The 422,801-nt window shown below is 43.4% G+C and overlaps 9 protein-coding genes across 19 annotated transcripts in view; 3 read left to right on the plus strand and 6 right to left on the minus strand.

Annotated features, from left to right (window-relative positions):
- Positions 1 to 10,493, plus strand: part of LOC115193814 (DNA-directed RNA polymerases I and III subunit RPAC1) — a 10,632-nt gene extending 139 nt beyond the window's left edge. The window contains exons 2-9 of the mRNA XM_029752856.1: positions 183 to 254; positions 367 to 474; positions 578 to 710; positions 837 to 956; positions 7,972 to 8,124; positions 8,472 to 8,621; positions 9,331 to 9,447; positions 9,673 to 10,493. Coding sequence (XP_029608716.1) covers positions 183 to 254; positions 367 to 474; positions 578 to 710; positions 837 to 956; positions 7,972 to 8,124; positions 8,472 to 8,621; positions 9,331 to 9,447; positions 9,673 to 9,791 — 972 coding nt within the window. The 3' untranslated portion in view covers positions 9,792 to 10,493. The remainder of the gene's footprint in view (positions 1 to 182; positions 255 to 366; positions 475 to 577; positions 711 to 836; positions 957 to 7,971; positions 8,125 to 8,471; positions 8,622 to 9,330; positions 9,448 to 9,672) is intronic.
- Positions 10,494 to 11,155: 662 nt separating this feature from the next.
- LOC115193813 (F-box only protein 28) lies at positions 11,156 to 17,504 on the plus strand. The gene is made up of 5 exons (XM_029752855.1): positions 11,156 to 11,836; positions 12,679 to 12,788; positions 13,537 to 13,675; positions 14,084 to 14,279; positions 14,437 to 17,504. Exons 1-5 carry the CDS (start codon positions 11,648 to 11,650, stop codon positions 14,928 to 14,930), a joined length of 1,128 nt encoding a protein of 375 aa, XP_029608715.1. The 5' UTR covers positions 11,156 to 11,647; the 3' UTR covers positions 14,931 to 17,504.
- Positions 17,505 to 34,216: 16,712 nt separating this feature from the next.
- Positions 34,217 to 52,081, plus strand: LOC115193815 (sphingolipid delta(4)-desaturase DES1). Its single transcript, XM_029752857.1, has 3 exons — positions 34,217 to 34,850; positions 48,384 to 49,126; positions 49,974 to 52,081. The coding sequence occupies exons 1-3, from the start codon at positions 34,769 to 34,771 to the stop codon at positions 50,118 to 50,120; spliced, it is 972 nt and encodes a 323-aa protein (XP_029608717.1). The 5' UTR covers positions 34,217 to 34,768; the 3' UTR covers positions 50,121 to 52,081.
- A 1,129-nt stretch (positions 52,082 to 53,210) lies between these two features.
- nvl (nuclear VCP like) lies at positions 53,211 to 63,425 on the minus strand. Its single transcript, XM_029752858.1, has 24 exons — positions 63,282 to 63,425; positions 62,983 to 63,051; positions 62,773 to 62,843; positions 62,615 to 62,667; positions 62,352 to 62,442; positions 62,196 to 62,256; positions 61,781 to 62,026; positions 61,537 to 61,672; positions 61,131 to 61,207; positions 60,717 to 60,851; positions 60,462 to 60,563; positions 60,207 to 60,324; positions 59,688 to 59,832; positions 59,224 to 59,578; positions 58,847 to 59,065; positions 58,032 to 58,136; positions 57,864 to 57,926; positions 57,263 to 57,382; positions 57,062 to 57,161; positions 56,757 to 56,863; positions 56,561 to 56,637; positions 54,963 to 55,051; positions 54,653 to 54,750; positions 53,211 to 53,906 (listed from the first exon to the last, which is right to left on the minus strand). The coding sequence occupies exons 2-24, from the start codon at positions 63,037 to 63,039 to the stop codon at positions 53,862 to 53,864; spliced, it is 2,670 nt and encodes an 889-aa protein (XP_029608718.1). The 5' UTR covers positions 63,040 to 63,051; positions 63,282 to 63,425; the 3' UTR covers positions 53,211 to 53,861.
- A 21,678-nt stretch (positions 63,426 to 85,103) lies between these two features.
- si:ch211-195b21.5 (uncharacterized) lies at positions 85,104 to 90,977 on the minus strand. 2 transcript variants are annotated; one of them, XM_029752860.1, is made up of 8 exons: positions 90,600 to 90,977; positions 90,246 to 90,388; positions 89,512 to 90,130; positions 88,553 to 89,327; positions 87,372 to 87,445; positions 87,111 to 87,210; positions 86,788 to 86,906; positions 85,104 to 86,533 (listed from the first exon to the last, which is right to left on the minus strand). In XM_029752860.1, the coding sequence occupies exons 1-8, from the start codon at positions 90,822 to 90,824 to the stop codon at positions 86,030 to 86,032; spliced, it is 2,559 nt and encodes an 852-aa protein (XP_029608720.1). In that variant the 5' UTR covers positions 90,825 to 90,977; the 3' UTR covers positions 85,104 to 86,029. The 2 variants fall into 2 exon arrangements, with proteins under 2 accessions (XP_029608720.1, XP_029608719.1); XM_029752859.1 differs by having other exon boundaries at positions 85,104 to 86,536.
- A 226-nt stretch (positions 90,978 to 91,203) lies between these two features.
- On the minus strand, positions 91,204 to 99,747 carry fam98a (family with sequence similarity 98 member A). Its single transcript, XM_029752862.1, has 8 exons — positions 99,549 to 99,747; positions 94,313 to 94,461; positions 94,068 to 94,202; positions 93,766 to 93,950; positions 93,555 to 93,635; positions 93,191 to 93,307; positions 92,859 to 93,026; positions 91,204 to 92,648 (listed from the first exon to the last, which is right to left on the minus strand). Exons 1-8 carry the CDS (start codon positions 99,584 to 99,586, stop codon positions 91,944 to 91,946), a joined length of 1,578 nt encoding a protein of 525 aa, XP_029608722.1. The 5' UTR covers positions 99,587 to 99,747; the 3' UTR covers positions 91,204 to 91,943.
- A 4,843-nt stretch (positions 99,748 to 104,590) lies between these two features.
- Positions 104,591 to 153,091, minus strand: rasgrp3 (RAS guanyl releasing protein 3 (calcium and DAG-regulated)). 4 transcript variants are annotated; one of them, XM_029752865.1, is made up of 17 exons: positions 152,771 to 153,091; positions 121,618 to 121,762; positions 121,390 to 121,492; positions 119,641 to 119,703; positions 118,608 to 118,739; positions 118,273 to 118,420; positions 117,695 to 117,868; positions 115,641 to 115,757; positions 114,152 to 114,427; positions 113,872 to 113,952; positions 113,621 to 113,734; positions 113,216 to 113,331; positions 112,335 to 112,482; positions 111,560 to 111,596; positions 111,267 to 111,416; positions 110,790 to 111,169; positions 104,591 to 107,198 (listed from the first exon to the last, which is right to left on the minus strand). In XM_029752865.1, the coding sequence occupies exons 2-17, from the start codon at positions 121,685 to 121,687 to the stop codon at positions 107,190 to 107,192; spliced, it is 2,118 nt and encodes a 705-aa protein (XP_029608725.1). In that variant the 5' UTR covers positions 121,688 to 121,762; positions 152,771 to 153,091; the 3' UTR covers positions 104,591 to 107,189. The 4 variants fall into 4 exon arrangements, with proteins under 4 accessions (XP_029608725.1, XP_029608723.1, XP_029608726.1 ...); XM_029752863.1 differs by having other exon boundaries at positions 121,618 to 121,798; XM_029752866.1 differs by having other exon boundaries at positions 110,805 to 111,169; positions 121,618 to 121,798; positions 152,771 to 153,090.
- Positions 153,092 to 155,733: 2,642 nt separating this feature from the next.
- Positions 155,734 to 280,317, minus strand: LOC115193820 (latent-transforming growth factor beta-binding protein 1). Of its 7 annotated transcripts, none has more exons than XM_029752868.1 (36): positions 279,559 to 280,316; positions 278,659 to 278,729; positions 271,347 to 271,647; positions 248,841 to 248,974; positions 241,379 to 241,546; positions 228,533 to 228,736; positions 228,036 to 228,334; positions 224,703 to 224,802; positions 216,725 to 216,808; positions 212,002 to 212,124; positions 208,443 to 208,610; positions 205,900 to 206,115; positions 202,983 to 203,002; positions 201,932 to 202,043; positions 201,169 to 201,255; positions 198,917 to 199,042; positions 198,422 to 198,547; positions 196,897 to 197,022; positions 196,486 to 196,605; positions 192,682 to 192,804; positions 189,938 to 190,060; positions 187,710 to 187,832; positions 186,596 to 186,721; positions 185,987 to 186,115; positions 183,984 to 184,106; positions 183,688 to 183,819; positions 181,023 to 181,151; positions 175,639 to 175,779; positions 174,270 to 174,431; positions 174,099 to 174,188; positions 172,914 to 173,042; positions 171,422 to 171,562; positions 171,038 to 171,232; positions 169,224 to 169,388; positions 167,523 to 167,672; positions 155,734 to 156,947 (listed from the first exon to the last, which is right to left on the minus strand). In XM_029752868.1, exons 1-36 carry the CDS (start codon positions 279,909 to 279,911, stop codon positions 156,769 to 156,771), a joined length of 5,298 nt encoding a protein of 1,765 aa, XP_029608728.1. In that variant the 5' UTR covers positions 279,912 to 280,316; the 3' UTR covers positions 155,734 to 156,768. The 7 variants fall into 7 exon arrangements, with proteins under 7 accessions (XP_029608728.1, XP_029608727.1, XP_029608729.1 ...); XM_029752867.1 differs by having other exon boundaries at positions 202,983 to 203,005; XM_029752869.1 differs by lacking the exon at positions 196,486 to 196,605 and having other exon boundaries at positions 202,983 to 203,005; positions 279,559 to 280,317.
- Positions 280,318 to 284,121: 3,804 nt separating this feature from the next.
- Positions 284,122 to 406,415, minus strand: ttc27 (tetratricopeptide repeat domain 27). The gene is made up of 20 exons (XM_029752875.1): positions 406,123 to 406,415; positions 398,761 to 398,941; positions 396,786 to 396,915; positions 384,849 to 384,989; positions 383,059 to 383,161; positions 367,409 to 367,573; positions 367,139 to 367,281; positions 357,905 to 358,017; positions 351,745 to 351,811; positions 328,168 to 328,281; positions 313,873 to 313,968; positions 311,139 to 311,261; positions 298,692 to 298,919; positions 297,408 to 297,506; positions 296,919 to 296,971; positions 295,275 to 295,440; positions 289,823 to 290,020; positions 289,142 to 289,253; positions 285,122 to 285,222; positions 284,122 to 284,958 (listed from the first exon to the last, which is right to left on the minus strand). The coding sequence occupies exons 1-20, from the start codon at positions 406,403 to 406,405 to the stop codon at positions 284,833 to 284,835; spliced, it is 2,742 nt and encodes a 913-aa protein (XP_029608735.1). The 5' UTR covers positions 406,406 to 406,415; the 3' UTR covers positions 284,122 to 284,832.
- Between the last annotated feature and the right edge of the window lie 16,386 nt (positions 406,416 to 422,801).

The following is a 422,801-nucleotide window of genomic DNA, read 5'->3' on the forward strand; positions in this document are numbered from 1 at the left end:
ACAAATAATTTGAGATGCTGTGTATGACCAGAATATGTGGGCAGGTATTCTTGGAATAAACGGGTGGGCATGTTAGCTAACAACATCATCATGTGCAGCTAACGAGTTAGCTAGTACAGTAGAAAATACAACACCGTTCTCACGCAGTTTTGTCATAAAAAAATATTTCCTGTATTTGATAGGTTCATACAACCGATTACCCTGGCAATTATCCAGGCTACGATGATACATGGAGCTTGCAGAAATTCAAAAAGGTAACGTTAGCTAGCTAGCACAACAAACTATTATGCTGTCCACATTTTACATTCAGATCTGTTGCTTGGAATGCCCATATATACACATTACACAATAATATATCTATTGCAGAATTTCAGAATCGACCTGGTGCAAATGGATGAGACTTCTCTGGAGTTCGACATGGTGGGCATAGATGCAGCTATCGCCAATGCCTTTCGACGAATATTACTCGCAGAGGTAGCTTCTACTTAGATAGCATCCTGCCAATGAAAGCAGCATACGAGGTGGTCTCCGTGTTTGATGGCGCAGAACAAACATGTATTAATCCGCCCTCTCCTAGGTCCCTACTATGGCTGTCGAGAAGGTGTTCATTTACAACAACACATCCATAATTCAGGATGAGATCCTTGCCCACAGGCTGGGCTTGATCCCTATCAAGGCTGACCCACGATTGTTTGAGTACAGAAACGCAGGTACGTTTATACTGCTTACCTTGCCTGTCCCCACTGACAATGGCCAAACAAAGTGTCATGTAGAGGGCCACCACCAGCTACATCAGTTTTCTTTGTACAAGTTTAAGTAATTTGTGCTTTTCTCAGGGGATGAGGAAGGCACAGAAATAGACACAATTCAACTTCAACTGAAGATCAAATGTACCAGGAACCTCAGAGCCACCAAAGACTCTGCTGACCCCCGGGAACTTTACCTGAACCACATGGGTAGGTAAGGCCACTGACACACTGGGAGTTTGTGTCCAAGAATGGGAGTGGGAGTCATCCATTGCCAGATTAATGACAATGGAGATGTATGTACGACAAACAAACACAAATGGTATGTCTTTTTACATATGCAACTCTTATGGAAAAGTATGGTAGGGATGAGTTGTACTTTTGGCTGGGGAAAAAATGGTCAATCATGTACGTCATATATTATTTTATCAGTGTTTATGTGTCTAAGAGTGGCCACAGTCGTATCATTTTCTCATGACTTCAGATTCAGTGTTTACAAGTCACATGTTCAGGGTTGCAGGTGTGATTGCAGAGTACAGTGAAAATCATAGGCTCCGAGCTCCAACATGCAGGACTCAGTGAAATAAAATAATGAAAATGGTAATAAACATTACATGAACTGGAGCTGGAAGAAATGGCAGCCGTTTTACGGGCGTGTAGCAAATTGTGCTATTATGTGTTTTTTTCACGTTATTTGTAACTTATTTTGTACATAATGTTTCTGCCACCGTATCTTATGGCAAAAAAAGAGCTTCTGGATATGAAGACAGCGATCACTCACCTCGGATTAGACAACGATTTCACGCACAGGATGTACAGTGGGGGGGAAAAGTATTTGATCCCCTGCTGATTTTGTATGTTTGCCCACTGATAAAGAAAGGATCAGTCTATAATTTTAATGGTAGGTTTATTTGAACAGTGAGAGACAGAATAACAACAAAAAAATCCAGAAAAACGCATGTCAAAAATGTCATAAATTGATTTGCATTTTAATGAGGGAAATAAGTATTTGACCCCCTCTCAATCAGAAAGATTTCTGGCTCCCAGGTGTCTTTTATATAGGTAATGAGCTGAGATTAGGAGCACACTCTTAAAGGGAGTGCTCCTAACCGCAGCTTGTTACCTGTAAAAAAGACACCTGTCCACAGAAGCAATCAATCAATCAGATTCCAAACTCTTATGGCCAAGACCAAAGAGCTCTCCAAGGATGTCAGGGACAAGATTGTAGACCTACACAAGGCTGGAATGGGCTACAAGACCATCGCCAAGCAGCTTGGTGAGAAGGTGACAACATTTGGTGCGATTATTCGCAAATGGAAGAAACACAAAAGAACTGTCAATCTCCCTCGGCCTGGGGCTCCATGCAAGATCTCACCTCGTGGAGTTGCAATGATCATGAGAACAGTGAGGAATCAGCCCAGAACTACACGGGAGGATCTTGTCAATGATCTCAAGGCAGCTGGGACCATAGTCACCAAGAAAACAATTGGTAACACACTACGCTGTGAAGGACTGAAATCCTGCAGCGCCCGCAAGGTCCCCCTGCTCAAGAATACATATACATGCCCGTCTGAAGTTTGCCAATGAACATCTGAATGATTCAGAGGACAACTGGTGAAAGTGTTGTTGTCAGATGAGACCAAAATGGAGCTCTTTGGCATCAACTCAACTCGCCGTGTTTGGAGGAGGAGGAATGCTGCCTATGACCCCAAGAACACCATCTCCACCGTCAAACATGGAGGTGGAAACATTATGCTTTGGGGGTGTTTTTCTGCTAAGGGGACAGGACAACTTCACTGCATCAAAGGGACGATGGACAGGGCCATGTACCGTCAAATCTTGGGTGAGAACCTCCTTCCCTCAGCCAGGGCATTGAAAATGGGTCGTGGATGGGTATTCCAGCATGACAATGGCCCAAAACACACGGCCAAGGCAACAAAGGAGTGGCTCAAGAAGAAGCACATTAAGGTCCTGGAGTGGCCTAGCCAGTCTCCGGACCTTAATCCCATAGAAAATCTGTGGAGGGAGCTGAAGGTTCGAGTTGCCAAACGTCAGCCTTGAAACCTTAATAACTTGGAGAAGATCTGCAAAGAGGAGTGGGACAAAATCCCTCCTGAGATGTGTGCAAACCTGGTGGCCAACTACAAGACACGTCTGACCTCTGTGATTGCCAACAAGGGTTTTGCCACCAAGTACTAAGTCATGTTTTGCAGAGGGGTCAAATACTTATTTCCCTCATTAAAATGCAAATAATTTTATAACATTTTTGACATGTGTTTTTCTGGATTTTTTGTTGTTATTCTCTCTCACTGTTCAAATAAACCTACCATTAAAATTATAGACTGATAATTTCTTTGTAAGTGGGCAAACGTACAAAATCAGCAGGGTATCAAATACTTTTTTCCCCCACTGTACTTCAGACACCCAACAAGGCCGATATCCCCGTCATTGGCAGGAGAAAGAGACGCTGGTATAGAGGACACAGGGCGGGGTGCCTTGTAAGGATCTGCCAACGGCTAGTGGGAAATCTGCTTTTACCATCAATATTACTTGCCAACGTACAATCATTGGACAATAAATTAGACGAGGTACGATCACGAATATCCTACCAACGGGACATAAAAAACGAATATCTTATGTTTCACTAAATCGTGGCTGAATGACGGCAGGGTAGCCTAGTGGTTAGAGCGTTGGACTAGTAACTGAAAGGTTGCAGGATCGAATCCCCGAGCTGACAAGGTATACATCTGTCGTTCTCCCCCTGAACAAGGCAGTTCCTAGGCCTTCATTGAAAATAAGAATTTGTTCTTAACTGACTTGCCTAGCTGAATAAAGGTAAAATAAATAAAAAAATTACGACATTCAGCTGGCAGGATATACGCTGCACCGGCTAGATAGACGAGGGGGCGGTCTGTGTATAGTTGTAAACAACAGCTGGTGCACGAAATCTAAGGAAGTCTCTATACTCGCCTGAAAAAGAGTATCTCATGATAAGCTGTAGACCACAATATTTGCAGAGAGTTTTCATCTATATTTTACGTGGCTGTTTATTTACCACCACAGACGGATGCTGGCACTAAGACTGCACTCAGTCAGCTGTATAAGCTGTATAAGCAAACAGGAAAACTTAGTCCTGCATGTTGGAGCTCGGAGCCTAGTCGCCGGGGACTTTAATGCAGGAAAACTGAAAACAGTCTTACCTAATTTCTATCAGCATGTTAAATGTGCAACCAGAGAGAAAAAAACTAGACCACCTTTACACCACACACAGAGACGCATACAAAGCTCTCCCTCGTCCGCCATTTGGCAAATCTGACTATAATTCCATCCTCCTGAATCCTACTTTCAAGAAAAAGCTAAAGCAGAAAGCAACAGTGACTCGGTCAATAAAGAAGTGGTTAGATGATGCGGATGCTAAGCTACAGGACTGTTTTGCTAGCACAGACTGGAATATGTTCCGGGATTCCTCAGATGGCAGTGAGGAGTACACCACATCAGTCACTGGCTTCATCAATAAGTGCATCGATGACGTCGTCCCCACAGTGACTGTACGTACATACCCCAACCAGAAACCATGGATTACAGGCAACATCCGCACTGAGCTAAAGGGTAGAGCTGCCGCCTTCAAGAAGAGGGACTCTAACCCGGACGCTTATAAGAAATCCCGCTCTGCCCTCAGACGAACCATCAAACAGGCAAAGACTACACCGGCTCCGATGCGCGTCTTATGTGGCAGGGCCTGCAAACTATTAGACTAGCATACTACAAAGGGAAGAACAACCGCAAACTGCCCAGTGACGCGAGCCTATCAGACGAGCTAAATCACTTCTTTGCACGCTTCGAGGCAAGCAACACTGAGGCATGTATGAGAGCATCAGCTGTTCTGGACAACTGTGTGATCACGCTCTCCGTAGCCGACTTGCGGAAGACCTTTAAATAGGTCAACATTCACAAGGCCGCTGGGCCAGACGGATTACCAGGCCGGGTGCTCTGGGCATGTGCTGACCAACTGGCAGGTGTCTTCACTGACATTTTCAACATGTCCCTGATTGAGTCTGTAATACCAACATGTTTCAAGCAGACCACCCTGTGCCCAAGAACACTAAGGTAACCAGCCTAAATGACTACAGACCCGTAGCACTCACGTCCGTAGCCATGAAGTGCTTTGAAAGGCTGGTCATGGTTCACACCCCTGGTACACCCTATCAACAGCAGGTGAAATATCAAGAGCACCAAATTTGAAAACAATTAAATGTCATAGTTGTATGTTTGAGAAATTTCAATTATCTTACACCCTTTGAAAGATAAACATCTCCTTAATCTAACCACGTTGTCCGATTTCAAAAAGGCTTTACGGCGAAAGCATAAAGTCAGATTATGTTAGGACAGTACATTGAAAATAGCTATGTGTAATGTTTTGTCAATGCAAAGACAGGCGTCACCAAAAGCAGAAAACCAGCTAAAATTATGCACTAACCTTTGACAATCTTCATCAGATGACACTCCTAGGACATTATGTTAGACAATAGATGCATTTTTTGTTCTATCAAGTTCATATTTATATCCAAAAACAGCATTTTACAATGGCGTTGATGTTGAAAATATTTTCCCTCCAATACCGCCAGTCAATCAGCACAACAAATTAAATAATTACTATTCGAAACCATTGGTAAAATATTATATTGTCATTCAAAGAATTATAGATTAACATCTCGTGAACGCAACCGCATTGCCAGATTTAAAAATAACTTTACTGGGAAATCACACTTTGCAATAAACGAGGTCCTGTGCTCAGAAAAATAGGGTTGGCGCCATGTTGGAGAGATCTAAAATCAAAAATACTATGTAAATATTCCCTTACCTTTGATTATCTTCATCAGAAGGCACTTCCAGGAATCCCAGGTCCATAACAAATGTAGTTTTGTTCGAAAAAGCTCATAATTTATGTCCAAAAAGCTCCGTGTTGTTAGCGCTTCCTGTAGGCTACTCAAAAACATGAACGTCGCCCGCCGGACTTGTCTTCACCAAAAAATATATTTACGTTCGTTCAAACATGTCAAACGTTGTATAGCATAAATCATTAGGGCCTTTTTCAATCAGAACTTCAATAATATTCAAGGCGGACGATTGCATTCTCTTTTAAAACGTATTGGAACGAGAGTACCCAAACATGCACTCGCGCGCCAGAGTAGTATAGGCCATCCGCTTATGACCAACTTTCCAAGTCTCTCGTTCGGTCAGTTTTCACAGTAGAAGACTCAAACCACTTTGTAAAGATTGTTGACATGTAGTGGATGGCGTAGGAAGTGCTCAATGATTAATAAGTCCCTGTGTGTTTCAATGGCATAGGCTTAAAAGTAATTCAACACATCAGATATCCACTTCCTGTAGAATTTGTCTCAGGGTTTTGACTGCCATATGAGTTCTGTTATACTTACAGACACCATTCAAACAGTTTTAGAAAATTCAGTGTTTTCTATCTAAATCTGTTAATAATATGCATATCCTAGCTTCTGAGTTGGTGTAGGAGGCAGTTAAAAATGGGCACATATTTTTTTCAAAATTCTCAATACTGCCCCCTAGCCCCAACAGGTTAACACCATTATCCCAGAAACCCTAGATCACTCCAATTCACATACCGCTCTAACAGATCCACACATGATGCAATCTCTATTGCACTCCACACTGCCCTTTCCCACCTGGACAAAAGGAACACCTACGTGAGAATGCTATTTATTGACTACAGCTCAGCATTCAACACCATAGTGCCCTCAAAGCTCATCACTAAGGTGCGTGCTCAGTCCCCTCAGGGGTGCATGCTCAGTCCCCTCCTGTACTCCCTGTTCATGGTTAGGCACGACTCCCAACACCATCATTACGTTTGCAGATGACACAACAATGGTAGGCCTGATCACTGACAACGACGAGACAGCCTATAGGGAGGAGGTCAGAGACCTGGCTGGGTGGTGCCAGAATAACAACCTCTCTCTCAAGACAAAGGAGATGATTGTGGACTACAGGGAAAGGAGGAACAAGCACGCCACCATTCTCATCGACGGGGTCGTAGTGGGGCAGGTTGAGAGCTTCAAGTTCTTTGGTGTCCACATCACCAACAAACTATCATGGTCCAAACACACCAAGACAGTTGTGAAGAGGGCACGACAAAGCCTATTCCCCCTCAGGAAACTAAAAAGATTTGGCATGGGTCCTCAGATCCTCAAAAGGTTCTACAGCTGCAACATCGAGAGCATCCTGACAGGTTGCATCACTGCCTGGTACGGCAACTGCTCAGCCTCCGACCGCAAGGCCCTACAGTACATGACTGGGGCTAACCCGCCTGCCATCCAGGACCTCTATACCAGGTGGTGTCAAAGGAAGGCCCTAAAAATTGTCAGAGACTCCAGCCACCCAAGTCACAGACTGTTCTCTCTGCTACCGCATGGCAAGCGGTACCGGAGAGCCAAGTCTAGGACCGAAAGGATTCTCAAAATCTTTTACCCCCAAGCCATAAGACTCCTGAATAGGTAATCAAATGGCTACCCAGACTATGCATTGTGTCCACCCTCCCTCCAACCCCCCCACCGGTTAGTCGGGCTATTACCTCAAATAGCCCGACTAACCGGTGCACCCGCACATTGACTCTGTACTGGTACCACCTGTATATAGCCTCGCTACTGTTTTTAAAAAATGTTTATTACTTATCCATTGTTGACCTAATACCTATTTTTTACTTAACTGCTCTGTTGGTTAAGGGCTTGTAAGTAAGCATTTCACTAAGGTCTACACCTGTTGTATTCGGAGCACGTGACAAATAAACTTTGCATATTATGCGAGAGCTAGACCAATCACCACACTATTTACAAATATAACAAATAAAACAGTCAAATCAATGCAATATTTTAGCATAAAACAGACCCCTCACCGCAGAACAAAAAGAGCAATTTCAAACAATCACCGCACATTTACTGTGTAATATGTTCAATCAAGCCAAACGTCAACCAACTTTTTCCCTCATGACTGCATTTTCGCGACAAATTGGGAAAGATTATTGCATATTGCCATGCAAAATGTAAGAATTGCCTCAGCAAAATCAAGCATTTTTGCCTGAAAATATCACAAAAAATCTGAAATTTGATACATATTCTGATTAAAGTGAATAATTAAACCTTTTCTAGTCTGTGCAGGGGTGCCCCTTTAACCTGTAATGTCTTTGATTTTTCCTCAGTGTACTCCAAGGACATGAAGTGGGTCCCTATTGGGAACCAAGCTGATGTGTTTGCAGATATCGACATCGGTCCAGTACATGGGGACATCCTTCTGGCACAGCTCCGGCCTGGACAGGAGCTGGATATAGTCATGCACTGTGTGAAAGGCATTGGTGAGAGGACTTTTTCTGAAAAATGTGATAATGTCTGCACAATGGCAATCTCAGACTACAGTTAACCTAAAGCTTTCTCAATCCCTGTAACCAATGAAGTAGTGTTAAAAAATGTATAACAGGTGGGTGTTTGCTATCTGGGGTGAATTAAGTTATGCTTCCTATAGTTTCAATGCATTTCTTCGTGAGAGATGGGTTAATGCTTGTGCAAATTAAAAAAGTGTTTACGTTAATATACCCTCACTACACCATTGCCTGCAACTACAGCTCTCTGTTATATGATGTTGAAATGAGTGATAGCTTTCTTTCCTGTTCTGATGGCTCAATTCTATGCTCTATCTTTCCAGGTCAAGACCACGCCAAGTTTTCACCTGTGGCTACAGCCAGTTATAGACTCCTTCCTGAGATCACACTAATGGAAACAGTGGAGGGGGAGAAAGCAGAGCGACTAAAACGCTGCTTCTCCCCTGGAGTCATTGAGGTGGAAAACCATGGGGGTAAAACAGTAGCTATAACATTTTGAAGCATTATGTCAGGATGGCTGAGGGGTTTAGTGCACTGAGTTCAGGTCGCAGTCTCCCCTGGAGGCGTGGGTTCGAATCCCACTTCTGAAAACAACCTTTATGGGCGGCAGGTAGCCTAGCGGTTACAGCATTGGGCCAGGAACTGAAAGGTCGCTAGTTCGAGTCCCAGAGCCGACAAGGTGAAAAATGTCGATATGCCCTTGAGCAAGGCACTTAACCCTAATTGCTCCAGAGTCGCCATGACCTCACTCTCTTAGGGTGTCTCAGGGGGAGTTGGGATATGCAACAACAAAAAATGCTTTATTTCACACAAGTATAATAAGCACTTGTACATGTGTAAAACAGGACAAATATAAGCACCCACCAAATTATTATTAAAGTGTACTTACACTGTAGCTATTTATGATCCATGTAGCTTATGATCCCACTTCTGAAAACAACCTTTATGGGCGGCAGGTAGCCTAGTGGTTAGAGCGTTGGGCCAGTAACCGAAAGGTTGCTGTGTCGAATCCCTGAGCTGACAAGGTAAAAATCTGTCGTTCTGCCCCTGAACAAGGCAGTTAACCCACTGTTCCCTGGTAGGTTGTCATTGTAAATAAGAATTTGTTCTGAACTGACTTGCCTAGTTAAATAAAGGTTACATTTATTATTTAAAAAAAGTAGTTTTAATCTTCTGTCCCAGGAAAGGTTGTTGCCAAGGTGGTGAACAGTCGCTTAGATACCTGCAGTAGGGAGGTTCTCCGACATGAAGACCTCAAGAACGCTGTGAAGCTTGCAAGAGTGCGGGACCATTTCATCTGTATGTACCCAGTGAATTTAGAAATCACTGTTTCCTGCTTGGTGAATTTGTGAAATGTACAGTAATAATGTCTGGTGGTACAGTACATAGCCCATAACTATTGTGTTGCACTGTAGAAGCTAATTGTTTGTTTTTCCTCAGTGATTATTTTACTTTGTTTGTGTAGTATGGCTTGGCATTCTGCGCATGAGCACTCATCAATCCTGTTTCCTCTTTCCCATAAAGTTTCTGTAGAATCCACTGGCATCCTGGCACCTGATGTCTTGGTCACAGAGGCCATCAAAGTTCTCATGACCAAGTGTCGAAGATTCCTCAGTGAGCTCGACTCCACGGAGATGGAATAAGAGCAATTAAGTTGGACCACATGTAAATACCCACTACAGGGGTGAGGCATATGTGTTGAGTCTGTGCGCAACATGCTTTGGACCAGGAATGGGCAACTCCAGTCCTTGCGGCCTGATTGGTGTCATACTTTTTGTCCCAGCTAACACCTGTCTCCAATAATCAACTAATGATATTCAGTTCCGAATGCAATTAGTTTAATCAGCTGTGTTTGCAAGGGATATTGGAGAAAAGTGGACACCACTCTGCCCCCGAGGTCTGGAGTTGCCCTTCCCTGCTTTGGACAATAGAATACAATACCAGTTGGAATAAAAGCACCCTGTAGAAATGCTGAGGATGCTTTGTTTTTTTATTACCATCCTAGATTAACTTGAGTTTGGATTCCTTTGTCAAAATATGTACCCAGCATGAGACGGTTTGTCATCCCCAATAAGGGTTATGCCACTTATGTACTATATTTTGTATTCTAATGAATGTTTATGTTACTTGCAAATCCTTATGGCTCATGTCATTAGCCCATTTGTAGAGTTGTTCCTGAATTCCATCCTTTTAGTTAAAACCGTTACAAGAAAATGTGTTTTTAGTATTTACTGAATGAAGAGGGTGGTAACTCTTAAGTATATAGTGCACAGCGAGGTGCAGTTATGTTTTGTCTACTGTATAGACTCGTGCGACAAAAGTAAAGCATATTACATTTTACTCTAGATGATGTTGCAAAGTCTGTGTGTATTTTCTACCCCGCTCACACCTATTCCACAGTGTGTACATTATTTGATGGTGTCTTGAAACAAGATATGGTATGCATTGGCCCAGTTTCCCGATAGCGATGTAAGATGCGTTTCCCAAAACACTACGAGAGAACGTTCGCTAAGTGCGTCGTTACAGATCGAAATAAATTAAGCACTGCTTTCAGATCAGCGTTCTCCCTGTCACATATGGCTACAAATATTGAGGCGGCTAATTCTAATGCGTAACCTATAATAAAGCACTAAAAATTTGGCACATTGCGCGCACATGAAATACATTGAGGTAAATTACACAGCACACAGCTAAATACAACTATTGAATTCGCATTCATTTTCGTTCACTATAATTCAAATACATAGGCACATGTGGCCTATACTGTATCTTTTAATAGTCATCTCGGTTTTCATTTGAAGCGTCTATCATTAGCTTGTTATGCAAAGAAATGGGCGTCTGTATTTGGAAGGTCAAACGATGTTAGGCTATATATGAAATATATTGAGACAAATTAGCCTACAGATCGTAGCAAAATATAACTTCATTGATTGAACATGAAATGTATTTCAATATGATTGAAAATAGGCATATAGCCTACTGTATTTGTATTTTAATGCAGTCATATTGGTTTTAATTTGAAGCATTTTTTATACGTCGCTGGTTTGTATCTATTGAAAGACATTGGCAACTTTTTATTTTGTACTCAACTTTGTTATTTAGCGGTCACGGAGAGGGGGATAAACCACGTGATTCTACGTTTAGTGGAAATCTGTGTATTAAGTGGGCAAAAAAAGCATCGAACGACGCTGTAGCAAGTGTGGTCTGGTGCAGGCGTTAGATTACGAGCTTTTTCAAGTGCAACGTTAATAAAGATGGTTTTGGGCAACAACTCGGAGACGTAACGATGAATTTAGCCTTAACATGTCTTTGGGAAGCCAGGCCTAGCGCTGGACACAGCTCTTTGCACGGACAACAGCAGCGACATAGGCTGCTCTTGTTTTCTTTGCTCAAGTGAATTGAAATGGTTTAGTAGAATATTGCAAGACTTTCTTCGAGCACAGTTCAGAGAGAACGTTCCCTATAAAACGTCATTTCCCCCTATCCGTAGCAAATTAAGATGGCGGCCGTTGTGGAAGGACTAGAGCGAGGTTTTGAAGCCCTGGATTGCGACTCGGTGTTACCGAGATTGTCTACACCACCGCCGGATCAACCACACCAGAACAACCCGCTATTAGGACTTCCCATTGTGGCGATTGAGATGGTTTTCAATTTCCTGTCTTACGACGAAATCAGCCTCATACGCTTGGTGAGAGGGAACAAAAACAAACCACGAAGCAAATGGCAATGCGGCGTCTGGCTAATCTAGTTGTTGCTAGCTATGTCAGAGACGTTATCGGCTATCGTTATGTAGCTAGTGTGAGTAGCAAGTGAGGTTATTAGCTAGCTAATAAGTTCCTTCTAGTTAAGTCGAAACATGCATTGCTGCACTGCTTATGTGTTTGAACAAAATTGATTATCTTTCCCCACTAAGTTTATTTGCACTAGCTTTGTCAACAACACACCTGTTCCATTCCATTTCAGGTTGCTATAGGGCGCTAGTAGGGTTCTCCCCTGGATGGAACTCGTGGCAAACTAGTCAAATGTATTTTAACATGGGTATAATATTGTCTGTCTAATGAACTGTATTTGTTTTCTATCTTGCTAAATGTGTTAACGTTACCTAGCTAGCACTATGTTTTCTTTAGCTTTTGGAAAAGTGTACTCTATGACCACAGTAACTGTAGTTAGCTACACATTTTGAAGTTGGCATTTCTGCTATCCCGAGTGAATCAAGTATTTCCTTTCATTTACTTGCATCTGAAAGAAAGTGGTACAAGAGACCAATTTAACATTTGGTATCACTTTCAAGGAATTTCAATGTGATATCAAAATAGTACATTTTCCAGGGAAACCAGAGACCTCGATGGATGTTGGAGCTATATCTGTGTGGAGGAGTAGGCTATTTTTCAGTTCCACGCTTTTGATCTGGCCACTTTGATTGAGCATCACAGGCTGCAAGTGTCATGCAAGGGCATGGAGAGGTTGGAGGTGTTGAGTCCCAATAGCCACTAACTCAAACATACCTTCCCGCCCCTGTTCTTTTCCCAGGTATGCAAGCGCATGGACATGATCTGTCAGCGCATGCTGAACCAAGGCTTCCTCAAAGTGGAGCGCTACCACAGCCTGTGCCAGAGGCAGGTCAAAGCCCAGCTGCCAAGGTCAGTATCAACACCACTGGAGGGTGGGAATTATATATAGTATGCTACTTGAATACAGGTGTTTTTTTTGCTAGGCCTATGTCCTGAAGCAAATCATTGAATAGGCCTACTGTGTAGAGGCAATGAAACCAGAAGTGCTGAATGGTTTGAGCTCTGTACAAACCACAGATTGGTATAAAGCACATTTGTGAAATCTGTGTCATTTTAATCCAGGCCCATGTTTTTCTCTCCTGGTAACAAGTGGATTATTTTTGGGTAATGAAATAATAAATACACTGAACAAAAATATAAACTCAACATGTCCTGTGGTTCATGAGCTGAAATAAAAAAAATCCCAGCAATGTTCCATATTTTGTGCACACATTTGTTTATCATGTTAGTAAGCATTTCTCCTTAGCTAAGAGGATCCATCCACCTTGCATATCAAGAAGCTGATTAAACAGCATGATCATTACACAGGTGCACCTTGTGCTGGCGACAAACAGCCCATTTAAATGTGCTACTCACCCCATTGTCAGATGCACCAGTGTATTACAGAAGTGATTACCTCATGCCTCGAAGCTATGAAACACATTTACTGTATGTTTTTGTTGAATTGCTTCACCTCATTCTTTTATTCCAAATCACTCAGCATCTTCACTGTTGGATGATCCTTGGAAAGTGATCATTGACTCATATATGTTACTTGGATCATGAAGGTCTCTGTCTGGTCCAGTGTGTATATTTAATGAGTTGTGTGTTGTGGCAGGCGGGAGTCAGAGCGGAGGAACCACTCACTGGCCCGTCATGCTGACATCCTGGCTGCCGTAGAAACGCGCCTCTCCCTACTCAACATGACCTTCATGAAATATGTGGACTCAAATCTCTGCTGCTTCATCCCTGGCAAGGTACCTAGCTACATCTTCTGTAACCTACCAGTCACTACCTACTTGGCACAATATATGCCAACTAGTAGAAGGAAATGTCAATTTCAGGTATTTTTGTGGTATTCTTTATTTTATTTTTTGTCAACAAGCTTTACATCTATTTGGCCACAAGATGGCACTCCTGCTCTAGATTGACGATAGTTTAGGGAAATAATCTGGTCTGTGTAAATGAAAGCAGAATCTCAATTTTAAGTATTCTAATTTAAGTGGAAGACCAGTTCCATCCCAATATGATGAGACTAGCTACTTCCTCAAACTTGCAAAGTCTTGGCCTCAACAACATAACACACAAATTCTTAACATTCTAAGCCAAATGAGGCTTATGATAAATTGTATAAGGTTCCCAGCATGTGCCTGTCTTTCCCTAAGGTGATTGATGAGATCTACCGTGTGCTGCGCTATGTGAACTCTACACGCGCTCCCCAGCGAGCTCACGAGGTGCTGCAGGAGCTGCGGGACATCTCTTCCATGGCCATGGAGTACTTTGATGAAAAGATTGTCCCCATCCTGAAGAAGAGGCTTCCCGGGGCCGACCTGTCAGGGCGCCTCATCGGATCTGCCCCAGGTAATGGACAACGACACTGACCTTTTATGGCCAATAAAGGTCCTGTAATGCCCATGTAACTTAGTCATGTTAATTTTATTCATAATATCTTTATTGTTCAACTTGGATAAGCATTTTAAGATTGTACCTAAGATCATCATTCTCTGCCTACCTTCAGTGGCCGGCCCATCTACCTCCCTGACCACCATGTCCCTGCTGGCCAAGAACACGCCGTCGCGCTCTGAGATGACCAAGGTGCAACAGCAGGTGAAGGTGAACGGGGTGTCCATGACTGCGCTGCGGCGGGAGATGCAAGAGGTGCGCGTCAAGCAGCTGGAGCAGCAGAAGCAGCTGCAGGACCAGGAGCAGAAGCTGCTGGAGCAGACTCAGGTTATCGGGGAGCAGAATGCCCGGTTGGCTGAGCTGGAGCACAAGCTCAGGGAACTGATGGACAGTGCGGTGGGGGGAGGGGCCAGGCCAGCCGTAGCCTCCACCTCCTCGGCTTCTTCCTCAACAGGCTCAGCTGCCGTCGCCACGTCTTCTGCTGCTGTCACCACGGCAGCCAGTGCCATGGCCGCAGTGGTGGAGACAGAGGGCAGCCCACCCCTGAAACGCACCAGGAAGAGCTCAGACCTCCTGCGTCAGTCCAAACGTCTGCGCAGCAAGAAATAAGACGCTCAATGTTATTTGGGGTTCAGTCTGATTGGACCTCCCATGTCCTGTGACATGATTTTAATTCTTATTGTTTGGAATGTCTTTAAGAAAGGGGGGTCATGGTAAAGAAGTCAAGAGTCACTGTGTCCCTGGTGTATCCCCCTTGTCATTACCCTCTCAAATTCACACAAACTACACCATGGACATGTTTATGCTGATTAGACCAGCATATTTGGGCAAGAGTGCTGGTAGTCTCCACAGTTTAACCACTGACTCTAAAGCCACTAAGAATTTGCACATTAGTTGAAGGGTGAGGGTTAGCTTAAAGTCTAAAACACTCAATCTTTGTGTTCACTCTTGCTTGTCCATCAACAGAAGTCAATCCACGTTAGGGTTTCGGCTCCTAGTCAGGAGAGAGTCTTTGCGGTGAAAATGAGAAGTAATGAGAGCTTTCTAATGTGCATTGCATAACCACTGTAGCGGTTGACTTTGGGTGGGGAAAAATGCATTAAATATTGTCTAGGCGAGATCACTTCGGGGGGGGGGGGGGGGGGTTTTGCCTCTGAACCAATTTTGTTGACTCAAATAACCTTTTTTAGTTTAAGATTCTGATTGTTTTGTTCTGTCTGTTGCCAGGTTGGATTGCTTGAAAATATCCTTGCTCAATGTAGACCCTTTACTGTTCCCCTGATAGGAATACCATCTTATTTCTTTATTTTCTGAGACCGGCTAAATTAGTAGATTGTGTAAGATTTTGGCAATTACCATTCGTGTGCGTGCAGTTTAAGGTAGTTTACATGCTAGCTGTTCTGTTAGACTTCGTCATTACGCTAACGCTACTTTGCAATGGCTCGAGAAACTAACTTCAAACTGCACGCAGAGACATAAATCTTACACCATCCCTTTAAAAAAGGATTTGATTCCTGCCTTGGGGGGATATTACAGTACTTGCCCTTCCCATCGAACATTTGGTGCAATAAAATGTATTTTACTTTTTTTTTTTTTAAAGGAAGTTATTCTCTATTTTTAATACTTAAGTTAACCTTCCCCTGTCCAAAAAATACCATCATTCCCAGAGCGAATTGTTTATTTAAGTCCGGTTTGGTGAGATTTCACAATGCAAAGGAGAGGTTTTTGAGGGGTTCCTGTTGTTAGTGAAAAGACACGCCGCTGATTTTGAAATGCATTACTGTGTTCCACATGGACATGCTGTCTTTGGCACGCCCTGTTGAGTTGAAGACAGGCAGGCTAATGTGTAGATTGATCATGTAGCCAGGTAGCGTCTCTAAAGCCATGGTGCCTGGAAAATAGAGGAAAGGGACTCTTTTTACATTAGGCAATGGAAGGACTGCTATAGGAGCCCACAAGATTTATACTTTTCAGAGATCAATCATTTCCAATAAGTTCTGGCACATTCATTTTTCCTTCAGTGCTACAGTAATTTTGAAATTACATTCATCGATCAAATGGCTGAAATTATGCTAGCTCAAATGCTAACCCCATGTTTATACTAGTCTGTGTAAAAGGGGAATTGTATGCAGTCAAGTATCGGCTGTCTTTGGGGACGATGAATCAGAGCTTTATGTAAGAAGTTGAAATTGCCACCTGAATCAATTGACCAGACTGGTGGTTTTGTCTTAGTGGTCAAAGGTAGATTTGCCACAAAATGTCTCCACTCCAGTGTGTCATTTGCAGTTGTCATCTAGGTCAGCTTCTGTATATTAAACTTATTGTTATGCTATCTTTGTACACCAAAAAAGTTGAGTCCTATGTAACACCAAGATGAATCTGTTTAAGAAGCATTCAGATTTGCCAAAAAACTACAGTTGAGGTTTACCAATGATGTTTTAAGCCCTACTAAAGAAATTGTGAAATGAGTTCAACTAAAAGTGACAAGGATTTTAAGTCTTAGTTTTCTCCTTAATTGCTACAAAAAGTACATTTCTCTTGCACAACAGCACCCTTCCCATTTTAAGGTATTTTTGCACTCACGGTTCTCTTTTGCCTTGTGAGGTTTGGGGACACTCTTTTCACACCACTTTGATACAGCTACGACCGGTATTGTTTTTCATAGCCGATTAGAAGAGCATTTTTGGTAACTTTCTTTCCCCCTACCCTTAACCTCAGTGTCCTAACATGCTACCTTTTAATTATCCTAACCTGCATAAGTTCTCTGAACCTGCTACGAAAAAGTCACTTCTAGTCGTAGCTGTATCGAAGTGGAGTGAAAAGGTTTTTATTTTTTGTGAGGCTAGCTTGTGAGCCCATATTGCGGCTGGAAATTAGTGAATGACCACTACTTGTGGCATGAAACCTTTGAGGCATACTGGGTAACGCAGTTCACAACTGAGTGGAATCAATCGTGTATTATAAATGCACTGGGCAGGAAACACTTATCTAGTGGCTTAATTTGAGACTGCGTCTCAGTTTAGAAATGAGTGTACTGTAAACTTCATGTACTTCAAAAGTGTAGATTGCATTATTGTATGTATTAAGACAAATCTTGTAAATTGGCCTATTTGGGGTTAACTGTATGGGTTGTTACACACATTACCGTTACAAATGAATCATTAAAAGACGTTAACATATCCAGATATCGTTGTGTGTTGTGACAAAGCATGATCCTTATGAGGAACATACAGTACCATTCAAAAGTTTGGACATTACTCATTCAAATGTTTTTATTTTATTGTAGAATAATAGTGAAGACTTCAACTATGACATAACACATGTAGTAACCAAAAAAGTGTTAAACAAATCAAAATATATTTTTGATTCTTCAAGTATCCAGCCTTTGCCTTGATGACAGCGTTGTACACTCTTGGCATTCTCTCAATCAGCTTAATCTGGAACGCTTTTACCACAGTCTTGAAGGAGTTCCCACATATGCTGAGCACTTGTTGGCTGCTTTTCCTTCACTCTGTGGTCCAACTCATCCCAAACCATCTCAATTGGGTTGAGGTCGGGTGCTTGTGGAGGCCAGGTCATCTGACGCAGCACTCCATCACTTCTTGGTCAAATAGCCCTTACATAGCCTGGAGGTGTGTTGGGTCATTGTCCTGTTGAAAAACAAATGATAGTCCCACTAAGCGCAAACCAGATGAGATAGCGTGTCACTGCAGAATTCTGTGGTAGCCATGCTGGTTTAGTGTGCCTTCAATTCTAAATAAATCACAGACAGTGTCACCAGCAAAGCACCATCACACTTCCTCCTCCATGCTTTACGGTGGGAACCACACATGCGGAGATCATCCGTTCACCTACTCTGCATCTCACAAAGACACGGCGGTTGGAACCAAAAATTTCAAATGTGGACTCATCAGACCAAAGGACAGAATTCCACCGGTCTAATGTCCATTGCTTGTGTTTCTTGGCCCAAGCAAGTCTCTTTTCATTGGAGTCCTTTAATAGTGGTTTCTTTGCAGCAATTCAACCATGAAGGCCTGATTCACAGAACGTGAACAATGAAGGCCTGATTCTGAACAGTTAATGTTGAGATGTGTCTGTTACTTGAACTCTGTGATGCATTTATTTGGGCCGCAATCTGAGGTGCAGTTAACTCTAATGAACGTATCCTCTGCAGCAGAGTTAACTCTGGGTCTTCCTTTCCTGTGGCGGTCCTCATGAGAGCCAGTTTCATCATAGCGCTTGATGGTTTTTGCGACTGCACTTGAAGAAACTTTCAAAGTTCTTGAAATTTTCCAGATTGACTGACCTTCATGTGTTAAAGTAATGATGGACTGTCATTTCACTTTGCTTATTTGAGCTGTTCTTGTCATAATATGGACTTGGCCTTTTACCAAATAGGGTGATCTTCTGTATACCATCCCTATCATGGCACAACACAACTAATTGGCTAAAATGCATTAAGAAGGACAGAAATTCCACAAATTAACTTTTGACAAGGCACACCTGTTAATTAAAATGCATTCCAGGTGACTAAATCATGAAGCTGGTTGAGAGAATGCCAAGAGTGTGCAAAGCTGTCATCAAGGCAAAGGGTGGCTACTTTGAAGAATCTCAAATATAAAATATATTTTGATTTGTTTAACACTTTTTTTCCTTAATACATTATTCCATGTGTGTTATTTCATAGTTATGATGTCTTCACTATTATTCTACAATGTAGAAAATAGTACAATTAAAGAAAAACCCTTGAATGAGTCCAAACTTTTGACTGGTATTGTATGTGACATTTTCCTCAGGTATGGTTCTTCCGATCCATAACATTTTCATAAAGGGTAGCTGTAGTATGAGAACTAGTATCAGGTCTTTTATCTGATGCAGATGTACAGTTGGAAGTCAGAAGTTTACATACACCTTAGCCAAATACATTTAAACTACATTCTTCACAATTCCTGACATTTAATCCTAGTAAAAATCCCTGTCTTAGGTCAGTTAGGATCACCACTTTATTTTAAGAATGTGAAATGTCAGAATAATAGTAGAGTGATTTATTTCAGCTTTTATTTCTTTCATCACATTCCCAGTGGGTCATAAGTTTACATACACTCAATTAGTATTTGGTAGCATTGCCTTTAAATTGTTTAACTTGGGTCAAACGTTTCGGGTAGACTTCCACAAGCTTCCCACAATAAATTGGGTGAATTATGGCCCATTCCCACTGACAGAGCTGGTGAGACTGAGTCAGGTTAATAATAGCCTCCAATACCCTACTCAATAAACTGGATGCAGTCTATCACAGTGCCATCCGTTTTGTCACCAAAGCCCCATATACTACCCACCACTGCGACCTGTACGCTCTCGTTGGCTGGCCCTCGCTTCATACTCGTCGCCAAACCCACTGGCTCCAGGTCATCTACAAGACCCTGCTAGGTAAAGTCCCCCCTTATCTCCGCTCACTGGTCACCATAGCAGCACCCACCTGTAGCACGCGCTCCAGCAGGTATATCTCTCTGGTCACCCCCAAAGCCAATTCCTCCTTTGGCCGTCTCTCCTTCCAGTTCTCTGCTGCCAATGACTGGAACGAACTACAAAAATCTCTGAAACTGGAAACACTTATCTCCCTCACTAGCTTTAAGCACCAGCTGTCAGAGCAGCTCACAGATCACTGCACCTGTACATAGCCCATCAATAATTTAGCCCATACAACTACCTCTTCCCCTACTGTATTTATTTATTTTGCTCCTTTGCACCCCATTATTTCTATTTCTACTTTGCACTTTCTTACACTGCAAATCTACCATTCCAGTGTTTTACTTGCTATATTGCATTTACTTTGCCACCATGGCCTTTTTTTGCCTTTACCTCCCTTATCTCACCTCATTTGCTCACATTGTATATAGACTTATTTTTCTACTGTATTATTGACTGTATGTTTGTTTTACTCCATGTGTAACTCTGTGTTGTTGTATGTGTTGAACTGCTTTGCTTTATCTTGGCCAGGTCGTAATTGTAAATGAGAACTTGTTCTCAACTTGCCTATCTGGTTAAATAAAGGTGAAATTAAACAAGTAAAAAGGTTTGTAGGTCTCCTTGCTCGCACATGCTTTTTCAGTTCTGCCCACAAATGTTCTATGGGATTGAGGTCAGGGCTTTGTGATGGCCACTCCAATACATTGACTTTGGTGTCCTTAAGCCATTTTGACACAACTTTGGAAGTATGCTTGGGGTCATTGTCCATTTGGAAGACCCATTTGCGACCAAGCTTTAACTTCCTGACTGATGTCTTGAGATGTTGCTTCAATATATCCACATAATTTTCCAGCCTCATGATGCCATCTATTTTGTGAAGTGCACCAGTCCCTCCTGCAGCAAAGCATCCCCACAACAACCCCCGTGCTTCATGGTTGGGATGGTGTTCTTTGGCTTGCAAGCCTCCCCCTTTTTCCTCCAAACATAACAATGGTCATTATGGCCAAACAGTTCTATTTGTGTTTCATCAGACCAGAGGACATTTCTCCAAAAAGTACGATCTTTGTCCCCATGTGCAGTTGCAAACCGTAGTCTGGCTTTTTTATGGCGGTTTTGGAGCAGTGGCTTCTTCCTTGCTGAGCGCCCTTTCAGGTTATGTTGATATAGGACTCGTTTTACTGTGGATATAGATACTTTTGTACCTGTTTCCTCCAGCATCTTCACAAGGTCCTTTGCTGTTGTTCTGGGATTGATTTGCACTTTTCGCACCAAAGTACGTTCATCTCTAGGAGACAGAATGCATCTCCTTCCTGAGCGGTATGACAGCTGCGTGGTCCTGTGGTGTTTATACTGGCATACTATTGTTTGTACAGATGAACGTGGTACCTTCAGGCATTTGGAAATTGCTCCCAAGGATGAACCAGACTTGTGGAGGTCTACAATTTTTTTCTGAGGTCTTGGCTGATTTCTTTTGATTTTCCCATGATGTCAAGCAAAGAGGCACTCAGTTTGAAGGTAGGCCTTGAAATACATCCACAGGTACACCTCCAATTGACTCAAATGATATCAATTAGCCTATCAGAAGCTTCTAAAGCCATGACATCATTTTCTGGAATTTTCCAAGCTGTTTAAAGGCACGGTCAACTTAGTGTATGTAAACTTCCGACCCACTGGAATTGTGATACAGTTAATTATAAGTGAAATAATCTGTCTGTAAACAATTGTTGTAAAAATTACTTGTGTCATGCACAAAGTAGATGTCCTAACCGACTTGCCAAAACTATAGTTTGTTAACAAGAAATTTGTGAAGTGGTTGAAAAACAAGTTTTAATGACTCCAACCTAAGTGTATGTAAACTTCCAACTTCAACTGTAAGTGACCCCAAACTTTTGAACGGTAGTGTATATTGCTCTTGTACATATGTTTCATATTAAATGTTTTATATAATATTTTTTACAAGTGTACTGACATGTGACTAAATGATTCTAGCTGCATCAGAAATCAATAAAGTGTTGACTTCAACTTCTGGATCAATTCCTTGTGATATTCATAGAATGTTTTTGGAAGTAACTAGCTACCATTTTACTGCAAAAATGTTAACTTTAATTTGTTGTCAAGTAAACATATTTCAATGAAATAGTAGATTAGTCTGTCAATGTAGCAAATAAGTAGACATAGCTTGTATTCAAGACCAAGTTCATTTGCTTTGAAGACTGAGTTGAGTTTACACAGCCGTATGCAGGAAGAATTATGGAAATGTACTGTATGATATTCGCAGAGTATACAAGACATTTAAGAACACCTGCTCTTTCCATGACGTAGACTGACCAGGTGAATCCACGTGAAAGCTATGATCCCTTACTGATGTCACTTGTAAAATCCACTTCAATCCGTTTAGATGAAGGGGAGGAGACATGTTAAAGAAGGGAGTTTTAATCCTTGAGACAATTGAAACATGGATTGTGTACCCGTGTCATTCAAAGGGTGAATGGGCAAGACAACATTTTTTAAGTGCCTTTGAACTGAGTAGGATCGGTGCCAGGCGCACCAGTTTGTGTCAAAAACTGCAACACTGCTGAGTTTTTCATGCTCAACAGTTTCCCATATGTATCAAGAATAGTCCACCACCCAAACAACATCCAGCCAACATGACACCGCTGTGGGTAGCATTGGAATCAACATGGCCCAGCATCCCTGTGGAGTGCTTTTGACACCTTGTGCCCTTGCCCATGCCCTTGCGAATTGAGGCTGTTCTGGGGGCAAAAGAGGGGAATGTCACCAAATAATTGATTAAGGGAAAAGGAAAGGGTCATACCTAGTCAGTTGTACAACTGAATGCCTTCAACTGAAATGTGTCTTCCGCATTTAACCTAACCCCTCTGAATCAGAGAGGTGCGGGGGGCTGCCTTAATCTACATCCCTGACTTTGGTGCCCGGGGAACAGTGGACACACTGTTTTGCAATAAAGGTCTACAGTAGCCTAAACAGCACTCTGGGGTAGCACCATGGTGTAGCCAGAAGACAGCTAGTTCTGTTCTCCTGTGGGTACACTGACTTAAATACAAAACCTAGGAGGCTCATGGTTCTCACCCCCTTCCATAGAATTACACAGTAATTATGACGACTACCCAGAGGACGTCCTCCAACCTATCAGAGCTCAGAGCAGCATGAACTGACATGTTGTCCACCCAATCAAAGGATCACAGAATTGATCCAGTACTGAAAGCATACGCTACAATTAGCTAGCACTGCAGTGTATAAAATGTGGTGAGTAGTTGACTCAAAGAGAAAGACAGTAGTTGAACAGTGTGGTGGATGAATCAGAATTAGTTGGGTAACATAGATAATTAAGATGTTTTATTAGTATAATATGCTTACGTGAGATACTTGTCATTAGAAAGTGTCCTTTGGACTCTGGTGTCTTTCAGTTGCACATTTCCCTTAGCTGGAGCTCAGTCACTTTGGGCCCAGAGAGGGGAGAGGTCAGACTTGTCTTCATGTGAATGTGTCTTTACCTATTTCTTAAACCATGTGAAGGGATGGCGTGATTAATGGGGAACCAATGACTTGTCTCCACAATGTCTGTGAGCAAGTCACTCCCTCCTTTTCTTTATTGTGGGAAGGTTTATGGCAGTGTCTGGGAACATTGTATGTCCTCTCTTAGATCTCCCACTTGTGATAGTATTTGGCATAGAGGTTCACTCCCCCCAGTGAGCCTGTCCAGGAGTGGGGTCAAGAGGGGATTTGCTTCAGATGGGAGTATCTAGAGTTGACAATTGATATATGCCATTGGATGAAATTGTGTTTTGTTCTATGAAGTACCAGGGACGAGATTAGAACCTCGTCATTAGGGATCAAACTGAACGATAATTTATAGCGAATGCTATCTGGCTGTAAATACTCCTCTCTAAAGTAAACAGTCTTTCTTTGTGAATCATTCCTAAATGTCTGTGGTTTGTCATGTCAAAAGGGGGTGGATATTTGGGTATAAAATATCTCAATAGCCATTGTGTTAAAACCTTCCTGGTTCATTCAAGAGAGTGCATTATTGAAGGTTAAGTGCTTTTGCAAAAGTATCTTAAGTATTAAAGATGTAGTTTAACTCAGACTGGTGTGTTTGTAACTCTCCTCATTTGGTAATGCAGAAATTAGCCACCACAACAGTTTTGAACAAATTTCAGTATACAAAAATTTAGGAGAAGCAAGAGGGAGAGAGAGCTAGCTATAATTTTGGTTGTATTTGTTTCATGTTCACTTACTTAGCTAGTGAATGCAGCTAGCTAATTTAGCCTAATCAAACACTCGACTCAAACAGAAAGGGGTGCTTTGTTAGCTAGCTGGCTAAGGCTATCCAACACTGGAACTCTTCCAAGTCAAGGTAAGCTTTTGGTTTTATTAATTTATTGCCACCGGGGCCTGCCGTTGTAACTGCTAAACTGCTTGCTGTACACTGTACTGCATGATTGTAGCGGGTTTCCTAACGCGTTAGTTCTAGTAGCTATGTTGACTATGACGTTAGCTAATATGATGACAACAATTTAGGCTGCGGTTAGCGATTAGGGTATGGAGGTTTGGCTTAGAAAGGTTTTTTCGCCTGGTCACAGACAGCTGTTGTGTTGTGCACTGAAGTCCACAATCGAAGAGAAAAGTGAGTACTGGTAGATGCGAGAAGGAATTATACATTGAGCAAAGTGATCGTGTTGTTTGTATGTGGCTGCTATGAAAGTGAACTGTGTGCAGGTGATCAGGGTGTATTCATTCCACCAATTCTGTTGTAAAAACATTTCTTAACAGGGATAAACATACATTAATTTGTCCAATAGAAACCATTTGCAACTGTTTGAACTAATGATTACACCCTAGATCCGCTAGATGCAGCCAAGAGTGTACAGGGTGGTATTGAATGTGTCACTGTCTGTCGCCTTGATTATTAAAAAAACATTCTCGACCTGTGCATCTAAGTTGTAAACTTTCATTAGTAGGCTAGGTTGTAGCAACATCATGATGGGTACAGGGGAAATTAGAGTATCATGTAGTAGCCTAAACCTAGCCTAAACCGATGTTACATTGAGCTGGGTGAATGGAATATGAATGACAGTCATCCAATATGCTGTAATAGAAATAAGGCAATGCTCATTAAAAAAAAATGGTCCTCCCTAATCTTAAACGGCATGACCGCCACTGGTTACGGGGATGCAGTGAGATGTTCTTAGTCGCTTTGATACAGGGGGAGATTGTTATGGGACCTTTAACATCTCTTGAGTAATCAACTTTTTTGTATCCAACATGTCCATGGTGTGAGAGATATTTTGCTTGAATGGTCTTAATAACACATGCAGGCAAGGGGATTAGTTACTAAAAGACTAATATGAGTCATAAAGCCAAAGTCATTCCAATACTCTTAGTTGTCATCGTCAAAACATTTCTCCAGTTTTGCTCCTAATGAGATGCACTGAGGCTAGCTAGGCTAGCTCGCTAATGTTAGCTAGCTAGCTATAACGTTAGACTACAGTTAATTTTGGGTACAGTAAACAAAGCTAGCTAGCTTAGCTTGTTGTGGTACTAGCAAGCCCCATTATGGCCGAATCAATCACAAAATGTTACTGTACTAAACAACACCATTCGGAGTCTGACCATGGCTCCCCATTGCTGCTTGCTGCTTGCTGGTCTCGCAATTCTTGTTCTTGCTGTCTTAACTCCTCTTTAGTGTATTCCAGCTCAAATGAATAGGGCTGTATGTCCCTATGTAAAAGAACATCAAAAACGGTTTCGTCATCCAGCTCTTCTTGGAAAGACAAATCATCATAAGCAGCCATTGTAATTATTTAACAATCTCAGATAGACAGTGCCCGGTTACATAGCTCCCTTGACCCTGGTACAGCCCCCATTTTGAAAAGCCTGTCTCGAGGGTGGGAACACAATTGGACAAGGAAGTAGGGCTTCCGTCAGGCTGTAGTCTTTACAAAGCCAGGGAAAATGAGTCAACTTCAATATCCTGCTATGTTGTGGCCGATAGGAACATCGTTGAGACAAGTTCAATGGCTCTATTGAACAAGGACAACCATATCTACTGGCTGCTAACGTGATCGTGCAATCGGCAAAACACAAAGGCCACAATAATTATTACAAAACATGACTCCATTTATTTTTAGATCAGACAGCAGGCTCTATCATCCAATGACTTCATTGGTTGAACTCTACCGATGCAAGAAATAAAAAATACCGCTATGGTACATTATTATGTTTGAAACACCTCTCATCACTCATAATTATGTAGGGAGACTGGAAAAACAACCAAGTGTCTAGTGGTGAAGTTTCCCTTTAACAGTTTTAACTGTCAGTTTCTTAATAGGTTCATGTTTATCAGTAACTGGAAGAAACAATGTCATAAATGCATCAAGTGCAGCGTCTGGATGCTCCTCATTACACACATCAGACCAACCAATTATTTTTACATCTTCAACATAGAAATCACTACAAAACGTTTGGTATCTCTTATACACTATTTTAGGCCCACCCTTTGGAACTTTGGCTTTACCGGATATAGCCACTATATTATGGTCACTACATCTAATGGGTTGGCATACAGCTTTAAAAGAAAGTTATTCGACGTTAGTAAATATGTGGTCAATACACGTGGATGATATACACTGAACAAAAATATAAAACGCAACATGTAGTGTTGGTCCCATGATTCATGACCTGAAATAAAAGATCTCAGAAATGTTCCATACACACAAAAAGCTTATTTCTCTGAAATGTTATACACAAATTAGTTTACATCCCTGTTAGTGAGCATTTCTCCTTTGCCAAGATAATCCATCCACCTGATATGTGTGGCATATCAAGAAGCTGATTAAACAGCATGATCATGACACAAGTGCACCTTGTGCTGGGGGACAATAAAAGGCCACTCTAAAATGTGCAGTTTTATCACACATCACAATGCCACAGATGTCTCATCCGGCCTCACAGCCGCAGACCACGTGTAACCACGTCAACCCAGGACCTCCACATCCGGCTTCTTCACCTGCAGGATCGTCTGAGACCAGCCACCCGGACAGCTGATGAAACTGAGGAGTATTTCTCATTCTGATTGGTTGGGCCTGACTCCCCAGTGGGTGGGCCTGGCTTCCAAGTGGGTGGGCCAATGCCCTCACAGGCTAACCCATGGCTGTGCCCCTGCCTAGTCATGTGAAATCCATAGATTAGGGCCTAATTAATTTATTTCAAAAGACTGATTTCCTTATATGAACTGTAACTGAGTAAAATCATTGATAATGTTGCATGCTGCTTTTATACTTTTTATATTTTGTGTCAATGTTTATTGAAAACAAATACAGTTTTCGAAAATGTTTCCAAAAATGTGCACATAGATGTCTCAAGTTTTGAGGGAGTGTGCAATTGGCATGCTGACTGCATGAATGTCCACCAGAGCTGCTGCCAGAGAGTTGAATGTTAATTTCTCTACCATAAGCTGCCTCCAAAGTTGTTTTAGAGAATTTGGCAGTAAGGTCCAACCAGCTTCACAACTGCAGACCACAGCCTCCCGAGTGGCACAGTGGTCTAAGGCACTGCATTGCAGTGCTAGTTGTACCACTAGAGATTCTGGGTTTGAGTCCAGGTCACAGCCGGCCGCGACCGAGAGACCCATGGGGCAGCGCACAATTGGCCCAGTGTCGTCCAGGTTAGGGGAGGGTTTGGCCCAGCAGGGATGTACTTGTCCCATTGCGCACTTGCGACTCCTGTGGCGGGCCTAGCGCAGTGCACGCTGACATGGTCGCCACGTGTACGGTGTTTACTCCGATACATTGGTGCGGCTGGCTTCCAGGTTAAGTGGGCATTGTGTCAAGAAGCAGTGCGGCTTGGCTGGGTTGTGTTTCGGAGGACGCACGGCTCTCAACCTTTGCCTTTCACAAGTCCGTGCGGGAGTTGCAGCGACGAGACAAGACCAACTACCAATTGGATACCACAAAATTGGGGACAAAAAGAGGTAAAATTTTTTTTTACTAAAATAAATAAATAAAAACGACCGCAGACCACGTGTAACCACGCCAGCCCAGGACCTCCACATCCGGCTTCAACCAAAGAATTTCTGCACAAACTCTCAGGAAACTCATCAGTGTGCTTGTTGTCCTCACCAGGGTTTTGACCTGACTGCAGTTCGGCGTCGTAACCGACTTCAGTGGGCAAATGTTCACCTTTGATGGCCACTGGCATACTGGAGAAGTGTGTTCTTCACGGATGAATCCCAGTTTCAACTGTACCGGGCAGATGGCAGACAGCGTGTATGGCATTGTGTTGGGGAGCAGTTTGCTGATGTCAACATTGTGAACACAGTGCCCCATGGTGGCAGTGGGGTTATGGTATGGGCAGGCGTAAGCTACGGACAATGAACACAATTGGATTTTAGGGATGGCAGTTTGAAAATACAGAGATACTGTGATGAGATCCTGAGGCCCATTGTCATGCCATTCATCCACCGCCATCACCTCATGTTTCAGCATGATAATGCATGGCCCCATGTTGCAAGGGTATATACACAATTCCTGGAAGCTGAAAATGTCCCGGTTCATACAAAATGTCCCAAAATCTGTCTGTGTGAGAATGTCATGAAAATGATGCGGGCATCGATGAGGCCGAAGGCCTTGTGGTGTTATGATTCTGAAAGGTGAGATGGCTAGCAACAATGACGAAGCTGCCATGGGGGAATTGTAGGTGGCTTGTTTCAGCTCATTTGAGCTTGTTATTGATACCTTGACTCATGTCATGTCTATGCTAATATTGCTAAAATTCACTAGCTAGCTAACCAACAACTGCTCATTATGCTACTGTATTTGTTTTCAATAAACATTGAGATAAAATGTATACTGAACAAAAGTATAAAAGCAGCATGCAACATTTTCATCGATTTTACTCAATTACAGTTCATATAAGGAAATCAGTCAATTGAAATAAATAAATTAGGCCCTAATCTATGGATTTCACATGACTGGGCAGGGGCACACCCACTGGGGAGTCAGGCCCAAACAATCAGAATTAGTTTTTCCCCACAAAAGGGTTTTATTACAGACAGAAAGACTCCTCAGTTTCATCAGCTGTCCGGGTGGCTGGTCTCAGACGATCCCGCAGTTGAAGAAGCCAGATAAGGAGATCCTGGGCTGGCGTGGTTACACGTGGTCTGCGGTTGTGAGGCATCTGTGGCATTGTGATGTGTGACAAAACTGCACATTTTAGAGTGGCCTTTTATTGTCCTCAGCACAAGGTGCACCTTGTGAAATTATCATGCTGTTTAATCAGCTTCTTGATATACCACACATGTCAGGTGGATGGATTATCTTGGCAAAGAGAAATGCTCACTAACAAACTTCTGCACAAAATTTTAAAGAAAATGTCTGGGATGCTCATGAAACATGGGATCGACATATGTTGCGTTTATATTTTTGCTAAGTATAGTTTGTTGAAAACATGTAATCTAAGCCCATAGTTTTTGTTGCCAAACGTTTAGCAAAAACACCCACCCATCTGAGAGAATGTCAAATTATGTGAAGCTTATTTGATCAAATGCAAGTTTTGTAATGTTTAGGCTGTTAAAGTGACAATATGTAACTTTTTGGGCGACCTGATCAAATTCACATATAAATGTGAGTTATAGATCTTTCATTCCCGTTGAAAGCAAGTCTAAGAAGCGGTAGATCTGTACTATGTGTGCTATTTCTATGCTTCCCGTTCTGAAGTTTCGTTTTTGCATCTTTTACTTTAAATTTTGTACACCAACTTCAAACAGCTGAATATGCAATATTTTTGGTTATGGAAAATATATTTCACAGCGGTTTACATGGTACAATGATTCTCTACAAAATGACTGCTTGTTTTGTCACAAACTGGAATTTTAGCAACATTAGTTCAAGTGTAGTGATATAAGTGGATGCATGTGGCTTTCCGGCAACTTTGAGAAAAATGACTTAGTTGTGCCTCTTCTTCTTCTATTGCGATTGCAAAATGTAATGCGCATCCCGCCAACTGTGCGGGATGGAAACAGGATTCCCCCCCTTAGAACGGAACAAACTACCGAAAATGTAATAAACCAAATCAAACAACTTTACTGATCCCTACACAGGCTCAAGGGGAGCCTGGGCGGGCCGTCTTCCAGCGCCAGTACCCCTTGCAAGTCTTCAGATGTCAAATCCTTAAGTCCCAAAAACTGTTGTGCCGCAGCCACAATAATGTCCAGTCTTTGATACTTGAGCCGTATAGTTTATAACTGCAGCAATGATGCCAAAAAAAACACCTTTTTAACACACAGGGTATATTTTGACTGGCAGCAAACATTTACTACAGGCTGTGGTGCAACCATTACCATATCTTCACTAGCATCACTTGTTTTCTCAATTATTTTAATTACCTCCGCATAGGAGATTCGATTGGTCGCTCTAACTTTTGCCCCCTCAATCTCCTTCACCCTGACAGAGCACTCCAGGAACTCAGGATCATGATCCCCACCGCAATTGCTACACACCGTTCTTCATTATACCGTATCTTACATAACCAAACTTCACATACATAGTTAGATGCCTTTTCAAGCACCAACCACACCAGGAATTCTCTTCAGGTATTCAACCTGAACATCCGTCGTCTCCCCTGAGATGACCCCTTTGAAGGGTGCTCTACTCCCAAGTTCAAAGCAAGAAACTTCTGTTGTTCGGATTATTTTGAGGCCCACTGCAATCTTCCTCTGTTCTTCAGAAATGTAATGAATCAAAATAATACCACTCTGACCGAATCCACTTTTCTCAGCGCATACTCCACCATTTTCAGCACCTCAAACAGGTTTCCCACATTTGCATCCTTACTCAACAAACGCATCCCAACAAGAAGTAATTCATTATCATTCATAGATGTATCCTCTGCTTTCCTTTTTTGTTCCAGTTTTTGACACTGCTGTTGTCCATTCAGGACATTCATCATCACCAACTTCGCTAGAAGCGCCGTTGATAAAAAAAAAAAGGTAAGAATAACAATCTAACTTAATCCACCTAAAATAAAACAATAAACACCACATTGACAAAACCAAAACCCCCACGTATTCCTTCAAATCTCCATATCTCCCTTCTCATGCTATATGACCTCAGAGTGTGGTACGGCTTGTGACAATACTCCATGCAACTCCTCCGCAGAGAAGTCTTTCAGTCCCAGGAACTGTTCTGCCGCATCCACAATGATATCTATTTTCATTAAGGTGACCAGATTTCTGAAATTAAAACCAGGGACATTTCCAGTTCGGCGGTCAATATATCATTAAAATAGCCACTGTTATTATCTATGAAATAAAAAAGGGGGACAATTCCAGTTTCATGTATTTAGTCTAACAGGCACACTGTGATAGACAGAGAAAACAACTATATTACAGAAACACTACAGACAAGACAGAACTGTCCAATCTGAACAGCCATTCAGTGGTCCTGGTAGTCTGGGTAGAATAAGTGAAGAGAGCATGAGCAAAATTTAAAAAACATGAGCAAAATTGAAAACAGACAATAGTATATGTGAAATGCTTAACAACATAATAAAGAATTAAGACGACGATGAGGTTGGTACCTACATCGTATACTTACACCAAACTAATCTGTATATTTCTCAGAAGAATGTATCTTCTTCAGGATTGCTCTGTCTTTTGCCAGCTTCTCCATGAACTCCTGGCAGGGGAGGTTGAAGTTTGTCTTCACAATAAGCATGGCCTTGATGGTAGGAACAGTGAACCTATTTCTTGCTGCTGTCCATATATCATTCATTTGGGAGAACACTCTCTCGACTGGTGCATTACTTCCAGGTAAGCACATGACAACATACGCTAATCTAGCCAGGTTAGTGTGTGGGATGTCACTCTCTTTGAAGTGGGTAACCACCGTGCTCCATCTCTGACTAAGCGGTGTCTCAAATGTTTTCCATTCTTCAAGCGATCCCCCTTTAGGAACTCTTGCAGGTCAGTAACCTCATCACACAATGCATCCTCATTGATGGTCACATTGGGGCATTTTTCCTGCAGTGTGGCTGCTGCCTTCTGGATCTCTTCACGCTGAGGTTGCCTTTTTAAAAAGAGACAATGTAAATCTTTTAGATTATCTGTGTGCTTTCCCCATGCTTGCAAGTAGTTCACAGCCACAGTGAAGAACGATTAGGATGTTTTGAGAAAGCTCTCTTTAGACATGGCTCCATTTTCCTCTAGCTCTCTCAGAAGTCCTCTGACCAAAACTGGAATGAAGTTGTCATCACATCTTGCAGTCAATTTTGCCTCAACGTTTCTCAGAATTGCAGCTGACTCCACAGCACAGCGGTCCTGGCCTCCAAGCATCTTGATCGTGTCACTGAATACGGCCAAGTTTCCATGGACAAAGGCCAGCCAAAGTTCAGTCAGTGGATCTTCGAACATTGTTTTGCATTGTCTTCAGAAAGAAAAAAGGATTTCAATGGCACATACATTTTCAGCACTCTTTCTAGAGCAGGGAGCATGGACAGCCAGCAAACATCGCTGTGTCTTAAAATGTTATGGTACTCCTGGCCAACAAACTCACAAAAGCCCTTCAGTCTTTCTACTCTGATGGTGAAAATGTGAACATATCCAAATATATTTGTGAGCAGGTACTCAACATCATATCCAAACCTGTTCTGGCCGTGATATGAATGATGTGGGCAGGACAACCTAAGCCAATCACCTCCCGCTGCAGAGCATTTTTAACTTTGGTATGGACATTGACCCTCCCCAGCCTATTCAGTCCTCCAAAGTTGGTATTTGTTGTCGGCAGAGAATGCCACAACTGTTTTCCATGTTACATTTTTTTATTACAACCAGGACCTCAGCTGCAATTTCCTCTGCTGTTTCTCCTTTCAATTCAACAAAATCAAGCAGTTTTGTTTCCACAGATGTGCTGTCATCATATATCTTACAACATCTGAGTACTATAGGCAGCAGCTTAACATGTCCATGATTGGACGCATCAATGGACAGGGACACAAATTCAACCTGGTCTAGGTTCTGTGTTACCAAAGTAGTTGCCCATGGTGCTAACACGGTACTCACTATGGTGGCCCATTTTGTCCTAGCACATGTAAACTTTGGCTCATAAAGCTTCCGTGTCAGTTGTGCTGTGCAGTCCATAGATCTGTAACTATGATTGTGTCGCATAGTGTGGTATGCAAAGACACCCTCCTGCGCAGCTAAATCATATTCTTCTTGGGAAGGCTCTACCTTCTTGAAGAATGTGGTGACAGAGGGCATACTAACACAGGCAATTAGAGAGGCGTTATGCTTTTTCGTCTGCTGATGTTCTACCACTGCCGTTCTTCTCCGGCTGTCAATTGAAAGAGAGGAATTACAAAGGGTGCAGTGAACCATTCTATCGTCTTGACCTGAGCGTATAAATGGAAATTCTCTCATCATGTTGTCATTAAAATGGCATTTCCGTTTCTTGGAAAGAGTCATCGTATCTCCTCTGTCTGCTCTTCTTCACTCTCCTTGTGTCACTCTTCTTACACTCTTAACTTTTTCTTCTCCTCTTTTCTTCACTCGTCTTCCTTCCTTTCCACCTCACTCTTCTACTCTCTCCTTGCTTCACTCTTTTTACTCCCTTAATTTTCCCTTCTCCTTCCTCTCCAATCTGGATGAATAAATAGCATACTATTAGAGAAAATACTTTGGTTAACAGATTCCCATTGCATGCCTCATTTTTGTATTTTATCTCAAAAACATTGTTTGGAATAATAAATTGGCTGTAATCATATCTTTACCTTTCCTCCTCTGTCTCCTTCACTCTTCATCCTATCCAGTCTTCCTCCTCTCCACTGCTAATGTTATCCATGAACATTTCTAAATATATTTTCCCACTATTTATTATAATTCCAAACCATTCAAATTGTAATCTACAAAATATTATCATAATTAATTGTGCATTCATTTAATATAATCATATTTTCAAAATAGCCCGTCCACTGCATGTTTACATGTGAACGTTTTTTAACCTAGCTACCATAACAGTAGCTAGCTAACCTAGCGAGCTAACTTAGTCTACATAGCTAACGTTAGCTAGCATAACCTATTTATAACCTTATAGAGCAGATCATCTATCTATATAATAAATTGTGACATTATAACATCACTAGCTAGTATCTCAAACGATTGTAACTTACCTGGCTTGAAAAGACGTTTGTGGTGATGTTATAAAATCACTTGATACTTGCTAGCTTCTGGCCGAGTTTTCCACAGCAGTTTTCTCTAAAACGATCGCGAGCAAATAGTTAGTAGAAGAAGAAGAGTGAATGAAGCTGCTATAGCGAGCAGCCCCCTCTGTTGGCCTAAACAAGCATAACGCGATTGAGACGTCAACTGGTAGGCTCTGCTGCCCGGTCTTTCTTGCCAAGTAAAATATTTCACTTTGCGGTCTGTTTTTAACGCACAGTTATAAACGGGGACATTTCCGGGGACAGCTCCAGCTGGGGACAGGCCACCAAAAACGGGGACGTCTGGTCACCTTAATTTTCATGGAATTCAAACTCACATCTACTACAGTCACCAACGCTCTAGACAACATGGAAACAGCCTAACCACCTATGCTAGGTCGAGTAAAATGGTCAGAGTGAGGTGTTTTATTTGTATTTGGAAGTAACTAGCCAACTTTGGCCAGTTAGCTTGCTTGACTACCGTTGTTGTGAGGTCAGAACGCTCGGATCAACCCTACTCATCCACCAGAGCTTCCAACGTGTGCTCTGAGCGCACTATGTGAGAGAATCAGCGAATCAGCATCCCAAACGTTTGTTTGCGACGAAGATCAGGGTAGGCGAACTCTATTTCAATCAGATCCTGCGTTGACACCAGGCAGGGTGGATTGAGTCCGTTAGGTAACCGAGAAGTTGGAGTCAATTTGATACTTTTAGCTAGTAATATAAATGTTTTGAGATTCATTACCTGTTACTTACACCAAAGAAAGATGGGGAACCGTGTCCCTCGTGAGGATTACGAATGGGTTTATACAGATCAGCCACACGCAGACAGGAGGAAAGACATTTTGGGTGAGTATTTTCCTTTCTCCTAGACCGCAATAGAAGCTAGCATTAGCTTGTCAGTTTGTATTGCTGGTCATTAATTATTTAGCTTGTTAGCTATAAATGTTCCTATTGTCTTTCATCAAAGCTGGCTGCTAACTAGCTAAAGTTGGCTAGCTAACTAACTATAATCCCCTTTCAGATATGCTATGTAACTAGCAGTTGCTCACTGCAGCCACGGACTAATATATAATTAGCTAGCTAATGATGGATGGCTAGCTAAATAATATAAATATAATAATATATGCCATTTAACAGACACTTATCGAAAGCGACTTAGTCATGCGTGCATACATTTTTCGTATGGGTGGCTGGCTAGTTACCTTGTGAGGCAGGGAGAGGGGAGTTGGATAGCATCTGATCTAATTGCAACCATTGCTGTTGTTACCGACACTATTCGTCATCTAGCTAGCTAGCCAGGCCAATTATTATGTAAAACGATTCAACACGAACCCCTCTTTATACTTATATCGTCCATTTTAAAGGTATGACTCCAGTACATAGGCGGAGGCGCTCCAGTACAGTAGATGGCCGTAATGCACCATAACATTGGATGCCAACCGCTGATAAACCCCTCAAGAAGAGGGAGGGTGGGGAACAACATTAGCTAGCTATAGCTGGTACACACCGGGGTAGAGCGTCCTTCGCTCCCACTGGTCGGGCACTGGTTTCCCGCCTGTCAAGCACGGTTTTCTCCGGTACACAGTGGGTGGGAGGCGGGGGCGAAGTACACTACCCCAGTGTGTACTAGCTAGCGAGGGGCGACCGGTAGACGGCGTCTTTGCAAGTGGTTTCATATTATGACAGAGATGAAAATATCCTTTAGAAAGGGAGAGGATCTAATGACGCAACAACAAACATGGGTTGTTAATATGACTAGGATTGTGTCTTTGGCTGCTGGATAATGAAAGAAAGTTGAGAACATGAGAGAGATGCTGGTTTCAATGGCGTATGAGGACGTGTTTATAAAATAATCACCTTAACATTCCTATGGTCGGAACATGTCCAATAAAATGACAATGATGTTTATGGTTAAATAGTTTAAGGTGGTGATGTTGCAGTGCGCAACAAGCAATGGCCCTTCTCTCCTATCTGAACGAACAGTGACTCAAGTACAGTGCATTCGGAAAGTATTCAGTCCCTTTGACTTTTTCCACATTTTATGTTAGTCTTATTCTAAAATTGATTAAATAGTTTTTTTCTCCCTCATTTACACACAATACTCCATAATGACAAAGCGAAAACAGGGTTAGAACATTTTGCAAAGATACATAAGTAACCAGGCCTTTATGAAACTCATACATAACATTTTTTTCAGTGGAAACACTGACGTGTGTGATATCCTAATTCAGCACAAATTGAAAGTTTAGGATTGAAAAATGGTGATGAGGATAATGTTTGAAAATAATAGTTACATCTGAGATGGAAAGCACCGCGCCAAAATTTGACTGCTTCGCTAACGATTAATTCTTTAACTACTATTTTAGTTTTTTCTGAGTGACTCGTTAATATCAGTCGTTCCTTTTGACCTGCTGGTGTCTTGGAAATATTCAGTCAATAATATTTCTCAAATACTGGAGCTTGTGAGTTCAAACAGACTTTATTACAAAGTAACAGAAGCTGAGCTGGTTCATGAAGCAACTCCCTTTCCAGCCTTGGCAAACACTTTTTATACAGGTTTCATCCTTACCTCACACACATAGTAATGCCTCTTTATGATAATGATAAATTAATTTACGAGCGCTGAATATGGCAGGTGTCAGTAAACGTCGGCAAAAAAGCATAATTAAATTGTTTCCAGCAGCGCAGTTAGTCACCAACGCTTTGGTTAACTTCTCTAGGGTAGGGGGCAGTATTTTGACTTCCGGATGAAAGGCGTGCCCAAATTAAACTGCCTGCTACTCAGGCTCAGAAGGTAGGATATGCATATTATCAGTAGATTTGGATAGAAAACACTGAAGTTTCTAAAACTGTTTGAATGATGTCTATGAGTATAACAGAACTCATATGGCAGGCAAAAACCTGAGGTTTGTAGTTTTTCAAGTGATTGCCTATACAGTATACAGTGACTTAGGGTTCATTTTGCACTTCCTAAGGCTTCCACTAGATGTCAATAGTCTTTAGAACGTTGTTTCATGCGTTTACTGTGAATATGGAGCGAACAAGAGGGCCTGGAAGTTGATGAGTGAGAAAATGACATGAGCTCAGAGGCGCGCGCTCACGTGAGAGTTAGCTGTGTTCCTTTTCTTTTCTGAAGACATTGGAATTGTCTGGTTGGAATATTACTGAAGATTTGTGTTAAAAACGTCCTAAAGATTGATGCTATACATCGTTTGACATATTTCTACGAACGTAAATATAACTTTTTTTTACTTTTCGTCGTGACATTTTGTGCACGCTTCCTGCATTTGGAGTAGTGGACTGAACATGTGAACAAAAAGGAGGTATTTGGACATAAATGATGGACTTTATCGAACAAAACAAACATTTATTGGGGACCTGGGATTCCTGGGAGTGCATTCTGATGATCATCAAAGGTAAGTGAATATTTATACTATTATTTCTGAGTTTTGTTGACTCCACAAAATGGCGGGTTTGGTTTCGTGTCTGAACGCTGTACTCAGATTATTGCAAAGTGTGCTTTCGCTGTAAAGTTTTTTTGAAATCTGATACAGCGGTTGCATTAAGGAGAAGTGTATCTATAATTCTTTGAATAACAGTTTAATATTTTATCAACGTTTTATGATGAGTATTTCTGTAAATTGATGTGCTCATTCACCGGAAGTTTTGGGAGGCAAAACATTTCTCAACATTACACGCCAATGTAAAATGGGGTTTTTGGATATAAATATGAACTTTATCGAGCAAAACATACATGTATTGTGTAACATGAAGGCCTACGAGTGCCATCTGATGAAGATCATCAAAGGTTAGTGATTCATTTTAGCTGTATTTCTGGTTTTTGTGACGCCTCTCCTTGCTTGGAAAATGGCTGTGTGGTTTTTCTTGTTTAGGTGCTGTCATAACATAATCTAATGTTATGCTTTCACCGTAAAGCCTTTTTGAAATCGACAATGTGTTTGGATTAACGAGAAGTGTATCTTTAAAATGGGATATAATAGTTGTATGTTTGAGAAATTTGAATTATGAGATTTTTGTTGTTTTGAATTTGGCTCCCTGCTATTTCACTGGCTGTTGGCAGTGTGTCCCGCAGGGATACCCACATACCCCAGAGAGGTTAACACAAACTGCCTAACCAGCTCTGCTAGGGCAAGTAAAATGGTCAGAGTGGTCTCATTTGTGTCTGGAAGTAGCTAGCAAGCTAGCTAACGTTAGCTTGACTGCCTCGGCCCGAATGTCCAATGTGTGCTCCGGGAGCGAAACAGTCTGAATTTAACCGAGGGTTTTGTGTTTTTCATGGAATAGAAACACCATAATATTAATTAAGCAAGTACCAGTCAAAAGTTTGCACACACCTACTCATTCCAGGATTTTTCTATATTTTGACTATTTTCTACATTGTAGAATAATAGTGAAGACATCACAACTATGAAATAACACACATGGAATCAGTTAAGAACAAATTATTATTTACAAGGACAGCCTACTCCTTCCTCCCCGTTGGGGGATTGAACCCCGGTCTCCCGCGTGTCTGCAATAAGGAAGACTATCAAATGCTTCTCAAAGATACCATCTGGTGGTCAAACTAGCAATAACTTGCAGTAACAGGAAAAAATGGCTAAGAATTAAATGACGTGCCACAGAATGCTGCGGCAGCACGCAAGGTGTGCCGCAGTATGACGCAACTTAAAGGAGGAACCACTGTAGCTAGTTTGATAGTTCGCGTCACTGTGTGCTAGCATTATTCGGTCTCGCCCCTGCCTCCCGCCTGCTCTGTACCGGAGTTCTACTTAGGACTAGCCAGCTAAGCTAGCACACAGTGTCCTTCGCTCCTGCCTGCCAGACACCTGCCGTTGTTAACAGACCTGCAGGAAAAGTGAGCCCAACAGGCGGGGGCAAAAGGCACTATTTACCGGTGTACAGCTAGCTACCGTTGTCACCGCTTCTTCTGTGGGGCTTATTGGCGGCTGGCATCCACCGTTATTGTGCATTAATGCCACCTACTGTACTGTAGCTCACCCGCCTTGAAGTACAAGGAGGGGTTCCTGCAGATGCAGGAATGCCCACATGCAGGAACACCCAAATTGCGGGTCGCAATTGCACCCTTCTCGGCTCAGCGGCTCCAGTGAGACATGCTCCGACCAACAACTGTCTGTTATATATGCACAAAAGAAAGTAGATCATGCTGCAGGTAGCATAGAGGAGAACAATATGTTTAGAACTGATCATTTATTGTAAGAATGAACGCTATTAATTGAATGTTATAATGGGCACAGCATTGTAGAACCAAAACATACACAAATAGTTTGGGGGGGATACAGTTCACAAACGATATTGTGCTTATCACCCTGATGGCAGTCGAGCAATGCATTCCGCCAAGAGTCGTGCGCGATCTAGTCCGGTTGCGGCCACACCTAGACCTCGTTTCAAATGCATCAAGAAATAATCTTATTTGTATGCCTAGCAAATCAACACGTTTACAAGCATCAGTCACAAAATGACAGCTCCAGAATCATGACTCTTTCAAGTTTTCAGTTCATTGGTCGCCGGTAGAGGATCCTGCATGCTCTGGGCATTGAGTATCACATTATGAGTCATAATACCCATAAAACCTAGTGGTCAAACAAGGAAATGGTTCCAATCATTTTCCCACCATTCATTTTTCCCATAGGGGATTTTAGAAACACTCCAAATAATGTCTGTTTCGTGTAGGCTTACCCTGGCGGGATGTTTTGATAACCATGTAAATCTCTGTCAAAACTTCCCATCACTACAGTGGACCACGCTGGATCAGGTGGTTGATGGCGTTTGAACTGTTTGCGGATGGTAAAATATTAATACTATCCGGTGACATGAATGCAGTTACAAAACAACGGAGGAGAGCTTTGCTTCTACATCAGGGATGGGCAACTTTGATGGGGGTGGAGGCCACAAAAAAAATCTGAATTCATGAGGGGCCGTAGTTGCTCGTGGGTCCATACCGCCTCAAAACGAACAGCAATCAAAACATTTTTAGCTGACATGGGCTAATTGACCCACTATCAGTGACTGACATAACAAGAGAGAAAAGGCTGATACACAACCAAATTTTGAAATTGCACCTTCTGCTATTCTAACTGTCAAGAGTCAGAGGGCTAGTTGCCCATCCCTGTTCTACATCATGCTGGGACAGATGTGCAGGACATTTTCAACACACTCGCAGACACCTAAAGGACTACTTCAGGGCTGTGGCTGTGTTGAATGCATACTTCGTGCTACAGGTATACACGGTGTTCGTGAGACAGGCAACTGACAAACTAGTGAGAGAGTTTAGTAATTTGTTACTCCTCTTAGACAAGCAGCTAAAGACTGACTTTGCTGGCGATAAGGACAGTCGGATTAGAGATGCCATACTGAGCAAGTGTAATACAGAATATGTGCACCGTAAGCTATTGGAGGAGGGCCCTGGGCTAACAGCGCCGTCACTCAATCTAGCCGCACAATGTGAAAATTTAAATACAAATGGCCGCCATGCATGTGAGTACGGCTGCGAAGGATAATGAGACTGTATTGTGTTTTTCAAAAAGGGGGGGAAATATCACAAAAGGGGGCAGAGACAGAATGCAGATGGAAAAGACACAGAAAGTGTGCTATCGACATGCAGATCATTTTGCAAAGGACCCTAGTTGTCCAGCATGTGGGCAGGCCTGCAAGAAATGTAACAAATGACCATTTTGCTAAAATGTGCAAGACCAAAAGTAACTCAAGACCTGAAATGTGTTAATTCAGAGGAAGAAATGGAGACTATGCCTTTGTGATCACATTTGTTTTGTCACATGCACTTCATGTGAGGGCTTTAGCTCACCAGGGACATTTGGGCATTGTAGGCACAAAACAACGTCTCGGCAGTAAAGTATGGTGGCTGGGCATGGACAAGGCTGCAAAGTGACACGTCATGTCATTCTTGCCAGATTGTAGCACGACCAGAAGTGCCAGAATCGCTGAGACCCACAGCACTACCTGACTGGCTGTGGCAGGACGTCTCCACTGTCCTATTGTGTTCACTACCAACCGGACACTACTCCAAACTCAATATTTTCAGTCGTCATGGTCTACCAATAACAATCCGATCTGATTGTGTCCCAAAGAACATGTCATCTCAGTCCCAGAACTTCTGCCAGGAAAACGGGATACAGCAGGTGTAAACGATGCCAAAATGGGCAAAGGCAAATGAGGAAGTGGAGCTGCAAATTGCGTCCCTCATGAAATGGATTTGCATTGCACAAGCGGAGGGGCTGGACTGGAAGCTGGAGCTACGCAAATACATCAGTCCACAGAGCATCTGTGTTATGATCATGCTGTTTAATCAGCTTTATGATATGCCACACCTGTCAGGTGGATGGATTATCTTGGCAAAGGAGAAATGCTCACTAACAGGGATGTAAACACATTTGTGCACAATTTGAGAGAAATAAGCTTTTTGTGCGTATGAAACATGTCTTGGATCAACACTTTACATGTTGCGTTTCTATTTTTGTTCAGTGTAATAAGAAACTGAACAGATTTTCAGACTGTTGGATTCGATTCAGTATAATATTCTGATTTAGCACAAGTTGTAAATCTTAGATTGAACACCATGCACTTTCCCCACCCTGTGAAGTTCATAACTTATTTAATCTGTAACCTAATAAACTGCATGCTTTCCCAAGTCGTAGTGGAAGGACCACACAACATATCGTGACCCTGAAGTTTACCTCAATATGATGGTTATTATATAAATATTTGCGCATAAGAATTTACACCACTATTTCTCGCTAACCTGTTCACCTGACCACTTCTTGGGAATTCACAATTCCTCTGGGGAGAGAGAATCTGTGAGAAATCTGAGTAGTCTCCAAGACAAAACAGAGCCACCTTTGCAAAATATTTACCATAGGGCTATTTCTGACCGTTCCCGGGAAACCGAGTTTCATTTTCACTTCTGGAGTAATTATTATAAGGTCGGCTTTACCTGTTCACCTGACCAGATCTGGGAATTCACAATTCCTCCGGGGAGAGAGAATGTGTGAGAAATCTGAGGAGTCTCCAAGACAATACAGAGCCACCTTCTTAAAATATTTACCTTAGGGCTATTTCTGCCAGTGCTGGGAAACAGTTTCATTTTCACGTCTAGGAAATCACACTGTGCTTTTAATTCATATTTCAAAAGTGCTTAGGTTTTTATTGTTGTATTACCTACTGAGAAGGCGACGCCATAATGATTGCAGTTAATATAGGGGACAACAACATTGATAAAACCTAAAATACATCACCAGACTGAAATACTAGCCCGTATCCACCCCGTCTCGACGGTAGTAACTAGCAGTGTCCCTCTGTGCCTCCTGGTGCCGCTGTACAGTCGTGGCCAAATGTTTTGAGAATGGCACAAATATTAATTTTCACAAAGTCTGCTGCCTCAGTTTGTATGATGGCAATTTTGCATATACTCCAGAATGTTATGAAGAGTGATTAGATGAATTGCAATTAATTGCAAAGTCCCTCTTTGCCATGCAAATGAACTGAATCCCCCAAAAAACATTTTCACTGCATTTCAGCCCTGCCACAAAAGGACCAGCTGACATGTCAGTGATTCTCTCGTTAACCTCTCTAGGGTATGTGGGACGAAATCGCCCCACCTACTCAACAGCCAGTGGAATCCCGTGGCGCGATATTCAAATACCTTAGAAACGCTATTACTTCAATTTCTCAAACATATAACTATTTTACACCATTTTAAAGACGAGACTCTTGTTAATCTAACCACACTGTCCGATTTCAAAAAGGCTTTACAACGAAAGCAAAACATTAGATTATGTCAGCAGAGTACCCAGCCAGAAATAATCAGACACCCATTTTTCAAGCTAGCATATAATGTCACATAAACCCAAACCACAGCTAAATGCAGCACTAACCTTTGATGATCTTCATCAGATGACACTCTAGGACATTATGTTATACAATACATGCATGTTTTTGTTCAATCAAGTTCATATATCAAAAAACAGCTTTTTACATTAGCATGTGACGTTCAGAACTAGCATACCCACCGCAAACTTCCGGTGAATTTACTAAATTACTCACGATAAACGCTCACAAAAAACATAACAATTATTTTAAGAATTATAGATACAGAACTCCTTTATGCAATCGCTATGTCCGATTTTAAAATAGCTTTTCGGCAAAAGCACATTTTGCAGTATTCTGAGTAGATAGCTCGCCATCACGGGCTAGCTATTTTGACACCCACCAAGTTTGGCACTCACCAAACTCCGATTTACTATTAGAAAAATTGGATTACCTTTGCTGTTCTTCGTCAGAATGCACTCCCAGGACTTCTACTTCAATAACAAATGTTGGTTTGGTTCAAAATAATCCATAGTTATGTTCAAATATCCTCTGTTTTGTTCGTGCGTTCAAGACACTATCCGAAGGGTGACGCGCCCGGCGCGTATCGCGACAAAAAAATTCTAAATATTCCATTCACCGTACTTCGAAGCATGTCAACCGCTGTTTTAAAATCAATTTTTATGCGATTTTTCTCGTAAAAAAGCGATAATATTCCGACCGGGAAACCCTGTTTTCGTTCAAAGACTAAAAATCTAAAATGGACTCTTCACATGCACGCGCACCCCCGTCTCATTGTTCTCTGATCGACCACTTACCAAATGCGCTACTGTTTTTCAGCCATGGCCTGCAAAGTCATCATTCAACGTTCTGGCGCCCTCTGAGAGCCTATGGGAGCCGTAGGAAGTGTCACGTTACAGCAGAGATCCTCAGTTTTCAATAAAGAGAGTGTAGAAGGCCAAGAAATGGTCAGCGAGGGCACTTCCTGTTTGGAATCTTCTCAGGTTTTTGCCTGCCATATGAGTTCTGTTATACTCACAGACACCATTCAAACAGTTTTAGAAACTTTACGGTGTTTTCTATCCAAATCAAACAATTATATGCATATTCTAGTTTCTGGGCAGTAGTAATAACCAGATTAAATCAGGTACGTTTTTTTATCCGGCCGTGCAAATACTGCCCTAGAGAGGTTAACACAGGTGTGAGTGTTGACGAGGACAAGGCTGGAGACCACTCTGTCATGCTAATTTGAGTTCGAATAACAGACTGGAAGCTTCAAAAGGAGGGTGGTGCTTGGAATCATTGTTCTTCCTCTGTCAACCATTGTTACCTGCAAGGAAACACGTGCTGTCATCATTGCTTTGCACAAAAAGGGCTTCACAGGCAAGGATATTGCTGCCAGTAAGATTGCACCTAAATCAACCATTTATCAGATCATCAAGAACTTCAAGGAGAGCGGTTCAATTGTTGTGAAGAAGGCACTTCAGGGCGCCCAAGAAAGTCCAGCAAGCGCCAGGACCGTCTCCTAAAGTTGATTCAGCTGCGGGATCGGGGCACCACCAGTTCAGAGCTTGCGTAGGAATGGCAGGGGTGAGTGCATCTGCACGCACAGTGAGGCGAAGACTTTTGGAGGATGGCCTGGTGTCAAGAAGGGCAGCAAAGAAGCCACTTCTCTCCAGGAAACATCAGGGACAGACTGATATTCTGCAAAAGGTACAGGGATTGGACTGCTGAGGACTGGGGTAAAGTCATTTTCTTTGATGAATCCCCTTTCCGATTGTTTGGGGCATCTGGAAAAAAGCTTGTCCGGAGAAGACAAGGTGAGCATCAGTCCTGTGTCATGCCAACAGTAAAGCATCCTGAGACCATTCATGTGTGGGGTTGCTTCTCAGCCAAGGGAGTGGGCTCACTCACAATTTTGCCTAAGAGCGCAGCCATGAATAATGTTACCAACACATCCTCCGAGAGCAACTTCTCCCAACCATCCAGGAACAGGTTGGTTAAGAACAATGCCTTTTCCAGCATGATGGCGCACCTTGCCATAAGGCAAAAGTGATAACTAAGTGGCTCGGGGAACAAAACATCGATATTTTGCGTCCATGGCCAGGAATCTCCCCAGACCTTAATCCCATTGAGAACGTGTGGTCAATCCTCAAGAGGCGGGTGGACAAACAAAAACCCACAAATTCTGACAAACTCCAAGCATTGATTATGCAAGAATGGGCTGCCATCAGTCAGGATGTGGCCCAGAAGTTAATTGACAGCATGCCAGGGCGGATTGCAGAGGTCTTGAAAAAGAATGGTTAACACTGCAAATATTGACTCTTTGCATCAACTTCATGTAATTGTCAATAAAAGCCTTTGACACTTATGAAATGCTTGTAATTATACTTCAGTACTCCATAGTAACATCTGACAAAAATATCTAAAGACACTGAAGCAGCAAACTTTGTGGAAATTAATATTTGTGTCATTCTCACAACTTTTGGCCACGACTGTACTCCCATAGCTTACAAATTATGCAGACGGGATAAGATTCCTTTGTCACTAACCAGGTTTCCATCCAAACTTTTAATGCGAGGGATGTTTTTTCGGATAGAAAAATGGCACGACAGGCCTGATGGAAACGGCACATTTGTTGGTAAACTTCCCAAATGTCGACAAAACAAAATGCGCTATAAAAAGTGGGCTCTTTGTCTGTGAAATTAATTAAGCCGACTTTATAATAATTACTCCAGACATCACTCCAAAATCGAACTATTGATTTGATCACTCCACAAAGTGATAAGTTGTGCAATTGGATGGGAGTGCTGGACTATTGTCAGCTAGCCACCTTCCACCTGATTTGATTTTTTTCCTCTCTGTCAGCCTTTATCATCCTTATTTCAGTAACACTGATGAAACTAACAAGTGTTACACTGTGATAGGACAGAAAGCCAACAATGTGTAACTTCAATTGTTGAGTATGATTTGGTTATAACAGTGCCTTGATAAACCACCCACTCCCATGGTTAGAAAGGTGAATGGTCATTAGTCAAGAAGCAGTCAGTGAGTAGCAGGCTAAACAATCTGTCCACACATCCATTACAAGTAACACAGTAAACTCAAGGTCAGCATGGCCTGGTTTTCACTTTCTAACTTATAGCCTAGTTTAATAAATCCCTGTGATTTTAATATAGGCCTACACACACAAAATAATCAACTTCTGTCCACTGCAGGTGCTACGAACACTTAAACAAACATTTAAAGTACGGTAAATTCCGGACTATAAGCCGCAACTTTTTTCCCAGCTTTGAACCTCGCGGCTTAAACAATGACGCGGCTAATATATGGATTTTTTTCCCGCTTTCAATTTTTTTTTCTACAAAAAAACATTCTGTGACGTGCTCAGTTTTTTGGCGGCATGAAGCTTTCATTAGACCAATGAAATTACCGAACGGGTTAAGGTCAAACAACTATTTTTGTTTACTGTTTAGATTAAATCGAGCGCTCTCAAACTTCCCATCATTCTGATTACGGTAGTCATTTTGTCACCCTCATCATGGCAAAGACACGGAGAAATGCATATGATGCAGCTTTCAAGTTGAAGGCGATTGATCTGGCTGTTGGAAAAGGAAATGGAGCTGCTGCACGGGAGCTTGGTCTTAATGAGTCGATGATAAGACGTTGGAAACAGCAGCGTGAGGAATTGACTCAGTGCAAAAGACAACTAAAGCTTATAATGTTTTGTTACAAGCCGTGTTTCGTTAAAGCCTGTGTAAAGTTAATTTGTTTCAATGTACCAGTAGGCACCCGCGGCTTATGTGCGGCTTATTTATGTTCAAAAGAAGAAAAAATGTAAATTCAGTGGGTGCGGCTTATATTCAGGTGCGCTTAATAGTCCGGAAATTACGGTAGACCACTACAAGCTGGTAATGTTGTATGGGACCCAGCAATTGTGAGTAGATCAGGCTATATCACCATGTGCATTGTTACAATTGACTGTTCCACCTACCTGATAAAGGTTTTCCTATTCCTTTGTACACCCCCATGTTTGTGTCCAAAACAAGTTTATTTTATTATTTATCCCCAATTTCGATCTTGTCTCATTGCTGCACCTCCCCAATGGGCTCGGGAGGCAAAGGTTGAGTCATGCATCCCTTGAAACATGACCCGCCAACACCAGCCCGCTAAACCTGGAAGCCAGCCGCACCAATGTGTCGGAGGAAACACCATTCAACTGACGACCGAGGTCGGCCTCCAGGCGCCCGGCCCGCCACAAGGAGTCGCCAGAGCGCGATGAGCCAAGTAAAGCCCCCCCCCCCCGACCAAACCCTTCCCTAACCCAGACGACGCTGGGCCAATTATGCGCCGCCCTATGGGACTCCCGATCAAGGCAGGTTGTGATACAGCCTGGGACCGAACCGAGTCTGTAGTGATGCGTCTAGCACTGCGATGTAGTGCCTTAGACCGCTGCGCCACTCGGGAGGCCCCGTACAACTGGTTTGGAAGAGAGGGTGGTAAGTTCCACATTTCACCCATTCTCCATCGGCTGAGAAATCAAGGTGGTAATAAGGATGTCACCGTTTTTTTTATTTTTGGTGTTGCTTACCTTAACCCATATTGGTGAAATTCTAGTTAGGTGGTACAACCTGATGGGCCTGCATCCACCTTCCACCCATGTCCCAGTCTTGACCTCCTGTATGGTTTGTTCTCATGAATATGAAATGTTTTTCGGGCCCATGTCATTTGAAGGCCAATTAGCCCACTTAATGTAGTTGGCAATAATTACGCTAGGCCTACAGTGACTTACAAGACTTTGATACTAGCAGAGGCATTTGATCATTTTGATACTGTGTGATAACTTTGATCATGCTTTAAGCCAAACCATCTTCTTTGATTTTGTCACTCATTGGCTGGGCCCTAGTGGACCTAGGCCTAATCTGAAACCACCCTTTGTGCACATTAGGTTACTTTTTAGTCAGGAGAGATTTAAGATAAGTTCTCAAGGTGACATGACATTGTTACAAAATGTAAATTGTGACTTCGACTGATTTATTTGCAAATGGAGGGTGGATTTGGTAAGCTTATTTGCATTGCTCGTATTCTTTAAAAGTACATGAATCATTGTGGCCTCTCGTCCTGCTGTGGCTGACAGTCAAATAAGATACCAGTATAATTTAGTGCTGTTTTGAATGGCAATTGCCAGACTTCCTGCAGGCACTTTTTTTTATCAATGGTGTTTGTGGTTGACAGTTTGGTACCTCTGGGCCTGTCCTGACTGAGATTAAGGGGCCATTTGACAGAAGTAGCAACAATGCAAAACTCTAGGGCTTGAGGGCTTGCAAACGGTTACAAATTGTAGGAAATGGCTGATAGTCTTTATATTATGATTGTAACAATTTAAAGTTATGAATTAGAATGACATGACGAAAGGAGTTGTGTATCAGTGTTTTTTTTTTTCGTGCTTTCTCAGATAAGTAGGCTAAGTTTTCAAAATAAATTAACCAAAATTTATTTCTTTCTCTTCTCTAACAGCAAAGTACCCAGAAATAAAGACCCTAATGGGGCCTGATCCCAGGCTGAAGTGGATTGTTTGCATGATGGTACTCGTCCAGTTTTTAGCATTCTATCTGGTCAAAGACCTAGACTGGAAATGGGTCTTGTTCTGGACTTATGCCTTTGGCAGCTGTATCAACCACTCCATGACCCTGGCCATCCATGAGATCTCCCACAACACAGCGTTTGGCAACAGCAGGGCCATGTGGAACCGCTGGTTCGCCATGTTTGCCAACCTGCCCATTGGGCTGCCGTATTCTGCCTCCTTTAAGCGCTACCACCTGGACCACCACCGCTACCTGGGAGGAGATGGCGTGGACGTGGACATCCCCACTGAATTTGAGGGCTGGTTCTTTTGCACACGCTTCCGTAAGTTTGTCTGGATCATCCTTCAGCCTCTGTTCTATGCCATCCGCCCTCTCTGCATCAACCCCAAGCCCATCACCAGGCTGGAGGTGGCCAATGTGGCTGTGCAGCTGTCCTTCAATGTGGCCCTCTACTGGCTGTGTGGAGCCAAGCCTGTGGTCTACATGATGGCAGGTTCCTTGCTGGGAATGGGCCTGCACCCCATCTCTGGACACTTCATCGCTGAGCACTACATGTTCCTCAAGGGCCATGAAACGTACTCATACTATGGCTCCCTCAACCTGCTCACCTTCAACGTGGGCTACCACAACGAGCACCACGACTTCCCCAGCATCCCAGGACGTAGGCTACCTCTGGTACGGTATAGGTGTTGAAAACATTGGGGCTCTATGGAGAGGAAAGACATGTTATCGAACCAATTTTAGCATTCTAACTGTTAAATAAACAATTGGTATTTGGGGGCAGGAGCAGAAGTTGTAGTTGTCTTAGTGACGGTTCCATAGCTCCTTTACTGTAACGAAGTGCTTAGTAATTAACTTGTATTTGTATACAGCTTACATTTGCAGCCAGAAGTTCTTGTCATGAAACAGGTTAAGTAATAAAAAAAGGGTAATAAAAATATAAGAACATCTGTAAAACAACCATATTCCTCCAAATATGTTTAGGCAGACTGTTCCAATGTCTAGGCTCAGCAGAAAAGCATTTGACTTCACCAGACCCAGGGAGACTTTAACCTCTAACTCTCTTTCATTGCACATTCTGTGTTTGGAGATGTAAATGATTTAAAGGATTACCATTGCACAAAGAACGTCTAGCCTATATGTTGGTTTGTGGGGAAAACTGTTGCATTGACTATTCTTATCTGATTCAGGACGCTGAAATTTTGTTTTGTTTGATTGGAACTTAGAGAAACACTTGACGATGCAATATGCATAAATTGCTCCACCATTTCCTTGTTGATAAAATTCTAATAGTTTGCCTAATTTCTGTGCTGCTATTTCTATGCTGCCCAAACTTAAGAATGGGCAGCAGAGAAATAGCACAGACAGAACAAATTTACCTTCTTAAACTTGCTTTCATTGAGAATGACAGCTCTAGGACTCAATTTATGTGGATTTGGTCTAGTCGACCCAAAAAGTTACATATTGCAGCTTTATGCTGAAGATACTTATAGCAAACTGTTTGTTTTCTCCCTTCACCTAGGTGAAGAAAATCGCATCGGAGTACTACGATGACCTGCCCCAGTACACCTCATGGGTGAAGGTCCTGTATGACTTCATTATGGACGACCAGCTCAGCCCCTACTCTCGTGTGAAGAGGAGGCTAAAGGGAGATGTCAAGCTGGAGTAAATCCTTCCCCTCCCTCTCTTGTACTCTAACAAAAAAACTCTGAAGTAAATTGACACCAGCCCCAATTAACCACCAAGACTTAACAGCTTTTGCATATTAATACATATTTGTAGAGAATGTCTGTGGACAGTATGTGTGACATGTATGTGTTAATGTTGTTTTCCCCCTCAGGAACAACAAAGGGGTGATGGAACATGGTTGTATATTCCTCTCTAGCAGAATTACAATTTCAACCATTACTGCTTGCATTCCAGTTAGTCCTTATTACACAAGATTGTCATTTCTCCTATTTGTTTTTCCAGAAAAGCCCATTTATTGCAGTTGTGGTCATTTTAGAAACCTGTAATAGGAATGATGGCAAGTCTGAATATTTTTCTAGTCACAAACTTGTATTATTAATTTATATGAAGAATTGAATGTGTTGAATGTTTGAGATCCTGTTTTTATAGTTTTATTTTATGATCAGTTTTATTTAATCTCTTTGAAAGAGGTTGTGTAGCAATATACAACCATATCTTATTGAATGTTTTTATTGGAAAGGGTGGAGGATACTCTTGCACCAGTTAGGAGATCAGGCCACCTAAACACTGAGTTTTTTTTGCTGCTTTGGGGGAGTGAGAAGCCTAGCTTATCACTTCTCTTACGTGTCTACTGAGGCGAGTTGCAAATTCCATGCTAGAAATGCAATGTTCTCATTTCACTTGTAAAATATGGAGTTCTGTCCTTTCTTGTAGACTACTACACTTACCATATGCGTGTGTGTAGAATGAACATATTGGCTAAAGTTGAGCATATTTTAGATCTGAGTGCCATTTTTTTTGTATTGTGCTTGCCAATACCTCTGTTCAATAGCTGATTGTCTGAATCAGTTATTGCTCCAATTTTACATTTAGTTTGACACAATGGGGAGAAAGAATGGCATTAGATCAAACATTGTCACTTGTTTTGTTTCATTTATGTTTGCGTTTTTATGGAAAGAATGTGGCCTTAAATGTGTAAATTACTGTAATGCAGATGCTGCGTACATATCTTGTCAGATGGTGGAAATACAAAAGGACTAGCCTATAGCTTATGTATTCCCCAAACACCAAATTGTCAGGACTTATTGTGAGGGTTCTCCTTTTATAAAAACTCAAAATGCAGGTGTAAAATCTAATGAATTTTATAGCACATTTTGTTTTTAGACAATGAGTCTTTCAACAATCACTATGCTGACAGTCTCTTATGGAAACCCAATCAAAGGCCAAATTAATTGAAACCAAATATAGATAAGAGTAACTCTTAAATTTGTCCTTTGTTCCATGTACTGTATGATTAATGTTACAATTCCACTAGATTCTAAGTCTTGATTATTTCCAATTGTGTCCTTAACATTTGCAATGACGCAAGTAGCCTAATTTGTGAGAAAGACGAAATAGCTTATTTTAATATGGCGATTGACCTCAAGAACCGGGTCACACCCTTAGTCATTGCGTTTGAAAGCCTCTCAAATATGTCACTTTAAAGTAGCTACCACTGAGGGAGAGAAAGCCAATTGGTGTATCACATAGCCAAACCATGATGGGGATTGGAAACTTGCTTACATTGGTGCTGAATCACAAATTGACCCTTATACTCTCCATGTAGGTCTGGAATGGTAATAGTTCCATCTTGCCCTCTGGCCATATCGAATAGACCTACACTTATCCAATCTACTACAGATGTACCTAGGGTTGATTTGCGATTCAGGGGGCCTCTGAAACAAGGTAGGGTGGCTGTTGGTTACATCTACGTCAGTATTAAACATCAGCTGAACTCATGCTAAGGGTGAAAGAATTCTAGAAAGGGTAGTGTTTATATTCTCAACTCAAACATTTATTAGGAATATTCCACAGCAAGAGTCATGATTCCATCCTCATTGAGTAACACCTGATTTTTGCATTACTGCATCCACTATGATTTTATTAAACTAATTGACCTTGTTTTGTCTCATCCTTTTTGATGGTTAACCATAAGGTCCTGTCATAAAATGGAATAGCAGGTCATATCTATTGGGTATCGGCTAGAGCTGTACTGGTAATTGCATTAAGGCTGGGGTTGGTTAGGTTACTTTTATGTAATCCGTTAGTTACCTGTCATGTGTAATCATTAATGTAACAGATTACATTCAGTTACTTTTAAACTACTTTAAGGCATTAGTAGACAAAGTCCTCACCAGGGTCTTAGCCTGACTGCAGTTTGGTGTCGTAACCGAGACACGGATGAATCCCAGTTTCAACTGTACCGGGCAGAGGGCGGACCGCATGTGTGGACAAGTGGTTTGCTGTTGTGAACGGAGTGCCCCATGATGGCGTTGGGGTTATGGTGTGGGCAGGCATAAGCGGCGGACAACGAACACAGGCATTTTATCAATGGAAATTTGAATGCAGAGATACCTTGAGATCCTGAGGCCCCTTGTCATATCAGTCATCTGCCACCATCACCTCATATGGTTCAGCATGGCCCCATGTCGCAAGGATCTGTCCACAATTCCTGGAAGCTGATAACGTCCCAATTTTTCCATGGCCTGAAATTATAGACGACTGTGCTTCCAATTTTGTGGCAACAGTTTGGGGAATGCCCTTTCCTGTTCCAGCATTACAATGCCCCTGTGCACAAAGCGAGGTCCATACAGAAATGGTTTGTCGAGATCGGTGTGGAAGAACTTGACTGGCCTGCACAGAGCCCTGACCTCAATCCCATCGAACACCTTTGGGATGAATTTGAGCACAGACTGCGAGCCAGGCCTAATCGCCCAACATTAGTGACCGACCTCACTAATGCTCTTGTGGCTGGAAGCAAGTCCCCACAGCAGTGTTCCAACATCTAGTGGAAAGCCTTCCCAGAAGAGTAGAGGCTGATAGCAGCAAAGGGGGGAACAACTCTATATTAATGCCCATGATTTTGGAATGATATGTTCAACAAACAGGATCTCTAGCTTCAAAATTGTACAAATCTCTTGGTAATGTGACCGTGACAGAACTCCGAGCAGATTCAATATCTGTAAGTATTTTTGATTCACAGCAGGATATTCATACTCGTAAGTGGACTTGTAATTATTCTGAAAATAAATGCTTGCAAATCTCATTGAATGTATTAATGTCAAGTTACAAGTTCGCAACCGTTAAATCTTTCACACAATACAAACTTGCAAAATTAAATTAGACATTTGAATAATCGTACTTGCAACCACAACATTCAAACTCAAGTCATTATAATCCCATATCAATGAGAACAAATTGATTAAAAACACTATCATACATATCCATGTTTTCAATAAAACAGTCAATACATACAGTAATACATTTTTTACTTAAATTCACACGGTTTACATTTTTCTTTTATACGAATATAAACATGTCTTAATGTGGTTTGGATTAGAAAACAGCAATCCAAAATAGTTTATATGTCTTGATGTCTACTCCCAAAAACTCAACCTTTCCTGGCTGATATGAAGTCCTGTGATATGCACAGAGAGATCATTGGTCACCAGTACTGAAGTACATCTTTGTGGAAGGGAGGGGGTGAGAGCCAAGGGTGTAAGTGGACACCGCACTGTATTGAATGCATGCATGTATTCCGCTGGTAAATCTTTGCCGAGTTAACCTTTGAAACATCACTCGGAGTTTGGACTCTTGTCTGATAAATGTTTATTGTAGATTGAGATATTGGCCTTCTTATCAGCATTGATATCCTTCATTCTGAAGGACTGGTCAAATCCTCTCACCTTGTAAGAGATTCCTTTAGCTGCTCGTACATACGCTGGTCCTATAGAAGGGGAAATGAAGAGCATTTGTGTGAGTCATTCAAAATCCTTACATGCTTTGTTTGTAGTTTTAGACTTGTTCAGTCTCTTCCTCTTTGTAGTGAAGCCTAAAAAAGGGACCCTGCTCCTATCTACAACCAATCACACAAACTAACACCATACAACTGGCAAGTTAAAGCACACAACTTCATTGTCTGACTAGACCCGGTTTACTTTAGGCTTAATTTATTATTACGTTAGCATGCAAATAGGGATGGAAATAGTAATGGCGGAACAGTTAGTTCCCCAGTGACCATAAACCCCTGAGGCTGTGTGGGAACCTACATGTTTAACATAAGCATTTCGCTCCACCTGCTGTAGCACATGCAAAAATCGGTGTACGCAACAAATAAATTAAAGATTCTATTTTTGACAATGCAGTGTTTACTGATGGGGACAAGAAAGACTGGTTCACCTGGGAGGGATTAAAGACAGCTGGGAGGGAGGGGGGCAATCACGTGCTAACCTACGTCATTATTAATTACCACATACAAAATGCTGCTCCAATGACAACTAAGGCAAATCAAAAGAAGCCACTACCAGACACTCTGGATTCTGGGGACTTACCTAAATACTTAAGATGTCTCTAATTCCTAACCGTTGATAGGTGTCAGACTGTCTACAGGGATTAAGGGTTTGGCTAAATGCATTTCTTTCAGTCTGTGCTTCTGTGCAGTCATTCATTTGTCCACATCCCAATGCATCTCACCTTTTTAGACACAGACGGCCGTACTTTCTTGAAGGCGTCCTCAAAGTTCTGCTTGCTGACCCGGATGTCGGCCACAGGGCCGTTAGAGTAGCTGTGACCTGAGGGGTTAATAAGTACAGACTCAGATGGAGAGGAAGTGGACTGACAACCCTGGTGGAGGATACTATGACCTTGGGTATGGTACTTATCTTGCCGTAGAAAGTGTAAACAGAAATCCATCTTGATAAACGGCAGACATGAAATGTATGGGAGCAATCAACAACGTTGCAGTGTTCTGTTAAAGAGTCAAAAGTCTATAGGCCAGTATTACCTGTGTAAGATGGGTTGGGTTGGGTCAGGAGGTAGGCTCTCAGAGCATTGACAGAGGCTTCCCTCACCAACGCAGACAGGTCTGCCCCACTGCATGAAACAACAAACACACAATATCCACTCTGTTGAAGGCTCTACGGGAACATCTGTAAGGTTGTGATTTGGTCAAAGAGTACAGTTCTGCAATCAAAAGGGTCTGCCCTGCCCCTGTGGTTGTTTCAAGCTGTGACGGGCGAGCCACGCGTGCCCTCCCTCTCCCCAGCCCCCACTGGGCACTCAGTGGATGACGAGAAGAAAAAATAATTGTGTTCTGATTGCAAACTTTAAAAAAACGCAATAGGGTGTAAAAACGGTTTTAAAAGCAACAACAGTTGAGAAGAGGGCCTCTGCTTTCTGGAGGTATGATATTTCTCAACTCCCAATACTGAGCACTCTAGCACCACTACACAACCAAAGTCATTGATATTGCGTAGAGATAAGGTGAGCGGGAAGCAAGAGAAGGCCATTGGCGGTGATTGCATAGGCCTATAGTGACATCATTGGGTAGTATGCTGCAGCATTTAGGTCATTCAATTTACTGTTAGATTAATCAGTTATACAGCTAACTAGCAATATATTCTATTTAGCCATCTGGCTAATGAGTTTTGAGTTTCCAATCCCTTAGATGGTGGACGGCCATAAGACGGTGGATAGGCCATTACGACTGTTGAATAGACAACTACCCCAGCCCTCCCTCTCTCCCAAAGACTATCTGCACAGACTCTATTCCCATCCTCACCACTCAGCCACTCTTCACATTCACGCATACTGACATATATACTCATTACCATGCACGCACCACATATGCTGCTGTCTTGATTGATTATAGTGATAAATATTACCATTCGTTGCTGCTATATTGTTTATTAAGATTATTAGTATTCATCCTGCTACATGTACATTCCTTCCTGAAAAAAAAAAATAATTCTCCAGTACCCCTGCACATTGTATTAACGGTACCCGTACAGCACTGACCTGTATAGAACTACATTATCTTGTTCATTTTATTTATTCTCTCGCGTTTCACCCGTTTTATTTCTTACTTATATTACTACCTCGATTGTGCATCGTTGGGAAAGAGCTCGCAAGTTAAGCATTTCACTGTGCTGTATCCTAGGCATGTGACAAAACTTGTAACTCAAATTAGCCCCAAATGAATTAGCCTGTGTGATATTAGTACTCTAAGATGTAAGCAAATTCATCTCTATTGAACAAGAGACTAATTCTGGAGCCCCATTTTCATTTAGCAACAATAGCCTAATTGTCATCTCAAAATGCATGAATAATCTTGAATGATGCAGTCCTGCTGCTTGGACATGTTAGTATGATTATTAAAGAAATAAAGTTGTTTTATCCATCTCAGTAGCACTGGGAATGATTATACAAGAGGATTACTCGTTTTTTCTATTGCGTGACCCCTCAACAGCATTTGGGTGCGACCAAATCATGGGCTGGTGCCACCAACTGAAAATGTTAGTGGCAGCAATGGCAAAGGGTTAGTCTGGAGCTCTGTAGGTTAAGATTGATTCTGCTCCTTCCTTCCTTCTCTGGGACACTCACGTGAAGCAGTCACTGCGCACGTCATGGGCCATCTCCTCCAGACTCACATCCTGCTCCAGATGAGGCCTGCTGCCCCCCTATGAGACACAATCATGAAACAACCCTTCTCACAGCAACACCAGCCACTAACTAAGACATTATACGAGGCTCATGGACCGTCGAATTGTGAGCTTCCATCCACGGCATTCCACGTTACCTTGGTGATGGTGAGTAAGATGGCGTGTCGGTCTGATGGAGGTGGGAGGCCCACATACAGGGTCTTGTCCAGACGGCCTGGTCTCAGCACAGCAGGGTCAATGATATCTACAGGGACAGCGTCAACCATGGTGAATAACATCACAGATTTGAATAGTAGCTTCACATAAGCATAAAAAATACAAATAAACTGTACATGCGTCAACATAAACCATACACCAAAACATTGAAAAATAATCTCCCTCATGTTTTGCGATTGGTGAATACCGATGTCAACGAGGGAGTGAAATGATGCGAGGAGCCCACCTGGTCTGTTGGTAGCCGCCATGATGAAGACCTGCCGCCGGGTCTCCAGTCCGTCCATCTCAGTAAGCAGCTGGTTGACCACACGGACACTGGCTCCAGACTGAGGACACACCGCCACCATCAACCTCATGTCAACAATACTATTCTCATCATCATTCACCAGCATTTCACTCAGATGGTGACCCTCAGATCGCTTCTCACCTCATGCCCGGAGCGGCGGGGGCACAGTGCATCGATCTCGTCAAAAAAGATGACACAAGGGGCAGAGTTCCGTCCTCTCTGGAACACCTGTCGCACGGCCCGCTCGCTCTCTCCCACATACTGAGGAGCAAGAGACGCGAAGCTGTGTAACTCATGTCGAAACGCACAGCTCGAAAAACAGACACGCACACGTCTAACCTACATAACGCTAAATTAAATCATTCAGGCCCCCAGAATCAAAGTCTGTTTCTTTTGTGTTTTAAGTTCTATAAAGTCAGTGGGCATGAGTTAGGCCATTAAAATGCATCCGGGTGATTTAGGAGTGTTACCTCACAGTGTGAAGGGTCTGATATAATGCCTACTAAGGGTATAGATAGATATGACTAAAGGTAACTGAGCCCTCGCCAACTAAATGATGCACAGGGTTGTTGGATCACTTGTGCTTACTGTCTGTGAGAACGCAATGACTTCAGTGGGGCACTTCAGTTACAAATAGAATTTCAGCAGATCTACCAACACAGAGTTAATATTACCGGGCAACGTGTCACAGGGCAAAGTCATGTCGAGGCATTCCAGGAATCTGTATAGCTGAATGACTCACCATGTTCAGCAGCTCTGGCCCCTTGACAGAGATGAAGTTAAGTCCTGACTCATTGGCAACAGCCTGAAATCGGAGACGCACAGCACAGTATACTGTTGTAACTGATGAATTACTAAACCACCACAAGCCTTCAACATTCCACTTATTTTAGCAACTGGCAAATAGTACCTTGGCCAGCAGTGTCTTTCCACAACCGGGAGGCCCAGCTAGCAACACCCCTGCAGGAGCACTGAGACCCAGGGCTTTGAACTGCGCAGGAGAACGCACAGGGGCCTGAGGACACACACATAATACACACACACTGCCCTTATTCATCTAAGCTGCACAATGCCAGTATTCATTCTGAAGTCGACAAAGTACGCCCTACGATCCAGTTTGAATCTGGATGAGTTGGGAGTTAGATAGAGCCGACAGAAATACAACGTTAATAGCACATTGTAAATGTTATAGATTAACTCTGTGACCTCTGCCATTGACAGTGTACATTGACTGACACATCATGCTGTTGTTAAATTAACCTGAAGAAAACCTGTGGTTCCTTGTGTTGCTACTTATTCAACCATAGCAGTCGAGTCAGGTTTCCTTACCAACAACATGGTAGTCTATTACATATGGCTAAGTTCCCACAATCAACCACTGCTGTTCTGAATGACATGCTCCAATCACACAACAGGTACAGTATATTTCCTAATGACAAAATACTTCTAGGGTGGGAACAATTGTTGTATGGTGTTATGCTTTTGGAATAAATAGTTCATGTCTTAATCGTGATAGAGGTGGATATTTTTTTTTCTACGAGCTTAAATGCTACGAGAGAAAAGGAACTGGTCAATTATTATTTTCCTGACCACGTGACCTGAACAGAAGAAACTCCTGGCCCAAATTATAATACAACAAGTCCAAATCCTTATGTTGTTTTGCAGTGGCTAACACTGAGCCCAACATATCAGATAGAACATCAGCTGTGTTGAGGCAATACCCACCAGGATGGCCATGGTGAGCTCTTCGCGGATGTCATGCAGAGCCCCCACGTCCTCCCAGGTGACGTCTGGCACCGTGGCGAAGCCTTCACGCTTGGCAGAAGGTTGTACGCTGGCCAGGGAACCCTGGAAGTCTGACATGAGGATGCACAGGCCAGCAAGCTGCTCCTCAGACAGCGACTCACTGCTCTTCAGCAGGGACAGCAGGCGACACAGCTCCCCCTGGTGGTAAAGACAGTAGTGAAACATTTTCACACCACTGACCATCAAGGTGGGATGTTCACCAGATTCAGAGGAAACAGTGGACCCAATACTATGTACAGCATACTACCCTAGTGAAAAACACAGCTAGTATACATTGATGGAGTCAAATATATCACCCTGAAGGTTGTCTCAGTAGCCAGAGGCAGCTGCTGCTTGTCTCCCTGTGGTACGTGGCTAAGGTCTGTCATCTCCTGGATCACTGTGTCTGCTGAGGCCTGGAATGTCTCTGGGCCCTGTGGGAGAAGACCTGCGCCCTGAGGCCCCTCGGACTCTGCTCTCTCCTCCGCCATGGGGACCAGCCCCTGGTTCTTGTCCTGCCTCTCCAGCAGGACCCTGTTGACGGCGCTCATGGCGGCCTCGCGGCACAGCGCCATGAGGTCAGCTCCCACGTACCCCGGGGTAAGACGCGCCAGCTGCCGGTAGTCAAAGTCCTCAGGGAGCTTCAGCTTCCGACACAGGGTCTTCAGAATTCTAAGAGCGGGAATCAACACACGGTGGGTAAACTTACAGTCGCAACACAAGAGCTAGCAACCACATTAACGTCAACACCACTATTATTATAGGAGACAAGCCCACTCACCTGAGACGAGCTGCTTCATCAGGTATCCCCAGACAGATTTCTTTGTCAAAGCGTCCAGCCCGGCGCAGCGCTGGGTCCAGAGAGTCTGGCCGGTTGGTGGCACCAATAACCATCACCTGGACTGTGACAGCTAATGAGTTCAGGTCTGGAGAACCACATAGATGACAGAGTGAAGGGAAGATTAACATCATCCAATAGTACCAGAGAAGGTGAACTGATAATCTCCCAACCCTGCCAACAAAATATATTCAATTGATTTCTTCATCTTAAGTACTCAAAGGAGATATTCCTATCCAAAAAATATAGATGTATTGTAATCATCAACTCAAAAGTCATGAAATCAACAAGATGTGTTGCACTAGCATACATCCCGTGGGTCCCGTATGGCTCAGTTGGTAGAGCATGGCACCTGCAATGCCAGGGTTGTGGGTTCGATTCCCACGGGGGACCAGTACGAATGAAAAATGTGTGCGCTCAGTCGCTCTGGACAAGAGATTCTGCTAAAATGACATCTCTCACCATCCATGCAGGTGAGCAGCTGAGCAACAATCCGTCTCTCCATGTCCTTGGAGGCCACCTCTCGTTTAGGAGTGATGGCATCAATCTCATCAATGAACAGGATGCAAGGGGAGCTGGTCTGCAAGGGTAACAGGACCAGAATGGTTAGTTTGAGCGAGCTGTCCTTGAGGGGACATTCTTACAAAATGTTCTTCATTTCATTTCACAGCGAACTGTGTAGTAGCTCGTCTGTGGAGACTCAGGAGTGACACTTACCACAGCCTGCTCAAACAGCTCTCTCAGCTTCTGCTCAGACTCCCCTGACACCCCAGACACCAGCTCTGGCGCCGACACCTTCAGCATGGGCAGCTCCATCTCCTTAACACACAGAGGGAAATGAATGAGTCTTTTTCACCTAGAAAAAAACTTGTCTAAATTAGGAAAAATGTGGAATAAGATTAGTGAGGAAAAAGAATCTCTATATGTAAAGTGGGATACCATCATATACATATGGCCCCCATCCAGACTTACCCCAGCCACAGCCTGGGCCAGCAGGGTTTTTCCACAGCCAGGGGGGCCATGGAGCAGGAACCCCCGTGGAGGGACCACCCCCAACTGCTGGTACACCTCTGGGTGACGCATATGAATCAGCAGCTTACACACCTCCTTCAGTGACAGAGAGCCAGACAAGAATTCAATCTACAAGCCATTACGGTTCAGTGCATGTTCAGCAGGATACAATGTTCAAAAAAAAAAAAAAACATTTTCAAACGGGAAATGAATAGGAGTATTCTTATTGGACAAGTTCAGGTATGAGCTCGTCTGCTTCCTCCCGTTTCGTGCATACCGAATACAACCCTGGATACATCGAAATTAGATTTGACAGCTAAGAAAACTGACAACACCAAAACTGACAAAACAAAGATGTAAATGTAACAAGCGTACCGTCAATGTGTCCTCATTGCCTCCAACATCTTCAAACTTTAATGTTGAATACTGTAGTTCAATGGATTTGGTCCTCGCTAGAACGATCAGAGGAAAACTTATAGTTTACAAAACACATTCTGACTTAAAGTGATACTGTAAAACAGGGTATTCAAATCTTACCCTACGAGGTCAGGACTACTGCTGGTTTTCTGATCAACTTGATATTTAATTGCACCCACCTGGTGTCCTATGTGTAAATCAGTCCCCGATTAGAGGGGAAGAATGCCAAAAAAAGCAGTGGAACTGGCTTTGTGGTCCAGATTTGAATTTGAGGGCTGTTAAGTTTATATTGTTTGCATCCTTGACTGGCTACAATGTTAAACTTCTTAAACATCAGCAAAGCAAGGTGGGAAGCAGCCTTTACCTTTCTTGTTCATGATACTGGCCTCGATGTCACCATCATTGCCCTTTGACGCTCCCTCTTTCCGCCGTTTAGATTTTTTAAATTTGCCTTTTTTTGGTGTCTTCTCAGGCTCAAGCATTGAGACATCTGTCTGCTTCTGGTGAAGTCAATATAAGCATTCAAATTGTTGTAGCAAATTGTGAGACAAAGAGAGATGTAGTCATCCACCACTGACAAATGACAACATAGGAACTGTGAGACATACATTTCCTGCAGGACAGGCTGCCTCCTCTTCACACAGGTCAATGAGGATGCTGTCATGCTCCAGGCCTCTGCCCTTGTCTATGAACCAGCCCCCTGCAGACACCTTGGTACCAACACTCTGAGGGGTGGACTGAGCCTCAGGGGCAGGGCTGTCTGATGCAGACTTGTCCCTCCTGGGAGATGCCCCACTCTCTGGGTTCCCCTTCTTGTACAGGGACATCAGGGAGTTATTCATGAGGTTGATGGGCTGTTAAGGAATAATCAGAAGGAAAAACAAGTTTAATCTATTAGTGTATGGTTCTGAAGCTCTGTGTCATGTATTATATTACAATCACTCACATGGTAATAAGCAACACATAAGGATGGTAAACCTGACAAATGAATGCTATGGAAAGAGGTAGTAGAGAATTATGTACCAGTTGTTCGGGAAGGTCCTCATCACTATCAGTAGTGTCATCCAAGTTACTGCTGCCATCCCTGTAAAAGACCAGAATATGCACTGTATAATCACTCAACTCAGAGGCATTTACCAATCAAAACAAAAGATTATGAGCAGATGGCGTGGCCCTTACCCAGCATCCTTCTCACTATGTCTGGCTCTCTTGGCCAAGTGCTTGTTCTCCAGATCATTCAGTCCAGATTCATCGCATATCACTCCATGGACTGAAGGTGTAAAAATGCACAGGGAATTGTAAGATCTGGTTTGCTCTTGGAGAAACTGGCTAACATGCTTTAATGACAAGTGAAATAATCGCAGATGCATTGTAGCTGAACTGCCCAAAATGCCATGTGCAGTCAAATGATAAATTAGGTACTTGTATCAGTTTTTACACACTCTTTTCCACCTGAATCCTGAATGCAGTCTTGTTTCGCCTGCCATAGTCCATTCTGAGGAAGACACAATATTAAGCTGTGTGCATAAACCCTGAAGGTTTTCAGAAAAGCAAGGCTGTAGAAAGAGTACAGGGGGAAATTATGATAAATCAAACTCACCTGTAGAGTCTCTGAAGCTCGTGTGCCATTGAAGTAATGTCAACATACTGGCCACTCTGGTTACTCAAATACTAGCAGACAAAATTGAACAGATCCAATACAGTAACACATTACTGTAAATTACGTTAGCCTGCGTGTTACAAAATAGGAATCAGTCAATATGACAGGCGACAGTTGGTGGATACAGTCAATAACTAGTCTAAAATGTACCTGCTCAACTCTCTGTTTGAGTCGGTTGTCCACTCCGCAACGTCTGTTATTCATCATGTTTCCTGTCACCTGCAACATTAACTAGCGTTAGTTTATCTCGGGAAAAATATATATTTACCAGTAGCTAGAGTAGTATAGCTAGATGAAACCGGTATATTTACCTCAGTGGGATGAAAGGGGAAGTATGTGCAGACGTTAGTGTCTCTAGCAGTGTGATGCTAGCTAATAGTGTCGCTATACCATAGGATTGTCTAAGCGTATGTACTCTAAACAGATAACATTTAATTCTAGGCACGTACCTTTTGTAATAATCGTACATAGCAGTTGATGAACAAGCAAAGACGATTGTAGATAACAGATCGAAAGTATTTACAGTTAGCACGAGTTTGTACTCCACGTGAAACTACAGATTTTTATACGGAGCTGTCCATGATGTTGCCTGTTCGAAATTGTGGACAAATGCCAGAAGCAGAGAATTCTTCAATTTATTCAACTTTATACAATTGATATGTCATACTGGTAGAAATCACGCATGTTTTATAATCAGAATAAATATGGGTGGACTATTTGCAAGTTAACATCAGAACAACAATTTTATTTTATTTTAAATACAAATTACAAATATCAGGCACAAATATGTATTATACAAATGATCAGCAATCAACAATTTACCCCACTACGTCAAACATGTCTAACACAAAACAAAACACAGGTAAAAACTAGAAATATTTTAAATACATACAAAAAAATGTAAAAGTGCAATTGCATTCACTCAGAAAAAAATCTCATTATAACGATTTCATCAGGACAGCTTTGAATTTCTGACTGGGACCTTCGTGACATAAAAATAAGGTCCGAGATATTAGAGAAAGGAGGAGATAGAAATCCCAATAGACAATGAACGTATAACATTGTTGACCAATGGCTTTTACGTTGTCATGCTGCGTCACGTGGTTGCTAAGCTTATCGTCACGCAATCTCTTCTCAAAATCAGGGAATGACAACGTATGTAAAGTCACGATTCCAAAGCTATACAATATTATAGATAGCAAGTTAATAATCTATTGGAAAATATGTGTAATGTTGTACATATTGTTGACAATATTATTTTGTATTTTTAGCTAGTGCCCAATTGACTCCAATTCACTCATTGGCTGCGTTTCAAACTCAAAGTAGACAGCCCTCAGCATTGAATTACGTTTAATATCGTCACATCCGAGTGTACGTTAAATGTCCCTTGCCCAAGCGAGGGAGAGTGATGATCAGAGAGGCAAATGTCCTTGGCGGAAATCTTGAAGTTGAGTTTAAAAACAACCAACCTAAAGCTATTAATGTACCTAGTAAGCTAACTTATCTAGCTACAGTTACCCATAGCTGGCAAGCTAGTTTTATAGTTTGGTAATTTATTCCAATACATTTCAGAATTGCAAAAAATATGTTTGTGAATCTAGCAACGTTTTATAGGATTCTCACAATGAGACCAAGCAAATTTGCCAACGCTAAAATCAATGTATATATATATATATATATAGATAGCAAGCTAGCTTCATTCTTTTTTTTTCTCTCTCGAGCTAAATTGAGGGGGCAACGTTAGTGAATTGGACCTCCACTTAAAATGGCAATCAAACTGCATTCGACGGGGATCCCCCGAGGGAAAGTGGATAGCGCAAGGGCTGAGGGGGTAAAATAAGTGCTTGGACTGCAGCCTGTGAAGGAGAGTGCTCCTTGTACCATAATCACACAGAATGCACCGCGCGGCCCTTTGACATAGCATGGACAACGTACACAATCTGCGTTAATACGATTCCACTGGAGTTTCCTATCTCCTCAGAAGTAACGATTCCACTGGAGTTTCCTATCCTCAGTAGGACTCTAGATAGAAAGTATAAAAAGGGTCCCGTGCTATCTAGAGTCCTACCCCCGTTGAAGTTAGGTTAGGTAAGGGTTAGTTAAGGTTAGGGTTTGGGATATGGACGTCCCAATGATTCGTGATAGAGGCCATGTAAAGTAAGCAGTGTACAAGCTTGGCAAATAAAGTATTTTCATATCTATCAACATGTTACTTTCACTGAGAATATTTGCCTAGCTGTAGGTTTCTGGCCATGGAAGAGGGGCAAAAATAGTATCTGTGGTTATTTGTAAATTAGATTGTCATGAAGGCAAGTTCACACATTTTAAAAACGTTTAAAATAAATAGGATTACAATTTGTTTTAGATGAACACTAGCGACTAGTAAATCTACTAATAATAGCCTATTCCATTTTTTTGCGGATTGTCTTTAATAATATAGGCCTAAACCTACACTGGTTGCTTGTGAGCTCTCATGTGCAATTGGCCTATATGACATCGTTATGACACCTCCAGATCTTATCTGATAGGCCATAAATCAAGTGCACATCTGAGAGCTCATCAGGCCATCTAGAATTTTCTACTAACTTTAGCTGGCATATAACACACTCTTACAGTAATAGTAACATGTACCTCATACTCATAATAATAAATACAACTATGCAATAATTACAGTAACTGGCACATATGTACTTGGAGGATGACATAATTTAGCCAAACAACCAACGGGTAAACAATGCTAGCATCAGGTGTAAACTAATGGCAGCACCAACATGTTACAGATGTAACACAATCCCTATCATAAGCAAATCTTACCCTGTAATCAGCATAAACAATCCCAGACAATAAAAAAGCCACATTTACATTGCGGATGCATGCACAACACTTCTAGATCAAGAGCCAATTTATGCTTCATTCTACAATGTGGTTGGAGGCGCCGTATGGATGGTGTGACGCAATGTCTGAGCTTCTGGAGGCACGCAGAGGTCGAATTGAGCTCCATACCGCATCGCCGTGTGCCTCTCAAAGTTTGTAACAATGCAGAGGGCTCTATATAGCTCCGCATTGACATGATTGGTGACGGTAGGTGAGGGCAGAAGGTCCTGTCTAAACACAAACTCACTTCCTTGTCTGTGCCTATGATTGTGTTGCTTCACAGTCCTCGCTGTTCCATTCAGTGTATTTTTATCTGTTTTTTACATTTAATTTTACTGCTTGCATGAGTTACTTGATGTGGATTTAAGTTCCATGTAGTCATGGCTCTGTGTGCCGCCCCCTTTTCTGGACTTGGGGACTGTGAAGAGATCTCTGGTGACATGTCTTGTTGGGTATGCATGGTGCATTCAACAAGTCAATACCTCTCACAAATACAAGTAGTGATGAAGTCAATCTCTCTCCCATATTATTAATGTTAGCTCTCTGTGTACATCCAAGGGCCAGCCGTGCTGCCCTGTTCTGAGCCAATTGCAATTTTCCTAAGTCCCTCTTTGTGGCACCTGACCACACAACTGAACAGTAGTCCAGGTGCGACAAAACTAGGGCCTGTAGTACCTGCCTTGTTGATAGTGTTGTTAAGAAGGCAGATCATCACTTTATTATAGACAGACTTCTTAGCTACTACTGCATCAATATGTTTTGACCATGACAGTTTACAATTCAGGGTTACTCCAAGCAGTTTAGCCATTTGAACTTGCTCAATTTCCACATTATTCATAACAAGATTTAGTTGAGGTTTAGGGTTTAGTGAATGATCTGTCACAAATACAATACTTTTAGTTTTAGAAATATTTAGGACTTACTTATTGCTTGCCACCCATTCTGAAACTCACTATAGCTCTTTGTTAAGTGTTGCAGTCACTTCAGTCACTGTAGTAGCTAACGTGTAAAGTGTGGAGTCATCCGCATACATAGACACATTGGCTTTACTCAAAGCCAGTTGCATGTCGTTATCGTTAGTAAAGATTGAAAAAAGTAAGGGGCCTGGACACCTGCACTGGGGAATTCCTGATTCTACCTGGATTATGTTGAGAAACAGAAAGTTCAAATATTTGTTTTCCCAATAAATTCACAGAATTGAGATTTGTTTGCTAAGCATAGACACCTTATTCCTGTAATTCTCCGCAAGCAAACAATTGATGCATTGGAACTCCGGATTGTCAATATTGTCCCGGACAAGAGTGTAATAAACACAGCTTCCACAGCGCTGGAAACATGTGTTAGCTATTCCAGGCGACGTGGGCTCCATTGCAACCTATCTAGCTGGCTAGTTGGTAGCAGGTGTTGAGACAGGTATCCAAGATCTTGAGTTCCAAAGTTTTCAGCGTCGAGTCGGTGTCCCCCTGAGTGGCGCAGTGGTCTAAGGCACTGCATCTCAGTGCTAGAGGTGTCACTACAGACCCTGGTTCAAATCTAGGCTGATTCACAACCGACCGTGATTGGGAGTCCCATAGGGTGGCGCAGAATTGGCCCAGCGTCGTCCGGGTTAGGGTTTGGCCGGTGTTGGCTGTCATTGTAAATAAGAATTTGTTCTTAACTGACTTGCTGGCAGGAAAACACAAGAAGCACAATAAGGGGCTCTACTGATCACAAATTGAAATCACACTCACTCACACACTGGAAATAAGCACTTTCCTTTAGATTGTGCTATTGCGAGCGTTCCCTTCGGGAGTCTGGCTTGCTGTGTTTGTGGGCGGAGTGTGGAGTAAACTGAGTTTTTCACTCTGAGATAGATCACCAAGTCACTGTCATCTCAAAAAGAACCCCTACAGGAGGTCAGCTCTGGGGAAGTTGAGGCCCTCCATACAGGTCCCAGTGACTCTCAGGTAAGCCAAATCAACCGCGACACCAGTACCAAGGAGGTCATTGATGAGATCCTGACCACTTTTAAGGCCGAAATGACAAAAGTGGAGTCCTCAACCTATATTGGTACGAGGTCTTCTGACGAGTCCCTTGCAGCTTGTCTGTTCGTGGATGGCATGTTAACAAATCTGGATGCATTTTCGATCTCGATTCTTCGGAAACTTCTCCGCAACTCTCCCCTGCAAAGCGGAGTACCAACAGTGCGACCTCTACAAGTATAATTGCAACTATCGAGAGGATTTCCAGCGAAGACTTCCAAGTCCCAGGACACTGAGGCTGTGACTGATGTGCTATTTACATCTGCCACCAGGTTACCCACATCAATATCCTCTCTCACCTCAGAGCAACTGTCTTTCACCATTTCCCTGAATGTGGAATCTGAAGCCACTGACACGGTAGAGACATTTGTCACCGATATGAAATGTATTGTACAGTCCGCAGAGCATTCCGCAACAAAGGCACAGTCTTTACCCGTTGCGCTCAGAATCAAGCAAAGATTACAGGATAAGATGCGCAACTTTTACATCTCACAGACAGAGGTCAAGCCACATGTCAAGCAGAAGAGCCTTCAGAGCGAGGTGCAACCATGGATGCTCCTGTTTTGATCCGAAGCTCTCCTGGCTCCAGTAAAAGTGAGCCTATGCTACAGGCGGTGAGCCCATGCTACAGCTGCTCTGGTGTTGTAACTCTTTGCAGAGGTCAAAGTGAGCGTTCCAGACCAATGATGGCTATTACAGGCCCTGTGATGAGTCCGTTTATTGAGAATAGCACCAAAGCGGTCAGCCAGATTCTACTCTTACATCATAAGTCAGAAGTGTTGAAGGAAGAAGGGTGGTCTTCCTCTGCTGGGAAGAGGACATCTGAGGAGTCGCTAGTAGCAGCTGAATTTGTGGATTATACACAACATGACCAAAAGTATGTGGACACCTGCTCGTCGAACAACGCATTCCAAAAACATGGGAATTAGTATAGAGTTGGTTGCTCCGTTTGTTGCCATAACAGCCTCCACTCTTCTGGGAAGGCTTTCCACTAGATGTTGGAACATTGCTGCAGGGACTTGTTTCCATTCAGCCACAAGAGCATTAGTGAGGTCGGGCACTGATGTTGGGAGATTAGGCCTGGCTCGCAGTCGGTGTTCCAATTCATCCCAAAGGTGTTCGATGGGGTTATGATCAGGGATCTGTGCAGGACAGTCAAGTTCTTCTACACCGATCTTGACAAACCATTTCTGTATGGACTTCACTTTGTGTACGGGGTTCATTGTCATGCTGAAACAGGAAAGGGTCTTTCGCAAACTGTTGCCACAAAGTTGTAAGCACAGAATCGTCAATAATTGAATTGTATGCTGTAGCGTTAAGATTTCCCTTCACTGGAACTAAGAGGCCTAGCCCAAACCATGAAAAACAGCCGCAGACCATTATTCCTCCTCCACCAAACTTTACAGTTGGCACTATGCATTCGGTAAGGTAGCTTTCTCCTGGCATTTGCCAAACCCAGATTCGTCTGTCGGACTGCCAGATAGTGAAGCATGATTCATCACTCCAGAGAACGAGTTTCCACGCTCCAGAGTCCAATGGCGGCAAGCTTTCCACCACTCCAGTCGATCCTTGGCATTGCGCATGGTGATCTTAGGCTTGTGTGTGGCTGCTCGGCCATGGAAACCCATTTCATGAAGTTCTCGAAGAACAGTAATTTTGCTGATGTTGCTTCCAGAGACAGTTTGGAACTCAAGTGTTCCAGTTTGGAACTCAGTGTTGCAATCAAGGACAGACGATTTATATGCTGTGTGCTTGATTTTATACACCTGTCACCAACGAGTGTGGCTGAAATAGCAAAATCCACTAATTTGAAGAGGTGTCCACATACTTTTGGCTGTGTAGTGTATCATGGTCTGGCTAAAGAATATATCTGCATCTAGGTCCTCCTCTTTACAGACTTTCTGTGATTCCTCAAATTCGGTTATTGGTGCGCTTTCGATTGAGGACTTTCAGAGGAAAGCCATTCAACGAGTGGGACGAAGTCCTCATCAAGTCAATAAACATTTTCTCAACTAGTGGGGTCAGAGGCAGACAATCTGATTTTCATATTTTGCAGGGTAACCCCACCACTTCCTCTATGAGTACAGACACAACAGCCTTTAATATTGTTTGAACTATAGTGGATGGTGTGAAAAGAATGTTTCAGGCCACAGAGTCCTCTGGTACTTTAAGGCCTACAGTCACTCTGCTTCTCCAGGGTTCAAAAGATTCACCGACGTCATGCACAGACTCACAAACTATTGTTGTGTCGGAGATGAAGATTTGGTCTGCAGCACAAACTATTTTTAAGCGTCTACAGAGAATGCTGGGGGGGGGGTTGTTTCTCAGCATAAGAAGCCAGCTGTCAAGTTCCTACTGATTCTGCTTTCAAGAGACTGGAGGAATGGCCCAGGGGACAGTTGTCCCATCAACTTGTCGAAGAAATTCAGAACCTAATTATAAAACACAAACAACTATTTATGATGGAATCAGTGGCAGCTGGCAAAAGTGTCTCAGACACTGTCCTATCGACATTTTCAACGAGGCAAAAACAATAGGTTGCACGTGCATAAGGCCAAGGGAAGCTTTCCCTAAAGTAATTTGCCAAAATTACTGTATATAGCCTAAATAGCTTTCTCCTGTCTATACAGAAATAAATATAATAATTCAAAATAGGCTACTTCACCAGAAAGCATGATTTGGCCCCAGAGGATAATTAGCTAATTTAAAAAAATAAGCTATGGATTGTTTAAATCACATAGCCTACAGTTGGAAGGGCCTACAGTTTGGGCAGAGTGAGCAGAAAATACCAAATAGATTCATGTTGAGTTGCAACTGTCAGTGAAAAGTAGAGAGAACTAGCCAGGTATAACGCAATATTTAAAAATACAATCACGGGAAAACAGTTTGGAAAGCAAAATGGCTATTGCTGTAAATAAGACAATGAAAAGACTCCAATCTGTCTTTCAATTGTCACGTCCTGACCAGTAAAAGAGGTTGTTTGTTATTGTAGTTTGGTCAGGGCGTGGCAGGGGGTGTTTGTTTAGAGTGTTTCGGGGTTTGTTGGGCTATGTTCTTGTTAGTCTATTTCTATGTTAGTTCTAGTATATGTCTATTTCTATGGGGTGTTTATTGGGTTGACCTTCAATTGGAAGCAGCTGCTCCTCGTTGCTTCTAATTGAAGGTCCTATTTAAGAGGGGTGTTTTTTCTATGGGATTTGTGGGTAGTTGTTTCCTGTTTTGTGTTTGTGCACCTGATGGGACTGTTTAGTGTCGTTTTTGTATACGTTTTCCTTCTTTAATAAAATAAGAAGATGAGTTTACACGTTCCCGCTGCGTTTTGGTCAAATCCCTACGACACCCGTGACATCAATAAAATAAATTCTCAACTTTATTGAACGAAAAGTAGCCCATCTTATTAGCACTAGTATTTGTACTTGTATTTATTATGGATCCCCATTAGTTGCTGCCAAGGCAACAACTACTCGTCCAGCAAAATGAAGGCAGTTATACAATTTTAAAACATTACAATACAGTCACAGATTTCACAACACACTGTGTGCCCTCAGTTCCCTGCTCCATCACTACCACATATCTACAATACAAAATCCATGTGTACGTGTGTGTACAGTGCGTAATTGTGAGAGTTCAGTGACCACCTGGAAGAAGACAACACGACAGCACCCTCCTTTGGGGAAAGGTACTCAGTGTAAAGCCAATTAGTATACAGCTGGGCCCACTAATTGCTTTGCGTCTTCCTCTTTTTAGATGTGCCAAGAGAGGAGCTGGGGGAGGATTGGGAGTAGAGACGGGGACCTGTGAGGATGTCAGTTTTTCCTACCTCAGAGAAAGCTTATGTGACTGGGCACTTTGTCTCTCTGTTAATCAAGGCAGGCTTTAGGTAGAGAGAAGTGTTCCTCCTGTAACTGTCATGGGTAGACGGTAGTCTAAGACCGGAGTAGCCGTTTGTTGTTTTGCTTTCCCTTTTTGGCCACTGCCTTTTGGTCAACGGCTTAGTTTGTTTCTTTGTTTTGTTACGCTGGTGTTTCAGCGTAGGACGTTCCCTGTACTGGAGTTATTTTGTGGAGCGAAAGAAGACGTGTTTTAGTAAACGATAGAAAAGGAACCACAACCACTGCCTCTGGTCTGTTCATTTTATGCCTCCTGTGTTAGGATGCTTTGGGCAAGCTGATCCATTGTGCTGCTTCACAGTCCCCTCTGTTCCATAAGGTGTAGTTTTTTTTTTTTTAAATAAAATTTTACTGCTTGCGTCAGTTACTTAATGTTGAATAGAGTTCCATGTAGTCATGGCTCTATGTAGTGTTGTGCACCTCCCATAGTCTGTTCTGGACTTGGACTGTGAAGAGACCTTGTGGGGTATGCATAGGTGTCCCAATAGTTCAAAACAGACAGCTCAGTGCATTCAACATGTCAACACCCCTCATAAATACAAGTAGTGATGAAGTCAATCTCTCGTCCACATTGAGCCAGGACAGATTGACACGCATATTTTTAACGTTATCTCTCTGTGTACATCTAAGAGCCAGCTGTGCTGCCCTGTTCTGAGCCAATTGCAATTTTCTTAAGTCCCTCTTTGTGGCACCTGACCACATGACTGAACAGTAGTCCAGGTGCGACAAAACTAGGGCCTGTAGGACTTGCCTTGTTGATAGTGTTGTTAAGGTGGAGAACATCGGCCATATCCGCAGTGAGTGTGCATATTCACTGTCTTTATCATTGGGTCAGTGCCACTTTTGTTAGTTTTTGGACAATACATTTCTTCCTCCAGATTAGATGGATGTCATATTGTATTTGTGTCTCCCCTTTTCGTAGGTGCGAAGTAGGTTATCCTATAATTTTTGTCATATTAAAAAAGATTCTGCTATTGTCTCCCGTCATAAAAAATTTAGCATGAAATTAGTTTAAGAAAGGTCAACATTTTCCTATAGCCTAGACCTACTCCATGCCACTAAGCGCTGCATTGAACAGTCTTATTTGCTAACAGTGAATAAGTAATATTAGCCTAAATTATGACTATCCAATCTAATCATCACATTAGTGACTCTGGGTCAGTTGTGGGATGGTGAATCCCAAATTACAACCAGTAGGCCTATAGGCTAAATGCAGAAAACATTTAAAAAAGCATTAAGGCTCATGCAACAGATCAGAACATTTAGCTTAAAATGTTGCTAAACTATTATTTATTCACATTTATACAGTGCCTTCGGAAAGTATTCTGACCCCTTGACTTTTTCCAAATTTTGTTACGTTCTTATTCTAAAATGGATTGAAATAACTTTTTCTCAGCAATCTACACATAATACCCCATAATGAGAAATAACTATTTACATAAGTATTAAGCACCTTTGCTATAAGACTCGAAATTGAGCTCAGGTGCATCCTGTTTCCATTGATCATCCTTGAGATGTTTCTACAACTTGATTGGAGTCCACCTGTGGGAAATTCAATTGATTGGACATGATTTGGAAAGGCACACACCTGTCTATATAAGGTCCCACAGTTAGCGGTGCATTTCAGAGCAAAAACCAAGCCATGTGGTCAAAGGAATTGTCTGTATAGCTCTGAGACAGGATTGTGTTGAGACACAGATCTGGGGAAGGGTACCAAAAACATTCTGCAGCATTGAAGGTCCCCAAGAACACAGTGGCCTTCATCATTCTTAAATGGAAGAAGCGGGGCGTGGTCGACAGTGTGCGCCTCATCTCTCCTGTCACATCAAACCAGGATCGATATTTGTTTTTAATGCAGATGAGAGCACTGAATCAGCGTACCATGACTTTTAATGCTCAGAGGTAGACGACACAGTATTTCCTTTGTCAGGATCAAAAACTCCTCCATAGTGACCCGTACATTTTGTTTTCAGCATTTGGTCACATGACAGCTCGATCAGCTGTTTGATGTCAATTACCATCATGTCAACTAAGCCAGGATCACAGTCAAACAAATTTCGCTGATTCGGTCACTCATCTCGAATTTTTTTTGTATTTCCCCTGCATGCTTGCGTTTAGTTCATTCAGTTTCCCAAATATGTCTGTTACATAGGCAAGGATACACATTTCTTTTCATTACACAAAGTCAACAAAGTCTATTTTACATCGATTGCAAATGACAACAGTTCCTCTCTCCAATCAAAAAATCTTTCCAACTCTCCCCCTCGATAACCACCAAGCCTCAGTGTGAAATAGAACATTGCCATGCTCTGATCCCATATCTCCACATAGTTTTGCAAACAGGCGTGCGTGATGTAGTTTACAATCGAAGTTACCTGCTGCATATCTCTGAGTTCTGCGCTCAGCTCTTTAGCCGATTACTGAGGCCTGACCGCCATCCCGCCATAGATAGGAGCCCCATTCGATCCATGGAATCTGTTTTTTGTCAATATAGCCACGCAGCACACTGAACATCCGCTGTGAGACAGAACAATAAATAAACTCAGCAAAAAAAAGACGTCCTCTCACTGTCAACTGCCTTTATTTTCAGCAAACTTAACGTGTAAATATTTGTATGAACATAAGATTCAACAACTGAGACATAAACTGAACAATTTCCACAGACATGTGACTAACAGAAATGGAATAATGTGTCCCTGAACAAAGGGGGGGGGGGGGCAAAATCAAAAGTAACAGTATCTGGTGTGGCCACCAGCTGCATTAAGTACTGCAGTGCATCTCTTCCTCATGGACTGCACCAGATTTGCCAGTTCTTGCTGTGAGATGTTACCCCACTCTTCCACCAAGGCACCTGCAAGTTCTGGACATTTCTGGAGGGAATGGCCCTAGCCCTCACCCTCCGATCTAACAGGTCCCAGACGTGCTCAATAGAATTGAGATTCGGGCTCTTCGCTGGCCATGGCAGAACACTGAAATTCCTGTCTTGCAGGAAATCAAGCACAGAACGAGCAGTGTGGCTGGTGGCATTGTCATGCTGGAGGGTCATGTCAGGATGAGCCTGTAGGAAGGGTACCACATGAGGGAGAAGGATGTCTTCCCTGTAACGCACAGTGTTGAGATTGCATGCAATGACAACAAGCTCAGTCCGATGATGCTGTGACACACCGCCCCAGAGCATGATGGACCCTCCACCTCCAAACTGATCCTGCTACAGAGTACAGGCCTTGGTGTACGCTCATTCCTTCGACGATAAATGCGAATTCGACCATCACCCCTGGTGAGACAAAACCGCGACTCGTCAGTGAAGAGAACTTTTTGCCAGTCCTGTCTGGTCCAGCGACGATGGGTTTGTGCCCATAGGCGACGTTGTTGCCGGTGATGTCTGGTGAGGACCTGCCTTACAACAGGCCTACAAGCCCTCAGTCCAGCCTCTCTCAGCCTATTGCGGACAGTCTGGGCACTAATGGAGGGATTGTGCGCTCCTGGTGTAACTTGGGCAGTTGTTATTGCCATCCTTTACCTGTCCCGCAGGTGTGCTGTTCGGATGTACCGATCCTGTGCAGGTGTTGTTACACGTGGTCTGCCACTGCGAGGACGATCAGCTGTCCGTCCTGTCTCCCTGTAGCGCTGTCTTAGGCGTCTCACAGTACGGACATAGCAATTTATTGCCCTGGCCACATCTGCAGTCCTCATGCCTCCTTGCAGCATGCCTAAGGCACGTTCACGCAGATGAGCAGTGACCCTGGGCATCTTTCTTTTGGTGTTTTTCAGAGTCAGTAGAAAGGCCTCTTTAGTGTCCTAGGTTTTCATAACTGTGACCTTAAATACCTACCGTCTGTAAGCTGTTAGTGTCTTAACAACCGTTCCACAGGTGCATGTTCATTAATTGTTTATGGTTCATTGAACAAGCATGGGAAACAGTGTTTAAACCCTTTACAATGAAGATCTGGGAAGTTATTTGGATTTTTACGAATTATCTTTGAAAGACAGGGTCCTGAAAAAGGAACGTTTCTTATTTTGCTGAGTTTATTTCCTCGTAAATAGCATCCCCCGACATGTAGCGAAATAAATAAATAAGTAAATGTAGGGGCTTCTCGGCCCTCACCGCTAACGTTTCCTCTTGATTTCTAGCTATAACATAAATTCTTAGTTTCACAGTGTTATCTGACAAAGGTATTGAAGTGAGTTCCTGTGCCTCATCACACATTGTTTTAACCATATCAATTCCGGATGGTAATATCAGTCTCTGCAATAGTGTGTGGTTTCATAGCATAGTGGGCTTCCATTCACCGTGGGAATGATTGAAGTGCAATGGTCAAGAGTGTTTTTCTCCCCATGATCTAATGGTGCTCTCTGAGTTTTAACTTTTAGTAAATTTTCATTTAGATTTTAAGGTTAACCACATTACAATGATTTTGAGAGACAGACTATTATAATAAAAACATTTTTTGTACCAGCCCATTTTCATGTCAAGCGACCCCACATGCGGTCACGACCCCTAGTTTGGGAACAGCTGTTGCATATAAAACTAGGCTACACTGCATTACACACATCAATTGATAGGCTATCATGGGCCTTGGCCTGGTCTGTTCTTGATGATGTAACCCCCTTTTTTTTGTCTAACCAATGGCTGTTCTGTGTACAGTGGAACTTCAGGAGGCAAGTCAAAGGTTTCTTCTGAAAAAATCTAAATATTTGTAAAACAAAATGCAATATCGGTGCGCGCCTAATGATGTCATGTTCAGTTTGAGAGGGAGAGCGTGAAGATGAGGAGGAGGACCCGAGTTAATCTTGCTTCTGCTTTAATTGATTTCAATAAAAACAATATATTTTGTTGCCCATAATGAAGCTATTTATCAGAGTTATTGAACTCACAATAAATCATATTCGAGAAGTTTACATAACCTACCTTATTATGACGCGGCGGCCGTGGAGATGGACAGCGCATGGGTGCTGAAAGTAGGCTAATTCGAGAAGGTCTAATTCATTTAAACAGTTTATTTTAATTTGACTTGAGGCTACTGACAACAAGAGGGCTTTGTGTTGGAGCATATTTCTTCCTTTTCAAGAAATAAGAGGTAGTCCTACCTATTTGACTTTATAGTAAAAATTATAGTCTACTATCCATAGATTTTGTCAGCCTATCCAGTCACCATGCACTCCTTAAATGTCTTAGTGTCAGTGAAGGGCTTGGTGTGTTAAGTTAAAACTAGATGAGTTAATTGTGGCTTTTGTTAAAGAAAATGACTAAAAGCATTGGCCTACCCCTTGTTAGCTTAAGATTTTGAAAGAAAATCTAATGGACCTGATTATATAAAGATATCTATAACGACGCTTTTGACCGCAATGCTTTATGCTAGAAAGAAGCTGGAAATTGCCGGGGAAATATGTAACTCCGATGCATATGGGATATCTTTGATTTTGTCACTAAGACATTCAGAGGCTGCGCTACCACCTTCTATAGCCGAGGACACAAATAATGTTTGGAAAGTAATGTGTGATTCTGTCACTATGACGTTCAACATTTCACCAGGCTATTAAACAACATACTAACTCTAAATCAGTCATGAGTAAGCCAAGTAACCTAAAATATATTATTTAGACTATATTAGTATTATTTCAATGCTATAGCCTGCAATTTAAGAAATCAATTGTGAAGTTTTGTGACAAGTTACAGGCTGGCAGGAGCGCTCAGCATTTCAACAACACATCAACATTGCATTTAGGCTGTATAAAATGACATTTAAAAAATAATTTCATAATGAAATGAAATGTTCCTTATTAGGCTATACAGTGCCTTTGAATTCAATTTTAGAAACACGAGTTTGGCCAGTGTTTGGTTTGAAGATCATGTGGTGAGCTATGCATACCTAGTTTATTTATTTATTTAGCCTAGCAGATGCTCTTATATTCCCATGCCCTAATCACAGTCAACACAAATACATTTTTTAACAACAATATCATGGAACAAATAGAATAAATTAGAAAATGATAGTTTCCCGAATGAAAAAATGTTACAAGTGCATAAGGCCTACCTGATGATATACGGCTGCTGTGTTAAAAAACAAATGGATTTTTCTCGAATTCATTGATGAGCAGATACTTCAGTTGTAACTGGTTCTGTTGCGCTATTTTTTAACAATAGCATTGGACATAAACATTACACAACAAGTTGGAAATCGCAAATTCAACAATGAGTGGTTTGGAAGGAATCTGCATCTAACCGCAAGCGTTCCAAAGCAATCACTAGCCTGCAATTCAGTGGAGTGGGTGTGTGGTCCAAGTCTGGGTTTATGGGTCTCTTTTCCAAGCTTAAAATGATAAACATTCACATGCCATGGGCTAGAAAAGGTTGAATACATTGGCCATGCTGTCAATCCAGCATGATGTTTGCCACTTTCAAAACAACTGGAAACTCGGAAGTGGGATATCTCAGACTTCAGTGTTCAAGACAACTGGGAACTCTGAAAAAACGAGCTCTGACTGGGAAAATTACGTTTTGAAGGTCATCCAACTCGGAATTCCAACTCGGGTACTCATGCCTCTTTCTAGAGCTCCGACCTGAAATCACTGACGTCATGATTCAACCTAGTTTTTTTCCCGTGTTCCCAGTTGTCTTGAGAGAAACGTAATCAGCGAATACTGTCTGCTATATGCCCCCTTTATTTATCCTACAGTTCTGACTTGGTGTACCGGGAGAATACTGTAAGCTATGTTTTTTTAAAAAGGCAGTAAATGAGGCTGAATTAACAGTTTTTCTGCCAGACAAGGCTCCGCTGATAGCCAGGTGTAGCGGTGGTAAGGATTCACTCCATGATGCTGAAGGAAAGCTCTGCTGTTGGGACAGCTTTATGTAGGCCCTAACAGTTTGTGGGCATTGTTTGTCACCATTATAGTACAATTAATGTATTGTTTAGTGTTATGTTGTGTAGTGTCATAGCTGGCATGTGTTAACAACAAAAAAAGTGGGAGTTAGCACCACCAAGATTTACATGCTAAAATTGCCACTGCATGGTACGGATTTCTGTGTGTGTGTGTGTTTGTGCATAAATATTAATAACATGTTGACTCAACCTACTTGGAGAGAAACGCCAATGCCACCCTCTCTTTCATGTTGCCGAAATACAAGCTTTTAGTTTTTGTTGTCCTAGGCTACTTGGCTAAAATGCTTGCTCACTAGCCTAACTTCCATTCATGGGCAACGTTAGCTGGTTGACATTAGCCTTCTACATCTAGATACATATTGAACTTCCATCCTCTCAGGCCAGAGGCACAACAAGGTATGAATTAATGGTTGGATCAGAATCACCATTATAATCATTGGCCACTATAGAGAATGAAATAAAACCATAAGTCCAAATCCCTGTCTCCGTTGATGACTAATTTAGGAAAGGGACAATTTTAGCTAGCTAGCTAGTCACCGGAGGACAACACTACTACTAGATGTAACAATTTTATTTTTTGGTGTGAAGCCAAATCCAAACTGTCTTCCCTTGACACCTTTTTGGATGCGCCAGGACCATTCAGTTGAGCTCACTCAGTTTAGCGCAACACTGATTGGCTATTAATGTAGAATTTATTTTATCAAGGGAGGTCAAATGCTACGGGCGGCAACAATATCATATTATTTTTGACCAAAACGCATCAGATAGATGGGCTACACATACAGAGACAGAGGGGTGCTGTTCCGCTCGCTCGGATGCATTCTTCGGTGGAAAACTATGAAACCCAGAGATTTGTATTTTTTATTGGTACATTTGGAGGGGAAGCCTGGCTTCCCTTGGCACCCATGAATACACACCACTGCAACTTTCACCATCCAATTATTTCAGATCTACAGGAGTGCAAGTTTCACCATGGCACGGACCATGGCAATACATTGGCACATGAGAATTATTTGAATCTGGCAAATATTAGTAAATTATTGCATTCTATTCATGTTGACCTTTACAGGCTACCTGAGACATGAAAAAGATAGGTGGGAGAGCATACAGACTCATCAATTTATTAATGTGCAATTTGCCTTAATGAGTAATGGAAACACTTCAAACACAACATTTTTATTTGACTGTAGGTTTATGCGAGAAAATATATATTTTTTAGGTGTGACGCCATTACATCCAGCTGTTTTTAGCGACACAAATAGTTAACCCTTATGAGTCTATTGACTCACCCGTGCATTAATCTAATGAACATTAAAAACAAAGAAAATCAGTTTAAGCAGAGGAAGAGACGCCCAACTCGTCTGAAAATCTGTCTTCCTCCAGCAGGTGTTTTTTGTTGTTGTTTCGCCCACCAAGCAAAGAGTATTTGTATGGAGGTCAATGAGTGTTTGAATTTGGTCAACATACATTTGTGGTTTATTTGCTACGTGAGGTTTATTTGATCGAATAGAAGTTTCGGAATGCTTAAGTTATGAGTGTACTGATATAAGTAGGACACGTGACATCCTGCCAACTTTGAGAAAAAACACTTTATGTCGGAGTTGTCTTGAGACGGCTATGCATAGCCATGGTATGAGTCTAGTAGCATAGCATCTCTCTCCATTGAATACAGACAGTTGACGTCAACAACCTTTATCGAATATTCAAAAAAGTATTACAATAATGAGATGTATCCACCAATCTAAAGAAAGGATAGCCGGGAGCTAGAGAGCCCGACGTGCCGCTTTGTGTAGTCGTGGCCAAAGGTTTTGAGAATGACACAAATATGAATTTTCACAAAGTTTGCTGCTTCAGTGTCTTTAGATATTTTTGTCAGATGTTACTATGGAGTACTGAAGTATAATTACAAGCATTTCATAAGTGTCAAAGGCTTTTATTGACAAATACATGAAGTTGATGCAAAGAGTCAATATTTGCAGTGTTGACCCTTCTTTTTCAAAACCTCTGCAATCCGCCCTGTTACGCAGTCAATTAACTTCTGGGCCACATCCTGACTGATGGCAGCCCATTATTGCATAATCAGTGCTTGGAGTTTGTCAGAATTTGTGGGTTTTTGTTTGTCCACCCGCCTCTTGAGGATTGACCACACGTTCTCAATGGGATTAAGGTCTGGGGAGTTTCCTTGGCATGGACCCAAAACTGTCACCAAACTGTTCCTGGATGGCTCTCGGAGGATGTGTTGGTACCATTCTTTATTCATGGCTGTGTTCTTAGGCAAAATTGTGAGTGAGCCCACTCCCTTGGCTGAGAAGCAACCCCACACATGAATAGTCTCAGGATACTTTACTGTTGACATGACACAGGACTGATGGTAGTGCTCACCTTGTCTTCTCCGGACAAGCTTTTTTCCGGATGCCCCAAACAATCGGAAAGGGGATTCATCAGAGAAAATGACTTTACCCCAGTACTCAGCAGTCCAATCCCTGTACCTTTTGCAGAATATCAGTCTGTCCCTGATGTTTTTCCTGGAGAGAAGTGGCTTCTTTGCTGCCCTTCTTGACACCAGGTCATCCTCCAAAAGTCTTCACCTCACTGTGCGTGCAGATGCACTCACACCTGCCTGCTGCCATTCCTGAGCAAGTTCTGTACTGGTGGTGCCCCGATCCCGCAGCTGAATCAACTTTAGGAGACGGTCCTGGCTCTTGCTGGACTTTTTTGGGCGCCCTGAAGCCTTCTTCACAACAATTGAACCGCTCTCCTTGAAGTTCTTGATGATCTGATAAATGGTTGATTTAGGTGCAATCTTACTGGCAACAATATCCTTGCCTGTGAAGCCCTTTTTGTGCAATGCAATGATGACGGCACATGTTTCCTTGCAGGTAACAATGGTTGACAGAGGAAGAACAATGATTCCAAGCACCACCCTCCTTTTGAAGCCTCCAGTCTGTTATTCGAACACAATCAGCATGACGGAGTGATCTCCAGCCTTGTCCTCGTCAACACTCACACCTGTGTTAACGAGAGAATCACTGACATGATGTCAGCAATTAATTGCAAAGTCCCTCTTTGACATGCAAATAAACTGAATCCCCAAAAAAACATTTCCACTGTATTTCAGCCCTGCCTGATCACTCTTCATAACATTCTGGAGTATATGCAAATTGCCATCATACAAACTGAGGCAGCAGAAAATGAATATTTGTGTCATTCTCAAAAGTTTTGGCCACGACTGTACAAGAACTCCCATTGTTAGGGCGGAGAGACATGTATCTTGTCAGTATATCCATAATCTTTGGTTTAAGATAGAGCTATCTGTTTTTTTGCATCCGCCTAAGCTTGTTCTGATCACCTCCAAAACAACGGTCATGTGGTTTGGTAAGAAGAATCCCCCCGCCCCTCCCTCCACTGGTGTGATTACTACCTCTGAGGGTTTAGAGCTTAATGTAGTCTCCTCATACAAGTACTTGGGAGTATGGCTAAACGGTACAGTGTCCTTCTCTCAGCAAATATCCAAGTTACAGGCTAAGGTTAAATCTAGACTTGGTTTCCTCTATCGTAATTGCTCATCTTTCACCCCAGCTGCCAAACTAACCCTGATTCAGATGACCATCCTACCCATGCTAGATTACGAAGACGTAATTTATAGATCGGCAGGCTCTCAAGGCAGGTAAGGGTGCTCTCGAGCGGCTAGATGTTCTTTACCATTCGGCCATCAGATTTGCCACCAATGCTCCTTATAGGACACATCACTGCACTCTATACTCTAAACTGGCCATCTCTGTATTCCTGACGCAAGACCAAATGGTTGACGCTTATTTACAAAACTCCCCCCTATCTGAGATACATACAACAACCGTTCTGCCAGTCACATTCTGTTAAAGGTCCCCAAAGCACACACATCCCTGGGTCGCTCGTCTTCAGTTCGCTGCAGCTAGCGACTGGATCGAGCTGCAAAAAACACTCAAACTGGACAGTTTTATCTCCATCCAAAGACTCAATTATGGACACGTGATGTATTGATCTCTACCTTTTTGCCCTTTGTCCTGTCTGTGACTAACAATGTTTGTACTATGTTTGTGTTGCTACCATGTGCTGCTACCGTGTTGTTGTCATGTGTTACTGACATGTTGTTGTCATAGGTCTCTTGTACCACATTTTCTATTTGAATCCCAGCCTCCGTCCCCGCAGGATGCCTTTTGCCTCTTGCTATGCCATCATTGTAAATAAGAATTTGTTCTTAATTGACTTGCCTAATTAAATAAAGGTTAAATAGAAATATATATTTTTAATAAAAACAAGGCTACGCTAGTGATCATAGTAACGACGTGTGTGCAGTGGTGTAGGCTGATTGGTGGTGGTGCTTTTGCTTCCTGTCACTCAAGTTATGCAGCAAGTTAACATGACAACAATGCCTGCCATGGACGTTTCCCAGTTGCTTTGAATCTTCAAAGTCATAGGGTAAGAACATTTTTAAAGCCTCAAAGGATAAGATGATCCAACTTTCAAAACAAGTCCTTTTTGGTTAGCCACAGTAGTCAATTAGCTAGCTAGCTGTTTAGCTCTGTAGCACATTCACTAATTTGTTTGTAAACAATTATCAAGCTAGTTAGCTACCACATGTTCTTGTCAAACTGTCAACAGAGTAGCAAACAAGCAACAAGATATGCTGAATAGCAGTCTAAAAACCACAAATAAATCAGATTTGACGATTCAGACAAGTCACATGGCCAGGAATCAGATTTGTATCCGACTTAAAACTACCCTTGTGTGGCTTGAAATATCCAAATCCATGTGCCTTTTGGCTGTTCAGACTACAGGAAAAAGAACAGATTTGAATCAGAAATGCAAATAAATATGATTTAAGTCACTTCAAACTGTTAATGTGAACAAGGCTTTAGAAACTTACCCCAAAAGACTCACATCTGTAATCGCTGCCAAAGGTGAATCTAACATGTATTGACTCCGGTGTGAATCCTTGCACCACCGTTCAAACGTTTAGGGTCACTTAGAAATGTCCTTGTTTTTGAAAGAAAAGCTAATTTTTTGTCCATTAAAATAACATCAAATTGATCAGAAATACAGTGTAGACATTGTTAATGTTGTAAATGACTATTGTAGCTGGAAACAGCAGATTTTTTATGGAATATCTACATAGGCGTACAGAGGCCCATTATCAGCAACCATCACTCCTGTGTTCCAACGGCCCATTGTGTTAGCTAATCCAAGTTTATGACTTTAAAAGGCTAATTGATCATTAGAAAACCCTTTTGCAATTATGTTAGCACAGCTGAAAACAGTTGTTCTGATTAAAGAAGCAATAAAACTGGCCTTCTTTAGACTAGTTGAGTATCTGGAGCATCAGTACTTGTGGGTTTGATTACAGGCTCAAAATGGCCAGAAACAAAGTATTTTCTTCTGAAATTCGTCAGTCTATTCTTGTTCTGAGAAATGAAGGCTATTCCATGCGAGAAATTGCCAAGAAACTGAAGATCTCGTACAACGCTGTGTACTACTCCCTTCACAGAACAGCACAAACTGGCTCTAACCAGAATAGAAAGAGGAGTGGGAGGCCCCGGTGCACAACTGAGCAAGAGGACAAGTACATTAGTGTCTAGTTTGAGAAACAGACATCTCACAAGTCCTCAACTGGCAGCTTCATTAAATAGCACCCGCAAAACACCAGTCTCAATGTCAACAGTGAAGAGGCGACTCGGGGATACTGGCTTTCTAGGCAGAAATGCATGGAAAAATACATATCTCACACTGGCAAATAAAAAGAAAAGATTAAGATGGGCAAAATAACAGACAATGGACAGAGGAACTCTGCCTAGAAGGCCAGCATCCCGGAGTCGTGCCATTTGAACACAGGAGTGATGGCTGCTGATAAAGGCCTCTGTACGCCTATGTAGATATTTCATATAAAATCTGCCGTTTCCAGCTACAATAGTCATTTACAACATGAACAATTTCTACATTGTATTTCTGATCAATTTGATGTTATTTTAATGGACAATTTTTTTGCTTTTCTTTCAAAAACAAGGACATTTCTAAGTGACCCCAAACTTTTGAACGGTAGTGTATGTAAATGAGACATTTCTATATTTAATTTTCAATAAATTTGCACATTTCTAAAAACATGTTTTCACTTTGTCATTATGGGGTATTGTGTGTAGATGGGTGAGAATTATTTTTAGTTTTGTTTAATTCAGGCACAACAAAATGTGGAATAAATCAAGGGGTATGAATACTTTCTAAACTAAACTATATCCTGAGCTTTCGTATATCTAGGACAGACACTTTAAAACCTTATTCCCTGTGATTTTTTTCACTGTCTTATGACATTTATTGTGTTATTCAATGTGTTTCTATGGGCTATAGTAATAGAGGTGAAATGAAATATTTGATCAAATCACTAAATATTTTTGATTACCTGAAGGGGTCATAAAATTCAAATTCAAATAGCTAAATGATCCATGGTATGACCATCTTAAAACAATTCCATATGTTAGCTTAATAGAAAACTTATTTTGCAAGCAGTAGGCATTTGGGAGTGGAGACTATAGCTATGTGATGACATCACATGCCCAGCGTACCTTCAAAAGTATTTTACAATCAACATTTATTCGAAAACAGTTTCCCTCATTAGTTGCAGTAAAGAAAGTTCAACAAAAGAAAAATAGAACCCTATCGAACGGATAAAAATGTTGTGGAGCTTTAAAATGTCTCCTATATCTGCCGTTTCTATTACACGGCAGAATATATTTTTCCCCTGACATTGCTTTTGTCCAATAAACCTGGATCAATGGAAATGCCTAGTGTGTGAGAAAGAGGAAGTGAGAGTGAGCAACAGCAGACAAAAAAAAAGTGATCACCTTTCAAAAACATGTCAACTGTTCCTATCCTGATAGGATTCAATGACTTTGGCAAGATCATGTGCGCTTGCAAATAGCCTTGCGCCATCAATTGCTGAGACCTAAATAAGAGGACAATGTATAAGAATTTCTTCATTACAGAATAATTCCATCTCAACGGTTTAACATTAGGAAGAAAGACGGCACACGCTTCAAATGGCAGTTGACCTTTAAATGGCAAAAGTACATTTGATAGTACTTGAAGCACTAAATCAAGGTTGTACCGGGTGAAATATACACAAACATGGCCCAATATAAGGAGGGTTATTTAATGCACATCTACAGTAACTAAAGGTCTGAACAATAGGATCAGTAGCTGGCAGCAAAATGATTCTGGACATCATAAATGCTGCATATGCACCCTGGAACGTCCTGTCCTCCAACAGCATTCAATGAAAATGTCCTGTTATCCACTACAACACAGAGGAACACAGTTTGTTGGGAAAAAAGACTACCCCATAAGGAGAGAACAAATCAGAGGAACACTGCTTCTTTCTAACGTTAAAACCACCAACTTCTGAAAACAGCTGCAATGATGCCAAACAATGACCCAAGGCCAGGTCCTCCAGAGATACAGTACAATCAAACCAGGACATGCAGTACAGCAGCTATTACTTCTAACCCTTTTCCTTTTTCTTCTTCTTCTTCTTTTCCTTCTTCTTCTTCTCCTTTTTCTTTTTGTTGCCTTTAGGAGATTTGTCTTTCTCGTCATCACTGCTAGAACTGCTTTCTCCTTTATCTTTGTCACATACTTCCATGTTGGGCTTTCCTTTGGTCTCCACCTCCTCCAGTTTGACCCTATCATATTTCCCACTGGCAGGGCCAGAGGAAGCAGCACAAGAGCCCTTATCCACCCTCCCCTCCTCTCTCCCCCTGGCCTTCTGCAGACCTGGTGGGGTGTGCCCGCGGACCACCGTCATCTTTATCCTGGGGCTTCCAGGTCGTTCCTCTTTCACGTAGATCTTCTCCCTGTCGTTCCTGTAAGCCTTTGGGCCCTCGTCTAGTTTGCGATACCTCTGATCTCTTGGGTCTCTCTGGTCCCTCCGCTCTGGAGCCAGGGGGTGCCCGATGTAATGGCTAGGGTGTCTTCTGTCCTCTCCAGGTCGTCTGTCTCCATGCTGCTGCTATAGACAAGGTGAAATAAGTAGCTAAGAATTCTAATGATACAGTTTGGGATGATAATACCACTAATCTTTTGGGGAATTTGACTTTTCTATTGATGCTGAAGACAAGTGGACTGGAAAGAAACCTAAAGTTTATACTGAGGGGTGATCTAGGTTGAACAATGCAATGGTAACTACGCTGTTTCTTTGGTCAACGCAGTGTATACAGTTGGGTTACTGTGTGGGGCGAGAGAATGTAGCTAGGTACTCGCCATGCTAGGCTCATTCCGCCGGTGGGTTGCAGCATGGCCCTCAGCAGTGGTCAGGTCTCCGAAGAACTCCTCACACCTCTGACAGTAGAACCCGATGACCGGAATCAAAAAGGTGGACCCTGAATAATATAAGAATGAACAGGCATTTAGGAGTCATTCTATTACCAAGTAATGATGGCAACAAATATAATGCTTATTTATATTTAACAAGGCAAGTCGGTTAGGAACAAATTCTGATTTACAATGACGGCCTACCAGTCATTTATTTTATGTAGATAGAGAAAGTGGGTAGAAAGACAGGTCTATAATGAACAATAGTATACCATCCTGCTTTAGCAATTCCTCCAGTTCCTTCACAAGAGTTTCTTTCCTTTTCATTTGGTCATGTCTCGATCTCCTCTGACTCTCCTCGTCATCTTTGCTCTAGAAAGTCCCATTTCATCACAATGTTAAAATGCAGTGTTTTCTAGTTTAGACATCACAACATGCTGTAACAACAAACATCAGGAGTAATTATCAGTAATAGTGAGGTTTGTCTCAGAGAAAAGAGTGCGATTGGAATGACACTGCCAAGTAAATGTTACCTTCTGTTTGTCTGAATTCCTCTGGGAATGGTTGCCATCATGTGGATCACTATTGGCCCTTTTCTCCCTTGTTGCTAAAGAAAGGAAGAGAAATGCAATTAGTCGCATCATTAATATATACTGAACAAAAATGTAGTGTTGGTCCCATGTTTCATGAGTTGAGATAAAAGATCCCAGAAATGTTCCATATGCACAAAATGCTTACTTAAAATTTAAAAAAATTGTGCATAAATTTGTTTACATCCCTGTTAGTGAGCATTTCTCCTTTGCCAAGATAATCCATCCACCTGACAGGTGTGGCATATCAAGAAGCTGATTAAAAGCCATGATCATGACACAGATGCTGGGGACAATGAAAGGCCACTAAAATGTGCAGTTTTGTCACACAACACAATGCCACAGATGTGTCAAGTTTTGCGGGAGCTTGCAATTGGCATGCTGACTGCAAGAATGTCCACCAGAGCTGTTGCCAGAGAATTTAATGTTAATTTCTCTGCCATAAGCTGCCTCCAATGTCGCTTTAGAGAATTTGGGCCAACGGGCCTCACAACCGCAGACCACATGTAACCACGCCAATCCAGGACCTCGACATCCAGCTTCTTCACCTGCGGGGTCATCTGAGACCAGCCACCCAGACAGCTGATGAAACTGAGGAGTATTTCTGTCTGTAATAAAGCCCTTCTGTGGGGAAAAACACTTTCTGATTGGCTGGGACTGGCTCCCCAGTGGGTGGGCTTGGCTCCCAAGTGGGTGGGCCTATGCCCTCCCGGGCCCAGCCATGATTGCGCCCCTGGCCAGTCATGTGAAATCCATAGATTAGGGCCTAATGAATTTATTTTAATTGACATATTTCCTTATATGAACTTTAACTCAGTAAAATCATTGAAATTGTTGCATTTATATTTTTGTTCAGTATAGATTAACATTTTTCCTGCAAGAGTGAATGGGTTGTGTGTCTATGTATGTATGTATATATATATTTACATTTTAGTCATTTAGCAGACGCTCTTATCCAGAGCGACTTACAGTAGTGAATGCATACATTTCATAATTTTTTTTTGTACTGGCCCCCCGTGGGAATCGAACCCACAACCCTGGCGTTGCACACACCATGCTGGCGTTGCAAACACCATGCTCTACCAACTGAGCCATATATATATATATATATAGACTGCTCTAACCTTTAATAATGAACTGTAATGACTCCAATGCTTGTCGTATTGGTGCTGTCCCAAGTGCTGCCCCGAGTGTTGGCGAGGCCAGTCTGGGCTCCTGTGATGCCCCAACTACAAGAGGAAGAGGCAGCACTGGTGCTGGTGATGGCACTTTCTCCTCCCTCTTCTGCTCTGGCATCTTCCCCTCCTTCTGTTGCTGCAGCTTGACCATCATCTTACTGATCTCTGACGTGCCCAGATTCAGCCCAATGTTCTTCAACATGGCCTTGAACTCCTCACATTCCTTCACAGTGGGGGTGGGCTTCACATCAGGAGCAGGAACAGGCTGCACCCTCTGCTCAAGCCTCACACTAGACTGGACCGGTTGAGGAGGCATCTTGAACTCCTGGACTTCACCATGGTTCCCGAACAGAGGCTGGCTTTGATAGTAGGGTGGGCCTGCTGGGGAGATCTCTGCATCGCTCTGCTGGGTAATGGATGTGGACTGTGCAAAAGGCAGGGTGGCAGGGCGTTGTTTTGACTGGTTATCCTCATTCCCATAGAGGAAGTTCTCCTCATCCTCGACCTCCTCCGGCTTTTGAACAGGTGAGACCTCCCTGGTGCCCTGCAGCCAGGAGAAGTCACAGCCCACTCTCTCGTGGGGGAGAAGATTGCTGTCGGTCTCGTCCTGTCTGCTGACTGGCTTAGGCCCATCTGAGGCTTGAAGAAATTCCTGTCTGCTGGCCAAGACTGGTCCACATGGAAGACAGTTGCTCTGGATATCTCTGCTAAAGTTATTGGCCTATGGAACAAACATAAAAGACATCAATGGGTTTTATTGAGGTTTGATTTTACATTTGTTAGATTGTCTAGTCTTCACTGCAGATATCAATTAGAATATTACTTAAAAATGGGCCTCGCCATGTTTGTAGAACATCATTAACTAAACATACCCCATAACAACCCATGACTTTCTCATACCATACCTGTATTGTGAGAATGGCATTCTTGATGGAAGGCATACTGTCCTCCAGTTGCTTGCTGTTCATAACCCGTTTCAGGCCCTCGAGCAGGTCATTGTGTGCGGAGGAGTGATTACTGATCCTGCTGCTACTCCTCCGAATGGGGCTCCTTTTGTCCCTGTGGTCTGAATGATGGTCCAACCTGCCCCGGCTCTTTCCATAGCTGCGACTCCTACTCCTTGATCTGCTTTTGCTCCTTGCCCGACTTTTCCCTCGGCTCCGGCTCCTACTACGAGCCTTGCTCTTGCTTCTGACCTGGCTCTTTCCACGACTGCGACTCCTGCTTCGTGGTCGGCTTTTCCCTCGGGTACGACTTCTGCTGCGCGGACAGCTCTTGCTTCTTGCCCGGCTCTTGCTTCTTACCTGGCTCTTTGCTCGGCTCTTGCTCCTGCCCCTGCTTTCCTTCGCTGGACTGCGAGATTTGCTCCGGAGTCTCTGCCTCTCATAACCCCGGTCTTCTGGTACACCTGGTGCCTTGACTGCCTTCCCTGCGTCCAACAGGTTGACTCCTTTGAGAAAGTCAGGGACTGGCTTATTAGCCGCAAGGCATCTGAGGAATTCTTCACCAGCGGTCAAGTTCTCACTGAAATACAAGTAAAAACTGTTTAAATTACAGTTCATTGCAAGCAGCCATAGCTGAAAGAGGTTGTGAACTAGGCTATGCATCACAAAATCCTTGAACCTTGACATTTCCCCACCTCTTGTCTCTTTGGCATGATTCCAAAGGATTGGCGGGCCACTGTGGCATCTGAAGATGCTGTGTGTCTGGTGGGAGAATCTGTTGACTACCAAGACTGATCACTGTGCTGCGGTCAATGGAGTAACTGCTGCAGTGTGGAGTCTGGTTGAGGTACAAACAACATGTAAACATCAGCATACTAGATAGCTGACCATTGTAATCATTAACGTTATGGTGTTTTGGCTGTGTGCACCATGTCTACCAGTATCCTATTTAAGCATTAATACATTTTATCAAAAAACAAACAAAAGAATAAATCGACTAGCAATGGATTTGCTGTGAAGCACATTAGCTGACAACGTTAGCTACGTACATTGATATAATGTTCCCTCATTGGCCTGTGGAGGTATTCACTTCCCGATCCGGGAGGTAAGAAAGGATGACAAGATCCAGGAGGAAAGTGTCCAGGCAGTGGAACGTGGGGTGGCGGGCCAAAGGGCCCTCCGTAGCTGGGACCGGGTGGCTGTAAATGGGATGGGTGGCCTAAGGGAGCAGGGCCCCGGTGAAGTTCTCCGGGATTGTGAAAACCACGAAACATTGTTGCCGTCAAATGATGACGGCAATTAAATGAATGCTAGATATCAATACTTATCAGGGAAACCCCGAATGTCAAAACAAACATTTACTCGTTAGTTCGCTTGCTTTGAAGTAGCTGGCGGGTGAATGAAAGCGGAAGAACTTAAAGCTGTAAAGTGTACAACATCCGGTATCCTGTATTTCAAAATAAAAGCCCACCCTGGACCAAGGATTAGCAATAGCGTTACAACACGTTTTTATACTATCCTCTTTGATTACATTATGATCAATTATTAATTGATGTGGAGCTAATGTGGGTCCACTGGTTTTCAAATTATGTACAAAATACTGGTGGTCACAATTAAAGCTGAAAGTATGACCAAATAAAGATGACAGGCATGTTAAATCCATTAGATTTTATTGCTCACCTCTCATTCATTCACACTTCCAAGTAGTCTTTCTTACATCCAAGTATGTACACAATTTTGTTTATAAGCATCATTAGGTGGCATATTTTAAATAAGTAATAGAGGAGATACCAGTCAAAACTATTTGCAACAGCAAAACATTTTTGAGGCTCAAGCTTATTTTTAACCCATTCCTAGTAACAATAATGTAAACCAAAGCTTACAACAACAAAAAAAAACCTGGAGAAATAAAGCTTGTTTCTTTTCAAGTATTAATTAAATTAACTAAGGATGGACTACAATACTTCCACAATTGTCACCTTATCATATGTAGTTACATGACATTCAACTCCTCTTTCAAATAATCTTCAAGATAAGGCTTTATAATTTAGGTGTTACAATGGCAAACATTGGCTTTAACTTTCATGTGGCAAGATAGTGGAACACAGCATAAACACAAAAGCACTCACATATGCAAAAGAACACATGGGAACAGTCATTTGTTAACAGCCATGGAATTGTGGAAAAGTCTGGTTTGTTTGAGCTCTCATGTCATGCATGACTTGGACTTTTTCCTCTTCTGTTGGAGACATGGTCACTCTCCACATTCTTATTCGGTTTCGGGAAGAAATTATAATAACCATGCTTTATATTAATATTCACATTTAGAAAATAAGGCGTTTTCACTTCATGGCTCTTGCATGATCTCTGCTTCAGTGGCCTGCACTTTCTTTTCAACTAGTGTAGTTTTTGCTCCCCTGGCTAAAGCCTGCTTGATTGTACTGCTGGCCACCCTGCTGGAAGAACTGTTCAAACTGTCCTCCTTGGTTCAAATTCTGACCCCCTCGCCCTCCCCAACCTCCCCCCTGTCCTCTTCCCCTACCATCACCTCTTCCTCTACTATCACCTCTTCCCCTACCCCCGCGACCCCCTCGGCCACCCCTGTCCTGGTGGCGACCTCCATCTTGATTGTGGTTGTCATGTTGGTAACCACCTCCTCCGCCCCCTCCTCCGCCTTGATGCCCTCCTGCAGGGTAACCAGGGCCCTGGAAGCCCCCTTGAAATTTTCCACCCCCGTAACCTCCTCTCCCCCCACCCGCTTGGTGGCCACCTCCTTCCTGGTAATGACCTTGGTAACCACCACCACCACTTCCTCCTCCTCCTCCGTCCGACCAGCCTCCCTGCACCTTGCCCCCTCTGCCACCCCCTCCTCCACCCCTCCCGCCCCTTTCATAACCTCCTCCTCCTCGCTCGTAACCCCCTCGGCCCCCCTGAGAGTGTTGGTCGAAGCCCCCCCTGCTGCCTCCTCGTCCACCCCCGCCATAGTGTCCACCTCCCTGTGGACCGTCTTGCCTCTTCTGCCAGGTGGGCATCTCTGGTGGGGGGGCCTCAATCTCAGTGGGTCGCCCACCTCTGTCTGGCACACGTCCCATCAGAACCTGCTCAACAAGACAACAAAAAATGTAAAAGAAATAGTTAATCAACAGAACGTGTACAAGCCAAGGCGTGTTTTCTGACAGCACAGCCGAAGTAGCCAAAATAGTTTTTAAATATTTGAAAAAAAAACAGAATGTGACAGCAGCTCTCAAGGTAGCATTGAGATAAACGTTAAAAGTTAGCAAGTGGAGAATTACAAATCTGCTCCCTACCTTGTTAATGGCACAAGCAGTCTTCTCCCTTATCCTGCCACTACTTGTGCGCATAATCTTGGAGAGGTCCTCTCGTGCAGCAAAGAGGTGAGCCACCGAGACTTTGCTCTTTGTGGCGAGGGTTGAACGCAAAGGCGGGTATACATTGGCCAGCTTTTCAGCATGTTTCTGTGTAGCAATAGAAATACATCCGTTTCCACATACAGTACTCGATTGTTTACAGTACAAATGCTTGTCATTGCACATATGCTGTAAATTAATAACACAGACTACAACCACAACCAGTTACACTTTGAATAATTGTAACAATCTTCCCAGTACAGAGTTCTCACCTTAGCTTTGTCAGACCAACCAAAGGACTGAACTGTCACGTCAAGACGTTTCAACAACATCTTCCTTCGGACTTCATACTCATTCACAAGTGCTTGATTGATGGCTTCGATTTTTTCCTGTAAAAGAGATATGTAAATTAGATTAGAAAGGTTAATAGTCACATGTACAGGGTTGCAGATGTAATTACAGGGTACAGTGAAATTCTTGGAGATTCGAGCTCCAACAATGCAGGACAAAGTGGACTGCAGTATAGTACTACAGTATAGTACGCTGCTTGAGAATGTTTGTTGATGTAACATATATTTTGGTTTGAAGTGGGACATGTATTCTACTATGCACATCTTTATTGTTAAAGGGTATTACAAAGTGAACTGGTCCAAGTGCCTTCTTCATCAGAGGACCCCCAACATGAGTTGATGGCACTTTGGCTAGAGCTTCTTTCAGCTGAGGAAAAAAGGAGAGAATATTAATGTTGAGAGAACCAAACCTTAGCTAAAGTGTAGCTGCATTCAACAAAAAGACACAAACCTATCATAACATAATACTGACATAGCCTGGTGTGACATGGACTGACCTTCTTCTCGATCCCACTGAAGAACTGGAACATGGTGATGTTGGCTGGGGGTTTGGACATGCCCAGGGACACACAGATCCCCTTCAGCTCCATAAAGACAACACTACCCCCGGCCTCCTGGGCTGCCTTCTGAGGCTTGTTGACCAGGATCATCCTGGAGGCCTCCAGCTCCGAGATCAGAAAGGCTGAGAGAGAGAGCATATCATTCAAAAGGCAATCATCATACTGTATTAATATGAATTCTATAAATTATAGGGAAACTGACAACACAGGGAGAAGGGTGACTTATGCTGTTCACATACTGATGAGCAGTAGGCAGTTTGTCTTGTTGAGCAGCCTCTGGGTAACATCTCCTGTGGTGAGGACATTGTAAGGACAGGCCAGCTCAGACAGAAGACCACTCATCTCCAGCTGGAACCCCTCGGCCTCACTGGGACCTGGGTGGGGTAGATGGAGAGTTGGTGCAATGACAACCCAGGGAACTACCATTTTCTTTTATTATTCAATTCACAAACACTGAGATGAGTTAAGATTAAAACCGACTCACAGTTGGTGGCATGGACATTCTCCTCCAGCTGACAGTAGAGCTTGAGCTCTGAGACGATCCAGGCACACACCTTGGTGAACTCTGGTGCTGCTGCTCCCCCGCTCACCGCAGCCTCCAGTGCTCCATCCTCCAACAGAGGGCCTTGGTACCTGAGAAAACAAAGACAGTAACCTCATAAGACTTTCACTAAAAACCTATACTTACCAGTTTATCTAGCAGGTCATTAAAGCAGCAATCAACAGTTGAAAGAATAAAGCCCGCTCCCCGCCCCTGTTTTGGTAAAAAGCTGAGGGATGGAGCTGGAGAAATGTAACCACTCAAATTCATAGAGCTATGGATGCAAGGACTGACCATCAATCATATCAACATTGATATAAAAATTATAGTTTTAACCATGCTTAGGTATTTGGTATTTTATTAGGATCCCTATTAGCTGTTGCAAAAGCAGCAGCTACTCTTCCTGGGGTGAACACAAAACATGAAACATAATACAGAATGACATAATACAGAACATCATTAGACAAGAACAGCTCAGGGACAGAACTACATACTTTTTTTAAAAGGCACACGTAGCCTACATATCAATGCATACACACAAACTATCTAGGTCAAATAGGGGAGAGGCGTTGCGCCTCAAGGTGTTGCTTTATCTGTTTTTTGAAACCAGGTTTACTGTTTATTTGAGCAATATGAGATGTAAGGAAGTTCCATGCAATAAGGGCTCTATATAATACTGTATGCTTTCTTAAATTTGTTCAGGATTTGGGGACTGTGAAAAGACCCCTGGTGGTATGTGTAGTGGGACAGGTGTGTGTGTAAGTTGACTATGCAAACAATTTGGGATTTTCAACACATTAATGTTTCTTATAAAAAGAAGAAGTGATACAGTCAGTCTCTCCTCAACTCTTAGCCAAGAGAGACTGGCATGCATAGTATTTATATCAGCCCTCTGATTAGAATTAAGAGCAAAATGTGCCGCTCTGTTCTGGGACAGCAGCAGCTTAACTAGGTCTTTCCTTGCAGCACTGGACCACACAACTGGACAATAATCAAGATAAGACAAAACTAGAGCATGCAGAACTTGCTTTTTGGAGTGTGGTGTCAAAAAAGAAGAGCATCTCTTTATTATGGCCAGACCTCTCCCCATCTTTACAACCATTGAATCTATATGTTTTGACCATGACAGTTTACAATCTAAGGTAACGCCAAGTTATTTAGTCTCCTCAACTTGTTCAACAGCCACATCATTCATTACCAGATTCAGCTGAGGTCTAGAATTTAAGGAATGACTTGTACCAAATACAGTGCTCTTAGTTTATTACTGGCCACCCATTCCAAAACAGACTGCAACTCTTTGTTAAGGGTTTCAGTAACTTCATTAGCTGTGGTTGCTGATGCATATATGGTTGAATCATCAGCATACATGGACACACATGCTTTGTTTAATGCCAGTGGCAGGTCATTGGTAAAAATAGAAAAGAGTAGAGGGCCTAGACAGCTGCCCTGCGGTACACCACTCTTTACATGTTTGACATTAGAGAAGCTTCCCTTAAAGAAAACCCTCAGTTCTATTAGCTAGATTGCCATATCGTGGATTCAGAGCTGAGGTTGAAAAGCCATATAACACATAAGTAATTTCAACAACAGGTTATGGTCAATAATATCAAAAGCTGCACTGAAATCTAACAGTACGGCTCCCACAATCTTCTTATCAATTTCTTTCAACCAATCATCAGTCATTTGTGTCAGTGCAGTACATGTTGAGTGCCCTTCTCTATAAGCATGCTGAAAGTCTGTTAATTTGTTTACAGAGAAATAGCATTGTATTTGGTCAAACACAATTTTTCCCAACAGTTTGCTAAGAGCTGGCAGCAAGTTTATAGGTCCGCTGTTAGAACCAGCAAAGGCCGCTTTACCACTCTTGGGTAGTGGAATTACTTTGGCTTCCCTTCAGGCCTGACAAACTTTCCTCTAGGCTCAGATTAAAAATATAACTGATAAGAATGGCTATAGAGTCAACTACCATCCTCAGTAGCTTTCCATCTAAGTTGTCAATGCCAGGAGGTTTGTCCTTATTGATCAATAACAATTTTCCCACCTATCCCACACTAACTTCACAAAATTCTAACTTGCAATGCTTTTCTTTCATTATTTGTTTTTTTATGCATGAATACAATTGCTCACTGTTTGTTGTTGGAATTTCCTGCCTAAGTTTGCCCACTTTGCCAATGAAATAATCATTAAAATAATTGCCAACATCAAATGGTTTTGTGATGAATAAGCCATCTGATTCAATGAAAGACGGAGTTGAATGTCTTTCTACCCATAATTTCATTTAAAGTACTCAAGTTTTTTCCCATCATTCTTTAAATCATTGATCTTGGCTTCATAATACAGTTCCTTCTTTTTGTTGAGTTTAGTGACATAATTTCTCACTTTGCAGTAAGTAAGCCAGTCAGATGTGCAGCCAGACTTATTAGCCACTCATTTTGCCCCATCTCTTTCAACCATACAGTTTTTCAATTCCTCATCAATCCATGGAGCCTTAACAGTTCTAACAGTTTCTTAACATGTGCATGTTTATCAATAGTTGGAAGAAGCAATTTCATAAATTCATCAAGTGCAGTGTCTGGATGCTCCTCATTAATCACATCAGACCAAAAAATCATTTTTGAGGGTATTTAATATTTGTTTACATTTACTTTGTTAGAAACACTTGAGTAAAACAAGTTATATTTGGGGTTCTGATGGGGTACGACAGTTGAACTAAGCTCATGCGGCATTTACAAGTTATATTCTTCAAGAATCAATGGGTACATAATGAGCTTACTTCAACTGTCATACCCCATCAGATATTATTATTAACGTATAAGTCCAAATATGTACTTATCAAAAGGAGCTGTGCGTGCTGGGCAATTCCATGGTAACAGAATTACGCTTTGACTCCACTTTTTCACCTTAAAAATGTATGCCAAACAAAAAACTATTGATTTCAAAGTTTAACAAACCATACAACTCCATGCACAAAGATTACTTTTAACAATTTCCCCTGAATTTTACAAAAACGAATATAGTGGAAGAATTGTGTAAATTAAAACTTTGGTAACAGGATAATAGTAAAATCTCCCTCAGATTTTTATGCTACCACGTTTTCCAAAAACTCTTAAATATCTGCTCCGAATTAAGATTCAAAGATGTCTGCAGAAAGAATGGGGTGTCGGCTATGACATGGCACCTTGAGTTTGAAGAAATCTATTTTTTCATTATTGAACTACAGTATGTGAAGTGGATTTACACCCAGTAACAGAATTGCATCATGGGTCCCATAATCTGTACTACACATAAATGTATAATTATGGATATGAATGTCATTCTCCTAATTTTTTACAAGTTTGGACATCACAGGGTTACAGAGCAGAACACAGTACAATAGAATACAGTAGAGTACTTTTCTTTACTCTACTCATTGTACTGTATTATACTGTGCTCTACTCACTGTACTGGGCTATCCAAACTTGTGAAACATACGTCTATGATAGATTCATACTTGGTCTAGTTCGGCCCATCTGTGGACGTTAAAATCAAGGCCAGGTGGACTGACCAAATTTCAACTACTTGTCAATGTCCATGGGTGTCCAGTGTCGGTCGATCAGTGGGTGAGGATGCTGGTTACAGTAAATCGAACGGGAGGGGGCTTATGGATAGGTGTCAGTAAGAGCTGGGAGAGGTGACATTAACTGGTGAGAGAGTGAGGAGATGTCCAGACAATGTTTTAACACTCTTGGTTTGAGCACCAGACAACAGAAAGACAAAGAAAACTTATGAGCTGAACATAACAGTACGCTAGTGTAAGGGAGGACAGTAGCAGTTGAACCAACTGATTTGTGACTTATGATTTCCCATTGTAGCCAATTAAATTGCAGTAATTCCGTAACTGTTTTTTTGGTAATTCTGTTACCAAGATGGACCCGACTAGACCAAAAATATCTTAAAAGATATGTGGGTTTTTGGTAACTGAATTACAAGGCAATAATTCTTAAACCTACAGATGGTAAACAGTTTTTCCCAAACTAAATATAAGTGTTGATATTAGTTGGCAGGGGTCTTTACGTCAACCATTTTGTGATTTGATGTATTTCTGATACCTTTTAAGATTTTCAAGTAGATGTTTTCTAAGACCCCCTTTCCATCTGTTTATCCAGAAATCATAGGATTTTACTTATGCCTAAATGTATCCATGCCTTCATTTCCCAAAAATATAGAGACTCTTATCTTTCATTTGACACCAAATTTTATACACTTAAATGAACTTCACATGTTGGTGCTCATGGGTCCTTTTCTATGGAAATGCCCTGCTTCAATTGCCAAGTAATGGCGTCTTTTTGTAGGCACTATCTCCGCCGTGGTTCGTTGGACAAAGCCTATGGGAAAATATTTTTTTATTTTTTATTTATAAATGTTTTAAAAAAATAAGATCTGTGGTAAACTCAGGTTTATGACATCGTATACGTTTTGTTCTATGAGATAATCTGCATCAGCTAACGGCACTTTATGTGAATTTTGAAGCACAATAATAATTTAAAAAAAAGGTACATAAAGCACATAAACGTCTTCAGAATTGATAAAGGTCATGTTAACGGACTGATATGATCTCATAGAACAAAACGTACAAGATCTCCTAAACCTCTTAATCTCAGACCTTATTTTCGGCGTTTATCCCAAAACCCCATTCTTTCCCACATAGGAATGGCTGAACGAAACAGCGGTAGCTAATACATTTCCGGTTTTACGACTACAAACCGGCGAGCTCTATTGAACTGATTTTACTGTGAATAGCAACCAGTCAGGAGATAAGTGGGACCTCTCCAGCTTCAGTGTATTCATAACACTGAGGCGGTGCCTGCCCTCTGTTTGTGCCCGCTGAACAAACAGCAAACGGTTGGCATGATAGGTAGATTTTGACAAAATAGAAAGGTCACTTTTACATTCACAATATCATCTAAAGTAAGTCATAAGGCCGTATGTATAGTAGCTAGCTAGATGCCACAGAAATGTATGAAAGAGCCTGCAGAGTTTAGTTTAGTGCTCAGCTGTCTCTGGCTGTGACAGTTGTCCGATGACAGGCAGTCAACGTATCAGCTAACGTTAGCTAAATTAACCAGTTGAACTAGCTAGTTAAAACATAATCAGATAAGCTAAATAAAGACTATTCTCATAGAAAACTTTTTAAACCTACCCCAGATCTTCCAGTGAGTCAATAATATCTGTCTCCATTTCTGTGATGAATCTTCAATTGATTAATCCGCAAGAATAATCTAATATCACTAAAGAACAACACTTCTGCTGGGTTGGCATGCTGGGTCCTAACTCAACCTCTTACCGGTGATAGGGCTGCCCGATACAATGCCTGTGCAGACTGACTCACCGAGTAAGATTTCAAAGTATTAGAGGTGTGCTCTAATCTACGGAAGAGTATCAAATCCAAGTGAAGAGAAAAAGAAAAAAACTGCGACATGGGGTGATACTTGGATATTTTTTTGCATGATAGCCCTTTAAAAAAGTGGCAATATTTCGAGAAGTCGAAATTAAATGTAGTCAATAAAGTGACAATATTTTGAAAGTAAACGCGACATTTAATTTCGAGAATAACGTAGCAGTTAGGCTATATTTCAAGATTAACATTGGGGATATGGTTAAACACATGTCTGCCTGGCTCCCTATTACTGTGCGCCACCACCGTTGAAATGCCTGAGTAAAATTACCTATTTTACCTTTTTTTTTACCTAGGCAAGCCAGTTAAGAACACATTCTTATTTACCCCGGCCAAACCCTCCCCTAACCTGGACGACGCTGGGCTAATTGTGCGCCGCCATATGGGACCCCGATCACAGGACCCACTGATACAGCCCGGGATCGAACCTGGGTCTGTAAAGACGCCTTAGACCGCTGTGCCACTCGGGACCTGGTGAAACAATACTTGAGAATTGGCTTTAGTTAGAAGGAAATCCTTGCTCTTTTAGCACATAATAACCCTATTATTATGTATTAGGACCTGGAAAAGGTTGTGCCACATATTATTTTCAGGAGGAACCGTGGTTACATACATGAGTGTTATTAGCAGTGGAGGCTGCTGAGCGGAGTACGGCTCATAATAATGGCCGGAACAAACAAAAAATACCTGTTTGATACCATTCCACTTCAGACATTACCACGAACCAGTCCTCCCCAATGAAGGTGCCACCAACCTCCTGTGGTATGCAGGTGTGTGTGTGGGCGATACAAAGTAGGGGCAATACAAACACATGGCCATCAATCTAGTGATCTAATACACGCAATCAAACAGGCGTCACCGCGCCCTCACGCTAATCAATCTAATGATCAAACTCGCAAACACACACACCAAGTGTCTCCCTGGCAGTTTCAGACTATAGGAATACACTCTTCTAACTGCCATGGTGCGTTATGAGCACAAACGAAAAACGTTCTTGGCGCTTGTCATTGAATGCGAAAAGAACTGGAGTTGAGTCCCTGTCAGTCTGCCCTCCGAATTCGCTACAACGCTCTACTGCGTAGCAGAACACCTTGCAAAAAGTCTATGCATAATGGACACTTAACGATTTTATCCATGGTGCTTTACTAACAGAGGTTTTCCCTCTTATGACAGCTATGCTTTTAACGGCTAGTAGGCTACGTGAGCACACCCAATAAAACGATTTATTTTAGGATGCTGGAGACCGGGGGTTATGCGTGTGTATGTCCCATGTCAAGCTGCTCTCCAAATTCGCTACTACACCTGTATTTTGCAGCCAATTATAAAAATATAGCTGCCCACTAGATTGAGTACCCTAACCTGTAGGCAAATCGTACATTACAGTGGGCAAGTGAAAGTCAATTATAGGCTTATCCAACGGTTGAGGGAGGAATGAACAATGAGGCAGCTAGGATTTTAACCAAGTGTTTGTGGGAGGAGAGGCAACTAAAGGACCAACCCTCCACTCCTGCATGCGCAAACCAGCATACCTCATCCAAATCCGTGTGGTTCCTCCTGAAAATAATCTGTGGCACAACCTCTTCCAGGTCCTAATAGGCCTATTTTATAATAATATGGTTATTATGTGCTAAAAGAGAAACGATTTCCTAAGTATAGTTTCACCAGGTCATATAACTGCAGGCAATTTCAATGGTGGCGCGCAAAGCAACAAGAAGCCAGGGAGACATGCTGTTAACCAAATCCCATACTTTAATATTGAAATATAACTGCGACATTATTCTCAACATTTTGACTTTATTCTCGAAAAACATTTCGAGTTTATTCTCGAAATATTGCCACTTTTAATCCAAGTTCCACCACCCTTTACCATTTGTTTTCTTCTCTTCACTTGGCCCTAATACTCTTCCGTACAAATCGAATCATTTGACATGCACTGGAGAAAAAATACAATTAATTAACAGGCATACAGAGATAGCTTTCGTCTGCAATATGTGATATAAATGTAGCTATCAATGGGGTCTATTTATGTTCAGTCTTTGTGAAGTCCCTGAAGTACTTATGGTCAGCTATCCAACCTATCCTCACCAGGCAATGGTAAATTGTAGATGGTCTGTGCCATTTGACCGCAACTAGGGGGTGGTGTTCGACAACATATATCCATGTTTACATTTCCCAGTTTAGAGAAGGGTTTCATCTTTCACTTTAGATGTCAGTGATTTCAGATATCTAAATAGAACATAAAAGGCATTTTTTCCAGATGTTACCTACCCTTTATTCTTTGAAGACTAAAGATACATATCTTCAAGATAAATTAGATATAAATGCACCTGTACCTGCTCTCTGTGGGAGACATCCTGTTGTGGACATGTCACTCCATCTTCCTTCTCTACTTCCCACTGGATCAATAAGTCATAAATAAATACTGGTACTCGATTCTCCTTAAAAAGATAAAACATCTTTCTGTTTCTATGAGATAGAAATGTGGGCAATTCCCCAATGGGCTTGTGTACAAAGAGTCTGATAAACAGGATTATCTTTTTTATTTGGCGGTTTAAAGTATAAACAGTTTACAGCTGTTTATCTTTATGGCATGGTGTCCCCCAGTGAAGATACAACAAATATAGGCCTAGCGAAGACAGAATTGGCAAATTAACCCATAGCACATGGTCGACAAGATGGAGCAGGACAACAGTACTGAAACACAGTATCGAGCAGATTTATACATAATAGTGAAATATGAAAGATATGGGAAATGGGTACTAACAGCGTATGGTTCATAATATTCCTGTAAAACGTAATAAAATGTGTTATCGCTTATATTTGTCTTTATTTTTATTTTGTAGAAAAATACACAATATATTTTTAAATATCATAACCCCAAAATAATCCGTCAAGGTAGTACATTTTTTTAACACATAAAGATAGGCATTTTGATCAAGGTAATAAGTACACTGAATAAAAATATAAACGCAACATGCAACAATTTCAAAGATTTTACTGAGTTACAATTCAAATAAGGAAATCAGTCAATTGAAATAAATTCATTAGGCCCTAATCTTTGTATTTCACATGACTGGGAATACAGATATGCATCTGTTGGTCACAAATACCTTTAAAAAAAGGTAGGGGCATGGATAAGAAAACCAGTCAGTATCTGGTGTGACCACCATTTGCCTCATGCAGCGCGACATCTCCTTTGCATAGAGTTGATCAGGCTGTTGATTGTGGCCTGTGGAATGTTGTCCCACTCCTCTTCAATGGCTGTGCGAAGTTGCTGGATATTGGCGGGAACTGAAATACGCTGTTGTACACGTCGATCCAGAGAATCCCAAACATGCTCAATGGGTGACATGTCTGGTGAGTATGCAGGCCGTGGAAAAACTGGGAGATTTTCAGCTTCCAGGAATTGTGTACAGATCCTTGCGACATGGGGCCGTGTATTATCATGCTGAAACATGAGGTGATAGCGGTGGATGAATGGCACGTCAATGGGCCTCAGGATCACATCACGGTATGTCTGTGCATTCAAATTGCTATCGATAAAATGCAATTGTGTTCGTTGTCCATAGCTTATGCCTGCCGATACCATAACCACACTGCCTCCATGGGGCATTGACATCATCAAACCGCTCATCCAAGCTGTCTGCCATCTGCCCGGTACAGTTGAATCTGGGATTTAGCCATGAGGAGCACACTTCTCCAGCGTGCCTGTGGCCATCAAAGGTGAGCATTTGCGATGCCGTACTGCAGTCAGGTCAAGACCCTGGTGAGGACAAAGAGCACGCAGAGGAGCTTTCCTGAGACGGTTTTTGGCAGTTTGTGCAGAAATTCTTTGGTTGTGCAAACCCACGGTTTCATCAGCTGTCCGGGTGGCTGGTCTCAGTTGATCCTGCAGGTGAAGAAACCGGATGTGGAGGTCCTGGGCTGGCGTGGTTACACATGGTCCGCAATTGTGAGGCCAGTTGGACGTACTCCCAAATTCTCTAAAACGATGTTGGAGGCGGCTTATGGTAGAGAAATGTATTATTGCATTCAGCATGCCAATTCCACACTCCCTCAAAACTTGAGACATCTGTGGCATTGTGTTGTGTGACAAAACTGCACATTTTACAGGGGCCTTTTGTTGTCCCCAGCACAAGGTGCACCTGTGTAATAATCATGCTGTTTAATCAGCTTCTTCATATGCCACACCTGTCAGGTGGATGAATTATCTTGGCAAAGGAGAAATGCTCACTAACGGCATGTAAACAAATTTGTGCACAACATTTGAGAGAAAAGCTTTTTGTGCATATGGAGAAAATATGGGATCTTTTATTTCAGCTCATGAAATATGGGACCAACACTTTACATGTTGCGTTTATATTTTTGTTCAGTATATATTTTGGGATGTAGCCTATTACGTTGCAGAGAGATTTGTCCCTTAATAAAATAATTGTGATTCTATGGGTAAATATACATTCATATTACATACACAAATCCAGTATTCAGGTTATGATTAGTTGGTGCATTTATCCCCATGAATAATACATCTGATATTGGGCCGGAGTGAGTTTTCTGGCCTCAGAATATGTATTGGCTTTACTTTTCCCTCATAAACATAAATAGACTATATGTCTACTGGGTCAGCAGGTAACAGGCTAGAGATGGTACATTTCACTGTTTCACAAATACACAAGGAGTAAAAAACATTGCCATATGATTGGTTACAGGATGCACTTATAAAGATTTGACCGAGATAGTAGTTTACTGTGGTAGCCTTCAATAACAGTGTGACAAATCTGAACTGATTAAACTAGGCGCTGAAAAATCTGTTTAATACTGTACATTATCAAAATGTGTATCAATTTGCCACTCATCAACAAATAACAAAATAACATTGGCACACAATGACAAAATAAACAATGCTACAGAATTCTCTCCATAAACAATACAAATAGATAGAATGAAAATACAATAGATGACAACACAATCAAGTGAGATAACAACACACTTTTCTCAAGTAGACCAGTTAATGATAATAATGTTGATAATAGTGTCATCAATATTGTTGACAATAATCTGACTGAAAAAATATAGTCTTGTTGGAATGTGTCCCAAATACAAAAAAAAGTATGTCGTTGCAGAAGTGAAGTTGCCGCTGCCTTAATATCCCTTATCAATATGATAACTCAACCGTTTTCAGAACAAACAATAAAGTCATTTGATGTCAAGTGTGGTAACTACTGTATGTGAGTGTGAGACAAGCAGGGACTTCAGAACCTTCAAAGATCAGATTACTTGTCTTCATTAGTGTAATATTATACATGCACTTGTACTGTATGTTCTCAATACCCAACACGTAACAACCCCAATAGAGCTACTGTTTGTCGGATCTGGCACCAAGATCAATGAGAACTCAAGCAGACCAATGTACTCTAAAAGCAGCTCGGCCATTTAGAAAAGAACCTCTGTGGCATCACAACACTTTGCTGTCTTTGATTTCAGCCAGGTATGAGGATATTGTGGGTTTAAGACCTTGCAGGAACAACACATTATCCATGAGTGGTTCAGTCGCAAAGAGAGTGATATTGCTCTGACGCACTAAGCACTGAATCATTTCCATCCCTTAACTCTTGTATATGTGGCTTTGGATATCTCTTGCTAATATACACTATCTTTTCCCCATGCCCTTCCTCCAACACGGAGTGCTCTGACCCTGAGGCCCTGTTCTTGTCTCTGTCCTACTGTGTCGAACAAAAGGTCAGACCCTATTGTCTCTACAGAGATCCATGTCAAACTCACCTGCCCATACCTACTTCTCCCTACCCTGAAGGGGGTGGAGTCCCTGCAAGCAGTCTCTCTACAGATGAAAATAAACTCCCTCCTCTTACGTAACCTGCTGTATCCTTGGTGATGGAGGAACTGACCTGCTCACTCAACTGATGCCTGGCAACCACAACACAATGAGCACCTGGGCTCACATCTGGTGCCACTGTAAGCAAGTTAGTAATCAGTGCTCCACTGACTGAGGGCTTAGTGGAGATTCCATTACCTCTGCCTGAAGGCAACAGGCTTGATCCTTCAGCTGATTAAAAAAAGGTCAAAGGTCACTCAATGGCTTCTGTGGACAGCGAGACAACAACGGTGACCCATATTCACATATTTAACCTGCATTGCTTTGAAATATCCAGAATAGGTTGAACACTGACCAGCTTCACATGACTGTATGAAAAATCACATGCCTAAACCCATAAATAAGTGTACAGTATACATAGTTCACCTTATTGTCCTGAGTGGGCACATATTACAAAGACTAGATTTCATCTTTTGAGTTCAAATCCCTTTGAAATAATAAGGCTGAAAACAATCAAGCTTTCTTGACTAACCAAAAGACACAACTATTCCTTGATTTATAAAACAATTCTCAGTGGTTATATTGTTCTTTATCTCATGCTCACACAGCAAGTACCATTTCTTGGATTCCAGAGTAAGATATAGAACTGGCACATAAACGATCATCAGTAGTCATGTTACAATAAAGTTACCCTTAGAAACAATGTACCTGCCTCTGTTTCCCTCATCACTTTCACTTCATCTGTAACTTTCTATTGCTTTACATCTCGATCCATGTGTGCATTCTCCCATCTCTAATTGCATTCTCACTTTGCATCCCTCTCCTAGTCCATTTTAAAAACGTTCACTATGTTCTCAAAACGTTATTGCAACTTAGTCACGTGACCCAAATAACTTCATTTCATGGTATTATACATGCCCTTAATGATTTCATCAGCAGATCAACAGTAGATATCACATATAGTGTATGTGCACCACAGACCACACACACTGTAAATAGTAGGCATGTACTGTACATGCTCCGACATTCATACAGGCACATGTGGACACCCGATCAGTCTGTCAAACACTGGTGAGCCCCATTTGAGCCCCAACAAACCTAAATCACTTATAGGTAGTCCAGGATCCTTTTCCCATGACACTGATGGGGTGGAAAGGCAGGTGTGTAGAGCTGGGGAGCATTCAGGAGTGTCTGTACCCTAACAAACAAGGGCTTTTTCAGTTCCACCACCCACATCCTCTCACTCCCCTTCGCTCTCCTATGGCATGTGAACTCTCATGGTGAATCCCAAACCAGCCCTTTGCCCGAACCAACTCGCTTGGTGTGAGGGAAGGTGAAAGGACCTGGGAAGAGACTTGTTTGGGATTCAGCATCACTATTCACATGTGGTTCACTGAAGACATGTCCGTCTAGGTCAGAGGAGGTCCGTCCTACTCCAGGTCACCAAATGGGGGCCTCAAGCAGCCAAGTACTTCCCCCAGTAAGGACAGCTTCATGACGCGGGCTCCCGAGGACCTCCTGGGGCCCTGGGTCCGGCCCTCGGTGTCGCCATGTCAGCTGTTCTGAGGGCAAGAGGAGAGACACATACTGTAGTCACATATTTGGAGCTCACGACAGAGGAGAGAAGACAGGAACACCCTTGCCAGTCATTCAGAAGTCACAACTGTAAAGAGATGTTCAGTTTTTGTAGATTGCCTACAGTGGCAACAAATTGGCTAATAGTATGGATTACGTCCATCTCATAATGGGATCAAGCAATATTTGTGAGTTTCACTGAGGCTCTGAGGATGGAAACCACTTGCAAATACGTTAGATTGAATGTTGATCCAAATGTTCCCAAGGTAGATGACCCAATAATACCATTAGTGCCTCAGGTTGTAAAAGCAGGATTTGTCTCGATAAAATCTTCAATGCTCTGCTTTTGAGCCAAACTATATGGTCTTTATTTAGCCTTCTTAGGCTGATGAAAATCAACTTCTTGACACAAGCCACCATCAATCTGAATGCCTCTGTGGCCTCTGTGCTCCCTTGATCTAGATAATCTCCCAGTGAATGGAAGAGAAAAAGTCCCTCTTTCCCATGTTACTGAATCCCTTGTTTCCATGGGTATGAAAATAATTGAGGCTTTAATAACAAACCGTTCTGCGGTGGTGAGGCCGTAGGTAAAAGGTGAAGGACACAGACTTTGACAACAAAGACAAAGAAAAGCCCTTTCACTGTATTGTCCTGCGTCCCTGAATCTGACCTTGCCAAGTCATCCATTTTGGGCTTGATAAGAAAACACATAACACAATGATAGCTGTAATGCTGTTATTGGGCTATTGTTAGAAGTAAAAAGTGTTCAAACATGCATGAGAGAGGATCACCATTAACAAACAGAATGTGGATAGCAACCATTTGAGGGAGAAGGAGTGATAATGGTAGTCTCAATGTGACACAGGTAACTGCTAAAATGATTTATTTGGGCAGTTATCTGTATGTTGTGTCACAGAGCATTAAAGCATTACCATCCCCTAAAGACACAACAATACACACATGCACACTCACACAGCGACTCACACATTGCAACACACAGAGACGAATCAAATCAAATGTTATTTGTCACATGTTTCGTAAACAGCAGGTGTGGACTAACAGTGAAATGCTTACTTACAGGCCCTTCCCAACAATGCAGAGAGAAAGAAAATAGAGAAAAGTAAAACACGTAATAATAAAAGTAATAATAAATACACAATAAGTAATGATAACTTGGCTATATACACGAGGTACCAGTACTGAGTCATGTGCAGGGATACGAGCCCCATCGATGTGAATGGGGGCGTGCTCGGCCCTCTGTTTCCTGTAGTTCACGATCAGCTCCCTTGTCTTGCTGAAGGAGAAATTGTTGTTCTGGCAACACACTGCCAGGTCTCTGACCTCCCAATAGGCTCATTGTCGACGGTGATCAGGCCTACCAGCGTTGTCAGTAAACTTAATGAAAGTGTTGGAGTCATGTGCAGCCACGCAGTCATAGGTGAACCTGGAGTACAGGAGGGGACTAAGCACGTACCCTTGAGGGGCCCCCGTAGTGTTTAGGTGTTTAGTCCCAGGGTCCTTAGCTTAGTGATGAGCTTGGAGGGCACTATGTTGTTGAACGCTGATCTGTAGTCAATGAACAGCATTCTGACAACGGTGTTCCTTTTGTCCAGGTGGGAAAGGACAGGTTGGAGTGCAATAGAGATTGTGTCATTTGTGGATCTGTTGAGGCAGTATGCGAATTGGAGCGGGTCCAGGGTGTCTGAAATGATGTTGTTGATGTGAGCCATGACCAGCCTTTCAAAGCATTTCATGGCTACAGATGTGAGTGCTACGGGGTGATAGTCATTTAGACAGGTTACCTTGGCGTTCTTGGGTACAGGGACTATGGTGGTCTGCTTTAAACATGTAGGTATTACAGACTGGGTCAGGGAGAGGTAGAAAAGTTCAGTGAAAACACTTGCCAGCTGGTCAGCGCATTCTCTGAGTATGAGTCCTAGTAATCCGAATATTAACCTGTTTAAAGGTCTTACTCACATCAGCTACGGAGAGTGTGATCATACAGTCGTCCGGAACAGCTGGTGCCCCCATGCATGGTTCCGTATTGCTTGCCTTGAAGCGAGCATAGAAGGCATTTAGCTCCTCTGGTAGGCTCGGGTCACTGGGCAGCTCGTGGCTGGGTTTCAGTTTGTAGTTCATGACAGTTTGCAAGCCCTGCCACATCCAACAAGCATCAGATCCAGTGTAGTAGGATTCAATCTTAGTCCTGTATTGATGCTTTGCCTGTTTGATGGTTCGTTGGAGGGCATAGTGGGATTTATTTTAAGCATCCAGATTAGTGTGCCGCCCCTTGAAAGTGGCAGCTCTAGCCTTTAGCTGAGTGCGGATGTTGCCTGTAATCCATGGCTTCTGAATGGGATATGTACGTACGGTCACTATGGAGGCAACTTTGTCACACCTATTAATGAAGCCGGTGACTAATGTGGTAAACTCCTCAAAGCCATCGGATGAATCCCGGAACATATTCCAGTCTGCGCTAGCGAAACAGTCCTGTAGCTTAGCATCCGCTTCATCGGACCACTTGTATATTGAGTGCATCACTGGTACTTCCTGTGAATTTTTGTTTGTAACCTGGAATCAGGAGGATAGAGTTATGGTTAGATTTGCCAAATAGTGGGCGAGGGAGAGCTTTGTATGCGTTTCTGTGTGTGGAGTGAAGGTGAAGTTTTTTAGCCTCGAATTGCACATGTGAAAGGCTGGAAGAAACTAGGTAAGACAGATTTCAGTTTTCCTGCATTAAAATCAACAGCCACAAAGCTCGCCTCTTCTGGATGAGCATTTTTTTATTTGCTTATGGCCCTACACAGCTCGTTGAGTGCCATCTTAGTGTCAGGATCGGTTTGTGGTTGTAAATAGACAGCTACAAAAAAATAGAGATGAAACTCTCTTGGTATGGGGTACAGCTTATCATGAGGTATTCGACATCAGGGGAGCAGAACCTCGAGACTTCCTTAATATTAGAGATCACGCACCAGCTGTTGTTAACAAAGAGACACACCTTCTCCCTTGAGCTTACCCGCCTCTGCTGTTCTGTCCTGCCGATGGATAGAAAAACCAGCTAGGTCTATATTATCCATGTCCTTGCGCACTCAAGACGCTGTTTAACACAGGATATTACAGTTCTTCAGGTCCCGTTGGTAGGATAGTCTCGAACGGAGCTCGTCCAGTTTGTTCTCCTGTGATTTTATGTTCTCCTGTGACTGTGTGTTTACCAATAGAACAGAGGGTCAAGAGGTTTATGTACTCGCTAACGTATTTTCGTCAGGGCCTGGTCCAGGGTGAACAGTATGTCCTGTGCCTCCGACTCGTTGAAGTAGAAATATTCATCCAAATCGAGGTTAGTGATCGCTGCTCTGATGCTCATTAGCTCTTTTCGGTCATAGGAGACGATGGCGGAAACATCATGTACAAAAACAGTTAAGATCAGCCCAAAATAAAACACACAAAATAGCAGAATTGGTCAGGAGCCCGTAAAACGTCTGCTGTGCAATACAGCACCATTCTCAATATACAGAGATCCCCTGACCCATACACACACATATACACGCACACATATACAAGCACACACACACACACACCTTAGCTGCAGTCACCTTTTCTCTGTGTGGTGTTATCCCGTTCTGTACCACCTCTGCAGGTCCGTCCGTCTGCTCCTGGGAATCCCGTCGACCCCTGGGCTGCCCCTGGGCCTCATTCTCCCAGCGGGCAAAGCCTTTGCTCTTGGAGGCCTTCCTGTGTGGTCGGTATCTCATCTTGGGGAAGGTGTGGGAGCCCCCGTCCCCACCCCCCCAGGTGTGCTCTGGCCACAGAGGCTCTGTCTGTGTGGCCTGGCTGGTGGTGGCCCGTTGCAGACGCACAGAGATCCGCTGGGCCGAGCCCGTCATCAGGGTGATTGACTTATGCTCCAGGTCAGAACCACCAGGTGTCACCGAGGGGAACTCAAACACTTCGTCCTCATCTGCAGGGAGGACAATATGACAGGAATGAAATACACTGACCAACCATCATAGTTGAAACGCTGTTGGTTACAGTATATCTCTAAAGTGTTGCTGTACCTTTGCAGGTGGGCATGGCGGGGCTGCTGGGTAGAGAGCTGTGGGTCAAGCCCCCAGGGGAGACACTTCGCAGAGAGGTGGAGCGCGGCAGCTTCCTACAGGCCAGCACCAACAGCTCCCTGCACTGCTTATGGCAGTTCACCCCACAATCTGAAACAGAACATATAACAGTGCTGTCAGACCTAAGCACTCACAGTGCATCTATAATGAAAAATCCCAAATGTCTTAAATGTGCAGTTCTCCGAATAATAGAAAACAGGCCGATACATATGCACACAGTCCATAGAACCTACCCTTGCACTTGTATCCCTGTTTGATTATTCCCCAGAGCTAAGAGCAACATGTCCAGAGGGGCAGGAATTGGAGGGAGAGGGAAAAAGACAAAGGAATGTTAGAATTTGTAATGGTGGAAGCATATTCAGTGTAAACCATTGTGTAATAAACAGGATACAATCTCACAACACCCTTCCTGTAAACTCTGTGTGTGTGTGTGTGTGTGTGTGTGTGTGTGTGTGTGTGTGTGTGTTCATTTGAGAATAGGAGGACTTCTCTGTAGAAATTCTCCTTTATTTTCACTAAGTGATGCCTAAAACAACACAAAATAGAAAGATAGAGGGAACATCATTTGTGTACATATTTTCACAGGCAATAATAACTTTTCTGTCACGTAAGATGTGCATCCTTTCATTGTTGACTATGTGAGTGGTGGCATTACCATATAAATCACATTATTGTTCCGTCGACATGATTCAGTGCTGTTTTATCAACTTTAATAAACCAATGTATCCTGAAGTCATGTCAACATATTTTAATCCCTCTATGCACTGGGAATCATATCTGTCTCAGAAGGTCATTAATGAACTTCTTCAAGGACTAAAGATAAACATCTTCTCTCAGCACTGTATGATTCGGTAGCTGTCTTGCACTAATTTGATGGCAGTATATTGCTGACATAAACAACCAGAAAGCATGATACTTTTTTTCCAACCAAAACGGCGCTGTCTCTCTGAGCGAGCATAAACAGTTAGTTTATATTAATGTGCATCCCAAAGTGCACAGTATACATACAAATCCAGCACAGTGCTCGCAGAAGGTGGGCTTCAGATACGTCATCTCCGTAAAGTTGTGGATAAAGCCAGGGCCCATTTTATACTGGAGCAAGGGGTTGGCCCTGAGGAAGTAAGCCATCATCTCATCCTTACTAATCAGACCATCCCTGTAGAAGAGGAGCGAGAAAGAGAGACATAGACAGAGAGAAAAATAAATACAGATAAGAGAATGATCAGATGGAGAGAAAAACAGCTCCTGTTATGCAAACATTACAGTAACTCCCATCCCGTATTTCTGTTTTATCCAGACAGGAAGAGATCTACAACAGTGCTCTAGATTAGACACCCAGGTGGTTTGTGACAACTCCAGCCCCTGCATATCTCCAGTCTCCCTCCTAAGGAGCTCAGCCTCCCAGACCTATTTTATGAGTCATGGAGCTGCTCAGGCGAGCTGAAATGTGATTTGAAGCGTTCCAGTGAACAGATGAACCGCCCAGGACACGAAGGCAGAGCACTGTGTGTCCTTCACGGGCTGCCATAACCTTCACCCCCCCCCCCCCTCAAACCATGGCGACAAAGCACCACTCCCAGTCAAGACAGGGCAAGGCTAAAAGCAGATATGACTCTGTTGTGACTTCACAGGGTTTTCCTGCAGATTTACGAGAGGATGTTTGACATTACCAATGACCTAATTTTCACTGTAGCTTTGTGTGCTCGTAGCTGCTTTAAAGGCAAATGTGTGGAATGTGAGTGCATATGTGCGTGCGCATGTGTGAGTGAGAAATAGGGAGAGGGTGTTTGTTGGTGACAGAAAGAGGGAAATCGAAGAGGAGGATGAGGTGGCTTAGTTGCGACACCTCTGAACCCGTCATATTTCAAATGGTAGACAGGGTCACTCACTGGTCCTTGTCCAACACACAGAAGGAGTCCAAGAAAGGAAAGTTGGCAGCAATACTCTCAAAGTCCTCCTGAGAGATGTAGCCATCATGGTCATGGTCGTAGTTCCTGAATACAGACTTCCCAGAAAAAGACATGAACAAAATACTGTAAGTGATTTACAAGCACCAGTCTTTTTTTGAGTCATATTTTAGTAATTGTTGGTTTATATACCTACTCAAATATTTGGTATTGTGACAGAAAAAGCCACTGACTGATTCTTGAAATAATGTATGAGGTATTTATGGACGGGTTACCCATCCTGTAGATGGTAACATTTTCAAGCGTTCAGACCACAGCTAAGCTATGTCCTCCTGGACTTTTTTCAAGAGAAGACACATATCAGTTACTGTAACGGAAGTAACTTACATCCACCACCTTCCTGATGTGCTTGTTCACCACATTGGGGTCAGGTTTGGTTGTCACACCTGACGCCCAGTCCAGAGGGGCCATTGGCTTGTTGGGGGTTGTCGGAGAGGTAGGCTGTGGGGATTGAAAAGATAGAGAGTTAATATAGGAACCCTCAGGTATACAGTATTATTTCTATTTTCATACATTTCCGTTTTCTAATAACTACAGCTCCAACAATGCAGCCTATAAACCACAACGAGAAGTCTTACCAAAGACTTTGGGTTACGTGGTTCCCTTAGTAAGGATAGCTCATATATTTCATCTTCAGTGTAGTACAGGTCTAGAGAGAGCTGGAGGAAATTGTTTATGAGTAAACATGAAAATAGATTCAGCCTTTCTGCAATAACAAACACATTTATAATCATGTTACTCTTTTGTATGACCCTACAAAATGTTGTTTGATACCCACTGAAATGACAAATGGAGTGACAGAACGATAAACAAGTCAATTTCCTGTTGACGGGGAACCTTTTAGGGCGGGACACTCACGGTGAGCAGGTAGATGAGGTCCATGTTGGGTTCCACCTGGGCTGCAGCACTCTGAAGGGACACCAGCTCGTTGAAGGTGAGGTAGAGCTGCTGCATCTTTACGATGTTCACCTTGTCGTCGTCCACCCAGTCAGAGAAGACCACGTGCACGGCGATCAGGTCCTTCAGGTGGACTCCCAGGATGGGGACCTTGAAGCCTTCGGAGTCTGTGAAGGCCTTGCGGTAAGCACAGTAGTTCCCATTGGAGGAGACCAGCTCCGTCATCTCATTCCAGATCTGATGGGAGGGGTAAGATGTCAGGAAGTGGTGGACAGCGTAGATATTAGGGTAATAACCATAACAGCTGACATAACTTGTCATAACCGGTCATAATATGGTCATAACACTATTACAACCCATATATTTACACCTGCTATCACAACCCATATATTTACACCTGTTGTGACATATATTGCATTATTTTATGGCTGGTTATGACACCTACATAAGAGTGTCAAACCCCACATTTATTCAAATTGTTTTTTTTCCCTGCCAAAACGTTTCCTTTCATTTGAAAGTTTGTTTCTTAAATCTTTTGTTGTTGTTGTAGTAATGAATTCTTTAGAGTCATGTTTTTCCCTCATATCTTAAATAACTTGTAGAAAATACACTTTATGACACTCATGGAGCCTTATGGCCATCCTGTGTCAGTTTACTTGGACTAAGAAAATACACTTTCTGACACTGTCAAGAACCATTATGACCATCATAATCATATAAGCCAGATAGGCCTATCACGTACATGCCCTGATATCTGTCATCAGTCAAAAAGTGGGTGTCTTGTCCTGCTCCTGAAATCTGCTCCTTCATTCATCCCAGTCATCAGCGACAGAGCATTGGTGTACGTGCATGTCTGACATCAATGTATGCGCAATTACAATGATAACTTCACATGGTCAATTAAAGAAACATATATAACCTAAGTATACTGTTGACACGCAGGCTATGGTGTAATGGAATGTTTTGCCTTGTGTTTTGACACTTATATGTAGGTATCATACATAACCAGCCATAAAATAACGCAATATGTGTCACAACAGGTTTAAATATATGTGTCATGACAGTGTTATGACCATATTATAACAGGTTATGACAAGTTATGTTGGCTGTTATGACATATTATAACAGTTATGATGCTGTGTGTCAAGTAAAGTGTTACTGATATTAGATACAGCACCGGAAAGATACAGAGAGAGTGACATGACAGCAATCGATACGATACAGATGGTATCAAATGTAACATCAAATGCCAGGAAATTAGGACGGTATCAGTTCTGTATGGTGTGCTTCCTGAAACCAGCACTACATGGTAGTTAATGAATTGGTCTAAATGTATCCTTAGCAGATGCTAAATGAATACGACCATGATCGAAAGTAAACTAAAATGTAGAATTACATCAGGTGATATTAGCGAGGCTGTGACAGAGCAGAGGCAGGCGTGCGTGCTGACCTTGGTGACCTCGGGAGCCAGATGCGGGTGGGTCTCCTTCAGACGAGAGATGGAGCTGTGACTCAGACCTCCCACCACGGCCATCAGCGTATTAAAGTTCTGCAGTTGGAGGAGTTTCTGAAGGACAGTGGCGTGGAACAAAGCGGAAGAGAGGGAGAGAGAAGGGAGGTAGAGTGAGATGGAGAGAGGGAAGAGATAGATAGAGCGAGAGCAAATGAGGAAGAGAAATACAAATTACAATAAAAAAACGAACATACCTAAAACAACTTTATTCCAAATACAGTATCTAAAGCGACATACACCAACATCAATGAATCTCTCTATACATCAGGGGAACATGCTGTAACATCTTATTTCAAAAATGTGAGAAGCCTTGCCTGTAAAAAACTATAAACAAAGAGCCCTCTTGACTTGAACAGACTCGCTTCTGCATTAGCTGAGAAATTGCCTTCCTAAATAGACATGCGCATGAGTGCTAGTCATTCGTCTTCTGAATAATTCCTTTATCTAATTCCTCGTAGATGGTAATGGAGGGAGAAGCCCCTGGTATCTGATCAGATTAAGAGGCCCAACAGCATGCATGATGCTTAATGTCACCCCCTGCCCCCCAGCAATTAGACATGGAGAATCGCAATGAATCGAGATGAGACACTGTTATTGCTAGAGGGAAGCCCTGTTCTTACGTCAGATTGCGCAACGATTCCTCCTGCATTGATCCGTCTCGTTTCTCACAAGGAGCAAGGGGATGGATCAAAAGTTTTTCAACTGGAATGTGCCGTCATATCATAACCTTTCGAAAACACTGGGTGCGTTCGAGTTGTAAGGTTACCTGTGTAATGCATCTTGTGAAAGCTCTTGTGGATTCATGTTGAGAAACGTTATGATACGCAGCTTGTTAAACAGCGTTAAGAAATACCATTTCTCACCATAAGCTATAAGACTAGACTTAAATTGCTGGTAAAGATACATGAGGAAAGCATATAGAGGAGGTATTTCTATAAGAGAAAAGAAAAGCATGTGTGGGCAGCAGTAGCTTTTAATGAGCGGAGGGTGTTTGTGATCTAATTGACAATGTTCCAGTTTCATTGATACAGACGATTTAATGCAAGTCAGGCTCAGCTAACTGTCTGATTAATATACGGTACATGCTTCATATTGAACCATGAGTCCCTCTAGCTTCCTCTGTTGTTCCTTCTCCTTCGGGATGCTCACATACTTATAATGAGAGATTTTCTGCACATGGAGGCGAAACAAACCGCCTATTCATTTCAAGCGTTACAGTGTCGTACTTTTAATGAGAATTTATGCCTCAAGAAATTGCCCCGACCTCTTTTACAGTTGCTTGTGTCAGAGTGGGCGAGTTTTACACTCTTCAGAGAAACGAAATTGTGAGGAGTTATGGAATATAGGATGTAAGTGGAGAGGTGGGGAGAGTGAAGAAGAGTGAACCAGCAACGCCCCGGCTGTCAGAGAGAGACAGAGAGAGACAGAGATAGAAAGAGAGAGAGAGAGAGAGAGAGAGAGAGAGAGAGAGAGAGAGATCGAGAGAAGAAAGAACCCCACCCACTCACTAATAAACGCTGTGGTAATATGAAGGAGCAGACTAACAAATGTTCAGATCGAACCTTTTACGGCCCTCTAATGGCACTGTCCTGTACGACTCCACAGATACGTTTTTTAAAATTTAAATGCTTGTTATCATTTAGTTGGTAGTTTCATTTTGAGGAGGCTGTCACATTGTGTCATGACAGGCTTCTTGGGCAGTTAAACAGGGAAATGCATGAGCACGGCTGAGGGACGAGTGTCTCGTAAGAGTGATGCCACCTGACGTAAGACAATGCTGTGCTTATCTATTCATGCGACATAATGGACACGTCTTCCATCTACACTCTTTATGCTCCCTGCATCCTTATTCCCAATTCAACCGTTGCCCTAACCCTCAATATGGGGTAAGTAACAATACTTGATACACAGAAATAATTACACAGTAATAAGTGCACTGTAATGTAAAGTGTTACCATCAAACCTGCAACTAGGAAGTGCTCTCTTCCTACCTGGGCCACGTTGATGTATTTGGTGATGACCTCAGCACGGTGTTGGGGTGTCAGCTTACTGAGCACCATGAGCTGAACCCACTGGGACACTCCGTTGAACAGGGCGATGGAGCGCTCCAGTGTTGGGTTGTCCACCAGACAGCCGTGCATCACATAGCTTTGGTAGTCTGTGAACTGGGTTTGGGGGTTGGAAAAAGGGAGAGTTAGTGTACATGGCATGTACAGTCGGCTGAGTAGATAACACAGACGCCATTGGCATGTACTGTGCCCTACATAACTGGTGAATTTACACGTGAACTACCCAGCAAATAAAACTAACTGAAATGTAGAGCAAACGTATCTAAGAACATACTCTGTGGTGGTGCGCAATTAGCCTGGGGACGAGGTTAGTTGACAGCCAAAGCTTTGTTCTTGTACTTAGTAACAGTACTAGAGGGGCTAAAAAGAGTTCTGTAGAAAAAGTACTCTTGGAAAGAGTCTTGAGGAATGTCACACACAGGGGTTAGATAGGGAAGGAAGGGCCCCAGCAGGTGGATGGGTTCTCAGGCCAAGTGTCTTTTTCCACCGGGGACACTCACTGATATCCTCCTGATGGACTTGTACTCCAGGAACGTGAGGTGTTCAGCCAGCTCCATGGGCTCTAGGTGGTCAAATAGGAGTGAGGCTTTGCCCTTCTTGGCCTGCTTCTTCCTCTGGGTCAGCTTTCTCATCCAGTCATATGATGGACTAGAAAGAAATACACACAATCTGTTGAAACCTGTGACTGTGTGTGACTGTGTGTGTGTGTGTGTGTGTGTGTGTGTGTGTGTGTGTGTGTGTGTGTGTGTGTGTGACTGTGTGTGACTGTGTGTGACTGTGTGTGTGCGCGCGTGTGTGTGTGTGTGTGTCTGCCCATCCTTGGGTAGTCCCTCACATGGTGGAGATGTCAATGAGTTTGAAGTGTTCCTCACAGCCCAGCTGAGCCGCCACGTCTCTGAACTCCTCAGTGAGGCGGATAAGGCCCAGGTCCAGATTAAACTCTGCAGGGAACACCGTAATCCAGTACCTGAGAACACACACACAGCACAGCGGAATGACTGATTTAACATATACAATATGTTGACTGTTTGCATGTGTACATTATGGCTGAACATCATAGTGTGTAGCCCCAAGCACCAGTGCCTGTTGAAAATGAAGGATTCACAATGACATTATAGTCTCTCTCAGAGGGCAAAGGCAGACTTGAGGGGGACTGACCCTGCACAAGGACTGCTGGGGGCTCCTTGCGCAGTGATTTGTAGTAGTGCAATGTGGTGAGATGGACAAGTCCAGCAAATAGTCATAAATGTGGCCTAAATTTTTATCTAGCCAACAAATCATATTTTTTTAATCTGGAAGCAACAAATGAATACAAAGAACCAATAGCATTATGCTCCTTTAACAAGTGAATGGCCATTGTGGTATTCCCCCTTCAGATTAAAATTAACTGCAAAATAACATGAATTTTAGGATAGCCATCGTTACAGTAGTTAACATTAGATTCAGATGATTTACTTAGTCTTTGAATTTCATATCAAGGTTGCACACAAAATAGTGGGACAGATATAATGAATTGGCACACAATGGTAAAGGGGTTTACCAGTGAAATGAGAGTTTGAGTATTCTGTTAAAGATTGCCTGAGGACTTTTCTGGGTAAGTAATGGATCACAAGACTCCTGAGTCATTGAACGCTTTCGCCCCAAACAATATCTCCACTTCAGATGGCTGGCAGTGGCCCACGTTACATGAGGACAGCCACTGGCTGTCACTTCCAATGACATCGTCTCATCCCTCGTTGCACCAGCCAGTCAGTCACAGAGCCCCAAGAGAGGAGCACAACATTTTCAGCCGAGGGGGCGGGTTGCCTAGCGATAAAAAACATCTTCAATACTAAAGAGCTCAGGGTATGAAGTAGTGTTTTTTTTACCTCATTAAATAGCAGATCTTCAGTCTCGTTCTTTGGCACTCATCTCCCTGGCAGTCACGGTATGTGGGGTCGTGTCAAGGACAGTTTAGCCTTTTTTGGAGACATTGCCCGAAGCCCCATTACAAATGGACACCAGTCCCCATTTCCAACAACCCCCATTCCTTCCCAAAAAACACAACAATAAAACATCTTTCACGAGAAGCAGCTGTAGATTTATTAGTTGGACAAAAGGTCTCCACTCATGAAGAATAACTAAAGTGTTCAGAGAGGAATGCCCAGTAACTGGAAATAAAAACAGTGGAAGTTCAGGCCATGTGATGAACCTCTCCACCACTGCATGTGTGCATTCTCTAAATGACTGTTCCTGGGCCAAAGTTTTCCCTCCTCGAACCATTGAAATAGAGATCTTAGAAGTAGCTTTGGAGAGGCCTTGGGCAGGGAGCCATGTATGCTGCGTAGCCTGTCTGCTATCACCTTCAAAGGAACACAGCTGTTTCTCTGCCCAGGATCCAGTCACAAGCATGCAGCAGAGCAGACAAACCCCTGCCTTCTCTGTAGTACTTTGGAACTCTCCCAGCATGGAGGGTCACGATGGATGCATATTGGATGTATACATGACTGTGAAAAACACACATAACCAATTGCTCTCCTTCTCTCAAGAAGACCGAAGAAATACTCTCATGGGCTAACTCACAAACAATGAGGTGAACTCACAAACAATGAGACTCTCTGCTCTGATAGCAGACAGGAGATACAAATATGAGAGATACAAATATAAGTACTGTATATTAAGTACTGAAGGACAAAGATAAGTACTGTATATTTTGTTGGGTTAAAGCAAAAGCAAAAAGTGAGAGTAAAGGCAGAATAGTGCCTTTGTATTCTGTCACATGGAAGAGACTCTCTGCTCTGGCTCTCATCTGAGGCAGCTTCATACCGCATGGAAAATGTAGAATTTGCCACAAACTGGTCCCGGGTCACATATTTTTAAGATTAAGATTGGAGGTAGGGTTATCTCTAATCTGATTATAGATCTGCGCTTAGGGGCAACTTCCATCTGGAGCACCACAGCCATTACTCCAACCAACTGCAGGGAAAAGATGGGGGGGTTCATCAGTCATCAGTGGAGAGGCCTGACGCCAGGCAGAGTAATATCTCAGGCTCATGATGTATGATGGAAGCAAAGAGTTCATAGAATAAGGCGTTCCCTGTTGAGTGGTCGTCTGAAGACCACGGACGTGACAGGAAAACACCGTCCAGAACCTTGCTAACTGAATCAGATTAAAATGCAGTCATGACGCACTAGATACAAATCATACAGAGAAATGGAACGCTATTAGGTATCGATTCGATCCAGGTTGCACTTACTTTGAAGCGGTTCTTTATCTCTAACATTGCTCTCAAATGCATTTGCACTTAAGGAACATGTCTAATTCTTCCTGATGTTTTGTTTGGACAATCTGCATTAACCCAGAGCTGTGCGATCAACCAATCATAATTGGTTGCTAGAAATGACACAAAGAGTTGACTGATATACTGTCCCTTAAAATGAACAAGAGTTTGTATACTCAGGAAAAGTCAGCCAGGGTTAGTTAGTGTCGCACCACGCAGAAAATACATTTGGCACAGTCAGGGAACACAGCATTCCATAGCGTCCATATTGTATACTCTGCCATATCTAAACACTACATGAAAAGGCTCAAAATGGCATATGACCGTTGTTCTGGTGTGAATCCACATAAAGGATATATCATGAGGAGCTTCCCAGCCAGCTCTTTGGACGTGACATACCAGCGGTGCATCAGCAGCAGGGTGCGAGGAAGCTGGTTAGACTGCAACTCACCATTGTCATCTGTGGAGAGGGATCACACCATAGAAGAGGAACAATTAGAACCCCTACAGTATCTATATCTCTATGGATCACATCACACACCACTGAGATAGCTCCCCACTGTGCTTCTGTGATTGGTCACTCACCAAAAGCCTGGATGCAGGCCTCCAGTAGCGTGTTGAGGGGGGCTGCCTTCCCCAGCGTTGATGATCCCATGGTTCCGCGGGGGGACTCCTCACAGATATGGGTTCACGCCCCCGGAGCGGGAGAACACATGGTACACCTCCACACCTGGAGGTCAGGGGTCAAAACCTGCTTAGGAGCTCTCTATGAGGAGAGAAGACACAGGGATGCATCTAGATGTCAGCTTACGCTAAACAAACATTGCTTAGATCTCTTTTTAAGATTCTTGTAAACACATATAAGATATGGTTGTGGATGTTGTTTATTCATAAAGCACACAATCGTAATTTGTGTTCTAACTGTGTGGACACATACTAAATTCACCAGGCATATTTCTTTTTACAGTACATACTACAACTACATGGATGCTATACTAGGTTTTTCAATAAACTACAGTGGCTAGTGAAAAGAGGTGATTTCTCCAGCGTCATGCTCCTCTCCTCCATCCTCTTCACTTCCTCAATACCCCCTCACCATCTCCCACAGCACGTTTCTGATCCCCACATCTGCAGGAGTGGGACCATCTTCTGAGAACTCCCATGGCAGCCATACATTTTTAATGACTTTCCGATGTGCTCAGTGCGTGGTACCACTGAAACAGCTCATGATTCCATACAAATTGCATAATTTCTGGCCCAGTAAACCGGACAAGACTGTATCTGTCTACAATGGGACTGGGTTTATGTAATCTGGATACAGTAGTTTCTCTCTCTGCCTGATGAATATCAGTGATTGTCAGTTCATACAATATCACCACTGATGCCAACACAAAGTAAGTTAAGTACAGAAAAGGGCATTTCAGGATGTTATTCTAGGGTTTTAGATTTCCAGATTAGATTTTACGACACAACAATAAAGGTTGAAATAGCAGAGCGAGTTGTCTGTAGTGATGACATCAGAGGTGGCGTCATCGGTAGGTTTGGTCGGTTGTTTTGGAAACAGTTGCTGATTGGGATTGGTTGAAATTGGCCTAAGCCTCGAAGCAAAACAAATCATCAACCAGTGAATAAGGATTAGAGGTGCTTTGTGGGAACAGGGGACCAAGTCCCTGTTGATTTGGAACTTATTAATGGCTTTGTGTGTAATCTGTTGCCGTCACCTTGGTGAGGCGCAAACAAGACGTCATCCACAAGCCTTGTAATTGATTGTGCAACACTTATGTCAATATCATAACTAGGGCAATTGGTGGGGGTTAAGGTCAGGAGTAGGATACGTGTGTATGTGTATGTGTGTGTGTTTGTGCGCATGTGTGTGCACATGCTTTTCTGGAAATGAATCAAGCCCTTGTCCCTTGACTGTAAGGAGATTAGTGAGCTCTATCTGCAGACGAAGTTGATAAGATCTTAGATGTTGAATGTGTTACCATACTGACTAGTATGTATCCCTCAGGTATGATTCATATTTGTTAGTGTTAAAATGAATGACGTTCATGGCCTTGACTGAAGGCAACCTTTCTTAAGGCTCTATTCAATCAGATCCGCTTTAGCCGACATCTGCATAGTGGTTGTTTTGGTGGTGGGACTGCGTTAGAGCTGTCAAATCCACAAGTGGCTCCTGGCATTATACCTAAAGCGGACATTGCCATTGGCTGCACTGAGTCGCATTAAGAGAAATCCCATGCAACCTTGTCTACAAATTCCAACATTGGAATGTGAGATGTAATCTGGACATCGATGAGGCTTATGTAAATCCTCATTATTTTGTTTAATGATTTTCAATTTGAGCGTCATTATTTCTATATAGCCTGGGAGTGGGACGGGTGTGGCTTCGTGACAATGATCAAGAGTAGCTGCTCACCGATTTCGCAGTTCCAACACAGTTCCATCTCCAGAACACCAGCTATGCGGGGGTCGATTATCGCCAGTTCATGCCTGATCCATTTGAATCTAGGCCTTAATTAATTCTCGGGACAAACATAAATCAAGGCATAGTACCCAAAAATGTATAAACTCTGCAATGCAAATTCATGTCCAACTATCTACTTCAATCCTATCTCAAGCATCCTACCTATCACATTTTGAGATGCATTTGAAATATAACAAACTGATGTACACATACTGTATGTGCATTGATATATTGAGGAATACACAAATACACGAAGAACACCTGCTCTTTCCATGACATAGACTGACCAGGTGAATCCAGGTGAAAGCTATGATCCTTTATTGATGTCACCTGTTAAATCCATTTCAAATCAACGTAGATGAAGGGAAGGAGACAGGTTAAAGAAGGATTTCTAAGACAATTGAGTCATGGACTGTGTATGTGTGTCATTCGGAGAGTGAATGGTCAGGACAAAAGATTTAGGTGCCTTTGAATGGGGTATGGTAATAGATGCCAGGCACACTGGTTTGAGTGTGTCAAGAACTGCAACGCTGCTGGGTTTTTTACACTCAACAGTTTCCCATGTGTATCAAGAATGGTCCACCACCAAAAGGACATCCAGCCAACTTGGCACAACTGTGGGAAGCACTGGAGTCAACATGGGCCAGCATCCCTGTGGAACGCTTTCAATATCTTGTATATCTTCAATATTTTGAGTCCATGCCCTGACATATTGAAGCTGTTCTGAGGGCAAAAAGGGTTGCAACTGAATATTAGGAAGGTGTTCCTAAAGTTTTACCCACTCAGTGTAGGTCAATAGTCTATGCAGAGGGAACAGCAAATGCATGAGGAAGATTTGATCAACATTCAACTCGGTGGAAATTAAGTGTGTACAGTATCTGTTACGTTATTCCCTAGCCAATAGTGCATCACTGCACTGAAACGAAACAGCTGATGCCTGGTGCCAAAATGGACACCATGGCAGATATGCCCAAGCTTGTTTAGCTCAAGCAATTACAGTTGATTAATAAGCGTTAAAGGCCCTAACAGCAACACTCCTCACAGATAAGATCTTTCTAAAGCACCACTGTTATCCATCGTGATTTGCAACGTGATCTCCACTACATGGACTTGTATGTATTGAAGCAACTACGAAAGCCATAAAAATTGGTCTAAAATCCTGTTTTTTTTTGTTGTGCAGAGAAGATTTCTACCTCTTATTCTGTTTATTAAACCTCCAATTCCCTGTGCAGTCACACAGTTTGCCCCTCTACAGCTGGGCACAGAGCCAGCGTCCAGATAAATGGAAAAAGCCATGCAGCCTTGGAGGGTCACACTTCAATAAGTTGAGAGGGGCACTGATATATTAACAACCAAAGGTCTGCAACTCCACTGCTGCTCTGACTCCAGATATACCATACATGTTGTGCTCATCTGTGACTCTGAGTTGAAGTTCACATTGTCAACTTCAGAAAACCTTCCAAAGCATGCGATGAGCTTACAGTATTGGCCAAAACTGTTGTAAACACAAAGTTGTACGGTAGTGTCCTGACATAAACCCAAAGCTCAGCTTTTAGAAGGAAGCGTCAGTCAGCAGAATGACTCTCTGCTGTACATTCTATTCTGATTACAAAGTACCGAGACAGACGGAACCAACATAATTACCTGTCAAATGGAAAATAAGTGTTTTTCCAGACACATTACATGATATGCCATTTAGCAGACGCTTTTATCCAAACCGACTCGCAGTCATGCTTGCATACATTTTACAGACGTGTGGTCCTGAGAATCAAACCCACAATCCTGGCATTGCAAGCACCATGCTCTACCAACTGAGTTAGAGGACCACATGACCTCCCACTGGACACAGACGTGAATTCAACATCTATTCCAAGTTGGGTTAATGCACACTATGTATACACAAAAGTATGTGGACACCACTTCAAATTAGTGGATTTGGCTATTTCAGCCACACCCGTTGCTGACAGGTCTATTCAAATTGAGCACAGAGCCATACAATCTCCATACACAAACATTGGCAGTAGAATGGCCTTACAGAAGAGCTCAGTGACTTTCAATGTGGCACTGTCATCGGATGCCACCTTTCCAAGTCAGTTAGTCAAATTTCTGTCATGCTAGAGCTGCCCCGGTCAACTGTAAATGCTATTAATGCAAAATTGAAACATCTCGGAGCAACAACGGCTCAGCCGTAAAGCGGTAGGCCACACTAGCTCTCAGAACGGGACCGCAGAGTGCTGAAGCGCATTCCACGTAAAAATTGTCTGTCCTCGGTTGCAACACTCACTACCGAGTTCCAAACTGCCTCTGAAAGCAACGTCAGCACAAGAATTGTTCGTCGGGAGCTTCATGAAATGGATTTCCATGGCCGAGCAGCGGGAATCTGGAATTTGGGTTTGGCGAAATGCCGGGAAAATGCTACCTGCCCCAATGCATAGGGACAACTGTACATTTTGGTGGAGGAGGAATAATGGTTCAGGCTAAGCCATTTAGTTCCAGTGAAGGGAAATCTTAACACTACAGCATACAATGACATTCTATACGAATATGTGCTTCCAACTTTGTGGCAACAGTTTGGGGAAGGCCCTTTACTGTTTCAGCATGACAATGCCCCCGTGCACAAAGCGAGGTCCATACAGTAATGGTACATCAAAATCGGTGTGGAAGAACTTGACTGGCCTGTACAGAATCCTAACCTCAACCCCATCAGCAACCACAGCAAATGAAGTCACTGAAACTCTTAACAAAGAGTTGCAGTCTGTTTTGGAATGGGTCGCCAGTAATAAACTGGTCCTAAACATTTCTAAAACTAACAGCATTATATTTAGTACAAATCATTCCCTAAGTTTTAGACCTCAGCTGAATCTGGTAACGGATGGTGTGGCTGTTGAACAAGTTGAGACTAAATTATTGGTGTTACCTGTAAACTGTCATGGTCAAATCATATACACTACCGTTCAAAAGTTTGGAGTCACTTAGAAATGTCCTTGTTTTTGAAAGAAAAACACATTTTGTGTCCATTAAAATAACATCACATTGATCAGAAATACAGTGTAGACATTGTTAATGTTGTAAATGACTATTGTAGCTGGAAACAGCAGATTTTTTTATGGAATATCTACATAGGCGTACAGAGGCCCATTATCAGCAACCATCACTCCTGTGTTCCAATGGCATGTTGTGTTAGCTCATCCAAGTTTATCATTTTAAAAGGCTAATTGATCATTAGAAAACCCTTTCTCAATTATATTAGCACAGCTGAAAACTGTTGTGCTGATTGAAGAGGCAATACAACTGGCCTTCTTTAAACTATTTGAGTATCTGGAGCATCAGCATTTGTGGGTTCGATTACAGGCTCAAAATGGCCAGAAACAAATAACTTTCTTCTGAAACTCGTCAGTCTATTCTTGTTCTGAGAAATTAAGGCTATTCAATGCGAGAAATTGCCAAGAAACTGAAGATCCCGTTCAACGCTGTGTACTACTCCCTTCACAGAACAGTGCAAACTGGCTCTAACCGGAATAGAAAGAGGAGTGGGAGGCCCCGGTGCACAACTGAGCAAGAGGACAAGTACATTAGAGTGCCTGGTTTGAGAAACAGATGCCTCACAAGTCCTCAACTGGCAGCTTCATTAAATAGTACCCGCAAAACACCAGTCTCAACATCAACAGTGAAGAGGCGACTCCGGGATGCTGACCTAGGCAGAGTTGCAAAGAAAATGCCATATCTCAGACTGGCCAGTAAAAAGAAAAGATTAAGGTGGGCAAATGAACACAGACTCTGGACAGAGGAACTCTGCCTAGAAGGCTAGCATCCCGGAGTCGCCTCTTCACTGTTGACGTTGAGACTATCTAACATGATATAGTTACATGACACCAAATGACTGTTTAGTTTGTGGTCCAGGGGTAAACATCCCTTGTGTCTTCTATATACACCCATGATATTATTGGTCTTTGAATAGTGATATCAAACATAGTCGGTCACGTTAAGAGCACCCTCTGGGTGCTTAGACTACATGCTACATGTCACAGAGCCCTAAGCTCTGAGCTCTGATCAACAGCATCAAATGTGAGCAGTATATTGTTCCATAGCAGTATGGCATCTCAATGATGTGCTAAAATACAACAACAAGAAATGACCACAAAAATACCTTCTACAATCTATCCTCAACTAAATACCTTGTACAACCTCTCTGTAACCAAACGTCTTCTCCGACCAGAGAGAGACATCCAGGGCTGATTGGTTAGCCTCACAGGGGCAGTGATGTACAGAACCGTGCAACACGGCTCCTTACATGAAGAGTCTGCTGCCCCGTGCCACAACACCTCTAAGAGGATATGAATCAATGAATGGATTAGTTGTCTGTTAGGTGGTAATCAGGCATCCCTACTCTCCAAAGGGACACCCAATGATTCCTCCACAGCTTAACCCCAACAGCCAACAAGATGCCAGATAACAGGAGGTCAGGGAATACGAGGCTCAGGCTGCATCTCATTCCACAGATAATTCCTCCCTTCTATACCACCTTAGTCACTCCCCCTGTCCAGATCTGATAGGAGCAGATAGGTGGAAGCAATATGGCGGAAACTAGGTATTGACACCTATTTAGTAATATCTAGTACTATTGTATATATGAATGTGAGTGAACGAAGGCAGATGGGAGGCAAGTGAAAACATTTCTGGAATGAAAAGCAGCCTTGCTTAAATCTGTATAACTATTCTATAATGCCATCCATACCACAAGTGAAACACGTAGTAGGGAAAGAAGTGGGAAAGAAGCTTGTTCTGAAAATGTCCATTCAAATTTAACAGAATGACTTCCTATAAGAAACAAATAAGCCTCAACGGAGCAGGAAAGGGTCATATATTATTTATGACATAATGCTTTAATCTTGTATTTTCATGTTTGACTTGTTTGCTATTCTTGTTTAGATTTGGACTGCAAAGTCACTTGCCCAAGGCATCCCACTGGGCACAGACATCAGTTCAATGTCTAGTTTTGATTGACATTTTGTTGAGTTTTCAACTAACATGAATTAAATGTGAAATCAACAAAAAAATCACCATGTCATTGGATTTAGGTTAAACGTTGGGTGAAAATTAGACTAAATGAACTTTTGCAAATCCAATCCAGTTTTACACTTTAATTTAATGTCATCACATAGATGGGTTGAATTGACGTGGAAACAACATTGATTCAACCATTTTTTCCCCTGTGGGACGGTGCTTGTTTGTAAATAAAATGTTTTATCGAACAAAATCATTGCTCAGAGTCCTTTGTGGATTCAAAACCATAGCAGTTTTTTAAACCAAACAATTCAATTTTTCACAGCACTGCGAGGATTTTCCTAATCCTACTGACATGGGTCCCATACGATCGGCCTTGGGTGCAGAATGTCTATATTTTTTGCCTCTGATAAATGTTCATACTCCAAGAAAGTGTTTAATGTCTCTCTGTGAGTCACTGATTGACAGCAGGTCATCTCTGTGTTTTCCAGGAAGCTTTACCATTGAGACAACTCTCTACACAACATTGAAACACAATGGTCATGCTATGTGAGTATAGATGCATTTGGGCCAAAGAAAAGCACTGCACAGTACTAAGAAAAATAGCTATTTCAACACAAATAGTTGCTTCATATAGCAGGTTTAGTGCCACTAAAGAAATATGGAACAGATTGCTATTATTTATTATTATCAGGAGGATAGGATGAATCCGCTAAAGTAACCTCAATACAAACACACATCTCTACAATCCCAACAACAACCACCATCATCTGAGCACCACTGTATTGACGCAAACACCTCAACCCAACCATGTCTCTGAGCTAGCTGAGGTTGCTGGCTGAGGTTACGGGCTGAGGTCATAATAACAACTGACAACACAATAACAAACTCATATGTACGCACTGAAATACACTAGGGCGAGGATTCAACACAAGGTGCGTTATGCAGCCAACAATGCAGCTTTTAAAAGCATTTTCCGCACGAAACGGCTGATGCCTGGAGCCGAAATGGACACCACGGCAGATGTACCCAAACAGACCTATTTTTTATTGTGGCACGGCATCAGTGAGATTCAAACCTATAATGTTATGTTCTCTATATATAGAATTAGTCCCCTGCGCCAACAGGATGGAGCTAGCATGCCATGTTTATTTAATTCACAAAGCTGTTCATTTTAGTCTATTCAAACAGACCCCATTTCAAAGGAAACAAGCACTATTTGTAAGGGCTTGTGACAATGAAGAGCTGCACTGTTAAGAGACTAATGGGCATTTCACAGTAACTTAATGGCAGCTGGTCACCAGGAAGTTAATGTTTAATGTTCAGTAATTTACTGTCAGCTAGTTGCAAGTGGGTTATTGATCAATTTGCCTAATGTTGTCATCTGATAATTCCAGTTACACTACAGTAAATCACTGGAAGTTAATGTACATTTAACAATAACTTGCTGTTTGCCAGTTAGGTAACACTAAATTCCCAGCAACTCTCTGGGAATGGTGCGGGATAGTTCAATGGGCTTTGGAACATTCTTAGCACATTTAAGGAACTTGACAAAAAAAACATTTTCTTGGTATTTCATTACTTTAACAGAATATTTCTTAAAAGTTCATACATGGTTAGATTTATGGCTCTATTAAATCAGATACGTTTTAGCAAACATCCGCATAGCGGTTGTTTTGACACTGTCGGAGGTGGAACTGCGTTAGATTGTAGAACTGAAAATGGACAAATGAGGTGATCAACCTTCATCAACAAATCGATAAAACCACTTCAACGGGTACAACACTTCCACTAACGGTTGGCACAGAAACAACATATTTTAGACCATGCCCCAAATACGCTAATGAGCCCCGCCAGCATATTGCCCCCACTGTAGAAAATGTACTATAAAAATAGATTATTAACACAAATACTTTAAAAGATACTGAACAGCCAATGCCATGTGAGTTCTTATGTGTAACTTTGACCTTTTCGTACCCCAGGGAACAACGCTGTTGCCAAACCATACTCTTATTTTTGAGAGTGTGTGAAAATATGTTATAGGTAATAAATATGTACCTGGTGGCACTGCAGAAATACTGATGCACTCCCCACCTATAGGTTGCAAGTTCAAATCCATAGAGCATTCATGCACACTTTATGTCCAATAGCACTACTATTTTTGCGTTGGTTTAATCAGATAGTCACACAATTATTGACTTGATATTGGGAAACTTTTAGCAAAGTGCAGAAATGTATTGTTGCCAATAAGTCTGTGGCCAATCTCCATCACACCCACAGATATGGTGGTGTAGCATGACATTTCAGGTTGCTGGCAACCAAGAGGTTGTGAGTTCAAGTCCCAGGAGAGGTTGAGTCGCAAGTGTGCTCACAGTACACCATTTTACAAGATTGTACTGCATGTAAAATTACAATAGCTTACCGGCTACTGAGTTGCCGCAAAAATACAGTTAATATAATTTACAAGAGTGTAATGTAATGAGAAAATAGCAGCATACTGTCATTTTACAGCAATACCACGTTCTCGTATATATACTTTATTTTTCTCTTGTATTGTCACTGACCTGGTGGCGCAGTAGGAAATTCAAGTAGTTACCAACCAATAGGTTGTGAGCCAAAATCCTAAGTCAGGTAACAGTGCAGTTAACTGTAAGTTAGGGTAAAACAACGTAACCAAAGATTACACTAAGTATTTGTTACCGTATAATGACTACAGTAGCATTATTGGTAGTGTAAATCAATTATAGTAACAGTATTGGATACCGTAAAATACCGTACGGTAACATACTGCAACTTTTTGTCTTTAAGTTACCGTAAAAACAACAGACATTTTTACAGTGTAGCATCCTGACTTAAACCCAAACCTCAGCTTTTAGAAGGAAGTGTCAGTCAGCAGAATGACTCTCTGCTGTACATTCTGTTCTGACCACACAGTTCAGAGTCAGACAGAAACAACAATCATCACCTGTCAACTGGAAAAGACAAAGGACCCGAATAAGGAAAAGTTCTACAGTGAGGGAAAAAAGTATTTGATCCCCTGCTGATTTTGTACGTTTGCCCACTGACAAAGAAATGATCAGTCTATAATTTTATTGGTAGGTTTATTTGAACAGTGAGAGACAGAATAACAACAAAAAGATCTAGAAAAACGCATGTCAAAAATGTTATAAATTGATTTGCATCTTAATGAGGGAAATAAGTATTTGACCCCTCTGCAAAACATGACTTAGTACTTGGTGGCAAAACCCTTGTTGGCAATCACAGAGGTCAGATGTTTCTTGTAGTTGGCCACCAGGTTTGCACACATCTCAGGAGGGATTTTGTCCCACTCCTCTTTGCAGATCTTCTCCAAGTCATTAAGGTTTCGAGACTGACGTTTGGCAACTCAAACCTTCAGCTCCCTCCACAGATTTTCTATGGGATTAAGGTCTGGAGACTGGCTAGGCCACTCCAGGACCTTAATGTGCTTCTTCTTGAGCCACTCTTTTGTTGCCTTGGCCGTGTGTTTTGGGTCCTTGTCATGCTGGAATACCCATCCACGACCCATTTTCAATGCCCTGGCTGAGGGAAGGAGGTTCTCACCCAAGATTTGACGGTACATGGCTCTGGCCATCGCCCCTTTGAAGTTGTCCTGTCCCCTTAGCAGAAAAACACCCCCAAAGCATAATGTTTCCACCTCCATGTTTGACGGTGGGTTGGTGTTCTTAGGGTCATAGACAGCATTCCTTCTTCTCCAAACACGGCAAGTTGAGTTGATGCCAAAGAGCTCCATTTTGGTCTCATCTGACCACAACACCTTCACCCAGTTGTCCTCTGAATCATTCAGATGTTCATTGGCAAACTTCAGACGGGCATGTATATGTGCTTTCTTGAGCAGGGGGACCTTGCGGGCGCTGCAGGATTTCAGTCCTTCACGGCGTAGTGTGTTACCAATTGTTTTCTTAGTGACTATGGTCCCAGCTGCCTTGAGATCATTGACAAGATCCTCCCGTGTAGTTCTGGGCTGATTCTTCACCATTCTCATGATCATTGCAACTCCACGAGGTGAAATCTTGCATGGAGCCCCAGGCCGAGGGAGATTGACAGTTCTTTTGTGTTTCTTCCATTTGCGAATAATCGCACCAACTGTTGTCACCTTCTCACCAAGCTGCTTGGCATTTGTCTTGTTGCCCATTCCAGCCTTGTGTAGGTCTACAATCTTGTCCCTGACATCCTTGGAGAGCTCTTTGGTCTTGGCCATGGTGGAGAGTTTGGAATCTGATTGATTGCTTCTGTGGACAGGTGTCTTTTATACAGGTAACAAACTGAGATTAGGAGCACTCCCTTTAAGAGTGTGCTCCTAATCTCAGCTCGTTACCTGTATAAAATACATATGTGAGCCAGAAATCTTCCTGATTGAGAAGGGGTCAAATACTTATTTCCCTCATTAAAATGCAAATCAATTTATAACATTTTTGACATGCGTTTTTCTGGATTTTTTTGTTGTTATTCTGTCTGTCACTGTTCAAATAAACCTACCATTAAAATGATAGACTAATCATTTCTTTGTCAGTGGGCAAACGTACAAAATCTGCAGGGGATCAAATACTTTTTTCCCTCACTGTATGTACTTCTTTGGAGAATGTGTAATTAACAGCTACAGTCCACAAATAATGAGCCCAAGCCAAAATATCCCTCCCTCTTCCTAGATAATCCCCAAGCCAAATCTCTGCTTTAACCTTTTGTCTCTCAGTATTAGAATTCTGCTGCCTTTTATTACATGGTTCCATCTACCGTATAAAGCATAGGAAAATACTAAGAATTATGAGCTACTTAAACATGTTTTTTTTAACAAATATGATATTGCATTACAGTCACCACCAGTCACCGCTGGTCACATTCTGCATCAGCTTTACCAGCAGTAAAGTCCAGTACTCTTCAATATCCATATGAGAAGAATGGATACACTGCTGCATTTTAACTTTCCTCACTCATGCTGGTTTGAATACAGCCGTGCATTGTTGAGGTCAGTTCTGCCATGTTGGGATCAGTTCTGCATGACTTGTACTGTCTGTTCAACAATAAGCAAGTGTTTCTGCCTAGGGTTTGCACACACACACACACACACTGTTGCCAGACCACTAGTGTCACTAGCACATCATCAAAGAACCACTCTCTTCCTCTGCTCTGACAGACAACTGTAACACAGAGAGGCGAGAGCACATTGCCCTGTTGACCCCTAGCAAAAACAAAACACAGCACACATCAACCCCAAGTCAGAGAACAATACAAGCAGTCTCTTAGCCACCAACAACAAATAGATAGTACATACAGAGATAAACAAGCGCAAAGAGTAAGATGTACAACAACGATAAGGTTTTACATAAGCCTTTTCTGTCTGTTTCAAAATGCTCTGTTAACAGTGCCACAAGCATCTCACTCATTGTCTTTAACATATTATTAACACTGAAAATGCCCTAATACATCAATGTGCAGTCTCACCACCAAAAGACATGGCAACAATGTCATCCTTTAGTGAGTCCAGGGCAAAGAACATTCTTCCCAAAGGCTACACTATCTTAGATATAGTCAACCAGACCAGTGCTCCAGGCTGCAGTAGAGTCCCATGGTAGAGTGCAGTATGGTACCCTGGTCCTCCTCCTGTTTGTAAACACAGCCCCCAGCAGTGTAACACAGCCCCCATGTGACCCCACACTCCAAAAAAATCAAAGGAGCTCTGCTCAGAAAACCAACACCCCCCCCACACTACCGCACATACACATACATCCACACACTTTGACACCGATCGCACAGGCTCACACACACGCGTGCACACACACACACACATCAAAAAGGAGAGAAAAACACAGCAGACATTGATAAGGTATGGCATCCAGACCTGGAGTATTTGAACAGAGCCCATGCAGCAGACAGTCAGGGCACACACAGAGGATGAGGCAAGGGCAGATGTTGTTGTAGACACACATGGCTGGAGCCTTGCTCAATGATTTGGCAGGAAGAGAGCAACAGCTGCCCACCACAGCCATTTGTTGTTAGGCGTGAGAGAGAGAGACACACAGACAGAGGGAGAGAGAGAGAGAGAGAGAGAGAGAGAGAGTTTGTGTATGCACGCCCCAGCCAGTCACATGACTCTTCTGATCACTCAGCAGATAATGGCCTGAATAGTGGCCTGCAGCCTTACGAATCCTACCTACAGCAGCCCTAATGAGCGACACTAAATGGCTGCTGACGTCCCCTATAGAGTACAGGGTTTTTAAATGACATCACCTACAGTGCATTCGGAAAGTATTCAGTCCCCTTGACTTTTTCTACATTTTGTTACGTTACAGCCTTATTCTAAAATGGATTAAATCAACAACAAAACATCCTCATCAATCTACACACAATACCCCATAATGACAAAGTGAAAACAGGTTATTAGAATTTTTTGCAAATGTATGAAAAACAAAAACACCTTATTTACATAAGTATTCAGGCCCTTTGCTATGAGACTCGAAATTGAGCTCGGATGCGTCCTGTTTCCATTGATCATCCTTGAGATGTTTCTACAACTTGATTAGAGTCCACCTGTGGTAAATTCAATTGATTGGACATGATTTGGAAAGACACATACCTGTCTATATAAGGTCCCACAGTTGACAGTGCATGTCAGAGTAAAAACCAAGCCATGAGGTGGAAGGAATTGTCCGTAGAGCTCCATGACAGGATTGTGTCGAGGCACAGATCTGGGGAAGAGTACCAAAGAATGTCTGCAGCATTGAAGGTCCCCAATAACACAGTGGCCTCCATCAATCTTAAATGGAAGAGGTTTGGAAACACCAAGACACTTCCTAGAGCTGGCCGCCTGGCCAAACTCAGCAATCAGGGGAGAAGGGCCTTGGTCAGGGAGGTGACCAAGAACCCGATGGTCACTCTGACAGAGCTCCAGAGTTCCTCTGTGGAAATGGATGGACGCCACTCTTCAGTAAAAGGCACATGACAGCCCGCTTGGAGTTTTCTAAAAGGCACCTAAAGGACTCTCAGCCCATGAGAAGCAAGATTCTCTGGTCTGATGAAACCAAGATTGAACTCTTTGGCCTGAATGCCAAGCATCACATCCGGAGGACACCTGGCACCATCCCTACGGTAAAGCATGGTGGTGGTTAGAGCGTTGGACTAGTAACCAAAAGGTTGCAAGATCGAATCCCCGAGCTGACAAGGTAAAAATCTGTCGTTCTGCCCCTGAACAAGGCAGTTAACCCACTGATCTATAGAGGATGGAATTTTTAATTGACACCAATACTAGATAGAAGTTATAACTGATATGACCTATATATGATGTGGGTTTTAACTGACATCACCTATAAAGGATGTGGGTTTTAACTGACATCCCCTATAAAGGATGTGGGTTTTAACTGACATCACCTATATAGGATGTCGGTTTTAACTGACATCACCTATAAAGGATGTGGGTTTTAACTGACATCCCCTATAAAGGATGTGGGTTTTAACTGACATCCCCTATAAAGGATGTGGGTTTTAATTGACATCCCCTATAAAGGATGTGGGTTTTAATTGACATCACCTATAAAGGATGTGGGTTTTAATTGACATAACATATACAGGATGGGTTTTTTAATTGACATAACATATACAGGATGGGTTTTTTAATTGACATAACATATACAGGATGGGTTTTTTAATTTACATAACGAATACCGGATGGGTTTTTTAATTTACATAACATATACAGGATGGGTTTTTTAATTTACATAACGAATACCGGATGGGTTTTTTAATTTACATAACAAATACAGGATGTTTTTTTTAATTGACATCACCTATAGAGGATATGGATTTTAATTGACATCACATATAGAGGATGGGGTTTTAATTGACATCACCTATAGAGGATGGGGTTTTTATTGACATAATGTATACAGGATGGGTTTTTTAATTGACATCTATACAGAATGGAGTTTTTAATTGACATAATGTATACAGGATGGGTTTTTTAATTGACATCTATACAAAATTGAGTTTTTAATTGACATAATATATACAGGATGGAGTTTTAATTGACACCAATACTAGATAGGAGTTATAACTGAAATCACCTACATAGGATGTGGGTTTAACTGACATCACCTATAAAGGATGTGGGTTTTAACTGACATCACCTATAAAGGATGTGGGTTTTAACTGACATCACCTATAAAGGATGTGGGGTTTAACTGACATCACCTATAAAGGATGTGGGTTTTAACTGACATCACCTATAAAGGATGTGGGTTTTAACTGACATCACCTATATAGGATGTGGGTTTAAATTGACATCAACTATAGAGGATATGGATTTTAATTGACATCACCTATAGAGGATATGGATTTTAATTGACATCACATATAGAGGATGTGGGTTTTAATTGACATAACATATACAGGATGGGTTTTTTAATTTACATAACGAATACCGGATGGGTTTTTTAATTTACATAACGAATACCGGATGGGTTTTTTAATTTACATAACAAATACAGGATGTTTTTTTTAATTGACATCACCTATAGAGGATTTTAATTGACATCACCTATAGAGGATGTGGGTTTTAATTGACATCACCTATAGAGGATATGGATTTTAATTGACATCACATATAGAGGATGGGGTTTTAATTGACATCACCTATAGAGGATGGGGTTTTAATTGACATCACCTATAGAGGATATGGATTTTAATTGACATCACATATAGAGGATGGGGTTTTAATTGACATCACCTATAGAGGATGGGGTTTTTATTGACATAATGTATACAGGATGGGTTTTTTAATTGACATCTATACAGAATGGAGTTTTTAATTGACATAATGTATACAGGATGGGTTTTTTAATTGACATCTATACAAAATTGAGTTTTTAATTGACATAATGTATACAGGATGGAGTTTTAATTGACACCAATACTAGATAGGAGTTATAACTGACATCACCTATAAAGGATGTGGGTTTTAACTGACATCAGCTATAAAGGATGTGGGTTTTAACTGACATCACCTATAAAGGATGTGGGTTTTAACTGACATCAGCTATAAAGGATGTGGGTTTTAACTGACATCACCTATAAAGGATGTGGGTTTTAACTGACATCACCTATAAAGGATGTGGGTTTAACTGACATCACCTATAAAGGATGTGGGTTTTAACTGACATCACCTATAAAGGATGTGGGTTTTAACTGACATCACCTATATAGGATGTGGGTTTAAATTGACATCAACTATAGAGGATATGGATTTTAATTGACATCACTTATAGAGGATATGGATTTTAATTGACATCACCTATAGAGGATATGGATTTTAATTGACATCACATATAGAGGACGGGGTTTTAATTGACATCACCTATAGAGGATATGGATTTTAATTGACATCACCTATAGAGGATATGGATTTTAATTGACATCACCTATAGAGGATATGGATTTTAATTGACATCACATATAGAGGATGGGATTTTAATTGACATCACCTATAGAGGATGGGGTTTTTATTGACATCACCTATAGAGGATGGGATTGTAATTGACATCACCTATAGAGGATGGGATTGTAATTGACATCACCTATAGAGGATGGGATTGTAATTGACATCACCTATAGAGGATGGGGTTTTAATTGACATCACCTGTAGAGGATGGGGTTTTAATTGACATCACCTGTAGAGGATGGGGTTTTAATTGACATCACCTATAGAGGATGGGCTTTTAATTGACATCACCTATAGAGGATGGGGTTTTAATTGACATCACCTATAGAGGATGGGGTTTTAATTGACATCACCTATAGAGGATGGGGTTTTAATTGACATCACCTATAGAGGATGTTTTTTTTAATTGACATCACCTATAGAGGATGGGTTTTAATTGACATCACCTATAGAGGATGGGGTTTTAATTGACATCATTTATAGAGGATGGGTTTTAATTGACATCACCTATAGATGATGGGGTTTTAATTGACATCACCTATAGAGGATGGGTTTTAATTGGCATCACTTATAGAGGGCAGGGTTTTAATTGACATCACTTATACAGGGCGGGGTTTTAATTGACATCACTTATAAAGGATGTTTTTTTTATTGACGTCACTTATAGAGGATGGGGTTTTAATTGACATCACCTATAGAGGATGGGGTTTTAATTGACATCACTTATAGAGGATGTTTTTTTTATTGACATCACCTATAGAGGATGTTTGTTTTATTAACATCACCTATAGAGGATGGTGTTTTAATTGACATCACTTATAGAGGACGTTTTTTTTATTGACATCACCTATAGAGGATGTTTTTTTTTATTGACATCACCTATAGAGGATGTTTTTTTTATTAACATCACCTATAGACGATGGGTTTTTTATTGACATCACCTATAGAGGATGGGGTTTTAATTGACATCACCTATAGAAGACGGGTTTTTTACTGACATCACTTATATAGGATTGGGTTTTAATTGGGTGCTTAACTCTACAGCACTTTTTCCATAATACTGTGCAACCTATGGCAACCCTAATACAGTCTTTAACATGTGTACAGTATTTGGGCAGTGAAGCTGGAATTTGTATTTTGTCTCTATTCTCCAGCATATGGGATTTGAGATCAAATAAGCAATTTGACTCAGTAGCACAGAATCACCTTTTGTTTGAGGGTATTTTCATACATATGTTTATTATTTAGACATAAAAGTAATTGTCTTTCCAAGTGAGGAGGTTAGAATTTTCTCAATGCTGCAAGGGTTAAGAAAATGAATGAATGGATCATTAATAATGACAAGTATGAAAGTTAAGCTACAACAACAGATGCTAACCTCTCATCATAAGCACTGACAGGGAAGATTAGCATTTTTGTGGGAGTATCATCTTTGTCTCTCTGTAACTTTGTCACACAAATCATTGATCGGAATCCTTGAAGGATTCAAGGCCTTAGCAGTTTATAAAACAAAACAGTATTTTTTTTCTTCACAAAGCTGCATGGCTTTTTCTAATCCTACTGACATGGCTCCCATACTATTGGCCTTGGGTGGAGAATGGCTATAATTGTTTTGCCTATGATAAATGTTCGTATTCCAAGAAAAAACTGGTTGAATCAACGTTGTTTCCACGTCATTTCAATCCAAAATATCTATGCGATGACGTTGAATTAACGTGGAAAACTGATTGGATTTGCAAAAAGACATCAATGTAAGGGTATTTAATATTTTTTTACCCAACTTTTCAAAACTAAATCAAAACTAGATGTTAAACTGACGTCTGTGCCCAGTGAGCAATGTCTCATTCTTTGATTCACTGATTGATAGGAGGTCATCTCTGTGTGTTTTCCAGGAAGCTTACCATTGTTACCACTCTCTACACAGCTATGAAACACTTCAATGGTCATTACTGGCAATCCCTCAGCTAGACACACTGCTGCAGTATATGAATGTGGGCGCATTTGGGCTGAGGATAAAAAAAGGTATATTTCAACACAAAGGGTGTCTTCATATAGCAGGTTTAAGACCACTATAGAAATATGGAACAGTTTGCCATGATTTATTATTATGAGAAGGATATGATGAATCCTCTAAAGTAACCTTGATACACACACATCTCTACAATCACTCCTTGACAACAACCACCATCACCATCGCCTGACCACCACTGTATTGATCCAAACACCTCAACCCAACCATGTTTCTGAAGTGGCTGAGGTTACTGGCTGAGGTCATTATAACAACACAATAACAAACCCATATGTACACATTGAAATACACTATCGGGATGTTTCAATGCAATGTGTGTTATAGCGCTGCACGTTATGGTAAATGACGCGCATGTCGGCCCAACTTAAATGACCTTAAATAATTGTTTATATAGTGCGCTGTACTATAACACGCTTTGCATTAAGTCTGGACTACGGGAGATTCCACGCCAGGATAGCCCGAAAATATTTGCCCGCTTACATCATGATTTTCAGAAAGATGGTTTGTGATACAAAGCGTGTTAAACATCCTTTCTCCCAATTACGTTTCTATGTGAGAATTGCCAGAACAATCTGAAATACCTAAATTATTTCGGACTATCCTGGCGTGGAATCGCCCCTAAGAGATCTGAGAAGTTCAAATGGTTCATTATGCAAATGTTCCAACAGAATACAGAGAGAAAGGACACTAAAGCCCTGTTAATACCTGGTTCTAACATCTGTCCTTTGTCCTGATCGTGTCCACATTCTGATTGTGCCCTAATTTTTAGACAGGTGTATACAATTAAAAGAAACATTGTGATCTGTGAATTAATCAGGCAGGGTCTGTTGAAGAGGGCTCTCTTGTTGCAGGTATGCATTGTGGGAGCGAGGAAGCGTCAGATGGATGTAATTTCAATGAAGTGTGCCCCCTTCTTATCTCAGGCAACGTCATTCCCTTGGTATCGGGGTCTACATTCTGAGCATAGCGCACGCTCAGCTTGACTTCTCAGCTTGAGCGGATTCTAACAGGGCTCAAACATTAACTAATGCTCAACCCACATACATGCTCAAATGGAGTCATATTATAGCAGCCAATTAAGATAATCCATAAAGAAAATCCCACCATGTTGAAAGCATCAACCTTGGCAGAGTCCTCCAACTTCTCCGCACCTTGCTAACCACCATCACGTTTCACCAGATTACACTGACATAATGTCACTTTGACAGTGCAAGAACATTCAAACTTTGTCAGAAAAGCAGAGCGACAAATAGGTACTGAAAACAGTCACAAAGCAAAAATGTTAGTTTACTGTAGAAACTGAACGCGGTTGGGCTACAACCAGACCCCAAAACCAATAGAGGTTGCTGAGGTGAGGACGGCTCATAGTAATGGCTGGAATGGAGTCAATGGAATGGTATCAACCGCATGGAAACCACATTTTAATACCCTTCCATTGACTCCATTCCACACATTACTATGAGCCGTCCTCACCTCAGCAACCTCAACAGCCCAAAACAAAGTGAAGAGCCTGTGTTAAAGCTGAAGATGCACGGCCCCACCTACCTCAGGAAGAACAGTCAGGTCCTACCAGTAGATGACTTGGATCCACCACCTTCCACACATGGCCTCTGATTGAGAGACTCAAATCCACCTAAAGAGCCTGGCCTTCTCCTACTCATACCCATTCACTGGAAACACCAGCATACTGCTCCAGTACTGTGTATCTTCTCTGGTCTTTTCTGTGGCTGACCCACTTCTCTTGTACCTCTCGCTGTCCCCTCTCTCTCTCTCTCTCCCTCTCTCCTCGTAAAGCGCAGCAACTCACTCCTGCTAGACCGCTGATTGTTTGTCTAAATGGCAAGTAGACTTCCTCCTATTCTTTCCCAACTTAGTTTTCCTGCCTCTACCTGACTGTTTCCCTGGGCTGGACTAAAAATAGGGCCAACACAAGGTAAAGTGGAAAAGAGGAGGGCAGGAAATGTGTCACAATACCTTTAAGAGGAGGGGGTTGTTGTTGTTCGCTCTTTCACCAAATCAATCTCTCTCTCAAGGATTGCGGTCACTCCACCAAAGACACTAATTTAAACCAAGTGAAAATATCCAGAGATACATCAGAGAACTAACCCTGGCTAACAGATGTCTGCTTTCACTCAAAGCGACAGGGCTGAAACTATTTGGCCCTCAGCAATAGGAGCCCAATCAATTCCCCTTCTCTGGAGCAGCAAAGACAGAGGCAGCATGTACCAGAGAGTTAGGGAGCCCATCCGTGTTCAGTCAACTTCAGTGTATGTGTGTGTGTGTGTGTGTGTGTGTGCGCGCGCATGCGTGACAATGTTGCAAACCCAGCCCCCTCTGACGCTGCACACATCGTTTTGTCTTCTCCAGAGTCTAAAAACAAAAAACTAAACAAAAACAATGACTGCATATCCTGTCGCTTGGGCGTGCAAGTAACAAGCAACAATGGACCATGGGCTTCTACAGAACATCCCCGCCCATTAACACTGCATTACCACTTCTCAGGAGAAGTCTTCCTTTCAATGTCTGCTCTCATGTGAAGATGTTACTCTTACTCCAGTGATACTGGTGACATATGGTACATGCATTGCTTGCTGTTTGGGGTTTTAGGCTGGGTTTCTGTACAGCACTTTGAGATTTCAGCTGATGTACGAAGGGCTATATAAATAAATTTGATTTGGTATGCAGCCTTTTGACATAAAGAGACAATATTGAGGCAATGTGTGACTTTTCCACACTAGCATCCATTCATATATGGAGAAAAAAAGATGTTGGTAGCAGTTTCAACTACTCCAAGAAGAGTGTACTGATGGCTATGGTTTTCTTGGGACTAGAAATCCTGATAAAATGATTACTAATGATTATGTCTTTGCCCTCCAATGCAGTTAGTCTGGTCCAACAGAATATCATTCCTTAAATCAAAAAAAGTCGCAACGTTGTCTATATGCCAAATAGATTTGTCTCCGTTTTGGATTTGCGCAACACTTATCATGAATGGTATGTTGACAATTTCAAAATGTTTCCAACAACAATGTTGTCGTCTGTCCTCCCTTTCCCATCTCATTCTGTATTCTGAATCATTATAAGTTCTTCTTGTTTTGGAAAGTATTGTGGTACTGTAGGTCCCGCTGTGTTGTCACGCAGTTCACTTAATCTGTTATGTAAGATCTTTGACTTACAAGGGTATTGTTCATGCATGCAAGTCTTCATTCGGTATTTGGTCCTCTTGTCAATAGAAGTCAATGTTTCAAACTTGTTCAATTTAAGAGCGTTTCACAAACAAACAGAAAACAAAACAATGTGTTTCCAGCAACGGGGAGTTTGCTTACTGATCCAGAACGATTGTCTCAGATAGAGGAGGTGGACGACATACAGTAGAATATGTTGCATTGTGGGAAATCTGGTTATTCCACATGAGTTGTTGTGAGCAGTTACCTGTAAACAGAGGTGCTTACACATGGGCCGCTGGGGTCTGTGGTGGGGCATAAGGACATGGGGGGGGGGGGGGGGGGGGGGGGGGCACAGCACATGGACCCTCTGATGGTTGCTAAGTGCTTTCTGCTGTTACACCGACGTCATACGTCTGTTATTAAGGGAAGCGGTGGTGGTAGGGGGCAGTGGATGGGATATTTCTCCCTTTCTCCTCCTATCAAATGGTGGCAGAACTGGAACGTGCACAAACATACTCCTAGAAAAGGGATTCTCAACCGGGGGGCCCGGACTCTAGCGGGCATCAATTAAAGTTGTATTCAGGGCATCAATTAAAGTTGTATTCATGGATAAGCAGGGAAGAAAACTGAAATAAAAAAGTTTGTGGAAGAGCCCTGTCTGACTGGACAATTACACATAAAACGATAAATATAAAGTAAAAATAGTATATTGGTCAGAGGCCAGTCAAACTGGACATCAGCAAGTACAAAGAGACAGTGTGCAAAGCCACAACTTCAAGCTACCTGTCTACTAAGCATTAACATTCTGATTCCTTCTAGCATGTTCTTAATACTGTCCAGGAAGTGTAGTACTACTCACACATCCTTTAACCCCAGCCTTCCAGAGTAACAGACCACTCCCCTAACCGCCCCACATGTGCTACCGACACTGCTCCCAACTGGCCTCTTCTGCCCAAAACAGAGCCCTCACCATCACAAACCTGTCTTTCACATGGCCGTTCTCTCCCTCTATCATACTCTCTTTTGGCACAGTCAGTGAAATACAGACACCCCTTTAAGTGTGGAGCAAGTGAGCGCTGCCAATCCACACACACACACACACACACACACACACACACACACACACACACACACACACGTGCAGTCAATACTCTGACTGCACGCCAAAAAAGTATTATATAGATTTAAAAATGTGTTGTTATTTAATGTTTTTCCACAATGATCCTGGTGTTTTTTATGCTCAAAATCAAAAAATGTGCTAAAACTGCATCAAAACATCAGGAAAGGCAGCAGGGGTGCATGCCTTCCTCCCCATCCACAAGAGTTTGACACTTTCTGTGATCGGTTTGATAACCCTGAGGTTCACCCTGAAGGACAGACGAATGGACTTAATTTACACTTAAAGCTAGGCCTAAATACATTTTCCTTTTGTGGGTTGGGGGGAGGGGGTGAACATGAGACTAGACAACCTGAGAACAGCCAAAATCCTCATGAACATGGGAGTAGAGTCAATAGACAACATCCCTCTGATGCATTTGATTTATCAAGCTAGAATTTAGTTATGAAGATCACTTTTTTTAATGTTATGAACTGCATTTTTCAGTCATTTTGATTGTAACTTTGGATGCTACATTGGTCAATAGCTGAGCTGAGTTTAGCAGTGTGTCATGTGGTCGGGTGCTATGAAATATGCCGCCATATGGCTACATTGGGGGAAATGATTTGTAAATGTAGGTTAATGTCCCTCTGGTTGTTGGAGCGATCTGTTGTATGGTGAACTTGGGCTTCATCAAGGTTTATTTGTAAGTAAATCTGTCTTTGATAATAGTCAGTACATACCCAGCCACCGACCTCACCACACGTCACACACACACACACACACACACACACACACGAGGAGGCTGGTGGGAGGAGCAAAATGAGGACGAGTTTATTGTAATGGCTGGAATTGATAAATGGAACGTTGTCAAACACATGGAAACCACACGCTTGTCTCCGTTCCATTTATTCCATTACAATGAGCCGGTCCTCCTATAGCTCCTCCCACCAGCCTCCTCTGGTGTGTGTATTTGTGTGTGTGTGTGTGTTAGTGACGTGCGGTGAGGTCGGTGGCACACATACACACTATAAATAGCCCCAGAGTTTAATGGAAACAAGAGCCCCGGCCCATGGCCGCTTTGCAAAAAACAATCTGTGTAGCCTTGCTGGAGAAAGAGATTCATAGTGTTTAATAGTCACATGTACAGGGTTGCAGGTGTGATTGCAGGGTACAGTGCAAATCTTAGGCTTCGAGCTCCAACATGCAGGACTAAGTGAAATAAAACAATGAAAATGGTAATAAAAACAACAATATAAATAGAACTATATACAACTGTAGCAGTGATGAATAAATACAGTTGAAGTCAGAAGTTTACATACACCTTAGCCAAATACATTTAAAGTTTTCAGATTTTCACAATTCCTGACATTTAATCCTAGTAAAAATATCCTGTCTTAGGTCAGTTAGGATCACCACTTTATTTTAAGAATGTGAAATGTCAGAATAATAGTAGAGATAATGATTTATTTAAGCTTTTATTTCTTTCATCACATTCCCAGTGGGTCAGAAGTTTACATGCACTCAATTAGTATTTGGTAGCATTGCCTTTCAATTGTTTAACTTGGGTCAAACGTTTCGGTAGCCTTCCACAAGCTTCCCACAATAAGTTAGGTGAATTTTGGCCCATTCCTCCTGACAGAGCTGGTGTAACTGAGTCAGGTTTGTAGGCCTCCTTGCTCACGCACACTTTTTCAGTTCTGGCAGCAGGAGAAAGAATGTACATAGGGTGAGCAGCAGGTAAGTGAGAGTTGAGGGTGGTGGGAGGGTCCATAGGGGGAGTAGCAGGGGGGAGGGGGGAGCAGGTAGCTGACTAGTGGCGACTATTCAGCAGCCTGATGGTCTGAGGGTAGAAACTATTGGCCAGTCTTTCAATTTTGGCCATGATGCTCCTGTACTGCCCATGTCTGAGTGATTGAAGCAGGGAGAACAGGGCATGGCTTGGGTGGCTGGGGTCCCTGATGATCTTCTTGTCCTTCTTGCGACACCTGGTGTTGTAGGTGTCCTGCAGGGCAGGCAGTGTACACCCAATGGTGTGTTCGGCTGCACGTATCACCCTCTGAAGAGCCTTGCGACAGTATGGTCTTGATGGTGCTCCTGTAGAACAGGTAATGGCCGAAGAGTCGCTGTCGTGCCTTCTTCACTACGGTGTCTGTGTGGTTAGACCATTTCAGCTTCTCTGATATGTGTACGCCGAGGAATTTGAAGTTATGTACGTGGGTGTACGTTATCGTGTGTGTATGCATGTGTCTGTGCCTATGTTAGCGTTGCTTCACAGTCCACGCTGTTCCCTAAGGTGAGTTGATGTGGAATAGAGTTCCATGTAGTCATGGTTCTATGGAGAACTGTGCGCCTCCCATAGTCTGTTATGGACTTTGGGATACCCCATTTCTTGTGGGGTATGCATGGAGGTTTAGTACGGACAGACTTCTCCCCATCTTAGCTACTGTTGTATCAATGTTTTGACCATGACAGTTTACAATCCAGGGTTACTCCAAGCTTATTTCCACATGATTCATTACAGTATTTAGTTGAGGTTTAGGGTTTAGTGAGTGATTTTTCCCAAATACAGTGCTTTTAGTTTTAGAAATATTTAACTATTATCCATTCTGAAACTAACTGCAGATCTTTCTTAAGTATTGCAGTCATTTCAGTCGCTGTAGTAGCTGATGTGTATAATCCTGAGTCATCCGCATACATAGACATACTGGCTTTACTCAAAGCATGTCGTGAGTAAAGATTGAAAAAAGTAAGGGGCCTATTACTGTTGCGTCGTCAGCGAACTTGATGATGGAGTTAGAACTGTGTGAGGCCACGCAGTCGTGGGTATACAGGGAATACAGGAGAGGACTGAGGACACACCCTGTGGAGCCCCCGTGCTGAGGATCAGTGTCGAGGAGGGAATGTTGCCTACCTTCACCACCTGGGGGCGGCCCGTCAGGAAGTCCAGGACCCAGTTGCATAGGGAGGAGTTCAGACCCAGGGCTGTGAGCTTTGTAATGAGCTTATAGGGCACTATGGTAATGAAGGCCGAGCTGTAGTCAATGATCAGCATCCTCATATATGCATTCATTTTGTCCAGGGGGGTAAGGGCAATGGCGATTGCGTTGTCCATGGATCTGTCAGGGCGGTAGGCGAATTGGAGAGCGACGAGTGTGTCGGGGAGGGAGGAGGTGATATGGTCTTTGACTAGCCTCTTGAAGCCCTTCATGGGGCTCCCGAGTGGCGCAGCGGTCTAAGCCATTGCATCTTAGGGCAAGAGGTGTCATTGCAGTCCCTGGTTCGAATCCAGGCTGCATTACATCCGGCTGTGATTGGGAGTCCCATAGAGCGGAGCACAATTGGCCCAGCGTCGTCCGGGTTTGGCCGGGGTAGGTCGTCATTGTTAATAAGAATTTGTTCTTAACTGACTAGCCTAGTTAGATAAAAGGTAAAAAAAAGATAAGGATGACGGAAGTGCTACTAGTCGGGAGTCATTCAGTTCAGTTACTTTCCCTTTCTTGGGCACGGGGATGATAGTGGACATCTTGAAGCAGGTGGGTATTACAACCTGAGTTAGAGAGAGAAATGTCAAAGCACACAACAGCCGGCTGGTCTACAATGCTCTGAGGGCACGGTCAGAGATGCCGTCTAGGCCGGCAGCCTTGTGAGGGTTAACACGTTTGAATGACTTACATACGTCCTCAGCGGAGACTGAGTGTTTAGCCCACGTTGCCATCGGGGGCTCTCCTCTGCAGCTCAGGGTCATTGTGCTCGAATCTTGAGAAAAAGGTGTTTAGCTTGTCTGGTATGGTGACGTAGGTGACCGTGATGTGGCTGGCTTTCATTTTGTAATCCGTGATGGTTAAGAGCCCCTGCCACATACGCCTTGTGTCCGATCTGCCAAATTGCTCCTCCACTTTGTCCCTATACTTGGCTTTCGCCATCTTGATCGATCTTCGTAAGTCATATTTGTACTGTATAACCAAACAGTACACTAGCCAATCACCTTGCCCTGTTTATAAGCAACATCTCTCTCTTTCAGAGGGAGGAAAAGGGAAAGAGTGAGATAATAATGAGAGAGAGATAGAGGGAAGAGAAGAAAGGATTGTGTTTAAGAGGGAGAGCAGGGGGGACAGAAAAATAAAGGTGGGGAAAGTTGGAAGGTTAGGAGGAGGAGAGAACTCTCCAATGGTAGTGATTTCTTTCTCCCTCTCAGTCGCCTGCAGTGCTGGCCATAACTAACATCAGTTAGGAGATGCAGGTGGAGCAGATAGTGGCAGCGGCGATGAGAGAGCGAGAGAGAGGAAAGGAAGAGAAGGAAGAGAGGAGAACCTGTTAGTAAAGGTTCATTATTGAGAAGTTGTATAAACAGGCTGTCTATCCCAGGCTGGTATCTGACTGGGACCTGACAGTCAAAAGTTTGGACACGCCTACTCATTCAAGGGTTTTTCTTTATTTTTACTATTTTCTACATTGTAGAATAATAGTGAAGACATCAAAACTATGAAATAACACATATGGAATCATGCAGTAAACAAAAAAGTGTTAAACAAATACAAATATATTTTATATTTGAGATTCTTCAAAGTAGCCACCCTTTGCCCTGATGGCAGCTCCGTTGGAGCCCAAACCGATCCAAATGAAGCATGCATGGGTCAGAAAACTGATTCAAAATGTACGAATCGTCAGATGACTAATGTTTTTACTCATATTGTTTTACTCAGAAAATACCTTGTTTGTTGTGACTGAATTCATGCGTATTTTATGCATGTAACTGTCTATGACTGTCGATGACTGATAATTGTGTGCACGTCGCACAGTGCGGGAGACAGCCTCTCACGCAAATGAGAGGTAGGCCTATCGCTGTTCTAGGCTATTCGTACATCTGCACGGCAACTTCAGCATTCAGATGCTTGTAAAATGACAGTCGCAATGTCAAATCATAGGCTTTAATAGACAACCAATGTAATTTGCTGGGTTTACTGTTACTAGTTGGGTATATTCCTGGAAGCCAGCCTTCCCCAAATATTTGACCAATAAATACATTAACATTTAAAATCATTTTATCTTTCCTCTCTGTGTTTTCATAATTTTCCGTTAATTCGCAAGTGGCTGAATCTGACCGGATAAATCACCCAAGCGAGGGAAACAGCACACCTGTCTCATATGTGTAGCGCATGTATCTGATGCTGTCTGGACCAAAATGTTGCCGCCGTAGCATTTGATTGATGCCAGCAAGCATTTGACCTGCCTTGATAATAATTAGCCAATCAGCGTTGAGCTGAGCCTAACTGTGGGTTGTCCGGGGCAGCAAAACACCCCTGCAAGGGAGGGCAGTTTTGATTTGGCTTCAGACCAATCAAATCACTTCTTTTGTAAAACGTAATTTTCTGAAAAATGTGTCTGTTTCCGGTCTGCTTGTGTTGATGTCCTGCACAAGCTAGCTTGCTAAATTGGCCCTTTCCTAAGCCATGGATGGAGATGGGGATTTGGACTTGTGGTTTTGACTTAATTCTCTGTACAGGCCAATCATTATAATGCTGTAAATCATAAATGAATGTGTGGTGCCACTGGCCTGAGACAATTGAAGTTCAATATTTAGCCTAGTTGTAGCCTAGTAGGCTCACATTAACTAGCTAGCTAGCTAACTTAACTGGTTCATTGTTGCCCATGCGAGGAACTCAGGCTAGCAAGCATTTTAGCTAGGTAGCCTATGACAACAGAAACTAAAAGAGTACTGTATGACAGAGCTATAGACCATTTTGCCAACATGAAAAAGAGGAGGATGGCATTGGCGTTCAACTCGTCTACAGGTATGGTGTTTTACTTGCGCATGCACCAACACATCAGTGCCATGGACAGCCACATGATATTTAGCAACATTGATTGGAATACATTTTTTGGGTATCTTTAAGTTTGTTTTCAGTGTATTAAACTAAGCATATATATAGCACTGTTGATTTGATTTTGAAATGTTTAAGTTTAAATGGTGCTGGAATAGCAGCCTTATTGTATATCAAGGTGGTGTATGAACGAATTGGTTATGGAGCAAACAATGCAATTATCACAACCTAAGTTGTAATGTGGCTTTTTTACTGGGTTGACTTGCTCAGTGATTTTACCCACGCACCGCTGCTGATTGTTACCATAACCAAATGCGCTGTAGAAAATGGTGTTTGACCGGAGTTCTGTGGGCCTACGCAACTCACATCCAACTGATTGGGATATTCAATCATACAGATTTTATTTTGATGGTTCAGGTTCAACATAAATACTTATCAAATCAAAATCTAATTTTATTTGTCACATACACATGGTTAGCAGATGTTAATGCGAGTGTAGCGAAATGCTTGTGCTTCTAGTTCCGACCATGCAGTAATATCTAACAAGTAATCTAACCTAACAATTTCACAACAACTACCTTATACACACAAGCGTAAAGGAATGAATAAGAATATGTACATAAAAATATATGAATGAGCGATGGCCGAACGGCATAGGCAAGACGCAGCAGATGGTATAGAGTACAGTATACATATGAGATGAGTAATGTAGGGTATGTAAACATTATATAAAGTGTCATTGTTTAAAGTAGCTAGTGATAAATGTATGTAATAAATGTTTCCATTATTAAAGCGGCTGGAGTTGAGTCAGTATGTTGGCAGCAGCCACTCAATGTTAGTGATGGCTGTTTAACAGTGTGATGGCCTTGAGATAGAAGCTGTTTTTCCAGTCTCTCGGTCCCTGCTTTGATGCACGGAGCAGTTGCCATACCAGGCAGTGACACGGAAATTTCTCCGCCCACAACCGTAAGGCTCTCCAGAGGGTAGTGTGGTCTGCACAACGCATCACCGGGTGCAAACTACCTGCCCTCCAGGACACCTACACCACCCGATGTCACAGGAAGGCCAAAAAGTTAATCAAGGACAACAACCACCCGAGCCACTGCCTGTTCACCCCGCTATCATCCAGAAGGCTTTAAACAGTCAGTGTATTTGGTCATTTTTACATGAATAGGGTAATTTCATAAAGGACATCAATAATGTGCATGGTCGCAATCATAGAGAGAAATAGTAATGGCGTCTTTTTGTAGGCACCAACTCCGCCCCGGTTCATAGCCTATGAGGAAAATGAATGCAGTTTTTTGTAGGGTTTTCGGATAAACGCCGAAAATAAGGTCTGTAGCAAACACAGGTTTAGGAGATCTTACACATTTAGTTCTATGAGATAATCAGCTAACGTCACTTTTTGTGAAATTTGAAGAATTTATCTAAGAATAAAAAACATAAATCACATAAAGGCAAAATTCAAAAACGTCATGTTAACTGACTGTTATTATCTCATAGAACCAAAGATATTTTAAACCTGTGTTAACCTCAGATCCTATTTTCACAGTTTATTATCACAGTTTATTCCAAAACCCTATTCTTTCACCATTCATTTTCCCATAGGGATGGCTGAACGAACCAGAGGTAACTCATTTCCGGGTTTTAGGACTACAAGCTGGTCAGGACAGGAAAAGCGCTCCATAAAATTCCAAACCATTTGCGTTTGAGACAGGGGTAAAATAAAAAGTTGCATTATATTAATTGGCTAAATGTCATGCTAATTTCGAAAGATAAATATTGACATAGTACTAGGACAAAAAAAAATGTATCTGCAAAAATTACAAGTTAATCAGTAGGTGGTGGGGATTTCAGTTAAAAGGTGGGGGAACAAAAAGCATAAATTGCCCCCCACCCTAATCTGATAGTGGGGTGGTAGATGCTCAGCCTTCCCTATGGCTCAGCTCAGGTGCCTACACACACACCATTGACACACAAACACACACACTAACAGAGTGCCACTCAGCTTAGAGAAGTCATCTCAGACAGATCCAGCTCAGAGAGGCCCAGCTCCTGAGCTCCCATCAGCAGCAGACTAAAATGTAGCGTTCCTGTGTCGGAGCCCATCTAGTTGCGTATGGAATCGTTCATGAAAGGAGAGATGCACATCCCTACTGTATAAGCATCCTCTAGGTTGATTACACAAGGACAGCTTGTGTGCAAGATGTGTGATCGTCATTACCGCAACTAAGTTGCCTCATCTCCCCCCCCCCCCCACAACCCCCAAACGTACTGCTTTTTATTAAATGAAATTACTTTCATAAATCTCAATGAGTGATGACAGGCTGTCAGGGAGCCACTCCTCTGTGATGTCATCTGTCACGCTCCAAACACACACCACGGGAATGCTGACACAGTGCCCAGCTAGATTTACTGTCTTCAGGACAGATGGATAGACACACACACACACACACACACACACACACACACACACACACACACAGTACATCACATTCTACTCTCACTCAAACAATTATCCTCCAATAACAGCACAGCACACTCCTGTCTCATCCAACATTCAGGTGAAAAAAAATGAGTGGATGATGTGCATTTGCCCAGAACGAAAGACACAGTGGTGATGTGATAGTCTCCAGTCTCAGTTGAGCAGCTGAATTTGCTGAGTAGCATATTGCTCTTACCTCTGTCTCTTCTTCAGTATCGTTTCCTCTCAGTGTTAGTCTCAGCGGGACAGGAGTAGTTGCGTACCGACTCTGGTCATGCTGTGGGGAACTGTCCACTCATGCTTAGACAACACTGTGTGCTGTGCGGGGCTCTCTGACCGAGCGAACGGCTCTCACTCCCAGCTGCTCTGGAGAGGCTAAACAAAAACATCACGCCTGAAGAGAGAGGGGAGAGGAGCATGTGACCACAGCCGTCTGTGTGCCTGCCTCTCTCGCTAGCCTCTGAGCCCTCTCTTCTTCTCACTCTCTCTCTCTCACACTATTTTTGCTCTCTCTCTCACACAATCTCTCCTCTCGCTCTCTTTCTTACTGTCAGTGCTCTCTCCTACTTTCCCGCAGAACTCTCCTCTCTCACTCTCTGGGGCTGGAGCAACTATCTCTCCTCAAATGTCATTTGAAGCTATGTGAAGCAGTTCTGGCTGCAAGAGTAGTTTTATCAGCCAATAAAACAATTCCTCCATACATGCACGTACGCACGCTCACACATTTAAGTATATTTTTCAAAACGCACGCCTGCCAAGCACTCGTCCCTTCATCGCAAATCTGCTTGAATTATCCCATGTGGTATGGATTTAAGACAAATCCTGAAGTGGAAAAAGAGGGTCTGTTCTGTTCAAATAGGAGCTGTATAAATCAAATGAGATACTGTACTTCTCTCTTCCTTGCCATGCCCTGGTACAGCACCGGAGAGACAGGTGGAGAACAGGTGTACAGTCCAGACAAGGGGCGCATTCCTCTGCCCAGGCGGTGCCGACACCTGCCAGATCTTACAACGCCTGGATAGGTATTTTACTTATCAGCAAACCACATCATATGCTATAGCAATCTGTGACACAGTTGACGACGTGGCACACAACCATTGGTTGTCTGAGCAGGGGAAGGCGACCAAGACCTGTCTACTGCAGGTGGCTCTCAGAGCTAACGAGCCAAACCCTGATCCAGAAGAGAGCTGTTTGTGATAGCCACTGACCTGTAGGCCAAGACTAACACGGTGCAATTGGTCCAAAGAGAAGGGTTCCACTGCAACATATCAAAACCAATAACAAGCATACAAACAGGGCGGCAGGTAGCCTATTGGTTAATAGTTTTGAGCCAGTATCCAGAAAGTCGCTGGTTGGAATCCCTCCGCCGACGAGATGAAAAAAATCTGCCTATGTGCCCTTGAGCAACGCACTTAACTCTAATTGCTCCTGTAAGTTGCTCTGGATATGAGCATCTGCTAAATGATAACAAGTTTAAACATGAGAAAATGATTAAACATATTTACATATGCAAACAGCTGTCTCTTACCTTCTCCTTATGTTAGTGTAAGGTTGCTTTAATCAAGACTACAATGCTACTACTTAAATGTAGTACATGTTCTACTTGGTACAACTTATCCCTCTGACATGGCTCTTCTCTTCACTCGTTCTTTAGCGGACTGCCCAGTGAGACATGACTTAGGGGACTAGAAAGGTGGACTTTTGACCTTGGAGTGACTAGTTAAAGGCAGCCCTGACCATTGGCTGAGCCGATCTAGGTCCTGACACCAAAAAAGATCCCAAACCCACAACAGAAACCAAGCCCTCCAAAACAACATGGGCTTAGCAACGTAGGAAGTGATGCCACATAGATAAAGGGCTTGGTGACTGAAAAAACATATCATTTGCATGCTATTGGAGAACACATATGAATAAGCATTAAACACACAATATTCTTAAAGTGGTAGTCTACAGTGGTCAAGGTAGAAGTCAGAATACTCTTACTGTTGCAGTTATACATGTTATACAGGGTGGGATTCCGATGTGATCGAGAGGCAAATTGGGAAATGGCCCATCTCTTCCAAATGACTTTATTATCGGTTGCCACCCGAGTCGCTCTCTTTTGTTCGGCAGAAAGTATGGTCAAGCCTGACACTGGAGGTGCTAAGCTGAGTTTAATGCCGTTTGAGTCCCCCGTCAAAGGTTTCTGCTGGCCCCTTGTCACTGTGGGAAAAGCCCCATCTGGGTGACACCGGGTAGCTAGCCAGCCAGGAGGAGGGCAACAGTAACACTAAATATGTATTACCTAACTGGCTGTGGTGTCCTTTACTCTGCCATTCAGATGCTATTGGTTAGATCAGATCCATAATCACAAACACACAGGTCCACAATGACCCGATGCAACAACTGAGCTTTTGTCATGTCGCTGTTGGCCTATATTAAGAACAGCAGCAGGAAAATAAAATGATTAGTCAAGTCTTCTACGATGTGTTGACATCAGAGGTGTTGTGGCGCTATCACTGTCTGTGTCAATGGAAAAAATGACAGAGGGGACACTGGAAAATGGGGGCAATTGGGAGGGTGGGGGGTGAGAGGCATGTGCTGAGATCAAGATCTGTGAGCAACAAGAATGCAACAGCAGCGAGGTCATTGGTAGTTGAGGCCACTCATGCGTCTCTTCTATTTTGCTCTGATTAGAGAAGGGTCTTGACACCATAATGTCTGGCCAATTCATATTCTATATGATGCAGAAAACAGGGAGGAGCAAACATCACCTCTGACCTAGGTATTTCTCTACTGATCAACCAGTTAATGTTAAGTGAAGTGTGGTCTCACCCTGAGTCTACACAGGCTAATAATAGCACTGGTCTGAGGGTTACACGGAGTGACTAAAATAATGAACACTAACAATATGAATATAATACCAATTTACAATATGCAAACACTAGTGTTGGAAAGGTATGATAGAACATGTCTTGTTAGTATGTATCCACAGTTAATTAGTAACCACAGCTGTGAAGTCGTAAAGACCACCCATTTATTTTGTGCCCATTGTAGTCGAGCTTATCTAATCGGGCATGTGTCATATGTCACGACTCTTCTAGGTACAGCTATTGTGCACAATGTGAATAGGTCTTTGTCACTTCTAATAATAAAGGCTATCACATACCAGCCAGTATAAATATCACCATTTGTGATGTATTACCAGGGGTTTAATATACATAGTAATATTCATACAAGAGCTATTTTTCATGTACAAATGACAAATACATAAACTGGTTTCTCAACTCTTCTGTTTAAATGTACAAAATTTCTCCCACGGCTGTCCCATAGCAGCTTTGCAACCTGGCAAGACCTTTAGACATTGCAGTAAAATGCCGAAAAATATTTCATTAAAGTATGAAAAAAAATTAAGCAAAACTTCATTTAATTTTTGTTCAAAGAAATAAAACAATATCTCAAGAAAATAAATGAAAGAGTAGGGAATATGACTGCTCCACAGGGCAGGCAAGAGAATAAAACCAAACAAATCAAAAAATAAAACAAAAAATAAAAACCTGCTATTGTCCAATGTCCCAGACACAGAAGTAGTTTTGTGTTCGCATTTATAATTAATACAAAAAATGCCTAGAAACAAAGCTTATTCAAAAGAATTTACATGAACAACATTCTATTACAGTAATGTGCATACTGCATGTTTGTGTGAAGCCACAGAGCAAAGATCAGATGGCTGTCCATCCATGGCCAGGCAAGCAGTCCTCCACAGCCACCGTACAAGGAGGAGGAAGAGAACGGCTGGACAGAAGAGGGAGAACGGGGAAAGCGAAAGGATGGCTGGCCTCTTCACTCAATTAAATATCCACACACAAGGCATTTTGGACTGGGAAGAAAAGAAAAGGTTATCCCCCAGTAAGAGTTCATAGGGTTTGTCGTTACATTAGGAGAGCGAATGCTCCTCTAGCGCGCATAAACTCCTTTTAATATAAAAAATAAAACGGACAAAAACCGGACAAAACAAAACATACATTTTATACAATGCTGTGTTTCTCCGCCGCACACAGGCACCACATAGTAGGTTAAATTGGATCTTTATCTCAAGTAAATTATTTTTGTTGTTTTATTTAGTGTGTTTTTATACAGTGCAGAGTATACGGGCTTGGATTAAATAAGTGTATTTTTTAGTGTTGTGTGTTTCCCTCTAGTGGCTGTGGGGGCTCACTCCCTCTCTGTGGCCGCTGCTGCCTCCCCCTGTTCCCTGGCCACACAGTAGTTAGGCCGCTCAGAGGGGGTGTATCCCGGCAGGCACACACACTTGTAGGATCCCTGCGTGTTGATACACTTGGAGTTCTTGCAGAGGGACATCCGGTTGTTGAGCTCAGAGCACTCATTCACATCTGTGTAAAAAAGAGGAGGGGAATCATGTTAGCAGTCTACATACACTACCGTGAGAAACAGACGCCTCACAAATCCTCAACTGGCAGCTTCATTAAATAGTACCCGCTAAACACCAGTCTCAACGTCAACAGTGAAGAGGCAACTCCGGGATGCTGCTATTCTAGGCGGAGTTCCTCTGTCCAGAGTCTGTGTTCATTTGCCCATCTTAATCTTTTCTTTTTACTGGCCAGTCTGAGATATGGCATTTTCTTTGCAACTCTGCCTAGAAGGCCAGTATCCCGGAGTCACGTCCTCGAATGTTGACGTTGAGACTGGTGTTTTGCGGGTACTATTTAATGAAGCTGCCAGTTGAGGACTTGTGAGGCATCTGTTTCTCAAACTAGACACTAATGTACTTGTCCTCTTGCTCAGTTGTGCACCAGGGCCTCCCACTCCTCTTTCTATTCTGGTTAGAGCCAGTTTGTGAAGGGAGTAGTACACAGCGTTGTACGAGATATTCAATTTCCTGGCAATTTCTCACATGGAATAGCCTTCATTTCTCAGAACAAGAATAGACTGATGAGTTTCAGAAGAAAGTACTTTGTTTCTGGCCATTTTGAGCCTGTAATCGAACCTACAAATGCTGATGCTCCAGATAATCAACTAGTTTAAAGAAGGCCAGTTTTATTGCCTCTTCAATCAGCACAACAGTTTTCAGCTGTGCTAACACAATTGCAAAAGGGTTTTCTAATGATCAATTAGCCTTTTAAAATTATAAACTTATATTAGCTAACACAACGTGCCATTGGAACACAGGAGTGATGGTTGCTGATAATGAGCCTCTGTACGCCTATGTAGATATTCCATAAAAAATCTGCCGTTTCCAGCTACAATATTCATTTACAACATGAACAATGTCTACACTGTATTTCTGATGAATTTGATGTTATTTTAATGGACAAAAAATTTGCTTTTCTTTCAAAAACAAGGACATTTCTAAATGACCCCAAACTTTGAACGGTAGTGTACATACATTGCCTTCAGAAAGTATTCACACGCCATTACTTTTTCCACATTTGTTGTGTTACAGCCTGATTTTAGAATGTATTAAATTGAGATTCTGTGTCACTGATCTACACACAACACCCCATTATGTCAAAGTGGAATTTAGTTTGTAGAACATTTTTAGAAATTAATAAAAAATATAAAGATGAAATGTCTTGAGTCAATAAGTATTCAACCCCTTTGTTATGGTAAGCCTAAATAAGTTCAGGAGTAAAAATGTGCTTAACAAGTTGCATGGACTCATTCTGTGTTCAATAATAGTGGTTAACATGATTTTTTAATAACTACCCCATCTCTGTACCCCACACATACACTATATATACAAAAGTATGTGGACACCCCTTCAAATTAGTGGATTCGGCTATTTCAGTCACACCCGTTGCTGACAGGTGTATAAAATCAAGCACACAGCCAAGGCAATCTCCATAGACAAACATTGGCGGTAGAATGGCCTTACTGAAGAGCTCAGTGACTTTCAACGTAGCAACGTCATAGGTTGTCACCTTTCCAACAAGTCAGTTCATCACATTTCTGCCCTGCTAGAGCTGCCCCGGTCAACTGTAAGTGCTGTTATTGTGAAGTGGAAACGTCTAGGAGCAACAATGGCTCAGCCGCAAAATGGTAGGCCACACAAGCTCACAGAACGGGACCGCAGAGTACTGAAGCGCATAAAAATGATCTGTAACACCCACTACCGAGTTGCAAACTGCCTCTGGAAGCAACTAACTGTTTGTCGGGAGCTTCATGCAATGGGTTTCCATGGCTGAGCAGCCGCACACAAGTCTATGATCACCAAGCGGCGGCTGGAGTGGTGTAAAGCTCACCGCCATTGGACTCTGGAGCAGTGGAAACTCGTTCCCCCAAGTGATGAATCACGCTTCACCATCTGGCAGTCCGATGGATGCCAGGAAAACGCTACCTGCCCGAATGCATAGTGCCAACCGTAAAGTTTGGTGGAGGAGGAATAATGGTCTGGGGCTGTTTTTCATGGTTCGGGCTAGGCCCCTTAGTGTTCCAGTGAAGGGAAATCTTAACACTACAGCATACAATGGCATTCTTGACAATTCTGGGCTTCCAACTTTGTGGCAACAGTTTGGAGAAGGCCCTTTCCTGTTTCAGCATGACAATGCCCCCGTGCACAAAGCAAGGTCCATACAAAAATGGTTTGTCGAGATCGGTGTGGAAGAACTTGACTGGCCTGCACAGAGCCATGACCTCAACCCCATCGAACACCTTTGGGATGAACTGGAACGCCGACTGCGAGCCAGGTCTAATCACCTAACATCAGTGCCCGACCTCACTAATGCTCTTGTGGCTGAATGGAAACCTTCCCAGAAGAGGGGAGGCTGTTATAGCAGCAAAGGGGGGACCAACTCCATGTTAATGCCCATAATTTTGAAATTAGATGTTTGACGAGCAGGTGTCCACATACTATTGGTCATGTAGTGTACAATTATCTGTAAGGTCCCCTCAATTGAGTAGTGAATTTAAAGCACAGATTCAACAACAAAGACCAGGGAGGTAAAAAAAAAAAAAAGGCATCTATTGATAAATGTGTAAAATAAAATAAAATAAAAAAGCAGACATTGAATATCCCTTTGAGCATGGTGAAGTTATTAATTAGGCTTTGGATGGTGTATCAATACACCCAGTCACTACAAAGATACAGGCGTCCTTTCTAACTCAGCTGCCGGAGAGGAAGGAAACTGCTCATAGATTTCAACATGAGGCCAACGGTGATTTTAAAACAGTTTCATAGATTAATGGTTGTGATATGAGAAAACTGTTGTAGTTACTCCACAATACTAAGCTAAATGACTGAGTAAAAAGAAGGAAGCCTGTACAGAATAACAAATATTCCAAAACATGCATCCTGTTTGCAATTCACCTAATTCACCTTTCAGCAGGACAATAACCTAAAACACATGGCCAAATCTACACTGGAGTTGCTTAACAAGACAACATTAAATATTCCTGAGTGGCCTAGTTACAGTTTTGAATTATATCGCCTTGAAAATCTATGCAAAGACTTGAAAATGGCTGTCTAGCAGCGATAACAATCCAGGTGTGCAAAGCTCTTTAGATACTTACCCCAAAAGACTCACAGCTGTAATCGCCACCAAAGGTGCTTCTACAAAGTATTAACTCAGGGGTGTGAATACTTGCGTAAATGAGATATTTCTGTACTTCATTTTCAATAAATTTGCAAACATTTCTAAAAACATATTTTCACTTTGTCATTATTGGTTATTGTGTGTAGATGGGTGAGAATTGTATTTATTTTATCCATTTTCAATTCAGGCTGTAACACAACAAAATGTGGAATAAATCAAGGGGTATGAATACTTTCTGAAGGCAATGTACACACTAAGAAGCAGATACTGTAAATGCAATAAGGTAAATTATCCCATCCTCTATACATAAAGACCAAACATATGATCACAGCATTTATTTATTTTTTAAATCCCTCTTGAATATACTACAACCAGATATGGTAGCAATATAATTATATCTTCATGGTCTATTGGAGGGATTGGCAACTGGTTCAAGGGGACCACAGTGTTCTCTCTTTTCTCTGTGTGCATGTCCAGAGTGATACATTTTGGAAGAAAGAATATCAAACAAGCACTCAAGTTAAAGGGTTGGCAGAATTCCTAGAAACGCTGCGAGGCCTGGTAGTTTAGTTTGGTCTCCTAGAGCAACTGTGCCGCGTTGTTATGGTACATTTGAGTGCAATGTGTATAAAGAGCCCTTGGGGCTTGTGAGCTAAGTGGCTGGGCTCACCTCGGGGCAGTACTCAGGGCTTAGGGAGAGCGTGGACCACTGGGCGTGTAGTCTGAAGTGGCTACAGAGTGCTGTGTGTGCGTATGTCCAACCGTCATGGTTAGCAAGAAAATACAGTGCCACCATGTCAAATGAAGTTCAAGTGCTGTGGTTGAAGGTTCACCTGCCTCATCTGAAGCCTCTTCTTTTAGGGTGCTGCTATAGGCCACCAAGTGTAAACTGTCAGTATCTGAAGAATAAATGTGTGATGTTAAATAAGGTCTCTGATGCTAACAGACCTTGGTCTTGGTGACCTGAACATTGACAGGTTATCATTGAGTTGTCCTCTCAAAAGAAAACTTCAAAAGAAAACTTTAACTACTCAACCAACTAGAATGTATACCAATAGTATTGGATCTCTGAAATCAACTGGTATTGATCATATCTACAGTTGAAGTCGGAAGTTTACATACACATTAGCCAAATACATTTAAACTCAGTTTTTCACAATTCCTGACATTTAATGCTAGTAAAAATGCCCTGTCTTAGTCGGTCTGTCAATTAGGATCACCACTTTATTTTCATTATGTGAAATGTCAGAATAATAGTAGAGAATGATTTATTTCAGCTTTTATTTCTTTCATCACATTCCCAGTGCGTCAGAAGTTTGCATACACTCAATTAGTATTTGGTAGCATTGCCTTTCAATTGTTTAACTTGGGTCAAACGTTTTGGGTAGCCTTCCACAAACTTCCCCAATAAGTTGGGTGAATTTTGGCCCATTCCTCCTGACAGAGCTGGTGTAACTGAGTCAGGTTAGTAGACGACCTTGCTCGCACACGCTTTTTCTGTTCTGCCCAGAAATTGTCTATAGGATTGAGGTCAGGGCTTTGTGATGGCCACTCCAATACTTTGACTTTGTTGTCCTTAAGCCATTTTCCCACAACTTTGGAAGTATGCTTGGGGTCATTGTCCATTTGGAAGACCCATTTGCGACCAAGCTTTAACTTCCTGACTGATGTCTTGAGATGTTGCTTCAATATATCCACATAATTTTCCTGCCTAATGATGCCATCTATTTTGTGTAGTGCACCAGTCCCTCCTGCAGCAAAGCACCCCCACAACATGATGCTGCCACCCCCGTGCTTCACGGTTGGGATGGTGTTCTTCGGCTTGCAAGCCTCCCCCTTTTTCCTCCAAACATAAAGATGGTCATTATGGCCAAACAGTTCTATTTTTGTTTCATCAGACCAGAGGACATTTCTCCAAAAAGTACAATCTTTGTCCCCATGTGCAGTTGCAAACTGTAGTCTGGCTTTTTTTATGGCGGTTTTGGAGCAGTGGCTTCTTCCTTGCTGAGCGGCCTTTCAGGTTATGTCGATATACAGTGAGGGAAAAAAGTATTTGATCCCCTGCTGATTTTGTAAGTTTGCCTACTGACAAAGAAATGATCAGTCTATACTTTTAATGGTAGGTTTATTTGAACAGTGAGAGACAGAATAACAACAAAAAAATCCAGAAAAACGCATGTCAAAAATGTTATAAAATGATTTGCATTTTAATGAGGGAAATAAGTATTTGACCCCTTCTCAATCAGAAAGATTTCTGGCTCCCAGGTGTCTTTTATACAGGTAACAAGCTGAGATTAGGAGCACACTCTTAAAGGGAGTGCTCCTAACCGCAGCTTGTTACCTGTATAAAAGACACCTGACACCAAGGATGTCAGGGACAAGATTGTAGACCTACACAAGGCTGGAATGGGCTACAAGACCATCGCCAAGCAGCTTGGTGAGAAGGTGACAACTGTTGGTGCGATTATTCGCAAATGGAAGAAACACAAAAGAACTGTCAATCTCCCTCGGCCTGGGGCTCCATGCAAGATCTCACCTCGTGGAGCTGCAATGATCATGAGAACAGTGAGGAATCAGCCCAGAACTACACGGGAGGATCTTGTCAATGATCTCAAGGCAGCTGGGACCATAGTCACTAAGAAAACAATTGGTAACACACTACGCCGTGAAGGACTGAAATCCTGCAGCGCCCGCAAGGTCCCCCTGCTCAAGAAAGCACATATACATGCCCGTCTGAAGTTTGTCAATGAACATCTGAATGATTCAGAGGACAACTGGGTGAAGGTGTTGTGGTCAGATGAGACCAAACTGGAGCTCTTTGGCATCAACTCAACTCACCGTGTTTGGAGAAAGAGGAATGCTGCCTATGACCCCAAGAATACCATCCCCACCGTCAAACATGGAGGTGGAAACATTATGCTTTGGGGGTGTTTTTCTGCTAAGGGGAAAGGACAACTTCACCGCATCAAAGGGGCGATGGACAGGGCCATGTACCGTCAAATCTTGGGTGAGAACCTCCTTCCCTCAGCCAGGGCATTGAAAATGGGTCGTGGATCGGTATTCCAGCATGACAATGACCCAAAACACACGGCCAAGGCAGCAAAGGAGTGGCTCAAGAAGAAGCACATTAAGGTCCTGGAGTGGCCTAGCCAGTCTCCAGACCTTAATCCCATAGAAAATACTTTTTTCCCTCACTGTAGGACTCGTTTTACTGTGGATATAGATAATTTTGTAACCTGGGGATGAGTACAGTGGTAGAAAAAGTACTAAACTGTCATAAAAGTACAAAGTAAAAGTAAATGCTATACATCAAATTCCTTATATTAAGCAAACTAGACGGAACTATTTTCATATTATTTTTATTTATGGACAGAAAGGGGCACACTCAACACTCAGACATAATTTACAAACACAGTAGGTGTGTTTTGTGAGTGCGCCAGATCAGAGGCAGTAGGGATGACAAAGCGTTACACTGATAGGTGCCATAATTCTGTCCTGATTGAGCATTCTAAATGTAACAAGTACTTTTGTATGTCAGGGAAAATGTAAGGAGTAAAAAGTACATTATTTTCTTTAGGAATGTAGAGGAGGAAAAGCAAAAGTTGTCAAAAATATAAATGGTAAAGTAAGGTACAGATAAAAACTACTTAAGTAGTACTTAAAATTATTTTTACTTAAGTACTTTACACCACTGATTGTGACAAAACAAAAAATAAAAGGAAAAAGATAAACTGCACCACCCATAACCCTGCAACTACAAAACCCCAAACACCCCTCTTATCCCACTACCTTGCCCTAACCGTTCCTACTCCTGGCCACCGGCCTAGTCGGACGGGACTCCTTCCTTCAACACCTCCTGTATCTCTTCTGCTGTAAAATCTTTCACGCCCACTAACTTTTATGCTCCTACTACTACTTGTAGCTTCTGCTACTTCCTTTCCATCTGTGATGTATATTTAATTACCATAGCAATGAATGCCAATAAACCAACCTTGCTATAACACAAACTGTTCGGGTCTCTCAGTCCTGGCCAACTACTTACTGGTATCCTCTCTTGATCCTTCACCCTTTGCCCACCATCCTGTACTTTCCTCACTGCCTCAGCATATGACACTCTTCACTGCTCGAACCCTGGCCACCTCAACCTGTCTCACTCGCACAGGACACTTCTGATCCCCAGCAACATGGGCTCCACAGTTGAAACACTAATTTGCCTCCAAAACTACACACTCCTTTGTCCCATGCACACTTCTCACACCTTGGCCTTCATCCTACAATACTGCTGCTACATTACCATAACCATGGCACCTGAAACATCGTAGCAGGTTTGGAACAAACACTTACGGGATAACTCATATCCCAGCATGACTTTATCAGGCAAACACTCAATATCAAAATTCAAAAGGATAGACAGCCTTCCCCACACCTGTCAACGCAAGTTCTTCCTGTCCACTTTTGTCGGATTCAATCTCTGAACTCCCACTATCTGACTCAATCTCAAGGTTCTCAAGCCATAAAGTAGATATAACTAATTCCACTTGACTTGTATTCCGGGAACATAGGTTTATACTTAACGCCATTGTTTCGTCTTCGCATCGCCGCACTTCCTTCCTGGCTCCACTCTGCTTCTAGCTGATGTTCTATGAAGGTGTGGCTGGTCCAGTGAGTAACGTTAGCTACCTGTTGATCCACGTCGACGGGCGGAACCCCGCCCTGAAATCACTATGAATTCTGGATATTGTGGTGCGCATACAACCAGGAAATGTACAGTAGATGTAGCATTTCTACCGGTGAAATGCAAAAGAGCTCATATAGTGCGTATAGTGAGGAAATTCTAGATTTTTATGACATTAAATATTAATAACATGTAACTGATAAGAGCCCGTCTATGCTCTTTTAGTCCTTACTACTGAATAGTGTCTGTTCCAGGTGGGTAGGAGTCAAAATAAGAATACTGGAAGAGATTGAGACCCGGACACTATCAAAAAAAGGAATAATTCCAAAAATTAGGTTTGAATGCAAAATAAAGTTATTTATTAAAATATCATAGGGTCTAAAAACTCATAGTGCAAGAAAGTGCATAAATGAAAGGTGAAAACAAAACAAACTTTTAAGCCTCAGGCCATCATTAGTGTGAATCGGCGGCACACATTTCTGGCTTCTATCTCAAGGATAATCTATGAATCTGTACCTTGTACAACAGAATGCATGATCTAGATGATATACATATTAATAGACATACAGTGCACTCGGAAAGTATTCAGACCTTTTTTCCCCCTTCTTCAATCCACACACAAACAAAAAAGCAAAAACAGGTTTTTAGAAATGTTTGCATAAAAAACTAATATCACATTTACATAAGTATTCAGACCTTTTATTCAGTAATTTGTTGAAGTACCTTGGCAGCGATTACAGCCTTGATTCTTCTTTGGTATGACGCTACTGTACAAGCTTGACCAACCTGTATTTGGGGAGTTTCTCCCATTCTTCTCTACAGATACTCTCAAGCTCTGTCAGGTTGGATGGGGAGCGTGGCTGCACAGCTATTTTCAGGTTTCTCCAGAGATGTTCGATCAGGTTCAAGTCCAGGCTCTGGCTAGGCCACTCAAGGACATTCAGAGACTTCTCCCGAAGCCACAACTGCGTTGTCTTGGCTGTATGCTTAGGGTTGATGTCCTGTTGGAAGGTGAACCTTCGCCCCAGTCTGAGGTCCTGAGTGCTCTGGAGCAGGTTTTCATCAAGGATCTCTCTGTACTATGGTCAGTTTATCTTTTCCTCGATCCTGACTAGTCTCCCAGTCCCTGCCACTGAAAAACACCCGCACAGCATGATGCTGCCACCACCATGCTTCACCGTAGGGATGGTGCCAGGTTTCCGTCAAACGTGACGCTTGGCATTCAGGCTAAAGAGTTCAATCTTGGTTTCATCAGACCAGATAATCTTGTTTCTCATGCTCTGAGCTTGATGATGTGTTGGTTATTTGAATCATCTGTGTAGTGCTAGGGCAAAAACCAAAACGAGCACCCAGGGGGGGCCCCAGGACCAAGTTTGGGAAACCCTGGTATAGACAACCTAGATGGGAAACTATTGAGAATGGTAGGAGACTGTATTGCCACCCCTGTATTTGCCATGTCTTTAATCAAAGCCCGAAGGAGTGTGTGCCCACATGCGTAGAAGGAAGCATAAGAAATTCTAAAAAGCAACCTTTGCTGGCTCTAACAGCCGCCCATTCAGTTTGCTTCCTGTTCTTAGTAAACTGACCAAACACAATGCTATTTTCAAAGAAGTTAACTACTGACTTCCAGCCATAGTCGCGGTAGTAGGGGTGCTGCAGCACCCCCTCATAAATTGAAGACAAAAACATATAAAACAATCAGTAATTATATTACTCCTGTGTGAACTAGGGCTTTATTACTCCTCTGTGACAGGACAAAATAATACTCCTCAGCACCCTTAACATCTTCCCGCTGCTATGCTTCCAGCATGCATATAGGGAAGGGCACTTAGGTTGTACTACACTAACTCAGATGACTAATGATTGGTTAAAATAAATGAATAAGAAGATGATAGTTGGAGATGTATTGTTAGATTTCACCTTATTGATCATCATTTTGTTATGGACTTTACAGCACCTGCCATCACATGGTTGGAGAGTTACTTATCATATAGAACCCAGAGAGTTTTCTTCAGTGGAAGCTTCTCTAACAGATATGTACAGTGAGGTGTCCTTCAGGGCAGTTGCCTTGGGCCATTACTCTTCTCTATTTTTTACAAATGACTTGCCACTTATCTTACAAGAAGCTAGAATGACTACGTACGCTGATGATCATTGATTCCACAATCTACATGTCAGCACCCACAGCCAGCGAGCTCACTGAGACTCTTTACAAGGACTCAATCACCCCTTCTGATACTGACTAACAATACACTGGTCTTCATTACATAGAAAACCAAAAGCATTGCATTTTCTTCAAAACATTCTCTAAGACCTAACGCTGACCTGGAGTTGAGCATAAAGGGTGTGCCTATTGTGGAAGTTGAGGAAGCTGAACTCGTAGGATCAACATTGGATGGTCAGTTATTATGGTCAAGTTGTGAAGATGGGGAGAGGTATGTTCCTCTGTTATAAAATGTATTTTAAAAATATATATTATTACGCACTGCTCGACAGCAGTTGTTCAGGCTCTGGTCTTGTCCCATCTTGATGACTGTCCGGTAATATGGTCAAGAGTAGCAATGAAAGAACTAGCAAAGCTGCTGCTATCTCAAAACAGAAACAACACGCCCTGCACTTCACTGCACATGCAGACCTAACATCAACAACACGCAGGACAGCCTTTCCTGGTTGAGGGCTGAGGAGAGTGACTACTTCTCTTCTAGTCCATTCAGTGTGTGTGTCCTCCACCTGTCACTTACCCAAACACGCCATGCGGGACATGTCCAGGGTGTATCCGTCGAAGCAGTCGCAGGTGTAGCCCTCCTGTACCCGCACGCAGCGCCCGTTCTCACAGCCGTTCAGAATGCCACACTCTTCCGCTCTCAGGCCCTCAAACGCATCGGACAGGTCTGCAGGATAGAGGAAGGGGGACAGGGGGTAAGAAAGAAGTGTTTTATTCACCCAAGTCAGATGAGGATATAAGTAAGCAATAAGGCCCGAGGGGGTAGGGTATATGGCCAATATACCATGGCCAATATACCACGGCTATGGGCAGCTCTTAAGCCATATACCACAAACCCCTGAAGTACCATATTGCTATTATAAACAGGTTACCAACATAAATAGAACAGAAAACAAGTCGTTTTGCATCATACCCGTGGTATATTATATACTACGGCTTTCAAGCAATCAGCATCCAGGAGCCAAACTACCCATTATATAATGAATGATAATGACTCCAACACCATCATTAAGTTTGCCGATGACAACAGTGGTAGGCCTGATCACCGACAATGACGAGACAGCCTATAGGGAGGAGGTCAGAGACCTGGCCGTGTGGTACCAGGACAACAACCTCTCCATCAACGTGATCAAGACTAAGGAGATGATTGTGGACTACAGGAAAAAGGGGGACTGAGCACGCCCCCATTCTCATCGACGGGGCTGTAGTGGAGCAGGTTGAGAGCTTAAAGTTCCTTGGTTTCCACATCACCAACGAACTATCATGGTCCAAACACACCAAGACAGTTGTGAAGAGGGCACGACAACACCTTTTCCCCCCTCAGGGGACTGAAAAGATTTGGCATGGCTCCTCAGATCCTCAAAAAGTTCTACAGCTGCACCATCGAGAGCATCCTGACTGGTTGCATCACTGACTGGTATGGCAACTGTTCGGCCTCCGACCGCAAGGCACTACAGAGGGTAATGCATACGGCCCAGCACATCACTAGAGCCAAGCTTCCTGCCATCCAGGACCTCTATACCAGGCGGTGTCAGAGAAAGGCCCTAAAAATTGTCAAAGACTCCAGAAACTCTAGTCATAGACTGTTCTCTCTGCTAAAGCACGGCAAGCGGTACCGGTACCCCCTGTATATAGCTTCGCTATTGTTATTTTATTGCTGCTTTTAAATGATTTGTTACTTACATTTTTTACTTATCAATTTTTTACTTAACACTTATTTTTCTTAAAACTACATTGTTGGTTAAGGGCTTGTAAGTAAGCATTTCACTGTAAGGTCTAAAGCTGTTATATTCGGCGCATGTGACAAATAACATTTGATTTGACTTATGTAAGATGTGAATGCAGTGAAATGACTTAAAAAATGTATACTCACATTAGTATGACAGAAATGTCTTCATTTTAAGTAAAATATCGACATTTAACTTGCTTGATTAGATACAATAATTGATCATTAATAATAATAATAATGTATTTATGATCTTGGAAGACCTTGGTTACACTGAAAATACAGACTAACATTACTACTATTTCTGCCTACCTACAGAAAAGTATTGTGGTCATGACATGTAGTAATTCATATGGACACATGATGGCAGCAACGAGCTATCATTGAGAGAATAGGCGACTTGTCCCAACCTCCCCATCAATTCCTTATTTTCTCTGCCTGTTTGAGCTTCATCAGTGTGTTTTACAGTGTGGTGGGGACTGGTTCACTCACTCTCCTCGTCCTCGTACAGGGGCAGGGCGCCAGGCTGGTCGGGGTGAGGCTCGTAGTCCAGGCTGACCTCGTACTCCTGGACAGGGCCGGCCACGAGGGCATCACGACCATACGGACGCCCCTGTCCTCCACTCATTGCCACGTTACACATGGAGGCATAGTCCTCTGTGAGATAATGGAGAGAGAGAGACTGAGACGTGACCATTTAGACGGAAACGAGCGAGACATACATATCCTCTGAGAGAGAGAAAGAAAAAGAGAAAAAAGAGATCGAGACATAGCTATCTGAAACAAAGAGAGATAGGAGAAGAGAGAGACTGAGTAGCCTTCTAACCACAGTAGATATGAGGAGCCAGAGAAGAATATCTGCAGCCGGCACTTCTATTCCAACGCAGAGAGAGAATACATGACAAATAGCTAATACGTTTGATAAATACAACTGTTTTCTGTTTTTCTAAGAACTGCAGGACATCCAAAATGTCAACACTTCCATGGTTCTTCCAAGTAATTACATTGCCATCATCACTTGGCTTAGAAGACAGAGGGATATTTGACTAAACTGAACACTCTGGTTTGTGGCTAGCGGCCCACTTCCCTCCTGAATGTGTCTTTCAACACACAGCACAGCACCTGCTCTGAGCTCCCTCCTTCCTGGTTACTGTACTGTGGGAACCTAACCCAGAGTCTTTCATCTGCACACCCCGGCCCGCCTTCCCCTACAGTCCCCTGCTAATCCCACACACCTGCCTGCCTCCGCTCTCTCCCACAAGAACCTCCACACAGGAGACGCATCAGAGAGGGACCGCAGATAGATCTGGATGGACCCGATGAGAACAAACGAGTGTGTGTTCTGTTCTGGTCTCTCTATGGAGAGCAGCGGTGAGCTCACACACCGGCATCTGTCTTATTCAGTAAAGATTTGAGTGGGATCGGATGTTGGACGAGAAGTCTTACATGCCAAAGGGTGTTTTCGCAAATCTTTGAAAACCTAAAAGTGACCCGGACTACGAAATGTATCTGTCCATGTTTCTGAATGAGATAGAAACAGCTTTTGTAAAGCGCGCCACCGGCAGAAACAGCAGCTGTAGACCTATGTCGCACAGCTACAGTGTTCAAACCTTAGCTCTTGTGACTAATCAACTGCGCTTACTAAACTGTCGGTTCAACATCACTCTCACGTGAAGATACCAATTCCCAGACAAACTGCTGGGAAATCACTCAAAAATCCCATTTAAATACCCCAACTCTACCAGTTCCATCTTCCAGTGGGCTGGAATAGCAGTCTTGTTTAATCAGAGGGAGGTCCCCACAAGTCCCAGTCCGCAAGTCTCCATAATACACATCACAGCCCTCCACCCTGGCAGCGTAGTGGGGACATGCATTAGCAACCAGCCCTCCCTGCCTAGACACACTCCAGGTATTGGATAAGGGAGGGGAGGGGGGGGGGTTAAACAGGAAAAGGGGAGTGGTAGAGGATAGGCCCCAGGGCAGGCTAGATCTCGGGGGGCCTCCAGGGGACAGGTGCGTTAGCAGGCAGAGGCCAAGCCTAATGAGGTGTCACTAGTCCTGGGTATGAGGTCTGGAAGGGCCTGGTCCACCACAGGAAGGACCACGTCTGGTTCAAGCACTGACCACCATAATCACTCTGAGACCAGCTGTATGGGGTTCTATACTATACCTCACATGAGACTGGATGAAGAAGCATTTACCTAAAAGTTAGCTCTATTCACAATGGATAATAGGTCATGGATAAAGTCATTATACAGTAGCGTTGATAGATGGACATGAATGCTGGTGTGGAAGGTTTGTAGTACCTGTGTTCTTGAGGGGGCAGAGGGTACAGTCCATGCCCCAGGCCTCTCCAAACAGACAGCAACACTCTGTGTACGTGGTCTTTCTGTTGGCAAGGGGCTTGGTGCAGGTCAGAGTGTCTGTCAGAGTGTCTGTCAGATTGTCTGTTACCGTCTGCCAGCAAACACCCTGGTAGCCAGTCTGCTCACCATGTTGCTCTGCAACAGACACAGTACATCTCAATCCCAATCGTTATCTCACTACGAAACACACACTACGGTGTGACGAGTTACACAATCTCCACGAGAAAGGCATTTTCAAAAGCATGTTTACGACAACAGAGACAATATAAGAGCGCGCTAACCTTAAACCATGCTAACTTCAGCATCCTCCATAAGGGTTCTTACCTGCCACTTCAGGGGCGATCACACAGCTCTTGTTGTCAGAGTCCAACACCAGCGGGTGTGTACAGAAACACATGTAGGAGCCCTGTGTGTTCAAACACTCTCCCTCCACACAGCTAGACTCCTCCTGACACTCATCAATATCTGCCAGGGGGGAGGGAGAGAAAAGAGAAAGAGGGGAGAGAGGGAGCAAGTTAGAGAGCGAGAGAGATGGAGACAAATATTTGAAAAGGTGCTGTTGGGAGTTCTGTCGTCTCAGCCCGATTCTCTTAATGAAACGCAGTCCGCGCGCACGCCGCACAGCCATTTACACTCGTTAACCTATCCAATTAAGCATCCGCTTACATGGAACGGAGACAAAAATGCTTGCTCACACACAAACACTCGGGTAAGGGTGACTTCAATTTAGGAATCAGGCTAATCAACTGCATTTTCTATTTCCTATTGATGAGAGGGCAAATCCGTTTTCCCTGTGTTAGTAAAAAAATATGTATGTTGCAGAGACAGTATGCTAGGATGTAAACATGTTTTTGGGGAACGATAGCTCAATTTATACAGCTTCAAGGGGATTATTTGCAGGTGTTGTGAAAAATAAACCTAGTATTTGGATTGGATGTCAGCCCCAAAAGGAAAGACATGTATTTCTGAAATGTGCAGCCACGGCAAACGCATTAGACACACATCAGGCCTGTGGCTTCATAACTGCTGAGGAAATGAATGAACCAAAAAAAAAAACGTTGACGATTATATCCATCCAGACATTACAACTGAATTACACATCCACTCAATATTCTACACTTTCAAAAATACCCCTCCATCCCTTTCTTAAAAAAGATCCACATATCCCAAATAGAACACGGCCATAAGACTGGTGGTTGGAGTGGTTGGTTTCTAAATTGTATTATGACTCTAGTCCACGCGTAACGGGGTAAAACCAGGACCGTCTGGGGTACAGGCCAAACCTCTGCTGGAGCCTCCGCCCAGTCCCAGCCTGTCCAAATAATCCAACACAAATGTGGCGGAACTCCGCAGGCGGACCACAGGCATCTTGCGCTTGTGTCCCGGGGCCAAGGGTGCGGTGTGGGGCCCGGCAGAGGGCCAGGGTCCCTCCAGTGTGGCCGGTTGGTGGTTTGGGACTTGCTGCCTGGGCCTGCTGGGTTTGGCACATAGGTCACCGCAGTCTGGCCCTGCGTCACCCCCAGTGTCCCGTGTCCCCGCCCTGCCTCTCACCAGGCCCTGACCCTACCTAACCCAGGGAGGGGCCCCAACCTACACACCCCTGCCCAGCTAGCCAACACACAGGCTGTGGTACAGTAGGACTAACTACTTTTAATGTGTGTGGACAGTTTAATAACATAGAGCTGTGGAAATGGTATATTAGTAGACTGAGGGCTATTGATTCCAATCTTTTGATTGTCGGAACTCATGTTGTGAGTACATCAAATATGTTTGGGTTGAATTAATACTAACTAATGTGAATGACCTTCCCACTGACCTCTGCACTGCAGCTTGACCTCGTCGTAGTACAGGCCATTCTTACAGTAACACTCGTAGCTTCCTGGGCTGTTGAAGCAGAAGCCATCCTTACAGATCTCCTGGCCAAACAACGCACACTCATCTGCATCTGGGAGGGAGAGGACAACAGTCTTAATAACACCCCACACAGCCACAGAGACAGCCACAGAGACAGCCACAGAGACAGCCACAGAGACAGCCACAGAGACAGCCACAGAGACAGCCACAGAGACAGCCACAGAGACAGCCACAGAGACATGTTTGTTCATCCCTTGCTGTTGAGATAATGTAAAAACAGTCTCTACTCTTCATGTTTCTGGAAAGGTGAGACCAACTCAACGCTTTAATGGGATGAAACCCGGAGAGGCTTGGAGAAAAACTCCATCAACAAACAGTTCTGTGTTACAGTGCTCTCTCCTCTTCATTGTGTGTGCCGTCGGAGGGGCGTTGGTGTTTGCAACTGAGACCACAATCAGCTGTGCTAACAGATCCACTAATTGAAGACATTTCCAGACTGGTGCTCAGGAACTGTCCCTGGAAACCTGCCTTCCCAGCCCGTCTTCTCCCCCTCTCAGAATATACCATATTCACTTACTGCCAGCCCCTCTCTACCAGACTGCCTTTGCTGTAATAAATTATACTATTGAATTAAGGCCGTCGGTTCGATGAATTAGCTTTCGTGCGAGGGTAACGAGCTACAGTAGGCTTGTGGGGCTGGGAAAGGAGAGGGAGAGAAGAGGAGCGAGGAAGAGGAGAGGAGAACAGGAGAGCGAGAGGAGATGTGCTAGTGTTAGGTGGGTAAACATGCAAGTCTTAGATCTCCAGACATCTGAGGCTGGCATTTCTGCTCTGTGACTCCAAGGCTGAGAGAGAGAGAGGGAAACTACAGCGACAGACACACACACACACACACACACACACACACACACACACACACACACACAACAAGAGCACGGACAGAGGCCTGCCTGGGAGAGAGGCAGCTGCGATGACATTAATTAGCAGCAACTCGAAAGCAGAAAACAGAGTTCTGTAAGGTGATTCAAATCATGGGTTTGTTGTTACATCGTTGTCTGATTCATAGTGTTCTCACTGCATTCTCTGAACCCTACTGCTGCGAGCCAAGGTTCTGTTCAGCCTGTACTGGGTCTCTGAGTTCACATACCTTTATAACTCTCGGCTGCAGTCACACCGAACACAGTGTCACCGGTTGGGACACTGCCTCTCCCAGCTGGACACATCTGGGAAAACTGATCTGTTTGAAGAGAGAGAGACAAGAAAATGTGTAACGTTTCATGCGTGTGTGTGTGTGTGTTTTATGTGTGTGCTTCCTCACCAGTGCCCTGGACGGGGCAGGGGTGCACCTCACAGTTGTCCCCCCATCCTGCCCCCAGCGTACAGCAGCACTCCTCCATGGTCACACTGCTGGTCAGCACGTTCTCACACAGATTCTCATCATTGAGGTTGTAATAGCACTCCTTCCTCTCCACTGACGAGGCTGTACAGGGAACAGAGGGGAGAAAACACTTTGCTGCGCAGAAATGGATCACGGACAGTGTTCAGTAATATCACCTGTCGTGCGAGTGAACGAGTAACGTTTTAGCGTGACAACAATTGGTTAACCCGGAGAGGGATGAGTCTCTCTCTCTCGCTCTGTGACATTTCCCATGCAGGAGGGTAAAGGGACACATTTGGAGCGTGCTGGAGAGATAAGGCACATGATGAATGTGGTCCGCCTGGAGGACCAGAGTACACAGCTGCTCACGCTGCTTTTAAGATATTCACGGAGAGAAGAGAACCCACCCCCCTCCGTCCCCTCTTCCTCCCCCCTTGGTTTCCCCTGAACCCTCCACACACACACACACACACACACACACACACACACACACACACACACACACACACACACACACACACACACACACACACACACACACACACACACACAGCAGTTTCTGTCTCATTGTTGTGTGCTCTGTGAATTCCTATGATAATTACAGATCACCAGAGACTCCTATCTAACTGCCCATTCTCAGAAAACCCCCCAGCTTTTCCTGCTGCAACATGGAAATGGCCTTTTACATTCTTCCAAAGCAAATCACCCGATTACGTAGCGTCTGCTGTTGTGAGCACAGGGCATGCTCTAATTCCAAACATTACGTAATGATAAACTGTATAAGTATTTGGGACTGTTTTCAGATGTAACAGAGAACATACTCTGCTTGAGGGCATGTGGTTAAATCGGACAAGAAGCCTAGGTTAATGTAGAGCTTTGGGACCCGGCCTAAAGCCCTGTACTACAGTATACATCCACCAGACAGACACACAGCCGGCTCCGTTTCTCATTAGAGTTTTACACTCAGGCAGAGACAAGGGAGTCCCCCGGACGTGGGTCCACAGAGCCAGGCCCCCTCATTCATCAGAACACCACTCCTCTCAAATTGAACAACACAGTGTTAAAAGGTTATTTTGGTCGTCTGAGACAATGCCCTCAACGTTCCCTATACAGTCTTGTTAATGTAAAGGGATTCACACAATGCAATGTCACGATCACCACTAATGTGTTGATTTCAATGAACCATTTAACTTCTTAACCCTCCATCGCCCCTTTTATCTGAGGACAACTTTACTCAATTCTAATTTGAAACTATTTTGAACAGCTTTATATCAACTCTTCATTTGTGTTCAGGCAATGTGTGGGTCACCTGTGGGAGCGGGACTGCACTTGGCGGTCATCTGGTTGTACTCCTGGTCCTCGTCGGGGCACATACACAGGAAGGAGCCCTCCACGTTCTCACACAAGGCCTCGCCACACACACCGCTCAGCAGATCACACTCGTTGACATCTGCAGGGAGAACACGACACCTTGGTTTGCGGTTAGCACTAATAATGCATGGTTAGCAACCTTCCATCTCGTTCATGTAACGCCTCACATACGTGGCCTGCGCGGCTTCATTCACTGGGACAAGTGGCTGACGAAGACAAACGAAGATACTAAGTGATGTACTGCACGGGCAGCGGGTGAAAAACCTTCGGAAATGGATTTCTCTTAAACAAAAACAGTAAGAGCTCAAAATCAATAAATAGGCTTATACATTGAAGAAGAGATACTCAAATATCTATTTCACTCTCCAACATGTATTTGCTCCTTTGACCTGGCTGTGGTTATACATGTGCACCCATCCATGTATGTCTCTCCAGTTATGAACGAATGTGCAGAGAAAACATCAACCCGGAAGTGGAGCTTGATGTAAAAAGACAAAGCCATCTGGTTCCTACGTGGTCTGATCTGCCCCGTGTCCCCAACACCCTGTCCGATACTTCGCACCGGGGCGTGGGCCAGTTTGTCAATGAGCTAGAAAGTGTTAAGGAGAGAGCGGGGAGGAAGAGAGTGGGTGCGTCCCAATAGGGGAGCACTAAAAAGGGGTGGGCCAGTCCAGAATCACAATGGAAAAGACAGATTTTGCCTCATAAGAGAGTATATATAAACATATTGCACGGCCTTTTCTGCTCAGCAGAATGGGACGACCGCAAAGTACATTTGTAGAAATTTCCTTTCTCCATTTCAGAGGATTCTGTCCTTCTGCATTAAATATTTTATATACCAGTTTATATACCACAATTTGGCTACACAGTACATCTCCGCTGCCCAGCCATCGGAAAGGATTTAATATGTAAACAGAGAGAAATGCTGAGTTACAGTTTAGTATAGCTAGATAGGTTAGTGGGAAGAACGATTGGCTCTATTTCGACGGCGATATATACTGAGTGTACAAAACATTATTCACTTTCCATGACACAGACTGACCAGGTGAATCCAGGTGGAAGCTATGATCCCTTATTGATGTCACTAGTTAAATCAACTTCAAATCAGTGTAGATGAAGGGGAGGAGACAGGTTAGATAAGGATTTCTTGTCTAAGTCTTGAGAAAATAGAGACATGGATTGTTTATGTGTGCCATTCAGAGGGTGAATGAGCAAGACAAAATATTGAAGTGCCTTTGAGTGGGGTATGGTAGTAGGTACCAGGCGCACCGGTTTGAGTGTGTCAAGAACAGCAACGCTGCTGGGTTTTTCACGCTCAACAGTTTCCCATGTGCATCAAGAATGGTCCACCACCCAAAGGACATCCAGCCAACTTGACAACTATGGGAAGCATTGGAGTCAACATGGGCCAGCATCCCTGTGGAACGCTTTCGACACCTTGTAGAGTTCATGCCCCGACGAATTGAGGCTGTTCTGATGGTAAAAGGGGGGGTGCAAGTCAATATTATGAAGGTGTTCTTCATGTTTTGTATACTCAGTGTATAACTTATTTTTATGTACGCAGAGGCAACTTCCCAGCCTGTCTTCTCTCTCTTTCCTCCCCTCTTCTCCTCCCCCTCCGGTATGTGACTGGGCAGAAATAGCCAGTCGCAGGAGCCAGAGAGACTATCATTGTGTGATGCAGAGCACAGATGGCTTGGCATATTCGCCCACAATGGCCGCTATCGCATATATCTGCCGACACGGATCAAAAAGCTCATTAACAGCCCAGGTACCTACTGTAATGCAGACAAAAATGTAAAATGAAAAGTCCCTCCCTCTAGTTATAAGCCTTCCTTGTCACTCGGCTCAACGCATCCAGGTACTGAGGAGAAACTCTAATTAATTTGACATTAAAACCTGCTGCTGCTTTTCTGGTTTCAGCACGCGCCGCGGTGCCCTCATTAAAAGCTGGTCTGTCTGGCTTGACCCTGTAGCACCTTGTTCGCTATGCACAGTCATTGTCTGGGTTCAGCCACAACCGTTACCCCAGCCTCAGTCCAGCAGAGTCCGAAAAAACACAGCTGTTGGCTTTTTCATCTTGTTTAAAGTTGTAGCTAGCTGGACTAGAGGGAGAGAGAGTAGCAACAATGAAACGTGTGACTTAAATCACTTGACAGTCAGACAGTGTTCCGTTCAATGACATGAACTGTGAAAAGAAAGGACACAGACAGATAGGCTACGTTGATTGAATCCCAGTTTGTAACAAACAGGTTAACACGATCCAAAATGGCTTCTTTATCTGGGAAGCAGAAAACAATCCGAGAGGCTCAGGGGTGCGTCTGTCTGGGTGTAACCAGAGATGGGGAGAGGATTGGGGGAGAGGAGGGGTTGGCGGTTGACCACTTCCGGTAGTTTGGGGGGCGAGACCATCTGTGCGAGCCACAGCAGAGTGATGGGCTGGCAGAAGAACAGAGGCAGCTGGCTGTACAGGGCTGAGGTGGGACCCACCAACACTTGCCAAGGTACAGATGGAAAGTGTGTGTGTGAGAGAAAGAAAGCAAGAGAGACCGTAGGCGTAAGTGGACGTGACTGTGTGCGTGTGCGCATGTGCGTGTGTATCGGGGTGTGTGTCAGGTTAGTGTATGTGTGTATGTTGCAGGGAGTGCATGTGTGTGTAAAAGTGTTTGTGTAAATGTATGAATGTGTACGTGCGCACGTGTGTGTGTGTGTGTGTGTGTGTGTGTGTGTGTGTGTGTGTGTGTGTGCGCGCGCACAGGTCAGAGAGGTCTGGCTGAAGGAAGTATTTTATCAGCTTCAATATGGGAGTGCCTGCGACCCACTTTCAGGGCTCTGACAGGCCTTTCTGCAGGAGGAAATTGGAATAGATGGGAACTGCATGGGCCCAGTTAAAGAAACCACCAAGACAAACGAGCTCCAATTCTTCAGCTTGTCCAAAAACATGAACTCACTGGCTCTCTATCTGATGATGATTCCCCAACTCCCTCAAACCCCCTCAAACTGAGAGAATGAAATTGAGAGTAACAAAAAAAAAACAGCATTCTGAGCTCTTTTGACAGAGTGAGCACTGGTTTTCTGTGGGTCTGTGGAAGAATGCCCCTGATGCCCCCTGGCTTGGCTGAGGAAGACATCAGTCCAAGGTGATGGGGTTGTCTGGGGTTTGATTTGGTATCAGGGATGGATTTTCGGACAGAACACACTCACCTTTGAATCCACTGCAGCCCGGGGCTGAAATGAAAGCCATGCATCACAGATAGCGAACCACCACAGCCCAGCCCTGACCAGAAAAAGGCTATTGACTGAGAAATAACCTGGTCGACCACACATACAGTACATTACATCCAGAAAGAACATTTTGTGTAACCTACAGATCTGATTCAGGCAACTCCAGTATTAAAACAAGTCAAATCAAAAGGCAACAAAATGTCATCAAAATCTCTGTCTTATAGTCAATCTTTCTCTTCAGGCAGACAGGAACTAGAGCCCTGGACTCACACTGACAGACAGCAGATACAGCTTTACAACTCTCCACTGCAACGGTATGTGTGTTTGCGTGCGTGTGTGTGCCTGTGAGTGTGTGTAGGCTTGTGCGTGAGACAGCAGAGTCTAAGCTCCAGTGCATTTTCCAATCCTAGGGTCTGAGGAGCACTGCAGACACAGCGGGAGATGTTTAAAACATAACAGCAGGAGCTACACCTTCAAATCGAATGAAAATAAATGGTCACATCAATCAAATGTCCGGCGACACGTCTGCCATCTTTTTTTCATGCAAAGAGTGGAAACTACTGTCCCAAAATGGCCCACACCATATCATCACATGCAAGTCTGATGACATGATTTCATATCTACAATGCTTACACTATCTGTTAGAGTAGCATGAAGCATACATTTCTAGCACTGCCAATAAACTTCAGAGGAAAATAGCTGTCAGGGAAATACACTCAATCATACTTCCTATTGCTTTGCATGGACGAACTCATGTTTATAATTGGCTAAAGGCTACAGCAGTTGCCATTGAATGAGGGAATAAATCTCATTTTAAGATTGAAAAGGTTACTCTTGGTTTTCTAGGTTGACATATAGCCATGGCAGACTACCCAGCATATACATAATAGGAGTGAGCTGTCATTCAGTCGTCATGACAACTCTGCTGGAGTTGTCTCAAGAAGGGAGCAGAAGTTTTAGCCATCAACGCTAGCAGTTTGGTTTTAAGAGTGTTCCAATGCTTTCAGCAGGACACTTACACTGAAAAAAATGAAGGTTCTTAAATGGTTTGAACTTTTGCCCGATAAAGAACCTTTGAGTTAAGTGGGGGATTCTCGACGTGGCATCTACGGTTCTTCAGAATTCTAAAAGGTTCTTGAAATGTATGGACGCCATTTCATAGCACACAGAAAGTTGGCCAGTGTTAAAGGGGCAGTGCAGTCCAAAATGTTATTTTCAGTAAAAAAAAAAATATATATATATATATTTCCACACTATGAGGTCGAAATTACACTCTGAAATTGTGAAAATGATAATGCCTTTTTAGTGTAAGAGCTACAAAATAAACACCTGGAATTGTAGCCTGTTTGGGTGTGATGGAGTTTTTGGCCCACAGTATGATATTAGAGTTCTCATCGGGCCTGAAAATTTGAGCCCGGTCCGACCCAAGCCCGATGAGCTGAAACCCAAGCCCAGGCCTGGTCTGACATCACAGAAATGAATTTAGCCCAAACACCAAAAAAGCCTGATATATAGAAAACAGCATATAGAGTTAAAGTGGTGTTGAGAAGAATGCAGCCACTGGGCCTAGAAAAAGCACACAGAGAGGAAAACTCAGCTCAGTTAGAAATGGTTAAATATTCTAACAAAGTAGGTTAATGCAATTGAAGGCATGTATCACATTCTTGCTTATAGGCCTACTGAAACTTCCAAATCGTGTATTGTCACCAAGATGATCATTTCAGCACTGTTTCGATTGGGACAGCGCCTTCGTGCTGCTTTGAGACAAGCATGGGGGACTTGTCTTGATAAATCAATCAATGTCAGATTTTGGTGCCCACTAAATCCCGGTTTTGATATTTGGTAACAATTAGGCTGGGAAACTGTTAGCTGAGTTGAGGTGAGTGAGTGCTCATGATCATCTTTATTCACGTTTGCTCATGTGATCAGAACATTTTTGCTACTGTAGCATGTTACGTAGCTTAGCAGTATGAGCTTCACTGGCGTAGTAGCCTGAGTCCCAACCAAAAGCTTGCGACTTGTCTGATAATCAATCAATGTGATTTTGTCTCCCAAAACCCACCCACACACACACTGACACACCCCACTCCTACTCACCCACACAACCGAGGCCCTCCTGGGACTCCTGGTAGCCCCGGTCACACAGGCAGCGGAAGGATCCGACCGTGTTCTCACAGAAGCCGCGGATGCCACACGCCGTGGCGTTGGCGCTGCACTCATCAATGTCTGCAGAACGAGGAGGAGAAGGGTCAAAGTTGAGTTATCTGTTGTTCTATACAGTCTCGGTGGTAGAGGTGGTTCCTCAATTAGGACCTGTTGACCTACAGAACAGCAGAAGCCTACACCCACTGAGCTGCAGTGGAACTAGTCTCAGGTTTGAAGCAAATCTCTCATTGGTGCCATTGTTTATGAGTATGAGCATCCAGACAGTTCAAGCTGAAAATATTTGCTCGGTCCGGAGGCAAAGCAGAAAAGTACAGTATACCACGTAGCATACAGAGGCATGGCCAAAATAAATGAAAGGCAGATCCACACTGAAAAAAGTGTGTGTGTATGTTTGCATGAACATGTACAGTGGGTGTGTGTGTGTGTGTGTGTGTGTGTGTGTGTGTGTGTACATTAGACTCCACACCCTGCGAAGACTGTAATAAATATGCTCAAATATTAGCACAAAAGAACACTAGGAAAATCATGGAGAGCTGTAGACCAAACATGTCTCACATAACAGTCCTCTCGTCTCGGCTGAGCTGGGCAAACAGAGCATTCTAAACTGGAACACTGTGTAACCCAAACAGTTTAAACAACCGCCTGAACCCCAAACAAGCACACGCAACAGACGTAATGTTGCTGCCTCATGACAGACGCTCATCGTGAGTTACTATGGTCACTGAGGAATCTGTTCTGTGGAGATAATTAGTAGAGAACAGGCTTGATTTTGCTGGACCAACAAGATGGTGCAAAGTCTATTGAAACACCTCCCTACCCCCAAAACATACAAGAGACATACACTACATGACCAAAAGTATGTGGACACCTGCTCATCAAACATCTCATTCCAAAATCATGGGCATTAATATGGAGATGGTCCCCACTTTGCTGCTATAACAGCCTCCACTCTTCTGGGAAGGCTTTCCACTAGATGTTGGAACATTGCATTAGCGAGGTCGGACACTGATGTTGGGCATTTAGGCCTGGCTCGCAGTCGGCGTTCCAATTCATCCAAAAGGTGTCTGTGCGGGCCAGTCAAGTTCTTCCACACCGATCTCGACAAACCATATCTGTATGGACCTCGCTTTGTGCACGGGGGCATTGTCATGCTGAAACTGGAAAGGGCCTTCCCCAAACTATTGCCACAAAGTTGGAAGCACAGAATCGTCTAGTATGCTGTAGCATTAAGATTTCCCTTTAGGGGCCTCCCGAGTGGCGCAGTGGACTAAGGCACTGCATCGCAGTGCTTGAGGCGTCACTACAGACCCGGGTTCGATCCCGGGCTGTGTCACAGCCGGTCGTAACACCCATGAGGTAGCGCACAATTGGCCCAGCGTCGTCTGAGTTTCCTTGTCCCATCGCGCTCTAGCCCCTCCTTGTGGTGGGCCGGGCGCACATTGGTGCGGCTGGCTTCCGGGTTAAGCGAGCATTGTGTCAAGAAGCAGAGCAGCTTGGCAGGGTCGTGTTTCGGAGGACGCACGGCTCTCGACCTTTGGGAGTTGCAGCAATGGGACAAGACTGTAACTACCAATTGGATATCACAAAATTGGCGAGAAAAAGGGGTAAAGGTACAAAAAAATATATAGAATTATAATAAAACATTTCTCTTTACTGTAATTAAGGGGCCTAGCCCGAACCATGAAAAACAGCCCCAGACCATTATTCCTCCTCCACAAAACTTTACAGTTGGCACTATGCATTGGAGCGTTTCCACTGCTCTAGAGTCCAATGGCGGCGAGCTTTACACCACTCCAGCCGACGCTTGGCATTGATCATGGTGATCTTAGGCTTGTATGCTGCTTCTCGGCCATGGAAACCCATTTCATGAAGCTCCCGACGAACACTTCTTGTGCTGAAGTTGCTTCCAGAGGCAGTTTGGAACTCGGTAGCGAGGACAGACAATTTTTATGTGCTACGCGCTTCAGCACTCGGCGGTCCCGTTATGTGAGCTTGTGTGGCCTACCACTTTGTGGCTGAGCCGTTGATGCTCCTAAACATTTCCCCTTCACAATAACAGCACTTACAGTTGACCGGGGCAGCTCTAGCAGGGCAGAAATGTGATGAACTGACTTGTTAGAAAGGCGGGATCTTATGACGGTGCCATGTTGAACGTCACCGAGCTCTTCAGTACGGGCCGTTCTACTGCCAATTTTTGTCTATGAAGAGTGCATGGCTGTGTGTCCGATTTTATACACCTGCCAGCAACGGGCGTGGCTGAAATAGCCGAATCCACAAATGTAAAGGTATTTCCACATACTTTTGTTTATATAGTGTACATGTACAGGAGTCAAGCCAAGGTGCCTGCTCACTGTCCACCAAAACGCAGTTCATAGGCCAGAACAAAAATGCATGTAGATGGATGGGGAATGGTATGGAAAGGTGTGTTGATGGGTGAGGGGGTAAGGTGAGTTTTGATGGATGGATGGATGGATGGAGGGTAAGATGAGATACATCTGTGGAATAGGAGCGCATGAGTATTTTAAAGCAAAGGATTGGACGGGGCGACGGCTGAAAGTTTGCAGGGCTACGGCTGCCCTGATGATGCCCGACTCACCCATACAGATGCCCTCTGGGCCATGGCTGTGTCCAGGGGGGCAGTCCACCACACACCTATAGGAGCCCTCCGTGTTCTCACACCGCCACGCCCCACAGATGCTCCGCCCCAACTCTGAACACTCGTCGATATCTGGGAGAGCACAGAACCACAGCACCCCAGTCAAAACCCAGCTAAACACTTCTACACCCCACTGAACTGAACACAGTAGCGATGCTTGAATTGTAGTCCTCAGGAAATCATGATCGGCATCGAGAATGATGGGATATGTAGTTGTGTGACAGAGTGTTACCAACCCAGGCATGTGTCAGTGTCTGCCTGCAGGCGGTAGCCAGTGTCACACTGGCATCTGTAGGAACCCTGGCTGTTCTCACAGGAGCCGCCAACACACCTGGTGCCATCCAAGCACTCATCCACGTCTGCAAAGAAACACACACACACTCAGCATAACGGTATGCCCTATATGCCAACAACAACAAAAACGTTCTCAAGGGGTGATTGAAACAAACACCAAACAGTTGAAGACTTGGATGTCCTTGGATACCCTGAAGGTCCGTGCACCGAGACTCATAGAAAAAGCTTCACGTCATCAGCGACAGAGATGAAATATACAGAGCGAGAGACAACCGCAGAAGCAGATGTGACAGGCCACAGCAGGTTTCATCTTCCTCTTGATCTCTGCTGGACCCAATTCAATCTAGATGTCAAAACAGGCCTTCCCTGGAGCCCAAACATCCTTCTTCTTGGGTCAGACCATCCTTTGGCTGTTACAGGGGAGGACAGTCTGTGGCCCCTTGGGGGTATTACTGTACTAAAGCCAAGCTGGGGTCTGGGTAGAAAAGCTGTGGCCCAGGACCCCTGTGCTTTGATTGTGGTCCAGGCCTCAGTCCCAGTCTGCTCCTCAGCTGTGGTTCTGCTGGTCCAAGATAAACAGGGAAAGCGGTGGGCTGAGCTGCGGGGGCTGAGCTGCGAGGACTGAGCTGGGGGGCGCTGAGGTGTTTTATGGCCCATGTCCTATTGCTGGTTCACTGGGCCCATGTTCCCAGGATTAAACAAGGTCGTGGCCCCACCTCACAGGGGCCTATCGCGGAGCCATGTTCAGGCTGAAAACATATTTCTACCACAGGGAGGAGGGAAGAGGAGAACTCCCCTAACAGTAAATGCTATTTCCTCTGCTTGGATCCTTTTGTCTTGGGAGGATCATGTGTCTGTCTTTAGCTAATTGGAATCCCACCCCTCAGCCTCAGTGATGGCACCTGCAAAAGTAATCTGCCGTGAACTCTGCTGAAGGATGTCCTGTTGTCAGCTTCACAGACCTGTGCAACATGCAGGATGCTAACGTACTATGGCGCATCCGCCTAATTCATTTCCTCAGTGAAAGGATCAGTGAAACGACATGAAAGGTGAAAATTGGATTACGACCAAAAATACTATTGTAGTGGTAATTGCTTATGATGTCCAGAACTCCATACGCATGTACGTACACCTGCCCGCGCACACGCACACACACACACGGAGGACCTCACTCACTGAGCCTGAGCTCCTGCATAAATCAGGAGTAACAGAGTACAGCAGAAAATATTCCTCCTTGTCTAGACAGCGAGCTCAAAGGCTTCCTTCTCTGTTTTTTCTCTTTTTTTACTGCAGGAAAGGGCATTTAAAACAACTCTGGCACGGGGCAAGACTCCTGGCATCAAGGTCTTTGGTGGGAAAAAAAAGCAGAAACCATATGTGAAAGAAATGAAAGCCACTCTCTTCCAGGAGCAACAAGGCATCGGCAGGGAGAGAGACGGAGCCAGCAGAGCGGAGGGAACATGCGGCATGAGACGGAGGCGTTAGACAAGCATCCGACCTAACATCGTAGAAATGTCAGATACACATCAGTTAAACCAGAGGAAAACCACAACCAAACATGGCACTGCTATCAATCAAACCACCGCTAAAGAACTGCTGTTGTGGATAGAGTGTGTGTGTGTGTGTGTGTGTGCGTGCGTGCGTAAACGCTGATCGCCGTTCACGGCAATTTGCAGCGAACAGAGTAACAGCCCCTCTATTATCAACGCACGTCTCTGCGATAGGAGGGTAAAAGGTGCTCACGTGCATTTTCCCTCTACTACACCGCTGCACGTAGGACGCAAGAAAGAGTGACGCGAGAGTGTGAGAGAACGAATGAGTGACTGGGTGAAGAAAATGAGTCACTCGGCTTATATCACATGTCACCAAGCATCTTGGCCCAGAGAAACACCGCCACAACAACTGCCGATCACTGGAAGAGGTGGCATATTATTGTGTGGCCTACCTTCACAGGTGTGTTTGTCCTGGCTGGCGGCGAAGCCTCTCTCGCAGACGCAGTAGAAGGAGCCCTCAGCGTTGAGACACTCCCCGTGTGGGGAGCACAGCTCCGGGTCGTCCAGACACTCGTCAACATCTGTCGGGGGACAGCCAGACCAAGGCGCAGGTGTGAGGTCATTCGACATGACACGCCAGGGAAAGAAGGAGGGGGGAAGGGAGGGAGATACGGGCCAGAGGCTTGTTAACTGTTGCAGGTGCCTCAGTGTCCGATTCCTCTGTACACACGTATAATGAAGAATGACATCAGCATGACCACAGGCTGGGGAGATAGGTGAAATCCCCTGGCCTCTCAGCTTCTCTGGCACGCTCACATGATGTGGGTGTGCGTATGTCAGAATAAGTTAACGTATTGGTGAGAGTGTGTGTTCAGGTGCACGTGTGTGTGTGTGTGTTTATGTGTGTATAGGCATATCAAATTATTGCATCAAAGAGAGTGTGAAGGTGTCTGTGTCTGCATCTATGTCAGTGTGTGAGTGTGAGTGTGTGTGTGTGTGCACGTGTGTGTCTTTGCGTGTATGTTTATGAGTACGTGAGGGAGGGAGTGAGTGGCCTATACCTAGGCAGCTGGTGCCGTTGATCTGCTGGTAGCCCTGGGGGCATCTGCAGTGGTAGGAGCCCATGTTGTTGACACACTGGCCCACCCCGTCACAGGGCACGATCAGCTCCTGGCACTCATCCACATCTGCAACCAACGGGACAGCTCTCAATGCAGGCAACACACACACACACACACTATGCTTTATGGGAAGATAGAGGACATGCTCGACTGGTGTTTCAGGATTTGAATTAGGGTAGCGAGATATTCTCTACCATGTGTTTGTACATTACATGATTCAAAATGCATTCAATTAGATTAACAATGTACAAAATGTTGATACCGGTTCAGAAATCCAATCTTCTGAATCATTATCAGATTATAATATATGCTGAGTGTACAAACCATTCAGAACACCTTCCTAATATTTAGCCCCCACCCGTTTGGCCTCAGAACATCATCAATTCGTCAGACTCTACAAGGTGTCGAAAGCGTTCCACAGGGATGCTGGCCCATGTTGACTCCAGTGCTTCCCACAGTTGTGTCAAATTGGCTGGATGTCCTTTGGGTGGTGGACCATTCTTGATGCACACGGGAAACTGTTGAGCGTGAAAAACCCAGCAGCGTTGCAGTTCTTGACACAAACCGGTGCGCCTGGCACTTACTACCATACCCTGTTCAAAGGCACTTAAATATGTTGTCTTGCCCATTCACTCTGAATGGTACACATACACAATCCATGTCTCAATTGTCTCAAGGCTTAGAAATCCTTCTTTAACATGTCTCCTCCCCTTCATCTAAACGGATTGAAGTGGATTTAACAAGTGACATCAATAAGGGATCATATCTTTCACCTGGATTCACCTGGTCAGTCTGAAGTGGAAAGAACAGGTGTTCATAATGTTTTGTACACTGCGTATGTTTTAAGAACTTTTTCCAGATCTATCTAAACACAGCTAACTCCAATGTGTCCCAAATATCCACTGCACAGCAAGACATTTTACTGAATGAGAAAATGTGTAATTGTGTATGTGAGGGTGTAATTGTACACACACGTGTACAATGGTATGAGTCAATGTATAACGGTATAAGTCAGCGTGTAATGGCAAGAGTCAGAGGATAATGAGAGTCTTACCGTCACACTGGTCCCCTGCCGCAGAAGCCCTGAAGCCGGGCCCACAGTTACAGAGGAAAGAGCCCTCAGTGTTTTGGCAGTGGCCCCTGGTACACACCTGCTCATCCTGGCACTCATCCACATCTGGGGCACAACACACAACACTGTTAGGCAAAACCATCACACAAACCATCACACAAAAGCTGTAAGGCTCAGGGTGCAGCACTGAGAATTCTGAGCGGTGTCGCTAAAGTCAATCACATCCAACATGGCCCATTCCTATCTGAGGATGAGATTATGCATAAGAAGAGGCACAACATGTCTAGCACATTAAAGAAATAATAATACTTTCAATAATGTCAATTTAATGCCCAGGTGGGTTCAAAGTATTGTCAATGCTGTAGGACTTTATACCACCTCTCGAATGGCCGTTGAATAAGTCATATTTTGATACAGACTTCCTGAGCAAGGTAGCAAAGAGAGAATTCTTATCATTTCAGGTGCCAGAGGGCAAATTGGGCCGGGTGAACAGCGAGAGACATTGATGTGGCATATTGGGAGAAATATGAAGAGACATTGATATGTGGTAGCAACTTGAGTGGAAGCTCAGTGTTTCATATATACTGCCCCAAACATATATTGCCCCAAACAGCCCAAGTTGGTTATTGAAATTCCATAATTTATTCAGCAGGACCAAATAGCTTCACTGTGGGCACTATGGTCCGCTGAAAAAGTTGGGAGCTGCCGGGCAAATCCTGAATGATTTATAAACGTGCACCACAAGGCCTCAATCTTAAATGGGAATTTTACCAAAAATATATTTTCATGTGTATTTCTAGTCAATCCACCATACATACGGTCTGGAAATATAATTTAGCCTACAGTTGCATCAGAGCTATCGAAAAAGTTGCAATGCCGAATCAAAGTACTTCACCATGCGAGACTTTGCACCACCCAGCTCTTCTATGCCAGTGATTCACAGAAAACAGCTCTTCTATGCCAGTGATTCACAGAAAACACCTCTTGCTAGCTGAATCCACCTGTCGCGTTGTTCATATGTGTTCAACCGATGGTGGACGTGTAATTCAAATTATCTTCAGTGACCAATGTTTACTAGAGCTCGGCCCGATCCCTACCCATGCCCGCGACGATCAGGCCCTACACTACCCAGGCCAGATTGCTTCTGCCCGAAACCAGAAATGATAAATCATTTCCTCCGTTAGTAAATTAGCTGCTCCTCTCTGTGTGTCACCCGCTTCCTGCTGGCTCTGCATGTGTGTGAGTATAGCAACGGCTCCACTTGGGCTGCTCTGCTCAATGACGGGACACGACGAGAGCACAGAGCATGGCTGTTCGCTACCTTCCGTCACGCTAAACTCCGGCAAATCTCAAGGAACATTATTATTTTCTGTGAAATAATCTCTCCTGTCATATATTTGATTAAGGTGAAGCACTTTTGAGACACCACAGGAGGTTGATGGCAGCTTAATTGGGGAGGACGGGCTCATGATAATGGCTGGAGCAGAATTAGTGGAATGGTATCTATGTGTTTGATATCATTCCAGTCATTATTATGAGCCATCCACCCCTCAGCAGCCTCCACTGTTTGACACCTACTGTTGAACCAAGTTCAACCCGCACACCGACCACTCTACCCAGTTAGAGAGAGGGGAATCTTGGGAGTTGTAGGAATTGACTCAAATGGACAATGGTGAACATCAGGACTGATCAGGACATTCAAAGATGGATATCTAGACACCGACATCGTTTTGAAATGCCTTTTTTTTTGTGAATGCATCTACCTTGGACTACTGAAAACAACAAAACCACCCGATTACATGGGTAAAATAGTCCTTTAAGCAAGGTGCCTTGTGACTGGCATAAAATACTGTGGAAAAAGCCAAGAAAAAGTGCTTCGCTTGGCTAAACTGACAGTCTTAGGCAGGCAAAGTCATTAACTATGTCACATATACAAACAGTGCCCGAACAAATGAGTAATTATGGGGTAGTACTTACTTTTACAGCATTCACTCTGTGTAGCAATTATGCTGTTTATATTTATGGGCATTCTGGAAGTTTCTAACCAGTGGCTAATTCAGCTTGGGCTAAAAGGGTAATTCTCTAAACTATGACATCATCCAGTTATAATGTCATCCAGTCTTCTAGATCATTCAGGGACTTGGTAGAGCTAGTTTGGGGCTGTCATTTGAAAGTCACATAGACACTACGGCATAGAATTAGGATGTTACCTTCGCATGATTGTCCATCTAAGCTGAGCGTGAATCCATCGTTACACAAGCAGACAAAGTATCCCTCAAAGTTGGAGCACCTCCCGTTGGCACAAGTTGACGGGTCCAGGCATTCGTCTACATCTGGGCAGAGTCAAGAAAATGGGAGTCAAAGACTTTTACAATGTGCTTAATATCTCAAATGTCTAAACATGCTGACATGTTAGGAAGGATATTTGAACAAGAAACTCCAGCACACTGGTATTCTTGCATGTGTGATTAACGGATTGGGCCAACCTTCACCTGGGTTAAGGTAATGCACCTGGAACTGCATAATGTGTGTAAACAACCCTCATTATCTTGGATAGGATACAACCACACGGACACAGACCCATTGAAAGTTGGCATGACCTAGCTAAGAAGCTAAACCAGCCCCACTACCTCCAATGAGACTTTGGAGGGTCTCCCTATGGGATTGGCTGTGTGACCCAGACATTTGCAGGCTGGGTTACTGCTGCTATAAAGGCCTATCTGGACTGTGTCACATGGTCTAACGACTTCCTGTTCCGACTCGTATCATATCTACCCGCTGTGGCTGGTCAGGATACTGTGTGAATACTACTCACAGCCATCCACCACATGCAACACAGACTCTCTGGGAACGCTGAGTGACCCACCTTTCCTAAGGTGTTCTTTGTCCTTGTACAGTTGCGCCGAAATATATTAGCACACATGTACAGTGCTGTGAAAAGTATTTGCCCCTTCCTGATTTCTTATTTGTTTTGCACATTTGTCACACTTAAATGTTTCAGATCAAACAAATTTACATATTACACAAAGATAACCCAAGTAAACACACAATGCAGTTTTAAGTGATTTTATTTATTAAGGGAAAAAAGCTATCTGAACCTTCATGGCCCTATGTGACAAAGTAATTGCCCCCTAAACCTAATAACTGGTTGTGCCACCCTCAGCAGCAACAACTGCAATCAAGCGTTTGCGATAACTGGCAATGAGTCTTTCACATCGCTGTGGAGGAATTTTGGCCCACTCTTCTTTGCAGAATTGTTTTAATTCAGCCACATTGGAGGGTTTTCGAGCATGAATCGGCTTAAGGTCACGCCACAGCATATCAATCGGTTTCAAGTCCGGACTTAGACTAGGCAACTCCAAAACCTTCATTTTGGGGTTTTTAAGCCATTCAGAGGTGGACTTGCTGGTGAGTTTTGGTTCATTGTCCTGCTGCAGAACCCAAGTGCGCTTCAGCTTGAGGTCACAAACTAATGGCCGGACATTCTCCTTCAGGATTTTTTTGGTAGAGAGCAGAATTCATGGTTCCATCAATCACAGCAAGTCGTCCAGGTCCTGAAGCAGCAAAGCAGCCCCAGACCATCACACTACCACCACCATATTTGACTGTTTGTATGATGTTCTTTTTCTGAAATGCTGTGTTACTTTCACACCAGATGTAACGGGACGCACACCTTCCAAAAAGTTCAACTTTTGTCTCGTCAGTCCACAGAATATTTTCCCAAAAGTCTTGGGGATCATGAAGATGTTTTTTGCCATAAGTGAGACAAGCCTTTATGTTCTTTTTGGTCAGCAGTGGTTTTTGCCTTGGAACTCTGCCATGGATGCCATTTTTGCCCAGTCTCTTTCTTATGGTTGAGTCATGAACACTGACCTTAAGTGAGGCCTGCAGTTCTTTAGATGTTGTTTTGGGTTCTTTTGTGACCTCTTGGATGAGTCGTCGCTGCGCTCTTGGGGTAATTTTGGTAGGCCGGCCACTCCTGGGAAGGTTCAACACTGTTCCAAATTTTCTCCATTTGTGGATAATGGCTCTCACCGTGGTTCGCTGGAATCCCAAAGCTTTAGAAATGGCTTTGTAACCCTTTCCAGACTGGTAGATGTCAATTACTTTGTTTCTCATCTGTTCTGGAATTTATTTGGATCGCGAAATGTCGTCTTGCTTTTTGAGATCTTTTGGCCTACTTCACTTTGTCAGACAGGTTCTATTTAAGTGATTTCTTGATTCAACAGGTCTGGCAGTAATCAGACCTGGGTGTGGCTAGTGAAATTGAACTCAGCTTTCCAAAACATGTGATTAACCACAGTAAATTCATGATTTAACAAGGGGGGGCAATTACTTTGTCACATAGGGCCATGAAGGTTCGGATAGCTTTTTCCCCTTAATAAATAAAATAATCTCTTAAAAACTGCATTTTGGGTTATCTTTGTGTATATTAACATTTGTTTGATATTAACATTTGTTTGATGATCTGAAACATTTAAGTGTGACAAATGTGCAAAAAAATAAGAAATCAGGAAGGAGGCAAATACTTTTTCACAGCACTGTAGTTTTCTTAAATAATTCCCTATTTCTTCCAGAATAAGTTAAAAAATATATATTGGTCACCACAACTTGTGATTAGATTTTCAAGATTAAAGAACCAATTGTATTTTTGTAAACTTATGTTCACAATTTTAATTGAGAAAATAAAGACAAATGACATGGACAAAACTATTGGCACCCGGAGATAGTACTTGGTTGCGCAGCCTTTCACCAAGATAACCGCAGAAGGGTGCCGATATATTTGGTCATAATTTTATGTGTCCATGGTTGGTAGAAATAGATTAGGCTCCTAGAAACTCATGTTAAATATGGCTGTGCAACACTGTCCATACAGTGTTGGGCTGTCATTTGAAAGTCACATAAAACCATGAAACATAGAGATAGACACTAGGGAAAATAATTAGGATGTTACCTTCACATGATTGTCCATCTAAGCTGAGCGTGAATCCATCGTTACACAAGCAGACAAAGTATCCCTCAAAGTTGGAGCACCTCCCGTTGGCACAAGTTGACGGGAACAGGCATTCGTCTACGTCTGGGCAGAGTCAAGAAAATGGGAGTCAAAGACTTTTACAATGTGCTTAATATCTCAAATGTCTAAACATGCTGACATGTTAGGAAGGATATTTGAAAAAGAAACTCCAGCACACTGGTATTTGTGATTAATGGATTGGGCCAACCTTCACCTGGGTTAAGGTAATGCACCTGGAACTGCATAATGTGTGTAAACAACCCTCATTATCTTGCATAGGATACAACCACACGGACACAGACCCATTGAAAGTTGGCATGACCTAGCTAAGAAGCTAAACAAGCACCACTACCTCCAATGAGACTTGAGGGTATCCCTGGCTGTGTGACCCTGGCATCTGCAGGCTGGGTTACTGCTGCTATAAATATGGTTGGGTAATACTGTCCATACAGGGTAGGGATTTCACTCATAGAATGTGTGTGTTGATTCTGCTGCAGGTCTCCCAGGCAGCTAACATGATGTCTTGGAGCTAGGATTAAACCTGATGTGAGGCCTAATGCACCTCAATGACAAGACAAAGTACCAGCAGACTGCCCTCAATCTGCTATACTGTACCCAGCGACCTAGTCTGCATTCCACATGTACAGAGCCTTGCAAAAGGATTCACCCCCTTAGCATTTTTCCTATTTTGTTGCATTACAACCTGTAATTTAAATACATTTTTATTTGGATTTCATGTAATGGACATAAACAAAATAGTCCAAATTGTTGAAGTGAAATGAAAAAAATAACAAATTAAAAACAGAATAGTGGTACGTGCATAGAGTATGTATTCACCCCCTTTACTATGAAACCCCTAAATAAGATCTGGTATAACCAATTACCTTCAGAAGTCACATAATTAATTAAATAAAGCCCACCTGTGTGCAATCTAAGTGTCACATGATCTGTCACATGATCTCAGTATATATACACCTGTTCTGAAAGGCCCCAGAGTCTCCAACACCACTAAGCAAGGGGCACCACCAAGCAAGCGGCACCATGAAGACCAAGGAGCTCTCCAAACAGGTCAGGGACAAAGTTGTGGAGAAGTACAGATCAGGGTTGGGTTATAAAAACAGAGCACCATTAAATCCATTATTAAAAAATTGAAAGAATATGGCACCACAACAAACCTGCCAAGAGAGGCCGCCTACCAAAACTCATGGACCAGGCAAGGAAGGCATTAATCAGAGAGGCAACAAAGAGACCAAAGATAACCCTGAAGGAGCTGCAAAGCTCCACAGCGGAGTTGGAGTATCTGTCCATAGGACCACTTTAAGTCGTACACTCCACAGAGCTGGGCTTTATGGAAGAGTGGCCAGAAAAAAAGCAATTGCTTAAAGAAAAAAATAAGCAAAGACATTTGGAGTTCGCCAAAAGGCATGGGGGAGACTCCCCAAACATATGGAAGAAGGTTCTCTGGTCAGATGAGACAAAAATTGAGCTTTTGGCCATCAAGGAAAACGCTATGTCTGGCTCAAACCCAACACCTCTCATCACCCTGAGAATACCATCCCCACAGTGAAGCATGGCGGTGGCAGCATCATGCTGTGGGGATGTTTTTCATCGGCAGGGACTGGGAAACTGGTCAGAATGATGGATGGCGCTAAATACAGGGAAATTCTTGAGGGGGACCTGTTTCAGTCTTCCAGAGAATTGAGACTGGGACGGAGGTTCACCTTCCAGCAGGACAATGACCCTAAGCATACTGCTAAAGCAACACTCGAGTGGTTTAAGGGGAAACATTTAAATGTCTTGGAATGGCCTAGTCAAAGCCCAGACCTCAATCCAATTGAGAATCTGTGGTATGACTTAAAGACTGCTGTACACCAGCAGAACCCATCCAACTTGAAGGAGCTGGAGCAGTTCTGCCTTGAAGAATGGGCAAAAATCCCAGTGGCTAGACGTGCCAAGCTTATAGAGACATATCCCAAGAGACTTGCAGCTGTAATTTCTGCAAAAGGTGGCTCTACAAAGTATTGACTTTGGGGGGGTGAATAGTTATGCACGCTCAAGTTATTTTTTTGTTGTTGCCTTATTTCTTGTTTGTTTCGCAATAAAACATATTTTGCATCTTCAAAGTGGTAGGCATGTTGTGTAAATCAAATGATACAAACCCCCCAAAAATCTATTTTAATTCCAGACTGTAAGGCAACAAAATAGGAAAAATGTCAAGGGGGGTGAATACTTTCGCAAGGCACTGTAGCTGGTGAGTTTTCAAAGGTGGGCAGTATATGACCAACAGCAGGTTAAAAAACATATTACTGTAAGCGGAGGATAGTATGAAACGCTAAAGATTAAATGAGGATAGTCTTAGAAATGCTAAATATTGATATAGTCTCACTAAATACATCGCCAAAAATACAGTCTGTCCCAATTCCCCTTGCTTGCAGTCTGTGTGAGGGCTTTGAGAAGACAGAAGCAGTGAACCAGCGCTGTGGCTCAGGGATTCAGGGGAAACTCTTGGACTTCGTAGTAAAGGCGGAGTGTAAGAGAGATGGAGTGGGGGACGAGCCAATGTCAATACCAGCCGCAGGACAAAGCACACACCTAACAGCAGAGCAGTGGGTGTTCTCTCTACGTTCGTACAGACACACACACCCCTACACCATATATACAAAAGTATGTGGACACCCCTTCAAATTAGTGGATTCGGCTATTTCAGCCACACCCATTGCTGACAGGTGTATAAAATCGAGCTCCATAGACAAACATTGGCAGTAGAATGGCCTTACTGAAGAGCTCAGTGATTTTCAACGTAGCACCGGAATAGGATGCCACCTTTCCAACAAGTCAGTTCATCACATTTCTGCCCTGCAAGAGCTGCCCCGGTCAACTGTAAGTGCTGTTATTGTGAAGTGGAAGGCCACACAAGCTCACAGAATGAGACCGCCGAGTGCTGAAGCGTGTTGCGAGTAAAAATCATTTGTCCTCGGTTGTAACACTCCCTACCGAGTTCCAAACTGCCTCTGGAAGCAACGTCAGCAAAATAACTGTTCGAAGGGAGCTTCATGAAATGGGTTTCCATGGCTGAGCAGCCGCACACAAGCCTAAGATCACCATGCGCAATGCCAAGCGTCGGCTGGAGTGGTGTAAAGCTTGCCGCCATTGGACTCTGGAGCATTGGAAACGCGTTCTCTGGAGTGATGAATCACGCTTCACCATCTGGCAGTCCGATGGACAAATATGGGTTTGGCGGATGCCAGGAAAATGCTACCTGCCCCAATTTATAGCGCCACGGGCAAAGTTTGGTGGAGGAGGAATAATGGTCTGGGCCTGTTTTTCATGGTTCGGCAAGGCCTAATCGCCCAACATCTGTGCCCGTCCTCACTAACGCTCTTGTGGATGAATGGAAGCAAGTCCCCGCAGCAATGTTCTAACATCTAGTGGAAAGCCTTCCCAGAAGAGTGGAAGCTGTTATAGCAGCAAAGGTGGACCAACTCCATATTAACGCCCATGATTTTGGAATGAGATCTTCGACAAGCTGGTGTCCACATACTTCGGTGATGTAGTGTATGTTTAAACTGTACATGCGTGCACACACACACTCACGCACAAGACACAGAACGATGGATTGTCAAACAAGTCTTTTTTTTTTTTACTCCAAATTGGTGGAAGGAATTTGAATGCAGAGCCAAGCCGCTCCAGTAATTTCGATGCTCCTGATTATTTGTGAGGGAGGGAGAATGTTCAGTCACATACCGACACACTGTCCTCCCTGGCCCTGGAAGCCCTTTGGACACAGATCACACTCATACGAGCCTGGGAAGTTGATGCACAGGCCGGACGGACACACACCCAAGTCCAGACACTCATTTATATCTATGAGAGAGAGAGAGAGAGAGAGTGAGAGAGAGAAAGAGAGAGAGACAGAGAGAGACAGAGGTGTGGGGAAATTAGTTTTATAAAAGAGGCAAGGAGAGAATCAACACCAAAAAAGGCCATTGGTTTCAGTGGGATGAGTGCTTGATGTATGAGTAAGCCATATGCATACCATGTTATTGATAGGTCAAAAACAGCCATGCCCTTGTCTTACCATGAAACCCCCTCTAATTCTCCCGCCCCTAAAGCTCTCAAAATAGAACCCAAATATGGGAAGGGTGCGTCCTGTACCTTCACACTGGCCTGTCGGGCTCATCCTGTAGCCGCTGTCACAGTGCAAACAGGTGTAGAAACCCACGGTGTTGACACAAAAATCATCCTCAGGACACGTGTGGGTGTTCAGACACTCGTTTAAATCTGAGAAAGGGATGTAGAGAGGGAGGGAGAGACGAGGAGAGAGAGACGGAGATGGGAGAGATTTGAAGATAGCAGAGCGGTCACTTGGCTCCAACAAAGACAGTACATTCAAGAATCTTTGAAGAATAACCATTCCTTTTTTGGTACTCACCCGAACCCATTAAGCATAATCCCCAAAACCCTGGCGAAATGTGATGGAGTACCAATAATTCTAGTCCTGTGTCGCTAATGTTGTACAACCATGTCAGACACTACTCCGTCCAATGTCAACAATGGCAGCGTAAGTTCAGGCTAAAAGTGATGGAATCTCTTGATCTGTCCATCGATCTGTGCCAAAGCTTCATTTACGCCAGTCTGAGTGTGATCTCCATCTATCTAAACTATTTGGACAGTCTGGCATTACAGAGGGCTTGGAGTTTGGCTCATGACACCCTTTCCTTGACTTTAACTGAATAACATGGACATTGCTGATTCATGCCAGGCCTATCCCTGCTTCATGCCCTCCTTGCCCCCTAAGATGGACCACTGCCAGGCTAAAGTGACTGGAACTTCCTCTGAGGGCCCTGGGCGGGACTTCCTGTGGGACAAAGGAGGAAGGAAACTGGGACCCCTAATTTGCCTCTTAAACGGTGTGATACCAACAAAAATAACCTCCTCAGCTGGGTATCCAGGATACCACTCCCCTCCTTAGAAACCAAACTTCCCCCACCCTGATGCAGAGAGTGGGAGTCCATGAGTCAACAAAACAAGTCACAGACTGCACACAGACTGCACACTTTCTTTTTGTTTTAACGTGACATGTAGTGTTTCTTCTGGGTAAGTCAGTGTTCTCAATGTCTTTTTAGTTTAGTTTTCACTGAACGTTCCATCTGCCTATAAAATATTTAGGGCTGTCGTCCTCAAGTTGCCTGTTTTGGTGCTCATATCCACATATAAATCCCTTGCAAACAGTAATAAATTATACTCTCATATTTCATTTTCAGATGTTAGTCTGTTACAGTACAGTTATGGGGAAATAATCACCAGCTTTTTGCCTCTGCAAACCTAATTTTGTGTCATTTTGTGGAATTGAAAACGTGTGTAGAAACACCAGAAACCACCTAATAACAGTGTTCCCAGTATTTATATCCCAGGATAGGGAGGATGAGGAGGAGGACGTCGCTAATGGGCCACACTGTGGTCACCATCTAAAACTTTGCCCCTATCTCCAGGGAGGGGGGCTAAGCCAACAGGGAACTATACTGAAGACGACTGGGGAAATGAAAACACCCAGACGGCTATCCAAATGCCTGCTACTGCGGTGCACAGCAGGTATTGAATCTCCTAGGCTTCTGCTATTGTTTTTGGTGTGTCTCTGTATTTCAGGGAGCGTGGTGGTATGCGTGTGAAATGGCTTTACCAATGCAACTGGTTCCCTCCTCATCTGTCATGAAGCCTGCTTGGCACACACACAGGAAGCTGCCGGGAGTGTTCTTGCAGCGGCCGTTGGAGCACAGTGATGCAGAATCCAGGCATTCATCAACATCTGTCCATAGGTACAGCATGGCAGGAGACATGGGATGGAACATGAGTCAACTTGCTTAGAGACATACAGACATGACACGTAAGTGGATTCAAGTAGTATGAGATGCAGAGGATATAGAGTCTTTATTTCAAACCATCACTGTAGCAAAGAGGCCGCTAAAGGATTCTGCTACCGTGTCTAAATGTATACATAACCATTCCTTCATCAAGAGAGGCCTCCAAAAGGCTAGTAAAATCATTCCTATTTACTGATGCAATTAAATGGATCTGGGCGCAATGTGAAGAGTGAAATCCAATCAGACCAAATGAGAAGAGGACTATTCCCATTGGTCGGATAAATGGATGTGACCTTTGACTTCTCGTTTCTCACCTACACAGGTGGTGTGTGTCTCGTCCATCTGGTAGCCCTGGTTACAGATGCAGGTATAACCCTCGGCAGAGTTGTAGCACAACCCCTGGCCACAGATGTGAGGGTTCACCTTGCACTCATCCACCTCTGGCCGAGAGAGAGAAAGAGAGCGAGAGAAAGAGAGGAGGGAGAGAGAGAAGGAAACCTCATGCTACTCCTCAAATATTAAATACAAAAATACAGTTTCTATATGCGCGGCATAAACAAATCTATTCCATTCCTGCAAATGTCCTTTCCTCTCCCTAGCTAATAGTCTCATCAGCATCCCACTCATGGCTGCAAATGTGTTTTTGTATGACAAATCTGCTCAGTATGTGCATCAATCCGTCTACTCAGTCTTGACAGTGGGAAATTGCCTTACATACCACAGAGGGAAAGTAGGGAATAGAGTAAATCATAGTGTCTAATACCCATCAAAAGGCATCGATATGCAGACATATTACAGACATGGGTCACTGGGCCTAAAGTTTCAGAGACCTAAGGACTCCATATATGCCGAAACTGTCCAATCACAGTGACTGAAAGGTTGGGCCATTTCAGATCTTGAAGAGAAGTACAGAACATGAAAGGGGGATTAAATGAGTGGTGATAGATTGCCCTGTGACAATCTATCAAAATACATTATTAATACTTTACCTAAGAATTAGTGTTACTGAGGTTGTCAGAAGGCTTGATGACTGGGCTTCTTCATTGCTCAGCCAGTATGGTGGAATTAAATGAATTGAAGTATTACTGTACACATTTCAATAGGTGAGGTTCCTTTGCTCAAATATGCTACAGTGGCATCTCCTCAGGAATACGGTTCAATTACTGTTAAATTGCTGTGTTTTATACGGGATTTAGGGAGGACATCGGTCAAATAGAGGAGGATGGGCTCCTGCTTACTCTCAAGCTTTCTTCCCACCTAAGGAGATTTTCCTCAACTGTTTGGTCGAGCGTTACTGTTGAGCACTTTGTGACAAACGTATTTGTAAAAAGCACTATAATTTGATTGACTCATTGATTGCTTGGTTGAGGTACAGAATGCTTAGCGAGTGTAATTATTAGTACATCTTAAAGAGCATCTGCGCCATGGTACAATAAAACTATAGTTGTTTTTTTTTATAGAGGATTTACTTTAAAAAGAAACATCAGGTTCAGAATGATTCGCAAGCATTGAGGCACGGAGACCAGAGACTAATCACAGTAAGGATGATTAAGAAAAGAAGGGGGCAATTATGCCGCCCAGTTTACTGAGTGTCTGTCATCGGGAGGCCTCATAACATTTCTGTGGCCTCTTAATATGGTGTCACCTTTCCGGGACACCAGGACGTAAAGCGCTGAGGTGAGAGAGGTCTGGGGGTTTGGATATCCGCCTAGCAAAAATAAACCAAAATATCCCTGCGGTCCCCTGATTGGTCCAAGAGGTTTATGTGGGCCTGGCACCAGATAGTTCCACTCCCTTCCCTCCACACTAGTCTCCGTGCCGACACTCTCTCTCCTCTAGTGCTCTGAAAATTCCCATCTTCCTCACCCAGGGTATCAAAATAAAAACAGGTGGGTTTCACACAAGTGGTTGCCTAGCGATGGCACCAATCACTGGCATTCCCCTATGAAGAAACACGGCAACAAAATCTAAAATTGGAATCTCTTAAATAAAACAATACAGGACCCAAATATACTTCTGTGAGGGTCATGTGAGAAATAAAAGTTTCTCAGCATTTTCATTGGAGTGATTTGAAGCCATAATGATGTTGTTAGACTATTCACATCTTGAAAGTGGAGAGACTTCATGTTGCTGTGGCCCCTCAACAGCAACACATGACTCCTAAATATAGAAGAGCGCAGAATATTCTCACAACGGGGGAGAACCCCAAGGACAAAGAAAGGAGGTCAGGGAGAGTTAGAAAGTGCCATGTTCCCAGTCTGTGCAAATTCCTCTTATCGGCCTATTTTTTGCCCCCGACCTGTGAGGAATTCAGATGCGGGGTTAAACACAAATAAAGGGTCAGTTAATGGGCGAGTGAGGGAGATAACACTAGGTGTATTTATGAACTAAGCTTGTGTTCCCTTCATCCCTCTATTCATTCATGATTTATACACAATCAGCTTGGGACAGCTCCGATACAGAATGTAGCAGGGATAGTAGGTATCAACCCATCAGCTGCACATTGACCTAACACTAAACTATGTCCAAATGTCACGGCGTTACTGTAGTCAGTGTGAGCACTTACCTGCTGACTGAGAAGGGGCGATGTCCTGGCCAGCGTTGGTGGGGAGGATCAGGGCCGGAGCAGGGGGGGACGTTTCCTCCACCACCTCTGAGAGACCAGGACAGATAGAGCCAGGGGAGAGAACAGTGCAGTCAGACTTTCTGGGATCTTTAAAATGAGTGCTTCAATGGGTAAAAGTGTAATACAGAGTATACAGGGTAAAAGTGTAATACAGAGTATACAGGGTAAAAGTGTAATACAGAGTATACAGGGTAAAAGTGTAATACAGAGTATACAGGGTAAAAGTGTAATACAGAGTGCTGTAGAAATCCCAGCGGACAGAGTTAAATCACTCTTCACCATCAAGTGCTGAGCTGACAGCTGTTTAAAGATTTTTCCAGCTTGGATACGTATTGAATGGAACAAAAAAATAACTATTTTTACAACAATTGAAACGTTGCGTTTCAATTAAGATAACCCTAGACTTGAGTCTGGAGAAGACCCATCACAAACGGCAGGTGCCCTTTCCCTTATGACGATTAGTCCTGTTACAGGGGAAAGAACACAAGGTATTTTTCAAACCAACACATTTTCATTTTTATTCTGTCAGGTAAAATTGACCGTAAAGCACCAGTGGAGACCTACTTACATAGAGTTCGGTACAGTGCCAAAACAACCATCATAATTAAATAACTTGCAGACTTTCCCCTGTGAGAGTGAGCCCAGCCCTGTGAGACTGAAATAGCAGCAGAGAGAGTAGAGGGGAAGGAAATGGATGAGACACCTTTGTAGGCCGGCTCCATCCTCATGGTAGAGACACCGGGAGAGAGCTGTGGCTGGCCGGCCTCGGCCTCAACTATTGGACTACTACTAGTAGCCTCCAGAATAACCAGCTCCTTGAAGGACAGAACACAAGACAAACACAATATGGACCTCAGGGTCAGCGGACTGATCCGTATAGACATGAGGTTTCAGTGAGCAAGTACCGTTCATGCACCGTTGTCATGCGTGCGCTCGTCATATTGGCTGCTCAGCAGTAAACTAAATCGGAGATCCGCTTGCGTGACAGCCGAAGGAAGGAAAGAGCTTGAAGGGCTTGTAGAGCAAGATGGTGGGAAGCGAAACATGGGTTTTCATTGAGTAGATAGGGTCTATAGTTATCAGTTGTATGGACTCCAACTTGACTTCAGCTTTTTTTTTTTACCTTTGGAGTTTCTCTAGGAGAATGGATTGTGCAATAGTGTTTACTTACTCTGCCTTTATCAAAGTGCTTTAAAGAGTTTCAAGCTGCTGAGTCTACTGTTCCTCTGAAAGAACCAATATATTGTAAAAGAGAGCTTCTATATTTACATAATTTATGTCATAATACAATACTAAATCCATTACAGAAAGGTTTCAGAACTGTTCCGTTTTGGAGACTCTTAGACTGCGTTTACATAGGCGGCCCGATTCTGATCCTTTGCCCAATTATTAGCAAAAGAGCTGATCTGATTGGTCAAAAGACTAATTCGTGGAAAAAGATCAGAATTGGGCTGCCTGTGTAAACGCATCCATACAGTATGAGGCTGGACAAAAGCGCAAAGAGCAAAGTCTTAGCAGCTGTGATTGGCATTGACAGATGTTCCACTGTGAAGTGCTCTTAAGCTGAAAGCGTGGAGCAGTGATTGGCTCAAAGTCATGCAGTGGTGAGATGCTGACTTCATGCAGAGGTGACGCTGCAGGCTGCTTCTGCAGGTCGCTGCCATAGAGGCTAAAGGGTGAATCCTTCTTGTCGCATGCAAGAAAGCTATTTTCTTTTCATTTTTACTTTTTTTTGCAGAAGAAACCCAACCTACCTGCTCAGGTGCATCTGTGGCTACTGGTCATAAAACAAAATATATGAAAAAAATATGAAGAAAAAAAAACAAGAGTGAGATCAAGAAAGAGTGGGACCGTTTGGAAGCACAAGGCTGGATATACCTGCCCTTGATCATCAAGTTGTCAGAGACAAGTACATCATATACTTCATTATATTTCTCCATTAAATATCTTCAGGCTTTTGAATAAATTAATAAACCTTACTGGCTGGGGTCAGAGAACCAATCATTTGCAATTCATTAGACTGTCACCTTCACAGGCTCTGGGGGTACGTTTAGCTGTTCATGGCCATGTCGAAGCATGATCTTTTTCATAGCAACGGACAAATGTTAATCAGTTACAAGGTCGTTCCACTAACACCTTATTTTAAACGCTGGCCAAATGCCATGTCATAACTCAACCCTCAGGCGTTTTTACGGTATTTAGATCTTGAGGTCATAAAAACAAACAGGATTGTTATTAATGTAGTACAACATTGGGCATAAAAAAAAAATCACTTCCACCAGGATTTTTAGCTCAGTGGTGCCAACTTTAGCCCCTTGTCGCATGCAAACACTAATCTACACAGGTTTGGGCAGTGGCTTTCCCTCTTATTGTTTGTCTGAGTCTGTCCTCTGCATTGGAATCCTCTGTACTCGGAGCTCAAGAGAAGCTTAGCGGTAATTTGGACAAGTCTGTGCACTCTAATGCTGCCAAGTTTCTCTTTCCCTCGCCAGCTCCCAAGCATGTCCTGAGCAATAAGAAAGAGGAGCTCCATCTCTCCTCTCGCTCAGAATCCAGAAGTTTGAGAGGCGACGGCAAGCCAAAGCATGTGAATCCTCATCATCCTGTCCAGGGTGGAACTGAATCGATGTCTGGTTGAGAGATATTTTTAAAGACCCCCCACACACTCACACAAATACAACTCTCTGTTTAGTTTCACTTACAGTACCAGTCAAAAGTTTGGACACACCTAGTCATTCAAGGGTTTTTATTTTTACTATATTGTAGAATAATAGTGACAACATCAAAACGATGAAATAACACATTTGGAATCATGTAGTAACCAAAAAAGTGTTAAACAAATCCAAATATAGTTTATATTTGAGATTCTTCAAAGTAGCCACCCTTTACCTTGATGACAGCTTTGCACACTCTTGGCATTCTCTCAACCTGCTTCAGGAGGAATGCTTTTCAAACCATCTTGAAATAGTTCCCACATATGCTGAGTACTGGTTGGCTGGTTTTCCTTCACACTGAGGGACTCATTCCAAACCATCTCAATTGGGTTGTGGAGGCCAGGTCATCTGATGCAGCACGCCTAGTGGTTAGAGCGCTGGGCCAGTAACCGAAAGGTTGCTGGATCAAATCCCAGAGCTGACAAGGTAAAAATCAGTCATTCTGCCCCTGAGCAAGGAAGTTAACCCACTGTTCCCCGGGTGCCAAAGACATGGATGTCGATTATGGATGTCTGATTCAGAGGGGTTGGGTTAAATGCGGAAGACACATTTCAGTTGTACATCTGACTAGGTATCCCCTTTCCCTTTCTTGGTCAAATAGCCCTTAAACAGCCTGCATGAATGTTTTGGGTCATTGTCCTGTTGAAAAACAAAAGATAGTCCCACTAAGCGCAAACCAGATGGGATGGCGTATCGCTGCAGAATGCTGTGGTAGCCATGCTGGTTAAGTGTGCCTTCAATTCTAAATACATCACAGACAGTGTCACCAGCAAAGCACCCCCACACCTCCTCCTCCATGCTTCATGGTGGGAACCACACAAGCGGCGATCATCCGTTCACCTACTCTGCATCTCACAAAGTCACGGCGGTTGGAACCAAAAATCGCAAATTCAGGCTTATCAGACCAAAGGACAGATTTCCACCGTTCTAATGTCCATTGCTCGTGTTCCTTGGCCCAAGCAAGTATCTTCTTATTTTTGGTGTCCTTTAGTATTGGTTTCTTTGTAGCAATTAGACTATGAAGGCCTGATACACGCAGTCTCCTCTGAACAGTTGATGTTGAGATGTCTCTGTTACTTGAACTCTTTGAAGCATTTATTTGGGCTGCAATTTCTAAAGCTGGTAACTCTAACAAACTTATCCTCTGCAGCAGAGGTAGCTCTGGGTCCCTTTCCTGTGGCGGTCCTCATGAGATCCAGTTTCATCATAGCGCTTGATGGATTTTGCGACTGCACTTGAAGAAACTTCCAAAGTTCTTGACATTTTCCGGATTGACTGACCTTCATGTCTTAAAGTAACGATGGACTGTCATTTCGCTTTGCTTATTTGAGCTGTTCTTGCCATAATATGGACTTGGTCTTTTACCAAATAGGGCTATTTTCTGTATACCACCCTTACCTTATCACAACACAACTGATTGGCTCAAACATATTAAGAAGGACAGAAATTCCACAAATTAACTTTTAACAAGGCACACCTGTTAATTTAAATGCATTCCAGGTGACTACCTCATGAAGCTGGTTGAGAGAATGCCAAGAGTGTGCAATACTGTCATCAAGGCAAAGGGTGGCTACTTTAACACTTCTTTGGTTACTACATGATTCCATATGTGTTATTTCATAGTTTTGATGTCTTCACTAGTATTCTACAATGTAGAATATAGTAAAAAGAAAGAAAAACCCTGGAATGTGTAGGTGTGTCCAAACTTTTGACTGGTACTGTTGGACGGGTGGATTACTCTTTATTTGGACGAAAAAGTTTTGCGCTGGCACTGTAGGTACACAACATTGCACATATCAAAACAGCCCAGCATAGTGAAAAGACAAGAGCATGGCCCCTATTTATGAGTCACACTCAGTCCCACCCAGCTCAGCCCAATCTTGTCTCTGTCTTTCCATAGTACATTAGTAAAGATGGCTTCTCCTCTACTGTTGCTTGCTGTATGGTGTTGACTTGCCTGGTACAGAGGGAAGCTGTCTCTCAGCGACGCTCAAGGCCTCCACTGGTTTCTCATGTGTCGGCAGGGGCAGAGGCGGGGCCACACGCTCTTGGTGGGTGATCATTGGCTTGTTGATGGTCTCAGGTTGGCTGGGTAGTTTATTGGGTGGTTTGGGCTTGTAAGATCCCGTGACAGTGTAGCCCATCCCACCAGGGCATATCTCCTTGAATTTAGCTAAAAAGTTGAAAGGAAAAATACAGTAAGTACATCCATACTTTATGCAAGACAAAAAAATAAATAATAATAATAATTTAAAAAAAATTGGGTTCAAAAGAACTGGCCATATTAAATATATTTATTTCACATAAATTATAGCTATGTGACTAATTTGGCTGATCTTTTATTTTATGTAACTCCAATGTAACGTTCAATAGGTTACATGCTGTTTGGTTTTTATTGTTGTAGCAGATTTGTGTATATCAGTCTCTGGGTCATTCCACCAATTGGGTGCCTTTTGAGAAGTATACCTTGGTGAAAAAAAACATTGAATTTCACCTAATTTTAACATTCTGTCTTAAAGAGCACATGTTCAACTTAATAAAAAAACATGTGTTTCCATCTCGAGGTTAAATTAAAAAAACAACTATATTAAGTGTCTATTAAGTGCCAAATAAAGTAAAAGGGTGACTGTAACAAGGTAGAGGATCTTAAATCAGCCATAAATCCCCTTGTGACAGGAGGAATGGAAGCTTGTTGTGTGCAACAGGGAGGTTCAATTGAATGCAAGCTTCACGAAAAAAAATGTAATTGTCAAAAAATGTCTAGCCTGTCCATCTAAGGGTAACAGTGTTGGCGTGTTATGCTCAACCCACTCAGTTTTCCACCACAAAACACCAGAAAATGGCGAAAAAGAGTAGAACCAGTTCACCTGCTTTTACGATTTTATTAGATGTAGATTTTTTTTAAAGAATAGTTTCACCATATTAAAATGAGAGTTCAGTTCATGCAACAGGGTTGACCTTAAAATTAGGGAGAGTTTTTGGTTTTACATAAAAATGAATCACTAATCACATTAAATAAATAATAATCTTCAGAAATGACTTTGTCATGATGATTAAAACTTGGAGAAATGTTGGGGTTAAGATCTTCCTATAAGTCTAAGACGGTGCACAGAGGGACATTTGGTCTATATTAAAAAGGGAACTACATTTAATTTAATATCCTTTTAAAATATCCTTCGTAATGTGTCCTCTCTGCAGGACTTGTGTTCCCATTAGAAACCAAGGACACAGTGGATCATGTCACTGAGGATAAAGACTGAGAGTCACACACTTGTCTCATTCTTGAATGTCTTTGTGCAACTAGAATTTTGTAAGGACTTAACTGGATTTGTTGGGGAAGGCTTTCATTTATGTCCATTTTCATTTATGTCCCAATGAATGAAAACAAAGTACCAACCATTGTTAAACAGTGGAGCATACACCAATCCAGTTTCATATAAGAATAGCACATGCTATCTATGCAGTTTCCCATTTTAACCAACAAGCATTTGCAAGAAGTTAGAATCTACCAAAATAAACTGTCTCCATCTCTATCTCAATTGAAAGAACCATGTCAGCCAATTGCAATTAAACCACGACATTGATAGTGAAAAAAAAAAAATCTGAATAATCAGTTACTAATCCAGCTACAAGCGCCTCTGCGAACATTCCAACAAACAAAGAAAAAAGAACATTAAAGAGACCTTAGAAAATGCTGCCCTTTATACCAAGGTAAATCCTAACTGCTCAAGTTAATTTCCAGATAAAGGAGCACGTCTCTTATTTACTCTTATAACAGCTCTTCACCTTACCCACAGAAACGTTCTCACATTGGGAAAAATGGGCCCGGTTCCAAGCAATCATCCCCTAACTCTATTACACCCCCCATAACAACTTACTGTACTACACTGGGAACTTTGAAGATCTGGCAACCAAATAATCTGGCAACCCAGATGATTTTAACGGGTGTTGTTAATTAGGCCAAACGAGGCCATCCAGTAATGTCTCCCGGAGCCTAGACAGACAATACAGGCACAGAGACAGAAAAGGCTTGCACTTGTTCCCAGACTAACCTCCCAGGTCTAATGGAATGTTTGGCTCAATGTCATCAATTCATTAAGGCAGACCTTTTCGAGTGGAAGTGTGAGGACTCAGCAAACAGTTTCTATCTATTTAGTGTGCCTGTGCTGCACATGATCTGCAGGTGTCAGCTACTGTGTCACCCCAGCCAACACTGACCATGATACCCGTACAGACGGCAATGGCGGATGGGGAGACATGGTGGAATAAGGGGAGACGGGAGGAGAGTGCTGGTGCAGGAGATATAACTGCATCTAAAACCGTCTACTTGGCAAAGCAGTGAAACACATGCACAGAGAGAGAGAAACATTGAGTGTGGGTGGGGGATGGATGCCACTGGTCCCACATTTCAATCTCTCAATGTGAGAGTGGTGGAATGGATGGATGGATGGATGGGTGGAGGTGTCTGGGACTCAGAGTTGCTGGCGTTGGGGGCCTTACCTGTTCCTGGCAGGGGGCACTTGTCGCAGCGCGGGCCCCAGGCCTTGCCCACACTGCAGCAGCACAGCTGTTTGCTCAGCTGAGCAGACACCGGGTGCAAACACTGCTTCCCCGAACTGACCAATCGGAAACAAGCCCCTTTCTCCTCGTGGACGGCAGAGGTGTCGGCTGAAGAGGTGCAGTGGGAGAGTGGCAAGGGGAGGCGCGCCACAGTGGGGGGAGACACAGACATGGGGAGAGAAAAGAGAGAAAGAGAAAATAAAGAAGTCCCCCTTCACCGGAATCCCCCTGCCCAACACAGAGTACAGTACTCACACATTTATAACAACAACATCAAAAATACCAAGAAAATGTTGAAACGTCTCAGTGGTAGTTAGCTGTGTCGCCTGCTACCGCCGATATATTTCATATCTTCATCACAGGATTTTTGAGCTATGAAGAAAGTGTCCACTAGACTAACCTAAAAGCTCAAACGCAAAACACCCACAAGCACAGCACACACACAACAACAAAAGCTCTCTGGGTGTACAAACATCGAGCTCTTCATGCCAATGCTTCATGCACTAATGAACAAAGTCAAATGCTGACCCAAATAACAGCATGCAGTAGGGCTGGTTGAGTGTTTCTGAATGGTGCAGCTTAAATCCTGAAGTGTAGTAGTGGAAACTGTGATATGGCAAGGCACCAACGGAACAAAGACTCTCTAAGGATTTGACTTCCAAGTAAAGCTGGAACCATATGACGTGCTTCCAGTATTTCTTCATTTTTCAATGGGTGAGCTCTCCTATCAACGTTAAATCAGTGCTCATACAAACTGACCACGATGTCATTTTTTTCCCCCTCTCCCAACAGTCTCCAAATCCCAAAATGTAATAATATTGAACTTCTGAGGCCAAAAGGAGGGCTTAATGGGTTAATGCACATCAACATCAAATTAGAAGTACTGGAGTGTACAAGACATAATTCAAAGAACAGTGAAATGTAATAGATTTTTCTTTGCCAATCCTGTACAAAAGGTCACAAAGACTTGTTCTAAAGTTTCAATTCTTCTAACATTTTCCCCTTTAGGCAGTTTGTGTGGTGCATTGATATTCGTCAAAACAGACTGAAAAAGCGATCAGGTTTTCACTCATTATTGACAGAGAGGGTGTGCGAGCGCATGTTTGTGTGTGTGTGTACTGTTGGAAAGGGGGGCTCAAACGGCTGAACCGCTGTCCCTCCAAATCCTGAACAGAAATCGTGACGGCGCCTCCGAGTCTCACACAGCTCGGACACACGGGAGAAATTGTGTATGACAGGCAGCAATCACTTTCGCTCTAGAGTCACCACTCACTTCCCAAATTCCATCCTCCCGCCTCCTCCCTCCTCCTCACCACCCACATTGAAGTCGCTCTAAGGCCTCGCCAAAGCCACCAATTAATACCAGTGACCAGAGGTTTCTCAAAGTAAACTAGAGCAGCACGACCCATGAATAGGCCAGTGAATGCCCCAATGATGGGATCTCTCCCTTTGTCGGATGTGAGAGGCAGCACAGCAGAGGGGAGTGGGAAGGGGAGATGGAGGGGAGATGGAGGGATGGAGAGAGATGAGGGTGCTGGAGTTCTGCTAGATTGCCCTGGGAAGCCCTCCCTTCATTTCTAGACAGTTGCTGCATTTGTCTCCCATCATGTGACCTATTTAGAGCATAGCCCTTTACACTTGTACCCGTAAACGGGTTGAAAATGTCAGATTTGGGCCTCCCGAGTGGTGCAGCGGTCTAAGGCACTGCAAAACAAAGCAACGATAAGTGTGCTCGCTCTAGTTCCTCAACGGCACAACTAGGAGAGCTACAAAAAAACGAGTTGTAGTTGAAGACTCTTCTTCAACCATAACATAAAACATATACATGAAAGGGCATTGAAATGACTTAGGAACTGTGCGTCCACTTGGAGACCCCAGTTAGTCCTCTCACTCAAACCCTTTTTTTTGTCTTACGTTGCATCTACCCACATTTTCCAGAAATCTTCTTATCATGTCACTGAATGTATCCAGAGTATTTTCAGATTTTGTTATCAACAAATCCGGCAAAAAGTACAGTAAATGTAAAATGCACAGAAAATCAACAGTGTAATGTTTGGATTCTGTCAGGTGAACTGTTGTGTCCACACCTTTGGTCTAATCATTTTCCCATAATCTCCAAACGTTAGCCTTTCAATTGCTGCGATGCTTATGCATTTCATATTTCTTTTGTAAGAAACATTTCAATTTAGCCCTATCCATACAGGCCAATTCCCAGGATTGTGACGGGTTAATCTCGCGTGGTATTTGCATTTCAAGCAGTCATTGCTGATCTTTTGGTCAAGAATTTTGTCTTGCACCAGTGGAATGTTTGATGACGTGTCAGAATCCAAAAAGAAAATTGAGTCACAGTTATTGTAAGTGCTACGCATGGAATGCACTGGTTTATTTTTGTTTCAAGTCTAGTTGGACACTGGATGCACATGTATGTGTGAAGTCTCATTCCATAGTACAATAAGGCATTATTAGTGGCTCTCACAATGGGAAAGTCAGTTTTGGTTGGTTACTGTTGCTGTCATGCATATTATAAGCCAATCAACACACAAAGGTAGTAGATAGGAGGGTCAGGCTGTATTTGGTCCTTCATCAACACCAATATGTTTCTCTCCAAACTCCACTGTGCTTTTCATACCAGCAGAGAGCTCAGTAACTCAACACACACAATGAAGGAGGATGTCTAGATCCGACATTGGTGGTTCGATGACAGGCAACACATGCAGGGGAGGGGGGAAACACAATGGGTGATGTCACTGATGAATTTCCAATGCCTACTTCTTCCATGTAAGGACAAAACTGTAGCAAGGCTCCTTGCCATAGCCAGTGATGTTGATGAATGGCCACTCAGGTTTCAATAGCAATGAGATAAATAGAGGAGAACCAGGAGGAGACACAAACCAAGAGTGAACCCCCCCCCCCCAAACACACACACACACAGACAGAGAGAGAGATCGGACTGGGAGAGACAACAACCGGCAGGGAAAAGCATGCTAAACAAGACCATCATTAAAGGCCATCACTGATCAATCGCTCTCCTACCAAAAACCCAGAGAACTGAGAATCAAGTCAATCGGATTTTAATCTCTCAACACAAAACTCCTTCTTTGCCTCCCTCCCTCCCTCCCTCCCACTTTCAGTGGAGAGAAATACGATCTGTTGTGTTTGGCAATATGCTGTGCCTTTTGCTCCATGCTCTGAGGGGAATCTAATTAATATGATAAACGCCATGCTATTCATCCATGCATTCCCATCTGTTCCCACATTCATATGCATATCATCAAAACACAGCCTTTGCAGTATGCTTTGCGGCATTTAAAACATTCTTCTACAGACTGCAATCTTACAGACCGCAATCCTGACCGCACAGGCTGAAGTAATATATATTTTTAAACGTATGGGAAATGTCACACCCAAATATAGCACAGAGAGAGAGACAGAGCGAGAGAGGGGGGGGGGGGAGAGAGAGAGAGAGGGCGAGACAGAGAGAGAGTTATGAAGGACTTACGGATACAGGTGGAGAGGGTGGGGTCAGGGATGAAGCCGACCTTACAGCTGCACCTGTAGCTGCCCATGGTGTTCAGACAGTCTCCGTTGGGACACACGCCCTGCAGCTGGCACTCGTTAAGATCTGCAACAGAAAACCAAGGAGAGGAACGAAGTAATACACTGTTGATATACATATTAGTGTGTATTACACAGTACAGAAAAGAACATGAACTGAATGTGCATAGAATAGAGATGTGTACGCTGACAATTCCACCGATTACCATAATTGGGTTTGTTTCTATACATAAGTTTGTTTAATAACTCACAACAACCGCATTCGTATCATAACCCTGGTGTGGCCCCAACATCACTGTGATGGTCCATGCAATCTGGTTTCCGAGCTGGTCATGGGTGCACCTCAGCCACGCTCAAGGTCCTAAACGATATCATAACCACCATCGATAAGAGACAATTATTCATGTATTCATCGACCTGGCCAAGGCTTTCGACTCTGTCAATCACCACATTCTTATCGGCAGACTCAACAGCCTTGGTTTCTCAAATGACTGCCTCGCCTGGTTCACCAACTACTTCTCTGATAGAGTTCAGTGTGTCAAATAGGAGGGCCTGTTGTCCGGACCTCTGGCAGTCTCTATGGGGGTGCCACAGGGTTCAATTCTCGGGCCGACTCAATTCTCTGTATACATCAATGATGTCGCTCTTGCTGCTGGTGATTCTCTGATCCACCTCTACGCAGACGACACCATTCTGTATACTTCTGGCCCTTCTTTGGACGCTGTGTTAACTAACCTCCAGATGAGCTTCAATGCCATACAACTCTCCTTCTATGGCCTCCAACTACTCTTAAAACGCAAGCAAAACTAAATGCATTATCTTCAACCGATCGCTGCCCACACCTGCCCGCCCGTCCAGCATCACTACTCTGGACGGTTCTGACTTAGAATATGTGGACAACTACAAATACCTAGGTGTCTGGTTAGACTGTAAACTCTCCTTCCAGACTTACATTAAGCATCGCCAATCCAAAATTAAATCTAGAATCTGCTTCCTATTTCGCAACAAAGCCTCCTTCACTCATGCCAAACATACCCTCGTAAAACTGACTATCCTACCGATCCTTGACTTCGGCAATGTCATTTACAAATTAGCCTCCAACACTCTACTCAGCAAATTGGATGCAGTATATCACAGTGCCATCCGTTTTGTCACCAAAGCCCCATATACTACCCAAAACTGCGACCTGTATGCTCTCGTTGGCTGACCCTCGCTTCATATTCGTCGCTAAACCCACTGGCTCCAGGTCATCTATAAGTCTTTGCTAGGTAAAGCCCTGCCTTATCTCAGCTCACTGGTCACCATAGCAGCACCCACCCGTAGCACGCGCTCCAGCAGGTATATCTCACTGGTCACCCCCAAAGCCAATTCCTCCTTTGGCCGCCTTTCCTTCCAGTTCTCTGCTGCCAATGACCGGAACGAACTGTAAAAATCACTGAAGCTGGAGACTCATATCTCCCTCACTAACTTTAAGCACCAGCTGTCAGAGCAGCTCACAGATCACTGCACATGTACATAGCCCATCTGTAAATAGCCCATCCAACTACCTCATCCCCATACTGTTATTTATTTATTTATTTTGCTCCTTTGCACCCCAGTATCTCTACTTGCACATTCATCTTCTGCACATCTATCACTCCAGTGTTTAATTGCTATATTGTAATTATTTCGCCACCATGGCCTATTTATTGCCTTACCTCCCTTATCCTACCTCATTTGCACACACTGTATATAGACTTTTTCTATTGTATTATTGACTGTATGTTTGTTTATTCCATGTGTTGTTGTTTGTGTCGCACTGCTTTGCTTAATCTTGGCCAGGTCGCAGTTGTAAATGAGAACTTGTTCTCAACTAGCCTACCTGGTTAAATAAAGGTGAAATAAATAAATAGAGTCTAACTTGTTAAAGAAGCAACAGCTGGGTAGACATAATATGTCCAGCGGGAAGAAGGTGAACAGAATGCTCTCCCCTGTATACTTCCTTATAACAGGAGACAAGCAGACTTTGTATCCCCTTTCCAACACGGCTGCCTCTTAGCTGTTTATATATATATCGTGTTCATTTGTTTTGGTATCCAGTTTACAAGTGTAGTTTGTCATTGAGAGGGCTAAATATGAAGCATGCTTTCGTGCTAAGTATCCAAAAGGGAGCTTTTGCTCCATCCAGAGTTCCACGTGATTTGTTCCCCTTTAATTCTGTTCAACGGGATTAATATTATCACTTTACATGTTGTTCTTTCTGTTGCAAAAGTGAAAAGATATACCAGAACAGGATCATCACTCATGCACAGAGTGTTCTAGAAGCCTCACACACGACATGGACCGCGTACTTGACAAGAGCAGCATCCCACCAGCATGTGGTACAGGCCACAGCATGTTGATATCCTTCCATGTAATGTCATGGATATTTCAGAGGATACATCTTGACCAGGTTCATGTCACAGGAGGCTCTGCTGTGTTCTGTTAAACTGGAATGGAATCGACAAACAGGGGAAGAGACGTCATTCCCAGGGGCGGGTGAATGAGGGCGTTCCTACTCGTCTCACAGGACAGATGATCCTAATCAGGCAGATCTCAGGAGGAGGAAGATGCCACAACACCCTCTGCTCGGGAATATCAACGAATGGCTATTGTCGTCTACGGGACGCGTTTCCACTGGCGCTTTCACCGTTTTAACACCTGCATCGTTCCTTTAGGCCCCGCCCACATGCGCTGTCAATCACCACACTGACAGAATAATTACCCACAATATACACTCACTATTTCTGTCCCCTCGGGGCCCCACAGAGAGCGGCCCACTGCCTCTGATGACACACAGAGGAGTATGCTGCTCTCTCATCACTTTAATCACTTTGGACTCAGATCCACTGCCTGGACGGGGACAGACCTGCGCGCATTAGTCACCACCACCTTCAGCAGCGCCTGGGAAGCGCTAAACGAGAGTGTGTGGGAGGGAGACTGGCTTGTCCAAGAGAAGTCATACTGAACATGACCCAGCCTAACACCAAGCCTTACCCTCCTCCCCTCACCGCTTCAGGACTCAAATGGCTCACTGGGGAATATTGAATCAGAACCTGGATCAGAACCAGACCCGTCGACTACACGCTACTTTAAACCAGCCGAGCCATCCTCTATCGTCTCTTTTTCCCCTTCATTTGTTATACTGGACAGTCGCACCATATCCAACAATTAGTAAGCACACATACCTAGCTCAAAGGAAAACAAAATGGAGATTCAATCAAAATCAGCTCTGTAAAAAAGGGGTAATAATAAGGGGAACAGGATGTGGTGGATTACAGGATGTGGTGGATTACAGGGTAAAGAGTCACAGCACCTCCACAGGAATAATACATCTGGCCTCCTGGGCCGCCACTCTCCTCAGCCTGGCAGCAGTCCGAATAGGCAGCAGTCAGGCCTCGGCTCCCCTTTCAGAGCCCCTCTCTGCCTAACCACAGTTATGGCACGCGCCTTGGCGCGGTGGCACTCTACCTCATGTAGAACCGGTGGAACCCGGGCAGATGCCCTCTGTTGTTTGTGCCATGCGCTACAGTAACAGTGCCGTCAATGAATGGGATCCCTTTGAAGTGAGTAGGGAGTGATGTCCCCTGATGTTTTCAATGCACCGTCCACTGTTCCAATAGAATTCTCAATGATGTAGAATAATGTCGTGTGCTTAGTGTTGGGCAGTTGTTACTGTAGTAGAGATGCTCACGAGCACAATATTACAGATAAGCCTTCACTATTTCATAACTCCTCTCTGTAAGATCTGGCAGTTCCAACAGCCGGCTATCATAGAGAGAAGCAGAGGTCTGGGTTTCCTGTTGGTTAGAGGAGAGCAGTAGGGGTTCTGTTTTCTGTTGAAAAAGTGAGCAGTCCGTTGTCTCTGAGCAGGCGTGTGGCCTATACACAGACTCTGGTCTCTCTCCCTCCCTTACCCTCCCTCCCCTTGAGTGGAATGCTGAGGGAATGGGCCACAGTGGGTTCAAAAGTCGCTGGGGCAGAGCAGGCTTGATTTAGTGCGACTCCTCTGAAAACGGCCAGGCCCGCCAGCCCTGAAGTATTGTAGTCATTGTTCGCTATCATATCCCAATTCAATACAGATTAGAGAAATCTATCAAATATGGCACCTGCCTCTTTTCCCTCTCTCCCCCGCATGGCTGTTATGGTGTTTGGGGATTGATCACTGACGACCAAGTGGAGCAAGTCAAGAGGAGAAAGAGAAGAAAAACGTTCATATTTGATAGATTTCAGGAGACAACGAATGGCAGCTGACAAACTAGTGTCATAAATGGGCCGAGTCAGTATATCTTTGGAGGACTGGAGGGTGAGGGACCAGCAGAGGGTGCTGTACACAGGTAGACAGGCCCACATCACCCAAGGAAAGAGTAGAGTAGAGAGCACAGGAAACGACACAAAGCGAGAGAATGATCTCCTTGTCAAAATGAAGCATATTCATTCCTCGTCTCTGGATGGTAGCCCTGCTCTCTCGCAGGGTTTTTATGTGGCTGGTGACAAATCACTTCTTTAAGGCTCATTTCTCTTGGCGAAGCCCTCCACCACGCTGAGAAAACAGACTTCTCTCTGCTCTCTGTGTGCGAAAACACAAGCCAAACAATGGCAGTGGTAGTCGCAGAGACGTTGAACAAGAGGTGGACCGCAGCTCTTACCTTGGCAGTGGGAGTTGTTGATGCGCTTGTATCCCTGGGGGCAGTCCATCGCGTGTCTGGATCCTCCTGCTGTCAGAGGAATAGCTGGAGAAGAGAGAGAGATATCTTATTTTTAGGAGACTTTTACATGACTCAGAAGAATATAGAGTATGTACACTTCATTATCTCATAAGAACGTGTTTAATTGACTATGAGAAATAGGTTTTTCAAATGTATTTCTACTGATACTTTGGGGATTGCTCCTGACTTGATGGGAGTAGACAGCATTTGATGACTGATCCCGAATTGTTTAGGCAGGAGGAAGCCCACAGTATCTCTACTCTGCCCTGTTCAACACAAACATGATCCATCAACACCTAGTCAGAACCAGTGTTTCACCAACACATTCACGTGCATACATGCACACAACACACAATTGAGTTTAACACATTCAGGGGAGGTGCCGTCTAAACTCAGCAAAAAAAGAAACGTCCTCTCACTGTCAACTGCGTTTATTTTCAGCAAACTTAACATGTGTAAATATTTGTAAGAACATAACAATATTCAACACCTGAGACATAAACTGAACAAGTTCCACAGACATGTGACTAACAGAAATGGAATAATGTGTCCCTGAACAAAGGGGGGGGGTCAAAATAAAAAGTAATAGTCAGTATCTGGTGTGGCCACCAGCTGCATTAAGTATTGCAGTGCATCTCCTCCTCATGGACTGCACCAGATTTGCCAGTTCTTGCACCAGATTCTTCCACCAAGGCGCCTGCAAGTTCCCGGATATTTCTGGGGGGGAACGGCCCTAGCCCTCACCCTCCGATCCAACCGGTCCCAGACGTGCTCAATGGGATTAAAATCTGGGCTCTTCGCTGGCCATGGCAGAACACTGACATTCCTGTCTTGCAGGAAATCAAGCACACAACGAGCAGTGTGGCTGGTGGCATTGTTATGCTGGAGGGTCATGTCAGTATGAGCCTGTAGGAAGGGTACCACATGAGGGAGGAGGATGTCTTCCCTGTAACGCACAGTGTTGAGATTGCCTGCAATGACAACAAGCTCAGTCCGATGATGCTGTGACACACTGCCGCAGACCATGACGGACCCTCCACCTCCAAATCGATCCCGTTCCAGAGTACAGGCCTCGGTGTAACGCTCATTCCTTTAACGATAAATGCGAATCCAACCATCACCCCTGGTGAGACAAAACCGTGACTGTCAGTGAAGAGCACTTTTTGCCAGCCCTGTCTGTTCCATTGACGGTGGGTTTGTGCCCATAGGCGACGTTGTTACCGGTGATGTCTGGTGAGGACCTGCCTTACAATGGCCTACAAGCCCTCAGTCCAGCCTCTCTCAGCCTATTGCGGACAGTCTGAGCACTGATGGAGGGATTGTGCGTTCCTGGTGTAACTCGGGCAGTTGTTGTTGCCATCCTGTACCTGTCCCGCAGGTGTGATGTTCGGATGTACCGATCCTGTGCAGGTGTTGTTACACATGGTCCTGAAAAAGGGACGTTTCTTCTTTTACTGAGTTTATTACACCTGCATTGCCTGCTGTTTGGGGTTTTAGGCTGGGTTTCTGTACAGCACTTTGAGGTGTCAGCTGATGTAAGAAGGACTATATAAATACATTTGATTTGATTACAGTTGCTCCGTTTATCCTAACTTCAGGCTAGAGGTAACGTCAGGAAACCTGCCACGGATAAAACCATCACACTTTTTTGGGATTGACGACAGGGTGCTTGAATCCTTCTTTCATCTCCATCACTAATTCATGGTCCTATCCTCCTGACGCAGGCCTCTCCGTTTACTGCCATTGTCTGATAGCTGTTTGAGGACTAGAATAGTGATCTCAAGCTTACCTCGAGGGAAAATGTGATTCATGGCAAAAATAAAACATTGAATACAAAAGGAAACCTTGTTTGCTCCCATATGGATTTTAGTTGCGTGCCAGCACAAGCAACCATTATCATGAAGAAAAACATTTACGGGAAAATAAGGGCAAAAAAAAAAATGTCTCTCACATGGTGCACACATGCACAGCAACTGAACAAACCCATGAACAAACACTTGCTCTCCTGCATTCAACTTTCTTATCCCTGGCCACACAAACACCCTCTTACCTCTACTTCCAAATGCCAAACATCATGTAGCCATACTACACTAGATGACATAAAGTATGTTGAAACCTGCTTGTCGAACATCTCATTCCAAAATCATGGAGTTCAAATCAAATCTTATTGGTCACATACACATGGTTAGCAGATGTTATTGCGTGTGTAGCGAAATGCTGATGTTTCTAGATTTGCCAGAGCAGCAATACCTAACAGGTAATATCTAACAAATTCCACGACAATACACACAATCGAGTGAAGGAATGGGATGAGAATATATAAGTCTAAAATATATGGATGAGCAGAGACAGAGCGGCTAAGATGCAATAGATAGTAAAGAATAGATAGTGAAGGATACAGTATATACATATGAGATGAGTAATGCGAGATATGTAAACATTCTTGAAGTGGCATTATTAAAGTGACTATTGTTCCATTTATTAAAGTGGCCAGTGATATCAAGTCTGTATGTAGGCAGCCGCCTCTCTGTGCTAGTGGTGGCTGTTTAACAATCTGATGGCCTTGACCGCACCACCCTCTGGAGAGCCCTGTGGTTGTGGGCGTTGCAGTTGCCGTAGCAGACGGTGATACAGCCCGACAGGATGCTAAAAATTGTGCACCGGTAAAAGTTAGTGAGGGTTTTCAGTGACAAGCCACATTTTTTCAGCCTCCTGAGGTTAAAGAGGCCCTGCTGCGGCCTTCTTCACCACACTGTCTGTGTGGGTGGACCATTTCAGTTTGTCTGTGATATGTACAACTTTTCACCTTCTCCACTGCTGTCCCGTCGATGTGGATAGGGGGTGCTCCCTTTGCTGTTTCCTGAAGTCCACGATCATCTCTTCTGTTTTGCTGACATTGAGTGAGAGGTTATTTTTTTACCTCCTCCCTGTAGGCCGTCTCGTCGTTGTTGGTAATCAAGCCTACCACTGTAGTGTCGTCTGCAAACTTGATGATTGAGTTGGAGGCGTGCATGGCCACACAGTCATGGGTGAACAGGGAGTACAGGAGAGGACTGAGAACGCACCCTTGTGGGGGCCCCAGTGTTGAGGATCAGCGGGGTGGAGATGTTGTTTCCTACCCTCACCACCTGGGGGTGGCCCGTCAGGAAGTCCAGGACCCAGTTGCACAGGGTGGGATCGAGACCCGGGGTCTCAAGCTTAATGATGAGTTTGGAGGGTACTATGGTGTTAAATGCTGAGCCAACGAACAGCATTCTTACATAGGTCTTCCTCTTGTCCAGATGGGATAGGGCAGTGTGCAGTGTGCTGACGATTGCATCGTCTGTGGACCTATTGGGGCGGTAAGCAAATTGGAGTGGGTTTAGGATGTCAGGTAGGGTGGAGATGATATGATCCCTGACTAGTCTCTCAAAGCATTTCATGATGACAGAAGTGAGTGCTATAGGGCGATAGTCATTTAGTTCAGTTACCTTAGCTTTCTTGGGAACAGGAACAATGGTGGCCATCTTGAAGCATGTGGGGACAGCAGAATGGAATAGGGATTGATTGAATATGTCCGTAAACACTCCAGCCAGCTGGTCTGCTCATGCTCAAGGGGACGCGGTAAGGGATGCAATCTGGGCCAGCAGCCTTGCGAGGGTTAATAGGTTGAAATGTTTTACTCACGTCGGCCACGGAGGACAGCCCACAGTCTTTGGTAGCGGGCAGTGTCTGTGGCACTGTATTGTCCTCAAAGCGCGCAAAGTTGTTGTTTAATTGGTCTGGGAGCAAGACGTCGATGTCTGCAAAGGGGCTGGTTTTCTTTTTGTAATCCGTGAAGGTCTGTAGACCCTGCCACATACGTCTTGTGTTTGAGCCGTTAAATTGCGACTCCACTTTGTCTCTATACTGACGCATTGCTTGTTTGATTGCCTAACTACACTGTCATGTTTCCAGTTGCCTTGCCATAATTAAATGCGGTGGTACGTGCTTTCAGTTTTGCACAAATGCTGCCATCTATCCAGTTTCTGCTTGGTCGCCCCTTTGCTGCTATAGCAGCCTTCACTCCTCTGGGAAGGCTTTCCACTAGATGTTGTAACATTGCTGCAGGGACTTGCACTTGCTTCCGTTCAGCCACAAGGGCATTAGTGTGGTCGGGCACTGATGTTGGGCAATTAGGTCTGGCTCGCAGCCGGCGTTCCAATTTACACCAAAGGTGTTTGATGGGGTTGAGGTCAGGGCTCTTTGTGCACGAGGGCATTGTCATGCTGAAACAGGAAAGGACCTTCCCCAAACTGTTGCCACAAAGGTGGAAGCACAGAATCGTCTAGAATGTCATTGTATGCTGCAGTGTTAAGATTTCCCTTCACTGGAAACTAAGGGGCCTAGCCCGAACCATGAAAAACAGCACCAGACCATTATTCCTCCTCCAAACTATACAGTTGGCACTATGCATTCTGGCAGGTAGCGTTCTCCTGGTATCCGCCAAACCCAGATTTGTCCGTAGGACTGCCAGATGGTGAAGCGTGATTCATCACTCCAGAGAACTTGTTTCCACTGCTCCAGAGTCCAATGGCGGCGAGCTTTACACCACTCCAGCCGACGCTTGGCATTGCGCATGGTGATCTTAGGCTTGTGTGCGGCTGCTCCGCCATTGAATCCCATTTCATGAAGTTCCAGACAAACAGTTCTTGTGCTGACGTTGCTTCCAGAGGCAGTTTGGAACTCGGTAGTGAGTGTTGCATCGGAGGAAAGATGATTTTTACACACTACGCAGGGAAGAAATTTGACGAACTGACTTGTTGGAAAGTTGGCATCCTATGACGATGCCACGTTGAAAGTCACTGAGCTCTTCAGTATGCGCCATTCTACTGCCAATGTTTGTCTATGGAGATTGCATGGCTGTGTGCTCAATTTTATAGACCTGTCAGAAACGGGTGTGGCTGAAATAGCCAAATCTACTAATTTAAAGGGGTGTCGACATACTTTTGTGTATTTAATTTCCAAAGGTTGACATTAATTGCTTTCATTGTAAAAACTCGCCATTTCAAAGCTGAGGGGTGATCGCAAATGGAGACTTTACTCAAAGTCAGGGGTTTATGCATTATGCCAAGTCTGTTGCAAAACGTTTCTTAAACGGAATGAAACGGGGAGGGACCTACCTTAATTTTTCCAAAATAAACTTGTTTTAGTTGCACAAATGTTTGGACTAATGATTCCACCCTGCTTAAGGTAAGAAGGGGGATATAGATCTACTGTGGCAGACGGAAGTACTGTTGGAGGGCTTTTCAGGCCCGGTAACAGGGTGGCACCCAAATACCTGAAAGCAGATTGCTAGCTTGCTTAACAGGGAACAAGGCTATGTTTGTTTGCGCGTAAGCCAATTTATTTACCAGTTACAACTGTCTCCGGGGCACAATGGAGCAGTTCACACAGGGCCCGCACATAAATGCTAACCTCACTCCCCTGGCATTCCTGACTTTCAACACAGCCAGACATTACACTGTGCCTTTGTACCTTCCAATGACAGGAGCCTTTGGGAACAAACTGGTGAAGAACTATAGGTTTTGTTCCATGTGGAAACCAGAGAAGCATTGGGAAAAGAAAATGTGACTGGATGCGTGGGGATTTCTGAACATGAAAGAGTCTACTTGTTAAGTAAGACAGGAGTACAAACTAACCAAGTTAAACTCTATTCTCAGGCCCAACAGGGAAAAGGCTCCCTGACAGAAAATTAGGTGATGAAAAACTGATTAACTAAATAAGCTTTCATAAGATTAATGATCAAAGCATAATGATTTAATCTCCAAAGTGCGGTGAGGGTGCAGAGTACTTTGATGCCTGTCTGATTGAGGCAGACAAATCTAATAGTATTTTTCTGGGCTACAAATTAGTTTATGAATTCTTATTGAGTACAACAGGGTTGCCCAACTGCCGGCCTGCGACTGATTTGATTTAGCCCCCCAAGTTTTCTGAGTACAACGGGGGGGCATAAAAGACTGTAAAAACACCAGCAAATCAGCTCCAAGTGATTTTAATTTTGGAACTCTGTTCCAAAGTATTCACAAACATAATAGACAGTTAGTTACACGTGCGTATATGTAACTGGTGTGAAATGGCTCGCTAGTTAGCGGGGTGCGTGCTAATAGCGCTTCAAATCGGTGACGTCACTCGCTCTGAGACGTTTGAAGTAGTTGTTCCCCTTGCTCTGCAAGGGCCGCGGCTTTTGTGGAGCGATAGGTTATGATGCTTCGATGGTGTTAGTTGTTGATTTGTGCAGAGGGTCCCTGTTTTGAGCACAGGTAGGGGCGAGGAGATGGACGGAAGCAAAACTGTTACATACGCAAATGTAGGCAATGTTTGAAATTATGTTTTTGTCAAATATTACATCTGTTTGGGCTTCTAGCGGTAAATTTGCAGTCACAAATTATTTCGAATTATGTTCCAGCCCCCTGATCACCCGCTCAAAAAAACAATTAACCCGCAGCTGAATGTAGCTGATGATCCGTGGAGTACAAGCTATTCAGGTGAAGATATCCATCTCCCTCCAGTTAAATGATGAAAACACATATTTTCAACCACATCCCACCCCCGTCTCCTCCCACCATCCCCTTTCCCCCAATCTCTCATAGATCCAATAGCTGTGGCATGAAGGAAACAAAGATAATTATAGAGAGTTCTTTAAGCAGCACTCTGGGGAGGTTGTTGGAATGGCCAAATGCTCACAAGGGCCTAAACCTTCCTTAGCCGTCTCCACTGGGTAACAACCAGCTAAAATAACCCAGGAAGAGAAAGACAGGACAGCCATGTGGGAACTCAGACTACTGGCATGGAGACATCCAGGCTTGTTTCTTGAACAGATCTCTTCTCAAAATAAACCTACGGGGCCAAAAGCCGACCACCTTTTTTTTATCTGGATAAACACAAGGGTCATATAATGTTCTCAACTTAATACAGTGTTCCTGAAATACAAGTCTAAGATTCGTATTGAAGATAGGCTAGCAGTGCCTAAAGAGCAGCTGTACTGAAATGACTGGGCTGGACATTTGAAGTAGCTTGGCTACATTATGTAATGTGTCTATGGTGTTAAGAGAAAAGGCCATGTCATGTTTTTGAAACCAGACCTCCACATTTCTCTCCTAGCATTTTTGTTAGTATTCTAGCATAGTTCAAACGTTCCAGAACTATAAACACAAAAAAAGGGAATGATCAAGATAATGTGTCTCGGTTTTAGTCTGGGTCTATACAAATGAAGTTATTTCCAAATATGGATGAAACACGGCAATGTTGTAATGCTCATCTGGGGGTAAGAGAGTGAACCGTTTTCACCACTCTTAAAATAAAGTTATTAGAGGATTACCATGAGGTGAGTCAGTGGACTAGACCCAGGGGTCCGGTTATTGGAACATTACTGTGGGTCTGGGTCTGTTCAGCACATTCACACTCGCGTGTCTTCACAAAATTCATCTGTTTCTCCAACTCCCCCCCCACCCACCCACCCTTCCTTCATACCCCTCCTTCATACCCCTCCTTTGTCATTCTCAAGCTGTAAAAAACGATTTTCCCATTTTTTGGCAGAAGCTGGGGTTCCAACGTGTTGATTGTCTCGACACAAAAACTCCCTTTCTTGGATGCAGTTATGAAGTGAGAAACTGCACATGCCAGTAAACTGCTTCCACAGTGCCAGTAAAGTGTATTACCTGATTTATCTTCAACTACTGTGTCTCGGCAGCAAATATCCACACAGTATTCACATAGCTGAGACAAATTTCAAACGGGCTGAGATGTCCTTATTTGGGTGTACAGTTCATCTGTCTCTGTCTCGCTCCCTGTCTATCCCATGACAGTCTCTCTCACTCCCCATTTGTCATATGACAAAGTTCAACCACTATAATCCACACCAGTCAAAGAGTGTTACTTGTATTACACTGGTACTTACATGGTTTTGGGCACTTCTGGCATTTGTGGAACCCCCAGGATGTTCCGATGCTCTGACAGCATTCTTCCTGCTTGCTGAGACCAGGGAGGGCCTTGCCACACTGGAATTTAGAAGAGAGTGTGTAGGAGAATGAGAATGAGGAAGAGAGGAGAGAGAGAAACAGAGAGAAAGGAACAGCAGGAGGAGAGATTAAGAGGGTGAATTCAGTATTTTCAGAAGGGAAAAAAACTCCCTCCACTTTCTTAGTGTCATTTTTATTCCCCCCAAAATATTAGATGCACAGGGTTGCAGATGTAGTTGCAGTGTACAGTGAAATACTTAAGCTCCAACAGCGCAGGTGTGAAGGAAACAATAAAAGCAACAATAAGAATAAATACATATTTACATCTGTGACAATGATACATATAAATGTCTATTGGAAGGCCTCCCGAGTGGTGCATCGCAGTGCTAAAGGCGTCACTACAGATCCGGGTACAATCCCGGGCTGTGTCGCGGCCGGCCGCGACCGGGAAACCCATGAGGCGGCGCACATTTGGCCCAGCGTCGTCCGGGTTAGGGGAGGGTTTGGCCGGCTGGAATGTCCTTGTCCCATCACGCTCTAGTGACTCCTGTGGTGGGCCGGGCGCATGCACGCTGACACAGTCGTCGGTTGGACGGTGTTTCCTTGAACACATTGGTACAGCTGGGTTAAGCGAGCAGTGTGTCAAGAAGCAGTGTGGCTTGGCTGGGTCGTGTTTCGGAGGATGCATGGCTCTCGATCTTCGCCTCTCCAGAGTCCGTACGGGAGTTACAGCAATGGGACAAGACAGTAACTACCAATTGGATATCACAAAATTGGGGAGAAAAAGGGGCCCAAAAAAAAAAAACATGTAAATTGGGGTGTAAGCAGGGTAATTGTCCATTGGGGGGTCCAAAGGGAGAACAGCGGAGGCAGAAGGAGCAGGTAGCTGACTAGTAGTGGCTATTCAGCAGCCTGATGGTCTGGGGGTAGAAGTTATTGGCCTGTCTGATAGTTTTAGCCATGCCCTCATATGAGTGATGGAAGTGGGGAGAACAGGCCGTGGCTGAGGTCCCTGATGATCTTTGCCTTCCTGCAACACCTGGTTTTGTAGGTGTCCTGGATGGCAAGCAGTGTGCACCAAATGGTGCATTCGGGCTGGACATTCTGTTGTTACTTGAAGTAGCTTGGCTATATTATGTAACGTGCCTATGGTGTTGAGAGAAAGGAGGTGTCATGTTTCTGAAACCAGACCACATTTTTTTGTTAGCATTCTATCATAGTTCAAATGTTCCCGAACTATAAACAAAAAAAGAGAAAGATCAAGATAATGCGTCTAGGTTTTAGCCTGGGTCTGTACAAATGAAGTTATTTCCAAATACGGATGAAGCACAGCTGAGCGTAAAACCCTCTGTAGTGCCTTGCGGTCAGCGGCGGTGGAGTTCCAGGCTGTGATGCAGCCCGACAGTATGCTCTCGATGGTGCTCCTGTAGAACACTGCGAGGGCCCTCGAGGACAAGATTCATTTCTTCAGCCTCGTGAGGTTAAAGAGTCGCGGTCGTGCCTTCTTCACCACGGTGTCCTTGTGGTTTGACCATTTCAGCTCCTCAGAGATGTGTACACAGAGGAATTAAACATTTTTGACCGTCTCCATGGCGGCCCCGTTGATGAGGAAGGGGTCGTGACCAGCCTGGTTCCTCCTGAAGTCCATAATCAGCTCCTTTGTTTTTCTGATGTTGAGGGAGAGGTTGTTTATCTGGCACCATACCGTCAGAGTGCCTACCTCCTCCCTGTAGGCCGTCTCGTCGTTGTTGGTAATCAGGCCTACTACTGTCGTGTCGTCAGCGGCCTGTCAGGAAGTCCAGGACCCAGTTGCATAGTGAGGAGTTCAGTCCCAGGGCAGTGAGGTTTGTGGTGAGCTTAAAGGGCACTGTAGTCAAACAGCCTCCTCACATATCCATTCCTCTTATCTAGGCGGGTGAGTGCAGTGTGCAGCGCAATGGCGATTGAGTCGTCCGTGGATCTGTCGGGCGGTAGGCGAGTTGGAGAGGCTCGGGTGTGTCGGGGAGGGAGGAGGTGATGTAGTGTTTGACTAGCCTCTCGAAGCCCTTCATGATGACAGAAGTGAGTGCTACGGTTCAGTAGTCATTCAGTTACTTTCCCTTTCTTGGGCACGGCGATGATAGTGGACATCCTGAAGCAGGTGGGGATAACGGCCTGTTAGAGAGAGATTGAAAATGTCCAAAAACACCACAGCTAGCTGGTCTGCACCTGCTCGGAGGGCGCGGCTCGGGATGCCGTCTGGTGCCGGCAGCCTTGCGAGGGTTAACACGTTTGAATGACTTACAGTACATACGTCTTCCTTGGAGACCGTAAGCACGTAGCCCTCGTTGTTCTCAGGGGCTCTCACCGGCAGCTCAGAGTCGTTTGGCTCGAAGTGTGAGAAAAAGGTGTTTAGCTCGTCGGGTACGTACAGCATTGGTGTCCGCGACGTGACTGGCTTTCTTTTTGTAATCCGTGATCGTTAGAAGCCCCCTTCCACATACGCCTCGTATCCGACCCGCTGAATTGCTCCTCCACTTGGCTGGCTGAAGGAAAAAAGCCGCACAATAATGCCTCACGACATGGGCTTGTGTGCATCAGCATTACACAACGCCCTTCTGTCACTCCAACTCCAACTCTCAGACGGAACGGTTCTATTATAGAACATCCCGTCGTCCAGCCTCCCTCAGATCAACGCACACTGATAAGGGAACAGACCTCAGTTCCTCGCCTGCTGATGGAGCCTTATCACCACAACGTCAATCTGACCGCAAAATGTAAACCAAATTGAATGGTGATCTGAAGTGGATAAGACGGGCGAGATGCCAATACTGCTAATAACTTTGGATGTATTAAAGCACTGACATGAGTTATGGGGCTATTTCTAGATGGGGAAAAGTTGTTTGGTGTTGATAGCATCTTTATTCTCGGAGTATAAAAGGCCAGCAGACTGAAAAATGAGAGTCTCTACACCTGGATTGATTTAAATTGAGTCACGTTTGTTTTTGTCCTCTAAACACACATCAATTTCGATTAGCGTAGATTAGTTTGATGGACAAACAGCTCCTTTGATTGTGTTTTTTTCAAATGCGAAGAATGATCAATGGCTGGCATTGAAGCAGAACTCATTAACTTGTTTATCCACAAAGCCAACCAATAGCTCTTTCTCTCCCTCATATTTCCACTCTCTTTCTCCAACCCCCACCTTTCCCCCTGTCCTTCTCTGATCTGTCTTCCAATACTCTCACTCTGCACTCTCAACACTTCCAGATTCCCCCCTGTCCCTCTCTGACCTGTGTGCCGGTGGTCTCCTGGAAGCAGCGTCCCAGCTGGCTCTTGGAGGAGACGGGCTGGTACTGGGGGACGTAGCTCTGCTGGTTGGGGTAGATGATGTTGTGTCCCTGCTGCTGGATGTTCTGTCTGCTGTCTGAGTGGTGGTAGGTGTAGCGAGACTGGGTCTGGGATTGGCCATTCTGCCCATTGCCTTTCACCTTCTGCCCATTGGCATCCAGCTGGGAGACCTGATGTATCTGCACCGAGGCCTCCGGAGGATGCTTCACATGGATGTTCACGATGCTGGGGGCATATTTCACTGGGGGAGACGAAGTAAAAGAGGATATATGGGGTGAAAGTTACTGAAAAGAGCAAGTTAATGTTCTATGACTGCACTTTAGATGTACACTTATTGGATACTCCTTCGTATTTCTACCTATATGCCCTTGGATAAAAATGAACAAAATGTTAAAAAAAATATATATATATATATATTATATATATCCCTCCATCTTACCAGGGTTCTGTCCATTGCTGAAGGTGAGGGGCAGAGTGTGAGTGGAGTGAATCTGGGACGTCTGCTGCTGCCCTTTCTGGCGCTGCTGCCCATTCCCGTTCTGAACAGGCATCTGGCAGAACCTCCCCGTATAGGTAGCCGGGCACTGACACTTGTCCCTGGCACTGCACTTTCCTCCATTCATGCAGGGCAGATGGCATACCACTAAAAAACACAAAGAATGTGAAGTTTAGCCAGCTGTGCCCACAGGTGACAGCAAAACCCAATGACATTCCACACACACAGCCACACACTTTACAGCAGTTTATTGTTGGAGAAAAGGTTTAACTCGGAGGCGGGTCTATCTTTAAATAAACAGCAAGTAGACAAAACAACCATTGTTTACGAACTTTGTTTGACATTTCATGATGAGTTACCTTCCAATATTATTGTCTTCTCTGATTGCCCTCTCTCGCTCTCTCTCTCTCGCTCTCTCTAGCCTCCACATGCCACGGACCTCCTCGAGGAAGTTTGTGCTTTGGCACAACAAGATATGAAGCAGGAATCTCGAGCTACAACATTAGGAGGCATGATGGATCCATCCAGACCCAGGAGAACAAAGCCCGTGTTGTTCAGACATTGTTCACATCTTTGCCATCGTCTTCCAGAGTTCCACGACTTCACACACTCAGCTCAGTGTCCAAACACTGCCCGACTCCCCCACCATCAATATTCATCACAAAGATGCAAGGAGGTGGATGGAAAATGACCCATTACGCTTGGAGACCGCATAATTCCTCAGCAAATCTGGCTTAATTGAGGAGGCTGTAATGTATTCAGCCCTGGGGTTTGTTTTCCATCATAACAGTCATCAAGACCTCTGCCCGGTTCTGAGGGAGACCTCAGGCCCAGATAAGGCTACTTGAGGCTAAGACCCAAACCACATGACAGAGGTGTGCACAGGAAAGTATTACACTGGGAGTTCAAGGTCTTTACTGTAAATACCTTGCTGTCGGTACTAGAAATTGAGTAAGTGCCATTCTTCTTTTGTATTCTCTCTCTCAGCCCACCATTCACACCGAAAGTCTCACTTTTCTCTTTCTCTTTCTCTCGCTCTTCCTCTGTCTCAGAGTTGTCAGTCACCCAAGGCTTATTCACCCACAAAGGAATTTCCTTCATAGCTCCAGCTAGTCTTCACACGCACCGCACACGCCAACACACCACTCACCTCCGCTAACCATGCACCACAAGCCAGATAAAAACAAAACAAAAAAAATAGATATATATACAATTAAAACTAGAACATTAAGCGCTCCATTCAGGCAGTACTTTTCCATAATTGCGAGGCTGAAGGACGTTCTGCGGAGGGTTAGTTTGCCGAGGCGTCCTCTGGAAAAGAGCTGAGGGAACCGAATCCCCCCCAGTGTATTTGAAATATGTGTCAATGGCGTGTGGGTCGGCGGCATGAATCAAACTGTCAGCCCAGCCAGGAGCCGGCTAGCAGACAGAGTGTGGAGCACGTGCGTGCGTGCGTGCGTGTGTGTATTGGACTCCGCTGCCTAGTCCTCACTTTTGTCTCCCCAGAGTCACCCAGAAATATACGCAGTTGGCTGATCGCTGACCTGGGGGGGGGGGAGAGATATTACTGACACTAAACCACCCTGTCTGCTTCCGTTTCCACCAATGGGAATACCTGCTGCCCATGAGGAATATCTTGGCTGCCTGGGTCTGTTGTCCTTTCTACCAGGGCAGGAATCTCCTCAGCAAACCACCAGTCAATTGCTCAATTGAGCGAGAGGGAACTAGTAATCACCCTCTTCTGCCACTCCATTACAAATGGTAGGAAAGCATGTCAAACACAGCTGAAATTCCTGGAAGGTGTAATGTGCTATAATGTTCCACACATACAGGAAATGTAATCACATGCTTTTCAGGCCTTAAGAGGCAATCTTAGCTAGCGTTTCAAGTTGAAAAGCTGTTTCAAATTCATTGGAGAGAAAGTTAAACATGTTCCATCTATAACAACATTCCTACCCGAACTACAAAGAAAGAGGCTGATTCTTTGTCCTGTGGCCTATAGGTCGTGTTCAGTGCCTCCCAGTCACTACTGTACTGTACACATATTGCATCCATGTATTTTGTTTAATTTAGTGTGTTTTCCCTAGAAAGGGACAAGCACAGTTTGGTAGGATTTGCAGTGTTGAAACATAATGACAGCTGTAACACATCTGCCTTTCCCCAACCCTCTCATTATGGTGACAACAAGACTGCTCCCAAACCTCACATCCCTGCTGCCTCTGACTCTCTGGCCCTGCCACACACTGCTGTTTGAAGTCCTCTCTCTCTCTCTGCCCAGCCCCAGCCAGCCCCAGCCAGCCCCAGCCAGCCCCAGCCAGCCCCAGCCAGCCCCAGCCAAGTCTGACCTATGTCATTACCATGCAGCTGGTGGCATTAGGAGCATCAGGTGATTTCCTGTTTGATGTGCAAAGACATCTCAGGGAATACGGGTTATTATTCACATATGGGATGTCTGGAAGAGACAGGATCCATGTAAAATGTGCTTTGAGAGGGTGTAATTGGCCAATCAAATCAAATTGTATTTGTCACATGTGCCGAATACAACAGGTATTGACCTAATAGTGAAATGCTTAGTGACAAGACCTTAATTAACCAACAAAAATAAGTGTTAAGAAAGTCCTAAATCATTTACTAAATAATCTGAAATAAACAAATAGAAAAATAACATCATTAAAGAGCGACAATAAAATAACAGTAACGAGGCTATATACAGGGGGGTACCGGTACAGAGTCAATGTGCGGGGGCACTGGTTAGTCGAGGTAATATGTACATGTAGGTAGAGGTAAAGTGGTTGACAAACCGCCACACGTAGCAAGACTGGTCATTTAAACAAAGCAGAAGCTATACATGATAATCATTGGTTTGATGGAACCCACATCAAATCATATTGGAGGAGTACGTATGGCCATACATATTTCCTGACCACGTGACCTGACCAGGAACAACTCTCGGCTCTATGGATGAGGTTTATCAAGTTCAAGTTAGTTTACTTGTCATATACACGATATACACTCAGGGGACAGTTTATTAGGTACACCACCCGTTTAACCTGTTACATCTAGGGGGCAGTAATTTCACGGCTGGATAAAAAACGTACCCGATTTAATCTGATTATTAGTCCTGCCCAGAAACTGGAATATGCATATAATTATTAGCTTTGGAGAGAAAACACTCCAAAGTTTCTGAAACTGTTTGAATGGTGTCTGTGAGTATAACAGAACTCCTATGGCAGGCAAAAACCTGAGATGCTTCTGTTCAGGAAGTACCCTGTCTGAACATTTCTTGCCCTTCTTTATTATCTCTGTCGTTTACAAAGGATCTCTGCTCTTACGTGACAATTCTCACGTCAACAATGGAGTCTCACAGCCCGGGAAAAACAGGAATGATGTCATTCAAAGCCCTGGCTGAAGCACACGAGAGCAAATGCTGAGTGGTCAGTCAATGGACTAAGCCTTAGGCGCGTGACACGCCCCGCCCCCGGCTTTTGGTTTTTTCCTCAGTTTACAGACAGGCAGATTCCCGGTCGGAATATTATCGCTTCTCTACGAGATAAATTGCATAAATATTGGTTTTAAACAGCGGTTGACATGCTTCGAAGTACGGTAATGGAATATTTCGAAATTTTTTGTCATATTTTGCGTCATGCTCGTGGCCGAGATTTAGCGTTGGGATAGTGTCTAGAACGCACGAACAAAACGTCGCTGTTTGGATATAACGATGGATTATTTGGGACCAAACCTACATTTGTTATTGAAGTAGAAGTCCTGGCAGTGTATTCTGATGAAGAACAAGCAAGGTAAGAACATTTTTCTTATAGGAAATGTGATTTTGGTGAAGGCTACACTGGGTGGGTGTCTAAATAGCTAGCCCTGTAACGCCGGGCTATGTACTTACATTATTGCAAAATGTGCTTCATCCGAAAAGCTATTTTAAAATCGGACATATCGAGTGCATAGAGGAGTTCTGTATCTATAATTCTTAAAATAATTGTTATGCTTTTTGTGAACGTTTATCGTGAGTAATTTAGTAAAATCACCGGAAGTGTTCGGTGGGAATGCTAGTTCTGAACGTCACATGCTAATGTAAAAAGCTGGTTTTTGATATAAATATGAACTTGATTGAACAGACATGCATGTATTGTATAACACAATGTCCTAGGTGTGTCATCTGATGAAGATCATCAAAGGTTAGTGCTGCATTTAGATATGGTTTGGGTTTATGTGACATGATATGCTAGCTTGAAAAATGGCTGTGTGATTATTCCTGGCTGGGTACTCTGCTGACATAATCTAATGTTTTGCTTTCGCTGTAAAGCCTTTTTGAAATCGGACAGTTTGGTTAGATAAAGGAGAGTCTTGTCTTTAAATAGCTGTAACATAGTCATATGTTTGAAAAGTGTAAGTTTTCGGATTTAGAGGAGTTTGAATTTCGCGCCCCGCCCATCATTGGATATTGGAGCAGACGTTCCGCTAGCGGAACGTGTAGATGTAAGAAGTTAAGGAAATGGTTTGATCCTACAGACAGTGAGTCACGTGGCCGTGGTTTGCTATATACTGTAAAGCAGACAGACAGGCATCGAGGCATTCAGTTATTGTTCAATTGAACGTTAGAATGGGCAAAACGAGTGACCTAAGCGACTTTGAGCGTGGTATGATTAGGGCTGTGGCACTCATTACATTTTGTCAGCCGGTGAATGTCAAGCAAATAACTGCCGGTCTCACGGTAATTGACCATTAATTAACAAACACATTTAGCATCTCCTGGCTTCCACTCATAGCCGACAAGCCACTGATGCAGACCTTTGGAACATCTACATTTTAAAAACTCTAATAAGTCCATAGCCTACACCATCACAATAAATCCATGATGTATTTTAGACAGGTCTAAAGAAACATTATGATAGGAAGAAGATGTAGTCTATTTCAGAAGAACAAAATAACACAGTCCTTGTCCTTATGTTAGGCCCTGATCTGGCTATGCCATTTTGCTGTGGGCAACACTAGTTAATTTAGCAGACAAGATTTGCTTAGAAGTCCGTGGCATTATTTTATAGTATGAAGAATACAATTGAACAAAGCTGAATAAAATAGAAAGGATGTTTTCCCCAAAAGATTTGAGGGAGTGCAAACATGCTATTCTTGTTGAGCGGTTAACAAAGAAACAGGTCTTCCTATATGCTTAATTTAGAGGTATTTATGCAACTTTAGTTGTGATCAAAACATATTGCCCAACATTTGTATTTTTAATACATTCTAAGGCTGCATGATGCGACTCTAATGATCATTTGAAAAAAGTTGAAAAAAGACATGAGCTTCGCTTTGTTATTTGCACAGACTGTACACATTTCATCAGTCTCTCATTCAATTTGACAAGCACTTGATAATCCCTTTAATTTCCCGGCGGCATCCCCTTTGTGTGGCCGTAATGCCCCCTAAAAAAATCTATGCCTTTTTGTGCCATTGGGCTGAACATAATAATTAGAATTCCCTTCTCCCGGCTGCGTGCTCCGAAGCACCTCTCACGCACACGGCTCTCTCAGATAGCTCAACTATTATTGCCAATGCCCGTCACGTGATAGGGGTCTATCTCACAGGCTACAAGTGAAGACAGACACACATTTGAAAGAAAAGCACTTTTTTTGTCCATTAAAATAACATCAAATTGATCAGAAATACAGTGTAGACATTGTTAATGTTGTAAATGATTATTGCAGCTGGAAACGGCAGATTTTTAATGGAATATCTACATAGGCGTACAGAGGCCAATTATCAGCAACCATCACTCCTGTGTTCCAATGGCACGTTGTGTTAGCTAATCGAAGTTTATCATTTTAAAAGGCTAATTTATCATTTGCAATAATGTTAACACAGCTGAAAACTATTGTCCTGATTAAAGAAGCAATAAAACTGGCCTTTTTTAGACTAGTTGAGTATCTGAAGCATCAGCATTGGGGGTTCGATTACGGGCTCAAAATGGCCAGAAACAAACAAACCTTTCTTCTGAAACTCGTCAGTCTATTCTCTTTCTGAGAAATTAAGGCTATTCCATGCGAGAAATTGCCAAGAAACTGAAGATCTCATACAATGCTGTGTACTACTCCCTTCACAGAACAGTGCAAACTGGCTCTAACCAGAATAGAAAGAGGAGTGGGAGGCCCCGGTGCATAACTGAGCAAGAGGGCAAGTACATTAGAGTGTATAGTTTGAGAAACAGACGGCTCACAAGTCCTCAACTGGCAGCTTCATAAAATAGTACCCGCAAAACACCAGTCTCAACGTCAACAGTAAAGAGGCGACTCCAGGATGCTGGCCTTCTAGGCAGAGTTGCAAAGAAAAAGCCATATGCAAAAGAACAGACACTGGACAGCCTAGAAGGCCAGCATCCCGGAGTCACCTCTTCACTGTCATCAAAACTATGAAATAACACATATGGAATCATGTAGTAACCAAAAAAAGTGTTCAACAAATCAAAATATATTTTATATTTGAGATTCTTCGAGATTCTTTGCCTTGATGACAACTTTGCACACTCTTGGCATTCTCTCAATCAGCTTCACCTGGAATGCTTTTCCAACAGTCTTGAAGGATTTCCCACATATGCTGAGTACTTGTTTGCTGCTTTTCCATCACTCTGCAGTCCAACTCATCCCAAACCATCCCAATTGGGTTGAGCTCGGGTGATTGTGGAGGCCAGGTCATCTGATACAGCACTCCATCACTCTCCTTCTTGGTCAAATAGCCCTTACACAGCCTGGAGGTGTGTTGGGTCATGGTCCTGTTGAAAAACAAATGATAGTCCCACTAAGCGCAAACCAGACGGGATGGCATATCTACTGTGGTAGCCATGCTGCTTAAGTGTGCCTTGAATTCTAAATAAATCACAGACAGTGTTACCAGCAAAGCACCCCCACACCATCACACCTCCTCCTCCATGCTTCACGTGGGAACCACACATGCGGAGATCATCCGTTCACCTACTCTGCGTCTCAAAAAGACACGGCGGTTGGAACCAAAAATCTCAAATTTGGACTCACCAAATCAAAGGACAGATTTCCACTGGTCTAATGTCCATTGCTCATGTTTCTTGGCCCAAACAAGTCTCTTATTATTATTGGTGTCCTTTAGTAGTGACTTCTTTGCGACCACGAAGGCCTGATTCACGCAGTCACCTCTGAACAGTTGATGTTGAGATGTGTCTCTTGAACTCTGTGGAGCATTTATTTGGGAGGAAATTTCTGAAGCTGGTAACTCTAATAAACTTATCCTCTGCAGCAGAGGTAACTCTGGGTCTTCCTTTCCTGTGCCGGTCCTTGTGCCAGTTCCATCATCGCGCTTGATGGTTTTTGCAACTGCACTTGAAGAAACTTTCAAACTTTACTGACCTTCATGTCTTAAAGTAATGATGGACTGTTATTTCTCTTTGCTTATTTGAGCTGTTCTTGCCATAATATGTACTTGGTATTTTACCAAATAGGGCTATCTTCTGTATACCACCCCTACCTTGTCACAACACAACTGATTGGCTCAAACGCATTAATGAGCAAAGAAATTCTACAAATTAACTTTTAACAAGGCACACCTGTTAATTGAAATGCATTCCAGGTGACTACTTCATGAAGCTGGTTGAGAGAATGCCAAGTGTGTGCAAAGTTGTCATCAAGGCAAAGGGTGGGTACTTTGAAGAATCTCAAATCTAAAATATATTTTGATTTGGTTAACACTTTTTTGGCTACTACATGATTCCATTTGTGTTATTTCATAGTTTTGATGTCTTCACTATTATTCTACAATGTAGAAAATAGTAAAAATAAAGAAAAACCCTTGAATGAGTAGGTGTGTCAAAACTTTTGACTGAAACTGTAGGCGGTGTCAGAGGAAGGCCCCAAAAATTGTCAAAGACTCCAGTCACCCAAGTCATAGATAGTTCTCTCTGCTACCGCACGGCAAGCGGTACTGGAGCGCCAAGTCTAGGTCCAAAAGGCTCCTTAACAGCTTCTACCCCCAAACCATAAGACTGAAGAACAATTAATCACATGGCCACCTGGACACTTCACGTGTACCTACATGCACAAATTACCTCGACTAACCTATAACCCCGCACATTGACTCAGTACCGGTATCCCCTGTATATAGCTTTGTTATTGTTATTTTATTGTGTTACTTTTTATTTTATTTTTTACCTTAGTTTATTTGGTAAATATTTTCTTAACTCTATTTCTTGAACTGCATTGTTGGTTAAGGGCTCGTGAGTATGCATTTCACAGTAAGGTCTTCCTGTTATATTCGGCACATGTGACAAATAAAATTTGATTCAATTTGTTTTTTTACAGAACAACAGAGTGAATACAAAGAGCAACACAAAATAAAGCTCAATGAAATAAAAATATAACAGTAATTTACTAGTAATTTAGTCGTTTATCCGTGCATTAGAAATGTCAATCACAATGCCTAATGTTATGAGTAACTAATAAGTGTTTCTTATTGACAGACATCAGGTTTGCCCTCCTCCTCTGCAGCCCTCATAGTGTGATGTCAGAGGCCAAACCAGAAGCCATAGCTGTGGTTCCCAGAGGCTAATGAGATCATCACACCATGGACTGATTACTGGGGAGAATGGCGCCCCCCTATCACCTCTAAACCCACTCACCCACAATGGTTACACACTCATCTTGTTGTGGGTAGGAAACAAGCTACTGAAGCTGTGTGGCAAAACATCACAGGATGGGAAGGGAAATGCTACTGTTTCAAACAACCATTCATCTTATCAGACCTAATCTGACTCACCTCTGATAGACAGACGCGTAAGAGAAAGTAATAGAATTCAAGGGAAACTAAATCCACACATCGTAGGAGTCGTAAAGTATTCCATTGTTTTTCTGACGGTTATTTTGTTTCAAAATTATTTCTATGTACATTTCCTCATCCAACCTCAGGTGGCACTGAGAACACATGCATTTATTCTGAGGATAACGCTTAATAGCAATGTCAAAACACCAGTGACAAAGGGGAAATGGTTTGGTTCTGTGATCACTGCAAATATTTTTAAGAATCTGAACTGCCTTCGAGTTCATTCAGCGGGTTGACGTTTATTGTCATGAGTCTTGTCCTGGAGTCAGAACTGAGCGATTTCCCCTTAGATAGGCCAGCTGCAAAGTCAAAATTGGCTATATTGTAAAAGTTCATGAAAAACAAAATGTGATTTTTGGTCTTAATTTAAGGTTAGGGTTAGGCATTAGGGTTACCAGTATGGATAGGGTTAAGGTTAGGTTTAAAATCAGATTGTATGACTTTGTGACAGCGCCAGCGCGTGAACACCGCAGAGCTGCCTCCAGAACAAGATTCATGACAAAAAAACGCTAACCTGCATTTAATCAGCTGAGTCAGAAAGAGTGACCGACTGTACCTCAGTCCCAAAATCAGCCACAGTCTTACGCGCTCCAGATGTTTCCTCTGACTACCACACAGAATAAAATGGTTTAATTTCACCTGGTGGACAGTGGAAACACACACACACACAGATACAGTGAACACCCATGCACAAACAGAAACAAGCACATACACACTGACTAATTTCCTCCTCATCCACTGAGGAGTGGAGCGTGAGAGAGTGAAAGAGAGTGAGGACCGGAGCCCTGGAGGTTGTTCATTAAGGCAGGCTGCTGTGCTCCCTCCACGGACCTAGGCAGTGTGATTTGATGAGGCTGGGTCAGCAGCAGCATAGCGCAAGTCCCCTGGGGGCCTAATGACATTTTAAGACACGGTGTCTGGCACATCACAGAAAAATCCCACTTAGTGGTTAGAGCAGTAAGGCAGGTTGGCCCAGACGAGGCAACCCTAGACTCACGATAGGCTAGCGCCTGGTGTTTACTGCGGGCACAGGCTCTGGCAGCCGGAGGAGCCCCCATCGCTTTCCCCCCCTCCACCGCAGGCAGCCTGTCCACTGAGACTGTAAATACAGTGCCACGCTTTCCTGACTGCCAGGTAGGTGACGACAAAAAAAAAAAATCTACGAAGAAGAAAAAACGTGGAGGGAGGGAAAAAAATGACAGTGCGGCGATTATAAACGAATGAAAGGAGGAAATGACAGCTTCAAGAGGATTAGTCGACTCCAGCCATCTCCAGCTCCATATCAGACTGGCGCTGCACAGATCATAAACTCCCCAGCATGCTCCACCACTGGCAACCTCTGAACTCTCCCTTTCCTCTATAGCTACAGGTTATATTGTCCACCAGACGATCACCCAGCCACAACGTGCGCATGTGGGAGTGAAGGGAGCTTATAAAACTCATGTGAAAGTGTTTCGGTTAAATACCTGGCACTCTCCTTTACAGGGCAGACAGAGAGAGAGAGAGAGAGAGAGACAGAGAGAGAGAGAGAGAGAGAGAGAGAGAGAGAGAGATGGCTGCAGACTTTTTTCCTTCCCCGGGAGCCACATGCTTTCAATTAGCCACTGACCAAACACCTGATTACACTCCTTTGGCCCAGTGAAAGCCTAAACGCACTATTACTGTGTAATGCTCATTAATCAAGTCTCATACAGGACCCCAGACACATAGGCCTCCAGACAACTACCTCCAACCAAAGTCAACAGCCCTCATCACCTCTGTAAAAACCGAACAGGTTACCCGAGGAATTAGGAAATTCATGGAATTGGCCCGAGAGCCGAGAAAATCAGTCAGCTTCTTTCTTTACCTCGTTCCCAAAGTGGAACATAATTGTAGAAGTGCTGTATGAAGAGAACAGATAGAAGAATGTTGAAAATACTTCCCTCCATCTTGACTTTTAGTTTAATCTGTCCCGAAACGTGGTGATATCGACTACAGCGCAGGTGACACACAAAATGAACTGACAGCCATGGCCATCTTCAATAAGGAAGCCTGGGCTGATCCAGGAGGCTCACAATACTAAAACAGGCACTGCACACATCTAGGACCCAATACACCAAAAAGTATGGGTCCGATACAGACCACTGAGGTATGGAAAAACTACACTAAAAGGGTTCCTTATCCCCCATAGAATACCGTGACAGTAGAGAGACACAGAGGAGGGGTCGAAAAGAGTAGGAGATCGAGATATAGAGAGAGAGAGAGGAAGCGAGGGAGAAACTTAATTCCCTTATCAGCAAGGAGCTGATATGGAAACCAAATGAGAGTGTTATATAAACCGCCAGAGAGCGGACTGTACTGTAGTAAACTGTGCAGCTGGGTCAAGCTCTCTTTCCAGGTGCATGTCGAGCAGAGTTGGACTGCAGGAGAGGAGGGGCTGTCTCCATCGGCGGCCGAGGGTAATGTGGCAGCCCAAAACCACCAGCCCTACAGACCTGAGCACTGACTAGGTAGGACAGCTGCCCAGAAGAAATGCGGAGAAAAATGTGAAATCAGACGGATGCTTAAATCACCAGCGGGTTTTTCCTCCCTCACCTCAATACCTTTGTTGTCCCCAATCCCCCCCACAACCTCATCAAATTGTTCCCATTCATATTCTGAATAGATGCATTGTGTTTAATTGCACAAAATGTGGTAATAACAGTGCAGTACAATCCACCACGATGAATAAACCTCTTTCCACAGGACTGTAAAGAAAAACAGCAGAGTTGCATTTGGTACCGTGTTAAGTGGGTAAAAACTACAGCTGCACCTCACCCTGGATAAAAGGGTCCCAAATCACAAAACAACTAAAGCTTGTTATGGGCTTGGTAAGCGTGTTATTTGGCCAACACCCTGTTGCAAGCAGGGACACATCCCCCCCTTTTCTTATAATGAAACAACCCTCTCCCCCCTCCTCCTTCAACACTCAGTTATGATAAACAAACATGGGATTTATTCTATTTCTGCTGCTGGAGACGGCCTGCACACCGCAAATAAAACTCATCTCTCCCCTTTCTAAGCTCAGGACGTGTGCTACTTCATAGCCCTCTTGGCTCTCAGCGGGGAGGGAAGAGCGGGCCTGGGACAGACTGCAGGTCTCGACAGGTACATTAGACTGACACTACTCCAGGTGTGCTCATTTAAAGAGACAGTCACACAGACAGACCAGTGCCCGAGGCTGCAGATCTTCACAAAAGAGCAGGAAAAGACCACTACATTCGCTAATCTATACCGCAAAATGTGCATTCACTTCACCAAATACAGGTACTTAGTGATGATTAAAATAAGTACCTTCAACCACAAAATTAGTAACACAATACAGAGTGAAGAGTCATAATTCGGTTTTTACTATGGCCCAATCAACAATGTCAAACTGTCCAATGTGCATCATGAATGCTGACTCTACAGGGATGGACGCATTGACCGTGCGTCGCAGAACCAGAGCGAGACCTCTCGTAGCTGTGCCTGCTGCTGAGTCAGACAGGAATTCATCTACTTTGGGTCTTCCCACATGTCTGTGTCAAGAACAGGACACAGCAGACAGCGGTGAGCTCCTTATAAGGACTGAGGCAGGTTCACGCGCTAGACTTTTCCAGGGTCTGTGCAACACCCACCTATTGTGCTCCTGTATTGAACGGCCATTTGGACATGTTATAGATGATGTGTGTCAGATACTATACTGTTATGCAGGAAAACGCAGTAATGTAAACAGGAATCATCCAGAATGCAGACAGTGTGAGACACAGAACGTACATGACAGAACCCATTGTATTTCCCTAAATACACACAGCATAATAACCACCCGAAATTCAGATGCCTTCTATCCCATCATGCACCAGACACAAGGCAGCAACCACACCGGATGAGCACAGGACGGAAACAGACTTTGAGGGGTGATAAGGAGAACCGGAGATCACTCACCTACTCTGAAGTTGGGGGCGGTGAGGGTGTCCGCGGCATGGCCGTTCTCGCTGACGATGGTGGTGGTGTTGCCCAGCTCACAGTTGTTCTGGCACCGGCCCCCCGTGCAGGTCACCTTGCAGATGGTGGGTGTGAAGACCACCTTGATCCGGCCCGTGTGGTTCCCCGCTGCCAGCCGGGACGCACAGCACACCAGCAGAAAGAAGAGGGAGAGAAAGGAGAGTCTCGTCAGTCTCGTATCCATTGGTTCGTTAGGTTCACCTCGTGTGCCTGTCACGAACGATCACCGACAAATAGTTTCAGTCAAAGCAGGAACTGAAACGACTGTTGTTCTCTATTCACATATACTACGGTTGTCTCTCTTTTCCCCTCTCTCTTTCATTCCCTCTCTCTCTCTCCAACTGCTCCTATATCCGGTGGCGTCTCTGAAACATGAGGAGGGGAAGAGAAAAAACGGAGGGAGAGAGCTCAGCAAACAAAACTCTGGGATGCACTCCAATTCTTCATCAAAAGTCAAGTTCCCTGAGAGGTGGGTATTGGCAGATGCCATGCTTTATTCCAAGGCGGATAGAGTGGGCATGGCAGCCTAGTCGGCCCTGGCTTTTCTGCTTATGCCCTTTCTCTCTCACTTTCTCCCTCCCTTTCTCTTCTGTCTCCCACCTAGCACATTTTCAAGGACTTTGGCACCTCTGTTTGAAAGAAAGCCCTCCCAAAATGCTTTGCTGTGTGTCCTCCTGAGATCCCCTCTCTCACTTTCTCTCTCTGCACTTTAGGATGCAGTCACGCCTGCCCACGTTACTGAGAGAAAACGAGTCTAACCGCCTGTTCGCCCGCCCATTTGCCTATCCTCCCCCTATCCTCTCCCCTCCCTCAACACCTAACCCAGCCCTCATATGAAACAGACAGACAGGCACAGAGACAGACAGGCATAGAGAAAGAGAGTGGGAGACTAGTGAGACAGAGAGAAGAGTATTGACCACAAACATCCTGTCCTGGGTGTACCGCATCCCTTCCCAGACTATCCTCCTCCAACTTGACCCTTTCTACTTTTCTGCATCCAGTGACACAAGTCTCTATAGAAAGTTCCACAGCTTCTCTTCCTGTTTTCTCCCTTTCACTTCTTACTTTTCCCTGCACCAACGTCTCTCTACGTCTTCTCTTTAGCCCCCCACCCCCACCGTTCCAAACTTCCCCCAAACCCCAGACTCCTGAGCTCAACGTTTCGTCTACGGCTGTCAGCTGTTCACACCAGGCAGAGCAGAGATGCAGGGAGCATTGCCAAAGGGAGAGAGGGCTTTTTCTCTAAACCAGAGAGCACTCAAAACCACTGAATTAGAGGCTTTGGGCTGCCTTCATATTTGCTATAAGGTGAAGAAAAAAATAGGTCGTTCTAAAAATGGAACTAATATGATGTAGTCAAAAGCCAAAGACTAATAGACAGCTGGTTTTAAATGTGGGCCAATTGTACCATATACATAGTAGACATAGTATTTAAAAGAGTTTAGAAAGTCTATTTTGCCAGTCATTTCCATGTAGGAATGAGCATTGCTCTGACAGAGTCTGGCATGGGGGGGGGGCATTTAACAACCTGCTCTGCTCCTTTAAGACCCTGTAAACATATCAGGCTCAGCCTCTGGCTCCTGGTAGAGATCCACACACAAACCATCAACCTCTCTATCAAACTGCTGCTGCCTGCTGAAAGGTCCTGCATTCTTTACCTGCTGTATAATCCCCCATGTCACAACCAGGGCTTTCTGTGTCTGCTATACTGCACCATCCATCGCGCCAGACTACCCAGAGTTCAGCCAGTGCTGTGTCACTTTTCAGACATCACCTCTCACTCCGTTCAGTCTCTCTGCACTCTGGCATTCGCCCGTATTATGGCGGTTTCAATCCATCACCTCATCTCATCTCAAGCGGTCTGGCTTCTCCCTGGGGGCTGAGCATCATTCGGCCATTACCTCCCAGTAGTTTGTGGCTCTTTATGCTCTGGGGATTCTGGGTGCTTATGCTACCACCACAAGCACTTTCATTCAGTGAAAAGGCCTGGGTATCACCACTGTCAGGGGGTATGGAGATGTATGGACAGGAGAGGCCTTGGAAACACATCACATTCCCCAGCACATAGAGATCTATAGAGGGCTCTGTGCCTGCTGTCTGACAGCTCTTCCCCTGCACCATGTTCAACACAAGCCTTAACCACTCTCACATGGCTCGGAGCACAGAGTCCCTGGTCACAGCAGTGATGAAACATGTCTGCCTTCAAACCCCCAGCAGCCCTCCCTCCCTACTCTGCCTCCAAATGTGTGCAAGCGGGCCCTTCGCACGGCACGGCAGACACCCCCAGCTCTGTGGAGCATATGGAGAGAGATGCTGGAGGGGCGCCTTAGAGAGAACACAGACATCATTCAGCGGGGAACACACGGGGACACAGGGGGGTAGACTGGAGGGATGGGGAGGGGGGTATGGAGAGAGTGAGTCCGCAAGGGAAACGAGGGTCTTCTTTTGAGACTCCCTGGTGGACCTCTAGGAGTCCAATGTGTCCCCGTATGGGGGGGGGAGACAGCAGTCTCAGAGGCCAAGTGTAGCCTTCCAGCGCGACGTTATACAGCACAGAGTGGGAACCTAGTTTGTCTGTCTGTGTGGTAGAGCTGAGGGACGGGCGGGAAGAATGGCTTTCCCAGACACGGCACCATAGCTAGCTGCTGACAGGCTGTCTGTCGCGTGGGACAGGGCTGACAGGAAGGCTGCGGGCGATTTAGGAGCACAAACATTCTCCCCTGTCTGCTACTCAAGCAGGCAGGCAGCACACCGACACCACCGCACACTGGGCTAAAACCAACAGTGACGTCCCTAGTAATTTGGAGCCGAAGGCCTGAGAGGCCATTCACTGTGACATGGGTATCTATGGGTAAGCGTTTCGCAATATGGAGAAAAGCTTTTTGTGCCTTGACTCTGTTTTTTAATGGGCAGAAGACAGAAGGGGATGGGATGGAGTTCTATTGTGCCCTTGTTCAGATACAGCAGAGGTGATAAAAAGGAGTACATCTTCCCTTTCGTCCCTTCTCTCTTTCGGTCTTCCCTCCCTCCTCTCCATCTCTCTGATGTCGGGCCATATCGCTGGTGGTCCCACACTGGAGTTATATCAAAGTGGACTGGGGATATTTGTAGCTGTGTGGCCAGGCTGGGGCTGCCTGAGGACTGCGGCCACAGGGCCCCAGAGGGGAGTGGGAGGAAAACGCAGACAGACTCACAGAGACCCACAGAGTCTGTTGTGTCTACAGACTTCTCCATTAATAGAACAGAGACTGTCTGCTCAGACAGACATGGAGCCTTTCACTTTCAGGTCAGCAAGTTCATCTACCCTTATTTACCCAAGCAGACGCCCACTGGGAAGTCTAAAAGGAGGTTAAAATATTTATATCTTCTGCCAACACAGTAGAGTATACCTTCATATCAGATGCATAACATTAAAATAACTGCCCAGTGTTTACATGAAATAGGACCTATAACTACTTACAATATGAGTGAAATAGTTTTCCTTCCAAAAAATGTTCATTAAGTATGCTAAAAAGCAGCTTTTTGTGTTGGAATGGTGTGTGCATACCCCAACAACAGAATGGTGTGGGCATACGCCAACAGCAGAATGGTGTGGGCATACCCCAACAGCAGAATGGTGTGGGCATACCCCAACAGCAGAATGGTGTGGGCATACCCCAACGACAGAATGGTGTGGGCATACCCCAACGACAGAATGGTGTGGGCATACCCCAACAACAGAATGGTGTGGGCATACCCCAACAACAGAATGGTGTGGGCATACCCCAACAACAGAATGGTGTGGGCATACCCCAACAACAGAATGGTGTGGGCATACCCCAACAACAGAATGGTGTGGGCATACCCCAACAACAGAATGGTGTGGGCCTTAACCGGTCATTAAAAATATTCATGCAAGTAGACCACTGATTGGCCAGTTCATCCTCCTCTAGACCCCTGATTGGCCAACTCATCCTCCTTAGGGAGATGGCATAATTTTCTTTGAGGAAACAATAACATTTTATGTTCTCTTCCTCGCCATAAGCTAAATCTCCAATTACCATAACCAATCTGGCTTCAACCAATTTGCAGCACCCCGCCCTTGGCCCAATTAGTGACAACAATTCAAACTCAAAATGGGACAGGAGATGTGCTTGTTCAAAGTTTGGAATTTCAAGTGATTACTATAGTGCCCCCCTTGGGACAATTTTGTAAATGGCGGTTCTCTATGGCAAGACGCATTATTCACCCACATTTCGTCAAAAATCAGGCCATTGGTGTCTGAGATATCGGTAGTCCTCCCTTCCACTTTCATTGTGGGGGACAACAACAGAATGGTGTGGGCCTTTACCGGTCATTAAAAATATTCATGCAAGTAGACCACTGATTGACCAGTTCATCCTCCTCTAGACCACTGATTGGCCAACTCATCCTCCTCAGGGAGATGGCATAATTTTCTTTGAGGAAACACTAAGCATTTTATTTAAAAAAAAAAAAAAAATGATATATACAATTTTATGGTGCGGGTTTTGAAGGGTACGAGAATAGGATGTGTCAACAGCATTATTTGGGTATGAGTTAACAGAATATTAACTTTGAAAAGTGAGATTTTCACTGGGCACTTTAAATACATACCATGAGAAGGGTAGTCATCATGTCATGCACTATTCATGGGTCTCACTTTCAAAATGATTTAACTGTTCGGCCCCATTGTAAAGTGTTAAATGGAAGATAATGCATCTTCTACGGCGAGGGCCGCGAGGCTATTCAGTGGGGGAGCATTAAGAGGAGCAGATAACAGCTATTCAACAGCTCAGCACACTGGAGATGGCCTCTCACATCTGTGGCACTTGTTGTTTCAGCAATTGAGGGGTTCTCCGTTGTGTGACAGTCTATCGTCTTGCTCTGTCATTTCATTTTCTCACCCACTCCCTGCCTTTATCTGAAATTGCCCTCTGAAAATGAGGCTAATAATTCATTTTAGACAGCGCCGAGCAGCAGGCAATGCTTAACTCTTTATGCCATTACCGCTGTGGCTGCAATTTGAAAAATCCAATTGCTGCCCAACTTCAAGCTCTGCATTCCCCATACCCGTACAGCATTACAGCAGATGTGTGTGTGTGTGTGTACTGTGTATACCCATAAGGAACGATTGCTGCCTTTTATCCATTGAGTAAGATCCTCTATTTAACATTCAGTGACTTATCTGACTAGAGGCAGTTGACAATGTGACAGATGTTCATGTCGAGAACCCATCTAAGGTCTAACATAAACATTTTATGTTCTCTTCCTCGCCATAAGCTAAATCTCCAATTACCATAACCAATCTGGCTTCAACCAATCTGCAGCGCCCCGCCCTCGGCCCAATTAGTGACAACAATTCAAGCTCAAAATGGGACAGGAGATGTGCTTGTTCAAAGTTTGGAATTTCAAGTGATTACTATAGCGCCCCCCTTGGGACAATTTTGTAAATGGCGGTTCTCTATGGCAAGACGCATTCGTCAAAAATCAGGCCATTGGTGTCTGAGATATCGGAAGTCCTCCCTTCCATTTTCATTGTGGGGGACAATAAAGAGCATATAAAGTTGAATGCACCTTCCACTCAGTGATTGGGATAACATCAGTGACCCAATTAGGCTGTGTGTGTGTTGTTATATGACTCTTGACACAGGGTACATAAGGAGCCCATTCCACAGGGGGAGAGCAGGCCACTGCACAGTGCTGAAATCGCATTGGCTCCCGTAACGTGAGAAGTGGGCGAAGCCCAAACCCCATGCAAAAATAATGACAGGCTGACCTAACTAAAGAGCTGCTACTGTGTCCATTTGGCAGTGATTAATGGTCGACCCGATCAATCACCAGCCCTGAAATAACAAACAGACCAGTGTAATTGGCTCAGCTGGATCCGCTGACACTAGCTGATGTCGTGCGGTTCACTCAGTGAGTAGAGAAAGTAGAGAGAGACTGTCACCCTGTCACAGAACTTTCCAAACCCCGGGTTCAGTCGTCCCCAGTCTGCCTCGTGCCAGCAAAGCCATGCCTGGGAGAAATGCCGTGCCTGGGAGAAATGCCGTGCCTGGGAGAAATGCCGTGCCTGGGGAGAAATGCCGTGCCTGGGAGAAATGCCGTGCCTGGGAGAAATGCCGTGCCTGGGAGAAATGCCGTGCCTGGGAGAAATGCCGTGCCTGGGAGAAATGCCGTGCCTGGGGAGAAATGCCGTGCCTGGGAGAAATGCCGTGCCTGGGAGAAAAGTCGTGCCTGGGAGAAAAGTCGTGCCTGGGAGAAAAGTCGTGCCTGGGAGAAATGCCGTGCCTGGGAGAAATGCCGTGCCTGGGAGAAAAGCCGTTCCTGGGAGAAATGCCGTGCCTGGGAGAAATGCCGTGCCTGGGAGAAATGCCGTGCCTGGGAGAAAAGTCGTGCCTGGGAGAAATGCCGTGCCTGGGAGAAAAGTCGTGCCTGGGAGAAATGTCGTGCCTGGGAGAAATGCCGTGCCTGGGGAGAAATGCCGTGCCTGGGAGAAAAGTCGTGCCTGGGAGAAATGCCGTGCCTGGGAGAAAAGTCGTGCCTGGGAGAAATGTCGTGCCGGGGAGAAATGCCGTGCCTGGGAGAAAAGTCGTGCCTGGGAGAAATGCCGTGCCTGGGAGAAAAGTCGTGCCTGGGAGAAATGTCGTGCCGGGGAGAAATGCCGTGCCTGGGGAGAAATGTCGTGCCTGGGGAGAAATGTCGTGCCTGGGAGAAATGCCGTGCCTGGGAGAAATGCCGTGCCTGGGAGAAAAGCCGTGCCTGGGGAGAAATGCCGTGCCTGGGAGAAATGCCGTGCCTGGGGAGAAATGTCGTGCCTGGGGAGAAAAGCCGTGCCTGGGAGAAATGTCGTGCCTGGGAGAAATGTCGTGCCTGGGAGAAAAGCCGTGCCTGGGAGAAATGTCGTGCCTGGGAGAAATGTCGTGCCTGGGGGAGCTCAGAAATCTTAATACCAAGCCGTTGACACTTGTATGAAAAAAATCTAATTCATTTGTGAAACAACATCTTTAATGTGTTTGAGGACTTTGCTTACCACCACAGAATCAATGGCTGGCAAAGTGCCGGAAAGGCCTCAGACTCACAAAATCATCACTCAGTAAACACAAGCTGATTTGACAGCAGAGGTTTGGGACAACGTAGTTCTTCCCTATGAGTTGAGATGACTGTTTTCCAACTTCTCTTGACACATTTTTTGTAAATTGAACCTTTATTTAACTAGGCAAGTCAGTTAAGAACATTAAGTCAAAGGCTTTCATTTCGTATGATGTTAATATCTGTGGGTAGAGTCTTAATAAAGCCAACTGTCAGACCAGTAGCGAACCTTCCTAAAGGGAGGAAGGTGTTCCTACGGAGCTTAGGAGGAGTTAACACAGTAACAGGATGAAGGCGGTGCGCTACTCACCATGGATGGGGTAGTGTTCCCCCGTCAGGGGAATGGGTCTGTCAGGCTGGTGTTGGACGTGCGTCTGGGAGTGTGTGGTGTGTGTGTTGTAGTACTTGGGCTTCAGGACAAACTGCTGGCTACCAGGTCGGCTTCTGGAAGGGAGAAAAAAAAGTAAAACACGGTAAAGAACAATTTCATCTACCTAGCGAGTTCTGAAACGTGTGCCATACAATCATAGGGTTAAATCTGCAACAGAAACAAAAGCAAAGGGTGAAATAAATATTCTGCAGAGAGCTACACTTGATGACTGTATCAACGCTTTGACATTCACGATCACTCCCAAGGCCCACACCTCCTAGGAGAAGATGATGGGGGGGGGGGGCTTAGATCACGTCGGCAGTCATCTCATATCCTCCCACTCCGAGGGACATGAGACAAAAGCACTTCCCAGAAGCCCAGAGGATGAACCTAATCTCTCCTGGTGAGACGGGTGAGGAAACCCAGACACATCCTCAACACTGTGGGAGGGAGGGGAGAGAGGAGGGGGGTGGGAGCTGGTCCAAAACAACGAGACCGCCCTGTAGACCCTCTGACAAGGCCCAGTCAAACATGACACACAGAGTGAAAAAACAACAGGGGAGTATGGAGAGCAGAGTGGGGGGTGAGTGGGCAAGACGACGAGGGGGAGGATAACATAGGATTGAAGTAGGACCAAACAATCCAAAACACAGCCGCGCAAAGCCTCTCTACTCCTAACCACTCTGTATAACGTCCCTCGGTTCAAATGAAATGTGACTGGTTTACACGAGACGAAGAGAAATCTGATCATCTGGTGCTGAGCGATATCGCCAGAGACAGCAGTAGTAAAGTTGTTTGTCCTTTACAGCATAACCGTATCAAATTGTCAGCCGCCGCACTAAAACCACTCAGACACGTCTTGGTCATGGAAACAGAGGTCAAAGGACAAAAATACTATTCTTTTTGTCAGGAGAGAAAAGAGCACAACAGCATAGGCGGTGTTACTAACAGGAAATAAAGGGGGAGGATAAAGAGACAAAACATTGGAGACGTTCAGACTTATCAGAGGTCTGAACAATCTTCATATGCCTACAGGAGACAATGTGCTGGCCAAGAAATAGCTTATCATTAGCAGAGGCGCAGTCAAGTCCCTGTTCCCATAAAAAGCTATGTTTTTAATTTACATTTCATTTCAACAACAGCTAGCTAGAAGCCTTCTTCAAGCTACTGCAATAGTATTGTATTCACATCTAACATAAAATAAACACACCCGTGACAGACTTGTATGATGCCCTCCTGTCCCACATTCAAGTCCTAGCAACAGACAAGACAAGACCAGACCAGACCAGACCAGACCAGACCGGACAGACAGAACAGACAGACAGAACAGACAGAGAAGTTGTCTCTCCAGGCCACCCACGGCTGTGGGCTTGAACTTTACGGTTAACCCCGATGTGATCATCTCATCTCATGTGAGTCTGTCTCCAGTTGACTCCTCCCTCTCACTCACACACACACTATCAAACACTGGAACTTCAAGGAATCTGAGCGGATTCCATCTTGTTTTAGCCTAAGGGGCAGAGTGTGGTGGCGGGGGGGTTGGGGCATCAAGGGCTGAACACAGAGGCACTGACACTTGGCACAGCTTCTCATGTGCCTGCTTTTATCCCCCACCACCACCCATTCATGGAGATAGTACAGGTGCATCAAAGTTGGGACCAAGATACTGAGAAACAGCTTCTAACTCCAGGCCATCAGACTGTTAAACAGTCGTCACTAGCCGGCCTCCGCCCAGTACCCTGCCCTGAACCTTACTCACTGTTTTAGCTGGCTACCACCCGGTACTCTACCCTGCACCTTAGAGACTGCTGCCCTATGTACATAGAGTCATTGAACACTGGTCACTTTAATAATGTTTACATACCGTTTCAAGCACTTTACATGTACACTACCAGTCAAAAGTTTGAACAAACCGACTCATTCCAGGGTTTTTCTTTATTTGTACTATTTTCTACATTGTAGAATAATAGTGAAGACATCAAAATGATGAAATAACGCTTATGGAATCATGTAGTAATCAAAAAATCTACATATATTTTATATTTGAGATATAGAGGATGCCAAGAGTGTGCAAAGCTGTCATGAAGGCAAAGGGTGGCTACTTTGAAGAATCTCAAACATAAACTATATTTTGATTTGTTGAACACTTTTTTGGTTACTACATGATTCCATATGTGTTTTGATGTCTTCACTATTATTCTACAATGTAGAAAATAGTAAGAATAAAGAAAAACCCTGGAATGAGTAGGTGTGTCCAAACTTTTGATTGGTACTGTACATATTGTATTCTAGTCATAGATCATCCTATATAGCTTTTTATTTTTATGGATTATGTGTGAATTGTTTTTTTTATTGCTAGGTATTACTGCACTGTTGGAGCTAGAAACGCAAGAATTTCGCTGCACCTGCAAGTTTGTGTATGTGACCAATAAACTTTGATTTGATTTTGTTCTGTTATTCACTGTTTATGGGTTTCTATGTGATGGCGTTTGATTGGCTGTAATTCCAGTAGCTGACATTCCTTTATGGCCCCTTGGGGGCAGAAAATCAAACACTTTTATGCTCATACAGTACATACCTCCCTTTATAACATAATAGTAGTCCTATATATACACACACATTATGTGGTATGCTTGCTACTGTGTCTATGTGGATTAGCTAGGATAAGGTTGGTTTTACGTAGGAGCAAAACTAAATTGAATTGAGAGAGACTATTTCACAACAGTCCTCAGTTGTCTTTCTCTTCTGTCTCTCTTTCCAAACGGCGATCTAATCTGCAGCGTTTGCCATGCTCAAATGCCTGTCTGATGTACAGTGTTTGAACAAAGGAGAAACATATTCCAGCCCCCCGGGTCACATCAAAGCCCTGCTTGGAGAGCAGACTAAAAGGTGACAGTAATGCTCCCCTTTTATAGAGGGAACATTGCCACACCAACCCTCAAACGGCACCCGTGGTGTAGTGGGAGGGTAAACGCAAGTAAACACAGTTTACCCACTTTTTATTTGCACAACAGTTTACTCACATTAAAAGTATAGGGAGCATGACTTTTTCGACACAACCGGCGATCAAAATTGACCCACCCATTTTTTTTTTACCACTGACTGACAGACTCAAAGTATTCAGACCCTTGACTTTTTCCACATTTTGTTAAGTGACAGCCTTATTCTAAAATGGATTAAATATTTTTTCCCACGTCTATACACAATAGCCCATAATGACAAAGCGAAAACAGGTTTTTAGAAATGTTAGCAAATTTAGATTTTTTTTTTATTAACAGAAATACCTTATTTACATAAGTAATCAGACCTTTTGCTATGAGACTCGAAATTGAGCTCTTGTGCATCCTGTTTACATTGATAATCCTTGAGATGTTTCTACAACTTGATTGGAGTCCACCTGTGGTAAATTCAATTGATTGGACATCATTTGGAAAGGCACACCTGTCTATATAAGGTCCCACAGTTGACAGGGCATGTCAGAGCAAAAACCCAGTCATGAGGTGGAAGGAATTGTCCGTAGAACTCCGAGACAGGATTGTGTCGAGCCACAGAACTGGGGAAGGGGACAATAGAGTGCTGAGTACCAGGCAGTTAGCAAGTTTGGTAGGCTACTAATGACCAGCAGCAGCATCAGAGCTTGGAGAAGCCTAATTACCGTGACTAAACGGTCACGTGGAATTTGACTGCCTTCATGACTCGTGACCGCCGGTGTGTCGGTAATACGGTTGACGCAACAGACCTAGAGAGACCTGAAAATAGCTGTGCAGTGACGCTCCCCATCCAACCTGACAGAGCTTGAGAGGAACTGCAGAGAAGAATGGGAGAAACTCCCCAAACACAGGTGTGCCAAGCTTTTAGCGTCATACCCAAGAAGACTCAAGGCCGTAATTACTGCGAAAGGTGCTTCAACAAAGTACTGAGTAAAGGGTCTGAATACTTACGTTAATGTGATATTTCCAGTTTTTTTTAATTTATACATTTGCAAAAATGTCTAAACCTGTTTTTGCTTTGTCATTATGGGGTATTGTTTGTAGATTGATGAGGGGGGAAAAAACATTTAATCCATTTTAGAATAAGGCTGTAACATAGCAAAGTGGAAAAAGTCAAGTGGTCTGAATACTTTCCGAATGCACTGTATGTCAAACAAAAACCAACGATTGCAAAGTTAAACAAATAATAGAACTATGCACAAGGACTACTTTTTATAATTTCCACACATTTACATGAGCAGTGCAAGAGCCACACATTGGAGAGTCTATCTCCATTCAGAATGGACAACCTGTATTTTATCCTCTAGTGTCTTGTTGATAGTTAGTTTATTTTTTTATCTTTATTTAAGTTAGTTAAGAACAAAGTCAGTTAAGAACAAATTCTTATTTTCAATGACGGCCTAGACAGATTTTTACCTTGTCAGCTCAGGGATTCGATCTTGCAACCTTTCGGTTACTAGTCCAACTCCCCTGATTTCATTGGAGTTCAGAAGGAGAGGGAGGACAGACTGAGGTAAATGTGCACTTGCCAAATAATCTTAGTTGTCTGTGAGAGACATTTTACAGGTCACCAATCAACCAGATTCTGTGCCACCCAGGGCACAGATGGGCCAAGAGAGACTTATCCCAGGGTTACCCTCAACACAGACAAAAGAAACTTTGCGTTTATTTCTCCATCAATAAAACTCAGCGGCTTTCTTTCCCCTGATTTAAATGAGACGGGAACACATGCAGTAAGTACTGGGAGCTATGTGTTAAGCTCTTCCACATGCTCCTAGTTGGCCCATTGACTTTGGCAAAAGGTGCAGCTCTTACCCAAACCATCTCCAACATTGCAATTACCTCCACAGAAAAACAGTGAGGATTAGATTAATTCAATTGGAATTGTTTAAGAATGCAATTTAAAAAGATTGGGTGCAGTACAAGGTCACCTTAGTCGATCTCGACACACACTAAACATATTTTGATGAAGACAATATTGAGCTTAATAAAACTGTTCTACTTTAAAGGAGTAGTTCACTATTTTACAACTTGATGTTAAATGGTTGCTCACCCTAAAAGTAGTCTATGGGCCAAGATAAACTACAATCTATGGTTCAGTTTTTTGGAAGTGATGTTTCAAAAAATGATGTCAAAATCACCTGAAAGCAATTCAAATCAACTTCATATTTGGTTTGATGTTATTAAAAGGTGATTTGGCCATAAAAAAGAAACATGCTCACATTCATAACATGCTCACTTCCATTGATCCTTAGCTGGTGGTGGCTAAACTTAGCTGTAGTTTGTAGTGGCTCTTTAAAGAAAACTGAACTGAACTGGGCCAGGAGAAACTGATCACAGTTTCTTCAGGCCCATAGGCTACTTTCAAGGGGAGGAACCATCTAACATCAAGTTGTAAAATAGTGAACTACTCCTTTAACAGTAAACCTAATCAGCAGCTGTGAACTGATAGTCCCACCTATTCTCAAAAGATGGTCCATGGTTTCCGCATTGGTTGCTTAATGCACCTCTTTTTAAAGGGACATATCAACTATATGGACGATTTAGACTTATAGCATACCACCCACCAATTCTCCTTTCTGCTCTACCCCAGGTGGAAAGATTCCGTTTCATCATTCCTAATTGACAATACCATAACTCACTTAGGCCAGCTAGCCAAGCTTCAGTTGGACTGAAATAGAAGAAAAACAATAGTGAAAACATAAAAAATTTTTTAAAAAAAATCAGGGGAACGTTTTTACAGTCAAGGTTGTCCGTGTACGAGACCATGAATAAAATCCATACTTACTGTACAGAAAGTAATGATGGGCTACTGTTCTTGTAAAGTTCCCGCTCACTAACTTCACCAACCCCAAGGAGCATGGAGGAGATTCTTGGCCTTCAGACAATATCAAAAACATTGGGGTGTTGAAAACCTGATACAAATCACAGTTTCAAACAATTTGCAGGACAAATGATTTCCCTGTAGGGAGAGGGACTGATGGTAATGTGGTTTTCCTGCACATGAAGACTTGAGGAGTGAGGAATGCTGGTATGGAACGAGTGCTGAGGCCAGTTGGCAGAACATGAGCGTCTCGCAGACAACATCCATCAAAGCAGAGATTTGTCATGTTATCCCCTGATTGAGGGGACTGCTGGTCTCAGCCATGCTCTCTCTCGACTGTGATTGGTGAGGTGATACCTGTGTCTCCCCCTTACTCTACACTGCCTACCACAACAGCACTGAGGTTTTTTTGAGGACCTCTGACAGGAGTCTGGAGACAGACAGGCCAACCCACCCAAATGGAGGCTCACTTCTCATACATTTTTCTACAGCTCCAGCTTCAAAAAGGACACTGGGTTGTATTTCAAGACAAAACCAACAAGTTAGGGAACCTAAAGAGTTCAGCACCTGTGCAGGACTGCTTCAAGACATCTCCTCTCATAAAAATTATCAATGAAGACAACATATGCAGAAACATTGTGTCTGGGGCTGTAAGGATTCAAATACACAGGGGAAAACCATCATTTTGCATACCTTAAGTTTGGAAATAATAACCTGGTAAAATATATAAGAGTATATTCTTTCCATGAACTACTTCCAACTTAGAAACAGTATCCAGCAAGTCTGTAAAAACAACTTAAACTACCTACCAAATAATTAGTCATGTGACAATGCCATTTTACTGTTGGCACAGTACACAGGTAGCCTAGTGGTTAGAGCTTTGGGCCAGTAAACGAAAGGTCGCTGGTTCAAATACACGAGCCGACAAGGTGAAAAAAAATGTTGATGTGCCCTTGAGCAAGGCACTTAACCCTAATTTGCCCCAGAGGCGCCATACTACTATGGCTGACCCTGTTAAACAACACATTTCACTGCACCTATCCGGGGTGTATGTCACAATAAAAATGGAAAAAATCACAAATTCTGTATATTCTCAGCAATTCATAACTAGAACTAACTAATAACATTGAATAGAGGGGACTATAGGGCCATTAAAGACTGACTCCAGTGATTTTTGAACTGGTTGTACCTCCGTTTGCCACCACATGAGTCACCTGTTGACATTTTGGTGTCCCTTATCTTACTCTCTGTGAAGCTGTCATTACAGAAACTGAATGAAGTCCTCCGGCGATTTTCTAAAATCTTCCCAACAAGTCCATAATGCCAGCGAAGATGGTTGGAATGGCTGGGAAAGATGTCGGACCTAAAATGTCCACGCGTAGACGAATCCTTCAACTCTAACGTTAGTGAAGGATCTGATAGTACTTGTCATCTGGATGAAACCATCACAGATGCTGAGAATGGAAAGAAAGGTACGATAGCTCACCCTTGCTGTTGTGATGAGTAATATGTTTGCCTTGGTGTAAATGTTTTGCCCTGGTCATCTAAAAACTTTGGGATATTTAGCTTGCTAGCTAGTTTTACAGCTGAATGCAGTCTTTTAGTTGGTTATACCTTGGCTTGCTGTAGTTGCCTTTGCTCGCTAATAAAAGCCAATTATGTAAACAAAGCATGACAATCCAAGTTCTAAAGCAATGGGACTCCCTAAATCTTTCTCAGATTATTACCAATCCCACAAGGTATGACTCCAAACACCCAGAAAAGGCTACTGTCCTCGATGTTATCCTCACAAATAATACACTGCTCAAAAAAATAAAGGGAACACTTAAACAACACAATGTAACTCCAAGTCAATCACACTTCTGTGAAATCAAACTGTCCACTTAGGAAGCAACACTGATTGACAATAAATTTCACATGCGGTTGTGCAAATGGAATAGACAACAGGTGGAAATTATAGGCAATTTGCAAGACACCCCCAATAAAGGAGTGGTTTTGCAGGTGGTGACCACAGACCACTTCTCAGTTCCTATGCTTCCTGGCTGATGTTTTGGTCACTTTTGAATGCTGGCGGTGCTTTCACTCTAGTGGTAGCATGAGACGGAGTCTACAACCCACACAAGTGGCTCAGGTAGTGCAGCTCATCCAGGATGGCACATCAATACGAGCTGTGGCAAGAAGGTTTGCTGTGTCTGTCAGCGTAGTGTCCAGAGCATGGAGGCGCTACCAGGAGACAGGCCAGTACATCAGGAGACGTGGAGGAGGCCGTAGGAGGGCAACAACCCAGCAGCAGAACCGCTACCTCCGCCTTTGTGCAAGGAGGAGCAGGAGGAGCACCGCCAGAGCCCTGCAAAATGACCTCCAGCAGGCCACAAATGTGCATGTGTCTGCTCAAACGGTCAGAAACAGACTCCATGAGGGTGGTATGAGGGCCAGACGTCCACATGTGGGGGTGGTGCTTACAGCCCAACACCGTGCAGGACGTTTGGCATTTGCCAGAGAACACCAAGATTGGCGAATTCGCCACTGGCGCCCTGTGCTCTTCACAGATGAAAGCAGGTTCACACTGAGCACATGTGAAAGAGTCTGGAGACGCCGTGGAGAACGTTCTGCTGCCTGCAACATCCTCCAGCATGACCGGTTTGGCGGTGGGTCAGTCATGGTGTGGGGTGGCATTTCTTTGGGTGGCCGCACTGCTCTCCATGTGCTCGCCAGAGGTAACCTGACTGCCATTAGGTACCGAGATGAGATCCTCAGACCCCTTGTGAGACCATATGCTAGTGCGGTTGGCCCAGGATTCCTCCTAATGCAAGACAATGCTAGACCTCATGTGGCTGGAGTGTGTCAGCAGTTCCTGCAAGAGGAAGGCATTGATGCTATGAACTGGCCCGCCCGTTCCCCAGACCTGAATCCAATTGAGCACATCTGGGACATCATGTCTCGCTCCATCCACCAACGCCACGCTGCACCACAGACTGTCCAGGAGTTGGCGGATGCTTTAGTCCAGGTCTGGGAGGAGATCCCTCAGGAGACCATCCGCCACCTCATCAGGAGCATGCCCAGGCGTTGTAGGGAGGTCATACAGGCACGTGGAGGCCACACACACTACTGAGCTTCATTTTGACTTGTTTTAAGGACATTACATCAAAGTTGGATCAGCCTGTAGTGTGGTTTTCCACTTTAATTTTGAGTGTGACTCCAAATCCAGACCTCCATGGGTTGATAAATTGGCTCTCCATTGATTATTTTTGTGTGATTTTGTTGTCAGCACATTCAACTATGTAAAGAAAAAAGTATTTAATAAGATTATTTCATTCATTCAGATCTAGAATGTGTTATTTTAGTTCCCTTTATTTTTTTGAGCAGTGTAGTATTTTCTGTAATGACCTTAGTGATCACTGTTTAACAGCTTGTGTTCGTAATGGCTGCTCAGTGAAACGACCGGTCCTGATTTGTCATAGACGCTTGCTAAAAAACTTTAATGAGCAAGCCTTCCTTCACGACATGGCCTCTGTAAATTGGTATAGAATCAGCTTGATCCCCTCTGTTGAAGATGCTTGGACCTTCTTTTTTAAAATATTTTCAGTGATATTGTTAACAAGCACGCCCCCATAAAGAAAATTAGAATAAAAAAAACAGGTTCAGCCCTTAGTTCGACCGTGTCTTTGCAGAGTTACTCCACCTCAATCATTGCATTTGGCGAAAGGCTCGGCACACGCATACTCAGGCTGACTGGCTCTTGTTCAGGCAAATGAGAAATAAGTGCACTTATGCTATCCGGAAGGCCAAAGTTAGTTACTTTAAGGAGCGGTCTCTCTCTGTGGGTCTAACCACAAGAAGTTCTGGAAAACGGTTAAAGACCTGGAGAATAAACCTTCTTCCTCACATCTGCCCATGTCCCTTAAAGTAGATGTGGTTGTTACTAACAAGAAGCACATGGCTGAGATTTTTAATCACCACATCATTAAGTCAGGATTCCTATTTGACTCAGCCATGCCTCCTTGCCCATCCCACATTTCCTCATCTCACACCCCTTCTAATGCGACTTGGCCAAATGCTCATCCCTCTTTTTCCCCTGCCCCGCTACAAAGTTTCTCCCTGCAGGCGGTGACGGAGTCTGAGGTGCTAAAGGAGCTCCTTAAACTTCACCCCAAAAAAACATCTGGGTCAGATGGTTTAGACCCTTTCTTCTTTAAGGTTGCTGCCCCTATAATCGCCAAGCCCATCTCTGATCTTTTTAACCTGTCTCTCCTCTTTGGGGAGGTTCCCATTGCTTGGAAGGCAGCAACGGTACGTCCTTTATTTAAAGGGGGAAGATCAAGCTGATCCTAACTGTTATAGGCCTACTTCTATGTTGCCTTGTTTATCAAAAGTGTTGGAAAAATGTTTCAATAATCAACTGACTGGTTTTCTTGATGTCTATAGTATTCTCTCTGGTATGCAATCTGGTTTCTGCTCAGGTTATGGATGTATCACTGTAACCTTAAAGCTCCTCAATGATGTCACCATTGCCCTTGATTCTAAGCAATGTTGTGCTGCTATTTATATTGACTTGGCCAAAGCTTTTGATATGGTAGACCATTCCATTCTTGTGGGCCGGCTAAGGAGTATTGGTGTCTCTGAGGGGTCTTTGACCTGGTTTGCTAACTACCTCTCTCAGAGAGTGCAGTGTATATAGTCAGAACATCTGCTGTCTCAGCCATTGCCTGTCACCAAGGGCGTACCCCAAGGCTCGATCCTAGGCCCCACGCTCTTCTCAATTTACATCAACAACATAGCTCAGGCATTAGGAAGCTCTCACATCCATGTATATGCAGATGATAGTCTTATACTCAGCTGGCCCATCACTGTTTTTTTTGTTAAACGCACTACAACAAAGCTTTCTTGGTGTCCAACAAGCTTTCTCTGCCCTTAACCTTCTTCTGAACACCTCCAAAACAAAGGTCATGTGGTTTGGTAAGAAGAATGCCTCTCTCCCTACAGGTGTGACTACTACCTCTGAGGGTTTAGAGCTTGGGAGTATGGCTAGACGGTACACTGTCCTTCTCTCAGCACATATCAAAGCTGCAGGCTAAAGTTAAATCTAGACTTGGTTTCTTCTATTATAATCACACCTCTTTCACCCCAGCTGCCAAACTAACCCTGATTCTGATGACCATCCTACCCATGCTAGATTACGGAGACATTTATAGATCGGCAGGTAAGGTTGCTCTCGAGCGGCTAGATGTTCTTTATCATTCGGCCATCAGACTTGCCACCAATGCTCCTTATAGGACACATCACTGCACTCTATACTCCTCTGTAAACTGGTCATCTCTGTTTACTCATCGCAAGACCCACTGGTTGATGCTTACTCCCCCTTATCTGAGATATCTACTGCAGCCCTCATCCTCCACATACAACACCCATTCTAACAGTCACATTCTGTTAAAGGTCCCCAAAACACACACATCCCTGGGTCGCTCGTCTTTTCAGTTCGCTGCAACTAGCGACTGGAACGAGCTGCAACAATGAGAGCTGACACACCAGGTAGACACCACATGTACCACAATACTATAAACTGTGCATTCATAAAGTATTCACACCCCTTGACCTTTTCCACATTTACTTGAGTTACAGCCTGAATTAAAAATTGATTAAATTGAGATGTTTTGTCACTTGCCTACACACAATACCCCATAATATCAAAGTGGAATTACATTTTTCGAAATTCTAACAAATTAATAAAAAAATTAAAAGCTGACATGTCTTGAGTGAATAAGTACTCAACCCGTTTGTTATGGCAAGCCTAAATAAGTTCAGGAGTAAAAATGTGCTTTACAAGTCACATAAATTGCATGGACTCACTCTGTGGGCAATAATAGTGTTTAACATGTTTTTTTAATGACTACCTCATCTCTGTACCCCACACATACAATTATCTGTAAGGTTCCTCAGTCGAGCAGTGAATTTCAAACACAGATTCGACCACAAAGACCAGGGAGGTTTTCTAATGCCTCGCAAAGGGCAGCACATATTGGTAGATTGGTAAACAAAAAAAGCAGAAATGTAATATCCCTTTGAGTTATTAATTACACTTTGGATGGTGTATCAATACACCCAGTCACTACAAAGACACAGGCGTCCTTCCTAACTCAGTTGTTGTAGGGGAAGGAATAGGTATTTTTTTTTATTCGGTATGCTTGTATTCGTTAAGGACTGGGGAGTTTTTCCGGATAAAAAATAAATGGAATGGAGCTAAGCACAAGCAAAATCCTAGAGGAAAACATGGTTCAGTCTGCTTTACACCAGGCACTGGGAGATGAATTCACCTTTAAGCAAGACAATAACCTAAAACACAGGGACAACTCTACACTGGAGTTCCTTACCAAGAAGACAGTGAATGTTCCTGAGTGGCCGAGTTACAGTTTTGACTTAAATCTACTTTAATAAAATCTATGTCAAGACCTGAAAATGGTTGTTTAGCAATGACCAACAACCAATTGGACAGGGCTTGACGAATTTTGAAAATAATAATTGGCAAATGTTATAAAATGCAGGTGTGCAAAGCTCTTAGAGATTTACCCAGAAAGACTCACAGCTGTAATTGCTGCCAAAGGTGCTTCTACAAAGTATTGACTTAGGGGTGTGAATACTTACAGTATATACATGAGATATTTCTGTATTTAATTTTCAATAAATTTGTCAATCTCAACAACAAAAAATGTACTTTGACATTATTTGGTATGGGTAGATGGGTTCTAAAAAAATATTTAATACATTTCTGAATTTAGGCTGTGACACAAAATGTGGAATAAGTCAAGTGGTATCGAATACTTTCTGAAGGCACTGTATGACAAGGTCTTTACGATATGCCCTTGTAGAGTAAACTCAGTGAACCATATCACCCCTATAGGTCACTGTGCAAAATATGGAAGCTATACATCAATGGGCTTTACAACTGGCAAAGTACTAGGCCTCTGACTTGTTCAGGTGAAATAATCATTTCATTATCTATATTCTAAAGCTGTAGATATACAGCTTTGTAGTAGTTTCATAACCATCTCTCCTCTAGAGCAATGAAGTGGGCAACAGCATACGCATGGAGAAGGAAGGACTGGTCAGAAGTCTACATTTCCTGGAGGGGGAGAATGTGAAAATAGACGCCATTGTCACCGACAGACACCCTTCGATCCAGAAATACCTGCAAGAGGAACATTACTATGACTCCTGGCATACAACAAAAGGTGTGTACATGAAAGGAACTGTAATTCCCAAGTGAACATCATCAAGTAACAATAGCCTTCTAACAGGTGACATTAGGTAGGACACTATTCATTTCATGTTCAGGGATGATTAGGTCAGGGCATCGAAAGAACAAAGAGCATTCATATTCTCTAAACTGAAGCAGCGGCACCCCCAGTGAGGCAGCCCTCCCGTCTATCCCCGTCTGTCCCCCGGTGTAGTGGCAACTGCAGCCTGTTGAGTTGCTATTGAGCTTTAAGTGGCACTTCAGTCTTCCCTTCACCTCATTTAACACCTGATTTACTTAACATCTCAATAGGTGGTCCAAGTCATTACATAACGCAAGTGAGGGGGGTGGCCCTCCTCTTTTGTTCTCTGTTGCTCCTCTTTGTCCCTCAAGCAAGGGGGAGGGAAGTTGACATAGATTCCCATCACACTAACTCCTTGAATGTCCTAACTTCTTGAAGTTTGCAGTTGTGTCAAAAAATATATATATATATATATTTTGCCCTAAAAAAATGTTTTACCCTTTAGTGTATGTACTTTACTGTTTGTACTTGGGATATCGCTTTTCAACAGTCAAAGTAAAAAAAATCATTGGAGAATGTCTTTCAGTTTGCATAATGACAGCTTCCCAGAGAGTAAGATAAGGACACCATGTCAACCGGTGACTCGTGTTGGCAAACAGAGGTACAACCAATCACGGTCAGTCAAGACAGGTGAACCGTAAACTCTCAAATTGATTAAATCAAATTTTATTGGTCGCATACACAGATTTAGCAGATGTTATTGCGGGTGTAGCAAAATGCTTGTGTTCCTAGATCCAACAGTGTGGTAATATGTAACAATACACACACATCTAAAAGTAAAAGAATGGAATTAAGAAATATATAAATATTAGGATGAGCAATGTCGGAGTCCGGAGTGAGTGTGAGTATGTATGTGTGTGTGTATATATATATATATATATATATATATATATATATATATATATATATATATATATATATATATATATATATATATATATATATATATAAATATGGTGGGATGTATAGACATTATGGACAGTATGTGAATAGAATATGTAGTTTTTACTATACGTATCTGTAGAATACGTAGGATAGAATAGTATACATACAGCAATCTTGGAATAGGATAGTATTGACTAGAATACAGTATATACATATGAAATGAGTAAAACAGTAAGTTAACATTATTGCCGTTACCAGTGTTCCATTATTAAAATGACCAGATTAGGACGGTTCAACAATGACGGTCGGTCCACCTCTGGTGGAGTCATTTTTGACTGGATTGTTATTAAGAGATTGTGTTCCAGCCAAAGTGTGCGTCAGAGGGCTGCTGCAGTTTAAAAATAAAATGACTGAGAGTCCCCATCCCTCTGGGCTCAGTGCCAGCAGGTAAAAAGTGGGCTACAGTGAAATAGCTCACTGTGAGGTCTGAATTTAACGCCTCATTAAATACCACAATAAAGGGACTGCAACATCGCTCAGCAGCCCCAGACACACAGGGGGAATTATTCATTGTAGCAGTCAAATTCAAAAATGGGGTTTGGAGCATAGACACAATAGCCGGCATAGGCGGCTATCCAAATAGCTTTTCTACTGACTCAAGTTTTTTTTCCTTCGGTGAGACTTTGAGTTTGCATGCATTGTGACCTCTAGCCAGCATGGGCCTCACGTCGCTTTGCGTTGAAGTGTGGTGAAAATAGGCAGTAAATCTATTTGAGCCGGCTCTTCTGGCAAGTGTGGAGGTAAAAATAAAAGTAAATCGGAATAGATCTATGTATACTCCTCTGTTTGGCCAGCTGCTAGCTTAGGAAATGACTGGCAATTCCCGTCTAATATTTAAACTCCAAACGGGATATGATTGCCCAAGGGCTGGTTAGAGGCATATTTCACATCATTTATCTTTCCAAATAGGTCAGTAATATACAGTGGGCCCTTCTACTGAGTGTGTATTTGCCAGAGCTTGCCTGCAGTCACATGTGCTCTGAATTCTGATCATACAGTAAGACTTTATTAAAGATAAGCAGTTTATCGCAGGGATGGAAACGTACTCTGAGAGATAGCAGAGAGATTGTTCAAATTAATCTAGAGCACTATCCGGTGTTAACAATGCACAAAATAATTACTAATGATAATTTCTCTCTTTACAAACAGATCAATTCAAATGCTAAATGAAAGTAACCTGCCACTGCGTAAGTCATCTGAAAATTGTCAATGGCTCCACACAAACTGAGAAAATACCCAGAAAGCACTTTATATCAGGAAAAGTGGATATCTGAGGGAGCAATGACTTCTTTAAAATTCTTTGAAATGGGGGAATGCAAATAAAAATGCATTTCGATCTAGATTCAAATCGACTATAAAATCCCCTAATAATAATCTCTTACGTCAATCTTGACCACAGAAACCTGGAAGGGCACAATCAGCTAATCTGCATTTTAAATTGAGGGGAAATTAAATGAGAGGCTATTTTCATCTTTACAAGGCATGACTGATACATTTCAAAGGCCAGAGAGAAGGCCTGGCCTCTCCAAGAATAATCATTGTTTAAGGAACTCCAGGAGAGATTACCAGGCTTCCAACAATCATGCGCTGGGAAATCTAGGAGGGAACAATCTGTCACATGGGCAGTCCCTTTCCTCTTAAAGTAGGAAGCCATGGCTAGGGAGAAGGAGAAAGCACTCCACTACCGCAACCCAATGGCTGCCTATGAGAGGCCGATTTCACATGGAACTGTGAATGCATACCACTGGGACTGGATGGGGAATCCCATAGTTGTGACTAGATGGCGTACAGCTATGGCCGGAAGTGAATTTTCGTAACAGGTTAGGAAAGCATTTTAGCTAACCCTAACCTAATTTTCCTAACCTGCTACGAAAAAGACACTTCCGGTCGTAGCTGTGTACCACCTAGTCAAAACCGAGTCCCACCCATGATAATTAAAAAATGAAACCAGGCCAAAGTTCACCCTGCCTAAGAGGGTGAACTTTGAGGGTGAATATTTATACTGGTAGTCTAATGAGAGCCAGGGTATGTATGAGGAAGCCCAGTCCTCTAGGATGGGCCAGGTCACAGGAAGAGAAGGTTTCTGTTGATGTTCCGCCCGGGAGCTCAGTGGAGGATTCATGTGGGGTTGAAGGTTGAAAGCAAAGGGCAATGCTCTTCCTGTCTGATTGACAGTCCATGTGCTGGGATCCCAGGCCTCACCGGGCCCCAGCCAGGCCACAGTGCGTGGGAACAGAGAGAGGGCCGCAGGGTGAGGTGAGAGACAGGAGGAACAGTCACTCTGCACACAGCTCATATCATAGCCCATCCACAGGCCCTCTGGCACAGTATAAATAAACAGAATGTGATAGCTTTGTAAATAGCCCCCTCTTTCCAGCATCGCTTCTTAAATAGCCATCCTGTTTTCGTATGTGAATACGTGTGCATGTCTGTGTATGAGAGTGACAGAGAAAGTATGTTTGATGTGTATGTGTTAGTGCCTTGTGTGTGTGTATGTGAGTGAATACTATGTACAGTAAATGTGTATGTGAGTGCGTGTGCGCGTCAGTGGTGAAAACACTTCAACCCCTACCACTCTCATCACTCCCCATTCCTAGAATAGAAGGGGGTATCTCTTTACCTCCTCCCCAACGACGAGAGGTGAGAGGTCAGGGTTGGGCTGGTCTCTCCCTTGCCCAGCTCGGCTGACTCTAAATAGTCGCCCGACTCACAGCAAAGCTACCTTCTTAAGAGGCTCCCTCTCAGGAGGCTCTGACCAGCCACTAAGGTATGAGTGCGGTCCTCCAACCACAACACTGAAACAGAAGCCCTCTGTTGCAGTAAGAGTGCCCCACAGTAGACCTTTCTTCCCAGCCACTGCAATTCCACCATCAGCAGCAGCAGAGGTAGAGAGAAAAAGAACGGACAGATGTGTTCTCTCTGACACTATAGCCTGCTGCTTGGGAGATAGAAACCAGCTGGTCACGTGCACACATTAGAAGCTCTGGGGTGGAGATGGGTCTGAGAGGAATGGGTGCAGATTTCCAAGAACACAGTATAGCAATTTAAGCCGGTCTTCTCTCATGGGCATAGCTAAAGTTTCAGTGACACAGAAGCCTCATCCACTCTCTGTTGCGCTTCTCATCTCTTTGACTTAATCCACGAGGCTGGCTCTATTCTGAACAGGAGGCTGTAGACATCAAAGGGCTACCTGTTGAGGATCTTATCCCGGTATTGGGATTCATTGTCATGTGACCATGGCGGGGAATTCAAAACTGCAAGAGTAATCATTTCAAAAAATCAAATAATCAACTATTTTCCTCCATTTGAAAGATATATCTCCTAAATCTAACCACGCTGTCCGATTTTCAGAGGCATTACGGAGAATGCATAAAGTTAGGTTATGTGAGGAGAGTACATTGACAATAGCTGCGTGTAATGTTTAGCCAATTCAAAGAAGGGCATCAACAGACAGAAAACTAGCTAGAATTATGCACTTACCTTTGACAATCTGCATCAGATGACACTCATAGGACATTATGTTATACAATACATGCATTTTTAGTTCCATCAAGTTCATATTTATATCCAAAAACAGCATTTACAGTCGCGGTGAAATTCAGAATTTTTTTCGGCTCGAATGCACCCAGTGAATCCAGCATTACAAATCACGGAATTACTATTCGAAAACATTGGTAAATTATAATATTGTCATTCAAAGAATAATATATTATCATCTCGTAATTGCTACCGAATGGCCAGATCTCAAAATAACTTTACTGGGAAATCACATTTTGCATAAACTGGGTACTATGCTAACAACAATAAGCTATATGCTAAGCTAAGCTAAGCTATACCGTTAGCATTAGCATCATCTAATATCGATAATAACATTCTAAATATCCCCTTACCTTTGATTATCTCCATCAGAAGGCGCTGCCAGAGATCCCAGGTCCAGAACAAATGTGGTTTCTTTTGACAAAGTTCATAATTTATGTCCAAATAGTTAGCGTTCAGTAGGCTCCCACAAAATGAGGTGGGCAGTGTAAAGTCACGTCGAAAAGCTAAAGAAAACCTAGTAAATAATCTATTTACGTTTGTTTAAACATGTCAAACGTTGTTTAGCACTAATCTTTTGTTCCATTTTTAACGTGAAACATCAGTAAACATCAGTAATATTTTCACACAACCTATCAAGTGTCTAGAATAAACGATAATGACAAAGGCACTCTTCTCAGATTCATGCGCAGGCGCAAAAAATGAAGTGATGACGTGTCAACTTGTAAGCTTTCTAATTCGGTCTGTATTCATGACAGATGCTTCCAACAACTTTCTAAAGATCGTTGACATCTAGTGGAAGCAGTAGGAGTTGCGAACTGAATCCTTTCTCACTGTGGTATCTTTAAAACAATGACACTAAATAGTACAGTCACAAAATTCTCATTTTTTTTAATCTATTTTTCACAGGTTTTTGCCTGCAATATGAGTTTTGTTATACTTACAGACACCATTCAAACTGTTTTAGAAAATTCAGAGTGTTTTCTATCCGAATGTGTTAATAATATGCATATCCTAGCTTCTGAGTTGGTGTAGGAGGCAGTTAAAAATGGGCACATATTTCTTTCAAAATTCTCAATACTGCCCCCGTGGCCCGTAGAGGTTTTAATAGTCAGACCAAACAAACACAGGTAGTACAAGGATGGTTTACAAAACAATGACAAAAGGAAGAGGATTATCACATGGACGGTGTGAGGTCAATGGGAGGTCAATGCTTTGTTGTGACTGGAGCAGACACTACAAACACGAATAATATGTTTGGGGTTATTTGGGTAAGGGGGCTTTACAATTTGTAGCAAGGAACCATCCAATCAGAACCATCCAATGAGATTTAAAGGATTTCTACCATCTGATGGCATGCATGAAATGTTGTTACTCTGTCAAATAAATACAATGGTGTCTACTGCAGCTAAGCTTTAAATATGCCAGCAAGAAAGAGCTGAAAAGTCAGGGTAGACGAAGAGAGGGAAAGGGAGAAGTTATAAACATAAGATCTTATTCCAGTCTCAACAAAATATCTGGCAAGACTGGGTGTGCTGGCAACGGCTGTGTAATTAAATAGAAGGAAAAAAAAACGATTTCTTTTCACTGTATCCAAGGAATGGTTACAAGAGCCTGGTAGTCTGAAATATCAGAGTGAAGATCTTGCTTATTTCTATATAAACAGATCATTGACAGGGGGTGAACCTGTGCAGTCTCGGCCTTCAGCACTCAAATTCTCTGGCCACACTCACACACTCCACCACCGGCCCCTGCTACCATTCCAAGTCCTCCCCACGAGAACCGGCACACTCCGCTCTACCGTAATGAACCCGGTGAACTTCAACAGAGCTCGCTCATAGTCTATCAGCACGACTGTGTCAGATGAGAGAGCGAAGGAAAGAGAGAGGGCGAAGGAGAGAGAGAGAGGGCGAAGGAGAGAGAGACAGAGGAGGATATCCACATATGTCAGTGCTCTGTTGCGGTTAGTTGATTCTCTGATTCCTTGATTGACTCAATAACAAGACCCAGCACCTTGCACACTTGGAATCTGGAGCTCACCCCATTTGATTCATTTGGTTCCAGTGGGATTCTACTCAACTGCTGCTTGGACACCGTTTCCATTTTTCCATTCTTACAATGAAAAACCAGGGAGAGGAGAAATAGCCAACTTCCTGGGTGTAACTAGGAACATATTGGCACCACAAAGAAATTCCTGCGTTACACATACATCGTAAAAAAGGACCTGGAAACATCAACACACTCACAGCAAGTCTGTGGCTCACACTGCAAGAGAGTGAGAGGAAGGAGGAAGAGCGCGTCATCTGTCCAAACCTCTCCCTCTGAATCAGTCACTCTCCCCACAGGTCATTCATTCCTCATCCACCCAGCCCCAACCCCAACCCCAGCCCCAACCCCAACCCCACCAACAGATCAATACAAGCTTTGCCTCTGAGTAACAGGGGGGGAATTTGTGTAAGGGTTAGTGTATGACCAGTAGGAAATGATTAATAATGGCAGATATGATTCATGTTTGAAATGGGGAATGTTACTTAAAACTGATGTGGGCGGAAGACACATGGCTCTGCAGGGGTTTTCTCTGAAGGGGGGGGGGGGAGAGAGTCATTACTTGACCCACTCCAACATCGGGGCATGTCATTCTCAGAGTATCCAGCACTTGACATGTTTTCCGAGGCCTGTCAAAGGGTCAGGTAACTGAGAACCACAGGGGCAGGAGTTCAAATAGAGCATAGCCTGGCCTACTCCATGGGCACACCATACAGTACCACTGAATAACAGTGTTGACCATAGAGGTCCCATTGGAGTAGCAGAGATATACATGTAGAGCCTAATTGCCATCACAGTTTACATTATGAATATCAGCGAATAAATATCCTTAAACCTTCCTGCTCTACTGTAATGTGGGCATGAATAGCATACAGCAGGACAGGTGTCACGTTTACTTATTAAAACCAGCGGCTTTAGGAATAAAGGAGGCTATAGAGCCACCTGTGCTGCCCACCTTTGCTTCACTCTTCTCGTTAGTCTTTTTACTTCCCCTGAGTGAATGAAGTAAAAACGGCATGTAATTTCCCTCTGACTGCACGGAAGATCTTGGCCCCTCAGGCATGACCAGTAGTGTTCCTCAAAGTTCTCCTGTCTGGAATGGACCAGATTCTCTACTCCCGCAGCCGCTGGCAACACACAAGCATGCACACCACGCATATATACACACACACAATTTTCTGAGCTCTAAATCTCATCTTCTCCCTGTAAACCAACAACTCCAGTACTGCCAGAGCCCAGTCCAGACCTCTTCAACCCCACTTTGATAAATGATGGGGCAAGACGCTTCACAGCACAGCAGGTTCTTACACTTAGCCTAAATGACTGAACCAACAACCGCATGATACTACACACCCTAAGCGCCATTGATATCTCTTGCAATCCAGACACAAACAAAACAAACACGCCAGACACAAACAAAACATTGGTACAAAGATCCTATAATAACCATAGCATAGGGGTTAAATAAACTAGAGTGATGCTAACAGGTTAATCCATTAAGTTACATCACTGTGGGAATCTGACCAATGAAATCCCATCAGTAAAGGAGCCCCATTCCACTGCCCAGACGACCCTCTCTTTGATGGGATCAGAAGGCATGTGTCATCTGTAGACAGGGTCAGAGGCTTCACTGAAACCAGCCATTGGTCCAGTCGTCCATTTATCACACAGGACACTCTCTCTCGGTTTAAAGAAAAATACAGAGCATTATCTGAAATCTCTTGAAACTGCACCGCAATTTGACACATTTAGTAGAAATACATTTTTTAATAGTATAAAATTAAGCCTTTATTACTCTTTCCCTGCATAGCTAACTGATCTGATTATGAATGATTGACCTTGAGATTATTTTTTTCTTCGACATATCAGATGACATGTTCCTTCTCTCTAATGAATGATGGGGGAATAGCTCTCTGTGAGAAATAAGCCCCAGTGGAAATTGAGAGCAGCTTTTGAGCACACAGATCTGGGAGCAATTACACCGCCTGAGAAACGCATAAAACCTCAGACGTTTTACAGCGAACGCACGTAGAACACAGCACATAAAATGGATTCATTAACATTTGAAATATCATTCATCAATATCAGAAGTAAACAACCCCTGCCAACATTTCTTGGACCCGATGTGAGGAAATTCTGGACATTTCTATCAACACATTGCCCCACATTCAAGTGAAAACAGAGATTTACTCAAAGTCTGCATTCATTCTGATTACTCTTGACAAGACGAGGGCCTTGCGCCACGTCCAATGTGATTGCACATTTTCCAACAGTCTACTGTAGTGACAGGCAAAACAAACCGACAGCAGCACCGTTTCAAATACAGTACATTAAAAATGCTCTAAGTGATTCAACCCATCACACTAATGGATGGTGATAATCAAACTATATTTAGATGATAAACAACAATAACGCAATCAAACCAGTAGGAGGAAGTGCAGTCTTAAGAGCGCTGTGAAAACTCTCACAGAGAAGAAGTTGTTTTCACATGACCCCAATCGCTATGGAGAATGGGCTGAGGCCTCGCTGTCCTCTCTGACACCGTGTGGGGGCACCAGCAGAGTGCCTGTACGATTATTTACAGATGAGCCCTCCGACCAACTCAAGCTTTGTTTGACAGTATGCACCACTTCGACTCCACTACTAATAAACTGTGAGGAGCGTGAAACAAAAACAGATTGGAAGAGAGTGATGGCTTAACCAAACCATTTCAAGCATTCTCATATATACAATAAATGGACACCAGTGGGGGTTGTCAACCACATGCTGCAGCTGAAGAGAGAATACTCACTGCTGGGGCCGGACAAGGTGGGGGGACTGTTTGACGGTCAGGGTCATCTGAGCCATGTTGCTGACAGGGACTGGGGCATAACCCTGCTGGGGGATGGGCACCTGCTGGGGAATGGGCCTCCGGGGCACTATGCTACGGCCATTGGTGTGTCCATTGGTGTGGCCGTTCCCTGGCTGCGCTGGGATGGAGGAGGTGGGCTTGGTCTTCTGTTCACATGCCTTGCCATTGAAGCCTAGCTTGCAGACACAGAGCTGGGGCCTCAGACACATTCCTCCATTCTGGCACTGGGGCAGGCAGTTGGCTGCAGCACAAAACATAGGGGGGAAAAGAGAAAGACAGAGAGATTAAGACGGCAATGTGTACATTTTCACACGGGCGCACACTCCAGAAGCAGACATATCCCATGTTAAATGCCACCTCTATGACGTTGTCTCAGGGAGCACTTTGGTAGCTACACTGAGTGTAAAAAACATTAGGAACACCTTCCTAATATTGACTTGCACCCCCGTATGCCCTCAGAACAGTCTCAATCCGTCAGGGCATGGACCATACACAGTGTCGAAAGCGTTCCACAGGGATGCTGGCCCATGTTGACTCCAATGCGTCCCACAGTTGTGTCAAGTTGGCTGGATGTCCTTTGGGTGGTGGACCATTCTTGATACACACAGGAAACTGTTGAACGTGAAAACCTCAGCAGCGTTGCAGTTCTTTACACACTCAAACCGGTGCGCCTGGCACCTACTACCATACCCCACTCAAAGGCACTTCAATCTTTTGTCTTGCCCATTCACCCTCTGAATGGCACACATACACAATCCATGTCTCAAGGCTTAACAATCCTTATCTAACCCGTCTCCTCCCCTTCATCTACACTGATAAAGTGACGTCAATAAGGGATCATAGCTTTCACCTGGTCAGTCTATGTCATGGAAAAAGCTAATGTTTTGTACACTCAGTGTATTCTCAGACATTTATTGAGGAAACTCAGAAGGATTCATTTAGGTGCCATAGAGTCATTACTCAAACCAGAAGTAATGTACAAATTAGGAAAAAAGTATCATGAATTAATGCATTACCAAACATGTTTTTCTTTCTTCCTGGTTAACAAATACAGTACTGAGCATGCACAATAAGCTTTCTGTCCTGCATAAAAAAGGGACAGGATTAAAAAAAACAGACAGAATCTAAATGCCTAACAATCATAGTGAGAGAAAAGTGTTCCCATGCCTTTCTCTCTGTCATTATTAGCAGCCAATGTAAATAGCAACTCCATGGTTCCCCACACAGGGAATATATCCCCACCCATCCCAAAGCTGAGAGTTTGGTGGTGCTTTACTCAAGCAGAGGCCTTGCAATCAATGACTGGAGTCCCTGGTGCAATGACATCATGTGCGGTGTGTTGGGGCATCAGAGAGAGGGACTGTGTGTGTGTATGTATGTATGTATGTATGTATGTATGTATTTGGGGTTTTCTTTGAATTAGATACAGGATACCTGCAGGTCACCTGTAATTACATTGGGCTCTTCTCTCTAAAAGGCACCAGACTGGGGCGGACATTTTTGAATTACAAAGCATTTTTCAACCGCATGCACGCACACACACACACACACACACACACACACACACACACACACACACACACACACACACACACACACACACACACACACTTTCAGCTGAGCCAAAATTCCAGTGGGCTACACGTGTGTGAAGTGTGAGAGGAAAAGGCTAAGTGAGAGGTCTCTCTCTCCCCAGCCCCACAGGGTCCCTGAGGGGGGTGTTCCTACACCACACTCCTCATTAGCTCCTTTTGATTTGTGAAAGTGATCAATGAGAGTGAGAGCAAACGGCAAGTCATGCACCACCCAAGGGCTTGAAAAAAAAAAAATCCCTCTCTCTCGATGGGCACCTACAACTGGTTCACCACCGGCTCAACGCTTTCTCCACCCCACTGAGCTATTCAGACACGAGACCTAACGAACGCATGCTGTGCAACAAGCATCAGGGGACGATTACATCACAGATCACTCCTGCTGAGTTACGTTTTGGTTTCTACATAGCCCACACTATAATTTTCCATTCTGGGGCGCCTTTTTTTAATTTATTTTCCGAGTAAGGTAAATTGTTTTCTTTTTTCGCCTATGCACCTTTGCGGGACCTGAGTGAGGCTGCCATCTGTTTGTGAATAGTTCCTCTCAGGCAGAGGTAGGGCTACCCAGAACGCTGTTCTGTGACAAGGGCACGGTATAAGTGATGCCGATTTAAGTGTTAGCTGGGGAGGGGGAAAAAAATCATTCAAAGTGACATTACACTTTGATGAAACTACAACTCGGCTGACTCATAGGGAGCGTTGCTGGAGTCTGCAAAGGTCTGTCACGGAATACAAAAATTTATGTGTCTGTGTTTGGGGGTGGGGAATACTCCCTCTCTCAGGAAATAATGTTCTAGTGCAGGTGTCAGGGGATGTACCATTAGCTGAATAACCAGCCATCCTACAGCCTGTCCACACCAATCCCAAAAGCCTCACTGATTCCCAAGGCAGCGGATGACCTAAGGTTTATATTACTTGATTCTTTCCTCGCACACACACAGTTAAATTGGGTCTGAAATAGTGTTGCAGTTGTGTGAATACTGTGTTGGACAAGAAAGAAAATATTACTTTTTGCCTGATGTCTTCTTCCTCACTCATGCTTCTACTCAATATAAACGGTGTCTGTCTGCCCACCTCCTGTACAATACGTAGGACAGAGACAGAGAGCCTACATTGCTGACTCAAGCCATTTCTATCAATTATAGCTAATCATTGTTTATCGCTGGAGTTAACACAAGACCACATTTAATTCTGTTGCTGTCCATTGAATAAGCAGCAGCGTTGTATACTTCCAGCCAAGTGTCTGACATTGAAGAGCCAAGTCCATTAAGACATTCCTAGTTGCCATGGTACTGTGCCCATACCTGGTCCTCACCCCACTTAACTGCTGCTCCAGATCCAGGGCGTCTGGATAGGCACTGTACAACGACAGCAGCCACAGACGCTCCCCTCAATCAGCAGACCAATCATAAATCACCAGGTGCTGGGTTGAGGTGAACACCGCTCTAGTTCCTCCATCTCTCTCGTCACACATTTCCATTGTCTAAGAATGGACTGATTTCACTGATTTATTATGCTCTTCTTCCCCCTCCCCCCCTCTTTTTAATTCCCTCCCTCTAGCTCTCTGGCTTGGCAAAAGAAACGTCCTAGTCGTGCTCGCCTGGTGTTGGCAGGAGGCTGCGATCGCAGAGAAATGTATGGTATGCATGCGTAGAGAGGAGACCCAGAGACTAAACACAGACCTGACGGCCCTGAGTAACCAAAGAAATCCACAAAGGAAACGTCAAGTAATCAGGAAAATAAAGCCTGGATATGAGGTCTGCAAAGGGGAGTCCTGGTAACGCAACAGAGACAAAGACACAAAGTAGCAGTATTCAGATGGAGAGTATATTCCATCAAGTTGCTCTGAGAACATCAAATATCAGATATAATGGTGGGATTACCTGGATTACAAGAGCGTTTTAAATATTCAGTTTACAGTAAAGTCTTTAGCTTTTTCCTTGTTCATTTTCAAAAGAGTTTCTCTGCCTCTTCCAACTGGCCATAGTTCTATTTGTCCTATAGGTTGGACTAGCCCTGTGAGCGCTACAGCATCTTTAAATTACCCTCAACTAAGGATGAGGAGCAAGAGCACAAAAACACCTTTGTGAGTCCATCCCATCCACATCACTACAATATCTGGCTCCATCATTTACTTTCAACATCCTGTCCTGTCTTTTAGGGACATGCAAGGCAAAGCATGAGAGAGCTTAAAGGCCCAGATCAGTAAAATATATATATTTTTTGGTTTTCATCATATTGTACAACAACGGATTCAATTAACACTGTAAAAGTGTGCATTTTCTGGTTTATTTCCTGATAGTTGCTGGTTGAAAATACAATCTGCACAGGAACTTCTAATCAACAGGTTGCATGGGCGGGAGTTTTGGATTTCGATGGTGACATCACCATGCGGTAAATTGGTTAATAGACCGATAACAAAAAGTGTTCCAAACCTCTCTGCTAATAACAGTTTTCAGTTTCCCCCTCCCCACTCAGACCACTCCTAGCAAAATTATTGCTTGAGGAAAAAAATGTGTTGCTAAAAAGCTACTTTTGCCCATTTTTACGGAAATCTGTTAGTAAAGTACTCAATTGACATAAAAACAGCTGCATTGGGCCTTTAAATATATAAAATGGTCGAGCCTGTCACATTCTCTTAACTTTGGGGGAGTTTCAAGTAACCTCTTCTTGAGGGATCCTTCATGAAAAATGAAGACTGCTCTTCAGCTGTGCCGTGCAGCTACGCAGAAGTGAAATATTTTCATGTTCTGTTTTGTCTGGCCCGGTCTGCTTACTTTTGGGTTGCACTCAGTTAAGGGAGAAATGGGGTGGGCAGCTTTTCAAAGCGTTCGATTACCATGCGGCTCCACATTGTACATAGCGCCGCCAGACTCCAGTGGGAGCGGAGGGATCGAGCCGGATGGAGATGCTGCTGCCTGAACCCCAAAGGGATCTGGAAGACCATCTAACGCGGGTCTCTCTCAGACAAAAAAAATGTCTTTATCTTTCATTTCTACACCTGTCTTTTTATTCTCTTGAATTGCGGCAATATGGTTATGAGGGCATATTGTGTGCTGTTGCGGACAGCTGTAATATTAAAGAGGAACACTGCAGTTAGTGTAGGTAGAATAGGTACAGGAAATTACTGCTCCCGAGTGTTAATACACAGCTCAGAGTTGGTAAGAGCTGGCAACGCCAAGGTCGTGTATTGAATACCCACAGGGATCACATATGAACGCACTCACTGTACTGTCAGTCACTATGTATAAAAGTGAATGTTAAGTGGCATTTGTTATTATATCAAAGGCCTATTAATACCACAATCTATTTTCTGTTGCGGACAGTCTTGAATCTAGCAGGCAAAAAAACAGAGTGCTATTCCGCTCTGCAATTCAATAACCACATGTCGTTAAGACTACCTTCTCTGCGTCAGGAATAGACTGAATAAATCCTTGGGATGTTTGCTCATCATCTCTATTAGATTACAGTCCATTAAGAGGACAGAGAGGTGTTTGTAGCATCTGCATCACATGCTTGAAACTGTCTGGATGCCATTAAGGCAAACAAATAAATAAACAAACAATCTCATCTAAGGTGCAAAACATGTATCACATATTAATCAACATTAGTGGCATGGTTACAGCCTGATGTCATGTAATAAAGAATTGCAATAACAGCTTCCTGATTAAACATGCGTGGTCCATTTGCTAGGTAGGCCAGGTTTTCAGCTCTCTGTGTCACTGTTTAAGGAACGTTTTAAAATGAGCTACACTCACTCTTAAATGCACATACATTCTCAAGTATGTACTGTGGGTGGCTTGGCATGGAAAATATCATGGATTAAATATCCTAGTGGTAATGAATGGTAAGATTTTCACAGCTTCTACTAGCTACCTCGCAAAATGAAAAGCTGGGCTTGCCTTGGTGGGAGGTTGCTGGCGTGACTGACAACCTGAAAGAGCACTTTATGCAGCATGCTAGCAGGCCACGTGTAAGGCGTTGCCAGAAAAAACAGAATTAATATCTATTAAGGAACCCTTTTGTTAGCATTGTCGACGAGGGTAGTGGGTGGGGGGGGGGGGGGGCGTCCTGGAAATCAAACCCCATTAAACATTTAGGGGGTGGATTTACAACCTAGTCTACCTTCAGTGACAAGGTAGGTAGAGAAAAGAAAAAAGAGCTGATCCTGGAAAAACTAATTGAGCAAAAGCTATAGAGAGCGATCCATAAAAGATATGACTGACTATAGCCTAGGAGTGAGTTATTATAATATTGTTCCATGTCGGAAAAAACAAGCACAATGAAAATAAGGAAGAAAAGCCAAGCATATGCATTGGTCGGTTACACTAATTGATCAATCATAGTTGCATTATTCATCATATTTATTAGGGTTGTCTAAAGCAATTCATTGCTATAGATGAATGGAACCTCTCCTCACAGTGCTTCCCTGGTGCTCTACTACTGTAAATATTAATATCACGGCCAGTGAAAAATCATAGAACTGAGCGGTGAACACCAGATGACCTGAGGATAAGCTGAGAAAATAAGAACAAAAAGCCATTTTCCCAGAAAGAGCAACTGTACAGTAAAAGAAATCTAGTGGCACAAAGATCTTCGTAGATTTGTAAAAAAAAAAAAAAAGTCGTTGAAACTCCCTGTAACATTTCATCTGACTCCATCCTGTCCACCCCGATTCCAGCATCTAGCTACAGTCGGGCATACTGGACTCTGATCCTGACATCAAAAGGACCAATTAAAGCCATGGGTACTGTAGGAATGTCCACTATTGGTTCTCTTCCAGAAACCTTGCGCAGCGTTTCCCGTTCCCATGTAAACAGTAGCATTCCCCCACTGTGGATTGCATGCCTGCACCCACTCCCCCACCCAACCTCTGCTGCCTCAGACCATGCCAAGGAGACCATGCCAGTCTACTAAGTGGAGCGCAGTCTTAAGTGGGAGCAGACCAGAGTAGTGCAGGCACGCTGGGCCTATAAAACATATGAATCAGGGGTCCTAGACTAAAACGTAAGCCCTGGTTTCCCCAGGAGGTCCACCAGACTCGGCGCGGAGAGACCGTCTGTCTCTTATATAACCAGCTGGCAAAGCCTCACGGTCGAATAGGAAAGAGATCCAGATGATGGGGCCGAGCCAAGAGGTATAAAACACTCCAAACCTTTTTCTCTTTCAGGCCGTGCGCCTACTCCTATGCAATAACAGTGTTCTCATGACTCTGCAACACGGGCCCTAACACACTGACAGTCCTGTCATTGTTCCCAGTTGGGCAGAGTCACTGTCAGCAATGCCAGTTATTTATAAAGAGTAGCATAGAAAGTTCTGTCACTGCTAATCATCTAAAGGCACCTTCAAAACATATGTATGTATGTATGCATGCTTGGGTGAGTTTCCAAGTAGAGTGGGGACGTAGGTATACTGGATGGATTATATATATATATATATATATATTCAGTATGATGCAGGTATTCTGGCACAGATCTGCCTGATGAACACCGTGATTAAAGACAATTGTGTACATTTTCCAAAGGAAGAAGTTATGAGGTGCCATGTACAATATACAGTGAATCCAAGACTGTCATCAAGAATTTGGAAGAACATTTTGAACCACTGCAGCTTTTTGGCCCGCCTGCGGCAGCAGCTCGGCTGTGGTAGTGGATACTCACGCTTGGTGCACCGCTGCGATCCAGAGGCCTTACTCCATCCGTGACAGCACTGCCCTCCACAGACATTCACCCTGCAACAACACCCAGAGACAGAGATCGAGCATTGTCACACACACACACACGACAAACTCATTTTGCCTAAAACTCACTTGCTGGTGGGCCTAGTGACCCACCTGTGCCGCCCAGGCTGAGATGAACCAGTAAAACTGGGCCAGATCTGGTTTTAGGGGTTTCCTTTTATTGGAGGTGAAGCTGGGAGTCCCTAGCCTGGTGCTGAGACTGTGGGAATGTCCCCACTAATCATACATCTGAGAGTGCTGCGACATGGGGCCCTGCAAATTCTGGTCTTGCTCCTGAATACAACAGGATCTGGGCCATTTCGCTTGACTACTTTCCTTTGAGAATACTTTATTATTTTAGAACAGTACTTTAAATTAGCTCTTTTTCTTTCTTTCTCTTTTGTGTGGATGTTAATACATTTCCTTATTTCGTATAAACTTGAGTGGTAAAAAAAAAAACATTGAACTTGAAATGAATTAGGTTACATGTCCCAAACAAGTAGCCTACAGTATTGTGTTTTGATTTGTCAGAAATTTGTCAGAAATATCAAAAAGCTACCAGAAACAAGTGCACTGTATCATTTAAGATGGTCTCGCAGACTATATAACAACCATCATACTGTATGTTCATGTTAATTATTACAGTGAATACATTGGCCAGACTAAAAGCGAGTTCCTTTACCAGGCGCATGACTACAGTACAGTAGTAAGTTGACCCAACACAGGTAATACATTTGTATACCAGACCATCTTGATATCCAAGAGGATAAGTAGCCTATAGACAGACAGATGAACTCTTCTGTAACAGGAACTATTTTCAGACACCCACTGGTTAACTTACCCTGAAATTTTCATTTGGTGACTTTGGTGAACGTTGTGGCTGGTCTGCCGAATGACTTGCTGGTGCTGAGTAAACTGTGTATCCTGGCGAAGCGGGATCGGGTTCGCTTGGTTACCCATCCTACGGGTTCGGACCTGGCTACCGTAACTGGCCGTGAGCTCCACGTTGTAGGCATGGGGCTGTCCCGTGGCACTGGAGCGCGAAGAAATGGAACTCACATGTACCCTGTCCGTCCCGCTCGGACCTGGCTGCAACACGTAGTATCTCCTAAAGCCACTCTGATCCGTGGACACAAACGCTGGTGACATGAATAAACCTAGAGAAAACAAGAGGTCCCATCTGATCCAAGCCATATCCAGTCAGTATCCGCGCAAAGACAGAATACTTTCTGAAAACTTTCTGAAAACTTTAGAACAAATTCCTTGAAGGTCGGATGTTTCTTCTGCGAAGTCTGAATGTGGAAAATAAAAACTCCTCTGACTTTAACGCAAGTAAAACAGTTCTATATCCCTGAACATATTCGTCTATGCTTCGCCTTGCAACCCGAATTTAAAAACGATGACTAAAAACGTAGGCTGAACTTTAAAAAGTGAAAAATAAAATAGTAAATAATAAATGTAAAAACGTGATCATGGATCTAAAACAGAATGAAACACTCCTTTATCCCTGTGCAGGGTAGGGGGGAGCTGGACAGCAGATGTTACGGCTGCTATGGCTATGTCTGTGCAATACTTTACCCTGCAGATGAGATTGAAAACTCTTTAAAAAGTTTCACTGTGTAAAGGAGTTCGTGTCAGAAGTGAACAGCCAATCTCCAGCAGACATGACGTCAGGAGTGGGACGCTTATTGGAACACACTTGTGGGGCTGAACCCTAAAAAAAAAAAGAAGTTTGGAGTGCGTAGGGCTCCAAGCATAGACTGTAAAAGAGTCCTAGTCCACAAAGATCTAAAGGAAATCCATTCCTCAAGACGCATGTACTTTCTACTTGCTGTCGGCAAGAGCGCGCGCTCACCAAAGTGACAGCAGGGATAAACCTTGTTGTGCAGCAAGTTAATGAGTGATAAGAGTATAGCAACACGCTTAGAATAATGACCATTTATAAAACACACCCAATAAGCCAAATGTAACGTGTACAACTAATTCATGTAGCAGTTCTTAATTCATATTTATAAATACCATGCATATGTATGTAGGCTATATGCTGTCATAGTCCTCCATCTTATTGTTACTTCAGCCCCATAAAGTCCTGCATAAATCATAAAGGAACTACCATGCGTCATAAACTATAGCCAAATATTTCTAAAGCCATGTGTGCACCATTATTCATCCAACAACCCACATGAGTTACTTGTCAACAGTTGAGCTGGGGCCATTCCTGGTGGCTTCTAATCTCCCACGGTCATCCCTCGTTGCTGTCCTCTTACACAGCAGGGTTACCAGCAAACCCTGTGTAAATTCTTCAGCATTTCCTCATTATTTCATTGAAGATTGCAGGGGATATTCCAGTACTGGAGTGAGTTCATTGAAGACACGCACTGTGGAGCACACAGAGTGGTTTTAAGGGCCTACACCCAGATGAAAATGAGCCCCACTGAGTCATTGTGTGCGCTTTGGAAAACATACACAGTACCACGAAGTCTTATGACGTTGGTTCTCTTGAGTGAGGGATATCTATCTAACTGTCTTAAAACCTGTGTCCCCCATTGAGATATGAAGTGGGTGGATACCGCAGGAGGCTGCTGTGGGGAGGACGGCTCATAATAATGGCCGTAATGGAGCAAATAGAATGGCATCAAACATCAAATACCATTCAACTTATTCCGCTCCAGTCATTACCACGAGCCCGTCCTCCTCAGTTAAGTTGATACCAACCTCTTGTGGGGGATACTGGATACAGTGGTGTCATAAATAGATGAAAAAAAGAAAGCCCTCCAGAATATGAGGGAGCGGAAAGGAGGGGTTTGAGAAATGTTGCTCTGAATTTGACACGAGGTAATGGTAACCAGAACCCAGTGTCTGTGGAGAAGCATCCTTGGAGAAGGAGACAGATCTGTGGAGAAAGACAGGGTGAAGCACATCATCACCAATGATGCAACATGAACAACACTACAAATACACAAAAGTAAGTTGACACCCCTTTCAAATGAGTGGATTCGGCTATTTTCAGCCACACCCGTTTCTGACAGGTGCATAACAATGAGCAATCAGCCATACAAACTCCGTTTTGGGTTTCCATGGCCGAGCAGCCGCACACAAGCCTAAGTTCACCATGCGCAATGCCAAGCTTTGGCTGGAGTGGTGTAAAGCTTGGCGCCATTGGACTCTTGAACAGTGGAAACTCGTTCTCTGGAGTGCTGAATCACGCTTCACCATCTGGAGGTCTGACGGACTAATCTGGGTTTGGCGGATACGAGAACGCTACCTGCCCGATTGCATAGTGCCAACTTTAAAGCTTGGTGGAGGAGGAATGGTCTGGGGCTGTTTTTCATGGTTTGGGCTAGGCCCCTTAGCTCCAGTGAAGTGAAATCTTAATGCTACAGCATACAATGACATTCTAGACAATTCTGTGCATCCTACTTTGTGGCAACAGTTTGGGGAAGGCCCTTTCCTGTTTCAGCATGACAATGCCCCTGTGCACAAAGCGAGGTCCAAACAGAAATCGTTTGTCGAGATCGGTGTAGAAGAACTTGAGCCCTGACCTCAATCCCATCGAACACCTTCAGGATGAATGGAACGCCGACTGCGAGCCAGGCCTAATTGCCCAAAATCAGCGCTCGACCTCACTAATTCTTGTGGCTGAATGGAAGCAATTTCCCGCAGCAATGTTCCAACATCTAGTGGAAAGCCTTCCCAGAAGAGTGGAGGCTATTATAGCAGCAGAAGGACCAACTCCATATTAATGCCCATGATTTTGGAATGAGATGTTCGACGAGCAGGTGTCCACATACTTTTGGTCATGTAGTGTAGCTGGGCAGAAATGCAATCCTCCAGTCACTGATTAAATCTAGGTAAGTCTCATGTGCCATAACTGTACATGTGCCCAGCAAACACAGAGTCTGAAATGAAGTCTCAAATTGCTTCTGGAAAACATTTAAGTCATAGCAAGTCTGTGGGAAGGTATCAAAATAGACAATGCACAAGTTGTACGTAAAATCTTTGTCAGTGAGCTTTCAGGTCACATTTCTATACAGAATGTTACTCTTCTGATAAAGGTTCTGATAAATCTTATTTTGTAATAGAGTCCTTGCACATGGACGTCCTGACCAAAAACTGTCCATCCTTATGACTCCTTATTCATTCATACCACAATGAATATCATGAAATGTGATGTCATTTTGGTGTTGCTCGTAGGCAATGACCTTACCATCGTATTTCAGCTGCAGTTGGTACTTTATGAGGTTGTTGTCACTAAGAAACAGCAGGAATGTTGAGAAGAAACAGGTGGCTGAACAAGCATCATCTGTTTCCCTGCTTCAGAGGGAGGCCTCTCCAAATGTATGACGTCATGGCAGCAAATCAGTGTTATGTTTGACCATTTGGGAGAGTTATATTACAATTAGCCGGCAGATATGACTGTATTCTACCTGTGTCTGCTGAATATATGATAGTAAATAATGACAACACTCGTAATGACCATTATTTCACATTTGTATTAAATGACTGACATTTTGGGACAGAAACCTGGTTATGATGGAGTGGTTTGATATGCAAACAAATTGTGTAATCAAGACCGGTTGAATATATGGAATGTATTGATAGATTATTCTTATGGGTGATGCACACTTCCCAATCCATAAATTGTCAACCAGATTGAAAAAAATTATGTGCCATTTTTATAACATACGACCTTTATCTTGACAGGGAGTCAATAACATCAAATCAAATTTCATGAAAGAGACCTACAGCTATGACATACACGGAGTATACAAAACATTAAGTACACCTGCTCTTCCCATGACATAGCCTGACCAGGTGAAAGCTATGATCCCTTATTGACGTCACTTGATAAATCCATTTCAAATCAGTGTAGATGAAGGGGAGGAGACAGGTTAAAGAAGGAATTTTAAGCCTTGAAACAACTGAGACATGGATTGTGTATTTGTGCCATTCAGAGGGTAAATGGGTAAGACAAAAAAATGGAAGTGCATTGGAACGATGTATGGTAGTAGGTGCCAGGCGCACTGGTTTGTATCAAGAATTGTAACGCTGCTGGGTTTTTCACACTAAAAAATGTCTTGTGTGTATCAAGAGGGCCAGCATCCATGTGGAATGCTTTCAACACCTTGTAGAGTCCATGCCCAGACAAATTGAGGCTGAGGCTGTTCTGAGGGCAAAAGTTGGAAGTACAACTCAATATTAGGAAGGTGTTCCTTATATTTGGTATACTCAGTCTATGACATGTCCATATCTACTCGTATAAAAGTAATTTTCTCCCTAAGTCACCTACACTGTGGGCCTTTCCTCCAATGCAAGGCAGAGACACAGTCCATGACAAAGAGGCACAGGCAAAGAAAAAGATTTCTACGATAGCAATAAAACAACAAGTATGATAAAACAAAGGCAATGTCAAGGTCATTTTTATTTGGGAGAGAAAATCCATGAGGAGAAGATGGTAGGATCTGTCTGTAGCCCCCGGGGCCAGAGGCATGATGATGAGATAGCTGTACTGTGCGGGGGCTGCCTCCATGGTGTCTGTCCTGTGTGAATGAGGCGAGGTGATACTTTCATGGCCCACTGCTTCCCTGGTGATGAACGTCCACACTTTCTTGTCCTGCTTCACAATCTTAGATTTCTCATCTGCAGAGCTCTCACTGCGCCTGTGGGAGTCCAGCTTTGAGGGGGGGGGGGGGGTATGACTAATACATTCTAACAAGGCAAGCGTGGTTCTATGATCATAAGGCTTCATCTTTGGACAATTTCTGAATGTATACATTTCCTGATTTCTATAGATTCCGCAGAGAAGGTGTCTGATGACCTGCGGGGTTTAGCTAACATTCCTTAACCATGCTCTATACCACAAACAGCACACGCCTCAAGGGGGAATTATACCAAATTACACTTAGTACATACGAGTGTATCACGTTTGGAGTCATTCCTTTGGCAGTCCTTTACAGTTAGTCGCATCTCTTCTTCCCTGTAAAAGCGTGTAAAGTACTCTTGGTAAGGACCAGGTGGGGGGTGCAGGTCACCTGACAGTGTCCCTAGCAGCCATGTCTGCTCTGGGACAAGTTTGCTGTAAGAGGTCCTTAGAGGTGTGTCGATAGAGAGGCATTCATGCTGATTCGCTGCGCAGCTGGCCACTCTGGTCCTGCAGCTCCGTGATAAGCTGCTCCAGCTCTTTGACTGCATCACTCAGGTCGCCATGGATCTCCCCAGAAGCAACATCTGTGTGCAGTTGCTGAGGAAAATCAGTGTAAAGAAATTAAATTATGTCGTTTGGTTAAACGTTATAGCAAGAAATGTGAGGTCGGTGAAGTAGCTCAGTAATGACTTGATGTGAGCAGTCCGATACATCTGTATGATGTGTTGGGGTGCTGGCATGAAGACCAAGTGTACTGTACCTTGGCTTTGGTGGCCAGGCTTCTCAGGCTGAGACGAGTGGAGGACAACATCTGCAATGCCTCCTGGGGGTTACTCTTCTTTTTACTACAGCTGAGGGTCACTGTGAACCCAGAAATGTGAGAAATAGAGACAGAAAATACCTATTAGCACATACATATTTGTGATTAAGAGACCCTTATGTCTATTAAAATGAGTGACTGCTGGAAGGAGACAACCACCCATCATGGAAGGGTCAGGAGAGATGAGGGGTTTCTGGGTCGGGGTCCATGGAGCTACCTGCGCTGGTGAGACACTGCGGCACCATGGACCTATGCATGACTAACAGGTCTCATATAGACACACCACTGTGGGTTATACTGCACGTGTGTGTGAGTCAATTCTCCTGGGACTGGTTAATGGGCACTCCACCTCCCTCAGGGAGATTTCTGCAGTCAGTGACACTTCAGTGGGCCTCATCTCATTACGCTGAAGACACTTCACCGCTCAAACCCGCCGCGAGTGGCCCGGCAGCTCGCAAATGAATAATAAGACGAGACCTTTTTCCCCAATGCCCGTTTAATCACTCCTGTGATTACTGTCCGAGACAAGATAATCAAAATGACCTCGAACGCTTCACAGTGAATCGGCATTCAACAGGATGAAACACCATCCACACAAACACCATTCATGACCCCCCACAAAGTGATGACTAAAGCTCAGAAGAACCGGTGTTATCCGGTGCTGCTTTGAGAAACATACCCAAACAAAGCTATGTTCCTGAGACCAGTGATGATATTGATGGGATATTTCCCCTGCATCGCAGAGTCTTTTGTCTTGGTGTTTACACGACACCTTTTTATCTCTCTCTCGCACGAGGAAGGGAAAACAAGCGGCGGTCTCTTCTCCTCTCTATCTGCGCTACACCTTTTCCCTGTATGGTCCCCTTCAGCCGCGACAGCAGGAAAGGTCAAAACGCCGTGATTTATGGACGAGGACCTGTTCTGCTCTACCCTCCTCGTTCTCATCACTCGACTTTTTTCTCATCCCTCTCTTCCGAGCTCTGTGGACGCAGTGTCGAGGGCCATCATAGAGGTTACAAAGTTGAGTTGAGCTAGTGAGGCTGTGGTAGAAGGGCTCGGTGGGTTCTGATCCATTAGTTAAGCCTGTCTCTCTAATAAATGATTAAGATCAACAGCTCTCTGGGACTTTTCTGAAGGGCTGAAGGACAGGGGCAGCACGTGGGAGTGTTTTGGGATACATACCACAGCCTGTGTGTGTAATAGTGTGTGTGAGGAATTAAGTGTATGTAAGGGGTGTAGTAAGGTGTGTGTGCGCATGCGAGAGAAAAGGTGTGTGACCTGAGTGAAGATGAGCCCTAGCGACATCATCAACCCGAGAGATGTGTTGGGGAAGGCAGGGCTGCGTCCTTCCACATTGCTATTCCTACCGTGTTGCCCCGACTCCCTCTGATGTTTAATTCAACACAGCATCCGGCTGTAATGAAAAACCTGGGGATTCTCGAGATTAACAACTTTAATGGAGTTCTCCTATAGGACACTCTCCTTCCTTTGCCTGCTGTCTCCATCTCCACTCCATCCCCCAACCCCCTCCGCACTAACACGCAAAGCAATTGTTTGGATCGGGATTGCGTCTCGCAGAGGGCAGTGGGGTAAGCGGCTTGTTTGTCTTTTTTACTCTTCTCGTGTCTGCAATCCATCATGTCTCCTCCCCACGCGGCCTGACGCAAAGGCCTGTAGGAGACGTGACATTAAGCGTGATGGAGTGTTCGTGTGTCTCCGCCAATAAGCGGCGGTCACGTGTGGCTCGGGTGTGTCGAAGGAACTTGTGTGTGAGACAGGGCCTAAAATTAACACCTGCCAAATGCGGGTAGATTTTGACATTGTCGGGTAAGAATGTCTAATTCACCAGCCACGTTGCGGGTGGTTCACTCAAGGCGCGACAGTGCGAGCATTTCATAAAAATAGTCAAGTATGGGCACAAGTGCAAGTTGTGATTTTATAGCAAAATAAATGCTGCAGTAGCTGTTTTCAAAGTATTCCTGACGTTTTGTTTCATATCAGGTAATGCTCAAAGCAAATCGGAATCCTAACGCTGTAAATATCCCACCTCGCGCAACAACACTGCCTGTCTAGGGGGCTGTGAGCACTGAGTAATGTGCTGAAAGATGTGTTTATAAAAGCAATGCGCTCAGGCATTGGTCTAATTTACTCTAAAGTCTACTTAAGTGAGACTTTGTCCTCGTGTTTCTTGGCTATTTATATTGTTTTGTTCACGAGCTAGGTTGCTTTTCAATGTTTGAGTTTTCTTCCACTGCTAGCAAAAAGAGATCTCAGAGTTTGTCTTTGGAGACATGGTCAGCTTCTACTACTAGTGAGATTCTCACAGGTACATGAAGATAAGAGTGGCCCTGTTACCAAGGTAACCTTAAAGAGGCAGTCTCTGAAGACCTTTTTATATAAATGTTTTAGTCATTTAGCAGACGCTCTCATCCAGAGCGACTTACAGTAGCGAGTGCATACATTTTCATACTTTTTTTCGTACCGGTCCCCCATGGGAATCGAACCCACAACCCTGGCATTTGCAAATGCCATTCTCTACCAACTGAGCTACACGGGATTGTGGTCACAGAATATCAAATTCAATCGAGCACATTACTTTGCACTAGAATGACATTTATTGTTTTAGAAACATTACTAAGCATGCTCATCTTTTTTTGTGTGTGTTGTGTAATTATGGCACAAAGAATACTTTGGCTGGTGTGTCGGGTAGATTTTTTTAATCTACAGTGTCTGTCAAAAGTTTGAACACACCTACTCATTCCAGGGTTTTTCTTTATTTTTACAATTTTCTATATTGTAGAATAATAGTGAAGACATCAAAACTATGAAATAACACAAATTATGTAGTAACCAAAGAAGTGTTCAACAAATCAAAATATATTTTATATTTGAGGTTTCTTCGAAGTATCCACCTGGATGCATTTCAATCAACAGGTGTGCCTTGTGGAATTTCTTTCCTTCTTAATGCGTTTGAGCCAATCAGTTGTGTTGTGACAAGGTAGGGGTGGTCTACAGAAGATAGCATTATTTGGTAAAAGACCAAGTCCATATTAAGGCAAGAACAGCTCAAATAAGCAAAGAGAAATGACAGTCCATCATTACTTTAAGACATGAAGGTCAGTCAATCCAGAAAATGTCAAGAACTTTGACATTTTCTTCAAGTGGAGTCGGAAAAACCATCAAGCGCTACGATGAAACTGGCTTCTCATGAGGACCACCACATGAAAGGAAGATGCAGAGTTACCTCTGCTGCAGAGGATAAGTTCATTAGAGTTACCAGCCTCAGATTGCAGCCCAAATAAATGCTTCACAGAGTTCAAGTAACAGACACATCAACATCAACTGTTCAGAGGAGAACGTGTGAATCAGGCCTTCGTGGTCGAATTGATGCAAATAAACCACTACTTAAAGGACACCGCCAGGCTGTGTAAGACCTATTTATAATTTCTTTCAACAGGACAATGACCCAACACACCTCCAGGCTGTGTAAGGGCTATTTGACCAAGAAGGAGAGTGATGGAGTGCTGCATCAGATGACCTGGCCTCCACAATCACCCGACCTCAACCCAATTGAGATGGTTGGGATGAGTTGGACCGCAGAGTGAAGGAAAAGCAGCCAACAAATTCTCAGCATATATGGGAACTCCTTCAAGCATTCCAGGTAAAGCTAGTGGAGAGAATGCCAAGAGTGTGCAAAGCTGTCATCAAGGCAAAGGGTGGCTACTTTGAAGAATCTCAAATTAAAATATATTTTGATTTGTTTACTACATGATTTGATATGTGTTATTTCATAGTTTTAATGTCTTCACTATTATTCTACAATGTAGAAAATAGTAAAAATAAAGACAAACCCTTGATAGAGTAGGTGTGTCCAAACGTTTGACTAGTACTGTACCTGCCACAGTGGTTGGTATGTGGGATAAGGTCTGTGCGTGTAGGGGCAGGGAGTGCATCACTCACCGTTGGCAAGATCTATGGCTCTCCTTATCACCTCCTTGAAGGTCCCAGTGTCTTTCTCCCAGCCGCTGACCTGCACCTCGCAGCGATGGGCCTTGGACAGGAACTGCAAAGCCTGACACACACAAATACGCACACACACACAAGAAAATCCATGAAAAACAATTATCCCCCCAACATACAGAATGTTGTGGGATACCATTTTGAATTAAATATTCACTTCCCATGAAGCCATAAACCCTTACCAATCTGTTGGCCACACCAATCCATTTGCGTTATAATGAACACACTAAGTAAACACTTTTAATGAATAGAAAATGAACAGAAATCATCGCTGTGGCGTGACTGGCCTTTGGGAGGCAGTGGAAAGACAAATTACATACCAGGACTAAGGATCATAACTCACAAGTCACGCTTAGGACATGATTAAGGAACAGTTTAATCAACAGTCCACTGCGTATGACAAGAATACACAGAGCCATCTATCACTGTGTGGCCACGTGCAATTTGCTCACCATTAGTTACCACCGCCTATGAGTTATCAATGAGCCTATAAATAGCTTATTAACAGGCTCCAAGTCCATTACAATAATGACTTTTTCACCTCCCCTCCGAGCTCATACAGTATATTTCATGTGTGGAGTTTGCACAGTCAAATGTCACGGGGACGTTAGAGGACCTTACTTTCTCGTTGTCCTCAGGCCTGGTGCTGTGGCCGTCTCCGTAGAGCAGGGCGTAGTGACGCCAGATCTCAGCGTCAGTGCTGTGGCGGGACGTGACGCGACCCAGGAGCTCCTGGACCTTGGCCCGCAGAGACGACGCCTGGTCGCCATGGTTATCTGTCATGTCCTCCACCACTGCTCGCACCAGGATCTCTAGAATCTGGAACACAGAAGAGGGAGAATGTGAACGGACCGCTCCTCTGGTTTGAAGTGGGAGGGGGTCGGAAAGAGTGGAGCGACTGCTCGTTTAAAGCGGGTGGTTGGTTTGGTGTGTGAACCTGGCCACACCGCATTATGTCCTCTCTCAACATAAACCAGTTGGGTTGCCTCAATGTTGCGTGGCTGTGTCATCCTCCGTTTCTAGTTTGGTGATTGCCGTCTGAGCAGGAGGCTATTTCACACTGACGCTTTTCGCGCTTGGTTTCAATTTCACCTCGCACCCAACTGAATGTGTGGCATTTCCCCCCCCCCCGCTCAAATTCAATATGCTTGGCATTGAGAGTGGAATATAGAGTGGAATAAAACTGCCAGGAATTCATGGGACTTGTTTTCTATTGTAACAAAAAAATGGAAATGTATGCACAGTCACGATCATCACGGTACAATTACAAGCGCCTGAATAAATAGCCTAGAGAGCAGAGCAATGCTGGATTTCAAAACATGACCTCACCCTCTTTGTTTACATTAATTAAATGCTTTTCCCATATGAATAATGAAACAGTATCATCAGCACGCTGAAAACAAATAATTAAGCTACAACGCAATACACACCACTCAGTCACACACGGGCGTGTCATAGTCATCGCTATATAAAACACATGTTCCATAAGCAACAAGCGGGAGAGACAGTAGAGGATGATATCAACGAGACAAATCTCAAAAAGGGATGTCCATGTGCTCCACTAAAAGCCAGGAAGTGCAGCAGCGTTCCTGTCTGTCCAGGGGAATGTTATTTGTGAAGCCCTCATGCACCGCTCCGAATACCAACGCTCTGAGCAAGCCGAGTAAAGGCAGGGGAAAGGAGAGAGAGACCGGTGAATGGTGAAAGGTGTGAGCTAAAGGTTGGAGATGTCTCCCCTGGGTTTGTGTAGTCTGTGGGGAGTGTGTGTGTATGTATGTGTGGCCTGGATTGGAGGGGTGTGTGTGTGTGTGGGTAGTCTGAGGGTGTAAACTGCAAGATGTGTGCATCTCCTCACGCATCTTGTGTGCGAGTGTGTGGGTCTCCCCATGCTAGTCTTTGAGTTGGTGTGTATGTCTACCATGCGCGTGCCAGGGTGAGTGTGGGGGGGCCTGGTTTCCCAGAAGTCAGCTAAGCCAGCTCCCTTTGAAGTCGTGGCACTAGCAGAAAGCCTGTTAGTGAACAGCTTGAAACCCAGGTGTTCCCTGAGCCAAGCTTTTTACTTTATCCCACTTTTGATTGTTCACAGTGAAAATGTAGCCAAAGGTGAATGAGACCTCTAGCCTACTGCACATATCCATACAACCACTTACAGGGAGGGATTTCACATTCACAGTGACTGAATCACCAGAAGAGCCAATGCATTTCTTGAAGGATGATTGTGTGTTTGAAAATCACTTCCAAATTGCATGTCTAAAGAGGCTGTTTAAAGACTCCATCCCAGAGAGTCTTGACACCGAGTTACCAAATGACCCAGCTCTTAGTTAATGGGTTGTAAGTTCAGCTGCAGGCGGGCTGGCACACTGCCTCTGCTCGACTAGATTATTGTTTAGTCTCCAGTTGACTGTGGCGTGCCCCGCCGGTGGAGGAGGAAGAGAATCTGTGAGGAAGCAGATCTGAAAGCCGTAAGTGGTGTGAACTTCAACAGGCATGAGGGAGAGGAAAGGCCCCCTTTACAATAAATCTGGTCCAAACCAGACAATCAAACACCTTATGTCCAGGCTTCACAGACAACTGTTCTGTATCTACACCTGGGGCTAAACCTTTCAGATGGCTTTCCAACTGAATACTGGCATAGCCAAGCGCCTAGCAATCATGCAATGTTCTTGAATGACTAAAGGCCATTAAAAGTACAATCCAGTAAAATGGTTTGATAATTCATTTGAAGAATGTTCTCTCTGTGTAGCACTCTCTGTGTAAGAGAAGATCATAAATGAGATCTGTTGAAACGAGAGCACTTCTATAAGGGCTGTTCCAGAATGTGTGTGGTCTACTTACAGTATCAGGCGAGGATGAATCCTCCCAACTGGCCGTCGTCTCTCCCTTCTCCTTGTTCCACTATATCGCTCTTTCTACCTCACCCTTTTTTACAGTCCCCCAAGCGCAGTTCCACGGGAGTTCTGATTTAAATTTGTTCCCCTCCTCACCATTTGCAGGTAACAAACTACTTGTCTATAGATGCTCTTTAGTGTGCTCCTGGTTTTCACACTTTAAGTGTACCACTCCCCCACCTCTGTGTTGAAAATGTCAACGTTCTCAGGTGCTGGAACAAATGTCATTCTGCACACCATACCGGTGCAGCAAGTATCTCGCTACACACACACACACCTCTCCGGACCCTCAGTTAAGATGCCGGTCGGTGTATGTGTGTGGTCCAAAGAGAGATACTCTGTGTTCATACCGGATAAAACATTTGGTAATAATAATGTCAGTGTGTATGTGAGATGGGGGCTGTGTGGGTAATAGCAGAGGCCCTCTGCCTACTGGCTCTGAGAAGGGGTTGGTCTGACCTATCAGTTATCTGTTATACTGGTACAGTAGCTGGAGGAAGTCTGTGGGAAATCAGGGGAGGGGAAGTGCTGGGTAAATGAGTGTTAATGTTGATTGATAGCGCTCTTCTGCCACTGGGGCACCTCAGAGTTTTAAGGTAATTTCAGCCTAGAAGGTCTCAGACAGGATTCATCAGATCGGACTGTCGATGATGAAAATGTGTAACAAATTAAATCCCTAAATGGGACTTTTTGATTCAAGTTAAAGGGGAAATTGAACGGATCACTCTCCCAGATTGCTGCTGTATCCGGTTATAGTGTGAAATGAAGAGGAGAGCGAGCAGGATGGAAAATGGAGAAAAGGTGTGATGTATGCCGAGTAACGAGAGCACAGTACAGTGAGATTTGAGCCATTTTCAATGGAGACCTTTTCTTCTTTTTTTACGGGGGGGGAAATAATTATTTTCTGTCTCAAAGGAACGTGTGAGTGTGTGTGTCCATCATAACCCACAATTCATCACTAGGATCCACTGGATACGGAGAATATGGAGGGCATGTGACAGAGGTCCTCATAAGTCACTAATTCCACTCTAGTTGCTTCCTCTACATTCCATAGAAGAGGAATGCATCCTGGCCCATAAGGAGTACAGTACTCTCTCCCCCTCAGCCATGCAGTACTGTATAAACTAAAAACAGTCTCAGGAAGCAAACAATATGGAAAAAAAGTGGAGGGGAAAGGAAGCTAAGTTGATGACAAAACAAGCACTTACAGGAATAGATTTGATGAAGTAGGTATGACGTTAATTGTCGCCTTGTCACACAATTCAAAATACAATTCAAAGACGCGAGTCAGGCATGCCAAATAATAGCAAATACTCTTCCAATACAAGTACTTTTAACAGTTCTACATCAAGGATATATTTGGTAGAGGAGGGAGGGGGGGGAGGGGGGGGGGTAGGTAGAAGAAACAGATGGGGACTTCAATGTCAGCAACCAAAATAGTGCCCCCAAACTACGGACATTGCGTGAGTGGTGACAGTCTGTTATATCAGACAACCACATTAAGGACTCAAACGCGATGGGAACATCTTTTAATTTGATGCTCAAAGGCCAAATAAGATGGGGCCTAAGGAACTGACCAATCCTTCTCACACAACACAGAGTAAAGTGCAGAAGGAGAAAAAGAGAGAAGGAAGACTGTTGGGAAACAGAGTTAAAGAATGTGAATCCACATCCCAATTACGGGGACATATATTTTACAGCAGCGGGTGGCTGGTTGCGACCTTTCCAACTTGTGCGTTTACATCTCCAATCCTAATTGATGAGGCGCTAGCATCTTGCCAAGCTAAAAATGAATCCATTGAGCGAGAGAAGAGCAAAAAAAGAGAGCGAGGGAAGGAAGGAAAATAACCCATTTTGAGCAAACCCCCACTGACTTTGCCAAGCTAATTAGAAAAGGCAATGAAACAGATCCAACCAGGGCTGTGCATGTTAAGTGGCGCTACAGTGGTGGCGCGGGACGAGGCGAGGGCTGGGGATTATGTCCGTATCCCCAGGAGCACCCAACCTCCAGACACCTAAAGCTCTGTTATTTAGAGCTTCTACATCCAGTGCCGAAACATCTTCTTTAAAGTTAATTGCTCTGAAGACAGAACGTATGTATTCCGGGGCTGAGGACTTAACGGTATATTGCCGTTTTGCTCAGTAGCTATGTTTGGACTCGTTTATTCAAAGTTGACAGTTAATTTTCTATTTAGTAAGCGTTGGTGGGTTTCCAATTAGCCAGCGATGATTCACAGATTTTTCATGTAGATTTTTTCAAATGAAACCAAATGAAAGTGCTTGATAAGCCTAGCTGGCAGGGTATAACTACTGGCGTGGATATATTGCAGGGACATCTTCAGAGAACGTCAGTAGGGTCCTCAAAGGTCTGTGGATCCCATTGCAATATCGACACCCGACATTCCATTAGAAATCGCGATAAGAGCCGCAGCAAAATGATAAGACTGGTGGTCAAGTGGTGTGTTGTCAGAGGTCCAGAATGTTCAGGTCTCCTTTAGACGAGCTCTCTGACCGAAGTGGTTTCAGTATTAAAGAGGTGGTAGCAGGTGGCGGTGGCAGAGGGCTCTTCTCAAACAGACTGCAACCTCTTGTATATATTCTTCATTCCCAAGGGGTCACCCTCTGGAAGGCGCTGGGCTCTGTGATGGAGCTAAGAGAGGGCGAGAGGGGGGTAGAGTGGACCCTTCTGTGCCCTGGAACATATGGAGCCTGAATCTCACACGGCTGAGAAAGCCTACCCAGACTCCTCTCGCTCCTTACGGGAGACGTGGGTGCTGTTAACGACCGGTTGTTAGAGGGGCAGCGCCGTGGAACGAGCAGATGAGAGGCGTATGGTGCCATTAAAGGCACGCTCCTGGTGGCGTATGGAGCCGGGCGTATTCAAATCCTCGGTTGCTTTACACGTACTGCTCCTAGATGTGAACAAGCTAGGACATGGGACTTATCTGTGACAGGAACCAGTGGGGGTGGAACGTTAGCTGGGTTACTGTGGCACAGCACGTTACCATTTTAGAAATAGTCATGTAAACTTGGGAATAGCTGTTCTGTTCTAAACCAAGTAGGATGAAGTTGCCCCTTGACACTAACCTAAGGTCAGTTTAGCATTTTCCCCTAAATGGCTAAGGTTGTGATTTTAGCATATGGTAAATTGATCCTAGATCAGTGCCTGTGGGCACTATCGTTACCTGCACATCCTTGAATTTGTCCCTCAGGTCCATAAGGCGATGGTAGGCCTTGATGGCCTCTGCGAACTCTCCCACGTCGGTGCAAACGGCAATAAAGTTCTCCCAGATCTGCCAGTGTTCGTAGTTACACTTCAGAGCCTCCTGCAGGGTGCGGAAAGCCTTCGTCCTGACAGACAGTGGGACAGACAGGCGCTGGAATTAGTGGTGCCATGGAAAGTATTTTTACATGGCTGGTGCTCACCATTTCTTCAGGGGCAGCTTACAAAGTCTTACGGGATGAATACTAAATTGAGATGCAGACGGGCATGCATTACCGTCAATGTGCCAATTTGAGTTACATAAGTTAAGGATTAATAAGGTTTCGGTCCTACCGGTCATTTCTACAGTTCAGTAATGAGTCCCTATTTCAGGTGAGGTGCCTGCATCTGTAACCTCAGCAGCTGTCCAGAGGTGGACCATAGCCAAGCCTGACTGACATGGCTGCCTGCCCCCTGTGTCTGACACCTCAGTGAGACGCAGGCTACACAAGTTAGCAGTTCACCGTGACAACCGCCCTGATACTCCCTCTCTGATCCACCTGCACTCACACACACACCACAGGCTACAGTCTCTTTAACAGAGCCACTTCAGCTGATTTAGCAGCGGCGCTAACCAGGTAGAAGTCTCCCCGCTTTTTAATTTCAGGCCTGAAAGCACAGGGCTGATTTGATCAGGGGCTGAGGGGGAAAGTTTCCCCATAAAGAAACCGTGGAGCTTCCTGGTTCCCAGACAGAGTTCTGCCAGGAAGAGATTGTGGTTTTCAGGGGAAATAAGAGAACCTGCCCATCTTGCAGTGGTGGGAATGTACTAATTGACTTGAGCCTAACATATCTGGCTGATGCCCGCCTCATGGTCAGCTGAAGGTTCACCTAGGTCCTGTGGTCAAGTCAGGAGGGTGCTGAGATGTTATCTGTCCCATCACGACTGCCTAGTGAGTTTTTAAAGTAATTGAAAAGCATCGAGGTCAGTTACGTGACCAAACCAATGACTAGCGGAGTTGGAGTGGGGTGAAAAAAAGCATTCTAACATCAATCTGTTTCATTGGCGTGTAAATCAGTGCTACTCTTTGATACCTCTCTCCAGCCAAAAATCAATACTGTCAGGCTGAATGGATGCCTCCTGGCAGGCAGTGCGAGTCCCTCTCTCTGCGAGAGTGACAGGTCCTGGATCAGTAGGGGTAGTGGCTGGAGAACCTCAGGGATATCAGAGCTGAGAGAAAACATTAAGGTCTGATTCCTCTGTCTTTGTTGTGGCCCTACTGTATGTGTCAGCCGGCACAAGGGTGGTGGGTGGATGGATGGGCGGGTGAGTGACCAAGTGAGTGAGAAACACGGGTCTTCTCAAGGCCCCGCTGAGCCTCCAAAACCAGTTGGCTCAATAATATAATTCCTCACCCTAAAGCTAATCTCAGTCCAGTCAATTGTGTGTGAGCTGTGGAGAGAAGGCTCTCGACTGAGGGACCCTAAATTCAAAACAAGGAGACATTCAAACATTGAGCCTGTCAACTGAAATACTTATGACCGAATTGTACATCTTCCAGAGTCCTAACGCCGTTCAACCATTGACAGGTTAATGGTCCAGATGGAGGGACTATACAGTACTCACTTCTGTCTCAGGCGGATGTAGGCCGTGGAGAGGTTGTTCCACGCCTCTGCGTTCTGAAGGGGAAAAAATGAAGATGCACAGCTTACACACAAGTAAACACAGGGTTGTTAGGAAGCTGTGGCAGAAGACTGACTCCCCCCGAGCCTAAATATGTTCTGCTGAGTGCTACGTGAGCACATTCCCGCTCAATGCAGTGGGCACACGGGTGCCGTATGGGTCATTAAGTTGAATTGGAAAGACTGCTGGAGGACAAGAGCGCTATAGCTCGGGTTATGATAAGGGAGTGTTTTCCGTTTGTCAAAGTGTGTTTGTGTGTGGGGGAATGTGTGTATTTGTGAGAGTAATGGAAAAAGAGAAGGGGGGGGGGTAGAGGGAGTGACAAGAGATGAATGGTACTGTGATGGTCCCACTGTGCATTCATGTGATTGACTCTGCCCTCCTATATGCGATGATGCCTGACACTGTAAGGTGGTGTAGTAATGCACTTACATCTGGTTCCAGTCCCACACACCTCTGGAAGGCCTTGGCAGCACCCTCATAGCCCTCCAGGGCAAAGTAGGCACAGCCCAGGGAGAACCACACCCCAAGCTGTAGAAACAAGACAAACAAGAGTCAAAAATGAGCAGTGAGTTCAGGAATCCTAAACTGTGAAATGTTTAGTGGAATATCATTTATAGTCTTATCTATTCATGGTGAGAATTCTATATTATCTCAGTGCTAACGCACCCCCTTGATCCACGGTATAAACTAACAATGTGCTGAGCCTGCCACACTTTCTCAGTCCTGCTTTCAAACCATCCCTGCCACGCTGACTGGCAGGTGCCACACAGGACAGGAAGTGGAAAAAGAAACGCAAATGCCATGTTGGCTAATGTTGCAGCCCTCCTGTGCCTGTGTTTGATTCGGAGGAAAGCCCACCTGTCAGGTTGGGCTGCGGGAGGCCCCGCTCTGTGACTGACAGGCAGGCCCCGTCCATAAAAATCAGCTGTGGCATCAGTCCCCCGGATTCTCTCCCCCCCTCCATTTCCCTTTCTCTCCCCACGTTCTTGTGTCTTTCCCCTCACCACAGCACACTACAACATGTCCACATCTCATCTCAAACTGGGAGGAATATTCCCCTCTATTCTGGTTATCGTCATTATCCAAAGATGTAGCTGCTGGAGCGATCATTTACAAGAGCCATCATATCTCCTTGACAATACTTCAACAGCCCCTTGAAAAATGGAGGGTGAAGGTCATTTAGCAGAACAAGCTAAATTAAAACATCCTATTGATGACAAAAGGACAGAAGAGGGAAGGAAAACAGGAAATCATTCCCCTTTCCTCTGTTCCCCTGGGCGAAACTCCTCTTCACCCTCACATCTCCCTCTCCACTCTGCTATCCAGAGGAGTGGTTATAGGGTGAGTATAGGGTGAGTTGGCTGCCCTCTGTGTGCTGGGAGCCAACAGGGCAGGTCCCAGACACAACTGTCCCAACACTACTTCCTTGGGGAAATGGGAAAGTGTGTGTGGGTGAGTGAATGAATGGGGGGCAAAGGCACAGATTCATTCCAGCTCTACTGTGCTCGGTGCTAACCTACTACTCTTGGAAGTTAATCAATTATTTCATCTATTCATAAAAAATAAAAACAAATCTGTCATATCACTTGTAGGGCGCTTACCTGCAGGTCAGGTAGTTAAGTTTTACCCTGTGAGTTCTACCTGCTAGCCCTGATGACAATATTTTGTTCCAATATCCTACCCAAAGCTAGCCCTTTCAAGAGGTTAGTTTACCTGCATGGTGTTGATGCGGAGTGACTTCTCGAAGCACTCCACACACTGCTGGAAGTCCTTGGCCCGGAGGTGCAGCAGGGCCTTGGAGCGCATGGCGCGGGCGCTGCGATGGTTCGACAGCTCCCAGGCCTGGTCGTAGTACTGCTGGTCCCGCAGCACGTCCCCCAGCAGGCAGTACAGACTGGGGGTCTCCTTCTTCTCCAACTCCCTACGCAGGATCTCCTCTGCCTGGGGGAGGGAGAGAGAAGCACAAAAATACAGGAAGAATTGGTAATGAGGGGAAGAAAGGGGATGAGAAAAGAGGGCAACAGAGGTGGTGGTGGTTAGTCAAAATGTCTTGGTTCCTGACGACCCTCAGAGCCAAGACACTTAATATTCCCTGCTAACAATAACCAGGCTTTGATTTGGTCTGGGACTGCCACAATCCACTCACTGGGGAAGGAAGCTCAATCATGATGTTGAAACTGGGGGTACTTCTACTGTAGCCTCAACTACATGATGTTCTCCTGCCTGGCCAGAATAAAAGCCAACAGACACTAAACCTCTCAAAAGAGCTGATTTGAGTACTGTATCCCCTCCTTCGACACAATTGTGTGTAGAATATTGATCGGGTTGTGAAGTGCATGTGGTCTAATGGTAATGCTCATGGCCAGTCACATACTGCTCCCCAATGGAGACCAGGGTTCAATCCCCATGGCCAGTCACATACTGCTCCCCAATGGAGACCAGGGTTCAATCCCCATGGCCAGTCACACACTGCTCCCCAGCGGAGACCAGGGTTCAATCCCCATGGCCAGTCACATACTGCTCCCCAATGGAGACCAGGGTTCAATCCCCATGGCCAGTCACACACTGCTCCCCAATGGAGACCAGGGTTCAATCCCCATGGCCAGTCACACACTGCTCCCCAGCGGAGACCAGGGTTCAATCCCCATGGCCAGTCACATACTGCTCCCCAGTGGAGACCAGGGTTCAATCCCCATGGCCAGTCACATACTGCTCCCCAATGGAGACCAGGGTTCAATTCCCATGGCCAGTCACATACTGCTCCCCAATGGAGACCAGGGTTCAATTCCCATGGCCAGTTACATACTGCTCCCCGATGGAGACCAGGGTTCAATTCCCATGGCCAGTTACATACTGCTCCCCGATGGAGACCAGGGTTCAATCCCCATGGCCAGTCACATACTGCTCCCCAATGGAGACCAGGGTTCAATTCCCATGGCCAGTCACATACTGCTCCCCGATGGAGACCAGGGTTCAATTCCCATGGCCAGTTACATACTGCTCCCCGATGGAGACCAGGGTTCAATTCCCATGGCCAGTTACATAATGCTCCCCGATGGAGACCAGGGTTCAATCCCCATGGCCAGTCACATACTTCTCCCCAATGGAGACCAGGGTTCAATTCCCATGGCCAGTCACATACTGCTCCCCAATGGAGACCAGGGGTCAATCCCAACGGCCACACTTACTGTTGCCCCACTTGCCTGTCCCCCCCTCAGCTGCCAACTGACTAAATACAATGTAAAAACGGATTTATTTGAAGAATAATGATCAGGTTTCCCTTCACTTTAAGATGCTGCTTTGTTCATGTGCCAATCTACCCACAGCCTGAGTGTTTTTTGGGCGCAAGGGTTTCAGGGTTTTCATTGGTTTCTTTTACTGGATCCCATTCTGTAGGCTGAATCTGGGCCAAGTCCACTGGCACACACTGGGCCCCCATGGAGCAGCTTGTAACCATAGCCATCTCTACCACACCACAAGACCCTGAACTCAACTCCAACACATGGAATTACAATGTAAAAACAATACGGCTGGCAAAGTGGAATATTTGTTTGAACAAAAAGGTGTTTTTCGTATCAGCTTGGATAGTAGAAGCATGGACCTCTGCAATATCGCAAATAACAGATTGGGTTGAGAATAGGGGAATGGTACCACAGAACAGTGAGGGGAGGTCAGCAACTCAACCGATGACAGGAGACCGACATACAGTACCAGTCAAAAGCTTGGACACACCTACTCATTCAATACTTTTTCTTTATTTTACTATTTTCTACATTGTAGAATAATAGTGAAGACATCACAACTATGAAATAATGCATATGAAATCATGTAGTAACCAACAACAACAAAAAAGTGTTAAGCAAATATATTATATTTGAGATTCTTCAAAGTACCCACCCTTTGCCTTGACAGCTTTGCACACTCTTGGCATTCTCTCAACCAGCTTCACCTGGAATGCTTTTCCAACAGTCTTGAAGGAGTTCCCATATATGCTCAGCACTTGTTGGCTGCTTTTCCTTCACTCTGCGGTCCAACTCATCCCAAACCATCTCAATTGGGTTGAGGTCGGGGGATTGTGGAGGCCAGGTCATCTGATGCAGCACTCCATCACTCTCCTTGGTCAAATAGCCCTTCCACAGCCTGGAGGTGTGTTGGGTCATTGTCCTGTTGAAAATCAAATGATAGTCCCACTAAGCGCAAACCAGATGGGATGGCGTATCACTGCAGAATGCTGTGGTAGCCATGCTGGTTAAGTGTGCCTTCAATTCTAAATAAATCACAGTGTCACCAGCAAAGCCCCCCCACACCATCATACCACCTTCTCCATGCTTCATGGTGGGAACCACATATGCGGAGATCATCCGTTCACCTACTAAGCGTCTCACAAAGAGACAGTGTTTGTAACCAAAAATCTCACATTTGGACTCATCAGAACAAAGAACAGATTTCCACCGGTCTAATGTCCATTGCTTGTGTTTCTTGGCCCAAGCAAATCTTCTTCTTATTGGTGTCCTTTAGTAGTGATTTCTTTGCAACAATTCAACCATGAAGGCCTGATTCACACAGTCTCCTCTGAACAGTTGATGTTGAGATGTGGCTGTGACTTGAATTCTGTGAAGCATTTATTTGGGCTGGTAACTGTAATGAAAGAAAATAAACTAAAAAATTACCTTGAATGGGTAGGTGTCAAAACTTTTGACCGGTACTGTATATAACCAGTAAGTCGTCGCTTTCTCTCAGCTTTTCTTTTCCAATCATTTAACCACAGAGTATAAATATCATAATGACTATGGCTGTTATCCGATTACGTTGGTAATCTCTTCCACTCATATTTCACATATTTGTATTTACCCTGACCACACATACTATAGTGGAATATAACGGACAAACTCATCTTAGAGGACATGTGCATCCACATTAGAATTAAACCCTTTTTCCTCAACTGGAGGGAGCTAGCCAACAATTTACAGCCCATTATAAAACCATTTCCATTGGATTTTCCTTCAAATATCAAAATCGTTCTTCAGGGTAACAAATTGCCATCACATCACACAATAGTGCTGCTGATCAAAACAAAGAACTGGGCTGCCATGGCCTTTTCCAGACCGCACACACCAATCGCTGCTGCTGGATCCTGATCCCTTCCCAGTTCTGGCCTTCAACAAGTCTTTCACTTTTATTTAAACAAGTCAGTTTTACAGCTATATGTACTGCATTTAATCCTGTAGTTGCCTTCCATTCAGTTATTTGGAAGGGTGCTGCACACCCAGGAAAGACTGTTTCCCCTTAAAGAATGGAAACATTTATTACCATGAAAATGCATGTTAGGGAGTTTATATTCTCACAAGATCAACGGGGCACACCTACAGCCGACTGCTGGCAAAGAATTAACTGATTAGAAAACTCTCTTATGATATTGCCCTTGACATGCTCTTGCCAGGCAATAAGACAGAGACTATGTGCTTCTCACTGGAGAATGACTTGAATCTAAAGTAGTACTTCAGTAGACCTTCTGGGGAAATGGAAGAGGGTGATTGTGAATAACCTCGGAGCATGGCCACCCTTTAGAACCCCCAGTGTGCTCCTCCATAAAGACAGTGAGAGCGGGAGGAGAGGTAGAGAGACACCCTTATTGCATTGGGAAAATCAAATACGGAGTTCTCTGAACCCTTGTTTAAGGGTAGAGAGGAATCACCCTTTGGCTAGATCTGTTGCTTGTGTAAATGGGCCCTGTCTTACAGTGGGAGCCATGAATCGTTTTTGTGAGGAGAGAGTCATTTTCCACAGTACAGTTGCACATCAAATGGAATCCAATCAGGCTTGGAATATTTTTGAAAAACTGAACAATGGGAATCACGTGATTCTGCGAAGCAAGGTGGTTGTTTGAAAGGAGCCTCCAGATAAAACCCTCCCAATTTCTTCTAAGTTTGATAGAATACTCAATTTAGTATAATTGCTTGAGGGGAAAGTTTATTTGTTGTTTAATTGAAGTTTCTCAGCAATGTCTGCGACACGTAGCACCATCGCTAGCGCAATGGCTAACAGGACTAGCTCTGTTGCTAACATTTCTTCAGCAAGCATGACGTTGAAAGGGCAGAACATAGAACCTAGCTCATTGTCGGCCTTGCAATCATCCCTACAGAAGGCCATGGAAGAAATGGGTAGAGTCAGCACCATTCTTGAATCTCCCTCACGACGCCAGGACAGCGGAGTCAATCACCACCTTCCGTAGACACCTGAAACCCCACCTCTTTAAGGAATACCTGGGATAGGATATAGTAATCCTTCTAACCCCCCCCCCCCCAAAAAAAAGATAGATGTACTATTGTAAAGTGGTTGTTCCACTGGATATCATAAGGTGAATGCACCAATTTGTAAGTCGCTCTGGATAAGAGCGTCTGCTAAATGACGTAAATGTAAATGTAAATTTGAATTGATGTGATTTTATATGGGTTCATAGAACTTGTTTTCCCCTTTCCTTTAATTTCTGCTTCAGTATTCTTGATTAAACGACGTATTCTAAAACTGTACCAAAGGACAGAAGCAGTGATACACCTATTAATGAGGGATCTGGGTCTGGTAGATATATGGAGACTTGTCAATCCTAGAGAGAAGAAATATCCGTTTTATTCACAAAATCATAAATCTCATTCCAGGATAGATTACTTCCTAGAGTATGACTAAAGAAGTGATAGATTGTAAAATAGGGGTTATTGCTTTGACTGGCCACGCAACAGTGGAATTATGTATAGCAGTTTAGGCTGATATGGCTGAGAAAAGCATTAGATTTAGGATGAATACGTCCTTATTCCAAGACAAAACACTTCATCTTTCCCTCAATGAAGACCTCAAGTGTTTTTTTCCAAACAAACATTGGTTCCACTGATAAATTGAGTAGTGTGGGAGGCCTCTAAAGCTTATGTTAAAGGCAAAATATTAGCACAAACCAGTAGAAAGAAAAGGGAAGATCGAGAAAGAGTTGAAAAACTAGTCTCTCAAATTAAAGAGATAGAAAAAGTCACTGTTGAAACAAGTCTGTAATCTGAAGTTTCAATTACATGAGATCTATAACAAAAAGGCTGAATATGTTTGAAAGTGGTGAAAAAAACAGGTAAATGATTGGCTAGACAATTGAAACAAACAGATGCCAGTTTTGTAATACCAGCTATTAAAAATGGAAGTGGGGAGGTACTGACTGGTACAAAAGATAATGTGTTTTGTGACTTTTATTTGATTCTTTACAAGTCTGAATGTAACTTACACCCAGCTAAATTGAATGCCTTTTTTTTCAAAAATCAAGCTTCCGGGGTTGTCCCCAGATCAAATAAAGGATTTGGACACTCCTATACTATAATCTGAGATAAGAACAGCCATCACCTCAATGAAGTCTGGAAAGTCACCAGGATTAGACGGCTTCCCTGCTGAGTATTATAAGAGGAATATTGACGTATTAGCTCCTATATTAACACGGGTGTACGCAGAAGCTCTGGAACTGGAGCAGCTACATGACACTTCTAATAAGGCACTCATTTCATTAATTCTCAAGAAGGATAGACCCCCCCACTGACCCAGATTAATTGAAATTGATTGTAAGCCGCTCTCCAAAGTACTAGATATGAGGCTGGAGAAGGTTTGACCTCATATTATAAGGTGGGATTTGTAAAAAGTAGAACCTCCACAGAATCTTAGACGTTTGCGTCACCTCATGTGGCTGAGTCAAAAAGAGGATACTCAGGTGGCAGCCCTTTCCCTAGATGCAGAGAAGGCATTCGATAGGTTGGAGTGCGGCTTTTTGACGTATACCCTTAAAGTTCGGCTTGGGCCTTAGATTTATCAAGTGGGTTAAGGTATTATACTCCAATCCAAGAACAGCAGTCCTCACAAATGGTATGCTCTCTTCCTTTTTTAATTTGTCGAGGAGAACCCAGCAGGGCAGTCCTCTCTCACCTCTCCTTTTTACTCCATTTTTGGAGCCCTTGGCAGCAGCAATCAGAGCTGATTCAGGAATCAAAGGAGTGATGGGAGGTGCCAGAGAGCATAAGCTGTTTATATATGCTGAAGACATATTGTTACTTATTAGGGAATCGGCCACATCAATCCCTTTGGTTTTTGAACACAATTGAGATGTTCTCACAGATATCTGGTTATAAGATGAATTGGCAGAAGTCAGAGTCTATGCCTGTATCCAAATTATGTCCTCCTGTTGCAATTACTTCATTTCAGTTAAAATCGGTGCCGTCAGGTATTAAATAACTGGGTATAAAACTGAGCAATGAGCTACAGAATCATGCAAATTAATGTAGCCACTACTACAAAAAAAATTAAGAATAATCTTGATAAATGGAGGTTGCTTAATCTTACTTTATGGGGCAACATAAATACTGTTAAAATGTTTGTGGCACCACAGTTGAATTTTGTGTCCATGATGCTCCCTGTGACCATCTCCCCCTTACTATTTAAGCAGTACAATCAAATGATTAAGGATTATCTTTGGGATGGGAAAAAAAACTGAATAAATGTCAACAAGTTATATGCTCCAAGGGATAAAGGAGGACTAGCAATACCCAATGTAGAACTATACAACATATCATTTGAAGTAGCCAAATTGGCCAGACACTGGGGCAATTACGATTCCCATTTGAGATGGACTCAGAGGTCTATCACAGCCCCGTTTAAGCATATTGAGGCATTATCACAAAAAATTATTCAGAGACAACCAACTGAAGAGGTTAACCCAATCCTTCAACATTCGAGAGGTTTGGGTTAAGATTCCTAAGATGCTTGGAATTTCCAAGTAAAAAAAACAAAAAATTCTTACATATGGCACAACCCATCAGTTTACATAGGAAAACAACGTATCTGGGAGGTATGGCTAAGACAAAGCCTGCATGCACTAAGGGATCTATATGAGAAACGAGGGCTTGTGTCCTATCAGGACCTGAAGGAGAAATGTAATTTGCCAGATAAGGGCGATTTCTGGAAATACTTACAACTAACACTCAAACCAGACGCGGCATGTGCGCGAGCATTGCAAAATAAATGTACACATACATGTTATTCAATCATTGCACCCACACTACTCACACGCACCAACGAGTGTCTGCGTTGCCAGGCGCTAAAATAGAAGTTGCTTCTATTTGTGACACCAAACGTGATGCAAGTCCTGCCTCTCCCATCTCATCATTGGCTTTTAGAAGCATATACCCATGTGCCATCTCCTCATTGGTTATACCCACGTGGGTGATTGAAAGATGAACTGAGATCGGTCGGTCGGTTGTGGTAATACACCTTATTATGAAAGTTATATGGTTTATTGGCATCTAAAGTCCAAAGAAGAAAAAGCCTGGAAGGAGGAGAGATGACTAGAAACGATTCGGTTGACCGTTTTATGTGTGGATTAATTGTCGGAGTAGAGGACCTTGTGTATTTCAGGTAAAATAACTAATCAACATTTATATCCCAGGACAAATTAGCTAGCAACAGCAAGCTTGCCAGCTAAATAAGCCAATTAGAAAGCAACTGCAAGCTAGCTAGCTAAATTGCCATGCATGTTTAATGCTTTCGACCTGTCCCTAAATTAATATAATTGGTTGATATTTCAACCTACGTGTCGTGATTGCGTTTGGTGCAGGGGGACAAAATCACGCGGACGCACGTGCACATCCGGTTTGGGCATGGTCTAAGGAGCTGCATGGAGTCTCTTATGAGTATTAACCTCCAGAGTGATGAAAACTTGTTAGAACAATATTTCATGATACCAGGAATATCACACTGCTTCAGTGTTATATAAAATAATCTCATATGCACAATATGGACATTGTGAGAATTTAAGATTGATTTGGCAGAGGGATCTTAATAGTAGGATGTATGGAAAAATATTATTACCAATGTAGGGTGGTGTACCAGGGATACAATGGGTAAAAATGTACACATTATAAGATTACTACTGGAGCCCAGTTAGATTACATAAAATGGGTTTATTGCTAAATAACTTATGCTGGAAATGCAAGGGTGAAGTAGGTACCTTTCTGCATGCTATATGAGGATGTCCCATGGTGCTTCCTTTTTGGAAGAAGGTTCTTAAAAAGCTTGAAGAATGGGTGGGACAGCCAATCCCAGAGTCCCCACAGCTGTGCTTATTTACACTGCGTGCACAATTATTAGGCAAATTGTATTCCTTGGGATTCATTTTATTGTTGAACAAACACAATGCTCTCAGTCAATCCAAAACGTTATTGAACCTCAAACCAGAATGTTTAACAAAGGAAAAGTGAGTTTCGTCTTTCTCAGGGAAATATATAAGTGTGCACAATTATTAGGCAACTATTAGTGTGCACAATTATTAGGCAACTAAATTACAAAAATAATTTCTCTCAACTCACTTGTTTATTCTCAATTTTTAGAGTAAGTGTAACAGATAAGTAACACAAAATGACAATTATATAACATTTTTGGCCTTTCAAAAATATTCAATGACCAATATAGCCACCCTTATTTTCAATAACTGCCATGAGCCTTCCATCCACGGAGTCTGTCAGTTTCTTGATCTGTTCACAATCAATTTTCGCTGAAGCAGCAACCACAGTCTCCCAAATGCTGTTCAAAAAGGTGTATTGTCTTCCATCACTGTAAATCTCACGTTTGAGAAGGGCCCACAAGTTCTCAATAGGATTTAAGTCAGGTGAGGAAGGGGGCCAGATCATTATTCAGTCATCTTTGAGGCCCTTGCTGGCTAGCCAAGCAGTAGAGTACTTGGATGCATGTGATGGAGCATTGTCCTGCATAAAGATCATGGCCTTCTAGAATGCTGACTTCTTCCTGTACCACTGTTTGACGAAAGAATCTTCCAGAAACTGGCAGTAGGTTTGGGAGTTGAGTTGCAGTCCATCTTCAACCCGAAAAGGTCCAACTACCTCATCCTCAATGATAGCAGCCCATACCAGTACCCCTCCTTCACCTTGCTGGCACCTGATTCAAAGTGGTGCCTTGTGTCCATTACTGATCCAGTCACGGGCCCATCCATTTGGTCCATCAAGAGTCACTTTCATTTCATCTGTCCATAAAACCTTTTGAAAAATCTGTCTTCAGGTATTTCTTTGCCCAATCTTGACGCTTCAACTTGTGAATCTTATTCAGTGGTGGTCTTGTTTCAGCCTTCTTGACCTTGACCATGTGTCTGAGCACTTGACAACTTGTACTTCTGAACACTCCAGGTAGGTTGCAGTTCTGGAATACAGTGGCACTGGAGGATAATGGGTTCCTGGTAGTTTGACGTTTAATTCTTCTCAAGTCTTTTGCAGTTCATTTGCACCTTTTCTTCCCCATGCGGTTTTTGCACCCGAGTTGACTATTCGCAACAAAACGTTTGAATGTCCGGTGGTCACACCTCAATAGTTTAGCTATTTAAAGAGTGTCGCATCTGTCTGAAAGGCATTTTACATTTTTGGCTTTTCAGTGTCAGTTAAATGTCTTTTTTGGTCCATTTTACCTGAGGTAATGAGGCTGCCTAATAATTATGCACACCTTGATAAGGTGTTATTCACTTTCGCCACACCCTCCGTCATTACACAAATACATATCACCTGAAAATTATTAAATCCAATAAGCGTTCAAGTTTATATGGTTTGGAGTTCGAAAATGTGAATAGAAACAATGACAAGATCAGAATACTCACTTGCCTAATAATTGTGCACGCAGTGTATTAGGGGATATATTTATTTTACCACCAGGTATTAGCAAAGAAGAGTTTGGTCTTGCCTCAGTGGGTTTTCTTACTGCGGCTAGACTCATACTACATAACTGGAAGAGTGCAGATAGTCTGAAATTAACAGGTTGGCTCAAACTCATCGTGAGAGAGAGAGAAATTACAGGAGGAAAGGGAAATGTAGTATGACATGGGAACACTTTTTGAATCATATAAGGGACCTGACGTGCTGGTGAGAAGCTAGGGTATAAGTTAGAACAAATTTATGTGTAATGGGTATTTTTTTTATGCTTACATATTTATTTATTTTTATCTAAAAAATGTATTATTACTTTCTTATATTATTATTCATTTATATTTACTTGCCGTTTAATATTCCAACCACAGACATATGGTTGAAAGGTGCTGTCTTGTTGGGTGTTATGTTTTTGTTATTAGTGTTATGTAATGATGTAATGTCATATCGATAAATGTATTTAAAAAAAACGTAAAAATAATAAAACATACCATTCAGATGTTGTGAATGCGAAAATATATACTCTCTGAATCGGTTCTACGGCTGAATTACATGTACCGGGATAGTCATATGTGATTTACTGCCCCATTTGTGCAGAGGTGCATTAAACATTTGTCAATACAATACATTTATTTCAAATGCGGATATTTTGGACTGGGTTATACCATAACAGTTTTGTTCAATATTTTGTCTTGTTTATTTGCTGAAAGGTTTACACAGAAGCTTGTGTAATACGACAATTAGCTTCAAAACTCGAGTGGATAAACGTATATCACGTGCTCAAGACTGGCAGAAGCTATCAAACGGCAGAAGCTCCCTTCCCCTCTCCGCTTACCTGTTTGTCCATTTTAGCTTGTTTCTTTTTTACAGGCTGCGGCTGGTTATGGCTCATTCACATTAAGCATACATTCAGACACCGAGAGCAGGAACAGCACGTTTAGTACAAAGAGACTACTGGCTGAAATCTACCCGTCTTCTCCAGACAAATGGATTGCCTAGCATTTTTTTTTTATCATGTTACATGGACCGCTGGCTTTGGCCAAAGCACATAGTTTTAGAATGAAGGACTTACTTTATTGACCAGAATGCACCTCTGTAATCAGATTGGAAGACAAAACAAGCTGTAAGTCAATAACAGAGCACAAAAGCCTGCAGGCCTCGCATTCAGGGTTGGGACTGTGAGTGGGTCAGCCCTGCCCACCTGAAGGGAGTATAGTCTGTGCGCTTGTGGAATACTCATTTCTGCTCAATCTGTCGCAGCCAAACTCTGTTGATCCAGAGAGATGGATGTGGTGATGCTACAGCGAATTTATGAGAACCCTGTGAATCATGTGGAGATGTCACTTAAAAAGGTCAATGACTGAAAGGACAAGGGGTGATCGAGATGGAGAGAAAATACTTCTGTGAGAATCTGACCAAGAATGAACCAGATGTCCATTGCGTAACAGTTTGGGAGAACATCCTCAGAGCGTTTGCGGCAAATCTGGCACGGGTTTCATCAATGACTTTCATAACCACAGCAACATGGCGGAAGGTGTTACAGGGTTCTCCATTTGGCCTGGTGTGGCACTTCTGTTAGGACTTGACAGAACATCGTCTGACAGGTGCAAGAGAGCGAGAAAGCAGGTTGCCTTACCGCTGGCTCTTCCTTTTTTCTCTGCTTCATTACCTCAGTCAATTCTGACTGAGATCACTTGTAGGTCGGGCGAGAAAAAACACACCTGTGAAAACATTGAGACTTTTCCGCACCAAAAAAATTGGAAAACGATCTGCTATCAAAAAGGAGGACCAACAAAAACAAACAACTGCCATACGTCCAAATCTTTGATTCTTTATTCTCTGCCGCACTGTGGGAATCAGACTCTAAAACCAATGCCATTGGTTGCTGTTGGCCGCCCTTGTGACCTGTACTTCCAACTCCTGGTGTTCCACCATTAAGAGACCAAAGTGAACATTCAATCAGCGCCACCAAGAGGACATTGACTGAGGGACGGGGGGGCTCTGTGAGAGCGTGATCCAACCCAAACACGCCATATTTCTGTCTATCTGGAAGTGTGTTTCCCAGGGGGCCCTGGGGGGGACAGACAGGTTAATAATAACACCAGGGAAACAGAGCCAGATCTCCCTGGGACTGATGTGTCTGACAGCTGGAACGCCAGAGAACACAAACGAGTGCATAAACAGGTGCGCACCACAGACAGACAGACGGAGAGGTGGAGGGAGTAGGGAGCAGAGCGAGATAGCTAGGCAATAGTGTGATAGTGGCGATATTCAATGTTCTTCCAGTGTGGGCAAGATGAGCTTCTCTCTGAGTGTGTTTGTGTGGTGCCCATGTTTAGTACGAAAATAACCTTGTCTGTTGTGTAAAGCAATGGGTATTGCATTGTCCCTGAGAACGGCAGTCACATTTTTCCTGGTGGTTGTAATGGCTGTGTTGTACCTTGCCATGCTGGCCCATCCTCTCCAGGCAGATGACAGCATCCTCCCACAGCTCCAGCTTCTCGTAGATTAGCAGGGCTGAGCTGGTGCAGCCCAGGTCTGTCAGCAGGCTGGCCAGCTGCTTCTGTAAATGTGAGAGTGGTTCGGACATGGGGTAAGTCATTTCTTATTTAAACAGTAAAAAAATATATATGATGTTGATGTATGCCCCAGGAAGACCCCATCCGCAGCCCCCTGCAGGAAGACCCCCTCCTGCCACCGCTGAAAAGAATCCTGGGGGAAACACTGCATATGCATACACTCCACGAACCATCCCAGCTCTGTCTCTGTCGGTAATGGTCCTTATCACATTCATAACAATAAATGTCTTTTTTTTTGTCAAAGGATGCTTGGAAGAGTTGGTTTTCCCTAGCTGCTGTATTCAAGGGTGCAAATATGTACTGCCGTTTAGCAGTATTTAAGCTGCAGCCATCCTCCTGATTATTGTGAAAATAATAATAATAATAATAATAATAATACTGCTACAGGCCTGTTCTTAACTACACACGCAGACACACACCAGTTGTATTCATTCCAAGCTGTGGTGCCATATGCAGGGTAGTGTCTTCACCCAGGGTAGTGTCTTCACCCAGGGTAGTGTCTTCACCCAGGGTAGTGTCTTCACCCAGGGTAGTGTCTTCACCTTTTCTCTCTCCATCTCCACTATTTTGACCTCACATCTATTTCCATTATCTTGTCATCTTCACACAAGGCAACATAGGCCCTAACCTTGTACCCAAACCCTGTCTCTCGGTCCACTTAACTAGTGGGAGCTGAACCTGGAGCACAGCCTGTCTTGTCACAGACTAAATCCTAGGTTTCTGGGTTTTATCACCTCTCGTCCTCTCCTGTGATCGCCTCCCCATCCCGTCTCAGGGGTGACATACCACGTCCCACTGGGATGATGGACCCCATAAATCTGAATTTACCCCCGTCCCACAACCCCCCTCGTCAACCACCCTAATCACGTGACCGGGGAGACATGGGGAACCAGGACGTGACACCAATGGCAAACGGCAGACATTTAGACGAATAGGACCCACAGCAGTGAACATGCCATTTGTGCCTCTTCACCAGTTTCCAGGAAAACTCCTGATATTGTGGTTTCAGAATCTCCCTGAAAGCAGGAAGGGCTGAGACAGACAAGAGACTGTTGAATTATATGGGGATTTATTCATTCTGTAAGCAAACCTTAAAATATGTGCTATATCTCAACCCATCTTCCTGTCCCTCCTCTCCCCACACAGCTTCTCTGTGCGCAGGCACGGCCATCGTTACATGCCGGGCACGCCTCTAGCTGAGGAAAAACACCACCACAGCCCACACGATTCTCTGCCTTGCTTGCACTTTCAATTCCCCAGGCGGCAATAGGGTGCCTTCAATTCCAGCTTTATTGCTGTTTGCCATTATTACATGAAGCCTGGGCGATGTATCCTGCCCCACTGATTTCTCTCTTTCCCTGTCTTTTACACTCCATATCTCTCTCCTCTCTATATCTCTTCCTCCCTCCTTTTCTTACAACCCCACAATCTCTCGCTCCCTTTCTCCCTAGCTATCTCACCATCTCCACTCTTCTCCCTCTGTTGACTAGGCCCGTGCCTTTAAATATACACTACCGTTCAAAAGTTTGGGGGTCACTTAAAAATGGCCTTGTTTTTTGTCCATTAAAATAACATCGAATTGATCAGAAATACAGTGTAGACATTGTTCATGTTGTCAGTCTATTCTTGTTCTGAGAAATCAAGGCTATTCCATGAGAGAAATTGCCAAGAAACTGAAGATCTCGTACAACGCTGTGTACTACTCCCTCCACAGAAATGTGAAGGCAAAATGTGAGCAAATTACACCGCTCAAAACACCTTAGCTGATACAAGGAAGGAGAAACTGACTGGGCCAAGACAGGTGCTACAGAAATAAACACATCCATGGTCAACAAACCATCTTTCTGCTTGCTACAAATACAGAATAACAAAAAGGCTAATCCCTCACTCTTCATCTCCCGGAATATATACACAGACCGAGGAAAGCAGACAAGCCTTACATGTAACACCATATAAAGACTACCAGGTTGATGCAGCTTCTACCCTGAGGGGCACTAACTGTCTGGTAGTTGGAGGACAAAGACGTTCTGTTTTAGTGGCCATCCTGCAGTGGAGGCGGCCATCAGGTGGCCTTTGGCTTGAAAGCAGCCGGCGCTAACAGGGAGCTTCAGCCTGACAGATATATTGTCTGAATGCCAAGTGTCCAGATTAGATCAAGGCTCTGACGCACTAAATCACATATAACCAGACATGTGGTGATAGATGAGACTCCTCTGGGGACAACGCGGTAGTGGACCTCGGGCAGGAGGTCGAGAGGACAGTCACAAAGCAAGGGCAGCACCCTTCTTCAAGTCTCGGACTACCGTCAAAGGTGTGGGAGTTCAAAGAGAGTCGGCCAAGTGGATGGGTCCCATCCTTTTCTCCTGAATTAGTGTTCACTCATATAACCCTGATGTAAATAATTGTTTAATCATGACCATGACTTCCAATGGGTCAAGTCATAAGTCAAAGCTTTGATGGAAGACATTGGTCTGTGTGGTACTTCAGTTACAGTGAGTCGGCCCTTAAAATGAAGTTCACAATCACAGTGGAGCGAAAACCAATTCATAAATCAGAAACCCAATCAGCAGAGACGGGGTAATGATGGGGTGTTACCTGGACGGCCCATCTGGGAGGAGCCTGGCAGCAGTAGAAGAGTTTGAGACGCTCCGTCACAGGACAGCTCTTCTCCTCAAAGTAATCCACTATAGTCTGGAAGAGAGGAGAGACATCCAGCATCAACTAGAGAGTCATACCCAGGCAAAGCCTCATTACTAAACCCCAAAAATGACAGATTTAAACTGCAGAGTTGGTAGAGCAAGTCAAGAGCAAATTGAAATGTACTGATTGAGATGTGAGTGCAACAGGTCTAACAAGACCATTGATTGACAGTGTCCAGCCCTGCCATCTTGTTGAGTTCTGTGTTTTGTCTCAGTCTGTGTTGTACGGGTTGTTAGGTACTCAATGAACACTGTCTGAGGGCCTCCAGGAAGACAAGGTATAAACAGTAAACAACTCTCACAGTCACGCCAAATGAGCCACTGCTGGATGCTATCCCATTGTTGTTGTCTCATTCTGTCTCATTTTATCAGCGGGCCGTCACGCAGAGCAACGACTCACATTCTGCTTGCCATCTGAGAGGAGATATTTGTCTGTGCCTAAAATTGGGCTTGACTCACAGTGATGTCTAACAACAATGATCCAATACCATGGCTCATAAACCTCAACCTAACAGCGAATCCCAGACTAGGACTGAGTCCTGTCGTTATGGCTGGGTTGGGTGGCGTTATCTGTGGGACTTGGACAGGGCCCAGCCTCCTGTAATGAAATGTGGATCCCGACCACCCAGGATAAAATTAATTATTAACAGTGGATGGAGTTTGGCAGCTGGGATGTGATTGGCCTCCTTGCATAGGAAATGAAGAGGGAAATGGGTAAGAGTGTAACAGGACATATTTTACAGTTTGGGATGGAGAAAATCCAGAGAGGTGAGTCACAGTGATTACATTTTCTGGTAACGAGGCCAGACAAAAACACAGACACACACACACTCGGACAACACGCAGAATGACACAAGCAAAAACACTAACAAATAGACAGACGCCAACACAATCAGGGAGGCGAGGAGATAAAAAGCTTTCCTTACGTTTTAAACTCAAAGACAAATCCAATGCCCGGCCATAACGTGTTGATGTCAAACAGACTGCTTCAGATGAATACTGATCTAATTCCCTATAGACCATTACTACTCTGCCCACATGATTGTCATCAATGTTCACCTTCTGTCTCTGTCAGTTTAATGGGTGGTTGGGGAAGTTGTCTTTACCAATCTCTAAATCCTGTCAACAAGCAACAGCAGATCCTCTCTGGAAATCGGTAACGTCTAAAACAAACCTTGTCAACGAATGAGAACGCCCAGTAAACCATTAGGAGTAAATCTGTGAGTGACGCAGTGTGTCAAAACAGGTAGCCTGCAGCGTGGGAGATGGCGCACAGCAAGTGCAAGAGCTGTAAGAAGTCACCAGAACGAGGAATTTAATAGGGCTGTCTATTCATGCCAAAACAAACAGCCTTTACACTTGTGTTTGAGTGCAAACGTTCTGTCTTCCAGGTAGATGTAAATGCTCTCTTTTGTTAAAGCGAAACATTGCACAAAACCAACTAGACATTGATAAAATTACATTTTTGATTGCTTAATGGTGCTCTACTTTGATAATGCATGCAGTTGGGTTCCTGAAGACTTTTGTACCCTCCCCACAAAGAGTTTCTAAGATTCAAAGGGTAGCACATCCAAGTGACTTACAGGGCTGTTGCAAAAAAAAACGGCTAGGACTCCATCCAATTGGCGACATGCAAATATTCTAAAAACCGCATAAAAACAATATGCATATTTTCCCACCAGAGAGGTGTCTCCAACAAATTGACTTGTTGCTGATAAAAGGCTGTGCGTGGGGATGTAGTGAATGTAAAAACGACTTCTGCTGTTAAAATTTTAAAAATGATTTCCAGTTGGCTTGGTGTAATCTGTTTCCCTTAATGGCAAGCAAGGTTTGTTTGAAAGCAGACTGCGGATGACTAATAAATTGTGTTTCTCCACGGCCAGTGTATATATTCAAAGCACAAACAGCGGTTGGCATTTGATGAACTCTGGTAGACCAGAGGCCCTAACAGAGAGAGAGGCACAGGCTACGGGGGAGTAGTTCAGAGAAGATGAGAGGAGGTGGGGGAGATTGGTGAGTAAAAACATCCCGATTGACTGAACTGAGTTCCAAGTTGCTCTGTGAACACAATTATAGCAGATGGTGAAAGTATATTGAATGAGTAAACCATAAATTATTGATTTTATACAACTGCACAAGGACGGAAAACACCCCGTCTGACAGGTTGCAGAAATACGACGTTTGCAATCAGAATAAGACCAGTACACTTTTGATACTCATGTTGAGATTGAACAAAACGTACCAAACGTACCATATCTGGAGAGCCAAATACACTTAGGTTGGAATCATTAAAACTAGTTTTTCATCCACTCCACAAATTTCTTGTTAACAAACTATAGTTTTGGCAAGTCGGTTAGGACATCTACTTTGTGCATGACAAGTAATTTTTCCAACAATTGTTTACAGATTACCGTAAATTCCGGACTATAAACCGCAACTTTTTTCCCAGGCTTTGAACCTCGCGGCTTAAACAATGACGCGGCTAATATATGGATTTTTCCCGCTTTAAATTTTTTTTAATCCAAAAAAACACATTCTGTGACGCGCTCAGTTTTTTGGCGGCATGAAGCTTTCATTAGACCAATGAAATTGCCGAACGGGTTAAGGTCAAACAACTTTTTTGTTTACTGTTTAGATTAAATCGAGCGCTCTCAAACTTCATCATTCTGATTACGGTAGTCATTTTGTCACCCTCATCATGGCAAAGACACGGAGAAATGCATATGATGCAGCTTTCAAGTTGAAGGCGATTGATCTGGCTGTTGGAAAAGGAAATAGAGCTGCTGCACGGGAGCTTGGTCTTAATGAGTCGATGATAAGACGTTGGAAACAGCAGCGTGAGGAATTGACTCAGTCCAAAAAGACAACTAAAGCTTACTGCAAACTATTATTTATTTTTTTACAAGCCGTGTTTCGTTAAAGCCTGTGTAAAGTTAATTTGTTTCAATGTACCGGTAGGCACCTGCGGCTTATAGACATGTGCGGCTTATTTATGTTCAAAATAATATATATATTTTTTTAATTCAGTGGGTGCGGCTTATATTCAGGTGCGCTTAATAGTCCGGAAATTACGGTATTTGACTTATAATTCACTGTATCACAATTCCAGTGAGTCAGAAGTCCACATACACTAAGTTGACTGTGCCTTTAAACAGCTTGGAAAATTCCAGAAAAATGTCATGGCTTCTGATTAGAGGTTAACCGATTATGGTTTTTCGACGCCGATACCGATTATTGGAGGACACCCCCCCCCCCCATTAATGCCAATTACAACAATACTGAATGAACACTTATTTTAACTTAATATAATACATCAATAAAATCAATTTAGCCTCAAATAAATAATGAAACCTGTACAATTTGGTTTAAATAATGCAAAAACAAAGTGTTGGAGAAGAAAGTAAAAGTGCAATATGTGCCATGTAAAAAAGCTAACATTCAAGTTCCTTGCTCAGAACATGAGAACATATGAAAGCTGGTGGTTCCTTTGAACATGAGTCTTCAATATTCCCAGGTAAGAAGTTTTAGGTTGTAGTTATTATAGGAATTATAGGACTACTTCTCTTTATACGATTTCTATGTCATATACCTTTGACTATTGGATGTTCTTATAGGCACTTTAGTATTGCCAGTGTAACAGTATAGCTTCTGTCCCTCTCCTCGCTCCTACCTGGGCTCGAACCAGGAACACATCGACAACAGCCACCTTCGAAGCAGCGTTACCCATGCAGAGCAAGGGGAACAACTACTCCAAGTCTCAGAGCGAGTGACGTTTGAAACGCTATTAGCGCGTACCCCGCTAACTAGCTAGCCATTTCACATCGGTTACACCAGCCTAATCTCGGGAGTTGATAGGCTTGAAGTCATAAACAGCACAATGCTTAAGCATTGCGAAGAGCTGCTGGCAAACGCACGAAAGTGCTGTTTGAATGAATGCTTACGAGCCTGCTGGTGCCTGCCATCGCTCAGTCAGACTGCTCTATCAAATCATAGACTTAATTATAACATAATGACACACAGAAATACGAGCCTTTGGTAATTAAAATGGTCGAATCCGTAAACTACCATTTCGAAAACAAAACATTTATTCTTTCAGTGAAATACGGAACCGTGCCGTATTTTATCTAACGGGTGGCATCCCTAAGTCTAAATATTGCTGTTACATTGTACAACCTTCAATGTTATGTCATAATTATGTACAATTCTGGCAAATTAATTACGGCCTTTGTTAGGAATAAATGGACTTCACACAGTTCGCAATGAGCCAGGTGGCGCAAACTGCTGCATATACCCTGACTGCTTGCACGGAACGCAAGAGAAGTGACACAATTTCCCTAGTTATAAGAAATTCATGTTAGCAGGCAATATTAACAAAATATGCAGGTTTTAAATAAAGGCATTGATGTTTATGGTTAGGTACATTGGTGCAACGACAGTGCTTTTTTGCAAATGCGCTTGTTAAATCATCACCCGTTTGTCGAAGTAGGCTGAGATTCAATGAGAAATTAACAGGCACCGCATCGATTATATGCAACGCAGGACTGGGTAGATAAACTAGTAATGTCATCAACCATGTGTAGTTAACTAGTGATTATGTTAAGATTGATTGTTTTTTATAAGATAAGTTTAATGCTAGCTAGCAACTTACCTAGGCTTCTTGCTGCCCTCGCGTAACAGGTAGTCAGCGTGCCACGCAGGCTCCTCGTGGAGTGCAATGTAAGGCAGGTGGTTAGAGCGTTGGACTAGTAACCAGAAGGTTGCAAAAACAAATCCCCGAGCTGACAAGGTAAAAATATGTCGTTCTGCCCCTGAACAAGGCAGTTAACCCACCGTTCCTAGGCCGTCATTGAAAATAAGAATGTGTTCCTAACTGACTTGCCTAGTTAAAAAAAAAAAAAATAATAAATATATGTAATATATATAAATAAAAATTCATTCGGCAAATCGGTGTCCAAAAATACAGATTGTTATGAAAACTTGAAATCGGCCCTAATTAATCGGCCATTCCGATTAATCGGTCGACCTCTACTTCTGATAGGCTAATTGACATCATTTGCGTCAACTGGAGGTGTACCTGTGGATGTATTTCAAGGCCTACCTTCAAACTCAGTGCCTCTTTGCTTGACATCATGGGAAAATCAAAAGAAATCAGCCAAGACCTCAGAAAAAATAATTGTAGACCTCCACAAGTTTGGTTCATCATTGGGAGCAATTTCCAAACGCCTGAAGGTACCACGTTCATCTGTACAAACAATAGTACGCAAGTATAAACACCATGGGACCACGCAGCCGTCATACCGCTCAGGAAGGAGACGCGTTCTGTCTCCTAGAGATGAACATACTTTGGTGCGAAAAGTGCAAATCAATCCCAGAACAACAGCAAAGGTGCTGGAAAGATGCTGGAGGAAACATGTACAAAAGTATCTATATCCACAGTAAAACGAGTCCTATATCGACATAACCTGAAAGGCCGCTCAGCAAGGAAGAAGCCACTGCTCCAAAACCACCATAAAAAAGCCAGACTACGATTTGCAACTGCACATAGGGACAAAGATACTACTTTTTGGAGAAATGTCCTCTGGTCTGATGAAACAAAAATAGAACCGTTTGGCCATAATGACCATCGTTATGTTTGGAGGAAAAGGGGGGGGGGCGGCTTGCAAGCTGAAGAACACCATCCCAACCGTGAAGCACGGGGGTGGCAGCATCATGTTGTGGGGGTGCTTTGCTGCAGGAGGGACTGGTGCACGTCACAAAATAGATGGCATCATGAGGGAGGAAAATTATGTGGATATATTGAAGCAACATCTCAAGACATCAGTCAAGATGTTAAAGCTTGGTCGCAAATGGGTCTTCCAAATGGACAATGACCCCAAGCATACTTCCAAAGTTGTGGCAAAATGGCTTACGGACAACAATGTCAAGGTATTGGAGTGGCCATCACAACGCCCTGACCTCAATCCCATAGAAAATTTGTGGGCAGAACTGAAAAAGCGTGTGCGAGCAAGGAGGCCTACAAACCTGACTGTTACACCAGCTCTGTCAGGAAGAATGTGCCAAAATTCACCTAACTTATTGTGGGAACCTTGTGGAAGGCTACCTGAAACGTTTGACCCAAGTTAAATAATTTAAAGGCAATGCTACCAAATACTAATTGTGTGTATGTAAACTTCTGACCCACTGGGAATGTGATGAAAGAAATAACATCTGAAATATATATCATTCTCTCTACTATTATTCTGACATTTCACATAATTAAAATAAAGTGGTGATCCTAACTGACCTAAAACAGGGAATTTTTACTTGGATTAAATGTCAGGAATTGTGAAAAACTGAGTTTAAATGTATTTGGCTAAGGTGTATGTAAACTTCCGACTTCAACTGTATGTGTCATACATTTTCTGCTAAGTTCCAAAAATGTAAGCTGTTTAACTAAGGACAATTGACCCTTCGCTAAGCCCTGCCCCAGAATTAGAGCAACCAATCACAGCTGATAGCAACTGTTGTCGAGTCTGACACCTCAGACAAGCTCAAGTTTAAATCGCATGAAACCCAGTGATGGCTATGGCAATAAATTATTTGAATTGCTAAATTGAACAGCGTACCAGGAATACTTGCTACTGTGATTTCTGAAATTCAGAGCCTATACTTTTGTTACATTGTTTGCTAGGTTAGCTCATTGACCACCAAATGTTGCTATCGCTAGCAAGCTGTAGTCTGGTCTCCACCACCAGCAGTTACCATACCCGGTCTGCTAGGTGGTTGCCACTTAAAGTCCCCCAGGACATTCACAGTATTAGGCAAGACTGCATTCTCTTCTTGTGCACCAGACGCATGGAATAATCTTACAATCCATGCTTCCCACCGAAGCAAATTACATCGGAATCTGAGGTCATCAGTGACCGAACTTTAATGTGTGATGTATTTAATAAGCATTTTATTTCTGCTGGTTTTCTTTTTGAAAGAAAAAATGGCCAACATGATCCTGACCGGTCTATTGTTTCAGTCCCTCGGCCTTCAGCTGATGTGGAAAACAGTAAGCCGGTTTTTAATTTTCAAAAAGTCACAGAAGATGAGGTCTTATCTGCACTATCTGCTATAGATTCTAAGAAATCAATAGGCGCTGACAATCTGGATCCATATTTACTCAAGTGTGCGGCACCTATTATTGCTGGTGTAGTGACGCATATTTTGAATCAAACATTTGTCGTGGGAAAGATTCCTAAATCTTGGAAAACAGCTTTTGTTTTACCACTCCTCAAGGGAGGTGATGAATTGGATAATTATCGGCCCATCTCTAAGCTCTCCTGTTTGGCTAAAATTCTAGAGTCACTGGTGAATAGGCAACTACAATCTTTTTTAACTGTTAACAATACACTTTCTAGTAATCAATCTGGCTTTAGACCTAAACACAGTACTATTACGGCCACTGTACGTGTTGTAAATGATATTACTAATGCCCTAGATAATAGAAAGTACTGTGCCGCCTTGTTCACAGATTTATCTAAAGCTTTTGACACTGTAAACCATGCAATACTTTTGGGTAAGCTGTCGTCAATAGGACTGGGATTGGATGCCTATCGTTGGTTTCATGACTATCTAAAGGATAGAAGTCAGGCATCCAGTCAGAGCCATTGGAGTTGGTTAAAGGGGACCCACAAGGTTCTATAATTGGCCCAAATACACTTGCACTTATGAGCTTAGTTGGTTCTCGAATGAATCAGGTCTCTGGTTGGATGATCAGGGATATCAGGGATATGGTTGGATGATAAACTGTCTTTTAAAATGCATATTGACGAACTTTGTAAACGGCTAAAAATCAAGCTAGGCTTCCTCTATAGAAACAGGACATGCTTGTCCTCTACAAATTGTGCAAGCTACTTTTATGTCTGTTATAGACTATGGGGATATTATTTACCTGCATGCTACAGCATCAACACTTAAAATCGCTGGATGCTACTTATCATTGCGCACTTAGGTTTATTACGGGTGCTAGCTACATAACTCACTGTGTTTTATATAAAAATGTGGGTTGGACTTCGCTGTCCGTGAGACGAGAACAACATGCTCTTGTGTTTGTCTATAAAGCACTTCTGAATAAACTACCTTATTTATCATCACTCATCAATACTCATCAAAACCAGGTCTCAAGCATGGATTACACTTGAGGCCCATGCGATTTCCACAGAGTTGGGTATGGCTGCCTTTTCCTGTTACGCTCCTTGCCTATGGAATAGCCTGCAGACTAAACTTAAACTTGAGACTCTTGTCCCCCTTGCTCATTTTAAATATTTATTGGAGCATTTTTATTTTTGTATTGCTTCTAACTGTTTTGGGTAATGCAAGTTATTGTGCTGTTAGTAGAATAACCTATATGTAAATGAAATCGGTTTCTGTATTTTTTTGTGTTATCTTTGATCATTTTGTTTGTCTTGTTTAGTTTTTTAATCATTGTACCTAAACTGTATGTGTCAACATGTATACACAGGGCCCAGCTGTAAAAGAGACCATGGTCTCAGTCTGTGTTCCTTGTTGAAATAAAGGTATAATAATAATGCTTCATCTAGATATGTTAGCGCCACTGAATTCATTTAAAATATTGATGGAGACTGTTACGGAGGAGTGTAAATGCTTTTTTTAGGCTGGATAATGTTGTATGTTTTAATTCTGTAATGTATTGATTGTTGGTGCCTTCTTGGCCAGGTCTCCCCTTGAAAGAGAGACTGGGTCTCAATGGGCTTTTCCTGGTTAAATAAAGGTAAAACAATAAAATAAAAAATAGCTACGTCATAGAACTTCTCTCAAAATGTTAGCTAGCTAAGTTAGCAATTTTATGAATACAACTCCCATCTACCGACGACATCAGGATATGATTTGAGAGCACTAGGTAGCTCTAAAAGTGCTTATTATAACTTTGAATCCATACTGACAGTGAATCCAGAGACATTCAGTGTCTCTGAATTCAGTACAAACAATTTGATGAACCAATTGTAATGACAGTCCACCACAACATTCCCAAGACTTTCCTGATTAGTTTATTTTCATTGTGTATTAGAAACACAGTTTAAGATCACTGTGAGGGATTTTGCAAGTGGTTGAACGGGGAATTGGGCTTCCCGGGAAAATGTTGTCCGAGGTTGCAACAGTAATCAAGGGTGGCAGGGCTTAGCGAAGGGTCAATTGCTAGAATTGTTCTCCAGCTACATACAGTGCATTCAGAAAGTATTCAGATCTCTTGACTTTTCACACATTGTCACGTTACAGCCTTATTCTAAAATTGAATGAATTGTTTTTTTCCTCATCAATCTACACACAATACCCCCTAATGACAAAGAAAAACTGGGTTTGAATTGTTTTCAAATGTATAAACAATAAAAACGGAAATATTACATTTACATAAGTATTCAGACCCTTTACTCAGTACCTTGAAGTACCTTTGGCAGCGATTACAGCCTCGAGTCTTCTTGGGTATGACACTACAAGCTTGGCACACCTGTATTTCCTCAAGGTCTGTCAGGTTGGATGGGCAGTGTCGCTGCACAGCTATTTCAGGTGTCGCCAGAGATGTTCGATCTTGTTCAAGTCCGGGCTCTGGCTGGGCCACTCAAGGACATTCAGGGACTTGTCCCGAAGCCACTCCTGCATTGTCTTGGCTGTGTGCTTAGGGTCGAGGTCCTGTTGGAAGGTGAACCTTCGCCCCAGTCTGAGGTCTTGAGCGCTCTGGATCAGGTTTCATCAAGGATCTCTCTGTACTTTGCGCCGTTCATCTTTCCCTCGATCCTGACTAGTCTCCCAGTCCCTGCCGCTGAAAAACATCCCTACAGCATGATGCTGCCACCACCATGCTTCACCGTAGGGATGGTGCCAGGTTTCCTCCAGATGTGACACTTGGCGTTCAGGCCAAAGAGTTCAATCTTAGTTTCATCAGACCAGAGAATCTTGTTTATCATGATCAGAGTCCTTCAGGTGCCTTTTGGCAAACTCCAAGTGGGCTGTCATGTGCCTTTTACTGAGGATTAGCTTCCGTTTGGCCACTCTACCATAAAGGCCTGATTAGTGGAGTGCTGCAGCGATAGTTGTCCTTCTGGAAGGTTCTCCCATCTCCACAGAGGAACTCTGGAGCTCTGTCAGAGTGACCATCGGGTTCTTGGTCACCTTCCTGACCAAGGCCCTTCTCCCCCGATTGCTCAGTTTGGCCGGGCGGCCAGCTCTAGGAAGAGTCTCGATGGTTCTAAACTTCTTCCATTTAAGAATGATGGAGGCCACTGTGTTCTTGGAGACCTCAATGCTGCAGAAATAGTTTGGTACCCTTCCCCAGATCTCTGCCTCGACGCAATCCTGTCTCGGAGCTCTACGGACAATTCCTTCGAACTCATGGCTTGGTTTTTGCTCTGACATGCACCGTCAACTGTGGGACTTATAGACAGGTGTATGCCTTTCCAAATCATGGCCAATCAATTGAATTTGCCACAGGTGGACTCCAATCAACTCGTAGAAACATCTCAAGGATGATCAATGGAAACAGGATGCACCTGAGCTCAATTTCAAGTCTCATAGCTAAGGGTCTGAATACTTAGGAAAATAAGGTATCCGTTTTCTACTTGTAATAAATTTGCTAACATTTATAAAAACCTGTTTTTGCTTTGCCATTATGGGGTATTGTGTGTAGATTGATGAGGAAAATGCTGTATATAATCAATTTTAGCATAAGGCTGTAACATAACAAAATGTGGAAAAAGTCAACGGTCTGAATAGTTTCCAAATGTACTGTACAGTATGTCTACTCTCTACTGGTGTTGGCTTAGCTATTGATTTCATTAATCAGAAACAGCAGCCCAGTTTGCGTTATACCCAATGACCTTTCTGAAAACAAAAACACCTAATTATGGCATGCCAAGGAAATGACAGTAACTGATTGTATTTTATATCCTATTATTTACACCACAATTGCCTTAATAATAACAATAAAGAAGTTAATTGGAATAATAAGAATCAAAGGTAGTCTGGTAAAGACCCTGTGCTTTTTGTCTACAAGTCTCTGATAGTATTTATACCTTCACGAGAACAATATCTAGCAGCCAAGTAAAAAAGCAACAATTATGTCCCACAAATCTGTCTGTAATGGAATTAGTAAACAAGGAACCTCTCATATCAAAATAGCAGCCCCCCCCCCCCAAATATGACATGAAACAACTCAACACGACATCTTTCCTCCACTTTTTCCCCCTTTGTTTCCTTCAACAGCCAAGAAGATTAGAAGTCAAAACACATTGACGTGAGGGAGAAAGAATTTGAAACAAAGCAGAAGGCAAGCTTTTTCTTTTCTCAATTCCTCTAACTCTCAGTCATCGGTGCATGTGAACAGCCTGTCAATCCTCGCTCTGAGGCGGTTCTCTTTGGGGTTTTGGCGTTCTGGGGGAAACGGTGACTGAGCATGTCTGTCTCACAGGGGAATGGGACAGGGTGGTGATGGGGTTAGTGTCAGACGGTGGGATCAGTGGGTGCTTGATGTCTTCATCGCACTGTGATGGACAGACGGGTGGCTCCCGACCCCCCCATGAGCCTCCCCCCACCCCTCTAGATGACTTGAAACAACCCTGCCTGTCACACGGCTCCCCCTGGAGGACCCCCTCAGCCATTTCAGCCCCCCTCCAGGCGCTGTCTGTCAAATCAGGTTTGGGATCAGACTGCAGAGCTCCGTGTGCAAACATTTGAGGAGGGCAAGCTAGAGAGATTGAAACCAGACTTTTTCTCTTTGCTCTATGTCACAAAACCATGGAGCAGCTGTACAGTGTCTGGCTTCTTTAAGAGAGTGTCCTGTTCTATACCCGATGTCAGACCGTCATGTCCCAGGCCCCAACCTCCTGCTTTATGACTTTGACCTCGTCTGTCTACGACTGATAGCTCACTGGGGCTGGAGAGAGCAACGAGTACACACACACACACACACACCATAATGTCATCCCAGCACAGTTTGAAGCAACCCTGAGTATAAAAGATTCCTAAATCATAGATCTGTGCATGGGCAAGTATAAGTATGTGTGTGAGAGAAATTGTCTGCACTTTAGCTGCGAAAAGCTGTGTGGAAACAAAGGACTTGTGTTCTTGTGAATGGTACCGTAATATGTCTAAGCCTCACCCCATCCTCCTACACAGCCCATCACAACACAAGTAAGCTCTCGCTCAGTTTACCATGTTATCACAGGGAGCAGAGGCTGTAGATTCCCAGGTTGCCAGTCCCCCTCTACTTTGACGGTGAGGGGGAAGAGGGGGGCTGGTTTCCCAGAGACACCCATGACAAACATCCTGCACAGGGGGAGTATGTCTGTCCTCCGCTAGGTTATTCACATGTCCCCTCTGCTTTCACAGATAGCTCACTGTGGAAATACTGATTTAAAGAGTATGGCTGGGTGGATTTCAGGGGGCATACAGCTTATTTCTGCTTGCAGACTGTTGTGCTAATGATGTGACATAAAGCAAGACATGGGTAGCAGATCATGTAAATCCAGGTTTGGAATTGATCGAATTTTGCCCGTAAGCCTTTGAAATGGTATAACGCCAAGTGCAAGTGCTTTAACTTCAAGAAGACCAGCATTACTGGCCTAACCAATAATATAGCCTTACTCTGTGTATTTATATACAGTCGTGGCCAAAAGATGAGAATGACACAAATATTAATTTTCACAAAGTCTGCTGCCTCAGTTTGTATGATGGCAATTTGCATATACTTCAGAATGTTATGAAGAGTGATCAGATGAATTGCAAAGTCCCTCTTTGCCATGCAAATGAACTGAATCCCAAAAAAACATTTCCACTGCATTTCAGCCCTGCCACAAAAGGACCAGCTGACATCATGTCAGTGATTCTCTCGTTAACACAGGTGTGAGTGTTGACGAGGACAAGGCAGGAGATCACTCTGTCATGCTGATTGAGTTTGAATAACAGACTGGAAGCTTCAAAAGGAGGGTGGTGCTTGGAATCATTGTTCTTCCTCTGTCAACGATGGTTACCTGCAAGGAAACACGTGCCGTCATCATTGCTTTGCACAAAAAGGGCTTCACAGGAAAGGATATTGCTGCCAGTAAGATTGCACCTAAATCAACCATTTATTGGATCATCAAGAACTTCAAGGAGAGCGGTTCAATTGTTGTGAAGAAGGTTTCAGGGCGCCCAAGAAAGTCCAGCAAGCGCCAGGACCATCTCCTAAAGTTGATTCAGCTGCGGGGTTGGGGAACCACCAGCACAGAGCTTGCTCAGGAATGGCAGCAGGCAGGTGTGAGTGCATCTGCACGCACAGTGAGGCGAAGACTTTTGGAGGATGGCCTGGTGTCAAGAAGGGCAGCAAAGAAGCCACTTCTCTCCAGGAAAAACATCAGTCCCCTTTCCGATTGTTTGGGGCATCCAGAAAAAAAGCTTGTCCGGAAAAGACAAGGTGAGCGCTACCATCAGTCCTGTGTCATGCCAACAGTAAAGCATCCTGAGACCTTTCAAGTGGGCTCACTCACAATTTTGCCTAAGAACACAGCCATGAATAAAATGTTACCAACACATCCTCCAAGAGCAACTTCTCCCAACCATCCAGGAACAGTTTGGTGACGAACAATGCTTTTTCCAGCATGATGGAGAACCTTGCCATCAGGCAAAAGTGATATGTAAGTGGCTCGGGGAACAAAACATCGATATTTTGGGCCCATGGCCAGGAAACTCCCCAGACCTTAATCCCATTGAGAACTTGTGGTCAATCCTCAAGAGACGGGTGGACAAACAAAAACCCACAAATTCTGACAAACTCCAAGAATTGATTGTGCAAGAATGGGCTGCCATCAGTCAGGATGTGGCCCAGAAGTTAATTGACAGTATGCCAGGGCGGATTGCAGAGGTCTTGAAAAAGGGTCAACACTGCAAATATTGACTCTTTGCATCAACTTCATGTAATTGTCAATAAAAGCCTTTGACACCTATGAAATGCTTGTAATTATACTTCAGTATTCCATAGTAACATCTGAAAAAAATATCTAAAGACACTGAAGGAGCAAACGTTGTGAAAATGATTGTGTCATTCTCAAAACTTCTGGCCACCACTGTACAGTACCTGAGACTTGAGATGTGAGGTTCCAATAGTGACGTTCACGATGAGTGTGGTATAGAATATCTCATTGAACCCTACCCCATGTGACCCCTCCTCTCTTACCTGTGTCTGCATCATGGCCCTCTCCACCCGCCGAGAGCTGCCCTTCTCCAGCTTGGTCCTTAGACACAGTGCTGTCACCTCCACCGCCCAGAACTTGGGCTGAGACAATATGCACTGCAGGGAGAGGGAAGAAAGACCAGTAAGGACATGGAGATGCAATACACTTTCATTTCATCATGGACTTTTAGGAACATCAATCTCAGATTAAAGGGATAGTCAGGTCTCTCAGATAGTGATGGCTCACACATAGGAATACATGAAAAAGTTGGCATAATACCCTACAGAAATATGTAGCTATATGTTTGACATCTTCAACATTCTTCAAGGAATTTTAAAATTAGCCTTTTACATAGTTTGTTTCTCAAAAACAGTAATCTACTGTAATCTCTGACAAAAGCATACGAACCAGTAAATTAGGATGCTCTTATGACATCACTAGGACTTCCCACGGTAATAAAAGGTAGGTACAGGAAACCCAGTACATTAGAGCTGGTAAACCTGATTAGGCCCTCTATCCAGCCAGAGTGGTATACTACAAAGTAAGCTAGATACTACTAAGGTTTTTATAAAGCTAGCCAGCTACAGTTAGCTTCACATTCCAGGTCAGGCTTCATCCGTACTACGACAGTGGATATTACTTGTCCGCCTGCCACTAACTCTAGCAGGCTTGTAACCTTTTTTATTTGTGCCGAAATCAAAATGAATGAACGGTTATCTTGCAAATTCTGCAGCCTATGGTGTGAAATTGAATTTTAGAAGTGCCGTCTTTTTTAATTTGTTTACTTTTCAATGCCGTCTTTGGTGTGCTTATCAATGCACGAGCACCTTTTTCCCAAGCCTATGCTCCTTCTATCTGTGGAACAGCTTGTTGCGTTGTGGCCATAGACATATAACCCATCGAAGGGTTTTGGAACCTCTTGCCCTGGAAATTTGACTGTTAAACTCATGGTTACACTAGCAATGGCTGCCAGTCTTTACTTGAACCTGAATGGGAACTGCCATCTATGGATTATAAATTATGTCTATGGTTGGTTGAGGTTGTCATTTGCCTTTCGCAAATTTCTAAATACAATCACGCGAAAAACATAGTTTGGAAAGCAAATGCAGTCATTACCAAATGTACCATGTGATATGCATTTTTTTTTTAAATGTACACAAAAAAAGGATGAATAAAATATTTAATCAGTTGTCTTGCTCAAATAAAGGATGATAACCTTTGCAAGAGGGTGGGTATATGATTTCATTGGTCCTCAACTCATGGTTTAGACACTTCATTCAGGATTAATGGAGTGAGCACCGAGTTATTCATTCTGAAGGATTTGTTGCCATAGAAATTGACCTGACTAAAAGGTGAGTCACTTTCGAAAGACCGGTTATCCTGAGTTGACCAAAGTTACCTCACGAACTCATCAAACCCGGTACATAGTATACCCCTCTGGTCCACGGGAGGGGGGGGGGGGGGGGGGGGGGGGTCTGTTTGGTGTGAGCAAGGATAGAGGTTTGGTGCGAGGTGAGTCCCACTTCCTGTCTGGGGCAGGAAGCACATTACTCACTGTGGAGTCAGTGGCGACCCCTTCCTGCTACAGCGGCAGTACATCTTGTTTCACAGGACTGAGGTTGTCTGTCTACCAAAGGACAGACCAGGGAGGCAGTGGGTGAGCGGGCATTTGAACATTACCTGACCTTTCACATTATACCGGTATGTTACTAAATAAAGATTTGGATTGGGCTGTAACAACATCTACAGGAAATCTGTATTGACCGGCATCTGAATAGCTAACTGTGTAATACTTTGAATACAAAGTCAACATCTACTGTACATTGTAAATAGACCCAAATTCCATAAAGACAACAAAAAAAGAAAAATTATGTCTGAGATGGACTTGGTTCCATACTGCACTGTGTAGGAGACACATGCAGTAGGAATGTGTCACCGCCAGTGGCGAACGGGAGGCAGTGTGTAAATTTAGAGGGCAGGTCCTGGGTGATGTTTGCCCAGCCAATGTTACCCTCTACCCAGTAGAGGACGGGAAGGGGGCTGGCAGACAGTCTGGGTGTATCCCACAGAGTACATTGAAGCCCACTGGAACCTTAGAGGGTAGTGTTTGCACATGTCCCTCAGGGAAGGGGCCCTCTTCTTAGGGACCAGTGAGGCAGGAGGTGAGAACACCATCTCCTCAGAGCGCTCTAAATGTAGTTTGGTTTATAGGGAGGTCGTTTCTGTGAAATAATCGAATACTAATCGCTGGGAACAAATCCTCATATGGGGAACAAATTGACCAATTCAATAAAAAACAAAAAAATATGTTTTGGCATTGATTTCTGCTTCCTGGGGAGTTTTGACATGTCGATATTATTAGAGTCCTGTCCTCCCTCTCCTAGCAGGGACCTTTGTGAGACTCAAGACAAAGAGTTTAGGAAGGATGCCAAGAAGAGCACAAGTTAGAGCTGAAAGGATAAAAGAGAAAGCTGGTAAGGGTATGTTGCTTTACCAATACATTCCTATGTCTTTGCTTGGCAATTTCAAGGGTAACTATTTTGAGAACATTCAAAATTCAGTGCTCAACTCTACAATAAAAATAAACGCAACACGTAAAGTGAGGTGAAATAAAACATCCCAGAAATGTTTCATATGCACAAAAAGCTTATTTCGCTCAAATTTGATGCACAAGTTAGTTTAATTCTCCTTTGCCAAAATAATCCATTCATCTGAAAGGTGTGGCATATCAAGAAGCTGATTAAACAGCATGATCATTACACAGGTGCACCTTGTGCTGGGGACAATAAAAGGCCACTCTAAAATGCACAGTTTTGTCAAAACACAATGCCACAGATGTCTCAGGTTTTAAAGGAGCATGCAATTGGCATTTCTCTACCTCCTACATCATTTTTGAAAATTCGGCAGTACGTCCAACCGGCCTCACAGACCACATGTATGGCGTCGTGTGGGCGAGCGGTTTGCTGATGTCAACATTTTGAACAGAATGCCCCATGGTGGGGTTATGGTATGGGCAGGCATAAGCTACGAACAACGAACACAAATGCATTTTATTAATGGCAATTTGAATGGTCACAGATACCATGACGAGATCCTGATGCCCATTGTCGTGCCATTCACCTACCGCCATCACCTCATGTTTCAGCACGATAATGCACGGCCCCATACCGCAACGTTCTGTACAAAATTCCTGGAAGCTGAAAATGTCCCAGTTCTTCCATGGCCTGCATACTCACCAGACATGTCACCCATTGAGCATATTTGGGATGTTCTGGATCGATGTGTACGACAGCGTGTTCCAGTTCCAGCCAATATCCAGCAACTTCGCACAGCCATTGAAGAGGAGTGGGACATCCTTCCACAGGCCACAATCAACTCTACGCGAAGGAGATTTCGCGCTGCATGAGGCAAATGGTGGTGAAACCAGATACTGACTGGTTTTCTGATCCACGCCGCAGTCTTTTATTTAAGGTATCTGTGACTAACAGATGCATATCTGTATTCCCAGTCATGAGAAATCCATAGATTAGCGCCTAATACATGAACTTTAACTCAGTAAAAATCGTAGAAATTGTTGCATGTTGCGTTTATATTTTTGTTCAGTATAATTATCCCCTTAGGGAAGGAGCAGATCAGTAAAGTTTCACACAGAAACATTGTGTGACATATTTAGCTGCAAAGCAAATGGATATTTTGTCTCTCACAAGCTCACTTCCTCTGAGCAGAGTCAACATGTGTTTTCCCCTGGCTATACAGTGTCTGGCCTCCGCGCCATGTCAGAACATGAGACCTGATCGAAATCAGCCAAATTAGAAGCAAACTAATGCTGAGGCCTGGGATATGAAAACAAGGCAAGATATCCCACCTTCCACTAGACATATCACCAGAGCCCATGGGTTGAACAGTACAGCAGTATGATGTATGGAAAACAGAAGGTAAGAAATTCAATAATAGCACCATCAGTATGGTGGTGTACAGACAGGGGTATAGTGAATGCCTTAACGACGATAGCTAGAACAGAACCCCCATGGGACGCCTCCCCCCCCAACATCCGTGCCAAGTTGCGAGATGATTATCACAAAGTGACTTCCTCCTACGGGGCCAGAGAAACAACAATTTAAGATGTAGTCACCCTCCTCCCACATCGTTCCCGCCTCCGCTCACATCGTATCCATGTCGCTATGGCAACACTTCCAGTTCAACCACTTCCCGAAACCCTTCCCAGAAGCCCTCAGTGGGCAGCAGAGGACAGATTGGAGATCGGCATTTAGCAGAACACAGCAAACCCTATCCTACCCCAGGTCCCAGCCATGATTTCACTGTAGACTGCCTTTACTGAGTTATGTGATGTAACAAGTCAGGCTGCCACATCTATGTAGATTAGAAAAACACTGTCTGGGTTGTTTGACTAATTTATCAATCCTATTTCCAGCCCTGGCCCCTACATGATAACTCCCACGGGTTTGCTGTAGGGCTGGGCGATATATCGAATTAATTTGATTAATTCTAATTTATGTTTTTGCGTGATATTCCAAATGCTTGTATCGCAGAATCGAGGTTCTGTATTTTTTTTATTTTTTTATGAGGGTTTATGTCTGCTTGTTCTCATACCTATTTGAGCTATTCTCGTTAGCTCCTGCTGTGCACATTCCCATTTACACCAGAGATCTGAATATAATGACGAGATGTTCATATCTCCACCCTAACATGCGGACCACAGCGCTCGCGTTACGTGCACAAGCGTACACATACATGTTATTCAATCATTTAATCCAAACTGCTCGCGTGCGTCAATGAATGTCCGCATTCTATTTTTGACGCGCTGCAAGTCCTGCCTCTCCCATCTCATTGGTTTTTAGGAGCATATACCCATGTGGGTGATTGAAAGATCAACTGAGGTCCACACTCCAGTTGGTGGTGGTAATGCACCTTAAAGTTGGTTGCCAACCGCCATATAAAGTCCAAAGAAGAAGACTGAAGGAGGAGAAATTACTGGAAACAGATTTGGTTTACCCTTATGTGTGGATTAATTGTCAGAGTAGAGGACCTTGTGCATTTCAGGTAAAATAACAACCCAAAGTTTATATCCCAGGACAAATTGGCTAGCAACAGCAAGCTAGCTAGCTAAATTGCCATGAATGTTTCGACCTGTCCCCAAATTAATATAATTGATTCCGAGTTCATTTTGATATTTCAACCTGCGTGTCCTGATCACGTCTGGTGTGTTTGGCCAAATGCTGACTAGACTGCGAAATGGCGGACGCCCGGTCTAGTAACAATGGGAGTGGTTATCCCAGAGGCAGGAAGGCAAGTGACAAGGTTTCAAATGAGCACATAGAAACACATTGATCTTATTTTTGACAGATTTTGGTGAAAGTGAAATCTCCCACTTTGCCCCTTTCTCCCAAGCCCCTCCCCCTACCTCTCAACAGATGAGGATCACTTCTTACTCTCAAACGGTTTCAACTCGCTATTTGCATTTGCGGTTTGGTCCAACAGAATCGGACACAGAAACAAATGGAGACATTTTAGTGTAATAGAGAAGTTACCTTTTCAAACCATACCTTGTTCATGTTTCAACTCAAATTTTGAGCAGAGCAGACACCACTAAAACGGATGTACCAATAAACATTCATTCTGGAAAATGAATGCTCAGTTTGTCACGCATTACGGTACCATGTATCGCTAGCAGCATTTTGGTCAAATAAAGATTGTTATGCAAACTGTTTGGTCTTTTAATAAATGTGCAGTAAGAATCAAACTATTATATAAGGAATTGGCAACTCGTTCTCATTCTGAGAAACAAGGTACACCACTTGATTTCAACATCTGAACGAAGTTGGCAGGCTAGCACGCTGTTTAAAACAGTTGGAGACGGACAGAACGGTGTGTTCATAACAATTCAACTTTGCCTTGTTAGCTGAATTCAGAGCTTGTGAAATTATACCGAGATAAACTTGAAATACAAATATTAGCTGGCTACTCACTAGCACGTAGGCATCTGCTTGAGAGATTGTTTATAAGACCCGTGTTAAATTAATACAATGCCTGCTGCATTATTAGTGAATGTGCATTATGCATGGCTCTGGTTACATGTGTTACAAAAAAGAGCATTTTTATAGACAGACCTGAAAGCCATTTCAGTGAATGCAAAAAATATATATAAAAAGGAGCAAGTACAACTATTTTGATTATGGTTGTAGAAGGCATATATTCAGCCATTAGACTATTGGTGACTGTTTTAAATGCAGTGGATTTGACCTTTAAATTGTACAACAAAGCTTAGAGAAAACGTTATTAAATTTGAGAAATATCGTGAATTGCCGGTATGTTCGAAAAAACTTGACATATGAGTTTTTAGGCCATGTCTCCCAGGCTTAGTTTGCTGACATCAGGAAAATACTTTTGACACTGACCTGAGGGTGTGTGTGGCTCTAAAGAACAGTTGCCAAAACGCAAAAGGAAGCACTACCATTGCAGAATCACTATTATGGAATGGGATCATGACAAAAACATAAATGTTATTCACAACACCCTTAAAACCAAAACAGGAAATGGATAAGACTGGCCCTTTTTAAAGCTTTTAACAGTGTCAAAGCTGCCTTACAGATTAAGATCACAGACATGTAGGGTTGTATTCTTTGGTACAGTACAAGCTGCAATATTACAAAGTCCAAGTAAGTAAGTTTAATACATTGCCAAACAATAATCAAATAACTCAATAATATATCATTTCAGTGACCCTAACATTGTTGGTTGACAAAAGCGGAGAAAATTAGAAGGGACCAAGCTAGCTAAGCCAATGGACAGGAGAGAATGTTTTTTTCGCCTTTCCTTTTGTTCAAGCCAAGATCAGATATACAAGGTAAGCTTAATCGCCATTGAAAAGTTGTCTCATCTCAGATAAGGCTTTATAGCCCCCATGCAGTATTTTTGATGTCGTCACTGTGTCTAACACATCACTGTGTAATTCATGAAAATAAAAATATATATTTTTGATCATTTATTTCCCAGATCCTGCTTTTGTTATTAAAATGCTCAGTCTGATCATGTAGGCGTGTTGATACAAATGTAAATATATTTACATACACAGCCCTGATTGGCAGATAGGAGAGCTCTTACACTAAAAGAGCATTCAGAATTTTCACAATTTCAGTGTTATTTCGACCGTAGTGTGGAAACAAAAACGAAAAAAAAACAAGCAAATCACATTTTTACTGCACTGCCCCTTTAAGACTAATACCGAGACCTAAGGTCATGCGGTCTCCAGTATGGAGGTGACCTGCATTGACACGGCTGTGTGATTGGGATCACGGTGCTAGACTGGTGGAATGTGGCCGCTAAGAAGCCCTTTTCCACCTTCCCATATTCACGCAATCTTATCTCTATCATCTAAGCTCATCAGTCAGCAGTACAGTAATATGGAAGGGGGAGAGCGAGGTCAGCCAATATGCCTCACCAACACTGCTTCACTAGTGTAATAAAGCCTCAATTACCTTATCAAACAACTCCACTTTTTCAACCAAGATGACATCTTGGTGATGGTATCTGAAACACCTGTGAAACTGCAAAGTACTGTTCAGAAAACTGATTAACTGCCTGAAATGCTAATAATGCTATGCCTATAAAAATGTTTTACCTGGGTCCTTTGTAGAGAATAGACTATTCTGAATAGTATGTTTGTTGGGCAACGGTCCTGCATTTGATTTATATCATAAAGTTGCAGCAACAAACAAATATGCAGGAATAAAGCACCATGAACTAGGTTGTGTACAAGGTGAACAACAGTAATCACGATCCAAAATGCGTTTGTAAATGGTAAACAAGTCCCAATAGCATTCAAATGGGACATTAGCACAACAGAGAACAGTCATTGTTATGCAGTCCTTCCGCTAGAATGTAGTAACCATAAATCGTTGGATAATTAAAAGCAAATGAGGATGCAGAATGTTTTATTAAACCCATCACAAACAAGCAATGGGCTTTGGAGTGTCTTCTCAACATGGGCTAGGAATCGCATGTCAGTATTGTCCAGGAATAGCCTTAAAAAAAGACATGAATATCAATCTTCATTAACATTCTAGAATATCTTCACAAACAACAAATCCGGAATAGTACATCAAATCAATTGACCAAAAGATACAGGTGTGTAGGTGTATTGGTCCTGAGTTAAAGAGTAATGGCAAACGGATTTATAGGGTAAGACAGTGCAGTTTCAAATGAAGATCCATCCGTGTTATTGGCTGAGCTTGCTCGGACATCCGCCTCACACTACATCACCTGTCTGCAAACTCCAAAAGATGAAAACCATGGTGGAGCAGCTGGCCAGAGACCCAGGCCCATTGGGGAGACCGCAGAGCACTAAACCGAGGGGACTTGCTCAGCAGTCTGCGTCGTGTTATTACCTTAATTAAAGCCTTTTCAAAAAGGCGTGCTAACGCCGCAGCTGGATACATGGTACTGATTTGCCTCCCAGCAGCAGTAAGGAAGGTGACGCAAACCGACCCTGGTTTATAGGTGTGTGACAGTAATGCAGCCTAGGGGAAGAAGGCAGTCGTTTTGAGAAATGGTTGAAAAGATCTTGGTCCATTTTAATAGGGTAATTTCAATGGCCTCCAATAGCAAACAGAGAGCAATGACACTATAAAAACAACTTGTAAGGATGGATGGTAGGTCCTCCTACTTGCCATGGATGGATCGAGTTGTCTGGCTGGTGTTGGTGAGTGATGCAGGAAGCACAAGATCCACTGCATGGTTTATGTTTTCAGGCTCTTGGAGTAGGTGCAGGTATTTACAAAATGTTAAACTCATCCAACAAGATGCTGGACAAGGCTCAAAGTAAAGTCATGAAAATGATAGACTAGACATCTGAAATATAAAGACTGAAGATCAGCCTGACTAGCCCCTAGGGCTCAGAACCCTTACTAACTTCTGCAGAGACAGTCGTCAGTTTTGAACACCCATGAAGCTCTACAGCAGAGCATTTATACCCTCCAATCACTGGCAGAGACCAGTTGAACGGAAACACTTAATAGAAAGCACTTTATAAACACTTAGCAAAGTAAACACTTCTACAATAAGAGTTTAGATACATTCACTCAACCTGTACGATGAAGACATATAGAATACTTAAAAGATCTGGACTAGAGCATAAACTCCTTGCCCCAAATTAGTAATGAGTGTCCCTTCTTAATGAGCAGACCACGGTCACCTGTGCACCTGGCGGCAACGCCCCTCCACATGCTGATCTCAAACATTTTTAAGTAATGCCTTCGACTGGCAAAGAGCACTGCTTCAGACTAGCAGCGTAACTTTATCTGCTTTACTTCTCATGTCTGCTGTAATTTGTATTCAATGTTTAGAAAATATTTAGAATAGATCAAACCGGTGACACACTCAACCAAAATGATGATTTGGTGAGGTGACCAAGCAATTATATTACCGTGTATACTGTGGAAAAGGACTAGCGATCACTTGGCGTACTCACAACTAATTTGTTTTTAAGGATTTAGTAAGATAACAAAAACGGTACACAAAGTAGTAATGCAGATAGCTACATCTCCAAAAATATAGATAGCTCCAAGTCTCCAACTACAGCACATTCAAGTTACCTTCAAAGCCCGTCCAACTTGGTGAACTTGACCCGCTGTGAGTATAGACAAACATCAAAGGCAAAGTTCAGTTCTTGGCTATTGACTGGGAATTCCAAATGTTCCCCTAAAATCATCTACTTGTGTTGGCCCTGAAGACTTATGAAATAATAGTCTAGCATTAATGCCAACTCTTTTGACACTCAGAAGTCTAGGGAACAGCCAGACATGAGCATGGGAAATTTCTCAATCCTATCCCTGATGCTGTTCAGCAGTCTCAAACATACTGTAACCAAGATGCGTTCTAATCTGTAATGAAAATAATGATGGATGGCATATATAGATAGCTCTTTCACTGGACCTCAAAGCACTTTACATTGTAAGGGAGGAGACCTCATCTCTTCCATCAGCAATGAGGAGCACCCATCCATCTTGGTGATGCACGGCACTTTTGGGTAATTTAGGGCCAGCATGCTCACAAGTCAGCCATGTGAAATGATGAGCACTCTCTTAATGGTCAGATATACTGTTGAACAGTTGTACTAACACAGAGCAGCGGGCATATGTCAGAGCTACCCTGAATTAATAAAATCCGACATTAGCTCATAGCCATCGCGTCTATCAGCACATTTCACTAGCAGTAGCAAGAGCGGCAACCCACACATTCCGCAAAGCGTAGCAGTCTCTCTCTGGTCTCTTTTCTTACATCTTTAATAATCCTTTATATAAAACGGCAAATAAAATAAAGCCGCAATACATCAGTGACTTCATGAGAACATTGGGAAAGGACTGCTGTTGCTCTGTTTTTTTTTTAAGGAAAAATAATTGACCATACAAGTAGGGATGAACAGCGAGATTTACAGCCAAAACCCACTCCCTTATCGCGGGAAAAATAACAGCGAGAAACCGGTAAATTACAATACATTTCTATGAACAGCATGATGTGAAATGGAACTGTTGAATTATGAGATGTCTAAATCTGGTTTTGCCACGGCCGTCTCTCGGCATGATCAATCAACGCTTGGGGTGGGGACAGACAGCGCATCTATGGAGAACAGTCCAATGCTTGTATCATCTACTGTAATTTCCGGACTATAAGCCACTACTTTTTTCCCATGATTTGAACCTCGCGGCTTAAACAATGACGCGGCTAATATATGGATTTTTCCTGCTTTCAAAAAAAATCATTAAAATAAAACATTCTGTGCTCAGTTTTTTGGCGGCATGAAGCTTTCATTAGACCAATGAAATTGCCGAACGGGTTAAGGTCAAACAACTTTTTTGTTTACTGTTTAGATTAAATCGAGCGCGCTCAAACTTCCCATCATTCTGATTACGGTAGTCATTTTGTCACCCTCATCATGGCAGAGACACGGAGAAATGCATATGATGCAGCTTTCACGTTGAAGGCGATTGATCTGGCTGTTGGAAAAGGAAATAGAGCTGCTGCACGGGAGCTTGATCTGGAGCAATGACTTTCTTGGTAGGCTACTGTTTACTGCAAATTTTTTATTTTTTGTTACAAGCGGTGTTTCGTTAAAGCCCATTTATTTTTGTTACAGGCCGTGTTTCGTTAAAGCCTATTTATTTTTGTTATAAGCCGTGTTTCGTTAAAGCATGTGTAAAGTTAATTTGTTTCAATGTACCGGTAGGCACCTGCGGCTTATAGACATGTGCGGCTTATTTATGTTCAAAATAATTTAAAAAATTACAATTGAGGGCGCGGCTTATATTCAGGTGCGCTCAATAGTCCGGAAATTAAGGTAATCATGGTAACTTCTTTCTTGTGACAGGTACGCATACTATTGCTGCAGCATAGACTATGCTACAGTAGGCTAATATAAGGAGTGATTGCGCATCTAATTTAAACATCACCATCTGGCTTACAGGGGTCACCTTACTTTTTAATTGTAAAGAAAAAAATATACAGTACCAATCAAAAGATGACACCTGCTCATTCAAGTTGGTTTATTTTGACTATTTTCTACATTGTAGAATAATAGTGAGGACATCAACACTATGAAATAACACTCATGGAATCATGTAGTAACCAAAAGTGTTAAATACATTTATTTTAGATTCGCCAAAATGGCAGTTTCTCTACCAGCTTCATGAAGAATGCTTTTCCAAAAGTCTTGAAAAAGGGTGGCTACTTTGAAGAACCTAAAATATTTTGATTTTAACATTTTTTGATTTCTACATGATTCCATGTGTGTTATTTCATAGTTTTGATGTCTTCACTATTATTCTACAATGTAGAAAATAGTAAAAATAAAGAAAAACCCTTTAATGGAGTAGGCGTCCAAAATTTTCACTGGAACTGTATATATTTGCAGCTGCAGAATTTTAAAAAACAGCTATCCCTCAAATATCATAGCTTTAAATCAGTGCATACTTGAGCACACCGTCACTCTCACTCCCATCAATTCCATTCAAATTGCATCCAAAGATAGATAGATAGTCCCAGCAGGTAATACATACAATATTCAGCCCTACCATAAAGTAAATAAAAGCAGATCATTTCAGAGGGGGCAGGTAATCTTACTATTCTGCAAACTAAAAAGGTTCTGGAAAGAGCTGGTTCTATGAGGAAAAATATAATGTGATGTGTAATAACGGATCATCTCTATTAAAGTGTATGATTATACCCTGGCATGACAATCTAATCCGGACAGTCTTGAACCCAACTACAAAAATAGCTTAAATCCCCTCCATCCTATTTTGTGAAGATTGACCTAACAAACATTTGGCTCAAACCTCAGCTTAAAGGCCTGCAATCTAGGAATCGCCACAATCACAAGACACTGGCTAGCAACAATGTCAGGCTAAGATTGCAGGTCTCTGATTTGTCTAAACATTTGGTGGTCCCATGAATGTGCCAGAAAACTGTGCCTAGAAGTGACAGCAGCAATAAAAGCTTTTCATTTTTGATTTATGTTCAATGAGTTTACAGAAAAGGGTGTGTTGAGTGGGGCACTTGTAGGGCAGGTTTAATGGAGGACAAATCAGAGAGGTGGAGATGGCCTCAGTGCCGTTCTGACTGGAGGACGTATCTGTCTCAGTCTGGAAGTTTGGGGTTGGGCAGCAGCCTATCGCCACACAATTGGAGTTTGTAATTCGGAGAGACAAGGCAGCCGTCACACTCCAATTGCCTCTCACAACCCTCACGACGCCCTGGCTCAAACAGAGGGGGACATGCTTTGTTCTGCTGAAGTTATTCACCGGCGATGAGGGATAAGGAATAATTTGAGGTGCTGGGCATGGTGATCAGAATCAAGGCGACATGCGAGACCAGAGGAAATGTAACCACCTGAATGCATCTTATGGCCTGGATGCATCAAAGCGTTCAGATTTGACAAAAGTGTCAGAGGAAAAACAGCTGACTGAGTTACACCTTAAATGTATAATCTACTGCATATCGAGACTGAGTAGCCCAATGCAAATTCTTGATGAAAACAGTACCAAAGTTTGAGAAATTTAATGTGCAAATATACTTGCTTCATAGACCAACAATTTAATCTGCTAATAAACTTTGAAAACCACTTAACTATAAAATACATTTCAGAATATACATGAAAAGCCAGCTCTGGTTAAGACATCAGCCTGGAGCAGATGGGGGAGATTTACGGTGGAACAGCCACCAACTCCAAGGCAATAAATTAACCTCTGTGGCCGTTCTTGGTTTCTCTATGACCGACTTGGGCTTTCCAAATAGATTTCCGAGATTTTTCCCCAGAGCGAAGCCTTAGCCGGCCCTTGAAATCGCAGACCATTCTTCGGCTCATTCCTGGAACGTGAGCCAGAGCAAAGACATCAGTGGTCCGTGACAGAGGTGAGCGTCTGACTGGCGTGTCCAGACTAGTCACATTCAGCCTCAGGTAAACTATACTTCAATATACAGAGGTGTATTAACTGAGCTGTCTGCAATATCACAAAGTATACTGAAGAAAAATATAAATGCAACATGTAAAAGTGTTGGTCCCATGTTTCATGAGCTGAAATATAAGAACCCAGAAATGTTCCATATGCACAAAAAGCTTCTCTCAAATTTTGGCAACAAATTTGTTTACATCCCTGTTAGTGAGCATTTCTCCTTTACCAAAATAATCCATCCACCTGACAGGTGTGGCATATCAAGAAGCTGATTAAACACCATGATCATTCATTACACAAGTGCTCCTTGTGCTGGGGACAATAAAAGGTCACTAACAATGTCACACAACAATGCCACAGATATTTCAAGTGGTGGGAGCATCTAATTGGCATGCTGACTCCAGTAATGTCCACCAGAGCTGTTGCCAGATAATTTAATGTTCAGTTCTCTACCATAAGCCGCCTAAAATAATTTGAGAATTTGGTAGTATGTCCAACCGTCCTTACAACCGCAGACCACGTGCACAAATGACAAATTGTCAGAAACTGTCTCAAGGAAGCACATCTGCGTGCTCGTCGCCTTAAGTAGGGTATTGACCTGACTGCAGTTTGGCATCGGAACAGACTTCAGTGGGAAAATGCTCACCTTCGATGGCCACTGGCAGCTGTGGACAACGAACACAATTGCATTTTATTAATGGCAATTTGAATGAACAGAGATACCGTGACGAGATCCTGAGGCCTATTGTCATGCCACCCCCTCATGTTTCAGCACGTTTCGGCCCCACGTCGCAAGCGTCTGTACACAATTCACACCAGATACTGACTGGTTCTGATCCACGCCCCTAACTTTTTTTAATGGTATCTGTGACCAACAGATGCATATCTGTAATCCCAGTCATGTGAAATTAATGGATTAGGGCCTAATGAATTTAATTCAATTGAATGATTTCCTAATATTAACTAATTCAGTCAAATCTTTGAAATTGTTGCATGTTGCGTTTATATTTTAGTTCAGTAGATATGTTTATTTTTGTGGACAAGCAATTAAGAATTTGATAACCACAATCTGGGTAAAATATAAGTATGGTAGTTTTGGCACTCTGGTTACTGTACCCTGTTAAAACTTCGAAGGATTAGTTAACCGATCACAAACACAGACATATGAACCATAGCTTGGTGTTAACAGACAACCATCAGGAAGCGAACATAAGTAGAGTGCCGATGGTGAGGGCCAGACATGTGACAACCATCTAACCAGCCTGCAGATTCCTGGATCCACATGTAGGCTGGGAAGATGCCTGCTCACACAGCCAGCAGACGCTCTGAGGATTCCAGAAACAATGAGATTACTGGTGCCAGCCCAATGTTTCAACTGAACTAAAAGCGGGATGGACATCAACACCAGGCTGACGGTGAGAGAACTTAACACAAATAAAATATAATTTTACCAATGAATCATGTAACAATGCCCCCCCCCCCCAAAACAACACTATTGACACAGCTCTCTGTTCATTTCACTGCACAGCCAGAATAAAAGGGACATTTATTTTAGACAACCACATTCTCCAAAAAAATGATTTCATGAAAACAAAAGTTAAAAGCATTTAAACAGAGATGATCATAACCGTCTACAGAAAAAAAGTGCAGGGCATTTGAGGTGCACCAACTGTTTTGGTTTTGTTCATTTGTCTCTGATGTCTGGAGGACAAGCTTTGGTTTCTTTCTAGAGCATAAATTACCCAACAGCACGTGTAGTTTCTAACAAGCTTGTATTGTTCCCTCATAATGGAACAATCATTTGGTTTGTAAATGCTCAAGTGTATAAAACAGATCCGCTCCCACCGTCTGGACAGTGGGATGACCCATCAAGTCAGTCACACAGTCAGGAAGGGATGCTCCAATGGGAGGGAAAGAAATACTAATTCAGGTGTTTTCCCCTCAAATCATCTCTGGTCCCTCAACACTTCCATAGTCTACCCCTAACCCGACAAACAAAGACCACGTTACATCCACTGATCTCCAGATAACCATTATCGACCACATTCGTCACTGACCAGAACTGTAGTCCTGCAGTTACATTACATATATTATAAACCCCTACCACCTGCACCCCCACCCACTCAACCAAGAACAAGCATGCTCTTTCAAGTACCATGGGCATTATGCATGACAAAGGTGTGAGCAATCATGTAGCACTTACTGAGCGTTCCCTCCATTTACAACTTGAAGACAGTTCCAAAAACAGTTCACCATTTGAAATGTCATGGCATGCTGAAATGCTGCCTTTGGCTGTCATTAAACTTTTGAAAAAATGTTTACAATCCAATAGCAATTAAAAGTTAATTATCACCATGGCCTCGACATTTCATTTACCGAAAACAAAAATCAATGGCTGTGGCCTATTGAGGCGGTTTACAAATGCAGCTTTAGGCTTTCAGCACAAGTAATTACTTCTCCATAGACACAGGGTCTTCACGCTTTCAACGTTTCAAAAGAAGTCACTGTAGGGTTGTGTGACAAATACAGATATCATCCGCCCTCTCGGGCTGAAGACACCGCCTGAGTCACTTTCTCACCTATCAATTAGTGCTTCCACCTCTCACTCTCCTACCTTGCTCTACCCTCCCCAATCGACTCGCATCTGGCCAAGGGTGGCGTGAGAGACAGATCAAATATTTCCTTCAGCAGAATTTTTTTTTAAACTTTCACCGAAAAGACAATGTTACTACTGACAACAGTTTATTTAGGAGAACATGTCTATTTCTCGGAGGCTAGGTCAGGAATGATCAGTGCATGATGGATTTTGTACAAACCCATATTGCTCCAACCATATCATTTGAAAAGGATATCACTGTGTTCCAACAGGACCTCTGAGGCTGGGCTGAAATTGATATCCGAGTCCTTTGTTCACTGGTCTCCAGATCCACCAGTCACTGATCAGCACCTATGGAGGCTGTAATATGGCCTATATACACACACAATGTTTATGTAGCCCTAAGAGTATACTCAAATTGGCCCATATGCTCATTGTATTCTATAAAACAGTGTCTATTTTTACATCCATCTGTTTTACATTTCATGTAAGCATCACAAAATGGAGCCCGTTGGCAACCCTGCCTTTGGCCTGCCTTAGTTAGCGAGATCAGCCCTAGTGGGGGGCGTAAGGAGATCCGGAACAGGGAAAAAACCCAATGCAAGACCTCATGACGTGGCCAGCCATCATTGTTCAAACAGTTTTGGAAAGTAAAACATGGGTCCACAGAGCCAATCCCAAACCTCAACAATTATAAGAAACGAATCGCTGACACAAACATCTCAGCTTGACAACACACTCATGGGTGGTAGTTCAAGCCCTTGTCGCCAGAAAGAGACAAGAAGTGCTGACACGAGAGGAAAAACATTAAGGCTGTCCAGGTGCGCCGAGCCAACGTTGGGATCAGTTGAAGCCAGCCGGGTTATGGACTAGAACATCGAACACATCACCAGCACAGTGTAGCAGACCAGGACACCCTCACAGTTTTTTATCCTCAGATAGGAGGGGATGTGGAGTGTCTGTGATCAAATTTGGAGCTGAGCAGACACCATAGCGGTGGGAGTGGTGCTCAGGCCTGTTGGATCATTACCTTTTGGGTAATATTGCAATGGGAGGAATCAAATAATGGTCTGGGGACCTCCATGGGCATAACTACAGACCTCATAATGACAAACAATTTTACACACTGAAATTCATTTTGCAAAACATTTCTCATTTACCAATAACCAGTGGTGTAAAGTACTTAAGTAAAAATACTTGAAAGAACTATTTAACTATTTATCGGTACTTTACTATTTATATTTGACTACTTTTACTTCACTACATCCCAAAAGAAAATAATGTACTTTTTATTCAATACATTTTCCCTGACAGCCAAAAGTACTCGTTACATATTGAATGCTTAGCAGGACAGGAAAATGGTTCAATTCACACACTTGTCAAGAAAGCATCCCTGGTCATCTTTACTGCCTCTAATCTGGCGGACTCACTAAACAAATGTTTTGTTTGTAAATTATGCTGGAGTGTTGGAGTGTGTCCCTGGCTGTCCGTCTGGCTTGCTTAATATAAGGAATTTGAAATGATTTACACTTTTACTTTTGATACTTAAGTACATTTACTTTTGATACTCAAGTATATTTAAAAGCAAATACTTTTAGACTTTTATTCAAGTAATATTTTACTGCCTGACTCACTTCAGTCATTTTCTATTATGGTACCTTTACTCAAGTATGACAATTGGGTACTTTCTCCACCACTGCCAATAACTGACAGTGCTACTCATATTTTCTTAATAGGATAGTGCAGTTTATTGCTCACTTGCAGCTTGTTAGGTTTAAAATGGCTGGGATTCAATATCAACACACAGGCCGATCCTAAGCACTTACCTTTAAATTCAAATGTATGTTAGGCATTGTAATCATACGGATGAGTACACAGAGCAGAATTCATGATAGACAGACAATTCTGCAAACCCAACAGAGCTTTGTCGACACCTGCGAAGGAAAACTACAGCCTCTTCAGGCATAATGCGCCCCCACTCAACCAGCTGTACACGTAGTTTAAGAACACTTCCTCATCATATAGCATGAGGAACTATGAGCAGTTCCATTTACTGGCAGACATTTTAACTCTGACCCCTACAAATTGACCATTTTAAAAACGGTCTTTTGAGCACTTAACGACCAGCACTGTGAAAATGTCTCTGGGGTTTAATTTCATCAGAAGTGCTAGATCAGCTGCGCTACCGTTTACGGTTTCCTCCAGCGCTCCCCCAAAAGGTAACCTGACAGAAGAGAAAAAAAGCGGCGTCCCTGGTGAATTATGAATCTCACCTCCCGTCATGCACCAATGGGTAGGTTATTTCTGGACTCCCTCCTCCCCATAAAATAGTACATTCTATGAATTTAAACATGAGACAGTAAAGTGGCAGTCATCTCTGTCATCTGTCAAGTGACAAAAAGCCATTGATTTTTGTCCAGAATGGCCGTTTAGTGGATAGTTTAGTCTATGTTGGGCACTTGTGGATCACCACACCTACTTTCCTGGATTTCATCCCCAGGACTTGACATAACACTTCGCTCTTGCTGGTAAATTATGATCAAGCATCGACTTTGTGATGGCAAAGTTGAACATTTGGATAGAAATGTCAAATGCCCTTGAAAAGGTCTAGAGCAGCGAGCGGTCCCGGGAACTACCAAATAACCCACAAAAGTTATGACCACCATTCGTGGAGGTGCAGAATTTAACAAAATATCTTAGCGGTCAAATTAAGACTCCATTTTATCAGTGAATGTAATAGTGCTGAACCCATTTAGTCGACTGGTCAATAGGCTGTTAGTCGACCGAGAATTTTTTAGTCGAGCAGGAAATAATAAATAATTTTAAAAAATGGCATGTCTTGATTCACGCCTGTCTGAGTGGACTGATCCATTGCGAAGGCCGCAGGGATGGCACACCAGTATCACCAGTAGTACATTTACCATAAATTCCCATAATTTCGAATCTACAATGTTAGTCTGGTTACCGTAATTTCTGTTAAGACATCCAATATATTATTATTACAGTCTTTTACAGTTGTCATTGTCAGAGTGGACACTTGTTCGCAGAGCGCACAACCTAGGCTATACTTGTGAGAAACACGTTTTGGTGTATTTCATTCCATTTACAAGTTGTCAATTTATGAATTAATTGTCTTTTGTTTGTAGCGCTCCAGTCACTGTTGAGTAAAGACCCACATCTGATTACACATAGTAGTAGACCTAGGCTACCTGACCTGCACGCAAACGTTGGCCTATAAATGTGCCAATTTGGGGATCTGATAGTATTTCTGATTGTCATAACTCACCACCACTAATGAGCTGTGGAGCTTCTCAAAGTAATGTTTTCTTCACCTCAAACAGCAAGCAAACGTCTATTTTTACATCCATTGAGAATGACAATTCAGTGGTTCTTCCAATAAAAGTTGTCGTATTGCAGCACAGCTTGCGGGCTTCAGCAAAGTTCTTTGGCACGTTATTTAAGTTTCAGCCATTGTTGCCAGTAATGCTAGTTAGTGCAAGTTTGACCACCAAAGGGCATCTTTGAGAAGCATTTGACTGTTTTTAATATTGGTTGTATGAGAGAATTTAACTTTTTTTGTAAGAACATAGTATATGGGATTGATTGTAAGAAATGTAGTTGAATTAACTTGATTAATATTATGGTGTTTCTTTCCAAGAAATTCAAAACGAAACCCTTGGGGTTTCCGTTAGGAAAATATGGAGCTGTACAACGTGACCGCAAGTGAAGAGCAAAATAATCCACACCCTAATTGTAGGCTAACCAATGTAGACTACTTCAAAAATCTTTCCAGCTCTCTCCCTCGATAACCACTTATTGTGAAAGGGATCCTGTGGAAACGTCAAAATAGGCCTACCCGATTACGTTTTATCCCTTGAGCAAATAGCCTACAGCTGTGTCTGTCCTGAGCGGAAACTGAGGGTACAGAATATTTTATACAATGTTGCAAGTTTGATAGTGTAATTCAGGCTGGACAAAGTTGATAGTTGATACAATGTTTCAGGTTCCTTGCAGAGAGGCGATGCGTAGCCAATGTAATTTATTTTGTATCAGGATATTTTCTACCTGCAGGCTGCAATGTTTATATTTGTTGTCTTTATGTAGGCTATTTTTACATAGTAGTTTGCCATGGCAATAAGTTACTTTTAGATTTGTATAATATGAATTTAGATAGAATTTGAATTAATCACTTGAAAATGATTGAGATACGAAGACTATTATAAAATAAATGTAACTGTTCAATGAAAATGTGCATATGAAAATCCTAACTGGCACGCAGATCGGTAGAAATGGTAAGATAAATTGGCGCTCCAAAAGCCTTTAGACAATTGAGACATGGGTTGTCTCAGAGGGTGAATGGGCAAGACAAAATATTGAAGTGCCTTTGAACGGGGTATGGTAGTAGGTGCCAGGCGCATTCGAGCATTGAAGTCAACATTAGCCAGCCTCCCTGTGGAACACTTTCGACACTGTCCATGCGCTGACAAATTGAGCCTGTTCTGAGGGGGGGTGCAACTCAATATTAAGAAGGTGTTATTAAATGTTTTATACACAGTGTATACTCAACTTGTGTCTGGAGGGGGGAAAGAAACGTTTAAAAAAAATGTGCGGACCACCTGAAGTACCCCCGCGGACCACAGGTTTAAATCCACCGATATAGAGAGGGAGTCGGATATCCACTACTTTTTACCTGGTTTACACATGGGAAGAAAACGTACCGAACAGTGAGAAGGCTCTTTAATATTTGCCAGGCCAATGTAAACATGCTATTGATGGTAGCACCAGAGTTTTGGGACACAATCCCCGAACTTGACTTGCCTTTCTACCCTGCCTGGCTAGAAGAGTCGCCCAGTATACAGATGCTGAGATGTGCCAGCGCACATTCACAGGAAGCAAATGTTTAAATTCACAGATCTCAGAAAGTGATTTTTTCCCCAGAGACCGAGCTTTAACGGCAAAAAAGAGATTTTGGCTCCAGGCGATGCCAGCATCTGGGTCAGCCTCAATAGAATTGTTTTATTTTATTTATTTTGCTTTTAATTTCCTGTCCGTCACGTTTCTTCCGCCCAGAGCAGTCTTTGCCCTGAATAGACCCTACCCTCACAGAGCTCTTCCAAAGGCTACTCGCTCGGCCGGCCAACTAGGCTATCTGATTACTGAACATGACGTCTCTGAAGTGGGGGAACATCTCAGAACAAGCTTATGGGTGTTGAAAAAAGGAGTTTGACTTGACTTTGAAACGTATGCCAAAACTGCAAAACATCCAGAGTTACAGCAATGGAAAACCACAGCTGTGAGAAACCGCACCCATCCCTGTTCTCTGCAGTGCTTGGGATAATTTCAGGATTAGTATCGCTTCCCATCACAATGGGACAACCATGCATCCACCTGAGCCTGGGGCTGCAGAGTGGAGTGGTGGTAGAGGGAGGTTACGGGTTCAGACGGTGGGTGGGATGCTGCATCCTCACGTCTGGATAAGGTATCTTCTGGCAGCCGCTCCAGTAATAATACCATTCACTTCCAAGACGTAAAGCTGAGAGATGGCATCAACCCCTGTTTGTTTAAGACATTCTCCTCAGTGCAGAGGCTCAGTGCCAAACTCCAGAGACTGGGGCCCCTTCTCCCCATCCCAAGGATATAGAGATATCATGCTTCAATCAGGTCCGAGTTAGCAGTGCTTTTTCCCCCAGATAATAGGCAATGGAGGACTCCTAATGAGTGCAAACGCCTTTCTGTTGCTGTGGTGAAAGGAAAGGGAATAATTTAGAAATACATGAAGGAAAGCTGGGGAAATTAAACCAAAGACAAGCCCAAACAATAGCAGAGCAAATGATCCCATAGAGGTAAATAATATCAGTCTCACTTCCACTGCACAGTCAGAGCATTAAGAAAAGGGATAGAGGACGAAGTTCCTGCATGTAGACTGACTGCATGTAATATATAGTACATGTAAACTGACAGAGGTAAAAGGGAGATCGAGATGGAGATTAAGAAACAGATACATAGCCATAGGTATAAATCACATCCATATACATTTGAGAAGGTAATTCATTATGAGACAAAGAGTAGTGAATTATGAATGGCATCAAATATAGGCAGAAGGTAGTACTTTACAAAAGCCCTTAGTCTGCTAAACAAAATAATGAAATGGATAATACTGTATTACTTACAGTGAATACAAGAACACTACACTGCAGACATTGCTTTTGCATTGCAATGGATCCAAAACAGCAATTCAGTGGAATATAGTGGACAACATTGCAGCAAGGTGGGTGTTAGGACATCGCAATGAAGGAACTTGAATGTTGACCTGCTATTTGCCGTAAATATATTTTGGTCCCGAGCTGCTTTTTTGGTACGGTGCACTATGGGTATGCCGAAAGAGTGAAGGCATAGCAAGACGAATCACAAATGTTACTTCAGGACACAGTGCAGGTCGACTAGCAAATCAAACCCTACTTGCCTCAAGGTCATTGACGCAACTTGTTTAATGCTACAATTTCTCCTTTTTGATGGCATCATTATTCTAAGGAAAATATACATCTTTATTTTGCTGTAAAAGTGCAGGAAGAACAGATGGACAGAGAAAGAGGGAGAAAGCAGGTCTGATGAGTTCCATGTGGAAACGATATGATTGAAGCAGCAACTTGAGGCCTTGATGCCTGCCACATCCTTCGATTCCAAACAGAAAAACACACACACACACTTCTGTGATTTGCCTTGCCAGTGGACAAAAAAAAAAGAAGGGGGGAAACATTAACTTGCCATGACAACAAAAGCAGCCAAGGCACGGCCCTTGTGTTCTTCTCCTTTACAACTCCCTGCGGTGAAACACAGATGAGAGCAGAGAGCCAAAGCAGTACACACCTGCAGCTACGTACCTCTCAGACACAGGGCTGGGGGAGAGGACAAGGCTGGGGGAGAGGACAAGGCTGGGGGAGAGGACAAGGCTGGGGAAGCAAAAGAGAAAGCTAGAGTACACGTAAGAGCATAGGTAGTGTACAAGGAGCTGGTACAATGCATTGAAGGTGTAAATGTTGAGGGAAGTATCACGGTTGTTTGGCATCGGTCTGCCACAACACAAACCGTACATAGAGAATGCTGGAGATTGCCAGTGCAGAGCACTGAGGGGTGGGGGGCTAGTGCCCGCTGTGGGGGAGGGATGAATTAAGAGGAAATAGTGAGATGAGAGAGGGGATATGACTCCCTCATTAGGGAGGGAGGGAAGGAGAAAGGGAAGAAGAGAGGGAGGTTGACAATAACAGACAAGCCTGCATGCTCCTCCTCTCACTAGCCTCCAACATATTTTAGATTGCGATAATTCTGTGACTCTCGCGCCCTCCCCTCACTCGGAACCAAATACGTAAGGGACTTAAAATGAAACTTTTGCTGTGGTTTAAGTGGTGGACCGCTCAAAGCTAAAATGTCCCATTTAGAAGACGGGGAGCAAGGTTTCTTAGTTGAGGACATTCGCGACATTTCAGAGGAAGTGCTAAAACTCATGGTGAGACAGGACTTACTGAGGTGAAGGCCAGGAGCTCTTCTTCAGTCAGCTTATGGATTGGGTTGTTTTTCTGGAAATCAGTGCTGCAAGACAGAGACATGACACACTAATGAACATGAAGTTATAAATCGGATACAAGCCCGTCTCTGCCTTCCCCCAATTGATTGCAGTGTTCTCCCGTACATTGATGTTGCAACGTGATTTGTTTCCCTATGTATTGATTTATTAACAGTCAAGTGCTATTGTTCATTTCGTTGACGACCCATCAGTGCATTGGCCATTAGACAGAATTGCCTGTGCTATGATAGAAAGGGCTTTCATTGTCCCCGAGTCTATGAGAGCATTCATCTACAGGTAACTGCCAAAATAAAGGAATACAAAGTATATTGAAAGCAGGTGCTTCCACACAGGTGTGGTTCCTGAGTTAATTAAGCAATTAACACCCCATTATGCTTGGGGTCATGTATAAAAATGCCCAGTTGCCAATTATTTTGGCTACCATGGCTGGAAGAAGAGATCTCAAAGGAACATGGGGGTTTAAAGGATGTGTGTGTGTGTGTGTGTGTGTGTGTGTGTGTGTGTGTGTGTGTGTGTGTGTGTGTGTGTGTCTCTTAGTCACCAGATCTCAACCCAACTGAACACTGATGGGAGATTCTGGAGCGGCGCCTGATACAGCATTTTCCACCACCATCAACAAAACACCAAATGAGGGAATTACTCGTGGAAGAATAGTGTTGCATCCCTCCAATAAAAAGTTCCAGACACAAGAACTTCTGCCAAGGCGCACTGAAGCTGTTTTGGCGGCTCATGGTGATCCAACACCCAACTATGACACTATGTTGGTGTTTCCTTTATTTTGGCAGTTACATGTACATCACTGCACCGTCTGAGGGGCGATTGGTTTCAGAATTAATTGTGTTTGTTCTTTTTGATTAACAGTTCAGAGTGGTTTTGCAATCCCTCAACCATGTGCCTGCCTGGCCAATCAGCATTAGGCAGGTGGACAATACTCCCATGGGTACAACACACATTGTGACCTAGACATGGCAGAGGGCCAGAGAGTGGTTTACTCTCCATTTTACTGATCTGAAAACACAAGCTAAATGAAAGCAATGTGGAGAATGGCTACCAAGAATTCGTTTTCACTTGTCAAGCAGCCATTTTAGACTACTGAGATGCACCCGTAAAAGGTAGAAAACCAAAGCCTGAATGGAAACTTCTGTGGCCAGCTACAAAACCGGAGCAGGTTTTGGCAGGAGGGGAGCAGTCAAGTTGGGGGTGTTAAGGGAGTCTGTTTTCCAGACCAAAGAGGATTTTGATTTCAGGAAAATTAGATTCAATAATAACCAGCACTCCTTTACAAATTGTGTTTATTATTTTCCCCACTTAAACATAGTTGAGCATAGTCTGCCAGGTGAGAGCTGTCCATCTCTCTGTGTGTGTGTGCGTGTGTGTGTGTGGAGTGACCTGTGGAAAAGCCACAGAGTTCGCAGGGTTCTCTTGGAACCCTTCAGTAGTACTAAATGAATACGGTCACTTAGAGGAATTTTTTATATGATAAATCACGTACCACGCCAAACCAGCTAAAAATATTTACATATTTCATTCCTTTTGAACAGCTGTTATGGTTTCCTCTTCCACATTATTCCATTTAACCAAAGAAATCAAGCAATTTCACCTATTTAGTCCTTTGGTTGATTATGAACTTTTTTGATTACACTTACAATTTCTGAAAATGTAATGGTGCTGCGCCAAATTCTATGAGAACAGTTTGTTAATTAAAAAAAGTTACATTTACTCCCCAGTTATGAAGGACAGATCTTTAACGGCCATTATTCTTAAAACCTTTTAGAATAGTCACTGAATAATTGCAAACAGGAAAGATCTGGCCCTGGTTTTCTGACTAACGGGGGATCTACAAACACGGATTTGATGACAGAATTGCAGTCCGTAATTGTTTTCTGGCACCAGGCCTGTAGTCCACAGGTCCATAATGGGTAGGAGGTGGATGGAGAATGGCAACAGTGGGTTTGGGCCAGGCTGGTGCAGTCATTCCGTGTAATGTCATACAGTATGTAGAGAAACCAATACCAGCCAGCGCCATTGACATCTAGTTCCTTTGTTTTTTTTGCCGGCAGGTGGTTGTAGGGGGTGTGACTGGGAGTTGCCAGGCCCCCAGGAATGGCAGTAACCCAAGTCCAGGGAAGAGAAGGGATAATCCAGACTGGGTCACATTCCCAAAGCTCAGTGGAGCGGCGTGAACTCGCTGATATACTACGCCTGGGAATGGTAGGGGAGAGGAGGAGCACAGGGCTGGAAGTGGTACACTCCCAATACTCTACACAAGTGCAGTGTCAAGTATGTGAGTGCGAGCTTGTGTATAGACTGGTGTGTGTGTGATGAAAGCACACGTTAATACTATTGAATCTGTGCCGTTTCACTTGGTGCATAGATATGGCCTTTTTTCCTGTGCAACCCATCAGGTCAGAGGAATGGCAACAAAACTCTAAGAAGTATCGGGGAGGAACGTATTTGATACAAACACGGCATCGGTGCACTATATTAAGCGTATATATTGGAGTTGGGTGTTTTACAATGATCACTAACTTTCGCTCTTTCTTTTCCACCCCATGAAAAATACGGCGTGTTCACCAAAACATTGATATTCCACATTGAACCCAGTCAAAGATTACAGCCCAGACATTCAATCTGCCTATAATGGTTCCTCAACTAAAACTATCACCTTCACACTCTGCTATTTTCCCCTCTGGGATGTTTGACCAGATGCCGTTAAAGAGGGTGTGTGTGGATGTGTCAGTGTGTGTGCGCGCGCAGCTGCAAACAGGCCTAAATGCTACCGCGCAGAATTCACTTGACTTTGACGTCCACATTTAGACCCACTCCAGCCAAGACTAATTTCACACACCATTGTTTTGTGGCTAATTCGCCTCTCCTTTCCACAGCTACACCCTAAACATGCACAAAAATCCCTCTTGACAACAAAGTGACTTGGTTAGGGTCATGTTGGAAGGTTGAAGAGTAGCGGGATACACATTGAGTGTTATGCAGGTACTGTAGGTGACGTTTTAAAAAGCGCTTTGAAAACCTCTCAGCAGTTCTGCATGGTCACTGGACCACAGACAGAGGGGAGTTGTGGGAAGCATCCTTGGACATTCAGCAGACTAAAGGGGAAAACTCAAAAAGATGACATGTCTGCTATTCAAATCACAAAAGGATGGTTTCTCTTACCCCAAAACTGCATGGCACAGAATTCCAGGGAGTTTAAGTAATGATTAACCATGGCGACAGAGGTTTTCGGGTGTAGTATTCCGTTACAGATAAGCTGGGAAGCTGGTGTGCTACCCCCTCACATGACCCACACCAATCCCCCTCCTGAGACCAGCGGTTAATCCATTTTCAACCATCAGTCAATCCATTTATATCGCAGCCCAGCGGAATTATGTTGGCTAATTATTCCACGCCTACAATTCAGTCACTTAACAGGCGCGAGGCGAGATTAAGACTTTTTAACCAGACTTCTCACACATGCCCAATTGAAGAGCGACATCAAAATGTGGCCCCAGAGGATGACGTGTAGCTGGGTTGGTTGTGTGCCCACAACATGTACACTGACTCTGCACTATAGGGTCATTGAGCTCCTATGTGCCAGGAGTCTCCTCTAGGTCCTAGCCCAGTTGAGGGAGGGAGATGAAGAGAAACTGCAGAAGGAAGCGGTGCTCTTTGATACGACCGTCTCTAGAGAAGCACAGGGAATTTACAGAGAGATGGAATTTGTGAGGAGAAACAATTGTAACATTGATGAGGGCCAAGTGGTGAAGAGGAGTAATGAGTAACACCTGATACTCCCGCTTTGTCCAACCCAAGGCAGATGTGTGGTTAATACAGCCCCGAGGTTCACCCCTGGAGCAGATAGTAGGAGAGGGGCAAAGCACCAGAGTACCAAAAGAGGACACAAAGCAGAAGGGGGGGAAGAGTACCACCCACCATGCTCGGGGGGGGGGCACCCTATCGCGCAACAGATATACAATGAGAGCTAATGAAGTTGGACCACAGTGTTCCCTCTACAATAACATCATCCCCTCTCTACATTTCATTTTCTCACCCTTTCTCCCTACCTACCCCTTTTCCCCTCCCTTGTCCCTTCTTCCCTTTCTTCGTTTTACCCTTCTCTCACTCCACCTCCCCCCCACCCATACCCTTCTTTGTCCCTTCCTGTGCCGCTCATGCGCTTGGCATCTGTCACAGTGAGCTTGGAGGAGAGGCGGAGAGTGAGAGCACTCCCTGAACTCTGAAATCCCTCTGACTCACTCCTAAGCAAAGAGAGAGACAGACGGAGGAGGAGAGAGTCTGCTGGCCTCACCATCGCCTCATTTTGACACCTCTCAGGAGGGGGAGAAAAGCATAGAAAACGCCAGGAGCAAGGAGCAAAGGCATCACTCTGTAGCAACCATATCAGATGGAGGCTTCGGGAAAACAGATCCTAAATGGAACAAAAAGCAACCTAAAAAGCATGAAAACCTGCAATGAAATGAAGCAATAGTAACAGTGATATACTGTTAAGAGCTGTCATAATCCAGTTAAATAATAAAAAGGTATCTTTAAAAAGATCTTAACATTGCTGGTAAAGTTTAATTAAATGTATTACATTTATTTGGAATAGGCCTCTCCCCTGTTGAGGGAGAGGCATATTCCAAAAGTACTGAAAAACCATACTCGTAAAAAAGGCCCTTTGGCTGGGGCTCCGACAACCAGACTTTAAGAAAAAAAAAAAAGGAATCTAACACGGGCAAGAAGGCAGACAAAAAAAAAAAGTTTATAATAAAGTGGTAGAACCAGCAGACCCCAGACACACCATCTTTCCAGTCGGTGGAGCAGTGAAAACGGGGACAGAAGTTCGGCCCACTGTCGTCAATCACCGGGCCTCCCAGCGCACCCTTGAGAACAAAACTACCTCCTCTGTAGGCCTTCACATGACCTCTCCGTCCCTTCATCCCATCCCTCGCCTGCCACTTGGGTGGCACATCTTTTTTACTGATCATGTTAGTGTCTGGTTTAAGTGTCTGGTTTAATAAATGGAAAACCTTGGCTAACCCTTCTCCTTGACTAAGCTTAAATATATTCCACTATATCAGTGGGCCATAACTGGATGACTGGGTTGCTTATGTATCACCGTTGAAGGATTGTGTTCGACAGACATCCTTATTTTAGCCAGACATCTTGATTGCTATTGATGACGTAGGACGTAGGTAATGGGTATGTTCTTCATTTGGTCCTTGTGGTGTCAATAAGGTTAACTGTATTCCACACAAAATGGCCACCTAGCCCTTGACATCTAGTCTCACAACGGAACAGTCTTGATATTGACCATTGAGACTGTTAGTGACCTTTATTGACCATTTGGGTTATATTAATTGAGCTGGCCGGCGTGTGATGTGTTTACATGGTGATGTCGTGTTCGTTCCTTGATGAATGACAAACCACTTTTTATAACCAGATACTTCAGCTAGAATTACAATGGTGTTTAGCCATCCAGGGCATACTATCAAAACCAACTGGGTGGGTGGCGCATTGCATTATGGGTAGTGTATGAACCCGGGTCTCTCACAGGAGCAGCCAATGTCTTAGATCGTGAGACCAAGAGGAAATTCCCTTTTGGTCCAAAGGCAGACACTGGTTTTGAAGTTCGCAGGCGGAGCTATCATCACGTGACCATAAGCAAACATGCTGACTCATGTCCGTTACAGCGGCATAGTGTGTTGTAAGTTAATAACAAAGACTAATAGACCACTTGACTATGCAATATTCAAAAACATACTATACTCTAGACCAGGGCTGTCAAACTAATTCTGCCCTGGGCACCGCATTCGGTCTTCAACGAGGTCCGGAGGGCCGCACTGAAAATGTATTTCCTTGCTGTAAAAATATGCTAAAAATATATATTTTTTACTCAAACCCCATCCGGCCTGGATGCTTGACAGCCCTGCTCTAAATTGACTAGAAGAGTCATGCCCATAGACACAAATCATAGTTATGATTTTTAAGATGATTTTGTGTTGCTTATTTCTTGAGTACTACTTTGAGTACTACTAGTCTAACCCTGCAAGTGTAAATCGGTTAGGTGACTGACTTAACTAGTTCATAGTGTTTCGTCTTACCAGACTCCCAAGATGACGGCCTGCTCCTCACCGCTGAGGTCCGGCATCTGGTACTGTCCAGGCTCAGCAAGGTTGATCTGGTTCAACACAGTGTCATCACTGAGGTCATGGTCCTGTTGGGCCAAACACATACCAGACAGCTCAGCAAGGGGTTACTAGCACATCCTTCAAATAATAGCATATTATGACCGCAGGCAGGCAACCATAGAAAGGTAAGGCAGTCCTTTTAAGTGGTTCTCCACCGTCAGTGACTAAAACTGATGGATTCATGGAGTTGGGAGTGAAAGTTGAGGCAGGGCTTTTTTTTGTTGAGAGATTACTTTTCCAGGAGAGTAATGGTTACTTCCTCCGGTCAAAAAGCACTCCTCCCCCCTCAGACTCCCCTTTATCATCCTTAACTCTCTGCATCTCTAGGTTACTTTCCTCTTTTTTTTGTCTTATGTAATTGGAATGTGGCTGGCCCATTTAGATCTGGTTCCAAGAGAAAGAAGAAAGTCTGCTACCATGCACAGCTTGTGAACACATGGATGCACTCACCCAACCACGCAAACATACCCCTATCATCTTTATCAGAGCTCATGATTACTGTGAACTGGAATCACAGTAAACAAAAAGGGGATGTGTGTTTTGGGCAATTTCTTGACTTGTAAACAAGTCTAAGGCACACACATAAGCAAAAAAAAACACTGAAAAAGTCCAACAGCTCACCACCCAAATTCTTAGGCCAGCATAAACAGCGTAGGGTTTAACTGTCAGGAACACCCAGGAAAATGGCACCATCTTGAAGGGTTTGGAAGTCCATCCAGAGTTCCTGGTTCCCTGCGGCCCTTTGAAAGAGGAAGCTAACGATGCCCTGCGTCACGGGCTGCACCTGTCCGCCAGGTGTCTGGGTCAGAACACACACCCATGGTTATGCACACGGACCCACACTTAGGAAAACAAAGGTCAACCCACCAAAGTAAGCCTTCTACAGGACGGCTGCCTGGTTTTATCATGCATTCACCTGCATCCACTCCAGATATCAGAGACAGTTGTACCAAAATAGTTGTTCCATTTGCTTTCCCTCTTGTAATTCCCCCCTTCCCTGTGATGTTCTCCTAATCGTTTTACCTCCGTCTGCTTTCCCTCACCAGCTGATAAAAGAACCAACCATCTGTGGCAAATCTGTAGCTTAATCCCAGATTGTCTTTTTGCATCAAGTGCCTCTACTTTATCTGTATTTCTCTGACTGAAACCCTCAATGGTGCATGACACGAAATGTTCCACAGGACAGAAAGAACACGTCACAATTCAGGAACCTGCTTTTGTTGAAGAATGAATCCTAATTCCTTTTTTGTCTGCATATTACAACGTAGACTTGGCAATTGATCAAAGTACACAGAAAGGTTGTGTCTACGCTTAGCGCACGCTATTACAGTAATACTGGGTGGGTACACTTGGAAGTTCTTAAATACAGTATCAAGAGTACTGGTACCATGCATATACCTCTCACGCAGTCATTGGTTCTTACATTTCACATACAGGGTTGGCATTCCTCAGCTCAGATTGAAAGTAAGTATTTCATGGTATAAGAGTCTTGTATGTTCATGCCACCATTTTCATGCCATTGAGAAGGTCTTATCTCAGAGGAAGACGGGGTCAATTGCCACTGGGGTCTCACCCTGCTGCCTATGTTGTGTGGTGCTTTCTCTCGGTCTCTCCATTCCAGCCAGTGAGCTCTGGCTAACGATGGGCTTGATTGAGCCCATTTCCCCCCTTAGCCTGTAATGAGAGCATTAGTGGTCTGAGAAGCAGAGCCCGGGAGCAAGCAGGATCCCCACCAGACAGGACAACGTAGGATCAGTCATTGTATGGAATGTCCAGTACTGTGTTAATTTCAGCAACTAAAATAGTGACAGCAATTAGTCAAACACCTCTTCTTTCAGTGGCAATTGAAGAGACGATAACTGACTAAATAGACCCAGAAAAAACAAACTAAAAGAAATATTTTTTATTTGGGTTGAGGATAATGAGACTAAATTACTAAAATCTGACTAGTAAGTCGACTATATAAGAGTTGAATGATTGAGATCTTTTCAGTATTATTTGCAATTTGGCGGCAACAAATCATTGATGCAAATAAGGCACCTGAAGTGGGTACTCTCCCAGTGGTAAAAGCTCCTGGTTGAAAAGAGGGCAATGTTCGGAGCCATTTTACTTAGTGTAGACCGAATGCAACATTTCCATGCGAAATGACCTCAAGAGACATCTGAAAGCACATCATCCCAATATATAGGTAGGCTAATAACAGATTGATAATGTTAGCAAGTAGTTTGCTACAACCTATCAGACCACTACTAAAAACACTTTAAATTATAACTTTGATTACAATATACAGTGCATGACCAAAAGAATGTGGACACCTACTCGTCAAAAATTTTGTTCCAAAATCATGGGCATTAACATAGAGTTGGTCCTCCCTTTGCCGCTATAACATCCTCCACTCTTCTGGGAAGGCTTTCCACTAGATGTTGGAACATTGCTGCAGGGACTTGTTTCCATTCAGCCACAAGAGCATTAGTGAGGTTGGGCACTGATTTTGTGCGATCCTACACTGATCTCGACAAACCATTTCTATATGGACCTCGCTTTGTGCACAGGGGCATTGTCATGCTGAAACAGGAAAGGGCCGCAAAGTTGGAAGCACAGAATCATCTAGAATGTCATTGTATACTGTAGGGGTAAGATTTCCCTTTGCGGTTCGATCCCAGGTTGTTTCGAAGCCGGCCGCGACCTGGAGACCCACGAGGCGACGCACAATTGGCCCAGCGTCATCAGGGTTAGGGGAGGATTTGGCTGGCTGGGATGTCCTTGTCCCACCGCGCTCCACCGACTCCTATAGCGACTCCTGTGGCGGGCCGGGTTTAATTGATCTATTATTGAGCTCAAAAACAACTATTTTACAACAAAGGATATTTGATATGGCTTTAAGATACGAAGTGTGAAAAATTAACAATTGCGGGCAAACCGGCCATTGCGAGTGCATAGGATAGTAGGCTACAATTGCAATGTTTTTTTTAATGACATAACATTTACTGTTAGATTAATACATGGCTACTAGCAGTGGGCATTATACTTACTGTTAGCAAGCTATCTGTGTTTTGAGTTTTCACTTCCTCATGTGGTGAATAAGCCCCAAAATGCATAAGCCTATGATATTAGCGCACATAATAGTGTAGGAAAATTGATCAACAAAATTGAGAAAAATCTGGAGCCCTATTTTAACAGTAAAACATAATACCTTATTGTGAACTCACAATTCATGACAGTCTTTGGATTAGGTTGCTTTACTATGAATTCCTGCTTGGACACGTTAGATGAAACAACTTATTTATTGAATAGCCTACCAGATCGGTAGTTTATTACCCAGTCTAAAGCCCTGAATGACTTCATAAGATCAATGATAAATTATATTATGTGACGCTGTGAAATAAAAATAAAAAAACGTGCGACCAAAATCGTGGGCTGGTGACGCACTGGGGAAAATGTTAGTCTGGAGCCCTGTTAAAGGGTTAGATGGTTTTTAATCTGCTGCAGAGTAACGTGTTCTGCCCATTCGGCTGTTGGGAAGAGAATCATGCGATAGGAAGTCATGCAGAAAAATGTGTTGGTAGGACAACGCTATGTACAGTTGAAGTCAGAAGTTTACATACACAAGTGGCCCACTGTCATTTTGACAGTAGATGTTCAAGAGGACAATGAGTGAAGCCTCCCCTTGAGAGTGGAGGTCAGCCATCTTGACATAAACACTTGACACACGCCAACTTACACACACCACTGGCAACAGGACCAGAGAGAACGGTGGAGTCTGATTTAGTATAGGTACAAGCAGAACACCAGCAGGATAGAGAAATGAAGATAGGATGAAATACGAGGGAAACCAAGACAGATCACAGGGTGAAGACAGACCGGTCAGAGGGGCTAAACAAAATAAAATAACAGCCCCTGCTTTCTCTCCCCCTCATTCCATCTGGAAAGTCTGCATGTTGATGAGTGCGTCTGTGACATTCAGCAAACACCCTCCTTCACCTTTGTCCCTTGACATTGTTGGGTAGGGTTCAGCCCAAACACCCACCACGGGGCCCCTTGTGCTTGTGGAGGCTCTTTCCACTGGCCATACTTTTTAGTATGTATGTGTGTATGTGTGTGTGTATGTGTGTATGTGTGTATGTATGTATGTATGTATGTATGTATGTATGTATGTATGTATGTGTGTATGTGTGTATGTGTGTGTGTGTGTGTGTATGTGTATGTGTGTGTGAACCCACTTCGCCATGTGCCTCTAATAGGCACTTCATCATGGGGGGAGTGACACGGTTTGGGCCCAGGGTGAGAGTTAAACAGCTGGGCGCTGTCTGCCTCACCTCTGCTCTCCACTGCTGTGTGGCTCTACTGACTGGATATTTGATTGTTCTAGCAGGGAGAGATGGGGCTGAGATGATGACAGAGTCAGATGGATTAGATAGACAGACAGCAGAAGATAGCTTAGCCCCTGAAGTGTCAGCAGGTGACTGGCCCACATGCTTGGCTTGGAGAATGTCCCTGGACAGGAGTGTCAGATCATCGCGTGATGCTGCTGGATCATAAAACCACCATGTCCATGACAGAGCTGCCTGCTTTCTCTAATCTTCAAATCAATCTACTGGGCTCAGATGCTTCATCCTTGTGCACAGGTTAAAGGGTTCATGGTAAAAAATAGCTCAGGTCAGGGTAATGCAGGGCAATAGTTATTCAATGAGCATTACATTCTAAGTAATAACCTCCATGCTGTACATCTCAGCAAAAATCTATTGAAAACAAAAATCAATATCGTTCATCAAAAAAAAAAAAAAAATCTTCCACACTTCACACATTGCAGTTCGGGGCCCATTCAAAATGAGTATGGATTCAAGGATGAAGGCTAGACTGCACAGCACACTCCACTGGCTTCCAGTCGAAGCTCACATCATCTTCAAGACCCTGGTGCTTGCCTATGGAGCAGCAAGGGGTTACTGCCCCTCCTTACCTTCAGGCTATTCTCAAATACTACATCCCAACCAGAGCACTCCATTCCACCAACTTTGGTCTCTTTGCCCTCCCTCCCCTACGGGAGGGCAGCTCCCGCACAGCCTAGTCAAAGCTCTTCTCTGTCCTGGCATCCCAATGGTGCAACAAGCTTCCCCCTGAAGTCAGGACAGGAGAGTCCCTGCCCATCTTCCGAAAACATTTAAAGACCACCTTAAATACCTCGCCGCCATTGGACTCGGGAACAGTGGAAACGCTTCATCATCTCGACGGGCGAATCTGGGTTTGGCGGATGCCAGGTGAACGCTACCTGTCAGTATGACAATGCCCCCGTGCACAAAGCAAGGTCCATACAGAAAAGGTTTGACGAAATCGGCAAGGAAGAACTTGCCTGGCCTGCACAGAGCCCTGACCTCAACCCCATCGAACGCTTTTGTGATGAATTGGAACGCCGACTGCAAGCCAGGCCTCACTAATGCTCGTGGCTGAATGGAATCCCCATAGCAATGTTCCAACATCTAGTGGAAAGCCTTCCCAGGAGAGTGGAGGCTGTTATAGCAGCAAAGTGGGGACCAACTCCATATTAATGGCCATGATTTTGGAATGAGATGTTCGATGAGCAGTTGTCCACACACTTTTGGTCATGTACTGTATCTTAAGATGAATTCACTAATTGTAAAATGCTCTGGATAAGAGTGTCTGCTAAATTACTAATATCTCAAATGTACAGTATAGCGAAAGAAATGCCTACCCGGATCACATATCTGTGTAACCATACTATGTAGCTTCACATTTCATCTAATTTAGAACAGAGAACTTGAGAGCAAATCTGTGGAGAGAGGAGTCTCCTCAGATCATGAAGCCTGGGGCTGAGGTGCATTGCAGTGGCGAGCAGAGTGGATATGGAGGATCAGGTAGGGTGTGTGTGTGTGTGTGTGTGTGTGTGTGTGTGTGAGAGAGCGAGAGAGTCAGTGGGTCTGGGGTCTGATTCATGCAGAGCTGACAGGCGCGCACAGTGCAGCTTGTTTCCACTCTCTCGGGGTCCTTTGTGTACGTGGCTCATTCCAGCACCGACAGCCGCTCAGCGGGCGTGCTGGCCAATCACCTAGCATCCTGTCGTCACTAGAGCCCGACCGATAAATAGGTTGACTGATATTATCAGCCGATACCAGCCTTGCACAGAAATATTTGTTATTATATACAGTACATAGAACAAATGTCTGCTCATTTGCAGTAATTTTTTGATTTGTTCAACTGTTCTACAAGCTGCTCATTGAACATCATTCAGCCCGTAAGTCACGACGTGAGAAAGTGGGCATGGCGGTTTGACGCTGAGTAGCTTGCCACAGCGTATTTCAAATCAGTAAATAATCAGAAGTACACTTCACCAAGCCAGCAGCCCTGTACTCATCACATGCTTACTTAACATTAGCTGGCTAGCCAGCAATGTAGTTAAGCTTTGTCTAGCCAGCAAGGTAGTTAGCCTAGCTAGCAAGCAAACGGTGTTTCTTATTTGCCAACACTTGACTGGCGCCAAAGTGAACTCATCCTTGATACAAAAATAACACAGTTACTGTCTGGGCCTATTATGTTAGTGGGCATATTATTTTTTTTCTCCCAAAATACGCAATCTGCAAAAAGAAAGAGTAGGTGTAGATCTATGATTCAGACCATGTGTTTGCATTCATGAGAAAATGTTTTCGTAATGAACAGCTAGCGCGTATTTGCCGGAACAATCTTTCATTGCGGGGTTGCCATAAAGTGTTTCTTTACATGACATTTGATTGTTGTAAAGCACTGTAGTGAATCTACTCAATACAAATGCTGATGCTGACATTTAGTGGTGACATTACAAACTGCACGTTACTGCATAGTTTGAACTGGTGAACAGCGCAGTTTCAGATTTACTTTGAGACAAAGTTGAATTCATTCAGTCCTTGTTTATTTGTGTTCTTGATGTGCTTCAGCACAAAACTTCTGCATTCTGCTAGAAAAATATTTAAGTTGTACCTAATGTGGAAAACTGAACAAGTGTTTTGTATTTAGAGGGTATGATTACTGTTTGGTGGTTATCATATAACCACAAATAAAATAAATGTGATTTTACATATTTAGTTAAGAAATCATCATTTAGTGCATCTGTTAATCTTCGGAGAACAATGTGTAAAAATAAATAATTCATTCCACCTCAAATTTTTTTTTTTTTTTTAAATACCACCGACAGGGATGGAAATTTCAGTCAATTTTGCTGCCAACAAAACTAACCGTCATTAACCGGTCAACAAACGGTTACATTTTTTTTTAAACAGTAAAATGACATGACCAACTGAAAATAATACCAGAGGTCTGTATATATAACGAGGACATGCTTATGTTGCCGCCCTAACAACGGGAGTCGTCCCAAGGCGAGAAGGCAGGAGACAAGCTTAGGCCCAGAATAAGCCCATAGAAACGTATTGTACAGATTTTGGCAAGTGAAACATCTCACTTCTTCCTCTGATACCATGCATGCATACAAGGACCAGACATTTTTCATTAAGAGCTTAATGGAAACATGCAACAATAGCACGCCAATCGTCTTCCAGGAAAAAGGCTATAGCCTATTATTGACCATGTAACTCCTGTAGTTTTCAAACATTTGCCAAAATGCAATTTGCGGGAAACAGTCCTAAACAGCGCACCTCACGCGAGCAGTTCCATATGTGACAGAGATGAAAATCTCCATTAGAAACTTAAAAAGAGGGGGAACATAATAGCAACTACAATAATAGGTTATTAATATGACTAGGATTGTCACTTTGGCCTATGGACAATGAAAGATAGTTGATATGAAAACCAATGGAACAATGGCATGAGGAAGTCTTTATAAAATAATTGCCTCCACGTTCCTACGGATGGATTTTTGCATAGCTACTTTGAAGCCAGGTAAAACATGCCTCATTATTTGAAGTCAAGTAAACCGTTCAGGTGTCAAGCAATTATACCGCTTCAATCTCCCATTGCAGAGTGGTGGGACGCGCTGATAGTCTGCCGTAGGCAGGCTAAAGCCCACGCATCCGAATGGCGAATGGGAGGCGTGCTTTACGAGTTGAGATTGGGGGGAAAAAAGAGCTCAATTTTAAATCGTGGCAACCAACGTTTTTAACAAGATTGCATTTAGAATTTTCATTTCTTGCTCAGTGACTGGGCTTACAAAATCAGGTTTCACTCCAGTAACCTACAGGCTTCATGAGGAGCCACTCTCGCGCCGTCTGACAGGTGGTAGGCTATTCTGCTCCTCAAACTAGGCTCTGTATGCTGTGCACATGTGATAAATAAAATGCATGATGAGTAACAAAAATACACACGGGCCAATTTAATTCCACCAAATGATGCAAATTAACCTATAGACCGATAAACATGAACGGTCAAATGTATTTTCGGCAGTTAACCAATTAACATCCCTAATCGGCAGATATATCTGTAAATCAGTGACTTTTGCCAAACTAAAAATCGGTAACAGACCCAAAAACCCGATATCGTCGGGCTCTAGTCGTCACCCTTGATTCAGTGACATCATAGCACTGCACCCATGTTCAGTGACCCACAAAACAGAGGGATTCGCAACATATCCCTTTTCTGCACTGCACACCCCATCCATGGGATATGCATAAATCAGTAAAATGGTAGAAACCTAAAGGTAGTACTAATGGTAACTGGACTATTCTCAGTACTGTGAGTCTCAGAGGGTAAGGTCATTATCCAACGAAGGGAAAGTAATGTGGTTGCCGTTAACATGCCATAAAAGAACATTGAAAAGTTTCAAAACAAAGGTATCTCGGGATCTGACTTGAGTGGCTTGAGGAATGGGTCTCCTGAAAATAGCCCAGAAAAAACCTCTGTCCTCCCTCTCCGCCAAGCCAAAGGCAAGCTCGGCATGGACACTGGCTACGCCTGACCTGACAAATGAGGCCGAACAGCCGTTCTAGAATGTAATAAACCTACCCCCACCGACTTCTCACTGAGGGAAGACAGAATGGGAATTCTCCCTGCAGTCACTTTCGTCCTGATTTTCCAAGGCCTCCATCCCTACAGAATATCACATTGGTTATTGAGGGGTGGAGATCCCCCTCTGCTGGTGACACTGAGTATCACACTGGATTTGCCACCCAATGTGAGCGAGGGTGAAAGTGAAAGGTGTAGAGTGCTTACCTTGGGCAGGCTGGCCAGTGGGGTGGGGGAGAGGGTCAGCTCACTCTCTGGCTCAGGGGCTGGGATGTCTTCCTTACGCTTGACATCCAGGATCAGCTGGGCAAGGAAGTTCTGCTGGAAGCGAGTCCGTTTGCCCAGAGCACCTGCGGGAAGCGAAGACCTCATCCAATTACCATGTTATACATACACTTCCCTGACCAAAACTGTAGGCCTTCTAAACAGTCAAGCTGTTACTGTATGTTGAGACTGGTCCAAGCCTATTGTACCTACCTATCATGTTCATATCTAGACCAGAGAGTTCCTTGGCCCGTTGGAAGTGCTCCTTGGCTGGGTTGTACTCATAGTAGGTCAGAGACGTGTAGCCACATTCCAGGTGGAACTGGATGGACAGGTTCCGGAGGGTTCCCTCAGAGAACAGAGACTCATACTTCATTACTGCAGAGAAGATGAGGTAAAAGGATGAGAAGATGACCTATTTCAGTTAAAACCTAGAATAATTTGCATAGATTTAATAAGCTATTATCAGTTAACGGAGTAAAAAAAAAAGTTTCACATCTTTCAAGTTCTCAAAACCTACGACCCCACATCGTATTTTAGCACCAAAAGACGACACATCTCATCTACTCCTAAAACTCCATTGAAGACCATCCAGAGGTCAATAAGAGGTCAATAAGAGCTCAGTGCACCTGCAGACCATTACCATGAGGCCATTGGTCGGCAACACAGACCGAGAGAGACCTTGAGGAGACACATTAAAAGAGACAAATGGACAGCGGAGAAGAGAAAAGGTGTTTTGGCTTCGTCCTATCAGTTTAGTCTCGTTCAAGGCCGTGCGTGGTGTGGAAATTATCCCTGGCTCCTAATGTGTATAATTCACGACGCCACGTACCCTCGCGCTCCCCCATTCAACATTTATGAGGCAGCCTAGGCCCATGCCAGAGAGATTTACTCTGAGCCTTGTGTGTCACCTTCACTGCAGCTATTTCACACCAGGAAATGAGCTTCCTGGGCTGTTGTGACATGTGCAACGGGAGGGGGAACTTTTGTAAGGATAAAACAACACAACAACAGCCGTGTTGGGTTAGAGCTGCTACACCTTGACGGACGATGACAAAGGAACAGAGGGGGATGAAAGAAAAGGTGTAAGTCCTTACCCAATTTCAAATTTGGATAGGAGAAAACAAACAGTGCAAATAGGTGTCGTGACCAATCCCTTTGCATTGCTTGGTTGCCAGGGAGCATGGGATCTGCTCTGAAACACACATCCTTGACAGAGCACGATATTCAGATCAGGTGATACTGTATCTCCCCACCCATTTCACTTAGCCTCAAAACGTTTTCTATTTCATACCTACTGATCATGACCCTTGCAGCATGACATCGCAAGCAACCACATTACATTAGCATGGGCCAACACAGGACAAATGAGCATATACCTTTATGGGTTTACTGCTAATCCTTTTATTAGGTCTGTTATTTGGTCATTGTTAGAATGAACATTGATTTATTAATTCTCAGGAAATGTTATTGTAGGGTGAAAGAGACCAAATTAACAGTCGGTGTTGAAATAACGTACATTATTGTATCCGATCCTCAGTGTCAACTCAAAACCAACAGCAAATCGTATGGGAGAAAGAGAAAATGGATTGTAAAAATCCCCTTTTCCATCTGCATGCCTTTCACACCTCAGAGCTCATAGAGCAGTAAAAGGGATTGTGTGGTCTTTCACTGGCTGCACCTCTGGAATTTGGATTGGCTTGGTTTGTTTCATAGCCTGTAGAGCCACGCCACCCTTCATACTCACCCGACACACACACAAAAAAGTGAACCCACGTAGAAAGCAGAGGTCAACTTTAATTAAGCAACACAACCTTAAACAGTGGTCTGCGACTACTGACCTAGTGGCAGGTCTATACAATAGGATAAACCAATGGGCAAACAAGTGGACGTAATGAGCTCAAACCACCCTGAAACGAAGGGGAAGGTGAAACAGAAAATAGATTTCAAGAGGGATTCCCTTTAGTCTCATTCCTACTATTTCTTCAATTGTATATGCTGCTCAGTCCCTTGACTTTGTGGCCCTGATGACATGGATCACCCCAGAGAACACTGCTACTCCAGCTGCTCTTTATCTGACTACGTTTTCTGGCCGTCGAGGTGGTGGCACAAGGCTACTCATTTCTCCTAACTGGAGATTCTATCACCTGTCCATCTGCTCATTGAATTCCATGCCGTCAATGTCAATTGTACACTCAAGCTTAATATTGTTGTCATCTATCGCCCACCAGGTGCCCTTGGAGAGTTACTCAATTAGCTTGACTCCTTGATACATTCGACTCATATCTCCGCTTGGATGTTGGTCCACCACCTCGTGCTCAACCTCGACAACACGAAGCTGCTCTTCCTCTCGTGGAAGGCCTACCCGCTAAAAAACTTCTCCGTCACGGTTGACAACTCCACAATGTCGCCCTCCAAGTGTGCAAAGAACCTTGGTGTGACCCTGGACAACACCCTGTTGTTCTCTGCAAACATCAAAGCAATGACTCGATCCTGCAGGTTTATGCTCCACAACATCCGTAGAGCATGACCCTACGTCACACAGGAAGCGGCACAGGTCCTAATCCAGGCGCATGCCATGTCCCATCTGGACTACTGCAACTTGCTATTGGCTGGGCTCCCCGCTTGTGCCGTCAAACCCCTGCACCTTATCCAGAACACTGCAGCCCGCCTGGTTTCAACCTTCCCATGTTCTCCCATGTCACCCCGTTCCTCCGCACACACCTCTGGCTTCCAGTCGAAGCTCGCATCCACTACAAGATCATGGTGCTTACCTACGGAGCAGCAATATGAACTGATCCCACCCACCCTACTCCCCCCTTTCCTAGCTTTGACTTTGCTGATAACTACTTTGAGGAAAAGTGTACATACTATGCCTGTGATATGTGGTTGTCTCACTTACACTACATGACCAAAAGGGTGTGGACACCTGCTCAACGAACATCTCATTTCAAAACCATGGGCATTAATATGGAGATGGTCCCCCCCTTTGCTGCTATCAGCCTCTACTCTTCTGAGGCGGCTTTCCACTAGATGTTGGAACATTGATGCAGGGACTTGTTTCCATTCAGCCACAAGAGCATTAGTGACGTCAGGCACTGATGTTGGGCGATTAGGCCTGGCTCAAGGTCGGTGTTCCAATTCATCCCTAAGGTGTTTGATGGGGTTGAGGTTCTTCCACACAGAGTTATTCAAACCATTTCTGTATGGTGCACATGGCCATTGTGCACGTGGGCATTGCTGAAACAAGAAAGGGCCTTCCCCAAACTGTTGGAAGCACAGAATCGTCTAGAATGTCATTGTATGCTGTAGTGTTAAGATTTCCCTTCATTGGAACTAAAGGGCTTAGCCTGAACCATGAAGAACAGCCCCAGACCATTATTCCTCCTCCACCAAACTTCAAAGTTCGCACTGCATTCAGGCAGGTAGCGTACACCTGGCATCCGCCAAACCCAGAATCGTCCGTCGGACTGCCAGATGAAGGCCTTGTGCATGGTGATCTTAGACTTGTGTGCGGCTGCTCGGCCATGGAAACCCATTTCATGAAACTCCCGACAAACAGTTCTTGTGCTGACGTTGCTTCCAGAGGCAGTTTGGAACTCGGTAGGGAGTGTTGCAACCGAGGACAGATGATTTCTACGCACTACACGCTTCAGCACTCGGCGGTCCCGTTCTGTGAGCATGTGTGGCCTACAACTTCGCGGCTGAGCCGTTGTTGCTCCTAGACGCTTCCACGTCACAATAACAGCACATACTGTTGTCCGGGGCAGCTCTAGCTGGGAAGAAATCTGACATACTGACTTGTTGGAAAGGTGGCATCCTATGATGGTGCCACGTTGAACGTCACTGAGCTCTTCAGTAAGACCGTTCTACTGCCAATGTTTGTCTATGACGATTACATGGCTGTGTGCTCGATTTTATACACCTGCCAGCAACGGGTGTGGCTGAAATAGCCATATCCACTAATTTTAAAAGGTGTCCACAAAGCTACACTATATATACAAAGGTATCTTAAGATGAATGCACTAAGTCACTCTGGATAAGAGCGTCTGCTAAATGACAAATGTCAGATGCAGTAAGAGAGGAAAACTCTGTTGTGCACCCTGGCTAAACCAATTCATCAACGACATACTCCTTTATACATAAACAATAGATAATATGTAATGTGTTTCACCAGTGATTTGTTGCCCACCACTGCGGTGAAAGTGAGTGATAAGGACAGAGCAGTCAATATACCCACCAGAGGGCAAAAGGGAATAGCACAACAACCAAGCCAAGTCATTTCTTCACAGTTCACACAACATCGGGGGCTTTGGGCACTCAATCTGTCAAGAGCGAGAGGTGCAAAGCGCAGGAGAACCAACACCTGTGTTTGTGTGTCACATGTGTTAGGTGTCAGGTGTTTTAGTCATGCTCAATCAACCATCACTTGGGAGAATACAGAGGACTTGGATTTTTATAACATGCACTATGACCATTAGCAAACGTCTCAGTGAACAATTTTTTAAATTAAAATAAAAAATTCCTCCATGTTACTATAGTTCACAATATGGCGGTACATAATCCCCTTTGTGAGAGAAAATAGTGATAGATTGCTTTCAGAATCTGACATCCCCTTCTTTATGCGAAAACCTCAGCAGAGCTGCTCACAGGCAAACATAACATTTCCCTTACATTAAAGCAACGTGTTTGGCAGTAGGACTGGCATCAGCAACTCCCTCCTGGGTGCAGTGGCCCAGCAGCAGTTCCCCCAGCAGCGCCTGGCGACCTCTCAAACTGGAGCAGATTTCAACCCTCGCTGTGTTGATGCATAGATCTGGCAGGGCACTGGAGGTGTCAGCGCAGCAGCTTGGGTTTTTCCAAACAACCCCGGCCACTGTGTTCATCTGCTGTTATCCTTCTTTCCTTGTTTGTGCCGGAACATTGAGCGCATATAGACAAGACGTTAAGACGGAGTGTTGTGTCAGACACGGAAAAAACGACTTCTATGACAGTCAAACTGACAGGATGTATCACACTGTCCGAGTATCCCAATTCTCTGCTACTCACTACAAGAGCCAGTGCTATATTCAGTACCAGTGCCTCTTCTCATCCACCATCATCACTCCATGCGGGAGAGGTGGGGACTTGCTGCAGTGTGCCAACCTAAAAAGACCGGTACCATTCTCCTCAATACACCTGCCCTAGTCTCTAGGGCTACCTCCCATTGTTGAGGAAATTAGGGCTTTCACTGCACTGCTCACAAAAGCCATTGAGGGGGCGGGCTGCCTGGCACCAGTACCAATGCTTAGATGCCCCACTCCCACCAGCATGCCCTGGTGCCTCAGCCCACACAGAGCCCTCGGTGCAGGCTGAGGCAGGGCTGATCCATCTTGCTGGCGTCTCTCCTAGGTTCTGATTAGATCAGAGCCAGACTGGAGTTCCATAGCCAGGCTGACTGACTTCATCCTCCAGGTGGGGGAGAGAGCAACTTCAACGAAGCTGATGTTTCCCTCCTCCGCCTACCCAATTCCCTCACTCCCTCCCTTCCATGCCCCTGTCAGTATGAGTCATACAGCTGCGGTCAGGCCCCTCAGTAGTCAAACAGGAGTTATCATGCAAACGCAGGTCCTAATACAGAGGGAAACACGGGGGTCATGGATGGATACAGGTATAATCCTCAACCCAAACCAGCTCTGCAGAATGGCCATGTAGAACGCGTCTGACTTGGATTTACAGTGACATAGCTACAAGGTTGAATGGATCATGCTGATATAACCATGCAGTGCATATCTGCATGTGCGCCTCTGCCTGTGATTGAGGTGAGACATCTCAGAGTTCCATCTGTAGCAGGGATTGAATATGTTCCATTTGTCGCTCCATTCCCGTTTCTATGCATTCCTCAATTTGTTTGTCTACCCCCCTCTTCATTTCTACTCTTCCCGCCATCTTTCCCTATCCCTCTCTCCGACCAGTTAAAGTATTGAGCGGGAGGACAGATGCCATGGCTCCTCTTCCAGGACTAAGGATGGGGCTTGTCGCCGCCTCTCCCAAGAGCAGGCCAACGAGGCGAACCATTTTCCCAGATGCCCCATTAAAGCTAGACGAATGTCTCTCCCCGTTGCCCCGGGTGGAAAACCCAGCGCCTCCAACCACACTTAACAAATCACAGATTCCACTCCACACAGAGGCCCTCGGTCCCTGCAGCTAGATAAAATAACCTTCCCCGTTGAAAGAAATTGTCAGTCTAAGTTCTCATAATAGGCTAGTTACAAAACATTGGCTATAATGAAATAACCCTGTGCCCTCCAACATTACTCGTTATTAAGTTAGATTTATGGAATACTATCGTTCCAAGAGGTCAGGTAGGCCAATTAATTAATTGATTGAATAGACCAATGTGTACTATATCAGGATAAATGAAGAACAGGTGTGTTTTCTGCATTGAACAAATGATCAGTTCTTCAATTGAATAAACATTTGACATATGCATTTTGGAAATAGAGACCATTACTAAAGCCCCTAGGACCACGGGACGGTTGAGCTAACGTAGGCTAATGCGATTAGCTTGAGGTTGTAAGTAACAAGAAAACTTCCTAGGACCAAGACATCTGATATTGGCAGAAATCTTAAATTCTTGTTATCTAACTGCACTGTCCAACTTAGTGGGTTTTACAGTGAAAGAAAACCATACTATTGTTTGAGGAGAGTGCACAGTTTTGAACATAAACAAATTAGGCACATTTGGGCAGTCTTGATACATTTTGAAATGAAATGCAACGGTTCATTGGATCAGTCTAAAACTTTGCACATGCACTGCTGCCATCTAGTGGCCAAAATCTAAATTGCACCTGGGCTGGAACAATACATTATGGCCCCTCTCTCGCATTTCAAAGACAGTACAAAAAAATAAAGAACTGTTGGCTTTTTCTTATCTTTCACCAGATCTATTGTGTTATATTCTCCTACATTCCTTTCACATTTCCACAAACTTCAGTGTTTACTTTCAAATGGTACCAACCATATGCATATCCTTGCTTCAGTCCTGAGCTACAGGCAGTTAGATTTGGGTATGTCATTTTAGGAAAAATTTGAAAAAAGGGGGCGGATCCTTAAGAGGTTTTAAAGGAAAGATTCACCGATTTTGCATATGATGCTAAACTCATACCGCTGTATATCAGCCTGCTTGATATACATTGCTCAGAGACTAACAAAAACGATCTAACATTCAAAATAGGTCAATCTTTTCTTTAAGTGAACTCTTGAAAATAGATTAGTGGAGCACATTAACTTCACCTTTTCCCCTCACTTTCATGGGTGTAATCATTACTCATTCTGTTTTGCAATGAAAAATTGAGTTTATTGGACAGATTCAGGTAGGTCCCCCCATTTGCTGAACCTGTCCAATAGAAACACCAGTTTCCATTGCAAAACCGGACAGTTTGGCAACTGTTTGGAGTACCGATTACACCCATGGTATCAAGTCAAATGCTTTTGGTGCCCTTCCTGAGGTAACAATCAATAGATGACTAGCTCTCACAAAAGACGGGGCAATTGATTGGTTAGCTTGTGCAGTGTTCTCTTAAGTCAAGACTCAAAGATCTATTCAGCAGAGTATATTTTAATCCTTTCTCAAAGAGATCTCAATTCATTCCCAAATCAGATTACTCATTCTGGGTTTAATCATTTTATATTTGTATGGTTCCCTGCCTCTTCAACGATTAATAGACTACCTGTTTCTACACTGCAATTCAATGCGAAATTACAAATCCAATGTGCCAGACACAGCAGAGAGGGAAGCCAGGGATAATCTAGCGGCAATTTCACCACCAACAGTCTGAAAACTCAGACAGACTAAACAATCTCTGTTCAAGAGCCAATGAAGGCATCACATTGCAGAACTGTCTAAACAGGAAAAACACCAGCAGCCTCCCTGTTACGGCCTTGGTTGGCAAATTTCCCAGTCAAACGGTCTCTTCCTGATTCCAAACTGAACAGTGGGGGAGAACAAAAAGGTTAGTGCTTTGTCGGCTGTCAGTTTGAGGAAGGGATGTCATCTTTAAGAGGGATATGAAGCGCAGAGGATGTGTCAATGCTGACATGAGCCCTGCTGCGTTGAAATGCTATTATACCTCTGTGGCAAAGCCAGCCACACTCCAAATCTCCCTAAAGTGATTAAGAGCAGTGAGAGATGGGGAGAGAATTAATAAATTGCTCATATTTGGGGTCTGGATCAAAAATGGAGCTAACGTGCTCTTTCTGTTGAAACAGCACTTATTCCCCCATTCTGATGAGGGAAAATAACAGAATGGCATGGTCTGGAGAAAAGTCAAATGTCTCAGCTCGGCGTCAACGGTGGTGTCTCCACCATGGACTTGCTGGCTGTTGAATGTCAACATGGCCTTCTATAGCAGGCATGCTTCGCAAACATGTCATGTTCTCTAGGATGTCTCAAGGTAAAGTCAGCCATCAATATCATGATAATGATGCAGGTATTCAGTCGTATCATAACTACATAATCTTTCAATAAAAATTGCTACTCAAGCAGAGTTACATGCATTACATTATAACTAGGGCTGACCCCCTTTAGTGAAATGGTCGATTGTTTTGGTCGACCAAGATTTCTTTAGTAGAGAAGTCGCAAATATATATATACACAGTACCAGTAAAAAGTTTGGACACCTACCCATTCAAGGGTTTCTTTTTATGTTTTAATATTTTCTACATTCTACGCAGATTGTAAATACTGAAAACATCAAAACTATGAAATAACACATATGGAATTATGTAGTTACCAAAAATGGGTAAAACAAATCAATACAATTAATATTTCAGATTCTGCAAAGTAGCCACCCTTCGCCTTGATAACAGCTTTGCGCACTCTTGGCATTCTCTCAACCAGCCTCACCTGGTTGCTGAGCACTTGTTGGCTGCTTGCCCTTCACTCTGCGGTCCAACTCAGCCCAAACCATCTCAATTGGGTTGAAGTCGGGTTATTGTGGAGGCCAGGTCATCTGATGCAGCATTCCATCACTCTCCTTCTTGGTCAAATAGCCCTTACACAGCCTGGAGGTGTGTTGGGATATCATTTGTTTTTCAACAGGACAATAACCCATCTGGTTTGCACTTAATGGAACTGGCGTATCGCTGCAGAATGCTGTGGTAGCCATGCTGGTTAAGTGTGCCTTGAATTCTAAATAAATCACAGACAGTGTCCCCAGCAAGGCACCCCCACACCATCATACCTCCTCCATACTTCACGGTGGGAACCACACATGCGAATATCATCCGTTCACCTACTCTGCGTCTCACAAAGACACATCTGCCGGAACCAAAAATCTCAAATTTGGACTCATCAGACCAAAGGACTGATTTCCACCGGTCTAATGTCCATTGCTCGTGTTTCTTGGCCCAAGCAAGTCTCTTCTTCTTATTGGTGTCCTTTAGCAGTTGTTTCTTCGCAGAAATTGAACTCTGAAGCATTTATTTGGGCTGCAATTTCTGAGGCTGGTAACTCCAATAAACGTATCCTCTGCAGCAGAGGTAACTCTGGGACTTCCATTCCTGTGGTGGTCCTCATGAGAGCCAGTTTCATCATAGCGCTTGATGGTTTTTGCGATTGCACTTGAAGAAACGTTCAAAGTTCTTGAAATGTTCTGAATTGACTGACAATGTCTTAAAGTAATGGACTGTCATTTCTCTTTGCTTATTTGATCTGTACCTGCCATAATATGGACTCGGTCTTTTATCAAATAGGGCTATCTTCTGTATACCGACCCTGTCACAACAACTGATTGGCTCAAACGCAATAAGGAAAGAAATTCCACAAATTAACTTTTAACAAGGCACACCTGTTAAATTTAAATTAACACTTTTTTGGTTACTACATGATTCCATGTGTGTTATTTCATAGTTTTGATGTTTTCAGTATTTAAAAAATAAAGAGAAACCCTTGAATGAGTAGGTGTCCAAACTTTTGACTGGTACTGTATATTATAACTATAATTTTTTTATGCACACAAGACAACTGTCTAAATCACGCCTGTCTCAGTGGACTAATCCATTGCAGAGGCCGCGGAGATGGCACACCAGTAGTAAATTCACCATTCTAATCTACAATGATCATTTGGTTAGGGTAATTTCTGTTAATGTATTCAATATATTATTATTACAGTCTTTTACTGTTCTCATTGTCAGAGTGGCCACGATGTTTGCGGACCGAACAACCAAATGCTACGCTTGTAAGGAATGCGTTCTGGTTTATTTCAATCCATTTCATTTGTCAATTGATGAATTGTCTTTTGTTTGTAGCGCTCCAGTCAAAGTTGAGTAAAGACCCACATCTGATTACACATAGAAGTAGAACTAGGCTACCTGGCCTGCACGCAAACGTTGGCCTATAAATGTGCCAATTTGGGGATCTGATAGTATTTCTGATTGTCTTAACTCACCACCACTAATGAGCTGTGGAGCTTCTCAAAGTAATTTTTTCTTCACCTCAAACAGCAAGCAAATAAAGTCTGTTATTACATCATTGAGAATGACAATAGTTCCTCAATGTATCCCATTTGAAATATCTTTCCAGCTCTCCTTTGATTACCACTCGCAGGGAGAGTAATAATATGCCTACCTGATTACTTATTATAATTTGTGCAAATAGTCTACAGCTGTGTCTGTCTGGAGCTCACAGGCGCAGGAAACTTAGGGCCCTCACTGGCGCAGAATAGGACCAGCGTCGTCCGGGTTAGAGGGTTTGGCTGGGGTAGGCCGTCATAGTAAAACAAGAATTTGTTCTTAACTGGCTTGCCTAGTTAAATAAAAATAGTTGGTAATGGCAAGAAGCTAATTTTAGATTTTTTATTAACCACATGATAATGATTGAGATATGAAACCTTTATAATTTATATGAAACTGTTCCACGAAAATGTGCATAAGAAAATCATACCTGGCACGCAGATCGGTAGCAATGGCACTCCAAATGGAAAAGGTTGCCTATTACCGGCAACTTCAGGAGCTTAACGGTAGACTTTAAGGCCAGCAGCAAGGGTGAGGGTCGGGAAAACATATTTCTTTCCTGGTTATCTTGATGTCTGGCTCCCTCGAGTCACTTGAAAGCTTAATTATTTTAATCAAAGTGTGTTTAAAGCATTAGACAAGCTCATTAGCCTAGTTACAACATTCGGAAAGTATTCAGACCACTTGACTTTGTTACGTTACAGCCTTATTTTAAAATTGATTAAATAGTTTTTTCCCCCCATCAATCTACACACAATACCCCATAATGACAAAGCAAAAACAGGTTTGTAGAAATTTTCGAAAATGTATTACAAATAAAAAAAACGGAAATATCACATTTACATAAGTATTCAGACCCTTTAGTCAGTACTTTTTTGTAGCACCTTTGGAAGTGATTACAGCCTCGAGTCTTCTTGGGTATGACGCTACAAGCTTGGCACAAGTGCAAATCCTCTCAAGCTCTTTCAGGTTGGATGGAAGCGTCGCTGCACAGATATTTTCAGGTCTCTCCAGAGATGCCTGATAGGGTTCAAGTCCGGGTTCTGGCTGGGCCGGCCATTCAGAGACTTGTCCCGAAGTCACTCCTGCGTTGTCTTGGCCGTGTGCTTAGGGTCGTTGTCCTGTTGAAAGGTGAACCTTTGCCCCCAGTCTGAGGTCCTGAGCGCTCTGGAGCAGGTTTTCATCAAGGATCTCTCTGTACATTGCTTCGTTCATCTTTCCCTTGATCCTGACCAATCTCCCAGTCCCTGCTGCTGAAAAACATCCCCACACATGATGCTGTCATCACCATGCTTCACAGTAGGGATGGTGCCAGGTTTCCTCCAGACGTGACTCTTGGTATTCAGGCCAAAGAGTTCCATCTAGGTTTCATCTGACCAGAGAAACAAGCTTCTCATGGTCTGAGTCCTTTAGGTGCCTTTTGGCAAACACCAACCTGGGCTGTCATGTGCCTTTTACTGTGGAGTGGCCACTCCACCATAAAGGCCTGATTGGCGAAGTGCTGCGGAGAAGGTTGTCCTTCAGGACGGTTCTTCCATCTCCACAGAGGAACTCTGGAGCTATCAGAGTGACCATCGGATTCCTGGTCATCTCCCTGATGAAGGCCCTTCTCCCCCGATTGCTCAGATCGGCTGGGCGGCCAGCTCTAGGAAGAGTCTTGGTGGTTCTAAACTTCTTCCATTTCAGAATGATGGAGGCCACTGTATTCTTGGGGACCTTCAATGCTGCAGACATTTTTTGGTACCCTTCCCTAGATCTGTGCCTCGACACAATCCTGTTTCGGAGCTCTACGGACAATTCCGTCGACCTCATGGCTTGGTTTTTACTCTGACATGCATTGTCAACTGTGGGACCTTATATAGACAGGTGTGTGTCTTTCCAAATCATGTCAAATCAATTGAATTTACCACAGGTGGACTCCAATCAAGTTTTAGAATGATTATCAATGGAAATAATTTCAAGTCTCATCACTTAGGTAAGTAAGGTAGTTCTGTTTTTTAAATAAATGTGAAAAAATGTCTACAAACCTTTTTTCGCTTTGTCATTATGGGGTATTGTGTGTAGATTGATGAGGACATGTGTTATTTAATCCATTTTAGAATAAGGCTATAATGTAACAAATTGTGGAAAAAGTCAGGGGGTCTGAATACTTCCTGAATGCACTGTATAGTTGATTTTATATAAACACATCGGGTGTGTCTATATACGGACAAATACACCTTTTAACATTACGACTAAGATTATTTTTTTGGGGGGGGGGGAACATCCCAAATTATAGCACTGCGTCAATGGACAAAAGATTTAGGCCTACAGATTGGTCAAGGTAACAGCTTGCTATACGTCATCTGAGTTTTATCTGAGGGGGATATTTTTAGGCGCTTCTCTGAACTATCACACTATTAATCAAGTTCTTAATGTACTCGTCTCCTGTCCTGCACAACATGTAGGCTATTTATTCTAGTAAGGCCTAATCAGGAGTCCTGTGTAGTGGTGGTCTAGAGATAAAGGGAATAAAATGTGCTTACAGCTGAGTTTTCCCTAAGTGGACTCCTTTAACAGGCTGAATACACCGCTGCGTTGCAAAATAAATGTAGAAATCTGTTATTCAATTATTGCACCCACACTGCTCGCGCCCGCCAACGAGCGTCTGGGACCAAGGGCTAAAAAAGAAGTCAGTTATATTTCTGATGCAGATCGCACTGCAAGTCCTGCCTCTCCCATCTCCTCATTGGTTTATAGAAGCAGGTACCCACGTGCCATCTCCTCATTGGTTATACCCACGTGGGTGACAAAGACGAACGACGTCAGTGGCAGTAATGCACCTAAATTATGAACGTTTGCCAATCGCAATATAAAGTCAAGAGAAGAAATAACCTGGAAGGAGGAGAGATGACTAGAAACGATTCGGTGGACCGTTTTATGTTTGGATTAATTGTCGGAGTAGAGGACCTTGTGCGTTTCAGGTAAAATAACAACTCAATGTTTATATCCCAGGACAAGTTAGCCTGCAACAGCAAGCTAGCTAAATAGGACAAACTAACTAGCTAAAGTGCCATAAATGTTTAATGCTTTTCGACCTGTCCCCAAATTAATATAATTGGTTAAGAGTTTGTTTTGATATTTTAACCTGCGTGTCGTGATCGTGTTTGGTGTGGGGGGGGGGAAAGATAAATGTATGCATGATAACACGCGCGCAGCCGGTTTGTGTTCCATGTAAGTCATTTTTGGAGGAAAATCATCTCAGCCGTCCTCACCCACCCAGCACAATATCGCTGCAAATGAAATAAGACTCCTATTCAGAGGAGCGATGCCCACTTAAAATCTGACACAACCGACATTATGAGCTCATCCCCTGCCACACTCTGCCCACACACACACACACACACACACAAAGGTGATGGGCAAAGTGAGATAAATATACCTTTCACCTAGCATTTTAGATTAGCCTAGGTTAAGGCCATATGACACTGGATTGCAAATACACACGAGTATATACACTGAGTATACCAAACAAAAGGAACACCTTCCTAATATTGAGTTCCGGATTCACCTGGTTTGTCTGTCATGGAAAGAGCAGGTGTTCTTAATGTTTTGTATACTCACTGTATATATTAAATACATTTGTTTTCAAGCAGTCAAGTGCAACACAAACATTCTGTGTGGAAATAATGTTGGCTCTTTGGGATACTATTAGTTGCCATGCACAAAAATGTAAGTAGTTGGCTTACTCTTATCATTTACTTTTGGTCTCAAGTATTACATTTGCTCAATACTTCAATTCTAATGAAAACACATTTCAACATGTGATTCATCCCCATTTCTTTCTAACCCACAAAAACGTTTACTTCATGCCTTCTATGGTCAAAGTAATGGATAGCATAGCACCCCACGGTGGTACAGTGTGAATTCCATGGCACTCTGTCGTTGCTCTTCACTCAGACATATGAATGTATGGTGGATTAGAGTTTGGAGATGTTGTCGAGTCCGACAAATATCAAGGATGTCACCTTGAAGTTGTAAGACTACAACCTCTGGAGATAAACCAGACAATAGAGGAAGGTGGGGCGTCAGAGGGAGGGCTAGCTCAGTACTTCCACACAGATCCATGTCAATAAGAGAGTAACTGGTGAGACCTCCTGTGGCCTGTGGTCCAGACCGAGCCTTCAGATTCTCAGGGATCTGTCCCAAATCAACTCCATTAACATTATGATTTGAGATGTCGGCTCGATGGTCAGACTGGCCCTGTGTATTCCCATTGACAGGTATGATATGGATGAGCACACTTTCTTGGGGTGAATCCATTGTTTTAATTCCACACAAAAGATTTGCTTTGGTTATTTCTCAATGTTGAGGTCCCATCTGGGGTGCCATTTTTTATGTAATGGTTTTGACTCGAGGTTATCGTTTATAGGGGTGCCAGGTAGGTTGTGCCTACCAGAGAAAATATTGGTTTCTCCTTTTGGTTTGGGAGGGAATGAGTCCCATCTGGTCCGTCAAGTCTACACCAATACAAAGGACTCATGTAAAAGTCAGGATGGAAACACACGTTTCATAAGCCCTTAAAACATTGGAAAGAACTTCAAAAACAACTGTATTCTTTTGCGTGGGTTGTATTAACAACATAAATGATCACACACACAACAATATAACAATAATGAGCTGTAACGAGCTCTGGTTCCTCCAGAAATGTCCTGTACCTCGGGCCTAAAAAGTCCAGCCCGGTAAACAAGTTCAGGGAACTCAAGTGACCTGAGTCACGCAATATTTGTCCGTTCATACCAGTGTAGCGTAAACCCAGTATCAATCATACAATCAAAATAACAAATATTTTACCACACAACTATAAAACGTATCACATCTTAATAAGTCCTCACTTACACTTAACTACATAAATCATCACGGTATTCATCACACCAAAACAAATGAAATACCGTATACAAAAAGGTTGTAGTCAGTCGGTCAGTCAGACAAGCCAATTCGCCGACAGATCTCCAGCGGAGAAAGGCCACGAAGAACGACAGAGAGGTGTAGTCCACGGACGCAAAGAGTGGATCCGATCCTGGGTAAACTTGCTATTAGGCTACAAAGCACACTTAACTGCAACACCACAAACGGAAGAGAGAAGCTTCAGAACTGAGGGTTGAACACATCCTCATTCACGTCTCCATCACAACCCCACTTTTGCGCAGCTGATGCTGGCATTTTAATTGGGAATTAAAGGGGAAGCGCCCTATTGGAAGGAGAAGCACTGAGACGGTTCAGAAAAATTCAGGGTCGTCACAATGCACATAAGTGCTTATATCATCTTCATTGAATTATGACAATCAAGGCAAACATCCAGAAGGTGCATGAACAAGTTGACCTCTGACCTTTCTCTATGCTGCTTTGGGCCAGGCTGAGGAGCTGAGGAGAGCGCTCCTCCAAGACCTGCTGGTGTAGGCTCACGTAGCGCAGGGTCCACCAAGGCAGCAGCTGCACACACACGGAACATAGAACACAGAAACAAGTTAGTGAGTGTGTGTGTGTGGGAGAAGGTAAGTGGAACAACAAATGGGTAAATGAAAGAGCATGGGAGAGTGTGAGCGCTTTTGTACCAAAGGCCCAATACATAAAGATCACAACTAAATAACTATAGTAAATAATAGTAACTAAATACTACAAGTAAATAAATAACTACAGTACTAGTACCTGAAACAACTGAACACATATGACAACACACTTAGACCCTACATACTAAACACACATATCAAAAGAATGTTAGAGAGTAAGTGATGCTGACCCAGCCCAAAAAATTGCCAACTCCCTCTCTTTTTTCATCTCTGACCAAAACACATAGTGGCAGGGAAAATAACAGCTCCAAGCCATGTACGCGTTTCTCTCCCCCATCCCTTCTCTCTCGCATGGCCAAAGGTAGTGAACCATGTAAAAAGCCCATTTGCGTTTCAGGGAGGACATCTTTCTCATTTGCGATGCACGAGGCCGGCTATCCCGACCGTGTCGTCGTATGGTGCGTTAATCGTCTGCCTCCCTGAATCAATATTCTCCTGACACACACGGGCACACACACTGCCGTCTCAGAGGAGGGTGATATGCAGATGAACATCCCAGCCCCCTCTTCTCCTCTCTTTATGACTGGGATGGGAGAGGTGGAGAACCTGGGTGATAATAAGAAGGTACAGGGGGATGGAGGGGTGAAGGGGGCAATGGATAGCGTGCCTTCGAGTTAGACAGCCGCTGAACTCCAAGGGTAAGTGTACGTTTGTGTGTACGTGTGTGTGTGTGTGTGTGTGTGTGTGTGTGTGTGTGTGTGTGTGTGTGTGTGTGTGTGTGTGTGTGTGTGTGTGTGTGTGTGTACGCATCACATAAACTTTAATAGTATGATCTCTAGAATGGATCTTGTAGTTAGAATATTTCTTATCAAACCACACATTCTTTCAGCATGTTATAATATGTAGGCAAATGTAACACTAAAACAGCCTTCTTTTGATCTTAGGATGTGGTGGTGAGCTTCTGAAACTCAAGGGCAGCCAATATGGAGTTAAATAACTACTATTTAGCCATTACGGCTGTAAAATATTTACAGGTGACTTAACCTGCTGAAGGGAAGTGTGTAAGTTACGTGCCTTACACGGAACCCAAACTGGCTGCGCGCGTGCGCCATCGTGCATAAATGTATTTTGTCCCCCCTACACCAAACGCGATCACGACACGCAGGTTAAAATATCAAAGCATGATTCACTACCCACCCCATTGTTTTATTCCTCCAAGAATAATAACTCTGGTGAACTAATCTCCCTGTAATACCAGGATTCCAAAGTTTCAGCACGGAGGGAGGAGGTAGGGGTAAATAAATAAATCTAGAGATGTATTGGTGTGCTGGCAATGGAGTGAAAATCCAAACCATTACTGTTTGTGTGGACAGGGAATGGAAATCCGGGAATAAGTTTCTGCACCCACATCCAATGATTCTCCCAGTTCCAGTGGCTTAGAGCGAGAAACGCAAATCAAGCAGAGCACATCTGAAGGAGTCAAGTACACATGCATCTCCTTGACCAGAATCTCTGCTGTATTGCCTGTCGCTCAACTCATTTGTCTGTGTTGGGGAGAGACAATGTGGATGTGACGAGTGTCATTTCACAATCTCCATGTTATCTCTTACCTGGAGGCTATCCAGCTTGGCAGAGCAGTTGACCAGCAGGACCCTGGCCAGCAGCAGGAGGAAGGGATTCCCCACCAGGCAGTACACCGACTCTCCATCCAGGAGAAGACTGCTGAGCAGGGCTGAGGTCAGGGCCCCGGGCTGGGAGGGAGAGAGAGGACAGAGAAGTTAGACTGGTATAGGGCTTAGGAAAAGATCCATGATCTGTTGTCGCTTTGCTGCTCTGTCCCCTGAAGTGATGCCCGAGACGACAACGCTAACCCCCTTGCTGCGTTCTTCTAGCGCCTTTCCGGCTCCTCCTGGTACATTCCCACTTGGTAGGTTGATGGAGCCCAGCTGAGGTGCATTAGTCAATCGAGTGTGTGATTAGCTGGACAATCAGTCCCAACAGTTGACAGGTTGGGGCTAAAAGACAGTTAAATAAAAAGGTATAACTTTAGTAACAAAGGTTAAGTTCCATATCTGTAAGTATTTCTGTAGGTAAATTATGTAATAAAGCCTAAGTTTGAACCGTTTACTCTGTCTCACTGAGCCTCTGTACCCCGAGACCTTCTTAGCTCTGGTCCATGGCAGTGGCCTGTCCCCAGGCTCTGCCACAGTGGGTATGAGGGGGAAAAGCGATTTACTCAGAGAAATTTCTTGATTCTTGCCTGTGTCTCCAGTCCACTACTTTGAACCAACACTTTAACTCAATAAGTGCAACTTTATACCTTTTTTCCCCAAAATGCAGTGGCACATTAGTGATGGCATGCACTTATTGAGTTGATCACATTGCATAAACAGAGGAGCTCCATTTACAAGGGTCCTCTAAACGACAAGGCAGATGAATCACAGCCTGGAAAATTATTCAACAGCAGAATGACGGTCTCCTCTGGTGTAATGTGGGATTAAGTCGACCAATCGTGTCTCCTCACCCCCACATAACTGGGTCCTGTCCCTCTCCCCTTCCTCCTAGAGTTGTCACGATAACATTTTACAAACGATACAATACCAGTCCAAGCATCATGACACCGAGTAGTATCGCGATACCATGGGGGGGGGGGGGGGGGGGGGAATTCTGTGACATGTATACTACACAGTATATACACACACTAAACTCTCAAACACACACTTTTACGCTGCTTCTTGAGCAAGGTAGTTAACCCCCAACAACAACAACAACTGCTCCCCGGGCACCGATGAAGTGGATGTCGATTAAGGCAGCCCACTGCACCTCGCCGATTCAGAGGGGTTGGGTTAAATGCGGAAGACAAATTTCATTCTAATACTACTTATCCTGATGCCTAGCCACTTTACCCTGCCTTCATGTACCTCGTACCCCTGCAAATTGATCTGGTACTCCCTGTATATAGCTGCATTTTGGTCTATTTTATTCCTCGTGTTACCATTTGTAACCCGTTTGAAGAAGCTTGGCGTGTCGCACGTCACTACTAAACAGGAGGCATTTGAACTTTCTTTTTATTATCAATATAGGTTTTTTGGCAGGAATGTCTTCTGGAACATGTAAACTTTCATGCCATTTGTAAATACAAATAGTTAAATTTACAGCTATCCATGATTGGTTGAGATAATGGATGGGCTGGACATGCCGAGAGATGAGTTCGGATTGGTCTGCCATGTAGCTTGCTTCGGTCTATAACATTAGCTGCTCAGTATGGGCAGCTAGAACTTTCTACAACAGCTTGTTTTTTTTTAAAGATTTCATGAACTGAGGTGTTGCTTCAACTCTCAACATTGCTGCTCTGAAATTAACAGGCGCTATTAGACAAAGATCAGTGGGAAAAAGTTGTGATTGACTACTTTCTGGAGGACGACCTTGCCATGCCAACTCTGATACTGAATCAGACGATGAGGAAATGCCTGAATTATATAAAAAAACATTTATGGAACCAGGCATTAGTCTTCTGATGACAGTGATGGGGAAGAAACGAAAAATGAAAATAAGACCAAGCATGGCATCCATGACAGAGGGAGAAGTTCTCATCCATGTATACTTTTAAGAGTCTTGCTCCATTTTCAGATATGCGTTTCTAATTTTGTCAGAAAGTCGTTTTCATTGCTAGTTCCAGCCTAATGTTAGCTAGCTATCCAACATTGACCCTAGTTGGTTAGCTTTCGTTAGCTGCAGATTCACGCATGGTGCATTGTAGTAACGCCGCATTCAAAACAACTGGGAACTCGGAAAAATACGAGGTCAAATCATGATGTCTGATCTTCAGGTCGGAAAGACGGAGCTCTAAGAGGAGGCCCAGGTTGCTGAGTTGGAATTCCGAGCTGGATGACCATTTAAAATGTATTTCTCCCCAGCCGGAGATTTCCGAGTTCCCAGTTGTTTTGAACACGGCATTAGAGTTGAGATTATGGTTCATTGTTTACATGTCTAAACAAAAAAGACTCCACTATGCAAGTAACCATTTCAATGTACTGTTTACTTTCCCACTGTTCCTCAACTGTAGTGTATGATATACAATTTTCTAGCTCTGAGTCTATACTTTTATCCAAAGTAAAAAACTATTTCAAATTTTGCTACATAGGAATCCAGGTGGGGGGGGTCATATATATTTTTTATAATTTTTTTTCAAACCTCTGCATGGCTGGGAAGGGCTCGTAAAGCAAGCATTTCACAGTAAAGTCTACACCCGTTGTATTCGAAGCATGTGACAAAAAAAATGTGAGCCCAACACCCGGACGCTTGTTCCAGCTTTCTAAAAGTTATGTGCATGTGCTTAGCAAAAAAACAGTCACTGATATTCACACTTCTACTCAATGCAACACATTCAATTAACTTCATACTGTTCACTGTATAATAAAATATTGCATAGAATGGCTTATTTGCTCATATTTGCAAAGGAGCTCTTCTGTGATTTGGCTAGAGTAAAGGGAGGAATTGTGATTTGGCTAGAGTAAAGGGAGGAATTGTGATTTGGCTAGAGGAAAGGGAGGAATTGTGATTTGGCTAGAGTAAAGGGAGGTATTGTGAGTTAGCTAGAGTAAAGGGAGGATCTGTGATTTGGCTAGAGTAAAGGGAGGAATTGTGATTTGGCTAGAGGAAAGGGAGGAATTGTGATTTGGCTAGAGGAAAGGGAGGAATTGTGATTTGGCTAGAGGAAAGGGAGGAATTGTGATTTGGCTAGAGGAAAGGGAGGAATTGTGATTTGGCTAGAGGAAAGGGAGGAATTGTGATTTGGCTAGAGGAAAGGGAGGAATTGTGATTTGGCTAGAGGAAAGGGAGGAATTGTGATTTGGCTAGAGGAAAGGGAGGAATTGTGATTTGGCTAGATTAAAGGGAGGAATTGTGATTTGGCTAGAGGAAAGGGAGGAATATACATGCATAATGATCTGTATGTCATTGTGGCAGTAAGGGGAAAACTGCATGAAATCTTGTTTACTCTTCAGTTAACAGACTCTCCCCTCCCTCCGTCACACACTATCTCCGTCTCATAAAAACACACACCACTATCTCTCCCACAAACACATACTGCTCCCAAACAGAATGTACGAAGAACCAGAAAGAGAAGATTTTTGATATAGTTTAGGCTTACATTAGGCCCATGTAAATCCTACCTTTGAAGCACATCTCATGAGTAGCAGACCTTTCTCCTTTCTTCCTGGACCAATCAAATTGACAAGACCTACGGTCAATTCAACATGTTGTTAACTAGGTTGGTAACATGACTGAACAACGTTGTTTGTTATCAAACTAATAATTAACAACCCAGGCTTAGTTTAAAAACGGCCCGTGACGTGGTTTGTGAAATTATATAAAATGTGCATGTTCTCTTTGCTGTAAAGCTAACTGACCCGCTCTGCCCATTCATCGCCATTCACCCATTGTTGTCCTAACTCTCCTGATCAACACCTGTGATTGCTTTATGCATCTCTCTAATGTCAATATGCGTTGTCTACTGCCGTCTTGGCTAGTTCTTACTGTGTTATTTCATTGTAGCGCCCTCAGCCCTGCTCAACATGCCTTAGATAGCTCTATTGTCCCACCCCACACACAGATATCAACCTGACCTCTAAATACACCTCTGCTGTCTTCAACCAGGATATCAGCGATCACTGCCTCATTGCCTGCGTCCGTGGTCAAACGACCACCCCTCAAACATCAGCGTGTAGGCCTTACTAATCAACCTGGCCCGGGTATCCTGGAAGGATATTGACCTCATTCCGTCAGTAGAGGATGCCTGGTTATTCTTTACAAGTGCTTTCCTCACCATCTTAAATAAGCATGCCCCGTTCAAAAAAAATGTAGAACTAAGAACAGATACAGCCCTTGGTTCACTCCAGACCTGACTGCCCTTAACCAACACAAAAACATCCTGTGGCGTTCTGCATTAGCATTGAATAGCCCCCGCGATAAGCAATTTTTCAGGGAAGTTAGGAACCAATATACACAGGCAGTTAGGAAAGCAAAGGCTAGCTTTTTCAAAAAGAAATTTGCATCCTGTAGCACAAACTCCAAAACGTTCTGGGACACTAAAATCCATGGAGAATAAGAGCACCTCCTCCCAGCTGCCCACTGCACTGAGGCTTGGAAACTGTCACCACCGATGAATCTACGATAATTGAGAATTTCAAGCAGCATTTTTCTACGGCTGGCCATGCTTTCCACCTGGCTACCCTTACCCCAGCCAACAGCTCTGCACCCCCCCACAGCAACTTACCCAAGCCTCCCCCACTTCTCTTTCACCCAAATCCAGATAGCTGATGTTCTGAAAGAGCTGCAAAATCTGGACCCCTACAAATCAGCTGGACTAGACAATCTGGACCCTCTCTCTAAAATTATCCGCCGCAATTGTTGCAACCCCTATTACTAGCCTGTTCAACCTCTTTCGTATCGTCTGAGATCCCTAAACACTAGTCCCAAACTGTTACAGACCTAAATCTATCCTACCCTGCTTTTCTAATGTCTTTGAAAGCCAAGTTAACAAACAGATCACCGACCTAGCCAAGGCTTTCGACTGTCAATCACCACATTCTTATCAGCAGACTCATTAGCCTTGGCTTCTCAAATGACTGCCTCGCCTGGTTCACCAACTACTTCTCAGACAGAGTTAAGTGTGTCAAATCGGAGGGCCTGTTGTCCGGACCTCTGGCAGTCTCTATGGGTGTGCCACAGGGTTCAATTCTCGGGCCGACTCTTTTCTCTGTATATATCAATGATGTCGCTCTTGCTGCTGGTGATTCTCTGATCCACCTCTACGCAGACGACACCATTCTGTATACATCTGGACCTTCTTTGAAGACTTAACAAACCTCCAGACGAGCTTCAATGCCATACAACTCTCCTTCCGTGGCCTCCAACTGCTCTTAAATGCATGCTCTTCAACCGATCACTGCCCGCACCCGCCCGCCCGTCCAGCATCACTACTCTGGACGGTTTCAACTTAGAATATGTGGACAACTACAAATACCTAGGTGTCTGATTAGACTGTAAACTCTCCTTCGACTCAAATTAAGAACCTCCAATCCAAAATGTAATCTAGAAACGGCCTCCTATTCCGCAACAAAGCCTCCACTTATACTGCTAAACATACCCTTGTAAAACGGACTGTCCTACCGATCCTAGACTTCGGCGATGTCATATACAAAATAGCCTCCAATACACTACTTAGCAAATTGGATGTAGTCTATCACAGTGCCATCCGTTTGGTCACCAAAGCCCCATACACGACCCACCACTGCGACCTGTATGCTCTCGTTGGCTGGCCCTCGCTTCATATTTGTCGCCAAACCCACTGGCTCCAGGTCATCTATAAGTCTTTGCTAGGTAAAGCCCTGCCTTATCTCAGCTCACTGGTCACCATAGCAGCACCCACCCGTAGTACGCGCTCAAGCAGGTATATTTCACTGGTCACCCCCAAAGCCAACACTTCCTTTGGCCGCCTTCCCTTCCAGTTCTCTGCTGCCAATGACTGGAACGAATTGCAAAAATCACTGACGCTGGAGACTCATATCTCCCTCACTAACTTAAGCATCAGCTGTCAGAGCACCTCACAGATCACTGTACACAGCCAATCTGTAAATAGCCCACCCAATTACCTCAACCCCATATGGTTACTTATCCTCTTGCTCTTTTGCACCCCAGCATTTCTACTTGCACATCATCATTTGCACATCTATCACTCGTGTTAATGCTAAATTGTAATTATTTCGCCTCCATGGCCTATTTATTGCCTTACCTTCCTACTCTTCTACATTTGCAAACACTGTGCATAGATGTTTTCCTATTGTGTTATTGAGTGTACGTTTGTTAATCCCGTGTGTAACTGTTGTTTTGACGCACTGCTTTTCTTCATCTTGGCCAGGTTGCAGTTGTAAATTAGAACTTGTTCTCAACTGGCCGACCTGGTTAAATAAAGGTGAAATAAAAATAAAAGCTCAATTTTTCCTCTATCACTCAGAGGCTGCATGACAGGGAACTTGCAATTGCAAAGCCTACACAGACTGGCCTGTGCACTTTGTTATACCAAGCATTGAAATGATAATACATTTTATCTTCGCTCGCTCTGCTTCAATGTATCAAATGTAACAGAAGACTCCCCATGGTCTGCATCCCCACTCGCCATCACGGCTAAATTCTATTTAAAAAACTGATTGATGAATAGAGGCGTAGGAAGAGCAGACAGAAGCAGGTGAGGGATGGCTGGAAGGACATGCCTGCTGGCTGATTACAGCTACCCCATGTGAGATGTGCATGAAAGTGACATTATTGGACTGGCACATACAAGACTATTAGTTGCTGTTGCTTAAATTTTACTGAATTTATAAATAAAACTGACTTTAGAAACATTTCATAACAGGCGCCAACTGGTTCTTTAGATTGGTAGGGACGGAAAATGTGATAGTACCATTTCATATGATACTACGGTACTCTAAAATGTTGGTATCATGACGTTTTGGTGCTGTGATATTACCATGGTTCTGTTATATCGTGCAACACTACTTCATCCCTTCCTCCGCAGACTCACTCAATACATCCTCATTACCCAGAGCGAAGGGTACAAGGGGTAATCTGTCCTCACAATTCAGCAAACCATGTCAGAGTCACAGTGCTGCCCCCCACACACAAAATTCTTGCATCCAAAATTAAATCGGCTTCTAAAACAGTTGATGTGCAGGAAAAGTCTTCAGGGAAATAGAACCGTCTAAAGGTCGATCTCCTCTAGGTCAGACCTTGGGAGGGAAGGTGGCTGTGGTACATTTTAGAAAGCAGTGTGCTTGTAGTTTAAGTAGAGAAAAGGAGATGGGGTTAGTGTTACTCAGGGTGTCTGTTAGTTGGCAAGTGCTGATAAAAATAAAAGCAGATAAAACTTGCCGGCCAAAATGACCGGGAGAAAAAAAAATCCCAATGCAAAACAAAGCTTTTTATTCATTGATGGAAATACCAGTCAATGTAAATACAATTTACCGTCATGCTCATCAGTCGATGTTAATTTTCATAATTTACTGTCATTAAATTGGCGAGTGTGTTTTTCCTTTAGTCATCATGCATCTTATTTACCCAACACAACGATCACATGTGCACATGAGCGGGATTTCTCCTGCATCTTCTCAGCTGGTTGCTGCTGGAGTAAAAAGTGCTTTCATAAGCCCATTCATTACGCAACAATTCTAAAAGTAATCGCATGTGAAACAGTTTTGGTGCACGATTATAAAGAGCTACTATTTTTATTACTCAACTGGTAATGGAAACTCACCAATCAAGTGCAGGCAAATCACCACGTCACCCATCACTTTACAATGTGAGCTGGAGGTAGTATGCATTTTGAAAATATAATTGTTTGAAACCTGAATGTTTGATTTCATATTATGAGGCGTCTCAAAGTAGCCTATAGGCAAAATTCGACCATGGAAATGAGGAAGCAATTATTTTAGAAAGACCTGGGGAAGCTTACAATATGCAGGCTAATGAAATGAGTGCATGGAACTCATAGCCTATAGGCCAATGCAGCAGCAGCCCTAAAACTTCTATTGCTCTTTCAAACCGTGGATAATTGATTATCGAGGGGAGATTGTTGGATTTTTTTAATAGCATACTGTGAGGAACTATAGTTTTAATATATTATCATTCGTAATGGATGTCAAGAAAAACAAAAAAATAAATTCCTACATTTCTGCGCAGCAGCCAAGGTACTTCAATGCGTGCTCAGGTGCGCACGCTCCCTCAACATTATCAGGACAGAAAAACCAGACACATGCTCATTGCTAACCCGGAGCACTCCAAACAAAAGACAACAAAAAAAAATAAACGACAATCTCGTAAATGATGGTTATGAAATAAACCAAAACTTGCTTCTTACAAGTGCAGCAGGTTGTGAACTCAGCAAAAATTGTTTCCACTCCAAGAATGAGTACAACAAGTGAGTGTATTTAACACATGCATTAACAGAACTGAATGAAAACAAATGAGTATTAACCGTACATTTACTACTGGTGACATTTGTAATAGGGAATCGCAAAAAAAAATCTAAACGGCAAACTATTCACACAATGAATGTGCAAGAATTGGCGGAAGACAGCTGAGCCATTCTTGAGAGAGACTCGCCTATATCGTCGCCACACCCCTCCCCTTCTAAACATTTAAAATTATACTAAATTATACACAAATCCTTTGAGTTCTCGTTCACCTCAGCCCAAGCTCTTCTCTGTCCTGGCACCCCAATGGTGGAAGCAGCTTCCTCCTGAAGCTAGGACAGCAGAGTCCCTGCCAATCTTTTAAAGACATCTGAAACCCTACCTCTTCAAACAGTACTGATAGCTACGTTAGAGGTAAGATGTACTTTCTATGCCTGTGATATGCGTTTGTCCCACCTAGTTATCTTAAGATGAATGCACTAACCGTAAGTCACTCGGGATAAGTGCGCCTGCTAAATGACTAAAATGTATGGCGGGGTACTGGGAAAAAGCCACAGGATGGTTCTTTATGTTTCTTTAATTTTAATATAAGTAAAAACCTGCAGTCAACTTGTGCAATACGTTAAGAGATAAAGGACATTGCATTCTTCATTTCACCGGTCACATTATTATTAATCTTACAGTAGCACCCAGTCACGTGGTGTTTGCTGACAAGCACACAACAACGAGAGACCTGAGCCTTGAGTCACTCAATGTTGTCCAGCATGCGCCAGGTGATCTAACTACAATATGGAATTCACAACTAAATGTTAGCCATCTTATAACAATTAACTGTCAAAAATAAGCTAATTTAGCTAAGTGGTTAGCTTCATCCAAAATCAAGCATTCGCATGGTAACAGTGGAGAATCTTCTCCTGGATCATGAGCCTTGCTGGATAATATTTGTTTTGTTCATTCAACAAAGCGCGAGTAGCATTTTTGAGTTACTTGTATAGTTTAGGTCAGAAACTGTACAAAACGTCTGCAATGAGCTTGTTCACATTCGCTATGTGATTTTACATGTATGTGTTAGTCTGTTATCCCAAGGTTAGCAATGCCATCAGTGGCGTTTGGAAACAGCGCCCCTTGTGTTTAATGCCGAATTACCAAATACACCGGTATGACACAAGGTCGGTATTAAGGTACACTATATATACACAAAAGTATGTGGACACCCCTTCAAATGAGTGGATATGGCTATTTCTGCCACACACGTTGTTGACAGGTCTATACAATCTTACACAGCCATGCAATCTCCATAGACAAACATTGGCAGAAGAATGGCCTTACTGAAGAGCTCAGTGACTTTCAACGTGGCACCGTCATAGGACGCCACCTTACCAAAAAGTCAGTTCATCAAATTCCTGCCCTGCTAGAGCTGCCCCGGTCAACTGTAAGTGCTGTTATTGTGAAGTGGAAACGTCTAGGAGCAACAACGGCTCCGCCGCGCAGTGGTAGGCCACACAAGCTCACAGAACGGGACCGCTGAGTGCTGAAGCGCATAGCGCCTAAAAATCTTCATGAAATGGGTTTCCATGGCCGAGCAGCACACACTGTATAGGAATAATAGTCTGGGTCTGTTTTTTTGTGTTTTTATTTTTTTTTCACGGTTCGGGCTAGGCCCCTTAGTCCCAGTGAAGGGAAATCTTAACGCTACAGAATACAATGACATTCTACACAATTCTGTCATCCTACTTTGTGGCAACAGTTTGGGGAAGGCCCTTTCCTGTTTCAGCATGACAATGCCCCTGTGCACAAAGCAAGGTCCATACAGAAATGGTTTGTCGAGATCAGTGTGGAAGAACTTGAGCCCTGTCCTCAACCCCATCGAACACCTTGAGGATGAATTGGATTGCCGACTTCACTAACTCTCGTGGCTGAATGGAAGCAAGTCCCTGCAGCAATGTTCCAACATCTAGTGGAAAGCCTTCCCAGAAGAGTGGAGGCTATTAAAGCAGCAAAGGGGGACCAACTCCATATTAATGCCCATGATTTTGGAAAGAGATGTTCAATGAGCAGGTGTCTAAATACTTTTGGTCATGTTGTGTATGACAATCTGGACACCACCCAAGCCTGATCCACAGGAAATTCTATGTTTGTTTTTTACTTCTTCGGGATCGGTGTCCACGAGACGGTTGAGCTAACGTAGGCTAATGCGATTAGCATGCGGTTGTAAGTAACAAGAACATTTCCCAGGACATAGACATATCTGATATTGGCAGAAAGCTTAAATTCTTGTTAATCTAACTGCACTGTCCAATTTACAGTAGCTATTACAGTGAAAGAATACCATGCTATTGTTTGAGAGTGCACAGTTTTGAACATAAAAAAACAAAAGAACAGTTGGTTTTTTATTTGTATTATCTTATACCAGATCTATTGTGTTATATTCTCCAACATTCCTTTCACATTTCCACAAACAGTGTTTCCTTTCAAACGGTACCAAGAATACGCATATCCTTGCTTCAGGGCCAGTTACAGGCAGTAAGATTTGGGTGTCATTCTTTGGGATTTTTTTTTAAAAAGGGGCGGATCCTTAAGAGGATATCCCATTTAGGTGTTCACCCACAATTTACATAACGATTATGGTAATGGTTCTTAACAGAACATGCAACTCATGTAATCGCCAATGAAACTTAATTTTCAAACATTTGACAAAATGCATTTCGTGGGAAAATACTTTTTTTTTTTTTGTATACACTTTTTTTTACCCCAATTTCGTGGTATCCAATTAGTAGTTGGTCTCGTCTCATCACTGCAACTTCATACGGACTCAGGAGAGGCGAAGGTCGGGAGCCGTGTGTCCTCCGAAACACAACCCAACCAACTTGCGCTGCTTCTGGACACAATGCCCGCTTAATCCGGAGGAAACACTACACCCGGCGACCGTGTCAGCGTGCATGTGCCCGGCCCGCCACAGGAGTCGCTAGAGCGCGATGGGACAAGTACATCCCTGCCGGCCAAACCCTCCCCTAACCCGGACACCGCTGGGTCAATTGGGCGCCGTCTCGTGGTCGAGGCCGGCTGGTCTCGAAACAGGATCTCTAGAGGCACAACTAGCACTGCAATGCAGTGCCTTAGACCAATGCGCCACTCGGGAGGCCCGACAATACCATTCTGAACAGCACACCGTGGTTTCATATGTGACAGATTAAAATCTCTTAGAAACTTAGAAAGAGGGGGAATCTAGAGATGCAACAACTAGGATGGGTTGCTAATATGACTAGGATTGTGCCTTTGGCTGCTGGACAACGAAAGAAAGTTGATATGAAAACCAATAGAACAGGAGATAAATGGCATAGCGGTGGGTCCAATAGGGAAGTAAATGAAAATAAATGTGCCAAAATTTTATAATTACTCCTGTCTATACAAAAATAAATACAATCATTTAAAATAATTCACCAGAAAGCATGACGACTTAAGCATCCAATGCCTATGAGTCCGGTAAATTTATCAAAACGGCCAGTAAATTAACATTTTCCCAGTCCCGTTGTCCGGCTCCACATTTACGTAACAAAAATCCTGCTGTTACTGTACCTCAGTGAGGGAGGTGAGCAGGGCCGGAGGAAGCAGGTCAGGGACATGGATTGCGACAGGAGGACCCGTCCAGTTACTCTGGGCAAAGAGGTGCAGGCAGGCCACCGCCAGAGCCAGCAAAGCATTCTCCCTGAGAAAGAGAAGAAAGGAAACGGAAAGCAATGTCACAATGAATAGGAGCGAGATCAGTGAGGGGGAGAGAACAGAGAATCTGGAGGACAGAGAGAAAGAACAAATGAGGGAGACCAGAAGGAAGGCACAGAACACAGAACTAATAGACACTAGAGGAAAACGAAAACAGGGAGCCGAACAGAGGAGCAACAGAAAGGCTAGAGAACTAAATGAAAGGGAGTTCAGAGAAAGAGAAGCATTAGAACGAGGCTTCCAAAAAGAGCGACCACAAGCTCAGTACAGAGACGATGGGGGAGAAAGAAACACTGAAGACATGGTCATTTAATCTCCACACTGCGAATCAGACCGGCAGCCTTGCAAAGTGGATACAGCAGGCTGCTCCAGTCCTCGCAGCAGGACTCATTCAATAGGGTGTCTGGGCACAGATTCAGGGCAAAGAGGGACTACTTCCCATCAATTAAAGCTATGCATACACACAGTACAGGCCTCTCCAACACACCTAGCTGACTAATGCTGTAGTAGAAAATGGAAAGAGACCGAAATAAATGATCCAATACAGGAGGGGGATAGAGTAGCAACACCCGCTGAAATACCCATTCTCCCACGGGAGAGGAGGAGATGGTAAGCTGTTCTTATTAAAAATGTATAATTCATGGAGCAGGAAGCGCCATTGGGCTCCATTCAGCGAGGGAACAGCCCGTGCCTGGTAATTCTCCTATCACTCCCCTCAATAAAAGCCACTGTGTACTAGGGCTTGGCGATATGGCCTAAATATCACCAAAAATAATCTGATTTATACTATATATATATATATATATATATATATATATATATATATATATATATATATATATATATATATATATATATATATATATATATATCTATCATGTTTTTTTTGTTATGTTCTCTAAATAAGCTTTGTTGTGCAAATAAAGGTCAAATACACTGCATTTCAAACAGTCATCAATAATCTAATGAAATCAGGGCTTGTGAAATTATACCTAGGCTAAATAGAAGCCTTCTAAAACTGTAAAAAATATATGAAAATGCACTTTTTGTTACAATTTTAACCAGAACCATACATAACGCACCTTCACTAATAATGACTAACTTCTTGTAGCAGGCATTATAGAAAATTAACACAGGTCTCAAATTCTCTCTTAACCACAAGCCCACATTCTAGTGAGTAAACAGATAATCGTCATAAGTTTAGCCAACATGGATCTATATGCTAGCTAACAAGGTAGAACAGTTGAATTGTTATGAACACACCGTTCTGTCCGCCTCCAACTGTTTGAACATCATGCTAGCCTGTTGAAATCAAGTGGCATACCTTATTTCTCAGAATGAGAACGATTTGCTATTCCTTATATAATTGTGTTTTATGCTTATTGCACGTTTATAAAACAGACTACACAGCTAGTATAACAGTCTTTGGCTAAAATGCCGCCAGTGGTACCACAACAAACCGAGCATTAATTTACCAGAATGAATATTCATTCATACTCCCGTTTTAGCAGTGTCCGCTCTGCGTGCAATTTGAGGAGTTTAGACATAAGGTTATCATTAGAAAAGTTCACGTCTCTATTACAGTAAGATAATTATATTCATTCATAGTGCTGTACACTTAAGGCAATCTGTCGGCTTATATGAAAGCAGATTAAAATCTTGTTTAGCCTTGTTTATAATAAAGACTAACGCAGTGTCCACCAACTTGTATCCTGGAGAGCTAGCGTATGCAGGCTTTTGTTCCAGCCCAGCACTAAAAACACTTTATTCAATTAATTGATTAACATTGAATGTGTCTGCATGAGATCCCTACTCAGTTATTGTTTCTTACCGGTCAGCCTTGTCCTCCTGTGTGCTGTCGTTGAGGTAGGCCAGGACCCGTCTCTCCAGGTAGGCATCGATGGACTCTCCATCGCTGCCGTCTCCACCACCGAGTAGGTCCAGGACCTGAGGACTCAGCAGAACCGCCTCAAAGTCCCCATCGAACAGGGACTGCAGCAGGGGACCCGCCTCTGGAAAGCAAACAAGAAGAAGCAGTGAGATAAAGAGGTAACACAAGAAAATAGCAATGACATCAGTGATGTGTCTTGTCTGTAATAATGGGTGGCTCAAAACATGATTGTTATACATAGAATAACTAAATACTTAGGCTGACACGTCACAATTTTGCTATCGTCTGTACCTTTTTTCCTATGACTGCATGGCGTAGTCTCATATCTCTCTGCGGAACACCCATTAGCTTTGAAAGGCATTAAGGTGCAGCCTCATTGTTTGAAATAGGTGGATCATTATCCCTCAGATACCTCTACATCCAATTCAAATGACCTCAAAGGCTACTTGTTTAGAGTCAAAGTATTAGAGCCAAACCATCTCGTTACTGTTGTCCCAAAACCATTACCATCCAGGAATGGAGAACATCAAGCATGCTGCTAGACCATACGCTGTACCTCACTCCAAGGGCCTCTTACCTCCTCTCATTTGTCTTATATTGTTTCTCGCATATTGTTAATCCTACTCCGTATTCCCATTAGCAAAATGAGAATATTGAACAATGCCCTGCAGGAGATCATTTGGTGTCTGCATGCAGACTTATAGCTGTTGGAGGGGCATTACTGAAGGGGGAGGAAGGAGGAACAAAATATTAAATTATAAAGAGAACAGTCTAGCTATGAGGCCAAGGTGTCTCGGCCTGGAGTAATTGCATTTTATTCATTGGTTGTGTGCTTGGCTTCAGCGTCTATACAGCTTTCATTAGTTCTTTATGAGCAGGGAGGCTGGCTGGGCTCATTAGCATTGATTGCATTGCGCTTCACTGATGGGAATGAGTGAGGGCTGAGAGAGAGCAACGGGAAGGAGGAGAGGCTGGGTGTACAGTAGCAGAAGACTGGCAAACCTACGCAAACTAATACAGCCCTGCAAACTGGCAAACACACACAGCGTGCGTCCCAACAATCTCTAGTACCTACAAAATGTAAAAGCATTGGATTGGTGCAGGCATGGGCTAAAGAGTTTCCATAAACCAGTAATGTCCTTTCAAATCCATGAAGGGAAGTGAACAAGTGCACACTTTGGGAGAAAAATTGATTATTGGGACAGCCACAGTACACCAAAGCCAATATTTCCAATGATAAAGCTACAGGGACCCCTATTGATTTGAATTAATCCATCCATTCATGTTTTGCCCAAGGTAGAAGTGGTCAGAAAGTGACATTTTGGACCTGAATGCCCCAAAAAAATTCTAGAGATTGAGGTGCTCAAAGTTGATCCATTTTGCATACACCACCCTACCATGAGACATCCATGTCTTCATCCCTGAAAACAAAAAAACGGTTTAGTTTGATATCATTTCGAAGCTTACAGAGTTGTAAAAGGTATGAGTGAGTGAAAAATAAGTCATTTAAGCTTTAACGCCAATTATCAAAAACGCCTAAACTGATTTTTTCAAGTTCATAAACTCAGCAAAAAATTTATTTTAAAAAGTCCTCACTGTCAACTGCGTTTATTTTCAGCAAACTTAACAAATATTTGTATGAACATAACAAGATTCAACAACTGAGACATAAACTGAACAAGTTCCACAGACATGTGACTAACAGAAATGGAATAATGTGTCCCTGAACAAAGGGGGGGGTCAAAATCAAAAGTAACAGTCAATATCTGGTGTGGCCACCAGCTGCATTAAGTACTGCAGTGCATCTCTTCCTCATGGACTGCACCAGATTTGCCAATTCTTGCTGTGAGATGTTACCCCACTCTTCCACCAAGGCACCTGCAAGTTCCCAGACATTTCTGGGGGGAATGGACCTAGCCCTCACCCTCCGATCCAACAGGTCACAGACGTGCTCAATGGGATTGAGATTCAGGCTCTTCGCTGGCCATGGCAGAACACTGACATTCCTGTCTTGCAGGAACTCAAGCACAGAACGAGCAGTATGGCTGGTGGCATTGTCAAGCTGGAGGGTCATGTCAGCATGAGCCTGCAGGAAGGGTACCACATGAGGGAGGAGGATGTCTTCCCTGTAACACACAGCATTGAGATTGCCTGCAATGACAACAAGCTCAGTCCGATGATGCTGTGACACACCGCCCCAGACCATAACGGACCCTCCACCTGCAAATCGATCCCGCTCCAGAGTACAGGCCTCGGTGTAATGCTCATTCCTTTAACGATAAATGCGAATCCGACCATCCCCCGGTGAGACAAATCTGCGACTCGTCAGTGAAGAGCACTTTTTGCCAGTCCCGTCTGTTCCAGCAACGGTGGGTTTGTTCCCATAGGCGACGTTGTTGCCGGTGATGTCTGGTGAGGACCTGCCTTACAACAGGCCTACAAGCCCTCCGTCCAGCCTCTCTCAGCCTATTGAGGACAGTCGGAGCACTGGAGGAGGGATTGTGCGTTCCTGGTGTAACTCTGGCAGTTGTTGTTGCCATCCTGTATCTGTCCCGCAGGTGTGATGTTCGAATGTATGGATCCTGCGCAGGTGTTGTTACACGTGGTCTGCCACTGCGAGGACGATCAGCTGTCCGTCCTGTCTCCCTGTAGCGCCGTCTTAGGTGTCTCACAGTATGGACATTGCAATTTATTGCCCTGGTCACATATGCAGTCCTCATGCCTCCTTGCAGCATGTCTAAGGCACGTTCACGCAGATGAGCAGGGACTCTGGGCATCTCTTTTGGTGTTTTTCAGTGTGAGTAGAAAGGACTCTTTAGTGTCCTAGGTTTTCATAACTGTGACCTTAATTGCCTACCGTCTGTAAGCTGTTAGTGTCTTAACGACCGTTCCACAGGTGCATGTTCATTAATTGTTTATGGTTCATTGAACACGTATGGGAAACAGTGCTTAAACCCTTTACAATGAAGATCTGTGAAGTTCTTTGAATGACACGGTCCTGAAAAAGGGACGTTTATTTTTTTTCTGAGTTTATATACTGACCACCCAAAACATTAAGAACACCTGCTCATTCCATGACAGACCGACTAGGTGAATGCGATGATCCCTTATTGATGTCACCTGTTAAATCCACTTCAAAAGGGAGATGACAAGTTAAAGAATAACATGTTAAGCCTTGAGACATGGATTGTGTATGTGTGCCATTCAGAGGGTGAATGGGGCAAGACAAAATATGTAAGTGGGCTTTTCAAGCTCAACAGTTTCCCATGTGTACCAAGAATGGTCCACCACCCAAATGACATTCAGCCAACTTGACAACTGTGGGAAGCACTGGAGTCAACATAGCATTTATTTTTTATTTTTAAGATGATATATGACAGAATACTCTTCAATGCAGGGTGGATGTCATGTTTTGGCTGATAAATGTACTAAAATGGGAATAACGTTGACATTTCAACTTTCAAATGGTTGAAGGTCCACACATTAGAGAATGTTGACTTGAGCGGGAATATCCATTCTTATTTAAAGTTTAATTTCTCTTCCATAGGAAACCTATCACATTCATATAAATATAGATAATGAAAGTATAGGTCCATTTTACGAATAATATTTATATGATCGAAATGACACTCACCCTGTATTCAAGAGTATGCTGTGTCTCAACCAATGACAGGCACAACACAAACAATTCAGATTATGTAAAATGGAGTATAAGCTACAATGTGAAAAATCTCCAAAATCGGAGTCGTTTGGTTTTTAGATAATTGACGTTAAAAAAGGTAGACTCCACTAAATGCCATTGGCACAAGTAGCACCGCAGATATTGAGATAAGCGCGATGCAAGACTGCTCTCACACAGTATCTTCACATGTGCCTAGGTTCCCTTCATGCTGGTAGCCTGGGCACCAAAACAGCAGAGAAGTTGATCCTCGTGCTTCAACCATCTGAGTTGTTGCAGAAATTTACCCACCATGCCGTTTACTTTCTGCATCTACGTCATATTTTGTGTTACCTTTCTTTCAATAAATAATAAAATAGTTTGACAAGCCTGTTTGTAAGCTCTAAAATGATATCAAACTCAACCGTTTGTCTTTTTCATTGATGAAGTCATGGACCTCTCATGGAAGGGTTCGGTGTGCAAAAATGGGTCAACTTCGAGCACCTCACTTTCTGACCACTTCTACCATGGGCAAATATGTATTAAAAGGTCTCATTCGAGTCAAAGGGGGTGTGTAAAAAAGTGATTGAAATCATATGGTAAGACCCTGGTTCCACTGACAAATTAGGACAGACCCAAGAACCTTCTGTAACGAAAACTGTCATTTTTATTGTTGAATGTCATCCACGTGTTTTGAGACTGATATTCAATGACAACCTGACATGCACCAAACACTAAAGCAATCTCTTTTGTGAATAACAGTCAACAACTTAAGAATGACTGTCATTGACATCAAAGCATGATGTGAATGTGATATGCATACATCAATATGGGTATTGCTAGTAGCTAGCACAGTTCCCATTGATTTCCTCTTGCTAATACAATTGCTGCTGGGCTTTAACAGGCAATCGCTGCATGGCTGGCCTGTGAGGTGTGGAGATATTTCACCTCACTACAAATCTAATGAAACCCAGAGGCTGCAGAGCCTAGAGAGAGGAAGGGTGAGAGAAGGAGAAAGGGAGATGAGGTCAAATTGTGGACCTCTCAACCACTGTTAACAGCATTTCAGAATGGTCAAGAAACTGAAATTATGGAAAACAATTGGACCTCAAATTAGTCAGTAATTCAGCAGTCAATTCAATACGGGAGAAATATGATTCTGAATTGCCCAGGGCCTCTCAATATTCAGGCAAACATATAGTACATTTCAGAACGGAGAGTGCAACAGCCTCATATGTCCTACAAGCACACACAGGGAGGGGACTAGCTACACTGAACAAAAATATAAATGCAATATGTAAAGTGTTGGTCCCATGAGCTGAAATAAAAAGGTCACAGAAATGTTCCATACACACAAAAAGCATATTTCTCTCAACTGTTTGCTTAGATCCATGTTAGTGAGCATTTGTACTTTGCCAAGATGATCCATCCACATGACAGGTGTAGCATAAAGGTGTGGCATACCAGCCACCCCAGACAGCATATGAAACTGTGGGTTTGCACAGACTGTCAGAAAACATCTCAGGGAAGCACATCTGCGCGCTCGTCATCTTCACCAGGGTCTTGACCTGCGTGCAGTTTGGTGTCGTAACCTACTTCAGCGGGCATGCTAGAGAAGTGGGCTCTTCACAGATGAATCCTGGTTCCAACTGTACCAGGCAGATGGCAGACAGTTTGGACAAGGCCCTTTCTTGTTTCAGCATGAGAATGCCCCCGTGCACAAAGCAAGGTCCATACAGAAATGGTTTGTCAAGATCGATGTAGAAGAACTTGACTGTCCTGCACAGAGCCCTGACCTCAACCCCATCTAACACCTTTGGGATTAATTGTAACTCGACTGCGAGCCAGGCCTAATCGCCAAACATCAGTGCCTGACCTCACTAATGCTTGTGGCTGAATGGAAGCAAGTCCCCGCAGCAATGTTCCAACATCCAGTGAAAAGCCTTCCCAGAAGAGTGGAGGCTGTTAAGAAAACAAAATGGGTACCAACTCCATATTAATGCCCATGATTTTGGAATGAGATGTTTGACGAGCAGGTGTCCACATACTACATGACCAAAAGTATCTGTGACAAACAGATGCATATCTGTATTCCCAGTCATGTGGAATTACTAGATTTGGGCCTAATGAATGTATTTCAATTGACTGATTTCCTTATATAAACTAACTAAGTAAAATCTTTGAAATTGTTTCAGGTTGCGTTTATAATTTTGTTCAGTGTACATTTATTTCTGTCATGAGTGTAGACTAGCTGGAGATTTTTTTTTTTACTTGTGCAGTGTAGTGAAAAGCAGGCCAACATCACATTTACAATACAATCTGATGTCAGAAATGGTGTGCTTTTTGTTGGTGAGTGATGTCTCAAAAGGCATAGCCTAGTTTGCTAAATCCAAATGGAGACAACAATATATCAAGTCATGTCTATTCTGACAACAGCACATACAACCGGCCCAGACAACCATGACACAGCAACATCACTTGATACAGCTCACGGTACTGTGCCATCAGTGCCTGGATGATGGGCGAGAAATATATGATGACATGGCTGATTATTGTGCAAAGCCAGTGACCTCGGATTTAGCAAAGATGAGCATACATGCCAAGAAAATAGCCGAGCATATAGAAAATAGCGGCCGTGCATGGTGATTGTCAATAGAGTCTTACGTTCTTTCATGGGGGATGGGATGCTTCGCCCTACTGTGCTGTCATAAACGTGCGTTGCCACAGCCTCAATGCAGTAAGTTGACAGTGTTCAGCGAAAGATCCTGACAGCAATTAACTCACTATTGCTGCCTCTAGTGTAGCGAGAACTAACACATTACGGAGATCAAATCTACCGGTTAGTTTAACTAGCTGAACACCCACCTACCGTATATATGGACATTTGCATCCTCACGGCGGGATGACCGTAATGTAATGTAAACGAATCTGTCCAAACTTGAACGTTTTCAGGTATGTCCCTCCCCGTTTCGTTAGTTTACGAAACGTTTTGCGAAAAAATAGGCGTAATGAATACGCTCCTGGTGGGATGTGGCACGAGTCGGTACATAGCTACTATAGCTCGCTAAGTTGATACCTGTATATTGGTGACATACTTAACTAGCTGGTACCTTACTATATTCAAGGTTATATTCAAAGTTTAAAAGTTAGAGTATGAGATCAATACCCAGTCAATTGGATGAACATGTGCCTAAAATGACTCAATTCCTGTCCGGTCTAGCCTTTTTAGCTAGAAGTGCACTACTAGCTGGGTGTTCTAGCTAGCTAGGCTGGCTCCCACAAGTTGACAGTTAGTGTGCTTGGTACAGTAGCTACCTAGCTATCATTCAAACCTGTATTGAGCGAACTGGCTAGTTCAATTAATCATATCACGTAGCCTTAATATTGAACCTTGGTGAAACATTAGTCAAATGACATCAAACCATTGACAAACCGACGGACAGTGCCTATAACTGCGTGCCACATTTCTTCACATTTTTGCAGTAGTTAACTTACGTTAGCTGAACGTAACATTAGCCACCACCAAGCTAGCCATCGTTTAATTGTACCTACATTTCTCACAAACACAAACTAGCTAAATCTACACCAAATTACATGTAACGTGTGATAATACTGATTTTCGCATAAATGATTTATAATCTCACCTGCAGAGCTGAAAACATTCTGCTTCCATTCCGTTGCCTCGCTTGGTTTCAGAAAACCTCGGAGCACGGGAATCTCAGTTTCCCGCACCATCTCAAAATGTGATTTGCAACAGTCGTACAAAGAAGTCAATACTGTTTCCAACCACGATCGGCGTAATTGTAAATTAACAATATATATCCTTACTGCTGTAATGTAGACTATTTCAATGTAATTGTATACATTTGTTAATTTCAACCCATGTGCATTGAGAAGCAACAGTGAGCAGCCATGACAGATACGCATTGCATCATGGGAAACCTAATCAGGAGAATATGGAAGCCCGTTTCCGAACGTGTCGATACTTTTTTTTATGTGGAACATTATGTGGCGATTTCCATTATACACTTTGCAGCGATCTGCTCAGCAGGGGCCTCAGAACCATTGTGTACATATTACACTAAATATCTGCATGCTCTATTTCTGAAAAGACTGCGCACTCACAAAAATATTGAGATTTGTAAACTTGGCACTCGCCATACATACCCATGTTTCCCGTTATAAATCAGACCTGTGGAAACTGCGCTTGTGAACTAGCCCCACCTGTTTTGCATGTTATTTTGGCATTATTACATTTCACATATCCGTTAGCAAACAAGGTAAAATAAATGTTTTAATGAATAAAGCCGCATACAAACTTGGTTTCTTTTTTGCTTTCTTGAGTCAGGCAGCTCCAAAATGCTGGCATTTCAGCCGAGCTCAATGCTTTTTGTGGTGGTGGGGCAGCCAGCGGAAAATACGGAGCATAGGGGGTTGGTGATGTTCTCAAGTTGGGCCGTGATTGGCTCAGTGTTCTGTCACTAATGGGGACACGACGTCACCACAAAATCTACAGGTAGAGCTCGAAAATTCAAGCCCCTTAGGTGCTGCCATAGAGTTACATTAAAAGTGCCACTAGAGATCCTGGGTTCGAGTCCAGGCTCTGTCGCAGCTGGGTCGACCGCGAGACCCATGGGGCTGTGCACAATTGGCCCAGCGTCGTCCAGGTTAGGGGAGGGTTTGGCCGGCAGGGATGTTGTTGTCCCATCGAGCACTAGCGACTCCTGTGGCGTGCTGGGCGCAGTGCACGCTGACATGGTCGCCAGGTGTACGGTGTTTCCTCCGACACATTGGTGTGGCTGGCTTCCGGGTTAAGCAGCATCGTATCAAGAAGCAGTGCGGCGTGGCTGGGTTGTGTTTCGAAGGCACAACAGCTCTTAACCTCTGCCTCTCCCATACGCGATTTGCAGCGATGGGAAAGACTGTAACTACTACCAATTGGATACCACAAAATTGGGGAGAAAACATTAATAAAAAATACATAAGTGCCCATCCAAGAAGGCTCAAGGTCATTGGCAACAGATAAAATTACGTCAAATCACCTTATATCAACATTAAGCTTTGATTGGACTGGTCCTGTCAACATCATAAACTCAACAAAAAAAGAAACGTTCCTTTTTCAGGATGCTGTCTTTCAAAGATAATTCGGAAAAATCCAAATAACTTAACAGATCTTCCTTGTATAGGGTTTAAACACTGTTTCCCATAAACAATTAATGAACATGCACCTGTGGAACGGCCGTTAAGACACTAACAGTTTACAGACGGTAGGTAATTATGGTCACAGTTATGAAAACTTAGGACACCACGGTTAAGGAGGCTGCACCTCCTTAACCGTGGTGGGAGTCGGCCAATTACACACGGCTGCAATGCGGTCACTTTCCATCTCCACTCCTGACATGGATAGGCGATACCCTAAGAAGGATACGGACTGTTGAAATAACAGGCATTTCTCAGCTTTGACATACGGGTACACTGCGGACCAGGGACACATGCTCAGTGCGTGTAGCGGAGTATATCAGAATGTCATCGATATACACCACTACACCCTGCAGGTCCCTGAAAATCTTGTCTACAAAAGATTGGAAGACTGATGGAGCATTCTTCAACCCGTACGGCATGACGAGGTACTCATAATGCCCTGAGGTGGTACTTAATGGTGTCTTCCACTCGTCTCCCTCTCGGATACGCACCAGGTTGTACACACTCCTGAGATCCAGTTTAGTGAAGAAGCGCGCCCCGTGCATTAACTCAATCGCCGTGGCAATTAGAGGTAGCGGGTAACTGTACCCCACTGTGATTTTATTGAGACCTCGATAATCAATGCACGGGCGCAGACCTCCATCCTTCTTCTTCACAAAAAAGAAACTCGGGAAGACGGGTGAAATGTAGGACCGAATGTAGTCCTGACGCAGGGATTCAGAGACATATGTCTCCATAGCCACCGTCTCCGCTTGCGACAGGGGATACACGTGACTCCTGGGAAGTGCAGCGTCTGCCATGAGATTTATCGCACAATCCATCTGTCGATGGGGTGGTAATTGAGTCGCCTTCTTTTTACAGAAGGCGAGAGCCAAATCGGCATATTCAGGGGGAATGTGCACGGTGGAGACCTGCTCTGGACTTTCCACCGTAGTAGCAGCAGCAACGGAAACCCCTACACCTACCTGAGCACTCTTGCGGCCACCCCGTGAGAACCCTCTGTGGCCAAGAAAAAGTGGGGTTATGACAAATTAACCAAGGTAGACCCAGCACCACGGGATACGCAGAGTGTCAATAAGGAAAATACAAATTTTTTCCTTGTGACCCCCCTGCGTCACCATACTCAAAGGAGCTGTGGCCTCCCTGATAAACCCTGACCCTAATGGTCGACTATCTAAGGTGTAAACGGGGAAAAGCACATCCACTGGTACAATAGGAATCCCTAAACTATGAGCAAACGCTTGATCAATAAAATTCCCAGCCGCGCCTGAATCTACTAGCGCCTTATGCTGGGAACGTGGGGGAAAAAAATAAAAAAATAAATCAGGAAAAGTGACAGACACAAATATATGTGCAACAGAGGGCTCTGGATGAGAATGGTGCCTACTCACCTGGGGTGGCGCCAGAGCGCCCTGCCTGCTACCTCGATACCCAGAGGAACCTACCCGGCACCGACCAGCAGTGTGACCGCTGCGGTCACAGATAGTGCACGAGCGGGAACCCCCTCCAGTCTCCCTGTGCACCCTCCCTCCCAGCTCTATGGGTATAGGAGAGGGGGTGCGGGAGGATGGAACCACCAGACCCCGATCTGGACGTCCGCGAGCAGCCAGCAAGTTGTCCAGCCGGATGGACAGATCCACCAGCTGGTCGAAGGAGAGGGTGGTGTTTCTGCAGGCCAGCTCCCGACGGACGTTCCTTACGCATACTGCAGCTGTAATGGTCGATCAGGGCCCTGCGATTCCGTCCCGAACCGGCTGCCAGGGTCCTGAACTCCAGGGCAAAATCCTGGACGCTCCTCGTCTCCTGCCTCAGATGGTAGAGGCGCTCACCCACCGCTCTGCCCTCGGGTGGGTGGTCGAAGACTGCCCGAAAATGGCGGGTGAACTCCTCATAACAGTACAACACCGCATCTCCTCCTCCAAACACGGCGCTGACCCATTCCAGGGCTCTCCCGGTGAGGCACGAGACGAGGGCGAAACTCTTCTCACGGTCTGATGGAACTGGGTGGACCATGGCCAGATAAAGGTCTAATTGGAGGAGGAAACCCTGGCATTTGGCAGCACTTCCATCGTATCCCTGAGGCATGGCTAGACGGATTCCAGCGGGTTCAGGTTGAAACGGGGTGCTCAGTATAGACCCCGGTTGGGCTGGTGGAGGTGCTGGAAGAACTCCCTGTCTCTCCCAGCGGTCCATATTCTGGACAACGCGATCCATGGCTGCGCACAGATTGTGAAGCTTCTTCGTATGCTCCTGGATGCGCTCCTCCACCTCCATGTCCAGGGTATCCTCTCCTGCTGACTTCATAGTTTTGGTCAGAGATTCTGTCATATTCGTGTGTGTAGGTGGCAGGGAAGTCAGGCGCAGGAGAAATCAACTTGGGGTAAATGGAGTAGTTTAATAAATATAAAACAAAAAAAACAACGTACATAAATAAATAAACATGGGTAAAATAACCCTTCGTGCACCAATACAAAACACGAGCACATAACACAAACAATCTCTGACAAGGACATGAGGGGAAACAGAGGGTTAAATACACAACATGTAATGAATGGGATTGGAACCAGGTGTGTAGGAAGACAAGCCAAAACCAATGGAAAATGAAAAATGGATCAATGATGGCTAGAAGACCGGTGACGTCGACCGCCGAGCACCACCCGAACAAGGAGGGGCATCGACTTCGGCAGAAGTCGTGACAAGAACAGTTCTCTGTAGAATAGATTGTGTTGATAATTAAATCTATGCAGTGTGGGCCCGACAAATTTTTTAGGAAATTCTTCAAAAAAAAATCAGATCAACTTTCTCCTCTCTTGATTTACATATTTGAAGAATCATTCTCCTCAAACTTTACCAATTTCTTTATAAAATTGCGATGTAAGGATACTATCTAAGATTCTTGCCCACCGTTTTGAGTCAGTGCTTCCCTCCATTATATCTACAGATCAAAATGGTTTCATAAAAAATCGAATTTATTTTTTCAACATCAGATGTCTTTGTAATATACTTTACATATATTTAATTTACTTCATCTGACACTCCAGAGATATTGTTATCACTTGATGCTGAGAAGGCTTTTGATCAGGTGGAGTGGCATTATCTTTTTTATACTCTCAAACAATTTGGATTTTGTCCCAATTTATATCGTGGATCAAAGTCCTTTACTCCTCGCCTATGGCTGCAATGTGCACAAATAATAACCTTTCATCCCATCTCCAACTTCAACGTGGGACAAGACAGGGTTCTCCTCTGTCCCCAGCTGTTTGCCATCGCAATCAAGTCTTTAGACATAGCAATACGTAATAACACCACTATCAAAGATATGCGAAGAGGGGGCTTAGAACATGAAGTCTCACTCTATGCGGATGACAAGCTATTATATATGTCTGACAATTTAACTGGTCTTCCAGAAATCCTGGTTCTACCAAAGATAGTTGGTCAAATATCCGAGTATAAGGTTAATCTACAAAAAATGTAATTGATGCCTATTAATCATTCTGCCGTGCAAACGTATTTTAGTCATGTACATTTCAGAGTGAGTACACAGAAATTGAAATACTAATTTTAGGTACACACAATTTCAATGATCTCTATAAAGCCAATTTCCCTCCCTTGACACTCTGCCTGAAACAGGATCTTGAACGCTGGGATTGACTTTCTCTTTCTTTAACCGAAAGAATTAACACTGTTAAAAGGAATGTATTACCTACGTTTTTATACTTATTTCAATGTATTCCTATCTTTCTGAAAAAACATTTTTTTTGTCTCCATAGATAAACTGATATCTGCTTTTATCTGGAACAAGAAAAAAACTCAGATACTTAAAAGCATATTGCAGAGAACTTTCAATATTATTACTGGGCAGCTAATATAACAATAATTCTATATTTGATGACAGAAATCCCTGATGTTGCAGGTCCGAAATGGTTGACATTGGAGATGTAATCCTGTGGCCCCACCTCCTTAGCTGCCTTACTCTGCTCAAAACTTGCATTAGCTGAGCCTGTTTCTAAATACACTATAAACCCCAAAACTCCAAAATCATTTGCTCTCAGTGAATTTTCAACTTCTGCCCGATTATTAACGAACCATACATTCTCTTCATCATTGAGACAGCGCTTTTCATTTTTTGTCTGGAAAAGGGTTCTTCTCACTGAATGACATTGATATGGATTTTGTATCTTTTGTTAGTACAAAAGTTAAATATTCCTAGATCCCATTTCATTAGGTACAGTTGAAGTCGGAGGTTTAGATACACCTTAGCCAAATACATTTCAACTCAGTTTTTCACAATTCCTGACATTTAATCCTAGTAAAAATTCCCTGTCTTAGGTCAGTTAGGATCACCACTTTATTTTAAGAATGTGAAATGTCAGAATAATAGTAGAGAGAATGATTTATTTCAGATTTTATTTCTTTCATCACATTCCCAGTGGGTCAGAAGTTTACATACACACAATTAGTATTTGGTAGCATTGCCTTTAAATTATTGAACTTGGGTCAAACGTTTCAGGTAGCCTTCCACAAGCTTCACACAATAAGTTGGGTGAATTTTGGCCCATTCTTCCTGACAGAGCTGGTGTAACTGAGTCAGGTTTGTAGGCCTCCTTGCTCGCACACGATTTTTCAGTTCTGCCCACACATTTTCTATAGGATTGAGGTCAGGGCTTTGTGATTTCCACTCCAATACCTTGACTTCTTTGTCCTTAACCATTTTGCCACAACTTTAGAAGTATGCTTGGGGTCATTGTCCATTTGGAAGACCCATTTGCGACCAAGCTTTAACTTCCTGACTGATGTCTTGAGATGTTGCTTCAATATATCCACATAATTTCCCTCCCTCGTGATGCCATCTATTTTGTGAAGTCCCCCAGTCCCTCCTGCAGCAAAGCATCCCCACAACATGATGCTGCCACCCCCATGCTTTACGGTTGGGATGATGTTCTTTGGCATGCAATCCTCCCCCTTTTTCCTCCAAACATAACAATGGTCATTATGGCCGAACAATTATATTTTTGTTTCATCAGACCACAGGACATTTGTCCAAAAAGTATGATCTTTGTCCCTATGTGCAGTTGCAAACCGTAGTCTGGCTTTTTTTAATGGCGGTTTTGGAGCAGTGGCTTCTTCCTTGCTGAGTGGCTTTTCAAGTTATGTCGATATAGGACTCGTTTTACTGTGGATATAGATACTTTTGCACCTGTTTCCTCCAGCATCTTCACAAGGTTTTTAAAGTAAACCCTTATATCAACGGGGGCATAAGTTTGGTCTATAGGTTATTAAACTCGCACAATCTGGAATCCCAGAACTCTCTTAAGAACCAATGGGAAGGGGATTTAAGTGAACAACTTTCAGATTACATTTGGCAGAGTATGCTTCAGAGAATACATTCTTAATCTAAATATCTAAGACATACTGTAATTCAATTTAAAATAGTTAACTGGCTGCATTGGTCAAAGGCAAAAGTATCCAAGATTAGAACAGAAATAGATTCCACTTGTGACCCATGTAAGCAGACTCCTGCGACTTTATTGCACGTGTTTTGGACATGCTCGAAATTGACAGATTTCTGGATGTCAATTTTTGAGACGTTTTCTAAGATACCGGAGAGACCTATAAAACCTTCTGCCTTTATTTCATTATTCAGAGTGGCACCACAGGAGGCCCCTCTAAACAGTTCTATGGGCAACATACTGGCATGTACTACTCTTCTAGCTAGACGTCTTATACTATTTAAGTGGAAGGATTGGTTTCCTCCTACTTTTAACCATTGGATAAAGGAAGTCATGCAACATCTCAAGCTATAGAAAATACACTACTCCATTAGGGCATCTGCAATTACATTTGATAATATCTGGCAAGCTTTCCTATCCTTTGTAGAAGACATGGACCCAGTTCATTTCACAACTCCGTAAACCAACCCTAATTTGAATTTGTATCACAATTTTTTATTTATTTTTTGCTATTTGATTATATTACTCAAATTCTATATCATGCCTGCTTTTAGTCTGGTTTTGGGGTGGGGCTCTGTTGGGAGCATGGGGGGTTTGCGTGTGTTTGATCTGTTAGGGGATCCGTGTGTGTTTTGTCCTCTACCTCTTCTGTCTGTATTATCTATATAATCATAACAAATGCCAAATAAAAAAATGCAAAAAGGTGAGGAATTTATTCTGCAATTATCATGGAAATGAAATAAATAATGGGAAATATATTTTAATTATTTTAGAATGCAAAGATAAAATACAAATATTTTTGTTCTTCTCACTAACAGTAAATGATTGCATCTTGTTATTATATTTAGTTTTTTTTTGAATAAGTCATTGTATATTCCCCATTTGCACAAGGCTACTAGGCTACTTTTCCCTTCTTGCAGTGCAATACTTCAAACACTAGAAACTGTGCATACGCATGGTCTGAAGTTTGCGGGAGGATGAGCAGATTCTCATCTCAAGTTCAGTTTTTATAAATGCCAACTTTTGAGTGAAAACTGGCACACATATGTTTTGGGGTATATTTTCTGCATACACATCGTTTATAAATAAGGCATAGGGCCACCAGCAAACGTGTGTCGAGCTGGCTTTTGCCCCAACACTTTTGGTTGGTTTAATAAAAACCATTGACTCAAGTGTTGAAAAGAGGTACAAATTACTGTTGTTTTAGACTGATTTGCCTAATGATTTGTCAAGTCGTGCACAATTAATCTTCAGTCAGATCAACTGTAGCTTCCTGATAACTGTCCCACAGCTACAGGAAGCCTATAGAAGCCAATGCACTCAGATCCCTCTATCCAGGGGAAACGAAGCAGTAACATAATGTATTTATAGCATAAGCTGAACAAAAATATTAAGGCAACATACAACAATTTCAACAAGTTACAGTTGCACATTTTAGAGTGGCCTTTTATCGACCCCAGCACAAGGTGCACCTGTGTAATGATCATACAGTTTAATCAGCTTCTTCATATGCCACATCTGTTAGGTCGATGTATTATCTTGGCAAAGGAGAAATGTTCACTAACAGGGATGTAAACAAAATTGTGCATATGGAACATTTCTGGGATCTTTTATTTCAGCTCATGAAACATGGGACCAACACTTTACATGTTGCGTTTATATTTTTGTTCAGTATATATAGACCCTAAAATTGGTTTATATTCAGCTTCAGGTGGCTAGGCTATCTAGACCATAACAATCCAAAATGATTGACTGAAATTAAAGAGAAACTTCAAAATTTTTCAACGTATAACAATTAGATAACTGTTTCCAGTGACATTATCAACCAATTAGTAGGCAATTTTTAGGCAATGCCTACTCACAATTGATCAAAATCACAAGATGCACATCGATGATGTCCTTGGAAACACTTATCTTCCTCTATATTTTTTAATACAAAATATAGAAATGCTCCATTTTCACATATGTTGATGTTGGGGTGGTGCTGGAGATGATGAATATGAAGTTGAAAAGTTGTGAAGTTTCCCTTTAATCAATCAACACAATAGTGATTATATACTGTAGTAGAGGGCTTCACGGGTCCACCCCAGACCCGACCCAGGTCCCCTCCACCACCACCACTCTCTGGGACCTGTGGTGCCACCACTGAAATCATCACACAATGTTACAAATGAAAAAACATACAGTATACTATAAGTATGGTACAATATCTCAACATTTGGAGTTAGTATCTCGAAATGTTGAATTACTTATCGAAAAAAAAATTGATTTAGTATCTCAACATTTTTAGATAGTACCTCGACATGAAAAAACTAAACGTTTTGGCTTCCATAGTACGATGTTTTGCTTTGGTCAAGGACCATGTTTCTTTTCACGTCTGAAATGATGGAAGAACATAAGACATTTTACAAATTCAATATTTCTGAAACACATTGCGCAATCAATTTGTACATCAATGACTGTGTGATCTGACTGTGTTTGTGAAATGTAATCTTTTTTATTTTAATTGTATTTAGTAGTGCAGAGACCAGATAATCACAGGTCAAACCAAAAATTATAAAATGTATGGAAGGAACGGTCCCTAATGAAATGAGAAGGGGGTAGCTGCGGCCCAATATGGCAACCAGAGTATGGGCGAGTGGGTGTGTCAAAAGATAAGTAGTGTGCATGTGGACATTTTTATTTTATTTAACTAGGCAAGTCAGTTAAGAACAAATTCTTATTTACAATGACGACCTACCCCGGTCAAACCCTAACCCGGACGACGCTGGGCCAATTGTGCGCCACCCTATGTGCGCCACCCAATCACGTCCGGTTGTGATACAGCCTGAAATCGAACCAGTGTCTGTAGTGACGCCTCTAGCACTGAGAAGCAGTGAAAACTGTCTGCTATAGAGTGGTAAGGAGGAGGAGTCTACCATGTCTGGAAGTGACTTCACCATTCATTTTCTGGATTCAGGTTCACTTAAACATAATTTTAAGTTTTGTTTTATTATTGACAGTTACTGTCAATTTCAGGACTGTATATTGATTAGTTTTCCTTAAATATTTTTCATCTGATGAATTTGTTTGTCTCTGAATTGTTTAATCAAACTTTTCACCGCCAGCTCCTGATATCAGGAATTAGCCTAGTGTGCATATTCGTCCAGCTATATCCTGTCCCGAGTTTGTTTTCCCCGGTTTTCCCTAGCTAAACTAGCTGGCGAGCTGAATTATGCTTGATTTTGTTGTCATTGCCAAACTTCATAAATACTGCTCCCTCAACTTCAAAACTCCTTTGCTAGTTATACAATCCTTTAACCAAGAAATTTGCCTAAAATAAACTTGAAAATTATGTATTGTTTTGTTGAATAGCCTATGACTGGTTCAAGCTATAGTATCTGTTGTGTCATAAGACAACGGTGGCGAAGGATATCATTGCTATTTGCTAATTAACGCGGATCCAAGTTCAGTTTTGAGACCCAATCTGACCATTTTTTTTTTTTTCATTTTTTATTTCACCTTTATTTAACCAGGCCAAGATAAATCAAAGCAGTTCGACACATACAACAGCACAGAGTTACACATGGAATAAACAAACATACAGTCAATAACACAATAGGAAAAAATCTATATACAGTGTGTGCAAATGAGGTAAGATAAGGGCGGTAAGGCAATAAATAGGCCGTAGTGGCGAAGTAATTACAATTATACACTGGAGTGATAGATGTGCAGAAGATGAATGTGCAAGTAGAGATACTGGGGTGCAAAGGAGCAAAAAAATAAAACTAAGAATATGGGGATGAGGTAGTTGGATGCACTATTTACAGATGGGCTGTGTACAGGTACAGTGATCGGTAAGCTGCTCTGACAGCTGATGCTTAAAGTTAGTGAGGGAGATATGAGTCCTGTATACTTCTGGTTCTACATTTTTTGAATGCTTTTTTAGCACTTTTAAAGAATAACCAGGCATCCTCTACTGACGGAATGAGGTCAATATCCTTCCAGGATACCCGGGCCAGGTCGATTAGAAAGGCCTACACGCTGATGTGTTTTAGGGAGCGTTTGACAGTGATGAGGAGTGGACCGCAGACCTATTACGGACGCAGGCAATGAGGCAGTGATCGCTGATATCCTGGTTGAAGACAGCAGAGGTGTATTTAGAGGCCAGGTTGGTCAGGATGATATCTATGAGGGTGCCCGTGTTTACAGATTTGGGGTTGTACCTGGTAGGTTCATTGATCATTTGTGTGAGATTGAGGGCATCTAGTTTAGATTGTATTAATGATGGGTGTACTGTTTCTTCATGCGTTGTATGCATGTGCTTACAGTGACTGTCACCCTGATATTGGCTATTAGGTAGCTACTTCCCATGCTGTTACCGGACAGTGCTTGGCAAGCGGAAGTGGACCGAAGGGCGCTGTGTCCCGGTGTTGTTGCCATCCATGCTCTCCCCATTGAGTAGTAGACTGTATGTATGTATCAAGGTGACATCTAGATGGTTATCAATATTAGTTACTTGTGGTATAGGCTGCTATCCTACTTTAAATAAAATCATGCGAGGGAAAAATATGGCAACATTATCTACCGCCGGTGACTCGACCGTGATAGGAAGCACCTCAGGTCAGCATGCCCAATCAGCCACGCAAAATGGTCTTGAGTGACGACAAATCTGCCCAATTACCAGATTTGCTTTCCATACACCCACTCCTTTCAACACACACACTCGCCCATACTCCAGTCGCCATACTTGGCAGCAGCTACCCATACTTGGCTGAAACTGGCATCTCTGTATCTGTTTTGTTTCAAGGTTGAATGGTTGGATGACAAAAGGTAATAAAATACATATATATATATAACATGACAACTACTCAGGTGACCATATGGGTTGTGTTGTGTGATGACGTGTTGAGCCTTTGACTTAATACCTTTCGGGCAATCTGTCATCTTTCTGTAGGGTCCTAGGGGGAATTAGAAGCATCTCCTCCTTATTAAAATCAGATGGGTGATTTATCTTGATCATGCTAAGTGACTCCCAGAGGGAGTTAGTGTCTGTGTCTATGTGTGCGCGTGCAGTAGGAAAGGTTCAGGTCAAGGGCATATGAGTTGCAGGAATTGACTGGAAGCATGCAGGTGAGGCACTGCCTATCCCCACCAAAACGTGGAATACTGTGCCTCGAATGGGAGTAAGAGCAGGGATTCTACTTGACATAGGTTAATTACCCTACATTGTCGTTTGATCTTTCATGGGATGAGAACAGTAGTGATGTAGTGAAGAACATGACCCTGCAACACAACATCACTAATGATAAATGATCATGAAAACACTACTACAGTCACAGCCTTTATGTGTGCAGAGCTCCTCGCACAAAATATTTCCTTGAGTTGCGACAGTAATAGCGGATTTATGCTTGATCCGGGAATGATGTCCGGAGGTTCCATATGAAGGGCGTGACGCAATTACGGAGCCTCTGGGGGGTTGCAGAGGCCAAATCGAGCTCCGTACGGCGATGTCGTGTGCCTACCGATTTTTGTAACAATACGGAGGGCTCCGTATAGTTCCGCATTGACATGATTGGTTGACGGTAGGTGGGGGCAGGAGGTCCTGTGTAAACACAAACTCACTTCCTTGATAACTCACTTCCTTTACAACAGCTCTGCTCTACTCCTCGAAGTGCAAGAAGTATGAATGCCCCGACTTCCACAGAGGCTGTATCTCAGTAAATGCTGTACGGCTGATGCAGATAGTCAGATTGACCATGCAAAGCCTTTAAGTCGTGTTGAGCACATTGAATCCTAATGAAAATGATCCTGGCTGACCTTTTCTCCACTGTCAGTGGTTTACTCCAGTGAGCGTCTTGTACCGTACACTGCTCCTGGAGATAGAGCCAGTGAGTAAGCCCACTGTTTGACATGAGCCAAAAACAACATCTAAATGATTCAGAGCCCCAGCAGCAGCATGGCGCATTGATAGAGCTCTCGGCTGTTTTTCTCAGTGCATGGGAGGATCTAGTCTAAGGTTTGTTTTCTCCAGCACTTGTCCCCCACCCCACCCCTTCCCCATCCTCCCCTTCCTCCTCTTCGTGCATGACATTTAAGAGACGAGTGTTTGGGCACATTATGGAATTGTTCACAGGCAAAGTGAAGGCCATTCAAAGGGCTCGTTGGAGTGGGTTTGAAGCGCGGAAGAGAGACCACGGTGAATAGATGCTTTTACAGTCTGATTTACCTTTCCAGAGGCCTGCTTCCAATTTACAGACCTGTCAAGGACACGCTACTATTCAACTGATGAAAGCTATTTTTCAAGTCTATGTTTCAACGGGAAAAAAAACAAATTATGTTCTGTTAAAGACAAGCAGTGACACCTGCAGTGCGCAGATGCTGTTTGAAGTTCGGGCTGCCAAACCAATGCTCCAACACACACACACACATACACACACACACCGTTCTCACATTGATTACCAAAGGACTGTGTGAGGAGAAATCATTTAAAAATATCCCCAGACACCACTATGTTTGTTTTTTACTGCTCTATAAAAGTATACAAAGGAGGGTGTGTTCGTGCTTGGGGAGATGATTATTGGGAGATGTTGACTTTCATTGTTGCAGTCTGAATTATGTCTGTTTGGAAGCCTATTGCAGATTGGCCTTCTGCTCTTGGCGAGTCCATGAAACATTACTTCAGTCAGCCCTGCAGGAAAGGACTGAGCTGGGCTCTTTCAGAATAGAATACCTTTTGTTGAAAGCAAGTCTGTGCACACTGGCAGATAACCTTGGCCATCAACCTTGCTAGCTAACTGATACCAACCCACACCACCCCCACCTAAAAAAGCTGTGAGGCTGCTCTCTCCTTACTTGCGTAACCCTGATTCTATGATAATATGAGTGTCTCACATCGAGATTCGCTTAGCGGATCACTGACGGCTCGAAGAACCAATCACACAACATTTGTTGGAGACAGACAAGTCGAGTGGCAAATGAGGCGAGCCCCTCTCGTCCTTATAAGGCACCATTCGCCCGCCCACTGGTCATTTTCAAGCATTTTCATTTTCTCATCAAGTCAAATCGGGGACCCGAACCAGCGACCTAACGGCCACCGGCCCAAGCTCCCAACTGCCAGGCCACCAACCATCCAAGATCCCCCCCCATAGTTCCCAGAGAGCTGCCCCTCAACCAAAATGAACAAAAGAGAAAAAAGGTGAAAACAACAGAAAACAATGCAAAAAAAAGACATCAATGACAATAAAAATCTAAACAGCAAGTCCGACTGAATGTGTTTAAGTGTATGTGTTGCACTATTTACATGTGTGTATGTGTGTGCACACGTGTATGTTTGAATGCGATTGTGTGTGTATGCATGTGTACGCGCGTACAAGCACCTGCGCAGCATCAGCCTCAGGCAAACAGGCATTGGATGTAACAGCGTTGCCCCTCAGTGTCAATCAAACAGACTTTTTCTTTTGTTTAGAATTTATTTTGTATTTTTATATTTGACTGTCATTCTGTCCCCCGCCCAACAACCCCACTCCCACTCGTCTCCAGTTCCACATCCCAACCCTCAGTTCCCTCAGCCCATCCCACCTATCAATGCTGGCCACCCTCTTCGGATTTCTACACGTCATACTCTATATCTTTCAACTATGCTGTGATGTTTAACATACAATTTGAATCTATCTAATCGAATAGAATCCACATATTGCGAGTTGAAAATAAATACTTTCAGTAAGAGTATAAGTATATTAGCAATCGACTAACCAGGTCTCTCAACAATGTTATTTCTAAGGTTAAATTTTAGATTAATATTATGCTTTTTCAGACATTCCTGAACTTGAGACCAGAAACAGGCTACCTGAGGGCAATACCAGAACAAATGGTCTATTGATTCTGTATCCTTACAACAAAATCTGCAAATATTCTACATTTATTGGGTGGCAAAAATTCTGAACAATAATTTTAGCTGAAAAGCACAAAGTCTTGAATCTTGCATAATTTTATATATCAACTCATAAACCCTGTGCTATGGAATCGGTACATCAAAAATCTCTTCCCAGCTATTTTGCAATCTGTATTGCACAGCTGTCAACATCTTGGTCCTCAAATGAAACTGTTATACTTTCCTATTTATGATATTTTTTGTTCCTCTGCCAGTTTTGATCCTTTATATTGGGCAGACAGACCAGTTCCCTACCTCCTCCCGCTGCCACCTGCCAGCACATTTCAGTTCAACCATAATATCTGTTGTTATATTTGTTCTATCATTGTAACCAGCTCTGCAATGCTTGTTTGAAAAAGAGAGAGTTTCCTTTTCAATTAATCAAAGGCAAATGTATAGTATTTATATTAGCACTCTGATTACAATGAAGAGCAAGATGTGCCGCTCTGTTCTGGGCGAGCTGCTGCACTTGACTACATGACTAAACAATAATGAAAATAAGACAAACTAGAGCCTGCAGGACTTGCTTTCTGGTGTGTGGTGTCAAAAAAGCATAGCATCTCTTTATTATGCACAGACCTCTACCCATTTTTACAACCATTGAATCTATATGTTTTGACCATGACAGTTTATAATCTAAGGTAACACCAAGTAATTTAGTCTCCTCAACTTGTTCAACAGCCACACCATTCATTACCAGATTCAGCTGAGGTCTAGAGCTTAGGGAATGATTTGTACAAAATACAATGCTCTTAGTTTTACAGAGGTTCAGAACCAGTTTATTACTGGCCACCCATTCCAAAACAGACTGTAACTCCTTGTTAAGGGTTTCAGTGACTTAATTGGCTGTGGTTGCTGACACGTATATGGTTGAATCATGTGTATGTGACAAATACATTTGATTTGATTTGAATCGTCAGCATACAAGGACACACATGCTTCGTTTAATGCCAGTTGCAGGTCATTGGTAAAAATAGAAAATATATGTAAAATGTAAATGTAGCAGAAAAGCTAAAAAAAGAAGAAAAAGATGTGTGTCCTCCGAAGAGGACCAAAAAATAAAACAAATTAAAAATAGACAAGGGAAGAGGGCCTGCGGTATACCACACCCTACATGTTTGACATTACAGAGGCTTCTATGAAAGAAAACCCTCTGAGTTATATTAGATAGATAGCTATGAATTCACAATAAGGTTGAAAATCCATAAAACATAAGTTTTCTCAATAACAGGTAATCAAAGGCTGCACTGAAATCTAACAGTACAGCTCCCACAATCTTCTTACACAATATATACAAAAGTATGTGGACACCCTTCAAATTAGTGGATTCGGCTATTTCAGCCACACCCGTTGCTGAGAGGTATAACATCGAGCACACCGCCATGCAATCTCCATAGACAAACATTGACAGTAGAATGGCCTTACAGAAGAGCTCAGTGACTTTCACTGTGGCACCGTCATAGGATGCCCTGCTAGAGCTGCCCCGGTCAACTGTCAGTGCTGCTATTGTGAAGTGGAAACGTCTAGGAGCAACAACGGCTCAAACGCAAAGTGGTAGGCCACACAAGCTCACAGAACGGGACCTCCAAGTGCAATACGCGTGGCTCGTAAAAATCTGTCTGTCCTCGGTTGCAACACTCACTACCGAGTTCCAAACTGCCTCTGGAAGCAACGTCATCAGGAGCTTCATGAAAAGGGTTTCTATGGCCGAGCAGCCGCACATAAGCCTAAGATCACCAATGTTCAATGCCAAGCGTGG

This window comes from Salmo trutta, chromosome 5, assembly GCF_901001165.1.
Source record: "Salmo trutta chromosome 5, fSalTru1.1, whole genome shotgun sequence".
NCBI classification, from domain to species: Eukaryota; Metazoa; Chordata; class Actinopteri; order Salmoniformes; family Salmonidae; genus Salmo; species Salmo trutta.

What these genes read in the sequence shown, in the direction of transcription:
- fam98a (XM_029752862.1), bottom strand. Translation starts at nt 99,586, where the DNA reads ATGGAGACAGATATTATTGACTCACTGGAAGATCTGGG. An exon ending in CACTTGGACCAGTTCACTTT is followed by an intron (nt 93,308 to 93,554) that starts GTAATACCCTTT and finishes TCTCTTTTACAG; the next exon opens with GAAAAAATCGAAGCCATCAA. An exon ending in CTGCTTGTGCCATTAACAAG is followed by an intron (nt 92,649 to 92,858) that starts GTAGGGAGCAGA and finishes CTTGTTGAGCAG; the next exon opens with GTTCTGATGGGACGTGTGCC.
- rasgrp3 (XM_029752865.1), bottom strand. Translation starts at nt 121,687, where the DNA reads ATGGGATCATCAACGCTGGGGAAGGCAGCCCCCCTCAACACGCTACTG. An exon ending in ACATCAGGAAGGTGGTGGAT is followed by an intron (nt 113,332 to 113,620) that starts GTAAGTTACTTC and finishes TTTTCTGGGAAG; the next exon opens with TCTGTATTCAGGAACTACGA. An exon ending in CGCCATGCCCACCTGCAAAG is followed by an intron (nt 111,170 to 111,266) that starts GTACAGCAACAC and finishes TCCTCCCTGCAG; the next exon opens with ATGAGGACGAAGTGTTTGAG.
- si:ch211-195b21.5 (XM_029752859.1), bottom strand. Translation starts at nt 90,824, where the DNA reads ATGTTTCGTGGTTTTCACAATCCCGGAGAACTTCACCGGGGCCCTGCT. An exon ending in GGAATTGCTAAAGCAGGATG is followed by an intron (nt 86,907 to 87,110) that starts GTATACTATTGT and finishes TATATTATTCAG; the next exon opens with GGTCCACCTTTTTGATTCCG. An exon ending in GGCGGAATGAGCCTAGCATG is followed by an intron (nt 86,537 to 86,787) that starts GCGAGTACCTAG and finishes CCTTGTCTATAG; the next exon opens with CAGCAGCATGGAGACAGACG.
- ttc27 (XM_029752875.1), bottom strand. Translation starts at nt 406,405, where the DNA reads ATGCGTATCTGTCATGGCTGCTCACTGTTGCTTCTCAATGCACATGGG. An exon ending in CAGGAGGACAAGGCTGACCG is followed by an intron (nt 396,916 to 398,760) that starts GTAAGAAACAAT and finishes TCTCTTTCTCAG; the next exon opens with GGAGAATGCTTTGCTGGCTC. An exon ending in ACAAATTCAAGGATGTGCAG is followed by an intron (nt 290,021 to 295,274) that starts GTAACGATAGTG and finishes TCTGTGTTCCAG; the next exon opens with ATTCTAGAGATCCTGGTGCG.
- LOC115193815 (XM_029752857.1), top strand. Translation starts at nt 34,769, where the DNA reads ATGGGGAACCGTGTCCCTCGTGAGGATTACGAATGGGTTTATACAGAT. An exon ending in CAGGAGGAAAGACATTTTGG is followed by an intron (nt 34,851 to 48,383) that starts GTGAGTATTTTC and finishes CTTCTCTAACAG; the next exon opens with CAAAGTACCCAGAAATAAAG. An exon ending in CAGGACGTAGGCTACCTCTG is followed by an intron (nt 49,127 to 49,973) that starts GTACGGTATAGG and finishes CCCTTCACCTAG; the next exon opens with GTGAAGAAAATCGCATCGGA.
- nvl (XM_029752858.1), bottom strand. Translation starts at nt 63,039, where the DNA reads ATGATGAATAACAGACGTTGCGGAGTGGACAACCGACTCAAACAGAGA. An exon ending in GCAATGAGGACACATTGACG is followed by an intron (nt 60,852 to 61,130) that starts GTACGCTTGTTA and finishes CTGTCACTGAAG; the next exon opens with GAGGTGTGTAAGCTGCTGAT. An exon ending in CTACTGAGACAACCTTCAGG is followed by an intron (nt 59,066 to 59,223) that starts GTGATATATTTG and finishes CTTTACCACCAG; the next exon opens with GGGGAGCTGTGTCGCCTGCT.
- LOC115193820 (XM_029752867.1), bottom strand. Translation starts at nt 279,911, where the DNA reads ATGGCTTGGATCAGATGGGACCTCTTGTTTTCTCTAGGTTTATTCATG. An exon ending in GGACAAACACACCTGTGAAG is followed by an intron (nt 184,107 to 185,986) that starts GTAGGCCACACA and finishes GTTTCTTTGCAG; the next exon opens with ACGTGGATGAGTGCTTGGAT. An exon ending in AGACACTGACACATGCCTGG is followed by an intron (nt 183,820 to 183,983) that starts GTTGGTAACACT and finishes GTGCTCTCCCAG; the next exon opens with ATATCGACGAGTGTTCAGAG.
- LOC115193813 (XM_029752855.1), top strand. Translation starts at nt 11,648, where the DNA reads ATGGCGGCCGTTGTGGAAGGACTAGAGCGAGGTTTTGAAGCCCTGGAT. An exon ending in AAATCAGCCTCATACGCTTG is followed by an intron (nt 11,837 to 12,678) that starts GTGAGAGGGAAC and finishes TTCTTTTCCCAG; the next exon opens with GTATGCAAGCGCATGGACAT. An exon ending in GTCAAAGCCCAGCTGCCAAG is followed by an intron (nt 12,789 to 13,536) that starts GTCAGTATCAAC and finishes GTGTTGTGGCAG; the next exon opens with GCGGGAGTCAGAGCGGAGGA.